This window comes from Podarcis cretensis (genome assembly GCF_951804945.1).
Source record: "Podarcis cretensis genome assembly, chromosome: 9".
Lineage (NCBI taxonomy): Eukaryota > Metazoa > Chordata > Lepidosauria > Squamata > Lacertidae > Podarcis > Podarcis cretensis.
The window spans coordinates 10,703,183-11,171,980 of NC_137178.1; the positions used below are offsets into that span (position 1 = coordinate 10,703,183).

Here is a 468,798-nt window from a genome sequence, read left to right on the forward strand (position 1 = left end):
AACTTTAAAATCACGCCTGTATTAGAATGCAACCCTTTGGAAACGGGCGCTGTTTACTTTGGCTGAGATGTATAAAGGGAATGAAAGAGGAATGTGCTGTGCAACCTTACAAAAGACCAAAGTCTACATAGGAACTGAACATAAACACATATACCGAGGGGGTGCAGGTTCATGGGGAAGGGAGAAGTGATGGGGCTTCTGCCAGCCTGCAGGAGCGGTCATATGAAGGGTGGGTGGAGAGGCAGCCTTTTAAGCAGAACATAGAATACAGTTAGATGGCACCCGTTGACACCTCCATTTGAGACAGGGCACCCCTCAATTCACTGCACAGCCAGCCACCTTGGCAGCAGAGAAAGGAAACTAGCTTGTGTTTGCATTGAGTAAGAGTTGCATGAATGTACAAAGCAACAAGATAAATATCTCCGAGCACTGGCTTAGATTTCCAACCAGCCCCTCCCTCTCCCAACTTTGACTGGAAAATGCGGGGCTGGGGGTGGTCCCCAGTTCATTCTGCACAATTGTGCTAAAAAGGAAATGCAGTGTTCTGGTGTAAATATAAGATATTCATTGAAATCATAGCATTGTAGAGTTGGAAGGGATCACAAGGCTCATCTAGTCCAAGCCCCTGAATTGCAGGAATCTTTTGCCCAACGTGAGGCTCGAACCCATGACCTTGAGTTTAAAAGTCTCGTGTTCTACTGACTGAGCTACTACGTTGGGTCTCATAAAAGTCCTATTTAAATAATAAAGGATAAAATGCAAGTTAAGATGGTATGAACATTTAGGGAGTTGTTTGTAGCTGAGCACATCCATTTGATGAATATGGCCACTGCCTTGTTTATGCCAAGAAGAGACTGGCACTTTTGTTTGCCAAACCTGCTTTTTCTACACAGAGGCAGATTACAAAACTATGGCAACTTTTATTATTAAACAGTAACGGTAGGCTTTTAGCATTCCATTTAACAGAGCACAATCTACATACATCTGAGTGACTGAGAACCACACCACATTTCATTTGGACAGCTTCTTCTCCTTCTCCTTCGCCTTCTCGATCTTCTTTTCCTGGCATCGGATCATTGTGGACATTGCTGAAGGTAGCATTGAGGGAAGGAACGTTAATACACAACAAAGGAGGGTAGAAAACACAAAACAACAACGCTCCTGTCCCCCTGCAGGTTGGCTCTGTACGAAACCCAGGACCATATTCAATAATGTGCACCAGTGGAAGGGATGAGGTTTGCAAAGAACCTTCTGCATTTAAGATCAGAGCTTGTTCCTCTTGTCACAAGTACCAACCAACCAGCGTTGGTAACAGCAGGGCGGTCCCCAGTGCATTGCAAAGGAATGAAAGTGCCTTTTCCCAGTATTCTCCACTCCTGTTTTCTGCTTGGCCTGTGTCAAATGACCCCTCCAGGTAGAGATGTTTCCTTGTACACTCAAACATACTGATGGCACGATGTAAACATTCTGTCAGCAAGGGGTGGTTTGAGCTATTGCTCTTCCTCTGCAGGGGTGGTGCCAGAGCAGGTGCAGGGATAGGGGGGTAAATGTCTGGGGCCCTACTCAGCAGAATAACCAGCCCCCCCCCCCAATCTCCATAGCAGGATTGCCCTACCATGCTTTTTGCTCTTTGTATTGTACATCGCCTTGAGATTGATTCTACAGAAGGCGATTGATAAACTGGTGTTTTGAAATAAGTAATACACATTGCTAACTAAAGGGTGTGTGTGTCTCCACCCCCACGACTATTAAGTGCAGAGTTTAAAATCACCTAACTGTACCACTGTTTCCTTTCTTGACGCGTCTACTCAAAGGTTTGCAGCAGCTGCACCAGGACTCTCAGAATTACTCCTCCCTGGTCATTGACCGTATTAAAGATATTATTATACTCCTCCCAAAAGTGATACAGCATACATATTTGCAATGGGCAGTAAAATAATTTGCGAAACAGTTACATTTGAAAACTTTTTAGTAAGTGGTCCTTCCTGTGTAGAAAGTCTTCTCTTTTTTGTTGGCAGCAACATGTAGGAAGACAAGTCTTATTCCAGGCAAATTACTGAAATGTCAGTGTATGATTTCATACCTTGGTTTTTCAACTGCAATGTTTCCACTAAGTTTTGTAGACTCTCCATCTTATTCTGTAATTTCCTGCAGGCATTGCCATTGGCTTCCCCTGCCTGAATAGCTGCAGACAAAATATTAAATCACAGTCAGAGATATAAACGGAGTGTTCATCTGAAAGCAGGCCCGCCATAGTGTTGAAGACCCTGGAACTGGGCCAGCTCACAATTTATTAGTGGTATCACATTAACACTGGCTGATGGTGGTGGTCATGTTGATCTTCTGAAGATCAGCACATTTACACTTGAAATCCTACTTGTTTAAGGGCCAAAACAGATGCAGTGGGAATGCTGCTAACATTTCTGCCATGTTCACAAAACAGGAATGAAGTATGCTCTACACTTTTCATGAAAAGAAGTGTGCAGAGAAGGGAGATTGTACATGAAACGGGAGCCGATCAAAATCCTGCAGATTCCAGGCTAAGTTCACCATCATCTGTGGGGAAACCCAGCTGGAACTGGCTTAACATGAAGCAATGTGAAGCAATTGCTTGGGGAAAACACATTCCAGAAAGCTGGCCATTTTCCTATCACCAAAATCTGTCTATCAGTAATTAAAAGCAAGCTCAGGCCTGTGGCCATTAAATAATCTATTGCCTGTGAAAGCGTAGGGGAGAAGAATGTTACTATTATGAATATTTTACTATTAGGCTGTCTGTCAGTGTGCTTTTTACTATGTTTTTTATCACTGATGTTTTGTAATGTGTTTCTGAGATCTTTTGATGGTATATAAATTGAAGAAATAAAAACACCACCACCACCAAGGCAAGGACGAAAAGGAATGTGTAAAGTAGGCAGAATTTCTTTTTCTCAATATTTCAGCGAGCTGGGAGACTGCTGGAACATTACAGCAGTGGGAGCAGAATTATTTAGTGAGAAACGTTGCAAAATGTTTAAGCAAAAGTTCACTTACAAGAGGTGCCAAAGGAGATACCTGTTTGGAAAGAAGAAGGAAAACCCCAGTTAAGATAATGTGATTTTAGATCATGATTTCATGACAATAAAAGGTGCCACTTGACTTTTATTTACACCTGGAGGTTTTGAATGTTTGCACTGACTGGCATGCCAAAAGAGACCCAGCTTCTGTACACGGCATCCTTGGGCACCTGGGAATGGCGCTGCAACACCCAGCCTAGTAGCTTGAGACCCACCATTTTTCACATGCCATGAGTGCTCCTGAATGACTTGAATGTCAGGGGCATTGTGGGCAATTTACAACACTCACTTTGCTGACACCTTTTGCTACGCTGCTGCTTGGTGAAAACCACAGGGGAGCACTGTGCTGATGGCTCCCTCAGGCTTGTGGCTGGCTCTGATGCCAAAAAGCTAAATTTGGGCCGAGTCCTCCGTATGCCCCTACATTTTCTGTTCTTTCCCTTTCCCTTGTGATGTCATCACCAAGCCTGTGGGCAATGTCGTCTCCCTTTAATAATATATAGTACAGTGGTACCTCGGGTTACATATGCTTCAGGTTATAGACTCTGCTAACCCAGAAATAGTGCTTCAGGTTAAGAACTTTGCTTCAGGATAAGAAGAGAAATCGTGTTCCGGCGGTGCGGTGGTAGCAGGAGGCCCCATTAGCTAAAGTGGTGCTTCAGGTTAAGAACAGTTTCAGGTTAAGACAGACCTCCGGAACGAATTAAGTACTTAACCTGAGGTACCACTGTACTTGGCTGTTGAAGCACATTGCCATTCTTCTAGGGATCCAATAGGCAAAACGAGGCAATTGCCTCAGGCTATGTGTGGGCCTCACAGCCCTTATTTGCTTTGTCACTCAACTGCTGCCGCCACTGCCACCTATCCAGATCTTGCGAGGCTCTCTGGTAGAGTCCTTTCCCAGAGCAAGACTTTCTGGGTAAGGGGACCTGGGAGAGTGGCTGCACTGCAAGAGCTCTTCTGTGGTGGCGGTGGCTAGAAATTCTTTTTTTAAAAAATATTAGTTAAATGTCAAGCTTCCACTTTAACCGACGTTTAAGAGAGAATTCCAAGCCACTGTAGGAAAGCTATGGCAGAGGCATTTTGCCCAAACGCTTCACTCTAAGGACCCACTTCCACACAGCGAGGCAGAGAGCCTGCCAGCACTGCCGCCAATGAAACACTTGAAAATTAAGGGGGAAGGGGATGGGATGGTGCAATATCTTGCAACTGCCCTGCTCATGGAGGCAATCATAGAATCGTAGAATTGGAAGGGGCCACAAGGGTCATCTAGTCCAAGCCCCTTCAATCCAGGAATCTTTCACCCAACGTGGGTCTCGAATCCACAACCCTGGGATAAAGAATTTCATGCTCTAGAATAGAATTTATTATGGTTTCCCCCGCCACTCTGGGCCGCTTCCAACAGAGTATTAAAATACAGTGGTCTGTTAAACATTAAAAGCTTCCCTAAACAGGGCTGCCTTCAGAAGTCTGGTAGTTGTTCTTCTCTTTGACACCTGGTGGGAGGGCGTTCCACAGGGCAGGTGCCACTACCGAGAAGGCCCTCTGCCTGGTTCCCTGTAACTTCGCTTCTCGCAGTGAGGGAACTGCCAGAAGGCCCTCAGCACTGGACCTCAGTGTCCGGGCAGAACGATGGAGGTGGAGATGCTCCTTCAGGTTTACTGGACCGAGGCCGTTTAGAGCTTTAAAGGTCAGCAGCAACACTTTGAATTGTGCATGGAAATGTACTGGGAGCCAATGTAGGTCTTTCAAGCTATCCAGTTGGCTCTCTCCTAAATCTAATATGGGTTGGGAAGACCATATGAAGAAACCCCAACTACCCCTTGTTCCAGTGGTTTTATGGCTGGCTTTAGATTATAGCTTGGCACTTACTTCTACAGGCAGAAGATGATGTAGCTTCCGGGGAGCTGCTCTTCTTCAGACTTGACCGACGTTCTGAACAGGTTGCAGGAGTTACCTTCAGGTCATCCAGATGAGCCGTTAACAGTGAGTGCACGGGAGACCTGTCTTTGTACCTCTCCTCTGGGGACAGTTTATTCGAAGAAGTAAAACGAGGAGTGGAACTGAAGATTCCTTTAGACACTGGATGTGGCAAAGATAGCATTGCAGTAATAAAGGGTAGTTTAAAAAAATTAAACAAACCTTATAGAAGGAGCACATTAGGCAAGGCCTGGAAAACAAAACTCGAGTCCATATTCCAAGCCGATACTGTGCCCTCCCTGAATATTAGTTCTTTAATTGTTTAATGGACACTCACCACTGGACGTGAAGGGAAGGGTAGCATCTGAATCTTCGAGGTCTGTAGCATGTAACGTTAAAGGTTCCCTGTGCACAAACAGAAGAACACAAGAGTAGCCCAGCTGGATCAGGTCCATGGCCCATTTAGTCCAGGAGTCTGTTTTCACAGTGGCCAACCAGATGCTCATGCAAAGCCTGCTACCAGGACCTGAGCGCAACAGCACTCTCTCCAGCGCTGGCATTCGGAAGCACACGGACTCTGACCATAGAGTATAGCTTTCTTGGATAGTAGCTTTCAAAAGCTTATCCTCTGTCTCAAGAGGCAGAGCTGCTACATAAGCAGAGCTGTGCAAGAGCCACGCAGAAGTCCAGAAAGCAGTCGTGTTGCTCCAGATAGCACAAGGGGGCAGAAGTACTTTGCAACCACACCATTTCATACACAAAAACATCATTAGCGGTTCTCAACCTGTGGGTCCCCAGATGTGGTTGGACTACAACTCCCATCATCCCTGAGCTCTGGCCTTGCTAGCTAGGGGTGATGGGAGTTGTAGTTCAACCACATCTGGGGACCCACAGGTTGAGAAAGGCTGATTTAGGTGCTAGGGAGTTATGTTTCTGGAAGCAGTCACACTCTTACATAAAGGTAAAGGTAAAGGTACCCCTGCCCGTACGGGCCAGTCTTGACAGACTCTGGGGTTGTGCGCCCATCTCACTTAAGAGGCCAGGGGCCAGCGCTGTCCGGAGACACTTCCGGGTCACGTGGCCAGCGTGACATCGCTGCTCTGGCGAGCCAGAGCCGCACACGGAAACGCCGTTTACCTTCCCGCCAGTAAGCGGTCCCTATTTATCTACTTGCACCCGGAGGTGCTTTCGAACTGCTAGGTTGGCAGGCGCTGGGACCGAGCAGCGGGAGCGCACCCCGCCGCAGGGATTTGAACCGCCGACCTTTCGATCAGCAAGCCCTAGGCGCTGAGGCTTTAACCCACAGCGCCACCTGCGTCCCTTCACACTCTTACATATGCACACACAAAAAAGAATTCATCAATTCTCAATTAAACCTTAGCATTATGGCTGGGTGGATAAAATGGTTGAGATTAAAATATGTCTCTCATATACATATACATGTGAGTTTAAAAGTCTGCTTTTCAAAATATTTGTATTATCATTACTATTATTATTATCATAATATAAAACCACAAAATACATACCGTATTTTTCGCTCTATAACACGCACCTGACCATAACACGCACATCGTTTTTAGAGGAGGAAAACAAGGGAAAAAACATTCTGAATGAAACAGTGGATGTATCATTTTTGTGCTTCATGCTGTGGCCACAGACATGTGATCTGATGGTGAATTTGGAGTGACCCAATGCAAAAATCCTGAGAATCCCTGTGGATCCATGCTTTGTAACCACGTTTTTGCACCATTGCAGCCCCAGGCAACAGTGGGTGCGTGATTTTGGGGGGGCAGGCTGTAGCCATGGACATGCTATGTGCTCTGATGGTGAATTTGGGCTGACCCAATGCAAAGATCCTGAGGATCCATGTGGATCCATGTTTTGTAACCACGTTTTTGCACCACTGCAGCCCCAGGCAACAGTGGGTGCGTGATTTTTGGGGGGCAGGCTGTAACCATGGACATGCTATGTAATCTGATGGTGAATTTGGGGTGACTGAATGCAAAGATCCTGAGGATCCATGTAGATCCATGCTTTTTAACCACGTTTTTGCACCATTGCAGCCCCAGGCAACAGTGGGTGTGTGGTTTTTTGGGGGCAGGCTGTAGCCATGGACATGTTATGTGATCTGATGGTGAATTTGGGCTGACCCAATGCAAAGATCCTGAGGATCCATGTGGATCCATGCTTTTTAACCACATTTTAAGTGGGGAGGGAAGGAAAAACACAGAAGGGACAAGGAGCAGGAGAGGGGTGTGCAGAGAAGCAGCTGGCTAAGAATGCAGGAGAGGGGTAGGGAGGAAAGGAAGGCAAAAGTTTTCCCTCACCTACCCACCCAAGCCAGCCAGCTCACGCTCTCTGTCTCTCTGTCTCTCTCTCTCTCTCTCACTCCTGCATGTTTTCAGCTTTCCCCTCTGCTTGCCTGGAGGGGAGGGGCTTTCCCTGCTCTTTGTTCCGTTTGAGCAAACACAGCAAGGAAACAGAGGTGGGTGGGCAGTAAGACCCTGAGGCAGAATGCCGGAAAGCAGCCGCTTCCTCTTTTCAAGTTTCCCTTCTAGGAGACGCGCGGTTTGATTTTTGCCTGCTTTTTTTTTGCCTCCCCTTGCACTATTTGGCTCCAGGGACCACACATTCGCTCAATAACACGCACAGACATTTCCCCTTCCTTTTTAGGAGAAAAAATCTGCGTGTTATAGAAGGAAAAATACGGTAACAAAAACAACCCCACCCCACATTTTAAAAGGGCATTGGATGTCAATCAGCCAAAGGCTGTCAGGGACTGGGCAGAGGAAGAATGGTGGAGACCGTTTCCCCAGCCTGACCCTCCCAAGGAGGAGGAAGAGGCAGACAGTATAGATTCACAACAGTGGTTTGCAGGAGGTCACAGCTCAGAGGCAGATGAGGGGGAAAGTTGGGAAATAATGGGAGAGGAGGACCAGGCAGGACCAGAGCAGCAGCTGGCTGACCCGTTGTCGCTAGAAAGCATTCCAGACCCACCATCTCCCTTAACCTGGTGAGCCTTGAAAGTAGGAGAGCAAGGAGCTCAAAGACAAGAGGGCACGTAGCAGCACCTGTAGAAGTGATGAATGAGGGAGAGCTGGGTTTCACTCGGGACACCATTATCCAAGAGGCTGGGTTCTATAGCCTCTCTCTGTAAAGATTGAAATAAAAAAGGATGGCAAGAAACTTTTGCTTGCCTTTATACTTCCCGGGCAACCAGCCGGGAGCCTCTGAAAGCATCCTGACAAAGGCCTGGTTAAAGAGGAACGTTTTTGCCCGGTGCCTAAAGGTGTATAATGAAGATGCCAGGCAAACCTCCCTGTGGACAGCATTCTACTAACAGTAATAGTTTGTATGATTGCATCTTTTGAAACAACTATTCTTGTTTTGTAGTTTTGATTGATAGCATTTTTAATTGTATTAATTAGCAGCTAACTTAGGGTGTTAAAGAAATACCGTATTTTTCGCCCTATAGGACGCACTTTTTCCCCTCCAAAAATGAAGGGGAAATGTAGGTGCGTCCTATGGGGCGAATACAGGCTTTCGCTGAAGCCCGGGGAGCGAGAGGCTCTTGCTCTCCAGGCTTCAGGAAGCTCTGTGCAACCCTCCGGAGCCCGGTGCCAAGCTGCGCTGGCCTCCGGAGGGTTGCGCAGAGCTGCCTGCCCTCCCGGGGTCTGCGCAGCTCTGCGCATCGCTCCGGAGCCCGGCACCAAGCCGTGCTGGCCTCCGGAGGGTCGCGCAGAGCTGCCTGCGCTCCCAGGCTCCGCGCAGCTCTGCGCGACGCTCCGGAGCCCAGCGCCAAGCCGCGCTGGCCTCCGGAGGGTCACGCAGAGCTGCCTGCCCTCCCGGGGTCCGCGCAGCTCTGTGCGACCCTCCGGAGGCCAGCGCGGCCTCTGGAGGGTCGCGGAGAGCTGCCTGCCCTCCCAGGGTCCGCGCAGCTTTGCGCGACCGTCCGGAGCCTGGCGCCAAGCCGCGCCGGCCTCTGGAGGGTCGCAGAGAGCTGCCTGCCCTCCCGGGGTCCGCGCAGCTTTGCGCAACCCTCTGGAGCCCGGCGCCAAGCCGCGCTGGCCTCCGGAGGGTTGCGCAGAGCTGCCTGTCCTCCCGGGGTCCGCGCAGCTTTGCGCAACCGTCCGGAGCCTGGCGCCAAGCCGCGCCGGCCTCTGGAGGGTCGCGGAGAGCTGCCTGCCCTCCCGGGGTCCGCGCAGCTTTGCACGACCCTCCGGAGCCCGGTGCCAAGCCGCGCTGGCCTCCGAAGGGTCGCACAGAGCTGCCTGCCCTCCCGGGGTCCGCACAGCTCTGCGCGACCCTCCGGAGCCCGGCGCCAAGCTGCGCTGGGCTCCGGAGGGTTGCGCAGAGCTGCCTGCATTGGGAAGCCTCAGCGCACCCGGGCTTCGCACAGCTGTCCACAATCCTGGGGAGACCGGCGCGGCTCCCTAGGCTTGCGGATAGCAGGCTCTTCTGGGGGCTGGGGTCGGGGGAAGCTCGGGCTTCCCCTGCGCCAGCCCCGTGCCTGGGGGGGGGGAATAAAATTTTTTCTTTATTTCCTCCCCCAAAAAACTAGGTGCGTCCTATAGGGCGGTGCGTCCTATGGGGCGAAAAATACGGTAGTGTCTAAGAGCATGCACACAGATAGATACAAAAAGCAAGTTTGACAGTTTTCTTGTTGAAAGCTGTCCACTTGTGTGATATAAATCTGGGAAGCCACACTTACTCTTAGAAGTTTTGTATTATCCGTGCTATGATTTCGTGAATTTTTGTATTAATCTCATCTTACGTTTTTGTTCTGTGATAAGATTGGTTGTTCTTGTTTTTTACTAGCAATTCAACTTAGTTTGTCTCAGAAAGTCATTCCTGATATAAAAATATTTCCATGTGTCTAATTCTCAGCGGGGAGAGACAGCTGTCCGGCGCAACCTGCTGTGCTCTGTTACCAGCAAGTCTATGGCTTCCTAAATTAAAGGGTAAAGTCTTCGTATAGGGCCTGACATGTCGCAGTGTGTAGAATGGACCAAATGAATGTACAGTGAAACACACCCTTATTTATTTATTTATTGAACCGCAGTGGAAGATTTTTACCTCTAGCTACACTCAGACCTGCAACTGCTGCTGCTGTTGGCAACAGCAAGCTAATATGCTACAGGAGTTGTGTGTCATCCTCAGGGGCTGCTGTAGAATTTGTTGGGTCTGGTTCAAGGCAAGCAGAGAGGCAGGAGACTTCTGGAAGACCAGCTTGGGTTTCCTGAGCTCTGATAAGGTGCCCCAATGCATAATGTTTTAACATAAAACTGCCAGGACACACACACACACACTCTCTCTCTCTCTCTCTCTCTCTCTCTCTCTCTATATATATATATACCATATTTTTTGCTCTATAAGACTCACTTTTTCCCTCCTAAAAAGTAAGGGGAAATGTGTGTGCGTCTTATGGAGTGAATGCAGGCTGCGCAGCTATCCCAGAAGCCAGAACAGCAAGAGGGATTGCTGCTTTCACTGCACAGCGATCCCTCTTGCTGTTCTGGTTTCTGAAATTCAGAATATTTTTTTTCTTGTTTTCCGCCTCCAAAAACTAGGTGCATCTTGTGGTCTGGTGCGTCTTATAGAGCAAAAAATACTGTGTGTGTATATATATATACACACACACACACACACACACACACACACACACACATATATATACATACACACACACACATGCTGCCACTGTCTCAGTGGTGAGATTGTCTCTCCCCCCCTAAAACATTTCTCCTTTGTGTAAAAAGAGAGGAGTGACAAATTTGTCATGTCAGAGGACCCAAACCGAAGGCATCATTTCTCACCTGCTGAAACTATCTTGCCCCATGCTGACATCGGAAGGCATGTCCCGGACTGCAGTTTCCCTGTGTTGAGAGACAAGGGCCTCATTAAAGTGAGAAGGGATGATGCTCGGGCACAAAGCAATACTTGAGCCCCTCTGGAGAAACCCTCTGAGTGAAAAAGGAGAACAGTCTTTTAAAGGGGGAATAGAAATTAAAAATAAAATTAAGACTCCTCTGAGCTGGAACCCACTATGCAAAGAAGGGTGACCAAGACGATCAAGGGTCTGGAAACGAAGACTTATGAGGAACGGTTGAAGGAACTGGGTATGTTTCGCCTAGAAAAGAGGAGACTGAGAGAAGAGAGGATAGCCATCTTCATATATCTCTGGGGCTGTCACATGGAAGATTGAGCAAGCTTGTTTTCTCCTGCTGTGGAGGGGAGGACTCTCGAACCAATGTGTGGACTCGTAATCTGGTGAACCGGGTTCGCGTCTCCGCTCCTCCACATGCAGATGCTGGGTGACCTTGGGCTGGTCACACTTCTCTGAAGTCTCTCAGCCTCACTCACCTCACAGAGTGTTTGTTGTGGGGGAGGAAGGGAAAGGAGATTGTTAGCCGCTTTGAGACTCCTTCGGGTAGTGATAAAGCGGGATATCAAATCCAAACTACTCTTCTTTTTCTTCTTTTTCTTCTTCTTCTTCTTCTTCTTCTTCTTCTTCTTCTTCTTCTTCTTCTTCTTCTTCTTCTTCTATGGCTTCAAGTTACAAGGAGATTCCAACTAAACACCAGGTAGAACTTTCTGACAGAAAGAGCTGTTCAACAGTGGAATGGTCTCCATTGGGAGGTGGTGGGTTCCCCTTCCTTTGTGGCTTCTAAGCAGAGGTTGGATGGCCATCTGTCATGGATGCTTTCACTGAGATTCCAGCATTGCAGGGGGTTGGACCAGATGACCCTTGGGGTCCCTTCCAACTCTACAATTCTATGCTTGTTTTTCTCAACCAGTGCTCTTCCTGGGCAAGTTGCTTGGGTAGCAGTGGTTCATAGGCAAAAGCAGTGCTCAAAGAGTTTCCTATCTGGCAGCTGCTCTATCTCACACTTTAAGAAGAAGTGGTTCATTCTTCCATGCTGGATGGAAGCTGCTGGAGAATCAGGGAAGTATTTTGTATTTTTTTTGCTTGGGCAATCCTCCTCCCTAAGGGAGCTGCTCAGCAGGCTGTAGTTTCCGGGCAAGTCCCACCCTGCCTCTAGGCCAGATGCTGATGTTGGCTCCTGCTGTGCTTGAGTCAGCTCAAGAAACACCTGTAACTGTGACACAAAGGCAAAAAGGCAGGCTGGAGGGAACTCCATCTGTTGGCTGTCCCTGGAACAGCTTTTTGAGTGGCCAAGTAACGCTCATAGATATACAGATATCACAGAAGTGACCGGTAGGTTTTCATGAAACTAAAGAGCAACTTGTACATTAAAAGAAATACAGAACTGTGACAAATGCACCCTCGCTCTTCTACCTGGCTGCACCACAGAAACTTTGATCTTCAAAGGAATTTCAGAGCCTTGGCTGAATTGGCTCACCTGCTGTAAGTTTCATGTGATCTCCTGCCAATGCAGTCTCTGCTTGCAAGGTCCCTGTGTGGGAGGAAAATACCGCATGAGAGGTGCTTGTTTAAATTCCTAATCTGCCCCCACCCTGGAGAGTAATAGAATGCTTTGAAACAAATAGGTAAGTATAGGGTTGCTAAGCCTTTGTCCAAAGGTGCTGCCTATCTATAACGTAGCACAGTGGGTTGGTGGGCAGATTTCAGGCCTGAAGGATCTACTTTGAGTTGTTGTTTTTACTAGAATCCTTAGATTCAGCAGCAGGGAGGGGGGAAAATTCAGTTCAGTTTACATTTAAAGCTGAAACCATCACATATGCAGGCTCCAAAACAATATGAGAACTGAAACACAGACATCCTTCGAAACTTGCACTTATTTGCTCTTATCCGAATGTTACAGCACAATTCTCTAACCAGTGTTTACAAAAAAACACGTATTGCTGGAAATGTGAATTAGATGAATATATGAATGAATGCAACATACAAAATTGTGTTATATTAGAAATCGCTTGCAAAAATGTGTGTGTTAGACAAAACGGCGTATGAAAATAGGTTTGTTATGAAAATTCACACTAAGTGGCTGAATAATTTCCACGAGCATTAAAAAAACACAAAAACAAAAAACTCCCAGCAAATTGCTGCAGAAATGTGGAAGAGTGAACAAAACACACAGTCCTTCCATATCAAAACCCAATGTGGGTTACCCCAAGCTTTCTTCAGTAGTATAATTTAAGGTGGGGTGAGAGTGATTTTGTTGCTGCTATTGTTAGTCAGAAATCCTTGTTGATCTACTGCAAATCACCCTGTGATCTCTCAGTAGATCCTGATCTACTTTCTGCCCTCCCTTGATGTAATGTACTTAAAAGATTTTGTGGTGGTGATTAAGCCTCTCGGTGATTGGCTGAGCTGCCCTCCTGAACCCAGAAGGGAATCTGTGGGTGCTAGTGGTTCAAGCTGCTGAGATCATAGAGAGGGGCAAGGCTGGGGAAGAATGGCAGATGAAGGTGATGGATTACATGGAATTGGCGGAAATGACTGGCAGAATCCGAGACCAGGGAGAAGAGTCGGTAGAAGAAGATTGGAAGAAATTTAAAGTCTATCTACAGAAACATTGTAAAATTAAGGAATGTTAGAAGGATGCTGGAATGAAGCTATATGGTTTTAGCAGTAATGTTATAAAGGATTAAGTAAAAATGGATTGTTAACAGGTCAGAATGTAAAGTTACAATATATTAAGATAAATTAGTAAGATAAAAACAAAGGAGGAAAGGGTTTGCTGAAACAACTAATGAACTAGAATACAAAAAAGGGAGGTGTGAGGAGGTCATGGAAACAAGCAAATGATAGATAAGATATGGAAAGATGGATTTGTTTTTAATTGTTTTTATTTTTTTCTGTATTTTGTATTTTCTGTTTTTCTTTTTCTTTCTTTTTTATTCTTGTAATTTTTTGAAACACCAATAAATATTATATATATATATAAAAAGAGAGGGGCAAGGCTGGCTAGGGAGCCTAGGGAGAACAGGTGTTTGGAGGGGGCCAGAAAAATGCAGGAGAAAGGAGAAGATCAGAGAGAGGAGCCTGAGAAGAATAAAAAGAAGAGGGGGAAGAAGAGAAGAGGGAGGAATGAGAGGTGTACATGGAGCTGCATGGGTGAGGGACACCAAGTTCCATGTTCATTTGAAATAACTAGCTCAATCTGAATTTCAAAGTTCACCTATTACATCAATCACCTTTCACTCCTGCCTGCCGCAGGGCAAAACTAGAATCCAATTTGAAGCCTGTTAGTGGATTAACACAGCATGGGTGATGTATCAGTAAATCAGAGACCACAGTACTTGTCGCACACTGTATGAGCAGAAAGTCCCTTGCCTAAGAATCATTCATTTCTGAAACGAATCATTCTTCTCCAAACCCATGGATAATAAGATTTCACCTATTTCTGAAGGCATGTCCATGGTGTTTTTGTACATTCTTACAATAAATTGCTAGCGCCTTCCAGAATCGAATCCGGCTCGCTGTCACTTTCTCTTCTGGGGAGAATGGTAGAGGGGATCTCATCAATGGTACACCGCAATTCTTGGAGAAGTTGCTTTAAATCTCGTAATGGGTCGTCCTTGCCAGAGCAGCTGGCCCTGGATGGTATCTGAATGGAAATATGGATTTCAAATACTATGAAAACAGGCTTTCACTTTTCAGAAGCGTAACGAAACACCCCCAAATAAATATAGTAAAAATTTTTGGCACTAGTTAAAGGCAACATCTAGTTTCATTTTTATATTGTCTGACCAATTACCGAGAATTGTTATCCCACAGGAGGTAGTGATGCAAATACTATGGATGTCTTCGCTTTTTTTCTTTCTTTCAAAGAAGAGGGATGTTCCCTAAACTGCACTGCTGTATTAACCAATTTACCGTTCTTTTCCGTGTATAAGACAAGGTTTTTTTAAAAAAAGTTATGTCCAAAAGTTGGTGGTCGTCTTATACATGGATAGTGCATAAGGTGGGATGTGGGATTGGTTGCTGCCATGAGCCAGAGATCGCCAGCGGCTATTGGGCATGTTCTTGGTGGCTGTGGCAGCATCGGGCAGACAAGTGAGCAATTTTCGGCAATCTCAACAACATTGTCCCCCCACAAAAGCTCAACAACTATGGGCAATCCTCCCCATTTTCTTAATTTTGAGTCCCCCAAAACAGGAGGCGTCTTATACATGGGGGTGTGTTATACACGGAAAAATACGGTGATTTATCGAAGTTAAAGGTAAAGGGACCCCTAACCATTAGGTCCAGTCGTGACTGACTCTGGGATTACGGCGCTCATCTCGCTTTATTGGCCGAGGGAGTCGGCGTACAGCTTCCAGGTCATGTGGCCAGCATGACTAAGCCACTTCTGGCGAACGAGAGCAGCGCACGGAAATGCCAGTTACCTTCCTGCCAGAGCTGTACCTATTTATCTACTTGCAGTTTGACGTGCTTTCAAACTGCTAGGTTGGCAGGAGCAGGGACCGAGCAATGGGAGCGGGGATTTGAACTGCTAACCTTCTGATTGGCAAGTCCTAGGCTCTGTGGTTTAACCCACAGCGTCGCCTGTTGCTAAACCTGGCAGGGATATTTTGTGATACTTACGATATGGCCAGCGAAGGCTTGGGATGCTGGTGCGCTAGAAGAGTGGGAATGAGGCAAGGATGAAAGGCGTGGCCTGGCCGAAGAGGAGCCCAGCAGGTACCCCGGTCCTTGCAGCTCCTGTGGACGAAGGAGCGTCTGAGTAAGCAGAATAAAAATTATGTTCATAGGGCTTCGGTTTCGGCAAAGAATCCAGAATGGAAGGTTGCCAGAGAAACATTAGGCATGTGCCCCCTTACAGAGTGCTCCCTAATCTATAATCTACAACAGCTGCCCAGCATTAATGATGGGTCAATTAATAGAAATATAAAATATGGGGACTAGGCTGTTCAACAAACCCAGATGCCAACTCCGGTCAGATCTTGCAGGGTGGGGTGGGGTGTCTGCAGCATGATGATCAGCACACTCTGAACTGGGACTCTGTAGTCGCTTTTTCTTCAAAATAAAACGTGACCAGTTCAGGCACATTTTTAAGAACGCATGTCTGTACTTTCTTGCCGTATCCACACAGGAATAACTATTATAAGAGCTAATAACATCAGCCATGCCATCAAAGGCTCATGCTCCTGCTCATCCTGCAAAGCGATAGATGCCACACTGGTTTGAATCTCCATGAGAGAATGAATGGATGCAGATCCAACATAAAAACTGTTGATATTCAGAAACCGGGAGGAGATATGCCACTGCTTACCTGAAAGAAGCTTCCATTGTGAAATTGCTGGACCAGACTGATTCTATTCATTTAGGGCTCAGTCAAGAGTGGATTTATGCATAAGCAACGTTGCAGAAAGGCTCATACAAGTTTTAATTACCAGGCAAATTATGAGGCACTAGCTTTCATTAGTGGACTTAATAGCTCTGTTGGTAGAGCACAAGGCTCTTAATGTCAGTGTCAGGGAACTGCCATCAGAGCGCAGGGTGGTGGAGAGGCTCTCAGATGATGGGAGACCCTCGGACGCTGGGGAGGGAACCAGCCGGGAAAGAGGGAGAGCTTCCGCTGAAGAAGGAGGGGGGAAAGAGGCGTCGGAGGGAAGGCTCAGAGACGCTTCCAGCGAGACCAGTGGAGAGAGCTCAGGACCTCCCCTTGGAACGCCCACTCTGCGCAGAAAGCTGTCGCGCAGGGAATCAAGGCGGAGACTTTCTGTCAAAGAGCTTTTATGTTGGAAGTTCAGGAAACGCCCACTGACGGATTCTGCCAGTGATTAAGACAGCCACAAACTGAGGGCTGTCCGGCTAGGGAGAGTTTTAACCAACGGCTCAACTTGGAGCGTTTTGGGAGCTTACGCACAAGCAACCCCTTATCCCATTACAGTCAGGGTTGTGGGTTCAAGCCCCATTTTGGGCAAAAAGATTCCTGCATTGCAGGGGTTTGGAGTAGATGACCCTCGTTGTCCCTTCCTTTTTTCTTTTTTAAAAATACATCTTTATTGGTTTAAAATACAATCTTACAATAAAGGTAAATACAACAAAGTTAAGCACAGAAAAGAAAAGAAAAAGAAAAGAGAAAAAAAGAATTCTCCACATCAAAAGGTACAAAAAGTTTAAAAGTAACAAGGGGAAAAAACCAAATAAAAGTACCAGATATTTATACAACATCATGTCTTATCCAATAAAGTCTTCTGTGAAAAGCTTCCAATCGTTCTCATTATGCTTCTTCTATTTTCTTGATTTTATCCCAGTTTGTTTTATATCTTTTTCCATATATACCGCTAAGATGTTTATTCCATTTATTTATTATACACAAATATCATTCAATTCTGCTAGAATGGCATCATTTTTACAATATAGTCTTATATATTCCTTAAATATTTTCCATTCTCCGTATACAACCCTCGTGGTCTGTCAGGGAACTGCCATCAGTGCCGGAGGGAGAGAGCAAAATCCAGAGGGATTCCAGAGAGCGTCCCGGGATTGGGAGAAGCAGCCCATCTTCTGGGGAAGAGAATCAGCGTAGCACCAGTGGAGAAGGGGGGCAGATGGGGGAAGCGGCAAGGCGGTCCCATGACTCCTTGCCGGGGACCAGCGGGGAGAGTAGGGGTCCTCCGTTGCCCACGCCCTCCTTGCGCAGAAGGCTTTCGCGCAGAGAGAGTAGGAGGAGACTAGGTGTCAAAGAGCTTCTTTGCTAGAAGTTTAAGAAACGCCCACTGACGGATTCTGCCAGCGATTGAGTCAGCCCCGGGTGAGTGGCTGTCCGGACGGAAAAGGTTCACTTAGGCGAAGGCCTTCTGGGAAATGATATATAATGAGTTGAAAAAGGTATTTAAGTATACCTTCACTAAGAAACCAGAGGCCTTCCTTCTGGGCATTGTCGGCCAGAAGGTGTTAAAGAAGGACCGAACATTTTTTATGTATGCAACAACGGCAGCAAGGATACTCATCGCTAAGAGCTGGAAAACTCAAGATCTACCCACACTGGAAGAGTGGCAGATGCAGCTGATGGACTATATGCAACTGGCCGAGATGACTGGTAGAATTCGAGACCTGGGAGAAGAGAGGGTTGAAGAAGACTGGAAGAAATTCAAGATTTATTTACAAAAGTATTGTAATTTGGCAGAAGACTAAGAAGGATGCTAGATCATAAATAACTGCCTACCATTGAATTAGACTTGAATTTGACGATAAGTGAGATTGAGGAAAATATAAAATTTATGGAGAATTATTAGATTAAATTAATTGAACGAGATTTAAGAATGTAAACAAGATGATAAATTGCTGGAAAAAGGTTATAATGATGTAAGTGGGAGCGGGAGACGTGAGGGAGTCCAAAGAAGTTTTGAAAAAACGTGTTATGATCCATGTTATATTGTTTATCAATTTTGCATTTTGTATTTATTTAAAAAATTTCAATAAATATTTATAAAAAAAAGAAAAGAAAAGGTTCACTTAGGCAACTCAGCCAGGTGCTTGCACCCAGCCGGGGAGATAAGCACCGGCTTACGCACGAGCAACCCCTAGAACCGTTACATGGTCCCTTCCAACTCTACGATTCTATGACTTTATGATTCTGAGGGAAACATGGGGTGCAGTTTGGAAACCGCAAGTTACCCCCTGCCCCCAAAAGTATGCTTTGGGACAAAGTGTGCAATAATTCGCTGGTGTGGGCATGCATTAAGAATGTTCTGGGGTAAGAGATAAGCTTGGCTTTCAAAAATTAAATTTAGTTGTAAAGGATATGCTCCCAGTGCACCTCTTCAGTGAAGCTGAAGACTTACTTTCACATCTAAAGCGTGCTGAAGCTTGAAGCGCATCGCCTCCTGTTCCTGCCGCTGCATAATGCACTGACATTCTGCAAACTGCATAGAAGCCTGTGAGAGAAAATGGCGGAGATTATTCACCTTCATGAGGGAACTTTGTGTATTATCAGTTAAGCTTGAGGCCCTTGAAGAGTTTTTCTTGGTAAACTCACACAAGCTTTTCAATAAAACAAACAAACCCTAAAAGCCACTGGATGGTATTCAGCTAAGTTTTGCTCAGAGAGTAGACTCACTGGAATTAATGGCGCCAATGCTCAGGGTCATTCCTTTCAATGGGGCTACTCTGAACAAAACTGAGTTAAATACCAGCCACAGTCCTGTTTGGGGGCTTGGATGCTAGTATACTGAGTGGTACAAAAAGGGAAATAAATCCCAAGAAACTGAACATGTGATTTTAAAAAAAGCTTGGGATCAAAAGATCAAACTGGCATAAATACATGTGGAAGAAGAAAAAAAAGCCATCTAATAACAACTCAAAACAAACAGTATGTCTACTAATACCAGGGACAAAATACAAAGTCAGATAGACATGGTATAAAAAATAAATTATTATTATTATTATTATTATTATTATTATTATTATTACTTTATCCAGTGCTGCCTCCATGGTAGCAAGTTTTTCTCTCAACCGTTTATCCTGTGACTTAAGAACCTCCAGCTCTCCAGCCATTTTGTTGTTTAAAGAAGCCACACAGCTCAATTCCTGGCTCAACTTATTTCTCTCTTCTTTCAGATAATGTTTCTCCTAGATGGACAAAGTTGAAAGAATAGAACAAAATTTGAAGAAAAGGTAAACACAGCACTGCATTTTGATTTCAAAATCTGAATTTCTGGTAATTTTCCTGAAATTTAGTCAGATTGTGATTAAATAGACAATGACCCCACTTCTATGAGGTAACACATAGAAACTGATCAGAATTCTGTATCTGCATACCAGCTGGTAGGTGAAATATTCTAGCTGGACATGATCATTGGCCCCAACTCTGAATGTGATATAGCAAATGTACAGAGGGAAATCATTTTTTAAAAAAATCAGTATTGAAATATACAACTTAACAAATTCAAAACCTCCCTGTAAATTTATCATAACATTTACATACTGTTCCATTTCAAATGCCCTATCAGCTTGACTGATCTTCTGTCCTTTCTATTAGCCAAAGGAAGATGCTTCTATGTGGGTTTCATGTAAACAATCTACATATTTTGACTGAACTCTCCTAGCAAATGCTGCTATATCACAAGAACCCTGAGGGCTCTTTTAATATACAAAAGAACCAACCCTAAGATAATGCTCAGTGGGATTTGTGAGCTTAGTTACCGTATTTTTTGCTCTATAAGACTCACTTTTTCCCTCCTAAAAAGTAAGGGGAAATGTGTGTTCGTCTTATGGAGTGAATGCAGGCTGCGCAGCTATCCCAGAAGCCAGAACAGCAAGAGGGATTGCTGCTTTCGTTGCACAGCGATCTCTCTTGTTGTTCTGGCTTCTGAGATTCAGAATATTTTTTCCCTTGTTTTCCTCTTCCAAAAACTAGGTGTGTCTTATGGTCTGCTGCGTCTTATAGAGTGAAAAATACAGTAAGTAAATTTGATTCTCTCCCCCCCCCCATAAGAATCTTTGCTAGTGCAAAATACATACGTTCAAGGCAGATTTACACCGATAACACTCAGTTTAGCATGGCTTTGGCATGTTAGAATTTGGTCCAGCCATTCTACTGGGACACATTTATCTGAATTATGTATCTTAGCAGTTTTGACCTTAGTTGCGTTGGTCATTGCTTCCTCCAGGAACTTAATCTTGCTCTGCAAAGCATCTATCTGTCCGCGCTTGGCTGTGATTTGCTTTTGCATCCCCATTGCAACTTTCATTGCTATAAAAGACAAGATTTCCAAAGCATTAGCGGCATCGTGTTTGACAGCAGAGTTTAAGAAACGCCTTGTGGGTAATATACTGAGCTTTCGGCAGGGCCTAAGGCTTCTTGTCCTAGGCAAAAATAACATTATTCTACTATGTCTGAAATGAGAGGAAGACAGTGTGCATAATTAAAGTATATTTATACTATAACAACTAATGATCTAACCCAACTGTTCTCAAATGGTAGGCAGGATGCACAAATAGCTTGAAGGTGTTTAACATTGATAAGGCTGGCAGTAGGGAATGGCAGTGTAGAATGTAGGTCTAATTTTACTTAGCATGTAATCTAGATTCTGGGATTAATCCATGGGCCCAACATAAAAATAAAAACAATTCCATTGCTGAGCTCTTATGTAAACAGAAGCATCTACACTATAAATCTACCCCCACCCCCCCAAAACCTGGGAATTGTAGTTTGGTTAGAACACTAAGAATTCTTTGTTAAGAGATTCCTACCCCACCCTTTTCAGTTTTCTCTGGAGAGGGGGAAAGATGGTTAAAATGTGGGGAACATATTGAGGATTAAAGCTGTAGATGTAGATCTAAACCTCCTATCCCAAATATGTGGGAGAAATACAAAAAGAAAAGCTGGGTGAAGAATTTTCAGGAGATTAAAACACGTAAAGAATAAGGCAATTACACCTTTTTATCCCTTCTATTTGTGGTCTGTTAACTTCTCTGCACCATCACTGCAGAGAATGAACCACATTTTTGTTTGGTTGTTTGGTAAGATAAATGGAAAAGAGGTTTACAGTACTTACATTTCAATGCAAGCAACATATACAGCAAAGCAATGTGCAGAAAAATACTTCTAATAGTTGGTAAAGGTAAAGGGACCCCTGACTATTAAGTCCAGTCGTGGACGACTCTGGGGTTGCAGTGTTCATCTCGCTTTACTGGCCGAGGGAGCTGGCGTTTGTCCGCAGACAGCTTCTGGGTCATGTGGCCAGCATGACTAAGCTGCTTCTGGCAAACCAGAACAGCACACAGAGACGCTATTTACCTTCCCGCTGGAGCGGTACCTATTTATCTACTTGCACTTTGATGTGCTTTCGAACTGCTAGGTTGGCAGGAGCATCTAATAGTTGGTAGTCTTAGCTAATATGGCTGAAACCAGGAGCCTTAGTCATCAATGTGTGATCATCTTGAAGGCATGGTGGAAAGAGAGAATCTCTCACAGGCAGAAGGAAATACAGTGGTACCTCGGGTTAAGTACTTAATTTGTACTGGAGGTCCGTTCTTAACCTGAAACTGTTCTTAACCTGAAGCACCACTTTAGCTAATGGGGCCTCCCGCTGCCGCTGTGCCGCCAGAGCACGATTTCTGTTCTCATCCTGTAGCAAAGTTCTTAACCCGAGGTACTATTTCTGGGTTAGCGGAGTTGGTAACCTGAAGCGTATGTAACCTGAAGCATCTGTAACCCAAGGTACCACTGTATAAAGGATTGTCTCCTTTGTTATAGAGTTCCCACCCAGAGGAAACAAAGGAAGTGACCATACACAGAGGGTGCTCTCTAGGAAGATCAAGAACTCTCTGTGTACTAGCCCTGTGCTTGTCTAGCAAAACATGCATTTGTGATCTTGACAGCAAACCCCACATAAGCTCTAAAGCCTAGTACATATATGCTCGTTCACAATTTAGGAACCACTAATTTTGATCATCTCTAGCTGCAAGATTCATCAGTTCCACGGCTTTATAAATCTACACTGAACACTTAGTTTGTCCACGGCATTTTTCCTATCTGAAAATCTGTATTAGAAATATCAAATGACGAAATAAAACAGGTTTACAAATTCTGCCTGAAAGGTAAAAAAGGTAAAGGGACCCCTGACTATTAGGTCCAATCGTGGCCGACTCTGGGGTTGCAGCACTCATCTTGCTTTATTGGCCGAGGGAGCCGGCGTACAGCTTCCGGGTCATGTGGCCAGCATGACTAAGCCGCTTCTGGAGAACCAGAGCAGCGCACGGAAACGCCATTTACCTTCCTGCCAGAGCGGTACCTATTTATCTACTTGCACTTTGATGTGCTTTCGAACTGCTATGTTGGCAGGAACAGGGACCGAGCAACAGGAGCTCACCCCGTTGCGGGGATTCGAACCGCCGACCTTCTGATCAGCAAGTCCTAGGCTCTGTGGTTTAACCCACAGTGCCACAAGGTAACGATCTTACAAAATAAAATGAAATAACACTTCCACGATTACCGTGGCCATCAGATCCCTCCATAGTCTTTACAGTGGCCCTGGTTTGCTCCAGCTCAATCTGAGCGGACTTCAGTTGCACTCTCAGCTTGCCCACAGTGGTTTCCATCTCTTCGCTTTTATCTCGGTAGCTGCTCTTCATACTTTCCAGTTCATCTGCAGGGCACAAGAGTCACAATGAAGTCACAGTGTTGCATATCTCCAAACACGTGAATGAAATAAATACAGTGGTGCCCCGCAAGATGAACGCCTCGCAAGACGGCAAACTCGCTAGACGAAAGTGTTTTCCGTTTTGGAGGTGCTTCGCAAAACGAATTTCCTATGGGCTTGCTTCGCAAGACGAAAATGTCTTGCGAGTTCCTGCGGGTTTTTTTTCCCTTCCCCCCCCTTTTTTCTAAGCCGCTAAGCCGCTTATCCGCTTATCCGCTAAGCCGCTAAAAGCTGCTAAAAGCCGCTAAACCGCTTATAGCGCTAATCCGCTAAGCCGTCAATGTGCTTGCTTCGCAAGACGAAAAAACCGGGAGAGGCTGCGTGGGGCTAAAGAATCCATAGCTCCGTGCAGCCTCTCCTTGCCGGGAGACGCTGCGCAGGGCTAAAGAAGCCATAGCCCCCTGCAGCCTTTCCTTGCCGGAGAGGTTGCGCGCAGCTATGGAAGAAGGCAAGGCAGCGAGCGGGATGGATCCCGCTCGCTGCTTTGGCTTCCCCTTTAGCCCCGTGCAGCCTCTCCTTGCCGGGAGACGCTGCGCAGGGCTAAAGAAGCCATAGCCCGTGGAGCCTCTCCCTGCCGGAGGGGTTGCGCGCGGCTATGGCAGAAGCCTGCATTCGCTCCATGGGACGCACACACATTTCTCCTCAATTTTTGGAGGGGAAAAACTGCGTCCAATAGAGCGAAAAATACGGTATTTAAGGTTTTACATGGCAGCACCAAGTGTATGACAGAACTGGATTGAGGGTGGGATCAGAAATGGATCAGTCACAGAGCAAATTGTAAGTGAGGATCCAGGGCAGACAGGTAGGAAGCAAGGAGGGAGGAGGAAGCTTCTAAAGCATGTAACACAGAACTGGGAATCCTCAGGTTTAGGGGCCAAATCATAGAATTGCAGAGTTGGAAGGGACTGTGAGGGTCATCTAGTCCAACCCTCTGTGACACAGGAATATTTTGCCCAACATGGGGCTTGAACCCGCAACCCTGAGATTAAGAGTCTCATGTTCTACCAACTGAGCTATGGTCCTCAGGAATCTCTCAGGCTAGAGGACAACAAACATGTTTACACCATGTGAATACACAAAGTAGGCATTGCTGTATAGAATCAGCTACAAAAACAGAGTCCTGTTTATACTGGAAATAAAATACCTATATCAAATGAAGGAGACGGTGAAGCTGACATACAAAGCACTTTGTATTTATCCCTGCCTATAATTTTGAAGGAAAATGTAACCAATCCACTTTAAATTATTTCATTGCAATGGTTGAGCAGCCAGCAATTTTTAGAGGAACACGTGCAGTGTGTAAACCGAGCCTTCCACTGCAGGCCTCTACTAAAAAGCATGTCCCACTGAATTCAATGGAGCTTACTCCCCGAGTAGCTAGGTAAATGCCGTGCAATCCTAAACATTTCCTAAGCAATCCTAAGAACCTTGCCTCAGAAAGGAAAAATCTTTAACTGAGCTATTATTATTCAGAACTTCCTGGTTTAATTTTTAAGTACAGATCTCCACTGGGGCCATTTCAGAGCAAGAAAAGTACTCCCAAGAGGGATGTGTGGATTGGAGAAATCAATTAAAAATGATGGTATCTGCAGAACTCCATGATTTATAAAAGAAATATAGATATCTTTCCCCTCCTCTTCCTGGTCTATAAAGTAAACTGAAAATAACACAGTATAACACAGAAGGGGAGTAGCCAGTGCAGGACCTCAAAACAGGGTATTACAGGTGTGTAGCAGGGCTGGTACAAAGCTGGCTATGGGGCCACTGAATTTTAAGTTAATATATTCCCAGAGGGGAAAGATTCAGGCCTATTAACTGCATTAGCCTGGAGTTGGCACTGTCGAGAACCAGTGCCCCAAGACCTGGGACACCCCTGCCTCATTGTTTGTTCAGCAGAGGAGCGGAACTTTGACAGGCACGTGAATTCCAACAAGACACAGAATGCAGGAAAAGTCTTTAGTAGAAGTCTACTAAGGCATAAATCGTATCTTTTTCTTGCCAGATCCCTAGCAAAGCAAAATTTAGCTCATGTAGAGCAAATCCAGTTTCAGCAGGGAAAAAAAAATACACCACACAAATATAAATGCAAAGATACAAGGAAAAACAGAATAGCAGTAGGAGAGAGAGAAAGAGAGTAATGAACAGTGGCGTAGCGTGGGGGGTGCAGGGGGGGCCGGCCGCACCGGGCGCAACATGGGCGGGGGGCGCGCTCGCACTAGCAGCTCTCTGCCCCTACTAAAATCCACGGGTTAGGGAGCCCGCGCTCGCTCGGCTTGGCGAGGAGGTCGCGGAAGGGGGAGAGCGAAGCCTTCTGCCGCGGGCCAAAAAAGGAGAGGAAGCCGGGCGGGCGGGCGGGCTGGCGGGGGTCTGGCTGCGCCTGCTGCTGCCGTTGCCGCTGCTGCCGGGCTTTGACAGCTTGGCGAAGCTGAGGGAGAGGAGCTTTATGGTAATTGCGGCTCTCTCCACTGGCCGCCTGGGTAGTGAGCCGAGCCGAGCAGGGAGTCTGGCGAGGGGGCGGGAAGAGACTTTCCCCCCTTTTTTCCACCTCGCCTGGTCAAAAAGGAGAGCGGAGTCTCCTCAGGGCGCCCTCAGGCAGGGCAGGGCAAGGCAAGCAGAACGAGGAGGAGAGAGAGGGGAAGGGGGGGAGGAAGCAGCCAGGAAACGCCGTGGTGTGGAGGGGGAATCAATTAAGGAGAGAAAGCGAAAAGCCTTGGAGAAAGGGAAAAAAGGAAAGAAAAGACGCAGCTCCGGGAGAGCGCGGGGGAAAGAGAAGCCTCGCTGCTGCTGCTTGGGAGAGTAAATTACTGTACTTGCCTTGCCCCGGGTTAGGGGGTGCAAATTACTTGTCTTGCCCCAGGTTAGGGGCGCAAATTACTTGCCTTGCCCCGGGTGCTGATAACCCACGCTACGCCGCTGGTAATGAAGCACCCCAGGCAGGCAGTTGGTGTTTCTCAACCTGTGGGTCCCCAGATGTTGTTGGACTACAACTCCCATCATTCCTAGCCAGCATGACAAGTGGTCAGGGATGATGGGAGTTGTAGTCCAACAACATCTGGGGACCTACAGGTTGAGAACCACTGGATAGTCTGTCTCCTTGAAGAATTGAGATAGCACAATAGGAGAGCAACATCTGCGCTTTCTCTGCCTTTGAGAAGGCAGGTCCTCTAGCACCTGAATCAACCAAGTCACTTCATTGCAAGCCACAAAAGACAAGACACCCCTCCTGCATTCTTCTGTGAGCAACAGCGCTTCAGATGTGAATCTGCCACTCTGGTGTGGTCTGCAGCTGGAGTTTGGATGCAGCAGGGGACGCTGTGGTGGGGCTGTGCTGCTAACCTGATTGTCAGGGAAGAGTTAGAAGTTTCCAGTTTCTCAGAGGGAGAAAGCATTCCCCCCAAGGGGGGAGGGGAGCAGTGAATCTAATAGAAGAGAACAGGAGGAACAACAGGGAGGGACCAGCTGTTCACAAGAAAGGCAAGGGTTAAGTTCTAGCTCAGATTCGGAGGAGGGGAGATACAGGCCAGCTATAGCCAGGAGGTTAGAAAAAAGAGCGGGGAAAACAAAGGGAAGGGCGTGTTGGACATTTTGAGAGTGGCTGGTCATGGAGAAGCAGAGCTCAGAAGGTATCTGAAAGAAGTGACTCTGAGGAATAATATTTAAGAACCGTTTATAAGATTGTTTTGTTAATACGCAATAAAAAGTTTTATAAAAGAACAAGAAGCGTTTGCACAAACAACGACCAGGTCTGACACTGATCTACCTCTGGCTGAGTCACTGCTACACACCGCAGAGGGGAGGGACGAGGCAGCAGAGAGGTCAGCACGGTGCAAATGCACCGGCAGAGCCAATCCAGCCTTCCTGCTGGCACGTACTGTTTGGTTGTGAAGGCAACCCAAAGAAAGATGAAGCAGGTGAATAATATCCTGGCTGATGGTCCATACCTGCAAGCGTAGCAAGCTCAATGCGGCTGCTTTTTACTTCACTCATCAGCTCTTCTTTTTCCATGCTTACTTCTTTCAGTGCCCGGAGCCTCTCAGAGCTGGCGTTCATCAGTTTCACCTTCTCCAGCTCCATCTCGCTCAGCCTGGCCTCCAGCTCACGAACCTGGATGTCTTTCTTGTCCAGCAAAATCTAGATAAAACAAGCTAATTTTCCTTTATGCTCCTTGACTAAACGTGCTAGCCCATTTGACCTTCACAGGGCTAGCCTAAATAAGGGGGGGACACAACTTCTGCAAAACTTCCCTCCATAGCTGGTCACCTGGAAAACAATTCTTACTTGCCACAGGTGACTAGAAAATGGTAATTTCTAAGCTTGAGAACAGAATGGGACACACCACTTTGACAGCAGGGTGCTGATAGCACAGTCTTTGTCCGAATGACAAGTTGCTCAAAACTGAGATGATAGATGAGAGTTAAGAGTCTTTGTATGGCCAGGGCTATACTCATGGGCCTACTGTATTATCTGACCACTGATGACCTAGTAGTTGCAATAGCATCCTCAGGCCATCTGCAGTGATGGTCCCCAAGGGCAGCAGAGAGCTGGCCAGCAGTTCCTTCTGGAAAACTGCCACAGCGGTGCAAAGAGTAAGCTGCTTGACTCTGGCTGCCCGGGCCCCTGATTCAAGACCCACATCAACCCTTGCAGACAATGGATTCATCCAGATACACAACTCTATTTTTAGATGATTGAAATGGGCAAAATCAGCTGTGGGAAGGGCCCTTTTGACCCATACACTAAGGCAGCATTCGTCAACCTGCTGGCCTTAAAAGCTTTGCACTACAAGTGACATCTGCCCCAGCCACAACAGTGGTGCTGGCTGGGACTGATGGGATTTGAAACCCAAAACATTTGGAGGGTGCCATGTTAGTGAAGGCTGCACTAAAGACATTGAACAGTATGAAATATATGAAATATGCACTCTCTGCAAAACCAAATAAACAGAAATCTTATAAATCTCTGAAAGTCACAAAATATGCACTCTTGATGGATTCTCTTGAAAACATAGAACCAAATAAACATAAGTCTTATAAGTCTCTGAAAGTCTTTGTAGACTATGCAAGTCTCTGAAAGAAGCAATGGGTGTTGCGTTTGCAAAGTAAAGGAAGGATTGAACTCTGGTTAATAACAATACACACAGAGACTTGAACCAGCAAGACTCTGGGAAGGGTGCGTATAATCGTGTCTCTCTGTGCTTGTCCGATGTGCAGCCCCCTGGCCCAGGCCGTTTTATTTACAAAAGAACTTTTTACAGAGTGTTCAAAAGAACCAATCAGATTTCTTCTGAGCATTTCCACAAACCCAGTGGGGAGAAAGTTAAACTACTAAAACTAATTAAGCACAAATATTTCTGGGGTAAACAAAGAACAGAACTACAAAGAAGAGTAACTGGCAACCCCGGAGGTAATAAACAATCCATACATATGATAAGGAGGATGGCCAGGAGGACAGCAATCACTATCACCTTCATGTGAGATCTGTTTCCTGGCCCTAAGATTAACATCCTAAGATTACCTATTAGAAACTACAAAGACAAAACTGCCCAGTCTTTGAGGACACAGGACGCCTGCCTGTCTAAGTGTGTATGTGATTTGCGGAGGGCAAGGAGAAATGGGCAGCAGAGGCAAAAGGGCATGGAAAGGACATGAATGTAGAATCTTATGGGATTTAATCAGAAATTATCGTCAATATATCAAACCCAGTCAACACCATGCTTTCATTGTGGACACGATGGCTTGATGTATATTTTATAATTCCTCATGGTAATCCCATCTGATCCCTACATCGGGTCAGATTCTTATCTGGTGAAAACAAGCCGTAAAGCTTTGTTTTATGACGTCCAACACTGCCGAAGTGGTCCGCAAACAAACATCGTGAACAGTGATTCCAGATCACTGTTCCGTGAAATTCTTCTTCAGCACAGCAGAAGGATACAGAAATGCTTCATTAACCCATCTATATGGTAAATGGAATTGTATGGTTACATAACTTTATGACCACTGCTCCATAGCAATTGTTCTATGTTTTCAAGAGAATCCATCAAGTGCATATTTTGTGACTTTCAGAGATTTATAAGATTTCTGTTTATTTGGATTTGCAGAGAGTGCATATTTCATATACAGTGGTGCCGCGCAAGACGAATGCCTCGCAAGACGAAAAACCCGCTAGACGAAAGGGTTTTCCGTTTTGGAGGCGCTTCGCAAAACGAATTTCCCTATGGGCTTGCTTCGCAAGACGAAATGTCTTGCGAGTTTTTCCGACTTTTTTCCCCTCCCCCCCTTTTTCTAAGCCGCTAAGCCGCTTATCCGCTAAGCTGATAAGCCGCTAAAAGCCGCTAAGCTGCTAATAGCGCTAATCCGCTAAGCCGTCAATGGGCTTGCTTCGCAAGACAAAAAAAACGCTAGACGATGAGAATCGCGGAACGGATTCTTTTCGTCTTGCGAGGCACCACTGTATTTCATACTGTTCAATGTTCTGTATAGATTATATAAAGAGTTTACATTGACATCGCATTGTTGTACTTGGTCATCGTGTTGCCTTGGATATTACTGATAATTGTTTGCAACACAGGAGGTTAATTGTTTGCACTAAAGACATGCCATACGAACTGCCTTCCTGGACCAGATCAATGTGCATTTAGTCAAACATTCTGTTTAAAGCTAGCTCTTCTGGTCTAGTTTTCCGACTCAGAATTCCCACGACCAAAATAAAAGCTTTATCTTTTTTTAAAAGTACCAACACTTCCCCCCACACAGCGAAACATGCACACCTTAAGCTCATGGAGTTCCATTTTCTTGTCGTTGACTTCTTTCGCGAGCTGGCATTTTTCCATCTCCATCGACCCAGCCGTCCGACTGTGCTGGCCCACAATCTGAGTCATGTTCTCGACTTGCTTCCGCAGGATCTCGATCACCTTCTCCTTCTCCACCACCTGCAGCCGCAGGGAGTCGCAATCCGAGCGCACGCTCCGCATGTGGTCGCTCTCGCTCTTCAGCACCTGGAGCTCCTGCAGCTTCCCGTCCACGCGCCCACGCAGCTTCTGGATTTCCTCGTTGGTCGCCTCGATCACCCTCTCCTTCTCCTGCAGGCACGCGGTCAGCTCTGCCACGTGCTTCTCTGCTGCGTCCAAACTCACCTTCTTCTCCGTCAGCTCCTCCACAACTTTGCGGAGCATCTCTTTGGTGGACTCTTGCTGGGAGGCCATAGAGGCCATCCTCTCGATGCTTTCGTTCTTTTCCTTAATTGCAGACATCTGGTGGGGACAAATGTTCCATATGTTTTCATCGTATTAAGGGAGGTTATTACAATTTTCACTGCCCAGGGTGGGATTGGGGAGGCACGGGGGCTGAAGTATATGTGGGGTCAAGTCAGTAGCCTCCCCCTCCCCCACAGAGCCTCAGATCAGAGGGGTGGGCTTAATGCTTTTGTCCACTTTCTCCTCCAATGAAACTTTCACCTAGGCACCTGGGCAAAATTTCCTCATCACCCTGTCACTCCCGCCATCTCTTTCTTGCTTGCCTATTGTAATGGTTGTAAGGGGGTTACTTGTGCGTAAGTTGCCTTCAGTTTTAGTTATATTGCCTGGCCAACCATGCTTTGGCTGACAGCTCACACTCCGTGACCGGTCAGTCACTTGCAGAATCCGTCAGTGGGCGTTTCTTGAACCTCTTCCAGCATAAGAGCTGTTTGACGCCTAGTCTCCTCCTACTTTCCCTGCGCGGAACTCGTCTGCGCAAGTACGGGGAATGCAGGGGCGTGTCAGCGCTCTCTCCACTAGTCTCTGGTGAAGGGTCTTGGAGAGCTGTCTCCACTTCCTCCATCTCCCTCTCTTCTCTACTGGTGTTACGCTGAATTCCTTCCCCCCTGCTGGTCCCCTCTCCGGCATCGCTCTGGAGCCCTGCCTCCGCCTCTCGCTCTGATGTCAGTTCCCTGACACCTATTCTCAACCACTTCTTCCCTTTGCATAAGACAGCGTCTAGCAAGTTTTGGATATCTGGTAGCCACATCCATTCTCTACTGCAAAGCGTGGTTTCCAGGATGGAAACCATGATTGGGGGAAAATATATCTTGTGATACTTCTAGAGGGCCAGAAGTTCCCTCTCCTTGCCACCTCTGTGGCATTTAACACCCACCAAGCTGTCTGCTCTGAGCCACCCCTCTTGCCAAATGGCTGAAAGACCTTCCAGCAGCACATGAAATACTAGGCATCACAGAATTCAAACAAGGTTTTAATCTTAAATAAGATTCCAAAAGATAGGAAGTTCTCTTTAACAGTGCATCAGCATGGCTTCCTCCTTTACTTATCACAATTGTATCCTGTCTTTCCTTCATGGCTCTTAAGGCAGTGTATATAGCTCTCTCCACGACTTCTCAGAGAGATCAATGGGGGCAAAATGAGCCTTGTGAGGATTTGAACCTGCCTATCTCCTTGATCCTAGTCAGTCAGCATGCTGACAATTGCATTCACAACACACTTGGATGGTATCATTCAGGATGGGTTAAACAGACGCTGCCCCACTGCTATTTTTCATAACTTCTCGTCACAAGCATTAAAATAAATTATTTCATCCAAGCACAAAAACGAGATGTCCAGGGCCGTGGTACTTACAGTACTGCCTGGTACAACTGCTCAGTGCCTCAATTTTTCCTGCAGTTGCAGCCCCACTAGGGTCTTTGCTTTAACTCCAAAAGCAATCATGCCACCTGCAGGCCAGTTGAAGAAATACCCATAGATTGCCCACAACTGAAGCCCCAATGTCAGGGGTGGAGGAAGGGGGGTGCGGTAGTGGCGGCCCATCCCGGGTGTCACCACCGAGGGGCGGGGGTGCCAAAATGCCAGGCAGCACTCACCATGGGGCCTGCAGCGCACCCGAGCCACTGGGAAACATGGTAGCTTGGGCACGCACAGGCTCTGTGCTGCCTAAACAATCTGCCCACTGCCTCAGTTGTAGGACGGCTGAGTAGGAGGAGGCAGGCAGACTCCGGAGGCCCCGCAGTGCACCACGCCCCTATGGGCAGCTCGCCACACCCCTGGGCACTCCGCCCCAGGCGCCCAAGCGGCTTCCTCCGCCGCTGCCCAACGTAAACCCCTGCAGGCATAATAATAATAATAATAATAATAATAATAATAATAATAAAATTTTTATCTATACCCCACCCTTCCCAGTTCAAAAACAAATTTAAAACAGTTAATTAACGCAACAAAAAACCAGCATAAAACAACAGTATAAAACGTGAATAACAATAAATTCAGAATTCAAAAATCAATTTAGGTGGGAAATCCATCTAATAAATATTAGATGATCACCAGGGCTAGCTGGCTAAATTAGTCCTATTTGGACCAGCGTGGAGACCAAGGGAGAATTAGCTGTGGGATCCCAGAGCGGGTAATCTTCATAAAAAGGGGAGGGGGAGGGAAGGAAGGGAAATAGAAAATCAGGCTAAGTTGAAAGCCAGCGGAATAGCTCTATCTTACAGGCCCTGCGGAAGGAAGTTAAATCCTGCAGGGCCCTGGTCTCATGGGACAGAGCATTCCACCAGGTCGGAGCCATCACTGAGAAGGCCCTGGCCCTGGTGGAGGATAATCTGACTTCCTTAGGGCTCGGGACCTCTAAACTATGATTATTCATGGACCTTTGTGGGGCATACCAGGAGAGGCGGTCTCGTAAATATGAGGGCCCTAAGCCACAAGGCACAAGAGTGAAGCACACCTCCAGCTTCAATTGAAGGGGTTAGCAGCATCACTTGGCTATCAGGAACCTATACAATCTGCAGTATGGATGTTTCCCTTTGGCTTGGGGGCGTTTGCATTGTTCGCGGCTTGGGCCACCTTTCCTGACCTGACGTTCCATTTGGCCCTGAGACTCCATCTTCATGGACGACACGATGGACTCCATGCGCTGCAGTTCCATGTTTTTGTTGTCCAGTTCCCTCCGCAAGTGGTCAATGGTGATGCTGCTGCCGGTGTCCCGATCCCAGAGCCGCTTGTTCTGCTCTTTTTCCAGATTCAGCTCCATATCTTTCTTATGAAGCTCACTCTGAAAGGTGGGGCGTTTCCCAAGCATTAAATAAAGCTTTAAAAAGTATTCCATGGGTCTAATTGGCAGCCATTACAATAGGCTGTAGAAGAGGAGAGGCATCGCAATTAGCGCTGCTGGGAAATCAGGCTCCTCGTTCCATCCCTCCATCTGGCAGCAGCCTTTCTGGCAGGGTGCAGCAGAGGAGAGAGGAGAAGGGATGCGACATCACTCCATCTAGGGTTGCCATACATCCAAAATATTTTGGACATACAGTAGCTGGGATTCCAGGACTCAGCTGTCAGAAACAGTGCCCAGATGGAAACTGCAAAAATTTCCAAATAAAAGAGAGAACTTTTGTGCCCAGATTTTCACTTTTTGAAATATGGCAACCCTAAGTCTCCATCGACACAGCTTGTCCTTATGAGAATTTGTAACCAAGAACAGAGTTTTGCTTAATTACTTATTTATTAACAGTCATTTCTTCCTCCCACCCAATCCATTTTCCTGTTTTGTTGTGTCTTCTTAGGTTGTAAAACTCTGAGGACAGGAACTGCTTTTTGCTTGTTTGTTTCAATTATTTGTTAAGTAACTTTTGGAGCCCTTTTTGAAGGAAGAGTGCGATAATTATTGTTCCTGATGATATTTTCTTTTAAATTCTTTGAGAAAAATAATAATAAATGACTAATCCTGCAGGGCAGACCTAGGTGAGTGACTCATTCGCGTAAGCTAAATGCACAATGAACTCCAGCTCAAATTAAACATAGGGTATGATTTCAAGTATTTACAGTATCCAAAGTATCGGGAGAGATAGATAGATAGATAGATAGATAGATAGATAGATAGATAGATATAGATGGATAGATAGAACATGCAAAAGGTACGCTGTCTGTCTGGCAGGCAGACATTGGCTAGCTATTAACACCTGAAATGTCATCCTTGATTTGGGCTAAAGGCCAGCATATATTCTTCCCTTAAAATGTTTCTCCACCCCCAAAGTAAGGCTATAATCTGAAGACGAGATGAAGCCTAAGAAGTTTCCTATTACTTTCCATGTGTGCTCCCCCCACCATGATGAAAAGAGCCACTCCAAGCTCCCTTTCCCTAATGAGTGGGAAAGCAAGTTGGGAAAGCCAGGCGGGGGTGTTCAGGAATAAAAATGGCATAAGGGTATAGGAAGCTCCTCTTTTCCCTGTCCCAATGTCCATCTTCCCTTTCACCACCACCCCTTGCTTAGTCTTTTACTTATGACTGGTGCACCCAACTCACAATGAAATTATTCCTGTTCTAAATGAAGCTAACAATTCAGACTTCTCATGAATCCTATTATGTGAGTGTTTTGTGATAGTCAACAGCATTCCTCGGACTATGCCTGTGTGATGTTCTTTTGCATGCAGCTAAAGAACCCTCCCCAGCACCATTTTCCAAGTCCTGAATGATCTGTGCTAACTGTTCAACTTTCTCAAAGAATTTTCCGATGTGTGTTTTCCTTTTTTTATGTAGTGGAGGGTTTATGTAGCATGCAGATTAAAGCTGGCTCTTCATTACAAGCTCTGGTGTCCCCCAGTTTCACACAAAGGGTTGGAATTTGATCTACTTACGTACAGTGGTGCCCCGCAAGACAAATGCCTCGCAAGACGGAAAACCCGCTAGACGAAAGGGTTTTCCGTTTTGGAGGTGCTTCGCAAAACGAATTTCCTATGGGCTTGCTTCGCAAGATGAAAATGTCTTGCGAGTTCCTGCGGGTTTTTCCCCCTCCCCCCCTTTTTCTAAGCCGCTAAGCCGCTTATCCGATAAGCCGCTAATCCGCTAATAGCGCTAATCCGCAAAGCCGTCAATGGGCTTGCTTCGCAAGACGAAAAAACCGCTAGACGAAGAGACTCACGGAATGGATTCTTTTCGTCTTGCGAGGCACCACTGTAGCTGGAACGTTAAAGTGATTTACAAAAAGCAAACTTTATGGAAGTGATTCAGTCTCAGATGCCTACCACCAACTGCTGAACCTGATCGTCCAAGTTTCCAGTTTCCTGGCTATACTGGTCCCTTTCATTTTGAGCCTCCGCCATCTCAGAATGAACCAAATGCAGCTGTTTCTCCAGCTCTTCTATCTAAGATATTAACACAAAGACACACAAAATAGTCTTACAGCAGATTTCTACGAGGAAGAAAGGGGTAGCATGTCTGCTGTGATCCAATTTCTGCGACAGGACAAACGTGATACCACAGAATGAGGTACTAGGAGCAGAACTCGGCTTCCTGGGAACCTTAGCTCTCCTTTCTGTTTAAACAAAAGCTTTTTCTAGCCTGCAGTTTTGAAGGCACATTTGACAGTATATGGAATGTGCCTCCTGAATTGTCAGGAATCCAAAAGGTGCCTGGGTGGGTATTTGCAGTGCTCGGGGGCCGGCCTTCAGGTTCCTACAGAGCAACTAGCTGCTTCTGATTAGCAAAAACTAGAATTGTGCAGAGTAATTAAAACTGTCCAACCAATAAATAGTGCAAATACATAATGCAAGTCTGGTTGGTTTGCGAAGTTGACACTGCTTTCAGGATTCTCTTTTCCCCCTCAGCACATAATTTGGATTGCCTGCTTGAATCTTTTTGGTTGATTGAACACCCTCTTAGTTGGTGGAGGTAGAAAGCTAGTCCTGTTATTAGTTTTCACTATGGCTGCTAAAACAACATCTGATACTAATCTGGAAGTGGACTGGGCTGTTAAGACATTAACAGAATACTTCCAAATATTTGTTTGGAAAACTGGCACAATTCATAGATCAATCAAATCTCAGCACAACTTCACCTGTGGTCTTGACCAACACCCATTCATTGCAAGAATACATGTGCTTAGTGATTCACTTCCATGACCAATACATGAAAAAGTAAACGAAAGGCATGTGGAACGCAATAAAGCACGTACTGCATCACTTTACCAAAAAAACCTATTGATATCCACTGCAATGTCACCTTGATCAGCCTACCTGTTATTTGATTTCTTGGACTTTTCTATATAAGAGAAAACATCATTCATTTGTAACTTGGAAGAAGGAACCTGCCCAGCCCAATGTGGCTTGTAAGCTAAGCTGCAGTTGGGAATGGAAGTCAAATGACTATGTGTGAATTATTGCCTCTAAATTTTAAAAGACAAAAATACAGTGGTACCTTGGTTCTCGAACTTAATCGGTTCTGGGAGCCCATTCAAAAACCAAGGTGCAGCTTCCGATTGGCTGCAGGAGCTTCCTGCACTCAACTGGAAGCCATGGGAGCCACGTCGGACATTCGGCTTCTAAAAAACGTTCACAAACCGGAAAACTTAATTCCGGGTTTGTGGCGTTTGGGAGCCGATTTGTTTGACAACTAAGCCGTTCAGGAACCAAGGTACCGTTGTATAACCTTCCTCTAAGCAATCATTGTCTAAGGCCCTTCTTTGTGTACCTCCATTGTGAGAAGTCTGGAGACCAGAAACATGAGGACAAACTTTTTTCACCACCCTAGAATACTACTACAATAATAATAATAATAATAATAATAATAATAATAATAATTTATTATTTGTACCCCGCCCATGTGGCTGGGTTTCCCCAGCCACTCTGGGCGGCTTCCACAAAGACCAAAAAGACACTAAGATGTCACACATTAAAAACTTCCCTGAACAGGGCTGCCTTAAGATGTCTTCTGAATGTCAGGTAGTTGTTTATCTCTTTGACATCTGATGGGAGGGCGTTCCACAGGGCGGGCGCCACTACCGAGAAGGCCCTCTGCCTGGTTCCCTGTAGCTTTGCTTCTCGCAGTGAGGGAACCACCAGAAGGCCCTTGGAGGTGGACCTCAGCGTCTGGGCAGAACGATGGGGGTGGAGACGCTGCTTCAGGTATACTGGACCGAGGCCATTTAGGGCTTTAAAGGTCAGCACCAACACTTTGAATTGTGCTCGGAAACGTACTGGGAGCCAGTGAAGATCCTTTAGGACCGGTGTTATATTGTCCCGGCGGATAATACTAAATGCATTACATTCACGATCACAGAACACATACACAGAATTTAATTTGCAAGTGTCTCACCAACATCATTTTGCAACCCACCTTGTCCTGAGACATCCTCCTTGATTCTCGGAGCTCAGAACGCAGCGAGGACACAGTGTTTTCCAGCTGACTGACCTGTCGCATGTACAATGAGTTCTGGTTTCTTGCTTGCTCTCTAAAAAATATAGTAGAAGGAAGAGAGAAAGTGAACAACCGGAAACCAATGTGGAAGTGCAACATGTACAGAGATGATGGTGCAGACATAAAGCCACGATCCTGAGATTAAGAGCCCCATGCTCTACCAACAGAGCTATCCCAGCTCCCAAGCCCTTCAGAAATGGAATACATAAAACAGACTTATAACTACAGTACACCTGCAATGACTTACTACTGGGTGATAAAATATTTCAGATTCCTAATATTCCAAATAACTTTAATTGTGCCGTTCACATTTATATTGTGTAGAGAGTGCAGGATGGGGCTCAATTGCACTTTCACTTGACTCATATTTTGATCATACTGCAGGCTTCCTCAACCTTGGCTCTCCAGATGTTTTGAGACTACAATTCCCAGCATCCCTGACCACTGGTCCTGCTAGCTAAGGATCATGGGAGTTGTAGGCCTAAAACATCTGGGGGGCCAAGGCTGAGGAAGCCTGGTGTACTGCTTTTAATATTTGATGAATTATTGTATTTTAATATTTTGCTGGAAGCAGCCCAGAGTGGCTGGAGAAACCCAGCCAGATGGGCGGAGAATGAATGAATGAATGAATGAATGAACAACAACTGATTATCCCGTTTCCAATAGCTTTTATTGTTATTCTGCAAGCTGTGCCTTCCAAAAAATATATTGCACAATGAATTGGATTTTCACAGATGTGTGCAAAATCTGAAGAGAGTTTTTGCTTAACCGAGGTTCAATTCAGGGGGTACGATCAGTTTTTGGCATGGCACAGCCACAGAACAATGAAAAAAGTTCTTGGACCCAGGGGAATTAATTGATAAACAATACAATACATTCAAGATACGGATCAAGCAAAAATGTGAATGAGCCCTAAATTTGCTCCTGCTATAGCCTACTACACATTATTCCTGTGTCACTAGAATTTCTCTTCTACTTAAATTTATACTGCATTACACTGGGAAAGCAGGAGGGCAGGGGTCCTAACCAGCTTTCTTCCACCCCAGAATTCTCACCCTAAAAGGTTTAATGAATCCCAGGTGGCGCTGTGGGTTAAAGCCTCAGCGCCTAGGGCTTGCCGATCGAAAGGTCGGCGGTTCGAATCCCTGCGGCGGGGTGCGCTCCCGCTGCTCGGTCCCAGCGCCTGCCAACCTAGCAGTTCGAAAGCACCTCCGGGTGCAAGTAGATAAATAGGGACCGCTTACCAGCAGGAAGGTAAACGGCGTTTCCGTGTGCGGCTCTGGCTCTGGCTCTGGCCAGAGCAGCGATGTCACACTGGCCACGTGACCCGGAAGTGTCTCCGGACAGCGCTGGCCCCTGGCCTCTTAAGTGAGATGGGCACACAACCCCAGAGTCTGTCAAGACTGGCCCGTACGGGCAGGGGTACCTTTACCTTTACCTTTAAGAGAAATCTAGTAAACAATCCATGTCCTGCATTGGTATAATCAAGGGTTTCTGTGTATTCACCAGACAGTGTTTGCTTGCAACTTTTTTTTTTAACTTCTTTTTATTCATTTTCTATAACCAAACAACAGCAAAGAAAGAAAAAAAAAATAGCCAACACATACCAAAAAAAGAGGAAAAAAAAGAAATTGATTGATGTTTGTTTTTTGGTTGGTTTAGGTGCTTTGATTTGCAACTTTTCAGTGATGTACTTGCAGAACAGCATTACTGAGACACTTACTGGACGATCTCCAGCTGGCTTTCGATGTTGCTTGCATGGCTGCGAGAGCTGTTCAGCTTTTCGTTCAGAGCTTCCAATTCCTGTTCATGCGCACTTATAAGTCTCTCAACACTGTTATTAAAACCCCCCCACAAAAAACAGAAATGCAATAGTAAGACATCTGTGATCTATCTGTAGAGAAGGCAGTGGCAAAAACAGAGGGCTTATCCACAATTCACTTTGTCTCGTTGCTTCCCACTGCTCCCCAAGGAAAAAATTGTTCCACCTCTAAAGAATGGGTTTTCCCTTGGAAGGGAACGAGGCAAGGGGAAAATTGCTCGGACCCATGCCTAAAAAGGGTGTGCGAAGCAGAAAACCTCTCAACCTCATGCTTTCTATGCACAGCACAAGAAGACGTGTGGGCAAATCCTCAGTCATGCTTTAGAGTGATAAAGAAACAACTTAGGATGAAGCAATGCAGATAGCAGGTGGCTTGATTTCTAATGTCTCCGGGATTGTACATTCTTGCAGGGAAAAGTCAAGCTCTGTGTTCGGGGACAATCTAGGCTGGGTACACACCTCACATCTTTCCCCCAAATAATCCTGGGAACTGAAGTTTGTTAAGTGTTACGGGGTCCTCGCTGCGAGATCACATTCATCCGGTGCTATACCAGCTGCACTGGCTCCCGGTGGAGTACAGGATCAGGTTTAAGGTGCTGGTTTTAACCTTTAAAGCCCTATACGGCCTAGGACCCTTGTACCTACGGGACCGCCTCTCCTGATATGTCCCACGGAGGACCTTACGGTCTTCAAACAAAAACATCTTGGAGGTCCCGGGCCACAGAGAGGTTAGGCTGGCCTCAATCAGAGCCAGGGCTTTTTCGGCTGTGGCTCCGATCTGGTGGAACCCTCTGTCACAGGAGACTAGGGCCCTGCGGGACTTGACATCTTTCTGCAGGGCCTCCAAGACAGAGCTGTTCCACCAGGCCTTTGGCCAGGGCACAGCCTGACCCCCTCCTTTGGCAATCCTCACAGAAGTCTAGCTCAATGGTTCCCATTGATCTGATTTGAACTGATTTTATAATGAAATCATTTTAGAATGTTGTATCATTTTACTGTTGTTAGCTGCTCTGAGCCCGGCTTCGGCTGGGGAGGGCGGGATATAAATAAATTATTATTATTATTATTATTATTATTATTATTATTATTATTATTAGGATAGCAGCTCTGTGAGGGGTAAACTACCGTTCCCAAGATTCTGCACACAGCCCGGTCCCCATGGGAGGAAAGTCTTTCATTTATCTCTGATGGGAGTTCGGCCATCAGGTTTCGCTAGACAAGCACAGGGCTAGTACAGAGAGGGTTCTTAAACTTCCAAAGAGGACCCTCTGTGTGCCCACTTCCCCAGACTCCTCTGGGCAGGAATTATGTAGCAAAGGAGATAATATTTCATACTTCCTCCTGCCTCTGAGTTACTCTCTTCCATCATGCTTCCAAGCTAAGCAAACATGTTTTGCTGAAGCTCCTGGTTTCAGCCAAGTTGCCGAGACTACCAACTTTTATTTTACTGTAACTTGGAAGTCGTTTTCTGCATACTATTTTGCTGTATTTCCTGCCTGCACTGAAATGTAAGTAAACCATAGCTGTCAACTTTTCCCTTTTTTTAAGTGAAATTCCCTTATTCCGAATAGGATTCCTCACAAGAAAAGGGAAAAGTTGACAGCTATGAAGTAAACCTTTTTTTGTTTTATCTTACTAAAAACTTGTGGTTCCTTCTCTGCAACAGGGGTGAGGAAAGGAGGTCAGCAGACCACAAATAAAAGGGATTAAAAGGTGCAATAGCCTAATTCCTAAGCATTAGTAAGATGCAAAAATATAGAAGTGTTTGCTAAAAAGAACTCTCAGCCCGTGACTTTTTGTATTTTTCCTACACACAGGATAGGAGGTTTAAATTTTAATCTACAGATTCAATCCTCAATTCATCTCCTACAAAGGGGGAACATAGAAGGCTGGAAGTTTCCATTCCTGCTACTCACCTTTCCATTTATCACTGCTAAGGCAGTGGGAAGGAGGAGTAGTACTGAGGGAGGACCTATTTCCCAAGCCAACCTCGTCTCAACTGACAACCATCTCCAGATCCAGCTTCTCTAACTCAAGATTGGATGTGCAGTGAGGTGGGAAAAGAAATGGGAACTCTCCCTGTCTATGAAACTGGATGGGCTTTTAAAGATTTACTGATTTATTAGATTTCTATCTCACCTTTCTTCCGAGAGTTCAAGGTGGCAGCATATTTTGACAAATGCAGTCATTTTCTTTGTTCTAAATTTTAGTCTTATGAATTATTTTCTAAACAAATATAGAGGAAGAAGATAAGAGCACAGTGTACCTCTCTTGTTGCTGTTGAAGCAAAGCTTCAGTTTTGCACTGTGATTCTCTCCTCACCATGTCCACTTGCTCTTCCATCTGTTATTAATAAACAGTCATGAGTCACAACCAAGTGAGCAATTAGCCTTACCTAAATGTATCTCATAAAGGACCTTACAGCAGCCTATTTATAAAACACAAGCATTAAGGGGGATAGCAAAGTTTGTTGATTCAGCACTCCTATGTTTAGACTGATAAGAATCACATGGTGGTTTATCATTAACATGCAATCAGTGCTGACTGTGTACAGTGGTGCCTCGCAAGACGAAATTAATTCGTTCCGCAAGTTTTTTCTTCTTGCGAGTTTTTCATCTTGCGAAGCACGGTTTCCCATAGGAATGCACTGAAAATCAATCAATGCGTTCCTATGGAAACCGCCTTCAGACCAGGTCCGGGGACAGTCTGTCCCCCGACCTCTTCTGAAGGCTGGGGGGGGGGACAAGGGCTTTTCTTCCCACCGCCAGCCTTCAGAAGGCTGTTCTGAAGGCTGGCGGTGGGAAGAAAAGCCCTTCTCCCCACCTCCCGCCCCGCAAGCTCCGGGGACAGGAGGGCTTTGCTGCCGACCGCCAGCATTTTAAAAGCCCCCGGGACAGCGGAGACTTCTCCACTGTCCCGGGGCGATCTTAAAATGCTGGCGGGCGGCAGCAAAGCTTTCGCTGCCGGCCCCCAGCATTTTAAAAGCCCCTGGGACAGCGGAGGTCTTCTGAAGGCAGGTGGTGGGCGAAAGTCTTTGCTCCCTTCAAAAGCCATCTGGGATAGCGGAGAAACGCGCTGCGCTTCTCCGCTATCCCGGGAAGGCAGGCGGGGGGAGCAAAGACTTTTGTCCCCCGCCGGCCTTCAGAAGAGGTCCAGGACCTCTTGTGAAGGCCGGAGGGGGGCGAAAGGCTTTGCTCCCGACAGCCAGCATTTAAAAGAGGTCCCCGGAGATTTCCCTATGGGCTTTCTTCTTACGAAGCAAGCCCATAGGGAAATTCGTCTTGCGGAACGACTCAAAAACGGAAAACCCTTTCGTCTAGCGAGTTTTTCGTTTTGCGAGGCGTTCGTCTTGCGAGGCATCACTGTATTCTGAATAACTCCAGCTGCATCTGTGGTGGGGTGGGAGGTGTATGGGGTGTCAGGGGAGGGCTAGTACCTCTGGTGGGGGACACTTGTGCTCCTTCTAGGGTAGTTTGTCCACCTTTGGTCCCCCACCTGGCACTTAGCTCTCACCTGGGGCTCCTGGAAGCTGTCACCATGCAAAAGCAGCCACACCCCAGGGAATAGCTTTGATTGACCAGCTAAACCAGGTGAGGGTAGCTGATGGGTCTCAAACCCTCAAGATAGGGACTTATCCTGCATGCAAAGACCGGCTCTGGCGGATTGAGCAGATGAGACCAATAGCAGGTACAGCAGTGGAGAAGGTGGTTTCTGCACATGCTGTAGAGCAGGGGTCAGCAAACTTTTTCAGCAAGGGGCTGATCCACTGTCCCTCAGACCTTTTCGGGGGCCGGACTATATTTTGGAAAAAAATTATGAATGGATTCTTATGCCCCACAAATAATCCAGAGACACATTTTAAATAAAAGGACACATTCTACTCATGTAAAAACACGCTGATTCCCGGACTGTCCCGGATTTAGAAGGCGATTGGGCCGGATCCGGCCCCCGGGCCTTAGTTTGCCTACCCATGCTGTAGAGCAGCGGTTCTTAACCTGTGGGTCCCCAGATGTTGTTGGACTACAACTCCCATCATCCCTGAGCTCTGGCCTTGCTAAGTAGGGGTGATGGGAGTTGTAGTTCAACATCTGGGGACCACAGGTTGAGAAAGGCTGCTTCTCAAGTCTTTTCACAGTCTTAACTGCAGCTCTATTGAAATAGATGAACGTGGTTACTCTTTAACTTTTTGCTTTTCCAGCACAAAGGTATTCGAAGTCTCTAGTCAGTTCTTTAATGTTTTCCACATTCCAATTATTTCTGGTTTTTTCTAGCTCCAACGCTTAACAGTAAATCTTTCCCAGAGATAAAAAAGAAGCAACGATAAAGAGAAACGGGAGGGAGGGGGTTAACTTAAGCATGGCAGGATATCTTTGGGAGAAGAAAAGGCTAAGGAATAGACCCTACACAAATCCAGAGTCGAGCTCCTAATACGGTTGGATGGCCTCTTGTATGCCTCTCTCTGCTAACTCCTGCAGTCAAGCTGGTGCCAAACGTATTGTTCTGCTTTCCTTTGGATCACATCAGCAAGACAGGGGGTGGCCTTGTTGAATGGTCAGCCCAGGACCTCCATACACACTGCCCAGGCGTGCACCGTGGGGAGTTCACATCGGTGCTGCTAACTTTACCCTCAGAGTCGTACTCCATTGTCTCTTGAGACAGAAGGATGCAAACAACAACAACATCTGCACAAGATAAGCTTGTGGTTATTGCTCTACTTATCTGCACAAGATAAGCTTGTGGTTATTGCTCTACTTGGCTCTTTCTCCACCTGACAGAGGCTTCAACAACTGTCCTGTATGTGCTCCACAATTCACCACAGTGTCATCTTAATTGCCAGGCCTGTGACCACAGGAAGGGGAAGAGATTGCTGTGGTTCAGAGGCTTCAACACTCATCCTATGGAAGTATGAGACTGGCTGCAGCCTATCACAGCTGTGTGCTTTCCAGATGTTTTGGTGAACAACTTCTGCCAGGCCCAGCCAGCATGGCCAATGGCCTGGGATGAACTGTAGTCCAAAGCATGTTGGTGTTTTAGACCAGACATTCGGGAAGGCATAATACCATGAGTATGATTGAGCCTAGTTGACTCCTCAGAGAGGCAATGGGTCTTCCAAGGTCTCAGGCTCTTTCCCAGCTCTCCTACCTAAGATTCTCCAAATGGAGATGTTAGTGATTGAAACTGGTACCTTTTGCATGCTGGGCTGGAAAAACCGACCTGATCCTGACCCCCTTTGGGTGAGACATTTTCCTGTATAGTTTGGAACCAGACTGCTAAGGCATAGGTCCAGGGGTTTGCAGGTGTCATTGATCAGCTGATTGGCAGCACCTGCAATCCAGCTTTCAGCAAGGAGGCGTGACTATACCTGTCCTACACCTGATGTCACTTTTCTTATGAGACTGGTGCTCTTTGGACTGGGGGGTCTGCAGCCATTTGCCATCCAGGCCAAAATGTATTTTCATACCCAACTGAACTATTAATTATAGTAATGAGAGTTTCCCATGGCCTTTGGATCCCAATAAACCATGATGAGGCATTCGGACTGGAAACCGAATCATTTTGGAGGCACTCCAACAAAAGCAAATGAAGTTGGCTGCAGACATGGAAAGGAGGAGCACCCTAGGAAGATGTACAAAACTCCAGCAGAAGAAAAGGAAGAGGTTCAAGGTCTCCGTTTACATTTTTAAAACTCCTTATTGGTGCCATCTGAATTATTTGTTGTAAGTTGCTATTTTTCTTGGGTCTGTGACAAAGAAATACATGTTTAAAAACACCCCTGTTCCACCATGCCATAGTCCTGGTCCACATTGGGCTCACTGTGGCTATTTAATATAAAATAAATAAATGCACAAGGTCAAACTAACAATGCATTTAACTTAATTGGAGTTTGGTGGAGTCTCTCTGAGGAAAAAGCGGTTCTGCATAAATAAGAGAATAATAATACTTGCGGTTATTAACAATAATTTATTCATGTTAGGGCTTTAACACCCATTAAAATCTTAGTTGATTGTTCTGCCTTCATCAAATCCCAGCAATAAAAAAATATGACAGGAGGTAAGAATTCATTCTGGGCAGAGGTGGGTGAGATTCGGCAGAAGCTCAATGCCCCTTCCCACCTGCCTTTGCTGCCCTTTGAATACCCGCCCCCCAGCTCCAAACTCCAGCCTTATGAGGAGAGAGAGGTGACCCAAATTTTGACACATGGAATGGCCGTTTTCACACCAGGTCTGGCCCAGAGCCCAATCAGAGGTGCAATCCAGTTATCTGCATTTAAGCCTCAGTGTTTTCAGAGGGACCAGAGCATGCATGGCTGTGCACCAGAAATGTGGCCGATGACACTGGCCAACAAAAAGGGATGCCACTGTGGCTAGATCCAAAATTGTTACCTAATTCTATCCTGTGAAATAGGATAATCAAGTGTAAAAATGACCACAGGATGTGAGCTGACCTTGTGCTCTCGTTACCTGGTTACAATCCAGCTGTCAATATGATCTTGGTTATGCCACCAAATTCCCTCCTGTCTTGAGTACACAGTGATCTTATGCTTAAATTTCATTCAGAAGGAGTTGAAGGGCACTTACTGGAGTAAGCCTCGCTTTGAGCAGGGATATCTCTGTATCTAGATCTCGCAGAACTTTACTGAAAGCCCTGGGTAGGTTGCAGACGTGAAGGTTGGCGATGCTCTCCTGATCAAAGATCTTCTTTCCCGAACTTTCTTCATAGGCCAGTAGGACATTGCGAAGTTCCTGAAGGATGTCTTCATGGCCCTGTACCATCTTTTTCAGATGTTCTGTTTGGTTGTTGGCTTCCTTCAGCATCTCCTCCTGAAGGTGATTGGCTGTTTGCAGCTCATTGATTGTAGCCTTCAGCTTGCAATTGAGATCCTCTTGGGTTTGAGACTCTTTTCGCCTATTTATCAGAAAAGGAAGCATCCAGTGCAAATTCAGGGGCCTCGGACAACATCCCACAACTCTGTTTTGTGGTTTCTTTTGCAGCCTCAAACAGGTGTACAGTCTTTTAGTGCTATTCTGGGCACACTTCTTTGCTGACCTAGACTATTGTACAGAGGTATAATTTACATAGATCTCCCCACCCACTTTTGCTTTTGGCTCCACCCACCAATGGCATGTGGCCTTTGGCAGGTTGCCCAGAAGCAAATGTGGTTCTTGGGCTGTAAAAGCTTTCCGTCCCTGGTCCCCACAAACCCGCAGCAATATGAAAAAGAAACCGCTGTTAAACTTCTGATATGCCATCATCACAAGACAACTGAACGTGTAGCAAATTGACTCTGGAACTTCCCACTACCTGGGAAAATGGGAGGTCTGCAAAACAATACCAGCTACATGAGTTGCACAGGGCATGGGACCATTCCCAAGATGTTTTCTTTGATCCCAGGTCATAATTTTAGAGCCTAGCTGGGAAGCTGCAATTGGAATCTTAGAACTGTGGCCCTCTGACAGGAGTGAGCCAGCAGTAAATCACACTGAGCAAGCTGGAGTTAACTCCTTATAAGCAAAACAGGATCTGCCTAGAAGTGGGAGGCCTAATGAGCACAGCAACTCAAGTTCTGCCCCCATGAAGTAGTTGCCGAGACTAAAGGTCCCTGCCTCCCCATAGACAGCTGTGTCTTCTCCTCTTCCGGGTCCTCCCCCCCCCCCAAGCAATTGGAGACTGTGCCTGCTTGTCTGTATTTGCTTCTCTCGCTTCATGCCTCTCCTGGCTCTGGGAGATCAAGGGGAGGGGAGCGTGTTGCTGCAGGAGGCGGAGACACCCATGTTTCTTCATAAGCCTGACCTATCGCTGCCACAGACTCTCCCAGCTCACTAAGCCCTGATACCTCTTCAGCATCTAACACCACCTCCTCCCATTCTTCTCCCTCTGACCACTCATCACCATCCTACCACCACTCCCTGGGCTCTGAGCCTTCTTCAATTGGGGGTTCCCTAGCTGGTTTCTCACACCATTCCTCTGTGTTGAACCAGTCCATGATACCCTCTCTAGTTTGTACCATGAGGATGCTCACCTGAGATCAGTTATAGACTCTTTTTCCCTCGTTACCTCCCGAAGGTTTGTCTGCAACTCAATTATTGTCTGTCTTAAAGTTAATTTCTGTTGCTCATGCTGTTCTGTAGCCTGCGGGAAGCGAAATAAGATCATGAAACAGTATTAACAGTAGAAAAATGCAATTTGGGAAATGGAGCAAGGCAAATATTGGCGGCACTGCTCTAGGACAGATCTTCAGATTTGCAGAAGTCAGATAATTGTAATTAAGAGAAGGCTTGCTGCAGTTTTCCATGATGAATTATCTGGCTCTGGCTGTTTTGCTAATCTGATGAGCGCAAAAGGTATCATTTAGACATGGCAGACCATTTTCATTTAACAGAACCAGCCGTAAAAGGGAGTCTGATCTATCCCTAGCTTTCAACAACACCCCCTCATTTTCACAAACATGCACCACACGAAGGCATGCAGTTGCAGATTAAAATCCAGGCTCTGAAAGCATATCTGCAGAATAAAAACTAAACTAGTTAAACTGGGCTCCTGAACTGATATGAAGAGAGGCTTTTTTACCCTTAACAAACAGTTCTCAACATTTTGGTAGTGTAAACAATATCAATGTATGCATTTATTCATTAAAATGTTTCTATTAAAACTTCCTAAAAGTTGATGAAATTTTGAAAAAAATATAATTAATTATAAAACCCTTCCTGTATGATCCCAATCTGCTGCATTCAGATTTTCTTTGTGCATAACTTAAGTTACTTTGGTCTACGGTTTTGATTCTCCCGCCACCACCTTTAGTGCATGGAATACACTGCCCTGGTTGTGATATCCACACACACACACACCCCTGCAGTTAAATGACAATCAATACATGGAGAGCCTTTCTGCCAAGCTTGAAACTCACTTCATTTAGCTTCTTCTGCAGATCTCTGACTTGCTGAGAATATTCTTCCAAGATGGACTCAATGGACTCTTTCCCTTTCCCTGGACATTTCTTGGGCCTTTTACTGGTCTCCATGTCAATGTCCAATTCATATTTAGTGTATAAAATTTTGGGAGGGCTACTGCTGGTGGCAGCAGCAGCAGCAGCAGGGGCTGTACTACAGGTAGAACTTGTGGAGCCCTCCATCAGTGTGCCGAGCCTGGAAGATGGTGCGTTTGGGTTGCTCTTATATGCAGAAGAAGTGCCTATGGAAAACAACAAAGATGTTCAGGGCAGCTGAAGAAAGTGGAACAGTAGCAGTAGCAATAGCGGTGCAAGTGCAGTAAACAGCGGCTGGCTGCTTGCCTATTCCACAACCATTCACATCCATGGGGGGGGGGGGAATTGAGAGCAAACAATAGGTTAGCTATTAGAGCAGGGTGTGCTGTGTTGGAATCTCCTCTGGTTGAGCATTTTATATTGCAGAATCATTCTGATAGGGATTTATTGTTCACAGTACTGTGGGTGAGTCAGAAAACCATCAACAAACGACAAGATCATGAAAAACGGCTACGACAGAAAGAATCTCAATTCATTTTTATGTTTAAGACCATTCACCCTGAAGGACTCAATTCTGAACTGGATTTAAATTGTTTTATTTGATGTTTTCTTGTTGTTGTTATACTGCTTTGTACCTTTAATTGAATTACTGCAATTCATTCTCCCTGTAATGAGCGCCACCTGGGAATGGTTACTTATGCTTCCGGTATCATGCAAGTGGTAGCAGTGGTTACATATCCACATGACCACTGCTCCTTGTGCATTTTTCTAATCTATGGGGTCCTTCTTATTGTAGTTGTAGCATATGGATTGTAATGTGTGGAGTTTATATAGTTTTCATGTACACAGGTCATTGTTTCATATTTGAATTCTTTTGTAGTTGTGCTGAAGAAGATTCCAGCGAAACACTCAGATTATCCGGGATCACTGTCCGTTGTTATTCACCTACTACTTCGGCACCATGAATGCCTAAAATAAGTTTTACCGCTTAGCCCACAGGATAGCATCTATTACTTTGTTTCAACCATAGACTTATTATACTTTCAAACCACTTTCAAAGATTGACAGACGTGTGTTCAATTGATTTCAAATATATTAAGAGTATTTACAAGTGCACACATTTTGTTTTTGCTACTAAATCATGTATATTATGCAATAAGAATTACAGTGCTATCTAGTATACTGGTCTGCGTGTTGCTTGTATTGTTTGTTGTATTAGAGCAGGAGTCGGCAACCTAAGACCCATGGGCCACAAGCAGCCCACGGGGGTCGTTTAACCGGCTCATGAACTGCTCCTGAACCAAGCCACCGGCTCGGCGAGTCCCCGTACGCTGCGCTAAACCACCGCAGCGTGGCACGGGGACTTGCTTCCGCAGCGCCAAAAATTGCCTCTATGCAGACACCAAAAATCGTGGGTGCGATCCAGCCCACGGAGGGATTTCTGCTGGAGCGAACTGGCCCTGGCGAGCTAAACCTTGCCAACCCCTGTATTAGAGTCATGTACACAGAGTAGAACTGCCAACCTAGCAGTTCGAAAGCACGTCAAAGAGCAAGTAGATAAATAGGGACCACTCCGGCGGGAAGGTAAATGGTGTTTGTGTGTGCAGCTCTGGTTCGCCAGAAGCGGCTTAGTCATGCTGGCCACATGACCCAGAAACTGTCTGCGGACAAACGCCGGCTCCCTCGGCCTATATAGCGAGATGAGCGTGCAACCCCAGAGTCGGTCACGACTGGACCTAATGGTCAGGGGTCCCTTTACCTTTACACAGAGTAGAAGATGGCAGGATCCCCAAGGATGCGCCTTACGGGGAGCTAGCTTCAGCCACCAGGCTCGTTGACAGAGCAATTCTGTGCTACAAAGATGTGTGCAAACGTGACATGAAGGCTGGCAGACATCAAGCCTTCCATGTGGGAATCCCTTGCAAATGACCGCAGGCAGTCAGGTCAATGACCAGAGGAGGAATGACCGCTGTGAGGACTGCAGAGAGAGATGAAACACCACGGTGCATCTAAAGCAGCACAACTGGATGCCTTCATCTGCCCCAGCTGCAACAAAATATGTCTCTCCCGTATTGGTCTCTACAGCCACAGCAGGTGCTGTAACTCTCCAACGGTTTGACTTCACCCCCCTGTGACACACTCTTCCAGTAACTCTCAAGGCAGGCAGTGTCAGGAGTTCAGCCTACACTCGAGTAGGACCCTGGCAGAGGCACATGCCCAACTGGCATGTTCCCTCCCTGTCGGTCGATCGTTTGGGAGCTTCATAAGCTTTCTTCAGCCCGAACATCACAGCGACCGATGCCAACAGACACTGGCACACTTAGGGATCTGCAGAGTTTGCACACCTTGCGTGACAGACCTCAGTGACTCAGCATTTTGGCTAATCTACTTTATTTACATATAAACACACACGGAGCACTGCAACATGGCTCCCTCTCTCTCTAGCATCAGATAGCAAAGAGAAAAAAACAAAGGACAATAGTCCCACTTCATGGAACACAGTAACACAAACATCCTGTTTCCGTCACTTCCCACTCTGTGGAGTCAAAACATATACTGTCATGTGAAAGACAACAATCCTATGACTGCAATTATGGAGCAGGAATCCTAACAGGCAGATGCCAACAGCAAGAGACAATATCCTTGTGGAAGTTGTAGTGTTTGTCTGAATTGAAGCAAGATATGGGCTGCGTTCTGGGAACTGTAGTTTGTTAAGGGTGCTGAAAACGGTATCTCTGTGAGAAACCATATGATGAATTAATCCTAGGAATAAGAAGGAATATATATAATTAAGGACTTTTATACATACAGCACTGAAGGAGCAATCGGTATAGGGCAGTGCTTTTGCTCATTATGGCACGAAGGCATGACAACACAAAAAAACTACAACTCCTATCTGTGAGTGTAGAAGTTGCACTGGAACTAGTAGACTTCAAAGTCCATAGGCCAAACAATTTTTGAACACCAACTTGCAGGAAAGATTCTGAAATTGTGGTGTGTAGAGCATGCACAAACTTCAGGAAAAGAACTATTCAAACAGTTAAAGAAAAGGATGTATTGGGCCCACAGATAAGGGCCATGTTATTGCCTAATGGGCTTGATGAGGGTATCAACTGGATGACAGCCACAGATGTGATGGGAAACTCAGACTCTTAACTTTCCTGTGTTTTATATAAACCTTTCCTATTTTCCATTTGTATTGGGTTTAACTATAACATTTTTTTTTGCTGTTGCAATTTATAATAATATTGTAGAATAATGTAGAATAAGCACTGGCAGGATAGTTTTAAAGAGTGAATCCGGTATATGAAAATTTAAGCAGGATGCTTATTACAATTGATTACCTTATTGGGTCAGGTATCTAATTTCTTGGAATGGTATAAAAATCACAACCTTTTGAGCATAGACCTAGATCAGTTTGAGGGTATTTATTGTCTGAATGAAGAACTGGTTCGAGTATGTAACATATTAGAAGTGAGTTTTGCTCCATTTTTTAAATATATATCTCACTAAACTGATCTAATCAACTCACTTTTTTGCAGAGTTTTAGCCAGGGCTGCCTGTTTGAAATTTAAGAGGCTTACCCTTTTCATTCATCTTTCGAACGCAACTAGTAGCTCTGAAATCACCTTGTTGCCTCTATGGTCAACTGCAAGGCATTCTCCATTTTTTACACTTTATGTACATGCAGGTTGTACATACCTGAACTTGTCAAGAGGTTTGAAGGAGGGGAACACCCTTGACGTGTGAGGGATTCCACTGAGAATTTGGTTGCTTCTTCCTGCAGTTTCAAGGTCTCTTGGGTTTGCCTTTGCAGCGCTTCCCTGTAGAGTCAAAAGGCTGCATATGAGTAGAGACTATGCTGGATGGAAAGCAAAACACTGATGGACAACAAAAGAGGTTTAAAGATGCTCTCATGGCAAATCTTAAAAAAAAAAAAAGCAGTATAAGCACGGAAGATTGGAAACACTGGTCTGTGAGTGCTCCAGTTGGAGGACAGCCTTTACCAAAGGTGTTGTGGGTTTTGAAGATGCTCAAACTCAGGGCAAAAGGGAGAAACAAGCAAAGATGAAGGCATGTCTGGCAAACTCTCACCTTGATCAACTCCAGCCCGGAAACCTATGTCCCCACGTAGGTTTGGAAGGACGTGTGGATCCAGAATTGGCCTCCACAGTCACTTACGGACACACCATTAAGACAGTGTTCATGTGAGACAATCTTACCGTACTTACAATCTACGAGTGATCGCTAAAGAAGAACTACACCACCTACAGGTGACTTGCACCTTACAGGAAAAGACACTCTGGAAAGAACTTTCTGAGTCCTCTTCCTCCCTCCCATAGCCTGCTAAGCAAGGTGGTGGGCAAGGCCCATTCCAGACAGGTAAGGATGGTTGCGGGGCGAGGGCAGTTCTGGGGTTTCCTGGCTTTATGTGATTTTGCGTTTATGCATTGACCCCAAAACAGAACCCTTCCATAAAATGTGAGTTAAAAGGTAAAGGGACCCCTGACCATTAGGTTCAGTCGTGGCCGACTCTGGGGTTGCGGCGCTCATCTCGCTTTATTGGCCGAGGGAGCCGGCGTACAGCTTCCGGGTCATGTAGCCAGCATGACTAAGCCGCTTTTGGCGAACTAGAGCAGCGCACGGAATCGCTGTTTACCTTCCCGCCGGACTGGTACCTATTTATCTACTTGTACTTTGACATGCTTTCGAACTGCTAGGTTGTCAGGAGCAGGGACCGAGCAACGGGAGCTCACCCCGTCGCGGGGATTTTAACCGCCAACCTTCTGATCAGCAAGTCCTAGGCTCTGTGGTTTAACCCACAGCGCCACCCACGTCCCTCAAAATGTGAGTTACTTGTACATTTATTTCATAATCTGGTCTAATATTTTCTTTCAGGTCGCATTCCTAAATGTACAGTGACAGTTAAAAGCATTTGCACACTTCAGACCTTAACACATGCACTGTCTGCTGGGCCTTTCTGAGAAATGATAGTGTCGACTAACAGATAAATCCTTTACTACTAAATTCTCTCAAGAATCTATTAATTATCGAGGACATTCCTGTGCTCAAATTGTCAACTGCAGATTATTGACACCTCTGTAACAGGATAAAAGCAAGCAGGTACTACCTTAGTTCTTTAATATTCTTGCTCATTTTTGCAAAACCTGCAAACAACAACAATTATTTCATAAGAAATCAATTTGAGAAAGCCTTTGTGATAAAATTTACAAATGAATGCAAGAGCATTACAAATATACATGGGATACATTTATTTTAGAATCCAGCCATGGTTCTTAAATGTTACATATTTTAACAAACTGATTATGTATTTTTAAAATTACGTGTTTTTGCTCTTTTCCATTTCAAAACAAACAAAAAGTTTAAGAAAAGCTCCTTTCACAAGAAAGCTTCTTTACTATAACTTTTTTTTAAAAAAAACAAATACCTTGCCTTGTACTATTGAACAGGTGAGCAACCTGGAAAACAGGGACCAACCACATTTTATGTGGTCTCCCAAGCCTCATGAAACTGACCTAACTTTCCACCCCATCATGATTACTTCCTATCTGTTCATTTTATCCTTATTGTTCCTTGCCTTTTCAGGTTTTCTATGTAGTGTCTGAATAGTTGGAAGGAAACAGTATTTTACTGAATGAAAATAAGTGTATGGCTTTTAAATAAAAGTGTTTTTCCTGGTTATATTGATGGGGGAAAGAAGTATATTTATTTGAGACCATCCCCATATACCCAGTGGTTACACCTACAACATACATTTAAAGTGGATGGTTTCCCCCAAAGAATTCTGGAACTGCAGGGCAATTCAACTAAATACACACGCCTCCTTACTCAGCCAGTGCCAGATAACAGCAATAAAAATCTGATCTACCACCAAAATATTTATACCTCAAAAGGTGTTTGTCCTCTCCAAGAACCGCAAAAGGATTTCACGACAAACCTAAATAGATATAAACTTTATCAGCATTCAAAAGTCACACATACTTTTAGAAGGCAGAACCTTTAGAAAATCAAGATAAGAGATTTCACATTTTCAGGATACAGCTTCCAATTTCAAGTTTAAAAGATGTAGTAGAAATTTGCTCAACTTTTTGCTTATGCAGGTGTGACACAAGAGGATGCAAACTGAAGCCAGATACATTTGACTGCTTTGCCTTTTTGACTTTTGGTCAGATCACCAATCAGCGCATCATGCTCAATGTGATGGATGACAAATCAGCAAAGTACAGCAACTTTGCTGGCTCACAAAGTCTCAAAAATGCACATGCAAGTCAGGAGGACTTTAGATGCTTCAACAAAGAGCCGCAAACAGTGGTGATGTGGAATTTGCCAAAGGGACTAGATGCAGAAGACAAGGAGAGTAGGACTAATTCTGTGCTAATGATGTGCTGGACTAGGAGGTGCCTAAAAGTTATTGAAAATAATACAATTGCCTTATGTTTCATGGAGCCTGGATGTCCTAAAGGATCATAATATTTAATTAAAAATGAGGGATGTCAAAAAGCACTTGCATTGATGAAAATAAGATGCTAGGACATTGCCTTTGCACTGTCCAGAAAAACTTATCAGGAGAACATTCTCAGGGGATCATCCCACCATCATCCGCCAGGGAAAAGGGAGGCTTTGCTGATTCTCTAAAAGGCACAATCCAGTTTAACACATTTTGGCTATGTTGTAGACATTTGACCTCTTTATATAAATAAATTACATTTTTGTGCCTGTGCAACCACAAATGAATGGGAGGTCTTGCAAGAATACCTAAGCCCGGGTGAACTTTGATGCTCTGGAACAATGTGAACACTTATTAGGGTTCATTGTCCAGAATAATCTAGCTACTGTATATTCATGTAAGGAAAGGATATAAATCCCCAAGTGTGTACAAGAGTCTTGTATTTAAACACTCACCTTGTTGCTATTGGCAACCCGGAATTCCATGCAGCTAAGTGTGTGGAATTCTCTCCAGGAGAGTTAGCAGGTTTCACCTTCATCATCCTGCTCAACTTCCTCACTGGGTATGGAGGAAGATAAAACAGGCTGGTGAAGAAGAAACTGTATGGACAGCTACAACAGTATGGAATTTATGCTAACCTTAACTCAGATAACAAAGAAATCTATACACTCAAGGACAGGTGGCAAGGGAAGAATTGGGAGGAAGGGTGTAGCAGTTTAACTTTTATTTCTTTACATAACACTGTATTCTTGAAAATCAATAAATATATAGGGGGAAAGCCTGTGTGTTCTGTCCTTCCTTTGGCAGTCTGCTGTGCTTTCAGTTGCATAAAAAAGGCAAGTTTTTTTTATTTTGCAGGCTACTACTGGGGAGGGGGGCTTATTTACAAGGCTGAAATACATATACTTATTTCTTTTTTAAATGGTTTTATTCCCCTTCCCCTGCACTCAGTATCGAGCTTTGAGGGGTGACCTAAGAAAAGCTGACAACTGAGCTCAGTAACAGGCAAAGAGGTGCACTAGAATCATTTAAATATGTTTTTATAGTAACAAGGTCTCTCTAGGGCATGTCAAATACATTCTTCTTTCATTTATTAATATGGTAGTGTAGAGTACTATAAGATGTTTGGGATCTGCCTGTCTTGATTCTCTTTTAAAATGCAACATATAAGGCCAATGCATAGGAGAAAAGAAAGTGAATGAATGAAGCTGGCTGAAATGGTGAAAAAGGAGAGAACACCAAGAGGACCATTCAGGATTTGGGAGGGGAGAAGGAATCATTTAGTAGTGAATTATAAAACCAGGATGTCAGAATTTTCTGTATTTGTGATATATTCACCTTGTTGGTGGTGCCACCCCTGGGGTGGGGAGACCGCCCAGTCGGTGCTGACCTTTGCACTTCCCCTGTTGTGAAATGATCTCCCTGGTGAGGTGAGCCTGTCTCCGTCATTTATGACTTTTAGGATTTTTTATTTTTTAAAAAACCATCCCTCTTTACCTAGACATTAGTTGGCTGAAAGCCACTTTTTGGCAACCCTGAGCTCACTGGTTGAGATAATGTTTTAAAACACTTTAAAAAAATCATGTTATTATCAGTGGTGTAGCGTGGGTTGTCAGCACCCGGGGCAAGGCAAGTAATTTGCGCCCCCTAACCCTGAGTGAGCCAGGTAGGGGCAGAGAGCTGCGAGTGTGAGAGCACCCCCCCCCATGTTGCGTCCGGTGCGGCCGACCCCCCCTGCACCCCCACGCTACGCCACTGGTTATTATTGATGTCGTTTGCTCTTTCAGGAGAAAAGGTGGGGTGTAATTAAAATAAATTAATATAGGGAAGCAGCTGTCAAGGAGACTTGAGGAGCTGACATAGGCAGGTCCCAGGCCTTTTGGACCCTTTGAGCAAAACAGCATATTTAAGAACTCAACAATCAAGAAATCCATAATCTGGCATCCTAATCCACAATCCACTAGCAGTTACCCAGGGACCTGAGGACTGGGCCGTGCCGACAAAGTCTGCACGCTCTGGGTCCTGCGAGGAAGAGGTGAAATTGTCAACAGTCCATACCTGTTGTATTGTAATAACTCTCAGTGAAAACCCACCAGTGCCGGATCTAGGACAGTGCGGGCGGTTCCCCTGCCAAGCCGAAGGGGCACAACACGGAGAAGATTCATAACTGAGAAGATCCGTTTGGGGGCACCGGATTCTGGCCTCGCTCAGGGCACCATATGATGAAAGATGACCAAAATCCGCCCCAGCGTAGACATTCCTCAGAAACAGGAAAGCTAAGGGCAAAAACCCCCCGAAAAAGGTATCCCGGGCAGGCCAGCTGACTGCCTCCCTGTCCTTCAAGTCCCAACACTCTCCCCTGCTAAATATGAAAACGTGGGTCCGGATGCTCCAAAAGCCTTGTCCGGCGGCTTGAACACCCTGCCAGGCCAAAAATCGAGCGGATAGGTAAACCACCCCCCCAAAAAAAAGCCCCAAAACGTAGCTCTGAGATTGTGTTGGTCACTTGACTACGCATTGGGCGGAGATGCTCCAATTCTTTATAACCTTAGAACCGCAAGGTCAGTAAAGGTTATTTGGGGAGGGGCGGTAGAGTAGGGGGTGGTTGGCCCCTTGGCCTACAAGGAAACGCCATCTTCTCCTAGGCCCAAGGCCTGCGTCCCACCTGCTACGGATTGTCCTCTTCCCACTCCTCACCTGAAAGAGGATCCAAGTAGGGGAAGGAAGTGGACACACCTGGGGCAGGTGAACTAGGAGCCCACAGCAGCCCCTGCTGGTGGGAGGTGGAACTGCAGAGGCTTCCCTTAGGCCCAGGCCCTCCTTGCGCCACCTTATTTATTATATATATATATACATATATATACCCCTTGAGGCCTAGTTAGGGGCAGAGGCAATTGTTTACTTGTTTTACTACTACTACAACGAAAGACGTCAATGCGGGTTTGCCAAAAGGAGAAAAGCAATAGAATTGGGGGTGGGGGTGGGGGTAGACACAGTCACGCTTTAAAAAAGAGATTGCTCTTTATTTATGTCCTAACACACCGCTTGATTGCCAAAAACCACCAAAGAAAACCACTGAAAGCAACAGAAGTAATTAGATCATAATATTGTGGTGATGATATGATAGATAGGAGATTGGGTGCAACAGAAGGAGAAAAAACAGCAACTCCACGGAATAAAAGAGTGGGAAGTCGACAAAAAAAAATCAGAGAAAAGACGAAATGGTGGTCTTGCCTGTGTATGCTAAAAATGTTGATACTTAATAAAATATAATTGTAAAACAAAAACCACACGCCTCAAAGCAGGTTTACAAAAAGGTAAAAAAAAACACCCCAATAAAATCAAGGGAGGCGGGCTTTTTAAAAGATTGTTTATTTCATAATACACCACTTGACTGAAACAAACAAACAACCAAACAAACCTTCAAAGCGGGTTTACAGAAAAGTAACAAAAATAATAAAATCGAGGAAAAAAGCAGCCACACCGTAATGTTTGTGATAATGTGCAGGTGTCAGGTACATTAAGTGTTCAATCTGGAACTTTTAGGGTTGTCCCCCAAAATAATCTGCAACAGAAATTCACCCAGACTCTGATACAGCATGCAATGAGGGTAGGATCTCTATCTATCTATCTATCTATCTATCTATCTATCTATCTATCTATCTATCATCTATCTCTGCACACTGTGCTTCATGAGAAAGAAACCAAGGCGGTAAAAAGCCACCATGTGAGAATCCAAGAATGGGGAGGGTATCAGGCGGAAAAATCCCGCTGCAGTGCTAGCAGGAGATATGCTAAAAAGTGCAAAGATTGAAATAAATTTCCAAACAACAAAGTCCCATCCTGGGACTTGTTGCATTGCACCTACCTCTGAGAGCGACACCTGCGGGGTTTGTGCCTTGCGGTCTTTTGCAATGTGCGAAAACGTTTGTTAGGCCAGGCGTTGTGAACTGCCTTGTGCGATGATGACCTTGCTCTGCACACACGAGGGGAGAAGGGACCACATTGCGTCTCTCCGAGGGCTGCCCTGCCGTTCATGCTTCCCTCCTCCTTTTGCACACGACACACGGGCCACAGTTGAATGCCAAACAGGACTCCTGAAGTGCAGGAACCGTTGAGAGTCAGCAGGCCTCCCTCTGGCTGGCGGCATATGGAATAACCTAGGCAACAAACTCCACCTCTGATAGTAGCTGCTGTGTGCATGTGTGGGAACCAATGAATGCCACTTCTGGTGTTTGGTTTCTCCAGAAGACGGCTTTTGTTCATGCATCTCGGTAATTGCTGTGGAAGGAAACTGAATACTGCCATGCTACAGCGCTTGCTGATGCTTCTCTGCTGCTGGTCAGCATAAGCCCTTATGCACATGGGGTTGGGGGGATTTATAGAACTGCAGCCTTTTTTAATCCATGGGTAGGAATAATTGTTGCACCCGAGCAGAGACAAAAAGGAGCCAAACAACACCAAGGGGTTAATCCAGAGAAAGAGCGTTTTATTCTGCCATCGGGGGGGGGGGGGGGGGCAGAAGGCACCTGTGTGATTCAGTTCACAAAAGACAGGCCGCACCGTAAACATTTTACAAGCAGGTTTTTATCCATTTTTCAAACCCCTTTTTTCCTCTCCCCCTTCACAGATTCTTACATAGAAATGTTGCTTTTCGTTCTCTGGCTCTGTTCCCGGAAGTATGTTGCAAATCAATGTACCAGGACAAAGTTATCTGGGATCTGGGAAGCGAAAAGCTTTACTGTTCTCAGCTATGGGTTTGTTACAGTGTTTTTGTTACAGAGGACTGCTTAGCTCGTGCTTTTTGTCTTAGAAGAAAATGGAGTTTTTAGAATGTGTACGCCGAGGCCTGGCTGGGGGGGGAATTCACAAACAGGTTTTTTTAGGGCTTTCTGGGGTAACCCTAACTGTACCCCTTCAGAACCTCCTATCAGAATACAGTGGTGCCTCAGGTTAAGTACTTAATTCGTTCTGGAGGTCCGTTCTTAACCTGAAACTGTTCTTAACCTGAAGCACCACTTTAGCTAATGGGGCCTCCTGCTGCCGCCGGAGCACGATTTCTGTTCTCATCCTGAAGCAAAGTTCTTAACCCAAGGTACTATTTCTGGGTTAGCGGAGTCTGTAACCTGAAGTGTATGTAACCTGAAGCGTATGTAACCCAAGGTACCACTGTAACGCACATTTGTAACATACGCAACAAAGAAACTGTGCACATATGCCTGTGTACTCTGCATCCAACACGCAGGATGCAGAATACACAGGTGAACACATCGGGTAAATCACACCCCATATTTATCCTGCATCTATCCCAACATGCTGTGTTTTGATGGCTCCCAAACCGAGAAAATGACCTGGCCGCGCTTTGAAGTGGTAATGTGTACCCAGGCACAGACTGTTTTTTTCCTTGCTGTGAAACGCTGGACATTTCATACATTCTGCTTGCAAGGCCAGAATCTCTGATTAAGACTGGGCTTTCACAGCCAACCTACACATTACACTGGTACCTCGGTTTACAGACGCTTCAGGTTGCAGACTCCGCTAACCTAGAAATAGTACCTCAGGTTAAGAACTTTGCTTCAGGATGAGAACAGAAATCGTGCAGCAGCAGCAGGAGGCCCCATTAGCTAAAGTGGTACCTCAGGTTAAGAACAGTTTCAGGTTAAGAACGGACCTCCAGAACGAATTAAGTTCTTAACCCGAGGTACCACTGTACACAGAAACCTAAGTATTAGAATCCCAACAGCTGTTGTTTCTAGTTGAAGATGCTTTGGGCAAGGGAGAGTTTTGGGAAGAGAAGAGGCAGAAAAGATGCTTTATTATCCCCATGTTTGCTGCTTTTATGTCATGGCTTCCTACCCTAGCTGTGGGGGCTTGTAATGCGGCAGGAAACCTTTATGGCGCATTTCTGGTGATTTGTGGTCCTGATGCTATCAAGGCAGTCACATGCTTTCAACGCTGTTTGCACCTGCAAAGGTTTTGGGGCGGTCGCACAGCTTCATTACCAATCAGAGAGCGAGAGAGAGAGAGAGCATGATATAGTGGTTAGTGCATTGGATTTCAGCTGTATAGCTCAGTTGGTTATAGCATGGTGCTGATAACACCAAGGTTGCAGGTTCAATCCCCATATGGGACAGCTGCATAATGCTGCATTGCAGGGGGCTGGACTCATTCAGGGGTCAGCAAGCTTTTTCAGCAGCGGGCCAGTCCACTGTCCCTCAGACCTTGTGGGGGGCCGGACTGTATTTTGAAGAAAAAAATGAACGAATTCCTATGCCCCACAAATAACCCAGAGATGCATTTTAAATATAAGGACACATTCTACTCATGTAAAAACATGCTGATTCCTGGACTATTTGCAGGCTGGATTTAGAAGGCGATTGGGCCGGATCCAGCCCCCGGGCCTTTGTTTGCCTACCCATGGACTAGATGATGCTCAGGGTCCCTTCCAACTTTACAGTTCTGTGACTGAGACAAGGGTTGGAATGCCCACTCAGCAATGAAGCACCCTGGGAAACTGGTTGGCCACTCTGAGAAGGGGAGTGCTGGACTGGTTAGGCTTTTGGCAGGCTCGTTCCAATCATACTCTATCCCCTACCTCCTTCTCACATTGAACATCTTCTCCATCCAATTCTTCATTTCTCTTTCCCCTCTGTCTGCCATGATGAATAAAAATATAAGGTAATGAAAAAAGAGAATAGAAAGGCAGGAGGGATGCTTGGTAGTGTCGTCGAAGATCAGACTACAGGCTCATTATCAAATTCCTGAATTAGGGAACTTCCCCCCTCAGAGAGATGAGAGATTTTCAAGCTTTTCAAGAGTTCATCACCTTGTTTTTAAAGACAGGGTGGCGGACAGGAGCCACCCGCTTTGCTGCTTTAAAGGAGGAAAAAGGTGCGTCTTATGGAGTGAAAAATACGGTACTTAATGTATGGGGGACATTTAGATTTCCATTGTTGCAAAACCAAGCACTTCAGCTCAAGTACTTGAGTGAAAAGAAGTGAAAAGTACTTGCACCTATTTTGCTTCCGGAGTGGTTCCATACAATTCATCTGCACAGATTTTGGGTCTCCATGACACAAAATGAGGTATAACACCTTAGGAAAGTAGTGAGAGGCTCACGAAAGAGGCCCTTGCCTCATATTAAAAAGGGATGTTGCACGATATTTTCAGTATTCAGAATGTGCATTTTGAAGAGTCCATTGTGCAATGTACTGAGACCCACAAGACAAACCACAGCGCTACTCTCCTTCAGTTCACCTGGTGCAGTGTTGGAGCCAGGCCTGAGAGGTGAATTAAGAAAAATCCCAAACCCTCTTTTGAGAATTAGGAACATGCGGAAGTTTGTGGTGTTTGTCATTGGGTTAATGTAATTCTTTTGGAAATTCAAAATACGGAACATTTGTTTTATGTTATATTTAGTGACTGCCAGTGTCATCATCTTGAGACATTGGTACAGTGGTGCCCCGCAAGACGAACGCCTCGCAAGACGGAAAACCCGCTAGACGAAAGGGTTTTCTGTTTTGGAGGCGCTTCGCAAAACGAATTTCCCTATGGGCTTGCTTCACAAGACGAAAATGTCTTGCGAGTTCCTGCGGGGTTTTTCCCTCCCCCCCCTTTTCCTAAGCCCTAAGCCGCTTAACAGCTGATCCACTGATAAACCGCTTATCAGCTGATCCGCTAAAAGCCGCTAAACCGCTAAGCTGTCAATGGGCTTGCTTTGCAAGACAAAAAAACCGCTATACGAAGAGCTTCACGGAACGGATTAATTTTGTCTTGCGAGGCACCACTGTATTAGGCAAGGACCTCTCTTTTATCCTCCCTCACCTCAACAAATAGATTGAGAAATTAGACTACCTTCTTTGCATCACAGCTTGTGTGTTTTAGCTGAATGTCTACTATCCCATTAACAGATCTGCTGCTCCAGATTCTGCTGCTTCAGAGAAGCGGACATGGAGCAATGGTTCCAAACTACAAGAAAAAAGATTCCACCTAAACATTAGGAAGAACTTCCTGACAGTAAGAGCTGTTTGACAGTGGAATTTGCTGCCAAGGAGTGTGGTGGAGTCTCCTTCTTTGGAGGTCTTTAAGCAGAGGCTTGACAACCATATGTCAGGAGTGCTCTGATGGTGTTTCCTGCTTGGCAGGGGGTTGGACTCGATGGCCCTTGTGGTCTCTTCCAACTCTATGATTCTATGATTCTATGATCTGATTCATTCAGAACTTGCTGTAAACCATTTGACTGAAGAGCAGACAACGGCTGTCTTCAGTACATATAAGCGGTTATCAAGAACACACACCATCACTTCAACAAGTCAACTAAAAGTTTGTTGGAAATAACGTTTATTATAACCGATGCAATTCATACAAAAATTCATTAGTACTTGGTAGGCCCCTCCAGACATCATTTTTTATTGCGCACATTCATAATAATTTGTGCTTGCAATGCCAGTGTGGTGTAGTGGTTGCAGTGCCAGTCTAGGATTTGGGTTCAAATCCCCACTTGGCCGTGGAGCTCACAGGGTGGCTTTGCAGCAGCTGCTGCCTCTCCGCCCAACCTACTGCACAAGGTTGTTGTGGGAATTAATTGGGGAGGGGGAAAACCATGTACCACCTTTGGCTCATTGGAGAAAATGGTGGGACATAAATATAATAAATAAAATAAATTTAAAAATTGGGTTTTCCTTCCAATATTGTTTCCACCTGCAAATATTTTGGGGCGATCTTGCCGCTTCGTTTCCAATCAGTGCATATCCTGCAATGTCCTGCTAAAATCCCATCACCTTTTATGCCACAAATGTTCTGGTTTATTTTTGTTCTGCTTTGGCTGTGCTGGGGAGGGAGCAAAGCTCAGTGGCAGAAGGTCTGCCTTGCAAGCTGAAGGTCCCATTTTCGTTCCCTGTCATATCTAGGTAGGAGTTGGGAGAGACTCGTGCCTGAAATACTAGGACAGCTGAACATTGTGCTCCTCAAATTCTTCTTATATGAATTCAAGCATGATCTAAATTGGGTGCTTTCTTACTGAGTGTGTCTAAATTGAGGGCAAGCTCCTCTTATGTGCAACACAAGCCAAATGAAGCTGGTCAGCTGTCTGACTTCTTTTTCATTTGGATGTAGCCAAATCCTTGAACTTGCTGAGATATTTGTTCAATAAACATAGGCTCTTGGGAAGATGCATGTACAGGGTTCCTCCCATTTACGTGTGTTCAATCTACACGGAGCTCTGGAAACCTGGAAGTGGAGGGGGAGACCTGATGAGCCTCAACAAAGTCCCGCTGTGTCTCCTCACAAGCCAGAGGCACAGCGGGGCTTTGCTGAGGCTCCCAGCTGACGTGCAGGAAAGTGGTGGTTCATGGGACAGGTGACTCCCCATTTTATGCAATTTCCCTGATGGGTGCATGGGTTCAAAATGTAACCCCGCATATATGGGGGAGCCGCTTGTATTTGCAAAACGTAAGACTGTATCATTAACTAGGCAGAGGGCCTTCTCGGTACCGGCGCCCACCCTGTGGAATGTCCTCCCATTAGCTGTCAAGGAAATAGAGAACTATCTGACTTTTAGAAGGCATCTGAAGGCAGCCCTGTTTAGGGAAGTTTTTAATGGCTGATGTTTTATTGCATTTTTAACATTCTGTTGGGAGCTGCCCAGAGTGGCTGTGGAAACCCAGCCAGATGGGCAGGGTATAAATAATAAATGATTAAAATAATAATAATAATAATAATTTAATCATTTATTATTTATACCCTGTCACTCTGGGCAGCTTCAATAAAAAGATTAAAAGGTGTCTTCCATGGCGACACTAGGGCTCTCCCAGTTTGTTTCGGGCCCCACACATCAAGCAGGCCACACGCTGGATCTGATCTTTGGCGTCGGTATAGATGTGATCATGTTTCCTTCGATGAAGGTGCCATGGTCTGATCACTATGCTCTGAAAGCCAGGATTGACGTTCCACCCCCACCCTGCTTAGGTGGCGAGCCGATTTGGGCTCGCCCACAGAGGCTGATGGACCCTGATAGATTCCGTCAGGCCTTGCGGGACCTTGCTCCCCCTGGCGACTCATTGACTGAGCTTGTTGAGGGCTGGAATACCCAGCTCCTGGCAGCCATCAATGAGATCGCACCTAAGCGCCCTCTGCGACCCCGCAGAAACCGAGCTCCCTGGTTTACCGAGGAGCACCGGAAAATGAAGCGGGACCTCAGACGGCTAGAGCGAGTATGGCGGGGTGCCCGTGACGGAGCTTCAAGAACATCTTATAGGGTTTTTATGAAAACCTACGAGATGGCAGTGAAGGCCGCTAAGAAGTCCTACTTCTCGGCCTCCATTGCATCCGCTAGCTCTCGCCCGGCGCAATTATTTAGTATAATTCGGTCTTTAACGTCCCTCGAAGGACAGCCAAATTTAAATAACAATTTGACACACAGCTGTGAGGCATTTGCGAGCTTTTTTGCGGAGAAGGTCCTGTTGCTCCGCCATGACCTCCCTGCCAATTTGGATACAATAAAGGAACTGGAGGCCCCTCGACTGTCCTCGGGTCCAGTATTGGACCACTTTGACCGGATATCCCCAGCTGATGTGGACAGACTCCTCCGAGCTGGAAAGCCCACCACTTGTCCTCTCGACCCGTGCCCGTCCTGGCTGATTAGAGCGTGTCCAGACGAGGTGCGGGCCCCCCTGGGGGATATCATCAATCTGTCCCTTGGCACCGGGACATTCCCAGGGGAACTGAAGGAGGCAGTGGTGTGCCCGCTCTTAAAGAAAACATCATTAGATCCCTTAGATCTATCCAATTACCGCCCGGTTTCGAATCTTCCATTCCTGGGTAAGGTGATTGAGAGAGCAGTTGCTGAACAGCTTGGTAGGTTTCTGGATGAAACATCGGCTCTGGATCCATTCCAGTCCGGCTTCCGCGCTGGTCATGGGACCGAGACGGCTCTGGTCACCCTAACAGATGATCTCCGCAGGCAGCTGGATCGAGGCGGGTCGGGGCTGCTGATTCTTCTAGACCGGTCAGCAGCCTTCGACATGGTCGATCACGAACTCCTGGACCACCGCCTTGCCGACGTGGGGATCCAGGGCACAGTCCTTCAATGGCTGCGCTCGTTTCTCTCTGGTCGGGGACAGAGGGTGGCGCTTGGGGGGGAATTGTCATCCCGCCACTCCTTGGTGTGTGGTGTGCCCCAGGGTGCGATACTATCCCCGATGCTTTTTAACATCTTTATGCGCCCCCTCGCCCAGCTTGTCCGGAGTTTTGGGCTGGGCTGCCATCAGTATGCTGATGACACCCAACTCTATCTGTTGATGGACAGTCACCCTGACTCGGCCCCAGACACACTGATCAGATGCTTGGAGGCTGTGGCTGGATGGTTACGTGGGAGCCGGTTGAAGTTAAATCCTTCGAAGACAGAGGTCCTCTGGCTGGGACGGGACGACATGGGACTGAGGGGGCAACTCCCATCTCTTGCGGGGGTGCAATTAGTGCCAGCACCGTCCGTTAAGAGTTTGGGTGTAATCTTCGATACCTCCCTCTCCATGGAGGCGCAGATTGCAGCTATAACAAAGGTGGCATTTTTTCATCTCCGCCAAGCTAAGCAGTTGGCTCCTTACCTCTCTCGCCCTGACCTAGCCACTGTGATCCACGCGACGGTCACCTCCAGACTGGATTATTGTAACTCGCTCTACGTGGGGCTGCCCTTGAGACTGACCCAGAAACTCCAGCGGGTGCAGAATGCCGCAGCGAGACTCCTTACGGGGTCTTCGCTTAGAGATCACATTCATCCGGTGCTATACCAGCTGCACTGGCTCCCGGTGGAGTACAGGATCAGGTTTAAGGTGCTGGTTTTAACCTTCAAAGCCCTATACGGCCTAGGACCCTCGTACCTACGGGACCGCCTCTCCTGGTATGCCCCACAGAGGAACTTACGGTCTTCAAATAAAAACACCTTGAAGGTCCCAGGCCACAGAGAGGTTAGGCTGGCCTCAACTAGAGCCAGGGCTTTTTCAGCTGCGGCTCCAACCTGGTGGAACGCTCTGTCACAAGAGACAAGGGCCCTGCAGGACTTGACATCTTTCCGCAGGGCCTGCAAGACAGAGCTGTTCCACCTGGCCTTTGGTCAGGGCGCAGCCTGACTCCCTCCTTTGGCAATCTTTACAAAACTTTAGTTTATGGTTGCCATCAATTTTGATTTTAATTAATTTTTATAATGTTTTTATAATGTTGTACTGTTTTAGTGTTGTTAGCCGCCCTGAGCCCGGCTTCGGCCGGGGAGGGCGGGACATAAATAAAATTTATTATTATTATTATTATTATTATTATTATTATTATTATTATTATTAAAAATACATGATTAAAGGACTTACAGCACTGATTGAGAAGAGTGCTCTATCAAGACTGCCCAGCTCTTTCTTGTCCATGTTGTCAACCGCCCTGTGATCTCCTGATGAAAGGTGCTCTATAAATTTAATAAACAATGATAGCAGATAGCACTGAGCCAGATGGGTCACTGGTGTGATTCTGTATAAGGCAGCTTCTTATGTTGCTATTGCTCCTCTGGAGATCAGTAATGTAGGATTGGGAAGCATCGCAGAACAACTAATAAAGCAGAACACACCCACTATTTTTGCACTATTCATGTGGCAAGAAAATGATGCAGAATATGCCTGCAATAAAACACCAGTCTGGAGTGGCCCTAGGTCCTATGTTACCCATGATAACTGCCACAGTCTCGCTCCCTGCTATAATATCAGGGTAATAACTTGAGAAGTCAACACTGCACTTTTACCGTACACCAGGAACCACCCCTGGAAAACTGGGCTTCTTCCACATGATTTTCTGCAGGGGTTTCTCTTGTTAGGAAGAAGTATCTCTACTGCAGGTCCCATCATGCCACCGGGACCACATGGGAAGCTCATCTTAACAGAAACCTCATTCTTCATGAAATTACTATTTCACACCACAGCAACCAACCCGTAACGGTAAATACTATTTCATTTGTCGTTTCTACATACACCATCCTTAACATTAGGATTGGGGAACTGTCAGCCCTCGAGACGTTGCTGGACTCCGACTCTTACCACTTGGTGTGAGGATGGTAAGAGGATGATTGTTGGTGTAATGGTCCCTTGGCAGCGGCATTCTGCAATGGGCAGCAAAAAAAGAGGTGTCGAAATCTTGCCTCTCCTCCTGTCCCCATCTACCACTGCTAACAGATGAGTGCTTCAGAAACAGGAGGGAGTTCTCTGGGTTTGCGATTCACAGCAACCACCCACATTGGGGGTAAAGGTAAAGGGACCCCTGACCATTAGGTCCAGTCGTGGACGACTCTGGGGTTGTGGCGCTCATCTCACTTTATTGGCCAAGGGAGCTGGCGTACAGTTTCCGGGTCATGTGGCCAGCATGACTAAGCCGCTTCTGGCAAGCCAAAGCAGCACACGGAAACGCTGTTTACCTTCCCGCCGGAGAGGTACCTATTTATCTACTTGCACTTTGCGCTTTCGAACTGCTAGGTTGGCAGGAGCTGGGACCGAGCAACGGGAGCTCACCCTGTCGCGGGGATTCGAACCGCCGACCTTCTGATCGGCAAGTCCTAGGCCCTGTGGTTTAACCCACAGCGCCACCCGCGTCCCTCACATTGGGGGTGCCCCCCCAAAAAAAAATCATGGGAGGAGGGCTGCATCAGGTCCACAGGTTTACCACATTTGAAAGACTGAATCACGTGGGATATCCAGATCTTATGGGAAGCTGCTGTATCATTGCTATACCTCCCTAGGTAATGCATGACTTGGAAGGAGAGAAATACTTAACACCTAAAAAACACCTATACTGTAATACTGTACCGGGTTATCAAAATTGTTCTTATTTGCTTGTTTCAAGGAAGTCAGCGTCTTCACAGTAAGACGGATTTCAAACAGCCCCAGCCCAGACCATGCTTGGTGATTATTAAAGGCCTTGGCCTCTAAATTGGGAGTAGATGCTGCACTTTCTGGCCGTGTCACTGAAAAGGGGCTTTGGCTCTGCAGTGTAAAAAGCTCACTGGAGGAAGAATTAAAATGTCAGGAATATGGTCTAAGGAAGGGAATGCAAGTGATTGCTTTACCCGATAATGAGAGTCACTTCCATATTCATGTTCTCTAATAATAATAAAAATAAAAATAAATCCACACATTTAAAAGTGCTACACGACGTTAGAATGAACCACCAACTGAGAACTTTTTCCTTCATGAAGTCAAAAAACACAGGTCTAGGCACAGTAACCTATATAATAAAAAGGTTCTGGATCTCTTTCCAAACACTAAACCATTAAATATGCACTAAGGAAATTTAAATTACCCACAAAATCCTTGTGGGAAGCAAAACGTTATTTTCATGTACATTAAAAAATACTTATCCAACTGAACATAAAATTAAAAAGGAAAGCAGCTGAACACGGTAATAAAAAGTCCTTTAGGGCATCCTGCAAGATGGAAAAACAGAGAGTGCCTCCTTTGGGGAGGAGGCGGCTGCGGGAACACACAGAATCCAGTCTTTGGGCTCATTTTCAGTCACTAACTTGTCTTTCTGCAGAAGTCGCAATGTATTCCTCCACTGAGGTCTCTTACAATTCTCTCTTTTATCAGCCTCTGAAGAAATTTTGCTTCTGTAGTCACATTGTGCATTCTCTGGCTGTTCATCGCAGCCATGCAAAGATTGTCAAAATAATGCAGTGGGGTGTTGGGCTGACTCAGATCGTATCCAAATCCAGCTATACTCACTTCGTCACATAAATGCGAGGCCAGAACCACGGCCATCACACCGATTGTAGGCACATTCTAAAGGGGAGGAAATTACATTCCCAAATTAAGAGTATGCCTGTTATATTAGGGTGACAATGCCATATTACACACTACTGCTGCTGAAAATCAACTAATTACTAACAAATATAGTAAAGGAATCAATTAATAGATCATCATCTTGTCCAAACACAGGCAACCACAAGATTCCCTAGACTTAAGCCATGCCTGATATTCTTTGCTTGGTTTAAAAATGAAGAAAAGCATGGAGAATGTGCATGCAATTATGATTTCTTATGCTATGTCTGATATTTTGCATTCCACTGCAATTTGTTTAACTTGCACAAGTCTGTCTTAAGTTCCTTTAGATACTTTTTTGGCTGTTGCAATATTCTATTTTACATGACCGTTTTTTGTTTTTGTTTTGAAACTGCAGTTTTACTGCGAAAATGTGATCTATCGTTATTTACTGAATAGGTGACATCAATAAAAATTAGTTAAAGCCGTCCAATGCAGTCAATGGCAACTAGTAAAGAAAGAAACAAAACCGACCACAGCAAACAAAGAAAACTACAAACAAAACCACCACACTAACAATCACACTTTTGATCAAGAATAAAAGTAAATGATGTTAAAGGTACAGTGGTACATCTAGTTACGGACTCAGTCCATTCCGGGATGCCATTCTCACCCCGAAAATCTGTAACTAGAGCGCTGCTTCTGCGGGCGCAGAAACCCGTAAGTATACACTTTCAGGTTTGCCGCATTTGCAAGCTGAAAAGACGCAACATGAACCTAACACAACACAAGGTATGACTGTATTAGCTGATTATAAATCTGTAGAGCTGGAAGATGGCGAAAAGCTGATAAACTGATTTGTCTTTCAGGTGCGACAAAATTCTTGTCTGTTTTTGCTGCAGAAGACTATCAGGGCCACACCTCTGGAAACTTATCAGCTTTGACAGGGAACACCCAGGGTAAGCAGCTGGTATGTAAATACTGTCGATAGATGAGATATGTGTGTCTGTTGCACGTTACATAAAAAAGTATTTCCGTATCCATGTCTAATGGAACTTGTGCAAATTAAACAAATTGCAGTGGAATGCAAAATATCAGGTGAAAGTGTGAATGACTGTCGGAATGCAGGGTTCCCCAAACTTGGGTCTTCAACTGTTTCTGGAGTACAATTCCCATCACCCCTGACCTCTGGTCCTGCTAGCTAGGAAGTGATGGGAGCTGTAGTCCCAAAACAGCTGGAAACCCAAGTTTGGGGAACCCTGGATTAAGGCATTTTCATGTATCCTTAACAATGACTGAACTGCAGCAGAAAAATGCAAGCATCTTCTTTTATCCGCAAAACAGACACACACCTTGTCCCAGCCCCAGAACACTGCTCGAGGTTCAGGATACTCCAGAATATCAAAAGCCGTCTCTTTGACTATTAACGGGTTTAAGATGCGAATGTGTTTAGGTAGCACTGGTATTTTCTCGGCTACCTGCTTCCAAAAAAACAGCCGCATCCAGAGTGGCTGCAAGAAAAAGAATATTAAAATGATTACAAAGTTTGGAATCCATAACGAACGTATAACACACACTTCCCAGGGTTATGAGTCATAATACAGTCTAATTTTTATTATACAACTGCCCTCCCAAAACACATTTAGGTTTGGAAAAAGTGAAGAGTACACATAGTAATAGTCCCTACTAGCTATTTATGTATAAATCATGGGACTTACATGTTTAAGTCATTCCTAGCCATGATGGAGGTAATGCTTTGCCTCCATGGTGGACTAAATGTTCTTATGTAAAGGTAAAGGTAATGGGACCCCTGACCATTAGGTCCAGTCGTGGCTGACTCTGGGGTTGCGGTGCTCATCTCGCTTTATTGGCCGAGGGAGCCGGCGTACAGCTTCCGGGTCACGTGGCCAGCATGACTAAGTCGCTTCTGGCAAACCAGAGCAGCACACGGAAACGCCGTTTACCTTCCCGCTGGAGCAGTACCTATTTATCTACTTGCACTTTGACGTGCTTTTGAACTGCTAGGTTGGCAGGAGCTGGGACCGAGCAACGGGAGCTCACCCCGTTGCAGGGATTCAAACCGCCAACCTTCTGACTGGCAAGTCCTAGGCTCTGTGGTTTAGACCACAGCGCCACCAATTGGAAGAACAGTGCAATACATTCCATGAAATGGGATAGACATTCTCAGACTTCCAAGAATTTTGAACAGTAAACATGAAAACCGTATTGATTCTGGCAGTCCTAAGCTTAAAAAAAACCCTCTCAATGTTATTTACACAGGTAATACCAGGGCTTTTTTTCAGCCAGAACTCAGTTCTGGAACCCCTTTTTCTGGAAAGATAGCACTGGGAAACAGGAAACCCAAACGTTGATAAGGTGTTTATATGGCTATTACTTACAAGTGTTTCATTTTTCACCATTGCTTGAATCCAGTCAAAATCAACACTTTTAAACAAAACAGCAACAAATAAGCCATTTGGATAATACTCATGTTCAGATAAGGGGGCACCTTCTGGATATGTCATCCTTATGGTAGTTTTATTACCAACATCATCTGTGTATCCTTGAACTGGTGCATTATTTAACCTGTAAAGTAAAATAAATCACATGAATAAGTGCCCATCTTAATGAGTTTTGTAAAGACAAACCTAAAAGATCCCTCTGTAGTTCCTGCTTAGCTACAATTTTAGATTCATTTTGAAACGGAAAAGCATACAGTGGTGCCCCGCAAGACGAACGCCTCGCAAGACGGAAAACCCGCTACACGAAAGGGTTTTCCGTTTTGGAGGTGCTTCGCAAAACAAATTTCCTATGGGCTTGCTTCGCAAGACGAAAATGTCTTGCGAGTTCCTGCGGGGTTTTTTCCCTTTCCCCCCCTTTTTCTAAGCCGCTAAGCCGCTTATCAGCTGATCTGCTAAGCCGCTTATCAGCTGATCCGCTAAGCCGCTTATCAGCTGATCCGCTAAGCCGCTTATCAGCTGATCCGCTAAGCCGCTAAACAGCTGATCCGCTAAGCCGCTTATCAGCTGATCCGCTAAGCCCCTAAGCCGCTAATAGCAAGACGAAAAAACCGCAAGACGAAGAGACTCACGGAACGGATTCTTTTCGTCTTGCGAGGCACCACTGTACAGTGGTAACTCTGGTTACATACTTAATTCGTTCCGGAGGCCTGTTCTTAACCTGAAACTGTTCTTAACCTGAAGCATCACTTTAGCTAACGGGGCCTCCCGCTGCCGCCGCACGATTTCTGTTCTCATCCTGAAGCAAAGTTCTTAACCTGAGGTACTATTTCTGGGTTAGTGGAGTCTGTAACCTGAAGTGTATGTAACCTGAGGTACCACTGTAGTGACAATCACATTTTAAACAGTCATAACCGGAAAAAGACCGATCACAAACTGAGCACAGGAAGCACAAATCTAACAGAGGCCAACGTTTTTTCAGCAAAGATCCTGAACTGCAGTCACAGCTCTATGTTCCACTCAAAACCTTCAAGGGGAAAAAAAAAGCAATATCTACCTTATAACAATGTCAAATTGGTTCAGGGCATAGCCCAACTCCAGTCCATTAAGAACCCCGCCACTCCCAACGACAACACAGCGTTTACAAGGCTTCGATTGCAAGCTTTCCGGAAGGTCATATTCGGGTAAAAGTTCCAACAGGTCTTGAAGTTTTTCAGAAAACTTGTGAAATCCAAAGGGCGGTTTGTATTTGAAGATGGCTTCTTGCGTATTTATGTCTCTTCTTACAAAAGGAGATGCATTCATACTGTACTTTTCCATAAATAATCTGCCCATCCCTCTTTTCACAAAAGATGGCCGGCACTCAGCTTGAACAACTTGAGCAGCATACTTTTGTGCTCTCTAGAAGATGAAGACACAGAAGTTAACCTGTACAGTGGTACTTTGATTTACAAACTTAATCTGTTCCGGAAGTCCGTTCTTAAACCGAAACCATTGCGCGCTTTCCCTCATGAGGCCTCCCGCCGCCAGTGCCCTTCCACCGTTCGGATTCCGTTCTTAGACCGAGGTAAAGTTCTCAAACCAAGACACTATTTCCGGTTTTGCGGAGTTTGTAAACCAAATTGTTCTTAAACTGGACTGTTCTTAAACCGAGGTACCACTGTACATGCAGTCTTAGAAACTCAGATATCTAAGCTAGGGGCCAAATGGCTCCTTAAACCAGGGTCACAGTCACCAAAACCGAATGTCTAGTTGCCATTTGGGGGCTAAAGTTGTATTTTTCAGTATGACATAATAACTAACCTTTGCGTGCTCAGGGTTGACATAATGAATTCTTGCCATGTCACATTCTTTGGAATGAAAGCTTAATTTGACCATGTAGACAAAGCAAAGGCCAATCACAACTAGGATGACATGTCTAAAAATAAAAAGGAGAAATTTTGTTATTTCTCTACAAGCAAAAAAGCACTAAAAGGTGTCCCATAAATGTAATATTTATTCGCAATTCAACACTAAAACGAAAATTACACATACCAATAAAATCAAGAAAGGCTTTCTTTCATTGTATATTTTTGTGTGCAATTTTCTAGAAATGGAAACTGGACAACTTGAGAACAGTCCAAGAACAGTCAGAGTTGGCAAACCAACTGAAGCTGGAAATGGGCACTCCAAGCCACTGATGCCATCTGGGCCTCTAGCAACAGCAATGCATCTAGAAGCTCCCCAAACTGTGTACCTGCTCCTTCAGGGGAAATGCAACTCCACTCAGAGCTGGTACACAAACCAATTCCCAGACTTGAGAACTGCTCGCCCATGTTGTTGTTGTTTAGTCGTGTCCGACTCTTTGTGACCCCATGGACCAGAGCAGGCCAGGCACTCCTGTCTTCCACTGCCTCCTGCTGTTTGGTCAAACTCATGCTGGTAACTTCGAGAACACTGTCCAACCATCTCGTCCTCTGCCATCCCCTTCTCCTTCTGCCCTCCATCTTTCCCAACATCAGGGTCTTTTCCAGGGAGTCTTATCTTCTCATGAGGTGGCCAAAGTATTGGAGCCTCAACTTCACGATCTGTCCTTCCAGTGAGCACTCAGAGCTGATTTCCTTAAGAATGGATATGTTTGATCTTCTTGCAGTCCATGGGACTCTCAAGAGTCTCCTCCAGCACCATTCAAAAGTATCAATTATTCGGCAATCAGCCTTCTTTATGGTCCAGCTCTCACTTCCATACATCACTACTGGGAAAACCATGGCTTTAACTATACGGATGGGAAAACCATGGCTTTAACTATACGGACCTTTGTTGGTAAGGCGATGTCTCTGCTTTTTAAGATGCTGTCTAGGTTTGCCATCGCCTTTCTCCCAAGGAGCAGGCGTCTTTTAATTTCGTGACTGCTGTCACCATCTGCAGTGATCATGGAGCCCAAGAAAGTAAAATCTCTCACTGCCTCCATTTCTTCCCCTTCTATTTGCCAGGAGGTGATGGGACCAGTGGCCATGATCTTTGTTTTTTTGATGTTGAGCTTCAGGCCATATTTTGCGCTCTCCTCTTTCACCCTCATTAAAAGGTTCTTTAATTCCTGCTCACTTTCTGCCATCAAGGTCGTGTCATCTGCATAACTGAGGTTGCTGAGGCTCGTCCATAGGGTCCCCCCCTATGTCCCAATTCACATCTAATTTTAAGACTTCAGCTCTTGACACAAAAAACAGACCCAAATAGCAATCCAATGCACACTCACTGGGGTTTAAGTCCCAATGAAATAAGCAGGACTTGAGTAAAAATGCAAAAGACTGTGCTATCAAAACCATTTGATTACATTATCAACAACATACCGTATTTTTCTGTGTATAAGATGATGCTTTTTGCTTTAAAAAAATTAGGCAAAAATTGGGTGTCGTCTTCTATACGTATCTGAAGATGTGTGCATGCACACGAAAGCTCATACCAATAACAAACTTAGTTGGTCTCTAAGGTGCTACTGGAAGGAATTTTTTATTATTTTGTCTTATATATGGATAGTGAATGCAGAGGGGGGACATGCAGTTAACGGCAGCAGCAAGCAGGAGATTGGCAGTGGGAGGGTAAACAACTTAATTTCTTAATTTGGGGTTAAAAAAATAGAGGTCGTCTTATACATGGGGGTGTCTTATACACGGAAAAATATGGTAATCTGCCATTGGATTAAGGGCTCATCCACATTTCTGCTTGTCCAAGCGGTTTTCCCCTGGCCCTGCTCTTTTCCAAAAGAAAACCTGCTCTTTAGCGATAGATCAGAACAAAAGGCAACTGGGACAAACCTGAATTGCCATTTGTTCCGATTGAGCGTTAAAGAGAGGTTTCCCCCCAGAGGAATGCAGTGGAACAAGAGGAAGTACGGATAAACCCTAAGTCTGAAAACAGTATTCAGAAAGCAGTGGAATAAATCATAATCTTTTTGTAAGCAAAACACAACTTCTTTTTTCTTGTGCTTTCATGGGTGGTGTTCTTTTTTTAAAACATTCCAGGATTTAGTGGCAAATATAACTTTTAAAACAAATCCAGCAGTCAGGCTTTAACATCCTACCCCGTAAGGAGAAATAATAAATGAGATGTTAAACAAGAATTTATGGCTGGTATCATAGACAGAGTCACTTACTTGAAAGTACCTTTTAAAAACCCACTTGGCCTTTTCATCTTCATGTGCAGGTAACTTAGAGCATGGCGCAGAAGACAAGCACTCCTTTTTCAGGTTAATAGTGTGATCTTCACTCCGCATTGCTGCAAAGAGAAATCCCGTTAACAAGGTTAACATTGCACTTTAAAAGAAAACACCCACCCACAGTAATTGACGGTTTCCTCCATGCAAACAGTATCTCTTGCATCTTCTAAAAAACATGACGATAACATGGTGAAAGCTTAATTACAATTTTAGCTCAAAATGCACCCTTTGATAATGAGGTACTTACATTGCTGCAACATGCAAGAGGGTGCTTACTGAACAAGACTCGGAGAAGATAAAATCCGTTAAAAAGTGTATTTAAAGACCAGTGAATGAGACCAACTATAGTTTGTTAGTCCAGTAGAACCTTAGAGACCAATTAAGTTTTTATGAAAGATTATAATAATATCAAACAGAAATTAACACCACATCATACATGAATGAATTTTGGAGAAGAAAGAAATAAGGAACAACATATACAACTAATGATTATATGCAAAACAAAACAAAATATGAATAAAATATCAATATTTTAACTATTAAACTTAACTCAAAGGAGCGTCTCTACCCCCATCGTTCAGCCCGGACACTGAGATCCAGAGCCGAGGGCGTTCTGGCGGTTCCCTCGCTGCAAGAAGCCAAGTTACAGGGAACCAGGCAGAGGGCCTTCTTTGAACGCCCTCCCATCAGACGTCAAGGAAATAAGCAGCTATCTTATCTTTAAAAGATATCTGAAGGCAGCCCTGTTTAAGGAAATGTTTAAGTTTTTAATATTTAACACTCGATTGGAAGCCGCCCAGAGTGGCTGGGGAAACTCAGCCAGATGGGTGGGGTATAAATAATCTATTATTATTATTATTATTAGCAAGATTAAAATTAACTATGCCTTAACCATTGCTGAATTCTACATTATCCTGGCTGTCTCACCTACATGGCTTTTGGTTTAAGAGCTCCCAATCTAGAGTGAGATTAGATTCCAGAGAAGATGCTGCTGTGGTCTTAGATAGAAGTTAAATGAATCTGTTATTCCAGGATATTTGATCCTGGAAAAATCCAAACAAAAAATGACTACAGGTAAAAATTTAAAAAAAAAATGTTTTAATTCCCCCCCCCCCCCAAATAGTGAAGCCTGAACCTCGAGCAGGAATAAAAGCTGTTCAAAAAGGATTTGGAAAATTCCGCACAGATAATAAATAAATAAATAAATAAATAAATAAATAAATAAATAATTTTTTATTTATACCCCGCCCTCCCCAGCCAAGACTGGGCTCAGGGCAGATAAGCTTCACTTAGTGTAAAATTATTACAACTAGTAAGAATGGAAGCTAAAGGCAAAGTTTTCTTCTCTGTGTGTATTCCAGAGAAGAAATGTCAATAAAGGACGCAAGAATAAACTGCATCTGTGAAAAAGAGATGAAGCGAAGATGGAGTCCACAGAAGGAAAAGGCCACTTCTATCTTTTCCTTGACATTCCAGAAATCTTCTCTTGCTTGTTCCAGGCATAGGTATGTTTTGCGACTACAACTCTCATCATCCCTAGCTAACGGGACCAGTGGTCAGGGATGATGGGAATAGTAGTCCCAAAACATCAGGACGGCCGCGTTTGCCTATGCCTGTTTTCATCCCTGCTTGCTCATAACTAAATTCTGCCTCGATCTGGCAAGTGGCAGCTCACAGGGCAAACACTTGCAGAAACAGTTCCTCATTGTTCTAGGGTCTGGCATTATCCCAAGCCTTATCGGGGTATAAGGGATTCTCACGAAGGTCACTCAGAGCGGCTAAAGAGCCTTATGTCGTCTTCTTCATGCTGGTACATGATCTCAGCCTGACTGAAACCTTGCCAAGCCTTATGTTGTTCTATGTTCTGGCAGAGGTCCCTGGGAGAGAGGCATTTCTGCCCTTGAGGACAAGCTACTGTAATGGTAAAAAGAGGGCAGGAGTGATTGAAGGGATGGGCAAAAAAATAACCACGCACCCTAGATACCCCCTAACCACTAAACCACACCGGTTCCCTAGAGCACTTCTGCTATGGGGCAGCTTTATAAATTAAGTAAGCAAAGAACTAAATGTGGGGAAAGCAAAACGTTACTTAGAGAAGGATCTGAAATATTTTCCTCGAGGCTTGAATTTGTTCTGAAGATTGAAAGCTCTTGACTGGCTTGGGAGCAGAATAATAGAATCTAACCAAACTGAGCTAGATTCTGGATTATTTGATGTTTTAATGTGTTGTAAGCTGCTTTGAGATTTTTTTAATATATAAGCAATATAGAAATGCAAGGAACAACAACAACAACAATAATAATAATAATATTGTAAAATCTTATTGTAAAAAAAAAAAAGCAGCTAGATATTCCATTGTGGAGACCATAACCTAGATTTAAGGTGCCATTTGGCGATTAGCTTATATATCTGAGTTTCTAAGTAGGTCAATAACTGTGGCTCAAGTCAGTAGATGATGAACTCTTAAAAGTGGTTGACCGCACAGTACAAAACTTCCCTTGTCCTCCAGATAATTAGCTGTGTTTCTCCCTTAACACATTTCCCAGCAACTTCTAGGCTTTGAAGGGATCCACTTACGATTCACACTTTGATGCTTTCCCCCTTTCTAAAAAGAGAGAGGGTATTTTCATTTTCTATGACTGCTTTTCTATGACTGGTGCTGGAGGAGACTCTTGAGAGTCCCATGGACCGCAAGAAGATCAAACCTATCCATTCTGAAGGAAATCAGCCCTGAGTGCTCACTGGAAGGACAGATCCTGAAGCTGAGGCTCCAATACTTTGGCCACCTCATGAGAAGAGAAGACTCCCTGGAAAAGACCCTGATGTTGGGAAAGGAGAAGGGGACGACAGAGGACGAGATGGTTGGGCAGTGTTCTCGAAGCTACCAGCATGAGTTTGACCAAACTGCGGGAGGCAGTGGAAGACAGAAGTGCCTGGCGTGCTCTGGTCCATGGGGTCACAAAGAGTCGGACACGACTAAACGACTAAACAACAACAACGACTGCTTTGCAAGTGAATTCCACTGTGTGTTGTAAAGCTATCCAAGATCACTGACTGATAAAGAACCTAAAGAAATAAAATACCGAATTGTCAAAATGACAGGAGGCTATTTCTTCACCACGGGGCAGCAGAGCCTGTAACTGCAAACACCCCTGGAGGGTGGGCGCGCATACGTCCCTGCATTCTGCGCATGAAATATACTGAAAACGTCCTCCCAGAAGAAAACCACACGGAGTCAGGAGTGAAGGCCATGTTTTATCCTCACTGCAACAGTATTGTCAAAAGATAACAGCAACTCCTCCTGTATACGGAAGAACAAAAAGCTGTGTGTTCAGGACACAATTTGACGCATTTGCTGCCTGGACCCAATGACTTCAACCCCTGAGAATCAAGTCTGCTTCTGCCTCATTAATCTTATCTTGAGCAGCTGGCTATTAAACTGTGCAGGCGTGACCATGATTTCACAGCACCACCCGCATCTGCCGGCCATCTCCACATCTTCACACTATTCCAGGAAAACTATGCATTGTAAGGGGGGGGGTGTTTAGCAAGAGAGGCATCTGCGCAGCCTCACAGTTCACCCAAGAATTAACTGAACACAGACACCAGAGTATGCAACATTTTGAAAGGCCGTTATAAAAATGCCTGCCAGGTTCTCAAGTTCCATTTTAATTCAAGTATTTTTAAATATATATAAGGCAGACATCATGCTTGCATTGTTTGCAGAGGACTTCTAATGTAGGAGTGCAAATATTCAGAGTGTGAAAATCAGATGGGATTACTATGATGAATTATAAAATATGCATCAAGCCATTGTGTCCGCTATGAAAGCATGGCGTTGACTGGGTTCAATTCATTGACAATAATTTCTGATCAAATCTCACAACCCTCTGCATCTCTGGCCATTTCCTCTTATTTTAATAATTATCTTATTATTATTTATTATCTTATTATTATTGCCTTATTTTAATCAGGGTCCGGTCCTTTTCCCTTGGCCTCAGAACGCAACCTTTTGGTGCCCCGTGTGAGGCAAAGCTAAAAAGAAACGTGTGAGGCAAAGTAAAAGAAACCTCAGCGTGTGAGGCTTGTATAAGAAACCTCAGCGTTTGCGGCACAGCAAAAGGAAACCCCCAGGATTGGACTCCCCTTGGAGCTAGCAACCAGCTTCCCTCGGTCGCGGTGACCATCTCCTGCAAAACGATCCCCAGACTTAGGATCTCATTTGCTCGGAACGAGTTCCAGAGACGCGCGTTATTACGCTTCAGGTGAGACCTTGGGAAGCAAGCTTTCACATGCGCAGGAAAAGCATAGGAATAATTAATTATTTTTGCTAGCTCAGGCAGGGCATGATAAGCATTTAGCACCTCCAGTAGAAAAATTGATGTTAGAGATTGCTAGGCTGTGCCCCTGGTTTCCAGAAGGGGGTACCTATGACATTAAGAAACGGAATGAGCTGGGAGAAGCACTCCAAAGACATCCTGAGGCATCTCGACAAGTCTTGCACACCTGGCAATTGTGTAGAGACGCAGTTGGGAAGCTCTTTAACCCTTTACTGCAGCCACCAGCTGTCTCTGTGAATGCTCTCACATTGTTGCAACCCCTAAGTGCCTTAGGGTGTTTCCTTCATCCCAGCCTCTAGATTTCCAGCCTCTCTCTGAGGGCATGCCAAAGGTAATTCCATTGGCACCTTCCTCTGTCAAAAATTTGACTGGGTCGAATGTAAATTCCATGGCACCTTCGATGGACCAATGCTCACAAGGGGCTCAGACCACAGTGCAAAAATTGATTATTCCAAATATGGCAGAAGGAAGCAGTAAAGAAGAAGAAATAGCTGATGTTGTTGTTGTTTAGTCGTTTAGTCGTGTCCGACTCTTCGTGACCCCATGGACCAGAGAACGCCAGGCACTCCTGTCCTCCACTGCCCCCCGCAGCTTGGTCAGACTCATGCTGGTAACCTCGAAAACACTATCCAACCATCTCGTCCTCTGTCGCCCCCTTCTCCTTGTGCCCTCCATCTTTCCCAGCATCAGGGTCTTCTCCAGGGAGTCTTCTCTTCTCATGAGGTGGCCAAAGTCTTGGAGCCTCAGCTTCACAATCTGTCCTTCCAGTGAGCACTCAGGGCTGATTTCCTTCAGAATGGAGAGGTTTGATCTTCTTGCAGTCCATGGGACTCTCAAGAGTCTCCTCCAGCACCATAATTCAAAAGCATCAATTCTTCTTCGAGAGCATCAAGCCTTCTTTATGGTCCATCTCTCACTTCCATACATCACTACTGGGAAAACCATAGCTTTAACTATACGGACCTTTGTTGGCAAGGTGATGTCTCTACTTCTCAAGATGCTGTCTAGGCCTGTCATTGCCCTTCTCCCAAGAAGCAGGCGTCTTTTAATTTCGTGACTGCTGTCACCATCTGCAGTGATCATGGAGCCCAAGAAAGTAAAATCTCTCACTGCCTCCATTTCTTCCCCTTCTATTTGCCAGGAGGTGATGGGACCAGTAGCCATGATCTTCGTTTTTTTGATGTTGAGCTTCAGACCATATTTTGCACTCTCCTCTTTCACCCTCAATAAAAGGTTCTTTAATTCCTCCTCACTTTCTGCCATCAAGGTTGTGTCATCTGCATATCTGAGGTTGTTGATATTTCTTCCGGCAATCTTAATTCCGGCTAGGGATTCATCCAGCCCAGCCTTTCGCATGATGAATTCTGCATATAAGTTAAATAAGCAGGGAGACAAAATGCAGCCTTGTCGTACTCCTTTCCCAATTTTGAACCAGTCAGTTGTTCCATATCCAGTTCTAACTGTAGCTTCTTGTCCCACATAGAGATTTCTCAGGAGACAGATGAGGTGATCAGGCACTCCCATTTCTTTAAGAACTTGCCATAGTTTGCCATGGTCGACACAGTCAAAGGCTTTTGCATAGTCAATGAAGCAGAAGTAAATGTCTTTCTGGAACTCTCTAGCTTTCTCCATAATCCAGCGCATGTTTGCAATTTGGTCTCTGGTTCCTCTGCCTCTTCTAAATCCAGCTTGCACTTCTGGGAGTTCTCGGTCCACATACTGCTTGAGCCTTCCTTGTAGAATTTTAAGCATAACCTTGCTAGCGTGAGAAATTAGTGCAATTGTGCGATAGTTGGAGCATTCTTTGGCACTGCCCTTCTTTGGGATTGGGATGTAGACTGATCTTCTCCAATCTTCTGGCCACTGCTGAGTTTTCCAATCTTGCTGGCATATTGAGTGTAGCACCTTAACAGCATCATCTTTTAAAATTTTAAATAGTTCAGCTGGAATACCATCACTTCCACTGGCCTTGTTATTTGCAGTGCTTTCTAAGGCCCATTTGACTTCACTCTCCAGGATGTCTGGCTCAAGGTCAGCAACCACACTACCTGGGGTATATGAGAAATCCGTTTCTCTCTGGTATAATTCCTCTGTGTATTCTTGCCACCTCTTCTTGATGTCTTCTGCTTCTGTTAGGTCCTTTCCACTTTGTCCTTTATTATGGAAGTCTTTGTACGAAATGTTCCTTTCATATCTCCAATTTTCTTGAACAGATCTCTGGTTCTTCCCATTCTATTGCTTTCCTCTATTTCTTTGCATTGCTTGTTTAAGAAGGTCTTCTTGTCTCTCCTTGCTATTCTTTGGAAATCTGCATTCAATTTCCTGTATGTTTCACAATCTCCCTTGCATTTTGCTTGCCTTCTCTCCCCCGCTATTTGTAAGGCCTCATTGGACAGCCACTTTGCTTTCTTGCATTTCCTTTTCATTGGGATGGTTTTCGTTGCTGCCTCCTGTATAATGTTACGAGCCTCCATCCATAGTTCTTCAGGCACTCTGTCCACCAAATCTAAATCCTTAAACCTGTTCCTCACTTCCACTGTGTATTCATAAGGGATTTGACTTAGATTGTATCTTACCGGCCCAGTGGTTTTTCCTACTTTCTTCAGTTTAAGCTTGAATTTTGCTATAAGAAGCTGATGATCTGAGCCACAGTCAGCTCCAGGTCTTGTTTTTGCTGACTGTATAGAGCTTCTCCATCTTTGGCTGCAGAGAATATAATCAATCTGATTTCGATGCTGCCCATCTGGTGATGTCCATGTGTAGAGTCGTCTCTTGTGTTGTTGGAAAAGCGTGTTTGTGATGACCAGCTTGTTCTCTTGACAGAACTCTATTAGCCTTTGCCCTGCTTCGTTTTGATCTCCAAGGCCAAACTTGCCAGTTGTTCCTTTTATCTCTTGACTCCCTACTTTAGCATTCCAATCCCCTATAATGAGAAGAACATCCTTCTTTGGTGTCACTTCTATAAGGTGTTATAAGTCTTCATAGAATTGGTCAATTTCAGTTTCTTCAGCACCAGTAGTTGGTGCATAAACTTGGATTACTGTGATGTTAAAAGGTCTGCCTTGGATTCGTATCGAGATCATTCTATCATTTTTGAGATTGCATCCCAGTACAGCTTTTGCCACTCTTTTGTTGACTATGAGGGCCACTCCATTTCTTTTACGGATTTCTTGCCCACAGTAGTAGATATGATGGTCATCCGAACTGAATTCACCCATTCCCGTCCATTTTAGTTCACTGATGCCCAGGATGTCAATATTTATTCTTGCCATCTCATTTTTGACCACCTCCAACTTACCCATGTTCATGGTTCTTACATTCCAGGTTCCTATGCAATATTTTTCTTTCCAGCATTGGACTTTCCTTTCGCTTCCAGGCATATCCGCAACTGAGCATCCTTTCGGCTTTGGCCCAGCCGCTTCATCAGCTCTGGATCTACTTGTACTTGCCCTCCGCTCTTCCCCAGTAGCATGTTGGACGCCTTCCGACCTGAGGGGCTCATCTTCCAGCGTCATAACTTTTATATGCCTGTTGTCTTTGTCCATGGAGTTTTCTTGGCAGGGATACTGGAGTGGCTTGCCGGTTCCTCCTCCAGGTGGATCACGTTTGGTCAAAACTCTCCACTATGACCTGTTCATCTTGGGTGCCCTGCTCGGCATAGTTCATAGCTTCTCTGAGTTCTTCAAGCCCCTTTCGCCACGGCAAGGCAGTGATCCATGAAGGGGGAAATAGCTGATACATTACCATTATTAGCAGTCTGTCCTGTTGTTCAGAATGCATAGGAACAGAGAGCCCATGAATCATTGCCCTTCGCAGTTTTTAAAGAACTGAAGCGAAGCCATGGGTTGCATGGCATTCTCGATGGGCTAAGAGGAGCCAGTACTTTAATTCCAAACCTTGAAGCCTCTGAAGTTTCAATGAAACAACTAGCTTATGAAAATGCAAATTTATTAAAATGCAAAAGCTGATTGCAAAACTGCTCTTAAAGCAATTTATCAGAAGCCATAAACATATATTGCTCAAATAATTACCTTGCCAGAATACTGACACTGAAACTCACAAATCTGCTCTCCTAGCAGCAGCTCAGTCTCCTTCAGTTCATCCTGCTAAAGACAGGCAATGCCAGCCACAACCTCTCTCACCACCAAAGGAACACAAGTGAACAACACAAGCACGCTGACACCAAACTCTACATACATTAAGCATAATAGAAACACCGCTACCCGACCCCACCCCCATCCATCTCCCCTCCCTCCACCCCCCTTTCTTTTTCTCTCTCTCCCCCCCCCCCCTTTTTCTTCTCCCCCTAATGCCTCAACAAATGAAACGGATTTGTAAAAATGTTACATGGGGAAAAAAATATATGAGGCATTACACTTACACTGTAAAACAAGAAAACCCTTAATAAAATATTAAAAAAATAATAATAATGGGAGAACAAAGACTGTTGTGCCAGCTGATTGTCAGTCTCTTACTGAAGCTAAATTAGTAAAGCCAGCTATTGCTTCTAACACAGTTGCTTTCAACGCACTGTCTCCTGTGACAGATCTGCTCCATGCCACTAAGGGCAGTGCTGGTTTGAATCTAATGACAGCAGAACTTGCTACTTTTCAGTTCCAGTTCCCTATGGTGGTTTATAAAATTAAGACATAGCATACAGGTCTGATTCCACCTCAGACAGTGAGACTCATTCTTCATCGCTATTGCAGACTGTTTTTTCTCCTTTCCTCCCTGAACTTAAAATTCCTAATGAATTTACTTTACAGCAGTAGCGGAGTTTTGGGGTCACTTCATACGAGTGATTCTTCTTAACAGAACGTTTTCACCTACAGGACTACTTTTTTCCCCAGACACTGCTGACAGAATAGTGATTTTAGAGTGGCTACACTCTAAATTGCCTAACACTGGATTTGGTATTGCTGCGTGTTATTTGCTTTTCTCTAAAACAGGAGCACAAGTCCTTAATAAGTTCTTCTCTGTCTTATCTGTTTGCATTTACTGATTAACTTGAGATAGTTTAGTTTAACCCTCCTAAAGATTCATGCCTAGATTTAATTCAACAGGTGCCATGGGAAGTAATCTTTATTCAAAAAACAGGTTCCTATTTAAAACGCGCTTACACTTTTAAATGTGGAGTTCCTTTATATAATAATAAGAAGAATACACAGAAGAATTATACCAGAAAGATGTGGATGTCTCGTACACCCCGGGTAGTGTGGTTGCTGACCTTGAGCCAGACATCCTGGAGAGTGAAGTCAAATGGGCCTTAGAAAGCACTGCAAATAACAAGGCCACTGGAAGTGATGATATACCAGCTGAACTATTTAAAATTTTAAACAATGATGCTGTTAAGGTGCTACACTCAATATGCCAGCAAATTTGGAAAACTCAGCATTGGCCAGAGGATTGGAGAAGATCAGTCTACATCCCAATCCTAAAGGGCAGTGCCAAAGAATGGTCCAACTGCCGCACAATTGCACTCATTTCCCACACTAGCAAGGTTATGCTTAAAATTCTACAAGGAAGGCTCAAGCAGTATGTGGACCGAGAACTCCCAGAAGTGCAAGCTGGATTTAGAAGAGGCAGAAGAACCAGAGACCAAATTGCAAACATGCGCTGGATTATGGAGAAAGCTAGAGAGTTCCAGAAAGACATCTGCTTCATTGACTATGCAAAAACCTTTGACTGTATCGACCACATCAAACTATGGCCAAGTTCTTAAAGAAATGGGAGTGCCTGATCACCTCATCTGTCTCCTGAGAAATCTCTATGTGGGACAAGAAGCTACAGTAAGAACTGGATATGGAACAACTGATTGGTTCAAAATTGGGAAAGGAGTACAACAAGGCTGTATATTGTCTCCCTGCTTATTTAATTTATATGCAGAATTCATCATGCGAAAGGCTGGGCTGGATGAATCCCAAGCCGGAATTAAGATTGCCAGAAGAAATATCAACAACCTCAGATATGCAGATGACACAACCTTGATGGCAGAAAGTGAGGAGGAATTAAAGAACCTTTTAATGAGGGTGAAGGAGGAGAGCGCAAAATATGGTCTGAAGCTCAACATCAAAAAAACAAAGATCATTGCCACTGGGCCCATCACCTCCTGGCAAATAGAAGGGGAAGAAATGGTGGCAGTGAAAGATTTTACTTTCTTGGGCTCCATGATCACTGCAGTCACAAAATTAAAAGACGTCTGCTTCTTGAGAGAAAAGCAATGACAAACCTAGACAGAATCTTAAAAAGCAGGGAGCAGCCCTGAGTGCTCACTGGAAGGGCAGATCCTGAAGCTGAGGCTCCAGTACTTTGGCCACCTTATGAGAAGGGAAGACTCCCTGGAAAAGACCCTGATGTTGGGAAAGATGGAGGGCACAAGGAGAAGCGGATGACCGAGGACGAGATGGTTGGACAATGTTCTTGTAGCTACCAGCATGAGTTTGACTAAACTGCGGGAGGCAGTGGAAGACAGGAGTGCCTGGCGTGCTCTGGTCCATGGGGTCACAAAGAGTTGGACACAACTAAACGACTAAACAACAACAACAGTTTAACTTTGTCCCCACATGGGGTTTGTTGAAATGCTCAGAAGAAATCTGATTGGTTCTTACGAACACTGTGTGAAGGGATCTTTTTTAATAAATTAGCCTGGATGGGGGTGTGGAGATACGCACTTCCTCCGAGAGCCTTGCCGGTCACAGCCTCGTGTCTTATTTTAATCAGGGTCCAGTCCTTTTCCTTTGGCCTCAGAATGCAACATGCTAAGTGCTCTTGTTTGAGCATGAATTAATATTTGCAACATGATACAGCTCTGACTCTATCCTAGAAGCCTTCGGCTTTTTCAAAGTACAGTGGTGCCCCGTAAGACGAACGCCTCGCAAGACGGAAAACCCGCTAGACGAAAGGGTTTTCCGTTTTGGAGGCGCTTCGCAAAACGAATTTCCCTATGGGCTTGCTTCGCAAGACGAAAATGTCTTGCGAGTTACTGCGGGGTTTTTTCCCTTTCCCCCCCCTTTTCCTAAGCCCTAAGCCGCTTATCAGCTGATCCGCTGATAAACCGCTTATCAGCTGATCCACTAAAAGCCGCTAAACCGCTAATAGCGCTAATCCGCTAAGCTGTCAATGGGCTTGCTTCACAAGACGAAAAAACCGCTATACGAAGAGCCTCACGGAACGGATTAATTTCGTCTCGCGAGGCACTACTGTACGATCTCTAAGTGTTTTAGCATAAATGCATTTTATATTTATCTATGAAATGTTTCCAGAGTTTGAAAGCAAGTGCTAAGAGGACAGTAATAAATTAAGAATGGAAAGGAAGCAATGGCAACTCCCTCATTAGAGGTGCCAAAATTCTGTTAAGCCACCCACTGAATGCAAATATCTACCACTGTTCCATCTACAGTGGTACCTCGGGTTAAGAACTTACAGTGGTGCCCCGCAAGACGAAAAACTCACTAGACGAAATAGTTTTCCGTCTTTTGAGTCGTTCCGCAAGAGAAATTTCCCTATGGGCTTGCTTCGCAAGACGAAACGTCTTGCGAGTTCTTGCGAGTTTGTTTCCTTTTTCTTAAAGCCGCTAAGCCGTTAATAGCCGCTAAGCCGCTAATAGCCGTGTTTCGCAAGATGAAAAAACCGCTAGACGAAGAGACTCGCGGAATGGATTAATTTCGTCTTGCGAGGCACCACTGTAATTCGTTCTGGAGGTCTGTTCTTAACCTGAAACTGTTCTTAACCTGAGGTACCACTTTAGCTAACGGGGCCTCCCACTGCCGCCGCCACGCAATTTCTGTTCTCATCCTGAAGCAAAGTTCTTAACCTGAGGTACTATTTCTGGGTTAGCAGTGGGAGAACACAGGATGAAGAGTAAACAGAAATGTGCAGACAGCCAGTGTTAGAAATTCAGATATATAAGCTAGGAGCCAAATGACCCCTTAAACCAGGATTACAGTCACCAAAACAGAATGCCTAGTTGCCATTTTGGGGCCAGGTGACTCAAAAGTTGTATTTTTCAGTATGATTTTTAGGTTCCTAAAATTCATTCTGATTGTGCATACAAAATATAATGGGTAGAATTCGGCAGGATGTGAAAACAGTCAAGATCCAAGGATTCCCCAGGCATGCACTCCCAGATGGTGGAGACAGCGGGCATCATCCTGGTCCCTTCCCAGGCATCTTCACTTGGTTGCAAGCCGCCAATAGCCAGCTGCAAGATACAACAGGCGCCTGGCAAATTTTGAATGCTGTACACAGCCTGACACTAAGCTGATCCACACATCATGGTAAACCATGGTTTGCAGAGTAAACCATGCCTTCCTGTTAATAAATCACTCCCATTTTGCTCCACCCTGCCTGCAGCCAGGTGCAACAAACCAAGAGCCTCGGCTTAGCATTACATGTGACCCAGCACTTGCAGTTTTGCTTCTCTCCAGACCATGAGCTGCTCATTCCCAATAAACCACAATGCGCAAACCAGTTCAATTATTATTATTACAGTGGTACCTCAGGTTAAGTACTTAATTCGTTCGGGAGGTCCGTTCTTAACCTGAAACTGTTCTTAACCTGAAGCACCACTTTAGCTAATGGGGCCTCTTATCCTGAAGCAAAGTTCTTAACCTGAAGCACTATTTCTGGGTTAGCGGAGTCTGTAACCTGAAGCGTATGTAACCTGAAGCGTATGTAACCCGAGGTACCACTGTATTACCATACTTTTCGCTCCATAAGGTGCACCAGACCATAAGACGCACCTAGTTTTTGGAAGAGGAAAACAAGGGGGGGGGATTCTGAATCCCAGAAGCCAGGACAGAAGAAGAAGAAGATGAAGAAGAAGAAGAGGAGGAGGAGGAAGAGGAGGAGGAGGAGGAGGGGTTTGGATTTGATATCCCGCCTTTCACTCCCTTTAAGGAGTCTCAAAGCGGCTAACAATCTCCTTTCCCTTCCTCCCCCACAACAAACACTCTGTGAGGTGAGTGGGGCTGAGAGACTTCAAAGAAGTGTGACTAGCCCAAAGTCACCCAGCATCTGCATGTGGAGGAGCGGGGAATCGAACCTGGTTCCCCAGATTACGAGACTACCGCTCTTAACCACTACACCACACTGTGCTGCGATCCTGCCGGCTGTCCTGACTTCTTGCTTAGCTACACGCAGCCTCTCCCGGACAGGGGGAGCCTTCATCCCCTGCCCGGGAGAGGCTGCTTGCAGCTAAGGCTCCCCCAAGAGCCGCACTCCCTTTAAAGAGTGTGCGGAGTGTGTGCGCGGCTCTTGGGGGCTTTTCCCCAAGGAGGGAGAAGGGCAGCCACACGCTCCACGCAGTTCTTTAAAGGGAGCGCTGAGAAGAGAGCCCCCCCCCCGCATTCGCTCCGTAAGACACACACACATTTCCCCTTACTTTTTAGGAGGGGAAAAGTGCGTCTTATAGAGCGAAAAATACAGTGCAGTGGTGCCCCGCAAGACGAATGCCTCGCAAGACGAAAAACCCACTAGACGAAAGGGTTTTCCGTTTTTCGAGGCGCTTCACAAGACGAATTTCTCTATGGGCTTGCTTCGCAAGACGAAAACGTCTTGCGAGTCTTGCGATTTTTTTCGCTCCCCCCCTTTTTCTAAGCCGCTAAGCCGCTAATAGCGCTAAGCCGCTAACAGGGTTGCTTCACAAGACGAAAAAACCGCAAGACGAAGAGACTCGCGGAACGGATTCTTTTCGTCTTGCGAGGCACCACTGTATTTTACAACTAAGCAGTGCATAAATTTTATGAAATAAATAAAATTAATATTCCAGGTGGAAGTGCCTGGCAGAAAGCTCCAAAATGGGGTGTTCTTAGGGTGGGGCAGAGCTGGGCATAATCTGCCTGCTCACCTTCTGCTGCGAGTGGCCAGACTGCAGAAGTGCAATAGCTCTGCTGTTCCACCAAAATGTTGCAGTGAGCAGTCTTTGCTGCTCCTGACTAACAAAGCAATAAACAAGCAAATACATCTTGTGGGAATCCTCATACAGTATGTGCAAGATTTGTACAGTATCAGATAATGTGATCTCTGCCCCTCATAGCTTTACACCACAATAAAGCATTTAGGCTCAATGCTCTAAAAGACTGTTTCTTCACCAATGATTTCGTCTCACAGTCATGCTTGTGGTTATATCAAACACCACCAGTTTTGGATACACCTATTATTTATTTTTGTTTTATCTACATGTCTAACAATACTTTAATGTGCACAATCACCACTTTCCTTTAAAATGTGAACTCTTTTAGATCAGAAGTGCATTTCTTCAGAACAGAATGGTGGAAGAATACCATTCTATAAAACGAGAAAGGAATTGTACTTCAAAAGAACTAAATACACACACAGCATCCATTTAATTGCAGGTTTTACTCACACAAAAAGCAGCTACAAAGAGTGAAATGTTCACTGTGTGTTTCAGATATATCTTTATCAAGGGGAAAACATTCATATTTATTCCTTCATGAAAACTTCAGAACTTTGAAATTCTGTTTCTGTTTGTTTGTTTTACCATTATTTTAATAGCTGTTTTTGCCCACCCCTTTTTTGCTGAATTCGGAGGCCAGGCTGCTCACGGTTTGAGCATATTATACCTATCCTGGCCCAACTGCACTCAATTAGCTTCCGGGCCCAATTCAAAGTACTGGATTTGACCTATAAAGCCTTAAACGGCTCAGGACTGCAACGCCTCAAGGACCACCTCTCTCCATATAAACTGTCCTGGACAGATAATAATCTGAGGCGCTTCTTTGTGTGCCTCCTCCGCGAGAGGTCTGGATGGTGGCAACATGAGAACAGGGCCTTCTCTGCAGTGGCTCCCTGTCTGTAGAATGCTCTCCCCAGGGAGGTTCACCTGGCGCCTTCCTTATACACCTTTAGGCACCAGGCGAAAACGTTCCTCTTCAACCAGGCTGAATAACATCCTATATCCTTTTACATGCATTTGGTGGGACGGGGAATATTGTTTGGTTCTTGTTTTTATTATGTATATTGTGTTTTTTCCTTGTATTTTTAAGCTGAGGTCTACAGATGAAGGAGGGTATACAAATTTAATTAATTAATTAATAAATAATAATAATAATAATAATAATAATGGCCAGGTGCCCTAACGTACTTAAAGCATTTTTACCCAGTAGAGGCTGGTCCACCAGAGTGAATGGGCCACTACCTCACCCATCTTTAGGGTTTAGGGAAGCTTTTAATGTTTGATGCATTACTGTATAAAATAATAATAATAATAATAATAATAATAATAATAAAGCATTTAGGCTCAATGCTCTAAAATACTTTCTTCTCCAATGATTTTGTCTCGCAGTCATGCTTTTGATGATGATAATAATAATAATAATATTACAGTGGTTCCTCGGGTTACATATGCTTCAGGTTACATACTCCGCTAACCCAGAAATAGTACCTCGGGTTAAGAACTTTGGTTCAGGATAAGAATAGAAATCGTGCTCCAGTGGCGCGGCAACAGCAGGAGGCCCCATTAGCTAAAGTGGTGCTTCAGGTTAAGAATGGACCTCCAGAATTAAGGTACTTAATAATAATAATCTCATTCTGCCCTCTGCCTGCCCATACGTGCCATTTTTCTTACGCCCAAGTCCAGGGGGTAGAACTGCCTATCGGTTTTCTCTTCCTCAGCCTCAGTGCTGCCCTCGAAGAACCTCAACGGAGAGGAAGATGGGGAGAAAACTAAAATTAGTTGACGCTGCCTATTTGTTGACTCATTAGCTCCAGTTCCAACTACCGCCCGCCATTTGAGTCCCAATGGGCTTTATTAGAAAAGCTCCCTGAGTGGCGTACGAAAGCCAGTAGTCAGTTCTTGTCTTCAGCCTTACAAATCTAAAAGACAGAAGACACGCGAAAGAGGGATGTGGGTGAGGGAGGAAGGAAGAGGCAAGTTTGGGCACCAGTTCTTAAAGGTTCCAGTTTGTTTGTTTGCACATTTATAGTGCACGTATAATGAAAGGGTTGGTGCCGTGTTGTTTTTACTGTAATTATTTGTATGGTTTTAATAGCTTTAACAGATATATTGTTCTACCACTGTTAAAACTGTGACTGTCAGCACTTTCAATATACAGGTGAAACTCGAAAAATTAGAATATTGTGGAAAAGTTCATTTATTTCAGTAATACAACTTAATAGGTGAAACTAATATATGAGATAGACTCATGACATGCAAAGCGAGATATGGTAAGCCTTTGGGGTCACAATTATAACAAATAAAGGCTTGCCATATCTCGCTTTGCATGTCATGAGTCTATCTCATGGAAGAGGGGTCAAAAATATTGTATATAAATACAGAGGTTTGGAAAGCCTGATTTAGTCTCCAACTACACCAAAACTATTATCCAATTCACACAAACCTGTTACAATTCTCTGGAGCAAAACACTGAATAGTAAAGTCGCATTCACTAAGCCGCACTTTCTTATTCTGGAATTTTATTTTCACGAACCATCACCATCATTGTGATATGGCTTTGTTGATGTAATTACATAAAAAATACTGAAATTTCTGATTGTGCATATTGATGGAGGAAAATAGTTGCAAAGCAAGTGAGGGAAAGGCTTAGCAGATTCGAAAGAAAAAAAGACAGATGCCAGATGGGCATGAAAGGAGATCACAGATCTATATCACTGGCCATTTGCCAGCCAAATACAGGAGACTGTAAGCAACACCAGCCCTACTCAGAGTACACCTACGGAAGTTCACAGACATGGCAAATTTAGGTCCATTAGATGCAATGGATCTACTCCGAGCGGAACTTTTGGGGCACAACCTAACTAAGAGCTGAGTAGTCTGGGGGCATCAGGATGAGCAGGAAACCAAGAGTGCCAATCCGCAACAATGAGGACACAACCCACCAGGAAACCTTATAGAAGTGAATGGGAACTTTCCTTTTCTTGCAAGGAGAGTCGGTGTCACATAGGCTGGGACCTGGGAGACCAGGGTTCAAATCCCTGCTCCACCGTGTGAAACTCATTGGTTTGACCTTGGGCCTCTCAGCCTAACCCACCTCACAAGGTTGTTGTGGGGGATTAAACGAGGGGGAGCAGCTGGGTGGTTAGGAAGAGAACCATGAGCACCGTACAGAAAATGCAATCAATGCAACGAAATGCAATATATAAATAAATGCATTAAAATTCAGTAAATAAATGCAATAAAAATAAATATAGTAAAATGCAATACATAAATAAATGCAATAAAATGCAATAAATAAACAAATGTGGGGGGACGCAGGTGGCGCTGTGGGTTAAAGCCTCAGCGCCTAGGGCTTGCCGATCAAAAGGTCGCGGTTCGAATCCCTGCGGCGGGGTGCGCTCCCGCTGCTCGGTCCCAGCGCCTGCCAACCTAGCAGTTCGAAAGCACCTCCGGGTGCAAGTAGATAAATAGGGACCGCTTACCAGCAGGAAGGTAAACGGCGTTTCCGTGTGCGGCTCTGGCTCTGGCTCTGGCCAGAGCAGCGATGTCACGCTGGCCACGTGACCCGGAAGTGTCTCCGGACAGCGCTGGCCCCTGGCCTCTTAAGTGAGATGGGCGCACAACCCCAGAGTCTGTCAAGACTGGCCCGTACGGGCAGGGGTACCTTTACCTTTTACCTTTAAACGAGGGGGAGCAGCAGGGTGGTTAGGGAGAGAATCAGGCGCACCAACTGAGCACCGCAGAGAAAATGCAATATATGCAACGAAATGCAATAAATAAATAAATGCTTTAAAATGCAATAAATAAATGCAATAAAATGCAATAAATAAATACATTAAAATGCAATTCATAAATAAATGCAACAAAGAAATGGAATAAATAACCCAATCAACCAACCAAATAATCAATCAATCACCCAAGAAAATGCCAATAAGGCTTTGCTCGGGATAACTTACCCGGGTGCGGGCCGTAGCCCAGCGGGAAAGAGCGCCTGCTCCGCATGCAGAAAGACCCTGGATCGATCCCCAAACGCTGCGCCTCCCACCCGAGAAAACCCTGCAGTGCCCACCTGCCAGTCAGTGCAGCCAACGCTGACCCAAGCGGGCCAATGACCTGGCTCAGCCTAACACAGCTGCCGATGCTGCTCTCCCTCTCCGAACCAGGGAGCCCTCTCGTTACTTGGCGACCGCGCGGGCCCGCCTCCGCAGCAAGCCGGGCCAATCACCGCCGCCTGTACCTGCCCGTTACCTCTGCACGGCCGGGCGACGACTCGGCGCTTTACCTGCGGAGGGATACCCTGCTTCTACGTTTTCAGAATCCGGACCTGCTTCTCCCTCCGCGCTGGGCCTCGTGAGCGAGAAAGTCCCATCGGCGAGAGAGGCGCCCAGGGAGAAAGCGGGGGCGCTGGCGCGCAGCGGGAAGCGGGATGGTGGACAGCCGGGCCCGTCGCCGAGCACGTGGCCCAGGGCCAGCCAATAGCTGGCAGCGAAAGAGGGAGCGCGAGAGGGGATGGGTGACCAAGAAGCAGCCCACAGAGCTAGGAATGATGCAGAGCGACACGCTCGAGCCCTTTCTGAAGGAGCTTTTTTTATTTATACTTTTCGTTGGAGTTCCCCCCTTCTTATTCAGACAGGAGCTTTTTTTTTTTTTTTTAATTGTCCCTGTTGTAAACAAAAAATGCCCTTTTCCCTTATGGGGTATCCAAGAGCCCATATAGAGTCCTTACATAGGTTCCCTATTGGTAGGAGAAGATAACAGAGGCCAACCAGAGAATATTGAGAAGCAAAGCAGCTAGAAAGCTTGATCTTTACTGATCTGTTGCAACAGGGTGCTCCCCTCACACGCAGGAGAGGAGGAGGACCCAGAAAAATGGTGTGCAAGGCCTTATAAAGACTTTTGAAATTGCCACCCTGTAGATCAAGACCAGGGACGCAGGTGGCGCTGTGGGTTAAAGCCTCAGCGCCTAGGGCTTGCCGATCGAAAGGTCGGCGGTTCGAATCCCTGCGGCGGGGTGCGCTCCCGCTGCTCGGTCCCAGCGCCTGCCAACCTAGCAGTTCGAAAGCACCTCCGGGTGCAAGTAGATAAATAGGGACCGCTTACCAGCGGGAAGGTAAACGGCGTTTCCGTGTGCGGCTCTGGCTCGCCAGAGCAGCGATGTCACGCTGGCCACGTGACCCGGAAGTGTCTCCGGACAGCGCTGGCCCCTGGCCTCTTAAGTGAGATGGGCGCACAACCCCAGAGTCTGTCAAGACTGGCCCGTATGGGCAGGGGTACCTTTACCTTTTTACCTTTAGATCAAGACCACCCCTCAGATATATCACACCTACATCACAAAAAAGGCGGTCTAAACAGAAATTTGAATGTTGTTTTTTTTCCTGTCATTGTTTATCTCCTGTCTGGCAGGTTACTTGATTGGATTTCCTGGGGAGCCTGGCTAGTCTTTTGTAATGATAAATACTTAAAACAAAATTTAAAAATTCCTTCTAGTAGCACCTTAAAGACCAACTAAGTTAGTTCTAGGTATGAGCTTTCGTGTGCATGCACACTTCTTCAGATACACTGAAACAGAAGTCACCAGACCCTTCTATATAGTGAGAAGGTGGGGAGGGGTATTACTCAGAAGGGTGGTGGGATTGGGTGATTGGCAGATAGCTGTGATGAGCCTGTTGACGACTCTTAACGACTGCAATAGGTCTTACAGGAAAAAGCAAGGGGTGAGAAGGTGAAAAATGGCTTTGTGATGTATAATGAGATAAGAATCCAATGTCTTTGTTCAGACCAGGTCTCTCCATGGTTTTAAGTTTGGTAATAAGTTGCAATTCAGCAGCTTCTCTTTCCAGTCTATTTCTGAAATTCCTTTGTAATAGAACAGCTACTTTGAGATCTTGTATAGAATGTCCTGGGAGATTGAAGTGTTCTCCTACTGGTTTCTCTGTCTTGTGATTCCTGATGTCAGATTTATGTCCGTTTATTCTTTGGCGTAAGGTTTGGCCTGTTTGTCCAATATAGAGAGCTGAAGGACACTGTTGGCATTTGATGGCATACACAATGTTAGACGATGAGCAATTAAATAGTCCCGAGATGGTATGTGTGATGTTGTTGGGGCCAGTAATGGTGTTGTCCGGGTGTATGTGGCAGCATACAGTATGTGGTGACTTCTGTTTCAGTGTATCTGAAGAAGTGTGCATGCACACGAAAGCTCATACCAAGAACTAACTTAGTTGGTCTTTAAGGTGCTACTGGAAGGAATTTTTTTATTTTGTTTTGACTATGGCAGACCAACACGGCTACCTATCTGTAACTGATAAATACTTAGTTCCTGGGCCAGGTCACAGGCTCACACCCTATTCATATCTTAAATGTGCCCTTAACACAGGATTTGTGAGGAAGGAGACAATGGGAAGTTTCCCACTTTGACCTTGCAGAGAAAACATTTGCTCAGTTTAGGAATCAAAATGGTTCCAGGTTGGTCTTCCTGTGCTGATCTATGTACGTTCTTGGTTGGTACGCTTATGAACATTACCATATATCTAAGTCCATAAAATTCCTATCACATCCCTCACCACAGACAGAAGAACAGCCGATGGGAAAATAATAAAAAACAGCCCCCCAACTGCCACTAGCCTGCCTTGTCCAAACATCTTTCTCTGAAAGGATTTCCCCCCTTTTTCATTGTTGAACAAGTATTTGTTGTTGTTGTTTAGTCATTTAGTCGTGTGTGATAGGAATTTTATGGTCTTAGATATATGGCAACGTTCATAACCACACGTACATAGATCAGCACAGGAAAGCCAACTTGGAACCATTTTGATTCCTAAACTGAGTAAATGTTTCTCTGCATGGTCAAAATGGAAAAGCCTCCCCATTGTTTCTTCCTTCACAAATCCTGTCTTAATCTGTGTTTGAATAAGGGTGTGAGCCTTATCATTACAAAAGACTGCCCAGGCTCCCCAAGAAATCCAATCAAATAACCTGCCAGACAGGAAATAAACAAAGCGACAGGAGAAAACAACATGCAAATGTTCTGTTTTAGATCGCCTTATCTGAGGGGTGGTCTTAGGTTACACCCCTTCTGTGATGAATGCATAATGTTTCTGGGGGTGGTCTTGATCTACAGGATGGGAATTTCAAAAGTCTTTATAAGCCCTTGCACAGCAATTTTGGGGGTCATCCTCCTCTCCTGCGTGTGAGGGGAGTACCCTGTTGCAACAGATCAATAAAGATCAAGCTTACTAGCTGCTTTGCTTCTCAATATTCTCTGGTTGGCCTCCTACCAATAGGGAACCTATGTAAGGACTCTATATGGGCTCTTGGATACCCCATAAGGGAAAAGGGCATATTTTTATTTACAACACGTGTCCAACTCTTCGTGACCCCATGGACCAGAGCACGCCAGGCACTCCTGTCTTCCACTGCCTCCCGCAGTTTGGTCAAACTCATGCTGGTAGCTTCAAGAACACTGTCCAACCATCTCGTCCTCTGTTGTCCCCTTCTCCTTGTGCCCTCCATCTTTCCCAACATCAGGGTCTTTTCCAGGGAGTCTTCTCTTTTCATGAGATGGCCAAAGTATTGGAGCCTCAGCTTCAGGATCTGTCCTTCCAGTGAGCACTCAGGGCTGATTTCCTTAAGAATGGAGAGGTTTGTTCTTCTTGCAGTCCATGGGACTCTCAAGAGTCTCCTCCAGCACCATAATTCAAAAGCATAAATTCTTCGGCGATCAGCCTTCTTTATGGTCCAGCTCTTACTTCCATACATCACTAATGAGAAAACCAGAGCTTTAACTATACGGACCTTTGTTGGCAAGGTGATGTCTCTGCTAGTGCTATTTTCCCTGGAAATCACCTCCCTTGTTCTCTTATCTTCTTCTTTGGCGATCACTCATAGCTGAGTAAGATTGTAAGTGTGGTGTAGTGATTAAGAGCGGTGGACTCATAATCTGGTGAACTGGGTTCGCTTCCCTGCTCCTCCACATGCAGCTGCTGGGTGACCTTGGGCTAGTCACACTTCTCTGAAGTCTCTCAGCCTCACTCACCTCACAGAGCATTTGTTGTGGGGGAGGAAGGGAAAGGAGAATGTTAGCCACTTAGAGACTCCTTCAGGTAACGATAAAGCAGGATATCAAATCCAAACTCTCCTTCTTCTTCCATAAACACAGTTTTAACAGTGAGTCCATAAGTGACTGTGGAGGCCAATTTTGGATCCACACGTCCTTCCACAGTGGGGACACATGTTTCCGGGTGGGAGTTGATCATGGTGTGGGTTTGCCAAGCGTGCCCTCCTCTTAGCACGTTTCTCCCTTTAATCCTGAGTTTGAGTGTCTTCAAAACCCACGATGCCTTTGGTAAAGGCTGTTCTCCAATTGGAGCACTTGCAGGCCAGTGTTTCCCAGTTGTCAGTGTTTATACTACTTTTTTTTAGATTTGCCTTGAGACAGTTGTTACGGTAAATTCCGGGTGCGGAGTTGCCCTGCCACCCAGCTTGTCGGACGGAGTCCGCGGGTCCTAGCGGAGGAAATGAGTTCAGCCGGAGACGGAGCAAGATGCGGAGATCCAAGTTTATTGCACAATAGGTTCAAGATGGGGTTGAACCCCGAGAGTGGGGCGACATAAACTTTTAAAAGTTCCCTCCAGGTCCCAGAATACAGTGCAGAAAACGTCACGAATACATCACAAGAGGTGGGATTACACAGATCATCACTTCAGTAAGGTAGGGATTACATAGATCATCACTTCAGTAAGGTAGGCAGGGTAGAGGTTGCATAGATCATCACTTCAGTAAGGTAGGCAGGGTAGAGATTGCATAGATCAGCACTTCAGTAAGGTAGGGATTACATAGAGTAATAGAGATATGCATAAACGTTTCCTGAGTACAGGTGATGGCAAGACAATGGCACAGCTATGCATTGCCCATTACCTAGCATTGCCCAGAGGAAGGGCTTGACTGGACCATCTGACAGGATTAAGGTTTTCCTGGGTACGTGACCTGTCGGTTTGAGGATTATGGCGCTGGGAGTAGCATCATGGAGTCCGGAGGGAATCGAGTAGAATGACGTTAAAATGGAGAAGATCGAAGCTTTGGCTGATTTTATATTATTTTCTGAAGTTTTCGGCTCCTTGCCGCTCAAGTGTGTATTGTATATTAAAAGCGGAAACAAATGGATACAATGTAACAGGACTTTGACAGTTTTACGAGGTCGCTAGTTTCGGTTCCATTGTTCTAGCAGTGGGGAGCCGTCAACAACTTGTCAGGAGGTTAAATGAGGCGTGCAAGAACTCCCTGAGCTAGCTCCTGCAGGGGAATGCACGTTCTTGATGGGCTAAGGCGCAGCCATTATAGTCAATGGGGAAAACAGTACGATACGGTCTACTCGTTAGAAATAGGGCGAACAAGACTTAAGAAGGAAAGGCTTATTTCGCCCGTATATAGAAGGAAAGGATATATGTAGAAGGAAAAGATATTATTTATAAAGTCAAGGGTATAGTGTGGTGCTTGTGCAACAGTGTGGGGGTTCGAGTCACGGCAGAGCTGGGCGCCGTCGAGGTCATCGCCTCGGGCCCTTTACTAAAGAGGAGGAGGAGTGAGGAAAGGTACCCCCCCTCCTTCCATATCACAGTCTTTAAACCTCTTTTGCTGACCACGAGCATTATGCTTTCCATTTTTAAGTTTGGAATAGAATAGTTGCTTTGGAAGACGATCATCAGGCATCCACACAACATGACCAGTCCAACCAAGTTGATGTTGATGAATCATTGCTTCAACACAGGTGATCTTTGCTTCTTCCGCTATACTGGCTTTAGTTCGCCTGTCTTCCCAAGTGATGTGCAAAATTTTTCAGATACACCGTTGATGGAATCTTTTGAGGAGTTGGAAATGGCGTTTATAAGTGGTGCATGTTTCGCAAGCATCTTCTTCATTTTCTTTGGCAATCACTTGTAGCCGAGTAAGATTGTCTTCCATAAACACGGTTTTAACAATGAGTCCGTAAGTGAGCGTAATGCTGGTGGATCAGAGGCAATAGATCAGAGGCAATTGTATTTCATTCAGCAGAACTTTACTGCTAGTGAAGGCAAATGAGCATAATGGTCACATATCCAGTACATTCAGGATTGGCACTAACCATAAGAAATCCAGTTGCAGCAGATTTAACTTAAACTTATAATAACTTACAGTAAGTCCAAACTAAGAAATGCAAAGGCGAATAAGAAAAGTGCCTCGGCTGCTTATAAACCAACATGTTCAGGATGGCATTGAAAGTAAAACAGTCAGATAGGAGATAGCTCCCAACTTAGTACTCCAGCAAGGAAAATATCCATGAATAGGAAAAGAACTACCAAGCTGATCTGAAGAGGTGGAGTACTAATTTGTAAACTGCATACTCTCCAACATTACTTAGATGAAAGTAGGGACATTTCTTACCCCCCCCCCATGAGATATAAATGCTGGTCCCCAGGACTTAAGTCCTGGACCCCTTTGAAATAATAAAGTCTGGGCAAAGTTGCTGAAGTTCACACCTATCGCGTCTGCCTATTGCAATGTAAAATCCAACCCCCCCACTGGCTCGGACACCACATCCAGAATCTTTATTCAGAAGGCTTTTCACAGGTGGGCTGCAACTTTGACTCCTTCCAGGTTTTGATCAGGATCCATTCTCTCAATTGGGTTTTATAGGCAGTAAAGTCCAAGGGCAATGGGATGCTCCACTGCAGCCACCACTGCTTGGGACAAGCTCTGGCTCACCCTCCCCCCCCCCCCCAGCTTGGTGGCAGCAGCACTGGCGGGTGAAATAAGGACATTCCAGGTTCAGCTCAGAAGCTGGGGCGACTTTCATAATTCCAGGAATGTCTCTGTGAAATCCGGAGTTTACATAATGTTGTAAGCCTCTCGCAGGCATGTCCAACAGGTAGATCATGATCTACCGTCGGTAGATCACTGGACGTCTGTGGTAGATCACTGGTTCTCCCCCCCAAAAAAGAAGCTCAACAACTTTTGCTCCCCTAAAAAAAGCTCATTTACCCTGCACACCCTCAAAACGGGGCTTTCCTTCTTTAAAAAAGCACAACAGCCATGACCTGAACCCCCCAAAAGGTAGATGACTGCCAGTTTTTAACTCTGTGAGTAGATCGCAGTCTCTTGGGAGTTGTCTGTTGTGACGTGGGGTTTGTGATTTCAGCTCTCTTGACATAATATGCTGGAGACAGTTCTCTAGTAACACTTCTTTATTAAAGCAACAAGACTGAAGACCTGAGGAGGGGAGAGCTACATTTATAGGGACAGGGAACTAGCTAGAAAGGATACATTTTGGAGGGAACAATATCAGGCAATCACAGTCCTGCCTTTTGGAGGAAACCAATAAGACAGAGGATCCAAATACAGCAGCTTAAATGAACCAATAGTAGCTGTACCCTCTGGAACCAAAAGGCAGTTACTTTACCCTAATGCAAATACAGACAATAATAATACAGATAGGTAAAGGTAAAGGTACCCCTGCCCGTACGGGCCAGTCTTGACAGACTCTGGGGTTGTGCGCCCATCTCACTTAAGAGGCCAGGGGCCAGCGCTGTCCGGAGACACTTCCGGGTCACGTGGCCAGCGTGACATCGCTGCTCTGGCGAGCCAGAGCCGCACACGGAAACGCCGTTTACCTTCCCGCTGGTAAGCGGTCCCTATTTATCTACTTGCACCCGGAGGTGCTTTCGAACTGCTAGGTTGGCAGGCGCTGGGACCGAGCAGCGGGAGCGCACCCCGCCGCAGGGATTCGAACCGCCGACCTTTCGATCGGCAAGTCCTAGGCGCTGAGGCTTTAACCCACAGCGCCACCTGCGTCCCTACAATAATACAGATATAAAATCCTTTGACTCAATACACAACATTGTCCACCCCTGGAGGATCCTGAATTTATTGCTGAAGCATCTTCAGCAGCAGGGAACCTCAGGCCTAAACGTCAAATGTCGCCCTCCACGCTTTTCTGTTTAGTTTTCAGGACTCCACATAGGCTATTTCCTCTCCCCAAGCAATGTCCTTCACTAACCCACCTCAATCATTTTTGCCTGGCTAGGATATGTCCTTGACTATGATAATCCTTCTTGGTTGCCTGGATAGAGAAGTGCAGCTCTGTGTGTAGAAACCTTTTGGAATGTAGCCTACGATGTAAATGTCGGAGTCCATTGCACGCCCATTTTTGCTTCTGCCATCCTGTTTTCACAGTGGCCAACCAGATGCCAATGGAAAACTTGCAAGCACAAAACCCGCACGGATGAAATTACTAGATATAAATAACTATCAGCTGCAAGAATTTGGTCAGTAAGGACTTTTCAACAAAATTGGACGGTTTGATTCGTATTAGAATTAGTATCGAACAGACGGATTGGTAACAACTTACAAGAGTTGATGTGCATAGCTCTCAGCAGCACATCCTTGGTCTGATTTAAATCATGAGGATTATCACATTGTTCAAGCTTAGTCACAGCAGAGGAAGCTGTGGTAAACCACTCCTGTTTTGACAATGAAGTTAAATGTCATTTAGAAGTCAGCCAGCATATCACGTAGGTCCAGTAAATCCTGCAAATTGTTTTAGAAGAAGGACTGAATTTCAGGAAAATCACAAAGGAGAAACAAATATATTTGCATAATAAATTTCCAATAAGACTCTTTCTTTCTTTTCTTTTACATCCTACCTAAAATCCATAAAGGGAATAAGTACCTCAGGGTACAATTTCATTCTTTAGCATTTTTTCTACGTTTGTGGATTAACTTTGTAAGCCATTTTGTTCCTTTGATTCCCTCTTACATACGAGATTCCATGGACTATAAATAAGAGTAACGTAATAGAAGCGGATGATAGTGACACTTTAATAACAATAGATGTACAATAACTCTATACTAGTATTACCTCATGACTCTACATCCTAGGAAGAAGGAAACCAGAAAGACATCCTGCAACCTATTTTTCCCCCTCTTGGTGACAGAAATAGTTTTGTACAGGAACTACCGTATTTTTCGCTCTATAACACGCACCAGACCATAACACGCACGTAGTTTTTAGAGGAGGAAAACAAGAAAAAAAATATTCTAAACAAAATAGTGGATATATGATTTTTGTGGCTCATGCTGTGGCCACAGACATGTGATCTGACAGTGAGTTTGGAGTAGCCCAATGCAAAAATCCTGAGGATCCATGTGGATTCATGCTTTGTAACCATGGAGGAGGGAAGGAAGGGGAACCATGGATCCTCTGCTCACGACTGCAGCAGATCCCCCCCGCCACCCGCAGGCATTCGCTCCATAGCACGCACAGACATTTCCCCTTACTTTCTAGGAGGAAAAAAGTGAGTGTTATGGTGCAAACAATACGGTATTTCTTGTTTGACAAAAGGGGTGGGGAGCAAAATGAAGAAAAAGATGTAGCAGTTGGGTGTAGCCTCTGGCTGTAGTGATGCCCAATTTATAAATGGAATACATATGAAAAGAGAATTGCTCATTCTTTGAAGAATCCATATGTAATGTGATCTGGTATATACCACATTGGCCTGAATATAAGCCTCACTTCCCCCCCAAATTCCAACCTTGAGAAGTTAAAGTGCGGCTTATATTCACGGCCAGGAGCAGCAAGGAATAGAGTGGCTTATATTCAGGTATTTTTTCTTTTTTTTTCTTTTTCCCCTTCCAATTTTAAAGGTGCGGCTTATATTCGGGTGCGGCTTATATTCGGGCCAATACGGTATATTGCAGTTGGAGGGGAGAAGCAAGAGTTTTGGAGGAAAATTTTTGAGTGGATTAATTCCAAAGCTACTAATACCCACTTTGATATATGTCAGAATTACAATAATTTTTGGATTTTTAAAATTTATTTGCTTATTAAAAAGGAACATAAACACTTGAGTACATCTATAGAAAGTCCATGGATGGAAAAACCTACTATAATAGATCTTAGCCGACACTTTTGCATAAATATTGGATTCTCGGTGCATCCCTGACCTAATAGAAGCAAACCCCAGAATCCTTGAAGGAGACACTAGAGAATTGCTGTGCTATGTTTCATAGGAAGCAGACTGCGAATGGAATGGAATGGAAAGGAAAGGAAAGAAAATAAATAAATATTGGAACTTGATCCTCTACTGACACTTGGTGGCTTTTATTTTTAACTACTTTCTAGGTATTAACTTCTAGTTGAGGGATATAGTATAAGGCAGTGATGACCAAACTTGGCCCTCCAGCTGTTTTGGGACTACAACTCCCATCATCTCTAGCTAGCAGGACCAGTTGTCAGGGATTTTGGATCCTATTTAACTCAGTACATAACACCCACAAATAACCCAGAGATGCATTTTAAATAAAAGAACACATTCTGCTCATGTAAAAACATGCTGATTCCTAAAATTAGCAAAGATTTACTATAACAGTGATAATTTATGTTGGAAATGTAAAGATAAAGAGAGTACTTTTTATCACATGTGGTGGACCTGCCCCAAGGTGAAAGACTTCTGGGAGAAGATTTATAATAAACTGGAAAAAAATGTTGAAATATACATTCAGTAAGATATATTCAGTAAGAAACTTCTTGGAATAACAGGTTTGGAATTGCCCAAGAAGGATGTTAAATTATTTTTGTATGCCACAACTGCTGCTTAAATTTTATTAGCTAAGAATTGGAAAACACAAGAAGTACCAACAGTGGAAGATCAGGAAGAATGGACGAAATTTAAAGACTATTTAGATAAATATGTTAAGTTAAATTAATTGGAGAAGTTTGCAAATAACAGATAGGCTTAGGACATAACTAGGTAATTGGATGAATTAATATGTTTAATACTGAATTGGAAAGGAAAATATGATGATGTTAAGTGATTAAGTTAATTTTAGAAGAATAGTGGTTTTGGGTTCATTCTTAAGGAAATCAGCCCTGAGTGCTCACTGGAAGGACAGATCCTGAAGCTGAGACTCCAATACTTTGGCCACCTCATGAGAAGAAAAGACTCCCTGGAAAAGACCCTGATGTTGGGAAAGATAGAGGGCACAAGGAGAAGGGGACGACAGAGGACGAGATGGTTGGACAGTGTTCTTTGGGAAATTAATAAAAATTTTGAAAACACACACACACACACACACACAAAACCCACGCTGATTCCTGGAACGTCCGCAGGCTGGATTTAGAAGGCGATTGGGCGGGATCAGGCCCCCGGGCCTTAATTTGCCTACCCATGCACCATACCATCTAAGGCTGATGACAACTGGCGTCAAACCACATTTGAAAGCTCATAGATTTTTCATGTTTATGGTTGGGGAGAGCTGTTCTATCAAGCATGCAGCCAAGCATTAATTGTAGCAGACTTATCTCTCTTGATGCTTTGCTTGTAACAGAAACTGATCGTATTCAGTCTACAGCTAAGAGGGTTATTTTTCAGATCCTGAAAGTGCAGCGACAGAGAAGGCAAAATACAGTTAGATTAAGTAATTGTGTTAATTTGAATAGCAGGAATAAGGTGCTTATATACAGTATATGCTTGAAACCCCTTAAGGAAAAGGTATTTGTCATATCATCTTCAATCCTGTCGTATGGGAAGCTGAAATGAGAAACCGCTGCAAATACTGTCACCACTTCTTACTTTTTGAACATCTCAAGTGTTACATATTATTCTCTGAAAGAGGAACTTATTTTACAAGGAGTTTCAGCTTGGTATTTGACTTGTGGATTTCATGGCACTAAAAAAATATCTTGTCGCACTTTGCTGAAGAAGCTCATCACTGTCTTGCATTTTATGGAACTGGGGAAAACTTTGACGATACACAATCTTAAACTGAAATATTTATGATCAAAGATGGAAGCGTGTTCCATGGCTTAGCAGTACAAGAACATGATAAGAATTTCATAAAATAAATCTCATCCATCCCTTTCTAGAGAGAAACAATAAGGTATTACTATGATTTAAAATGCAATAAAAACACATAGAAACAATTATTAAAGCAACAACAACAATCTATCCACATTTTAAAACAACAACCAGAGCACATATAAAAAAATGCAATACAGAAACCAGCTGGTAAAGATCTGTTCCTATGAGATGGGTGCTTGATAATAAAATGTATTTCCAATTAATAATGATAAATATTAATGATTATAAAATAAAAGGAAAATAAAAAATGGATATAGGGTGACCAAAAACAGTCCCCTTCCTCCGTGTTGAAATAGGTAAAAATAATAATGGGGAAAGCAAAATGTCACTTAGAAAAGGATCTGAAATATTCTCCTTGAACATTGATTTTTTATTATTATTCTGGATTTGATTCTTTAATGTGTTGTGAACCGCTTTGAGATTTTTTCTTTAAAATATAGAACGTTATAGAAATGAAGAATAATAAATTTCACTGATTAAAAAAATAAAAGACTGCTAGACATTCCATTGTGGTGTTTGATCCAAGTTAATAGTGGCAACCGTAACCTAGGTTTGTTGATCAGTGAAATATACCCGGAGTCGAGAGTGGATTTCATGCTCTTTATTCAGCTCATAGTGGTGAGGAGGAATGGAAGTTCCCCCAGAATGTCTGCCTTATATACATTATTTACACAATGGGCCCCACCTGATAGGCTAATTCCGGGATTCTCCTGTAGGCCAATCAGATTCCCTTCCACCTGGAGCTGGATTGGGTGGCTCCTGTGGACCAATCAGACTGCTGCATTCTGGATCCTATTATTCTAGGACCAATCAGACTGCTGCATTCTGAGTCCTATTGTTCTAGGACCAATCAGACTGCTGCATTTTGGATCCTATTCAACTCAGTACATAACAATGAGCTTAATAGATTTAAGTTTCTTACCCTGGACCAGATCCATTGGCAGTAGCTGGGCCATCGTAAGATCTAGCATTTGTCACCAGCCCGCCTCTGCTCCCGAAACACCCCTGGTTCAGTGGGGACCTCCATCACAGCGGAAGCTTCCTGGTGGCAAAGCCAGGCTGAAGAAGGGCACCTCTTCCACATCTTAACTGCGGTGGATGGGGATTGTTCTGCCCAAAATTGACAACAAGGGGCCTTTCCTTTTTTGAGAAAATAGCAGGACTCTTTGCAGTTCTATGTATGTAGCTCAGAAGTTGAAATAGACTCAGAGTCGAGAGTGGATTTCATGCTCTTTATTCAGCTCATAGTGGTGAGGAGGAATGGAAGTTCCCCCAGAATGTCTGCTTTATATAAAGTACAGTGGTGCCTCGCAAGACGAAAAGAATCCGTTCCGTGATTCTCTTCGTCTAGTGGTTTTTTCGTCTTGCGAAGCAAGCCCATTGACAGCTTAGCGGATTAGCGCTATTAGCGGTCTAGCGGCTTTTAGCGATCAGCTGAGAAGCGGCTTATCAGCGGAACAGCTGATAAGCGGCTTAGCGGCTTAGGAAAAGGGTGGGGAAAGAGAAAAAACCCAGCGGGAACTCGCAAGATTTTTTTGTCTTGCGAAGCAACCCCATACAGAAATTCGTTTAGCGAAGCGCCTCCAAAACGGAAAACCCTTTCGTCTAGCGGGTTTTCCGTCTTGCGAGGCATTCGTCTTGCGGGGCACCACTGTACATTATTTACACAATGGGCCCCACGTGATTGGCTAATTCACCTGTAGGCCAATCAGGTTGTGGATTCACTTCCACCTGGAGCTGGATTGGGTGGCTCCTGTGGACCAATCAGACTGCTGCATTCTGAATCCTATTGTTCTAGGGCCAATCAGACTGCTGCATTCTGAATCCTATTGTTCTAGGACCAATCAGACTGCTGCCTTTTGGATCCTATTCAACTCAGTACATAACAGAAGTTAAGCCAGCAATAGCAGGGGAAGGAGTTTGGAGGATGAGCAGAAATGACCACAAGGTAACAGGGGGCCCTTTAATGGCCCTGTAAAAAAACAATTTTAAGAAAGTACTCCATTCATATTGAAGTTGGGAGCTTCTCCTTTGATTTTCCGTTGAATTGTAGAGTTGGAAGGGATCCCATGGGTCATCTAGACCAGGCGCGTCCAACAGGTAGATCGTGATCTACCGGCAGATCACTGGACATCTGTGGTAGATCACTGGTAGATCACTGGCTCCCCACACAGAAGCTCAACAACTTTGACCTGAACCCCCCCAAAATGGGGGTAGATCACTGCCTCTTGGGAGCTGGCCACCCCTGATCTAGAACAACCCCCTGTAAGAATCTCAGGATATAGATTCCCTGAAGTGGTATTTGCTGGTGTATGTTGAGTTTTGTGGTGGTTGCTTTTTTAGAGGAGCTCTGAGGGTCAGGATAAGGAGGTGCTTAAGAAATGGTAATAATAATAATAATAATAATAATAATAATAATAATAATAATATAGTATTTATACCCCACCCTTCTGGATGGATTTCCTCAGCCACTCTGGGCAGCTTCCAACAGAATATTAAAATACAACAGTCTACTGCATTAAACATTGAAAGCTTCCCTAAACAGGGCTGCCTTCAGATGTCTTCTAAAAGTCTGGTAGTTGTTTTTCTCTTTGACATCTGGTGGGAGGGTGTTCCACAGGGCGGGTGCCACTACCAAGAAGGCCCTCTGCCTGGTTCCCTCTAGCTTTGCTTCTCGCAGCAAGGGAACCGCCAGAAGGCCCTCAGCACTGGACCTCAGTGTCCGGGTAGAACGATGGGGGTGGAGGCGCTTCTTCAGATATACTGGACAGAGGCCGTTTAGGGCTTTAAAGGTCAGCACCAACACCAACACTTTGAATTGTGCTCGGAAACGTACTGGGAGCGAATATAGGTCTTTCAAGACTGGTGTTATATGGTCTTGGCGGTCGCCCCCAGTCACCAGTCTAGCTGCCGCATTCTGGATTAGTTGTAGTTTCCGGGTCACCTTCAAAGGTAGCCCCACATAGAGCGCATTGTAGTAGTCCAAGCAAGAGATAACCAGAGCATGCACCACTCTGGCGAGACAGTCCGCAGGCAGGTAGGATCTCAGCCTGTGTACCAGATGGAGCTGATAAACAGCTGCCCTGGACACAGAATTAACCTGTGCCTCCATGGACAGCTGTGAGTCCAAAATGACTCCCAGGCTGCACACCTGGTCCTTCAGGGGCACAGTTACCATTCAGGACCATTCAGGACCAGGGAGTCCTCCACACCCGCCCACCTCCTGTTCCCCCAAAACAGTACTTCTGTCTTGTCAGCACCAACACTTTCAATTGTGCTTGGAAATGTACTGGGAGCCAGTGTAGGTCTTTCAAGACCAGTGTTATGTGGTTATGTGGTCTCGGTGGCCGCTCCCAGTCACATGGCTATGTGTAAAGATCGCTGGAACTGAATGTATTTCAGTGTCGGCAATACCGGTATCTTTTTTTAAATAATATTTTTATTCATTTTCCAATACAAATTTATACATTTCATACATCTTAATTATATCCCCTTTCTCTTTTTTGACTTCCCTCAACCTGACTGAAACTCCTTCACAATTTTACTTCTTCTGTGTTCCTAAAGTCATACTTCTATTATTGTTATATATTAAACCTTATTTTTTGGTAATATTCTAACATTTCTTCTCACAGAGCTTCATTAAAACTTACAGACGTTATCTGATTATCACTTAATGTTTGCATATATTCTATAATTTTTTTCCAATCTTCTGTAAATCTCTGATCTCGTCGATTTCGGATCCTTCCAATCATTCTGTCAAGCTCTGCATAGTCCATCATTTTCATTCTCCATTCTTCTAACGTAGGTAGCTCCTCTTGTTTCCACTTCTGGGCCATCAATATTCTTGCTGCTGTCACTGCAGGCAATACCGGTATCTTAACGTTATGCTTCATGTGATGCTGGGATAGAGCCTGAGACTTTTAATCTCACAGTTGTGGGTTCGAGCCCCACGTTGGGCAAAAGATTTCTGCATTGCAGAGGGTTGGACCAGATGATTCTCACGTTCCCTTCCAACTCTGCAGGTCTGTGATGCTATGAATCGATGATATCCATGGAGCGTTTTGGGGTGAGATCTCCCATAAATCACCCAGTGCCTAACACATAATCATATCTGTGGCCAACAAATATTGAATTGGAGTGGAAATTCTGAAGCATTTCCCAACAAATAATTAGCAAAGTGATGTTTTCCCCAGAAGGCAGAAGAAGCTCCATGACGGCAGCAGTCTCTGGGGTCCTTATAAATATGGAAACCTCAGTTATGAGGCACCACACAGGTTTTTGTGGCATGCAGTGGCAAAAACAGACAAGTTTTCTTCTTCTCTCTCCCTCCTTCCCCCAGTTGAACACTCATTTAGCAGCAGGCATGACAACACGGGCAAGCGAGTGCAGTGAGAAACTGCTGAAAAGAGCTAAGCTATCTCCTTAACATTTTTTCAAGGGATTAATTTCACCTGCCTTTCCTGTTTTCCTGGCCCGCTCTCTTTTCCCCCTTTATAAACTCAGCTGGGAAACTATTTCAAGTCCTCAGCTCGAGAGAACAAGTTGTTTAAGGTCCAGGCTTTTACTCCCTTCCCCCTGCTACTTTTGACAAGTCACAAAATTGTGAAGTTAGCAGAAAAGCGAGCTGGCAGACAGGGGGTGGGAGATGCTTTCATTCTTTGGATGCAATGAACTGAGGAAAAAACGGCCATTGTAATGGTAAATTGCTCACAGAAGGGGAGAAAGGGCTGATAATCAATATAAAAAAATAATAATGAAGCGCTGGTGTGCATTTGAGGAGCTTGCTACCCAAAGCATTTAAATGTCTCTTCTTTTCCCTTTTTATGCTGAAAAGCCACCGATTGCAAATGTTAAGGGAAAGATTGAAGAGGTGAAAGGAAGGATCTTCCACGGGACCAATGTTTGCACGCGGAGAAATGCTTCGTGTTCAAAAAGCTGCATCCAAAAAGTTGAAAGTTCTGAGATAGAAATGATGCGCAGATTGAGCTCTGCCTTCTGGACTTCTGCTGAGAAGGAAAACATAACCTCCTGGCAATCCTAGCAGCCTGCGATCCTGTAGACTTTGAGGCAATTCATCATGGACGTGAGGGATTTTAATCTTCTACTCTCTCCTCCTCCTCCTCCTCCTCCTCCCCAGACTCTTCCAGTCCCTGCTTTTGGCTTCAGTGAGTGCTTGAGAATATAAACATGAGGATGCTGGACAATTTAAACAGGACTATTATTTCTTCTTCGGAAGCAAACTTAACCCATAAAGGAAGATACATTTATTTGGAGGTTTTGTTACAAGGAGGTCCGCCATGGGGATTTACTTTGAAAGGTGGACTGGAGCATGGGGAACCATTAATCATCTCCAAGGTAACCTTGTTTACTTGAATTAAAGATGCCTTCAGCTGCAGATTGGGCCAAAATTGTGGTTAAAATGTAATCCAGGTGGAGAGTGGATTTTTTTTTTTTTTTAAGTCCAGGAATGTGCTTGCTCTGAACTCTTTGATTCACTGAGTGGTTAATTCAGTACTTTGGTGTACTGTGAAGCGAAAGGGCATTTGGCGCAAAACACGGGGAACTTCTTTTGCACATACCCCATTAAAATAAATGGGAACTGTGCAAAAATCACGGTCCAAAGGGGCTTGCGCAGAAGAGGATACATCCTGCACTTAAATTACTTTTCTGTATTCAAGGGGAAATCTCTCATAACGCTAACCTAATTTACAATTAAAATAAGCTGGCATACTTGGACTTAAACGATTTAGTCTAATTCATGTCAAAGAGATCAAACTGGCTTAAATCAATGAAGTTCGGTTTAGCAGATCAAGCAGCATGCATTGGTTTTGTGAGAAAGAAGAAACTTTATTTGTTATTAGTGTTTTGATTCTTGGTTTTTAAATTCAGGTAGCTGGTTTGTGTGCAATGTTAGCTGTAACTACAGGATGTTGCTGTGCTGTTGGTTCTAGAGAAAGTAACAGAGGGAAGCCTTGAAGTGGACTCTTTAATCAATAATGTGCAATCTGTGGGGTTTCACTGAATTCTTTTTCAAGCAGTGCAAGAGCTCTTTGGGAGACCACAAACCAGTATAATCTTACAGACAAAAGTTGTTCCAAGAAACTAATGATGTAAAGGCAAGGAAGCAGAGTGAAGTGTGGCAGAACTGGTTTTGGGAAGGAGTCAGGAGGGCTGTGACAGAATGCATTGACACTGGAAGTTGAGAAAAAGGGGAATCACAATTCTCAGTCCACTCCTGATCTCCTCATTCTATTTTAAATTTAAGCAAAACCCTCTCCTGTGAGAACAATATGAAATGCAAGCCATTTAGCACTGAGAGGCGAAACAACGTATTCCACCTCTTTCGGCTTAGAGGGAAGAGTGTTTTGTTGTATAATAAGTGTAATATGCACAGCTCATAGTTTTTAAACAACAACAAGAGGGATGGATGGTGCTTACTGCTGAAAATTAATGAGTCTATGGGACTTGGTTTCTACAACAACCAACTCCCTTAATGTCAAACATGCCTGGGGTGTGCATGATACCACCGGGAGCTCAGTCCCTTTGTTCCTGTTCCTTAAAACGTCTGCGCAAAATTGGTACTTCTGTTTGTCTTTTTAAAAGTTACTTATTGAAAGCGGTTGTGATTGTGGCTTTGTATTTACGTGCTTGCAGGGTCTGAGCTTCCTGACTCAATGTTTTGAGTTTGCACTTACAGTAACTGGAATCCACAGCTAGAATGGATTTGTAAACCAACTTCAAAGCATTATTTCAGATCCTGGTTGCTACCCCCTGCCCCCAATAAATCTCTGGTTTGTAGGCAGGTTTGGGTATGAACTTTGAAACAAACAATGATTTAGCTAGGCCATGGTTTCATATTAAGACCAATACCTGAATTTAGGGCCTCAGTAGAGGCCTGGTGTCCAAATTGCTTCCTCCGGATATGAACCCATTATCTGCCAGGGACTGGCTGGATGACACCAGCCAGGGAACCGCCAAGGGAAACCCCAGAGGAAGAAAGCTAAGAGCCCAGGGGTTAGTGATGGGATGCTGAGAAGAGGTCAGGGGGAGGAGAGTGGGAGGAGATGCTGGATGCCAAAGGGGCAACAGGGTTTAGTGGGCAGGAAGAGTCTGTGACAGAGAGCAGTTCAGACTATGAGGCTGAAACAGAGGAGGGAGGTCAATGGACTATTGAAGAATCCAGAGAGTTTCCCTTTCCTGGTCTCCAAGAACACGCAGGATAATGAGGATGGCAAAACAGAAACCAGAGGTGCGCAGGTGCAGTTTGAGACTGCTTGGGAAACATCTGGGAGAGGAGGAGCTTTAGAGAGGGTAGAAGGTGGGGACCATCAGTCCTGGCAACGGCTCCATAGGGCAAGACCTACCGAGAATGTTGCTTGTTGCCTTAAATAAAAAGTTAACTTCACTGACAACTGGCTCTGCTTCTTTGGCTGACCAGCAACTGACCCCAGACTACCCTAGACCAATTTCCCCAAGCTTGGTGTCCTCCAGGTGTTTTGGAGCACAATTCCCATTGTTCATACCAAGTCCGGGCTGATGGGAGTTGTATTACATAACAACTGGAGGGCAAAGGTTGGGGAACGCTGCCACAGAACAACAGTTTCCCAGTTTTCTACCTTCTGGGAACCTTCTTCACATTGGTCGATCTGATGAGGACCCTTGGGTGCTGTAAAGGATTCTCTAAAGTAAGGATAGCAAGTGTGAACCCCAAGTGGTAAGGGATGATGGGAGCTGTAGTCCGGCAACATCTGGAGGGCCCACACCAGCTCTATTGAATGGTAGGAACAGCAAGAGGGCACCAGAACTCAACTAAGGCTTTGTGTTGCAGTAGTGATGGGCAGGCTGTCTTTCAGAGAAGCTTGCCTGCTTTGATTGATCTTCTCATGACACAACCTGTAGAAACTTCCCAAGGAATCCCAGGATTGCCCATCTGAAAACCACAGCCCTTGGTCTTCTTGATCTCTTCTAAGTTGGGTACAGTAGTACACACTCCTTGTGGAACTAAGCCTTAGCAGCTTTTGAGCTGGAACTGTGTGTAGTTTTCTGGGCAGCCCCAGTTGCAATTTTCACCTGGCTTGACCTTCTCCCCACAGTTGCAGCACAGTCCTTGCCAAAGATGCGTCTCTCTGTGTTTTAGGATTGTGCCTGGTAGCAGATTGTGCCTGTGTTTTAGGATTGTGCCTGGTAGCGACCATATTGTCGGAGCCTGCGTTCAACCAAGCAACTTCTCCAGAATCGCCCTCTGACATGATTAACGACCTGAGCCTTTGATAAGGCTCCAAGCACATTCCCAATACGCAGAGTTTCAAAGCAGCAGAAGTGACAAGATTTATGAGCTACATCACTAAGAGTTTTATTTCTAGCTACGCAGACAGAAAAGCAACAAACATGCTCTCTCTGTGAAAGCAGAGAGCAACTGGAACAAAGGAACAGGAAACATCACATCTGTCTCATGTCTCCCGCGAGATTTCCAACAGTATGGAATCTCTGGAATGTAAACAGAGTCTTGTGACTCCAAGCACTGCACAGTGGCAACACACAGAAACCAACACATATAGCTCCAATATTTTGACAGGTTTGTTTGTTATATAGTAGCAAGTGGAACAGTTGCTCAATGTTTAGAGACTCTCCTGCTCACTAAGATCCATTTATCTGCTCATTCAGTGATTATGGCTCAGGCGTTTTGGAACAGCTTAACATGCCACAGGGCTTCTCTGAAATGCCCTTTATAATCTTAAATTCAACAGCCACATATTGAACAAGAGAGCAAATTCTTGTCCTAGGAACAGAGACCTCAACTGCATTCTTGCCTGGGTAGCAGCAATATGGGAATGCTGTTACCTGCTGTGCCATTGCCCATTCATCTCCTTAAACTCATAAGCATCCAGCTACTTTGGTAGCTGCTAGAAGCAAGCAAAGAAGAGTAAAATATTTTCCTGCCAGTAGGGTAATAGCAAGTGATAAAACTTGCTATGACTATCAGTCTTTGGGTGCCAGGTGGAGACATTCCTACTCACCCTGCCTGACATTTCGCTCTCAACTGGTGTTCGTCTTTTAGTTGGGTGAGGTGGAATGTGTCCTTTTTATGTTATTGCGGGATGAGCACTTTTCCATAATAATGTCCTCTTATCTTATGTATTTGGTAATGTATGCTTAAAACACACACACACACACACACACACACACACACACACACACAAAACCATGACAACAGTCTGTTAGCTGCTTTGAGACAACTTTTTCTGTGGTAAGCACTAACCAGCAAATAAACTTATTAAAAAACAACCCTTAAACTGGAATATTAGTAAAATATATGTTGGAGGGAGCCTGAAGTATAATCCCAAATATTAGCTAGAACTTTTTTAAATTTAGGGCTGCTATATTTAAAAACGTAAAACTCGTGACACCCATGAAGTTGTTTAGCTTTTTCTAGGAAGACCCCAAAATTGTTCAGATTTTTTAAGGAAACCTAACCCCAAATTAGTGATTTTAAGCTTTTTTTTTTTTTTAAATAATTTTTATTAACAGACCAATCAAATCAAATCAGATCACATAAATTCCGAATTACAGAGCCTAATTTTAAATTTTTGTTGGGGGTACCCATATTTCAAGTTCCGAAAGGGATCCAATCCTCTTGTTGCTGCTGCTTTAAAAGTCCACAAATCTGTCCAAATAATGTTCACAATTCTGTCCAATCCTTTCTTGCTGTTTTCCACATCTCTTCTAGTTGTTTTCATATATTTTTCGCTTCTCTTTGTCTTTGTGGCCTCTGATAGTCTCCATAAGCGGATTGAAACAAATTTGTATTCCTGTGTGGATTTTTCAGTTAGTCCAAGAGTCATATTTCAGACAGCTGCCGTATTTCATCGCTTCCATAAAGAAAAACATTCTTGCTGTCTACTCGTTGACTTTTTACAGGTCTGTCCCTCTTTCTCAGTCCTCAAGGAGGTTCTACCAGGAATCCAATATGAAAACAAAGCTTCTTCCTCCCGATCATGAATCTTTTGACAGGACCTGTCAAAATGGCGACTCCCTTTTTGTTGATGCGCCATCAAAAGCCCTTGTTCTTTTTCTCGATCTCACAAGCCAAACTTTTGGTAGTAAATCATTTCCACACAGTTTTTAATCATCCTGCTTAGGTTGGTTATGTGACGGTTCTTTTTGAGGAGGGGTTATTGGTTAATCACATAGAAGAAAAGAAAAAAAAGTCCCCCCCCATCCAGTCTCGCTCTGGCATACTGAACCTGATATATTTTCTTCATGTTGTATTCCGTTAAATCCAACCCGTTGCTCTTGTTTCACAGAAGTCACTTCAGTTAGCAGTCTTCACTCCCGTTCTTCACTTGAAATATGTGCATTTGCTTCTTTTCCAATTATATATTTCGAGCTGATGCAGCCAGTGCGCTATCAGTGATTTTAAGCTTTTTGAGTTGTTTCTGCTCCTTTTTTCACCGCATTGCCATGCATCTGGGTTTTTTCCTGATGAAATCCCCCCCCCCCGATGCCATTTTTACACCTGAAAACCAGGACACGTCAGGAATATTCCTGACGTATGGCAAGGCTATATTTATTTATTTTTGCAGTACATGATTGAATTAGGGCTGGAGCTACACATACTCTGTATGTTTACATTACAAAACGCAAGCCAAGCTGAAATCTGTGCACTGCCAAAGGGATTAAAAAAAGAGGCTAAATTGTTTGACCTGCTTGACCTGGTAAACTTTGCATATTGCTCATTTTGTGTCATGTGTTCTCCTAGTCATGGAGGGGCAAAGCAGTGTGCTGGCTACTGAAACATTGCCCCTTAAACTAGGGTTACCAGATGTCCCTGTTTCCTGGGGACAGTCCCCGGATTTGTGAATAGGTCCCCGGACAAATTCCATCCCCGTAATGTCCCCGGATTTCATCTAATGTCTCCGGGAAACGCAGCAGCAGCAGTCTTAGCAGCCCAGAGCAGTTGGCTCTGGCTGGCTTCAGGAGCTGCTCGGAAGTCCCCATGAGATGGTGGTGCAGGGGCTCTCAGATGCAGCTTCCGGGCTGCCTCCACCTTCCCTGCCCCCAGCAACTAAGCTGTGAAGGGAGGCTTCATGCTGCCTATCGAAGCAGCCTCCTAACTCCTATTTGCGTGTAAGCAGGAGCAGGGCGGGGATCTCTCAGCTGTGAAGGGAGGCTTCAAGCTGCCTATCAGAGCTTGCGTGAAAGCAGGAGGGGGCAGGGATCTCTCAGTTAGGCAAGGGGAAGCCTCCCTTCCCAGCTGAGGGACCCCGCCCCCTCCTGCTTGCACGCAAGTAGGAATGGGATTGGGGCTGCTCCGATGGGAAGGGAGGTATTGTGCTGCCTGAGCCTCGCTGCTGCCGCCGCTCTCAACCCTCCTTCTCCGCCTTCCATGCCTGACCCACTGTGCACTGCTTCCCCAACACCACCACCGAAGAACCAACAACTCAGGGACTGCCCAGGCTCATGGAGAAAGGAGATAGAAGCCTCAGAGGAAGGGGAAACATGGCAGTTGAGGTCGAGGCAGCGGACGCCCCTCTGCCACCGCCATCACTGCAGCATCAACGTCCTAAACGTGTAGTATGTATATATGTATTTATATATGTATGTATGTATGTATTTAAAGTGTTCCCAGATTCATTGAAAAAAATCTGGTAACCTTACCTTAAAGGGACGCGGGTGGTGCTGTGGGTTAAAGCACAGAGCCTAGGACTTTCCGATCAGAAGGTCGGCGGTACGAATCCCCGTGACAGGGTGAGCTCCCGTTGCTTGGTCTCTGCTCCTGCCAACCTAGCAGTTCAAAAGTACGCCAAAGTGCAAGTAGATAAAAAGGTACCGCTCTGGCAGGAAGGTAAACGGCATTTCTGTGCGCTGCTCTGGTTCACCAGAAGTGGCTTAGTCATGCGGGCCACATGACCCGGAAGCTGTACGCCGGCTCCCTCAGCCAATAAAGCAAGATGAGCTCTGCAACCCCACAGTCGGCCACGACTGGACCTAATGGTCAGGGGTCCCTTTACCTTTTACCTTTAACCTTACCTTAAACCCCCTTAACTCTGGGTCCTCCCCCCCATTGCCATCCTTCTGCTGAGTGGATTCCATTGCCATCACCACATGGAAAATATTCCGCTTCAGGTTTCTGCGGCAGGTGAAACCTTTTCCTCAGCTTTGGGGGAAGGGGGGTGGCATTGAACTGGGCATTTGTATTGAATGCCTGTCTCTGCTGCTGCTTTTAATTGTAAATTAATAAGGATTTTCTTTTAATCTCATTGTTTAATTTTGGTTTAGACAGTATATTCTTCTGCCTATGGTGGATTACATCCTTCAGAACGGAAAGGAATTTAGCCACCACATCAGCTGCTTATGAGGGCTAAGCCTACGTATACATCTGTTTATACTGTTTTATAAAATTTACAGGGCTCTAAAAACATTTTTGTTTTGTGATTGGAGAGAGGCACAATATTAAAGAAACAGCTTTAGTGGCCTGCGCTGTAACAGCGATGTATGAATTTGTTGGCATTTTGGTGACAAGGACCACCTTGAAGACAGTGGAGCCCCATTTGGTCTGAGGTGCCAGCATCCCCTTACTTTTAGAGACAAGCCAGGATCCTGGGAATCACTCATGAGAAAGGATTTGCCATCCTGAATCAGATCAGATGGCCACAATTTGGATTCTCAAGCAGATGTCTTCATGCTCTGCTTGTGATCTTCCCACTCATTTGGTGGATGTTCCTGCCATATGGTAATCTCAGGAATATAATATAATTCCCATAATCCCTGACCATTGGCTATGCTGACTGGGGCTGATGACAGTTGGCAGTCCAACAATAACTGGAGGTCACCAGGTTGAGGAAGGTTGTATCTTTCTACTGTGGCTCATAACCATTGATAGAGGATAAATCTAATTATTTTAGAGCCATTTAGCCTATCTTCTGGCAATGAAAGCATGAGTTAACCATGTATTGCACAAAGAAATATCTCTTTTTGTTTGAACTTGTTGCTGATTTATTGGATGATCACGAGTCCTCGTGTTTATGAGAGAGGGGGAAATTTAAAAGCTCTGTGGGTACTTTTGTAATTTTTCCATGCTTTTCAGTCTCATTTGTCTTTTCCCTCTGCAAAAGCACTCCCATACACTCCAAGGTTCCTCCCCTTTTTTTGCTTTTCTTGTTTAGATATGCAGAAAGTGCAAAAGCAGGTAAAGAATGCTACCTGGAGAGGGAGAGAGAGAATAATTGCAAAATGGATACTACCAACAGAAAAATGGGAAATTAAACTGGACAAAAAGCAAAGTGGAGTTTCTTTGTCCCCTAAATCCTACACACGCCCAGTAGAGGAACACTCAAAATTCCCAGTTGCTCCCAGAGGATAATGCTGATGGTATCCCACCTTGTGCAAGCTCTTGGTTAAAAGATATCTTATCTTTTTTTAGATCAATAGGTTGTGTGCAGTTAAAAGGACTCTTTTGTTACCCATATCTATTTGGCTGTCAATCTTCCTTTAGCACAAAAGGCTTCCTGTTCCCTTCTGTTGCACACACTGGTTGGTCGTGTTTGGGCTGAGGTGTGAGAAGCTGCTTTTTGGAGTTGAAGCCTAAACTGCTGGAGTTTTCAGGCAGAGAGCATGGGCTACTGAGTGAGTGCAGCACAGACAGTCAATCTGCAGTGTTTTATACAACAGTGTCCTGCCACAGTCATGTAGCCAGGTGCACAAGAGAATAATAATGTTGCTTCTGCAGCTTTAAGAGGATTGCCATGGGTCAAATGTAAATACTTTCTTGGGCTCCATGATCACTGCAGATGGTGACAGCAGCCACGAAATTAAAAAATGCCTACTTCTTGGGATAAAAGCAATGACAAACCTAGACAGCATCTTAAAAAGTAGAGACATCACCTTGCCAACAAAGGTCCGTATAGTAAAACCTATGGTTTTCCCAGTAGTGATGTATGGAAGTGAGAGCTGGACCATCAAGAAGGATGATCGCCGAAGAATTGATGCTTTTGAATTATGGTGCTGGAGGAGACTCCTGAGAGTCCCATGGACTGCAAGAAGATCAAACCTATCCATTCTGAAGGAAATCAGCCCTGAGTGCTCACTGGAAGGACAGATCGTGAAGCTGAGGCTCCAATACTTTGGCCACCTCATGAGAAGAGAAGACTCCCTGGAAAAGACCCTGATGTTGGGAAAGATGGAGGGTACAAGGAGAAGGGGACGACAGAGGATGAGATGGTTGGATAGTGTTTGCGAAGCTACCAGCATGAGTTTGGCCAAACTGCGGGAGGCAGTGTAAGACAGAAGTGCCTGGCGTGCTCTGGTCCATGGGGTCACAAAGAGTCGGACACGACTAAACGACTAAACAACAACAAATATAATAGGGTAAGAACGAAGGGTAACCGAATGCATCCTGATTATTGGAGCACCTAAGTCTGTCACTGACAAAGTACACCATTTCCTTTTGGTTCTCATAGTTCAAGTACAAGATTTATTGAAACCCTGAGAAAGGCAATCAGTTTGGTAATGAATTTTAATTCTGAAGTCTAAATCCTGATGTCAAATTACACTCCAGATTTCTTCAGGTTAAAAATTAGTGCATCTTCATTCTTCATAGTTACTCAGTGGCTCTGTAGACATATGGCTCAATCTGGGCTGCTGTTATTGCGCTTAGTTCCCACTGAAATCAATGGGTCTCGAGTCATGACTAACTTTCCTCCTTGGTTTCACTGAGAACTATATGTGGGCCCTGAGCAGATCCACAGCATGCATTTAAAACACACTCAATGCACATTTAAACCCCATGACTTTCCCCAGAGTCCTGGGAACTGTGGTTTCTTCAGGGATGCTGTGAATTGTAGCTCTGTGAGGAGGAAACTACATTTCCCAAGATCCTTTGAGGGGGGAGGTGTAATGTGCTTTAAATGTACTGTACGTTGGATGGGCTCTGAGAGTATGGTGTGGATCTGCCCATGGAAGTAAGAAATATTGGATAAAGCGTTGGAGTGTAAGAACTGCTAAGGACATTGCTATTCAGCATGATTGAAAATTCAGTATGAAGCAGGCTGCAGGGTACATTTCAAAGTGTTGGCTTGGAAATAAGCTCCAAAATCCCATTAAGAAATAACAGGATTTATGTACATTCCTCCTGCCTCCTTAGCTTCTCCCCCTGGAAACATGTAGCATTGGGCTGGTGCCATTGCCAGGCCAATGCAATCATTTCACTCCTACAATCCTTCCTTGGTGATCAACTGGCCTGAAATCCAATTTTAATTTCCAGTGGTGGGAGAGACTTTTCTTCCCATGGAATCAACTTCTATGTATTCTCTTCTGTGTGCATCTCTCTCTCTCTCTCTCTCTGTGTGTCTATTTTTGTGGGGTTCTGTTGTTGTTGTTTAGTTATGTCTGACTCTTCGTGACCCCATGGACCAGAGCACGCCAGGCACTCCTGTCTTCCACTGCCTCCTGCAGTTTGGTCAAACTCATGCTGGTAGCTTCGAGAACACTGTCCAACCATCTCGTCCTCTGTCGTCCCCTTCTCCTTGTTCCCTCCATCTTTCCCAACATCAGGGTCTTTTCCAGGGAGTCTTCTCCTCTCATGAGGTGGCCAAAGTATCGGAGCCTCAGCTTCACGACCTGTCCTTCCAGTGAGCACTCAGGGCTGATTTCCTTAAGAATGGATGTGTTTGATCTTCTTGCAGTCCATGGGACTCTCAAGAGTCTCCTCCAGCACCATAATTCAAAAGCATCAATTCTTTGGCGATCAGCCTTCATTATAGTCCAGCTCTCACTTCCATACATCACTACTGGGAAAGCCATAGCTTTAACTATACGTACCTTTGTCTCTGCGGGGTTCTGTAAGCCTTCAAAAACCTCCCAAACTTGTTTGACCAGAAATCAAAGTGTGGCAAAGTAAATCAGTGTGCAAGCTGTGGACAGCAGAGCCTGTTTTAAAAATTATCTGTTTTCAAGCTTAGATCATAAAGGCCACCCATTCCACCAGAGGTAAATTAGGGGGAGTGTAACCTGTTTGGTTGCACTGGCATGAAGCCTCGGGGTTGCCACAACTATATTGCCAAATGGAAGACGAGAGGCGGAGGGACCCCAAATTTTGGCATCACTGATATTTGAGACCTCAAGGCCCACCATCGGTTCCACCAAATGTCCATATAGTTTTACAATATATTTTCACACGTCCTCCATAGCTCAGTCCAGTAGAGCATGAGACTCTAAATTTCAGGGTTGTGGGTTTGAGCCCTAAGTTGGGCAAAATATTCCTGCATTGCAGGGGTTTGGCCTAGATTGCCCTCATTGTCCATTCTTACTCAACGATTCTATGATTCTAAACAAAATGCACTTTCTGGAACCACTCAATAAATCCTACAGTGAGAATAGGCCCCAGGACTTAGAACTGTAGAACCATAGAATTGTAGGTTTGGAAGGGATCTTGGAGATCTAGACAAACCCTTTCTCAATTCAAGGACTTTTTTTTAATACATATATATTTTTAATTTTTACATAAAGTTTCCAAAAACATACAACATATTTTCTTATCTTATCCAATGTTTTGGACTTCCATCAATCACGTTTGAAGATTTTTCAGTCTTTATCACTTAATCTGCTTTTCATTAGTTTCACTATTACTTTTAATAGTCCTTCACTAATAATTCTCTTTATGCTTTTCTCTGCAATATTTCACATAGTCCTCCTTACAAAACTTCTTGTAGTCCTACTAGCGCAATCTGTTGATTACAATTGCTTTTCAAATATTTCACATATTTACTTCAGTCCTCTGAGAACCTCTGATCCCGCAGGTTTCAAATCCTTCCTGTCATTTTATCGAATTCTGCATAGTCCATTAATTTCGTCTGCCATTCTTCTTTCGTTGGTAGTTCTTCTTGTTTCCATTTCTGTGCCAATAGTACTCTTGCTGCCATTGTTGCATATAAAAACAGTTTATTATCCTGTCTATTAATATCCAATTCAAGGTATTTAATGTGGGGTACAAGTACAATATCCCTGACATAGGGCTGTCTAGGCTTTGCTCGTGACACAGGTGGCGCTGTGGGTTAAAGCCTCAGCGCCTAGGGCTTGCCGATCGAAAGGTCGGCGGTTCGAATCCCTGCGGCGGGGTGCGCTCCCGCTGCTCGGTCCCAGCGCCTGCCAACCTAGCAGTTCGAAAGCACCTCCGGGTGCAAGTAGATAAATAGGGACCGCTTACCAGCGGGAAGGTAAACGGCGTTTCCGTGTGCGGCTCTGGCTCTGGCCAGAGCAGCGATGTCACGCTGGCCACGTGACCCGGAAGTGTCTCCGGACAGCGCTGGCCCCTGGCCTCTTGAGTGAGATGGGCGCACAACCCCAGAGTCTGTCAAGACTGGCCCGTACGGGCAGGGGTACCTTTACCTTTACCTTTTAGGCTTTGCTCAGGGGTTTTTTTCAGCCGGAACACAGTTCCAGCACCTCTAAGGTAAGAGCCATTGCCATTCTAAGAGAACGAGGGAGGTGTTCATGGTGAGTTCCAGTACCTCTTTTTCCAGAAAAATAGCACCAGCTCTGTTTAATATGCCCAGTGATGGTGAATCTAAAGCTGTCAGATGGCTCTTATTATGAAATTTTTCCTGATGTTTACCTAAAATCTGCTTCCTTGCAATATTCATCCATTGGTTTTAGTCCTGCCCTGTAGAGCAGTAAAGAACAAGCCTGTTCAATCTTCTTTGTTGTTTTGTATTCAGTGGTTTGTGTTTACCTGAGCTGGACTAAGGATTCTGAGCTCCTGTGTTCTGATTCGATACATGATGTCCAATCACAGAACATTTCAGGGTTTGGGCCCCTGCCATTGGCCTTTGAACCATGGGTTGTGATTTGCAGCTTGGAAGTTTAGACAGCCAATCACGTTGGGAGTGGGAGTGGCCCAGGCTTTCAGGAATGTATATAAGCAGTTGCTTTGCCCCTGTTTCCCAGGTATGTAGTTCAGTAAAGGTTCTTGCTGTTATCGCTGTGTCTTGCCTTGTGGGAACCCACCTACACTTCATGTGTGATAAGCAAAGTTCAGATTTATGTGGTGGAATGTGTGTATGGGTTTCTACACAACAGTCTCTTTTAGACAACCTGTCTTTTGAGCATTCATTCTGATTTGTTTGGGGGGAGGCTATACAATGGTGCACCAACCATTTGTAATCCAGCACTTTCCAGTGCATTTCCTGCATCATTTTCCTTACTAGAAAAAGTTTAATTTTGGGGGTGGGTGGGAAGGAGGTTTGTTGCACAAGAGCGGCAAACCAACTTCAATTGCACAACCTAAATTTGCCAGTATGTGATTGAATAGACAAATTGGAAGCTGAACAGGCGGTTATCTTGTTTTGGGATGATTTATTTACTCCTGAACTTTTGGTGGCACTTAGTTATAACAGAGACCAAAATTAGAAAAAAACCCCACACCAAGTGACTATTTTAGGTCAAGAGCAGCTGCATCTCCTTTCTAGATGTTCAATTTTGCAAGTAGGCTTAGAGGCACCCAATGTTTCCCAAACCAAGTCTCATAGTAGCTGAGAAATTAGCTGCTGGAATTTGGGCCAAGGTCTGGCACTGTTCCAGGAATGTATGTCTGGCAAGATGCTAGTCTCATCTCAAAAGAGGATGTAGTGTAGAAGCTTTACAGAGATGGAAGGGCAGGGGGAATGATCTTCATCTTTTCTAGATCCCACCATGTTTGTGTAATGCGTTTGCCGATGTTGAATGAATAGCATAAGAGATGCAGCTAGTGACCTCCATATAAGGCGACAGCAAAAAGGTTAGGAGAATTAGTCATGTAGAGCGGACTGGTTTAATAGGTGTATTGTGGCACCCTTGGCACACAATCAATAATTAAGTAGTTGGCATGTATGCCTTGGTTAAATTGCTGCTGAGATGTGCCCCCAACCCCCTAGTTCAATGACTGCAAGACTTTTTTTTTTGGGGGGGGGCAAAATGCAAGCTTTCAAGTTACTGTGGAAATGTCTCATTCTAGGTCAGCTAAGAGGATTTTGCATTATTCCATATCCAGAATTAGCCTTTGGAGATAAATGCTGCTAGAGAACTTAAAACAGAAGGTTACTTCAGTACCAGTGAAGTAGCTACGCCTTGGTCCAAAATGGGCATTTTGAAAGCTCATTTTGTGATGTGTGAATTCCTCCAGTGTTGGGAAATGCGTTAGTCAGGTTGAACTTTTGAGGAATTAATCCATGGGTAGGCAAACTAAGGCCCGGGGGCCGGATCCAGCCCTATTGCCTTCTAAATCTGGCCCATGGATGGTCCGGGAATCAGCGTGTTTTTACATGAGTAGAATGTGTCCTTTTATTTAAACTGCATCTCTAGGTTATTTGTGGGGCCTGCCTGGTGTTTTCACATGAGTAGAATGTGTGCCTTTATTTAAAATGCATCTCTGGGTTATTTGCGGGGCATAGGAATTTGTTCATATATATTTCCCCCCAAAAAATATAGTCCGGCCCCCCACAAGGTCTGAGTGGACCGGCCCCCTGCTGAAAAAGTTTGCTGACCCCTGATTTAAATCCAATCCTCAGCTGAACTATGTCTTGCTCAAAATACTTGAAAAACCTGGAAAGGAATGGAGGCATTAAACCAGATAGTCAGTGTATTCATGACCAAAGAAATACAGAAATAGTTTAGAAACAGAGTTTGCAAGGTGAATGTAGCGTTAGTAACACACGTGTGCACAGCCCTGAATGGGAAGGCGTGGATGGTGGATGAGATTGCAATCGTTTAAAGAGAATTTGTACGCCAAATCCAAGCTTTAAGCATGTGCAGTTCCTCAAGGACCGCCTCTCCCCGTGTGAACTGATCCGAAACCTGTGGCCATAATCCGAGGCCCTTCTTTGCATGTCTCTTCCATGAGACGTCTGGAGGGTGGCAACATGAGACTGGGCGTTTTCCGCAGTGCCTCCCAGGGAGGTTTGCCTGGCAACTTCATTACTTATATTTAGGCACCAAGCAAAAGCATTCCTCTTCAACCAATCCTTTGGCTAATTAAACAATCAACAGTAGTACCTCGGGTTAAGAACTTAATTCGTTCTAGAGGTCCATTCTTAACCTGAAACTGTTCTTAACTTGAAGCAACACTTTAGCTAATGGGGCCTCCCACTGCCGCTGCACCGCTGCTGCTTGATTTCTGTTCTCATCCTGAAGCAAAGTTCTTAACCCGAGGTACTATTTCTCGGTTATCGGAGTCTGTAACCGGAAGCGTCTGTAACCTGAAGCGTCTGTAACCCAAGGTACCACTGTATGGCCTTTTAAAGTGGTGTGTGTGTCTGTTATCATTTTGGTTATGCTATGTATTTTTTGTGCTTTTACATTATTTTTATTATTATTATTTTATTATTATTAATAATTGTTCAACAAGTATCCAGACTGGTAGGCTAGACTACAGCTAAAAAGAACAGCATTGCCCTTGTTCAGGTATATACTGCAGAAGTTTTGTGACTACGTTAGGAGTTTCTCCATTAAGGATGTTTTTTAAATCACAGCTTTGGCGGCTACGTTTTCAAGAGTTCTCTGCTTCGGAATTTCTCAGCGAAGAGTGCAGTGAAAAGAAAAGTGCCATATTATGCTCAAGTCATCAAACAGGCAGGGAGGCGGGGGCCAGAGGAGAGTGTACGGCTTTCCTTTTCACTCTGTCCAATTATACTGCGATAATACCCTTGCCAGCCCTGTCTATCACTTGCAAGCTCAGGTCAGAGAGAAACTCTGACCCGGGCAGCTGGGTGACAGAAACCAAACAATGATGAATTCGCTTTTGGGTTGATCTTGCATGAAGGGTCTCAGAGTTGCCCGTCAAGCGATTCTGAGAATAAGAGAGGTTCCCCCTCCCCCCCAAAAAACCCCTACCCACCGCCCCACACATTGGATGTGGGTGATTGAGAGTGATATATGAAAGGTTTTTTTTTAATGCAATCTTTCATTGTCAGACATGATTCTTCTATCTTTCTACCTGAGTTTCTTTCTGCTTGTTGCGTCTTCGTTTGTGTGTTAAGCACTGAAAAAACTTTGCATGCCTTTTAGAATCGTAGAAGATAAGAAGATAAGCAACTGTACAATCTTTAGAAGACATCTGAAGGCAGACCTGTATACGAAAGTTTTTAATGTTTAATGTTTTATTGTGGTTTTGTATATGCTGGAAACTGCCCAGAGTGGCTGGGGCAGCCTAGTTAGATGAGCGAGGTACAAAACAACAACAACAACAACAACAACAACAACAACAACAACAACAACAACGGAGATGAAAGGGACACCAATTGTCAATGCAGGAATCTTAAATCAGGGAAGGGAAACTTGTTGAACTCAAAGTCCCATCAGTCCCCACCAGCATGGCCAGTGCTCAGAGATGATGGAAGCTGTAGTCTAGCAACATCTGGCAGACCCTTATCACTGATTTGTGTGGAAGGATGCCCAGATATTTTCTACATGATAGTTGTTGTTTAGTCGTTTAGTCATGTCCGCCTCTTCGTGACCCCCTGGAGCAGAGCACGCCAGGCACTCCTGTCTTCCACTGCCTCCCCCAGTTTGGTCAAACTCATGCTGGTAGCTTCGAGAACACTGTCCAACCATCTCGTCCTCTGTCGTCCCCTTCTCCTTGTGCCCTCCATCTTTCCCAACATCAGGGTCTTTTCCAGGGAATCTTCTCTTCTCATGAGGTGGCCAAAGTATTGGAGCCTCAGCTTCACGATCTGTCCTTCCAGTGAGCACTCAGGGCTGATTTCCTTAAGAATGGAGAGGTTTGATCTTCTTGCAGTCCATGGGACTCTCAAGAGTCTCCTCCAGCACCATAATTCAAAAGCATCAATTCTTCAGCGATCAGCCTTCTTTATGGTCCAGCTCTCACTTCCATACATCACTACTGGGAAAACCATAGCTTTAACTATACGGACCTTTGTTGGCAAGGTGATGTCTCTGTTTTTAAGATGCTGTCTAGGTTTGTCATTGCTTTTCTCCCAAGAAGCAGGTGTCTTTTAATTTCGTGACTGCTGTCACCATTTGCAGTGATCATGGAACCCAAGAAAGTAAAATCTCTCACTGCCTCCATTTCTTCCCCTTCTATTTGCCAGGAGGTGATGTGACCAGTACCTTTTTATAATTATTTGCACGTATAACCAATGGCCTTAAAGTGGGTTACACAAATGTCACAGTTTCTCAAACTTGGGTCCCCGGCTCTTGTTGGACTACAACTCCCATTATCCCTGACCACTGGTCCTGCTAGCTAGGGATGATGGGAGTTGTAGTCCAACAAAAGCCAGGGACCCAAGTTTGAGAAACACCAGGCTTTAAAGCAGGTAGAACTGCCGCTGAAAGTGTAGAATAAAGCCACAAAGCAATTGCTAAGCAGCAAAATGGGAGCACAGAACTGCAGTGCAGTCGGGAAGGTGGCCATTAAACTAAATACCCCATTAGAGAGGTGTGTTTCTTGATCCATCATCGAAAATGGTGGGGGCAAGAAGATGTAAGTTGGAAGGAAGGCAATTCCATTATAAAAAAGGTAAAAGGTAAAGGATTCATGGAGGATAAGGCTAGGATAACAATAGCCACACTCTCCATCTGCCTTTGGGGGCAAGGCAGGATGCCTTTGAATCCCAGCTGAATCCCAGCTGCACAGGAGGAGAGATATGCTATTGTGCTTCAGTCCTGCTTATGGGTTTCCCATAGGCACCTGTGTGGCCACTGTGAGAGGTAAAAGGTAAAGGACTGCTGGATGGTTAAAGTCCAGTCAAAGGCGACTATGTGGTGCGGCGCTCATCTCGCTTTCAGGCCAAGGAAGCCAGCGTTTGTCCACAGATAGCTTTCCGGGTCATGTGGCCAGCAGGACTAAACTGCTTCTGATTCAACGGGACACCGTGACGAGTGCCAGAGCACACCAAAATGCTGTTTTCCTTCCTGCCACAGTGGTGCCTATTTATCTACTTGAACTGGCGTGCTTTCGAACTGCTAGGTTGACAGGAGCTGAGACAGAGCAACGGGAGCTCACGCTGTTGTGGGGATTTGAACCGCCAACCTTCCAATCAGAAAGCCCAAGAGACTCAGTGTCACTACTGTAACGTTATCAGTAGGGAAATCTTGGTCCTTTAGGCTGAGCTATCTACCATTTTGCTGTATAACTAGCGGTACAAGATCTCAGAAGCCCACACCGCAATAACTTGCAACAGGGCTTTTAGTGTGACTTCCCTTGTTCTGTGGAACAACATCCTTGTTGAGATGTGTGAGGTACCCGCTACTTGAAGTTCCCAGAAGCAACTGGAGTCATTTCTGTTTAGAGAAGCCTTCAACTGAATGAGATCTTTATTGCTAAAATCTATAAGCCATCACAATTGGTCACAATGCGTAGAATACAAATAATTTAAAACTGAACGGCAACAACAGCAAAGGAAACATACAAAAATGCAAAAATCACACCTGCATATGTTAAGCACTCTACTTCTCACACTCCCCCTTATGATACAGTACTCGTCTTGGTGCCTAACTCTCAACTTACCTGCAGCCAAGGCAAAATTTGCAACCTGTGCAGTAATAAATACGTTATTGCCAGCCAGCAAAATAGAGATTTGCTCAAGGGGAGGTTGGTTGGAGAGAGAGCAAAGGATGTAATCGAGGAATTTTTGTCGAGGGGATGCATATAAAGGGCATCGTAACAAATAGCGTTGGAGGTCCTCCACATCTCCCGCCTCACAGATGCAGAGTCTTTGGTACACGGGGTGTGTGTATGTGTGGTGTGTGTGTGTGTTATTAAATCTTCCCATTAGATATATACACTGAAAACACCAACCTGTAAATGCTTTTCTAAGTGGTGCCAGCGTGTGGGAAAGCAAATGAAGGTCCCTCCATTTAGAGTCCAAATACTGTATTTTTCCATCTATAAGACGCCCCCATCTATAAGATGCCCCTATTTTGGGGGACTCAGATTTAAGAAAACGGGGGAGATGTCCCTGTGTATAAGATGCCCCCTAATTTTTTACATTATTTTTTAGGGAAAAAACCCAGTCTTATACACGGGAAAATACAGTAATTTTTTTTCTTTGATGAGTTGTTTGACTCTGTTAGAGGCAAAATTTGGTAGGGAGTCCACATTAATCCCGTAATAATGGGGAATCTTACTGACTAAGTTTGCCCAAGAGCTTCGGGGCATAGATTACAATTGCTCTAGGAAGCGTTTTTTCGGGAGCCTAATATTACTCATGCCAGCTTCAGTCAGTATAGGGCTAGTGCTACATGCACACTGGTTTATAAGAAAATTAGCCCTGTTTCAGCTCTTAAAAAGGGGGCGGTTGTATCTTTGGGGACAATCAACAGTGATTTTAGGAAAGAGTTCACCACCACTTCTAACGGAAGGACATTACTATATCCCTAAATCTCTGCACAGTACAATAATTCTGGGACAATATTCTTTTGAAGTACCTCAGCTGTGGGGGCAACTAAACTCTCCCCCCCTCCCAAACTCTGGAAAACCATAAAAAACATGAATTGAGTGAGAGGATTTCAATGTAGCTGCAGGCCTTCAGTTCTGGATGAATAGGTCCCTGCCATGGGTGCCTATTTGGTATTGTATTTTCTGCATTGTCTTAAATGGTTTTTATTGCATTCCGAGACGGTACAGTGGGATCCGGTTTGGCTCAGGACAAGCCAAGTTCCCCATCCACTCCCTGGGGTTTTCTGAGCTTCACCAGGAGAATAACTCCTCTTGTTCGCTAGTTCTGAACTGGAGCAACTGCTTGAAATTCCTTCACTTCAGATTCACTTCTAAGGGCGCAATCATGTCTTCCAGTCTGTGCTGCTAACCTCAGAGACCGAGGCAAACTGTGGGGACACATCACACCTAACTAACACTGACAGCGTTGAGGTTAGCTCAGGACAAGGGCATCGCGGCTGTAACTTTTCCTTGTTCCGCCGTGGCTCAGCTCTTCTCTTTCCCACCCCACCCTCTCCACATGAGAATTGGAACAGTATGTGAAGGGACAATGGCAAGCTTTCCTTTCCGTACCAGGATTTGTGCGCGAGCGTGCTAATGAGGCGAGCCAGCTATCTCGGACCATTAAAATTGCACATGGGTGCAGCAAAAATGCACAAGCTATTCAGCAAGAACAATATTTTTTTGTTTTTCTTTAATAACCACATGTGCTATGATAAACAATTCAGCTATTTAGCTATTTAAAGCGCATGGCATCTGACTGGGGGGGGAGGGGGGGAAATGTGTATTTTAGAGGGGAAACGCACCTTCATTGCTCCCTGACCCTCCTAAGCAGGTCATATATGTGTGGTTGGTTTTGGGATTTATTATGATGGTGATGATGTCATTTGTTGGTCCTGGAGGCAGGATTTTAAGGATTAATCTATTGGAAGTCCTGGCATTGTCACGCGATGCATATAAAACCAATGAACCTGATACTTTACATGAGGGCATGGAGATGCGTTTGCCACAATTTCTGGCATTGATTCTGCATTTCACATGGCAGCAGCCATGCAGACCCAGGAAAGTTCATAAGGAAGGCACAATGGTAATATTCATCGTTGCAGGTCTCTCCGCATCTCGATAATTAGATACATAATGTCTCTGGAAAATTACATCGCTATGATGAAGGTCTTCAGCTCAGTGAGGGAGCACGTACTTTGAATGCAGAAGCCCTCAGGTTTAGTCTGTTATTCCTTCTTCAGGAAGGAATAAGAAATACTCTATGCTTTACTCCCCACCCCCAAATAATTTTTTATTGAGTCTTTTTCATAATACAATGCAATAAAAAGGCAGACTAATCTAAATGAAAACAAAAACAGAAAAGGGGGGGGGAATGCAAAGTCCTCTCTCAAAGTTAGATCCAAACCCTTGTCTCACAAAAAGGTGTGGACCCTCCAAGCTCTCACCTTGTTGTTGTTTAGTCATTTAGACCATAAAGAAGGCTGATTGCCGAAGAATTGATGCTTTTGAATTATGGTGCTGGAGGAGACTCTTGAGAGTCCCATGGACAGCAAGAAGATCAAACCGATCCATTCCAAAGGAAATCAGCCCTGAGTGCTCACTGGAAGGACAGATCCTGAAGCTGAGGCTCCAATACTTTGGCCACCTCATGAGAAGAGAAGACTCCCTGGAAAAGACCCTGATGTTGGGAAAGATGGAGGGCACAAGGAGAAGGGGACGACAGAGGATGAGATGGTTGGACAGTGTTGTTGAAGCTACGAATATGAGTTTGATCAAACTGCGGGAGGCAGTGGAAGACAGGAGTGCCTGGCGTGCTCTGGTCCATGGGGTCACGAAGAGTCGGATAAACGACTAAACAACAAAAATTGATATCCCACCCATCTGACTGGGTCTCCCCAGCCACTCTAGGTGGCTTCCAACCAAATATCAAAAACAATACAGCGTCAGACATTAAAAACTTCCCTAAACATGGCTGCCTTCATGTGTCTTTTAAAAGTAAAATAGTTGTTTATTACCTTGACATCTGCTGGGAGGGCGTTCCACAGGGCAGGCGCCACTACTGAGAAGCCCCTCTGCCTGGTTCCCTGTAACCTCACTTCTTGCAGTGAGGGAACCGCCAGAAGGCCCTCGATGCTGGATCTCAGTGTCCGGGCTGGATGATGGGGGTGGAGACGCCCCTTCAGGTATACAGGACCGAGGCCGTTTAGGGCTTTAAAGGTCAACACCAGCACTTTGAATTGTGCTCGGAAACGTACTAGGAGCCAATGAAGATCTTTCAGGACCGGTGTTATATGGTCTCGGCGGCCACTCCCAGTCACCAGTCTAGCTGCTGCATTCTGGATTGATTGCAGTTTCCAAGTCACCTTCAAAGGTAGCCGCACGTAGAGCGCATTGCAGTAGTCTAATACAGAGTTAACTACCGCCTTGCAGTACTTAATAATAATAATAATAATAATAATAATAATAATAAATTTTATTTATATCCTGCCCTCCCCAGCTGAAGCTGGGCTTAGGGCGGCTAACATCAATACAACAGTACAACACAACACTCTTTTTTTTTTTTAATATTTTTATTAAGTTTTGCATAACTATATTTCACAGACATACAACAGACAAAAGTAAATGAAATAAACATAAAAAGAAAAGAAAAGAAAAGAAAAGAAAAAGAACATAAAATACGTACAACATAAACAACACAACTTACATTAATTTTACAACAACATTGATCGACTTCCCTTTATCTCGATTTCGGATAATGTTATTGTAGCACCCTGCTTGTGGTTAACGCTTAGCTGGAATGAAATATTCAACGCAGCAATAGAGAAATTAAAATAATAATTTATTTGTCAGACAAATAAATATGAGGCACAGTGGTATATGGTTACCAAGCTCTGGCCTGCCCTCCTGCCATTCTGGCCAGCACTTATATTTCCTTAATCCAGCCCCCTTGCTCCTCCTGTGGCTGCCTCTGTCCAATCAGCCTGGTTGAAATTCCTATTGGCTGTTTGCTAGAACCAATCACAAAAGATACATCCATTTCCTTCTGCCCTTTTATGGGAAACAAAAAGCTATATATTCTTCTATCTATAAATGACAAATAAGTAGTAATATATCTTACATGTGTCTCAACAAGGAACCTTAATTACCAGCTCACCTCGCCCTATTGCCCTCCAAAACAAATGGTTTAATCTTAAATTTTTATCTTAAACAGATGTCAAGGATCATCATTGAAAGATCTCCTTCTCTTGAAGGTCTTTAAAACAAAGGCCTGACAACCATATGTGCTCTAATGATGTTTCCTGCTTGGCAAGGGGGGGGGGGGGGCTAGGCTGGTGGCTGATGGCCCCTGTGATCTCTTCCAACTATATGAAATAAGAATCTAGCATAAGGATTTAACATTTCTTAGCTTCTAATTCCTTTGCATAATTACATTTAAGCCAATATATTTAATACATAACATAAATAACCTTTTAAAAGGAAAAGAAATCTTAAAAGGATCTCAGTTTAAGAAAGAAACAACTTTAGAAAAAGACTTCCCAAAATACTCTCTTCCTTTCTGCCAGCTAGATGCTTTTCCATTGCTCTTGACCTTTGAACCTTAGGAAAATATGGCTCAAGTTTAATGGGAGGCACATGGTTTTATTTTACTATTTACCCACTCTTAATTATGTTTATCTCTTTTTTTATCTTCTGTAATATGTAGGGTCAGTGTAACCTTGGCTGTCAGCCTGTAATTCCCTTTGACTTTGAGAATTGTTTTCTGCTATAAATCAGGGGGGCCCCTTGTCTAGGAGGAAAAACATTGCCAAGGTTCTTAGGCAGCTGGTCTTCTGCCTGGCATGAACATTTGAAAATCTTTAAGCTCATTTTAAGATACAGGCCCTGATCAAAATATAAGCTTGATAAAAATGCAGGCTTATGATTAGATGCCTCATTATCTTAATTATCTTTCTGCTGTATCTATTCCAAAATAAAATTTATAACGTAGTAAGCGTTATCTCATGCCTACTGTGATTATTTTTTTTTAGATACATCTATATTTCTGATTAACATTTTGATTTTCCCCTTGTCTCTATTTCCATATATATTCTAAATTTATCCCATTCATTACTAAATTTTGTACGTTTTTGATTTCTTATTTTCTGAGTCAATTTTGCCAATTCTAAGTAACCCATTAATTTAAATTGCCACTCCTTTAATGTTGGGGTTTTTGCTGTTTTCCAGTACTGTGCTATGAGGGTTCTAGCGGCCGCTGTTGCGTATTGAAGAAGGGTTCTATCTTCTTCTTTAATATCTTTGCCAATTATCCCCAGCAGGAAGGTTTCAGGTTTTTTAACAAACGTATATTTGAGAATTTTTTTTAATTCATTATAGATAGATTCCCAGAATTTTTTGAGAATCTCGCACGTCCACCACATGTGAAAAAATTTGCCCTCTTTACTCTTACATTTCCAACACAACACTCTAAAATCATTCATTATAAACTAATTAAAATCAAACCAATGATAACCATTGGGCCAGAGCTCCACGAAGATTGCCGAAGGAGGGAGTCAGGCTGTGCCCTGGCCAAAGGCCTGGTGGAACAGCTCTGTCTTGCAGGCCCTGTGGAAAGATGTCAAGTCCTGCAGGGCCCTAGTCTCTTGTGACAGAGCGTTCCACCAGATCGGAGCCGCAGCCGAAAAAGCCCTGGCTCTAGTTGAGGCCAGCCTAACCTCTCTGTGGCCTGGGACCTCCAAGATGTTTTTATTTGAAGACCATAAGTTTCTCCGTGGGACATACCAGGAGAGGCGGTCCCATAGGTACGAGGGTCCTAGGCTGTATAGGGCTTTGAAGGTTAAAACCAGCACCTTAAACCTGATCCTGTACTCCACCGGGAGCCAGTGCAGCTGGTATAGCACCGGATGAATGTGATCTCGCAGCGAAGACCCCGTAAGGAGTCTCGCTGCGGCATTCTGCACCCGCTGGAGTTTCTGGGTCAGTCTCAAGGGCAGCCCCACGTAGAGCGAGTTACAATAATCCAGTCTGGAGGTGACCGTCGCGTGGATCACAGTGGCTAGGTCAGGGCGAGAGAGGTAAGGAGCCAACTGCTTAGCTTGGCGTTAGCAATACAGAGTTAACTATCTACCTTGAGTGTTCCTTTGGCCGGGGAGCACCTGTGACAAATGGCTGGGGCTGATCAGAGTTTTACAGTCCAAAGCATCCAGATGGTGCCAAATTAGAGAAGGCTGTGGTGTGCAGTGTTAGGGTGAGATGGGTCCATGGCCTGACTTGGGAGAAGGCCATTTCCCTGCAGCTCTTTTTGTTATGTGAGCCATTATCTGGGCTCACGGTTGTAAGAAGGGACTAATAGTCATTGTGGGGAGGCGGAATGGGGAGAGGACCAAATGGTTTAGCAGCAGAACAAAAAATCATGCTTCCGTAAGGCTAGAACATTCTGTTACACTGAACTGTAATGAGCTTTCCATGTTAGTCTTATTATGGTTGTTCTGAAATCTGGGTTGAGGCACAGCAACAACTCCATAGGACAAATAATAATGCAACAAAAGAATTGCATAACAGGAATGCGCCAGCAGGATGGGGGGGGGGGGAGCAACAACCCACATCAAATATTAATATTAAGCCTTTTTCCAAGACTGAGACGAATCTCTGATGAAATGCATCTTTTCACCTTTGAGACACTCTGGTTTCCCTGGCAAATGTTTGTTTCCTGCCTACTAGACCTCAAAGAGGCCTTGCCCAACTTGATGTTTTTGGACTACAACTCCCATTAGTCAAAGTGGCGCACCAAAACCAGTTTGTGAGGATAGATTTGCACTGAAATGCTAAAAAATGTTCACAAGGAGTAATCTATTATGATGATATTGCTACAGAAATGTGGGGAGCTGAATTAAAGATTGGAAAATCAAGAAAAGGAGAGAGAGAGAGAGAGAGAGAGAGAGAAATGGATGGAGCTTTCCATCCCTTTTGAGAGTAAAAGGTAAAGGGACCCCTGACCATTAGGTCCAGTCGTGACTGACTCTGGGGTTGCGGCGCTCATCTTGCTTTATTGGCCGAGGGAGCCAGCGTACAGCTTCCAGGTCATGTCATGTGGTCAGCATGACTAAGCCGCTTCTAGCGAACCAGAGCAGTGCACGGAAACGCCATTTACCTTCCCGCCGGAGCGGTACCTATTTATCTACTTGCACTTTGTGCTTTCGAACTGCTAGGTTGGCAGAAGCAGGAACCGAGCAACGGGAGCTCACCCCGTCACGGGGATTCGAACCGCCGACCTTCTGATCAGCAACCCTAGGCTCTGTGTTTTAACCCACAGCGCCACCCGCTTCCCTTCTTTTGAGAGTAGAACCATTGAAATTCATGGACTTGTGGTTGAGCTCTCGTCTCACTAACCATGAGCTGCAGCTAAGAACAAACTTTGGCTAGAGCCCATGGTCAGAACTGGATCTACGGCACTGCGGCCGGTTCCCCAATATGCAGAATGGAAGGTGAGAGGTGAGGGGGCAGTTTTGCTGAATTTTCACCTTCTACAGGGTACAGCTGAAATTTGAAAGACCAAGTTCTGGCACTGCCATGGTTAGAAACCCCCCCCCCTTCTTATGCAGAGGTTATGTTCTGGGCTCCTGTGCACATAAGTGAAAAGGCATAAAATGGGGAGCAGCCTCTAAACTAAGGTTACCAGATGTCCCCGTTTCCCGGGGACAGTCCCTAGATTTACAGCTTTCCCAGCATTCACATGTACATAGCACACAATAACTGTCTCCGGATTCATTGGGGAAAAATCTGGTAACCTGTTATGTACTGAGCTGAGTAGGATCCAAATTGCAGCAGTCTGATTGGTCCTAGAACAATAGGATTCAGAATGCAGCAGTCTGATTGGTCCTAGAACAATAGGATCCAGAATGCAGCAGTTTGATTGGTCCTAGAACAATAGGATCCAGAATGCAGCAGTCTGATTGGTCCTAGAACAATAGGATTCAGAATGAGGCAGTCTGATTGGTCCTAGAACAATAGGATTCAGAATGAGGCAGTCTGATTGGTCCTAGAACAATAGGATCCAGAATGCAGCAGTTTGATTGGTCCGCAGGAGCCACCTAATCCAACTCCAGGTGGAAGTGAATCCTCAACCTGATTGGCCTACAGGAGAATCCCAGAATTATCCAGTCACATGGGGCCCACTGTGTAAATAATGTATATAAAGCAGACATTTTGGGGGAACTTCCATTCCTCACTACTATGAGCTGAATAAAGAGCATGAAATACACACTCGACATCGAGTATATTTCATAACCTTAATCTAAACATCCTTTAAATGCCCCCTCTGCTGCTCTCTCTCCAATGTAGACCAAAAAATACTGTATCCAAAAATATCCATAACTAGTGTTGAAGCTCTGGTGGAGTCTGGAAGACGTGCAGGGAAGCAGCTGCTGCTGCTGGCTTCTATTCCACATATCAGCTGTTAGGTGGGGAGGCTGAGCAGCCTAAACAAAGCCCCACTGTGCCTCCAGTCTCTTCAGGGCTTCATCCGTCCTCATTGACGTCCTCTTTGGGCTCTGGGAAGGGTCTGCTCGCAAGAAACAAGGACTCTCCAGGTCTCTCCTGCCATTTCTGGGTTTGAATTGAATTATTTAGTTACATATGCTATCAAACATAAGTGGGTTTTGAATTATGGTGCTGGAGGAGACTGGAGTCCCATGGACTGCTAGAAGATCAAACCTATCCATTCTTAAGGAAATCAGCCCTGAGTGCTCACTGGAAGGGCAAATCGTGAAGCTGAGGCTCCAATACTTTGGCCACCTCATGAGAAGAGAAGATTCCCTGGAAAAGACCCTGATGTTGGGAAAGATGGAGGTCACAAGGAGAAGGGGATGACAGAGGACGAGATGGTTGGACAGTGTTCTCGAAGCTACCAGCATGAGTTTGACCAAACTGTGGGAAGCAGTGGAAGACAGAAGTGCCTGGCGAGCTCTGGTCCATGGGGTCACGAAGAGTCTGACACGACTAAACGACTAAACAGCAACAACTCCTTCAGCTTAGATTTGGTCCACTTTCCCCTGTGCGTTCTGCCTGCAACGTCTTTTGCACAAGTTGCACAAGTTGGGATACTGCCAGGGAGATATAGGCCATCACTGCCTCCACGTCGACTCTGGACTCCGGACGTCCATCGATCTCCCGTAGATACAGTATACAGCAATTAGCGACATGAGCTCCAGAAAATAGCTTTCTACATTCCAGAACTGATGCACGCTCTATCAGCAGATAATGCGCAGCGAAAGTTGCACTCAGGAGAGCATTATTTACAAGTTTATTCAGCGTTAGTCAGATCAAAGAAAAAACATGACTGCCTGCTTGCGTGTTCAGGTGCAGAGAGAGAGAGAGACAACAGCTCTATCAAAAACAGAAACATCCTGTGAACAGGAAATACGCAGGCTGTGACACAAACATCCTGCTCCCTTTTAAGGTGGAACGGAAATATCCTAACACCTGATGGGCTTCAGCAAATGCAAGGGAAGCAAGATAGCGAAGGTGATCTGAAGTTTACAGCATGTTATTCCTTGAAGGAAAGCAATGACAAACCTAGACAGCATCTTAAAAAGTAGAGACATCACCTTGCCAACAAAGGTCTGTATAGTAAAAGCTATGGTTTTCCCAGTAGTGATGTATGGAAGTGAGAGCTGGACCATCAAGAAGGCTGATCGCCGAAGAATTGATGCTTTTGAATTATGGTGCTGGAGGAGACTCTTGAGAGTCCCATGGACTGCAAGAAGAACAAACCTATCCATATTGAAGGAAATCAGCCCTGAGTGCTCACTGGAAGGACAGATCCTGAAGCTGAGGCTCCAATACTTTGGCCACCTCATGAGAAGAGAAGACTCCCTGGAAAAGACCCTGATGTTGGGAAAGATGGAGGGCACAAAGAGAAGGGGACAACAGAGGACGAGATGGTTGGACAGTGTTCTCGAAGCTACCAGCATGAGTTTGACAAAACTGTGAGAGGCAGTGGAAGACAGGAGTGCCTGTCGTGCTCTGGTCCATGGGGTCACGGAGAGTGGGACACGACTAAACAACTAAACAACAACAACATTCCTTGAAGGAGAACTACTTGAAAATGATTTGTAGATGGTACTTAACTCCGAGTAGGCTTGCTAAGATGTATAAGACTGAATCCAGTGTGGATTCAGTCATACATCTTATACATAAGAGCCAGTGTGGTGTAGTGGTTAAGAGCAGTAGACTTGTAATCTGGGGAACCGGGTTCGCTTCCCCGCTCCTCCACGTGCAGCTGCTGGGTGACCTTCTCTGAAGTCTCTCAGCCTCACTCACCTCACGGAGAGTTTGTTGTGAGGGAGGAAAGGAAAGGAGAATGTTAGCCACTTTGAGACTCCTTCGGGTGGTGATAAAGCGGGATATCAAATCCAAACTCCTCTTCTTCTTCTTGAATCAGATAAGTGCTAGAGATGCAATGTGGTTGAGTGTATGTTCTTGTGGGAATGTTCAGGGTAAAACAACAACAACAAACCTATGGTTACGTGAAACATGCTCAATAAACACACACGACGTAACCGGCTGTACTTTTGAATAAATAAGGTATACTATTCATGGTATCCAATTGTAGATTTCAACGGAAGTCTCATAAAGTTCAACGAAAAAAGCAGAAGACCCAGTGGATCAGTTCATTCTCTAGTCAGTTCATGCATAAGGTCCATACATGTATAAGTATCTATTCCACCTGTCTGTTCATAGAGTCCAATAATCTACATGAAAGGTTGTAACAGTTCCACAGAAGCCTTTCACAGAGTCTAAGACAAGGATTTCCGGAATATTAGCCTTGTTTCACCATCCTAGGCTTCATCAGTAGAACAGGCTCATATGTAATATTAAAGGATAGTTGATCTTATTGGGAACGTTGAGGGTGGCAGGAGAAGATATATTGTTTATTAATATCCTTCCTAACTTGCGCTAGCAAGTTCTTTTACTTAGCAGAGTGCATTCCCCTTTACACAGCAGAAAACTAGTTGCAAACTCGTGTGAGTTTCTTCAGACAATACGCAAATCTATCTGGCTTGTCCAGATCAAAATGTGTTCTAATATTTTCCTGGTAAGACCCCTTGAATCCCTCCTAAAACAATAAAGACACCACAGTCTTGTTCATAAGTAGCAAAAAGAAAGTTTACTCACAAGCAGGCAGAGCACAGTGTGATCCCTGAAGGCAGGCTTAAGGGTTTAAGTTACAAACTTATACTAACCGGTTTGTCCCATAAGGAAGATGGGGAGCTGCTTGGCTGGCAGCCAGCAGTTCATTCCAGGAAGTTCGCAGGACGAAAAGAAGATGGAAAAGAGAGAGAGTGGCAGCATGCCTTTTACCAGGTCTGGAAAGGTCATGCCCACCCACTAGTCACATGCAAGAGGAAGGATGCTCCAGGCCAGGAGGAGCAGGAAGTTTTGACTGGCTGGACCAAACATTCCCTTGCATGTCCACTCTAGGAAAACAAGGAATATTGTACTTGACTGCTCTCAGTGGATTACATCCCTCAGTTCTTTCCTTTGTGGTGGACCTGTAAAAGGGTAACAGCATATTGGGAAATAATTTATAATGAATTGAAAAAAATGTTTAAAAGCACTTTCTCAAACACACACACACACACACACACACACACACACACCAGAGTCCTTTTTGTTGGGGAAAATTCAGAGGGAAATTCCCAGGTGTCAAAAAAGGCTATTTATGTTTGCCACTACTGTGGCCCGTGTTTCGTTAGCCCAAAAATAGAAAACGAACGAGGTCCTAACCAAAGAAGAATGGCAAGTTAAGCTGACGGAATATGCCCAGCTTGCAGATCTAACATGCAGAATAAATAGGAGATCAAGAAGAACATATATTTAAAGAAGACTGGAAAATGATTATTGAATATATGGGGGGGGGGGAAATTGTGTACGCTTGAAAACGTTGGCAGCATTGAGATAAATTCAACAGTGCAAATAAGTTTTGATGACTGTAATAATGGAATACTGAATGGTTTAGTTTATGTAAAATATGCAGGGATTTATGTTATGCAAAATGAACCACGGAAAGAGAGGAAGGGAAGTCACCGATATTTTAAGGTTGTTTAAGTGAATATTCAAAAATGTAAAACAGATGTAAAAAAAATGTATATTAAATAAGTAAGTAAGTAAGTAAGTAAGTGAAGGTGATATAAGGGGTGAAGCCAAATCCTTCATCATCTATTGAAATTACGGCACAAAAGGGTCGAGAGAAAGGGATGTATGCCTTGATAGTTGACAAAGGGTGTAGCTCAGTGATAGTTTGGCATGTAGATGGTCCTGTGTTCATTCCCCACCATCTCTAGTTAGGGCTAAGAGATGAGATACTGAAGAGATGGTCTGGTCAGTGTATCAAAACCCAGCTAGACAGACCAATGTTGTGTCTCAGTCCAAGGCAGCTCCCTGCGTTCCTATGAACACAGTCTATTTATAACTTCCTTAAAATCTATGGTCCATGCCCCTCCTGTGATTTATTGCAGTTATGGAAAAGAGCAAAGTCCCCATTGAAGCCTACTGCCCTCTCTTGGCCAGCTTTCAGCTGGACACTTCAGTTGGACCTGGCTATAAGAACAATTGGCTGGAGCCAGCACAAGAGACAGAAGCGAGTAGTAACAATAACAAAGTGAATTGTTCCTTCTGGTGGCTTCCTTGCCCAAGCTCCAAGCCTGGTGCTTCTTGAAATTCCTGACCTTGATTTCTGTTGGGACTCCCAATCTCCAGTGACCTCCTGGACTCTCGTGTTGGCTGACAATGTTATAAATCAGAGTGGTGTGGACATAAAATCTAATTGGCCCTCTCCTTTCTGTGAGAACAGCATACACATTCAGAATTTTGTCCAACAGAGCTCCAACTCTGGACATAAGGTGGCAGTAAAGGACAATGTTTTAACCTTGAAGAGTTAAAGCTGTCTGTCTCTTTTTTACAGGATTTTTCCTTTTCATTTCCACTCAAAATATCTGGTGGAGAAGGAAGGTTTTCCACAGGTGCCAAAAAAAGGCAATAGAGATGGAATAGGTAACACGATGGAGTGCCGGAGGACTGGTTTTAAAGGACTGGTTCCTCTTTATTCCCATGCTTCCATTTGCCTGTCTGTGGCAACAGGTCCTACAAATGTTGGTATGGGAGTAAGCAGGCCAGAGAGACAGCAAAGAGACACATGGCCCAGGGCTTTGGGTTCCTCCTGGTGAGCCAATTTTCCGGCAGCGAAGGCTCCCCACCTACTGTGCTTGACACAACAAGCAAATGCTATTTATCCATAGGAATGTTGCCATAGGAAACGGCCACAGACCTTTAACCTTCCGATGCTAGCCAAATGCCCTTCTAGCCAATATATATGCAGATCAAAAAGACCACGATTTAGCGATAAGCTGAGGTGCAGGAGGTAATTATTTTACAAATAAACTGCAAAATGTTTCAGCATGAAGCATACCCTCCAAGCGCCCCTGTTTTCCAGGGACAGTCCCGGATTTATAGAAGCTATCTAGGTTTGTCATCACCTGCTTTTTGGGAGAAAGGCGATGACAAACCTAGACAGCATCTTAAAAAGCAGAGACATCACCTTGCCAACAAAGGTCGGTATAGTTAAAGCCATGGTTTTCCCAGTAGTGATGTATGGAAGTGAGAGCTGGACCATAAAGAAGGCTGATCACCGAAGAATTGATGCTTTTGAATTATGGTGCTGGAGGAGACTCTTGAGAGCCCCATGGACTGCAAGAAGATCAAACCTATCCATTCTGAAGGAAATCAGCCCTGAGTGCTCACTGGAAGGACAGATCCTGAAGCTGAGGCTCCAAGACTTTGGCCACCTCATGAGAAGAGAAGACTCCCTGGAAAAGACCCTGATGCTGGGAAAGATGGAGGGCACAAGGAGAAGGGGACGACGGAGGACGAGATGGTTGGACAGTGTTCTCGAAGATACAAACATGAGTTTGACCAAACTGCGGGAGGCAGTGAAAGACAGGAGGGCCTGGCATGCTCTGGTCCATGGGGTCACGAAGAGTCGGACATGACTAAACGACTAAACAACAACAAAAAATCCCAGTTTCTGATTTGATCCCAGAATGTCTCGCTTTTCCTTAGGACTTTCATATTTTCATTAGAGAAATGTTGGAGGGTATGGAGTTATCCAACGTCCAAACCTTCTGAAGGCAGCCCTGTACAGGGAAGTTTTTTTAAAATGTTCCATTATGATTTTATATATGTTGGAAGCTGCCCAGAGTGGCGGGGGAGCCCAGTCAGATGGGCAGGGTATAAATTGTTGTTGTTGTTGTTGTTGTTTATTTATGGAATAGGTAAAGGTAAAGGGACCCCTGACCATTAGGTCCAGTTGTGGCCGACTCTGGGGTTGTGGCGCTCATCTCACTTTACTGGCTGAGGGAGCCGGTGTACAGCTTCCGGGTCATGTGGCCAGCATGACTAAGCCGCTTCTGGCGAACCAGAGCAGCACACGGCGCTGTTTACCTTCCCGCCGGAGCGGTACCTATTTATCTACTTGCACTTTGACGTGCTTTCTGCTAGGTTGGCAGGAGCAGAGACTGAGCAATGGGAGCTCACCCCGTCGCGGGGATTCGAACCGCCAACCTTCTGATCGGCAAGCCCTAGACTCTGTGGTTTAACCCACAGCGCCACCCGCGTCCCTATTTATGGAATAGGACAGCCCTATTTTCATCATAGAAATGTTGGAGGGTATGATGAAGCACTTCTGTTCAGGGTTCCAGGCAACCAGCGTGCCCTATTTTAAAATACTTCATTCTATCCTGCTCCAGATCAGCTGCTAGTAAGCTTCCTAGGATCACGGCAGAAAATGAAAATGGAAGTGCAAAGTATTATGTTTAGTTCCTCCCCTCCCCTTCTCCAAGTCTGGTGTCTCCAGTATTGGCCTGACCTGCATGATCTCTGGACCTAGCCATTGTTCCCAAGCATAATTCTTCTTTTAAATGATATTTATTAAATTTTTCAACAAGAAAAAAGGTTACAAGAATAGTAAAAAAAGAATACAGAAAATACAAAACCAGAAAAGAAAAAGTAATAAAGAAAAATAAAAACAATTAAAAATAAATCCCTCTTTCTATTATCTTACCACTCATTACTTATTTTCATGACTTCCTCACACCTCCCTTTTTTGTATTCCATTTAATAATTAGTTCAGCAAATCCATACCCTCTTTGTTTACCCTTAATTTCTTGTCTTCACATATTATAATTTCAAATTTTCATCTAGTATCAATCCATTTTTACATATTCCTTTTGCCTTATTGCTAAAACCACTTCCTTTCATTCCAACATCATTAACATTCAATAATTTTGCAGTGTTTCTGTAAATAGTCTTTAAATTTCTTCCCCAAGCATAATTCTTATCCATGGGAAGCATTACAGTATATTGAATATGCCTTCTGTTTCTTTTGGCAAATACTTTTTTGCAATTATGCTGCAGAGCAAATGTTAACACCTTCATAAGCGTTGTTGGCAGAGTTTTGTACGCTTTGGGGAAGGAGGTTGCTGAGGGAAGAATAAGAGATAGGAGCTGCCGCAGAGTTAACGAAATCCCATGGCTTTGCATCACCATGATAACCACCAGAACCCGAAAGGGATCGAGTTTGCATCACCTGGTGATGTTTCAAAATGGAATTTGTGGAATGAACTGCAGGTGAAGCCAATAATTGACGAGCGTGACATAATCTCCTGCATGGAAATTATCTATGCATAGAATAAACTTAAGCTTTTGTGAAGCCAGGGGGCCCTTAATAGCATTCTCCTCCTCCTTGAAACTACCGTATTTTTCGCTCTATAGGACGCACTTTTCCCCCTTCAAAAATGAAGGGGAAATGTGTGTGCGTCCTATTGAGCGAAGACACCATAGCCCCGCTACCCTCTCCCGGCTGGAGAGGTGACGCGCGGCAATGGAAGGAGCCTCTATAGAGGATAGCAGCATGCTTCCCGGAGTGCTGGGCGCGCTGAAATCAGAGTGCCCGGCGCTTCGGGAACACACCCGCAGCCTAGGCAGCCCTGCGGGAGTTCCCCGCAGGGCTCCCCACGCTGCGGATAGCAGCCTGCCGCCCGGCGCGACTAGCGCCCTGAAGAAGAGCGCTCCTTGCGCCGGGCAGACATCTGCAGCGAGGGGAGCCCTGCAGGAGCCATAGCCCCGCGACCCTCTCCCGGCTGGAGAGGTGATGCACGGCTATGGCAGGATCCTCTTTAGCCGCGCGCCACCTCTCCAGCTGGGAGAGCGCGTGAGGGGCTAAAGAAGCCATAGCCCCGTGACCCTCTCCCAGCTGGAGAGGTGACGCGCGACTACGGCAGCAGCCTCTCCGCTGCGCCTTTCTGCTGCTCCCTGACCTGCTCTTTGGGGCTGGTGGTGGGCTTCCCCCCGCCAGCCCCAAAGAGCAGGTCGAAAGGAACCTGAAGCCTGGAGAGCGAGAGGGGTCGGTGCACACCGACCCCTCTCGCTCTCCAGGCTTCCAAGGTAGCCGCCTGAACACACCTTAAACGGCACCTTGTTTTAGTGCGGGAAAATAAGAGGGGGGAAATTCTCCCCCTCTCTGCACAGCGCCTCCTGCTGCTTCGCTGAAGGGGCGCTGGGCAGAGAGGGGGAGAATTTTTTTTCTTGTTCTCCCCCCTCTAAAACAAGGTGCGTCCTATTGTCCAGTGCGTCCTATGGTGCGAAAAATACGGTACCTGTTGCCTCTTGGGAAGCCTACAGAGCAAAGGCTAGCGTGTTGCAGGAGCAAACAGGATTGAAGATCGCCCCAAATGATTCACCAATCCATTAGCTAGCAATGACCATCTCTCAAGAAGTTTGGATACATATCATTTTATTTTGAAAAACGGCCGTGGCCACCAAGTGGGTGAATTGAATGTCTAGAATGCAACGCGTGAAAAGGAAATAATTGAAAGGGGCACCGGCTTGTATTACAAGATAAACAAGCATGAAGATATAAAACGTTATATGGGGCTTGGGAGAGAGAGACCTGGCTTTGCAGGCAGAATATCATAGCTACAAATCACTGACATCATCACATAAGAGATTCAGGTGGCAGGTGGTAATAACGAGATGTAGGGGAGCAGCTGCGAATCAGAGGGGACTAGATCGGGGTAGGTAAACTAAGGCCCGGGGGCCGGATCTGGCCCCCTACCTTCTAAATCCAGCCCACGGACGGTCCAGGAATCAGCGTGTTTTTACATGAGCAGAATGTGTGCTTTTATTTAAAATACATCTCTGGGTTATTTGTGGGGCATAGGAATTTGTTCACCCCCCCCCCCATATAGTCAGGCCCCCCACAAGGTCTGAAGGACAGTGGACCGGCCCCCTGCTGAAAAAGTTTGCTGACCCCTGGGCTAGATGGACGAATAGTTTGACCACCTTCATAGCAACTTCTTCTGTCCCTAAGGCCACATCTGCACTACACATTTAAAGCACTATTATACCACTTTAGCAATCATGGCTTCCCCTAAAGCACCATGGGTACTGTAGTTTGTCCTCCTAATCCCTGCACAGAGCTACAGTTCACAGGGTGATTTAACCATCAATCCCTCTTCGTGGGGAATTTTGGGAATTGTAGCTGTGGGAGGAGAACAGGGGTCTGCTAGCGAGACTCAGCACCCTGAACAATCTACAGTGCTCTGGGTTCTTTGGGGGGAAACCATGGCTGATTAAGTGGTACAATGGTTCTTTAAATACCTTGCGCAGATGTGTTCTAAAGGTAACAAAACAGAGCCCACTTTTTAAAACAATTGAATTCAGTGCGCTTACCAGCTATGGCCCTATTTGCAAAGTTCTGCAAGTTACTTCCCCATCCAGAACTTGTCAGTGGACATGTCAGTGGACATTCAGAATAATTAGAGGTGCTTTGCCATTAGCATTGCTGTGTGGTTTTACAACCTGGCTTGAGTGGCTTGTGCGCTCCTTATGGGTACAGACTGCTGATCTATGATGGACAAAAGGAGACAATTTCCTGGGTTTATTTGGCAGATTTTACAAAGCCAAAGTTCCTGCGCTTGTGGTCATACGCCTGCCTCATTCCATGTCCCGTCAATTCCCATTGATGCTAAAAGGCCACGTGTTTGCCTCATAAAAGGCAAGCATTTTATGGACAGCATCGTATGGGTGACAGTGATGGTCGTTGGCATTAAAGCCTCATTTTAGGACTGAAAGGGCTGGTGGCAATGACCTTTGCCACCAAGCCGCGTTTATGAGGCTGACGCAGTTAGGTTGAGGTCCTACTTTGAATGGGGACACTGAAAGTTTATTACCTCTTTGTTCAGCTTCTTTCTAAGGCTTTGCCAAAGTCCTGGTGGCACTCGATCCTATGCATGCTTGTTGAGAAATAAGACCCATTGAGATTAAGGATGCTTACTCCCAAGTAAGTGTGCAAGAGGATTGCGCCTCGGGAGCGCATCTGTTCTTTATATAATATCTTGCCCTATGGATTTTTGTGGTATGGAATGCATTGTCTCCTACCCCAGAAGGCCCAGATCTGTTAAGAGATGGAGGAGAAATTCAACTGAGTTCAAATTCAAAGGTGACCCTGCCTAATTCACACTTTCTGAAACACTGCGAGAACCAAAACACAGCCAACCATCGAAATACACTCTTCTCTGAATCTTGTGATTCTGTGATTCTCCAACCAAGCAATGTGTGAAAAAATGCAAATGTACTAAATGTGCATTTATTACTGAAAACAACATGCAGACGTGCATTATTTCAGGGGAAATTGCTTTGCAAAAATATGTATATGTGAATATTAGGAGGAGCATGCTCTAAAACGCTGACAAAGCTTTGTGTGTTTGTGTGTGTGTTTATTCACTGGATGTGGGCATGTGGAGAACTGAACCTAAGGCTGGAACGAAATGGGAATTGATAGATTCACCACACCCATGTGCTACATACTCCATTGCCCGGCAATGGGGAAATTTGGCTGGGATCCAAAGTGCTTCTTGAGCACGCCGCGTGAATTTTGTTCTCTCCTTGCGGATTCCCTTCCCTTTTGAAAGGAGCTTGTGGGACAAAAGTTTCCCCTTTCCTTGCCCTTCCTCCTGTGCCCTTTAAGAACAGTCCTGATACCACATGCAAGTAAACGGTGGTGGGGAAATTTTCCTGCTACTGAATTGACTCAAAAAGCTGATAAAAGCTGGGGCGGAGAGGTGAGTGGCTGCCCTTTATATCTATGCAAAGAATGGAACTGCCCAAAAAAGACGTTAGATTGTTTTTGTATGCCACAACTGCCGCAAGAATTTTGTTAGCCAAAAATTGGAAACTACAAGAAATACCAACAGTGGAGGAATGGCAGATGAAGATGGTGGACTTTTGGGAGCTGGCCAACCTGACTGGAGGAATCAGAAAGAGGAGGAACATCAAGAAGATTGGAAGAAATTTAAGGACTATTTAGCTAGATATTCTAATATAGTATAAGTAGAACTACTTGTAAGCACCAAACTGGCCTAGGAGTAAAATATGTGGAATTGTATAACATTATGGATTGGAAACATTATGAAAAGATATTAAGATGGTAATTTGAATAAGTTAAATTTATTTGAAAGTGGATATTGGAAAACTGCTACAAACTCAGTTTGGGGGGATCTAAGGAAGTCACTTAACGATGATAACTAAATTGGGATTTTAACAGTTAGGATACATGATTGTTTGTCTTTTTAATAGTGTAATGTTTGCTTTTATGTTTGTTGAAAATTTGGAAAACCAATAAAAAAATTTGGAAAAAAAATCTGTAAAGGATGGGAACGAGGAGAGACAGGACTGGTCTTTGAGCAATGCAAGCCCAAAGGCCTCTTGAGTTTGTGGAAACGGAAGTATTGCCCTTTGGAAGATGGCCTCTGTTTGTTTTGAGAAGGGACATGGAATGCACACACCCAAATACAAGAGATGTCAAGAGCATAGAATCATAGAATCATAGAATCATAGAGTTGGAAGAGACCACAAGGGCCATCGAGTCCAACACCCTGCCAAGCAGGAAACACCATCAGAGCACTCCTGACATATGGTTGTCAAGCCTCTGCTTAAAGACCTCCAAAGAAGGAGACTCCACCACACTCCTTGGCAGCAAATTCCACTGTTGAACAGCTCTTACTGTCAGGAAGTTCTTCCTAATGTTTAGGTGGAATCTTTTTTCTTGTAGTTTGGAACCATTGCTCTGTGTCCGCTTCTCTGGAGCAGCAGAAAACAACCTTTCTCCCTCCTCTATGTGACATCCTTTTATATATTTGAACATGGCTATCATATCACCCCTTAACCTCCTTTTCTCCAGGCTAAACATGCCCAGCTCCCTCAGCCGTTCCTCATAAGGCATGGTTTCCAGACCTTTGACCATTTTGGTTGCCCTCCTCTGGACACGTTCCAGTTTGTCAGTGTCCTTCTTGAACTGTGGTGCCCAGAACTGGACACAGTACTCCAGGTGAAGTCTGACCAGAGCAGAATACAGTGGCACTATTACTTCCCTTGATCTAGATGCTATACTCCTATTGATGCAGCCCAGAATTGCATTGGCTTTTTTAGCTGCCGCGTCACACTGTTGGCTCATGTCAAGTTTGTGGTCAACCAAGACTCCTAGATCCTTTTCACATGTACTGCTCTCAAGCCAGGTGTCACCCATCTTGTATTTGTGCCTCTCATTTTTTTTGCCCAAGTGCAATACTTTACATTTCTCCCTATTAAAATTCATCTTGTTTGTTATGGCCCAGTTCTCTAATCTGTCAAGGTCGTTTTGAAGTGTGATCCTGTCCTCTGGGGTGTTAGCCACCCCTCCCAGTTTGGTGTCATCTGCAAATTTGATCAGGATGCCCTTGAGTCCATCATCCAAGTCGTTGATAAAGATGTTGAATAAGACCAGGCCCAAGACAGAACCCTGTGGCACCCCACTAGTCACTCTTCTCCAGGATGAAGAGGAACCATTGATGAGCACCCTTTGGGTTCAGTCAGTCAGCCAGTTACAAATCCACTGAGTGGTAGCACAGTCAAGTCCACATTTTACCAGCTTCTTTACAAGAATATCATGGGGCACCTTGTCAAATGCCTTGCTGAAATCAAGGTAGGCTACATCCACTGCGTTCCCTTCATCTACCAGGCTTGTAATTCTGTCAAAAAACGAGATCAGGTTAGTCTGACATGACTTATTTTTCAGAAATCCATGCTCACTATTGGTGATCACAGTATTCCTTTCTAGGTGCTCACAGACTGTTTGCTTAATGATCTGCTCCAGAATCTTCCCTGGTATTGATGTCAGACTGACTGGGCGGTAATTATTTGGGTCCTCTCTTTTCCCCTTTTTGAAAATAGGGACAACATTTGCCCTCCTCCAGTCTGCCGGGACTTCGCCTGTTCTCCAGGAATTCTCAAAGATGACTGCCAGTGGCTCTGAGATCACATCTGCCAGTTCTTTTAATACTTTTGGATGCAGTTCATCTGGCCCTGGAGACTTCAATACATCTAGACTAGCCAAGTATTCTTGTACTATCTCCTTAGTTATTCTGGGCTGTGTTTCCTCTGCTGAATCATTTGCTCCAAATTCTTCAGGTCGGGCATTGTTTTCTTTATCGGAGAAGACTGAGGCAAAGAAGGCATTGAGGAGTTCAGCCCTTTCTGTGTCCTCTGTTTGCATTTCACCATCTTCTCCTCTGAGTGACCCCACTGTTTCTTTGTTCTTCCTTTTGCTACGAACATACCCATAAAAGCCTTTTTTGTTGCTTTTAACGTCTCTAGCAAGCCTGAGTTCATTCTGTGCTTTAGCTTTTCTGACTTTGTGTCTACACGTGCTGGCTATTTGTTTGAATTCCTCTTTGGTGGTTTCCCCCCTTTTCCATTTTTTGTACACATCCTTTTTTAATCTTAACTCAGTTAAAAGTTCTTTAGATAGCCACCCTGGCTTCTTTAGGCACCTTCCATGTTTCCGTCTCATTGGTATTGCCTGAAGTTGTGCTTTTATTATCTCCCTCTTAACAAACTCCCAGCCATCATGAACTCCCTTTCCTTTTAGTATTACTGTCCATGGGATCTCACCCAGCACTTCCCTAAGTTTTATGAAGTCGGCTTTCTTAAAGTCAAGAAATTGAGTCCTAGTATGCTTGGCTGCTCCTTTCCGCTGTATAGTAAACTTCAGAAGAGCATGATCACTCGCGCCTAATGATCCTTCCACTTCTACCCCACTAACCAGGTCATCAACATTGGTTAGGACCAGATCTAAAATGGCTGTTCCTCTTGTTGCTTCTCCCACTTTCTGGACAACGAAGTTGTCTGCAAGGCCAGTGAGGAATCTGTTTGACCTTATGCTCTTGGCTGAGTTTGACATCCAGCAAATATCCGGGTAATTGAAGTCCCCCATTACTACTATCTCCCTTCCTTTTGCATGCTTGGCCATCTGTTCCAGGAAGGCATCATCTATGTCCTCCGTTTGGCTTTGGGGATCTATAGTAAACTCCCACAATGAGGTCCCTGTTATTCTTCTCTCCCTTAATTTTGACCCAAATGCTCTCACTTTGGCTTTGAGGTTCTAAATCTTGGATCTCTTCACAGGTATACACATCCTTGACGTATAAGGCCCACAGATCACCCTAGTGGTCCCGGGCCCTAAGGAAGTTAGATTGGCTTTGACCAGAGCCCAGGGCCTTTTCAACTCTGGCTCCGGCCTGGTGGAACGCTCTGCCTCATGAGACCAGGGCCCTGCAGGATCTGATTTCTTTCCGCAGGGCCTGTAAGACAGAGTTGTTCCGCCTGGCCTTTGGCTTGGAGCCAATTTGATTCCCTCCCTCCCTCTCTCTTTTTTTCCCTCTCTCTTTCTTTTTCTTTTTCTTTCCTTTCCCCCCTTCTTTCCCTTCTCCTCCTGTGATGAGGCTACATTTTAATATTTTAAAGTTCCATTATTTTAATGTTGTATTTTATTTTTGTTTTTAAGTTTGTAATCATTCATCTTGTTTTTATTATTGCTTGTAAGCCGCTCTGAGCCCGGCCTTGGCTGGGGAGGGCGGGGTATAAATAATAAATTATTATTATTATTATTATTATTATTATTATTATTATTATTATAACGCCACTCCTCCTCCTTTCTTGTCTGGTCTGTTTCTCTGAAATAGATTGTATCCCTCCATTATTACATTCCAGTCGTGGGACTTATCCCACCAGGTTTCAGTGATTCCTATTATGTCATATTTAGTTTGCTGTACCAAGAGCTCAAGCTCATCTTGTTTATTTCCCATGCTTTGCGCATTAGTGTACAGACATTGAAGTCCATTAATCATTCCCCCGTGTCTCTTATTTAAGGATTTTTTCCTCCCACCACTAGGTCTGCGTGCTGTTTGCTCCATTTGGTCTATGACATTTGGATGATCATCTTCATCAATTGATAGACTCCTACCTTCAGGAGCACTGTCTCCCTCCCCCACATTAGTCAGTTTAAAGCCCTCCTGATGAGGTTTCTGAGATTTTTGGCAAAAACATTCCTCCCAACCGTTGTGAGGTGCAGCCCATCGCTTGCCAGAAGTCCATTTTCAAGAAACTGCAGTCCGTGATCTAAGAATCCAAACCGTTCCTGTTTACACCATTTGCAAAGCCAGCTGTTCACTTCCACTATTTTTCCCTCTCTCCCTGGGCTACGTCATTCAACTGGGAGGACAGATGAGATGACAATTTGTGCATTTAATTGCTTCAATTTCCTGCCCAGAGCCTCATAGTCTCTTTTGATCTTCTGGAGGCTATTGCTTGCAGTGTCATTGGTTCCCACATGAACCAAGAGGAAGGGGTATTTGTCAGTGGGTTTTATGATTCCTTGCAGTCGTTCAGTTACATCTTGGATCTTAGCCCCGGGGAGACAGCACACTTCCCGAGACATCTTGTCAGGCCCACAGATCACTGCTTCTGTTCCCCTCAGCAAAGCTAGCATGCCTGAGTTGTGGTTGCCCTTACAAATGGCCTTACAAATGGCGGCTCCAGTGAGGTTGGATCCAGGGTTGCTGTCCCTATATAACCGTCACAGTCCCTACTTTCTGGTCCTTGTCTGGTTCCTAGTTTGCCGTTTGTACAGATTCTAGGGATCCCCTTTTCTAGAAATTGCTCAACTAGTGGGACAGAGCCCTCTGGTAGTGGAATTTATACCTCTTTTTAAATATTTTTTATTAGGGATTTCAACATAACAATTTATCAAAAATACATCATCCACATTTCCCCCCTCCCCCAAAAAAAGAAAAAACGCACCCTCCCACCCCTCTCTGAGACTTCCCTCAGCTCCTCTCTCTGGTTTCTCAACACATGTTATTCTCTGCATGTTATAAAATTGTAAAGATCCTCAATTTATCTATCTGTATGTTAGCAATAAAGAATTTGTGAGTGTTTATTCAAAACCTACCAAGGAGTCCAGTTCATTTTGTTGTTTCTTTAAACACTTCGTAAAAGGTTCCCATTCTTCTTTAAAATCACAGTTATCCTTGTCACGTAGTTTATGTGTCAATTCCGCCAATTCCGCATAGTCCATCAATTTCTCTTGCCACAGTTCTTTAGTCGGGATTCTTCATTCTTCCATCCTTGCGCTATTAAGACTCTTGCCGCTGTTGTCGCGTACGTGAAAATGTTTTTTAATTTCCTTGGCAGGTCTTTTCCTACAATCTCTAACAAGAAAGCTTCAGGCTTTTGTACAAATGTTAATTGGAACATTTTCTTCAACTCATTGTATATCATTTCCCATTTTTTTAAATTTTTTACTACAATCCCACCATTTATACCTCTTAATGGGAAGGGGGAGATGAAGCATGAGGGAGGTTAATGTGGGTGCCCTGGCAGAGCCAATCTGGTGCCCCTGCTGGTATTTGTGGACTCCCCTTCACCTCTTGCCTTAAGCAACCGTGATACTGCTCCCAGGAAGCTAAGCACAGCAGCTGTGACCCCACCAAGCTGGCTCCTTCTACCATTTTAAATACGTTTGTTGTTAAATGTGCCAATCAGCCTTTTCTATATTTTGGTGACGGTGCTCAAACTGCCTATCCAAGCAGCAACTGTTGCGGAATGCTGCTGAGCTGCAGCTACTCTATAAAAAGTACAACCAGATCCATTTATCAGATGAAAGATTCTTTTTAACCCCTGCAAATGTTTGCACAGTGTAACCACTGGGGCCGTTTTGCTAATGCGGCTGCTTCAGAAGTCAGTGGCAGGCAGGCTGTTGCAGAGTAATAATAATAATAATAATAATAATAATAATAATAATAAATTTATACCCCTCCCTTCCCGATTCAAAAACTGGGCTCAGGGCGGCTAACAACAAAATTAAAACAATTATAAAAGCAGCATAAAATACAGTATAAAAACATGAATAACAATAAAATTCAAAAATCAAAAATCAGTTTAGTGGAAATAAGCATTAGATAACCCCCAGGGCTAGCTGGCTGAATTGGTCCTACTCGGGCCAGGGAGGAGGCCAGGGAAGAATTAGCTGTGGGGTCTCAGAGCGGGTGATCTTCATAAAAGGGGAGGGGGAGGGAAGAGAAGGGAAATAAAAGATCAGGCTGAATTCAAATTAAAAAGTAGATGAAGAAGGCTGGCAGGGGGCAAAGAAGAAGAAGAGGAGGAGGAGGAGTTTGGATTTGATATCCTGCTTTATCACTACCCGAAGGAATCTCTAAGCGGCTAACATTCTCCTTTCCCTTCCTTCCCCACCACAAACACTCTCTGAGGTGAGTGGGGCTGAGAGACTTCAGAGAAGTGTGACTGGCCCAAGGTCATCCAGCAGCTGCATGTGGAGGAGCGGAGATGCGAACCCGGTCCCCCAGATTACGAGTCTACCGCTCTTAACCACTACACCACGCTGGCTCTCAAAGAAGAACTTTCAGCAATAGAGCTGAACCTTCCATTACGCAGGATGGCTCAGGCAGTGGCTATTGGGGAGGGGCCGGGGAGCCCTAGTGACAGGGCCGCCAGCTGCCCCTCTCTGCTGGAGGGCAGAGCTGTATGTTCTACTCAACCGCTTGGTGTCCCCTAAGCTAGCTTGCTGCTCTCAGGCATGGCGGAGAAAGCTGTCCCTCAATGCCAGTGCTGACAGAAGATCAGAGTCCCCGGCTGGTTGGCTGACCAACCCTGATGTGCTTATCTGGGGTGGGATTAATTCAGGCAACTTGCTGAAGTGTAGGTGGGTTCCCACGAGGCAAGACACAGTGATAACAGCAAGAACCTTTATTGAACTAACAGAACTGGACAAAGCAACTGCTTATATATATTTCTGAAGTCCTGGGCCACTCCCACTCCCATCGTGATTGGCTGTCTAAACTTCCAAGCTGCGAATCATAACCTAGAGTTCAAGGGCCAATGGCAGAGGCCCAAATCCTGAAATGTTCTGTGATTGGATATCATGTATCGATTCGGAACACAGGGGCCCAGAATCCTTAGTCCAGAACTCAAGCTCAGGCAAACACAGACCACTGAATACAGTACATAACATTTGCTGTCATCAGATGTGGTGATGTAGGCAAATTCACAGGGGACGTGTTGGCTAATCCTGATGGCTGTAGGGTTTTGATGGATCCAGGCCAGATGGTTGGCTGGGCGTGAAAAACATTCAGGACAACCGGGGGGGGGGGGGGGGGCGGGGACCGTTGCAGCAAGCAAAGTCCCAACTATCCCATCTGTTGCCTTCTTTTTTTCAAATCTGCATTACAAGGTAATAATATTAATAATAATAATAATAATAATAATAATAATAATAATTTTATTTATACCCCACCCTCCACAGCTGGAGCCGGGCTTAGGGCAGCTAACACCAGTAAAATTACAATAAAAACATAATGGGGGGGAAAAACCCCAATTTAAAATACAGGTTAAAATGCAATTTAAAAAGCAGCCTCACCAAGCGACCCCGTGTGCCATCTGAGGTGTTTGGAGACAATGGAAGAGAATACAACTGTGGCACTGCCACCTTAAAGAGTCTTTTTGCCGAAGGTTACAGTGCCTGAACTCAGTCAGCCCTCCTTTACACTCTCCAGACCTGACGCAAAGGCAGACCTTTAGGTTTCAAATTTTAACAGCACCCTATGCAACCCCCAAATTTGGTCCTCCCCGCCTTCCATTCTAGCTCATAGTTGCAGAGCCCCCTTGTGGCACCCCCAGACTCTGCACCCAGGGCGACCTAACCTGTCACGCTTCTCTAAATCCTCCTCTTCCTACAATTGCATTCTCTTCCACTGTGTCCAGACACCTTGACTGTGTCTTTTCAAAGGCCAGGCAAAAATTGGTGTTGATACAGAATGCAGATGCCAGGCCAGATTTCTGGTGAGAAAATCTGATGCCCTATAGAGCCATTTGCTGCTTCTTGTGACTAGCAGGAACAAAAGATATTCAAATATATTTAATTTCATATCAGTTACTAAATATAGAATTTGTGTCCTGCTGCTGCGGCAGTTTGATTGTCTTAGCAGAGTTAATACATATATTACCTTACCTGGTCATTGAGCAAGAAATGCTGCTTCAACATTTGATGCTTTCCTTGTTTTCATATTTATAGCTCAATCTTTGTTTAGTAAGGAGATGAAGAGAAGGAGCTTCTCTTTGCTTCCTAAACAGAAATCTCTCGTGGAGCCAGGAATGACTCTGCTCATGCAGGTGGAAAATCAACTTAAGGGCTAAGCCTTCTTTCTGCTATTGGATTAAGAATTCAGAGTCGCCACAAGGAGTCAGATAAGGAAGCACAATCCCGTTTACACCTTTGATGCCGGCAGCAAATTTTGTTTTCTAGCAGGTTTCTAGTCTTCATGACCACTGTGAGAGAAACTCAAATATAAATCTGCAACTTTTTCATGCAACCACACAAGTCGCTCTCTCATTATCTTAGTTTTATTTATTATTATTTTTTTTAAAAAAGCTATTTCCTGCAGATAGTGTATTATCAGCACCAGCAGTTCATTTGTGCTGGTTGTTTTGCCACAATTATCTTGGAGAAGAGCAGGGCAGTTGCTGTGGCCCTCAGTACTCCTTCTTCCTTCCAGATCAGATTTCCTTTCAAAATTTCAAGGTATGCAGAAATTATAGGTTGCCTTTCCCATTTTGTTGCATTTATGAGGCTGTTACTCATAATACACGGCATCAGCCTGGCATGTAGAAGGTCCCCTAGTCCAAACCCTGCCATCTCCAGGTGGGACCTAGAGGATCCCTTCTCTGAAATCCTGGAGACCTGCTGCTAGTCAAAGTAGACAGTACTGAACTAGGTGGACAAATGGTCCAAATCCTTATGAAGCAGCTACACGGCATCAGCCTGGCATGTAGAAGGTCCCCTAGTCCAAACCCTGCCATCTCCAGGTGGGACCTAGAGGATCCCTTCTCTGAAATCCTGGAGACCTGCTGCTAGTCAAAGTAGACAGTACTGAACTAGATGGACAAATGGTCCAAATCCTTATGAAGCAGCTACCTATGATTGCTATATAATACTTAGCAAAAAAATCCAAATAGATAATATCTCATTTGCACATTTGTATATATAATAGCGCAATGACAAACCTAGACAGCATCTTAAAAAGCAGAGACATCACCTTGCCAACAAAGGTCCATGTAGTTAAAGCTATGGTTTTCCCAGTAGTGACGTATGGAAGTGAGAGCTGGACCATAAAGAATTGATGCTTTTGAATTCTGGTGCTGGAGGAGACTCTTGAGAGTCCCATGGACTGCAAGAAGATCAAACCTATCCATTCTTAAGGAAATCAGCCCTTAGTGCTCACTGGAAGGACAGATCCTGAAGCTGAGACTCCAATACTTTGGCTACCTCATGAGAAGAGAAGACTCCCTGGAAAAGACCCTGATGCTGGGAAAGATGGAGGGTGCAAGGAGAAGGAGATGACAGAGGACGAGATGGTTGGACAGTGTTCTCGAAGCTACCAGCATAAGTTTGACCAAACTGCGGGAGGCAGTGGAAGACAGGAGTGCCTGGTGTGTTCTGGTCCATGGGGTCACGAAGAGTCGGACACAACTAAACGACTAAACAACAATATATAATAGCTAAATCGTTTTATGTCACTGTCTCCTTACCTTACCACGGTGTATCTGCAGAAAACACAATGCAGACAACTGTTAACAAATATTATACCGTATCCACATTGGGGATAAGTGGAAACTTTTGGTTCAGAATTTTGTTTTAGCATCTAGTGGTACTCTGGATGTTCTGAGATGTCCTTCCAGTGCGCCGATATCACCACCTCCTTTGCAGTGTGGGCTTCAAAAGATGTCTACTGAGGTATTTCCTTCAGCTTTCCCTCTCTGCACTTGCCCATAGCAGACTCAGTCAACTCTGTAGTTCTTGTTGAAAACAATGGATGTTCTTATAGTTAAACTATGGAACCAGTGCTTTTTTTCAAGAAAAATAGGTGCCGGAACTCACCATGAAGTTGAGCTGCTGTGCTCACCAGGCCTGAGCTGTTTTGTTTCTTTGAATAAAGAGTTAACTTCATGGACACCTTGTGAGTTATTGCAGACCTGTACCCAACACCCGCCACCTGACACTGAGTAGGAATTTAAATTTGCATCTCTCACATCCAGTTATTTCATTGGTTGCTCAGGAGCCTGTGGGATTCACGGGTTTTTAGGCTAATGTTCACCTAGATCCCAAAGCCTAGAATAGACTTCCTTCTCTTGGCCACTTGGACAGTATCCCCATTCTTGCTACCCTGAGATCAAAAGACCAATCCCAACTCTTTTCTTTCCTGGCAAGGTCTTATGTTGGCGTGCTGCGTTTCATGTTTCCTGGTTTCACTGTTTCCCAGTCTGTCTGTTGAAACAGGTGCTTGGTGAAATAGGTGGTGTCTGCCGCTGGGCTTTTGTTTCCCTTTGCAATCATGGTGACGTTGGCTGAAGGTAGAGTTGTGTATCATAGGACGTCACTTGCTGAATCTGAGCACTGCTGTTGTCTTGGGGTTGACACCACACCCTAAATGCAAATACTTCTTCCAGGTTTATTTTCAGAATATGGCCCTGTTTAAACTGCAGTGCACTGGAAGAAGAAGAAGAAGAAGAAGAGAAGAGTTTGGATTTGATATCCCGCCTTTCACTTTAAGGAGTCTCAAAGTGGCTAACATTCTCCTTTCCCTTCCTCCCCCACAACAAACACTCTGTGAGGTGAGTGGGGCTGAGAGACTTCACCGAAGTGTGACTAGCTCAAGGAGCTGCATGTGCAGGAGCGGAGACACAAACCCGGTTCCCCAGATTACGAGACCACCGCTCTAACCACTACACCACACTGGCTCTCCACACTGGAAGCTCAAAGATGCTGTCGAAAACCCAGGGGGTGATCTAATTTTGAGTGAACTCACTTCAGCTCAGCTTCAGCCCTAGCCCTTGGTGATCTTTAACACAACATATCCCTTATATATCCTATAGGTCACTGCGATCAGCAGGAGAGTTTCTCCTTAAAGTCCCCCAAATACCAGAAACCTTTACTATTTTTAAAACTCTTTTTAGCTGATTTAATGTTTGTTATTTGCCTTGAGACATCACTAAAAAGCCGATTGATTGATTGATTGATTGATTATAATAAAAAGCACAGGAGTAAATCAACCAACTTGACAGGCTAGCTTCAACTTTACTATATACAGTGGTTATATACGCTTCTGGTTACAGACGCTTCAGGTTATAGACTCTGCTAACCCAGAAATAGTACCTCAGGTTAAGAACTTTGCTTCAGGATGAGAACAGAAATCGTGCTCTGGCAGTGCGGCGGCAGCAGGAGACCCCATTAGCTAAAGTGGTGCTTCTGGTTAAGAACAGTTTCAGGTTAAGAACGGACCTCTGGAACGAATTAAGTACTTAACCCGAGGTACCACTGTATTTTTATCCAGGTGGATAAAGACAATTGGTTTATACAGTATACGCATAGGAGCCAAACTGAAGTGATATATTGATGCACAGCTTTCTTATGTAATGTGTGGAACTTCTCAAGCTCACTGTTTGTCTCATAAACATATGAACCAACCTGTACCGTGTGATCATCCTCTGAGGCCCTTCTTCGTGTGCTTCCTCTGCAAGAGGTCCAGAGGATGGCAACACGAAAACGGCCCTTTTCTGCAGTGGCTCCCTGCTTGTGGAATGCTCTCCCCAGGGAGTTTCACCTGGCGCCTTCATTATACACCTTTAGGCACCAGGTGAGAATGTTCCTCTTCAACCAGGCCTTTGACTGAATGACATCCTTTACCCTTTTAAGTATGTGTGTTTATTGGGGGGGGCAGTGGGTTATTCTTTTGTTTTGTTCTTGCTCTTGTTTCTATTATGTATTTTGTGTTTTTATTTTGCCTTTTTATGCTGTGAACCACCCTAAGATCTTCAGTTGAAGGGTAGTATACACATTTAATAAAATAAAGTAAGTATTATCAAAGAGTGCTTTTGGACCGTTACAATTTTCTGGTGCAATTCAGTCACTAATCAGCAAATTCAGACTGCATAATTATAGTTGATTGGGAAGCCTTACTCAACAAACCCACTTTCCCCAAAAAGACTGGACTTTTTGCAGTAAGTAAAGTGATGCCAAAATGCAATGGTGCAGTGTCACTTAATCTGCCTGCAGATTTCTCCTCGCAGTTTTCCCCACCTGCAGTTTGAATTGGCACAGCCCAACAAGAAGTCGTACCACATGACTCTTTTGATCATACAGCTTGGTTCTAAAATACCGGCCCCAGTCTGACAGGCCACATCGCATATGTTTCAGGAAGTTTTGTTCCACTTCAGGCCAGAAGCGCCAAGCTAAGGAGTCCTGGCACATTCTGATTTCTGCGTCTTCTTGACTTTGGGTTTCAAGGTTCAGGCTGTTTCCTTGCAAACAAACGGTTCTGAGAAAGAAAGAAAGAAAGAAAGAAAGAAAGAAAGAAAGAAAGAAAGAAAGAAAATTGTTAAACTGGGTAGAACAATTCAACTTGGCAGATACATTGGGCCATCTCTTGATATTTCTTAAGTACTGAAACAAATGAGGCACAACTGGAACCCGACAATACTGTACAGTGGTACCTCAGATTAAGTACTTAATTCGTTCTGGAGGTCCGTACTTAACCTGAAACTGTTCTTAACCTGAAGCACCACTTTAGCTAATGGGGCCTCCTGCTGTTGCCATGCCGCCGGAGCACGTTTTCCGTTCTCATCCTGAAGCAAAGTGCTTAACCTGCAGCACTATTTCTGGGTTATAGCAGAGTCTGTAACCTGAAGCGTATGTAACCTGAAGCGTATGTAACCTGAGGTACCACTGTATTAGGATCTGATGACAGATAGAATTCCCTGTGAGATTTGTGCTTCCTAACAATAGGAACAACTGAGCACTAGGGTGGGGGGAACCGGACAAAGGAGGCTGTGAAATATTGTTTCTGGAAATCTTGCAAGAGCTTTGGGGCTGAGAACTGAGTCAACTTTCAGCAGGGCTGAGAACAACAACTTTATATTCGTGCGGCATGTAGAAATAAGTTTGAACGTCCACAACAATTTCATTAATTTCTCTAGGGTGGGAGGAAGGAGCGCGTGGCAAAAAGCAATCCTGTTGAAACCATTGTTCTGTTTCTCTCCTTGTGCCCCCACCCCCACCCCCCCAATCCAGATTGAAGAAGGAGGGAAAGCAGATTTATTGAACTCTCAGCTGCAGCCTGGAGATGAAGTGGTGAACATCAACGAGGTGGAGCTCAGCAGTTCTAGGCAGAAAGCCATCTCTTTAGTGAAAGGCTCGTGCAAGAAATTGAAACTGCTTGTCCGCAGGTAGGTAAGCGTAAGCCACGATAGAGGTACAAAGGGTTGTTGCGTACTGTAAGGGGTATTGTGTGGTTGCTCAAGAGCAATCAGGCAAGATGCCTCACTTGTCTGTTCTAAAGCTTTATTATTGGTGCTAAAAACCTTTACAATTCAGAGCGCCTCTGTTCCATGTCTTGCTCACTCACTAGCAGAATCTGAGAGTGGGCGGTCCTTAAATCTTCCCCAGCAGAGTAGTTTCTTGACCCCCAGTCTACGCCTCCCCTCTCTGCGAGGAAGCCTACTGCGCAAGGAAGGCTTGGGTAAAGGCTTTGCCCAGGCAAGGTATCCTGGCACCGCCTCGTCTCCTCCGCCCCCTGCATCTCCTCCCCACTAGAGGCGTGGCTGCCTTCCTCCGCTGAGGAAGTGCTGCTTCCCACGATCTTTGGGGGCTCTCGGTAATCCATCCGCCTTTTCCCCTCTCGCCCCTGAGCCGATGGCAGTTCCCTGACACGTATCATTGCAATTCTGTCACAGTTCTTGTGGTGCTTGCTAAAATTATGTGGCTATCAAATACCTAGGGATCATTGTTGCTCACCTAGCCTCTTTGTTTCATAAATACAATCCAGATAGCTGCGAATGAGTCTAAACATAATGGCAGTGATTTCAACACTTTTTTTTCCGATGGACCACTTGAACATTGCTCAGGGTCTTGGCAGGCCGGCCGCTTAATGATGCTACAACAGGCAGAAATACCATGTGCTGTACTGGCTTTACGCCTCCTTACCTGGTGTCTCTCAACAATACTGCTCATATTGAGAAAGTCCAGGCTGTTGGGGAGAAAAATAATTCTCCTTCAAAGAGGAGGGTGGAGGTGCATTAAAAGAAGAACCCAGCAGCTGATCCTGTGTGTATTTACTCAGACGAAAGCCTTACCAAATCCATGGTAGATGTCCATAGGACTGCAGCCTTAGAAGCTTGATCTCGTGCACCTTTTCTCAAAAGGAAGCCTGTGTTCTGTATGCCACTTACTTACGAGTAAGCTTTGTGGCTCACAGACTGTAAATCTTGGTTGGTTTTATGCCTCTCCTGGTGTTTCCCAATGATACCATTCATACTGAGGAAGAAAAGGCAGGGATCTCAGAGTTCTTGAAGCTGAAATCTTTATTATTTCCTTACAAACCTCAGCCTCCTAAGGAAGCGTATCTTTGGAATGAATTCCTTGGTACTTAATCCACAACATCCCTTCCGTGGAGGTTTTTAAGCAGAGGTTGGATGACCATCTGTCATATATGATCTAGTTGAGATTCCCAACTTGTAGGGGGTTGGACTAGGTGACCCTTGGCAGTGCTATAACTATGGGGGGGCCTAGCCTGGTATTATTATTATTATTATTGCCCCAGGTGAAGCCTCCAGAGGGGTGCCAGTGAGGTTCCCAGCCTGTATGTGTATGTGCATATCTAAATGCATGGGGAGGCAGTGGCATAGTGTGGGTTGCCGGTGCCCGGGGCGGGGCATGTGTAGTTACTCCTGATGGACTGGGGTGGGGGGTACACCAGGGGTGTGTGCACATGGAGCACGTGTGGAATATGAATGAAACCCACCTCCAATAGGCTCCTCACCCTCTGCCTCCATCCACCTGCCCACTAAACCAACCTGCTTGCCATTGCACCTCAGCTGCCAGGGCTCCATGCCTGTCATGGGGTCACCTGATTGTGCCGCCTGAAAAATGTGTGCCCGGGGCCATGGCACCCCCACGCTATACCCCCTGGGGGGGGGTCCAAACTGGGTCATTGACCCGGGTGAAATAAAGCCCAATTTCTCCCCTGCCCTTGGGTCTCTTCCAGCTTTACCATTCTATGGTTCTGTGATTGTGTGACATCGGTTGCTCCTATCTCTGTGCAACTTCAGTTTCTTCCATTTATAGAAAAAAAGACACCCCCCACCCAGTCCACACCCCGATTCTAACGACCTGATCACCGGCGGTTAGCAGTCCATGAGAAAGAAGCCATGCATGGGTCTCTGTCCTCCCCCTCCCTTTTCCCCTTTTAATTTGGTCTATTTTTAGATCTAAGTTCCCTTTCCCCGCCCACACTTTATAGCAAGAGTTCTGCAGGTGGAGGCAGAGCAGTTGACCTGGCTGAGCACACTGTGCTTCCAGAATGGCTTATCTGAGTCAGAATCGGGTCAAAAACAAAACAAAACAAAACAGAATGCATGCAGTTTCAGGGCCGATGTTAGCCAAGCCCAAGTGGTTTGCTGACTCCTTTCAGCGAGAACAATCCGCTCACATTCCATCAGCATCACCTGAGCAGCGTGGCCATTTTCAGAGCGCGGGACACCTTCCAGATTCTCTTTTAGCCCTGTTAACTGATTTGTGGCCTCTCCCCTAAAAGAAGCAGCTTTTGCTTATTTGCTTTCATTGGTCAGTTGCACACCCCCTCACTTCCTGGGTCAGCATTACTCTTCCCATACTGATTTATAAATAAAAGCACTATCATACCACTCTGACAGTCCTGGAGGATCCTGGGAGTTGTTGTTTGTTCAGAGAGCTGGGAATTGTGACTCTGTGACATCGGCAAACTACATGTCCCACGATTCTGCTTGACAATCAAAGGGGCTTGATTGTGCTTTAAACACATGGGGTGGATATGACCTGAGAAGCTATTGCTAGCTACCGTATTTTTTGCTCTATAAGATGCACCAGACCATAAGACGCACCTAGTTTTTGGAAGAAGAAAACAAGAAAAAAATATTCTGAATCCCAGAAGCTAGGACAGCCAGCGGGATCACAGCACAGCCATCCTGCTGGCTGTCCTGGCTTATGGGATAGCCGTGCGCAGCCTCTCCCGGAGAGGGAGAGCCTTCATCCCCCTGCCCGGGAGAGGCTGCGCACGGCTAAGTCTCCCCCAAGAGCTGCACTCCCTTTAAAGAGCGCGTGGAGCGTGTGTGCGGCTCTTGGGGGCTTTTCCCCGAGGAGGGAGAAGGGCAGCCCTTCACATGCTCCACGCGGCTCTTTAAAGGGAGCGCTGAGCAGAGCCTCCCGCCTGCATTCACTCCATAAGATGCACACACATTTCCCCTTACTTTTTAGGAGGGGAAAAGTGTGTCTTATAGAGCGAAAAATATGGTATATTCAAGACTGTGTTTATGGTGAGAGCCTGTAAAAGCACAAGAGCACCATAAGGTTAACTCTTTTTAGCAAAAACAGGATCTGCTCAGGCTAAATGAGCCCAGCAATTTATCTGTGGCAGGTCTTGCCCCATGAATCAGTTGCTGAGACTGAAGGTCCCCACTTCCCCAAAGGCATCTAAGTCCCTTCCTTTCCAGGGTTTCCCCCAAGCAATCTGATACTATGCCTGAGTGAAGCTAACTACTCATCCGCCCTCTTCATTCCTCTCTAGGTTCTGGGAGAGCAGGAGGGAGGGGAGCTTGTTGCAGCAGGAGGGGGAGACACTTGTGACTCTTCACCAGCCAAACTCATCTCTGCCTCTTGGCCTCCTCCTCTCCTGCTTCAGCTTCTACCTCTGATTCTGGACTGCTGTCTGCCACAGATTCCCCCTGCTCACTGAGCCCTGTTACATCTTCAGCTTCTGACACCTCCCCCAGTCTTCTCCCTCTTCTCCCTGTGACTATTCATCGTCATCCCACCACCACTCCCCAGGCTCTGAGCCATCTTCACTTGAGGGTTCCCCAGCTGGTTCCTCCCACCATTCCTCAGTGTCCTGTCAGTCAATGACAACCAAACAGAGGACTGCATTTGACCCCTGCCCTGAATGATATACCATGTTATGATGTCATCAAGCTGGGTGTTACTCACCCATGCTCCATATTATTGGCTGCTACTGGTATGGATGATCATATAGAAGAGGTTATGACCTCGCATTATGGGTTGGTGCTTACAGATTATCCAAGAAAGGGGTGGTAATTAGATAGGAGGCTGCCATTTTGGATAGTAGCCTCATGTGTTGCATGATGTGCAATTCTTCCCTGCTGCCTGTTGGGAAATGCATGTTTGCAAGAATAGCTTAGAAAACTCTCTGGAGCAAGGATTGCCTTTGGGGGGGGGGGGCTTGCATTGTTTTATAAGAGTAAAGTACCGTATTTTTCGCTCTATAGGACACACCCGAACATAGGACACACCTAGTTTTATAGGGGGAGAACAAGAAAAAAATTTCTCTCCCTCTCTGTGCAGCACCCCTTCAGCGAAGCAGCAGGAGAAATGGAGCCCCTTCCATTTCTCCTCCCGCTTCACTGAAGGGGCGCTGCGCAGAGAGGGAAAGCTACGCAGCACCTCTCCAGCGAAGTGAAGCCAGGAGAGCAAGAGGGATCGGCTTCAGCGAAAGTAACACAAAGCTCTCCAGGCTTCAGCGAAAGCAATGTGAAACCTCTGGAGCGCGGCGGGAGCACTCCTGCTGCGCTTCAGAGGCTTTGTGTTGCTTTCGCTGAAGCCATGGAGCCTGCATTCGCTCCATAAGACACACACACATTTCCCCTTAATTTTTTGAGGGGAAAAAGTGTGTCTTATAGAGAGAAAAATACGGTATCCTGTACGTTGACAAATAACAGCAAAACACCTCTCCTACATTCAGTACGTTTTGGCTATGATCCACAAAAGAACAGTTGGTTTAATAAGCCCTTAACTCGCTTGAACTTCTGTTCTCACAGAAGATACTTTGGCCATGAGATTCATTTGTTACTTCCTCACATTTGACTGTTCAGACAGAAGCAATAAAGCGGAAGTGTGTTTTGCGGGTTTGGGAGTTGGCTCTTTCTAGACAGATAAACCTCCATGTATAAACAAAAATGCTTGCGTCATGTTCACTGAGTAGTGCGATAAGTAGACCATGGATGCTGGATTGATCACCAGTAAAAGCTAGGGAGGGTCCAATCTGTCAATCTTGGTTTCTTTCAGTTTGCCATATTCCAATCAGTTTGCATTAAAATTAAGTCTTCATGAAAATTCACCAGCATATATAATCTGGCGAACATAAGGAAGAAATTCACAGAGGGGGTGGAATTCTAGTCAAGTTAAAGGTAACGGACACCTGGACTATTAAGTCGAGTTAAAGGCGACTATGGGGTTGTGGCGGTCATCTTGCTTTCAGGCCAAGGGAGCCGGCGTTTGTCCACAGACAGCTTTCCGGGTCATGTGGCCAGCAGGACTAAACCGCTTCTGGCTCAACGGAACACCATGACGGAAACCAGAGCAGTGCACGGAAATGCCGTTTACCTTCCCACTGCAGCAGTACCTATTTATCTACTTGCACTGGCATGCTTTCGAACTGCTAGGTTGGCAGGAGCTGGGACAGAGCAACGGGATCTCACCCTGTCGTGGGGATTCGAACTGCCAACCTTCTGGTTGGCACGTCCAAGAGGCTCAGTGGTTTAGACCACAGCGCCATTTGCGTCCCCTGAATTCTAGTAAGGAGCTCTGGTTTAATGAGCAGTTTACCTATCTCAGTGCTGCTCACTGATACTGTTTAGCTGTGATAAAATAAGCACCTCTTAGAAAGTCTGCCTATGATCCTCATACACTTAAAATCTCAGTGGCCTGACTTTTCTTTCATATTGCTCTGCCTTCTACCCTTCAGTGCATTTATTATATTGTTTTACATCTACTGGTTTAATTTATTGCCGTACAGTTCACTTGGCCTCTACCATGCATTTTATGATAGGGGAACATGAACTTTCCGCAATATATCCAACAAGTCACTCCCAGACCTCGGTTTCTCTCAAAGGGGTAACCAAAGCTGACTCAGGTGAGTTCTCAGGTCACCATAAGTGCACAACAGTTAATGGAAGGCATGCAAAGAAAACAGTAGATAAAAATGAATAGGGGCAAAGGCTGACGTCCATTTGATGGATGGGATAAATATATATAAGGTCCACAAGCAGCGATGTGCATCCAGCTACCCAGCCCCTACTCCCCTCTGGGGCTGATCATGTTGCCACCGCAGAGCGGTGTTGTAATCTGCAACTCGTGTTGGAGAACAGATTTTTATCATGTTTCAGCAGTCATGCAAAGCAGGGCAAGCGGGAATCTCAATGGACTTTGAATGAAGGACCATTTCCCAAGCAGTAACTTAACACAGCAGGTATAAGGTAAAGGTAAAGGACCCCTGGATGGTTCAGTCCAGTCAAAGGCGACTTTGGGGTTGTGGTGATCATCTCGCTTTTCAGGCTGAGGGAGCCGGCGTTTGTCTGCAGACAGCTTTCCAGGTCATGTGGACAGCATGACTAAACCACTTCTGGTGCAACGGAACACCGTGACGGAAACCAGAATGCACAGAAACACCATTTACCTTCCCGCCACAGCGGTACCTATTTATCTACTCGCACTGGCGTGCTTTCGAACTGCTAGGTTGGCAGGAGCTGGGACAGAGCAACGGGAGCTCACCCTGTTGCGGGGATTTGAACCGCCAACCTTCTGATTGGCAAGTACAAGAGGCTCAGTGGTTTATACCATAGTGCCACCCACGTCTGCAGTGAATATATAACTACCTGAAAAGCCAAATATTTATGGCTTGTGGAGGAACACTCATGTAGTCAGCTTGTGTCTGGTCTGGGCTATACCAGTTCAGCTTGCAGTCAGGAGAACTCACATGACTGGGGGCACCTCTACTCCCCTCTGCCTCTGCCCCAATTCTCCCATTTATAAAATTAGATGTCAAGAAGAATTCATCTCACATTTTTTCTTAGAGTCATACTGTGACGTTCATACGGAGCCCCCGGTCGTCTCATGGACTATTGACCGTACACCACTCACTAATCCGCTGCCACCAACCAGGTCCTCCCCAGTAAATCACTTAGTCGCAGTCAGGTTCTTAAGTTAACAATGAAGATTGTAGTTTATTGCAAACACAAATAAACTTTAAATGCATTCGAAACACTGTTACCCTTTACCCTTATTTTAGTCTTATTTTATTCTGTCTCTAACTCTTCTACCTCCCCTCACACAAGAACCAACTGCACTAACTGTCTCTCTATTTCCATCTGTCTGCCAACTGCTTTCCCAACCGCCTTTTCCCAACCAACTAACTAACTCACTCACTCACTCAACCTCGAGCTAAGCCCTTTTATAAACAGGTAGGCTCCGCCTCTGGCTTTTCTATTGGTCCAACTATTAACTCTTTCTCTCCCCCTGTACAGGCATGTTCAAAAGAACAGGCAAACGCCACACATACCATCATAGATTGTAGAGTTTGATGGGACCCCAAGAATCATATATTCCAAGCCCCTGCAATGCAGGAATCTCAGCTAAAGCATCCATGACAGATGGCTATCCAACCTTTGCTTAAAAACCTCCGAGGAAGGAGAACCCACCGCCTTCTGAGGGAGTCCATTCCACTGCCAAACAGCTCTTACTGTCAGAGGGTTCTTCCTGATATTTAGTCCGAATCTCCTTGTAACTTGGTTCGAGTCCTATCCTCAAGAACAGCAGAAAACAAGCTTGCTCCATCTTCCATGTGATAGCCATTGAGATATTTGAAGATAGCTATCCTCTCACTTGGGACGCAGGTGGCACTGTGGGTTAAACCACAGAGCCGAGGACTTGCCGATCAGCAGGTCGGCGGTTCGAATCCCTGCGAGGGGGTGAGCTCCCGTTGCTCGGTCCCAGCTCCTAGAATCATAGAATCATAGAGTTGGAAGAGACCACAAGGGCCATCGAGTCCAACCCCCTGCCAAGCAGGAAACACCAAGCAGGAAACTGCCAACCTAGCAGTTGAAAAGCACGTCAAAGTGTAAGTAGATAAATAGGTACCGCTCCGGCAGGAAGGTAAATGGCGTTTCCGTGCGCTGCTCTGGTTCGCCAGAAGCAGCTTAGTCATGCTGGCCACATGACCTGGAAGCTGTATGCTGGCTCCCTCGGCCAATAAAGCGAGATGAGCGCCGCAACCCCAGAGTCGGCCACAACTGGACCTAATGGTCAGGGGTCCCTTTACCTTTACCTTTATCCTCTCACTTGGCTCTTTTCCAGGCTAAACACACCTGGCTCCTTCAACCGTTCCTCATAGGGCTTGGCTTCTAGGTGCTTGATCATCTTAGTTGCCCTCCTCTGCACACATTCTTGGTATTGTAGCTTTCCATAGGTGCCAACTCCCTGGGGCCCCGGGTGCCCGAGCACCCACAAAATTCCCCATGAAGGGGCCAGGCACTCGCAAATTTCGGTGCCAGAGCCATGCACGCAGCAGGTTACCCACGGTTGTGGGTCCAAGCTGGCACTCCTGTAGCTTTCGGGGTGCAGGGGATTTGTTTCCTAAAATGGCCGTGAGATGGTTTTGTTGAAGCAGATGGTTTTTAGAAAAGTGTGCCCTGCCTAGAGCACTTGGTTCAGGCTTCCTGTTTTCTCGCCTCATCAATTAGGATTTCTTTTCTGGAGTTTTCTCTCATACTTCTGCAAACCTGGAGGTTCACCCAAGTCTCTTGTGAATGGATGGTGCTGTTTTGGCCTACATAAGTTTTGGCACCTGGAGAAGGATAGGGGTCAGCAAACTTTTTCAGCCGTGGGCCTGTCCATCGTCCCTCAGACCATGTGGTGGGCTGGACTATATTTTGAAAAAAAAAAAATGATCGAATTCCTATGCCCCACAAATAACCCAGAGATGCATTTTAAATAAAAGCACACATTCTACTCATGTAGAAACACCAAGCAGACCCCACAAATAACCCAGAGATGCATTTTAAATAAAGGGACACATTCTACTCATGTAAAAATACGCTGATTCCTGGACCGTTCGTGGGCCAGATTTAGAAGGCGATTGGGCCGGATCCAGCCCCCGGGCTTTAGGTTGCCTACCCCTGATACAGTGGTACCTTGGGTTAAGTACTTAATTCGTTCCGGAGGTCCGTTCTTAACCTGAAACTATTCTTAACCTGAGGTACCACTTTAGCTAATGGGGCCTACCACTGCCGCCGGAGCACGATTTCTGTTCTCATCCTGAAGCAAACTTCTTAACCTGAGGTAATATTTCTGGGTAAGCAGAGTCTGTAACCTGAAGCGTATGTAAACTGAAGCGTATGTAACCCGAGGTACCACTGCATAGGAGTTAAAGGAGGAAAAGGAAGCTTAACAGCCAGAGTCCCTCTGAATCAAAGATTCTTGCCGCTTTTTAGCATTCTTCAGTCAGGTATTGCATTTCTTCTTTCATTACCAGGAGTTAATGGATTATACCTCAAGAGTATCTGGCATTTTTACAAAAAAAGCAAGATGCCAGAATAATAGTTCACAAACCATGTTAACCTAATCTCTCCCCCCCCCCCGCCTTTAATTTTGCTGTGGCATTAATGTCACTTCATGTGAGCTTTGGCACACAGTGCCAAGAAAGTAAATCAACTAAATCCCGCTTTTGTGAATGAAATCAATTAGCAGATGGATTTGGTTCCAGTGATTATGAATCCAGTCGTAGCTTTGATGGGCTTGCCGCAGCAGCGGATGCTAATGTTCTGCTCGAGTTAGTTTTGTGCAGCATTAATCATCTTCTTCTCTTTCCCCGCCACTCTATGGGTGGTGCTGCATAGACATTTCATCAGACTTTAAATGTGAACTTTTAGATGCATTGGCTTCGCACTGTTGGGTCTGGTTGGAACCATTTGTAATACTTCTGTCACAAAGGCTGTGGTACATAGAATCTCAAAGCCTTTGGCTAGTTAGCCTAAAGACAAAAAAGTCTTCATTCAGAAGATCCTTGGGTAAACATAGAAAGCTGCCAAATTGGAAGTGTGCACATGATCACTTTTCTATGGATGGGTTTTGAAAATCCACAATGTAAATCTGGTGGCAGTTGTGTGCAATGATGGACATAATGGTGTTCACATATATCTATCTATCAATCTATCATCATCATCTATCTATATTAGTATAGTGGTACCTTGGTTCTCAAACGCCTTGATTCTCAAACGCCGAAACCCTGGAAGTAAGTTTTTCAACGGTTTTCAAATGTTTTTCGGCTATTGTTTCCGGGGTGCCTGCACCAATCAGAAGCTGTGCCTTGGTTTCCAAACATTCCGGAAGTCTTACAGATTACGTTTGGCCCTTTTGTTGTTGCTATTTATTTTGTGTTTTTGTTTTTGAGTCTTTTTCGGTTAATTTGTTTTTGTGACTGTGTGGAACCCAGTTCAGCTACTGATTGATTGACTGATTGATTGATTGTGTGACTGCAGAAATGGATAAAAGCCCCCCATCCAAACAATGACTATCATCAGTGCAGGTAAGAAAAAAAATTAATTTTAATTTTTATCATCTACAATACTGTCTTATTTATTTTATAGTACAGTACATTGATGATTGCTTGCATTTTATGGATCAATTGTCTTGTTAGATAGTAAAATCCATGTCAAATTGCTGTTTTAGGGATTGCTTTTAAAAGTCTGGAATGGATTGATCCATTTTGCACTACTGTACTTTCTACAGGAAAGTGTGCCTTGGTTTTGGAACGCTTTGGTTTTGGAACGGACTTTTGGAACAGATTAAGTTTGAGAACCAAGGTACCACTGTAAGTCTAGATTTCATTTTGCCGACATATATATTTTCTGGCACAAAGCCATCCTGCGAGCAACATGGCCACAGATCTCCCAAGATCCCACTCTGGCACTCTAACCACTATGACGCACTGCCTAGGCTTTCCCTGTACTTGTGTGCTATAATTTCCCGATGGCCACTGGATGGAAAACAGCTTATATTTACACCTTTTGTGTGTCTATGGGTGTCGCCAAAACATGTGCACCAGATTTCACCTGATTAAGTGGCCTGGGGTATTTCCGCCGTATTTCACGATCTCCACGTTTGCAGGGCAGAGACATACAGGTGTCCTGTTTCCAGACTTTCCTAGTGATTGGGATCTCTTGAAGGGTTGTGCTCTTGGGTGCTTAATTCCCCAGTCCCTTTACAGAGAGATCTGGGGTGGTGGTGACTACCACGTAATAAAGTGTGGAATGAATATGAAGCTGCTGGGAGAGATCATCAGATGGACTGGGTGTCCATCAATATGCAGATTAATACCCAGCTCCACCTCTCTTTCAAATCAGAACCAGTGAAGGTGGTGAAGGTCCTGTGTGAGTGCCTGGAGGTGGTTTGAGGATGGATGGTGGCTAATGGATTGAGGTTGAATCCTGACAAGACAGATGTACTGTTTTTGGGGGACAGGGGGCGGGCTGGTGTGGAGGACTCCCAGGTCCTGAATGGGGTAACTGTGCCCCTGAAGGACCAGGTGCGCAGCCTGGGAGTCATTTTGGACTCACAGCTGTCCATGGAGGTGCAGATCAATTCTGTGTCCAGGGCAGCTGTTTACCAGCTCCATCTGGTACGCAGGCTGAGACCCTACCTGCCTGCGGACTGTCTCGCCAGAGTGGTGCATGCTCTAGTTATCTCCTGCTTGGACTACTGCAATGCGCTCTACGTGGGGCTACCTTTGAAGGTGACCTGGAAACTACAACTAATCCAGAATGCGGCAGCTAGACTGATGACTGGGGGCGGCCACCGAGACCACATAACACCGGTCTTGAAAGACCTACATTGGCTCCTAGTACATTTCCGAGCACAATTCAAAGTGTTGGTGTTGACCTTTAAAGCCCTAAATGGCCTCGACCCAGTATACCTGAAGGAGCGTCTCCACCCCCATCGTTCTGCCCGGACGCTGAGATCCAGCGCTGAGGGGCTTCTGGCGGTTCCCTCATTGTGAGAAGCAAAGTTACAGGGAGCCAGGCAGAGGGCCTTCTCGGAGCTGGTAAACAGCATCTTAAGGCAGTTCTGTTCAGGGGAGTTTTTAATGTGTGACATCTTAGTGTATTTTTTGTCTTTGTGGAAGCTGCCCAGAGTGGCTGGGGAAACCCAACCAGATGGGCAGGGTACAAATAATAAATTATTATTATTATTATTATTATTATTATTATTATATCACAGCGCTGCATTTCTCCGGTGTGTTTGCTTGTTCGGGATTTACTTCTGTTCCAACCTCTCTCCTGTCTCTGTGTGTGGCATAATTGCATTCCCCAAAACTCCTGGCAAAAGCTGACTCATACTTCCCCGCCACTTCCCGTTTTTTTCCATCTGCTCCAGCCCTTGTCTGCAGCCCAGCCTGCTGGCAATTGGCAGGTAGAGCAGTAATCTAAGAGCAGCATTCAGCAGTTGGCTCTCCTGAGCGCCAGCAGGCAGCAGACAGAATCCACCTGCCTCATTGGCCTGCTACTGATTTGCCGGCCTCCAGTTAGTTCCCTTATGTACCAGCAACAGCCTGCTCAGTCGTCCTCCCTTCCTTCCTTTCCCGTAAACGTGTTTGAGATGATCACTGCTTTGCCGCCACCGCCGCCTTCGCCTCTTTCAGCACCTCTCCAAACAAGCATGGCTGTCGCCAAGACTCTCCTCCGGATTCTGTAAGGTAAAGCAATCTTTGCTGAACTCAGCACCGAGAAGAAGGGAGAGTTGAATCTGGAACCTGCGTACACAATGGCTCGGGAGGAGGGAGGTGGAAATCTCAGGAATCCAGGTGGCTGGATGCAATGATTCTTTAGGGCCCATAAAGTGGACAAACAAGTCTCTCGGTGATGGCAGCAGGAGAAATCGTCCAGGCTCCCTGAGACAAGTTTGCATCCTGCCACAAATAGAGACTTTGCTCAGGCTTTGCTGGAGTTTTGAAACCTTGGCTGGGGAGGTAAGGACGTTCTGGCTTCTGGGATAGCCTCTTGCTGTTCTGGCTTCTGGGATGGCCGCTGGGATAGCTGGGATAGCTTTGCGCGAAGCCTCGGCAGGGCACGGGGAGCCTTCATTGCGCAGTTATCCCCGAAGCCTTTGGAGAGCAGTGCGAGGTCCCGTTGCACTCCAAAGGCTTCAGGCTGCTATCCCGACCCCTCTCACTCTCCAGGCTTCAGCGAAAGCAACGCGTAGCCTGCGGAGCGCGGAGGGAGCGCTCCCTCTGCGCTTTGGAGGCTTCATGTTGCTTTCGCTGAAGCCAAGGAGCCTGCAATCGCTCCATAGGACGCACACACATTTCCCCTTAATTTTTAGAGGGGGAAAAGTGCGTCCTATAGAGCAAAAAATATGTTACTTAGGGGCAGACAAAGCGGCTGATTTTAACATCAATATGGGGTGTGTGCATGAGGGTTACAGAGCCCTCCTGCATTTTACCTACCTGCCCGTTGTCCTTTTGCTGCTTCACTGGAAGTGAGCTGGGCTGGGAGAAAAGTGACGGATTACAGGGCCGTAATTTAACAGGGCTCAAGGTTACCTGAAGTTCTTTCGAACCCGGAAACACCGTCCCAAATTCCTGCGAGTTTCAGTTGATGGTTGTAATTATTTGCAAATGAGAGGAAATCACTCTGCACATGCTTAGAGGCACTCTTGTATTCCATGCTTCTCAGGTTCCGGAGGGAAGCCTGGCAAGGAAAACTACCTAAGCCTGGATTCAAATAAATAGCCCTGATTGTATATAATAATAGGATTGCTGAAACAGGGTTATGAAATTGACTTGCAGAAATTGAAGGTGTCTGCAGTGAAGCAGCCAGGCAAATGCTCTGTTAAACACTGTTTAGTGAAATAGATTGGTGTAAGAGGCCCAGAGGTGTAAATGTGACTTGGCATTTGAGGCCAGCATGTTTAAGTTTTAGGTTTTTTTATTATTATTAAGGGTTTTCTTGTTTTACAGTGTAAGTGTAATGCCTCGTATTCCCCCCCCCCCCATGTAACATTTTTACAAATCCATTTCATTTGTTGAGACATTAGGGGGAGAAGAAAAAAGAAAAAGAAAAAAAAGAAAGGGGGTGGAGGGAGGGGAGATGGATGGGGTGGGGTTGGGTAGCGGTGTATCTATTATGCTTAATGTATGTAGTTTGGTGTCAGTGTGCTTGTGTTGTTCACTTGTGTTCCTTTGGTGGTGAGAGAGGTTGGGGTTGGCCTAGGATGTGATTGTTTGTTTGTGATTGGCTGTGGTGATCTTTGTTTTCGTGTGTGAGTGAGGTGGGTGGGTGTTTTGGGTCAGGTTAGCCATATTGATTTGTATGCTGTTGGTGGATTATTGTCATTGTCCTGTTGGGCTGTGTATGTGATAAAGGGGAGCCATACCGGGGTGAAGGTGTCTTCTTCTGTTTGTCCCCGTGTCAGTTTCAGTTTATTAGTTAATTTTTCTAGTAGGGCTGTTTCCCATACTGTTTGGTACCATTGGTCCATGCTTACTCCTGACAGGTCTCTCCAGTGTCTGGTTATGGTGTTTCTGGCTGCTGAAAGTAGGTGGGTTATGAGTTCTTTGTGGTGTAAATGGGCATTGTTGTTTTGGAAGATGTTTAGTAGGACCAATTCTGGGGTGAAGTCTAAAACTTGCTTAGTTATTTTACATATTTCTTGTATGGCTGTTGTCCAGAATAGTTGGATTTTGGGACACTCCCACCACATGTGGAGGTATGTGCCTGTGGAGGTGCACCCTCTCCAGCATTTTGGTGAGGTTCCTGGGTGTATTAGCGCTAGTTTCCTTGGTGTTAGGTACCACCTGTAGGTGAGTTTCAGTGTGAGTTCTTTTCTTTTCGTTGATATGGATTTAAAGGGGGGTTTAGACCACATTCTGGTCCATTGAGTGGGGTTAATCTCATAGCCTATGTCATTCTCCCATTGTTTTTTGATTGCGTCTAGGGGATTTGCGGGATTTTGGAGTAGTATTTTGTATATTGCGGATACCGTCCCTTTACCATTTCCCTTTGTTGTTAGGAGGAGGTTTTCAAAGGTTGTCAGGGGCCTAGTTGCTGCTGATTTTATTGTTGGGTTGTTTAAGAGGGCATGTAGTTGGTGTTGTGTTAACCAGGGCATTTGGGTATCTTCTAGTTTGTCTTGTATTTCTTGTGTTGACAAGGGTTTGTTATTTTTATAAAAGCCAGCATGTTTAAGTTGAAGAGATGTCTGCAAAGGTTGCTTTGGAGTTTGGCTGCTGTTGCAGGGTCAGGGGCTACAGTTTTAACAGTTCAGTCCTATCAATTGCAATGAAAATGTGCTAAATAGCAATCTAAAGATGACTCACCACCTAAAGACTCAGAGGCCAAGCTGATCCAGAAAACTAGGTTGCAGTTTGGTCAAAATTTATGTTACATATGAACAAACAACTTTGAGTTTTTGTTCTAGTCTGCTCTATGTATGAATCGATTTGGTGGAATGTGTAAAATTTTATTTAACCTCAGCCCTTCTGAATGGTGTAACCTTCCATCGTCAACAGATCTCCGGGAAGTCCCTTCAGTTTATTATATAACTTTGTGGAAGAACATGGGTTTGCTGCTTTACATTCTTGTGTTGTTGAGCACTTTGTGTATTGTTTGTGTATTGTTTTATTATTTATTGAATAATAAATAATTTTTAGAAGGCATCTGAAGAAGACATCTGAATTTTTAGTAGACATCTGAAGGCAGCCCTGTATCGGGAAGTCTTTCATGTTTGACATTCTATTATGTTTTTATATATGCTGGAAGCCGCCCAGAGTAGCTGGGGAAACCCAGCCAGATGGGCGGGGTATAAATAATAACACAATTAATTAATTAAATTTGTATATTGCCCTTCAGCCACAGATCTCAGGGCAGTTCACAACAGAAAAATACAATATAAATGCACTAAATACATGATAAAAACAAGGAGGGGGACCAATAGCCCCACCCCCCCCCATAAATACATCAAAATATTAAAAGGGGGTATCAGCTATTTATCAGCCAAAGGCCTGGTTGTAGATGGGTGTTTTCACCTATTTTGTTCTTCGACTGACTACAGTCGCTGGGCTTGGGTGCAGCCGGCCTTTATAGACAGGGGGTGGACCAGAGTGAAGCCTGCTCCGCTTCAGTCTGCTCCCAAGCCCCGCCCACTCACGCTGGCCGGATTGGCCAGGATTCAAATGGTGGGAAAGCCCACTAATCCGAGTGGCCGGCCCAGGGATTCCCCCAACAGCTGGCCGCCCATCCCCAGCTTTGCTCCCTGGGCTTCTGAGCCTGCAACAGCCACCCACTCGGGGAAGCAGTCGTTGGGCAGTGTTTATTCCGCGTAGCCCAACCTGATGCCCTCCAGATATTTTGGACTACAACTCCCATGTGGCTGGTGCTGGCTGTGGCCGATGGGAGTTGTAGTTCAAAACATCTGGAGGGTACCACATTGGCAACAGCTGGCGTGGCCTTGGATGCAAAACCCAAGAGCAGGTTTCAGTGCACTGGGATTCTATAAACTCTGATTGTGTATTACTCATTTTTGCATCTTTCATCAAGATGTGCTGACCTTTAAAGCCCTAAACGGCCTCGGTTCAGTATACCTGAAGGAGCGTCTCCACCCCCATTGTTCTGCCCAGACACCAGCACCAAGGGCCTTCTGGCAGTTCCCTCACTGTGAGAAGCCAAGTTACAGGGAACCAGGCAGAGGGCCTTTTCGGTGGTGGCACCCACCCTGTGGAACGCCCTCCCACCAGATGTAAAAAAGAGAAAAACAACTACCAGACTTTTAGAAGACATCTGAAGGCAGCCCTGTTTAGGGAAGCTTTTAATGTTTAATAGGTTATTGTATTTTAATATTCTGTTGAAAGCCGCCCAGAGTGGCTAGGGAAACCCAGCCAGATGTGCAGGGTATAAATATATTATTATTATTATTATTATTATTATTATTATTATTATCCTTGCAGCAACTTTGTGAGAAGGTAAGGCTGATCCATGCAAGGCCATCCACCGAGCAGGAGAATTGAGCCCAAACCATCCTGGAATGATACTGTAAATGCACTGTTTTGTACTGTGAATACAGAGCCAGCAGCGCCAACAATTTCAGCTTAATTAATCGGTATTAAAATACTTTGATCTTTGTGGTACAGATGATGGACATTAAGTGGGGAAGAGAGCATTATGTCTTCTTCTTCTTCTTCTTCTTCTTCTTCTTCTTCTCCTTCTCCTAGGGCTCTATATGTTTTTAAAGAACCTGGGTAGACTTAATCCTGATTTAGGTGTGCAGTTCCACAATGGTGCCACCCTAGTTTGCACTGGGTGAGACTATGCCCAATAACATACACAACTTTATCAGATGTCTTATCAAACTATGATGCGATGGACTTTGAATTGTGAGTAAATTTACCGGCTAGGTTTTCGGTTCCCATAGTGAAAAGATAATCCTAGATCTGAGAGCGATGTGCGTCTTTCAATCTACGCTGCTGCTACTTTTTCCAGTAGTTTTGCTGTTTGGCTGTGATATGTGAGATTCTTAGCGAAGCATCACCTATCTTTTCAAAGTAGGAGGCCAGAGACTGAGTTGGAGGATGGATGGCAGCTAACAGATTGAGGCTGAATCCTGACAAGACAGAAGTACTATTTTTGGGGGACAGGAGGCGGGCAGGTGTGGAGGACTCCCTGGTCCTGAACGGGGTAACTGTGTCCCTGAAGGACCAGGTGCGCAAGCCTGGGAGTCATTTTGGACTCACAGCTGTCCATGGAGGCACAGGTCAAATCTGTATCCAGGGCAACTGTTTACCAGCTCCATCTGGTATGCAGGCTGAGACCCTACCTGCCCGCGGACTGTCTCGCCAGAGTGGTGCATGCTCTAGTTATCTTTCGCTTGGACTACTGCAATGCGCTCTATGTGGGGCTACCTTTGAAGGTGACCCAGAAACTACAACTAATCCAGAATGTGGCAGCTAGACTGGTGACTGGGAGCGGCCACCGAGACCATATAACACTGGTCTTGAAAGACACTACACTGGCTGCCAGTACATTTCTGAGCACAATTCAAAGTGTTGGTGCTGACCTTTAAAGCCCTAAATGGCCTTGGTCCAGTATACCTGAAGGAGCGTCTCCACCCCCATCGTTCTACCCAGACACTGAGGTCCAGCTCCGAGGGCCTTCTGGCGGTTCCCTCACTGCGGGAAGCCAAGTTACAGGGAACCAGGCAGAGGGCCTTCTCGGTGGTGGCACCCCTCCTGTGGAACGCCCTCCCACCAGATGTCAAAGAGAAAAACAACTACCAGTCTGTTAGAAGACATCTGAAGGCAGCCCTGTTTAGGGAAGCTCTTAATGTTTAATAGGTTATTGTATTTTAATATTCTGTTGGAAACCAACCAGAATGGCTGGGGAAACCCAGCCAGATGGGCGGGGTATAAATAATAAATAATAATTATTATTATTATTAGTGACAAACGATTTTGTGGTGCATATAAGTGAAGCTTGAACCTATCCATCTGTAGGAAATTGTGAATGTTTGAGGTGTGGGGGGGTAGGGGGGGAGAGAGACCCACTGCCCAGTAGTTGAAGGCATTCCTTGAACCTACCTGGTGCTGTTGTAGTCTTTTGTAGTTTAATCTAGTTAAACTGCGGAACTCCCTGCCACAGGAAACAGTGGTGGCCACCAATTAAAGGTAAAGGGTAAAGGGGCCCCTGACCATTAGGTCCAGTTGTGACCGACTCTGGGGTTGTGGCGCTCATCTCACTTTATTGGCTGAGGGAGCCGGCGTACAGCGGCATGACTAAGCCACTTCTGGCGAACCAGAGCAGCACACAGAAACGCCGTTTACCTTCCCGCCGGAGTGGTACCTATTTATCTACTTGCACTTTGACGTGCTTTCGAACTGCTAGGTGGGCAGGAGGCCACCAATTAGGATGGCTTTAAAAGAAGATTAGACAAATTCCATTGGTGGCTACTGGCCAAGAAGGCTATGCTTTACCTATACTGTAACACATCAGAATATCAGTTGCTGGAAACCGCAGGAGGGGAGAGTGTTCGAATCCTGATTGTGGGCTTCCCACAGGCATCTGGTTGGCCCTTGTGCATACAGGATGGTGGATTAGATTGGCCATTAACTTGGTCCAGAAGGCTGGTCTTATATTCTTAAAATCTTTTGTGAGGAAAGTCTCTGTTACAAGGAATTTTCCTTTTCCTTTTTGTATCTTGCTGTCTTTTATTGCTCTTTGCGGATTGCTGAGTGTCTGTCAGGATACATGCAGTTTAAAGCGCTGACAAATGTGTTTGGGGATTTAAAGGCAAATCAGAAACTGGTGCAGAAATGTGAACTGACTTTAAGTTAGGCAAAATGAGAAACTCGAATTTGCAGATTTGCCCATCACTGCTCGAAGATCCCTTGGATTATTGCTTATTTGTTTTTAAAGGTTATGGAGACCCTGACTGGCACACTATGTAGCACTGTCATTGTGTAGAGCTGCCAATTAAGTTAAAAAAATAAAGAGAAAGGGAGAGAAAAAGAAACTCCCAAGTTATACCTAGCTTCTAATTCAGCCTGGATAATACAGTGCTGTGGTAAAGAGACTGAACTGTGAACTCCCTGGTTCAGATTTCAAACGGGAGGCCTTGGGCAAGTCTCTGTCCCTCAGTCTCCCATCTGTAAAATGGGGACAATAATACATGCCTGTATTATAGGGTTGTGAATATACCAAGTGCTTTAAAAAAGCGAGATTTAAGTGCAACAACCTGTTTTAATTTTCGTACCCTCGGAAGAGTACTAGTGATGTCACATATTAGTTTACTTCAGCAGCAAAATCCTGTCATTTGGTCCATTGTTCAATTATTTTTACAAACTGGAGTTCCCAGAGACAACATAACAATTACTTAAGGCAAGTTGCCTTGTGAGAGCGGATTCCTGAAGCGGGGCCCTTTTACTCTATAGAAGTAACAATAGTGATTTGATTAATCACTACTTTTAAAAAAAGAACCACCTACAAAAAAAGATAGAGATGAAAGAATGAGAGAGCCACCTGGAACTTTTCATTCTTCCTTTATGCCCAAGTTAAGCTCATAAATACCAAATCACAACTATTGTGTGTGTAAAAATTCTTGCATGTCAACAAACCCAGCCTCTGTTAATTCCCCACCAGTCATTGTCTCATATTACAAAGGTGTAAATTTTTCAGATTCGAAAGTAAGCTATTGAGTAGTGTAGGGCAAGGTGGGGAGATTAAAAGGAAACCTTTGTCACTTTGTAAGACAACTATTTCAAATATTCTGCTTTTAGACAACTTTTTAGAAAACATCTGAAGGCAGCCGTGTTCAGTGAAGTTTTTAATGTCTGACGTTTTATTATTTTTTATATTTTGCTGGAAGCTGCCCAAGGTGGCTGGGGAAACCCAGCCAGATGGGCGGGGTATCAACAATAAAATTATTATTATTATTTATTTCAATGAACTCTGTGTATGTCCATGCCATGATACCTCCAGTTGACTGTTGTGACGTGTTGTCCCAGTGTGATGGAGACTTCCCCTCAGAAAACGTAATCACGTATTTTATTTACCAATCATATGTATACATCGCCTTTTACTGGAAGACAACAGGGTGAGAACACATAAAATTAAAGTCAACGTTAAGCAATAATATGAAAACAAGCCAACATAAATCCCGTACAGATAACCCCAGGACCGCTTTATTGTGTTCTGAGATGCCTGGGCTCGACCTTGGAGTTAATTATTTCAGATCAGATTAAAGTGCTCCTGAGCAGGTGCAGAGGTCATTTCTGTCACCATAATAGTTGCAGAGAATATGCACACCTACACATCAATGACTACTAGCCACAATACCTGTGTTCTGCCTCCACCACCTCTGCTACTGCTACTACAACTATTAATAACAACATACTATTATTATTCTTTATTAACATTATTAACAGTAGTTAATTATTAGGGCTATCATCTGACTAAGGAGTATTTATTCGATGTAGAATCCTTACATAGTAACTTAAGAGAAATGCGTATACTACCCAAACCAAAACGTAACCATCTTTCTTAGCAGATGTGCAATAACACCGCTGCTGCTGCTGCGATTATGTGTTCGATACTTGTGTTTGGTACCTCAAAAAGCAACAACTATACAGTGGATGCTCAGGTTGCGAACGTGATCCGTGCGGGATGCACGTTTGCAACCCGCAGTGTTCGCAACCTGTGTCTGTGCATGCACAGGTTGCGATTCGGTGCTTCTACACATGCGCAAAGCGCAATTTAGTACTTCTGCTCATGCGCAACTGCCCAAACCTGGAAGTAACCCATTCCGGTACTTCCAGGTTTTGGCGGTCTGCAACCCGAAAAAATGCAACCTGAGGTATGACTGTGTTGAAGTTGTTGGCATTTTGCAGATTCATTGAATCAGGTAAGAGCTGAGCTCAGTATTCCTGAATTGGAGGACGAGCCCTAAAATACGGATACAAACTAATGAGCCCGAGCCCTCTAGTTCATAAGACCTTTGCACCTCGTCCCACGCTACTGTATTATTTTGCCTGCCCTCCTCCGCCCCACCTAAAATCTTTATTTCCCCCTCCCCTTGCCACCTGATGGGCGAACCAGAAGCGGGGGACAATGGCCTTTCCTCCTGCAGCATCTCCAGACTAACTGGGGAAGAGCCCCTTGTCTGGAGACAGGCGAGCGGCTGCCTGCCTGGGGTTTGTCTAGAGGGCAGCGGCTGCCCTGAACTGAAGCTGCAAAGGCCGCAGGAATGTGAAGAACGCCAGAGGCATGCTTGAGTGCGCAGCTTTAGAGCTTGGCGCTGAGGACAGAGGCTCTTGATGCCGGCCGTCTTGAGTGGCAGCTTCCCATAGCAACAGCTTCTCAAGACGGATTTTTATTATCATTAAGAACTCTCATGCAGTTTAGGAAAAACAGGGCAGAGGTTTAGGGCCCAGTCTAGCTTATAGGGGCAGCACAGATTTCCCTAGACCAGCCTTTCTCAACCTGTGGGTCCCCAGATGTTGTTGTTGTTGTTTAGTCGTTTAGTCGTGTCCGACTCTTCGTGACCCCATGGACCAGAGCACGCCAGGCACTCATGTTTTCCACTGCCTCCCGCAGTTTGGTCAGATTCATGTTTGTAGCTTCGAAGACACTATCCAACCATCTCGTCCTCTGTTGTCCCCTTCTCCTTGTGCCCTCCATCTTTCCCAATATCAGGGTCTTTTCCAGGGAGTCTTCACTTCTCATGAGGTGGCCAAAGTATTGGAGCCTCAGCTTCACAATCTGTCCTTCCAGTGAGCACTCAGGGCTGATTTCCTTCAGAATGGAGAGGTTTGATCTTCTTGCAGTCCAGGGGACTCTCAAGAGTCTCCTCCAGATGTTGTTGGACTACAACTCCCATCACCCCTAGCTACCAAGGCCAGAGCTCAGGGATGATGGGAGTTGTAGTCCAACAACATCTGGGGACCCACAGGTTGAGTCCTAGATGGCAATGCTTCAGGCTGTGGGTAACTGAGTTGCACAAATCCATGGCTCCTCTCCCTGCTCCTGCAACACTCCAAGCTCCCCGCATGCAGAAGCCTAGCTTATCAGGGGAAAGCCCAGCTTTTCCCTGAATTGCTGCTTTACTATATGCAAGGAGGCTCTGGCTCCGTGTAAGAATATCCAAAACTTGCCCTGCTATGATTTGGCTACTGAAGAAAGCATTTTGCTGTTTAAGGAAGTTTTGCTCCCTCTTGATATGACAGAGTAGTTGTAGATAACTGTGTTTTAGTTCGTCACCACCCAACCTCTCCTGCATGCACCTATTGTTTTATTTTATGGGCTTCCTCATTTCTTGCAGAATCCCCTAATTATTAGCGATTATTAGAGGAATATAATGTGGGACAGGTATTTTAGAATCAATAAATTAAATTAGATTTACTTATTTATTTTTAATTTATGAAAACCCTTTATATTCCTCTCAAGAGACCCCTGAGTGGCTGCTTTTTTAAAAAAAGGTTCTATCAATTTCAGTTCTCTTGGTTTCTCATTTTTCTAAACTTAAGATTAGTTCTCCACATTTTGCTGCCATTTACAATTTTTCTTTTCATCTTCATGAAGGTTTGCCAGCAATTTAGGGCTAATTTCTCCTAGCAAGCACATTTTTATGTGTAATGTGCACTTTTGTCAGCAGTTTAATATAATGCATTTCTGGATGCTATTTTCATTGGTATTTTCCTTTTTTAGCCATATTTCCCCTTAATATATGGATTTTTGTAAATGTTGGTTGGAGAACTGCACCACAAAATTCAGATAAGCGCAAATTTCGAAGGAGGGCTGTATTTCAATTCATGTACTGTTTCAGAAAGTGGGGGTTTGAAAGATTTGCCTTGAAATGCCAAATTTCCCTTCCATCTCTTTCCAGTTAGGCATAAACCCTTAAGCAAGATACAGAGCAGAAATAGACAGGAGTGAGGAGACCCCAGGCCTGAGGTTCTCTACTCCTGGCCTATGTTTTGGTTTTGGGTCAACATATAAGAGTTGACTTGGTGCCTCTGCAGTGCCACTAGGTGAGCAGCTTTTTGTTGTTGTTTAGTCGTTTAGTCGTGTCCGACTCTTCGTGACCCCATGGACCAGAGCACGCCAGGCACTCATGTCTTCCACTGCCTCCCACAGTTTGGTCAAACTCATGCTGGTAGCTTCGAGAACACTGTCCAACCATCTTGTCCTCTGTCGTCCCCTTCTCCTTGTGCCCTCCATCTTTCCCAACATCAGGGTCACTTCCAGTGAGCACTCAGGGCTGATTTCCTTCAGAATGGAGAGGTTTGATCTTCTTGCAGTCCATGGGACTCTCAAGAGTCTCCTCCAGCACCATAATTCAAAAGCATCCATTCTTCGGCGATCAGCCTTCTTTATGGTCCAGAGCAGCTTTTTAAACATCCAGAAATCTGGGAGGTCTGGGAGCCCGCTTCATTTCAAGAAACAGCTTGAACCAAGATGCCCTTTCTTAGGCAGTTCCCACAAGAATTTGCTGAGTAACTGCCTCTCGAAAAGGCTGGTTCGAGACTGAGATAATAACTGAACCAACATACACCTTTTGCCCAGTTAGTATTTCAAAGGATTTCCTTGTTCTTCTCCTTTTGAACACATATTTGATACAAGGGTGGTGGAAAACCCTTGAGATAATGTTTCGCTGCAGGAAATCCTTGCTAAGGACCACTTGAGGCACGAGCTTCAAACTTAAACACAAGCTTGGTACCACATAACAGGGCATGGCAAACTGCAGCCTGCTGCCTCCAGGGGTAAAAAGATAAAGGGACCCCTGACCATTAGGTCCAGTCGTGTCCGACTCTGGGGTTGCAGCGCTCATCTCGCTTTATTGGCCGAGGGAGCAGGCGTACAGCTTCCGGGTCATGTGGCCAGCATGACTAAGCCGCTTCTACCGAATCAGAGCAGTGCGCGGTAATACCGTTTACCTTCCCACCGGAGCAGTACCTATTTATCTACTTGCACTTTGACGTGCTTTTGAACTGCTAGGTTGGCAGGAGCAGGGACCGAGCATCAGGAGCTCACCCCGTTGCGGGGATTCGAACCGCCGACTTTCTGATTGACAAGTCCTAGGCTCTGTGGTTTAACCCACAGCGCCACCCGTGTCCGGCCTCTAGGGGTACCCTTGTCTAAATACAGTGGCACCTTGGTTCTCAAACGCCTTGGTTCTCAAACAACTTGGAATCCAAACACTGCAAACCCGGAAGTAAGTGTTCCGGTTTGTGATCCTTTTTCGGAAACTGAACACGCTCCGTTTTGAGTGTTACGCTTCTGATTTGAGTGCCATACTTCTGTTTTGAGTGTTACGCTTCCAATTTGAGTGTTACACCGAGGTCTGTCTGTTTTTGCTACTTATTTTGCATTTTTGTTTTTGTGGCTCTTTTTTGTGTGACTGTGTGGAACCCAGTTCAGCTACTGATTGATTGTGTGACTGCCGTACATCGTTTATTGCTTTCATATTATGGATCCATGGTCTCGTTAGATAGTAAAATCCATGTTAAATGGCTGTTTTAGGGGCTGTTTTTAATGTCTGTAACAGATTAATCCATTTTGCATTGCTTTCCATGGGACAGCCAGTGGCATAGCGTGGGGGGTGCAGGGGGTCCAGCCGCACTGGGCGCAACATTTGGGGGGGGCGCGCTCGCACTCGCAGCTCTCTGCCCCTACCTGGCTCACTCACTCACTCTCTCTCACTGCAGTGCTGGCAGTGCGAATCCGATCCGAGCTGCCGGGTCGCTGCCCACTATGGAGGGGGAGGGTGCCAGGCATGCGTTGCGTTGCGGAGCGGAGAGAGAGCGAGGGAGAGACTATCTGGGGGAGGGACAGTGCAGCGGCCGCCCAGCGCAGCGCTGAGCGTGGGAGAGAACCACACCCGACCAGCCCAGGCAGCAGCAAGAAGCAGCTGGCAGCGGCAGCAGGTTAGGGGTTAGGGGCGCAAATTACTTGCCTTGCCCCGGGTTAGGGGGTGCAAATTACTTGCCTTGCCCCGGGTGCTGACAACCCACGCTACGCCGCTGGGGACAGCACACCTTGGTTTTGGAAGGCTTTGGTTTTGGAATGGACTTCTGGAACGGATTAAGTTTGAGAACCAAGGTACCACTGTATGGTTTTAGGCCATATTATTTTGTGTACAGTGGTACCTCGGGTTAAGTACTTAATTCATTCCGGAGGTCTGTTCTTAACCTGAACTAATGGGGCCTCCAGCTGCTGCCGTGCCGCCGGAGCACAATTTCTGTTCTCATTCTGAAGCAAATTTTTTAACCCGAGGTATTATTTCTGGGTTAACGGAGTCTGTAACCTGAAGCGTATGTAACCTGAAGCGTCTGTAACCTGAGGTACCACTGTATTACATTTCTATTCTCGAAGCAGAGGTAGTTTCCCGCTTGCTTATTTTATCTTAGTTTATCAAGGGTGCCGAGGGGAGACCCCTATTCCTCTCACAGAGCTAAAATTACCAAAGTTCTCTGGGAAGAAGGATTGACTATTAACCATTCTATTAAACCATTCTGGGAATTATAGCTTTGTGAGAGGAATATGGGTTTCCCAATAGCTCTCATGATGCTTAACAGTTCCCAGGAGTCTTTGGGGGAAGTCATGATTGTCAAATGTACAGTCATGTAATTGCCTGATGCGGCTGTGATCTTTGGAAGGGTAAAAACAGGTGTTTTTGGATTCTAGGTTTCATTTTATTGTAATGTAGGGCCACCATAGCCAAGATTCATCTGTCAGAAATGGCGTCCGGGTGAAATTTCCGATAATTGGTCAAAGTTTCCTAAAAAAGAGCTTTAAAACTTCAACAACTCCCCCCTCCCAAAAGAGAAACTTAACAACTTTGCTTTAAAAAAACTCAACAACTTTTGTGTCTGGATTTTCACTTTTTGAAATATGGCAACCCTATAAATGTTTCATTCCTGTCATTCAGCACACAGAACTTTCCAAGGCAGCTAACAAGCAATGTCGTAATTAAATCACAGCAAATAATATAAAAACATGGTGAGTAATCATTTGGCCCCTGGGCATGAAATTCCCTATCCTTGTTTTAAAATCGTTACTTCAACTTCCATCTTATTGTCAGCCCTAGGGGAAAAAATCAGATTTCATACTCTGATGAATTCTGATTCAAAGCATGCCTTGTCCAAATGAATAAACGCTGAATTATAGTTTATTCAGAAATAGGCGGGGAAAACATCAAGGAAAGAAATATGTAATGAGAACACTACTGGGAATTTTTCTCCATGCCTTTGTTTGACCTCTGAGATATCTCTTTTGTTTGGAGAATAGGAAGCCCCCGGGTCAGACTGCAAGCCTCATGGAAATATTTGAAATTCAGCATCTAGAACAAAAATGTGCCTTGATCATCAGAAAGCACAGATAATTTTAGTGCAAGATGATAGTGCTATAAGCAATATATTGGAGATACTCTCTCTAATCAACAGGTAATCATTATCACCCGATGGCTGTCAGTTTGCAGAAGGCAAATTGCTCCTGTCTCGGGTTTCTGAGAATGATTTGCCCTGCACACTGGGCGGAAAGTAAAGGAAATCGGTTGGTGCTTTCAACTTGCAGGTATCATTTGACTTTCATGAACAGAAAGCCGAAGAATGTCATCATTACAGGGAAACTGACATGAGATCCTGCTCCTCTGCCCCGACTGACAAAAGAGTCACAATTTGGTAATTTCCTTTTATTGAAAGAAAATGTTCTGTAAAGAATGTGTCTGCCAATCCACAGGTTTCCGCCATTATAATAGGGGCATTTCATCCAGGAGTAAAAATGACAATTGACTCTGAAATGCTGGTTTACTCCCCGGCTCGGTGCAGGAAAAACTTGCATCTTCAACAGAGGCATAAAGCTTCTGTTCCAATTCGTCCTTCTGTTCTCACCCAAACCCTCTTGACGAACCTTGTGGGGAATTTCACTTGCATGACGATAGCATATTTGTTCACGAACGTCAGAGAGACAGACCCTTGAATATGTTCCAGTTGGCTTCAAAGGACTTAGTGTGTGCCTAGATGTTAAATAATGGTGGCTGGTGATGCCTTAAAAATATCTGCAGGAAGGTGGGGTGTCCTGCTTTCCCTTAAAAGTAAAGGTTAAGGGACCCCTGACCATTAGGTCCAGTTGTGGCTGACTCTGGGGTTGCGGCGCTCATCTCGCTTTACTGGCCAAGGGAGCCGGCGTACAGCTTCCGGGTCATGTGGCCAGCATCACTAAGCTGCTTCTAGTGAACCAGAGCAGCGCACGGAAACGCCGTTTACCTTCCCGCCGGAGTAGTACCTATTTATCTACTTGCACTTTGACATGCTTTCGAACTGCTAGGTTGGCAGGAGCTGGGACCGAACAATGGGAGCTCACCCCGTTGCGGGGATTCGAACTGTCGACCTTCTGATCGGCAAGCCCTAGGCTCTGTGGTTTAACCCACAGTGCCACTCGCATCCCTGCTTTTCCTTAAAGGTAAAGGTACCCCTGCCCGTATGGGCCAGTCTTGACAGACTCTGGGGTTGTGCGCCCATCTCACTTAAGAGGCCAGGGGCCAGCGCTGTCCGGAGACACTTCCGGGTCACGTGGTCAGCGTGACATCGCTGCTCTGGCGAGCCAGAGCCGCACACGGAAACGCCGTTTACCTTCCCGCTGGTAAGCGGTCCCTATTTATCTACTTGCACCCGGAGGTGCTTTCGAACTGCTAGGTTGGCAGGCGCTGGGACCGAGCAGCGGGAGCGCACCCCGCCGCAGGGATTCGAACCGCCGACCTTTCGATCGGCAAGCCCTAGGCGCTGAGGCTTTAACCCACAGCGCCACCTGCGTTAGGGCATCCCTAAAGAGTAAATGTTGGATAAATGTTGGAGGGTATGGAATTATGCAACCCCCAAGCCTAGGAGATAACTATGCAACCTTTAGAAGGTATCTGAAGGCAGTCCTGTATCGAGAATCTTTTTAATGTTTCATGTTTCATTATGGTTTTATATATGTTGGAAGCCGCCCAGAGCAGCTTGGGCAACCCAGTCAGATGGGAGGGGCATAAATAATAAAACTTATTATTTTGGGTTGCTTAGTTCTAGGCCTCCCTCTTTTTCTAGGTGAATGCTGTGCCTTTGAAAGGCCCTCACAGTGTTATGAATGAGCCAGGTTGGAAAACCATGTTGTTTTCTTAAAGGCCGTCTTATCTGATGGTCCGCATTCCTGGCTACTTCTTTCTCCCTTGCTAAGGATGATGGGGTGGGGTGGCAGGGTAGAGGGGACAGCTTTCTAAGTCATAATTTCTTGGCTTTTTTTGCATTTTGCATTTTGCATTAGGCAGCTGAAGTTGTTGTTGTTGTTTAGTCGTTTAGTCGTGTCCAGCTCTTTGTGACCCCATGGACCAGAGCATGCCAGGCACTTCTGTCTTCCACTGCCTCCTGCAGTTTGGTCAAAGTCATGCTGGTAGCTTCGAGAACACTGTCCCACCATCTCATCCTCTGTCGTCCCCTTCCCCTTGTGCCCTCCATCTTTCCCAACATCAGGGTCTTTTCCAGGGAGTCTTCTCTTCTCATGAAGTGGCCAAAGTATTGGAGCCTCAGCTTCACGATCTGTCCTTCCAGTGAGCACTCAGGGCTGATTTCCTTAAGAATGGAGAGGTTTGATCTTCTTGCAGTCCGTGGGACTCTAAAGAGTCTTCTCCAGCACCATAATTCAAAAGTATCAATTCTTTGGCGATCAGCCTTCTTTATGGTCCAGCTCTCACTTCCATACATCACTACTGGGAAAACCATAGCTTTAACTATACGGACCTTTGTTGGCAAGGTGATGTCTCTGCTTTTTAAGATGCTGTCTAGGTTTGTCAGCATAGAATCATAGACTAGGGGGAAAAACCCAAGGGACACCTGCTCCAACTTCCTTCAATGCAGGAATCACAGCTTAAGCATCCATGGCAGATGGCAGATGGCCCCCAAAAGGTTGCTCAAGAGATAACGTGGCCCTTGAGCTCCAAAAGTGTCCTTGACTCTGCCCTGAACTGAAGGTTGGGGGAAGGAGGATGAAACTAACGAGTTCCACTCCAGGTGGAAAAATCTGATAGGACTGCTTTGAAATCTTGATTCCTCTAGGCTGCCACTCATGTAACATAATACAGTCATTTAAGGAGAGCTGCTGTTAGAGGTTTGCTTTGTGCTCCCATTTTCTTTTCCAGCGCTGTGTTTACAAATGGTGTTTGAAGTTGCAATAAATCACAATCCGCTGGTTCATGGACTAGTTTTTCAGTCCAGATATGTGAGCGTGTTTTTATGAAGCAATCTAAGGAGTGGGGGAAAGCCTTGTTTGTTCTGTATGCTAGCTGCTGGACAGATTTGTGTTTCTGGTTGGGCAAAGAATCAGAGAAGAGCAAAAAAGGGAGTTTGCTTGCTTTTATCTGCCCAAATTAATGCTCTTCATTTTTCCAAGAGGGCAGAATGTTATTTGTAAGTGGGTTGGAACAGTGTGCTTGACTAGAAGTTGTTTAAAGAACGATCATACAGTTACCTCTCCCTCTTTTATATAATTATTATCTACTCGCAGTGAAAGAGGCATAGCTGACTAATTAAGTTAAGGTGTTCCACAGTGTAAACTAGATTTATTTAATGGATTTCATAGAATTGTATCTCTCAGTGGCATTCACTAAAACAATTTTTTAAAAAAATCTAGCCCTTATGAAGGCAAAAACAAGCTTTAAAAGTAGGAGGTGAAATCTCATAAAGCATTTGAGCAGTTTTGAAGAAGTGGGGAACATCAGGCCTCATCCCTCCAAGTCTCTTTGTTCAACCCTTCCTATACACTTTTCAATTTAATTCAAGATGGGTTCTTATCATGTCATTTTTATTGAGACTTCAAGACTGGTTCTGAGACTTTGGTGTGGTCAGAAGCTGCAGGGAGAATGAGTGATGAAGGCACCTTTACAACAATCTGCCGTCCAGCTAGAGGTGGAGAATCGCTGCTCATAAAATGGTTCTAATGTTTGCAGTTCTTGTAAATTGCAGCTAGGTGTTACTATAGTGGTATTTGCGCAAGAAACGACATTGCAGCAGGACATCATGGAAAATGAAACGTTACAATGCAGAGCATGCTAACCAGGATTGGCTGGCTGGTTGGCATCTGTTTGTCTTGGGAGACAATGGAGGAGTGCACCTTTGGGGTGAAGTCAAACTGTTGGAGAGTTATAGAGCCTGCTGTGGCTGGAGAGACCAATACAGGAGAGACAAGTTTTATTGCAGCTGGGGCAGACGAAGGCTTCTGGTTGTCCTGCTGCAGATGCACCATGGCATTTCTTCTCTCTGTGTTCCTCCCAGCGGTCATTCTTCCTCTGGTCACTGTTGTGGACACACAACCTGCCTGTCTCCATGCACTGTGGTCATCTGCAAGGGATTCCTACAGTTGATGTTGGCAGCCTTCATGTCATGTTTGCAGACATCTTTGTAGCATAGAGTTGGTATGCCAAGGAGCCTGGTGCCAGAAGCCAGTTCCCTGTAGAGAACGTCCTTGGGGGTCTTGCCATCTTCCATTCTGGGGACAGGTTCCAAGCCAGCGTAGATGTCACTGAGACTTGAAACAACCTGTACATTTATTCTTGTTGGCACAGAAAGAGAATCTATTCTGGTTCTGTTGACGAGACAAGACTATGGAGAAGGGAAGCAAACCTACGTGGCTCTTTGATACAGTGGTACCTCGGGTTACATACGCTTCAGGTTACAGACTCCACTAACCCAGAAATAGTGCTTCAGGTTAAGAACTTTGCTTCAGGATGAGAACAGAAATCGTGCTCCGGCGGCGCAACAGCAGCAGGAGGCCCCATTAGCTTAAGTGGTGCTTCAGGTTAAGAACAGTTTCAGGTTAAGTACGGACCTCCGGAACGAATTAAGTACCTAACCCAAGGTACCACTGTACTTATATAACTTGTATAACTCACCTACTGATACAGGCTCTTGTAACAGAAACATCTCTTTCCCAGCCCTACTCCTTAAGCTTTGGGAGAAAAGCAATGACAAACCTAGATAGCATCTTAAAAAGCAGAGACATCACCTTGCTAACAAAGGTCTGTATAGTTAAAGCTATGGTTTTCCCAGTAGTGATGTATGGAAGTGAGAGCTGGACCATAAAGAAGGCTGATCGCCGAAGAATTGATGCTTTTGAATTATGGTGCTGGAGGAGACTCTTGAGAGTCCCATGGACTGCAAGAAGATCAAACCTCTCCATTCTGAAGGAAATCAGCCCTGAGTGCTCACTGGAAGGACAGATCGTGAAGCTGAGGCTCCAATACTTTGGCCACCTCATGAGAAGAGAAGACTCCCTGGAAAAGACCCTGATGTTGGGAAAGGAGAAGGGGACGACAGAGGACAAGGTGGTTGGCCAGTGTTCTCGAAGCTACCAGCATGAGTTTGACCAAACTGTGGGAAGCAGTGGAAGACAGAAGTGCCTGGCGAGCTCTGGTCCATGGGGTCACAAAGAGTCTGACACGACTAAACGACTAAACAGCAACAACTCCTTCAGCTTAGATTTGGTCCACTTTCCCCTGTGTGTTCTGCCTGCAACGTTGGGGTGGCGTTGGTTGCTGTTTTTTTGCTAAGCTATTCTTAGGCATTTTAACCTTTGTGACTGAACACAAGCCCTGGGGTGAAATGTGTCCAATTCTCCACCTCCCTTTTGTCCCAGGAGAAGTCTGTAAAGGGTAGCAAAACAAGACTGAGTGACCTGACTCATGGCGGTTTGGTCGCTGTTGACGAAGCAAATAAGGAGTAACTATTAGGACTGTTTAAATAAATTTTACAGTACGGTGAATTTCCGAGCAGGATTCGCACTATGAACATCAGAAGGAATTAGAGATGATTATATTATTGCCATGATATAAGAGAGAAAAGATAAGGCACAGAGGAGTAATAAAAAAACACCATGGAAAAATGGGATGGGAAGTTGACAAAACAAAAGCAAAATCTATTATGTATAGGAATGTGTATGTGAAATTTTTGGAAACGTAATAAAACATAATGGAAAAATGAGCAACTATTTCAGATGCTTTTCAGGCCCTTTGAATGCACATAGCTAGGTTGCTCCTCTCCAGAGAGGTATTCCTTCATTTTTCCCTACTGGAAAGTGAGGCTCAAAGAATATGTTAACTTATTGGAAAGCCACCGTCCATTTACCTGGACCTCCACCTGAGGCAGGCTATTTGTGTGATCAAAAGTATCCATAGGTTACTGATGCAGCCTGAGAGACAGTCGCGTGGGAATGGCTTTGGACTGTAGCTGTAGTTGAGCAGGTCATCTGGGAACGTGTCAAACCACTTATACAAGGTTTGACAAAACCTTAAAAAAGCCAACCATCCATTGTTGGCTGCACCTCAAGTAAAAACATGATGAAATGCCTGCCAAAATGTCTTGCAAGAGCGTTCTCTCCCTCCCTCTCTTTGCAACAAGTAATTAGGTAAAGGTAAAGGGACCCCTGACCATTAGGTCCAGTCGTGGCCGACTCTGGGGTTGCGGCGCTCATCTCGCTTTATTGGCCGAGGGAGCCGGCGTACAGCTTCCGGGTCATGTGGCCAGCATGACTAAGCCGCTTCTGGCGAACCAGAGCAGCGCACGGAAATGCCGTTTACCTTTCCGCCAGAGTGGTACCTATTTATCTACTTGCACTTTGACATGCTTTTGAACTGCTAGGTTGGAAGGAGCAGGGACCGAGCAACGGGAGCTCAACCCATTGCGGGGATTCGAACCGCCGACCTTCTGATCGGCAAGTCCTAGGCTCTGTGGTTTAACCCACAGAGCCACCCCGAATAAAATAAGTGCTTGAGATATAGCATGATACAGTGGATTTGGATTATGCAGCCTGACCTTTGGCAAAGCTTTTCATTCTCTCAGCTTGTATACTAACTTTCCCCATCTTTTGTCAGTTCGGACTCGTGTTTGTTCTTTGGGGCAGGGACTGGCTCTTTGCGTATGTACACAATCAACTTTTTGTCATAAGAGGTTTCTAGCTACTGTTGTGACCTCTTGGTGCAACTGCGTTACACACACAGGGCTGGGGCTGGCTATCCGGCCAAGACTAGAGGCTGAAAAAGGGGTTGCCATCCCCTTTGGAAAATCAGATCAACGTTGTTAGATTGAGATCGAGACTCCTGGCAGGCAAGGATCATCTCAGGCTCAAAGCATACAGCCACAGCAAAGAATTTACAAGTCCAAAGGCAGCCAGATGTTCTCTTCCAAAGCAGGGAACAGGTTGGACCACAGAACAAGAGTAACTGGCTAACAGGCTCTTCCTGCTTCCTAATTTAGGGCTGCTGAAAAACTGGGATCAAGTTAGACCGGGAGCAGCTTGCATGATAATAATAATAATAATAATAATAATAATAATAATAATAATAATAATAATTTTATTTATATCCCGCCCTCCCCAGCCGAAGCCGGGCTCAGGGCGGCTAACAACAATAAAATAGTGCAACATTCTAAAAACATTTCATTATAAAAATTAATTAAAATCAAATTGATGGCAACCATTAAGCTTAAGTTCTGTAAAGATTGCCAAAGGAGGGAGTCAGGCTGTGCCCTGCCTAAGGCCTGGTGGAACAGCTCCGTCTTGCAGGCCCTGCGGAAAGATGTCAAGTCCCGCAGGGCCCTAGTCTCTTGTGACAGAGCATTCCACCAGATTGGAGCCGCAGCCGAAAAAGCCCTGGCTCTGGTTGAGGCCAGCCTAACCTCCCTGTGGCCTGGGACCTTCAGGATGTTTTTATTTGAAGACCGTAATTTCCTCTGTGGGACATACCAGGAGAGGTGGTCCCGTAGGTACGAGGGTCCTAAGCCGTATAGGGCTTTAAAGGTTAAAACCAGCACCTTAAACCTGATCATGTACTCCACCGGGAGCCAGTGCAGCCGGGTGAAGCCCAGTGCAGCCCAACGTAGAGCGAGTTACAATAATCCAGTCTGGAGGTGACCGTCGCATGGATCACAGAGGCTAGGTCAGCGGCTATGATCTATTTTTCCAGAAAGACTTGCCCAGCAGAGGTGTGGCGGAGCAGGACTGTGAGGGGAGCCCAAACAAACGGCACAATCTGCAAAGAGCAAAGCTTGCTGAAGTGAACAGGGCTGGTGGAAGCACACAGGAAGGCTTTAGTTCATTTGCTGCTTCTGTTCATTTCAGGGACACTGAGTTCCAGCTCCGAGGGCCTTTTGGCACTTTCCTCCCTGCGGGAAGTGAGGTTACAGGGAACCAGGCAGAGGGCCTTTTCGGTGGCAGCCCCTGCTTTGTGGAACACCCTCCTATCAGATGTCAAAGAAATAAACAACTCTCTGACATTTAGAAGACATCTGAAGGCAGCCCTGTATAGGGAGGTTTTTAATGTTTGATGTTTTACTGTGTTTAATCTGTTGGAAGTCAGCCAGAGTGGCTGAGGAAACCCAGTCAGATAGGTGGCATACTCATAATCATAATAATCACAAAATGATACATCATAACCTCCATCGCTTGCACTCTTGTCCACAACTAAAAAGCTATATTGTATCAGAAGCAGTTCTGTTCTTCAGGGTTTATCCAAAGGCAGGAGGGAAAGAGGGGGAGAAAGATAATTAAAATACAGTTGTACCTCGGGTTACAGATGCTTCAGGTTACAGACGCTTCAGGTTACAGACTCCACTAACCCAGAAATAGTACCTTGGGTTAAGAACTTTGCTTCAGGATAAGAACAGAAATCGTGCTCCGGCGGTGCGGCGGCAGTGGGAGGCCCCATTAGCTAAAGTGGTACCTCAGCTTAAGAACAGTTTCAGGTTAAGAACAGACCTCCAGAACGATTTAATCTATAAAGTCCCCCCAGACTGCATACAAGTTATCCTCTTTCCCCATGCCTCTTGCTGTCTTCAGTTTCCATGTACGTTTTTCCAGGAATGCTACCTGGTAGATTGCACTATACCACGGGTCTATGGTCATTAATTGCAATGATTTCCGTGTCCTGGCAATGGTCGTTCTTGTTGCTGTTAACATATGAGTTATGTGTTTCTAATTCGCGACATAACATGACTCATTTGTAATTATATTTTGGGAATGATTCATTCTTTTTTTTATGTAGCTAGATTATTTTATAATTTCTGGATGTCCCATGATCATATTATAAAGTAGTTGTATTATATGTTATAAATCAAGCACTACTAGGAGTTGCCAAAAATATGTTGTGGTGCAAGCAAATTCTTATTCTGGAAGTGCGGTCCAGAGAAAAAAGTTTGAGAACCACTGGTGTAGACAGTTCTGAACTAGATAGAGCAATAGTCTAACTTGGGACTCAGCTACATAAAGAAAAATCGCTTTATATGCATTGTTGATGCATTCTAACACTGTGGCACCAGATGGCGCTGTGGAGTTCTGTTTTTCCTTACCCGGTTTTTCATACAAAGTTTGCAGTGTGTTTAACTGAAACACTTTTTTTGATGCGTCTAGATCCAGCCTTGGTATGAGGCCGTTTCCAATGTCCCCTCAATTATTGCTGTCTAGGCTGTTCTTCCCTTATAGCTCCCTGAATGTATAGCTTGTAATGAGTGTAAAAAGACTCTGAGATAATACTGATAAACATTTCAGATTTCCTTTACTGGACAAGTGTCAGTCACCTTCTGGAAAACTTATCAGGTAGGTTTCCATAAAGAAACAAGGGCAGCTCTCATTTTCCCTTTACCAGTCATTAACGTAATTCCCCCCTCCCCGTTTTTTTACATTTTAAACTTGTAATGAAACAGAAAGGTATGCAAGATTCTCTCTCTCTGTGTGTGTCTGATTGTTAAAGAAAACAATAAATGGTCTGAGGGACTGAGGGGTATTAACTTCTATAAGCTACCTAAGCATCCTGGGTGATCTTATCTTTTTAATGAAAATTATGCTGCTCCAGCCCCCTCCCAGACCTTGTAAGCAGCCTGTCTACATTTTTATTTCCCTGCTCCGGTATTTGCTCTTGGTGATTAACTTTTGGGATGGATTTCCACCTGCCCTTTCCCCAAAAAGCCCTAACTGTATTAGACTCCATTGTACCTGTGTGTCCCCATTCCCTCTTGTATTCCGCCTCCCTGGATGCGAGATATTAAATGCCCTCTGTTTTGTGTCTGTATGTTTTTCCCCCGTGGGGCAAATAGTGGTGGGAGGGAATTTAATGTGGGAAAATGGGGGGGGGGGGCGAGGTTAAAAACTCCTTCCCCAGAAGCACTGACCCAGCAGGAGATGCTGCTGGTTCAAACTGGGAGAGAGAGAAAAAGTTACACTATACAGTGGTATCTCTGGTTAAATACTTAATTCATTCTGGAGGTCTGTTCTTAACCTGAAACTGTTCTTAACCTGAAGCACCACTTTAGCTAATGGGGCCTCCTGCTACTGCCGCCAGGCAATTTCTGTTCTCATCCTGAAGCAAAGTTCTTAACCCGAGGTACTATTTCTGGGATAGCGGAGTCTGTAACCTGAAGCGTCTGTAACCTGAAGCGTCTGTAACCCGAGGTACCACTGTATATGATTACATGCCTCCCAGTATCTCATCTAGTTTGATTCTTACTTGATAATGCTACCCGGACACTGATGTCCAGCTCCGAGGACCTTCTGGCAGTTCCCTCGCTGCGAGAAGCCAAGTTACAGGGAACCAGGCAGAGGGCCTTCTCGGTGGTAGCACCCGCCCTGTGGAATGCCCTCCCACCAGATGTCAAAGAGAAAAATAACTACCAAACTTTTAGAAGACATCTGAAGGCAGCCCTGTTTAGGGAAGCTTTGAATGTTTAATAGGTTATTGTATTTTAGTGTTCTATTGGAAGCCACCGAGAGTGGCTGGGGAAACCCAGCCAGATGTTGTTGTTGTTTAGTCGTTTAGTCGTGTCCGACTCTTCGTGACCCCATGACCAGAGAACGCCAGGCACTCCTGTCCTCCACTGCCCCCCGCAGCTTGGTCAGACTCATGCTGGTAACCTCGAAAACACTATCCAACCATCTCGTCCTCTGTCGCCCCCTTCTCCTTGTGCCCTCCATCTTTCCCAACATCAGGGTCTTCTCCAGGGAGTCTTCTCTTCTCATGAGGTGGCCAAAGTACTGGAGCCTCAGCTTCACAATCTGTCCTTCCAGTGAGCACTCAGGGCTGATTTCCTTCAGAATGGAGAGGTCTGATCTTCTTGCAGTCCATGGGACTCTCAAGAGTCTCCTCCAGCACCATAATTCAAAAGCATCAATTCTTCGGCGATCAGCCTTCTTTATGTTCCAGCTCTCACTTCCATACATCACTACTGGAAAAACCATAGCTTTAACTATACGGACCTTTGTTGGCAAGGTGATGTCTCTACTTCTCAAGATGCTGTCTAGGCCTGTCATTGCCCTTCTCCCAAGAAGCAGGCGTCTTTTAATTTCGTGGCTGCTGTCACCATCTGCAGTGATCATGGAGCCCAAGAAAGTAAAATCTCTCACTGCCTCCATTTCTTCCCCTTCTATTTGCCAGGGGGTGATGGGACCAGTAGCCATGATCTTCGTTTTTTTGATGTTGAGCTTCGGACCATATTTTGCACTCTCCTCTTTCACCCTCAATAAAAGGTTCTTTAACTCCTCCTCACTTCTGCCATCAAGGTTGTGTCATCTGCATATCTGAGGTTGTTGATATTTCTTCCGGCAATCTTAATTCCGGCTAGGGATTCATCCAGCCCAGCCTTTCGCATGATGAATTCTGCATATAAGTTAAATAAGCAGGGAGACAAAATGCAGCCTTGTCGTACTCCTTTCCCAATTTTGAACCAATCAGTTGTTCCATATCCAGTTCTAACTGTAGCTTCTTGTCCCACATAGAGATTTCTTAGGAGACAGATGAGGTGATCAGGCACTCCCATTTCTTTAAGAACTTGCCATAGTTTGCCATGGTCGACACAGTCAAAGGCTTTTGCATAGTCAATGAAGCAGAAGTAAATGTCTTTCTGGAACTCTCTAGCTTTCTCCATAATCCAGCGCATGTTTGCAATTTGGTCTCTGGTTCCTCTGCCTCTTCTAAATCCAGCTTGCACTTCTGGGAGTTCTCGGTCCACATACTGCTTGAGCCTTCCTTGTAGAATTTTAAGCATAACCTTGCTAGCGTGAGAAATTAGTGCAATTGTGCGATAGTTGGAGCATTCTTTGGCACTGCCCTTCTTTGGGATTGGGATGTAGACTGATCTTCTCCAATCTTCTGGCCACTGCTGAGTTTTCCAAACTTGCTGGCATATTGAGTGTAGCACCTTAACAGCATCATCTTTTAAAATTTTAAATAGTTCAGCTGGAAGACCATCACTTCCACTGGCCTTGTTATTTGCAGTGCTTTCTAAGGCCCATTTGACTTCACTCTCCAGGATGTCTGGCTCAAGGTCAGCAACCACACTACCTGGGGTATATGAGACATCCATTTCTTTCTGGTATAATTCCTCTGTGTATTCTTGCCACCTCTTCTTGATGTCTTCTGCTTCTGTTAGGTCCTTTCCACTTCTGTCCTTTATTATGGAAATCTTTGTACGAAATGTTCCTTTCATATCTCCAATTTTCTTGAACAGATCTCTGGTTCTTCCCATTCTATTGCTTTCCTCTATTTCTTTGCATTGCTTGTTTAAGAAGGTCTTCTTGTCTCTCCTTGCTATTCTTTGGAAATCTGCATTCAATTTCCTGTATGTTTCACGATCTCCCTTGCATTTTGCTTGCCTTCTCTCCCCCGCTATTTGTAAGGCCTCATTGGACAGCCACTTTGCTTTCTTGCATTTCCTTTTCATTGGGATGGTTTTCGTTGCTGCCTCCTGTATAATGTTACGAGCCTCCACCCATAGTTCTTCAGGCACTCTGTCCACCAAATCTAAATCCTTAAACCTGTTCCTCACTTCCACTGTGTATTCATAAGGGATTTGACTTAGATTGTATCTTACCGGCCCAGTGGTTTTTCCTACTTTCTTCAGTTTAAGCTTGAATTTTGCTATAAGAAGCTGATGATCTGAGCCACAGTCAGCTCCAGGTCTTGTTTTTGCTGACTGTATAGAGCTTCTCCATCTTTGGCTGCAGAGAATATAATCAATCTGATTTCGATGCTGCCCATCTGGTGATGTCCATGTGTAGAGTCGTCTCTTGTGTTGTTGGAAAAGCGTGTTTGTGATGACCAGCTTGTTCTCTTGACAGAACTCTATTAGCCTTTGCCCTGCTTCGTTTTGATCTCCAAGGCCAAACTTGCCAGTTGTTCCTTTTATCTCTTGACTCCCTACTTTAGCATTCCAATCCCCTATAATGAGAAGAACATCCTTCTTTGGTGTCACTTCTATAAGGTGTTGTAAGTCTTCATAGAATTGGTCAATTTCAGTTTCTTCAGCACCAGGAGTTGGTGCATAAACTTGGATTACTGTGATGTTAAAAGGTCTGCCTTGGATTCGTATCGAGATCATTCTATCATTTTTGAGATTGCATCCCAGTACAGCTTTTGCCACTCTTTTGTTGACTATGAGGGCCACTCCATTTCTTTTACGGGTTTCTTGCCCACAGTAGTAGATATGATGGTTATCCGAACTGAATTCACCCATTCCAGTCCATTTTAGTTCACTGATGCCCAGGATGTCAATATTTATTCTTGCCATCTCATTTTTGACCACCTCCAACTTACCCATGTTCATGGTTCTTACATTCCAGGTTCCTATGCAATATTTTTCTTTACAGCATTGGACTTTCCTTTCGCTTCCAGGCATATCCGCAACTGAGCGTCCTTTCGGCTTTGGCCCAGCCGCTTCATCAGCTCTGGATCTACTTGTACTTGCCCTCTGCTCTTCCCCAGTAGCATGTTGGACGCCTTCCGACCTGAGGGGCTCATCTTCCAGCGTCATAACTTTTATATGCCTGTTGTCTTTGTCCATGGAGTTTTCTTGGCAGGGATACTGGAGTGGCTTGCCGGTTTCTCCTCCAGGTGGATCACGTTTGGTCAAAACTCTCCACTATGACCTGTTCATCTTGGGTGCCCTGCTCGGCATAGTTCATAGCTTCTCTGAGTTCTTCAAGCCCCTTCGCCACGGCAAGGCAGTGATCCATGAAGGGGCCAGCCAGATGGGCGGAGTATAAATAATAAATAATAAATAAAAACAACAACAACAACAACAACAACAACAACAACAACAACAAACTATAGAAGGTGAGCACAGCTCAGTCGGTAGAGCACTAGACCCTTAATCTCAGTGTTGTGGGTTCGAGGCCCACATTGGGCAACATATTCCTGCATTTGCCATTACAGTGGTACCTCTGGATGCGAATTGGATCCGTTCTGGAGCCCCGTTCGCATCCAGAAACGAACGCAACCCGCGTCTGCGCGTGTGTGCACATGTGGGTCACGATTTGCCGCTTCCACTCATGCGCGTGACGTCATTTTGGCCGTCTGCGCATGTGCAAGTGGCAAAACCCAGAAGTAACACGCCCCAGTGCGCAACGCGAAAATACTTATCCCGAAGCTACTTCAACCCGAGGTATGACTGTATTAGAATGGCAAAGTAAACTCTGTGAGTTTGTGGAAATGGCAAAAATGACGGCAACTATTAGAGGCCACTCAAATCAGAGAATAATTAAAGAGTGGGAGGGAGTGAAGGAATATATGAAAAAAATATGGTTCTGGGACTGGAATATTACCGTATTTTTTGCTCTATAAGACTCACTTTTTCCCTCCTAAAAAGTAAGGGGAAATGTGTGTGCGTCTTATGGAGCGAATGCAGGCTGCACAGCTATCGCAGAAGCCAGAACAGCAAGAGGGATTGCTGCTTTCACTATGCAGCGATCCCTCTTGCTGTTCTGGCTTCTGAGATTCAGAATATATTTTTTTCTTGTTTTCCTCCTCCAAAAACTAGGTGCGTCTTGTGGTCTGGTGCGTCTTATAGAGCGAAAAATACGGTAATAGATAACGTGTAAAACGTGAAGGGGTAAGCAAGGAAATAATAAAAGAAACAGCTGAACAATGGTTAAATTATAACAACACAACAAGACGGAAGAAGTAAAAAGACATGACTCCGTTTGTATATGAAGGGTTCCAGGTTTTCTGCCTACAGTCCCATGTTTCTTTTCCAGGCAGACTGGTGTAATTTCCCTTCTCTCTGTCTTTATAACCTGAGTTCCTAATCCCTTTGTTCAGGACACATACCTCATTACCTGGCCTGACAGCATGCAGCAGGTTTTGCCCTTTAAAGAAGAGATTGCTTGCTTCTGTTCTGAGAAAGGAGACGCAATTGCAGCTGGGGAAAGGTATGTTCTACTCCCAAGCTAGGTTTTATACACATGTAAGGTGTGCAAGGGACGCAGGTGGTGCTGTGGGTAAAAGCCTCAGTGCCTAGGGCTTGCCGATCGAAAGGTCGGTGGTTCGAATCCCTGCGGCGGGGTGCGCTCCCGTCGTTCGGTCCCAGTGCCTGCCAACCTAGCAGTTCGAAAGCACCCCCGGGTGCAAGTAGATAAATAGGGACCGCTTACTAGCGGGAAGGTAAACGGCGATTCCGTGTGCGGCTCTGGCTCGCCAGAGCAGCGATGTCACGCTGGCCACGTGACCCGGAAGTGTCTCCGGACAGCGCTGGCCCCTGGCCTCTTAAGTGAGATGGGCGCACAACCCCAGAGTCTGTCAAGACTGGCCCGTACGGGCAGGGGTACCTTTACCTTTAATGTGTGCAAGTGTAAGGTGTGCAAGAGGGACACAGGTGGCGCTGTGGGTTAAACCACAGAGCCTAGGGCTTGCTGATCAGAAGGTCGGCGGTTCGAATCCCTGCCATGGGGTGAGCTCCCGTTGCTCAGTCCCTGCTCCTGCAAACCTAGCAGTTAGAAAGCACGCCAAAGTGCAAGTAGATAAATAGGTATCGCTCCGGCGGGAAGGTAAACGGCGTTTCCGTGCGCTGCTCTGGTTCGCCAGAAGCGGCTTAATCATGCTGGCCACATGACCCGGAAGCTGTACGCTGGCTCCCTCGGCCAGTAAAGCAAAATGAACGCCGCAACCCCAGAGTCGGCCACGATTGGACCTAATGGTCAGGGGTCCCTTTACCTTTTAAGGTGTGCAAGAGGGATGTGGGTGGAATTGTGGTGTAAACCACAGAGCCTGGGGCTTGCTGATCAGAAGGTCGGCGGTTCGAATCCCCGCGACGGGGTGAGCTCCCGTTGCTCGGTCCCAGCTCCTTCCAACCTAGCAGTTTGAAAGCACGCCAAAGTGCAAGTAGATAAACAGGTACCACTGCAGTGGGAAGGTAAACGGCGTTTATGTGCTCTGCTCTGATGTTCTGTTGCGCCAGAAGTGGCTTAGTCATGCTAGTCACATGACCCGGAAAAACTGTCTGCGGACAAACTCCAACTCCCTCGGCCAGTAAAGCGAGATGAGCGCCGCAACCTCAGAGTCGTCTGCAACTGGACTTAACTGTCAGGGGTCCCTTTACCTTTACTTTAAGGTGTGTAAAATCACTTCAAAAACCTACTAAGAAGGAGAGAGTCTGATTCTGAGCATGTTTACTTGGAAACAAGGCCCACGGAGCTTACCAGGACTTACTTCCAAGTAAGCATGCATGGGATTGTGGCCCTAGCAGCACAGGACCAGATGACCTAAGGGACCGCATCACCCCATATATCTACCTGGCTACTTCGCTCCTCAGCTGGGGCACTGCTGAGAGGGCCACATACCCTAGAGGTGCACTTAGTTTGTCCTAGAAGCTGGGTGGGCTTTTAGTGTTGTGGCTCCAGCCCTCTGGAATCTGTTGCTAACCTAATTTGGACTGGCGTCCAAAGTCATGATATTTTGCCGCCTACTGAAGATCTTTTTCTTTAAGAAGGCTTTCCCTGAGGAGTGATGCAATTATTAATGAAACGATCGCTGTGACTCTTTAGGATTTTATTTTTTAAAAATGTTCAAATGCGTAAGAACACCTTTTAGAATTTTCGTATTTTATTTTAAACTTACTGCACAGCGCTTGGATGGCCTCGGGCAGTGAAGTCGTTCACCCATTTGCGAAATAAATAAACGAAGGAATCCTTAAATTCCCTCCGGTTGCACAAAAGCAGGAAGATATCCCATGTCTGGCTAGGCCAGATTGCTTGTTCTCTCTCTGTGTGTGTGTGTGTCTTTGTGTCCTTCTTTCTTCAAAACTCAGCCACCTGCTTGCAAAAGGCATTTAGATGGTTTTTTGAGTGCCTTTCTTTCAGGGCATCTCGTATCTGTGTGTGTGTGTGTGTGTGTGTGTGTACGCCTGCGTGCGCACACATTTGTACGTGTGTGCCCTTGGTCCTGTCGCTTTGACACTGGGGCCTTGTTGTCTGCGAGGGAGACAGTAGGTTACCGCTCGCCAGCTCTTTCCCTTCTCCGTGCTTCGCGTCTGCGACTTCATTCTTGGAAGGTTTCTGAGTTACCCGGGAGATAGAACACGAGCAACATTTGCTCTGGCCTGAATAACTTCTGAAGCCATTCAGGCTGGTTTTGTTACGAAGGTTACCAAGGGACAGGAGGGGAGCATGAGAATCGTCTGCGGCCGCTGCGCTCCCTGAAAACCAGCGTCAGAAGAAGAAGCCGGAGAGATTTGATGTGTACTGGGGGATATTACGATTTACCAGTGTTTATGGACTGGTATTCCTGTGTTGGGAGCTGCCTTGATATGCTTAAATAAAACTATTTAAAATTATAATAAATTTTGAAAATGAGGGCTCCGCCTAGGCAGAAAAACCAGCCAAAAAGGCAGGAGGCACCACAATTATTCTTAAATAATAATATATAATAATAATAATTTATTATTTATACCCACCCATCTGGCTGAGTTTCCCCAGCCACTCTGGGTGGCTCCCAATTGGGTGTTAAAAACAATACAGCATTAAATATTGAAAACTTTCCTAAACAGGGCTGCCTTCAGATGTCTTTTAAAAGTAAAATAGCTGCTTATTTCCTTGACAACTGATGGGAGGGCATTCCACAGGGCGGGCACCACTACCGAGAAGGCCCTCTGTCTGGTTCCCTGTAACCTCACTTCTCGCAATGAGGGAACCGCCAGAAGGCCCTCAGCGCTGGATCTCAGTGTCCGGGCTGAACGATGGGGGTGGAGACACTCCTTAAAAAAAGGTAAAGGACCCCTGACAGTTAAGTCCAGCCACGAATGACTCTGGGGTTGCGGCGCTCATCTGCTTTACTGGCCGAGGGAGCCGATGTTTGTCCACAGACAGTCTTTCCGGGTCATGTGGCCAGCATGACTAAGCCGCTTCTGGCGAAACCAGAGCAGCACACGGAAATGCCATTTACCTTCCCGCCGGAGCGGTACCTATTTATCTACTTGCACTTTGACGTGGTCTGAGGGATGGTGGACCAGCCCATGGCTGAAAAAGGTTGCTGACCCCTGAACTAGATGTTGGGTAGTTGATCCAGATCTGTGGGTTAAACCACAGAGCCTAGGACTTGCCGATCAGAAGGTTGGCGGTTCGAATCCCCACGACGGGGTGAGCTCCTGATGCTCGGTCCCTGCTCCTGCCAACCTAGCAGTTCGAAAGCACGTCAAACTGCAAGTAGATAAATAGGTACCGCTGCAGCGGGAAGGTAAACAACATTTCCGTGCACTGCTCTGGTTTGCCAGAAGCGGCTTAGTCATGCTGGCCACATGACCCGGAAGCTGTACGCCAGCAACCCCAGTGTCGGCCATGACTGGACCTAATGGTCAGGGGTACCTTTACCTTTACCTTTATGGGAACAGTAGCATATGGGAGGATGGGACTTAACCCTTGCCTTCTGTTCTTCCCTTATGATCTCCTCCCCAGAGCATTTGCTCCTCAGAATGCAGCAAACCGAACTATAGCTGGCAAGAATGTGGCAACGGCTGTGGGAGAGGTGGCCAGAGGAAACAGGAGCCAGGAAAGGGGTTAAGTATCCTTCCCACCTTCAATTTTTCCACTACTAATTGCAACCTTCCTCTGTTGCACTGCAGTTGTTTGGAAAATATCCAACTTCCCAGAGCTGGGTCTGCTGCCAAACTTTTAGTTCATCCTTCAGCTCTTCTTTAGTGGAATATTGATTTTCCTAGAGTCCTGGAAGTGGATCCCTAGTCAGAGACAAAAGTCATGATGATTTGCAGATACCTGTTATGTTATGTTTTGATTTGCAGATACCCCCTGACATTTCTCCAATGAAAATAGAGATATCCTGTTTAATAATAATAATAATAATAATAATAATAATAATAATAATAATTTTATTTATACCCTGCCTGTCTCACTGGGTTGCCCCAGTTACTCTGGGCAGCATTACAACACATATCAAAACATAATAAAACATCAAACATTAATACATTAATACACACACATCGTTCTGTACTGGGAAAAGTTAAAATTGTGCCGAGTATAAATTAGGCAAGTAACGCATTTCCCTAGTTTTGCATAATTTATTCTGCTTTAGGTAACCAACGAGAAAAGAAATGAGCTATAAAGTCTCCCTTCACCACCTGACAACCCTGGGAAATATAAAGCCTCTCTTCACAGCCATAAAGGCCAGAAAAGTTCTTTTTTAATAAAATAGTGCTGTCAAAATGGTTAGGCGATTCTGATTTTTCAGTAGGCAGGAAATAAATTTCTTCAGCTGTTGGTTGTGGAGCTTCTCCCTTACGTTGCTTAAAAACGTCTCTGAATGGGTTTATTCCCGTTTGAATTCTTAGAAATGTAGGAATCTACCTTATACTGAGTCAGACCACTGGTCCATCTCGCTCAGTACTGGGCTAATCTAGACTTCCTTTCGTGCTTTGTTTTTAAACAGAGGCCTGCTCTTTAAAGCTCTCTGTTCAAGCACCTCCCCCCCCCCCGGCTCTTTCCTTGCGAAAAACCCCTCTTTACTGCTGAATCGGAACAAACGTCAACCCACAGAATATCTGAATTGCTATTTGTTCCAATTCAGTGTTAAAGGGGGGGGGGGGGGTTCCTAGGGAAAGTGGCAGGCCAAGGGGGAAGAAAGCGCTTGGACATGGAGCTTTGTGCAACACTGATGGGCAGAGACCAGGGCCGGATTTAGGTTTGATGAGGCCCTAAGCTACTGCAGGTAATGGGGCCCTTTATATGTCCAGCTGTCCTTTGTCAACAACAAATTGTCACTGTTTTTTGTGTTGAATATATGCTATATGGTAGTTTATGGACCTAATAGGTATCTAAAGCCATTTGCACATGTTCCCATGCAACCAAGTCCATGCAGAATGTAGGCACCCTATATATAGAAATGAGCAAATCCATGATATTTCAGGGAGCAGGCTAGCAGGCAGGGCCCATTACTTACATCATAGGAGCCTACACAACACAAAACACTCTTGCTGTATGTAGGTTTTATTTTATTGGTTTTTTATCTTATATTTCAGAAATGTACATCCAGTTGTTTTTTCCTTTAAATTTTTTGGGGTGCCCCCAAAAGAGTGGGGCCCTAAGCTATAGCTTGTTTAGCTTATACATAAATCCGGCACTGGCAGAGTCTCCCAAACCCTCTCGCACTTTGAATCCCAAATCTGGGAAGCCATTTTCCTGTTCTTTATGGCGAGAGCATGGCGGCCATTTTAGTTGCCGTGATCTTTTGTGATTTCGTGATGCGCCTGCCCCCCCCCAAAAAAACAACAACAACACACTTTTTCCAGTATGGTGCCAAAAAACATGCATTGGGCCTCCCAAAATCACTTTTTCAGGGGGGAACCATGAAAACCATGTGAAATTGCAAGTGATCCCGGCAACCAAAATGGCTCCTGTTCTCTTGCAATGAAAAACAGGATGTCCTGTGTTTCCAATATACTTGTGGGGTACAGATTCCCTATTGCAGATTATGGGTGCTAACATGCCTTCCTGGTTATGTTCCCCTCGATTTCCCTGTACTTCTGTTGTCGAATCCTATAGACCTGATTCCCACATCTGTAGAAATCCTGCAAGACGTGCAGTGGGCAAATTGCCCCCTATAAGTGCTTAGGGTCACGCCGCTGCCGTGGCCCTTTCCCTGTGAGTAGCCCCTTGTCTTCTTCCACGTTTCAAAAACATTCATATTTCCAAAACCAATTTGGCTCTGCAGGTTTGACTTTGTACCTTTTGAAGCCAGGTGGTATTTGGGGCGTGACTTTTGCAAATCCTCAAGATCAAGGTAGGAAAGTGTTTGCTGGTGGATTAAACCAGCTCCTGAGTGATGGCAAGAGATACATTAAACCCAACCGGCTCGCTAATCCCTGGGGAATGCTTTTGCCATGTGGCGAAACGTTATTGCTTTAATAAGTGGAAGGGGGGGGAGGGAAAGAGTTCTGTGTCAAGATATTTCCAGAAAATTAATGCCCTCCACTTCGGCAGCTGGGGGAGGCCTTTGATCACGTTCACACATTCCAATCAGCATTGAAGGTATAATGCACTTCTAAGCTCTTTCCTCGCGCACATGGCAAGGCTAAAGAGGAATTCAAAATATGTCTGATATAGGGAAACCTCTTAGGGCACAGCCTAGGTTAAGATCCTCTCCCAAGGTCCAAATTCCAGTTGGAACCTGTGGCCAAATCAGATGTTGTAATAATAATAATAATAATAATAATAATAATAATAATAATAATACTTTATTTATTCCCCACCCATCTGGCTGGGTTTCCCCTGCCACTCTGGGCGGCTCCCAACAGAATATTAAAAACACGATAAAACATCAAACATTGAAAACTTCTCTAAACAGGGCTGCCTTCAGATGTCTTCTAAAAGTCAGATACAGTGGTACCTCGGCTTACAGATACTTCAGGTTACAGATGCTTCAGGTTATAGACTCCACTAACCCAGAAATAGTACCTCGGGTTAAGAACTTTGTTTCAGGATGAGAACAGAAATAGTGCAGCGGCAGCAAGGCGGCAGCGGGAGGCCCCATTAGCTAAAGTGGTACCTCAGGTTAAGAACAGTTTCAGGTTAAGAACGGACCTCCAGAATGAATTCAGTTCTTAACCCGAGCTACCACTGTAGTTGTTTATCTCCTTGATATTGGATGGGAGGGTGTTCCACAGGGCGGGTACCACTACCGAGAAGGCCCTCTGCCTGGTTCCCGGTAACCTCACTTCTCGCAGTGAGGGAAGTGTCAGAAAGCCCTCAGCGCTGGACCTCAGTGTCAGGGCTGAACGCTAGGGGTGGAGACACTTCTTCCGTTATACTGGGCCGAGGCTGTTTAAAAACCTGTCCTGCCCACTAAGCTCACAGGCTGCCGCCAAATCAGTCAGTATCTCCCAGCTAAGTATACCCTGCAGGTTTGTTGTTCAGGATAAAATGCGTCTGGCGATGGGGAGGTGCGTTGAGCTCCTTGGAGGATATAAATAAATGATATAAGGAATGGTGTGGCTTAATGTACATAGAGATTCTACATTCCTGCATTGCAGAGTGTTGGAACAAATGGAATATCTTCCAAGTCTGTGAATCTATGATTACAGTCCATACCTCATGTTACGTCTGCTTCATAGTATGTTCTTTCATGTTACGTCCTGTGGCGACCTGGAAGTACCGGAAAGGGTTACTTCTGGGTTTCGCTGCTTGCGCATGTGCAGAAGCACAAAATGACGTCATGCGTATGCGCAGAAGCGGTGAATCGCAACCCACGCGTGCGCAGATGCACTCCTGCAGGTTGCATTCTTTTCATGTTGTGAATGGGCCTCTGGAACAGATCCCATTTGCAACCTGAGGTACCACTGTACAGTGGTACCTCGGGTTACATACGCTTCAGGTTACATACGCTTCAGGTTACAGACTCCACTAACCCAGAAATAGTACCTCGGGTTAAGAACTTTGCTTCAGGATGAGAACAGAAATCGTGCTCCAGCGGCACGTAGGCAGCAGGAGGCCCCATTAGCTAAAATGGTGCTTCAGGTTAAGAACAGTTTCAGGTTAAGAACGGACCTCTGGAACGAATTAAGTACTTAACCTGAGGTACCACTGTACTCCCAAGATGCCGACCTTGGCCATTCTCAGACTAAGGTGTCCTGCTTCGAGAGCGAGGTTGTGTTCAATAGTAATACTTTACGTGCATGTAGCATGTTGGCCTGCAATCCTATGCACAGTTTCTTGCTGTGGGCAAGCCCTGCTGAACCCTGTGAGACTGCTTCTGAGTAAACGTGTGTTGGATTGCAGAGTGTGTGTTCAGAGTGGTTTGTAGACCTTGTCTTGCAGCAGCCCTTAGATCAATTCTGCATTCCAGTGCAGATGCAAAGCTGAGGCTGAGAGACTCAGCCTATAGTTGGCACCCCTGATGGCAGAGATGATGTCTGAACTCGGTGCTCCCTGATTTTTGGTGGGTTCAAGGACATGGGAAGAAAAGTAAGTTTGAGCAATGAAAGTGGATTAAAACACTCTCTTGCTGTGGTGTAAAACAAATGTTTCGATTTCTGGGAGTTGAGAGATGACCTAACCTGGGGAGAAAACAGCAAATACCTGATGAAGAGAGCACAGATGAAGAGAGGTTATATTTTCTGAGAATCTTCTGGAAAAACAATCTCTCAAAGGACCTGGTGGTGGCATTTTACCATTGTACTGTTGAGAGTGTATCAACTTATGGTCTGTGTGTGTGGTTTGGGAGCTGCAGGAAAAAAAAAACAATGCTGTCCAGGGTTGTAAAGACTGTGGAAAGAATAATTGGGTGCACTCTTCCCACCTTGGATCAAATCTACGCTTCCAGGTTCCATAAGAAAGCTGCAGAAATAGCGCAGGATAGTGCGCACACTGGAAATGATCTCTTTCAGCTTCTGCCTTCTGGAAGAAGGTACAGGGTTATAAAGACTAGGACTAGCCGCCTGAGAAACAGTTTCTATCCAAATGCGATTTTGGTTTTAAACGCAGTGTAAGGTAGTCTCTGTGGGAGTATATTGTATTTAAAAATGGGGTATCAGAGTTTTTAGGGGGCTAAACAGGCTGGGATAGCTGGGATAGCAGGCTTGTTGGTTTTTGAATGTCTGATGTAGTTTTTTTCCCCAATTTCGTTCTGTATGGGAGAATGACAATAAAGATTACTGTGTCATATCATAAAAGAAATGGAGGTATGGTACATATTGGCAGCGATGTTTTGGGATTGGGAGAATTTCTATAATAGGCTTCTGTGGAAGAAGCAAACAGTACTAGTCTTTACGAAGAGGGTGGTCTCTCGCTGTGGTTAATCCAGGCATGAGATTCTTACTCGGGTTTCATGCCATGCCACAATAAAAGCTGTGCACGAGGAATTAACCGCATTTACTGCATAATGCAATAAGCACGGGCAACACACTGTGGTCACTACATCTAAAGCAGCATTTTGGTTTTACTGCCATGTGAAACAATGATCCTTCTTTGAATTGGTTACAGGACCATTGTTTGGTCAACACCCTTGGCTCCTTGTTTATCCCAGTTTTATATGGTAATAAACGGCGTCTATGCTGATCGCTCTTAGCTCGGTCTCATAATGCTGTGGTCACGTTTACTGGGATGTCTTTATTTGCTCCTCGGGGTTTGTCTGAGCATGAGGCATGAGGCAGTGCATGCCCTTCTCTGTCAGTTTGGGGACATGGAAGAAGATGTCAGTTTCAGATACGGCAGAATGCAGAGGAAAAGGAAGTGCGAAGGGATTCGCGCTTCCTTCCTCATCTGCATCAGGACCGAATCTGCTCTGCATTTATGTGAAATCCTGCTGATATGGAAATAAGTTCATTGATGATCTGAGACATCGTCATTATCGATTTTGTAAATAGAGATAACAACAACAAATAAGTAAAATAAATTGGGAGGAAGGGGAAATATTTATGAATTGGTTTTTTCCCTCCAGTATGTACAGTGGTACCTCGGGTTACATACACTTCAGGTTACAGACTCCGCTAACCCAGAAATAGTGCTTCAGGTTAAAAACTTTGCTTCAGAATGAGAACAGAAATTGTGCTCTGGCGGCACAGCGGCAGCAGGAGGCCCCATTAGCTAAAGTGGTGCTTCAGGTTAAGAACAGTTTCAGGTTAAGTACGGACCTCCGGAACGAATTAAGTACTTAACCCGAGGTACCACTGTATTCTGAAACAAATTTTCTCGCCAAATGCGCAATTTTAAACACAGACTCCATTGCAAACTCTGCCGGATAGCTAATTTCAAAACGACACATTTGTTTTGAGAGGTGAGGAAGTCTGTCTGGTTATCAATGTTTGCAAACATCAACATTCCTCAAGCATCTTCCTCTTTGATGGTACACTCATATGGTACAGTCTTTCCCAACCTGTCACCCTCCAGATGTTTGGACTTCCGTTTCCCATCAGCCCCCAGCTAAAACATCTGGAGGAAGCCAGGTTAGGAAAAGGTGCATTATAGAGATTAAGCCTGGCCTGATTCTGAGTTGAAATTATCATCTACAATTAATTGCTCCGGAAATTAAAAGGAGAAAATCACCTGTTCCGAACGCGGCATTGCATGGAATGCCCCGGCTAGGGTGTAGCTGTGGTTTCTAGAGAAGCAGCAACAGAGCTGGCCATTACAGAACTAGTTCCACAAAGCTGCATCAGCCACCCGGTGTAATTAAAATCCTTCCCTCCTTCTTGCAACTGCGATACCTTCCAAGGATCTAATTATAGCTGCGGAGCCTCCAGATGTTTTCTTTTTGGACTTGATTTGCTGCACAGAGAGAGAGCGGAGCCTTGCCGGCAGGGACCACTCCTTGTTCAATGGCAGCTGTGATGTTTGTTACGTTGTCACTATCAATCAGGCTACGAGGAGGCAGGTAGAAAGGAGCAACTCTTATCAACCAAACAATGAAAAGACTGGGTCAAAAATGGTAAGCATAAGATCATACATATTTGGGCTTGGCAGCACTGATGGAGGCCGCAGAAGCCAGCTGGGTGGAGCCAGGAGGTTTGCCTACTTTCCATGGTCAGGTGACATGTGAAGGTGAGCCTTAGGAGGTTCGACTGGCGGTTAGGCATTGGGTAAGCCTAGATTTAAGGGACGCGGTTGGCGCTGTGGGTTAAACCACAGAGCCTAGGACTTGCCGATCAGAAGGTTGGCGGTTCGAATCCCCGTGACGGGGTGAGCTCCCGTTGCTCGGTCCCTGCTCCTGCCAACCTAGCAGTTCGAAAGCACGTCAAGGTGCAAGTAGATAAATAGGTACCACTCTGGTGGGAAGGTGAACGGTGTTTCCATATGTGCTGCTCTGGTTCGCCAGAAGCAGCTTAGTCATGCTGGTCACAGCTGTACTCCGGCTCCCTCGGCCAATAAAGCGAGATGAGCACCACAACCCCAGAGTCTGTCACAACTGGACCTAATGGTCAGGGGTCCCTTTACCTTTAGAGGTGGTTTATCCTTAGATGTATTCCCAGCAGATGGGTTGGGGATGGGAAATGACTTTACCCAATTCCTCAGCCAAACCATTCATACCTGTAAGCGATCAAGTTGTGGCCTAATTGAACCCAGTCTATATCTGCTGTCTTGTCTGGTTATTTCGAACTTAGGGAGCAACGGCGTCACAGGATCTTGGCACACAACTTTTGGACTGCACCTTTTGGTGGCTCCAGACAATTTAACAATTCCTGTTTAACAATTCCTGGGGCCTGTTTCTAGCAGTAACTCACATTACCCCTGAGCCAAATATTCCTACTGAGATCATAATGAGAGGAATAAAGTGAAAAATTATGAATTGTGGCGAGAGTATGTGTATTAGTCTTTTGGCTGCTGTTCGGTTAATGTTTTTAATATTGTTTCATAGATTATAAACACTGTATCGATTTGTTTAATCAAGACTTTCGCTTCAATTGTGGCGTTTAGCTTGTTTTTTTAGTTGTTGCTGAGCTAACTGTGTGTTACAGATCGCAACTGTTTCACAGATGATCTGTAAATTATTCTACACGACTCATGCTGTATTTGTGATGCTCTTATTACAGTGGTACCTCGGGTTACATACGCTTCAGGTTACATACACTTCAGGTTACAGACTCCACTAGCCCAGAAATAGTGCTTCAGGTTAAGAACTTTGCTTCAGGTTGAGAACAGAAATCATGCTCCAGCGGTGTGGCGGCAGCAGGAGGCCCCGTTAGCTAAAGTGATGCTTCAGGTTAAGAACAGTTTCAGGTTAAGTACGGACCTCCAGAACGAATTAAGTACTTAACCCGAGGTACCACTGTATGTTCTATCATGTTATTGCTATTTGCTGTTTGTAAGCTGCTTTGGGATTCATTTGAATGAAAAGCAGCATAGAAATACAGTGGTACCTCAGGTTACATACGCTTCAGGTTACAGACTCCGCTAACCCAGAAATATTACCTCAGGTTAAGAACTTTGCTTCAGGATGAGAACAGAAATTGTGCTCTGGCAGTGGGAGGCCCCATTAGCTAAAGTGGTGCTTCAGTTTAAGAACAGTTTCAGGTTAAGAACAGACCTCCGGAACGAATTAAGTACTTAACCTGAGGTACCACTGTATAATCAAAATCAAATCAAAATATTAAAATATATATGCAGAGCGATGTACGTGTTCTGATTTTGAATACCCAGCAAGTTCTGACTGAAGCACACATCCTCACAAGCTTTCATGACTCTTCTTTCCCGCCCCTCTCTTACTCACCGTGGCCTCATAGTGTCTGGAGTAATGCTGAGGACTGCAGTGTGTGTACATCATTAGTCGGGCATGTCAGCCAAAGGCACAACCTGGAATCTGTTCTTGTCTTTGCTCTGGAGCAGCTTCCTGACCAGAGAGTTGTCTCTTTGTGACTAAACTTCATGCACTGGTGCTTACAGGGTATAGGATTGCAACTTGCGCTTCTGACGACTTGCCATGCCTTCCAATCTGCACTGTGTTCTGAAGTTCCTGGCTTGCTGGATGCCCAAATCAAGGTCTGTAAATTAACTTGCAGGTGTTGACATCCAGTGTCTGTGGCTGGCTAAGAATGCTTCGCTTGCCTAAGCATAGGACAAAACGTGCTTATTATTGAGTAATCCTATGGCTGTCCCGTTGAGTTCACTGAGATTCCAGCGAGTTTCGCGAGGCTAGTGTTTATCGAGATGCGGTTTTCAGATTGTTGTTTAGCTGTGAACCTAAGTGAGTGGACAGTTCCTAAGTCACAGGGTCCTTGTGGACAGAAATGTATGCTTGAGTGCCATATAATTAATTTACTTATTCATCAGTTGTGTGTGTGCAAATATATGAATTTCTACCCTGCTTCTCCACCCAAATAAACAAATAAAATAACATGTAGGATTTGTTATTATTTTTAAACGGACAATTAACACACACATGGTTGGCTTATAAGTTGTGGGTTGCAAGTCTTTTCAGGTTTTGTGTAACAAGGAGAGTTAACCAGAGAAGTCTGGGAAGAAAAAAAACCAGAAAGCTTTGGTCAGTATATTGGAAATAAGTGCACTGAGTTTCAGAATACAACAAAGGAACAAGTGGTAACCTTTAAAGCCTAACAAATGTATTACGGTAGAGAGTCCATAAAAGCTTATACTGTTAGGCTTTTAAGTGACACTTGATGGTGAATTGTTTTGATTGCAAGAGTCTGAACATGGCTAACCCTCTGGAAATTGCATTCCTTGGGAAATCTGAAGCACACGTGTGTGTCAGAAAGAGAGAAATCTCTGGCCATTTCCAAATGTCCTTTAGGGCTCTTCCAGGTGACATAATTATTATTATTTTATTTATTCACCTCCCTTCCTCCCAGGAATTGGAGCCTACAGGACAGACTGTGCATATAGGAGCCCAGAGTGGATTAAGCATCCTTCCTGATTTTCTTGCCTTAACTTTACAAGGGGGTTAGATTGTGTCAGACCTTTATTGAGCATCCATTCTGATTTGCTTGCGGGGTGTTAATGCATATTCCTATTAGTCATTTGTTCATCGCACACTTTTCAGTGCCTTTTCCTATCACTTTTCCTCAAAAAGTTTGTTTTAAAAGTGGCTCTGTTGTCCTAGAGTGACAGAGTAGAAAGTTAATGCGCATATATGAGCTTGAATCTCTCCTGTGAAATACTGACAGTAGTTGTATACCTCATTTAATTGGGTTTGTCTGCTGAATTTTGTTGTTTTTAGAACGTGTGTTTCTGTGTTTTGCTGTTTTTGCTCTGTATACTTCAGTGCTGTGAAGTGGTCTATAAATGTGTTCATTATTGTTACTGTCATATTAGGATTAATAGTAATACAGATTATGTTATGGACAGACACATGCAAATCTGAGACACAGCAGAAAGAGACTGATCTGGCAATCTCTAGTTACAAGCATAAAACTCTTCCACTGCAAGACCACTTTGGTTGTTTTTCATTGCTCCTTGCATCTTGGCCCAGACATTGCCAGGATTCATCTGTCGAAAATGGTATCAGGCAGAATTTCCGATAACCAGTTTAAATGTACGGAATGCATGTGGCAGCCCCTATCAGAAGTGTTTAGTTTTTTGCAAAAAAATTTTTTTTGGGGGGAATAGCCCAAAAAAGCTCAACAACTTTGGCCAAAAACTTCTTGCAATATGGCAACCCTAGCATAGGGTGAATCATAGGATGAATCAGAAAGTAGTGGGCAGAAATTTTTCTGCTTGGCAATCTACCCAAACATCCATCCACCAAGCAAAAAAGTCTGATCAATAAGGACAGAGAGTCACTCAAGGAAAGCAAAACCAACTTCCTTACATTAGCATCATTGGAGTCAGCTGGTAGCTGGCTTAGCATTGTTTTTCCCCTCTCAAAGTGGGCAAGCTGTTACTGAAAATGGCCTACCTCAACTGTCCCCAACATGGAGGCCACCAGATGTTTTCGACACTTGTTCTTGTTATTATTATTTGAGCGTAGCAGTCTCTTAGGATGAGAGTCTTGCGAGGGAGGCCGCCTTTAAAAGTTGGCAGGAGGGCGACCATTTGGCAAGACATCTTTGCAGCTTTTATCCAGTCTTGGACCCCTGATGCTGTTCTCGAACTCTCCAGTCGTGCCTTTGGTGATCTGTTCCTGTAGCTTGACCTGTGCCATGGCAAGTCTTGAATAAGTATTTCTTTCTTAGACATAAGAACCTCTGTCATATTGCTTGGGGGTCCTGGCAGGTGGACTTGATAGGCTCTTGTCCTGACCCTGCAGGCCTCCACTTGCGTTCTTAAAAAAATTAAAAGATGAAATAATAAAAATAAAAAGACTTCCTTTCCTTCAGGGATGAGAACGAAGGGTAACAGCCACTGCGAGAGCCCCTCTTTGCAATTCCCGTTGAAATCAACGGGAGCCATCCTAAAAGCACTATAAAGCTTTTGCATCTCCTATTGGCATTTTCCCATCTCTGCCGTATTAAGCAGTTGGTCCCTTACCTTTCTCACGCTGATCTGGCCACAGTGATCCATGCAACAGTCACCTCCAGGCTTGATAATTGTAACTTGCTCTATGTGGGGCTGCCCTTGAAGCTGGCCCAGAAACCCCAGCAGGTGCAGAATGCCGCGGCAAGGCTCCTTACGGGCTCCTTGCCATGGGATCACATTCATCCAGTGCTTTACCAACTGCACTGGCTCCTGGTGGAGTACAGGGTCAGGTTTAAAGTGCTGGTTTTGACCTTTAAAGCCCTATGCGGCCTAGGACCCACGTACTTACGGGACTGCCTCTCCTGGTATGCCCCACAGAGGACCTTAAGGTCCACAAATGACAATATTTTGGAGGTCCCAAGTCTCAAGGTGGTTAGATTGGTCTCAGCTAGGACCAGGGCCTTTTCAGTACTGGCCCCAACTTGGTGGAACACTCAGGGCCCTGCGGGACTTGACATCTTTCCGCAGGGCCTGCAAGACACAGCTGTTCCTTCTGGGCTTGTCTGACCCTTATGTTTCCCTCCCCTTATGGTTTTGATCTATGGGCTATTATTAAAACGAGGCTGCATTTTAAATTGTATTTTAACCTGTATTTTAAATTGTTCCCCCCCATTATGTTTTTACTGTAATTTTACTGGTGTTAGCTGCCCTGAGCCTGGCTCTGGCCAGGGAGGGCGGCATATAAAAAAAAATTATTGTTGTTGTTGTTGTTATTATTAGCTGAAGTAGGATTTGTTCCAAAAGACCTCCCATCCAGTGCATAGGATTGCCAGCAACCTAGACCATTGTTTTTGGTTTTAAATCAACCAATGCAGCTAGCAAGGTGGGGCAGCTAGTAGGACTCGGTCACCAGGTCTGGGCAACAACCAGAAGGGAGGGGAGCCCCACAGCCTCAATAGCTGGCGTCGGAAATCGGCGTCGGAGGCTGGGTCAGCACTATGCATGGTGAGTTTTACACACAACCCCCTTCCCGCCTGCTTCCTTTGTATCCCATGTTTAAATATAAACTTTAAAGGATTTTGCTTCCAGCAAGGCAGTCAGCTGAGACAGTCTGAAGAATGGGCATATCAAAAAGATGAGTGATGTTTTAATTGGCTCGTTGAAAGGCGCTTGGCAATATCCTTCGTGAAACTTTATAAGCTCTTTAAAAGATTAATACTTTGTGATTGCGGCTCCTTCCCTGGCAATTGCACTCGACGGATCGCCCACAGCCTCATTGGTGGTTCCAGTCCCCAGGGATCGTCACACAAATGCACGAAGGGGAAGAGGGGAGAACATAAAAGAGAAGAGAACTTCCACAGTAGAAAATAAGCAGTAGAAATAATCTCCGGCACCTGTTGGAATCTCACAGGCAGGTTTCAGCTACTTGAAAGGATATCACGGGAACAAAGCAATTTTCAGCCACACCTAACTATTGCAGCAAGGACTTTCCAGAGCGAAAAACTTCAGAGGTCTTCTTTTGGGAAATCAATAGGTAGAATTGCTTTTGTCTTGAGTCACAGTAAGGTTACACTGCAAATGTATATGTGTGTGGTCCAGTCTGATTCTTTGTGGTATAAAATGTCTTCCTTTAAGGTCAGTTAACACAGTAAGATCCCCGCTGCTACCAATAGTAAGGCTCTTAATAATAAGCAAAGGCATCAATGATTGTGGATGAGCTCAAGGGCTCCTTCAGGCAACCAGTTTATCTAGCATCCATCTTGATATGCTTGCAGGAAGTTTACGGAAATATTCCCGCTGTTTATTGTGCATTTGCTCTGATATGTTTGCAAGGAGGTTATAGAACAATGAGTATTCACCCTGATTTGCTTGTGTGTTGGCTGCCTGTCTTCTTGTTTAATAACTGCTTATCTGACACTTTTCAGTGCATTTCCCCATCACTTTCCTAACAGCAAAAGTCCGTTTTCAAAATTACAAAAAATGCACACACGTGTGTATGCGCGTGCGTGCGTGCGCACACACACACACACACAGTGGATTGTTTGCAGTAGGGTAACAGAGCGCTTTTACTGCACATACTGGAATCTCTCTTGGGCAAAATACTGACAATCTGGAGGAGACTACAGAAGTTAATTCTAGCCATGATATACCACTAGGGCTGGGCGGTATCTGTTTTTCAACACTGTGATATATCACCAGCTAAACATCAGCTCAACATCAAAAAAACGAAGATCATGGCTACTGGTCCCATCACCTCCTGGCAAATAGAAGGGGAAGAAATGGAGGCAGTGAGAGATTTTACTTTCTTGGGCTCCATGATCACTGCAGATGGTGACAGCAGCCACGAAATTAAAAGACGCCTGCTTCTTGGGAGAAGGGCAATGACAGGCCTAGACAGCATCTTGAGAAGTAGAGACATCACCTTGCCAACAAAGGTCCGTATAGTTAAAGCTATGGTTTTCCCAGTAGTGATGTATGGAAGTGAGAGCTGGACCATAAAGAAGGCTGATCGCCGAAGAATTGATGCTTTTGAATTATGGTGCTGGAGGAGACTCTTGAGAGTCCCATGGACTGCAAGAAGATCAAACCTCTCCATTCTGAAGGAAATCAGCCCTGAGTGCTCACTGGAAGGACAGATTGTGAAGCTGAAGCTCCAGTACTTTGGCCACCTCATGAGAAGAGAAGACTCCCTGGAGAAGACCCTGATGTTGGGAAAGATGGAGGGCACAAGGAGAAGGGGGCGACAGAGGACGAGATGGTTGGATAGTGTTTTCGAGGTTACCAGCATGAGTCTGACCAAGCTGCGGGGGGCAGTGGAGGACAGGAGTGCCTGGCGTTCTCTGGTCCATGGGGTCACGAAGAGTCGGACACGACTAAACAACTAAACAACAACAACAAACATCACAATATATTGATATATCACGATGTCTGAAATAAGGATGGAGCTATGTAGAGGCATTGGCTGGCTTCATGGTTTTCCCTACATTGTGATTTTTGCATCACAAACACAGACACACAGACACCCACACCCACACCCACACCCACACACACACCATGATTTGCAATACATTGCCAGGTCAAAAATTATGAAACTGATATCACGATATGGACTTCAAACAGGTTTTGGACAGTATATCAATATATTGCCCAGCCTTATATGCCATGACTTGTAACTTGCTGTGTACATAATGCCATTCCATTTGCTTATTACCAATGGTTATACAAGGATCAAAGTCCACACACCACAGCAATTTTACCTACTGTTAATAAGTGCTATTATAAAGTTTGGCTCTATATACTCCCAGCCAAAGTTGACATTACCAGTATCATGCCATCTATGTTTATAATGGCACTGCAAAAGCATGGACTTTGATCTTTGGTTTAGAATACAGCACTTGAAAAATCAAGGCTTTGTGTTGCTGTCTGCCCTCACTGTCCTTTTTTAAAAGAAGAAAGAACCTCTGGCTGCAGAAATAAGCTGAAATAAGTATATGAGCACAAAGACAGTCTCAGTAATCCTTTAAAACAGTCAATATTATTATCCACATATTGCAACATCTGAGAAAGGGTTGGTTTGCTTGAGAAGACCATTGTGAATTTGTGGCTGATGTGAGATTTGAACTCGCCACTTTTCACTTGCTACTCTTAGCCACCAGATTACATTACACAAGCATCACTCTCTCCCCTCCCTTTTTCTGTAGGGTTTTTGTTTTTTTGCAGAGAGGTCTGACCATTAGAACCAGTGTGGCAAAGCCAGGTTTCTGTTTAGCTGTGTAAGTTCAGGTCCTTTTTGCGTCTGAGTTCACAATATGAAGCATGAAGCATGAATCAGCTCTGATTTTTATATGGGGCATCAAGACGGTGAAAGGGCTCATGGGGCCCACATGTTATCTCAGCAAATATGCCTGGTTGCAAGTTGCCTCGAGTTTCCTTGGGCAAGAAAAAACAAGCAACTAGTGTGATAAATAATAATGGTACCCTGCATGCATCTGCTGGATGGCCAATGGCGAGGTCCATTTACAGAGGAGATTTGGGGGGGGGGCTGGGTTGCTTGACCACCCATTCTACTCCATTTTGTTGTTGTTTAGTCATTCAGTCATGTCTGACTTTTCATGACCCGTAGACCAGAGCACGCCAGGCACTCCTGTCTTCCACTGCCTCCCGCAGCTTGGTCAAACTCATGTTTTATCTTCGAGAACACTGTCCAACCATCTCGTCCTCTGTCGTCTCCTTCTCCTTGTGCCCTCCATCTTTCCCAACATCAGGGTCTTTTCCAGGGAGTCTTCTCTTCTCATGAGGTGGCCAAAGTCTTGGAGCCTCAGCTTCAGGATCTGTCCTTCCAGTGAGCACTCAGGGCTGATTTCCTGAAGAATGGATAGGCTTGATCTTCTTGCAGTCCATGGGACTCTCAAGAGTCTCCTCCAGCACCATAATTCAAAAGCATCAATTCTTCGGTGATCAGCCTTCTTCACCTTTAATACCTTCTCCCTACGTTCCATCTTTCTCCTTAGCTGGGTTTATTTCTGGTCTCGGAAATGGCAATAAGCGTGAGAGAATTTCACCAGCCCCAGTTCTCCTTTGCATATGAGCGCTTCCAGAGGATCTGTTTATTGACCATTCATCCCGATTTCCCGATTTGTTTGCGGGAAAGCTGGACAACGGTGCATCAAAGCAAGTGATATCCAATAGTGGATTTTCCCATCACTTTCCTTGTCTGATCTTTTGGAGAACCCAATTCTGTTGCAAAACAGAATTGCTAAATCTGCTTTAATTGCACAACCTGAACTTGCAACTGTGTGTGTGAATCCCCACCCCCACCCCGAAAATAATGGCAGTCTGGAAAATCCCCATATCTCCCCAGAATTCATTGTACAGTAGCTGCAGATATGGGTTTGGGAACTCTGTCTTTATTTCAGAATGTCTTTTTTGTTGTGCATTCATGGTTATTTGTACTCGTAATGGTATTGGGGTGGTTATACACAATCCTGCTTTCAATTTGTACCAGCAAAAGTTTCGGGGCGGATATGTTACATCGTTTCCAAACAGTGCAGCTGTTGGTTGGTTTCTATAGAAATCCTAACATTTCATACCACAAATGTTCTGGGGGGCTTTTGCGTCCCACTTTTGTTGCACTATAGCACAAGAATGCCCCTCCAGATGACAGGTAAAGGTAAAGGACGCCTGAACGGTTAAGTCCAGTTGAATTCAACTATGGGGTGCAGTGCTCATCTCTACTTTGAGGCCAAGGGAGCCGGCGTTTGTCCACAGACAGCTTTTCCTGGTCATGTGGAGAGCATGACTAAACTGCTTCTGGCACACAGAGCACTGTGACGAATGCCAGAGCTCACAGAAACGCCGTTTACCTTCCCGCTGCAACAGTACCTATTTATCTACTCACATTGGTATGCTTTCGAACTGCTAGGTAGGCAGGAGCTGGGGCAGAGTAACTGGAGCTCACCCCTTCACACGGATTCGAATGGCCCAAAGGACTCAGTGGTTTAGACCACAGCGCCACCTGCAAATGCAACTGATGAAGAGGAACGATGTACAGTATAAACCCACCATTAATGCACTATAATTGCAGCAGTGACATATTGCAAGGTACACATGCAAACAAAACAAAACCTCAAAAGTCTAGAGGGGCCTTAAGTCTGCCCTGAATTATGAGGCAGTCAGTTGATTGGAGCAGGGTGTGGATTTCTGAGGATGGTCAATGTGTTGTGAACATTATCAAAGCCTGGCTTTTCCCACAAGAAATGCAAAGCCAGGGATCACATGCTCAACTCGGCAACAGCCACAAGCTGCTCTGGATGCAAATGGCGGCCTGATAAGAATCTGCTTTCCCTTTTACAGCTGGCTTGTTTATGTGAGGTGGAAGCTGTGATGCTGAGTGAAAAGAAAGAAAAAAGCCTGAAGGGATATGCTCAACCAGTATAGCAAGCAGTTGCCAGGACAAACATGAGAAGGCATCATGCACGTGGAGGTCATTAACGTGTGTTTGAGTTGTTAACAGGGTTGCCGGAGAGATTTGACTCGTTTCGCATTGAAAGGTGAACCTGCCTAAGTTGCGCTTTCTGGAACAATATGCAAACTGAAACACGGCCATCCTTCGAAATTTGTGCTTCTCTAAATTTTGCAATGCAGTTCTCTAGCTAAGTGACGTCCACAAGAACGCACACTGTGGGGTGAGGTGTGCAATTAACTGCACAGATTAGAAACTGCATCGTATTAAGGAAAATTGCTTCACAAAAATGTGTATGCCGTGCAGAACTGAAGACAAAAATGCATATATCAGGGGAAAATCTGTATTGAAGTGCATGTGAATTTTCTCACAAGATGATGTGGAAATGTGGAGAGCTATTTTCCTTTGTTTTTAATTCCCTTACCAGGCATCTAGACTGAGAAAGCCTTATGTGTAGTTTGAAACCTTGCATACTGTATTGAGATTTATACTGACCCTAGTTCTCCTATTGAGAACACCCTGACAAGTTAGCGTTTATATAGCACACTGGAGCATTCAGGTTGCTTTGCATGCACTCCCCCCTAATAATTAAACAACCCTCTTGTTTGCTACCCTTTTATGCTCGCGTTATCCCAGCCATAATTAAGACAGAGACATTAAAATCTGAAATGTGTGTAATTTCTTATGGGAAAATCAGTAGTGGCTCCCCAAAGTGGTAATTCTCAAATCCATCTGTCCAGGCTGCCCAGACCTACACCTCTAAGATTCTCCTTGGCTCAAGATTCTCCCCCGATATCAATATCATTATCATCCATAAGTCATCAGGAATTCATGTGTTGTGAGGACAGCTCTTCCTTAAGCCACTGGGATTGTAGGCTTGGCTGGACATTTCAAAAAGATGAGGGCATTACTTGTTAAACAGAATGATGAGCAGATTCTGAAATGAAAACAGCTATTCTTCTTCAAAGTATGCTATATACAGGTGCTAAGAACTCAGTGACTTTAGAATATGGACAGGCATTTGACCTTGACAGTATGATTACAGACATTTCTGCATGGCTCTGAAGAAATCACAGGTTGAAACCCCACCTCGTAAGGAAGGCTAACTAGCAGCTACAGCCCTGGAAATGTATGACCCTCACTGCTCCCGTACCTCCCAGAAGCCCTAAGTACCTGTCAGTGCATTTTATTTTTATTTTTGGCAGTAAACAGCAGTTCAAAGAGGACAAAGCAATTTTGCAAAACTAGCACTGCTGGAATTGGTTTCTCTCTCTCCCTTCCCCTCTCTCTTACGATTTGCACAGCAAATATGCCTCATTTGGTAGTAAAACCATTTTCCTAGCTGCAGGACCAGTAACCTCACCCTTCAGTCTGAGAGCTGAGCTGTGTTCTCATCATGCAAAGGTCTTATTTAATAGCCTCATAAAAGCTCTGCTATAAAAAAAATCTCCATCCTTAGGGAAAACTGTCAAACACCTAGCCAGTCAAGTGCTGGGTCCATCTAGCAGTGTTTCCTACACTGACTAGAAGTGGCTCCTTGGGGTTGCAGGAAGGAGAGTATTCCCAGACCCATATGGAGACGTCAGGAGCTCAGCCTACTCTCGAGTAGGCCCCTGGCAGAGACATACGCCTGACTGGCATGTTCTCTCCCTCCTGGTTGTTCGTTTGGGAGCTTCAAAAGCTTTCTTCTGCCCGAACATCACAGCAACCGATGCCAACTGACACCGGCACACTTAGGGATCTGCAGAGTCTTCACAGCTTGCGTGACAGACTTCAGCAACTCAGCATTTTGGCTAATCTACTTTATTTACATATAAACACACACGGAGCACTGCAACATGGCTTCCTCTCTCTCTAGCATCAGACAGCAAAGAAAATGAACAAAGGACAATAGTCCCACTTCACGGAACACAGTAACACAAACATCCTGTCTCCATCACTTCCCACTCTGTGGAGTCAAAACATATACTGTCATGTGATAGACAAAAATCCCATGACTGCAATCACGGGGCAGGAATTCTAACAGGAGATGCCAGGAGTTGAACCTGGGAAATCCCTGCATGCTGTCGTGTTCAGGGTGCTAGCTAGAGTGGGGTTGAACCGGAATTGTTTTTTGCTTGGGGAGCTTCCTTCCCCTCTGTTTCTGGGCCTTGTGAAGAGCAGAAAAGCACATTTTCTCTAAGAGGAGTTGAATATTATACCAGCACAGGGGCAGAACATGCATTGATCTGCAGGAGGTGCATGTATCCCCTACTCTGAATGTGACCTGGAAGCATAGGGAGAAGGAAGTTCTCATGTTTTTCCTACCCCTCTCCGCATTTTCGTCTGAAGACGCACTTCACAAATGGAGTTTGCTCACAATCTTAATAATAATAATAATATAATAATAATAATTTATTATTTATACCCCACCCATCTGGCCACCCGCATCATTTTAAGTTAGAGCTTAAATTCTTCTTAATTGTATTCCACTATTAATATACTTCTTCTTAATTGTATTTCAGTTCAACAATTGCTTTGATAAAATACATATTTTGTTATGTCCAAATGGCTTTAGATCCATAAATTACCGTATAATTATAATAATAATAATAATAATTTATTATTTATACCCCGCCCATCTGGCTGGGCCTCCCCAGCCACTCTGGGCGGCTTCCCTAGAAACCAAAAATACACTAAAATATCACACGTTAAAAACTTCCCTGAACAGGGCTGCCTTAAGATGTCTTCTGAATGTCAGGTAGTTGTTTATCGCTTTGACATCTGCTGGAAGGGCGTTCCACAGGGCGGGCGCCACTACCGAGAAGGCCCTCTGCCTGGTTCCCTGTAGCTTTACTTCTCGCAATGAGGGAACCGCCAGAAGGCCCTCAGCGCTGGACCTCAGCGTCCGGGCAGAATGATGGGGGTGGAGACGCTCCTTCAGGTATACTGGACCGAGGCCGTTTAGGGTGGGCCTGGCTGGGCCTCCCCAGCCACTCTGGGCGGCTTCCATAGAAAGCAAAAATACAATCAAATATCATATATCAAATAGCATATATTCAACACAAAAAACAGCTGAACATATGATTTCGCATATGATTTTCTGTCCTTAACCTCAGTTGTCTCTTGCTGGTGTTGCTGCTATGATATACTAATCTTTTATTCCAAAAAAGGAAGCATTTAAAAAATTTCTTTCTTTCTTTCTTTCTTTCTTTCTTTCTTTCTTTCTTTCTTTCTTTCTTTTTCTCTCTGTCACATATTCCTGTATTACACTTATCACACAGTTTTACAGATCAGCTATTCAGAGTTTTATTAATGTGCAGGTGTTTAGCAGCATAATCAACCCTCATTAACTGCTGGGATTTCTGCAACCTGTTTACTCATCCAGAGTTAGTCGAGTTCCCTCTTTTTTCCTCATTCCCGTGGTATTTGATTTCACAGGGAGTGGCTGTTTGTTGGTTGCCACAACTTCCTTGTCTATGATTTTGTAGTTTCAGGCAGAGAGTTGTGAATGCTTTGTGTGTCCCAGGAAACGAGAGCTACAAAAGACACAGTGAGAATTCTTTCTCGGACAGCTTCTGTAATTTTGGATCGTTCGCCTGCAGGTTGCACAGAAGTCTTTGTCAGGGAAATGTGGCGAAGAATAAAGAAGACGTTTTGATCAAGACAATGAGGGGAGAGGGTTCAGGGTTGCAGACGAAAGCTACAGTGCTGTAGATACTAACCTGAGAGTATGCCCCATTGAACTAATTGAAGCTTTCTTCTGATTAGACAAATTGTACAGTCAACTGATTTCAATGAAGCGCGGCTGACATTCTGGATCGGGTCTAATATCGACTACAATCCAGAAAGCATCCTAACATACATGGATGTATACATCAATATCAGTATATTTACTATAGCTTATGTGAAGCTGATGGTGTTTGTAACCAGCTGTAATTTATGAACAAAGATTATACTAAGGCAGCGGTTCTCAGAGGGTATGACAGGAGAGGATGGTGAGTGTGGTGGGAAGAGTCAAGGACTAGCAAAGAAATCTTTAAACATTTAAGTGTAGTATAGTACAGTATACAGTGGTACCTTGGGTTACATACGCTTCAGGTTACAGACTCCGCTAACCCAGAAATAGTGCTTCAGGTTAAGAACTTTGCTTCAGGATGAGAACAGAAATCGGGCTCCGGCGGCAGCAGGAGGCCCCATTAGCTAAAGTGGTGCTTCAGGTTAAAAACAGTTTCAGGTTAAGTACGGACCTCCGGAACAAATTAAGTACTTAACCCGAGGTACCACTGTAATATATTTCAACTGACAAATATGAAAGGTCAAAAAAGAGAGTGACTTCTTTGTGTTGATGAGGAGAGGAGAGTGGTCTCAAATTAGACCTAATATAAATGAGATTACCCAGCGAAAGCAAGCTCACACCTTAATTAAAATAGGCAATTAAACAAACAATTTAAAAGTGTAGCAATTAAAGCAGTTAAAACAATAAAGCATTAAAATACTGTGCCAGCTGTACAAGTCTGGCCAGTCTGTGACTGCGCCAACAGAGAAAGACAACCCACTTGCATTTCAAATCATTTCAATCAAATTTAATCATAAGGCACAAAATGTTCATTGTGTACAGGGCACAATAATGAAAACCATTAGCCTTAAATGAACACACAAATACGCGAGAATAAAGAATGTACTACAAGACACCTGTATTTGCCTATCTTAAGACTGTATTGTAATTTACGGGAGTTAATAAATGCAGCTCAATATATCTCAGTACCGTCCTTCTTTTGTCTTTATGCCTCCTGCAATTACATTAGTTTTGCCATTCGTCAGTCCTTGGGTAATCCAAACTGAGGGAGTTATCATCGTCCTCCATTTGAAAGCATCCCATTTTCTGCTGCTTTTTAAAAGATTCCAAATTAAAGATTTGATGTTCTTTACTACCTGAATTGTCAGTGCATCCCAAGGAAATATTGCCTGACTTGGCTGCAGAAACAACCCCCGACCCAAACAGATATATCTTCAAGCATTTCCTCTGTGTATGAAGAAAGCAACTCCATATACCATCTTGCCTGTCATTTTCTCCCATTTTGTCTTTATTTCCCAACTGGATTCCTAGTTCTGTCCAAGTGGCATTTTATGTAGCATTCCTTTTGTTGATTTATTGTTCGTAACAAGAATTTGAAATGTTGTCATAGTAGTCTTCAAGGCCCCATTTCTTATATTGGTTGTGATATGATTCCTTAATTGAAAATATTGGAGCTGTTGGCATCCATGCTCGATCTTGAATTTCTTTGCCTGGCACAAACTACTTGGCCGTAGAATATGTTTGAGTCCGTATGTATGGCAGCATTTGATGCTATACTCGTTGTGCTGTTTTCACCCTCCACGACTGAAAATATAATTTGGTTCCATATTTTTCAAGGATCTGTAGATTATTTTACACATGCAAATATGGAGTATTTTATTTTTCACATCTCTTTCATTTCCTCTGAAACAATTCAAAGAGTTGGTGCTGACTATATAACACCGGTCCTGAGAGATCTGCATTGGCTCCCAGTACGTTTCCGAGCACAATTCAAAGTGTTGGTGCTGACCTTTAAAGCCCTAAACGACCTTGGGTCCAGTATACCTGAAGAAGCATCTCCACCCCCATTGTTCTGCCCGGACATTGAGGTCCAGCGCCGTGGGCCTTCTGGCAGTTCCCTCGCTGTGAGAAGCAAAGCTACAGGGAACCAGGCAGAGGGCCTTCTCGGTGGTGGCGCCCACCCTGTGGAACGCCCTCCCACCAGATGTCAAAGACAAAAATAACTACCAGACTTTTACAAGACATCTGAAGGCAGCCCTGTTTAGGGAGGCATTTAATGTTTGATGCATTACTGTATTTTAATATTTGGTTGGAAGCCGCCGGAGTGGGTGGGGTACAAATAATAAATTATTATTATTATTATTATTATTATTATTATTATTATTATTATTATCCTGCCACCCTGCTCCCCCTTCCAAAGTGACTGAAGTTGGAGTGGAAAGGGGAGATCTCTCCCCATCTCCAACCCAGGCCCCCATTATTCAGTCTTCCCCCATTTCTTCCGTAAGAGCCTCTCAACCCAACCCTAATCCTAACAGCGCTGTGGAGCTCATGATGAATTGTGAGATCAGTGCTTCCCAACCTTTGGTCTCCAGCTGTTTTTTTGGACTACATTTCCCATCATCCCTGATCACTGGTCTTGCTAACTAGGCATGATGGGAGTTGTAGTCCAAAAACAGCTGGACACCCAAGTTTGGGAAACACTGGGTCCGATAGAGAGGCCAGAGGTTGGGTGGGTTGCATATGGCTCCCAGGCCTGAGGCTCCCCACCCCTGGAGTAGTCCATCATCTGGTGGGCACCAGGTTGGGAAAGGCTGGAGCCTGTTGTGCCACTAAACTCCGGCCCCTCCATAACAGCAGTTGAACCTGTGAAGATGCCATTCTGAGCCAGATCATGATTACAAGTAGCGGATAATCTGGGGGTGTCTCCTGCCCAGCCATCTAAAATCCCTTTAACTGGGACTGATCCTGAGACTTTTAGCATGCAGAACATGCCCTCTGCTATGGAGCTATGGCCTCTCTCCTGGCACGAGGTGTAAATTTAATGGAATAAATTTAAAGCGCGCAGGAGGACGTGCAGTTTCCCTGTCCCCACACATGCCGCATTGAAGTAAATCAAGGGAGCCGTGCGAAAGCAGCCTTGCTTTCTGGGTTGCCGCAGCCAAAGGTGTGCAAATCATCTGCCGGAATGGCCCTGCATTGGCAACGAGAGCAGGAGATCCAGGGGGATATATTTTGTCTTCCGAGTCTTGCCGTTTATCACAAGAGGAAGACGGGTTATTTTCAGTTCACAGCGATGAAGCAACCCAAAAAACAAAACAAGAAAGATTTCATCAGTTTTATACAGGACAATGGCAAATCCTTGTGAAAGGAGAGCTGCCTCGCAGGGGTTATTTATATCTGTTGGCTTTCGTGCTGGTGAAGCTGCCTGACTCCTGTAAATCCGCAGCCAGGCCATGTAAAACAGAGCTTGGCAGCGAATGTGAGATTCAAAGGCTGCCTGGCTCTGGAGCAGACATGGCTTGAGAAGGGGAAAGAGGAAATTGCTTTTGGAATAAGATAGAAGCTGCTTTAATCAGGATGGTTTCTTTTTTGGGGGGTGGTTTCTAACCTCTGCCACCGGGCTCAGCACAAAAGGCAATTGGGTTTGGGGGGGGGAGAAAGGAGTCGGGTTGTAAAATGCCAAGGAAACCTACCAAGGGCTCGAAGAATTGAAGGCGGGTTTGACGAAGCAAACGCCTAAAAAGCACAGGCCCATTCAGACCGGCCCCAATCCTAGCTTCTCTCTAGTAGAATCACATCCAAGGCCAAGTCAACATCTCCTGGCCACCTCCCCAAGGCACTGCCCAACCCACAGGCCCCCTAAAGTGGGGATTTGCAAGCCATAGAGCAGGCACCTTGAATGATGGGCGTGTGTTGGATTTCCAGGGAGGGACAGGATCCAAAGTGAAGTCTTCCACCAACCAATAATAATAATAATAATAATAATTTTTATTTATACCCCACCCTCCCCAGTCAGGGCCGGGCTCAAGGTGGCTAACAAGCAATAATAAAAGCAAGTTGAATGAATACAGCTTGAAAACAAGATTAAAATATTAAAATGCAGCCTCATCACAGGAGGAGAAAGGAAAAAGAAAGAGGGGGAGGGAATCAAATTGGCTCCAAGCCAAAGGCCAGGTGGAACAACTCTGTCTTACAAGCCCTGCGGAAAGAAATCAGATCCTGCAGGGCCCTGGTCTCATGAGGCAGAGTGTTCCACCAGGGCGGAGCCAGAGTTGAAAAGGCCCTGGCTCTGGCTGTGGTTAATCTGACTTCCCTAGGGCCCGGGACCACTAGGGTGTTGCTATTTATGGACCTTGAGGCTCTCCGTGGGGCATACCGGGAGAGGCGGTCCCGTAGGTACGAGGGTCCTAGGCCGTGAAGGGCTTTAAAGGTCAAAAGCAGCACCTTAAATCTGACCCTGTACTCCACCGGGAGCCAGTGCAGTTGGAAAAGCACTGGGTGAATATGCTCCCATGGCAGAGACCCCGTGAGGAGCCTCGCTGCAGCATTCTGCACCAAGGCCTTAATGGGTTGAGCGATGCCTGAAAGAGGATCTTCACAGGTCCCTATCAGATTTGTGTGGGTGGCTGCACCCTTATGACCCCTTCGCCCCACTGTGATGTGGCCAAAAGGCCTGCTGCTATGTTCTTCAGTACCACAGATGTCTTGCTCCACCAGCCCCTCCAGACTGGTTTTTCAGTTGGTGTGTTCTGCAACATGTCATGGATGCAATAATAGTGCTTTAGCGGCAGATTTGGGAAAGGGCCATAGCTCAGTGGTAGAGCATCTGCATTGTATGCAGAAGGTTGTGGGTTCAATCCCCAGCATCTCTAGAATGTGCTGGGAGAGATTCCCCTGTCTGAAGCCTAGGGCCAGTTGGTGCTGAGAGGGATGCACCAATGGTTTGAGTTGATGGTTTCCAATGGGAGCTTCCTATGTTTCGCCACTGGACCATCCACACATCACTCTGCTTTATGAACAGCTTCATTCCGCGATGATTCTCCAATGTTATCACTGTCTGGAGCGGCACTCAGGCACTTGTTATGGTTGGCATCCGTCTGTCTCAAAATACAGTGGTGCCTCGCAAGACGAAATTAATCCGTTCCGTGAGGCTCTTCGTATAGGGGTTTTTTTGTCTTGCGAAGCAAGCCCATTGACAGTTTAGCAGATTAGCGCTTAGGGCTTAGGAAAAGGGGGGAAAAAGGAAAAAAACCCCGCAGGGACTCGCAAGACATTTTCGTCTTGCGAAGCAAGCCCATAGGGAAATTCGTTTTGCGAAGCGCCTCCAAAATGGAAAACCCTTTCGTCTAGCGGGTTTTCCGTCTTGCGAGGCATTCATCTTGCGGGGCACCACTGTAATAATAATTTACTATTTATACTCCTCCCATCTGGCCAGGCGTCCCCAGCCACTCTGGGTGTCTTCCAACCAAATAATAAAATACAGTAATGCACCAAACATTAAATGCTTCCCTAAACAGGGCTACCTTCAGATGTCTTGTAAAAGTCTGGTAGTTGTTTTTCTCTTCGACACCTGGTGGGAGGGCGTTCCACAGCCGGGTGCCACTACCAAGAAGGCCCTCTGCCTGGTTCCCTGTAACTTGGCTTCTCACAGTGAGGGAGCAGCCAGAAGGCCCTCGGCACTGGACCTCACTGTCTGGGTAGAACGGTGGGGGTAAAAGACAATGGAGTGAGCCTTTGGGGGTAGCGGCGTAGCTAGCCGCTCAGGTGTCCGGTGCGGCATGCACATCCTGCAGCCAGGGAATGGGGCGAGCCACCCATGGGGGCAGGGCACGCTGTGTGGAGCCTCTCCACCGCCTCCCCCTCAGCTGTAGGGTGGCTGAGGGAGAGGCAGAGGGCAGACACAAGCTCCACAATGCAGTTTCAGGCAGTGCAGAGCCTGCAGGCACCCAAGCCACCACGTCACTCCCAGGAGAGACACATGGCTCGGGCATGCTGCAGTAAATGCCGGCCCCCGCAGTGTGGCGCCCAGTGCCAGCCGCGTTTCATTACGTTTGTTGACTGAACTAAAAAGTTTCGTGAGCCCAATTGTTTTTTGTGTATGGGGTCCTCTTGGCCTTGCTGATGTGGTCCAAAATAAAGCAGAGCAAGATGCTGAACACTAGGTGGGCTGCAGGAATCACTAGAAGGAAGCATACAAGGCATCATCCAACTGTTTGCGGAGTCCGCTCTGGATTTTTGTAGGGTTTATTCCAGGGGTCAGCAACCTTTCTCAGCTGTGGGCCGGTCCACTATCCCTCAGGCCTTGTGGTGGGCTGGACTATACAGTGGTGCATCGCAAGACGAAATTAATCCGTTCCGCGAGTCTCTTCGTCTACCGGTTTTTTTGTCTTGCGAAGCAAGCCCATTGACGGCTTGGCGGATTAGCGCTATTAGCGGCTTTTAGCGGCTTATCGGCTTAGCAGATAAGCAGATAAGCGGCTTAGTGGCTTAGAAAAGGGGGGGGGGAGAAAAAAAACCCCCGCAGGAACTCGCAAGACATTTTCGTCTTGCGAAGCAAGCCCATAGGAAATTCGTTTTGCAAAGCACCTCCAAAACGGAAAACCCTTTCGTCTAGCGGGTTTTCCGTCTTGCGAGGCGTTCGTCTTGCGGAGCACCACTGTATTTTGAAAAAAAATAATGAACGAATTCCTATGCCCCACAAATAACCCAGAGATGCGTTTTAAATAAAAGGACACATTCTACTCATGTAAAAAATATGCTGACTCCCAGACCATCTGCGAGCCGGATTGAGAAGGCGATTGGGCCAAATCCGGCCCCCGGGCCTTAGTTTGCCTACCCATGGTTTATTCCTTAGTCTTTTCTTCTCCTGAAGATACCCTGCAAGGCTGTGGAGGTTTAGGTTTTAAACCCCTCAGCCCACCCCAACAGTGTGTCTGCTTTAAACCTTCTTTTCTTTTTGCCACCTTCCCCAAAATTGGTAGGGTCCCTCAGGTCCAGAAACATTGGATTAGAGGTCTGGATTGGGCCTCACTGGCCCATGAGCAGCTCCCTTCCTGAGGGGCCTGAGGAACCCAGAAGGCAAAATGGCAGAATATTGAAATGAGAATATGACCCTATTTTTCTCTTCCCAGAGAGAGAAAGGGAGAGATTATTTTTTTATTTAAAAACCCTGAATTTTTCATACTCAAAAAAATTACAAACACCATGGAGACTCTCTGGCATGTGCTTAACTCTCTAATTGTGACTTCAAGGCACTCTGTTGTGAACTTCATTTGTACAACAAAGAAGGGAAGCAGGCGGCTTTCTAGGTCCTAACTGATAGCATCAGAGAAGTTTAAAACTTGCCACGGTGGATGCGTGGAACTTCAGCAATGGAAGAAAATAGCAAACCAGGCCACCATTTTTCAAAAGGCAACAGCCCTCTCGAGAAAGGGGAAAAACCAAACACCTCAGAAATGTTTGTGGGCTGAGAAACGGAGACTTCTGTGTTACCCCATAAATTTAATTTATAGGACTGTTTGTGGCCCTTTTGTTTTATGTCCTAAATGTTGTTTGTTAATTCAGTCTACCGACAACAAAGTTCTCTCTTCATTGATGCTTCCTTTTCAGGTTTCAAGGTTAGGGGTCCGGGTGAGGTGTGGGAGGGGGGCAGGGCTTTTTTTAATGAGAGTTAATGAGGCAGAATAGCTTCTCTTGATGGGAAAATATATTTTCTCACCAAATTAAAGCCTGTGCAAGAAAAAAAAGAAAAAAAGCATGAGACGAATAGGGTGCCCTCTTTTTTTTCTGGAAGGAATAGAAGAAACTTCTCATACATTGGGAACTGGCCTTATCTCAGGACTCTGAGAACAATGAGCTCGCCAGATAATATGTTTTTATTGGCTTTAATTCCATTGCTTACCTGCTGTTGCAGCAAAGCTTTTCCTTTCCGGGGTGGGGGGGGGGGAGAGAAGCCCTGTGAATTAAAACCAAAGCTCAAGAGATTTATCAAGAGCTCTTGCCTAGAGAACAGTGCAAGAAAAGACAGCACCCAGCCACAACTTTGCCTGGGGAGGCCCCTGATTGAGAGCTATGCATGAAGCCACGTGGACAGGGTTTTTCAAAAAATGGCAGCTATCTGGACCCTCCCTGAGGGAGCACTGGAACCTGAAGAATGACAACTCTAGCAACTCTTTTTTTTTTTTAAATGCAAATTTATTAAAATTTTTTTAAATACAAATGCGTAAATATTAAACAACATTACTTATATCATAACATAATTTTGTCGCTTCTTTGGACTCCCTCGCATCTCCCGCTCCCACTTACATCATTGCAAAAAAGAAATTTTTCAGGCAAATTACCCACTTGTTTACAATCTTATCTCCACTCATTTAAGTAAAATCTAACAATTCTCGAAAAGGTTTATATTTTCCTTAATCTCACTTATCGTCAAAATCAGATCTAATTCAATGGTAGGCAATTATTTATGATCTAGCATCCTTCTTAGCATTCAACCAAATTACAATATTTTTGTAACTCTTGAATTTCCTCCAGTCCTCCTCGACCCTCTCTTCTCCCAGGTCTCGGATTCTGCCAGTCATCTCGGCCAGTTGCATATAGTCCATCAGCTGCATCTGCCACTCTTCCAGTGTGGGTAGATCTTAAGTTTTCCAATTCTTAGCGATAAGTATCCTTGCTGCCGACAACTCTAGCAACTCATCCTTCAGATTTGGCACCCGTCTGTCTCGAGAGACAATGGAGTGTGCCTCCAGGGGTGAAGTCAAACTGCTGCGTTAGCATCACCGAATTGACCTCACCGAGGCGCACTCCCAGGCAGTGTGTATGGCGGTCCTGGGAAGCCCAGACGACAAGACCCCTGTCTTGGCCTTGCTGATGTGGACCAAAGGAAAGCAGATCAAGATGTTTAGCACCAGCTTGGCTGCAGGAGTTGCTGGAAGGAGGAACCGTCTTAGGGACTCCACTCCAGTTTATTCCTTAACCTTCTCTTCTCCCAAAGATATCTTGCAAGGCGTCAGAATGTGACGTTAACATACGAGAGTGCTGGAGGTGAAATAGTTAAACAGGTTACCCAATCAGAACCCAGGGGGTGGAGTCAGAGGGACTATAAAACCAGCTCTGGGAGGGGCGAAGGGAGGAGTTCGTTGGGAGTTGGGTGGTTGGTTGGAGTGGGAGTGAATTGGGATAGAGTCTGTGGGTAGGTTGAGTTAGTGTAGCAAAATAAGTTGAGTCAGGAACAGTTAGGAGCTAGGAAGACAAGTCAATATCTGAGAGGTGGTTTAGTGAGTGAGAGCAGGTAGCGGAAGTTATAGGTCTGGATAGGCACCCCATGATTGGAATTGACTGAGACCGTTTATGAAACCACACGCTTGTTAAACTGCAATAAATAAACAGAAGTTTATGTTCCAATTTAACCCTGACTGGTTTCAGTATTGTCCCAGGTAGGGCCTGGGTGGTGGCAGCGAGAAATAAAGTGGTGGCACAGGGATCAATAGATGGTGAAACGTCCGGGGACCCTGTGTGATCGCCACACAGAGTTCTCCTCCTAGATGGGCTGCCTTCCCAGGTTGATGAGCACCAACTGCCCCTCACTTCACTCTACAACGTTTCCCAAAGTTGGGTCTCCAGCTGTTTTCAGACTACAATTATCATCATCCCTGACCACTGGTCTTGCTAGCTAGGGATGATGGGAGTTGTAGTCCAAAAACAGCTGGAGACCCAACTTTGGGAAACACTGCTCTACAGCATGTGCAGAAACCGCCTTCTTGACCATTGGACCACTTCTTGTCTGCTCAATCTGCCAGAGCTTGACTTGGCACGCAGTGGAAGTCGCCAATCCACCAAGGATTTGAGTCAAAAAACATTAAAACACATCCCCCAAACCACTCAGAAAGCCAAGAGCAACCAAACAAGAGTATTGGCTGGTGCCAGATAATAAGGAATGTTTCCAGTAAGTCGGAAGCTTTATATAATTTGAGATGTTGGGGATTGGACCTGAATTATCATGCATGCTGAGCAGATGATGTATCACTTTCCTCCAGTCCCTTCTCAGGACTGATTTCAAAGCACAGGAGCCTTTTCAGAAAAGAGTTGGCAACCCTATCGGGATGCGAAGGTATATCTAGCAAATATTTCGCATTTAGATCATGGGAAAGATTGGAGTTCAGCAGTGCTAGATACCTCCGGCGAATTATTTCTGTAATAACTGGCCTTTTCACCCCCCAAGTTGTAGACAAATACCCCTCTGAATCATTTCACTTAGACGGCTTGTTGTTTGACTTCAGGCAAGCATGTCAGAACGCTACAAGGACAGAGGAAAGACCAGCTCCACTTTCTTCATGTTCTGCTTTGATGTTATGTCAAGGAACATTTTCAAAGGCATGGCCTAAACATGGCTGGCAGAGAAGCCTGAAGTTGAGGTTCCCCCGCTGAGCAGTTGACTATTGGCAGTACAGTACACCAAACAACTGTGTTAGTAGGGTCCAGATCAGGTGTAGGCAACCTAAAGCCCGGGGGCTTTATGGCCCAATCGCCTTCTAAATCTGGCCTGTGGACGGTCCAGGAATCAGCGTGTTTTTACATGAGTAGAGTGTGTGCTTTTATTTAAAATGTAAAGGTAAAGGTAAAGGTACCCCCTGCCCGTACGGGCCAGTCTTGACAGACTCTGGGGTTGTGCGCCCATCTCACTCAAGAGGCCAGGGGCCAGCGCTGTCCGGAGACACTTCCGGGTCACGTGGCCAGCGTGACATCGCTGCTCTGGCGAGCCAGAGCCGCACACGGAAACGCCGTTTACCTTCCCGCTGGTAAGCGGTCCCTATTTATCTACTTGCACCCGGAGGTGCTTTCGAACTGCTAGGTTGGCAGGCGCTGGGACCGAACGACGGGAGCGCACCCCGCCGCAGGGATTCGAACCGCCGACCTTTCGATCGGCAAGCCCTAGGCGCTGAGGCTTTAACCCACAGCGCCACCTGCGTCCCGTATTTAAAATGTACCTCTGGCTTATTTGTGGGACCTGCCTGGTGTTTTTACATGAGTAGAATGTGTGCTTTTATTTAAAATGCATCTCTGGCTTATTTGTGGGGCATAGGAATTCGTTCATCCCCCCCCCCCCCCAGTATAGTCCGGCCCACTACATTGTCTGAGGGATGGTGGACCAACCCACAGCTGAAAAAGGTTGCTGATCCCTAATCTAGATCCAGTGCTTGGCTTTCAAGTATCAGGGCTGCATTCCTGATGCCCTAATAAGTAGATTGGGCTTGGAACCAGGAACACAAGCCATTTATACAAGTGTCTTAAAAGCATGTGCAGATATCCTTTTCCCCAAAGCAATTGCTGTTCGCTGCTGCACACCTATTATCAGAACAGAGCTTTCTTGTTTGAGCTCCAGCCTGTTAAGCATGAAACAACACTAGCCTGAAGCAGCAAATGACCAGGACCATGTCTTCTTCCTGCAACACTGGGGAATAACTCCAAACAACTGCTTGTTATGATCGTTACTGGATATTTCTGGATGGCAAGAGCCAAGGCGATGGCTTGCTCATTGTACCTTGTTTTGTCACTGCTAGAAAATGCTGAAATAAATACCTGACGGTTTAAGGCAGTTTTACGGGCTAGGTGGCGTTTGTTAGACTTCATCACACAACGACGACAATACCTGGCTGCTTGTGTCTCTGCACTAGGCAGGGATGTTGTTGAGGCCAGCACTGGTTGATCAAATCAGGATCCCCCAAACCAGGATGGGGCCAACTAACACCTGGAAGTTTCGGACAAGTTTCCTCTGGCAGCCAGTGGAATATTCTTGGAATGGTAATAGATGCTGTCCAGTTTTACAGTGAGACACACCCTATAAAATGCAGGCTGTGCTTTCCTCTTTTCCTAAAATGGGAAGACACCTGGCCTGTTAGGTGGCGATGGGGGAAACACGATATGCAGATCAGTATTGCAAACTGCAGCTGCCTTGGCCAACCCGCAGTACGGCATTACAAATTTGCATGAAAGGGCAGCTGGTGAAGTGGAGTGGCGAAGGCTGAACTAAAGTCCTTGGTTTGATTTTCGCCTCAACAATGCAGACACACCCCTTCCCTCCCTCCTCCATCCTCAGCTCCCTTTTCTCATCTGCAGTGTTTTTGATAATTATGCTGTCTGACCCTACAGGGCTGTTGTTAGGATTATTGAGCTAATTTATGTGAAATGCTAAGTGCTATTGTGTTTGAAGCCAGTTCAATTTCTTCCCTTCCCAATTGCTGTGAATTGTTCCCTGGGAATTCCCCATCCTTCTAGTGAGCTATGGTCCTCTGGGTCTAAAAGCCAGAGGTCATGGGTGTTGAAATTTGAGGTATCTGGAATTTTCTGCTGTGCACATAACATATTTTTATCTGTGATACACTTACAGTGTACTGTATTCAGGTCAGGCACTGGATTTCTGTTCCATCCACTTTTCCAATAATTCCACAGTATTCTCACCTGTATGATACCAAATGAATATTAATCCCTCCCTTCCTTGATGGTTCACTGTCCTCTCATCACTGCTTTGGTCAAAAGGAAACAGTTATGAGATGTTAAAGGTTTTCTTACCCCAGGCGATGGATTCTGCATGCATGTTCTAATGGATGACAGAAAACATGTAATATAATTTTGACTGCCTTGAGGCATAATGATAAACCATAGTTTACTGTGATGCTGATGAGCCTACATAAACCTTGGACTTTCTCACTTCCCCCTTCCCCCTCTTGGGAAGCTTGCCTTTCCACTTTTAATTAACCACAGCTTGCCATTTCATCCTAACCTGGCAAACTATAATTAGTCTTAACTATGGTGGCGCTGTGGGTTAAAGCCTCAGCGCCTAGGGCTTGCCGATCGAAAGGTCGGCGGTTCGAATCCCTGCGGCGGGGTGCGCTCCCGCTGCTCGGTCCCAGCGCCTGCCAACCTAGCAGTTCGAAAGCACCTCCGGGTGCAAGTAGATAAATAGGGACCGCTTACCAGCGGGAAGGTAAACGGCGTTTCCGTGTGCGGCTCTGGCTCGCCAGAGCAGCGATGTCACGCTGGCCACGTGACCCGGAAGTGTCTCCGGACAGCGCTGGCCCCTGGCCTCTTAAGTGAGATGGGCGCACAACCCCAGAGTCTGTCAAGACTGGCCCGTACGGGCAGGGGTACCTTTACCTTTACCTTTATGGTCTGTTTGAAACAATCCAACCTCAAGCCATGGTTTATAAAGCTGGCTTGTTTGTTTGTAACTAACATGAACCACAATTTGGGGTTCAAAAACACTAAACTGCAGTCAATCAAAAAAGGAGGTAAAAACTTCTGATATCCTCCTTGTGACAGTTCTGGAGGGCAGAGGGGGTTGTGCGAGCCGAAGCTTTACACAAACTCATTTCCTGCATGATAAACCATCATTGATGTCTAAATATAACCTTTGCCTGTGAAATGGCATTCGGCATTCAAGGACTCTCTTGGGAGGGGAGACCAAAAATGAAGAAACCCAACATACTGAGTATGTCTCTTAAGAGATGCAATGGAAACTTAGGTAAGCAAGACAAGATGTGAGCTCTCACATGCTTTCTGAACTGTTGTCAATAATTCGATTGACAGTACTTCACTGAAATACATAGAAAATAGTCATCGCGTCTTATGATTTTTCCATATTCTTGAATAACATTCAGAAAGGAGAGAGCTAGAAATGGGTGGGTGATCCTTCCTAGGAGATGCCCATATATAAATAACACCCTACTTCCTGTGCTCTAAGGCTTTGTCTCTCTTTAATGCTTGTTTAGGATCTGCATACCTGTAAGGCTGCAAACCAACCTGTATGAAACCGTCATCTCCCTCCATCCCTGCAGCTGAGGGCTTTCTGTCTACATGTGACTTGCATACCGATACCATTACAAACTTCTACCATGGCGGAAAACGTGCATTTTAACTGCACAAAAATGAAACCCAGCCAAGCTCTCCTCTGCCTTCAGAAAGGAGAAACTACCTGCAGTTTCCTCCTGCGCTATCAACATTGTTGATGGCTGCAAGGAGGGTTTGTTTATTAGAAAACGCAGCACCCCTTTTCCCTACAAGGCTGGGATCCTGATTCCATTTAATCATACAGCCTGTTTGCTATTTACGAGAGGAGGACAGCCCCCCCCCCCCCAGTAACATCTTGAGGAACCCACGGAATTAAGACACCGGCTCTGCTGCTGCTGGTACCTTGGGAGCTGAGCTCTTACAACGAAACCAGATAACAAAAGCAAATCAATAGCGAAAACAGCACCAGCAATCACAGCAGCTGTAAATTAAACCCCTTGAAGCAAATGGAAGCAGCCAAATGAGGATTCAAATGGGGGTTGAACTTCATGACCCCAGAAAGGCTTTCGTACCCCGTGATTAATCATGAAAATAGCAAGGGCAGTGCTTGAAGTCTCTACCAGGGAATAGAATGGAAAGACCTGTAAATTGAGTCCAGAGTGGTAGGAAGAGCTGACCCTTCTTTGGAGGACATTCTGCATTTACTCAAGGCATTGCTTAGCCTCTAACTTGACCTGCTTAAATACACACCAGCTGCCTTATTGGGCTCTGAGGCTAAGCTTTGGGCTGTGCCGCCTCCAATACTTATTCATGTCACTTTTGGGCAATCTTCTTGCAGGAACAATTTCCAGAAAGGTAGCAACAATAATAAATAATAAACAATAATAAATAATAATAATTTATTATTTATACCCCGCCCATCTGGCTGGGCCTCCCCAGCCACTCTGGGCGGCTTCCATAGAAACCAAAAATACAGTAAAATCACACGTTAAAAACTTCCCTGAATTAAATTACACGTAAAATCACACGTTAAAAACTTCCCCTTAAGATGTCTTCTGAATGTCAGGTAGTTGTTTATCGCTTTGACATCTGCTGGAAGGGCGTTCCACAGGGCGGGCGCCACTACCGAGAAGGCCCTCTGCCTGGTTCCCTGTAGCTTTGCTTCTCGCAATGAGGGAACCGCCAGAAGGCCCTCGGCGCTGGACCTCAGCGTCCGGGCAGAATCTTGGGGGTGGAGACGCTCCTTCAGGTATACTGGACCGAGGCCGTTTAGGGCTTTAAAGGTCAGCACCAACACTTAGAATTGTGCTCGGAAACGTACTGGGAGCCAGTGTAGGTCTTTCAAGACTGGTGTTATATGGTCTCGGCGGCCGCCCCCAGTCACCAGTCTAGCTGCCGCATTCTGGATTAGTTGTAGTTTCCGAGTCACCTTCAAAGGTAGCCCCACGTAGAGTGCATTGCAGTAGTCCAAGCGGGAGATAACCAGAGCATGCACCACTCTGGCGAGACAGTCCGCAGGCAGATAGGGTCTCAGCCTACATACCAGATGGAGCTGGTAAACAGCTGCCCTGGACACAGATTTGACCTGTGCCTCCATGGACAGCTGTGAGTCCAAAATGACTCCCAGACTGCGCACCTGGTCCTTTAGGGGCACAGTTACCCCATTCAGGACCAGGGAATCCTCCACACCTGCCCGCCTCCTGTCTCCCAAGAACAGTACTTCTGTCTTGTCAGGATTCAACCTCAATCTGTTAGCCGCCATCCATCCTCCAACCGCCTCCAGACACTCACACAGGACCTTCACCGCCTTCACTGGTTCTGATTTAAAAGAGAGGTAGAGCTGGGTATCATCCACATACTGATGAACACCCAGCCCAAACCTCCTGATGATCTCTCCCAGTGGCTGCATGTAAATGTTGAAAAGCATGGGGGAGAGGACAGAACCCTGAGGCACCCCACAAGTGAGAGCCCAGGGGTCTGAACACTCATCCCCCCCACCACTTTCTGAACACGGCCCAGGAGGAAGGATCGGAACCACTGTATGGCAGTGCCCCCAGCTCCCAGCCCCTCTAGACGGTCCAGAAGGATGTTATGGTTGATGGTATCAAACGCCGCTGAGAGATCCAGCAGAACTAGGAAACAGCTCTCACCTTTGTCCCTAGACTGCTGGAGATTATCAACCAGTGCGACCAAGGCAGTTTCAGTCCCATGATGAGGCCTGAATCCCGACTGGAAGGGATCCAAATGGTCCGCTTCTTCCAAGCGTGCCTGGAGTTTTTTGGCAACCGCTCGCTCAATCACCTTGCTCAAGAATGGAAGATTTGAGACTGGGCGATAGTTGGCCATCGTGGCCACATCTAAAGATGGTTTTTTAAGAAGCGGTTCTTTCAGTGGGTCTGGGAAGGCTCCCTCACGGAGGGAAGCATTCACCACCCCACGAAGCCCATCGCCCAGTCCTTCCCGGCTAACTTTTATAAGCCAGGATGGGCAAGGATCCAGGAGACAGGTGGTTGGTTTCACTCATCCAAGCAGCCTGTCCACATCCTCGGAGGTAACAGATTGGAATTGATCCCACTCAACTTGACTAGACAGAACTCTAGCACTCTCCCGCCCCGGCCCTGCTCCCATGGTGGAGTCTACTTCTTCCCGAATCTGAGCGATTTTATCTGCAAAAAAACTTTGCAAAATCATTGCAGGAGAACATGTGGCCCGTACTGGGCCCTGATGTTGCAGGTGGTTCCGCTAAATTGTGAATCACCTGAAAAAGTCTCCTGCTGCTGTTTTCTGCAGATGCAATAGAGGCGGTGAAGAAATTCTTCTTCGCCGTCGCTATTGACACTTGGTAGGCTCGACGTTGAGCTCTAACCTGTGTCCGGTCAGATTCAGAATGAGTTATCCGCCACCGGCGCTCTAGCCGTCTCAACGATTGTTTCATTGCCCTCAGATCCGTGGAAAACCACGGGGCTGTCCGGGCTCCATGCAATCGGAGAGGGCGCTTCGGAGCCAAACAGTCAATAGCCCTGGTTAGCTCCACATTCCAGCGGGCCACCAGGGAATCAGCTGAAAGGCCATCAACATGGGATAAAACATCCCCTACCACTCTCTGGAAACCATTTGTGGCGGGGGCGGACCATCCGAATTGGTCCCACCTCCCTGCAGAGGGGATGGGTCGCAGAGAAGTCCAGTTGCACCAGGAAGCGCATATTCAAGGACTAAGGGCCCCTCCAGACATTTTTAATATATTGCACATTCATGATGATTTGTGCTCATGATGCTATCAGAGTGGTCACATTCGATCCTGCTTTCCACACTGTCTGAGTCCTCAAATGTTTTGGGGTGGTCCATGCATATAGCATAGCTTCCTGCTGAAATCCTGTAATCTTTTAAATGTTCTGGAATTTTATTTTGGGTTTTGTCCTGCTATTGTTGTGCTGCAATTCCTCCAGACAGCAATAATGTGGTAGCATCGAGGAAGTGCATTGCTCTGCTTTCCTTTGGACCTCATCAGTGAGGCTGAGGAGGCTTTTATTGTCTGGGCAGCCCAGAACCTCCATACACACTGCCCAGGCCTGTGCCCCAGGGAGGTCACTTTCGTGCTGCTAACACAGGGGTTTGACTTTACCCCTGGAGGCGCACTCCATTGCCTCTTGAGACAGGCGGATGCCAACAATATTTGGCATAATACGTTGAAAAGGGAGAGCAAGGACACAGCGGTGGATCTTCAGCATGCATGACATGAATTCTGTTTAGCTCAGGGCTGGATCTGCCATTAGGCAGAAGAAGGCAACAGCCTCAGGCAGTGAATGCTTGTTGTTGTTGTTTAGTCGTTTAGTCATGTCCGACTCTTCGTGACCCCATGGACCAGAGCACGCCAGGCACTCCTGTCTTCCACTGCCTCCCGCAGTTTGGTCAAACTCATGCTGGTAGCTTCGAGAACACTGTCCAACCATCTCGTCCTCTGTCGTCCCCTTCTCCTTGTGCCCTCCATCTTTCCCAACATCAGGGTCTTTTCCAGGGAGTCTTCTCTTCTCATGAGGTGGCCAAAGTCTTGGAGCCTCAGCTTCAGGATCTGTCCTTCCAGTGAGCACTCAGGGCTGATTTCCTTCAGAATGGAGAGGTTTGATCTTCTTGCAGTCCATGGGACTCTCAAGAGTCTCCTCCAGCACCATAATTCAAAAGCATCAATTTTTCGGCGATCAGCCTTCTTGATGGTCCAGCTCTCCCTTCTATACATCACTACTGGGAAAACCATAGCTTTAACTATACGGACCTTTGTTGGCAAGGTGATGTCTCTGCTTTTTAAGATGCTGTCTAGGTTTGTCATTGCCAGTGGTTAGCAAACAGTAGCAAGGTATTAGAGAAGAGAGTTGTGTGTACCAAGGGTCCTGCCCTCTATCCACTAATGTTGCTGCAACTGCTGAAGATTTGGCCACCAGCCTGGCTGGCTTCCGTGTACGGGGTGCCATCATGTCCTTTGCCTCAGGCAGAGAAACATCTTAGACTGATCCTGAGCATCCTCTATCAACCCAGGGAAGCAGAGCCTACACATGACCTGAGAGAGAACCCACCACCCAGAAGACAGAGCTCAAGAGCGGGGTCCCTTTATCAGCCCTGCCCTGTCTTTTGTTTGTTCTTTGGGGGAAAGATGCACCTGGGCACTCCTATTTCCAATCAACCATTTGGTTGCTGCACAAGAGGAATAGCTTTCGGATGCCAGGCTTTGCCATTCGCTTGTTATTATTAGAGCAAGGCAAAGAGGGGAGATGATAATTCCCATTTGCTGCAACATGAGCTTTTTACGAGCGGTGAACTTTTTACCTCCAATAATCAATGCTCCAGTTGACTTGCTGGGTTGCATCTGTGTGGCCCTGGCTGGCTTGGAAGATAGGCATAAGGATTTGCATGCACACCCACCCCAATTTCAAAAGATACCTTTTGGAAGTTGAAAAAGTAGCTGAAGTTTTTAACACAGAAACATGTGTCCTTTGGGGAAAGCTGAGGACTGAGGCCTCTACATTAGCGGTGCGGAACCAGTGGCCCTCATTTGCTCCCATCAGCCCCAGCCAGCAGGGCCAGTGGTTGGGGACAGGGCTGGATTTAGGTTTGATGAGGACCTAAGCTATTGAAGGTAATGGGGCCCTTTATATGTCCAGCTGTCCTTTGTCAACAACAAATTGTTGCTTTTTTTGGTGTTGAATATATGCATGGGGGCCTATTACTTACATCATAGGAGCCTACACAACACAAAACACTGTTGCTGTATGTAGGTTTTATTTTATTTGTTTTTTATCTTATATTTTGGAAATGTACATCCGGTTTTTTCTCCCTTTAAATTTTTTGGGGCCCCCAAGAGAGTGGGGCCCTAAGCTATAGCTTGTTTAGCTTATACGTTGGGGACAATGGGAGCTGGAGTCCAGCAACATCTGGAGGGACACAGGTTCTTCCTGTTCTGTGTTTTGGGATTGCGGCTTACTCTACTTCGAGCTCAACTTTTGCAGGAGAATTCAGGGGAGCAATTGCTGTACCAAAAGCTAAAACTCACCATAATATTATAGCAAGTTTGTTTTCCACTCCCCTACCCTGTGCTGATTCAGTGAAAACTTGCAGCACTTGTCGAGCCTGAATGCTAAAAATTAAGGCAGGCAGACAAACTGATTTTTGCTGCTGAAAAAAGCTTTTTTTCCTGACTTGCATACATTACACATTGCTTTTTTATTTTTCCAGTATTTACTTAATAATAATAATAATAATAATAATAATAATAATAATAATTTATTTATATGCCGCCCATCTGACAGGGCTGTCTCCAGATGTCTTATAAAAGTCAGATAGTTGCTTATTTTGTTGGCATTTGATGGGAGGGCATTCCACAGGGTGGGTGCCACTACTGAGAAGGCCCTCTGCCTGGTTCCCTGTAACCTTGCAATGAGGGAACCAGCAGAAGGCCCTCGGAGCTGGACCTCATTGCCAGGGCTGAATGATGGGGGTGGAGATGCTCCATCAGGATAAATTAATTTTACCCCTGGATAATTGCCATCTGTACCCAAGGGAGATTGTAGATATTGTTATTTATTAAATTTGTAGACTGACCTTCATCCTTAGACCTCAGATCAGCTGCATTGATCCTCGAAAAATTCATAGATTCACAGGGGTCATCTTAGCCCTTTTGCCTAATGTGGGGCTCAAACCCACAACCCTGAGATTAACAGTATTGTGCTCTACCTACTGAGCTACCCCAGCAGTCCTCAGTCTTACTATAGTAAGCCGGTGTAATGCTGTGACTAAAATAGTAAAGGGTGTGAGCAGTAAAGATACCACTGGTTTTCAACAGAATCATTAAGCATATGCTTAAAACGCTCTGTATTGAAATTAATGGTGTTTAAAAGTGCTGGATCACAGCCAAAGTGTTTTGTGGTACATTAGAAACATACAGATTTATTGGGGTAGGAACTTTTGGGGCTGGTAATCAGACAGCAGTCACTCAACGTTTGGCTGCTGCAAACAAGGCAAGCTCCATGTTGCAGATCATTAGGAAACGGATCAAAATAAACCTGCCAATATCTCCATGCATTTGTATAAATCTGGGGTGCTTCCACACTTGGAATAGTGTGCATAGTTCTAACTGTAGCACTTCCCAATGATATTGTGGAACTAGGAAAAGGTGTGGAAAAGGACAACCAAATGTTCAAGGGGGCTGATCAACACCCCTGCTGTGAGGTTGCAGCACATGGGGCTTTTAAGTTTGGAGAAAAGGCAAAGGGAGGCATGAAGAGGGATGGAGGACAAATTGGACTGAGTTTGCATTTAAGATTATCAAGGAAAATTGCATGCAGATGTGTATATTGGGAGTGATTCGCCTTAAAATGATGGACTTTCATGAGGACATTAAAAAAATCTTATGCTGTAATATGGAGAACTGAATTTAAGGCTGGAAAATAAAGAAACAGAGTGAAACTTAAATTGGCAAATGTGGCGATCCGTAGGCATGATAAGAGGTGTATCATGTAAGCATAGGGGGTGGGGGGAGTGGACGGGGGACGGGACGGGACGGGACAGGACCAGGACCATCCAATGAACATGAGTTATAGAAGGGTTAGGGCAGACAAAAGGAAGTATTCATACAACACATAGTTAAATTATGGCATTCTATACCACCACTTTAGTAAAGGTAAAGGTACACCTGACTATTAGGTCCAGTTGCGGATGATTCTGAAGTTGCGGCGCTCATCTCGCTTTATTGGCCGAGGGAGCCGGCGTACAGCTTCCGGGTCATGTGGCCAGCATGACTAAGCCGCTTCTGGCGAACCAGAGCAGCGCATGGAAACGCCGTTTACCTTCCCGCCAGAGTGGTACCTATTTATCTACTTGCACTTCGTGCTTTCGAACTGGCAGGAGCAGGGACCGAGCAACAGGAGCTCACCCCATCGCGGGGATTCGAACCACCGACCTTCTGATCTGCAAGCCCTAGGCTCTGTGGTTTAACCCACAGTGCCACCTGTGTCCCTATACCGCCATCCATACTTTGGATGGCTATAAAAGGGGTTAGACAAATTCATGGGGGAATAAGGCTGATCAATGACTCCTAGTCACGATGGATATTTTATCAGAGGTCTCCGAATACCAGTTGTTGGGGATTACAGATGAGAGAGTACTGCTTGTGGGTTTCCCATGCCTATCTGGTTGGCCATTGCAAGAACAGAAGGCTGGACGACATGGGCCTTTGATTCGATCCAGCAAAACGTTTCTTATGTTGTCACCCGGCATATCCTGGTGAAATACACCACCCTGCTGTTATCGTGCAAGTCACGTCAAGGAACTGAGAGCTTGTTACCAAGGCCCCATTCATACCAGAGTTAAAGCACTATATCCCTTGAAACAGTTACGGTTTCCCCCAAAGATTCCTGGGAGATGTAGTTGGTTAAGGCTGCTGAGAGCTTTTAAAGACCCCTATTCCTCACACAGAGCTACAATTCTTGGAGTGGCTTGACCATTCTTCTTCACAGGGAATTGTAGCTCTGGGAGAGGAAATCAGGTGTCTTCTAACAATTCTTAGAGCCAGTGTGGTGTAGTGGTTAAGAGCGGTAGACTCGTAATCTGGGCAACCGGGTTCGATTCCCCGCTCCTCCACATGCAGCTGCTGGGTGACCTTGGGCTAGTCACACTTCTCTGAAGTCTCTCAGTCCCACTCACCTCACAGAGTGTTTGTTGTGGGGGAGGAAGGGAAAGGAGATTGTGAGCTGCTTTGAGACTCCTTCGGGTAGTGATAAAGCGGGATATCAAAACCAAACTACTCTTCTTCTCAGCACCAGTGCTTTCCCCCTGGGGGTACTCAAAGGTACGCAGTCGTGCAAGCTTTCCCTCCCAAATTTTTAAATTGTGGTCCTTACTGCAACAATTTCATAGTGAGTACTAGCATCTTTTCTTTCTAAGCACTGCTCAGCACCCTTCAACTACAGCTCACATAACTATTTGGCAGAAGCCATGACTTTAAAGTGGCATCTTAGTGCTTGAAATGTACAGTGGTGCCTCGCAAGACGAAATTAATTCGTTCCGCGAGTCGCTTCGTCTTGCGATTTTTTCGTCTTGCGGAGCGCGGATTGCCAGGGTATTAATGGTTTTACGAAAAAGGAAGCAAATCCGCAAGACGTTTTCGTCTTGCGAAGCAAGCCCATAGGGAAATTCGTCTTGTGAAGCACCTCGAAAAACGGAAATCCTTTCGTCTAGCGAGTTTTTCATCTTGCGAGGCATTCGTCTTGCGAGGCATTCGTCTTGCGGGGCACCAGTGTATGGTGTAAATATGGCCCCAGGTTCCTCCAGGTTGTTTGTTTCTTCAAGGCTCTGATCTCCCTCGAGGGACAACCCGCGCAGCTCCTGCCTTGCCCCGCTATTGTGCTCGCTGCCAAGCTGCAAGGTGTATTCACGTGTCTTGCCATGATCTCCTGTCAGGAGAAACCAGGAGATAAGCCACGCGTTCCGTTTTGCCGCCTGCTGCTCCTTGTCCCACGTCCGTTTCTGGTGCCAGACGAGCCTTCCCTGCTGCGCCACGGGTGACACCGCCCAGCCTCGCTTGCTGGGAAACACGTGCAAACTGAGACTCCGTTCCCACATGCGCGTTCCCTCCTCGAAACCTTCCTGCGCGTGTTGGGCTCCGATCCTCGCAGGCGCGCCCCCGATCACACACCCACCACCAACCCTGACCCACGTGGCGGAGGATCGGCGCGCTTTTGCGCAGCGCGCGACGCAGCCGCGCTTCTCCTCCCCTTCCTCTGTCCGGATTCCCGATCCCTTCGCCAACTTGTGGGGCGGGGGGGGGGCGGCATTGACATGCAAATCCGGCCGTCGGGAGCCAATCGGGACGGGATTACCGCCCGAGGAGGGATTACCTGGGAGGAGGGAGGGAGGACCGGCCGAGCCGAGCAGCCGCGCGCCCGAGTTGCCTCCTCTCCCCGTCGAGGGCGCGAGGCGAGGTCCGCCCTCCGTCCCTCCCCGGGGGCAAGGCCTGGCTCTGCGGCGTCGAGCCCCTCCGCCTTCTCTCTCCGCCTCCTGCCGCCAAGCCCCCTCCCCTTTCCGCGGCTCCTGCTGCCGCTGCCGCCCGGCCAGAAGAAGCGATGCGGCGGCGGCGGCGTCTGCTGCGCGCTCCGAGGGCGCGCCCAGCCGGGAGCTGCTAAGGCGCTGCGCCGGCTCTGGTTGCAGGCGCCGGGGGCTCCTCTCTCTGGGTCTCCCCCTCCTCGCGGGGGGATGCCGGGGAAGCCGTGGAACTGGGGCGGCTGCTGACAGGAGGCGGCCCATGTGCAGCCCTCGGGGCCGGGCACGCAGGAGCGGTAAGTGGCTGCGCCGCCGCCGGCGGGGCTGGGCTGGTTAGGGACGCGGCTCCCGCTGGAGCTGGAGGAGGGGAGGGAGAAAGGGAGAGGAGGAGGAGGAGGAGGAGGAAAAAGCCGCTTCCCTCTCTCCATTGCTCCTCCTTTCCCGTCGCGCGGGTCCCTTCCTCCTTCACTCTTTTTCTCCCTCGCTTCTTCACCTTCTCGCCCATCTTTTCTGCCTCCCCCTCTCCACGCTCCCTCCATTCCTCTCTCTCTCTCTCTCTCAGCACAGTTTCTTCCTTCCCTCCTTTGCAACTTTCGCTTTTCCTTCTTTCTTCCCGCATTCCTTTCATTTTGAAAAAATGGGGGGGGGGGCGCGCCCATCTCTCATTTGAACAGGATTTAGAATGCAGTGCGTGGCAAAGGGAAGGATTTGGGGCATTTTAGTTGTGTTTGTGCGCACGTGTGTATTTTGAATTTTTGGGGTTTTTTTTAAAAAAAATATCTGGCATAAAGAAACACTTTTTCTTCCGCCACAGTGAGGGAGAGAGAGGAATGCACCTTGCTAGGCTGAGTGATTCATCCCACCCCAAGCGTCTTGCGGGCATGGCTTTTTTGCTTTCATGTGCAGGGATAATAAATCAGACATATAAACCTGTAGAGGTCCTTAGAGTTTCCAACGCCGGCGAATTGCTAGCAGATGAGAGTGAAATTCTATCGGATTTCTCTTGGAGGCTTCATCAAAGTACCCTGTGTTTTTTTTTTGGGGGGGGGGAGCAAATCAAACTGCCCACCCTGCTAATGTAAATGTGGGTCAGGTTGACAAATGACCTTTTAATTATTGGTTTTTAAAGGTGTATAGAGGACACAGATTAAATGTATGCCATACCCCCCCTTTTTTTTGCAGTGCATTTGCTACTGATGCAATAATGACAGCATTTTTTTTAAAAAAAAAAGCCAGGAGGAATGCATTTAATTAGCTAGGGGTAGTCATTCTGCTGCTGCTAAAGGGGCAACAAGGCTTCATTTCTGCAAGAGAGGCCAGGAGATCATTTTCTGGGGTGGGGGATGTAGGTTAGGAAAGAGTTTTGTTAGTGATGCACTGGCTAGCATGCCTGCAGCAAGTGGCAGAGGCAGTGCAGAGAACTGTAGAGTTTAAAGGGACCCTGTGGGTCATCTAGTCCAACCCTCATTCTGGGGGGAGGGCCTGGGTAATAGGAGGGGTGTGTGGGACAGAACGTTACACAGAGTGAGGTCTGTGGTGCTGTCTCCCTAGATCAGTGTTTCCCAACCTTGGGCCTCCAGCTGTTTTTGAACTACAATTCCCATCATCCCTGACCACTGGTCCTGCTAGCTAGGGATGATGGGAGTTGTAGTCCAAAAACAGCGGGAGGCCCAAGGTTGGGAAACACTGCCCTAGATCACTGTAGGGAAAACCGCAGGAAAGCACAAGGAAACTGTAAAAGGAAAAAAAGGAAAGATACCACACTCTCACTTAGAGTGGTGGGCTTTGATGTGGGAGACTGGTTGAAATTTTTGTTCATTTATGAGGTATGGGAATAGCAGTACAGTGGTACCTCGGGTTAAGTACTTAATTCGTTCCGGAGGTCTGTACTTAACCTGAAACTGTTCTTAACCTGAAGCATCACTTTAGCTAATGGGGCCTCCTGCTGCTGCTGCGCTGTCAGAGCACGATTTCTGTTCTCATCCTGAAGCAAAGTTCTTAACCTGAAGCACTATTTCTGGGTTAGTGGAGTCTGTAACCTGAAGCGTCTGTAACCTGAAGCGTATGTAACCCGAGGTACCACTGTAGATCTCAGCCTGATCTACCTCACAAGGCTGTCCAGGGAATGAAGAATCCCAGCCCACGCAAAGTGAGGCACTTATATAAATCGCATGGATTCAGATAAGAAAGAGTTATGCAGCAATCCAAACTTCATGTTTCTAGGAGTACAGACCCATTGAATACAATGTAGTTTATTCATGAATAGACTTGATTAGAATTGCAGCAGCAAGCACAGTGCCACCTCCCCCAACTCACTGAATCTCTTGAAGTTTGCTAAAATGTGCATGTTGCTGAAATGCTTTCTTAGCCTGATTTTGTCCATTCCTCGAAATAGGTCACTGGTTACATTTTACAGGTGGGAAACTGAGGCTTTGTTTTGGCCAAAACCCATCTACTGAATTTGTGGCTGAGTAGCTAATACGAAGTCTGATCTCCCAGTCTGACAATTTGTAATGGGAGTGTATCAAAGTGTTTCGGGATTGATTTCAAGAGATTTCTCCCCGATAGGAAGTTCTATGTTGTTTTTACTGTCCATGTTAGAACATCTCTCTGCTTCCACCGCCCCCTTTCCTGGTCTCCCACCCTTGCCATCCACCCTAAATAGCCTGAACACAGCATACAGCCTTCAGCCTACAGGTTGTCCACCTCTGAATTAAGCCTAAGAACTCTACATGATTAGACAATTCAGTTTCCAACAAAATAGTCTGAGATTTCACTCGTTTGTTATCATCTGGCAATCAGTGCAAACAATGCTGCTTCTGAGTTGCAATTAATGTGTCATCTGCCTACTGAAAGCTTTACAACAGGTGCTGCGGGGGGAGAACCCCAGAACTGGGATCTGAATGTGGCCCTCCATGCCTCTCTGCCTGGCCCTTGGAACATTCCCTTAGGCCACACTGTTCTCTGGTTTGTTATGCAGCCCATGTATCTGGCTGGATTTTATGATTCCATGTGTCCTTGAAGTTATAAGGACTTGGATGGAGGCTAGAGACAGATGCATGTTTTTGTGTGTGTGTGTGTGTGTGTGTGTGTGTGTGTGTGTGTAGAAGCCTGCTGGACAAAGATAATGTTTATATTGCTTGCTCTGCCCACTTTTGCCAATGGCCCAGCCCACTTCGGAAGCTCAATGAGAAGGGGATGTGGCTCTAGGGCCAAACAAGTACAGTGGTACGTCGGGTTACAGATGCTTCAGGTTACATACGCTTCAGGTTACAGACTCCACTAACCCATAAATAGTACCTCGGGTTAAGAACTTTGCTTCTTGATGAGAACAGAAATCGTGCAGCAGTGGCAGCAGGAGGCTCCATTAGCTAAAGTGGTGCTTCAGGTTAAGAACAGTTTCAGGTTAAGAACAGACCTCCGGAACGAATTAAGTACAGTGGTGCCTCGCAAGACGAAAAGAATCCGTTCCGCGATTCTCTTCGTCTAGCGGTTTTTTCGTCTTGCGAAGCAAGCCCATTGACGGCTTAGCGGATTAGCGCTATTAGTGGCTTTTAGCGGCTTTTAGCGGCTTATCAGCTTAGCGGATAAGCAGCTTAGCGGCTTAGAAAAAGGGGGGGGGGAAAGGGAAAATAAGTCGGAAAAACTCGCAAGACATTTCGTCTTGCGAAGCAAGCCCATAGGGAAATTCGTTTTGCGAAGCGCCTCCAAAACGGAAAACCCTTTCGTCTAGCGGGTTTTTCGTCTTGCGAGGCATTCATCTTGCGGGGCACCACTGTACTTAACCCGAGGTACCACTGTAGCTCCAACCCTGGTTTGCAAGCTTGTTCAATCTGTTTATTACATTTTTCTGATCTCTCACGTTTGTCAGAGTTGAAAATCTCTGTTCACAACAATACACAGTGGTACCTCGGTTTTCAAATGCAATCCCTTCCGGAAGACCGTTCAACTTCCGAAAAGTCCGAAAACCAAAAACTCAATATGGAAGCCTCAAAACGTATGGAAAACTCAAACAGGAAGCCGCCTCAGAAGTTTGACTTCCAAGGCGCGTTCAAAAATGGAAGCATTTACTTCTGGGGTTTCAGCGTTCAAAAACCGAAATGTTTGGCTTCCGAAATGCTCAAAAACTGAGGTACCACTTGTATCACGGAGAACTGTAGAAGAATAGCCAAGGTTCTTTTCTTGAAAAGAAGTGTGAATACTGTTTCTGGTTGTATATACACATTATTTTGATATTGTGTTTAATACTAAACATTATTTTGGTGCTACGCTTTACTGAAATGTTTAAAGGTTCCTTTGATTGTCGTTGAATCTTCCTGCCACCCTTGCCACCCTCTCCTGCCACTTTCTTTGAGAGCCACTGCTTTAAGGTCTCTGGCAGCCATCTTTGCCATCAGCTGCTACTTGACATCAATTTATCTGGCAGCGTTGGGGAGCCAGCTCAGGACCCTTCTAAATGCAGAGCATGCGCTCAGCCACTGAGTTCCTGCACTGTTCCTTTCTTGCTTCTTGCCAAATATTCCAATTTTCCACAAACTCCAGCCTGGCTAGCAGAGCAAATTAATGCAATTTAGGCAAATTAGTTCGATTTAAATAAATGTAAACATAGGTTTTGGATTTCCTTGGCGCACACTGGGTTCGCGCACACACAGTGCGCACACAACGGCCTGCAATTGTTTTAACAAGGGCTGTGCGGGGGAAGAATGTCGAGATTAAGCTTTTAATTAAAATACTTTCCAGTGGATTTGCACATGAAAGGCTGGCTAATGAGATACAGTTTTGCTCAGATGTGATTGAATACCTTTCCTTTTGTTTCCCCTGACATTTCCTCCTTTTGATTCATTTAGATGACTCTGTTAGTTGCAAATGTCTGTGTCGTGATTACAGTAAGCACTTGTCATAATCTACAAATTTTCTAATATTTCAACCCACTGGGGAGAGAGGGGGGGGGAGTGTGTTTGTGTGCGAGTGTGAAATGAGGGAGTTGCCACTCCAATCTGTTTGGACTGATGGGATGTTTCTCCCAAGTAGCAAACCTACAGAGGGTGCCAAGCGGTTAGCTATGCCAGGAAAAGAAGCATTTTTTGGAGGGGGACGGAGATAATGGACTACAACATGGTTCTGGGAGCACAAAGAGGAGGCTGCAGCTAATGTTTTGGGCAGGGACAGGAGGTGGGAAGGTGCCTAGGAAGAAGTTACTTCAACAGGTTAGGAAGGAAGGCAGGAAAGAGTTCCAAATGCCGAATGTGTGCATTATATTTTGTGCCTGCATTTGTAAATTTGTAAATCAGCCTCTATACCCATGGTTCCCAACAGGGGCACACATGGGGGGGGGGAAATTTGATTTTTAAAGTGGGCAATTTGAGAATGTGTTATTAACAGTGAATTTTATGCATTCCTTATGGTTCTAGGGGCCTCGTATACCGAATATAAATACAGTGGTACCTCAGGTTACATATGCTTCAGGTTACATACGCTTCAGGTTACAGACTCCGCTAACCCAGAAATAGTGCTTCAGGTTAAGAACTTTGCTTCAAGATGAGAACAGAAATCGTGCTCTGGTGGTGCAGTGGCACCCATTAGCTAAAGTGGTGCTTCAGGTTAAGAACAGTTTCAGGTTAAGAACGGACCTCCGGAACGAATTAAGTACTTAACCCGAGGTACTACTGTATACCATATTTTTCCGTCTATAGGATGCCCCCATGTATAAGACCCCCCCTATTTTGGGGGGACTCCATTTTAGGAAAATGAGGGGAGATGGCCCAAGGTTGTTGAGCCTCTCTCCCCCACGCAGCTGGGGGCAGGAAACACTTCCGAGATCGTTTCCTGCGCCCAGCGGCATCGGGGGAATTTGCGCTCCCACCAGCCATTGCACTCTGATGCCGCCGTCACCACACAGGAAACAATCCAGAAAGCGCCCATTGCATGCAGCGGTATCGGGGGAGCGCAACCTCCCCTGATGCCGTCACGCATGGGAATCAACCCATGGAGCACCCACCGTGCGCAGTGGCATTGGGGGAGTTGCACTCCTGCCAGCGAACTGGCTGGTGGCACACAGCTTCTCTCCCCCCCCCCCATGGCACTATCCGTGTATTGGACAACCCCAGTTTTTTGACGTGATTTTTGAGCCAAAAAACCTCATCCGATACACGGAAAAATACGGTGTGTTTATACACACACACACACATATATACACACACTTTCATGGATGCCATGTTCTTTGGAAACTTGTTTAGACCAAGTTCATGGCCTTTTAGGCTTCCTCCACGAAAATTGGAGTTCACTTTTTGAATAATAAGAATTATATATCTTGTGGAGGGGGCATCAGGATTTTAGAAATGCTTAGGTGGGGCATGGCCAAAAAAAGGTTGGGAACCACTGCTCTACATATATACAGCCATACCTTGGAAGCTGAATGTTAGGATATTATATATCCTATATATCCTATATATAAGCTTGCTTATATGTAAAGCTATATACAAAACAGAAACTTCCTGTGAGCTGGAAGTACGCAGGCTTGTGACACACAAAAACCTGCTCCCTTTTTAAGGTGGAACGGAAATATCCTAACACTGAACGCCTTGCAAGTTGAACGTTATGGCTCCCAAACGCCGCAAACCTGGAAGTCAGTGTTCCGCTTTGTGAACGTTCTTTGGAAGCCAAACATCTGACGGGGCTTCCACGGCTCCCAGTTGAGTTCAGGGAGCTCCTGCAGCCAGTCGGAAGCTGCGCCTTGGTTGTCGAACGTTTTAAGAAGTCGAACGGACTTCTGGAACGGATTCCATTTGACAACCAAGGTATTAGTGTACTGGGAAGCATGCCCCAATGCAGGCGATGGAGCTTAGTAAGATATAGGATTCAGCCTTCCTTATTGTAGGTTGATGGAACTTCAACATAACCTGCTGCCTGAAGTTATTGAGGGCCTTGTGTATCATTATAAAGACCTGAAGGGAATATTGTGCTCAAAAATGCTACAATTGGCTTTGCAATAGGATAAGGAGAAGTACTGTAGCAATTTTTGTTTCTGCAACTTTGTCTTTCCTTGATTGTCATGGTGTTTGCTGCCCTGGGCTCCTTCGGGAGGAAGGACGGGATATGAATTCAATAAACAAACATCCCAAAAGCAACACATTATATGTCTTTCCTTCCCCACTCTATTTTAACTAGAGCTGTCAACTTGCAAGTTTTTAGTTTATTATTTTATGTCTGTGTACCCCAGCTTCGGGGTGACTGACAATAAAGCTGAACAAACACTCAAAAAAGCCCACGAGAATTTAAAAAAACCCAGCATTATAAAAGACCTTTAAAATCTTCCTTCGAACTAATTTATCCGTTATCTACTAGGTTAAATCGAAATAATCTGGATGATTCCAAAAGCTTGGCAAAGGTTCCCTTTCGAGAAACTGGAAGGGACTGTGAGTTCTCAAGCAATCTTTTTTTTTAAATCATTTTTATTGAATTTCCAATAAAAACCGCCAATCAACATATCCACATCATAATCCAATTAAAAACAATAAACTAAAATAAAAATGACCAAATTACACTCCCAATTGTTAATTACAGTGGTACCTCGGGTTACATACGCTTTAGGTTACTGACTCCGCTAACCCAGAAATATTACCTCGAGTTAAGAACTTTGCTTCAGGATGAGAACAGAAATCGTGCAGCGGGGCGCAGCAGCAGCAGGAGGCCCCATTAGCTAAAGTGGTGCTTCAGGTTAAGAACAGACCTCCAGAACGAATTAAGTTCTTAACCCGAGGTACCACTGTATTAATTTTTCCAGGCTCTCCATAGCCTGGACCTCTGAAGAATATTTCCAATATCTTCGTTCCTGCAAGTTCTCAAGCAATCTAATAAACCAAAGATGAGGATCCTCATGCTCACCTGGCCAACAGGGTTCTCCAAAGCCAGACATCTTCCCCAGCTCTGCTTTGCACCCTCCATGAGTGTTTTTGCAAGTATTCTGGTGATGCCCCTTCTTGCCTTGGTAGGGGATAGATAGGGGGTTGTGTAATGTGTAGAACTGAGCCTACTGTAGCACAAAGCTAAAATGCGGCTTCATTGCTCCACCTTCTTTTTGCCTCTGGCCCTGCCTAACACTTGCATGTGGCCCCTGAAAGGGTAGCCTATAATAATAATAATAATAATAATAATAATAATAATAATAATAATATTTTATTTATACCCCGCCCTTCCCAGCCAAGACCGGGCTCAGGGCGGTTAACAACCAATAATAAAAACAAGTTGATTAAAATACAATTTAAAAGATTAAGGTACAACATTAAAACATTAGGGTGCAATCTCTTCATAGGAGGAGAAAGGAAAAAGAAAGAGGGGGAGGGAATCAAACTGATTCTAAGCCAAAGGCCAGGTGGAACAACTCTGTCTTACAGGCCCTGTGGAAAGAAATCAGATCCTGCAAGGCCCTGGTCTTATGAGAGAGAGCGTTCCACCAGGCTGGAGCCAATGTTTAAAAGGCCCTGACTCTGGTTTAGGCTAATCTGACTTCCTTAGGGCCCGGGACCTCTAGGGTGTTGCTATATATGGACCTTAAGGTCCTCCGTGGGGCATACCAGGAGAGGCGGTCCCGTAGGTACAAGGGTCCTGGGCCGTGAGAAAGGAATGTGCCCCCCATGGCTGAAAAGGTCTCCCCACCATTGTGATAAACACAAGCTTCTGCTCATGGACCTGCTTTGCACAATACTACCACTAAGGCAGACCATGGTTTTGCAGCATGATGCTGCAATTTTCACGCTGAGTCATGGTTTGGGGAACCCAGGCCAACCCCTTAGACCGGTTTGTTCCCGCTTGCTCCTTTGCTTTCCTGCCCTGTATTGCTCTGCTGGGATTTTGGCTTTTGCCTCAATCTTGTTTTCCCGGGTTGTTGTCTCCTGCTAGTTGAGACGTTTTGCACTGCCTCAGTATTTTGGGACTTCTGCCTGGAGCCACCCCATGTCCTGAACTGGTTTTCTGGATTTGGTGGAGTCTTACCCCATCTCACTGGGGCCCTGATCTAGCAAAACGAATAAATAAAACCCGGATCCAACCTGCAGAGCAGCCCAGGTAGTTTACAAAGAGCTTTAGCATCTTAAGTGGCTTAGCGGAGTTTAGGGTCTTGTTCCTGTCAGTGTTTTGCAGGGCAGCTGCTAATTAATGAGTCCTGGTCATCTTCCTCATGCCCACCCTTCTCTGCTTGCAGGCTTTGCCTCTCACTTTATTAAGAAACTGGCCTTGCTCTTTTACTAGAAATAAACACTGACAGTGATGGCTGCTTAATAGGATTTGGCTGGCAGGTTGCAATGAGGGGGAAGGGTTCTAAGTGCTGCTGGCAGCTATGAGGGATGAGAAAGTTTGAAAAGAAGCCGAGCAAGAAGTGTGATCTTTCTCTTCTCCTGTCCTCGACTACCACGCCCAACTTACTTTGCAGGCGTACAGTGGTGCCTCGCAAGACGAAATTAATTCGTTCCGTGAGTTGCTTCGTCTTGCGATTTTTTCGTCTTGCGGAGCGCGGATTCCCCGGGTATTAACGGCTTTAAGAAAAAGGAAGCAAGCCCATCGGGAAATTCGTCTTGCGAAGCAACTCAAGAAACGAAAAACCCATTCGTCTTGCGCGTTTTTCGTGTAGCGAGGCATTCGTCTTGCGAGGTACCACTGTATTCCCCACAACAAGGGAAAACTAACAGAAGGGTGAGCGCCTTATATACAGAGCCGTCTTTCCCATTGATCTTAGTGGTTCGTTGCGCCAGGGCGCCGGCCTCTCAGGGGCGCCCTAGTGAGTGGAGGAGCTGCACAGCTTTGGCAGCAGCCTCCCCTTTCCCTGCATGCCCACCAGCTGTGCCCCACCAACTATATGGCTGGCAGGCATGCAGCTTCCTTCCCGAGCCTCCTCAGGAGGAGAGCGATCCCCGCAGAGGCCTCTGTATCTGATAAAGATGGCCCCACTCCTGGTCGTTGTCTCCTCCTGCTTCCTAGCAAAAGGTGGCACGCAGCCTTCCCGGGCACCATGACGCCGGAAAACATGTCCACCAGCACGTTTTCCTGCTTGATCGTCGCCACCACGCTGGCAATCGGGGCGGTGGGGGTGGCAGAGGACATTTTCCATCGCACCCTCCCTTGTTTTGGAGTTGCCGGGGGGGGGGGGGGGCGCTGGAGGGATCTTTGCACCACAGAGCCGGATATGCTTAAGATTGCCCTGCTTATATACAGTCATACCTCGGGTTAAAGTCGCTTCAGGTTAAGCGTTTTCAGGTGACACTCCGCGGCGACCCGGAAGTAACAGAACACATTACTTCCAGGTTTCGCCGCTCGCGCATGCGCAGATGCTCAAAACGACGTCACGTGCATGCACAGAAGTGGTGAATCGTGATCCACACACGCGCAGATGTGTGTTGCGTTCTGCTCAGGATACGAGCAGGGCTCCAGAACGGATCCCGTTCTCATCCAGGGGTACCACTGTATCTTCTTTATGGCTATATGGAGAACTGCAGTTGGAGAACTGCACCCTATCATTTAGCATAAGAATGTAAATAAAGCTTGCTGAATCAGGCCAGTGGCCCATCTTGTCCAGCATTCAGTTCTCACCGTGGCCAACCAGATGCCTGGGGGATACCAGCAAGCAGGATTTGAGCACAAGAAGAAGAAGAAGAGTTTGGATTTGATATCTGGCTTTATCACTACCCGAAGGAGTCTCAAAGTGGCTAACAATCTCCTTTCCCTTCCTCCCCCACAACCAACACTCTGTGAGGTGAGTGAAGCTGAGAGACTTCAGAGAAGTGTGACTAGCCCAAGGTCACCCAGCAGCTGCATGTGGAGGAGCAGGGAATCAAACCCAGTTCACCAGATTACGAGTCCACTGCTCTTAACCACTACACCACGCTGGCTCTCCCCTCCAGTGTTCTGCAAAGATGCCACATGGTACAACATGATTTGTAGAGAGCCACCAGCGCACATGTTGCCTAGTGGGTTTTTCAGCAGAGTTCTTACCCTCGAGGACAGTAAGAGAAAGGGGAGGCAAACTTGGGTGTTGTGATGAATGTGTGAAAATGTGATTACCACCTCCCTGATTTCTGACAATGGGGAATCAAAACCAAATGGGGGAGTTTTTCACCTTTATGACCTGTGGTGGTTCTGATGAGTTGTGCTTCTTTGTCCCATTGCTGAGATTTCCGCTAATTTTTCTTCCAATACTTTCTACTTTGCTAGAACTTAGTGGAAATTAGAACCAACAACTCCTGCTCCTCCTTCTGTGCCTTCTAAAATTAGCTCCTTTATGTCAATTCCTATAGTTACAACAACCACCTTCCTGGTAGTAAAAGGAACATGAAATGCCCAACAAACCCATCTGGCTTAGGCCATTCATGCCCTGCTAGACCAGAACCCTATACTGTAATTCATTATTTTTGAAGTTTTAAAGGGACAGGGCAAATTCTTAGGCTTTTCAACTTGGCAGAGCAAAACTGCGAGTTTGAGCTCCTTTTTAGAGATAGGTTTCTGCATCATGGCAGCAGTAGTTAAGAAGTACTGAACAATTTCCCCCCTTTAGTCTGCAGAAGTCAATTTTCATAGTATTCCCCCCCCCCTGTGTTTTGTAAATGACACTTAAGCATTTAGTATGGAAAGACAAAATCTATGATGCTAAAACTAAGGTCGGTTCCAGGTGACCTGTTTGTTGACCATTCATCCTGATTTGTTTGCACAATGTTTGTGGAGAGGTTAGATGACGTGGGCATTCATTCTGGTTCATTTTCAGGGAGATGAGACACTTTTCATCAAGCAACTGTTATCCCACACTCTCGAGTGCGCTTTTTTTATTGCAAACTGTACAATTTGGCAGGTGGGTGGCAGGTTTGTTGTGTATGAGCCTAGAGGTTTTGATGATGAAGCAGCATACAAACCCTGTTAAATATGAAATAAATGAGAGCACTAAATCAACTTTTATAGGGCCATCTGAATTTGCCAGTATGTGCTTATTTATTTATTTATTTACCGTATTTCATGAAATTACACACACGACTTGATTGTAAAAGGCCTCAAAGTGGTTTTTCGGGTAGAATTCAATCTGGAAGTGACTTAAGTGTAGGGAAAGCTCAATACTAAATAAGTTGTAGATTCATTGATCCTCTGTGAGTGTTTTGAGGCTGGAAGAACACATTAAAATTTCTGGGATGCAGAAGCAGGGAGGTATAGCTTTAGGGTCATAGAATCATAGGATTGTGAATTGGAAAAGACTGGTCATAGAATCATAGGATTGTGAATTGGAAAAGACCTATGGTATGTTCATTCGTGTAGCAGTTCATCCTTTGCATTTCAGCACCACCTGGTTTCTAGTAATAATGCAGCAAAGTAGAATTAAAATATCTTAATCTTCATTCTCTTGCTCTTGAACACATGTTGAAGAACTGTTTTATGCCAGCTGAATAGCACAAAATCCACAATGCTTTGCAAGTCTGAGCTCACGAATCTGGGGTTTTTAATAAGTGACAAATTGGTGATAGTGAAGAAATGGCAAACTAAACAGGAATTGCTCAGACTCATTTTTTTATTTTATTTTAAAAACCCACTGCTGGAACTGAAAAATGGGAATCCCACCTCTGTTTGATATACCTTCTAATGCCTAGAGTTCTGTGATGGTCAGATGCAAACCTATGGACCAAGTGTTGTTGTTTAGTCATTGTCCCTCGAGAGAGATCAGAGCCTTGAAGAAACAACCTCGAGGAACTCAGGGCCATATTTACACCATACATTTCAAGCACTAAGATGCCACATTAAACAGTCATGTTGTTGTTGTTGTTTAGTCGTGTCCGACTCTTTGTGACCCCATGGACCAGAGCATGCCAGGCACTCCTGTCTTCCACTGCCTCCTGCAGTTTGGTCAAACTCATGTTCGTAGCTTCGAGAACACTGTCCCACCATCTCATCCTCTGCTGTCCCCTTCTCCTTGTGCCCTCCATCTTTCCCAACATCAAGGTCTTTTCCAGGGAGTCTTCACTTCTCATGAGGTGGCCAAAGTATTGGAGTCTCAGCTTCAGAGTCTGTCCTTCCAGTGAACACTCAGGGCTGATTTCCTTCAGAATGGAGAGGTTTGATCTTCTTGCAGTCCATGGGACTCTCAAGAGTCTCCTCCAGCACCAGAATTCAGAAGCATCAATTCTTTGGCGATTAGCCCTCTTGATGGTCCAGCTCTCACTTCCATACATCACTACTGGGAAAACCTTAGCTTTAACTATACGGACCTTTGTTGGACCAAGTAATGTAATGTATAACTTCTTTCGCACTTTTTAGAGAATGCTAGTTAGTAGAAACCGCTCTGTGTGTCATTAGCTCTGGCTCCACCTTCCTGTGGTCTCCCTGGCTTCTGTCCCAACAGTTCCAATGGTTGCCAGTCACCACTGATAACTGTAGTCCTATATAGCAATTATAGCAACACTTGATCCTTGATCTGTTTTTTATTATATTATTATCTCAGTAATTTTTTATGGCAGCCCTGCAAGTTTAGGTTGCACATTGCATATGGGGTGGCAGGGAGGGCTAAGAGAATAATGGATTGCCTGTAGTTGCTGGATGAGTTTATAGCTGAGGTCAAACTTGTGCTGGGGGTGGGTTTTCCCCATCTCTTACTTATGCAGAATACATGCACTTCCTTCTTGTATTGTGGACCACAATCCCCATTGCACACAAAAAAATTCCCTGCGTATACAGGGTTTTCCCTTTCATTCCCCCTTAGTGACCCCTCACCACCATGCAGTATTATTTTTTTAAAATTAAACTTGCTCATAAAATAATAATAATTGTAATTTTGTAAGACAAAAAATAGACAAACACAGATTTCTTTTTTAAATATTTTTTTAATTAATTTTTAACATACAAAATTTTTTAAGACATACCACACAAATTATTATACATATGTCCTTGTTTGGACTTCCTTCAGCATCTCTGATAGCCTTCCATCTTGATTATTTCTCCTGCAATTCTTAACTTAATATTGCCTTTACCTTTTCTAACAAATCATTTCTCCCTTTCCATTTTTACAATATTTCTTAAATTACTCCTCACAGAACTTCTTGTAGTCCTACAAACGTAATCTGATCATCACAAATACTTTTCAAATACTCAGTAAATTTAGTCCAGTCTTTGGTAAACCTCTGGTCCCACATGTCTCGGATCCTTCTGTTAGCTTGTCTAATTCTGTGTAGTCCATCAATTTCATCCTCCATTCTTCTAATGTTGGTAGTTCTTCTTGCTTCCATTTTGGGGCCAATAATATTCTTGCTGCTGTTACTGCATATAAAAAAACTTACAGTCTTTCCTGTTTATATAATTTCCAACAATACCTAAAAGAAATGCTTCTGGTTTTTTAATAAAAGTATATTTCAACATTTTTAAAAACTCATTATAGCATTTCACCTTTTTACATTCCCACCACATATGATAAAATAATCCTTCTTTTTCTTTACATTTCCAACATTTATTACTAACTTTATACATGACAAACACAGATTTCTAAAGCTGTCAAACAGTTAACCCAAGACATCCTTCTGTAATGAAGCATGAATCTCTGGTTGACTCCAGCTGTGTTCCTTTTGGGCTACATAAGCTACAAAACAATACAATTTGACATGAAAAGTGTTCTTTTTGGGTTGGATTCGTTCTTATTATTTGTTGGGTTAATTTCTCCATTGAGACAACCATTCATATTTGTCTGTGCCATTCTCCTGTCAAATTACAATTGACGGTTCCAGTTTCTTGCTATGATTATGTGTTCTTCTCGGACTATGTAATGGCAGAGGATCCTTGGAATTTTTGCTGTTTTGGAGAATACACAACACAGCGAAGTGTGTTTTAGCATGCATTTAAGCTAAAAATGGTGAGAGTCAATGAGTTGTTTTTGATTGAGGATTTCAGCAGTTGTCTCAAAAATATGTGGGTGGGTGGGGATTAAAATTAGCATGGCTTGAGATTCCTTTTGCATCCCAGAATTTAGCACTTGCCTGGGAGGAGATGGGTTAGGGGCCATTAACTTCAGGCAGCTGATAAATCTCCTCTCCTCCACACCCACCCTCGCTCAACCCCACACCAATAAAACACTCATCACCTCCAGTTTTATTGTAATTAGAGATTATGCGTATGTGAGAACTCTTGAAGAAGAGTTGCAGAGTAAAGAAGAGTTAGATGACATCAAAGTAAAATCACCACCATTGCAGAAGAAGAGGAGGAGGAGGAGTAGGAGTTTGGATTTGATAATGAGTTATATTGTGTACATAACAACTCTGTGATCAGCCTGCAGACAAAGGTTTCCCTAGCCTAAAAAGAGAGAGAAGATTTCATGCCATCATTTAAAACTGTAAAAATAATTTCTAACATTGAAGCATCAGCTGCCAGATACATTAGTGCTTGGCAAATACCCCATCCCAACTTTCTTTTTTTAGACTCAAGCTTGGCAGGGGAGCACACTGAGTCACCTTGGCAAACAATTTTAATCGCTCTTGGGTTTTGTTTCTCTTAATGCTTTCCTCTCCCATGTTCTGCATCTCACTAAGTTTAAGGTTTGGAATATTTGTCTGGCCATTTTTAATTCCTGCAGCAGCGGCCCGCAAATAGATTGACCCACTGCTCCAAAAGCGACAGTATATTTGGAACTCTGGGCACTGTCTTCTTTAGCGGGGAGGTAAGCCTTTCCTCCTGGGATGCGGGTGGCGCTGTGGGTTAAACCACAGAGCCTAGGACTTGCCGATCAGAAGGTCGGCAGTTCGAATCCCCGCGATGGGGTGAGCTCCCGTTGCTCTGTCCCTGCTCCTGCCAACCTAGCAGTTCGAAAGCACGTCAAAGTGCAAGTAGATAAATAGGTACCATTCTGGCGGAAAGGTAAACGGCGTTTCTGTGCGCTGCTCTGGTTTGCCAGAAGCAGCTTAGTCATAATGGCCACATGACCCAGAAGCTGTACGCCAGCTCCCTCAGCCAGTAAAGCGAGATGAGTGCCGCAACCCCAGAGTCAGTCACGACTGGACCTAATGGTCAGGGGTCCCTTTACCTTTACCTAAGCCTTTCCCCCACCCTATTCATCCTTCTTGACCTCTACATTCCTCTTGCTTTGAGCATCCTTCTCACACATTTGTCACCTGCTTCTCTGCCCCTCTCATGCCACAAAAGTCTGGGAAGGGAGGCACAAGGAGCAAATAAACAGGCATGCTAACTAGCGCCTGTCCACCCCACCTCTCCTGTCCTTTCTACATCCATATATTTCCTAGGCTTTTGGAATGGTGGTTTCCCCCAGTTTCCTCTGCGTTTTCCTCTTCTTACCAACCAAGCACACATGTGGCGAGTGACCGTGTGCGCACAACACACATCTGTTCAGCTGCATGCAAGGAAGAGATATTCAGTGTGTGTGTGTTTTAGGAGTGCTTTCCTATAAACATTTCCTGCCTCTTTCCTTTTTTATAATTTTTATTAGTTTTCTAACATATCATTGTCAACAATAATTAAACATACTTTTACATCTTATACAATTTTTTTGACTTCCATCAATCACATCTGAAAATTTTCCAATCTTATCACTTAATATACATTTCTTACTTTCACTATTACATTAAAATCTCATATCTCTAACCTTTCTCTATTTTGCAATGTTTCATATAATTCTCCTTACAAAACTTCTTATAGTCCTACTAGCGTAATTTGTTGATTACAGTTGCTCTTCAAATAGGTGTCGCTGGATATGTTGGGAGGCAAAGCAGGTTGGTGAGCTAGCTTAGAAGTCAATATGTCTAGGGCAGGGGTCAGCAAACTTACCGCGCCTCGGGCCAGTGTCTCCAGTGCCGATCGCTTGGAGGGCGGGGGAGCGCGTGCCCATATGTGTGCCCATACGCGTGCGCACATGCTATTTCTGGCACACTTCCGGGTTGGAGGAGCACCAGAAATAGCTTGTGCCCATGTGCATGGGCCTCCTCCAACTCAGATGTGCACTGGAAATAACGCATGCGCATGCCCAAATAATGCTTGTGCATGCGCAGGTAGGTAGGTGCTCCTCCTACCCGGAAGTTGGCAACTGCGCAGCACAGGTAAGAGTGGGTGGCGGGGGGCTCCGCAGGCCAGATAAACGAGTCCCTCGGGCCTTAGTTTGGTGACCCCTGGTCTAGGGTATATTTGACCTTAAGGTAGTTGGTGCCTGACCTCCCAATTTATGGATGACAGGCTAATTTCAGGGCTCATGTGCAGACACCTGGCAAGTAAAGATGCACCCACAGTTGTGACTATATGTTCTGATCGAGGATTCAGGGCCAGAGGTTGCGGCGGGACAGCGATGCACTCAGACAGAGCAAAAAGAGGGGAGGGTGGAGGGGGAGGGCCACATAATACTGGAAGCAAATGTAGAGCCCTCATTGCAAACAGAATTAAACAAAAAAACCCAAACCGGCAATTCAGAGCGCTTTAAAAGGGTGAAAAGCTTAGGGTAGAAGGTCTGTGGCTGCATTTAAATGCCTTGGAATGCCTATTCACTCCCAGCGAAAGAGCAGAATGAAGCCTGGCTCCTGTGGACACAAAACACGCTTGGCACAGGCTAAAAATGTGCATGTGAGTGTCTCTCTAAGTACCCGGTAATCTCCCAGTGCAAAGGAAGGATTATTAGGTCTCCTGCAAAAACAGAGTTCATTTTCTCAAAGATCTCTCCGCCGGTGCCAAATTAGTGGAGAACAGAATCCCCTCCCACTCACGTACCCTCCGCCCCACCCCACAATTAAGAGAAATTCCACGTTCGGTTCCCTTATTGAATTCGCACAGAGGCAAAGCAGCAACTCTGCATAGCTTCCCGTGTGAGGAATTGAGGTCAGATCTAATCAAACAGAGAGACCACGTAAAAGACGCACCCACATGCAAAGCTAGGAGCTTGCGGGATTAGTTTGATATGCTTCTGTGCATGTGTGTTTGGCAAGGCAAGGATTTTGGCTTCTCCTCTGCCCCATCTTTTCTTGCTGTACCTGGTGAAGCAGAAACACGTCCTGTGCTAATGACAACGATGAACCTGGTCTAACTGCATGCCCCATGCAGTTCTTGCTTACAGGGGAAGGAGGGATCTTTATTACAGTAAAAAAGGCAAAACGCTGCATTTTCTGAATTATTCTTTTTTAAATATCCCTCCCACAAAGCTATCTCAAAGGAGCTGTATGCATCAAAAACTCCCAGAGGATTACACTGCATTTGTGGAATTTGGAAACTGATGGGATTCTTTTTTTAAAAAAAAAAAAACATTTATTGATAAATGCAATACTTACAAACCAGAACACTAAACAAACTTATTATACATAGATACATACATCTCTCAACTTAGATTACAAAAAAGAAAACAAACATACAAACTAAACATACAGACATAAATTTTGACTTCCCTCTACCTATATGCAGCTTCCTTTCATTCTTTTCTTTTTTTCGCTGTGTTATCAATATTATTTTTGACTATCTCATCTTATAGCCATTTCTTCTTAAAAGTCCACTCCTCTATCAGATTTTGGTCTGATTGGCCTCTTACCACTGCTATAAGTCTTGCTGATTCTATATATTCACAAAATCTTATTTGCTAGGAAACTGATGGGATTCATGATCCTGGGAATATCTTTTAAAATAGCGGCAACTAAAAATCAAGGGTGCTTCCAGACTTGCTCTTTTTGGGTGGAGTTCAATCACATACTGTCAATCACAAGACTGCACAATTAAAAATTTATTTGAAGTTCTTGTGCAACAAACCTGATTTCCTGTAAGGTCAGACTTTTTGCCATACAGAAGTGTTGGAAAGAAACGCACTGTAGACTGTGTAATCACATTTGCTTGACACAACCGTTGTCTCACCTTCCCACAACCAGATCAGGATGAACGCATGGTAAACAGGTTGTCTGGAAGCATTTCTAAGTTTCCAGACGGAGGTGGCTGCATTTGGTGGAGCCACAGCTCAGTGGTAGAGCAGAAAGTCTGTGTGCAGAAAGCCCTGAATTTCATTCCCGGCATCTCCAGTTTTAAAGGATCAGGCATGAAGCCTTAGGTTAAGGGTGCAGAACTCTCGACTTTCCAGATGTTGCTGAACTAAAACTCCCACCATCCCTGGCCATTGACTATGCTCCTGTCTCAGATGGAGGCATTGGCCAGAGACACCCCCTCCCATATTCCTTTGGTCTAAGGGAACTGCTTAGCATGCTTAGCTTTGGGGATTATGCTCTCATCTTCTTACTAAATCTTGTGTTACTTCCTGTTGCTTTCTTGTCCCCCCCTCTGCTTTCCCTTAGCGCACTCCTTCTTTCAGATTCCCTGCCTCTGGAAATGCATGTTGCTTCTCCTTTTTATCCTTGGGTTTTCCAGGTTTGCTTTTCTTTTGCTGGGAGTCAATTTTAACATCTCGTTTTCACCTCTTCAGCTTCTTCTGTTGCCTCATGCTTAGTAGATTGTAAACCTTAGGGCAAGGATCTTGTTTTTCTTTTTGTAAATTCTTTTTTAAAACTAATGAATCAATTTACTAGAGGGGGAAGAGAGAAAGAGTAAAAGAAACTGAGAAGTTGCACAATATTTTTTTAATATAAAATTCTTGTCTCTTCTCACAAGCATTTATTGAAATGGTACAGCCTGTCCACAGGGACTGTACCACTGCAGTGTTAAAAACTGAAATATGAAAGCTAGGAGCTAAATGACCCCATTAACCTAGGTTATGGGCTCAACAACACAATGTCTAGGTGCACTTTTTTATAACAAGAATACAAAGCTGGAAATGAATGAATTGCAGCTAAAATTCATGTTCGTTTTTCACATGGTCTAGTCCTTCCGCTGCCCACCCCCCTAATATTCTTAAGAGTGTCTCTTTTCCAGTCTTCAGAGAGCAGCTGGAAGTGGGGAGGCAGAAAAAGGTCCTCCTTTCCTTCCACTCTGCAGTTTTAATCTGAAATCTTAGGCCCAGAGCTCAGAAACTACTCACGCTAATGAAATGTGCCTAGAACAATGGGAGTTTCGAATACTGTGCACCGGTTCAGTTTCAGACCAGGTAGCCGCTTCAGACAAAAAAAGGCAGACTTTTACCATCCCAGACAGAAAAACAGTGCTGAGGATTCCCATTTATTTTCTTTTTCTCCCTTGCCAGTCAGGCAAGCAACAAGGCTTGCTGCTATGTAGCAGTCATGTTGCTTGCTGACAAGGTTTGCAAAGCCATGCAGAAAAGCTTCACACCTGCTTAATGCCCTTAATGTCTGGCAGGCTGGTGTTTCAAGGGAACAGGGTCTTGGCTATTACTGTATTTTTCGCCCTATAGGATGCACCGTCCCATAAGGCGCACCTAGTTTTTTTGGGGGGGAAATAAAGGGAAAAATTTTTATTTTCCCCCCAGGCGCGGGGCTGGGGCGGGGGAAGCCCGAGCTTCCCCCGACCCCAGCCCCCAGAACAGGCAACTCTCCGCAAGCTGTGGAACCCGGCGCCGGGCTCCTGCGCTTTGCGGAGAGCTGTGCGAAGTCTGGGCGCGCTGAGCTCAGCGCGCCCAGGCTTCAGCATGCAGGCAACTCTCCGCAAGCCGTGGGAGCTTGGCCCGGGCTCCCATGGCTTGCGGAGAGCTGCGCGAAGCCTGGAGAGCGAGAGGGGTCGGTGCGCACCGACCCCTCTCACTCTCCAGGCTTCAGCGAAAGCCTGCATTCACCCCATAGGATGCACACACATTTCCCCTTCATTTTTGGAGGGGGGAAAGTGTGTCCTATATGGCGAAAAATACGGTATAAACAACAGCAATGGCAGCCCAGTGAGACTGAAAGACCCATTTTTTTCCAGAGGTTTTCCTGCAAGCTAACCTCATGGCTATGATAAAATTCTGTACTTCCATTGTTTATTTCCCATTTGTGTAACACTTTGCCTGACCAAGGCTTCTGCAGAACTCGAAAGCTTGCCGCTCAGTGAATGACATTTGGGTTGGTCCGAATAAATATATTGTCCTTCTGTGGGATTTTTCCCTTCTCTCTCTCTTAGGAACCACCAAAGGCTTCCTTTGCCTTTTACATTTGTTTGCTCTTTCAGTCTGTTCTGCTGCAGACATAACCAAGGTCATTTGCAAAAATCACAGATGCTTTAGCTGAGATGCTTGCATTGCAGGGGTTGGGCTGGATGATGCCTGGGCCCCCCCCCCCTCCAACTCCTGTGATTCTAATTCCCCTTGTGTCAGGGGCGATTACCATTCACTTCCCTGCTGTGTCACAAAATGCTCCTCCCTTGTCCTTCAGAAAAAGTAGAGCGGTGAAAGCAGTCCTTGCACCATCTGTCCCACTGTCCCTTTAAGAGCCTGCCTTAACCTTGAGGCACGAGGATAGAGAGAGTTAACACCAAAGTGCTCTATCCTTATCTCACTTGCTTGAACCCAGACCTGATTGGGCAGGGGTATTAGGACAGTGAGTGACATTGTGTAACACAAAGCCCTGTGAGAGAAGGGTTAGGGCATGGGTAGGCAAACTAAGGCCCGGGGGCCGGATCCGGCCCAATCGCCTTCTAAATCCGGCCTGCGGATGGTCCAGGAATCAGCATATTTTTACATGAGTAGAATGTGTCCATTTATTTAAAATGCATCTCTGGGTTATTTGTGGGGCCTGCCTGGTGTTTTTACATGAGTAGATTGTGTGTTTTTATTTAAAATGCATCTCTGGGTTATTTGTGGGGCATAGGAATTTGTTCACCCCCCCCCAAATATAGTCCGGCCCCCCACAAGGTCTGAGGGACAATGGACTAGCTCCCTGCTGAAAAAATTTGCTGACCCCTGGGTTAGGGTATCATTTCCCATAAAAATAACAATTCTTTTTTTGTACCCAACCCATCTGACTGGATTGCCCCAGCTGCTGTGGGCGGCTTCCGACAAATATGCAAAGACACAGCAGAATGTCGCACAATAAAAAAACTTCCCGATACAGAGCTGCCTTTAGATGTCTACTGATGTTTGTATAGTTATTTATCTCTTTGATATCTGACGGGAGGGTGTTCCACAGGGCAGAACCCCTCCAGGTATAAAAAGATTTGCCATCTCTTAAGGGGTGTCTTATCATCTGTTTGTGTTTATGTGATGTGCGCTATAGTCTAAACCACTGAGCATAGGGCTTGCCGATCAGAAGGTTGGCAGTTCGAATCCCCGTGACGGGGTGAGCTCCCGTTGCTTGGTCCCAGCTCCTGCCAAACTAGCAGTACGAAAGCATGTCAAAGTGTAAGTAGATAAATAGGTACGGTAAACGGCTTTTCCATGCACTGCTCTGGTTTCGCCAGAAGCGGCTTAGTCATGTTGGCCACATGACCCAGAAAAACTGCGGACAAACGTCAGCTCCCTCGGCCTGCAAAGCGAGATGAGCGGCGCAACCCCAGAGTCGTTCGCGACTGGACTTAACTGTCAGGGCTCCTTTACCTATTTAGCCATTTATATGAATGGCAACACGTGGCTTCTCCAAGAAAAAATTCTATTGGAAGTAAAAGAGATACAGTCATACCTCGGCTTGAAGTAGCTTCGGGATGAATATTTTGGGGTTGCGCTCTGCGGCGACCCGGAAGTAATGGAGTGTGTTACTTCTGGGTTTCGCTGCTCGCGCATGTGCTGACGCTCACAATGACGTCATGTGCATGTGCGGAAGTGGCAAGTTGCAACCTGCGCACGCACAGGCGCAGGTTGCGTTCGCTTCAGGATGCGAACGGGGCTCCGGAACGGATCCTGTTCGCATCCAGAGGTGCCACTGTACATTGCATAATTTTACACGGGCTCAGGTGCCACTGATAGCAGAAGTAGGTGAGCCTTTGAACTACACATGTTGGTATGAATGGAAGACACAGCACTAATTCTCAACTAGGTAATAGCCCACCTGTTAACCTTGTTTGTGCTGCAGAGGCCTCTCTTGGCCCAGAGTTGCTTGGGCCATTGCTGCATGATGTAGGCCACATACCTGGAGATTGCTGGGAGGTTGTAGATAAGGGCACCTGCCAGTGACTGAAACTTTGGCCTAGCTCCTGCTAGCAACTGCAATAGATTCTTATTTCACCATGCAGTTTGGCTCACTCTGTGTTGCATCTGCCAAGCAACAGTTGCTAAGAATAGGGTGGTCCTATCTCAGTACCGCAAGTAATTTAGACATGCAGGACAAGAAGTGGGCTATTAGTTCCCCCGCCTCCACTCTAGCCACTGAAGAGTCTTGTATAGTTGAGCAGAGCATCTGATCAGGGTTCGATCCCCAATTGGTTGGGAGACAGATTATATGCAAACCTGGAGACCCACTGCAAGTCAGCATAGGCCTGTGGTTCTCAAAGGGTACAGCGCGAGAGGATGGTAAGTGTGGCAGGAAGATTCAAGGGCAATCAAAGAAACTATTAAACCACGGGGAGGCAACCTAAGGCCTGTGGGCCGGATGCAGCCCAATCGCCTTCTCAATCCGGCCTGCGGACGGTCCGGGAATCAGCGTGTTTTTACATGAGTAGAATGTGTCCTTTTATTTAAAATGCATCTCTGGGTTATTTGTGGGGCATAGGAAAATATATATATATATATATATATATATATATATATATATATAAATAAAATTTTATTATTTTATTTACTTATTTTCAAATAAGTAAACATACTTTTACATCTTATACAATATTTTTTGGACTTCCATCAATCACATCTGAAAATTTTCCAATCTAATCACTTAATATGCATTTCTTACTTTCACTATTACCTTTAAATCTCATAACTAATATCTCTAATCTTTCTCTATTTTACAATGTTTCATATATTTTTCCTTACAAAGCTTCTTGTAGTCCTACTAATATAATTTGTTGATTACAGTTGCTCTTCAAATAGTTCGTATATTTTTTCCAATCTTTTGCAAATCTCTGGTCCTGCAGGTTTCAAATCCTTCCTGTTATTTTATCTAGTTCTGCATAGTCCATTAATTTTGTCTGCCATTCTTCTTTCGTTGGAATGGGGCATAGGAATTCATTCATTTTTTCCTTCAAAATATAGTCTGGCCCACCACATGGTCTGAGGGACGGTGGACCAGCCTATGGCTGAAAAACATTGCTGACCCCTGATTTAAACATTTCTGTGTGGTGTAGTACAACATAGCATCAAAAAAAAATTTTTTTTTAATCTGCAGAATAGGGACAGATACCTTTTCAAAACAGCATCATGTAAGAGCTGTTGGACAGCATAACAGTCTCCCTTGGGAGCCGGTGGACTCTCCTTCCTTGGAGGTTATTAAGCAGAGGTTGGATGTCCATCTGTCATAGATGCTTCAGTTTAGATTTCTGCATTGCAGAGACTTAGACCAGTTAATCCGTGGGGTCCCTTCCAACTCTACAATTCTCTGATTTTATGCAATACAAGGACAATCCTAGTTGTTGTTTATAGTTATGTTATAGGAATCGTTCATGTTCGCAGACGTGGGGATACAGGGCATAGCCCGTAACTGGTTGTGCTCTTTTATCTCTGGTCAGGGACAGAGGGTGGCACTAGGGAGGGAAATGTCGCGCCACTCCTTGGTGTGTGGAGTGCTGCAAGGCGCAATTCTCTCCCCGATGCTTTTTAACATCTTTATGCGCCCGCTTGCCAACATTATCTGGAGCTTTGGGCTGGGCTGTCACCAATATGCTGATGACACTCAGCTCTATCTGCTGATGGATGGCCACACCGACTCTGCCCCGAACACACTGACCAGATGCTTGGAAGCTGTGGCTGGATGGTTTCGTGGGAGCCAATTGAAACTAAATCCGTCAAAGACAGAGGTCCTATGGCTGGGTCGGGATGGCATGGGGATGAGGGACCAACTCCCTTCTCTTGCGGGGGCCCAATTAGTGCCATTGCCTTCCGTTAAGAGTTTGGGTGTAATCCTTGACGCCTCCCTTTCCATGGAGGCGTAAGTTACAGCAACAGCCAAGGCGACATTTTTCCACCTTCGCCGCATCAAGCAGTTGGTCCCTTACCTTTCCCGCCCCGACTTGGCCACAGTGATCCATGCGACGGTCATCTCCAGGCTTGACTACTGTAATTCGCTCTACGCGGGGCTGCCCTTGAAGCTGCCCCAGAAACTCCAGCGGGTGCAGAATGCTGCAGCGAGGCTCCTCACGGGGTCTCTGCCATGGGAGCATATTCACCCAGTGCTTTTCAAGCTGCACTGGCTCCCGGTGGAGTACAGGGTCAGATTTAAGGTGCTGCTTTTGACCTTTAAAGCCCTTCACGGCCTAGGACCCTCGTACCTAAGGGACCGCCTCTCCCGGTATGCCCCACGGAGAGCCTCAAGGCCCATAAATAACAACATCCTAGTGGTCCCAGGCCCTAAGGAAGTTAGATTGGCTTCAACCAGAGCCAGGGCCTTTTCAACTCTGGCTCTGGACTGGTGGAACGCTCTGCCTCATGAGACCAGGGCCCTGCAGGATCTGATTTCTTTCCGCAGGGCCTGTAAGACAGAGTTGTTCCGCCTGGCCTTTGGCTTGGAGCCAATTTGATTCCCTCCCTCCCTCCCTCTCTCTTTTTTTTTTTTCTTTTCCTTCTCCTCCTGCGATGAGGCTACATTTTAATATTTTAATGTTCCATTATTTTAATGTTGTATTTTATTTTTGTTTTTTGCTTGTAAGCCGCTCTGAGCCCGGCCTTGGCTGGGGAGGGCGGGGTATAAATAAATTATAATTATAATTATAATTATAATTATAATTATAATTATAATTATAATTATAATTATAATTATAATTATAATTATAATTATAATTATAATTATTATTATTATTATTATTATTATTATTATTATTTAGCTGCATTATTTTATACTTTCTGGATGCTCCATGATAATATTATAAAGTACAGTGGTACCTCAGGTTACATACACTTCAGGTTACAGACTCCGCTAACCCAGAAATAGTGCTTCAGGTTAAGAACTTTGCTTCAGGATGAGAACAGAAATCGGGCTCTGGTGGCGCAGCAGCAGCAGGAGGCCCCATTAGCTAAAGTGGTGCTTCAGGTTAAGAACAGTTTCAGGTTAAGAACGGACCTCCGGAACGAATTAAGTACTTAACCCGAGGTACCACTGTAGTTGTATTCCGTGTTATAAATCAAGCTCTGATAGGAGTTGTTTCCTTTTGTTTTCCAATGTATTTCTCAGCAATAAAAAAATAATAATTGGTGTGGCAAGAGCGGATTTTTATTCTGAAATGTGGCCCAGAGGAAAAAAATGTTGAGAACCACTGTCAGCCTGGAGAGCTCAGTTGGCTGCAGCGTGGTGCTGATAAGGCCAAGGTTGCAGGTTCGATCCCCATATGGGACAACTGCATAATGCTGCATTGCAGGGGGTTGGACAAGATGATCCTCAATGTCCCTTCCAGCTCTATAAAATCCTATGAATCTAGACCAGGGGTCAGCAGACTTTTTCAGCAGGGGGCCGGTCCACTCTCCCTCAGACCTTGTGGGGGGCCGGACTATTTTTTTTTTGGGGGGGGGGGGAAATGAACAAATTCCTATGCCCCACAAATAACCCAGAGATGCATTTTAAATAAAAGGACACATTCTACTCATGTAAAAACACGCTGATTCCCGGACCATCCGTGGGCCGGATTTAGAAGGCGATTGGGCCGGATCCGGCCCCTGGGCCTTAGTTTGCCTACCCATGTTCTAGACCAGCCTTTCTCAACCTGTGGGTCCCCAGATGTTGTTGAACTACAACTCCCATCACCCCTAGCTAGCAAGGCCAGAACTCAGGGATGATGGGAGTTGTAGTCCAACAACATCTGGGGACCCACAGGTTGAGAACCCCTGTTCTTCTAGACAGTAGTGAATTAGATGGAGCCATGGTCTGCCTTGCCATAAGGCAACATCCTATGTACCCCAAGGGACACGGGTGGCGCTGTGGGTTAAACCACAGAGCCTAGGACTTGCTGATCAGAAGGTCGGCGGTTCGAATCCCCGCGATGGGGTGAGCTCCCGTTGCTCTGTCCCTGCTCCTGCCAACCTAGCAGTTCGAAAGCACGTCAAAGTGCAAGTAGATAAATAGGTACCACTTTGGCGGGAAGGTAAACGGCGTTTCCGTGCGCTGCTCTGGTTCGCCAGAAGCAGCTTAGTCATGGTGGCCACATGACCCGGAAGCTGTACGCTGGCTCCCTCGGCCAGTAAAGCGAGATGAGTGCTGCAACCCCAGAGTCGTCCACAACTGGACTTAATGCTCAGGGATCCCTTTACCTATGCACCCAAAGGGCAAAGGATGCCCTCCTAGTTGGCAGCAGTATCATAGTGCCTTCAGCAGTCTCCAACAACCATCTCTCCCAGGAAGTTAAGGGGTAAACAGCAGTGGCAGAATAGTGAAGTAGGATTGCTGTTCCCCTCTGTGCCTTTTTACAGCTGCCGGGCACATAGACATCATTCAGCAGCTGGGAAGAACTTGGGCTGCTTAATAGTTCAGGCTGCTATTAAAAGGTGCAGGAGCACGGCCAGTTTCTTTCAAACAAAACTGGCAACGCTCTTTGTGGGAAGAATCTGTAGCTCCACAGCGAAACAGTGACCTGTGAATGACTCTCAATAGCAAGGTTGAAATGCCATGCTTGTGCAGACGGCGGCGGTTATCGCAGAGCAACAGCTTGTGAGAGAACCAGCTCTGGATTTGGGATGTGCAAATCAGTGCTTGGGACAAGCCTGTGGTCTTCCATTTTTTGCCGGGCTACAGTTCCCATCATCCCTGGCTCTTTGGCTGTGACGGCTGGGGCTGTTGGGAGTTGGAGTCCAGCAATAGATGGAGAGCAGCAGGTTCCCTGTGCCCAGTTTAGAGGTTACCATGGACCAGAATTCTTCAGACAGCAGAGGTTTTATTGTTGAAGACGAATGTGTTTGTGTCTGTCATTCGCAGCCCTGGGTGATGTTCTGCTTGATCTGTAATGCACTATTTTCACTAGGCATCATCAGGGCCTTATCAGTCTGTCTTTTTAATGGAACGAGGACAGCTTTGCAGGTAAAAGAACACCTCTGGTATATGCTCATCCTTTCCCCCCAAGTGGCAAGGTTTCAAGTGTTGAGCATTTGATGTTTCTTGGATCAGAGAGCACTGGAGAAACACACACACACACACACACACACACACACACACACTTTTATTAGTTTTTTAACATACCATTTTCAACAGTGATTAAACAGTTCCCAGGATTCTTTGGAAGAAGTTGTGCACTTGAAGGCGGTTTATGGTGTGCAGATCTGCCCAGGCTCTCCCAGCTGCCTCCAGCCGCCTGCCAGCCATCTGTATCGGGGATGGGAGTGTGGCGAAAACTCCTTTTTGCATTTAATTTTAGTTGTGAAAAAATAATGACCTTCCTGTCAAGCAACCATGTAAGAGGGGCTGCGGTCAGGTAGAATTTTGATTGATTAGAAACATGGATGGCCTCATTCATAGGCTTTTAACATTAATGAATGAAATGCAGTGGACACATACTGAAAAATTGCCAGTTGCCTTTGCAGTTACCTGCAGTCCCGTTAGTCTTCTGGCAGCGGGCTTTGAAGTGAACGCGGATCAGGATGCAGCCACATATGGATTTGATACATAGACCCTTTTATCTTTTTGAAATGTTGCAGAGAAATATATATAGTGCAATGTTTTAAGTGCACTCAGGGATGGCGGCATGGACACATTAGCACCTAGATTTTGGACCAATGCCAAGTAATTGATGCACACAATACAGTTTTTCTTGCTACTTCCCTCCTCGCAGGAGTTGCCATCGACAGAACCTGTCTGGAAAGAGCTGATTCTTGCTTACATATTTTGTCCAGGAGGGACTCCCCCTTTGAAGGGCTATCCATATTATTGCCAGATGTGGCGCCAGTGAAAATAATGTCTTTGCTGATGAGATCTGTCTAGCCATTTTGTTGGAAAGATATGGTTGAATCGTTTTCCCCATGAAGATGGAAGCTATACGGGTTTACTTAGAGAGTCTTCCCGCTCCATCTGGGGCCGTGCTTAGAGAGTAGGCTTCCGTGATGATTTGTAAACTTTCAGAGGCGCATAACATACCACCTGCAAAATGCAGCTGGTAGCTAGAAATGCGTCGTTTTCACAGTAGCACATGGCACTAATAAAGTATCTTTTAAAGCATAGAGGGGTGGGATATGTTAGTAAAGTATCAGATGAAAATTATTATTGTTGTTGTTGTTGTTATTTATACCCCACCCATCTGGCTGAGTTTCCCCAGCCACTCTGGGAGGCTTCCAATCGAGTGTTAAAAACAATACAGCATTAAATATTAAAAACTTCCGTAAACAGGGCTGCCTTCAGATGCCTTTTAAAGATAGGATAGCTGCTTATTTCCTTCACATCTGAAGGGAGGGCGTTTCACAGGGTGGGCGCCACTACCAAGAAGGCTCTTTGTCTTGTTCCCTGTAACTTGGCTTCTTGCAATGAGGGAACCGCCAAAAGGCCCTTGGCGCTGGATTTCAGTGTCCGGGCTGAACGATGGGGGTGGAGACGCTCCTTCAGGTATATAGGACCAAGGCCGTTCCATTTGTATGCAAATGTTTTTAACTGGGTGAAATTTGCAAGAGGGAATTGTGGACCCTCTAAAGATTGCCGTTGTAACAGAGCTCCTGTCCCTCGTATGATCTTTTTAACTCTATGTATTTGCACTTCAGTATCCTGCGCCATCATTCTGCATAAGGTGAATAAAACCCAAAACATCAATAAAATAGCAACAAATTTCAGGCAATAAATTGTAATGATGATGATGATAATAATAATAATAATACAGTCATACCTCGGGATGAATACGCTTCGGATTAGGCAAATTCGGGTTGCGCTCTGCGGCGACCCGGAAGTAACAGAGCACGTTACTTCTGGGTTTCGCCGCGCGCACATGCACAGACTGTCAAAATGATGTCACACACATGCGCAGAAGCGCGGCATGCGCAGACGCACCGTTGCATCTTGTATTCCATTCGGGATGCGAACGGGGCTCCGGAACAGATCCCATTCGCATCCCGAGGTACCACTGTAATAATAATAATAATAATAATAATAATAATAATAATTTATTAAGCAATGATAAATAAAATTGGGAAATAGGACAGGAAAGTTGTCCCAAATGTAACAGTGAACTGATTCTGGCCTGTAAGTAAGCAAGAAAGTGTTCAAGGATGTAGAAAAGCCACCTGAGGAAGGGTTGAAGCAATATGGGGGGAAAGTGGTGTGGGGTGCCGCTGATCCAAAAAAAAATGCATCAAGTTTGTATCTTCTCTTATACCACCAACAGTACTTTTCTAAACCAAATGTTCTTTTATCTGATATTTGTACATTTATCAGTATATATTGGTGTTTTGAGACTTTAGGGGATCTCCGAAAGGGTTTAAAAGTTGCCATGACTACCACAACAAATATCTTCTTCTAAGAAAGGGATTATATGCATTTGTTTTGTGGCTGATAGTGCTATGCAAAGAGCTGAAAATCTACCGTTGCAACCTGGAGAAAGTAAAGCTTTATCTACAGCTGTAACCCCATGCATAGTTACTTGGGAGTCAGCACTGTGGAACTTGCAGGGGCTTACGTCTGAGTAAACATGCATAGCTTTGGACTGCGGGACCCACAGAAACCAGTAGGGCACAAGCGCTTAACTGAATTCAATAGGATTTAGGCTAACTTTCCCTGGATGTCATCCCATACAGCTAAGCCCAAGAAAGCATTTACAGAATGTGTTTGTACAGTAAATGTGTGTGGCATGAAATTCCAAAGGCACAATGGGAGCAGCTGGTATAAATAACAGTGAACAGCTAGAAGTGATCTCTGTAGAGAGAGAAAACATTTCAAATGCTGTTGCCAACGTTGAGGGGGGCGAGATGGGTCGGTAGGATATAACTCAGTCTGAAATAGCTCCTGAAAGCCCTTATTTCGTGTGTTAAAAGGCAGGACAAATGCTCGTCTGTTCTTTTCGGGGATGAACACTTGCAACCGTTGCTATGAATAGGGCTGTTCGTATCTGGCCATGCGCCATGAATGCACGGAACCCGGCGCAAAGGTTGGAATCCTGAGAACGCCAGCTTTCGTTTATTTTTAATAAAAAGACATCTCGGGCTTTTTTGGGGCTCAGTTTTTTTTATATAAAAAAGTCAGACACTGGGCACAATGCACTGAGCACAACTCATCCAGATGTTGTTGTTGTTTAGTCGTTTAGTCGTGTCTGACTCTTCGTGACCCCATGGACCAGAGCACGCCAGGCACTCCTGTCTTCCACTGCCTCCTGCAGTTTGGTCAAACTCATGATGGTAGCTTCAGGTACACTGTCCCACCATCTCATCCTCCGTCGTCCCCTTCTCCTTGTGCCCTCCATCTTTCCCAACATCAGGGTCTTTTCCAGGGAGTCTTCTCTTCTCATGACGTGGCCAAAGTATTGGAGTCTCAGCTTCAGGATCTGTCCTTCCAGTGAGCACTCAGGGCTGATTTCCTTCAGAATGGATAGGCTTGATCTTCTTGCAGTCCATGGGACTCTCAAGAGTCTCTTCCAGCACCATAATTCGAAAGCATCCATTCTTCGGCAATCAGCCTTCTTGATGGTCCAGCTCTCACTTCCATACATCACTACTGGGAAAAACATAGCTTTAACTATACGGACCTTTGTTGGCAAGGTGATGTCTCTACTTTTTAAGATGCTGTTTAGGTTTGTCATTGCTTTTCTCCCAAGAAGCAGGCGTCTTTCAATTTCGTGGCTGCTGTCACCATCCTCAGTGATCATGGAGCCCAAGAAAGTAAAATCTCTCACTGGCTCCATTTCTTCCCCTTCTATTTGCCAGGAGGTGATGGGACCAGTGGCCATGGTCTTCATTTTTTTGATGTTGAGCTTCAGACCATATTTTGCGCTTTCCTCTTTCACTCTCAATAAAAGGTTCTTTAATTCCTCCTCACTTTCTGCTATCAAGGTTGTGTCATCTGCATATCTGAGGTTGTTGATATTTCTTCCGGCAATCTTAATTCCGGCTTGGGATTCATCCAGCCCAGCCTTTCACATGATGAATTCTGCATACAAGTTAAATAAGCAGGGAGACAATATACAGCCTTGTCGTACTCCTTTCCCAATTTTGAACCAATCAGTTGTTCCATATCCAGTTCTAACTGTAGCTTCTTGTCCCACATAGAGATTTCTCAGCAGACAGATGAGGTGATCAGGCACTCAACTCATCCAGATACCCAACTGTAATAAACCGGGATTGACCCAAGACCACGTCTTGCTCGCATTAGACCTATTCACCGAGAGCCAGGCTAACCCAGTAGGTACCAAAAACAGCTGCCTAGGGTAGCAGAATTCAAGGAGCTACAGGCCAGTGTAGCTACTTTCCTCCTCATTCCATGAAAGTGACCTGAATGAAAATCCCTCCTCTTCATTCTAATGGAGCAAAGAGAAAGGGCTGCCATTGGCCTGGTTTGCACATAACACATAATTAATCAAAGTGTGGTCTGTATTAACCTCATATTGCAGGTGGGTGGGGACTAGGGTGGCCACTTGCAAGAGAGAACAGGACTTCTGCACCGTTAGTAGTTGTATAGATGAGGGAATATCATCAGTAGGTGTACTTATATCATAATGCGGGAACCCAGGGTCTTTTGATGAAGCGGAACGTTGGACGATTCAAGAGAGGCAAAATGAGATACACACAGTGCATAGTTAAAACTATGGAGTTTAGTACCACAGGAGGCAATGATGGCCACCAGTGTGGCTGGTTTGAAAAGAGGATTAGGCAAATTTATGACCTTAAGCCACAATGACTATGTCCTCCCTCCATGGTCAAAGGCAGTATGTCTCTCAGTTGTTGGCATTTGTTGTTTGCGATCTCTCTGTTGGCATTTGGTTGTCTCCTGTGAGAACAGAACCCTGACCTAAATGGGCATTGGCATAATCGAGCAGGGCTTTTTTATATTCTGATGTAGAAGTGCAGGAGCTGTGCCCCTCCTTGCGTTTGGTGAGCTGGAAGCAGGGAAGGCAGACTGAGTTGTATAGAGAATGCCTTGCCTAGGTCCCCTTTCTAAGTTCATGCATGAGGTGATAGTTGATTCCTGCTTTTTAGGACTCACTGCCTTTGTGTTACATTCTGTCTGTCTGTCTGTCTGATAGGTCCCCCAATACATTTCTAGGTATGCCGTCTCCTCATCATGGGATCATTAATACATTTGAAAACCCTCCACAGTTGCATGTGAAGCAGAGCAATATTTCCATCTTTTGGCGAAGACCCCTCAAACACAGGAGGTGGCAGTCCCACCATCACCTCTCTAGGCTCATTTTCACCTCTTTATCCTACAGGAAAAACAGGGGATGAGTGGAGTCTGGCAGTAGTTGCAAATCAGGGTAGAACTGAGCTACCGTATTTTTCGCCCTATAGGACGCACTTTTTCCCCTCCATAAATGAAGGGGAAATGTGTGTGCGTCCTATGGGGCGAATGCAGGCTTTCGCTGAAGCCTGGAGAGCGTGAGGGGTCAGTGCGTTCTTGCTCTCCAGGCTTCAGGAAGCTCTGCGCAACCCTCAGGAGACAGACTCCGAGGGTTGCGCAGAGCTGCCTGCAGTCCCAGGCTCAGCGCAGCTCTGCACAGCCATCGGGAGTGGGGCGCGAAGTCCCGCCCGGCTCCGATGGCTGCGCAGAGCTGCCTGCAGTCCCGGGCTCAGCACATTTCTCCCCATCGCCAGCCCCACAAGCTCGGGGGACAGCGGGGAGGCGGAGCGCGCCTTCCTGCTGTTCCCCGACCTGGTTCTTCCACCCCAAAAAAACTAGGTGCGTCCTATGGGCCGGTGCGTCCTATGGGGCGCAAAATACGGTACCTGACAGGAGGAATTGAGTAACATTACCCATGTGAAATTCCATTTGTGGTACATTCCAGAGAAGGCTCTGAAATGGTTCTCCCTCCATCTTTTAATTTGGTTCATGCTAAGAATGCAACCTCTAATTACCTGTTCTCTAATCTCACTTAATATTGGTCCAATTACTTATAATCGTTACTGTTCAGCATTCCATCTAATTTTCTGATGCTCAGGTGAAGGACAAGACTAGTTGTTGTTTTTTTAAAAAATGTGTCAGACAATTAAAAGGGCTCATTTCCAGTGCTCCTTATCAAGAACATCAGCAGTCCTAAATCTTGCTCAACAACTCAGGGATGATCTCTTGGCTGTGTGAGTGAGGTAAACAAAACAATTGTGTGTTTTGGAAAGAGCAAGTTCTTAATTCTACTGTGATGCTTCTTATATTCCCCACACTGGGTTACATTTGGATTGAGTTTTGGCTGTGGCACAAAGAGAGCCAATATGGTCATGTAGGAACACTGGGCCAGCCATGAAGACCTGTGCTCCAATTTGGGTTCTGCTTCCTGGGTGACCTTGGACCAATCACTACCACTTAGCCTACCGTAAAGGGATGTTGTCGGCAAAAAAGTAGGGTGTGTGTCAAGGACAGTGTCAGAGATGCTAGGTTATTTGGGCCTGCCCCCCCAAACCATTTTAGGGGGTGGACGGGAAGAAGTAATAACTAAAATTGAATAAATAACTGGTCATAGGCTAGCTATGGATCCCTTAATTCTGTTAATTTGGTTATATGAAATAGATGAATTTAATAAATAATAATATTTCTCAGGTTCTCACAATATTTGTGTACTTTACCATATAGACAATCTGATAACCTCTCTGCAGAAAAATGGATCCTCTTTATAAGTTTTTGGGAGACCCCTTTCCTCAAACAGAGCTATGATTCCCAGAGTCCACTGGGAAGAGGGATTGACGGTTGAACTACTCTGGGAATTGTAGCTGCATAAGGGGAACTGGGGGTGTGTATCTCTGATCAGTTCTCAGCACCCATTATGAACTACAGCTCCCAGAATTCTTTGAGAAATTCTGTCTACGTTTGACTGTCTAAAGTGGAATAAGAGTGCTTTAAAAGTATGGCAGGGGGGAGGCCTAGGACAGGCACCCCCAAACTTGGCCCTCTAGCTGTTTTGGGACTACAATTCCCATCATCCTTGACCACTGGTCCTGTTAGCTAGGGATGATGGGAGTTATAGTCCCAAAACATCTGGAGAGCTGAGTTTGGAGATACCTGGCCTAGGATATGTAAATTCCAGGTCAGGTAGGGCTGCTTCATGTAACATCGTCACCCTTAATCCTTGACAGCAGCCCTGTAAACTAGCCTTGCCATCCCTATATTACAGACTGGATCTGACAGGTGCATTGTTTTGTTTATTCTGCTCTTCCTCCCAGGAGTTCAGGGCAGCATATGAAGGATTATCCTATTTTATCCTCATAACACCCCTGCGGGGCAGATCAGAGTGGCAGGAAGCAACTTGTTCAAGGCCACTTTTGGTTTTGGTTTTTTGTGTTTTTTTCCAAATCTTTTATTATTTTATTCACATAATATACATTCTTTACAACAAACAACTCCAAAATAAACAGGCAACTCTAAAATACAATCATATGTAACAAAACCATAAGTCTCATGTTTTCATTTATGCTGATTTCCTCTCCGATACCTTTACTTGATATTTCTTGCTGCTTTCTGCTTTCCTTATAGAATCTTCATGAAAATTTAAATCTCTTAAATCCTATAACAATCTTTTACAATTTCAATTAATCCCTTCACCTCTCCCCCCCCCCGACAGCCCAGCACTTCCCTCCACCCATGTGCGATCTTCTTTACCTGCTATTCTTTTTGTTATTGTTGCGTTATTCACTTTTCTTTGTAATTCCATCCTTTTCCTTGCACCTTTTAAACTTTTGCATATTAGGAAAGACTATTCAAGGCAGCAGAGATAAGAGATGATCAGAGCCGCGCCCCCCCCCAAACTTGAAGCATGGGAAGTCCCAACAAAAAAAATTATAATTTAGGCAGAATATTTGGACTATTTGATATGTATTTGTATAACTTGGAACATTCAATGTGATTTGATTGGATTGTTAAAATGGGAAACTTAATAAAAATGATTTAAAAAATAATAATAAATAAACTTTTTTTCCCCAATGCATTTTTATTCAAATTATGCAAATAAATATATCGCTTCTCGGCCTTTTGGCTAAGATCAAGTGTAGTATCTGTTCTTATCAGTTTAATAATAAATAAACTTTTGCATATTAATTTTTAATCTCCAGCGCTGACTTTTTTCATGAAAAAAGCTCAAGGCCACTTTTGAGAGTCTCTCAACTCAGCAGGGATTCATTCATACACAGGCCTTTTTTCCTGGTTCAGCCCAACGCGTTCTGCCTCGTATCACAGTTGGCTCTTGTGAGGTAAAATTTGAAAGTGGGTGTGTGACTTCACGGCAAGCGTAGCAAGCCAGACCCTTCTCTTAACTGCTCCGTGATCACTGGTCTGCTAGTTGTTTTGCTGATGGGGGAAAGGCAGCCATCCTCACGCCAGATGACCACCTGAAGTGATTTTCCACCACCGTGCGCCCTCAGTCACGAACGCACCAAAGGGCCCTTCCCGGCTTATGGGGAGAAGCAGCACATGTCGAGCGAGGAAGCTTAAGCGGGCTGGGATTTAGAGGAAAGGCCGAGGGCGAGCAGCTGAGGGAGGATTTGAAGCCCAGCCGTGACATACGGCAACAGGCTTGCGCAAGAATGCCGTCCGGGCGCTGCAAATCTCCCTTCTGGTGGGTGAAAGTCTTGTGGGTGCTGCCACTTTCCTGGCTCTAACGGACGGTGTGGCGGCTTAAAATTCCTGGCCTGGCACGTGTGGGGAGGAGTGAGGGTGACGGGAGGGTTTGGGTTGCCTCAAAGAAGGCTGCTCTTTCTTTTCCCTCAACGCTATGGAATCTCAGCTATCCGAAGCGTCCCCAAGCCTCACAGGATGGCATGTGGCTTGAGCCATAAGCCCCCTAAACATAGAACAGCTATGCCAGCACCCTTGTCATTAGCCCTCTTTTCTTCTTTTATTTGACGGGGAGGCAAGGACAGAATGTCTCCCTCTCACACAGCTTTCTGTTCCGCTGTTTCTCTTCCCTGTTCTTTTTCATCCCAGTCTTGAGGATCAGGAGCTTTGGCTCTTCAGCGTACAGTCACACCTCATGTTACGTTTGCTTCATGTTACGTTCTTTCAGGATACGTCCCGCGGCGACCCAGAAGTACCGGAAAGGTTTACTTCCGGGTTTTGCCATTTGCGCATGCGTAGACGCGCAAAATGACATCATGCGCATGTGCAGAAGTGGCGAATTGCAACCCGCGTGTGCACAGACGCGCTGCTGCGGGTTGCTCTCTTTTCATGTTGCAAACGGGCCTCCGGAACGGATCCCGTTCGCAACCAGAGGTACCACTGTACCATCCTTTTGCTGTGGAAGGTACAGGGAGCAGCCATAGCTCAATGGCAGAACATCGCTTTGTGTGCAGAGAAGGACCCAGGTTCAGTGCTCTTGGCCTGGCTGGGAGAGACCCCTGCTTGAAGTCCTGGAGTTCAACCTTTGCTTAATTGTGCAAAAAAAAGCTCAACAAGTTTGGGGCTTAACAACTGTCCGCAGTTTTACTTCTTGAAATAAGGTAAAGGTAAAGGGACCCCTGACCATTAGGTCCAGTCGTGGCCGACTCTGGGGTTGTGGCGCTCATCTCACTCTATAGGCCGAAGGAGCCAGCGTACAGCTTCCGGGTCATGTGGCCAGCATGACTAAGCCGCTTCTGGCGAACCAGAGCAGCGCACGGAAACACCGTTTACCTTCCCGCTGGAGCGGTACCTATTTATCTACTTGCACTTTGATGTGCTTTCGAACTGCTAGGTTGGCAGGAGCAGGGACCGAGCAACAGGAGCTCCCCCCGTCGTGGGGATTAGAACCGCCAACCTTCTGATCGGCAAGTCTTAGGCTCTGTGGTTTAACCCACAGCGCCACCCGCGTCCCTACTTCTTGAAATATGCCAACCCTATTTGCTTCTAGTGATTTTCTCCCTCCAACCCACAATTCCATCTGGTATTAAGCATAGTTCTTTCTGAGGATATCATGGCAGCCACATGTAGCCACAGATAAGAGGCCCCTTCTGCCATCCTTTTTATTTTGCATTCATGGTGGTTTTGTGCTTGTGATGTTATTGGGGCAGTTACATGCAGTTTCACTTTCAATACTGTTAATACGTGCAAAGGTTGTGGGGCAAACATACTGCCATGTTTCAAGTCTGTGCATGTCTGGTAACTTCATTCTGAGCTCCTGTACCACAAATGTTCTGATTTATTTTTTTGTCCCGCTTTCGTTGCTCTGTGGTGCAGTGCAGCTCCTCCAAATGGCAATAGTGCAGTAACACCGTGGAAGCATGACAGAACAGCTGTACAGGTGGTCTGATGTAAACCACAACTTTGTTGTTGTTGTTGTTTAGTCGTTTAGTCGTGTCCGACTCTTCGTGACCCCATGGACCAGAGAACGCCAGGCACTCCTGTCCTCCACTGCCCCCCGCAGCTTGGTCAGACTCATGCTGGTAACCTCGAAAACACTATCCAACCATCTCGTCCTCTGTCGCCCCCTTCTCCTTGTGCCCTCCATCTTTCCCAACATCAGGGTCTTCTCCAGGGAGTCTTCTGTACTATTATTGCACCAGTGAGATGTTGCAGAATAATTCACCTGTGCAAGACAAGACAAAACCCACCCAACCTGGAGGGGTACAGTCTTTCTGCACTTTGGGATACATTATCAATAGTTCTGAAAATACTAAATATGTATGTGTCTGTTGCAGATTGAGGTTGGTGCAGTATATGTGTGAGCAACCAGGATTGGAATGAGAGAGGGTTGTTCTGTTTTGTTTTGAACTCCCGTACTACTATTAAGCTCGGGGAAATAACAAACCTCCATCTCAGTTGACTGAGAGCTATAGCAACTGTGGCATAGGACAAGGAAGTAGCATTTTCACAGCACGCATCTTTAAACTGCAATCCAGACTCTCTGCTCCTTGTACTAACGGGTTCAGTTATGGGAGTCACTCTTGCAATATATGTCTGAAAACTCTCTCCCTTTGCTGGCTTTGCATTCGTTTTGTCAGCTTTTTTTATTTTATTGTGACTGGAGCTACGATGCACAGGGAAGAACTATAGCTCAGTGGGTAGCAGAGCCCATGCATTTTGTGAACACCCCTCAGGCTCAGTCCATGGCGACTCCTGTTGAAAAGATGTCAGGCAACCTCTCCCTGGCATAGCTGCTGCCTGTCAGAACACGACAGTCTGGCCTGGCAGAAGACAGCTTTCTTTTTGCTTTTGCACATTTATTAGGGAGTTATCCCCCTCCCCTTTGAACTTAGGTAGGACTTGATTCTGGGAGCGCAGCGCTACAATCCGCACATGCTTCACCCAGGAGTAGGCTCCCATTGAGCTCAACAGACTTGCTTTGAAGTACAGATTTTGCTCTCTCTCAGGCTTTCAGAAGATCCTGCTTTGAATCAAACCTGCATCTTGCTCCTTTTATGTCTCGTGGCTTTTTATTGTGTTGTTCCATTTCCTATTAAATGGTTGTTGTTTTATTATTATTTCATTGCTGTATTGTTAACACCTCTGCGGTCTTCTTGCTGGACAGAAATACTCAAATATATATTAGCATCAAATATATGCATCTGTGGTCTCTAATGCATTTTATTTAAAAAGAGAGGAGTTATTTCATCCTGAATGCTCCTTGCTGAAGTGTGATTGCACCGTCCTCAAGCTCCCTCTCTTTGGTCTGTTTCTTCTCCCAGGGATACCTTTGCAGCAAAAGGACATCCTGAGATTACAGCTTCCCGTTCCCTCAGTTCAGAGTGTCTCAGGTCTGACTTGCAATACAGCAAAACCCCGTGGCCTGCTGGAGTTAAACTGCGCTTAAAGAACAGGTGAGGAGTGGAACGTTTCTGCCAATGTTGCTGCACTTCTGATTCTTTCTTGTGTACTTCAGACCGGGCAAGGGGAACCTCTGGTGTCATGTGTGGGGCAGTTAAAGATGCAGCTGCAAAGGAACCACTGGGAACGTTAAAGTGTGCCCCAGATTGTGCTTCTGCAAGCCTTGGGTGCACTTTAAAATTAGCAGCAAATGCAAGAGATTGCACCCTAATGTTTTAATGTTGTATCTTAATCTTTTAAATTGTATTTTAATCAACTTGTTTTTATTATTGGTTGTTAGCCGCCCTGAGCCCGGTCTTGGCAGGGGAGGGCGGGGTATAAATAAAAATTTATTATTATTATTATTAAGGCCCACTGGAATCAACTCCACTTTTCCCCCCTTTGCATCCTTGCTTCAACTCCACCTGGTCTGGAAGGAAGGAATGAAGTAGGGCGCATACTCTTAAGTTTGCACTCACAAATATTTCCTTTGAAGCTAAGTTACCTGACTTCTTACTGACACCAGGCGAAAGACATTTACTTGTCAAAGTGGTATGGACTGGGTGTGAGGGCTTAATAAATTTAGTTCCACCTGCCGGATCCTGCTCTCCAGCCTTGCTTTAGAGCCACTTGCCGTATACAGTGGTACCTCGGGTTACAGACGCTTCAGGTTACGGACGCATCAGGTTACAGACTCCCCTAACCCAGAAATAGTACCTCAGGTTAAGAACTTTGCTTCAGGATGAGAACAGATATCGCATGGAGGCAGCGGGAGGCCCCATTAGCTAAAGTGGTACCTCGGGTTAAGAACAGTTTCAGGTTAAGAACGGACCTCCGAAACGAATTAAGTTCTTAACCCGAGGTACCAGTGTACAAGATAATTTTGGTCATTCTTTTTGTCTGTGCTTGGTAGTGTCTGGATCTAGCATACTTTGATAACTTTGGGAGTCTTTAAAATAAATCCCAAGTGAGAGTGTAGATTAGAAGGCTTCCGTTAACAGAATGTGCAGCTTGAACTTGTGGGTCCCTTCCCTGCCAGAAGTATGTCAGAGGAAACAAACATTCTCTTCCTCTGTCTACTGTCTTTCTCATTCTCCTGCGCCATATCGGTGGGTGCTAAAAGCAACTTTTCATTTTGCACATTGCAGCCTGAAGCACACAATGTATGCAAGATATATGCTTTGTATGGGCAGCTCCTTTGGGCCACTCTACAAGGGATGCGGGTGGCCCTGTGGATTAAACCACAGAGCCTAGGGCTTGCTGATCAGAAGGTCGGTGGTTCGAATCCCCGCGACGGGGTGAGCTCCCGTTGCTCGGTCCCTGCTCCCGTGCTCAAAAGCACGTCAAAGTACAAGTAGATAAATAGGTACCGCTCCGGTGGGAAGGTAAACGGCGTTTCCATGCACTGCTCTGGTTCACCAGAAGCAGCTTATTCATGCTGGCCACATGACCCGGAAGCTGCACGCCAGGTCCCTTGGCCAGCAAAGTGAGATGAGCGCCGCAACCCCAGAGTCGGCCATGACTGGACCTAATGGTCAGGGGTCCCTTTACCTTTATCTTTACATGGTAGTTAAGTTACACACTGGCCACATATTCAGGGTGACTTTCCTCTCCAGCCTTCTATTACTTAACAGTGACTGTCACACGGTTCCTTTCTGCTGCATGGAGATTTTCCTGGCTGGCACCAATCACACAATAGCAGGGCATTGCTAGCTCATTCGTGATGTGGGCTTTCTGGTTTTCCATTTCAAATGGGGAGATTTTACAGTTTCCAGGGCAAATTAGGGTATGTAGTCCTATGCGTACCTGTTGCCATTGTTTCCCAACTTGATTCCCAATACATCTTATCTTCCAAATGTGGCTGACACAATATCCTCAGAAAGAAAATGCTTACACAAGATAGATTGTGGGCTAGAGCACGGAGGAAATTACTAAAAGCCATTAGATTTATTTCTGGTTTTTTTTTCCAGAAGGGAAGACATATGCACTCAACTGTAACAAATGAAAATTTGCTCTCTCTTTAGGGAAAGAGGCCATCAGGGTAATTTGCATCAGGAAACTTTCAGTTTGCAGGGGAAATTTTTCTGCTGAATGAGAGAGAGAGAGAGAGAGAGAGAGAGAATTTAACTAGCATTTATCTTAATTGTATTTAGGAAACACAGCTTTTTCAAAAAGTACCCTATGATTATTATTTTTTTCACACTGCGCCACAGAGATCGGGACTAACGTGCTTCAACTTCGAAACAGCCAGGCTTGCCCGATACTGCATTTGCAACTGGAATTGCATTCATTGTTACTAATGAGTTTATGAAACTGAAAATTTTCCATGGGAAAAACAAAGCACTGGAAAAAAAAATTTCCAGACAATGTTCTTCCCAAACATTGCTGATGCCAATCAGTACTAGACAAGTAAGCCACCATGGAGGAAGTAGCCAGGGTTGAAAATAAGCTAACCTATAGAGTCATTGCGCAGCATTGTCCAGGTGGTTCTTCGGCGGATGAGGGGGCAATGATTTGCTTCCCATCCTATTTACCAGTGTTTCCCAACTTGGGTCTCCAACTGTTTCCAGACTACAGTTCCCATCATCCCTGACCCCTGGTCTTGCTACCTAGGGAGAATAGGAGCTGTAGTCCAAAAACAGCTGGAGACCCAAGTTTGGGAAACCCTGCTATCAACTGTTTAACTGCAACAGTGTATGTGAGTGTTCCTGGATTCCATAAACTCTGTTCCTGAATGCTCTGTAATATGGCTCCTTCCACTTTCTGGATTTTATTACATCTCTTAAGCATGTTGTTGTTTAGTCATTTACAGTGGTGCCTCGCAAGACGAAATTAATCCATTCCGCGAGTCTCTTCGTCTAGCGGTTTTTTCGTCTTGCAAAGCACGGCTATTAGCGGCTTAGCGGCTTAGCGGCTATTAACGGCTTAGCGGCTATTAGCTGCTTAGCGGCTTTAAGAAAAAGGAAAAAAACTTGCAAGAACTCGCAAGACGTCTCGTCTTGCGAAGCAAGCCCATAGGGAAATTCGTCTTGCGGAATGACTCAAAAGACGGAAAACTCTTTCGTCTAGCGAGTTTTTCGTCTTGCAAGGTATTCGTCTTGCGGGGCACCACTGTAGTTGTGTCCGACTCTTTGTGACCCCATGGACCAGGGCACACCAGGCACTCCTGTCTTCCATTACTTCCCGCAGTTTGGTTAAATCCGTGCTGGTAGCTTCAAGAACACTGTCCAACCATCTCGTCCTCCCCTTCTCTTTCCCAACATCAGGGTCTTTTCCAGGGAGTCTTCTCTTCACATGAGGTGGCCAAAGTATTGGAGTCTCGGCTTCACAATCTGTCCTTCCAGTGAGCATTCAGGGCTGATTTCCTTCAGAATGGATAGGTTTGATCTTCTGGCAGTCCATGGGACTCTCAAGAGTCTCCTCCAGCACCAGAATTCAAAAGCATCAATTCTTTGGCGATCAGCCTTCTTTATGGTCCAGCTCTCACTTCCATACATCACTACTGGGAAAACCATAGCTTTCACTATACGGACCTTTGTTGGCAAGGTGATGTCTCTGCTGAGCACTGAACAGAAGCAACACTGAAACATCCCTGCAGTTCAGAACATGGGGGCTGTTCCCTTACTGCATGACAGAGCAGAAACATCCGAGGGTGGGGAGAAAAATCTGAATTACTAGATGAAAAAATAGATGCCTTTGTCCTCTGTGCCGCACACATACGGAACCAGCTCAGCCTTGTTGAAACGGAGGATGCAGTGCTGTGTTGTTGGAGGTGTGGGCCAAATATTCTTCTTGTAAATCACCAAGTCTCACCTTTTCTGGAGGAGGCAAGGATAATCAGCGAGACACTGATTAGATCATGGCAATTACTCCACTTCCTCCAAGGTCCTTCCCAGCTACCTGTTACTCCTCTGGTACAGGGCTGGAGAGAAGAGACAGTGTCTTGTGTTGTGGGCAAAGCTCAGCTTCTGGGTATTGGTGATGCTTCTTTGCAGCTGCCTTGGTAGAAGAGCGGTTAGGAAGAGAGATCCCGAGATCCCGGTTGCTGGTGTTCCTCAGAAAGGTTTGGCTAAAAGAAGATGTTTCAGGTGTGGCTTGGTTGTTTTTCAGTTCCATCTCTGCTTGTTTTCTACTTCTCTTATTCTTTTACATCTTCTGTTTTCCCTGCCCTCCCCTTTCCCTATGGAGAAAGAATTTTAATTGTATAATCTGAACTATGTAGTTTAAGGTGATAAGTGGAGTTGGGAATGCAAGATTCTGTATTCTCAAGAACAGGATAGCTCTGTTGGTTAGAGTTTAGGGCTGATAACACCAAGGTTGCAAGTTTGATCCCCGTATGGGACAGCTGCATATTCCTGCCTTGGACAAACTTGGCCCTCCAGCTGTTTTGGGACTACAACTCCCATCATCCCTACCTAACAGGACCAGTGGTCAGGGATGATGGGAATGGTAGTCCCAAAACAGCTGGAGGGCCAAGTTTGGCCATCGCTGGACTAGATGATCCTCAAGGTGCCTTCCAACCCTACAATTCTATGATTTTATTATAAGAAGGGCCATGCTGGATCAGGCCAAAGGCCCATCTAGCCCAGCATGCTGTTCTCATAGCAACCAACCAGATACCCCCAATGGGAAGCCCAGAAGCAGGTCTTGAGTGTAGCAGTCCTCTCCTCTGGCGATTCATCAAGAATCTAGCTGCTACATGGTGCTCAGATCTCCTGGAGCACTATAAATTAAAGCCTGCTACCCAAAGAAGGATTTCATGTGTGAATAACATGATGCATCAGTGTTATAAACTCAGATATATAAGCTTGGCTCCAAATGGCTCCTTAAACCAGGGTTGCAGTCGCCGAAACAGAATGTCTAGTTGCCATTCAGGGGCCAGATGACTCAAAAGTTGTATTCTTCAATACGACTTTTTGGTTCCTGACATTCATTCTGATTGTGCAGATAAAATATCACAGACAGAATTCTTCAGGATGTGTTGTTAGTGTGTGAAAACAGGCAAGATCCAGGGATCCCCTGGCATGCACTTCCAGATGGTGGAGACACCAGGTGCCATCCTGGCACCTTGGCATCTTCACTTGGTTGCAAGTGGCCAATAGCTAGATGCAAAATATGCCTGGCGCCTGGCAAATTTCAAACACTGTGATGCGTCCGTTTCCCAAGCTCCCTGTGACATTTTCTGTTTAAACTGGACATCACCTTGCCTCTTTGGCAGTGGGAACAGCAGAGAAAAACTTCAAAAGAACTTCTGCCTGCCATGCGTGAATTATTTTCTTAGGTGGCAGCTTATGTTCCCTGTATTCTTATTTGTGTAGACATTCGCCTTGTGATGGTTGCATTCAGTTTGTGGTATAAGGTTCTTAGAAGATGGGAGAGACAAAGGAAGAAACATGAGTCCTTTATATTGTAGCAGCATAGTTGATAAGAGAGCTTTAAAGCCATACGGTAAATAAAAAGAATTGCCTTACCAACTTTGTCCCCAAGCCTCCTTTCCAGTGCAGGATATCCTGGTTCTTTCTTTGTGTGCCTGTTTTCTTTCTCTCCCTCCTCCACACTTTCTTTCCTTGTGTCTAAATGTGTTGGCAGATGCTGGCAGCACTTGGCTGCAGGAATGTGTGGGTGGCGTTTGCTTGTCTGCCTGCCACACCCCGAGAACTACACTCGCATATTTGTAAAAGCCGGCAGGGCACTACAATAGCACGAGCATGGAAAGAGAAAACAAAAAGAATTCTGTGATGCAGTTGCTGTAAATGTCCGTAAACTTTGTTCCCAATACAAAACACATTTGCTTTTTCTTGTAAGTGTCTTTGATACAGTGGTACCTCGGGTTACATACACTTCAGGTTACATACGCTTCAGGTTACAGACTCGGCTAACCCATAAATAGTTCTTCAGGTTAAGAACTTTGCTTCAGGATGAGAACAAAAATTGTGCTCCGGCGGCGCGGCAGCAGCAGGAGGCCCTATTAGCTAAAGTGGTGCTTCAGGTTAAGAACAGTTTCAGGTTAAGTACGGACCTCCGAAACGAATTAAGTACTTAACCCGAGGTACCACTGTAATATGATCATTGGATATGTGTGTGGATTGAGGTGGGGCAGAGAAGAAGTGGCTGTTGAGTCATAGAATCGTACAGTTGTGTACGTGTGTCTGTCTCTTTCTCTATATACAGTGGACGCTCGGGTTGCGAACGTGATCCGTGCGGGATGCATGTACGCAACCCGCAGCAGTGCGTCTGTGCACACGCGGGTTGCGATTTGGCGCTTCTACGTATGCACAAAGCGCGATTTAGCGCTTCTGCACATGCGCGACAGCCAAAAACAGGAATTAACCCATTCCGGTACTTCTGGGTTTCGGCAGTCTGTAACCCGAAAAAACACAACCTGAAGTTTCTGTAACATGAGGTATGACTGTATATACAGTATATATCTATATTCTGTTTCGGTTGGTCTGTCTTTCTCTCTCTAGATCAGAGCTTTCCAAACTCTGTCGCGACACGTTAGTGTGTCGGCTGCAGTGTGTAGGTGTGTTGCACAAATGCTCTTGTAAGGGGGTAGTTTAACCTCCAGTTTGCTAGTAAAAGGGACGCGGGTGGCGCTGTGGGTAAAACCTCAGTGCCTAGGGCTTGCCGATCACATGGTCGGCGGTTCGAATCCCTGCGGCGGGGTGAGCTCCCGTCTTTCGGTCCCAGCTCCTGCCCACCTAGCAGTTCGAAAGCACCCTTAAGTGCAAGTAGATAAATAGGTACCGCTTTATAGCGGGAAGGTAAACGGCGTTTCCGTGTGCTGCGCTGGTGCTGGCTCGCCAGAGCAGCTTCGTCACGCTGGCCACGTGACCCGGAAGTGTCTCCGGACAGCGCTGGCCCCCGGCCTCTTAAGTGAGATGGGCGCACAACCCTAGAGTCAGACACAACTGGCCCATACAGGCAGGGGTACCTTTACCTTGCTAGTAAAACTGAATGTGTCACAAAACGATTCATGTCTAAAAAGTGTGTCACCAACATGAAAAGTTTGAAAAGCTCTAGATACACCCATACACTCTACTCACCTGGGTCTGTACTGCTAGAGAAGATTATCTTCTTTTGCAGGCAAAAGCACTGAGCATATGGCACTTGCATCAGAGACGGTTAAAACATCAGCAGAAAGAAAAAGGCCAGGTTTTGCAAATGGCCATTCTTTGATGATTTTAATGCAGTATGACACAGGTCAGATTCACATATTGGGTGCTTTAAATGTGCATGGAAGCACAATGATCAGCTAAAGCAGCCAGCCTTGTGTCAAGACTTGGCAGCAAACGGAAAATTGTTGCTTTTTCTGTGTACAGGTTTGGCCTTTGAGGACACAAGGTTTCACTCAGAAAAAAGTGGCCTTTTGGTTTGGTTTTCTTTTGGCTTTATCTTTGCTTCTTTTTAGGTTGATGACAAATCCTACACATTTATAGCAGTTCTGAGCTTCTCTTAAATACTCAGAAGTACAGTCAATCCTTGTTTTGTGCAGAGGTTACATTCTGGACCCCTGCGCACGTTGACGGGATCCACATAATGCATTTTGCCCCCGTTTCAACCCACCCTACCTTTTTAGTGGCATTTTAGTGATGTTTTTGGGTCACTTCTGGGTTCGGTGCCGTGCACGCATGCACAATTGCGTGTCAATGGGACATGTATAAATCAGTTGTTGCCCCCCCCTCTCTCTCTCTCTCTGTGTGTGTGTGTGTGTGTGTGTTGAGAGACAGAAAGAAGGAGCTGTGGAATTGTCAACAGCTCAAAAATCAATAACAGCTGAATATCCTGAACAATATTAAAACAAAGTGGGAGTTTAAAACACCTGCCAGTTTTGATTTTTGCTTTTAAGTGTGCTTGTCAGAATGCAATCCAAGGGCCAGATTGGATATGACAGGAAAGTCTTATCCAATTGTGAAACGCCCAGTGCATTTTAATGGGAACCTTCCACAGGGGCAGAACAATTTGAGTATCCTAGGTGAGATGTTACCTTACCAGAAATGCTCAATAAATTGCATTCTTGTGCTCTTTCAGAGGGTTTCCACTTGAACTCATTGGGCATGCAGTTATTTTATTAAGGTTCTTAGTATATTCATTCAGGACCATTTGATGCTGCTTTTTTCCTCTTCTGTAGATGATTAGATGATAGATAGGTAGATAGATAGATGATAGATAGATGATAGATGATAGATAGATAGATAGATAGATGATAGATGATAGATAGATAGATAGATAGATAGATAGATAGATAGATAGATACAGTGGTACCTTGGGTTACAATCGCTTCAGGTTACAGACTCCACTAACTCAGAAATAGCACCTCAGGTTAAGAACTTTACCTCAGGATGAGAACAGAAATCGCGCAGCGGCGGCAGCAGGAGGCCCCATTAGCTAAAGTGGTACCTTAGGTTAAGAACAGTTTCAGGTTAAGAACGGACCTCTGGAACGAATTAAGTTCTTAACCAGAGGTACCACTGTAGAAGAAGAGTTTGGACTTGATATCCCGCCTTTCACTCCCCTTAAGGAGTCTCAAAGCAGCTAACATTCTCCTTTCCCTTCCTCCCCCACAACAAACACTCTGTGAGATGAGTGAGGCTGAGAGATGTCAGAGAAGTGTGACTGGCCCAAGGTCACCCAGCAGCTGCATGTGGAGGAGCGGGGAAGCGAACCCGCTTCACCAGATTACAAGTCTACCACTCTTAACCACTACACCACGCTGGCTCCCTGTAGGTAGGTAGGTAGGTAGGTAGGTAGGTAGGTAGGTAGATAGATAGATAGATAGATAGATAGATAGATAGATAGATCCATCCATCCATCCATCCATCCATCCATCCATCCATCCATCCATCTGCCCTACTCTGGCTTACCTAAGTAGCTTTCTGGTTTGTGTCCTTGGAAGACACCTTTCTGAAATCCACCCTGTGTTGCAATGTGGGTGGAGAGTATACATTTGCTGAGAGCGGTGCTTGCAAACAGGAAGCAGCTCCACTGGAGAAGAATGTTTGAGTAGGAGGGAATTCCATGCTTTGCCTCCCATAGCCTTGGCCATTGCCACTGACTGCAGTCATGCCTCTCATTTACTTGTGTAAACACAGAAAGATTAATGGGATGGCATAGCAATGTGTGAAATTGCGGAAAGGATAAAATAGCTGCTTTTAGTCTTCTGGGAAACTTGGGGGCTTTATGGCCTATGACCTGGCAACATCCAGCGTGGTTCTGTTTAACTTCATGTTCACTGCCTCGGTTCCTGTCTTGGTGCTGCATGATACCCCAGGGAGAATTTTGTGGGGGCTTTCAGATTAAAAGGAAAGAGGCAGGGATGCTCTAGCAATGCATGGCCAGCGCAGCTTAGTTGTTACTAATATTTATTAATTGAGATGCTACTCATTTATTTATTTATTTATTAAAAAAATTATTTTATGCACAAAACTCCAACATACCTATGTACACTAGGGACACTCAGGGAAAAAATAAGACAATGCACTCCTTTTTTAGACCTTCAAATGTGTGATACTTTCAGTATGCAAAGCAGTAAAAAGGTAAAGGGACCCCTGACCATTAGGTCCAGTCGTGACCGACTCTGGGGTTGCGGAGCTCATCTCGCTTTATTGGCCGAGGGAGCCGGCGTACAGCTTCTGGGTCATGTGGCCAGCATGACTAAGCCGCTTCTGGCGAACCAGAGCAGCACACAGAAATGCCATTTACCTTCCTGCCGGAGTGATACCTATTTATCTACTCGCACTTTGACGTGCTTTCGAACTGCTAGGTTGGCAGGAGCAGGGACTGAGCAACAGGAGTGCACTCTGTTGCGGGGATTTGAACCGCCGACCTTCTGATCGGCAAGTCCTAGGCTCTGTGGTTTAACCCACAGCGCCACCCACATCCCTTGCAAAGCAGTAGATAGCCATATTTAATTTAAGCAATAATTGGAAATTATTACACTGTATTTAATTTGGATGGTGGCACTGATGTGCATGCTTGCACTTTGTGGCAAGCTAGGCGTAATGCTGGTAGTCCCATCAATTGTTGTCAAATCCCTACCAAGCAGAGCATATGTGCAGTAGAACATGAGTTGTTTGGAGGAAAGTTCCAAGATGCTCCCCATTTCCCCCCCACACACACCCATGAGCCTCTCTAAAAGCAGAAGGAATCCCTGCCAAGAGAAAAATGACTGGAGGGAAATAGTTTTAGGGAGAAGGGCTGTAACTCATGTCACAAATTTGCATGAACTTTGCAGGTGCCAATATTTATGTATAGATGCAAAATCAGATGGACTTTCAGAGGGAAAGTCCACCCTGTAAGCAAAGTTTAAACATGGGAGAAAAACTTAAGGCCTGGGGCAAAATACCTAGGACTCAGGCCTTGGGAAGACAGGTGAACTAACACCAGTGTACTGGAAGAAGCAAAGATCACCAGTGTTGAAGAAATGATTCTTCAACATCAGCTTTGTTGGACTGGTCATGTGCGGATGCCTGATGATCGTCTTCCAAAGCAACTACTCTATTCCGAACTTAAAAATGGAAAGCGTAATGCTGGTGATCAACAAAAGAAGTTTAAAGACTGTCTCAAAGCAAATCTAAAAAAATGTAGTATAAACACCAACAATTGGGAGCGCTCCAGTTGGAGAACAACCTTTACCAAAGGTGTTATGGGCTTTGAAGACACTCAACTCAGGACGCAAAGGAGAAATGTGCTAAGAGGAAGGCACACCTGGCAAATCCACATTGTGATTTGTTCTTACCTGGAAACCAATGTCCCCACTGTGGAAGGACGTGTGGTTCCAGAATTGGCCTCCAGAGTCACTTACTGGCTCATTGTTTAAACCGTGTTTATGGAAGACAATCTTATTTGGCTACGAGTGATCGAAGAAGAAGAAGAATGAGACCCCAACAACAACAACAACAACACCCCTGTAGCAACAACAACAACAACACCCCTGTTCCTCAGAACCAAACACCAGGGTCTTTGACCAAGCCACTGGTTTTAACCACTGAATGACTTGCTTTAAAGCACTAAATGAGGGTTAGACATACCTGCTAAAGGCAAAAATCTCTTTGCATTAAATAAAGAGGTGACTGGCTTGTATCGATGACAACTTTGCTAAGATTGCATTGCTTTTTTGCAATTTAACTTTGCATATAAGCAAGAGCTGGCCTTTGAACATTGCTGTATTCTCCACTCATCTCAGTAAAAAAACAACACTCTTTCCCACCTCCTTAAATGTGAAACAGCACCTCTGGGAGTGGTGGAATAATGCTGTGCTTATCACATTTCCCTTACAACCCAGCCTTGGCACATGGTAACAGAGTTCTAGGAACCTAAATAGACAGGCTTAGGTTGGAGGAATCAAGCTGCAGTAGCTTGGCCTAATTCCCAGCATGCTATTGTCAGCAATGTGGCTTCATCTTGATTGCAACCAACAATTTTTTTTTTTTTTAGAGGATTGAGGCTTTGTGCAACTGAAATCCTAATAAGCTTCCAAGTGCTTTAGTTTTTCCTGTCCTCTCTGCAAACCTTTGGTGTGATTTTGGCAGAATTATGTAAAGGCAAACTTTATGTGGTGGCCTAAATCAACATTCCTCATAGGTGCTGCCCCCACTGTAGCTCAGTGCAGATGATTCCAGGTTCAATCTCCAGCGCCTCCAGCTAAGGCCTGTTTTTTAATTGCGTTTTTATTTCTTCTTTTATTTCTTAATTGTTGTTTTGTTGCATTGCAGTTTGCATTTTGCAGAATTCAGATTGCAGTAGAATAAAATACAGTATAAGAAATCAAAGGAGTGATACAAATACAATCGGGGGGGGGGGGAGGCAGCATCTAGTAAAGTGAGATACAACACGCAGAAAAGTCATTAGAAAATTTCACATGCTCCATGGGGCAAAAGGTTTGGGAATCACTGGAGCAGACCCATTGAAATGAGTGGACATAAGTTAGTAACGTTCATGAATTTCAGTGGATCTGCTCTGAGTACGACTAACTTTGGATGCACCTTTATAAAAGCTAAAATAATGTAAAATCCAGGATTCCTTAAGGAGGAAGGAGCATGGGCCATTTTCAAGCCATTTCTCCAAATAATGACTTTCTCTTTTCTGTTTTGTTTACATTGAGTTGAACAGCTTATTCCTATTTTATTTATATACAGTACCGTCTTTCCTCTCAAGGAGCAAAGGACATGTTTAATAATATGCTAAACTAACTAAAATAGCAGCAGAGTCACAATATCAACACAGCAGGGCATTTATGACTGCTCTGGAGAATGAACTATTGAAATCTTACTTTGAGCAAAGAGAGTGTGCTGGTACCAATAGATCATTTGAAAGGGAAATGCCTGGTGTTTATGTAGGCTGTTTTGCAGGAGCCTCTAGGGATGCAGCATTCTGTCAGTTAATTGGTTAGATGTGTCAACTAAAAGTCCTTTGATTGCCTAAGAAGGTGCCCTTTGCTAATTGAGCAGAATGCTTTCAAAGGGTGTTAATGGTTTTTTCATATAACTTATAACAGCTGCAGATAGGACTGCATTTCCTGTTTTTATGTGCAAGAGGAAAGAACACCTATTTAGGTGTCTGCTGCAACACAGTGATCTGGTTTGCCCCACACTGCAGGCAGACTGTGGCTTAGCAAGACCATGCAGATATGTAGGCTCCCAGAGAGAAGCTCACAGCCACTTACCTCCTCCCTGGCCATTTTTACTGCTGTGCTAAGTCAAAGTTTGGCTTAGGATCTTGTCTGAACTGGGACTCACAGTTAAGCCAACTACAAGCTATAACCTTGATTAACACTCTTGGTTAGCAAAGCTTAACCATGAGCTTTGCTTTGGACAACATGCTAAACCAAACCTTGGTGTGGCAGTAAAAAGGACCAGGAAGCAGCTGCAAACTCCTCTCTAATAACCTTCATATTGCATGGACTTCCTAAACCGTAGCTTGTTTTACCGTGTCATGTGAATCATCTTACTCTCCTTATCCATCACAGATCAGGACCCTGGACAGGACTGGAGGTGCTGATCCAGAGGTCACTGGCTGGCTAAATCTCAGAACCTTGGCCAGCAATCCTGCAGTTAAGAAAACTTAGCAATGCCCTGGAGCAACCACCTGGGTTTTATGGTCCCACAAAGAAAGTCAGTCTGAAGGTTCTACTCCCCTGAAGGCTGCAGGGCCGGATTGAGAAGGCGATTGGTTGCCTTAGGTTGCCTATCCCTGAGCTAATTCCTTGCAGGGTTGTGTGTGTGTGCCTACCTCGTACCTACGGGACCGCCTCTCCTGGTATGCCCCACGGAGAGCCTCAAGGCCCATAAATAACAACACCCTAGTGGTCCCGGGCCCTAAGGAAGTTAGATTGGCTTCGACCAGAGCCAGGGCCTTTTCAACTCTGGCTCCGGCCTGGTGGAACGCTCTGCCTCATGAGACCAGGGCCCTGCAGGATCTGATTTCTTTCCGCAGGGCCTGTAAGACAGAGTTGTTCCACCTGGCCTTTGGCTTGGAGCCAATTTGATTCCCTCCCTCCCTGTCTCTTTTTTTTTCTTTTTCTTTTCCTCCTGCGATGAGGCTACATTTTAATATTTTAATGTTCCATTATTTTAATGTTGTATTTTATTTTTGTTTTTAAGTTTGTAATCATTCATCTTGTTTTTATTATTGCTTGTAAGCCGCTCTGAGCCTGGCCTTGGCTGGGAAGGGCGGGGTATAAATAAAAAATTATTATTATTATTATTATTATTATTATTATTATTACCTCCAGACCTCTCAGATGGGTTAGGGAAACTGAGGTTTTGTGTCTCAAAGTGATGCAAGAACTGGAGTTTCTAGGAAGCTTTGCTATTGAGTATGCTAATCCAAGAAAAAACTAGATAAGCAACAAGGAACGGGAGGAAACCGCCTAGGGCCAACTACCAAGCTCATTTGATATTGCTTTGGCCAGAGTTTTGCTGTCAAAAGTGTTGATGAATGTCACAAGGCAACTTCATATCTGCCAACATTTGCAATCCAGAACAGAGAAACTTGGGTGCTCCATAAATTCATTTACTCAGGAGGAAGCCTGCTGATCTCAGAAGGACTTACTTCCCTATACTTGCCGCAGTTCTGAGTGAACACAGCTACAGATTAGGATGTAAGGTCACTTTCACACAAGATGCTTAAATGGGGTTGCTTTTTTACTCTCCCATTTGCTGCTTTTGCAAATGGAATGCAATTGCTGCCTTGGCTAGATAATACCCATTGGATTTAAATATGGCAAATCTGCTTTCTGCTCTGCATTTAGCACACATATTCAAAAGCAAGCGGTCAAGCAAACCAGTGTGGGAAACAGCAGTGGTCTTGGGTACATACACACCTTCCACCTTTGACCTTGAAGTCTTCACCCCAGGTCCCAAGACCTTAATCCGGGGATGTAGTATTAACAGAGGCCTCTGAGGTGTCTTCCCAGTTCATGCTGAGAAGGACAGCTGCCAGACCAGAAGTGTTGCCTTGCATACAGTTCCTTGGGTCAAGTTGTTCAGAAGCAGTACTAGCCATTTTATAAATTAAAGCTGCGGTGGGCAAAAGATAGATCAGGGTGTATACCTTAGGGTGATTTTCAGTAGATCAGCATGGGTATCTGACTCCTAAATATTTCTTTGGAGAGCAAGAGAGAAAGAGAAAGAGAAAAACTGTCCGTACACACACACACACACACACACAGAGAGAGAGAGAGAGAGAGAGAGAGAGAGTCTATATCTAACTGATGTGGCTGAAGCAAAATATCTCAGCTGGAGTGTGTTGATTAACTTGGCCCCAGAGTCTGTGTTTGCTATTGTTGATGTGGCTGTACAGGAAGGTACATTCTGTTACAGCATAGAATCTACTTAATAAACATAGGTTGTCTTCGGTTTAGCTTTCCTTCCACTTCTGTTAATTTGCGTTAACCACTTCGTGCACCAGAAAAGAATGAAATTTCACGGCATAGTTGTTTATATTGCTGCTGGTTTTCTTAACGTGAAAAGAAGAAGAAAAAGAGTCATTGTGGCAGATTAGTTGGTCCTGCTTAATCTGTCTGCATCACAGATGCCCTGCGACAGACTTGCGCTCTGATTACTTCTGTTCCGTGACTCAGTTGCTCACTTTATGCACCAGCATTTGATTCAGTTTTACCCCAGTTTTGCCATGGCACTGAAACACAATTCAGGCTCCAAAATCCATACTAGGGCAATACCATTATTAAAGGTAAAGGTAAAGGTACCCCTGCCCGTACGGGCCAGTCTTGACAGACTCTGGGGTTGTGCGCCCATCTCACTTAAGAGGCCAGGGGCCAGCGCTGTCTGGAGACACTTCCGGGTCACGTGGCCAGCGTGACATCGCTGCTCTGGCCAGAGCCAGAGCCGCACACGGAAACGCCATTTACCTTCCCGCTGGTAAGCGGTCCCTATTTATCTACTTGCACCCGGAGGTGCTTTCGAACTGCTAGGTTGGCAGGCGCTGGGACCGAACGACGGGAGCGCACCCCGCCGCAGGGATTCGAACCGCCGACCTTTCGATCGGCAAGTCCTAGGCGCTGAGGCTTTAACCCACAGCGCCACCTGCGTCCCATTTAATACCATTATTAGGCTGTTCAAAATGCCCCCAAATAGCCACAGCAAGCTTTCAAGTTCTCTAAAGCTCTACACTTGGTTGAGTACCAAGGCAAAGTGGCGCATAGTCCTGTAGAGGCAGAACAAATAAAGCTGCCATGATACTAAGGAAATGAAGTCCACACTGGTTTCGGTCATAAGATGGAGACTGTATGCACACCTTACATATATTATTATTATTATTATTATTATTATTATTATTATTATTATTATTATTATCATTATTTAAATTTCCACACCACCCTTCTCTGAGGGACAGAGGGCAGTTTACAATATAAATTTGAAGCACACGGCTTCCCCCCGCCCCCCGAATTCAGGGAAATGTAGTTTGTTAAGGGTGCTGGTAATTGGAACTGTGAGGGGTAAACTACAGTTCCCACGATTCCTTTATGGTGAAGTCATGTGCTTTAAATGTATGTGTATGCAGCCGGGATGTGGAAGGCACTAGCAGACTTAATAGATTAGTCTCTCCTAAGTGCTGGACATAGGGCCGCAGGTGGCGCTGTGGGTTAAAGCCTCAGCGCCTAGGACTTGCCGATCGAAAGGTCGGCGGTTCGAATCCCTGCGGCGGGGTGCGCTCCCGTCGTTTGGTCCCAGCGCCTGCCAACCTAGCAGTTCGAAAGCACCTCCGGGTGCAAGTAGATAAATAGGGACCGCTTACCAGCGGGAAGGTAAACGGCGTTTCCGTGTGTGGCTCTGGCTCGCCAGAGCAGCGATGTCACACTGGCCACGTGACCCGGAAGTGTCTCCGGACAGCGCTGGCCCCTGGCCTCTTAAGTGAGATGGGCGCACAACCCCAGAGTCTGTCAAGACTGGCCCGTACGGGCAGGGGTACCTTTACCTTTTTAAGTGCTGGACAGGTTTTAGGTTACATCTAGGAAGGCTGGGGTGAAGAAACACACAACAGCCAATTGCCCATTTTTGAAAATATAAAATCTGGCAATTCTATAGAGCTGATAGCTAGATCAAGGGTGAAGAAACTGCAGGCCACCAGGTGTTGTTAACCTCCCAGTCCTGTTCAGCCCCAACCAGCATGGCCAACGGACAGGGATGATGGAGTGGCAGCCTCAACAACACCTCAATGGCCTAGGACCCTCGTACCTACGGGACCGCCTCTCCTGGTATGTCCCACGGAGGACCTTACGGTCTTCAAGCAAAAACATCTTGGAGGTCTTGGGCCACAGGGAGGTTAGGCTGGCCTCAACCAGAGCCAGGGCTTTTTCGGCTGTGGCTCCAATCTGGTGGAACGCTCTGTCACAAGAGACTAGGGCCCTGCGGGACTTGACATCTTTCTGCAAGGCCTGCAAGATGGAGCTGTTCCACCAGGCCTTTGGCCAAGGCACAGTCTGACCCCCTCCTTTGGCAATCCTCACAGAACTCTAGCCCAATGGTTGCCACTAATTTGATTTGAACTGATTTTATAATGAAATGATTTTAGAATGTTGTATCATTTTACTGTTGTTAGCCGCTCTGAGCCCAGCTTCGGCTGAGGAGGGCGGGATATAAATAAAATTTTTATTTATTTATTTATATGAAGAGCTACAGGTTCCCCACCTCAGATCTAGATTATCAGTTCAGATTATGCTCTGTTCTAAACCATGGTTAGATTTCTGCAGAAGAGCCAAAGCGAGCCTCGATCTTGTGAGCTTCCCTTCCCCTTTCCTCATTTGTGGTGGCGAGGAGGACCATGAATGTTTCCAGTTCCACATTGGACTAAATCACAGTTTCCTGTTGCATACAGGTGGGGAGACTCTGGTTTGTTCGGAAACTACAACTAATCCAGAATGCGGCAGCTAGACTGGTGCCTGGGAGCGGCCGTCGAGACCATATAACACCGGTCTTGAAAGACCTACATTGGCTCCCAGTATGTTTCCGAGCACAGTTCAAAGTGTTGGTGCTGACCTTTAAAGCCCTAAACGGCCTCGGTCCAGTATACCTGAAGGAGCGTCTCCACCCCCATCATTCTGCCCGGACGCTGAGGTCCAGCGCCGAGGGCCTTCTGGCGGTTCCCTCATTGCGAGAAGCAAAGCTACAGGGAACCAGGCAGAGGGCCTTCTCGGTAGTGGCGCCCGCCCTGTGGAACGCCCTACCAGCAGATGTCAAAGCGATAAACAACTACCTGACATTCAGAAGACATCTTAAGGCAGCCCTGTTCAGGGAAGTTTTTAACGTGTGATATTTTACTGTATTTTTGGTTTTTTATGTAAGCTGCCCAGAGTGGCTGGGGAGGCCCAGCCAGATGGGCGGGGTATAAATAATAAATTATTATTATTATTATTATTATTATTATTATTATTATTATTTAATCCTTAAAACCAAACAGGATCAAACTTTGGTTTGCTAACTGATACACCCCAGACATATGGACCTGTAATTCTGAGAGCATCATTTTACTTTCCTCTTTCTCCCATTTACCCTTCACTTATGCAGTTGAAGGGCAATAGCTGAGGACTAGTTACATGCAGATCTGTCATTTTGAAGTCAATGAGAGGTTTCTGTTGACTACCAGGTAGAACTGCCTACGTTTTCCTCCTCCCCAATCCACCAAAGACCAAACAACGCCACACCTGTTCAGACAAACACAGTTCAAACCTTTGCAACAGGAGGAAGTTCTGGCCTGTTTGGAAATCGCAGCACTCATCGCATGACACTTAATCCACATTTTCCGAACAGAGGTAGGCAATCGACACAATGCAAAGCTTTGCCCCGCAGCTATTTATACTTGTCTCTTGGTTCAGGTCCACAGCTTAATTATTTACTGGATTACTTTGTTCTGGGGCTGTTTGGCTGAAGCGCTTTAAAAATATTGCAGGCTTTAAAAAATAAAATAAAACCAAGCCCTGGCAAGGCAGCTCTCAGAAGCCAGTTGCTGGCTGCTTCGAGGGGGAGGGTGTTTTATTTCTGTCAGACAATGTGCTTTCTCAAGCAAGAAATGAGAATGTCCTAGGTTTTGATTCGACCAGAACTACAAAGAAATCTGTAAATCCCTCTGGCCTCTCTGTGTGCTGCGTGGAGACATCTTGAGAGTCTCTCTGAAGATCAGGCTGTGAATTGCTGAGTTAAATCCCATTCTGTCTGCCTCCTAGCCTACGGCATTCAGTTTCCTTGTTTTCTTGGCAAAGGAGGCTACAAGGGGCCTCTGTCTGAAAGGCACCTATATATGATATTTAATTTGTGCAGCTCCTCTTAGGAACCTTCACCCCTTACTCATATGATTCTGTCAACAGAGGCGGGTGGTGAGGAGTAAGAGGCGTAAGGTTTGGCCTGTTTGTCCAATATAGAGAGCAAATGGGGGGGGGGGCAGTGAGAGATTTTACTTTCTTGGGCTCCATGATCACTGCAGATGGTGACAGCAGTCACGAAATGAAAAGACGCCTGCTTCTTGGGGGAAAAGCGATGACAAACCTAGACAGCATCTTAAAAAGCAGAGACATCACCTTGCCAACAAAGGTCCGTATAGTTAAAGCTACTGGTTTTCCCAGTAGTAATGTATGGAAGTGAGAGATGGACCATAAAGAAGGCTTGATGCTCTCGAAGAAGAATTGATGCTCTTGAATTATGGTGCTGGAGGAGACTCTTGAGAGTCCCATGGACTGTAAGAAGATCAAACCTCTCCATTCTTAAGGAAATCAGCCCTGAGTGCTCACTGGAAGGACAGATCCTGAAGCTGAGGCTCCAGTACTTTGGCCACCTCATGAGAAGAGAAGACTCCCTGGAAAAGACCCTGATGTTGGGAAAGATGGAGGGCACAAGGAGAAGGGGACGACAGAGGACGAGATGGTTGGACGGGGTTCTTGAAGCTACCAGCATGAGCTTGACCAAACTGCGGGAGGCAGTGGAAGACAGAAGTGCCTGGCGTGCTCTGGTCCAGGGGGTCACGAAGAGTCGGACACGACTAAATGACTAAACAACAATAACAATGTGCTATCAACTCTGATTTGCTTCCCTGGACGAAGAGAAGGGTGTGAGAGCATGTGCAGAAACTAGCCTACTGCACAAAGGCAAAATTTGCACTTGTTCCTCTGCCCACCACTTGCACGGGCCCCCAGAAGGTTGTGCAGGATTGAATGTGGCACTCAGATTGAAACAGATTCTGTACCCTTGGTTGAAGCAAGGCTCTCTAGTAGATTCCAAGCCACATTCCTCTTAAGGTTGCCACCAAAGCCTCAGGATTAATCTAATGACATTTTTGACATTTAGGGTATCCTCTTGCACCAGGCCCAATGAAATGGTTAGTGTGTTTTTCAACAGGATGGTCTCAGTGGAACACACTGGCGCATAGCACCAGAGCAGAATGTAATAAACATTAGAGAGCAGAGACCATGACGTGTTTGTATTCTTGACAGGGTCATGCTGCTGGCAAAGAATAAATGCTAAATAATAATCATATTGCTCCTGCTCCACCTGTCAGGGTATCTGAGCAAGTTCCTGTCTCTAATTATTTTACCCCTTTTTGTTCTTTTCCCAGACGAAGCGACCCTGTGGGCCGACCGCACTCCTGGCATTCTGCCAAGTTCATAGAGAACCAGCCCGATCTCAGCATGATGCAAATATCTCCTGGCATGATTGGCACTCCTTGGCATCAAGCCTACCATTCCAGGTAAGCCTCACAGCAGTTTGGCCAAAACAACAACAACCCTGTATCCGAGGATTGGTGCGTTGTGTGCTTCCCATTCCAGGAAGAGAACAATTTATGCTCCACCCTGAAAGCATAATCCTCAGCAGTAATCTGCATTCACCTCACAGTCTTTTAAAAGCTGCTGAGCTTTCTTCCAGGTGCTGCGTTACCTTTATGGATCTGAAACAAAGGTGTATCAGGTTGAAGAAGCGGGTACCCTCAGCCATTTTTGCAAAAGCTATGCAACCACGGTGGTGGAGTGGAGGATTTATCAAGCAGTGAACTTTGCCCAGATTTCCCTGCTGATTGTAGAATTCTACAGGCTCTGCAGTAAAAAAAAGAAAAGAGCAGATAAATCAAAATTCTGAATTCTATAGCCTTTACACATTATTCAGATTTCATGCATTTGCTTATTTTGCATCATCTGTTCTGCTCGCTTTATCCCAGGGGTCAGCAAACTTTTTCAGCAGGGGGCCGCTCCACTGTCCCTCAGACCTTGTGGGGGGCTGGACTATATTTTGAAGGGGGGGGGGAATGAACGAATTCCTGCGCCCCACAAATAACCCAGAGAAGCCTTTTAAATAAAAGCACACATTCTACTCATGTAAAAACACCAGGCAGGCCCCACAAATAACCCAGAGATGCATTTTAAATGAAAGGACACATTCTACTCATGTAAAAACACACTGATTCCTGGACCATCTGCAGGCCAGATTTAGAAGGCAATTGTGCTGGATCCGGCCCCCGGGCCTTAGTTTTCCTACCCATGCTCTATCCCTTGCAAGTTTGTTCCGTTTGCAGAATACATACAGGTTTCAGAATTCAGCTTTTCTTGGAACACAAATATCTTTTTTAAAGGAGCTGATCATATAGAGCTTCGGCCTGTTCCCTACAATGTGTTTCCACTTTTCTGTATCTGTTCTGAAAGATGGAACATAACACAACCGGAAAGTTCTTAGTGATGTTTCTTTTTCGATGTATAGACAAATCCCTAGTCTTTCAATCTCCTTGAACATCTTTGTAGCAGATTCCAAATCTCAGCATCAGCACAGTGGCTTTTCCTCCTCCCCAACTTAGCCGCTGGAATTTCAAGACCTCTGTGAAACCTAAATACTGGCACCAATAGTAATTTATTGAGATCAAAGGAAGCATGGGATGGGAAAGCAGGAAGAAACCCTAGGATTACAAAAAGAAACGAAAAAAGAAACCATTCCAACAGAGATGTGTGTTCTCTTTCTCTCCTTGACACCCAACACAAATCATCTGGCAACGGCATTCATTCCTTCCCAGGGAGCTGCCTTTTTTTTAAATTATTCTTTGCTATGGCCTAGCTCATAGACTTCCAAGCCCCAGATTTCTGCCGTCTCTGTTGTCGCATCTCTGCTGGCATAGAAGCCATTGCTCCAGGTGTTTCAACACTGAAGAACGCCAGTGGCATCTAGTGGTCGGATTGCCAGCCTTCTTCTGTCGCTGTCTGTTGGTAATAGGTGAGGGCCAGAGTGGTCAAATCGGGAGATCATTTGTTTAAAAAGGAAAGGAAATGGCACAAGCGGCTGAGGAAATGAAACCAGAAAAATGGCCAGTTCTGTTGAAACCATTCCTCCTCCTCCTTATTCTCTGTGATCTGGTTCTTTCTTATTCTCTGTACAGTGGTACCTCGGGTTACATACGCTTCAGGTTACATATGCTTCAAGTTACAGACTCCGCTAACTCAGAAATAGTACCTTGGGTTAAGAACTTTGCTTAAGGATGAGAATAGAAATGCTCTGGGGGCAGCAGGAGGCCCCATTAGCTAAAGTGGTGTCTCAGGTTAGGAACAGTTTCAGGTTAAGAACGGGCCTCCAGAATGAATAAGTTCTTAACCCGAGGTACCACTGTACTTCTTCTTCACTTGGCAAACAGCTCAGTCCCAAGATAGTTGCTTTGCAGCATTCTTCCTTTTGCCTTTATGTTTTTGCTTCCATGTGGTGGGGATATTATCCTTAGGCTAGGAGGTACCATGAGAAAAGATAATGCCGAGCAGGAGAACAACACAAACCAGGCAACAGTTGGGCCTTGGGACACTAAAGTGTCATCTACACTTTGCACTGTTCTTTCTTAGCACATACTTTAAAACTCTCACGTCCAAGCACTTTTGTTTTTTCCCCCCAGGCGCATTTCCCACACAAACCCGCTCTTTACTGCTGAATTGGAGCAAACAGCAATTCATGAACGAGACCTTGGTTCCCCAAGGCCCTGCCATTGTCACAGCAAGAGACACGACAGATGGGCTTATAAGGAAATTGAGGGGTTTTCAGTGGCCAGAGCAACTTGGTTTGAGGAGGCCAAGTTTATGCTGTCATGGGGCTGAGGGGAAATTGACTGTGCCAGAGCCAGGCTGGGGCTGTGGGTTGCCATTTTTGAATGAATTTCAAATGCCCAGCTCTATTAACCAAGCCCACTGCTGATTGAGTGTGGGCATCATTCAGAAGAGAACCTTTTTTTTTATTTTCCCCTCCTCTCCCACAGTTTACCCATGTCCTCCCTGCCACCCCACTTCTTAACCGAAAGGATGAGGTGGCAATCATAGGCCTCAGGCTTGAGGTCTCAGCTCCATTCAGGCATTCTGGGAAATGTAGTTCCTAAGCTTCCTGATGTCAGTGTGAAGGAGTCACCTTCCTTTGAGTTAAATAATGTATTATCCCATTTTGCTGATGTTGAGGAATAATGACTCAGCATGGACCTGGGGTCCCTTGAGCCACTGGGTAGCTGAGTAATAATGACAGTGAACCAGGCTGGTTTTAAGGCCTACAAGTCTTCATCAGCTTGTATGAGGGAAAATAATGTCAAGGAATCAACCTAACCAGCTTCCTCCCGTCCAAATAGCAGCAGCAACAACAACAGGAGGGTTTATGCCTGCAACTGAGCCTCCTTGACAAATAGCTGTGTCATATCCTTTCTGGAGCAGCCTTTGACTTTTCGTCAGCTTGGTCCGTGATGAAAAGCTCTTGCCATGGACTTATTGAAGCTGTTGTGGTTCCGCTGCTCTCTGTCCCATCTCCACCCCATCCCTCATTGCCTCCTTCCCTGTCATGTCTGTTTAGTTTTCTCACAGCAAACAAAATGTCTCCAGTTCAGTTGGAGATTCCAGGAACACTGCCAGAGTATAGCCTTCGCCTCCATAAAAAGAAAAGAAGCGAAAGAGAGAGAGAGAGAGAGAGAGAGAGAGAGAGAGAGAGAGAGAGAGAGATGGAGGAGGGGGCAAATTCCTCTCCGTCCTCAAGCTTCTCTTACTCTCTTGTTCTTCCTTTCACCCTCTTTCTCTTTCTCTCTCTCTCTCTTACTTGTGGATGTCTGGGTATTCTGGTGACGTTTAGGGTGCTTTTGATGGATTGCGAGGGTGGAGTAGACATGCTTGGACTTCCCTGCAAAGCCTCCCCTGCTTGCGACCTGCCTCCCATCTATTTTCCCCCCTCCCTTTCTAGTGATAAATAAGAGACATGTGTTGCAATGTCAAGCGGTCCTTCCGAGCAAACCAGGATGACTGCAGACTAAGAACAGAACAAGGCCCAAATATGGGTTTTCGTCTCTTCCTCTAAAAACTAAACATATCCCTCAGAGTCCCTTTATAAGCCAGTACGACTCTCTCTTGCTCTCATGTTAACAAGTTTTCGCTTCTCTCTCTCTCGCTCCTTCATCCAGTTCTTCCACAAGCGATCTCTCCGGCTATGAGCATGCCTATTTAAGAAGAAGTCCTGACCGGTACAGCTCTAGGGAAAGCATGGAGAGTTTGGACCATACCCCTGCGGGGTATACCCATCACCCCTGCCACCTTTCACCAGCCAAATCCACCAATAGTATTGACCAGCTTGCCCATCTCCACAGCAAGAGGGATTCCGCCTACAGCTCTTTCTCAACCAGCTCCAGCATTCCCGAATACCTGTCGCCCACGTTCTGCAAGGAGAGGTCCTATTCCATGGAGAACGTCCATTCCCGGGGCAGACCTCAAGAAGGGGGAATGAGGCAGGCTGATATCAGGTACATTAAAACTGTCTACAACGCCCAGCGAGGCGTTTCGGAGGAATACGAGGTGAAGTCCTCTGCTCTTTCGCCAAGCTGTGAGTCCCAGGCTAAAGGATACGGCTACAGCAGGTTGCATGGCTACAACAAGGGCCTCCCGACTCGGAGCTCCTCTGACAGCGATAGCCACTATATGAAGGGCCCCCCCATGCCACCGACCCGTAGTGACAGTTATGCAGCAACCAGGCACCACGAGAGGCCCAGCTCCTGGTCCAGCCTTGAACACAGGAAGTCCTGTAGGACTCACCCCAAAAGCGCTTGGCCTCACCTAGGCCAGGGCACCCCTCCTCCAGGGCACCTCCAGAAACCTGCATTCCTAGAAGGACAGCTCCACACTGTGATGGAGAAGAGCCCAGAGAGCAGTCCCACCATGAAGCCCAAACAGGTTTACTCGCAGGCAGCTCAGCCAGGGCAGCCTTTGCTTCCTACTGGTGTTTACCCTGTCCCTTCTCCTGAGCCCCACTTTGCACAGGTTCCTCACCCTTCCGCAAGCAACAGCGGGATGCTTTACCCAGCGCTTGCCAAAGAGAGTGGGTACGCACACGGCCCTGTGTCTTCTCCATCCTCGTACGAAAACGTTGCAGCCTGCAGGCAGCATGCTGGCTTGGACGAGAATGGAAACCAAAGCCCGCCGAACAAGGCTGCCATCTTCTACCAGCCTGAGTACGCGCCAGGGAAGAAGCAGGAGGTGGAAGACGCGGCTGCAAAGTTCGTCTTGTACAGGATGCATCCCGAAGCCTACCCCGCGTCTCCCAGGCAGGATGAGTCGGCCCCGCCGTATATGACCACAGCTTCAATCCAGGAAAGTGCAAGAAACGCACAGCACTCGAACCACAGCTCTCAGGCACGCCTGCCTCACCCGAGGGATGCGATTGACAGCAAAGCCATCTGCCACTCAAAGGGGTATGGGGCAGGGGAGCAGAAGGAAGATAAGAACGCAAACCTGCAGAGAGATCCCACAGCTCAAAACCAGTGGAACCCCAGTAAGGCCAAGCAGCACGCTTTTTCCTCCTTGCAAAACATCCCGGAGAGCAGCAAGCTGCAGAACAGCTCAGATCTGAAGGAGGTGCCACAGTGCAAGGGCTACTCCGGTGCCAAGTGGCATTTTGTGAATTACAGCAGCCAAGCGGAGAAGGGGCAGATCCCTGGGCACTGGCAGGATGGCGAGTGGCACAGCTTAGAAGGGTACCAGGACACCATTCCCAGCGCAGAGCATTTCCATGGGGTGGAGCCAAAGTACAAGGAGCCCTCTTCTCCGATGGCCCCTAAGATGTCAGACTTAAATATTCACCAGCTGGGTTCTAGCAACCTCCAGAACTCTCAGTATGGGCAACTGGACTCTCGGAAGGCCCGGTGCTCTGTCCTGGAGAAGGTCAGCAAGATAGAGCAACGTGAACAAGGCGGCCAGTGGCTGCAGAGTGTCAGCCCTAACAGCTTCAGCCAGAATTTCAGCTCAGGCAAGCCCAACCTCAACCATGTTGAGGACATCCGAAAGAGGCGGAACTCTCAAGAGCATCTTCACTTGCTTGGAGATCATAGCCGCCTGGCCAGCGCAAGGAGCTCAGACCCGGCCACCTATATCCAGCGCGCAAGCAAGAGTGGGGCTGGCAGACCAGAGAGGGCTAATTGGCACGGTGCAGAGCAGCAGATGGAGGCAGCAAGTGCTGCCGTGGCGATGCCAGGATGGCACAACATCTATCATCAGGCCGGGACCTCTGAAAGCGAGCTACTGAAACCGGCTGGGCAGCTGCCCCAAAGCAGAAGTGCTTTCCAGTTGTCGGAGGAGCGCGAGAGAGAGCTGTTGTGGAAGGGCAGCACCCAGGACTCGAACGGCTCGCAGCTGGACCTCCCCTTTAGCAGGGCTTACAGGAACAGCATCAAAGATGCCCAGTCTAAGGTTTTGAGGGCCACCTCCTTCAGCCGCAAGGACCTCAACATCAGCCCTCAGTGCGGGAAGGAGCCCAGAAGGAGTGTGCAAAGGCCGGCATCAGCGCATGTTGGGATGAGGAGCATGGCAGCGTCTCCCCATACCCCAAAGGAGAGGCATAGCATCACACCGACAGAGACCAAGCTGGATTATCCCAACAAAGAGAGCCTTCCTGCGCCTCTGCACGTGGCACGCATTGGGGGCAGGAGGCGCCTGAACCCCGACCAGAAAAAGAAGTCTTACTCTGAGCCGGAGAAGATGAACGAAGTAGGTGTGTCTGACAGTGAGCTGTCGCCCTTCTCCCACCAGAAGAAAGCCCTCCAGTTTGTTTTCCCAGAGAGTACGGTGGCTGACCGCCGCAAGATATTTGAGAGGGAGAACAAGGCGTGCTCCACCATCAATCTTTCCAAGCCGGAGCTGAAGCAGCTGCAGCAGAACGCGCTGGCAGATTACATTGAACGCAAAACTGGGAAGCGGCCTTCGTCTGCATCCCAAGACTCCAGCTTCCTGCAGGAGGGCTCTCAGTCCTCTTGCACGCAAACAGGTGCCCAAGAGGGGCAGTCTCTTTCATCCTCATCCAGCATGAATTCTCTCCAGGACCAGAGTCTTTGCCATCGCCGGGAGTCCCTGGAGCCGGTCTCTAGAGCGGGGCGGGGCTTTGCCACTCTTCCTCCTGGGCTCACGGGCTGCTTCGATCCCAGCGGACCTGAGGGCAGGAAGGTGACCAGCCCAAATCACGGCAGCAGGAGCAGCTCCTTCCCCAGTTGGCTGAAAGCAGACCGGCGTCAGGATTGCAGAGCTGACCCAGAGCTCACCAAAAGCACCCAGACAGATCTTGACGTGTGCACCAAGCCATGCCATGCTAATGACCAAGTTCTGGAGAAAAGGTCGGCACCCACCAAGAAGCCCGGGAAGTCGGCCTCTGCAGAGGACTTGCTGGAGAGATCAGAAAACCAGGCAGTCGCCATCCACATCCGATCCAGGTCGTCTCCCTCAGCGGATAAAATGTGCCAGGTATGTAAAAGATGTGGGACTTCCTTGGTCCATCTATTGTTCATTCCCCCTGGTTATGCTGGAGCGCAGACACTGTTAGTTCTGCTCAAAGTACTGTGGTCCCATTGGAATTAATGGGTGTGACTACCATAGAGGCATTAATTCCAGTGGGTCTACTATTAGCATAGCTTAGTGGGTTCAGTCCATTATTGCAAAGGTTCTAGTGAGCAGTGGAATTTGGTGGGTATAAAAGCCACAATAACCCCTACCTTCTTATGAGAATCTTCACACTTACATGGAGGTTTCCCTCCCCACCTCTCCATAGAATTGTAGAGTTGGAGGGGACCCCAAGGGCCATCTAGTCCAACCCTTCCTGCAGTACAGGAATGAGAGGCAATTGTGAAGAAGCATTCTTATTCCACAGCTCTATTCATTTACATGGGACCAGAGAAGGAAAGGTGGGTTGTGCAATGTTTGGCTGGTGGTATATCCTATCTTTGCTGAAACACGGTGGTTTTTTTTTTATTATTCACATGCATCCTGCTTTTCCTTTTGAGGGAAACTGTATCTCGCAATGTCCTTCTATTTACATAAGGGCAACTTTGGATGTGTCCCATTCATTTTCTCCTCACAGGGCTACCTGGGAATCTGACCCTGGGTCTCCCCATTTCAAAGCCAGTGCTATAATACCCCCCCTACACCGCAAACTGATTGTCATATTGTTTTATTGGTGACAATGGAATTTAAATTGGCTTTGGGCAAACGTTTTTAGTTTTAAAAGCTCTGCCTCCAGCTGCTAAAAGCACTCTTGGGAAACCTACCTGCCTGCCTGCTGAGGATTTTTAGAGAGACAAAAACCTGGGTTTCTGGAGGGAATAAACCACACAAAAACCATTTCTCCTCTTATTACCACCACCAGGTATTTTATAAGGCAATCTGGAAAACCATTTGCTCTGAGATTTCTCTTTGTAAAGCCCAAGAGCCCTGCCAGATTGCAAAATGCTTAGTCTGAGGCCTTTTGTTGTTTTCTTTTTCATGCTGGCTTCTCTGTGCTCTTCTGCTGGCTGTATCAGGTTGTCTTGTCAGGCCACCACCAGACCTACCAAGCTTATGTTTTCAAAACAGGACAGAATAAACAGCAAAGCAAAATAGTGAAGGAGGCAAAATGCTTAGGCAGCTGTGGACCACCAACTTTCTCATGTGTCCCTGGTTTGTAAGCAAATGTTCTAGCTGTGCCACGTTATCTAGCTAACATCCTTGGTGTCCAACGTGCATTTTGGCTCTTTTAAATTCGCTCTGTGGAACTGTGTTGACGGTGAGAGCCACTGCAGTCTTTACAAGCACATCCGGCATGAAGCTGAACTAGTTGGCATTTTAAGGAGCCAGTGTAGTGTAGTGGTTAGAGTGTCGGACTAGGACCTGGGAGGGTTCAAGTCCCCACTTGGCTGTGAAGCTCACTGGATGGCCTTGGGCCAGTCCCTGCCTCTCAGCCTAAGCTATCTCACAGGGTTGTTGTGAGGATTAAATGAGGAGTGGGAGAACCATGTATGCCACTTTGAGCTCCTTGGGAGAAAAATGTGGAATATAAATGGAATCAAATGGAGGTTTTTAAGCAGAGGTTGGATGGCCATCTGTCATGTATGAGATTCCTGCATTGCTTGGGTTCCCCTCTACAATTCTATGATTCTATAATTTGCAAGTATAATTTAGCTGCCCTGGGCCCAGTTTTTGAAGGGCGGGGTATAAATAAATTATTATTATTAATTATATGGGGTTTAACCATATAGATATTGGAATAGAGCGACACCACTTTACATGTTAATATCTCATTTTATTCATTTATGGTATCTCTGACCCATCTTTCATCCAGCCGATCCCAAGGTCAGAATCCAACGATAAAACAATAAAAGCAGAAAACATCCTCACATCAACGAGCAACAGCATTATAGTTCTCATCCCAAAGACCTGGATGAAGAGGTAGCCAACTGATAAAAAGTCAACAGTGTCAGCTGTAGACACACCAATGCAGTAGATCAGGGATGTCCAACAGGTTGATCGGGATTGACTGGTCGATCCCATGGAGGTTTTGGTCGATCTTGGTCGATCTCAGGCTCCTTTTCCTTCTGGCCCCACCCCTCACCCTGTTCTCCATTTGCGCATGATCGCTAGAACAGGAGACGGAATTGTGAGGCTGTTTCTTTTCTTTTCTTAGCAATCTTTTGGTGAGCGACTTTTCTCCCACCTTTCTCCTTCCTTCTCCCTAAAAAAAGCTCAACCACTTTGCCCTGAACCCCCCCCCCAAAAAAAGGGGTAGATCACCTGCCAGTTTTTTATTTTGTGAGTAGATCGCAGTCTCTTGGGAGTTGGACGTCCAAGGGGGAAGTCATTCTGGAGATAGGGTGTCATTTCAGAGAAGGCCCTTTCATGTACCAGCATCTCTACCACATGCTTCACCTACTGGTGGGGCCACATGTAGGGTAGCTTCTGCAGACTTTCACCCACTGGCAGGATGATATGGGGTCAGTGTTTGCAAGTCATTTAGGGCTTAACTGTCAGCACCTTGAATTGAGCTTGGGAAATGAAAAGGCAGTCATTGCAGAGGCAAAGTGCATCCCAAGCCAGAACAGGTTCCAAAGACCTGTGAGTCCATCCTAGCCCCTCAGTCTTGCTGATTCAGTTTCAGGGTGGTTTTTTTGGAGGGAAGCCAATGTTTGGTGTATATGTGACCAAAGAGGGAGGAACTAAGTTGAATTGGAGGGTTTGAAAGCCTCTGTGGCCACACAAGTTCTCCAAGGCCTGGTCAATTTAATTGCAGCCAGCCTGTGGTTTGAATATGATTGTTTTCCTGCAAACCCCAACATGTTTTTAATAAGGGGCGAGAGAAGGGGGTGAGGACAGAGAAAGAGTAGCAGTTAAAGCAAAACAGGATCTTCTCTTTTTTCCCCTTGTTCCCTGTTTCCTTTTTTAAAAAATCAGGTTTGCCAAAGCCTTTTTATCTGTTGCAGCAGCAGACGTGCCTCAGCTTTTGGCTTGCTATATATTTTTAAAAGGGATATATACTGTTCCCTGCAGACGGACTATAAATTACACTGCAGTGTCACTGAAGGAATTTGTTTAAAGATCTGAGGAAATTGATAGCTATGCGGAATTGCTGGCCCATCTGTCTTCAACCACACATTCTCCATCTTCTTCTGCGTCTCCTCTTTTAGCTTGTCTCAGCCTGCGTGCCGGGTAAATCTCCGGCTTCTAAATTTGGTCAAGCACTTATAACTCCCCACCCTGTCCTGGCTACCGCCTTTGCATCTAACAACAAAGCAAGGCAAACTTTTGGGGGGGGGTTTGGGGGGGCAATCATTGGAGTGGAGAATTATAGATTGAGTTGTGAGCTCCTTGATCTCAAAACATGCATCTCTTCACATCTGGCAACTATATTTGTGTGCAAATTCCCAGGCTCTTTGTCTTGTTCTAGAATTGGGCTTTTCCTGCTTTAAAAACTATTCACTATATCTTAATAGGTAAGAATGTAATTGTCCAGGTGAATTTAAATTGGCAGCACATAACCCCAGTCAAGCTTGCAAAAATTTATCATTTGCCCGATAACAAATGTTGGAAGTGTAAAGAGACTGAAGGTACATTCTTTCACCTTTGGTGGACGTGCCCAAGGATTAAGGCCTTCTGGGAAATGATTTATAATGAATTGAAAAAGGTACTTAAGTACACCTTCTTGAAAAAACCAGAGGCCTTTCTTTTGGGCATGATTGGCCAAATGGTACTAAAGAAGGACAGAACTTTCTTTATGTACGCGACAACAGCAGCAAGAATTCTCATCGCAAAATACTGGAAAACACAAGATTTACCCACTCTGGAGGAATGGCAGATGAAGATGATCGAATACATGGGATTGGCGGAAATGACTGGCAGAATCCGAGACCAGGGGAAAGAGTCGGCGGAAGAAGATTGGAAGAAATTTAAAGACTATCTACAGAAATATTGCAAAATTAATGAAAGTTAGAATGATGTTGGACAGAAATTAAATGGTTACCAGCTGTAATGTAAAGGTGGAATAATAAGCTAAAATAAGTTATATCAATGTTGCAACAAGGATTTTGCTGAATTAAGAAATTTGAACTGGAATACAAAAGGGGGAGGTGAGAGGAGGTCCGGGATATAAGGTAATGGAAATAAGAATTGGGAATTATATTTGTTTTGTTTTGTCTTTAAATGTGTATTTTTGCTTTTTGTTTTGTTAATTGTTTTTCTTTGTGTATAAAATTGGAAAATCTTAATAAATATTTATTAAAAAAAAAAAGGAAAAAAAATTGGCAGCAAAGTCTCCCTGTGTCTTGGACGTCAGATGTTTTGGATTTCAGAGATGCTGATTTAGTCCAACATCCTTCCTGTTCTCATGGTGGCCAACCAGATGCCTGTGGAAGGCTCGCAAACAGGATCTGAGTGTGACAGCTCTCTCCCCTCCTGCAGTTTCCAGCAGCTAATATTCCATAGAACCATAGAATGGTAGAGTTGGGACACCCAGAGAGCCTCTAGTCCCAACCCCCTGCCATGCAGGAATCATAGCTGTCAACTTCCAGATTTGAAAATAAGGGATCAGCAGCCTCACCTGTCCCAGAGACCGTCTACGGGATATCTAACAATCTGGGATAGCAGCGGGAAACGGCACTGAAATAAGGGAATTTCCCACCAAAAAAAAAGGGAAAGTTGACAGCTATGGCAGGAATCTCAACATGCGGTAAAACTTAAAGTTAAATACCCCCATGGTTATTTAATTATAGAATGTGGCATGATGGGTTGTGTTAGAAGGTGGAATATAAATATTTGAACAAATAAATGCATGTATTAATTACCACCCTATACTTCTAAAGCAGTATTTTTGCCTGCCTCCAGAATGTTCAGTTTTCTGTTTGCTTCTCTTTCTCCTCAAGGACATCCTGATGGGAGAAAGTAGTGAGTTCAGCCATTTTGTGAAAGATCCTTTCTATGTCGTGGCTGCTGGCACCAGGTAGGTACTTATTCTCTCTCTCTCGCTCACTCTCTCTGTGTGTGTAGCACATACTACCAAATGACGACAGAGCAGTTTCTGTAAGAATAAGTAAGGTAAAGGTAAAGGGACCCCTGACCATTAGGTCCAGTCGTGACCGACTCTGGGGTTGCGGCACTCATCTCGCTTTATTGGCCAAGGGAGCAGGCGTACAGCTTCCGGGTCATGTGGCCAGCATGACTAAGCTGCTTCTAGCGAACCAGAGCAGCGCACGGAAACGCCGTTTACCTTCCCGCCAGAGCGGTACCTATTTATCTACTTGCACTTTGACATGCTTTCGAACTGCTAGGTTGGCAGGAGCAGGGACTGAGCAACGGGAGCTCACCCCGTGGCGGGGATTCGAACCGCCGACCTTCTGATCGGCAAGTCCTAGGCTCTGTGGTTTAACCCACAGCGCCACCCGCGTCCCTTAAGAATAAGTAAACTACACCATTAAAAACCACAGCACACAGTGAAACTAATAGTAAGATAGGCGTAGCATCTTAATAATAGCATAATGAATGTTCAAGGAAAGGGTTCTGATCACCTTATATTGGGGGGGGGGGGGAGGAAATGCATTAAAAATAGTAGGTGAGCTTGCCCCATATATAGCTGGTGGGGGGGGGAAGCTTGCACACATCTTCATCAAGAGAAGCAGGTTAAAAAAAAATAAAATCACAATTGCCTTTGGAACAAAAACAGAACCCTGTTTCAAGGTGTACTCCGAATCAGTAAGGGAATCAAATATATCTGAAAAGATTGGCAAAGGCACAGAAACTAACCCAAAACTTATAAAACAAACTCAAAGGTATGTTTTCCCTGCGAACTGCATTCTTGCTCAGACACAAAAGGTTATTGGATTTTCTGTGCCCACTCGTAGCAGAAATGCAGACTTTACCTTAAACCATGGTTACTGCTGCCGCCTCCATGGTTGTTCCAAAGCAGCTCAGGATAATGCATAATACCTCCCACCCACGCTGCTAACACACATCATGTGGTTATGTGCGTCATTGGTGTGATACGTAACCGTTTGATGGAAAATGTTCACATTATCAGGAGAGGCGCAGGGGTCACAGTGAAGGAGGTGCAAGCTCACAATGTATTCTGAGCCAGCTGATTCAGACTCTGCTTTCTTTTGATGCGCCACAAATAGCCTCTTATCACTTAGAGCAGCCTTTGCCAACCTGGTGCCCGCCTGGTGTTTTGAACTAAAACTGCCATCAGCTCCAGCCAGCATGGCAGTGCCGCCCAGTGCTTATGGGAGCTGTAGTTTGGAGGGCACCAGGTTTGCAAACGCTGATGTATGGCTTTGAAAATAAAGAGTTTTAGAGAAGAGTGATTAACTTGGAATTGCAACAGCTAAGCCAGCCTTGGCGTCGGTTCCTGGTTTCTAGGAAAGTATTTTGAAGCCAGAGGAGCCAAGACTTTTGCCCCGTGGGAATCTAGCAAACAGTTTTCGAATAGCTTTTAGTGGTCTTTGCGTGAAAGCAACCCTGGCTGTCGTCTCATCCTTCCCAATTAATCAGTGTTCCGAGACTCTTTTTATGAGTTGGCTTCTGCATGCAGCTTCTTAAGTAACGAGATTGACACTTGCAGAGAAACGAGCCAACGGGAGCAGGATATGGGCTATTAAGTAATATGTCTTGCTGCCAAGCCTGACATTCCTAAGTGCTTATTACCGTCTTAAGGTCTTCGGAATGCTGTTGCTGCATCAGCAATGTATGTGTTACATTAAGCGCATTCCTCTGGCGGAAAGCTTTTTTTGTGTTCAGGAATTGTTTCACAGTTCTCTCCCCCATCCCCACTCCAAAGAAGGGAACCGGTTGAGTTGGAAAAGCAATAGTTCACAGCAGACTCGCTAAATATGCAAATCAGCACTGGGCATTATTGAAGATGAGTCAAGGTGGGCCTCGTGAAAAGAAAGACTAGCTCACGGCTCTGCCAGAATTCTGAAGTTATCAATAAGCCAGAGATAATTCTTCACCATCCGTAAGGAAGTGAAGGTTTGTGGGCTTCCAAGGAAGCCTTTGATAAAGGCTTTTCATAAAACTGAATAGTTATGGTATAAGTTGAAACATCTTTTCCAGGAGCAACAGCTGGAAGAAAGAGATAGTGAATGTTAAAGGTAAAGGGACCCCTGACCATTAGGTCCAGTCATGACCGACTCTGGGGTTGCTGCGCTCATCTCACTTTACTGGCCAAGGGAGCCGGCATACAGCTTCCAGGTCATGTGGCCAGCATGACTGAGCCGCTTCTGGTGAACCAGAGCAGCGCATGGAAATGCCGTTTACCTTCTCGCCGGACTGGTACCTATTTATCTACTTGCACTTTGACGTGCTTTCGAACTGCTAGGTTGGCAGGAGCAGGGACCGAGCAACAGGAGCTCACCCCGTCGCAGGGATTCGAACCGCCGACCTTCTGATCGGCAAGTCCTAGGCTCTGTGGTTTAACCCACAGCGCCACCTGCATCCCTTCACTTTTCCTTAAAGGTAAAGCTAAAGGGACCCCTGACCATTAGGTCCAGTCGTGGCCGACTCTGGGGTTGCGGTGCTTATCTCGCTTTATTGGCCGAGGGAGCCGGTGTACAGCTTCCGAGGTCATGTGGCCAGCATGACTAAGCCACTTCTGGCGAACCAGAGCAGCGCACGGAAACACCGTTTACCTTCCCGCTGGAGCGGTACCTATTGATCTACTTGCACTTTGACGTGCTTTTGAACTGCTAGGTTGGCAGGAGATAGTGAATGTTAGGCTAAAGCAAAAGGAACTACTTCAAGAGAAAGACAAACAGGCGTTATTTTCTGAAAAAGAAGGGATAAAAATATGCAATAGGATTGAATATCAGATAGCAATCATGGTGCCATATGGAGACTGTGAGGTGTACACACATTTTTTTTAAAAAGCAAGCATCCAGTCCTTAACACTGGGGAGAAAATTGCTTGTAAGCATAAGGAACATGGGGTAGAGGCTCAGAGATCAGAAGCGGACTATGTGTTGTTCTTGGCACAGAAGATTTCTGCTTTTACTTCATGCACCCAAACCTTCCCCTCCCACACAGCATGTTTTCAGTCTGCCTCCTCCACGGCTTGAGTTCTTGATAAAAGAAATAACACATTCAGCAAGAACACAGATAATTGCAGTATAATGAGAATATTGGGTGCATGCAAAGGTTCTCCATTTGTGCAGGTTTTATTTTCATTGCTGAATTTTTGCAGCATTTGAACTTGGGATATTATTATTATTATTATTATTATTATTATTATTATTATTATTACAACAAAAGCCTGGAGCCTGCATTGATATAAAATTGATGCATCAACTTGATTGCCTTTTTTTTTTTTTTTTTTTGGGAAAACTCACTAGTTTTATACCCTGTCGTAGATCATTCGGCAGCAAAGAAAGAAATCAAAAAGAGAAATCGGCGTTCACACAATATCGTCCCCACACTCGCCATAGCAATGAGAGTGTCGGCAGCTCGTTCATTCCGATTGAGAGACAGAAAGCTCCAGATCTCCTCAGGCACCTCAGCAGGACCTCAGCATTTGCCTCACCTTCAGCAGATATGAAGGGTCATCATCCTGAACCTAAGCCAGGCGCCAGGCTTGCCACCCCTTCCAGATTTGGCTGGTCGCCATCTAACGGTGCTAACCCCATGCCAGCTCCCTCAGATTTCCAAGTTGCCAGTGAAAACCTAGTCACAAGATGGCACCCCAGACCTGAGAGCGATGACATTGTTCAGGGCCAGGTTCCGGAAAGTTCCAACGGCCCACCTAAAGAGCCAGTGGAAGATATTACCTGGAGATGGAAGGCGACACTGCCTCTAAGGCACCTCCCGCCTACAATTAAACGGATCAAAGATGACGGCCCCTCCCGAAGCGCAATGCTTTTTCAGACATCTGGGCAGAAGGCCTTCCAGAGGTGGCAAAGCCTTCCATCGCAAAACAGCTCCTCTTCTGAGCCAGAGACTCCTTCTGGCCAAAGCAGGCTCTCCCTCCGTATCTCAGAGTCCTGCCTGCAGGTGTCTCCTCAGGAAGAGGGCGATGACGACGTTTTTTTCCAGCCTCGCGTTTTGGATGCCGCCTATGAGCTTTCGCCCCCTCCACTCCCCGCCCAGAGCCCCAGCAGTGCTGCTGAAAACACCATGGAAGAATTCCCTCCTCCTCCTGCTGGCATTCTGGAAGAGAAGGATCTAGCAGCTGGGAACGCTGCCAGCCTTGGAGAGGAAGGGTCTGCACTCAGGTAAGGCTCTTCTTGCACGCCCATCCCTGCTCTTACTTTGCAAGCAATCCTTCTTGGCTTGGAATCAACTTGATCCCCTCCCCCCTCTTTCCTCTTTCCTCTTTCCTTTCTCCTTCTGTGATGGAACTCCTATTTGGTGACTTCCCTGGGTTTTTTCTGGCACACGTAGGACCAGTCTGAATAGTTGGCCTAGGTGAAGATTTGACTTTTCATCCTCAAAAAGTTCTTGATTTGAGTTTCTTTTGAAATGAGGCTGTGTTTTAATGTTGTATTTTAATCTTGTTTTTAAGTTGTATCTTAAGCAATTGTTTTTATACCTGGTGTTAGCTGCCCTAAGCCCAGTCTTGGCTGGGGAGGGCGGGGTATAAATAAAAATTTTTATTATTATAATATTTTTTTAAAAATAATTTTTATTAATTTTTCCATTTTAACAATCCAATCAAATCACATTAAATATTCCAATTTATAAAAATACATATCATATAGTCCAAATATTCTGCCAAATTATATATAAAAAAATTGGGACTTTTCGTGCTTCAATTTCGGTGGGGCTCTGATTATCTTATATCTCTACTGCCTTAAGTTTCCAATAGAAAATTTATTATTGTTGTTGTTATTATTATTCTTCGTGTTTGGTTTCTTGGGATTCCAGCAACAATAACTTTAAAGGGTGCATAGAGCCTCAATTTTTATTTGATCTGCTTATTCCAAACTAACCATATATTTGCTCCCAAAAGCTTTACAGCTGTTGAGGTCAACTGTTCTTTGAATAAAAATTGCCCAGTGTTCACATAAGTTTTTGAAACCTTGGCATGTAACCTCTGATTATATTTGATCTCAGTAGATATTCAATGGCAGTTAATATCCAGGCAGTATTTAATTCTATTTCAGTCGTTCCTAAACTGGGGGGGGGGGTATGCACTGCCCCTTTGGTTCCATAAATTCGTCCCCATTGTTCAAATTACAAATATTTAGTTTAACTAATTCAACAAAATTGATAAACTTCATCCAGTGATGCCAGCTTTTCCGAGTCTGATAGTCATTTATATCCCCTGCTGACCCCTTGCCTCTTAGCACCCTCTGCCTGGTAGATCATGCCCCCCCCCCAACGGTACCACCCACTTTAGGAACCACTGTTCTTTTTTTGATAGTTGGCATATTCATATTAGTAGGCATGCATTTAATGGCTGGCCTTGTTTGATGGTTACTGCACATGACCGAGAGGCTCAAATGATTGTGTTCTTGCCTTGGGAGAGGCGTGTTAGCACAGAGTTTCAGAAACCCTGGTTTAAAATAGCTTCCCCCCCCCCCCCTGCTTATCGGCAGAAACTTCAAAAGGATTCCCAGGAACTTTGGCGAGAGAGAGGAAACGGGACCAAACGCTGCCTCCACTGCCAACGCCAAGAGCAGCCGGGCTGCTTCACCGCCCCCTGCCGGAACCTCAGGACCCAAAGCGAATAGCGTCACGCCTTCCGCTGAAGCACAGCAGCTGCCTCTGCCCTCTCAGGAGCTGCCTGACGAAGCTCCTGCCAGCCAGCCTCTTGCGCCTGTCGTCACCAGCAGGGAGCCCGAAAACGGTGGCCTCAGCCCCGAGAGTAACCCAGGGAAGATGAAGACCCTGGAGGACATCAAGGAGGAGGCTTTGGCAAAGGAGATCATCCACAAGGACAAGTCGCTGGCCGACATCCTGGACCCCGACTCCAAGATGAAGACCACCATGGACTTGATGGAAGGGATATTTCCCAGCGGGGCCAGGATGCTTCGAGAGAACTTGAAGAGGAAACCGATGCAGAAAAGGGCCAGCAGCTCTGGCAGTGGCTCTGTCCTGCCCAGTGATAGCAAGTAAGTCCCATTTCCTTAAGGTTTTTGCACCCCATAGAGCAGATATTTTTTACACTCCACTTACACGATGGGGCATGTTTTAAGCTCCATCTGCCTGTTTATCAGGCACCCATCCTGATATGTCTGCACAAAATTTGTGCTGAGGTTATATGACGTTACCTGAGCATTGAACGTTCATCACAAGCGCAGTATTATTATTATTATTATTATTATTATTATTATTACTACTACTACAAGGTTATACGGTGTCGCCATCTGGTCCTTGTTAACCTGCACCTTCCAGTGCAGTTTACCGTCATTTCTGTCAGACTTCCCACATTAAGAAAAGAGTTGGGAAATTGCATAGAGTAAAAACCACTAGATGGCAATATTGCATAACCTCCAGGCAAACCTTGTTCAGGAAAACCGGGATGAATGCTCCATAAACAAGCCCATCTGGAAACGCCCCTGGGTGTTAAAATCTTCCTTCTCTCCAGTTTGCCCAATGGGGATGTTTCCCCCAAAGCACGCCCACAGCTGATGTCAACTGTTACGTCAGATGGGTGGAGATGCAGCTGCCAAATAATGACCAGAAGCCTTGAAGTGCATTCCCAGTTGTGCATTGGCAAGGAAAGCTTGCTGTCAGCACCAGTCAGCTGACCATTGCTGAGTGTATTGTGGAGCTCTCTGTCAGGAGCCATCATAGGGTTCCCTTGACCCATCAGGACCTCCATAGGGCAGCTACTGCCTGCCCCAAACAGGCTTTCTGTGATTTCAAATATTCCTTTGCGTCGCTGGCTTAAATCGAAGTGCAAATGGGCTGTACAGAACATTGGTGTTCTTGTTTGTTGTTGTTTAGTCATGTCTGACTCTTCGTGACCCTATGGACCAGAGCACGCCAGGCACTCCTGTCTTCCACTGCCTCCCGCAGTTTGGTCAGACTCATGTTTGTAGCTTTGAGAACACTGTCCAACCATCTCGTCCTCTGTCGTCCCCTTCAACATCAAAAAAACGAAGATCATGGCCACTGGTCCCATCACCTCCTGGCAAATAGAAGGGGAAGAAATGGAGGCAGTGAGAGATTTTACTTTCTTGGGCTCCATGATCACTGCAGATGGTGACAGCAGTCACGAAATTAAAAGACGCCTGCTCCTTGGGAGAAAGGCGATGGCAAACCTAGACGGCATCTTTAAAAGCAGAGACATCGCCTTGCCAACAAAGGTCCATATAGTTAAAGCCATGGTTTTCCCAGTAGTGATGTATGGAAGTGAGAGCTGGACCATCAAGAAGGCTGATCGCCGAAGAATTGATGCTTTTGAATTCTGGTGCTGGAGGAGACTCTTGAGAGTCCCATGGACTGCAAGAAGATCAAACCTATCCATTCTGAAGGAAATCAGCCCTGAGTGCTCACTGGAAGGACAGATCCTGAAGCTGAGGCTCCAATACTTTGGCCACCTCATGAGAAGAGAAGACTCCCTGGAAAAGACCCTGATGTTGGGAAAGATGGAGGGCACAAGGAGAAGGGGATGACAGAGGACAAGATGGTTGGACAGTGTTCTTGAAGCCACCAGCATGAGTTTGACCAAACTGCAGGAGGCAGTGGAAGACAGAAGTGCCTGGCATGCTCTGGTCCATGAGGTCACGAAGAGTCGGACACGACTAAACCACTAAACTACAACAAATCCATCCCTGCTGGTTTAATGCACAGAAGCACACACAGTGCCGGCTTTTCTTTTTGCAAAGCACCCAAAGAGCTATTCCAGGCTCCTACCTGCTCCCCTGAAAAGGGACACAGCTTGATTTTTTCTTGTCTGTGTTAATGGTGCAAGGGTAGGATGTCACATAATCTCTGCAAGGACTTTCTTTTGAAAGAAAGCACACGATATCTAAGAATCAATCCATCCTGCAGCTTGAGAGGAATGTGCAGAATGAATAGCGCCTCTTTCTTCTGGAGGCTCTCGAGTTCAGGTCAGGGAACGGTTATGATTTCTCAGAAACCTATTGGAGTGCAGGAGGAGCGGAGCCTCCGGTCTGGTGGGGCAGGGAACAAATTTGGTTTTCCAAGTCACTCTGTCTGGCCTCTGGGACTCTCCCAACACCACACGCTCTCGCCAGCCACACACCACCTCTTCCCAGGCCACTGCCTTTAACAATCCTGCTTCGCAATCTCCTGACGTGCTCTCACCTGGCTGGAATATGTCCTTAAACTCTGATTGGACCTTTTGGTTTCCTGAAGCAAGGCCAGTGAGAGGCGTGGCCTGGGAAGGGGTGTGGCCTGGAGGGGGCTGCATTTGGGCATTTGATGAAGACTGTCAGTAGCCCATGCGCCTCATTCAGGTGGTCCATGGCATGTTGGCGAAGAACACTTGCAGTTGCAGTTTTCCTGAATTTAAATGGCAATGCAATAAAATCATAGCTGTCAAGTGTCCCTTATTTGGCGGGACAGTCCCTTATCCCAGCGCCGTGTCCCGCTGCTGTCCCTTACTGATGATGTCCCTTAAATTTCCTGGGTTTCAAAGGAAGCAGCTCCTCTCCCTCCCTCCCTGCCAGCCAGGGGAGGAGGGAGGCTCCAACTGTGTTGCTTGGCTGCGTTGCTCACCCAATAAGGAGTCTAAGAACGACTGGGGGGGTGGAGCTTGCATGCCTTGTGCCGATCAAATCGGCTGCGTTGCCTGGGGACTCGCCTTTGCTCAGCGCTTCCCAGCGGAGAGGGGACGGTGGTTTTCCTTGAGGCTTCGTCTGGCTGCTGGCTGGGCTTTCTGCCTTTGGCTCAGAGGGGCTCAGAAGTTGAACTTGGAAAATCCCTTATTTTGGCTGCTGATCCCTTATTTCCGAGGCTGCTGGTCCCTTATTTTCAAATCTGTAAGCTGTCAGCTATAAATAAAATTACATTGTAAGAACCAAAAGAGCAGTAAAAATGAAATCACAAATCATTCACCACCTAGCTCACCAGGGAGAAAAATCATTAAGTGGTCTGCCAAGACTCTCAGTGATTTTTAGTGGGAGGGAGCGGTTTAGGCAGTGTTGTGCTATATGCGTAGAGATGTTGATTAAGCATGAACCGGTTTTTTTAAAATGGTTAAACTTGCGCCATCTGGTGGCAATCCCCAATTAAATTCACTTACTTGTGGGAAATGTACCAAAGAAGCCATGGGTTTGGGATCTCAAAGCAAGGCACGAGGGCAGAGTTCAAAATTCCTTCTGCAGTTTGTGCATGTGTATTTCTTCATCGGTACAAGAATGGCAGCCGTGTATGTCCCAGACGCCTACATTCATATCTGTTCTCTGCCGTGGTTTAGGAAAGATGAGAAAGAAGCTTCTGCCTCAATGCTGGCCTCGTGCTCAGCTTACTACAACGTATCAGTACCCAAAGCCGAACTCCTGAACAAAATCAAGGATTTGCCAGAGGAAACAGGTGGCGATGAAGAGCAGGTGGCAATCAATGAGAAAAAGGTGAGTTTTGAGCATCTCTCAGCACAGAAGGAACCAAGGTCAGTCATGATCATAACCAGAGCTCTGTCAGTCCCAGAGATCTGTGATTGCACTGTGCAAGGAGCAGAGTTAAACAAGAAAAACCATGCTTCTAACCCTTAAGACTAATTAATGGCAGTTATGTTCATGCACAAAATCCAAGTGGTTTGTGCTCTGCTGGTGTGCTCCTAGCTGAAATTTGACAAGTCCCCGCCTTTTGAAACATAAAAGATTTCTGAAGATCTGCGGTCTTCTGTTGAGAACAGAAATAGTTTAATTTCTGGCTCAAGTCAGATATTTGTAGTAAAGCTGCTTCCATTGGTCAGCTTAATTCCTCAATTCAGTGTGTACCTATGACCTCCTGTTGGTTGGTGCTATGCAAGCAAAAAAGTGTGGGTGGCTTTTCATTTTCATTTTTAAGAGATCTCTTAATGCAGTTACCCCGTGCTGCCAGAAGAAGACACCCGGCGCAAGGCATTTTCTCTTTATTTACGCAAAGGCAAGCAATTCTGTCCCCAGGGTGAAATTCTCCAACTTGCCTTCTAGTTCTTGAGCAAAAGAAGCCTATACTGTACTACTGAGAACACCATTGCACAGGATTGTTCCTTAGAAGGTCAAACAACTGAATTGTTTATCACAATGGCATCCATAATGGAGCCCTTATTCTTGATGAGTTTCTTTGTATACATAGTTTTTTAAATTTTTATTATTAATAGTTTTCAGTACAGTATACATAACTTTTATTGGCTGGAGGAATTCATAAGGAATGTTCAGACACATGCTTTAAAACAGGTGTTGGGTGTCCGGGGTTCTCCAAATGTTGCTGGACTACATCTCCCATCATCCTAGACCTCATTGACTGTGGCTGATGGGAACTGGAGTCCATTGGAATATCTGGAGGGCCACAGTTTCCACACACCAACGGCTGCCTGACATAGTAGTAGAGGATGATTTTTCCTCAATTCTGTCCCACCAGGCTGAACTCATTGAGAGCTTGTCCCACAAGCTGGAGACCCTGAAAGAAGCCAAGGAGAGTCTGCTGGCAGACATCAAGCTCAACAATGCCTTGGGAGAAGAAGTTGAAGCTTTAATCAGTGGCCTATGCAAGCCCAATGAGTTTGAAAAATACAGAATGTTCATTGGAGACCTGGATAAGGTGGTCAATCTCTTGCTTTCACTCTCAGGACGCCTCGCTCGGGTGGAGAATGTTCTCAGCAGCCTCAGTGAGGATGCGGATAACCAAGAACGGGTAGGTAGATTCAGAAAACTGGCGTGCAAATGTTCACTCTTGCCTGCGCACGAGTGGCGCTTCCTTACAGCAGCATCTTCGGCAATGAAAGTGGGTTGAAACAGTTCTCCACTAAGCCAAGCGCCATAAGCTTGGTTTAGGGAGCTTACTGCACAAGTGAGTTCCCTGGTTCGCTTCAAGCTCAAAGGCAGCTCCTCCCAACCCCGTCTTGTCCTCCCCATTGCAGTGAATGAGACAGCTCTTGCATCCAGGGGCAGCACAAGGCAACCTGTGGGTCGCCAGATGTTGGACTACAACTCCCATCATCTCTGAGCTCTGGCCTTGCTAGCTGGGGTGGTGGGAGTTGTAGTTCAACAACATCTGGGGACCCACAGGACTCTCAGACCGCAGCCCTAATCCCATTCACTGGGCAGTGATTTTTTAATATATAATAATAATTTATTGTTTGTACCCCACCCATCTGGCTGGGTTTCCCCAGCCACTCTAGGCGGTGTCCAACAAAGACCAAAATACACTAAAATGTCACACATTAAAAACTTCCCTGAACAGGGCTGCCTTCAGATGTCTTCTGAATGTCAGGTAGTTGTTTATCTCTTTGACATCTGATGGGAGGGTGTTCCACAGGGTGGGCGCCACTACTGAGAAGGCCCTCTGCCTGGTTCCCTGTAGCTTTGCTTCTCGCAATGAGGGAACCACCAGAAGGCCCTCGGCGCTGGACCTCACCTCAGCATCCGGGCAAAACGATGGGAGTAGAGACGCTCCTTCAGGTATACTGGGCCGAGGCCGTTTAGGGCTTTAAAGATCAACACCAACACTTTGAATTGTGCTCGGAAACTTTTGAAATCTACTTAGAGAAAGGGAGAGGGACAATATGGGTCTTCAGTATGGTCCATTCTGTGCATCCCCCATGTGTGGGATGCCGGAGCAGAACCGCATCTATTCTTGAAAGCATGAAAGGAATAGGTTGAAGACATTCATGCGAATTGCCCCATGGAGTTTAACAGGACCTGCTTCTAAGCGGACGTAGTTAGGAATGCACTGAGACAGTGGGGAAGGGAATAGACGGGGGCGGATTTTAGCCAGAAGAGCTGTGGCCCTAAACCTCTCCCTTTTCCTTCCCTCCCACCCCACGCGGGACAGAGCTCTCTGAACGAGAAGCGGAAGATGCTGGCTGGCCAGCACGAAGACGCCCGCGAGCTGAAGGAGAACCTGGACCGGCGAGAACACGTGGTCTTGGACATCCTATGCAATTACCTCTCAGCGGAGCAGCTCCGAGACTACCAGCATTTCGTGAAGATGAAATCTGGGCTGCTCATAGAACAGCGCGAGCTGGACGACAAGATCAAGCTAGGGCAGGAACAGCTCAAGTGCCTTCTGGAGAGCCTCCCCACGGACTTTGTGCTTAGCAGCAGAAAGGGAGCCGAACCTCCGACACCCACTGGGACCAGCCGACCTCCAGCGCCAGCATCTTCGCTCTGACCTTTCCAGACGCAGCTGTGTCAAACCTTTTCTTCTCAGAATTATTTAATCAGAAACCTCTTTTAACTTTTTTTTTTAAAAAAAAAGAATTGAGGGAGGAATTAATTATTATTTTTTAATTAACATTGGGGTGGGGGTGGGGAATAAACAGCACGGAAAGATTTCTTTTTCTTCTTCATCCTCTCCCAGAGATCACGACTTAAATCTGTGTGAAATACATTGGATTCTTGCGGCCAAGCAAGATGCAGAAGAGACTGGCAGCAGGTTCTACGAGGGAGGTCGTTAGCTAATTATAAATAAACTCAAGCTGTCCCTGCTGAAGGAGTCTTGCCCCCCTCCCCCTCTGAGCCCCTGACGGTCGTTAAAATAATGAAGGATATACAATAATGAAGCCTTAATTAAAATATTAATGAGAGACCTGCTGTCTTGAACAATATCCATATTTATATTTTTTAAAGCTACAAGATAGAATTCTGTAAAGGTTTTGTACATACGCTAACCAGTTATCGATTCTACTTCAATATGTACGTAGGGGGGAAATGGTTAAATATTATTTTTTTTGTACTTCACATGGGGAAAGAAAAGAGGAACACCCTCGATCCCACCCGCCCCCCAAAAAACCCATAGTCACACACCATATCTAAATAAAGGACTAGCAGGAAAAGCTACAGGCCAGGATCCATGGATGCTTGCATGCAGAAAGATGTACTTGGTGAATGTCAGCCCAGACGTTGGATGTGGGTGCAGTTTGGCATCTCGTTTTCCCTGGGCAAGGATCCCCAGTCAGAGTGCTATGGCTCTGTCCTTATTATCTCTCTCCCTGCATGGTGGGATCCAGTGCAGGCCCATGAGCAGGGTCCCCACCCATGTACCATCGAGGCGGTCGCTGGATTGCAGGTTTTTATCTCTCTCAGTGCCCAGTGAATGTTGCCAGTAAGTGACCTTTCCACGAAAGCGTTGCACAGCAAAATCCCGTCTTCCAGATCTGCAGTGCGGAGCAGCCACCGTTGGAACAAGCACTTGTGTGAACCGAACAACTCAGGAGTCAACGTGAAACTGAAGCAAAGAGATACTTCCTCCTTGAGACTCTCTCTTTTGTGGGCTCTGTGATATTATTATTTTTTACAAAAAGAAAAACAGTAACAAGAGAAAGCATGGAACTGCATGCAGCCTGCAAACTTATTTGAATGACTTCTTGAGGTGGTTCATTGAATGTCCTTATTTATAGATTGCTTTAAACGGAAACGGAAATGAAATCCTTAGCCTTGGTTGTTTCTTTTAAATGTAGCAGTGCTTTGCTTAAACCCCATTGGAACTGGTCATTCCCCCAAAGCCATCCTTACCCAAAACTGAGGTAGGAAGCACAAAAGTTGCGCAGGTAGAATTGCCCATCCCACACTCTCTTCAACACTCTCTGCTAAAAGCACTGCCCCTTTGTTTAGATGGGAGACCTTTATCAGACCCCATTCTCTTGTGGGCAACCGGGGGGGGGGCAGTGGCGAGAGAGTCCAGGTGCAGAAATGGGTAGAGCAAAAAGTGGGCTACACTCCAGCTATGCAAAAGTCAGATTCCAACACACATCTCTCCCATCTTCCAAATGATCCATAATCCCAGTTCAAGGACCCTTTCCAGCCAGGCGAAAGCCCTTGTGGAGGACACAGCCATTGAGGGGCTTAGCCTAGTGCAGGCATAGGCAAACTCAGCCCTCCAGATGTTTTGAGACTACAATTCCCATCATCCCTGACCACTAGGGATGATGGGAGTTGTAGTCCCAAAACATCTGGAGGGCCAAATTTGCCTATGCCTGGCCTAGTGGATAAGAAGCAAAAACTAAAAAATATTATTTGAGGTCAGATGGGCCTAGAGGGTGGCAATTGGCTCTTGGAGGTTCATCATCTCTGATTTTGATGAAACATAATACTGCCTCCATGTGCTCTGCTCCATATCTTTTAAGACTTACTAAGGCAGAGAGAGACCTTCCTGTTTATGTTGAGTGACCAGCATTCAGCAAAGACCTGGCTGCTTCCAGATGCGTTGAGGGGTCCATAGGATATCAGCAGAAATGTATCTGCTGATTAATGCATTTGCAGGGAGGTTGCAAAGAGGAGACTTGACCCTTTGTGCATTTGCCGACACACACACACACACACACACACACCCTGGATCCACCTCACCCCCGGATTCTTTAGGGGGAAAGAAAGTTTAAAAAGTCATGGCCGGCAGTTGTGGGCGGGCAATGTGGCAGGATACAGCCAGCCAGCTGCCACCTGCCAACTTTCCCTTGCTAGCTACCCCACTCACGGTGAGCATTGTGGTGGAAATACAGAGTTACAAAGCCTGCCTTTCACTTGTAATGCACAGCTCTGCCCAGAGTTTAATGACAAGGAACAGGAGTGCTATTTTTAAGAGCATTTCTTCCTATAGGTTTCCATTTTCGTAGCTTGTCTTAACTATTGCAGCATTGCCAGCGAGGCAAACAGCCGGCCTCTCTTTCCAAACAAAGGGATTTTGTGATGTTTGAAAGAAATGCATGCCTAGCAAGCACATGGGTTTACTTAATTGTTGGTGGAAGTGGCCCAATCTGACTGCCAAAGGTGTCCAAGGGAATCAGCTGTTGAGACTTTGTTCACCTGCAGCTTGTACGCTAAAGGCCAGTGTGGTTGCTTAGCTTGGGTAATAGACCAGTTGCGTCACCTTTGATGTGGCTGACCAGACTTCGGCTACCTCTGATTTGATGCTGCTGCTCCTGCAACCTGGAATGGATCCCCTTCTGTGCCCTCCACATATTTCCACTAAGCTGGGATGGGGAACCTGTGGTCCTGCAGATGTTGCTGAACACCCATCAGCCCCAGCCAAGATGGCTAATTCTCCAACAACATCTGGAAGGCTGCAGGACACTTATCCTTGCACTAAGCTTCATTAACCTCTTCTGTGGCAGCTTTTTCCGAATATGCAAGGCCTGTTCATTTTCACAGTGACTCTCTAACAAGCAAGTAGGTCTCTTACTCCTCTTCCTTACAGACATGAGGCAAGGCTGAAAAAATGGTGAGTTGAACCAGCCAGGGACTCATCATATAGGACTATTTCTTTAGCCAAGACTGGCTCTTCTCTACTTGCAGTCTCGGCCCTATCATTAGGCAAAATGAGGTGGGATGCTGGGAAGCTGCTGCGGCAACCTTCTAGCTGTTCCCTTGTGTTGGAGGACACAGCTGCTTATTCCACCCTGCCTGTCCTTAGTTCACACAATCTGGCACGCTGCCTCAGGGGCAATGGAGGAAGTTGTCTCATCGCTAGTGTTGAAGCAAGAGTCTGCTGCCCCTCTGGTTGGCTTCCGTATGTGGAATGGTGGGGAGAGAGGAGTACCATCATCTCTGCCTAGGGCAAGATTTGCTCTGCCTTTATTTGCCCTGCAAGGTGCATCACTTCCAGATGTTTCCCAAGGTCTGAAATTTTATATGTTGCCCTGCAGAAGGGCAAGTCTACCGAATGCTTATCACAGTGGTTCTCAACCTGTGGGTCCCCAGATGTTGTTGGACTACAACTCCCATCAACCCTGAGCTCTGGCCTTGCTAGCTAGGGGTGATGGGAGTTGTAGTCCAACAACATCTGGGGACCCACAGGTTGAGAAAGGCTGGTTTATCGTGTGCGCGCTGGATCAGAGCTTATGCTGCCCGTGGAAAAGCTCCCTAGCCTAACTGTGAAGCCGAATCTCTTACAGTGGTGATTTTGTTTTGCCTGTGTGAAAAGCATTTCTTCCAACAATCGAGGAGGTATTTGGTTCATCTCCATTCAATGGGGGTTTGTCCTCCGCATTGTGCTATCTGGATGTTGATTGGCTCCAAGCAGCTTCTCTGGCTCTGATCCTTTATCTTGCCAGTTAAAGTTTGTTCCAAAGAAACCACGTGGAGTGCTTTCCGTTTTGCTCTTTGTAGAGAAGCAAGCACAGAAGTCTAAAATGCATCTTTTATCAGCAACTCGGCCTCAAATCCATAGTATCCTATTGAGTGCTGTGCAGAATCTCAACCCATCACAATTTAGGCTCTGCTGCAGTTCTAAGATTTGGAATCAGACCAGTTTTGCAGTGTAGGTGCTTTTTGTATACTCAAGGCATAACTTGTAATACTCTATGCTTTTGATGAATTGCAATGCTGCTTCGACTAGGATGCTTCTTGGTTTCAGTATAATTGTGCTTTTGGGAGCTCTGGGAGGATTTTGCACCAGTAGAACAGGGGTGGCCAACATGGTGCCCTCCAGAAGTTGCAGGCCGACAACTCCCATCATCCATGACCTTTGGCCTTTGTTGGCTTGTGCTGATGGGAATTGTAGTCAGATATTGTCTGAAGGGCACCACGTTGGCTAAGCCTACCTTAGAGCAGGAGGGATCTTGGCATCCTTGTCTTTGGCTTACATGATCTGTGGAAAAGTCTTGATCCTAGTATCTCCTTAGGCCGTGTTGTAAGGCTCTTGTTTACACTGCATCCTGTGAATTTCCCCCACTGGTTTGGGAAGTTGTATATACAATCCAAAACTATCCTTTTTCTATCCTGTCATTTCTTATGAAATACTGTGTTTTGAGACATTTTCCCCAAACCAGTTTTGATCCAAATTGAGAAAACGAAAGACTTGGCTGTGTTTTAAGCTGGTAAACTGTTCAAAGCCGATAAGTTGCAGGAGGTGGAATAATGGTGTTGCTATCACTGAAAGATGGAGAGCCCATTTCTGGTTAAGTGCTAAGCTGGTTGTCATAGGACATTTCTGGATGGCAGGTTCAGTAGACCAGCTGGGCTTGCTGCTGGTCCAAAGAGCACAGTTCAACATGGGATAGTACAGAACTACCTTGTATTTCTTGAGGTACCTTCCACCACAAGCAGCCTCCTTTGGTGATGCAGTCGAGTGCCGAGTGAGGAAGGCTGGTGTGGCATTTGAATATTTACAGTGTCACCTGAGTGAGGACCAAGATCCCAGGGCAAACTCGCATCAGCTTTGCCAGTGGGCTGCATCCAACATTCTCTGTCTGCTAATGCAAGGGATCTTGTGCTAGCAGGGGGGTAAGCTTTAATGTTACACAACTGAGGGATCCAATGCAAAAGTCGCATTAGCAGAAACCCTTCGTGCAACAGGCTGCTCCACTTATTATGCAACAAAAGTTACCAGCAACTTGCTGATGCATTCTTTTGCCCGACAATGCTTCCCTGGTGCAAAATTTTTATCCCGTGGAACACTATACCACTAAATGATTTTAAGGCAGCACTACACTGAATACACTCCAATATGTCCATAATCACTACTAGCCCCTTAAAAATGTCCTAGCCCACTTGCCTACACAGCTCTCTGTTGGGGTTTTGTGGCATACAGAGAGCATAAAGAGAAAACCCACCAACTCATCAAATTTATACAAGCTTCCCAAGCTGGTGGCCTAGAAATTATTCTTGCATGCCCTCAAGCAAATAGGCAAGACTGGCTATTGACAATAATGTGGTTTTGGTGGCCTTAAAAATCTGTGTCTGTTTTGTGGCAGGCAAGGGGACTCCGGTTGTGTGTGCGTGTGTGGACAAGATGCCAGGGCTGGGTCAAGACATTTTGGCATCTGAGGTGAACCACAAAAAGGCACCCCTCTTCCCTGCCAGGGAAGTTGGGTCAAGTGAAGATCTACATCAAGAACAAGGGGGAATGAGGACCTACATTGGGTTCTGCTGTCCCTGTTGATTCTGCCGCCTGAGGCAGTCACCTCACCTTGCCTCATGGGTTGGCCGGCCCTGCATAGCACCCTTTTGTTCCTGCTTTGCGTGGGTTGTTGGTTGGTTAAAGAAAAGGGTTTGTTTTGTTTTTGCACTGCCTCATCTAAAGATTGTCATGATTCTCTGGGTTGTTGTTTTTTTAATTTTATGAATGATCAACATTGGTAAAGAGGATGGTGATGTGTACTTGGAAACAATTAAAGGTTAATAGTTCACTGTGCAATTGTTTCTTCCTGCCTCAAGTGTGACTTCTGATCCTTTCGTTTCCTTTCGGGCTAAGCTCCACTGGCCTGTATCAAGAGTGTTGCTATTTGCGGGTGGGATTCAATCGCACATGGGCAAATTCAGGGTGCACAACTGTAGTTTATTGGGAGATCCCACCCAACAAGCCTTCTTCCCCGAAAGAGAGTACTTTCGCGATAAGGAAGGTGAAAGAAAAATGGACTGGAAAGTGTTGGATAGTGCTTCCTTTGACACAGCATCATTAAACCTTCCTGCAACCAAATGAGGATATATGCTCATTCAGCAGCCAACATAATCTGAACCCCTTGCAAACAAAATCAGGATGAATTCTCAATAAGCAGGTCATCTGGATGTGGCTTTGGAAGCAATCCTTCTTCCCTAGCTTTTCTCCGCACTAAAAGACCACATGGTGGTGCACTGGTAGCTGAACTTCCAGTTGCTTCATCAGCAACCTGACTTGATCCATTTCTGCCTGTAAACCCATCCCACATACTCAACAAACCACACCCCCTTCCTCTGCTCCCCCTACCTCCCATCCCAACATGGAATCATAGAATTATAGAGCCCTCAGGGTCCTCTAGTCCAACCCCCTGCAGGAATCTCAACTAAAGCATACACGGCAGATGGCCATCCAGTATTTTGCATTGTCATGACTGGTATCCATAACAAATCCCTGAAACCTTAGCTGTGTCAGCAGTTTGCATGGTCAGGCATTTGCCGGACCTCTACCCTGGATCCTCACCCCCACCTCTCTGCTAGAGCACCCATGGGGACTATGGTCAGCTCTGCATTGTGCTACTTTTCTGTTGTAGCTCATCCTGCATTTACAAGAGTCTTGGTGTCCTTGTCTCCTTGTAAAGTAGCCAAATCTGAAACAGTCACATCTGTGCCCAGCCTTTGACTGGCTCACCCAATGGAATGTTCATATTTATAAAAGAAACATTCATTGCATACACACACACACACACACACACACACACACACATATATATATATATGCAGTGGGAAGAAGCCAGAACCTCTCTCTGATGCGCTGGATGTCTGTGTGCAAGCCTTTGTTAGACATGGGAGGAACATTTCAACTGCGCTCCCCCAATTGGTTCAGTGAACTATGGTCTACATCAGGGGTAGGCAACCTAAGGCCCATGGGCCACAAGCGGCCCATGGGGGTCATTTAACCGGCCCACGAGCCACCCCCGAATTGAGCCACCCGCTTGGCGAGTCCCCACGCTCTGCGCTAAACCAATGCAGTGCGGTGCTGGGACTCGCTTCCGCGGCACCGGAAATCGCGTCTGCACAGACGCCAAAAATCACGGGCACCCGCGCGCAATCCGGCCCATGGAGAGATCTCCACTGGAGTGAACTGGCCCAGGCGAGATAAACCTTGCCAATCCCTGATCTAAACTGACTAGCAGCAGCGATGTGGGGGTTCAGACAGGAGTCTTCCCAGCCCTACCAGGAGATGCCAAGAATTTAAGCTGTATGAAAACCACCACTCAACAACTCCCCTCCACATCATCAGAACGTTACCCAGGATTTCTTGCAGGCCTGTCTCAGGTTGTCGTTTCCACCACAGGCAGTCCTAATGATCTTCTGGAATAGCACCACACAGCAGACAAATGCTACAGGTGCACTGGCGTTGTCTCCATAGCAAACGTGCACACCTGTAGGTGCACCCCAGATCCCCTGGTCACTAGGCAAGTGTACACAAGTGTCTCAAAGCAACCCTATGACCCCCACAGCAAGGTGGAATGGCACAGAGCCATTTCCTACCTCTCTGGAAGAGCAGGAACCCTTTCCCATGTTACAAGCATGTCTGTGGATGGATATTATTATTATTATTATTATTATTATTATTATATGCAGATTGCCTTGAGTAGGTAGGTTTCCCAAGGCACACCTGCATGAGTAACAAATGCAAGCTTGCAACCGTCACTGCAGATCGCTGATACTGCTCAAGTCCACTGATAAGCTCTTACATGATATAAATGGATGAAGCATTTCTGAGACACAGCTCTTCGCTGTTTGGTGCTGGGATTCTGGTTGGTTGTGCTTGCAAAACAGGTGGGGAGGGGGAAGGTGGTGCCAGAAATGGGAGGTGGTGTTTCTTCTCCCCACCTGTGAGACTCAAAACTTCCACAGAGAGAAGGCCAACTGAAATGTTTCTTTAGCAATACCAGTGACTGTACAGAGCAGGAACCCGAGTTCTCGAAAGCCAATTGGTACGTCAATATAGAGAAGGAAAAGATTGGCAAGTTAGTATAGGAGAAATTATGTAGAGCATAGTGTGGCAAAGAATCACTGCTGCAGAAAAGGGGTGGGTTAATTTTGCAGGATTTGGGTTATCAGTACTTAGTGGTTGCTCAAAGCTAGATGTTTCTAGGACACTTGACCCTATTACACGCCCTCCATCAGGGCTAGTAAAATCTAGTAGGGGGAGATTGCGCCATGCATTGTTTCACCCACGGTAAGGTACAAAGAGTTCCCAGGTAACACTGACATTAAAAGGAAATAAATTTGAAAAATTGTCCAGTAGCACCTTTAAAAGGTAAAGGACCCCTGACAGTTAAGTCCAGTCACAGACAACTCTGGGGTTGTGGCGCTTATCTTGCTTTACAGGCCAAGGGAGCTGGCGTTTGTCCTCAGACAGTTTTTCCAGGTCATGCGGCCAGCATGACTAAGCCACTTCTGGTGAAACCAGAGCAGCGCATGGAAACACCGTTTACCTCCTCGCCAGAGCAGTACCCATTTATCTACTTGCACTGGCGTGCTTTCAAACTGTTAGGTTGGCAGGAGCTGGGACCAAACAATGGGAGCTTACCCCGTCATGGGGATTCGAACTGTCGACCTTCTGATCGGCAAGCCCAAGAGGCTCAGTGGTTTAGACCACAGCGCCACCTGCGTCCATTCTTCAGAAGACGTGTGCATGCACACAAAAGCATACACCCAGAACAAACTTAGTTGGTCTCTATAATATGGTTACCAGATTTTTTCAATGAACCTGGGGACACTTTTTTTTTTTTTGAAGCTGAGTAGCAATAGGGAATCAGTAGTGGGGATGGTGAGGCAAAAGACCCTGGGCCCAAGCACACATGCATATTGTATAAAGGTGCAGAGCCCTTCTTTCGCACCCTGTGAAACTGGGCAACAGCGCGCTGCCTGCCCCTGACTCCTGAGCCTTTCCTGATTTCCTGCCCCCTTCCCCCTTTGTTTGGGGTTGCCCAGGAGGGGCAGAAGGCACACGGTTTCTCTTTCAGGCAAGGTGCAAAGCACCTTCTTTCACACCCTGTGAAACATAAATGCAGAGGTTTTTTTAAAAAAACTGGGCAACAGCTGGCCGGCTGTGACTCCCGAGCCTCCCCTGATCAGTCAAAACAAAGGGGGAATGGGCCAGGAGATCTGTACCACCAGACGTCCCCGGTTCCCCTTTGGAAGTGGTGGCCGCAGTGGCAGTCAGCAGCCCAGAGCCAGCCTGGTAGTGCAGTTGGCTCTGGCTGGCTTCAGGAGCTGCTCACTGCCATGGTGCCCACCATTTTTCCTCTCCGGAAGTCCCCATATGATGTGTTGTGCACAAGACACATCATATAGGGACTTCCAGCGAGAAAATATAGTGGGTGTCGTGGCAATGAGCTGCTCCTGAAGCCAGCCAGAGCCAACTGCGCTACCAGGATGGCTCCAAGCTGCTGAGGCTGCCGCTGCCATGTTTTCCAGGACAGATTTGCAAATCTGGGGACAGTCACCGGGAACCAGGGACGTCTGGTAACCCTACTCTATAAGGTGTTACTGGACATTTTTTTTATTTATTTCAACTGCATCAGACCAACATGGCTACCTACCTGAATTTAAAAAAGAAAGTTACACTTCTGCTGCATAGCCAATGCACAGCTATTGCAACCCTGCAGATAAATAAAAGAGTGAAACTGTTTCCTGTTCCCACTCTGATCATCTGCTGCTTTGAGATTCCTTGGCCAGAGAGAGAACGTTCCCAGCTGTTTCCACTGATCAGGATTTGTGAAAACCAAGAAGGGTGGAGCAGCTACATTCCTCTTGCTTCTGGCTCATCACTCAAACAAGCACAAGTGTTCAAAAACCTTTTGAGTCCAAGGAAACCTCATTTTACTGTCTACATGGATGAAGCGGGGGACAGGCTGGGAAGACTGCAACTCTCATGGTTGCCCCCCCCCCCCCGCCGCAAAGTGATGAGAGCCCTCAGCTTTTGTATTCACATATAGAAAATTTTGACCTTACATCTAGCTCAGCAATGTCCACAATGTCCACAGCTGCTCTCTAAGGTTTTGTGCCTCTCACTTCCCAGCCTCACCTAGATCCAGAACCTTAAGGTGATTCAGAGCAAACTCTGCTCTGTCCTGAAGTCCACCCTACACCAGCTGTTACCAAAATGGTGCTCTCCAAATATTTTGGTCTGCAACTCCCTTCAGCCCCAGCCAGGATTTTACTACCTTACAACACTCCAACCATCTGCAAGTGGAAGAATGGGATATTTTACACAGTTGACTGTCCCAAAATTTATTCATCTTTTACCATGGAGATGTTTTTCAATGCACTGGGAGGTTTCCCAGGAGGGAATGCGACTCTTTGGGTGAAAAAGGTTTCCCCATCCAGGTTATAAAATAGAACCATGTTAAGTGGCCTACTTTTTTTGGAAGAACACAACTGAGTTTTGTTCAGCCATGTAACAAGGCGAGGGGGACGGAGGACTAGATTAGGGAAATTTGAGGACTCGGATCTTGAAGTCCCCTTCCACCGCAATGTACTCGATGGTCTTCAGGCCCAGTCGGTTGAGGAAGGAGATTTCGTGGCCCTCTGCCAGAACCACCTTGATCTCACCGGGAAGAAAGGTGAAGGAAAGCTGCAAGAAGCAAAAGAAAGAATCATGACGAGTGTGGGAGACGCCATTTTTATTTTTATTTTACATGCCCCAAAGGGGAATGGCAGCCATTTTGTAGACAGTGTGAGTGGCCGTCCAGAGAGTGTCCATTGGCATCTTTATCACCTCAACATACTGCCTCCCTGCATAATTAGGGAAGTTTTTGATGCTGGATGTTTTATTGTGTTTTTAATATTCTGTTGGGAGCAGCCCAGAGTGGCTGAGGAAACCCAGCCAGACGGGTGGGGTATAAATAATAAATAAAGTAAGTATTATTATTATTATTATTATTATTATTATTATTATTATTATAGAGCCAGGAATCCCAGGAAAGCCACCTCCCTGCCTGTTCCACTCGCCTCCATTGGAGTGGATGAGCAGATTTTATTTCTGTGTCACTTTTCATTCAAATTTATCTCAAAGCGGCTCACAAATGATAAATAGTAATGACATAATAAAATAAAATAAAATAAAATAGAACATCACAAACACAGCATTGATCATATAAAATAATTAACAAATCATCAGTCAAATAATCATCAACAAAACCATCACAGTCTATAAAACACTAACGAAACAGCAACTAAAAAATAAAATGAACATCACCAATATATGCATTTTTCTGCACATCTTCAGTAAGTGCATTTGGTATACACTGCTAAGCCCTCACCTGAACTTTGCCGTCCTGCTCAAAAGGGAAGTCGCTTTCTCTCTGCTCTTCTCCCCATTCCCCATTTTCCTTAGAGTTGCAGACAATGGTGTTCACATCCCCCTTGCAGTCAAAACGCGGGTTGAAGTGAAGGGCAATGTTGTCGCAGTCTTGGCCCAGATTCACAACAAATCTTGGAGAGGATGGCAGACAGAACTGTTGCTGTATGTGTCTGAATTCACATGCGTAACAAGCACTCACGTGTCCACACACACACACACACCCCAACAAGAGCTTTGGGGTCTTTTGCTAGCGCTGTAACACATGTCCGTTTAGGAATATGTGTTTGCCTCTATTCCTGCCTAAATAAAACCCCTGACATCCAATAACATTGTTTTATTCTGGGCTGGCAATCCTAAAGACCCCTGAAATACCAGACAGGTCACCCAGTAATTTTTAGAGAGAAAATCCAATAGCTTTACCCTTAAGATTGCTGAGAGGGAAATCAACAAAGAAAGCTTAGTTTATTACACAAAGTGAAAATGACAGAATTTATGCATGCCGTTTCAGATGGTAAAATTACAATTTTAAAGGTAAAGGTAAAGGTACCCCTGCCCGTACGGGCCAGTCTTGACAGACTCTGGGGTTGTGCGCCCATCTCACTTAAGAGGCCGGGGGCCAGCGCTGTCCGGAGACACTTCCGGGTCACGTGGCCAGCGTGACATCGCTGCTCTGGCGAGCCAGAGCCGCACACGGAAACGCTGTTTACTTTCCCGCTGGTAAGCGGTCCCTATTTATCTACTTGCACCCGGAGGTGCTTTCGAACTGCTAGGTTGGCAGGCTCTGGGACCGAGCAGCGGGAGCGCACCCTGCCGCAGGGATTCGAACCGCCGACCTTTCGATCGGCAAGCCCTAGGCGCTGAGGCTTTAACCCACAGCGCCACCTGCGTCCCTTCGGGAGACAGAATAGATCTGTCCTTAAGGTGTTTGCTGATTCCTTGGGACCTAGGAGAGCCCACCAACTGTTCTGAACTTGGTGTATTTATATTATTTCTTGCTAATATATAGTGAGGAACAGAGGGGTGCTTGAGATGAGCAATTCCAGTCGCTCTTGTTGTCTTTCCCCCAGAGTTCCCGCCCAGCTCAACCTTTTTGCAAATTAAATGTTTGAACGAAACTCCCCCTTGTGAGCTTTGACTGCACTGGGCGGTGGGAATTGTAGTCCCAAAACATCTAGAGGGCTGAGTTTGCCTATGCCTGGTCTATTGATGGCCCCCATCCAAGAATTGGGATAGACCAGGCATAGGCAAACTCAGCCCTCCAGATGTTTTGGGACTACAGTTCCCATCATCCCTGACCACTGGCCCTGTTAGCTAGGAATGATGGGAGTTGTAGTCCCAAAACATCTGGAGGGCTGAGTTTGCCTATGCCTGGAATAGACTCTACTTGGCAACTTGATGTACATGCATTGACCTTTATTACAAGGCGTGAGGAACTCACGATGCTCCCCTGAATACCTTCAGGGCACGTTTTGAGATGAGGCTGGAATGAGGCTTGTACCAATGTCAAGTCATGTTTGTGATGGAGAATCTCATGTCATATTTAAAAATGGAAAACGAGCGAGGTCCCAACTAAAGAAGAATGGCAACTTAAGCTGACAGAATATGCGCAGCTCGCAGATTTAACATATAGAATAAGAGAACAAGAAGAACATACGTCTAGAGAAGACTGCAAAACATTTATTGAATATATGGGGGGGATGTGTACCCCTGAAAACGCTGGCAGCATTAAGATAAATTCAACAGTGTAAATAAATTTTGATGGATGAAATGATGGAATACTGAATGGTTTAGTTTTTGTAAAATATGCAGGGATTTATGATATGCAAAATAAACCATGAAAAAAGGAGAAGGGAAGTCATTGATATTTTAAGGATGTTAAAATGAGTATTTTAAATTGCAAAAAAGAAAATTTAATCAAAATGAGAGAGAGAGAGAGAGGGAATCTCATGTCATATTTAAGTTATGACAACCATTATACTTATGCTATGCAATCTACAGAGCTAAACCATATTATAAGTTCCAATTGACACACCTATTTTCAGAAGAAACACGTGTGAGTAGCTTATTGGATTTTCATAGAAGCAGCAACTGCTATGCAGCTCCCTATACTAGGCATAGAAACCTGCTAGCTGGAATATCTTCTGTGTGATTTGAAAACACTTCGATTTTAAAATAAAAATATAAAACCAGGTTACACCACTTATTGTTGCAGAGTATTCTGCAGCAATTATATGTCTCGAGCTGCAGGTAGACCAATGTTGTCAGGGGCTGGACTGAGGAGGAATGGTGGGGGACGCCCTCCACTTTCTCCTGAACCTTCCCAAGAACAAGAAGACAGCATAGATCTAGAACAGCGGTTTGCAGAAGGCCATAGTTCAGAGGCTGCAGTGGAGATGGGCAATATTGGAAGAGGGACAGCAGGAAGAAGAAACACTGGGGGAGAGATAACTAACAGACTCAGTGTCTTTGGAAAGCATTCCTGATTCACCCTTCCCAGGACCAGGCGAGCATTAAAGGTAGTAAAACAGAAGGCTCAGAGACAGAAAGCTCAGATTAGCCATTATGGGTGACGTAGAACAGAAGGGATTGTTGTGGTTCTGGACAGTTAAGAGTTAACACTCCAGGAGCGTTCTTGATTCACTGGGTGCACTGCCCACATGACGTGGGCATTTTCCTTTGATCTGTGCTCTGTGGGGGCTGAGCTCTCTCTGGAGAGAAAGTCTGTCTGAGAATGTGAGCAAGGTAGTTTCGTTTTTGTTAGAGACAGAAAGCTGCGAACATGCAGCTCGATTCTGTAGGTTTTTCTTTTCTGTTTGTTATGCTTCTAAATAAAGAGTGATAGAATAGAAGCACTGGTGTCGAGCTGAGTTACTGGAGACACCACGTCGACACAGTTGAGCCATTTTACACTGCGTGTGAACTCTGCTATCATCCAGCAACTGAAAAGAGTGGCAGCGCGCAAGTGGAAGCGTGTGGGCGCCTTTGGAAGTTTGTCGGAGTGGCAATAAATCAAATTTATTACAGGGCCGTTGCAGCAGACTCAGTGGGTCAAAGGATTTACGACCCACAAACTTTAACAGGGATGGAAGAAGAAGAAGAAGAGTTTGGATTTGATATCCCGCTTTATCACTACCCAAAGGAGTCTCAAAGCGGCTAACATTCTCCTTTCCCTTCCTCCCCCACAACAAACACTCTGTGAGGTGAGTGAGGCTGAGAGACTTCAAAGAAGTGTGACTGGCCCAAGGTCACCCAGCAGCTGAATATGGAGGAGCAGGGAATCGAACTCGGTTCACCAGATTACGAGTCCATTGCTCCTAACCACTACACCGATGGAGGGGGTTGGACTTTATTTGGAGCAATGCCATTATTTTAGGGAGGCTGCATTCCTTCAACTTTGTGATCTATGGAATAAATTACTTGGTAAGATTTCCTCGTTTGTCTGCTTACTGGCTGCCACTGGGGGAGGGATCGGATTCCCTGAAGCCCTAGAGATGAGTTGAAATGATGGAGCCTAAATCATGCTTCCCCATGACACGTACGGTACATAACTCATGCCAATGCCCCAGCCCCACTTTCCCCCTTCAATTAGTCACAACAACCTTTTGGCACCAAAATGGAAGCAAGAAGAATTACCGACGAAAGAAGAATGGCAGATGAAATTGATGAACTATGTAGAATTGGATAAATTAACAGGAAGGATTCGAAACCTGCGGGACCAGAGATTCTTAGAAGACGGAAGTAAATATACAAACTATTTGAAAAGTAATAGTAATGAACAGATTACTCTAGTAGGACTGCAAGACGTTTTGTAAGGAGGACTGTATGAAATATTGCAAGAAAGACTATGAGAAGAATTATTAGTTGATGATAATTAAGAGTAATAGATAAAATAAGAAATGCAGAATAAGTGATAAAGAACAGAAAATCATCAGAGGTGTTGATGGAAGTCTAAAACATTGTATAAGATAAGAAGTTATGTTATATGATTGTTGGAAATACTATGTTAAAAAAACTAATAAAAATTATTTTTTAAAAGTCACAACAACCTTGTAAGGTAGGGCTGCGTTCTCTTCTGGGCAGGCTTCCGAGGGCCGAATGTCAGAGGTGTGGAGGACCCCACTTGGCTCCTGTAACCTAAGGTTCCTCAACCCACAACAAGCAGGAGCAAAAGCACCACAACTCCCAGTATTACTTGGAGACACTTTCCCCTCCTTCCCAACTTACTCTTTGCAATCGGACAAGATCTTCCCCTTCACCTCAACCGTCTCTCCATGCTGAAGTTTCAGATGAGTAGCAACCAGACCCTGTAGCAGGAGAGGAAAGACTTATTTGAGATTCAGGAGAGAAAGGCAGGGCTGTCTTCAGCATATGTGACGCCGGGGTGAAAAGATCTGCCCGGCGCCACCACCAGCCCAGGTTTCCAAGACCCACGTGCGCAAGAGGGCAGAGCCGGCTGGCTGCCTCAGCGTCTCACTGGCTTGGTTGCCCCCAAACACGCGGCGCAGAGCCGCCCGCAGCAGAAGAGCCCACTGCGATGCTCCTACCAATGGGTGGGCTCATCTCCGGACTCAACTCTTGGGCCCTGGACTCTCGGCCTGGTGCCCCTGAGAGCCCAGCGCCCGGGTGCCCTGCACCCCTAGGGCCTATGGGTAAGACGGCCCTGGAGAAAGACGAGTGGAAATTAAACCAAGAAAACCACATTGAAAGTATGGAACATGTTTTTGCCCACCAACCCTAACAGATAAGCTTCAGGGTTGTTGTTTTTTATCAAGGTGTTGTTGTTTTTAAGCATTTTCTTAAGTTCCTCGTGCCACATATGAAAAAAACAATCTTTTTATATGCAACAACAGCTGCCAGGGTAGTGATTGCTACTAAATGGAAATTTCAGACACACCAACAAAGGATTTGTAAATTAAGTGAGTATAATGAATTGGCAAAATTAACTTCAGTTATAAGATATCAGTCAAATCAAAAGTTAAGAATGGAGTGGAAGTATTTCAAAGATGATATGTCAAAATATTGTTCTAAAAATGACACGTTAATAGGCTTAGAATGAAAAAGGTAAGTAATAACAAAACCAATAAAGAAAGAAGGAAAAATCAGAATTTAACAAAAATAATTTATTATAGAATGCAAGGGGGAAAAGGGTAGAAAGAAATAGAAAAAAGTCAAATTGCTGTGGAGGGAAGTAGGGGGTGGGTGGATTTTATAATTAAGTGTATAATTATGCAGCTGTTGTAATTAAGATATTTTATTTTATGTGAGGGAATCATTGGGAATTTTGGTTATTATGTATATATGTTAAGTTTCAATAAAGATCTTTGAAAATTAAAAGAAAAAGAAAAAGAAAGTATGGATCATGGAGGAGCAGACTTCCCAGTTGCTACAAGACAGGACAAAAGGAAGCAAACCAAGCAATAAATAAATAGACAATAAATAGGAACCTCTTTAAGCTTGAGGGCCACATTTACTTCTTGGTAAGCCTCAGCGCCTAGGACTTGCCGATCGAAAGGTCGGTGGTTCGAATCCCTGCGGCGGGGTGCGCTCCCGCTGCTCGGTCCCAGCGCCTGCCAACCTAGCAGTTCGAAAGCACCTCCGGGTGCAAGTAGATAAATAGGGACCGCTTACCAGCGGGAAGGTAAACGGCGTTTCCGTGTGCGGCTCTGGCTCGCCAGAGCAGCGATGTCACGCTGGCCACGTGACCCGGAAGTGTCTCCGGACAGCGCTGGCCCCTGGCCTCTTAAGTGAGATGGGCGCACAACCCCAGAGTCTGTCAAGACTGGCCCGTACGGGCAGGGGTACCTTTACCTTTACCTTTAACTTTCCAGAGGCCACATGCAAGTGGTGGGTGGGGGCGGAGCCCGAAGTGGGTGGAGCTACCATCATAATTTGCACAGTGCCATAGTGGGGCACACACCCTTCTCTGTCCTCCAGCCAACCAACCACCATCAGAACTTAAGGACACCACCATAAATGCATAATTTTATTTGTATGCCACCTTTCCATAGTTAAAGCCATGAGCAAGGCAGCTTACAACCTGGGGGGGGGGGGGCATAATTACAGTAAGGTAAAGGTAAAGGGACCCCTGACCATTAGGTGCGGTTGTGACCGACTCTGGGGTTGCGGCGCTCATCTCGCTTTATTGGCCAAGGGAGCCGGCGCACAGCTTCCAGGTCATGGGGCCAGCATGACTAAGCCGCTTCTGGCGAACCAGAGCAGCACACAGAAACGTTACAGTAGTCATAAACAATAAATAAAACTTCAAAATACACAACAAAAGTAAACACTTTCCACATAGAACCATAGAAATTGGAAGGGACCTCCAGGTTCCTCTATTATTGGGTTGCCATATTTCAAAAAGTGAAAATTCAGACACAAAGTTGTTGAGTTTTATCTCAAAAGAAGAAGTAGTAGTTTTTGAGCTGTTTTTAATGAAATTCACCAAAATCTACACTTCCAACATGGGTTGCCAAATGTCCAGATTTCCCCAGACATTCCAGCTATTTCCGCCCTGACACTGTTTCTGACTACCGAATCCCAGCTAAGTCCTGGAAATTCCAGACATATGGCAATCCTTCTGTTCCAACCCTCCGCAGCACAAGAATCTCTCGCACAGCTGGGTGAGCTCGAACTACCAACATAAGATCTAAAGTTAAGATACAAAAAATTAATATCAAAAACCATCAAGAACCTCCCCCCCCCCAACCCCTCTAAGCAATACCCCAAGTCAGTTCAGCAGCTTCAGATTTTGCAGCTGGAGTCAGTCCGAGGCGTCCCAGGCCAGGTGGGCAAAGGCCTCCAGGGATTTTGGTGTGATGGGTTTCTCCAAACCAGGATGGCCTTGGCTAACTGCAACTGGATCAATCCTCTTTGTCTAGCTATCTCTAAAAACAAGCCTTCAAGCCTAAAAACCAGTGATCGCCATGGCAGTTAAAATTTGTGTTCCAATTCCACAGCCAGCCCCTCTTGAACAAGCCACCAATGCACGCAATCCCTGGGAAAATGGAAATGAGAATACAGTGGATGCTCGGGTTGCGAACGTGATCTGTGTAGGATGCACGTCCGCAACCCACAACATCCGCAACCCGCAGCGGCGCATGCGGGGGTTTCAATTTGGTGCTTCTGTGCATGTGCAAAGCGCGATTTAGCGCTTCTGTGCATGTGAGACCACCGAAACCCGGAAGTAACCCATTCCGGTACTTCCGGGTTTCGGCGGTCTGTAACCCGCCGAAAAAAACACACAACTTGAAGCGTCTGTAACCCGAGGTATGACTGTACAGGACCAAGGAAGCAGCAACAGCTAAGGCAGGTAAGAATAGACAGGGCTTGTCCACACTTTGGATTGTCCCATGCCTAGTAAGCACAGATCCAATCGGTTTTGCCTTTGCTCTGCCATTACTCCTACAAAACCCGCTCTTTAGTGATAAATTGGAACAAACAGCAATCTGCAGAAAGCATGGCTGCCATTTCACAGGAATCATAGAATCAGAGTTGGAAGGTACCCTGGGGGTCATCTAGTTCAACCCCCTGCAATGCAGGAACACGGACCTGTCCCGAATGGGGATCAAACCTGAGACCTTGGCATGATCAGCACCGTTCTCTAACCGATGGAGCTATCCAGCATTTGTTCCAATTCAGCACTAAGTTGCTAGTTTCCCCAGCACCACTCCTTCAGTCCAAATCAGAACCCTAAATGTGTTTAGAGTTAGATCTGTGGGTTAAACCACAGGGCTTGCCGATCAGAAGGTTGGCGGTTCGAATCCCCGTGACAGGGTGAGCTCCCATTGTTCAGTCCCTGCTCCTGCCAACCTAGCAGTTTGAAAGCACGTCAAAAGTGCAAGTAGATAAGTAGGTACTGCTCTGGCGGGAAGGTAAACAGCGTTTCCCTGAGCTGCTCTGGTTCACCAGAGTCATGCTGGCCACATGACCCGGAAGCTGTACGCCGGCTCCCTCGGCCAATAAAGCCTGATGAGCGCCACAACCCCAGAGTCGACCACGACTGGACCTAATGGTCAGGGGTCCCTTTACCTTTTATCCTTTGAGAAGGAAGCCACCAGATTCACTGTGAAATTAAAATGCTAAGGAGCATTGATCAGTACGGTGAGTTTACACACCGGGCCTTAGAAATCCCAATCTATCCTGTGAGGTCCTTACTTAAAACTTTGGCTCACATTCCCTTTGAGCATGCAAAAAGTCTTTTTCGTTGTTGTTGCTGCATGCATTCATCTCTTCAGTTACCTTTCTCTCTCCTGCAATAATAAGCTCTTTAGGACAAGACACCAATCTTTTTTAGAAAGCAGTGTGTGTGTGTGTGTGTGTGTGTGTGTGTGTGTGTGTATGTGTGTGTGTGTGATCAATGGCACAGCATCATCAACAGAGATCTGCCCCGCTGACAAGGCACCAAGAATGTTCACTTAGGAAACCAAAATAAAAAAATAAAAAAATTTCTTCCAGTAGCACCTTTAAGACCAACTAAGTTAGTTCTTGGTATGAGCTTTCGTGTGCATGCACACTTCTTCAGATACCAAATACCAGTTATTAGGAAACCAGAAACAAGAAGAAATGCAAGTTGCGTACAACAGTGACCAGGAAACAGGCTAACTTTTCTCCAAAGAGAACAACCCGAGAACATCAGGAGAACCTGTTAGATGAGGCCAATAACCCATCTAATCTACCTACCATCCTATTCTTACAGTGGCCAACCAAACGTCCATGTGAAATCTGCAACCAGGACCTGATTACAAGAGCCCTCTCCCTTCCTACAGTTTCCAATAACTGGTATTCAGAACCATTACTGCCTCTGACCGGCTACTTATTAATGCCCCTTAGTTCTCCAGCCCTGCTCAGTTACAGTACCACGTCTTGCAACCTCAGCAGCAATAGCCTGCTGTCCTAACAGCAACAATCCAGGACTCACACACTCCATGGTGCCGTCTTGCTAGTGTCCAGCCAGTGAATAAAGGCAGCGAGGCTCTCTTCCCTCTATTCTCAGCTCTGTGACTCAGCGAAAGAAGTCAAGGCAGCTGCCTTTTTAAAGGACTCAGCCAGGAAGACACCCCCCCCCAGTTGTTTTTAAATAGCTGGGCAAACTGCACCACAGGACTGAAAGTGTGTGTTGTGAGTGGAGGGTCTGCTCAGATATCCAGAAATTCAAGCTGGGGGAAATCAGAGTCAATGGGCAAAAAAAAACCCCAAACCCCTAACCTGCTTCAGATGAATGGGAACATTGATAACAAACGCAAGCGGCTGACACTATTTCTGTGTGCAATCGATGCCAGCAACCTCCTGGCTGGCATTTGCTGAAACATTTGTTCATTGTTTGATCTGGGTTTTAGATGCCAGCAGAAAAGCAGGCGGCAGGAGACACTGGAAAGACTGAGACGTAAATCACTTTTATTGGCTTTCGGTGAGGTAGGGCAGGACCCCAAAGTAGCCTTGCATGGTCAACGCTCCTGGCTCACAAAGATCTGTGCAAAAGTTGGAAGCGCAGCTTAACCAGAAAGCTTTAAAAAGTCTATATGTTCCTGGGAAATGTAAAAAAGTAGATGGGGATTATTTTCTTATGTGGTGGACCTGTGCTAAGGTTAAAAAATTCTGGGAATCAATTTATAATGAACTCAAAAAAATATTTAGGTATACTTTCCCCAAAAGACCGGAAGCGTTTCTATTAGGTTTAATAGGAATGGAAATCAAAATGGGAGACCAAAATCTGTTTTTGTATGCTACGGCTGCCGCAAGAACCCTCCTGGCCCAAAGATGGAAAACACAAGACATACCAACCATCCAGGAGTGGCAGGTGAAGTTGAAGTTGACAGAATATGCAGAACTTGCCAAATTGTCAGGGAGGATCCGGGACCAGGAAGATCAAAGATACCAAAATAACTGGAGTAAACTTATTGAATATTTAAAGGAGAATTGTAAAGAGGTCAAGACACTAGCAGGATTGACATAATACCTTCAAGGTATAATAGCACTATTATGAGATTGATGTGCGCGATAGAAAGGGGTTAAATATACCAATTGCAGGGAGGGAGGGGAGTCACGACTCGGCAGAGTCAAAGGGAATGTATGGCATTAATATGGTTTGTTGGAAAAGAATATGTAAGGAAAACAATAAAAACTTACTTGGGGAAAAAAGTCAATATGTTCCTGAACTCCAAAGTTCAGGAATGATTTGGTATACCCCATATTGTATGTCTCTGTGGTTGGAAGTCTCTGTCCCTTTGGAGACAAACAAAGGGGTTTGTTGTTGTTTTATTTGTACCTCACTCATCTGATTGGGTTGCCCCAAGCCACTCTGGGTGGTAAGTTAGATTCTGTTTGCATTTAAGTGAGAATTCTCACTTCTCAAACTAATACATTAACTGAAACACCAGAATCCTTCAAGCTTTGCATTTCTCCAAATTTTGTGACGCAGTTCTCAGTGGCGTAGCGTGGGTTGTCAGCACCCGGGGCAAGGCAAGTAATTTGCACCCCCTAACCCGTGGATTTGCACCCCCTAACCCGTGGATTTACGCCCCCTAACCCTAATCCCAGATGTTGCGCCTGGTGCGGCCACCCCCCCCTGCACCCCCCACGCTACGCCACTGGCAGTTCTCCAGCCAATGTGGTACAGAAATGCGTATATTGTGACTGTAACAAAAAAAGGCATGATATTAGGGAAACCTTCATGCAAAAATCTGAATGTTAAAAATCTGCATACAAAAGTGTGTGTGTGTTGTGAGAAATTTGCACAGATATACTGTTGAATTTTCATGGGGATATTTTTTTCAGTGTAGTTTGCTGTGGAAATCTAACTGGACACTGTAAAAAGGAGAGAAACCAAATTTGACAGACTCGTCCTACTGGACCAACATTCTCTGATCAAGGTTGTTGTGCTTGTGCAACACTTGTGAAGAACCTCAAATGAGAATAACAAGTAAGAAAATCAGGATGTAACCCCCAAAATTAGCTCTGGGACACCATAAATCATACACCCATTGCATTTAAGAGAGTATTCTCTGAAGGGCTGGGTTGATTCCTGTCCAGCCCAAAGCTCAACTCTATCTGCAAGGAACTGAAAAGGGCATGTAAGTACACCCCCAATATCTAAAATAAGTTTAAAAATAATAGCTGGGGATGCCTAGGCCCAAATTTGCCCCAAATGAGGGCAAATTGTAAGCAAGCACAATTCATTACATTGCACAACATCATTGCTGATCACAAGACACATCTGTTAAGGCACAGGTCTGAGCTTCCAGATTTCCATCTTCGCGGAACTTGAGTCAACATGCTGTTGCCTTATTATCTTAAACCGGCAGGCTTTTCGATAATTGAATTAATAAACATCCCTTTAATGATGCCTCCAGAGATTCTGAAAAAATGGCAAAAATGGCAAAGTGATCTTTTAACGGTCCAGGAAAAGCAAGCATATCTGGGCAGAGTCAAAGAAGCAGTTGTTTGTGGAATAAAACACCTTGCAGCAACAAAGCACCTTCAGAGAAGGAACGGATTGTTTCCCAGGAAGAGTTCTGCCTTGCCTTTGCTGGAATCTTTTGGCAATCTTTGGAACATTATCACCCCCTTGGGAATTCAACACACAGGAAGAGGAATGCACCTGCAAGCTTACGTCCACTTTCTCTTCTTCTTCTATTTAACCCATGGGTAGGTAAACTAAGGCCTGGGGGACGGATCAATCCCATTTGCCTTCTAAATTTAGCCCACGGACAGTCCGGGAATCAGCGTGTTTTTACATGAGTAGAATGTGTGCTTTTATTTAAAATGCATCTCTGGGTTATTTCCCACCCGGAAACCTGTGTCCCCACTGTGGAAGGACATGTGGATCCAATACTGGCCTCCACAGTCACTTACGGAATCACTGTTAAGACCGTGTTCATGGATGTCAGAGCTGCCTCTAGGTCCCAGCTCACAGAGGACCAACGCTAGGCTGTAGTTATGTACAAAAGTCTTTATTGAGGTTCAGTTTCCATTTTAAAGCCGCAGCGCGCAGCTCTACGTCTCAACCCTAGACCGGCGAAGTCCCGTCTGAGTCTCCACCCCTTCCACACCAGTTTAAGACTCTCGCTTTGCTCCACCTCTTCCTAAGTTCCTTTCTCCTCTGGGCCCTCCTGCCCGCTAGGGTTTCATCCTTTCTGGACTCCTCTGACGCTGACCCTGATGATTCTTCCCCCTCCTTCCGGCGGGCTTTAGGACCTGGTTCCCTATCCGGGCTACCTTCTGTGCCGCTCGCCTGTACATTTGAACTTGGCGCGCGCGCCCAGCCGGCAACTTTCCTCTTGACCGTTCCCTCGCTCTCCGATGGAGGCGTGGCCACCCCTGACTCATCTTCTCTCGCTGGTGGTGAATATGTGGGCTCTGATACCTGGGACTCCTCCCCCCCACTACGCTCTGGTGGGGAAGCTGGTCCTGATTTCCAACTGCTGCTCTGGGAGTCCCCGCTGGCCCCTTGTTTCTGGGGTGTCCCCCTTGGGTCCCCCCTTGCCCTGCCCATCGGCGCCCCCTTCTGTGAATCTTCCGATTCGCTGGAGAGGCTCACGGAATCTATCGGGCTGCTGTCATCTTCTCCTACGCTGCCCTCGGATTGCTCCCCCTCGCTCTCCATCTCCTCTCCTCCCTGCGCGCCCGCTGAGTCCCTGACAATGGAAGACAATCTTACTTGGCTACGAGGGATTGCCAAAGAAGACGACAACAACAATATTCCCTGGAGGCTGGAACTGCCACCTCCTTGGCAGACCCCTCCATGCCACGTCTACAGCAACCTCTTGTCAAATAAGAGGCACTGCATGTCCCTTCTCACCCTTGTTCCCTGTTATGTACTAACCTTGGACCCTAGAACAATAGGCAAGTAGGATCCTAGAATGCAACAACTGATTGGCTTGCAGGGGAAGACCAATCAGGCTCCAGGAAGAAGTTAATCAGCCTCTTAGGCTGGTAGGATCGTAGAATGCCTAGTGTGGGGCTCCGAGGAGAGCTTGGCTGTCTGGCTGGTGTACAGGCCACCTAGCGCACCAGCAGCCACCCTGTCAGGCCTGCTGGAGGCGGTGGCCGGCTGGGCCTTGGAGTTCCCTAACCTATTGGTATTGGGAGACTTCAACTTCCATGCTGATGCCACTCCCTCCTCACAGGCTCTGGACCTGGTGTCTTCCATGGTGACACTAGGGCTCTCCCAGTTTGTTTCGGGCCCCACACATCAAGCAGGCCACACGCTGGATTTGATCTTTGGCGCCGGTATAGATGTGATCATGTCTCCTTCGATGAAGGTGCCATGGTCTGATCACTACGCTCTGAAAGCCAGGATTGACTTTCCACCCCCACCCTGCTTAGGTGGCGAGCCGATTTGGGCTCGCCCGCAGAGGCTGATGGACCCTGATAGATTCCGTCAGGCCTTGCGGGACCTTGCTCCCCCTGGCGACTCATTGACTGAGCTTGTTGAGGGCTGGAATACCCAGCTCCTGGCAGCCATCAATGAGATCGCACCTAAGCGCCCTCTGCGACCCCGCAGAAACCGGGCTCCCTGGTTTACCAAGGAGCTTCGGAAAATGAAGCGGGACCTCAGACGGCTAGAGCGAGTATGGCGGGGTGCCCGTGACGGAGCCTCAAGAACATCTTATAGGGTTTTTATGAAAACCTATGAGATGGCAGTGAAGGCTGCTAAGAAGTCTTACTTCTCGGCCTCCATTGCATCCGCTAGCTCTCGCCCGGCGCAGTTATTTAGTATAATTCGGTCTTTAACGTCCCTTGAAGGACAGCCAAATTTAAATAACAATCTGACACACAGCTGCGAGGCATTTGCGAGCTTTTTTGCGGAGAAGGTCCTGTTGCTCCGCCATGACCTCCCTGCCAATTTGGATACAATAAAGGAACTGGAGGCCCCTCGACTGTCCTCAGGTCCAGTATTGGACCACTTTGACCGGATATCTCCAGCCGATGTGGACAGACTCCTCCGAGCTGGAAAGCCCACCATCTGTCCTCTTGACCCGTGCCTGTCATGGCTGATTAGAGCGTGTCCAGACAAGGTGCGGACCCCCCTGGGGGATATCATCAATTTGTCCCTTGGCACCGGGATATTCCCAGGGGAACTGAAGGAGGCAGTGGTGCGTCCGCTCTTAAAGAAAACATCATTAGATCCCTTAGATCTATCCAATTACCGCCCGGTCTCGAATCTTCCATTCCTGGGTAAGGTGATTGAGAGAGCGGTTGCTGAACAGCTTGGTAGGTTTCTGGGTGAAACATCTGCTCTGGATCCATTCCAGTCCGGCTTCCACGCTGGTCATGGGACTGAGACAGCTCTGGTCGCCCTAACAGATGATCTCCGCAGGCAGCTGGATCGAGGCGGGTCCGGGCTGCTGATTCTTCTAGACCTGTCAGCAGCCTTCAACATGGTCGATCACAAACTCCTGGACCACCGCCTTGCCGACGTGGGGATCCAGGGCACAGTCCTTCAATGGCTGCGCTCGTTTCTCTCTGGTCGGGGACAGAGGGTGGCGCTCGGGGGAGAATTGTCATCGCGCCACTCCTTGGTGTGTGGAGTGCCTCAGGGTGCGATTCTCTCCCCGATGCTTTTTAACATCTTTATGCGCCCCCTCGCCCAGCTTGTCCGGAGTTTTGGGCTGGGTTGCCATCAGTATGCTGATGACACCCAACTCTATCTGTTGATGGATGGCCATCCTGACTCGGCCCCAGACACACTGGCGAGATGTCTGGAAGCTGTGGCTGGATGGTTACGTGGGAGCCGGTTGAAGTTAAATCCTTCGAAGACAGAGGTCCTCTGGCTGGGGCGGGACGATATGGGATTGAGGGGGCAACTCCCATCTCTTGCGGGGGTGCAATTAGTGCCAGCACCGTCCGTTAAGAGTTTGGGTGTAATCTTCGATACCTCCCTCTCTATGGAGGCGCAGATTACAGCTATAACAAAGGCGGCATTTTTTCATCTCCGCCAAGCTAAGCAGTTGGCCCCTTATCTCTCTCGCCCTGACCTAGCCACTGTGATCCATGCGACGGTCACCTCCAGACTGGATTATTGTAACTCGCTCTACGTGGGGCTGCCCTTGCGACTGACCCAGAAACTCCAGCGGGTGCAGAATGCCGCGGCGAGACTCCTTATGGGGTCTTCGCTGCGAGATCACATTCATCCGGTACTATACCAGCTGCACTGGCTCCCGGTGGAGTACAGGATCAGGTTTAAGGTGCTGGTTTTAACCTTTAAAGCCCTATACGGCCTAGGACCCTCGTACCTACGGGACCGCCTCTCCTGGTATGCCCCACAGAGAAACCTACGGTCTGCAAATAATAACATCCTCAAGGTCCCAGGCCTCAGAGAGGTTAGGCTGGCCTCAACTAGAGCCAGGGCCTTCTCGGCTGCGGCTCCAATCTGGAGGAATGCTCTGTCACAAGAGACTAGGGCCCTGCGGGACCTGACAGCTTTCCGCAGGGCCTGCAAGACAGAGTTGTTCCACCAGGCCTTTGGTCAGGGCGCAGCCTGACTCCCTCCTCTGGCAACCTGCACAGAATTTTGTTTAATCGGTTGCCATTAATTTGATTTTAATTAATTTTTAGAATGGAATATTTTTAGAATGTGTGATTACTTGATTGTTTGATTATTTGATTGTTGTTAGCCGCCCTGAGCCCGGCTTCAGCTGGGGAGGGCGGGATATAAATAAAATTTATTATTATTATTATTATTATTATTAACTGATTGGCCTGCAGGAAAAGACCAATCAGGCTCCAGGAGGGAAGCAGAATCAGCCAATCAGATGGGACTCATGGTGTAAATAATGTATATAAAGACCTGAGGTTTGGGGGAAAATTAAATCACTGTTTTACAAGCTGCAATAAAGAGCATGAAATCACTACAGGACTCCGAGTATATTTCACTGGCGACGAAGGTGGGATCCATGTAATCATCATCCCCACCCCCCCTTGATCCTGATGTAGATCTTCACTCACCCCGCTTCTTCCCCGACAGGGCAGGGGGACACCATTTTATAATTCCCCTCAGGTGCCAAAATGTCTCGGGACAGCTCTGCCTGTCTCTTATTCCACATTGCTGATGATGGCTCTTCTCCACCATGTGTAACATTACTTTATTTGCCCCATTCTCTGTCCTGCACTCACTTCTAAAGCCCCGCCTGTCAGCTCACTGTTCCGAAGGATGTTTCCTAGCATTTTAATCTCGCAGTGGATCTGGCAGCCTCCACTTCACAGAATATCTGCCTCTAAACACATTTAGCAACATTTATTCGAGCAGAGACTTGTGCCCTAGATGCATATAGTGAGATCAGTCAGGAGAGCATGAGACTCTCTGTCAAGCCCCACATTGGGAAAAAAATCCCTGCATTGTGGGGATTGGACTTGATGACACTCAGGATTCCTTCCAACAGTTCTACAATGTTATGTTTTTTATAATAATACTAATAAATTTTTATTTATACCCCACCCTTCCCAGTTCAAAAACCGGGCTCAGGCGGCTAACAACAAATTTAAAACACTATACTGGAAGACACAAGATCTACCCACTCTGGAAGAATGGCAAATGAAGGTGATGGACTATATGGGACTGGCAGAAATGACCGGCAGAATCCGAGACCAGGGAAAAGAGTCGGCGGAAGAAGACTGGAAGAAATTTAAAGACTATTTACAGAAATATTGTAAAATTAATGAATGTTAGAATGATGTTGGACAGAAATTAAGTGGTTTCCAGATGTAATGCTTAAGAGAATATGAAAAAAAAAGGTTTAGAAATAAGTAAAAACTAATGGTGAGGATTTGCTGAACTAACAATCTGAATTGGAATACAAAAAAGGGAGGTATGAGGAGGTCTGGGAAATAAGTTAAAAGAAAATAAGCAATGGAAATTCTATGTGTTTTTAATTGTTTTTATTTTTGTATTTTTGTATTTTTCTTATTTTTTCTTTTTCTTTTATATTGTATTATTTCTGAAAATTTTCATAAATATTCTATAAAAAAAACAAAACAAATTTAAAACACTTAATTATAAAAGCAGCATAAAATACAGTATAAAAACATGAATAACAATAAAATTCAAAAATCAAAAATCAATTTAGGGGAAATAAGCATTAGATAATCCCCAGGGCAGGAGACGCGGGTGGCGCTGTGGGTTAAACCACAGAGCCTAGGATTTGCCTATCAGAAGGTTGGCGGTTCGAATCCCCGCGACGGGGTGAGCTCCCGTTGCTTGGTCCCAGCTCCTGCCAACCTAGTAGTTCTGGTTCACCAGAAGCAGTTTAGTTATGCTGGCCACATGAGCTGTACGCCGGCTCCCTCGGCCAATAAAGCGAGATGAGCGCCGCAATCCCAGAGTCGGCCACGACCGGATCTAATGGCCAGGGGTCCCTTTACATTTACGTTTAATCCCCAGGGCTAGCTGGCTGAATTGGTCCTACTTCGGCCAGCGAGGAGGCCAGGGGAGAATTAGCTGTGTGGTCTCAGAGCAGGTGATCTTTGTTGTGACGTGGGGTTTGTGATTTCAGCTCTCTTGACATAATATGCTGGAGACAGTTCTCTAGTAACACTTCTTTATTAAAGCAACAACACTGAGACTTGAGGAGGGGAGAGCTACATTTATAGGGACAGGGAACTAGCTAGAAAGGATACATTTTGGAGGGAACAATATCAGGCAATCACAGTCCTGCCTTTTGGAGGAAACCAATAAGACAGAGGATCCAAATACAGCAGCTTAAATGAACCAATAGTAGCTGTACCCTCTGGAACCAAAAGGCAGTTACTTTACCCTAATGCAATTACAGACAATAATAATACAGATATAAAATCCTTTGACTCAATACACAACACCCCTCCCCCCCTAGTGAGCACAGCAGACGTAATCTCTCAGGTACTGTGGGGTCCTACAACTTCTACTTGATCTCCTGAACAGGTGTTGCCGGTTCTGGATTGGGTGTCACCTGTGGTAGGGGGGCTGCTATAGGGGTTTCGTCAGGAACAGATGGAGTCCCAGACATCTCAGGGTCCCCTACCTGTACCTCGTCATCCTGAGGACTAGCAGACCCTGGTTCATTTGCTGAAGCCCCAGAGGTTCATTTGCACCTCTGGGCCATTTTCACTCTGGTCTTGCAACTCTGCGTCGTTAGCCAGGGATGAATTATCAGACTCCTCCCTGCTGAGCGCCCGGCGCCTCAGCTGATCTATATGTCTCTTCCAAACTTGCCCATTTTCCAAGGTCACATAATAGGACACAGGTGCACTAGCCCGGGTGACCACACCAGCCACCCACCGCGAACCTCGTGAATAGTTCCTCACCCAGACCAGATCTTCAGGGGCGAAATACCTTGTTGTGTCAGTCTCAGCCTGGGGGTTTGCTCTTGAATTACGGTTTGGCATTTTATCCGGGTGGACATAATCCAGCACCGTTACCAATCTTCTACCCAACAGCAGCTCAGCTGGCGACTTGCCCGTCGCAGTACACGGCGTCGCATGCTGCAAAAATAACATTCGCGCGATGTGAGCTGACCAGTTACCCTCCATTAAGCACGCAATGGATTCTTTGGCTGTTCTTACCATGCGCTCCGCCTGCCCATTGGAGGATGGGTCTCAGGTAACCCGTGGGTTGCAAACAGCTGCCTCAACACCTTGATTACGGCAGCTGATGCCATGCTAGGGACCATCGCCACTTCTAACCATTTGGAATATGCATTGACGATAACCAAAAAGACCTTCCCCTGGAATGGCCCAGCAAAATCTAAGTGCAGCCGGCTCCAGGGAGATCTGGACTGCTCCCACCAGTGAACTGGTGCTCTGGCCACCTCTGGCCGCACCTCTTGGCATGCCTTGCATGTTCGTACCCATTGTTCTATGTTCTGGTCCATTCCAGGCCACCACACATAACATCGGGCTAGCGACTTCATCCTGACCATTCCCGGGTGTCCTATGTGAAGCGTCTCAAGAACCCTGTTTCTCAGTGGTGCTGGGATGATCACCCTATCTCCCCACAGGAGACAACCCTTATGCATGGATAACTCGTGCTGCCTTGTCGCATAAGGCCTGAATTTGTCTTCATGCGGACCACCTGGCCACCCCCTCCCCACCCAAGTGAGCACACGGGAGAGAACAGCATCTTTCCTCGTTTTCTCAGCAATATCAGTAGCCGTCACAGGAGCCCCCGGAAGTGTTTCCAGCATCATTATGTGCTCCGCTGGAGCAGGATCCTCATTGCTCCCGCCAGGAAGGGGCAATCGACTCAGCGCATCAGCGTGGCACAACCAGCACATGGGTCAAGGTGTACTGGAACCCGTTCAGGAATATAGACCAACGCAACATTCTGGGGGAGAGAATTTGTGGCGTTTGTTTGTTCGGGTTGAACAACCCCAACAGTGGTTTGTGGTCCGTTTCAATGGAGAAATGATGACCGTACACATAATCATGGAACTTTTTGATTCCTGCCACAATTGCAAGCGCCTCTTTGTCAATTTGAGCATAGTTGCGCTCCGTGGGCGACAACGTACGGGAATAGAAAGAGATGGGCTTTTCCGACCCATCCGGTTCCCTATGACTCAGCACCGCCCCCAGGCCGTATTGAGAGGCATCACATGCCAGGACCAGCGGCTTCGATTCATTATAATGAGCAAGGACGCTCTTGCTACTCAGCATTCCTCGCAAGAAGTCAAAAGCCTTCTGCTGCTCCTGCCCCCATCGCCACACATTCTTTTTCTGCAACAGTCTATGTAATGGTTCAGCTACCGAAGCTTTCTGGGGTAAGAATGAATGATAAAAGTTAATAAGTCCCAGGAATGACTGCAACTCCGTCTTGTTCTGTGGTCGTGGTGCCTCGATGATGGCCTTAACCTTAGCATCTGTGGGGTGGATGCCTGATGCATCAATTTTAAACCCCAAGAATTCCACAGTTGGCACCCCAAAACTGCATTTTTCCTTTTTTAGTTGCAACCCCGCCTCCTTGAACTTGAGCAACACTGCATGGACACGCGCAACCAGTTCCTGTGGGTCTTTTCCAGCAATCAAAACGTCATCAAAAAATGGCAAGACCCCCGGCAGACCTCTTAACAGGCGTTCCATGAGCCCTTGAAAAATCCCTGGGGCCACACAAACTCCAAATTGTAACCTGTTAACTCTGAACGCCCCTTTATGTGTGACAATAGTCTGTGCTTCCGCTATTTGTGGGGTTACTGGCAGCTGTTGGTAAGCTTGTGCCAGGTCAATTTTGGCAAACACCTTGCCCTCAGCCAGTTTAGCCAACAGATGTGATACGACTGGAATGGGGTATGAGTTTCCCCTGAGTGCCTTATTGATAGTACATTTGTAATCAGCACAGATCCTGACTTCCCCATTTGCTTTAAGGGGTGTGACGATTGGAGTCTCCCACTTAGCGGAGTCCACGGGTGAGAGAACTCCCTGCTTGACCAATTTATCCAGCTCTGCTTCGATCTTGGGTTGCAGTGCAAATGGCACTCGCCTTGGTTTGAGTCGGATTGGGGCCACCCCAGGGTCCAATTCGAAGTCAACTGGGGGCCCTTTATAACAACCCAGTTTTCCATTAAAGAGACCAGCCAATTCTTTGCATAATGCCTCGCTCATCTCAGGGCAGGTTTGGATTGAATTAAGCCCTGATATACTCAGTCCCAGGGCGGGGAACCAGTCAGTGCCCAGGAGACTGGGGCGACTGCCCTTCGCAATCACCAGTTTGAGTACCGCCTGTTTGTCCCGGAACTGTACTCTCACGGCACACATTCCCATGACATGGATGCGGCCCGCTGAGTATGACTGCAAAGTTGCCGGGAAGGGCTCCAGAGGGGGCAACTTACCCCTGGGGAAGAATGTCCTCGCGGTCTGGTCTGACACGATAGTGAATCCAGATCCGGAGTCCACCTCCATGTCGCATAGCTGACCCTCAGTCTTCACCTTGACGTGTGCCTTGCCTTGCGCTGGAAACTGCACGACCCTCCCGTTGATCTCCATTACGTAGTGGCAGTCCTTTAGAACATGGTTTGCTGTGGGCGATCTGCGATGCTCCAGTCTAGGTGCTCCAGTCGCTCCCAACGCCACCGATCTACAGACCCTGGCGATGTGACCTGTCTTTCCGCACGTCCGGCACATAGCATCCCGGAAACGACAACTCTTCCGCTCATGGTTTCCGCCACAACCAGGGCACCTGCCTCGGTGATCTTTGCGCACTGTGCAGGCCTGACGCACTGACTCGACCCCACGGACTGGGCTCTGGCTCGGAGTAGCCTCTAGCTCGTCCATGGCATGCGCAACTTCTATCTGTGGCTTAGGGGCCCTGCGACTGGCATCAAGCTCCTCTCTTTCATAATTCTCCATGGCGGTGGCCTCCTTCAAGGCTGAAGCAAGGGTAACCTCTTCTTTGGCCATGATGCGTCTTCTGGCTTTCTTGCTGCTCAGACCACCGATAAACCGATCCAGGACAGTCTCTTCCAGATCTTGGAAGTCGCAGTGCTGAGCGAGCTTCTGCAGTTCAGCTAGAAATGCAGATACAGACTCCCCAGCACGCTGCTGCCTCTTATGAAACTCCATCCGCCGGGCCATCTTGGTCTCAGTAGGCGCTAAATGGCTTGTTAGGCAGGCAAGAATATCTTTGAGAGATGTCTCACTTAGCTTCGCTGGGGCAAGCAATGCCTTGGCCAGCGTGAAGATCTCAGGCCCACAGTAGCTCAGGAATGTGGCCCTTCTTTTGCTGGCATCGGTGATCCCTTGAGCCACTGCGAAAAACTCGAAGCGTTCGACGTAGTCTTCCCACGTGTGGGGCCCTGATGGCTGGAAGGGCTCCAATACCCTTGGACTCTCCATTGTCCTGTGCGCAGGGTCGTCTTCTCAGCTGGCCAGTGAGTCTTGTTCTTAGCTACAATCCGGACTCTGAGGCAGGGCTGCGTTTAACCGCTCCTCAGCATTCCGGATCCCAACCTCGTCGCCAGTTGTTGTGACGTGGGGTTTGTGATTTCAGCTCTCTTGACATAATATGCTGGAGACAGTTCTCTAGCAACACTTCTTTATTAAAGCAACAAGACTAAGACTTGAGGAGGGGAGAGCTACATTTATAGGGACAGGGAACTAGCTAGAAAGGATACATTTTGGAGGGAACAATATCAGGCAATCACAGTCCTGCCTTTTGGAGGCAACCAATAAGACAGAGGATCCAAATACAGCAGCTTAAATGAACCAATAGTAGCTGTACCCTCTGGAACCAAAAGGCAGTTACTTTACCCTAATGCAATTACAGACAATAATAATACAGATATAAAATCCTTTGACTCAATACACAACAATCTTCATAAAAGGGGAGGGGGAGGGAAGAGAAGGGAAGGGAAATAAAAGATCAGGCTAAATTCAAATTAAAGGCCAGGTGGAATAGCTCTCTTACAGGCCAGACGGAAGGAGGTTAAATCCTGAAGGGCCCTAGTTTCATGGGACAGAGCATTCCACCAGGTTGGAGCCATCACTGAAAAGGCCCTGGCCCTGGTGGAGGATAGTCTGACTTCCTTAGGGCCCGGGACCTCTAAACTATGGTTATTCATGGACCTTAAGGTCCTCTGTGGGGCATACCAGGAGAGGCGGTCCCGTAGATACGAGGGCTGGAAGCTGCCCAGAGTGGCTGGGGCAACCCACTCAGATGGGTGGGGTATATTATTATTGGTAAGCCTTCAAATGAACTCCTCCCGACTACTTTATTTTTACTTTAAAACTCCCCAGGGAGGTGGTGCTGACGAGAGGGTTGTTTAGCTCTCCCACATCGAAATATAAAAAGCAAGTCCTTTAATAAGACCTGCAACTTGCTTCAGCCAATAGGTGGCACACTCAGCATTAGTTATTAGCAGTTATGTTTCGGAAAACAAGAACACACCTTGTAAACTGCATTTTAGGGGAGCAAAAGGAACTAATAGTAGGCTTCTTTGACTCTAGAGAAAAGAGAAAGCAGCAGCAGCGACTTGGCCTCGCTTCTCTCAAAAACATAGCAATGCATTTGTAGAACCAAATTGAATGATATTTAAGATACCCTCCCATTTATACTGAACTGCCACAATTCAAGCAGAAAGTCACAGAAGAACATCTAAGTTTGCATGTGCCATCACATGCAAGCCTTAGCTAACTAAAGAGGACAACAAAAATCCAAAAAAACTGCGGCTGAATCCCGTTTTGTATGTTTGATGCAGTTTTGCACAGTAAACACACCACCCCTCCCACTTCAGATGAGAACAACCTTTGATGCTGCTTCGTACAGAGGGGGGGCCTCTATCAAGATGGCCCCCAAGAGAGAGAAATGTTTGAAGTCAATGACTCAGGAAACCCCGGCAGAGGGGATCATGGCTTCCTCTTTGCTGTCAACCAAAAGCAAAAGAGCATAATCCCAAAGATGTTATAAAATACAGGTGGGGACCCTCAGGACAGGGAGCCAAATGTGGCCCCCAGGACCCTCTTATCTGGCCCTTGGAAGTATGCCTAGGCCACAACCCTCACCAACCCATCAGATGTCAAGGAAACAACTATCTGACTTTTAAAAGACATCTGAAGGCAACCCTGTTTAGGAAAGTTTTTAATGTTTAATGCTGTCTTGTGTTTTTAATATTCGGTTGGAAGCCGCCCAGAGTGGCTGGGGAAACCCAGACGGATGGGTGGGGTACAAATCATCATCATCAATTTTATAAGAAATATGTAACTGTGCGGTATAAAGTAATGGATAGATAAACTGGAAGTCAGTTTTAAATTTCAGTATCAGGAGTATTATAATTATGTTAATCTTCTTGTATCTTATAGTGTGGTGGTTGGTTTGATTTTTCTGTTATTTGTTCGTTTGATTGTATGTTTGTTTACTTGTGTGTACGTCTCATTTCTCATAAATGTATTTACCGGTATTTTAAATTAAGATATATTAAAAATATATAATATAATAATAATAAATTTATTATTACTCTGTATTCCATGAGTTTTGCCTGCCTTCAATGTGTCCTTGAAATCTGACCATTCCTCTTGGTGTCCTGGATATAGGACCAGAGAAGGTTGGGTGAGTGTGCAGAGAAACCTGAAAGGTGAAATTCCCATGCGTTGGGCCTCTGACCCAATCAACTGCTCCCACATGGCGGCCCTCTGGAAGCTGTCTAGACAGAATGAGGCCCTCAAAAAACGGTTCACCATTCCCATTTTAAAATCAAAACATGCGACGCGGCCTTTCTCTGAATAACACAATTGAATTTATTCATCCACAGGACGAGGGGGGACAAGTTTGAGGACTCTGAGGTTAATGTCTCCTTGCACTGCTATGTAGCTGATGACATCCAGGCCCACACGGTTGGGGAAGGTATATTCGTGGCCCTCTGCCAAGACTTTTATCTCTGAAGAAAGAAAGGTGAAGGAGATCTGAAAGAAGCAGAAGGAGGAATCACAACTGGCGTTGGACACGAAACACTTTTTACAAAGCCCTATGGCGTTTGAAAACTTCTAGCAGAATGGCAGTCATTCTGGAGACGTTCCGACTTGACCATTCAGCGTCCAGGTCTTGTGCAAGAGCATCATGAGTTGCTTTGACTGCAGGGCTCTTCATGGTGGCTGAGTTTGTGCCCTTCCAAAGCCCAAGAGCCAGACTTGTCTTAACTCTACATGTTAATAAGGTAAAGGTAAAGGTAAAGGTACCCCTGCCCGTACGGGCCAGTCTTGACAGACTCTGGGGTTGTGCGCCCATCTCACTTAAGAGGCCAGGGGCCAGCGCTGTCCGGAGACACTTCCGGGTCACGTGGCCAGCGTGACAAAGCTGCATCTGGCGAGCCAGAGCCGCACACGGAAACGCCGTTTACCTTCCCGCTGGTAAGCGGTCCCTATTTATCTACTTGCACCCGGAGGTGCTTTCGAACTGCTAGGTTGGCAGGCGCTGGGACCGAGCAGCGGGAGCGCACCCCGCCGCAGGGATTCGAACCGCCGACCTTTCGATCGGCAAGTCCTAGGCGCTGAGGCTTTAACCCACAGCGCCACCTGCGTCCCTCTACATGTTAATACTACATGTTAATACTACCCATTAAAAGACTGTACAGCCGTACCTTGGAACTCAAATGCCTTGGCTCCCAAACAAATCGGCTCCTAAATGATTGAAACCCGGAAGTGAGTGTTCCGGGTTTTGTTTTTTGTTTTTTTGTAAATATTTATTAGAGTTTCCAAATTGATAAAAAGAAAACAAAAAGAAAAACAAAAATACACAAAAAATGACAAAAATACCGAAATACAAAGTTAAAAGAAAAGAAAAAGTTAAAATAATTTCCATTTTTTTTTTCCATTAACTTATTTCCCAGACCACCTCTCACCTCCCCCTTTTGTATTCCAGTTCAATCTTAACTCAGCAAATCCTTATATAACTTATCATAACTTATTATAACTTATTACTCAACCTTTACATTACAGCTGGTAACCACTTAATTTCTGTCCAACATCCCTCTAATGTCCATTTATTTTGCAATACCGCTGCAAATAGTCTTTAAATTTCTTCCAGTCTTCTTCTGCCGACTCTTTTCCCTGGTCTCGGATTCTGCCGGTCATTTCTGCTAGTCCCATATAGTCTATCACCTTCATCTGCGAGTGTTCCGGGTTTTGAACGACTTTCAGAAGCTGAACGTCTGGCGCAGCTTCCAATGGACTGCAGGATGCCTCTGCAGCCAATCATAAGCCGCGTCTTGGTTTTTGAATGGTTCCAGGAGTCGAACGGACTTCCGGAACCCATTCTGTTCGAGAACCAAGGTACAGTGGTGCCTCGCAAGACGAAAAGAATCCGTTCTGCGAGTCTCTTCATCTTGCGGTTTTTTCGTCTTGCGAAGCAAGCCCATTAGCGGCTTAGCGGCTTAGCGCTATTAGCGGCTTAGCGGATCAGCTGATAAGCGGCTTAGCAGATCAGCTGATAAGCGGCTTAGCGGCTTAGAAAAAGGGGGGGGGACTGGCAGGAACTCGCAAGACATTTTCATCTTGCGAAGCAAGCCCATAGGAAATTCGTTTTGCGAAACACCTCCAAAACGGAAAACCCTTTCGTCTAGCGGGTTTTCCGTCTTGCGAGGCATTCGTCTTGCGGGGCACCACTGCATGACTGTACTGAGGCCATATTGCAACACTTATTCACACAGAACCAGAATAATCCAGAATAACACTGGGGGTGGTGGGTATCATTATATGAATGTGAACCTGGTTAGTAGCTTGTTACAAAAAAGGGGGTCTTAAGTATGTTTTATTATCATGAGCACAGGCAAAAAGTACAATATGATAAAACGTTAGATTCAATAAAATTTGCAAAACAGCCCTGTACTCCAACTAAAGATTGGGGGTGGGGACATAAAGGTAAAGGTGTAAACCCGGGCCCCATAAAATGCCAGCTAAGGCCTTTGAATGTTAGAGACACACCTGGGGAAAAAGCCCTCTCTCCCCACCAAAGAAGGGTCGCCAAGGAAGAGCTAAGGGTCCAGGTAGGTTCTGTGTTGCAATTCTAGCTGGATTAAAAAGGTTAACTGTTAGGTCTAGTTGCGGATGACTCTGGGGTTGCGCCGCTCATCTTGCTCTATAGGCCGAGGGAGCCGGCATTTGTCTGCAGACAGCTTCCGGGTCATGTGGCCAGCATGACTGAGCTACTTCTAGCGAACCAGAGCAGCGCACGGAAATGCTGTTTACCTTCCTGCCGGACGTACCTATTTATCTACTTGCACTTTGACGTGCTTTTGAACTGCTAGGTGGGCAGGAGCAGGGACCGAGCAACGGGAGCTCACCCTGTTGCGGGGATTCGAACCACTGACCTTCTGATCAGCAAGTCCTAGGCTCTGTGGTTTAACCCACAGCGTCACCCATGTCCCTCTAGCTAGATTAGGGGATCATAATAGCCAAAGTATTGTTAGGGCAGCTAGCAGGATGGCCTAGGAGGGTTGGTTGACTTGGTGTGAACTTGTGAGTTTAGGACTGTCTACACCAACCTCAGGGACGTGGGTGTTGCTGTGGGTTAAACCACAGAGCCCAGGACTTGCCGATCAGAAGGTCGGCGGTTCGAATCCCCACGAAAGGGTGAGCTCCCATTGCTCAATCCCTGCTCCCGCCAACCTAGCAGTTCAAAAGCACATCAAAGTGCAAGTAGATAAATAGGTGCCGCTCCGACGGAAAGATAAACGGTGTTTCCGTGCGCTGCTCTGGTTCTCCAGAAGCGGCTTAGTCATGCTGGCCACATGACCCGGAAGCTGTACGCTGGCTCCCTCGGCCAATAAAGCGAGATGAGCGCCGCAACCCCAGAGTCGGTCACGACTGGACCTAATGGTCAGGGGTCCCTTTAACTTTACCTTTTCACACCAACCTCATCTTCCAGATGACAAGTCCCATCAGCCTGAGAAAAACAAATCTGGAAGGCACCAGCTTGGCTAAGAAACAGCCGGGAAGGTGAGATCTTAGAAGAAGACACACAGTGGGGTTCCAGTTCTCCTGTACATAGGCACTCCAAGTACTGTTGGACTGCTGGCCCCATCGTGCCTGACCACTGGGCAAGCTGGCTGGGGCTGATGGGAGTTTGGAGCGCAATGTCACCTGGAGGGCCACAAGTTCACCCCCCCCAGCGTACCTCCACCATAATGGAACCAGGACTTGCAGAGAAACCACCCACCCACCCCACTTCTGCCAAGTGCTCACCTTGACTTTGCCGCCTTGCTCAAAGGGAAAGAAGTTTAGTCTCTCCTCTTTCCCCCACTTCCCCAGCTTCTTGAAATTGCAGACAATGACGTTCACATCGGTCTGGTAGTTAAAGCGGGGGTTGAAGTGAAGGACGACGTTTTCACAATCTTGGCCCAGATTCACAACAAAGCTTGGCGAGGATAACAGATACGAAGCAAGGATACAGAGTGAAACCAGCAGAGCAACTAATACAGGCCCCCAGTACCAGGTATTGATATATGGCCTATGCAGCTAGGACGTCTTCAGCCCAAAGATTTAGGTTTCGTGAGAACTCTTCGCTATAAAGCAAAGTTCTAGATTGCAGAGAATACAGTGGTACCTTGGGTTAAATATGCTTCAGGTTACCAACTCCACTAACCCAGAAATACTACCTCGGGTTAAGAACTTTGCTTCAGGATGAGAACAGAAATCACACGCTGGCAGCGCAGCGGCAGCAGGAGGCCCCATTAGCTAAAGTGGTACCTCAGGTTAAGAACAGTTTCAGGTTAAGAACGGACCTCTGGAACGAATTAAGTACTTAACCCGAGGTACCACTGTAATGAAGTCTTTGTTTGCCTGGAGCTGAATGTATATCCTGGGTAGGCAAACTAAGGCCTGGGGGCCAGATCTGGCCCACTCACCTTCTAAATCCGGCCCGCAGACAGTCCGGGTATCAGTGTGTTTTTACATGAGTAGAATGTGTCCTTTTATTTAAAATGCATCTCTGGGTTATTTGTGGGGCATAGGAATTCGTTCATTCCCCCCCTCCCAATATAGTCCAGCCCCCCTACAAGGTCTGAGGGACAGTGGACCGGCCCCCTGCTGAAAAAGTTTGCTGACCCCTGGTGTATATTAATGGGGTGGCAAGATAGAGCCTACTCTCTGCTTGCTGTGGCTTCCTTCTGTGTAGCTCTTAAGTTACTTAACTCATGCCAACCTCCCAACCCCACATTCACCCTTAAATAGCTTCTTATAGAATTGTAGAGTTGGGACCCAAAGGATCATCATTCTAGTCCAAACCCCTGCAATGTAGGACTTACAACAACCTTGCAATGTAAGCTGGCATTCTTATCCCTCCACCGCAGATGAGGGCTAACAACTTGCAGAAAGTTATGTCCAGGGTGGCTGTCTACCAGCTCCATCTGGTGCGCAGGCTGAGACCCTACCTGCCCGCTGACTGCCTCCATCAGAGTGTGCATGCTCTGGTCATCTCCCGCTTGGACTACCACAATGCACTCTATGTGGGGCTACCTTTGAAGGTGACCCGGAAACTACAACTAATCCAGAATGCGGCAGCTAGACTGGTGACTGGGAGCAGCTGCCAAGACCACATAACACCGGTGTTGAAAGACCTACACTGGCTCCCAGTATGTTTCCAAGCACAATTCAAAGTGTTGGTGCTGACCTTTAAACCCCTAAACGGCCTCGGGTCATGTATACCTGAAGGAGCGTCTCCACCTCTATCGTTCAGCCCGGACACTGAGGTCCAGCGCCAAGGGCCTTCTGGCAGTTCCCTCACTGCGAGAAGTGAGGTTACAGGGAACCAGGCAGAGGGCCTTTTCGGTGGTAGCACCCGCCCTGTGGAACACCCTCCCACCAGATGTCAAAGAGAACAATAACTACCAGACTTTTAGAAGGCATCTGAAGGCAGCCCTGTTTAGGGAAGCTTTTAATGTTTGATGCATTACTGGATTTTAATGTTTTGTTGGAAGCCGCCCAGAGTGGCTGGGGAAGCCCAGCCAGATGGGCAAGGTATAAATAATAGATTATTATTATTATTATTATTATTATTATTATTATTATTATTGGGACCGAGCAGGGTAAGCAGAACCTAGAGAAAAAATGGTCAAGGGGGCTATGTGTTCCCCACCTGCACATGTTTTAAAGGATTGGCAGATCAGCCGTCCCAACTGTATTTTGTTGGTTAAAGAACATCTTTCCGCAACCTGGTGCCCTTCAGATGTTTGGGACAAGCCCTAGCCAGCATACCCAGCAGTCAGGGGTGATGGAATTTCAGTTCTGGAGGGCACCAGGTTGGGGAAGCCTGATCTAAAGGGTGGGAATGAAACCAATGAGTTCAGATTGCAAGGAGGAAGATTTCATGTGCACACTAGAACAGCAAGGAGGGGGATTAACGTTTTCCAGGTCAGCGCAACATGCCAGAGGCAAACATTGGTTGCAATTTTTACCTTTGTACAGTGAGATAATTTCTATGCAGATTGTCACACCTCTCTGCATCTGAGCAAGAGGCATATCGGAGTTCAAGGACACATTCCAGCCAGGCCAGAATACTTAGGAAGGGTGTGGAGCAGGGCCAGGGAAATATGCAGTCCGAGACAGTTCTGAGGGCCAGAGACAGAGAGAGATGGAGGGCCGCATCCTGCCCCAAGGCTGAGGTTCCTCACCACTGCAGTCCTGATAGCAACTGCCTCGTCTTGGTGTGTCCTGGGAACACACTTCCCCGCCTTCTCATCTTACCTTTTGGCATCTTCCCAGCACCTCCCGTTCACTAGAATCGTGTCTCCATGTAGAAGTTGAAGGTGGGTAGCAATCAGCTTCTACGGCAGGGGAAACCAGACAGATTTTCAACCATAGCGATAGCATGGTGAGATTTAGGAGAGACAGAGGAAAGGAGAGGGGAAATTAGTGCTGTTACAATCTTTGGCCAGGAAACAAATTGAGCCCATGAGTCATGGGTGGAGAAGACTTCCTAATTTCTACAAGACAGGACCAAAGGATGCAGCCAGCAACAAACAAATAGACAAGAACATAGGTAATACAGTGGTACCTCAGGCTACATACGCTTCAGGTTACAGACTCCGCTAAGCCAGAAATAGTGCTTCAGGTTAAGAACTTTGCTTCAGGGTAAGAACAGAAATTGGGCTCCAGTGGCGCAGCAGCAGCAGGAGGCCCCATTAGCTAAAGTGATGCTTCTGGTTAAGAACAGTTTCAGGTTAAGTACGGACCTCCGGAACGAATTAAGTACTTAACCAGAAGTACCACTGTATCTCATTTGTCATAGGGGGGCAGAGCAGGGTAAACTACACTAAAGTTTCCTACAATCAAGCAGTATATAAATTTTATGAAATAATAATTAAAAAATGACTTCACTCACTGGTTAAAAACACTGCAAGGCAGCAGGAGCCAGGCTAACATTACCTCGCAGAAATTGCTTAGAAGGGTACCTGCACCTTTTGCTCTATAACTTTCCTTCTAGTAGGCTAGAGATTTCTATTTTTTAGAATAGAAGCTCAGAGTCTGGGCCCCCTCACAGGCACCTGCCTTGGGCCGTTTGAGCATGAAAAGCTACATTTGCACACCTCCATCCCCTAAAATCACATTATACTTGCTTCTCCCACAGGTAAACCTTTGTTTGTAAGTTCGGTGGGACCCATCTTTTCAATTTATGCTGGAAATTACCACGCATTTTGATAATACGGTCTCTTCATTAACAGAGGAGAGAAAAAGATTCCATTGAGCACATGGTTTGATAATATGGACAGATTAGCTACATATGAACGAATTGCATGTCGACGCAAATTAAGAATGGATAAATACGAAGAAATCTGGAATGAATATTTAAGTGATAAGGCGGATAGTGGGGGGAAGTGGGGGGAGGAGAGAGAGGTGGGGAAATATTGTTAAAAAGATGCAGTCATAGGTATATCAGTGTATTTAAATCTGAATTGTCAAATTGTGTTATTATTGGTTTTTGTTGTGTCTTTTGCAGTTGTTGTTTGCATCAAAAAAAGATTAAATTTTAAAAAACAAACAAAAACAGAGGAGAGTCCCACTGACAAAATGCAAAAAAAGAATTTAGTAAGAAACCAGAAGCAAGAAGACAGGGAAGGTTAGAAGTGCCACACATAGATTGTTTCCTAGCTGATAACTATTAACTTATTCCCAAGCTGATAGGTTTCCAGTCCTGTTCAGTGTCTGTTGCTTGTATTACCACCTCAATACCAACAGTCTCCTAGTCTTACAGCAGCAACAGAGAACCCGGGACTCACCGTCTCCATGATACAATCTCGCAAGTAAGCAATACTTTCTTCTCTCTGAGATTCAATAAATCAAGCCACTTCCAACTGCTTTTTAAAAGGTTTAAGCAAAGACTCCCCAGCTGCCCTTAAATATCTGGGGAAATTGCATCACATGACAAAAAAGGTTATCCTCTGAGTGAAGACCGGCAGAAACGCAAGGAGGAAAAATCAGTCAATGGGGTGGGAAGCTAGCGGCTTTCAAATGAATGGAAACACTAATCGTAAACTCAAACAGCTGATGCTACTTCTTAATGTGCAATTGATCTCAGCAGCCTCCTGCCTTGGGCTCCTTGAAATATCTGGTCATTGCTTCTTTGATTTGATTTGAATTTTGGAAAGCAGCACAAGCAGCAAAGGCCGGCTAGCCAGTTAAATTAGATTTAGATGTAAATAGCTTTTATGGGCCTGCAGCAGCAAAGTGCTCCTGATTGGTGGTGCTGGAAGCTGGTTCTCTGCTGTAAACTTTTAATTTCAGCAGGCATTTCTGGGATACAGCAGAAAGAAGCAGGAAAGCTTAAAGAGAAAGCAAAGCACAAAATGTAGAAGGGCCACTTGGCTTTCTGTTCTTAGGTTCAATAACCATTTGGTGGCTGATATTCTCTCAGCACAGTGGACATTGCAGTCTGTTGCTTATTCCAACAAACTTTATGGGCCCGCAAAAGCACTATTTTAAACACAGCCTTAGCTAATTTCTCTGATGAAAATGGGGACATCCTCTTCTCCCTCGGGAAACCCAGCCAGATGGGCAGGGTATAAATAAATTATTATTATTATTATTATTATTATTATTATTATTACTCCTGCATTAGATCTCGCCAAACACATAGATTGAATACACACATCTACATCGCCTTGAGCCAATTACAAGCACTCCAGGTAACCTACCTAGCTGGAGTGTTGTCAAGAATAAATGTGAAGAAGGGAATAAATGTGGGAAGGGATCGTATACAACAGCTTCCGCAGATAAATGGAATGAAATCAAATTTTAGCTGAAAGCTGCCTTGAGTCGCTGTCAGGGAGAGAGGTAGAATATACTGTAGTAATAGTAATAATAAAAATGATGGAAACTGTGAGAATGCTCAGGAACATACCAAAGAGTAAATCCTATTGAACTCAGTGGGAATTAGTTCTGAGTAAAAATGCTTAGGATTGCAGTATAAAGCTACCCAGTCTTTACCCAGTTACCTGGGAGTAAGCTCCATTGATTACAGTGGGACTTACTTCTGAGTAGACAGTGCACGGCTCCATTTGCAGTGCCGGATTTACATATAAGCTAAATAAGCTATAACCTAGGGCCCCACTCTTTTGGGGGCCCAGAATTTTTTTAAGGAAAAAGAAACTGGATGTACATTTCCAAAATAGAAGATAAAAAACAAATAAAATAAAACCTACGGTACATACAGCAACAGTGTTTTGTTTTGTGTAGGCTCCTGTGATGTAAGTAATGGGCCCCGCCTGCTAGCCTGCTCCCTAAAATATCATGGGTTTGCTCATTTCTATATATAAGGTGTCTACAATCTGCATATGCAAATGGCTTTAGATACCTGTTAGGTCCATAAATTACCATATAGCATATATTCAATACAAAAAAACAGTGATAATTGGTTGTTGACAAAGGACAGTTGGACATTTTATTTGTTTGTTTGTTTGTACCCCACCCATCTGGCTGGGTTTCCCCAGCCACTCTGGACGGCTTCCAACAAAAATTAAAAATACATCAAAATGTCACACATTAAAAGCTTCCCTGAACAGGGCTGCCTTCAGGTGCTTTCTAAATGTCAGGTAGTTGTTTATCTCTTTGACATCTAATGGGAGGGCATTCCACAGGGCAGGCGCCACCACCGAGAAGGCCCTCTGCCTGGTTCCCTGTAGCTTTGCTTCTCGCAGAGATGGAACTGCCAGAAGGCCCTCGGCCATGGACCTCAGTGTCCGGGCAGAACAATGGAGGTGGAGACACTCCTTCAGGTATACTGGACTGAGGCTGTTTAGGGCTTTAAAGGTGAGCACCAACACTTTGAATTGTGCTCAGAAACATACTGGGAGCCAGTGTAGGTCTTTCAAGACTGGTGTTATGTGGTCACGGCGGCCGCTCCCAGTCTAGCTGCCGCATTCTGGATTAGTTGTAGTTCCCGGGTCACCTTCAAAGGTAGCCCCACATAGAGCGCATTGCAGTAGTCCAAGCGAGAGATACCTAGAGCATTCACCACTCTGGTGAGACAGTCCATGGGCAGGTAGGGTCTCAGCCTGCGTACCAGGTGGAGCTGGTAGACAGCTGCCCCATATAAAGGACCCCATTACCTTCAGTAGTTTAGGGCCTCATCAAACCTAAATCCAGCCCTGACTGACTGGCAGAGCCTGTCCAAGGTTTCGGATGAGGGACATTCCTAGTCCTACCCGGAGAATTGAGCCAAGAATTGGACCAGGGACCTTGTGCATGTAGAGCAGGCATTCCATGTCTAAGCTACGGCCTGACCCGTCGCTTTGGGGTAGGGTCTACTGCTGCAAAGTGCTCTGCCTGTGTGCGCACAGAAGCCATAAAGGAAAAACTTCCATTTGTTCCTCAATCTATATTGGGCCCCAACCCCAACTCACCAGTGGAATGTGGCCCTCAAAGGCTTTTTTCCTCAACACCCCCACCCCCACCCATTCCCAAAGATCTTTAATTTTTTATGGTTCTCAATTAATGTTATTCATATGAATGTTTTGATCTCTGAGGACATATAATCAGGATAAATGAAGGTAGATTCAGAGAGGTAATAGACCAAAGAGAAAGGGAGCCGTTTGAGAGGCAAGCTAGAGTGATTTTTTTGGGGGGGTGAGACTGAGGAAGCGCTGGGAGAATTAAATTCTCTGTATGCAGATTGAAAATTAAGAAACAAGTGTGATAGGAGATTCTATATCTCTCTCTCTAGCCGCTTTGAGACTCCTTCGGGTAGTGATAAAGCGGGATATCAAGTCCAAACTCCTCTTCTTCTCTATCGTCTCTTGGTGTTTTATTATATTAATTTATTTCTCTCTTTTCTTTCTTTCTTTCCTCTTTTGCTCCTTTATCCTTAATTTTCTGTTGGTTTTTTTTTACGCTAGTTGGGTTCTTATTGTATCGTATGTTGAAAACTCTTAACATTTTAAATGTTTGGCATTTTATTATGTTTTTATATGTGCTGGAAGCCACCTGGAGGGGCTTGGGAAACCCAGTCAGATGGGCAGAGTAAATAATAATAATAATAATAATAATAATAATAATAATAATAATGGCAGCAGCTCCTGGCCTGAAAATTGCCCCCTTCCTCCCTCTTACAAAATAAAACCATGTGGAATGACATGTATTGAAGAGCACAAGCTGTGTTTATTCAGACATGTAACAAGACAACAGTGACTTGGGACTAGGATAATCTGAGAAATCTGAGGGCTTTGATCCTGACGTCTCCTTCCACCGCAACGTACTTGATGGTCTCCAGGCCCAGCCTGTTGGGGAAGAAGATGTCATGGCCGTCTGCCAGCTGCAGCTTGATCTCATAAGTGTAAAGAATGAAGGAAAGCTACAAGAAATAAAAGGAATAATCATGACCAGCGGGGGACACCACACACTTTAAAAACAAAACACACGTCCCAGGCAGCATTTGAAAGCTTTTAAAGGAATGGTTCCTGCAAGGGCACCCCAGGCTGTTCTGACCCCAAGTGTGGCAGTCTAGGGCACATCAGAATTGCCTTGCACCCCCATTTACTCTTATCTACAGAGAGTTAAATAAATGCTATTAATCCAGGTTAACCTGTTGGTATGGGTCAATTTTCTGCTAGTGATGCATTGCTTGTTTGCACCAGAAGCTTGTTGTTGTTGTTTAGTTGTTTAGTTGTGTCCGACTCTTCATGACCCCCTGGACCAGAGCACACCAGGCACTCCTGTCTTCCACTGCCTCCCGCAGCTTGGTCAAACTCACGCTGGTAGCTTCGAGAACATTGTCCAACCATCTTGTCCTCTGTCGTCCCCTTCTCCTTGTGCCCTCCATCTTTCCCAGCATCAGGGTCTTTTCCAGGGAGTCTTCTCCTCTCATGAGGTGGCCAAAGTACAGTAGTACCTCGGGTTAAGTACTTAATTCATTCCGGAGGTCCATTCTTAACCTGAAACTGTTCTCAACCTGAAGCACCACTTTAGCTAATGGGGCCTCCTCTCGCTTCACGATCTGTCCTTCCAGTGAGCACTCAGGGCTGATTTCCTTCAGAATGGATAGGGTTGATCTTCTTGCAGTCCATGGGACTCTCAAGAGTCTCTCCAGCACCAGAATTCAAAAGCATCAATTCTTTAGTGATCAGCCTTCTTTATGGTCCAGCTCTCACTTCCATACATCACTACTGGGAAAACCATAGCTTTAACTATACGGGCCTTTGTTGGCAAGGTGGTATCTAAAGCTACGCATTAGATATTAGGGACCCAAATTCTGAGAAAGTCCCTCCCAACAGAGATTAGAGAGGCCCACTTACAAGCTAGATTTCCATAGGCAATGATGGGTTGGTTTTTAACACGCAGTTTAAAAATCCCATACAAGTACTGCTCACACATGCCAGACCCCCAACCATTGTTCTGCACACATAAACTGAACCCTGCTATGTTACAAGGAAGTCTCTCCCCCCCCCTCCCCGTTCACAGGGGAACCTGGAGTTCACCAGATGTTGCTGGATTATTGGTCCCATTGTGGCTGACTACCGGTCATGTTAGCTGGGGCTGATGGGAGCTGGGAGTGCAATTTCATCTGGAGGGTTGCAGGTTCAGCACCCTCAAAACACTCCCTCCACAGAGACCACCCCCTGCAGAAGCCACACACCTGCCTGCTCCATTCACACACAACCTTTGATATTGCTGATCTAGTCCAGTTCCGAGTGCCACAATTTAAGAAGGATGTTGACAAGCTGGAATGTGTGCAGAGGGGGGCAACCAAGATGGATCAAGGGTCTGGAAACCAAGCCTTATGAGGAATGGTTGAAGGAGCTGGGTATGTTTAGCATGGGAAAGAGGAGACTGACGGAAATGACTGGCAGAATCCGAGACCAGGGAGAAGAGTCGGTGGAAGAAGATTGGAAAAAGTTTAAAGATTATTTACGGAAATACTGTAAAATTAATGAATGTTAGAAAAAAAGGTGGAATGAAGCTATATGGCTTTGGCAGAAATGTTAGAAGGAACTAGGTATACATTAACTATCTATCAAAAGGGGAAAAACTAGGTTACAATATGTTAAAATTACCTTTAAGATAGAAAATAGATGAAGATGGAAAGGACTTGCTGAAATAGTTAATTGAAGTGGAATACAAAAAGGGAGGCGTTGAGGAAGTCAATGAAACAAGTGTATGAAAGTTAAGATTTGAAAATATTGGAAGTGTTTTTAATTGTTTTTGTTTTGTTTTGTTAATTTAATGTTTTATGTAGTGTTTTTGTTTTTGTTTCTGTCTTTGCATGTTCAATTTTTCTTTTTTCTTTTTGTAATTCTCAAAACCTTAATAAATATTATATAAAAAAAAGGAAAGAGGAGACTGAGAGGAGATAGGATGTTGTTGTTGTTGTTTAGTTGTGTCCGACTCTTTGTGACGCCATGGACCAGAGCACGCCAGGCACTCCTGTCTTCCACTGCCTCCCGCAGTTTGGTCAAATTCATGTTAGTAGCTTTGAAAACACTGTCCAACCATCTCGTCCTCTGTCGTCCCCTTCTCCTTGTGCCCTCCATCTTTCCCAACATCAGAGTCTTTTCCAGGGAGTCTTCTCTTCTCATGAGGTGGCCAAAGTATTGGAGCCTCAGCTTCCAGTGAGCACTCAGGGCTGATTTCCTTAAGAATGGATAGGTTTGGTCTTCTTGCAGTCCATGGGATCACTGCCTGGCCATGGTGAAGGGGCTTGAATAACTCAGAGAAGCTATGAGCTATGTCGTGCAGGGCCACCCAAGATGGACAGGTCATAGTGGAGAGTTTTGACCAAACGTGATCCACCTGGAGCAGGAACCGGCAAGCCACTCCAGTATCCCTGCCAAGAAAACTCCATGGACAAAGTCAACAGGAGATAGGATAGTCATCTTCAAATATCAGAGGATGGAACAAGCTTGTGTTCTCCTGCTCTGGAGGCTAAGAGCTGCTCAGCAATGTAACAGATGCCCTCAGAAGGTTGTGGACTCTCCTTCGTTGGAGGTTCTTAAGCAGAGGTTGGGTGGCCCTCTGCCATGGCTGCTTTGGCTGAGATTCCTGAATTGTTGGACTAGATGACCCTAGGACCCCTTCCAGTTCTAAGAGTCTATGATATACAGCTAAGTGCTCACCTTAAATTTGCCACCTTTCTCAAAAGGGAAGTCGGTTATCCTCTCTTCTTTCCCCCACACCCCATGTTTTTTGGACATGCAGATAATGGAGCTCGTGTCATTCTGGTTGTCAAAGCGTGGGTTGAAGTGAAGGACGAGATTTTCACAGTCTTCGCCCAGATTGACGGAAAACCTTTAAGAGGATAACCAATGCAGGGAGGGAAAACATGAACTCAGGGTGAAAGTGTTACTGGTGACTGCATTGCAGGGGTTGGACTAGATGACTCTAAGGCCCCTTCCACAGTGGCGTAGCGTGGGGGGTGCAGGGGGGCCGGCTGCACCGGGCGCAACATCTGGGGGGGTGCGCTCGCCGCCTCTGGAGTCACCGAAGAGTCTCGGGCGCAGGCTGTAGCAGAGCCCCATGTCTCGCGGAACCGATGAGCTGTGAACGCGTCCGGGCTGAAGGCGTCTGGCAGGCAGCGGCTCTCAGCGCTCGCCACAGTCCCCGCGCATCAGGGCCGCGGAGGGTGCGCCAGGCAGCCCCTCCTCACAGCCCCGCCGCCACCGCTGCTGCTGCAGCTGCTGGGCCATGTTGCATTTTCCTCGCCTCTCTGCCCTCCTCCTCCTCCGGGCAAGCAGCGTCGTTTGGGCGGCAGCGCCAGTGGCAACTCGCCTCAGATCACCTGACACGGACCCGCCGCCGCCGCCGTGGCTACCTTACCGTAAATACCCCAGCCCAGGCAGCAGCAAGAAGAAGCTGGCAGCGGCGGCAGGTTAGGGGTTAGGGGCGCAAATTACTTGCCTTGCCCCGGGTGCTGACAACCCACGCTACGCCGCTGCCCTTCCAACTCTACAACTCGAACTTGGGACTGAAGGGCCACATTCACATCATACATTTAGAAACAGCAAGAGCTGGAACAAACTACCTCAAGGGGCAGTGGCATAGCTAACTTAACTAACAGTAGAAATGGTAGAAAGATTTTGACAGGTTTTTCTGAACACTTGGGGTCAAAAGAAAGTAACTTAAAACAATGGTTGTTGAGACAGTTCATTCCAAATCTTCTAGACAGTGCCAGACAGAGAATGATGACAGGTGGGGGTCCTGCCCCCCAAAACACAAATCCTGACTACACCCATGTTGGAAGATGGCCTCCGAAAGGGATCCACTGCTTTAAAAGTTAGTCAGTGCTCTGGGAATGCTCTTCTCAGGCTTAAAATGCAGCTAGTAATAATAATAGTAATAATAATAATTTATTATTTATACCCTGCCCATCTGGCCGGGTTTCCCCAGCCACTCTGGGTGGCTTCCAACAAAACACTAAAATACAATAACCTATTAAACATTAAAAGCTTCCCTAAACAGGGCTGCCTTCAGATGTCTTCTAAAAGTCTGGTAGTTGTTTTTCTCTTTGACATCTGGTGGGAGAGCGTTCCACAGGGCAGGCGCCACTACCGAGAAGGCCCTCTGCCTGGTTCCCTGTAACTTGGCTTCTCGCAGGGAGGGAGCCGCCAGAAGGCCCTCGGCGCTGGACCTCAGTGTCCGGGCCAAACAATGGGGGTGGAGACGCTCCTTCAGGTATACTGCACCAAGGCCATTTAGGGCTTTAAAGGTCAGCACCAACACTTTGAATTGTGCTCAGACACGTACTGGGAGGCAGTGTAGGTCTTTCAAGACCATTGTTATATGGTCTCGGTGGCCGCTCCCAGTCACCAGTCTAGCTGCCGCATTCTAGATTAGTTGTAGTTTCTGGGTCACCTTCAAAGGTAGCCCCACATAGAGCGCATTGCAGTAGTCCAAGCAAGAGATAATAGAGCATGCATGACTCTAGCGAGTCAGTCCACGGGCAGACAGGGTCTCAGCCTGCGTACCAGATGGAGCTGATAAACAGCTGCCCTGGACAGAGAATTGACCTGCGCCTCCATGGGCAGCTCAGCTGTGAGTCCAGAATGACTCCCAGGCTGCGCACCTGGTCCTTCAGGGGCACAGTTACCCCATTCAGGACCAGGGAGTCCTTCACACACGCCCGCCTCTTGTCCCCCAAAAACAGTACTTCTGACTTGTCAGGATTCAACCTCAAGCTAGGTCATTCTGTTTCTGAATTTGGATCCAAGATAGTTCGTGGAAAAACACATCCAAACACAGGAATGACAGGATAGAGACACATGCTGCTGGTTCTTTATTCCTTACCCACCTTTCACCCTAAGGGCAGATACAGATGAATAGATTAAATTATTCTATTCATAGAATATATAGAAATGGCAAGACTGACAAATAGAACAAGGGAACAGGGGCAGGGAGTATTTGAAGAAGACTTTAAATATTTTATAGATTATTTGGAAGTGTATTGTAAACCTATCAAAAAGTTAACAGTAACAAAATAAATTCAGCAGTAAGAAATATTGAGATATAAAGTTGAGAAAGAATAAGATGTAGGGGGAAATTAGAATGTGCAAAACGAAGAATGGAATGGGTGGAAGTGGAGTGGATATTAATTGTGGTTTGTTTTTCTTTTTTTAAAAGTGAAGCGTTGTTATCGTTTCAAGTGTAAAAATGAAAACGATAAATAAAAATTGGCGGGGAGGGAAATAAGAACACAAAAACAACATACTCTTTGGCACCTGGCAAAATCATCCCTTTCACTTGAATGGTGTCCCCTTGCTCAAGTTCAAATTCAGTGGCAGTCAATTTCTGCAGAAAGAGAAATCAGACACAAATTGAGCTGCGGCGGTGACACGGCGGGATTCAGCGGAGGAAGGGGAATTGGTGCTCTTACAGTCTTTGGGCTGGAGCAAGGCTCATCCCACGCCTCAAGATTAGGACATAAAGCCTACAATACAGAAGAAAAGGAAGCAGCCGGCTATGAGTCCATAAACAAGAAGCACATGAATAATAATAATAATAATAATAATAATTTATTATTTATACTCTACCCATCTAGCTGAGTTTCCCCAGCCACTCTGGGCAGCTCCCAATCAAGTGTTAAAAACAGTACAGCATTAAATATTAAAAACTTCCCTGAACAGGGCTGCCTTAAGATGTCTTCTGAATGTCAGGTAGTTGTTTATCTCTTTGACATCTGATAGGAGGGCGTTCCACAGGGCGGGCGCCACTACCAAGAAGGCCCTCTGCCTGGTTCCCTGTAACCTCACTTCTAGCAATGAGGGAACCGCCAGAAGGCCCTTGGCGCTGGATCTCAGTGTCTGGGCTGAACGATGGGGGTGGAGACACTCCTTCAGGTATACAGGACCGAGGCCGTTCAGGGCTTTAAAGGTCAGCACCAACACTATGAATTGTGCTCGGAAAAGTACTCATCTCATTTGTTAGACAAGGGTAGGAAAGCTTTTCAGGAACTGACTTTTTTCTACTTTTTTTTCAGGAGTTATTAGCTGCTTAGGGTCAGAAGGCTGAACTCCAGTGGACCTCCAGAGTTTTCCTCCTTCCGCCCCCCCCCCTTTATTCCTTGTTCATTTAAAAAAGATGGAGCTGGTCCCAAGAACTCCATCACTGGGCAATGTAAAACTACTGTGAATAAATAACACCACAGATCAATTGGACCAATTCACTCAAATATGCATTTCTGCCAAACCCACATTTTCTGTGAAGTCCTTACTTCAAACCCATTCCCCTTTGAGCACACTGTTATAAGAATTTTAAGGTCTCTGATATAGAATGAATATTCATAAATGCACACATATCTAAATATATGAACCATGTGTCTGAAATAGAGCAATCCTGAAGCCATTTTGACTCTCCTCAAATATTTCTCTGCAGTAAGGGAGGCAAATAGGGAAAGCCTTCCCATTGTCTTTTTGCTTGCAAATCCTGTCTTAAGGCCGTATTTGTGTATTGAATAGGGCGAGCCTGTGACCTGGATTCAGGAACTAAAGCAGGTTTCCTCAACCTCTGCCCTCCAGATGTTTTGAGACTACAATTCCCATCATCCCTGCCCACTGGTCCTGCTAGCTAGGGATCATGGGAGTTGTAGGCCAAAAATATCTGGAGGGCCAAGGTTGAAGAAGCCTGAACTAAAGTATTTACCATCACAAAAGAATGGCCAGGCTGCCCAGGTAAAGCAATCAGTGACCATTATCAGGTATCCTGGCAGGCAAGATTTCTGCTGTAGACCACCAGGGTGCACAATTTCAAAAGTCTATATAAGGGCTTGTGCACCATTGTTCAGGGTTCGCCTCCCTCCTGTGTGTAATGAGTGGGGACCCTGTTGTGACAGTCCCTTTAATAAAGACCAGGCTTACTAGCTGCTTTGCTTCTCAATATTCTCTGGTTGGCCTCTTATTTTCTCCTACCGATAGGGAACCCACTTAAGGACTCCATACGGTCTCCGGAATACCCCATAAGGGAAAGGGAGCAGTTTTTCCTTATAATACAAAACCACATTTATGCACCCACTTCCCATTAAATTACACTGTACTTGACTTTCCCATGGGCAGATTTTTGGACTGTAAGGTGCTAGGGACAGAGTCTTTTTCTAAGCTCCAGAAAGCTTTGTGTGTATTGATGGTACAGTGGTACCTCGGGTTACATACGCTTCAGGTTACAGACTCCGCTAACCCAGAAATAGTACCTCAGGTTAAGAACTTTGCTTCAGGATAAGAACAGAAATTGTGCTCTGGCGGCCAAGCAGCAGTGGGAGGCCCCATTAGCTAAAGTGGTGCTTCAGGTTAAGAACAGTTTCAAGTTAAGAACAGACCTCTGGAACGAATTAAGTACTTAACCCGAGGTACCACTGTATTGCATTACAGGACACACACACACCCTGACAAAGCACCAACAATATTTAGCAAGGAACTAGAAACAAGCACTTGTCACCTAGGAAACAAGCTTACTCTTCTCCTGCAAGAACAAGCTACCTATTAACACTTTCAGGTTTCTAGAACTGCTTAGTCCCAGCAGTTTATACTGCAGCCTCCCTGCAGTCTCCTATGCTAAATACCAGAGAGCACCTGGAACTCACACAATCCATGGGACACTCTTGCAGGAGTCCGGCCGACAAGTAAGCAACGTTTTCTTCTGCCTAATCTCACCTCTGCAGTTTTAGGAGAACAAGCCCCAGCTGTTTTAAATAGCTGGGGAAACAGCATCACGTGACAAAAAGGGTCTGCTGTGAGTGGGTGGTCTGTTCAGATACCCAGAAATGCAAGGCAGAGAAAATCTGGGTTGATTGGCAAAAATCAGATGAACGGGAACACTGATGATATAGTACTCAAACAGCTGGAGCTAGTTTGCTTTGCCAGCCCTCCCCAACCTTTTGCTTTCCAGATGTTTCAGACTACAGCTCCCATCACCTGTGCTAGATGGGCTGATGGGATCCGTTGTCCAAAATACCTGGAAAGCACAAGGTTGGCAAAGTCGGCTTTATGCAATTGATTAACAGCAGCTTCCTGGCTGGCACTCGTTGGAACATTTGTCCACTCTATTTTTTTACTTTGATCTGGGTTTTGGGTGCCAGCAGAGCAAAAAAGACAGGTCAGCAAACAACTGAGCCAAGGAAATAAATGGTCTTCAGCGGAATAAGGTGATTGGTTCATGGACGAATGGGGATTTGAACCAGGTCTTACCTGTTGAAGTCTGGAATGGCTCTAACCACTACACCACACTGGCTTCCTACCAGATGCTGATACTATAGAACTTGCTAGTCTAGGCCAAGGCAGACATGTCCCTTCCCACATCTTCTGGAATCTGGGGAAGCCTCAGCTGTGGACACAGCAAATGTCAGAGGGGTAAAGGTAAAGGGACCCCTGACCATTAGGTCCAGTTGTGACCAGCTCTGGGGTTGCAGCACTCATTTCGCTTTATTGGCCAAGGGAGCCAGCATACAGCTTCCGGGTCATGTGGCCAGCATGACTAAGCCGCTTCTGGCGAACCAGAGCAGTGCACGGAAATGCCGTTTACCTTCCCGCTGGAGCGGTACCTATTTATCTACTTGCATTTTGACGTGCTTTTGAACTGCTAGGTGGGCAGGAGTAGGGACCGACAACAGGCGCTCACCCTGTCGTGGGGATTCGAACCACCGACCTTCTGATCGGCAAGTCCTAGGCTCTGTGGTTTAACCCACAGCACCACCCGCGTCCCGTCAGAGGGGTAGCCATGCTAATTTGCTGCAACAAAGGGAGAGAGTCATTTAACAGGCCCCGTCAACCAGTGGCTTGGCATAGGTTGCCAGCACCCGGGGCTGTGCTGAGGGGTAGATGGAAGAGATTCGGGCAGAGTATCCATGCACATTCAACTTCAACTGCCTAACGGAGTCTGCGTTGCCCAGGAGATCGTAGCTGCCAAGATAAGCATAGAATAGTTTTTCTGTTGTCTTGAGAGGTCACTTCCTGGTTCACATGGAGAAGCCATTTTCAAGAGAGCCCAGCATTGGAAACACGCAGCTGTATTGGGGCAGGGGTGTTGAAATTTTGCATGAGGGGCTGTTGCCCCTGTGGCCTCCAACCACTCTACACCACTGCCTTCAGTGGCACCACCCAAATTGGCGTGGTGAGATTCAGGAGGACCCCCAAAAGAGTGTGCTGGAGAAGGAGAAAAGGGATCCTTTCATCTGATGAGCTGCAAAGTTTGTGCAGATGGCGCATTTGTCAGAGTGACTGCTGAATTCCACCCAAAGCATCTTGTGACTAGGGAGAATTTTGATCGAGTTCACATTTAAAGGTTAACCCACCCAGCTCGCAATTTCCAAAGCAATAAAAAGAGTGTCTCTTTAAAAAACAACACAACCTCATATTACAGAATAAACAATATTGTTTATTCAGAATGCATATAGCTCAAAATGGATAGCTCAGTTGTGCTGATAACGCCAAGGTTGCAGGTTCGATCCCTGTGTGGGGGAGCTGCATATTCCTGCATTGTGGGGAGGTTGGACTAATGACCCAGCTCTACAGTTCTATGATTCTATGAAAATAAAAACCCATCTACCCTTTCCAAGACATGAGGTCAGATTTTTACATCCTTTAAATATTTATATTTAAGAATAATTTTATTATTTATACCACGCCCATCTGGCTGGGTTTCCCCAGCCACTCTGGGCGGCTTCCATTTGTGTGACAATTCTAGTTACCACATGCAAACATAGCAACCAAAACATTTTGTAAGGTGGAGGAGGTCCCACAAAATCTTTTGTGCATGATAAAAGTATACCAATCCACAAACTGTCTCCTTGACTAAGAAAAATATTGTGGTCTAAGGTTTCACAAGGACTATAAAAATACCACCACAGGGTTTGTTTTGTTTTTGAGAAATAATTTGGAGTTGTAGCCAACCTTAGTCCTACTCCAAGGTATTTATAGACTTGGTTAACCTAAGCCCATTAATTCCAATGGGTCTTCTCTGAGTAGAACCTAGTTGCACACAATCTTTTACAGGTGTCCAATGCAAGAGGTAGCAAAAAGGCGAACCCACTGGTCTTGCATCAGTGCGATTTACATCTTCAATCAACAATTGAAAACCTGTTGCAACAGGTGTTGCAGATTGTGGAGTTGCCAAATTTGCACTCCGATTCTGCAGCTGTGCCTTTAACAGTAGCTTTTACATGCAGCAATTGGCAGGTGAGAATTGCTAATACAGTCCAGAGGTGCTATTAAAGGCACATTCTGATGGTTTCCTAAAAATAGAGCCATCTGAAGGTTGCTCATTGCCTGTGTGGGTTGTGAGTGAGTGAGTTAAACAGAGAGTTAAGCAGAAATGAGAGCTAAAGTAGAGCCTGTGCTAAAAAGAGGAAACAAGAGTGTGTTGGAAGGAACTGGGCTTTGCCCACATTAGCAGAGTGCGAATAAAAGCCACATTTTCCACTGAGGAAGGAAGCAATATTTCTGTCTGGGCTGCACCACCTCAGCTTGGTCAGATGACAGAATTCACCTGCATACAAAAGATTCCCTCTACATTGAAGACTAACAAGTTGCAATAGTGGCCAAGCCAGAAAGCCTTAATCCTTGGGCACGTCCACCAAAGGTGAAAGAATGTACCTTCAGTCTCTTTACATTTCCAGCATTTATTATCAGGCAAATGATATATTTTTGCAAGCTTGACTGGTGTCATGTACCACCTATATATCATTTTCATAATATTCTCTCTTAAGGCATTACATGCCATGAACTTCATACCTGTGGTCCATAACTGTTCCCAGTCAGCCAGCATAATGTTGTGTCCCACATCTTGTGCCCATTTAATCATAGCAGATTTCACCATTTCATCCTGACAGTGGCGTAGCGTGGGTTGTCAGCACCCGGGGCAAGGCAAGTAATTTGCGCCCCCTAACCCATGGATTTGTGCCCCCAACCCGTGGATTTGCGCCCCCTAACCCTAACCCCCAGATGTTGCGCCCGGTGCGGCCGGCCCCACCCTGCACCCCCCACGCTACGCCACTGCATCCTGAGTGTTCCATTTCAACAGCAAACTATACATTCTTGACAGAATCTTAGTTTTGGGATCTAAGAGTTCTGTTTCCAATTTTGATTTTTCCACCTGGAAGCCAATTTTCTTGTCCAAATTGTATGCCTCCATTATTTGATAATAATGAAGCCAATCTCGCACTTTGTCTTTTAGTTTTTCAAAGCTCTGCAATTTCAATTTATCTCCCTCTTGTTCCAAAATTTCCCAATATTTCGGCCATTTGGCCTCCATGTTGAGCTTTTTCTGAGCCTTTGCTTCCATTGGTGACATACAAAAGATTCCCTCTGCATTGAAGACTAACAAGTGGCAATATTGGCCAAGCTAGAACATCTCTCATTGCCTGCTGGCATGTTAAGTCTCTTGACTGGGAGGGATTTGAAAAATAATAACAAACAAAGAAGCCTGAAGTAATTACCACCTGCAGTCTGAAGTGGTGCAGCCTAGATTTATGGCCTTGTGGAAAACTAAACCTGAGATGCACATACAAAAAAGGAATGCAAAACAAGTAGTTGGGCAGCCATAAGACCTTTTGCCTCCTGAGGCAATTGTGAGCATACTTAAACAGGGATAATCTGGCTAGCATAGTTCATGCAATCAACGTTAAACTCATGGCTAGGTCTGCAAAAGGGAGGATTTTGTATTGTGCTTTATCGCTGGTTTTATCCTGTATATTTTTATATATTCTTGTTCCTGGCTTAGATATTTTATATTAAGTTTAGAAACTCATTTAATAAATGAATTAAAGCACAGACCCCTATAGCTTACACCTAGTTGTCAATCTCTGAGCTCTAACAATGTGTCTTGGTTGTCTGGATGAAGACCAGGGGGAGGTCTGTGAATGCCCCTAGAAACTACCTTACTGTTCAAAGACAAGATTATTATTATTATTATTATTATTATTATTATTATTATTATTATTACCCTGCCCATCTGACTGGGCTTCCCCAGCCACTCTGGGCGGCTTCCAACAAAATATTAAAATACAGTAATGCATCAAACATTAAAAGCTTCCCTAAACAGGGCTTCCTTCAGATGTCTTGTAAAAGTCTGGTAGTTGTTTTTCTCTTTGACACCTGGTGGGAGGGCGTTCCACAGGGCGGGCGCCAGCACCGAGAAGGCCCTCTGCCTGGTTCCCTGTAACTTGGCTTCTCGCAGTGAGGGAACCACCAGAAGGCCCTCGGCACTGGACCTCAGCATCCGGGCTGAACGATGGGGGTGGAGGCGCTCCTTCAGGTATACTGGGCCGAGGCCGTTTACAGCTTTAAAAGTCAACACCAACACTTTGAATTGTGCTCAGAAATGCACACAATATATAAAACAAAACTATGTTACACTGCCCGTTTCGAATAACCAAGTTGAATTTATTCGGACATGTTACAGGACTGCAGGAAATCAAGATTCGAGGAATCTGAGGGCTCTGATTCTGAAGCCTCCTTCCACCGCCATGTATTCAAGGACCCTCAGGCCCAGCCGGTTGGGGAAGGAGATCTCATGTTTGTCGTCCAGGAGCACCATAATCTCAGAAGTAAGGAATGCAAAGGAAAGCTGCAAGAAGCAGAGAGGGAGCCGTCAACACAGGACACTGAACCGTTTTTTAAATGACCTGGGAACATTTTAACTTCTTAAATTGGAACAGTCTCCCTCAGGAGGTGGTGGGCTCTCCTTCCTTGGAGGTTTTTAAGCAGAGGTTGGGTGGCCATCTGTCATGGATGCTTTAAGTTGAGATTCCTGCATCGCAGAGGTTGGAATGACATCACGCGCATGTGCAGAAGCGGTGGATCACAACCCGCACATGAAAAGAGCGCAACCTGCAGCGGCGCATCTGTACATGTGCGGGTTGTGATCCACCGCTTCTGCACATGCGCATGATGTCATTTTGTGCTTCTGCACATGCGCGAGCGGCGAAACCCGGAAGTAACTCTTTCTGGTACTTCCGGGTTGCCTCAGGACATAATCTGAAAGAACGTAACATGAAGCGGACATAACATGAGGTATGGCTGTACATCAAAGCCCAAGGACCAAGACAGCCACATTTTTACGTCTATCCACATAGAGTCACTTGTACCAAAAATGTCTCTACCTGACTTATCCATGTAGAAAGACTGGGTCATTATAAAGAGAATTAGTGGTTCTTAACTGATTGGGGATTTGGTAGTGCTGTATTGTATTATTTATGCAAATTGATTTTCTCTGGAGTTAAAGATCTGACCCAAACCTTGTTATGTTGAGCTCGTATGTTGCACAATTTGTATACAGTGTCTGTTTGATAATGTGTGGTTTGCTATGCCTAATAAAGGATCTTGATTGTTAAGCATAGGCTTTTATATTTTTATTTTTTAAAAGCATCATAATAAAAACACATGGAATTCATAAACATCCACAAAACAAAGGTGACGATCATTTCATTTGCGAGCCCTTGTAATTAAAAGTGGGACACAACTTTTGTTCAGACAGGCCAGGTCCCCCAACACTGGCATTCCAGTTGTTCTGCAAATATAAATTGAACCCTCCTATGAAACATGGAGGCGTCCCACTTTTGCATGTGCCAGGGAAAGTAAACCTGTGTCGTCGTCTCCTCCAGACATTGTTGGCCTGTTGGTCCCATTATGCCTGACCATCAGCCATGCTAGCCAAGGCTGATGGGAGTTGGGATTATAATGTCATCTGGAAGGCTAGAGATGCCCCTCCCTCCACAGGGAACTCCAGGAGAAGCTGCCTGGCTGGCTGGCTCCATTTGATCTACTGCTAAGACCTCACCTGAACTCTGCCGCCTTGCTCAAAAGGGAACTTGGAGATCCTCTCCTCCTCTTCCCCCCACAGCCCATTTTCCTTGGAGTTGCATACAATGGTGTTCCGACACTTCTGGGGGTCAAAGTGTGGGTTGAAGTGAAGAACGAGGTTCTCGGGGTCTTGGCCCAGTTTCACAACAAATCTTGAAGAGGTTTGAAAGTTATGAAAGAAACAAGAATAGCAAACGTGAGAGGCTTACTGGACTGCAGCACCAGCAACGACAACAACAGGGCTCCTCTCCTAGGTGTTCACATGCTCGCCATGCCGTGAGAATATTGAGAACATTTTTACATGCTACCTCGATCTCTGAGGGGTGAGATTCCAGGAGTTTCAAGCACTTACCAGGGTTCGCGTTTCCTTCAGAATGAGGTGCAGCAGAGACTGAGCTGCCTTTATGACATATGGTTTATTTGCACATATATACAACCTGAACCTATGAAGGAGTGTCTCCACCTCCATTGTTCCACCCGGACACTGAGGTCCAGCGCCGAGGGCCTTCTGGCGGTTCCCTCACTTGAAGAAGCCAAGTTACAGGGAACCAGGCAGAGGGCCTTCTCGGTAGTGGCACCCACCCTGTGGAACGCCCTCCCACCAGATGTCAAAGAGAAAAATAACTACCAAACTTTTAGAAGACATCTGAAGGCAGCCCTGTTTAGGAAAGCTTTTAATGTTTAATAGGTTACTGTATTTTAGTGTTCTGTTGGAAGCTGCCCAGAGTGGCTGGGGAAACCCAGCCAGATGGGTGGGGGGTATAAATTTTTTATTGTTATTATTATTATTATTATTATTATTAGGTTCACAACATTAACACCCCTTTTCTTCCCCCTTAGATGCAGCCTTGGATTCAAGCAGAAATCAGGCACAGCTCTATCTCCCTGGTTTCTCAGCCGGCTGCTTCCAGCTTCTAGCTTCTAGGTCACATAACTCAACTCTCTCTTCCAGTGTTTGTAACTACCAGCAACATGGGGGAGGGGCGGAGGGAAGCACCCATTTGCCCTGGGGCACTGAGCCACTTCCTTTGCTACCTGAATGACCCATAGGTAAAGGTAAAGGGACCCCTGACCATTAGGTCCAGTCGTGGCCGACTCTGGGGTTACGGCGCTGATCTCATTTTATTGGCCAAGGGAGCCAGCGTACACTTCTGGGTCATGTGGCCAGCATAACTAAGCTGCTTCTGGTGAAACCAGAGCAGTGCACAGAAACGCCGTTTACCTTCCCGCCGGAGCGGTACCTATTTATCTACTTGCACTTTGAAGTACTTTTGAACTGCTAGGTTGGCAGGGGCAGGGACCGAGCAACGGGAGCTCACCCCATCGTGGGGATTCGAACCGCTGACCTTCTGATCGGCGAGCCCTAGGCTCTGTGGTTTAACCCACACCGGGCCTTTAGGAATAACCAGGAATCTTGCCTGGCTAGTCTAGGAATTGTACCCATTCTGGATCCAACAATTAGAAGGGGACCCAGGCATATAGCCTAAACCCACCTCAAATTCATATATCGTACTGGATTTAGGCTTCATGAAAACACTTTAAAAATTAAAAATAAAGCAATGTTCTAGTACTCATGGTTGCAGAGATTCACTCAGGAATTATCTACCTGGAGCTTGTTATAGACCAATGAGGTGTCAGGATGGAGCCCAATATCTGCATAATGTGTCTGCCAATCCCCGTGACTCTTAAATTACCGTATTTTTTGCACCATAACACTCACTTTTTTTCTCCTAGAAAGTAAGGGGAAATGTCTGTGCGTGTTATGGAGCGAATGCCTGTGGGTGGTGGTGGGGATCTGCTGCAGTCGTGAGCAGAGGATCCATGGTTCCCCTTCCTTCCCTCCTCCATGGTTACAAAGCATGGATCCACATGGATCCTCAGGATTTTTGCATTGGGCTACTCCAAACTCACTGTCAGATCACATGTCTGTGGCCACAGCATGAACCACAAAAATCATATATCCACTATTTCGTTTAGAATATTTTTTTTCTTGTTTTCCTCCTCTAAAAACTACGTGCGTGTTATGGTCTGGTGCGTGTTATAGAGCGAAAAATACGGTACTTAACTCACAATATATATCCCCATATCCCACATTCCCCATTACATAATTTACAACAGCCTTGTAAGGAAGGCCAGCGTCTCCCTGCTGAAGATGAGGGGACTATGGGAAGGCAACTTGGTTAATGGGACCAAGTAAGGTACACAGGATCTAGACAAGAGAGTTAGGATGCTATAGGAAAGGCATCTTCAAATGTTTTGAAGGGCTTGCCATACTGATGGAGCAAATTTATTTTGTTGCTGGCTACTGCATGGTGGCGCTGTGGGTTAAAGCCTCAGCGCCTAGGGCTTGCCGATCGAAAGGTCGGCGGTTCGAATCCCTGCGGCGGGGTGCGCTCCCGCTGCTCGGTCCCAGCGCCTGCCAACCTAGCAGTTCGAAAGCACCTCCGGGTGCAAGTAGATAAATAGGGACCGCTTACCAGCGGGAAGGTAAACGGCGTTTCCGTGTGCGGCTCTGGCTCTGGCCAGAGCAGCGATGTCACGCTGGCCACGTGACCCGGAAGTGTCTCCGGACAGCGCTGGCCCCTGGCCTCTTAAGTGAGATGGGCGCACAACCCCAGAGTCTGTCAAGACTGGCCCGTACGGGCAGGGGTACCTTTACCTTTACCTTACTGCATTCTGTAACCTGGTACCCTCCAGAATAATCACCAGTTCTCAACCTGTGGGTCCCCAGATGTTGTTGGACTACAACTCCCATCATCCCTGAGCTCTGGCCTTGCTAGCTAGGGCTGATGGGAGTTGCAGTTCAACAACATCTGGGGATCCACAGGTTGAGAAAGGCTGCTCCAGATGTTTTGGAAACTCCCATCGGCCCCAGCCAGCTGGTAGAAACCAAGACAAGGAGGAAGATTTCATCTACACATTAGCAGAGGGTGGGGGGAACCTGTTTAAGCCCAGTGGGGAGGTGGTTTGCATTCCTTCCTAGGTAACATGCCAATAGCAGGCAGTGCCAGAGGCAGAAGAAGGTAGGCAAATACATTTTACTTTTGTGCAGTAGGGCGTTTTCGCCATACACCCAGGCACAGCCCTCTTGCAATCTCTCTCCTAATTTACTCTCCATTTTAAGGGTGTGGCTGTAGTATGAAATCAGGTAAAAAAAACATGAGAGGATCTGTGTTCTACATCCTTGTTTAGAACATGATTCGCCCTTCCATGCCCTATTTTAATAAATCTGGTGCTTCAGCTTAAGATTCAGCTTAAGATCTTGGTACAGATGTGAATTGCTATGTCCTGGACACATGACCAGGGCAGAGCTTGCCTGGCATACATAAGAGATTCTCCGCTCTCAGAAGCATGTTTAAGGGCTATGTACACACTGTGGGTTAAACCACAGAGCCTAGGACTTGCCGATCAGAAGGTTGGCGGTTCGAATCCCCACAACAGGGTGAGCTCCCGTTGCTCAGAGGTAAAGGAGAATTAAATAACAAAAGAAGTGTGGTTTAGGCGGTGGAAGTCTTTTAAGATATTTTAATTAAGATTTGTATTTTATAATGTGTGTAAGCGTACGTCTGGAATTACTGTTTAGGGAAAACAGCATTTTCTTTTTGTTTTGTTTTCCTTTTCTTTCTTTTTTTCTTTCTTTCTTTTTCATTTCTTCTTACTCTTTATGTTTGGCAAATGTGTAAAAAATTGTGTTTTTGCAGATATGTCTGGAAATTTGATTGTATTATTCAATAAAGTTATATTTTAAATTATAAAAAAAAAATAGGTACCGCTCTGGCGGGAAGGTAAACGGCGTTTCCGTGCGCTGCTCTGGTTCGCCAGAAGCGGCTTAGTCCTGCTGGCCACATGACCCGGAAGCTGTATGCTGGCTCCCTTGGCCAATAAAGCGAGATGAGCACAGCAACCCCAGAGTCAGTCATGACTGGACCTAATGGTCAGGGGTCCCTTTACCCTTTACCTTTTACACAGCGTGCCTACACACGAGTTCCTGGAGACAGGCGATACTCCGCCCCTTCCCTACTCACTCTTTGGCATCTGGCAGGATCCTTCCTTTTATCTGGACCATATCTCCATGCAGGACTTGAAACTCAGTGGCAACTACTCCCTATAGCAAGGGAAACGAGAGACATTTTTCAATCGCAGTGGTGGCAGGATGAGATTCAGGAGGGGAAGGGGGAAGGGAAATGAATGCTCTTACAGTCTTTGTCCTGGAAATAAGGTGAGCCCAGGGACCACTGAGTAGACTTGGCGTTTGCTGCAAAAGGAGGACAAAAGGAAGCCGTCAACAATAGACAGACAGACAAGACCATAGATAGCACTGGTTAGAGCAGTGCTAGGGAACCTGTGCAGGAATTTTGCTTCTGGACCTACTTTAGAAGCAGGATAATGAAATTTGGAACATATTTCTAAATATATGGTTATAAATAACCATACTTGTATTGGGATAATAATAACATTTATATGCCTCTATTGTAGATAATAACATTTATATGCCTCTATTGTAGATAAAGGGACGCAGGTGGCGCTGTGGGTTAAAGCCTCAGCGCCTAGGACTTGCCGATCGAAAGGTTGGCGGTTCGAATCCCTGCGGCGGGGTGCGCTCCCGCTGCTCGGTCCCAGCGCCTGCCAACCTAGCAGTTCGAAAGCACCTCCGGGTGCAAGTAGATAAATAGGGACCGCTTACCAGCGGGAAGGTAAACGGCGTTTCCGTGTGCGGCTCTGGCTCTGGCTCTGGCCAGAGCAGCGATGTCACGCTGGCCACGTGACCCGGAAGTGTCTCCGGACAGTGCTGGCCCCTGGCCTCTTAAGTGAGATGGGCGCACAACCCCAGAGTCTGTCAAGACTGGCCCGTACGGGCAGGGGTACCTTTACCTTTACCTATTGTAGATAAGCACTTGCGGAATTGTAGTTGACTGCATATATAGTGATATAATACACCTTCTTTTTCTCTTTAGGCACTTTTTATTCTTACTTTATTTTGCTTAATTGAAATGCTTTCAATAAAAAATTAAAATAAAGAACCCAGAAGCAGCCAGAGAAACAGAGTCAGAGATATAAGAGTTAGCAGCTGAGAAACTATCATGCTCCACCCTAGAGAGAACAAGCCTCCTATTAATCCTTCTAAATTCCCAGCCTAGTTCTATTGCACTTGATGATATTGCAGCTTCAGTAGCAACTGCCTCCTATACTAACAACCACAAAAATAGACATACAAGACTCACGGGCTGCATAATGATCTCTTCCAAGGGTGCAGCAAATAACCAAAACTTTATTCCTTCCAACCTCTGCAAAAGAAGCCCCACTTACACCTTAAATAGCTGAGGCTTGTTCTCAAGGTCCTTTTAAACTGCATCACGTGATAAAAAGGGTTTGCAGTGAGTCGAGGGTCTGCTCCTCTCTCTAGCAATGCAAGGTGGAGAAAATCAGAGTCAATAGGCTAAACAGCTGGCCTGGGAACACACCTAATAAGCTCAAACAGTTGGTGCTATTTCTTTTCGCCAGCCTAGTAGCTCCAGATGTTTGAGAATATGGCTTCCATCAGCTTGAGCCCTCACCTGTGCTCAGGTGCAGCTGATGGGAGTTGGAGTCTGAAACCTATGGAGGGCGCACTGTTGGCCAACACCGCCTTATGCAATTTAAATCAACAGCCTCCTGGCTGGTAACCATTTAGGCATTTGTTCATTCTCCCTCCGCACCACTGAGCCTCCTTGTCCAAAAGGAAACACAGACCCCCTGGCTCTCACAAGGCTTGAAAATCAGGGTGGTGGGTGGGTGGGTAACAATCTTTAAAGGCACCATGCAGTAGACTCTTCCTACGTTGCTTTGCATCCATTTGGACGGAGGTAGATCAGTTCTGGGACAGCCATGTAGGAAGGCAGATATATTTGCTGTATTTCATTTTTAAAAATAGATTTAAAGCTGCTTGTGTTTTTGGCATCTCCCATGAACTAATGTGCTTTGCTTGGACTATATTTTCAACCATCCACCCTACCATTATTTTGTTATTACAAATAATTACATTTTGGCCCACTCTCCTTCCAAGAAACTCCGGGTGGCAGGCATGGCTCCCCCTCATTACTCTCATGACAGCCTTGCAAGCTCAGCTCGGCTGAGAGACTGGTGATTCATGTCTAGGGCTTGGAACTGGGGTCTCGCTAGTTCTAGTCTGACACTACTCTAACCACTACACTGCACTACCTTCCTGCCAAAATTCCCACAGAGCAGAGCACTGGGCAGATTTGGAAATGTCTCCTCCCACACCAGCTGGGGAAGCCTCATCCTCTGTTACCTCCGAGGATGTAGACAGGCCGCTTGCGCAAGTAGAACCGACAGCCTGTCTTCTCAGCCCTTGTCCATCCCAGCTCATAAAAGCAAGCTGGGCAGAACTGGGCAACAGGCTCCATGGGGTGGTGAACACTTCTCTCTGTGAGGAAATCTTCCTGAAACCCCTTAAAGAAGCAGTTATTAAACCAATTTTGGACCTGGCCACTATGGCCAAGTATTGCCCAGTCTCCAGTATTCCATTCCTGGGCAACGCAATCAAGCAGAGAGTCGTGGAACAACTCCAGGCATGTCTGGAGGATGCAGACCATTTATTTATTTTAAATATTTTTTATTAGGAATTCCAACAAGACATTTTATCAAAAAAGACATATCCATTTCCCTCTCCCCACAAAGTAACCCCCCCTCCCCTCTCCCCCCCCCCGACTTCCCTCAGCTCCTCTCTCTGGTTTATCAACAAATGTTGTTCTCTGCATGTTACACAATTGTATAGATCCTTAATTTATCTGACTGGCTATTGTCAATAAAAAGTTTGTGATTGTTTAATCAAAACCTGCCAAGGAGTTCAGTTCCCTTTGTTGTTTCTTTAAGTGCTTTGTAATAGGTCCCCATTCATCTTTAAAGTCACAGTTATCCTTTGTCCCATAGTTTTTATGTCAGTTTTGCCAATTCTCCATAGTCCATCAGTTTCTCTTGCCATAATTCTTTAGTCGGGATTTCCTCGTTCTTCCATCCTTGTGCTATTAAGACTCTTGCCGCGGTTGTCGCATACATGAAAATGTTTTTCACTTTCCTTGGTAGGTCTTTTCCTACAATCCCTAACAAAAATGCTTCAGGTTTTTAAACAAATGTTAGATGGAACATTTTCTTCAGCTCGTTGTATATCATTTCCCAAAACTTTCTAATTTCATTACAGTCGAGGATGCAGACCATTTAGACCTCTTCCATTCAAGTTTCTGGCCCCAAAGTGTCTGTTTTGGGTGATGTCACAGTTCCTTATAGCATCCTCTCGCTCATGCCCACAGCTACTGTGTCATTGCAGCAGGGGTCAGGGGACGGCACATATAATGTGGCTTCTGAATACAGTGGTACCTCGGGTTACATACGCTTCAGGTTACATACACTTCAGGTTACAGACTCCGCTAACCTAGAAATAGTGCTTCAGGTTAAGAACTTTGCTTCAGGATAAGAACAGAAATCGTGCTCCGGCGGCATAGCGGCAGCAGGAGGCCCCATTAGCTAAAGTGGTGCTTCAGGTTAAGAACAGACATCCGGAACGAATTAAGTACTTAACCCGAGGTACCACTGTATATTTTTCTTTTTCACCTGCCAGGAAATCTTCCTCAGCAGCCTTTCCTGGTAAGTGACTGCTTATGATTTTGTCTGTCTAGATTACTTACCTGTCCCAAATGTTCAAAGAATTACCACGATCTTGCTTCAAAACATGGACATGTGCATCACGCCTTTGAGACTGCAACCCTTTTGTGGACGGGCACCTCTCCTGTACTGTTTAAATCCTGTGATTTAAACTGCCAGCCAGGACAACCCATAAAAATAGGTACCAAACAAAAGAGGCTTTCAAATCATTTTGACACAGGCACCAGAATTTCCTCTTTTCTCCACAGCAAATACAGGACAGCAGGATGTACCAATTTTTATAAAATACAGGTGGAGAACCTCAGTCCAGAAAGCCAATGTGGTCCCCAAGACTCCTTTGTGTGGCCCTCAATAGGTTTCCTAGCCACACACCCCTCACTGCTCCGATTTCACATCTCCAAGTGTTCTTGCCCAATGCCACCTGCTTGTCTACAGCAGAGGTTTTCAACCTTTTTGTGTCCACAGCTCCCTTGACCAACTACATTCTTTCTGTGGCACCTATGTGGAGCTCAGGAGTTATGTCACCCCTTACCTGCATCTCACCCTTTTTCAAACACCCTCCTTTGTGGGGTGTTCCCTCAGCTTCTACTTCCCTCTCCTTGGGAGTCCTCTGGGCTGTCGCTGCCACCACCCCTGGTTTCTGAGCTGGCCCCCCCTGCCCCAAAGTGAGGTTTGCCCCACAGGGACCTGGGAAGAGGATGCCCCCAGCCTTAGTGGCCCAACAGAGACTGGCCAAAGATGAACATAAGACCAGCACCTTATCTTGGGAGGCGACAGTGGCTGCTGCCAGGTCTGCATGGCAGAGAGGCTTCAATACAGAATACCTCTGTTCTTCTTATTGTAGTTGTAGCATATGGATTGTAATGTGTGAAGTTTATATAGTTTTCATGTACACAGGTCATTGTTTCATATCTGAATTCTTTTGTAGTTGTGCTGAAGAAGATTCCAGCGAAACACTCAGATTATCCGGGATCACTGTCTGTTGTTATTCACCTACTACTTCGGCACCATGAACGGCTAAAAAAAGTTTTACCGCTCAGCCCACAGGATAGCATCTATTACTTTGTTTCAACCATAGACTTATTATACTTCTGCGGACTTTCAAAGATTGACAGACGTGTGTTCAATTTATTTCAAATATATTAGAGAATTTACAAGTGCACACATTTTGTTTTTGTTACTAAATCATGTATATTATGCAATAAGAATTACAGTGCTATCTAGTATACTGGTCTGCGTGTTGCTTGTATTGTTTGTTGTGGCAGAAAGGCTTCAGCAATGGGCACTCAGCTCCCAGGCAGGCCTTGCACACAGCAAGCACAAAAAGGCCAGCACACTACCTGCCTCCCTTTTGTCTGTCTGTTGCCAACAGCAAGGGCTGGCAGACTAGATGGCTGGGCTCCCTCTCCCACTTGCTTGCTCACTCCAAAGCCGCTTCGGCTCCTGGCAACCCCCAGGCCAGCCCCAGAGGCAACCATTCGCCTGGGGAGCTTGCAGCCAGGGCTGCTGCAACAACCAGCCGTGGAAGCCTTCGGGAGGCAGAGACATGAGAGGGCATCAAGGAGGGAGAGAAGGAAAGGAGGACAGAGGCCAGTGTTGCCCATGGCACCCCAAACCATCATTCAAGGCACCCCAGGGTGCCACAACACACTGGTTGAAAACCACCAGTCTAGAGTCTAGACCAGTCTTTCTTAACCTTGGCTTAACTCCCATCGCCCTTGACCACTGGTTCTGCTAGCTAGGGATGATGGGATTTGCAGCCCCAACAACAGCCAGGGACCAGAGGTTGAGAGAGGCTGGTCTAGAGGGAGAAGTGAGTGGTGTTTTTGAGTGTGCCTAGAAAATACCCTATGGGACGTGGGTGGCGCTGTGGGTTAAACCACTAAGCCTAGGGCTTGCCGATCAGAAGGTCGGTGGTTCGAATCCCCGCAACGGGGTGAGCTCCTGTTGCTCGGTCCCTGCTCCTGCCAACCTAGCAGTTCGAAAGCACGTTGAAGTACAAGTAGATAAATAGGCACCGCTCTGGCGGGAAGGTAAACAGCGTTTCTGTGCGCTGCTCTGGTTCGCCAGAAGCGGCTTAGTCATACTGGCCACATGACCCGGAAGCTGTACGCTGGCTCTCTCGGCCAGTAAAGCGAGATGAGCGCCACAACCCCAGAGTCGGCCACGACTGGACCTAATGGTCAGGGGTCCCTTTACTTTTACCTAAAAAATACCCTATATTTCTAGGTAAAAGTAAATACCCAAAGGCAATATTTATATTTGTTGCCCCGCCCACTTTTGCCTCTGGCTCCACCCACCATGGTCATGTGGGCCACAGAAGGCTGTCCAGCAGGGAATGAGGCTCCTGGACTCAAAAGTATTTCCCCTCACTGTTACAAACTAAAACCATGGAGGAGGTTTTTGAAGAATGGTTGAGTTTATTCAGACTTGTTGCCGGACTACAGGGACGCAGAGCGAAATTAGAGAAATTTGAGGGCTCTGATTCTGAAGTCTCCTTCCACCTTGATGTAGCTGATGGTCTTCAGGCCCAGCCGGTTGGGAAAGGTGAACTCGTGACCTTCTGCCAGCTTCACTTTGATCTCCGCAGAAAGAAAAATGAAGGAAAGCTGGAAGAAGCAGGAGGAGGAGTCATGAGAAAACCAGAACACTAAACACTTTACATGCCCTGAAAGACTAAAAGGAATGGCAACTACTGCATAGACATTGGGCATTCAGCATTTCCATTTCCTGTCTGAGGCTGCTTCTACCCAAGTGCTTTACATTTCAGTTGAGTCTGAGGCACTTCAGAGCCCAAGGACCAGAGTTGCCTACCATGGGTAGGCAAACTAAGGCCCGGGGGCCAGATCCGGCCCTATTACCGTATTTTTTGCTCTATAAGACTCACTTTTTCCCTACTAAAAAGTAAGGGGAAATGTGTGTGTGTGTTATGGAGTGAATGCAGGCTGCGCAGCTATCCCAGAAGCCAGAACAGCAAGAGGGATTGCTGCTTTCACTGCTCAGCGATTCCTCTTGCTGTTCTGGCTTCTGAGATTCAGAATATTTTTTTTTCTTGTTTTCCTCCTCCAAAAACTAGGTGCGTCTTGTGGTCTGGTGCGTCTTATTGAGCAAAAAATATGGTGCCTTCTAAATCCGGCCCGGTGGTGGTCTGGGAATCAGCATGTTTTTACATGAGTAGAATGTGTGGTTTTATTTAAAATGCATCTCTGGGTTATTTATGGGGCATAGGAATTCGTTCATTCCCCCCCCCCCCAAGGTCTGAGGGACAGTGGACTGGCCCCCTTCTGAAAAAGTTTACTGACCCCTGGACTTAATCCCTCATGTTACAAGCAGGATAAGATGGGGAGAGGGGTGTACCATATTAATGTTTAAACCTGTGAAAATGCTCGCTACACAAAATGTTACACAAAGTAACTTGCAGCATATTTAGGGGCACAAACATATGTGAAAATGAACAATGATGTCAACACATTAACTTAACAAATAAACAAACCACAAATCAACCCCCAAGAGAAAGAAAATCCCCAGTTCTATTGCTTTTGAGAGGAAACTAGAGTCCTGAGTGGTGGGGCAACACTACCATAAAGTAGGGAACATTGAACATTCCACTGGGAAATTTCATTTGCAGGAGGATGGTGTTAGTCAAAGGATTGTTGGCCTCAATGTCTTCATGGTGCCCAAGGACAGTTAGCACACACAAGTTGGAGGCAAGGAAGGATTCCCAACACCAGCTGCCGAAACCACAAGAGGGGAGATTGCTCTTGTGCTGGGCAGTGGCAGATTTACGTATACAGTGGTACCTCTGGTTAAGTACTTAATTCGTTCCGGAGGTCCATTCTTAACCTGAAACTGTTCTTAACCTGAAGCATCACTTTAGCTAATGGGGCCTCCTGCTGCTGCTGCCGCGTCGCCGGAGCACGATTTCTGTTCTTATCCTGAAGTGTCTGTAACCTGAAGCGTATGTAACCTGAGGTACCACTGTAAACTAAACAAGCTAGAGCTTAGGGCCCCACTCTCTTGAGGGCCCCCAAAAAATTCAAAGGAAAAAAAACTGGATGCACTTTGATAAAATACTGTCAGGGACTCAGCGGGAGCGCAGGGAGGAAAGGAGATGGAGAGCGAGGCGGAGCAATCCGAGGGCAGCGTAGGAGAGGATGACAGCAGCCCGATAGATTCCATGAGCCTCTCCAGCGAATCGGAAGATTCACAGAAGGGGGCGCCGATGGGCAGGGCAAGGGAGGACCCAAGGGGGACACCCCAGAAACAAGGGGCCAGCGGGGACTCCCAGAGCAGCAGTTGGAAATCAGGACCAGCTTCCCCACCAGAGCGTGGTGGGGGGGAGGAGTCCCAGGTATCAGAGCCCACATATTCACCACCAGCGAGAGAAGATGAGTCAGGGGTGGCCACGCCTCCATCGGAGAGCGAGGGAACGGTCAAGAGGAAAGTTGCAGGCTGGGCGCGCGCGCCAAGTTCAAAGGTACAGGCGAGCGGCACAGAAGGTAGCCCGGATAGGGAACCAGGTCCTAAAGCCCGCCGGAAGGAGGGGGAAGAATCATCAGGGTCAGCGTCAGAGGAGTCCAGAAAGGATGAAACCCTAGCGGGCAGGAGGGCCCAGAGGAGAAAGGAACTTAGGAAGAGGTGGAGCAAAGCGAGAGTCTTAAACTGGTGTGGAAGGGGCGGAGACTCAGACGGGACTTCGCCGGTCTAGGGTTGAGACGTAGAGCTGCGCGCTGCGGCTTTAAAATGGAAGCTGAACCTCAATAAAGACTTTTGTACATAACTACAGCCTAGCGTTGGTCCTCTGTGAGCTGGGACCTAGAGGCAGCTCTGACAAATACGTATTTTGTTATTGCAAATGGCTTTAGATACCTATTAGGTCCATAAATTACCATATAGCACATATTCAACACAAAAAACAGTGACAATTTGTAGTTGACAAAGGACCTTCAGTAGCTGAGGGCCTCATCAAACCTAAATCTGGCTAAGTTCCCGCTTGCAGGTTTTCCACAGGCATCAGGCTGGCCGCGATAAGAACAGGACACTAGACTGGCCTGATCCAGAAGGCTCTTATGTGGAAGAGCAAGTGGGACTCTTGATCTCAGGGCCATGGGTTTGAGCCCCATGTTGGGCAAAAGATTCCTGCTTTGTAGGGGTTGGACTAGATGACCCTCATGGTCCCTTCCAACTCTACAATTCTATTAGAACAATAGAAGGCATCACCCAAGCCACTGTACCAGCCTTGCTTTTTGCACACTGAATTCTCCCAATGAGCAGCCTCACTGCAGCTACAGTTACAGATAGGTAGCCGTGTTGGTCTGCCATAGTCAAAACAAAAAAAATTCCTTCCAGTAGCACCTTAAAGACCAACTAAGTTAGTTCTTGGTATGAGCTTTCGTGTGCATGCACACTTCTTCAGATACCAGGTTATTCTTCAGATATCAGGTTATCTGAAGAAGTGTGCATGCACACGAAAGCTCATACCAAGAACTAACTTAGTTGGTCTTTAAGGTGCTACTGGAAGGAATTTTTTTTGTTTTGACTGCAGCTACAGTGTTTGCTCAGGTCAGATGCAAACTGATACACACCCAGAATTAAGACAGAGTTGCTCATTTGTACTGAAGACGCATAATTTACATAAAAATCACCTCCATCTACCTAATTTTCCGCTCTATAGGACGCACTTTTCCCCCTCCAAAAATGAAGGGGAAATGCGTGTGCGTCCTATGGAGCGAATGCAGGCTTTCGCTGAAGCCTGGAGAGCGAGAGGGGTCGGTGCGCACCAACCCCTCTCACTCTCCAGGCTTCAGGCAGCCATCCGCAAGCCTTCTGAGCGTGGCGGGAGTTCCCGCTGCGTTCCGAAGGCTTTTGGATAGCTGCCTGTTCTGGGGGCTGGGGGCGGGGGAAGCTTGGGCTTCCCCCATCCCTAGCCCCGCAAGCTCCGGGAGCGGCGGCGAGGTTGCGCACAATCTCGCCGCCGCTCCTGGACCTGGGGGGGGGGGGATAAAAACTAGGTGCGCCCTATGGTCCGGTGCGCCCTATGGAGCGAAAAATACGGTACATTTTTTTTCCAGGGCCTCCTCCAAGCTTGGAGTGGAGCTGGTACAGAATGCAGAGCTAGAGGTAAGAATCACAGGAGGGAAAGAACCTGTGTGCAGAAAACTAGCTTCTCAGGCCAGGCTAGAATCCTTATATGCTAGTTATCTATAGGCAAAGGTGAGCTGGCCTGTGCATGCATACACACACACACACACACACACACACACACACACATATATATATATATATATATAAACCACAGAAGCCTTATTCAGTCAAGCCAGTCTTCAATCAACTGCATTCCAGTTCTACATATATAAATTGAATTTTTTGAAAGGAGGAAGGTCCTCCTTCCACACCCTCTAAGGCAGGCAGCCCCAAACTCGGCCCTCCAGATGTTTTGGGACTACAATTCCCATCATCCCTGACCACTGGTCCTGTTAGCTAGGGATGATGGGAGTTGTAGTCCCAAAACATCTGGAGGGCTGAGTTTGGGGTGCCTGCTCTAAGGAAAAGATGCTATACAAAGGGTGGGGGGCTGGGAGAGCAGAAAAAGATGACCATTTGTGCTTTAAATTGGAAGAACCTTTAATTACAAGTTATGAGCAGGGCTATCCCAAGACTTTTTGCTGCCCAAAGCAAATAAGCACTCCTCCAAATTCACCTACAGAAATTGACCACACTGGAAGTTGCATCTCCCATCAGCAGTAGCAGTGGGATAGTCTCCTCCACTGCACTCTAATAATAATAATTTATTATTTATACCCCACCCATCTGGCTGGGTTTCCCCAGCCACTCTGGGCGGCTTCCAACCGAATATTAAAATACAGTAATGCATCAAACGTTAAAAGCTTCCCTAAAGAGGGCTGCCTTCAGATGTCTTCTAAAAGTCTGGTAGTTGTTGTTAGCCTTTGACATCTGGTGGGAGGGCGTTCCACAGGGCGGGTGCCACTACCGAGAAGGCCCTTGCATGAACGCTGCAGGCCACTCATGTCCTCTGCAGAGTAGCCACTCGCCTGCCTGCTCCATTTGCACACAGATCTTTGATAAGACTGCCGTACCCTCACCTGAACTTTGGCACCTTGTTCGAAAGGGAAATCGGTGATTCTCTGTTCTTTCCCCCAGACGCTGTCCTGCAAGGAGTTGCACACGATGGTGTTCAAAATGGTGTTCTCGTCCGTCTGGTAGTCAAAGCGGGCGTTGAAGTGAAGAATGAGGTTGTCGCGATCACGGCCCAGATGCACAACAAAACTTGAAGAGGATGGACGTTATGGAAAACAAGAGCGTGGAGGTTAAGGCTTCCTGGACTTCTGTATAAACAAACAACAACTATGCAGCCCCTCTCCTGGGCATCTCGCCTGTATTGCCAAACAGTGAGAACATTTAGTGCTGTATTTGGGCTTCATGAGAATGGTAGCTTTAAAAAAAAAATAGAAATAAAGCCAACCTAGAGCAGCATACAGTGGTACCTCGGGTTAAGAACTTAATTCGTTCCGGAGATCCGTTCTTAACCTGAAACTGTTCTTAACCTGAAGCACCACTTAAGCTAATGGGGCCTCCTGCTGCCACCGCAGCACGGTTTCTGTTCTTATCCTGAAGCAAAGTTCTTAACCTGAAGCACTATTTCTAAGTTAGCGGAGTCTGTAACCTGAAGTGTATGTAGGCCAAGGTACCACTGTATAGACCAGAGTTTCCCAAACTTGGGTCTCCAGCTGTTTTTGGACTACAATTATCACTCATGGATCCTGCTAGCTAGGGATGATGGTAGTCCAAAAACAGCTTAAGACCCAAATTTTGGAAACCCTGATATAGACTGTTGGGGTGGCAGGATAGACCCCCAAATCTGCTTCCTTCTCCCATGGCTCTTAAGTGCCTGAACTCGGTGGTACCCCAACATTTCTCCTCCCCTCATGGGTCACTTGAGAATCACCACAGGTCCACATAGAGAACTTAGTGGTTTTTTTCCTGCATGTTGTAATGTGCTGCAACAGGTGCTATAGGATTTTGAATTGCTGTTTTTACAGACAGGCTGAGGGCCACCTGAACAAAGCTCACAGATCAGAGTTTGGAGAGCCCTGTCGTGCAACAGGAGTCACAAAGTGTGCAGTATAGGATTCTCCACACTCCATCCTGGGACTGTGGGTTAAACCACAGAGCCTAGAACTTGCCGATCAGAAGGTCGGTGGTTCGAATCCCCACGACGGGGTGAGCTCCCGTTGCTCGGTCCCTGCTCCTGCCAACCTAGCAGTTCGAAAGCACGTCAAAGTGCAAGTAGATAAATAGGTACCGCTCCGGCGGGAAGGTAAATGGCGTTTCCGTGCGCTGCTCTGGTTCGCCAGAAGTGGCTTAGTCATGCTGTCCACATGACCCAGAAGCTGTACGCCGGCTCCCTCGGCCAATAAAGCGAGATGAGCACTGCAAACCCAGAGTCGGTCACAACTGGACCTAATGGTCAGGGGTCCCTTTACCTTTACCTTACACTCCATCCTAGCTAGCATGAAGAATTAAGAGTTCAATGGGACATTCCAACCAGGCAAGGACACTCTGCAGGCATCAGGGCCAGCAAGGGATTCAGCCTGGGGAAAGGGCCAAGGGCCAGAAAACAGTGCAGAGGTCCACTTCTTATTCTCACCCCTGCATTAGCAAAACCATCCAAGGCTGTGTTTGCACTCCTGTCGACTCAGCTGGAACTTTAAATCCGCATGATGTCATCTAAACTGCATTATTTTGAGAGCCAGTGTGGAGTAGTGGTTAGAGCGATGGAGTTGCACCTCAGAGAGCCGGGTTCTAATCCTGCTCAGCCATGAAACTCTAGGAGGCATCCCCCCCCCCCACTCTCTCAGCCTAACCTGCCTCACAGGGTTGTTGCAAGGATAAAAAAATGGGGAAAGTGTTCATGCCGCCTTTCATTCTCTGGAGGAAAGGTGGGATAGAAATATAATATAATAAGTTACAAACGGGAAACCTGTGTAACAGGCAACAGTTTGGTGCAGTTGTTTCTTAACCCAGCTTCATAAAGACTGCAGTCCTTAAGGTGTTCCCAACTTATCACTAGCCAGTCTACGAACACCTTTGCGTAGGAATTAGACATTTCTGCCCCATAAGAGCTCTCTGGTGTGTATATTTGAACCTGGCCTGATCTTTTATTCCCCTTCCTTCCCTCCCCTTCCCCTTTTTGTGAAGATTACCCACTCTGGGATCCCACAGCTGGTTCTCCCCTGGTCTCCTTGCTGGCCCAGGTGGGACTAATTTAGCCAGCTAGCCCTGGTGATCATCTAATGTTTATTGGATGGATTTCCCCCCTAAATCAATATTTGATTTTATTGTTATTTATGCTTTATACCATATTTTATGCTGGGTTGTTGGTGTGTGTGTTTTTTTTTTGTTGTTGTTTTTGTAGCATCAATTAAGTGTTTTACATTTGTTGTTAGGAGCCCGGTTTCCTGAACCAGGAAGGGTGGGATATAAATAAAAATTTATTATTATTTATTATACTAACTGAAGCCATGCTGACATGAACAGCTTGGGGGGCAAGCAGGCGAAATAGCAACAGTGGTACCTCAGGTTAAGAACTTAATTTGTTCTGGAGGTCCATTCTTAACCTGAAACTGTTCTTAACCTGAAGCACCACTTTAGCTAATGGGGCCTCCTGCTGCTGCCACGCCACCAGAGCACGATTTCTGTTCTAATCCTGAAGCAAAGTTCTTAACCCGAGGTACTATTTCTGGGTTAGCGGAGTCTAACCTGAAGCATATGTAACCTGAAGCGTATGTAACCCGAGGTACCACTGTACTCCAAAGCAGTAATATGAATGCACCACGAGAGTCTCAAGGCACTTTCCTCCTTCTCAACTTACTCTTTGGCATCCGACGAGATCCTCCCTTTCACTTGGACAGTGTCTCCATGCATAAGGAGAAAATCTGTCGCAACCAGCCCCTAGGGAAGAGGGAAACATGTTTTCAGCTGCGAAGGTGGAAAGGTGAGATTTAGGAGGGAAAGGGGCAAGAAAGAGAAGGCTCTTACATTCATTGGCTTGTCGTGAAACCGGGTCCATGGATCAATGAGGGCACTCCCTAATACCTATGGGACAGGATAAGAGGAAGGAGTCAACAATAAATCAATAGGCAGAAGCACAGAGAATTTCATTTGCTACAGACAGTGTTGGGAATCCAAGGCTTGCCAGATCTTTAAGACTAGCAGCTTGCTAGTCCCACAAAGCAAGCAATTACTTCTCCCTCCTGCCATGTTATTCCCAGTAGCAACCTCCAATTAAAAGTGCTGCTTCCACTAACTCTTATAGGGAAGCCTAAAGACGCTGTAAACAAACCACAGAGTATTATTTTTTGCATACTCACTCAAACAAATGAATGAATGAATGGATTTTATTATTTTGGTCACAGACCAGTTCCAGCCCACATACAATATCAAACACAATGGGGATACATTTGAATTTGCAATTAGGTATAACAGGGACAATACAGATATAGCAACAGTTAAAAATATATATAAATTAAAACTTAATCACTAACATATAACCTAAAATTATCATTTAAAACATTATTATAATAGCACAGCTTGTTCCCTAAGTTTTATGGGAATCGCACAGAATTTGGCTACCCTTAACGTGATCTCAGGGATTTTAGACATTGAAGTTCGGATTCATTTGGAGATTTTTCTCAAACACATGTTTCCAAGCCCTCTTCAAATCTTGCCTTTTCTGTGAAGCCTCAACGCCCACCCCTTCTAGAAAGACTTTTTGAGTATGCTGAACTTCATCGGCATACATCCGCCTCCTAAATTACACTTATCTCTCCCACAGGTAGACGTTTGATTGTAAGCTCTGCAGGGCAGAGACCAGTCCCCCCCCCTTTATGCTAGAAAGCACAACTGTCTGGATAGCACACCATCATCATCAACAGAGGACAGCCCTACTAACGATGCACCAATAATAGATTTTCAAGAACCCCAAAGCAAGAGAAAAAGATAGAAGTCAGACATGCAATAGTGACACATGCAAAATGTGCTTGTTTCGTAGCTGATACACCGCTTCCCAAAGAGACCTATTGATGCTTATAAGTTTCTGGCCTTGTTTAGGTCCTGCTGCTTGTAAAACAATCTCAGTACCAATAATCTAAGAGCAACAATAAAGAAGACTCTCACAGGATCCATGATGCAATCTCGCTCGGGTCCAGCGACGCCTTCTCCTTTCCAATCTCAGTTCTGTGCCTCAGCAAAAGAAGTACCTTGCAAAAAGAAAGTGCCCCCTTGTGTCTTTAAGTAGCTGGGGGGAAATGCACCACCTGACAAAAAGGGTCTGCTGTGACTGGAGCTCTCTAGAAATGCGAGGAGGAAAATCATGGTCAACAAGCAACACAGCTGGCCTGCTTTGAATGCAGGAGAACAGTGATTACACTGGGGAACAATTTTTTTGTTGCATTGACACCTGCAGTTGTTCTAACCTAATTTCGATGTGCTGATTCTGAAATCTGAAGTTGGTTTTGTTCTGTAAGCTCTAGTTTTTTTTTTGCAATTCATGTTTTTCACCTTTCACCATAATCTTTGTTTTTCATAATGCCAGAATTCAATATTTTATTAAACACATAGCCAAAATAGTATGAGTATAAATGTATAATATGAGTATAAATGTAAGTGACTTATAGCATTAAACATGATATGTATGGCATTGAAAATGACATGCATATCTATGTACAGTTGGAGGTATGCAAAAAAATGTATTCCTTTGGGATACACAGTATACTGGGGAACAAAAAATTTTCCATTTTGTTTTGCATGAGATTTTTCAACTGTTCTTACATGTTCTTTCAATGCTGATTTCAAATCTGAAATCAATTTTCGTGTACATGCTATAGACACATTTTTGTCTACTTGAAGAAGCCACAGTCCGATCTGAAAAATACAAATATTTTGGTTAAAAAACTGTAAAAATAAAGAAAAATTAAGTTTGCAATACAATAATTACCATGTGGTTAGGGTAGATCAACGTATCAGTGTGCACTTATCCCCAGTGTAAATATGACATATCAGCAAAAGTCAGAAATTGAAAGATAACTATAGCACGTACACAAAAATCGATTTCCGATTTGAAATCAGCATTGAAAGAACATAGAAGAACAGTTGAAAAATCTCATGCAAAGGAAAATGGGAAAAAAAAAAGTTTCCCAGTGTCTGGTGCTATGTCTTCCTGCTGCCCTTCATTCACCTGGTACCCTCCAGATGCTTTGACAGCTGCAGCTCCCATCAGGATTAGCCCTCACCTGTGCAGGTTGGGGTGATGATAGCTGTAGTCCAAACATGTGGAGAGGACATCCTTGCCCCCACTTTTGCTCCAAGAAACCCAGGATGGCATACATGGTTTCCTCTCATTCACATCACAACATTAGGCCAGCAGGCAACTGAGCCGATGGAAAACGAGGAGTTAGAGCAGGGTCTCCCAAACCTGGGCCTCCAGCTGTTTTTTGGACTACAACTCCCATCATCCCTAACTAGCAGGACCGATGGTTAGGGATGATGAGAAATGAAGTCTGAAAACAGCTGGAGACCCAAGTTTGGGAACCACCCTGTTAAAACACTTTTGTTGGTCTACAGTGTGGAAGGGCTGGAGCAGGGGTCAGCAAACCTTTTCAGCAGGGGGCCGGTCCACCGTCCCTCAGACCTTGTGGGGGGCTGGACTATATTTTGAAGGGGAAAAAATATGAACGAATTCCTATGCCCCACAAATAACCCAGAGATGCATTTTAAATAAAAGGACACATTCTACTCATGTAAAAACATGCTGATTCCCGGACCGTACGTGGGCCTGATTTAGAAGGCAATTGGGCCGGATCCGGCCCCCGGGCCTTAGTTTGCCTACCCATGGGCTAGAGAATAGAGACTGGATTGTGGCCGAGTCCTGGGGAATTCGAACGCAGGCCTGTCCCAGCCTGACATGACTCTAACCACTACACCACATTGCCTTCCTTTGAACAAGTACATTGTGGCATAATATTTTATAAATATTTTATAAATATAAAGATCATAAATACAAACATTTCTATATATACAGATTTTTTTTTTTGGGGGGAGATAATATTGGGTTGCATCTAATGTTAGTCCAATGCTGAGGGGGTGCATTGTAATTAATCGACATTGTTGACAGGTCCATTAATTTCTCCTCCTAGTTGGAGACAGACTCTTTACGTAGGCCCAGTGCAAGAGGCAGCAGCAAAAAAAAGTGTCAGCAGCAATCTTGCAGCAATGTGAATCGGCTTGAAAGGCATCTTCAAAGCCTCACAGAGACCATTAAAAATCCCTTTGCCCTCGTGGGGTGCTGTTGCATCAGCTGTTGCAGATTCTGGAGCTGCCAGTTTTTCCAATCAGGTTATGCGGCTGTGCCTTTAACAGAAGCTGTTAAATGCAGCAACTGGAAGGTCAAAATTGCTTATCTCCCTGCTGTGGAAACCTTCGCCTACTCATTCATATAGTTCAAGGCATTTTTAAAGACAGTCTCGACAGTTTCCTGAGAGTAGAGTCACAAGTGTCCTTGCCTGGTAAACATTTGTTTGTGATTCTGTTGCTTGCATATGCATTTACAAAGTGACTAGCTGTCCCAATTCTGCAAAGCAGAAAATCATTCCTATGCAATTCTCTCAAAGATGGACAGGTGAATTACTCCTTTAGATTAGCCTTTTCGGGGACAGAAACCTCCCCTGCACAACTTTGGTGACCTATAATGCTCTACTGAAACAGGGACAGATGCAGATCAAACTCAAGACCTGTGTTTTTGTATTTTTAGCAGTAAGCTGTCTGAAGAACAGGCAGGATTGAAATAATATTATGGTTATTGTTGTTGTTGTTTAGTCGTTTAGTCGTGTCCGACTCTTCGTGACTCCATGGACCAGAGCAGGCCAGGCACTCCTGTCTTCCACTGCCTCCCACAGTTTGGTCAGACTCATGTTTGTAGCTTCGAGAACACTGTCCAACCATCTCGTCCTCTGTCATCCCCTTCTCCTTGTGCCCTCCATCTTTCCCAACATCAGGGTCTTCTCCAGGGAGTCTTCTCTTCTCATGAGGTGGCCAAAATATTGGCGCCTCAGCTTCACAATCTGTCCTTCCAGTGAGCACTCAGGGCTGATTTCCTTAAGAATGGAGAGGTTTGATCTTCTTGCAGTCCATGGGACTCTCAAGAGTCTCCTCCAGCACCATAATTCAAAAGCATCAATTCTTCGGCGACCAGCCTTCTTTATGGTCCAGCTCTCACTTCCATACATCACTACTGGGAAAACCATAGCCTTTACTATACGGACCTTTGTTGGCAAGGTGATGTCTCTACTTTTTAAGATGCTGTCTAGGTTTGTCATTGCTTTTCTCCCAAGAAGCAGGTGTCTTTTAATTTCGTGGCTGCTGTCACCATCTGCAGTGATCATGGAGCCCAAGAAAGTACAATCTCTCACTGCCTCCATTTCTTCCCCTTCTATTTGCCAGGAGGTGATGGGCTCAGTGGCCATGATCTTCGTTTTTTTGATGTTGAGCTTCAGACCATATTTTGCGCTCTCCTCTTTCACCCTCAATAAAAGGTTGTTATGGTTATTGTGATTATATATATCAATAAAAGCTCTGCAAAGTTCTGCAGAACTTCCTTTCATTTTCTGGGATCTAATTGCACAGACCCAATCCCTTCTGTTTATTCATTTAATGTTTGTCCCTGTTATTAATTGTGCGAGCAGCTGAAGGGAACGAAGAGACGCTTACGGCAGAATCAAGACCCCTGTTTCCATCTGAGACTGGTGGCATCACATCAGGCGGCTGGTTGTCACTTTGAATCTTTTCATTGATATAATTTCTCGATTTTGCAAGCTGTGCCGTCAAGGAAAGGAGCTGGCGCGTTAATACAGCTTGTTGGAAACGTGGAGCATCAAAGGATGTTATTTGGCTGCCGTCTTAACTGTACTTAAGAGGAAATAAGTATCACTGAAATCAGCGGAGGATTTACTTCCAGGAAAGACTGAGAATTAGTGGATGCTGTCAGGCAGGTAAAGAGTATTTGCATGAGGCCTGATAGCAGCAGAGGCATACTGTGTAAGCATTAACGTTTGTGTAAGCAAAGAGATCACCTTGCCAACAAAGCTCCGTATAGTTGAAGCCATGGTTTTCCCAGTAGTGATGTATGGAAGTGAGAGCTGGACCATAAAGAAGGCTGATCGCCGAAGAATTGATGCTTTGGAATTATGGTGCTGGAGGAGACTCTTGAGAGTCCCATGGACTACAAGAAGATCAAACCTCTCCATTCTGAAGGAAATCAGCCCTGAGTGCTCACTGGAAGGACAGATCCTGAAGCTGAAGCTCCAATACTCTGGCCACCTCATGAGAAGAGAAGACTCCCTGGAAAAGACCCTGATGTTGGGAAAGATGGAGGGCACAAGGAGAAGGGGGTGACAGAGGACGAGATGATGGGACAGTGTTTTTGAAGCTACCAGCATGAGTTTGACCAAACTGCAGGAGGCAGTGGAAGACAGGAGTGCCTGGCGTGCTCTGGTCCAGGGGGTCACGAAGAGTCAGACATGATTAAACAACAACAACAAGCTATTGTTTTCTGATTTATTGGCCAAGTGGCCCCAGAGCAGGGTCATTGAAAAATCGCTGGACAGGGTCTGCTGCCAAGTGTGGTGTTATATGCTTATAGCATTAGAGGAAATAATGGAGGGTCAAAATGCATTCCTAGCTATAAGCTGGCTATGCCCAGCCATTATAATATGCTAGATATGCAGGCATCAGAACCAGGTCCTTTTTTGTGGTGGCCCCAGGAATTGGGTTTGATGAGGCCCTAAGCTACTGAAGGTAATGGGGCCCTTTCTATGTCCAGCTGTCCTTTGTCAACAACAAATTGTCACTGTTTTTTGTATTGAATATATGCTATATGGTAATTTATGGACCTAACAGGTGTCTAAAGCCATTTGCAGATGCAGAATGTCAGCACCCTATATATAGAAATGAGCAAACCAGTGATATTTTAGGGAACAGGCTAGCAGGCGGGGCCCATGACTTACATCATAGGAGCCTACACAACACAAAACACTGTTGCTGTATGTAGGTTTTATTTTATTTGTTTTTTATCTTATATTTTAGAAATGTATATCCAGTTTCTTTTTCCTTTAATTTTTTTTGGGTTCCCCAAGAGAGTGGGGCCCTAAGCTATAGCTTGTTTAGCTTATACGTAAATCTGGCTGAAATATACTCAGAGTCGAAAGTGGATTTCATGCTCTTTATTCAGCTCATAGTGGTGTGGAGGAATGAAAGTTTCCCCAAAGTATCTGCTTTATATACATTATTTACACAATGGGCTGCACATGATTGGCTAATTCTAGAATTCTGCTGTAGGCCAATCAGGTTGTGGATTCACTTCCATCTGGAACTGGATTGGATGGCTCCTGCAGAGCAATCGTACTGCTGCATTGTTCTAGGATCAATCAGACTGCTGCATTCTGAATCCTATTGTTCTAGGACCAATCAGACTGCTGCATTTTGGATCCTATTGTTCTAGGACCAATCAGACTACTGCATTTTGGATCCTATTCAACTCAGTACATAACACTGGCACTGTGTGGCCCCATGCCTTTCTTATTCCCTCCCCAAAGACCTGTGCATCACCCTCTTTCTGCTGCCTTTTAAGACGACCTTGAAGACTTGATTCCGGTCTCTGTTTGACTGATGTGCCAATACTTGTGTTTATCTTCACCCGTTCAGTAGGTGGGGCTATTTAGTAAATTGTTGATGTGATTTTATGGAAAATCTTTGTGAACTGCCTTGAGAAGGCTGCACCATGGAAATATTTCTAACAGATGGAACCCCCATGTTGAGAGGCAACATACCTCTCAATGACAAATGTCAGAAAGCAAACAACATGTCCCACTGATGGTGATGTGATTTTATTTGCTCCTTTTTATCTGTTTTATTGAGATATCTTGGCTTTAATTCCTTTTATTGTGCCTTGGTACCACTCTGTGATGAAAGGCAGATTATAAATATTTTAAATAAATGGAAATAACTAGGTAAACCTTGGTGTGGGCCAGCAAAGCACTTCTTATTGTCTTCTGCAGCAGTCAAACACAATCACCAGCCCCCAGAGGTACTAAAAATATTCTCCCTCTTTATAGCAGCGGCAGGGAATCCTCCAGATTTTGTGGACACCAAATGCCATCAACCCCAGCAGGCATGGCCAATGGCCAAGGAAGATGGGAGCCGTAGTCTAGCAATATCTGGAGGGTTATAGGTTCCCCATCATTGCCAGAAATAATTGTTACCTTCTGTCTCCATTCATTTCATAGAATCATAGAATGGTAGAGTTGGAAGAGACCATGCTGTATTGTTGTTAACATTTGATTGGAAGCCGCCCAGAGTGGCTGGGGAAACTCAGCCAGATGGGCGGGGTATAAATAAATTGTTGTTGTTGTTGTTGTTGTTATTATACGGGTCAATGCAGGAAACTTTTGCCCAACATGGGACTTGAACCCAGGACTCTAAAATTAAGAGTCTCGTGCTCTACCAGCTAAGCTATCCCAGCTAACACCTTTTCCCCAAGTATCTGTTTTCCAACCATATCCCTTTTCCTCTCTGCTCCAATTTGTTCCAAATTTTCCCAGTTACTCAGTGATGAGTCGTTATTCTCAGATTCTGGCCGATGCCTTTGGGTTCTTTTGAGAGGCCTGAGACATGGAACCACACTGTTGTCGCAATTCATGACTGTCAATACTGCTGCAATGATTATTATTTTATTTTCCAAAGCCTGATAGGAGGGAGAGAGATCCTAGGGAGCAGAGACTCACATATTTCTTAATAAGTTCCGTCGGTTATGATTATTCTGATCATGAATATTTTATTTTCTCTAGGCCCTGCTGGGGGGGCGGATTTGACTTGGAGAAAAGCCCAGAGAGATTCAGAAATCAGCCAGCCTGAGGGATGTGTGTGTTGTCTGGCCAAAAACTTATGCCGTGTCTAAAGGGCAGTCTAACTGAGTTGACAAGGCAGAGAAGCTAACTTTGAGTCAGAGTTAGGGGGGTGCAACTGGTTTTGTCGCACTGGGCGCAGAGCCTGGGGTGTGTGTGTGTGTTAGGATATAGTTCTGTTCCACCTTAAAAGGGTACAGCCATGACTGTTGTCTGTCACATGCCTGTTTACTTCCAGCACAGATCTGCTTTGAACTTCCGTTTGTATATAGCTTTTGTATTGCTGCTGTTTTGCTGGAGACGAAGCGAAGCAGACATGTTTCCTTTGTTCCTGAACTATGCTGAATAAAATGCCTGTAAATACTGCTGGACCATAAAGAAGGCTGATCGCCAAAGAATTGATGCTTTTGAATGACGGTGTTGGAGGAGACTCTTGAGAGTCCCCTGGACTGCAAGAAGATCAAACCTATCCATTCTGAGAACCGGAGTATCGCCCGGCCGGTAGCTAGAGCCAGCTGGGGGCCTGCCAATTGCCCCCGACTCCCAACAGCATCCCAACAGGGGGGGCACCACAACTATGACGTAGAATGGAAGGTGAGAGGCTGGGGGAGCACCAAACTTTGTCATCGCTCAAGGTGCCCCTGAAATTTGAAACCCCAAGGTCTGCAGCTGGCTAGCTGCATATAGAGCTGATAATTGCAGGGTAAAGTTTATCTGTTCCCATATGCAATGTGGGAATTGGTAGGAGATTGGCAGCTATCATTAAAGGAGGAGCTTTCTAGGCTGGTCACACTACATTAAACAGCAGCCCTAGGTCAACGTTTTGGACTACAACTCCCATCAGTGCAGACAGCATGTTCTAAACATCTGGAGGCTGCCAGGTTGTTCTACGCTAGCAAGATCAGTGGTCAGGGATGATGGGAACTGTAGTGTGAAAACAGCGGGAGACCCAAGACAGATATGACAAAATAAATTGAAGGAACCACAGAAATAGGGGGAAGGAAGTCAAATTGTTAAATGGATTGTAAAATTAATGAAATGTATAAATTTGAAAAGGGACGCAGGTGGCGCTGTGGGTTAAAGCCTCAGCGCCTAGGGCTTGCTGATCGAAAGGTCGGCGGTTCGAATCCCTGCGGTGGGGTGCGCTCCCACTGCTCGGTCCCAGCGCCTGCCAACCTAGCAGTTCGAAAGCACCTCCGGGTGCAAGTAGAAAAATAGGGACCGCTTACCAGCGGGAAGGTAAATGGCGTTTCCGTGTGCGGCTCTGGCTCTGGCTCTGGCTCTGGCCAGAGCAGCGATGTCACGCTGGCCACGTGACCCGGAAGTGTCTCCGGACAGCGCTGGCCCCTGGCCTCTTAAGTGAGATGGGCGCACAACCCCAGAGTCTGTCAAGACTGGCCCGTACGGGCAGGGGTACCTTTACCTTTACCTTTATAAATTTGAAAAGTATTTTTTAAAAAATACCTCTTGCTTTAGCTGAGATTCCTGCAATTCACGGGTTCAACTAGATGACCCTTGAGGTCCCTTTGAACTCTACAATTCTACTATTTTATTATTGTCTGGATGGAGGGCAGAGAGGACTGCCTGAGTGGACTCCGCTAACCCAGAAATAGTACCTCGGGTTAAGAACTTTGCTTCAGGGTGAGAACAGAAATCGTGCTCCGGTGGCACAGCGGCAGCAGGAGGCCCCATTAGCTAAAGTGGTGCTTCAGGTTAAGAACAGTTTCAGGTTAAGAACGGACCTCCGGAACAAATTAAGTACTTAACCCAAGGTACCACTGTATTTACACACTATGTACAGACAAAGGAGTCATGGTGTTCTCTCTCTCCAGCCCCAAGAGAAGAAACAGGAACAAGTAAAAGCAATAGTACAGAACAATAGTACATACAGCAGAAGAGATAAGACTGTCTTCCATTCCCACACTCTTCCCAGACAGGCATGTGATTTACACCAATCCCATCTGCAGCATCGGAGGAGTGAAATACTAACAGTCCTAAGGGATCAAATCCCAGAATGGGCTTCTTGTAAACCCAGGACTGTCCCTGGAAAATAGGGACATTTGGAGGGTCTGGATTCCTGTGCACATGAGTGGGAGTGCTATTTTGGAGTCACATCTTTGTCCAAATGCTTTCGGAATGAGATGAGAAATAAATACGAGATCCCCCTCTTGATTTGTGTTCTCTCTGACTATTAATGTTCTATAGGTGGCTGCTGGGAAGTATTAAGCCTTCTCCGCTAGTCAGCAGAGGAGGCATTTTCCTCAATTTGGTCCCATTTTATTGATTACTTGGTGCACTTAAGTGCTGCTGAAAGGTGATAAGAGCTGACAGGTCTGGAGAGCAAAGCGCTGTCTCCTCGCAGTTTCCTCCTTGCCTTGATGAACTGACAGAGGAGCTCAAATTCCTTCAGACGTGGCCTGGGGCCTGAGGATTCCTGTCCTTTGTATCCTGATGGGATTGTTGAGACAATCTCCCCGCTCTGCCAAAGGCCTCTTGCCAAATGACAGTATTCTTTCAAGATGTGAAAAATTCAGCTAATAACAGGCTTCAGGATCCTCCCCCCCCCCCCCGAATAATAAGCCTCTTTTAGCAATGAAAGCTCCGTATAGTTAAAGCTATGGTTTTCCCAATAGTGATGTATGGAAGTGAGAGATGGACCATAAAGAAGGCTGATTGCCGAAGAATTGATGCTTTTGAATGACGGTGCTGGAGGAGACTCTTGAGAGTCCCATGGACTGCAAGAAGATCAAACCTCTCCATTCTGAAGGAAATCAGCCCTGAGTGCTCACTGGAAGGACAGATCCTGAAGCTGAGGCTCCAATACAGTGGTACCTCAGGTTACATATGCTTCAGGTTACATACGCTTCAGGTTACAGACTCTGCTAACCCAGAAATAGTGCTTCAGGTTAAGAACTTTGCTTCAGGATGAGAACAGAAATCGTGCTCCGGTGGCACGGCAGCAGTGAGAGGCTCCATTAGCTAAAGTGGTGCTTCAGGTTGAGAACAGTTTCAGGTTAAGAACGGACCTCCGGAATGAATTAAGTAATTAACCCGAGGTACTACTGTACTTTGGCCACCTCATGAGAGGAGAAGACTCCCTGGAAAAGACCCTGATGTTGGGAAAGATGGAGGGCACAAGGAGAAGGGGACGACAGAGGACGAGATGGTTGGACAGTGTTCTCGAAGCTACCAGCATGAGTTTGACCAAACTGCGGGAGGCAGAGGAAGACAGAAGTGCCTGGCGTGCTCTGGTCCAGGGGTCACGAAGAGTCAGACACGACTAAACAACTAAACAACAACAACAAGCAATGAAAATGCTACTGTAAAGGAGGACAGGGGATGGGGGCTTCCCAAATTAGCTTTTTACTTTGAGGCGTTCCAGTTCCACCAAGTGTGCATGATGATGCCTGAATGCAGTCACCCTTGGGTGCCTTTGAAAGAACAAACGTAGGTCCCTTATTTCCAAGATCTGTGGTAAAACAGGTACACCTGTCTTGATACTTAGCTACCCTGCTGACCACAGGAGCTTAGCTATGAGAAAATCTAGAATTCTTCCTCTTCTACATCCTCTTTTCCATTTGGCATTTTTCAAATGTGGCACATATGGGCCAGAGGCAAAAAAAAAATAAAAATCTTGCTTTGCACATGTTCCTTAAGCATGTGTTGTATGCTTGGTAGTAGAACAGTTGTATGAAAGCTACTGGTTCTTTCTTATTCTCGGAATAACATTCCGTTTTGAATGGTCCTATGGTTTTTAAAAACCTTTCCACCAAGATGAATTGGGTTCAGTAAAGGTCATCAATTCACCTGCCTTCTGCTTTTAAAAAGGTAAAGGGACCCCTGACCATTAGGTCCAGTCGTGACCGACTCTGGGGTTGCGGCACTCATCTCGCTTTATTGGCTGAGGGAGCCGGCATACAGCACAGAGCCTAGGGCTTGCTGATCAGAAGGTCAGCAGTTCGAATCCCTGCGTCTTCTGCTTTTAGGTTTTTTAAAAAACACATTTATTAATTACCTTTCCAATAACAGAGCCAGAACAATGAAGGTCACGAACCAGAATCCAGTCACGTTTTTCAGTCTGGCCCACCTCACAGGGCTGTTGTTGGTTGAGGCGGGGACCATGCATGCTGCTTTGGAGGAAAAGTTTAAGAGTATAACAGCCCTGTTGGATCCGGCCAAAGGCTCAATATAAAGGCAGGGTTTAAATAAAATACATGCACACACACATACATACACAACCAAAACATTAAGTCTTTAAGACGATATACAACACATTAAAAACCAATCCATCATAGCAAGAAAATACTATTTGGCAGCAGGAAGAACGCTTATTAACCTGTTCTCACAAATGCTTTCGAAAGAAAAGATTTTCTGATAGCAGCACCTTCACACAATTATAATTTCCAGATTTCCTTGGCTAAAAAGCCATAAAAGGTCTGAAACAGGTTTAGCAGAGGAGAAACTGGTTTGTCTGGGCACAGAACTCATCAGTTAACTCCAGATGCAAGGAGCATAATGAGTGGTTAGCTGCAGATTTATGACGTAGTTGCAAATAAAAACAAGCAGTTTACACGGCAGTCTTCATTCTTAACTATGTTTTAGGACATATACTGTGAACTGCAGCCAATTAATTCACTTATTAAAATGTATATTTGTTTCCTGTGTCACAGCAAGAAATGGGAGGGACCTGCATAAATTGTCCCATAAATTAGCCCCAGTCAGACTAGTCTATATCTTCAGATCCCAAAGTCTCCCTTGTGGCTTTGGCTAAGATTAAATGTCATTTACAGACAAAAAAGAATCTGTATGCTGACAATCGGTTGGCTGACTCTCTATCTTAAGCTCCAAGCGAGCGAGTACATTTTTATTACCCCAAAGCTTTCAGGGCGGTTTAAAGGTGTTTCCTTGTTTTAATGCTGAGTGGTTTTAACCATGCTCCCTGGTTTCACTGTTATGAATGCAATTTCAGCATTTGAACTGTTTTTATCGTAATTTTAAAATATAATTTTGCAAGCCGCTTGGAGTGGGGCAGACATTTGGGGGCAAATCAATACAACATCGCAAACTTGCTGGAGATAAGCAGATCTGGCTCTGGCTGAGCGGCTGACTTTGTTGTTGTTGTTTAGTCGTTTAGTCGTGTCCAACTCTTTGTGACCCCCTGGACCAGAGCACGCCAGGCACTCCTGTCTTCCACTGCCTCCCGCAGTTTGGTCAAACTCATGTTTGTATCTTTGAGAACACTATCCAACCATCTCGTCCTCTGTCGTCCCCTTCTCCTTGTGCACTCCATGTTTCCCAGCATCAGGGTCTTTTCCAGGGAGTCTTCTCTTCTCATGAGGTGGCCAAAGTATTGGAGCCTCAGCTTCAGGATCTGTCCTTCCAGTGAGCACTCAGGAGTGATTTCCTTAAGAATGGATCAGTTTGATCTTCTTGCAGTCCATGGGACTCTCAAGAGTCTCCTCCAGCACCAGAATTCCAAAGCATCAATTATTTGGCGATCAGCCTTCTTTATGGTCCAGCTCTCACTTCCATACATCACTATTGAGAAAACCATAGCTTTAACTATACGGACTGCCTTGCTGTGGGAAAGGGGCTTAAATAACTCAGAGAAGCTATGAACTATGCCAAGCAGAGCGGTTGGCTAGGAACTTCATTAGTTCTTGCATTTATACCCCTTTCCTTCAGGGCCCTCAAGGTAGCATGCATAATTCTCCCCTTCGTATTTAATCCTCACAACAACCCTGTGAGGTCGGCTTGGAGGAGAGTCAGGGACACCCAGCGAGCTTCATGGCTGTATGAAGATTTGAACCTGCATACCTGAAGGAGCCTGCCCACCCCCATCGTTCAACCCGGACGCTGAGGTCCAGCTCTGAGGGCCTCCTGGCAGTTCCCTCGCTGTGAGAAGTGAGGTTACAGGGAACCAGGCACAGGGCCTTCTGGGTAGTGGCGCCCGCCCTGTGGAACGCCCTCCCACCAGATGTCAAAGAGAAAAACAACTACCAGACTTTTAAAAGACATCTAAAGGCAGCCCTGCATATGGAAGTTTTTTAATGTGCTTGTTTTACTGTGCTTGATGTTTTAATTTGTTGGATCCCACGCACAGTGGCTGGGACAACCCAATCAGATGTGCAGCAAATAGATAATAATAATAATAATAATAATAATAATAATAATAATAATAATTTATACCCCGCCCTTCCCGGTTCAAAAACCGGGCTCAGGGTGGCTAACAACAAATTTAAAACACTTAATTGTAAAAGCAGCATAAAACACAGTATATAAACTTGAATAACAATAAAATTCAAAAATCACTTTAGGGGAAATAAGCATTTGATAATCCCCAGGCTAGCTGGCTGAATTGGTCCTACTTGGGCCAGCGAGGAGGCCAGGGGAGAATTAGCTGTGGCGTCCCAGAGTGGGTGATCTTCATAAAAGGGGAGGGGGAGGGAAGAGAAGGGAAATAAAAGATCAGGTTGAATTCAAATTAAAGATGATAGATAGATAATTATTATTAACCCTAGCACTCAGCTATACAGCTGCAAATATAACGTTTTAAGTGTATTTTAAGTGCATTATACAAATGTGACACTAGAGGGCGATGGTGAGCTTATGGTAAATTCAATGTTTTTCAAAATGTTTTTGAAAAAGGCCAATGCTCTAACCATTACTCCAAGTACCCCTTGAGTTTCATGATGGGAGACATGTGGGATATATAATCAGTGGTGTAGTTGGGCAGCAAGGATGAAGTCCCATGAGGGATGGAGGAGGAATCCCCCAATTTAGATTCCAGAGCAGACTCACCTGGGCCAGAACAGGTGGCTCATGACCCAGATCAGCCCAGTTTTGCAGGGGTTTGGAGTACATGACGCCCAGGTTCCCTTCCAACCCTACAGTTCTGTGATTCTAAACAGTGCTGGCTGGTGCCTACTGGGGCTGGTAGGGTAGAAAACAGGGAGACCAAACCAGGCACTGCCTGACTTACTGAAAGCAAGGAGGCAGGCGGATGGGGACTGGCTGAGGGTGGCCTCCCCTGCTTCTAAAAAGATGCTACTCAGCAAAAGTCAATGGAACGTGTTCCTTCCGCAGCATCATGGTGTGAATTGCATCGGACTCAAGAGAATCTCGATGTCTGTCACAGGAGCTGCCTTTATAATAATAATAATAATTTATTATTTATATTTATTTTTTTATAAATATTTATTAAGATTTTTTGAATACAAATGCAAAAATAGTCAAGAATATAGCATATATCATAACATATTTTCAAAACCTCTTTGGACTTCCTCACATCTCCCGCTCCCACTTACATCGTCTTAAATTTTAACCAGCAAATTATCATCTTATTTAAATTCTTAGGTCCCATTCTCTTAAACATAATCTAATTGTTCTCCAAATGATTTATATTTTCCTCGATCTACTTATCATCCTAATTCCATCTAATTTAATGGTGGTCAATTATTTATGATCTAGCATCCTTCTTAACATTCAACCAAATTACAATACTTTTTAAAATAAATCTTAAATTTCTTCCAGTCTTCTTCAACCTTCTCTTCTCCCAGGTCTCGGATTCTGCCAGTCATCTCGGCTAGTTCCATATAGTCTATCAGCTGCATCTGCCACTCTTCCAGTGTGGGTAGATCTTGGGTTTTCCAATGCTTAGCAATAAGTATCCTTGCTGCTGTAGTTGCATACATAAAAAATGTTCGATCCTTCTTTAACACCTTCTGGTCGACAATACAATAATTTATTATTTATACCCCACCCATCTGGCTGAGTTTCCCCAGCCACTCTGGGCGGCTCCCAATCAAGTGTTCAAAACAATACAGCATTAAATATTAAAAACTTCCCTAAGGAGGACTGCCTTCTGATGTCTTTTAAAGAAAAGATAGCCGCTTATTTCCTTCACATCTGAAGGGAGGGCGTTCCACAGGGCAGGTGCCACTACTGAGAAGGCCCCCTGCCTGGTTCCCTGTAACCTCACTTCACGCAATGAGGGAACAGCCAGAAAGCCCTCAGAGCTGGACCTCAGTGTCTGGGCTGAATGATGGGGGTGGAGACGCTCCTTCAGGTATACATTTAATCCAAATATCGGGTGAAATGTCCCCCAAACCAGGATTGTGCTGTGTCTGGTTTGATTTTCCTGGAGGTCAGCTGCTGCCACGTCTTGCTATCCTCATCCATTTCCCCGCTCTAAGTTCCCAGTTCCAAGACAATCAATGGAGGAGGCTAAGCAACAATCAATCAAAAACTCCATGGTCCTTATGTCTCCAAGAACATCTTACGTTTATGCAGAGTGAAAGGACGTCTCAGAATGATATGCCTTTTGACCGTTTGGTTTTACATCTCAGGCCAGCTTGAGTAATAAGATCTGATCGGCTGCTGTTCGCTCTGTTTAGGATCAGAATCGAAGCGGCTTCTCAAGTTTAGGAATTTCTAGCTGCCTCACACCTTGCTACGTCGGCGGGCAGATTGGGTGGGTGGCAAATAAAATTTCGGACCAAAGTTTATGTGACATTTCAGGACTCCTTAACACGATCCGTGTTTTTAGCCTGAGAGAGGCAGGAGACAATTGGATCAGGGCTTCTGTGTAGGGAAAGTGTGGCCTGTCTCATCCATCCATAGCTGTCAACTTTTCCCTTTTCTTGTGAGGAATCCTATTCGGAATAAAGGAAGTTCCCTTAAAAAGGGAAACGTTGACAGCTATGCATCCATCCCTCCTTCACTCTAGTGGCAGCTAGTCTGGTGACTGGGAGCGGCTGCCAAGACCACATACCGTAACAGCGGTCTTGAAAGACCTACACTGGCTCCCAGTACGTTTCTGAGCACAATTCAAAGTGTTGGTGCTGACCTTGAAAGCCCTAAACGGCCTCGGTCCAGTATACCTGAAGGAGCGTCTCCACCCCCATCGTTCCACCCGGACACTGAGGTCCAGTGCTGAGGGCCTTCTGGCGGTTCCCTTGCTGTGAGAAGCCAAGTTACAGGCAACCAGGCAGAGGGCCTTCTCAGGAGTGGCACCCGCCCTGTGGAACGCCCTTCCACCAGATGTCAAAGAGAAAAACAACTACCAGACTTTTAGAAGACATCTGAAGGCAGCCCTGTTCAGGGAAGCTTTTAATGTTTAATAGACTACTGTATTTTAATATTCTGTTGGAAGCTGCCCAGAATGGCTGGGGAAACCCAGCCAGATGGGTGGGGTATAAATAATAAATTATTATTATCATTATTACTGGGGCCCTGATCCAAGTGTACCGGTTTCTGCTGCTATTGGCCAAGGAAGGGAAAATATTCAGCCACAATTGCTATAGCTATATGGTTTCCCCTCCACTCCTAATAACAGATCCAAGGAAGCCATTTGGCTGTGGTACACTGTAAACTACAGTGGTACCTCAGGTTACATACGCTTCAGGTTACAGACTCCGCTAACCCAGAAATGGTGCTTCAGGTTAAGAACTTTGCTTCAGGATGAGAACAGAAATTGTGCTCCGGCGGCGCGGCGGCAGCAGGAGGCCCCATTAGCTAAAGTGGTGCTTCAGGTTAAGAACAGTTTCAGGTTAAGAATGGACCTCCAGAAACAATTAAATTATTAACCCAAGGTACCACTGTACAGCCAATTTTTATGGGGGGGGGGGAAACCTGCTTCAAATTTTTTTTTAAAGGTAGATAAGTTGTAGAATATCAGCCTTAAGTATCAAAAGTAATCCACATCTCAGGGTGGTTCCAAACATTTGTTTTTCCAGACGTGAACAACACTAGCTTGGCTTGTGCTTCCCCTGGGTTTCTGCCTAAGGAAAATGGGCGTGCATTGAGCTGCAAGGGAACCCCAGGATCACCTGTTCCTCATGCAATGCAGGAATATTTTGCTGTCCCATATTGGGGACTCGAACCTGCAACCTTGGCATTATCAGCAACATGCTCTCACCAACTGCGCTATCCAGGCTGATACATTGCTACTTTACGTGGGGGCCACTAGGGGCGCATCAGAAGATGGCTGACAATAACATCTCTCCGACCCACACGAGGTAATTTGGAGGCTGTGATGGGAGTAAATAGCCTCCCTACCCCCCCCCCCCAGGATTGTGGGGGAGGACTGCCCTTGCCTGCTGTGCCCTATACCACCCCCGAATTTGTGGGGATGGGGGCACTAGGCACAATGCCCTCCTGTGGGATTTCGGCACTCCTGGACGCCGTCTCTGATCCGCGCCTCTAGCTGCAAGAACTTCAAAAGAAACAATTTGGATGAAGCGAATGCACATATTTCAAGGAAGGAGGGGGAGTAAAGACTGCTAACAGAAGAGATCTCTGATAAAACAAGACGAGTCGGAGGAACAAGTATAAATCATGAGAAGACACGCCAAGACTCGGTATGGCAAAGGGACTGATGGGGGAGGGGGGGAAACTTTCCTTTATTTCCTTTATGTGATTAAACAAGAATCCCCCCCCCCCACAAGTCAGAAATGTCGTTTTAAGGACTTAAGCTGTGGATTTAAGGCTGTGTGGAGATAAACTTTCAAACCAAAGCATGTTTTAAGAAGAGCGTGGAATGTATAAGGGCTTTGGAATGACGCAGTTAAAAGTGCCGTCGCCATATTGGGAAGTTCTGTCGGAGGACTTAAGTCTGGGAGGAGAAATAGAGAAATAGTGCTGTTTTTATATTGTGGGTGAAACTCCACAGAGGGACTTAAGAGCGACAGTTCTGTAATTAATGATGGAAAGAGCGATGTTATCTATGAAGGTGATGATATATGGAAACCATCTCGATTTGAGGATTGGAAGAACGGAAAAATTCACACAGGATTATTATTGGTGTTTATCGGCTTAAGGAGACTATCAGAAGAGATCATAAAGAAAAAAGAGAAAATATATGAACAAGATGTGATGTGGAAACAGCAAGATAAGAATTATGAACTTTGTTTGGACTGATTTGGACATTAACGCAGTAGCAAGAAGATGATCAGAATCCCCCTTCGGATCTTGAAATATGGATCCCCCCAACAAAATTTAAAATTCGGATTTGTAATTCGGAATTTATGTGATGTGATTTGATTTGATTTGATTTGATTTGATTTGATTTGATTTGATTTGATTTGATTGGCCGGTTAATAAAATTTATTTTTTAAAAAAGATACATTGCTACTTTACAATAGCCTCCCGTGAAGGGATTATTAGAGGACAATTCTCTAATTGAAGGAGTCCTCTATTTTAAGGTTACCAATTTTTTTTCAGTGAATCCGGGGACACCTCTTCTCATGAGGTGGCCAAAGTCTTGGAGCCTCAGCTTCAGGTTCTGTCCTTCCAATGAGCACTCAGGGCTGATTTCCTTCAGAATGGAGAGGTTTGCTCTTCTTGCAGTCCATGGGACTCTCAAGAGTCTCCTCCAGCACCATAATTCAAAAGCATCAATTCTTCGGCGATCAGCCTTCTTTATGGTCCAGCTCTCACTTCCATACATCACTACTGGGAAAACCATGGCTTTAACTATACGGACCTTTGTTGGCAAGGCAATGTCTCTGCTTTTTAAGATGCTGTCTAGGTTTGTCATTGCTTTCCTCCAAGTACCCTAAACAGCAGGGTCTCCTCTTTGAAAGATTTGCACCCAGACCTCTCTGGTCCACAATTGTTGCACTGCCTTAGCAAGAGAGAAAAGCTGAAAGAATTAATCCAAGCCCAGCAATTGCAGCAAACACATGGAGAGGATCTAGGGGAGATCAGATGGCAGTCACAAATGAGCATGTGCTGCCGTGTTACTAGATGAAGCATCTATTTGTGTACCCCTCCAGCACATGCAAGGCCATTCTGCCAGTTTCTGCCCTTGGCAGCCTGGGTGCCTCTGGAGAAAAGCTTGTTTTAAAAAGTGGAAGGGGGGGGGAGAACTGCATTGCCCTCGCTCTGCATATCAAAATCCTCTGTGCTTCAAGAAGGCCATTATGTAAAAGTACCCTCTAAATGATAACCTTTGTAATAATGGCTCGTAAAATCTGAACGCTTTGAAGTTTTCTCTAGGCACCTGCAAAGGAAGCCAAGGAAAACACGTACAAATTAAAGACAACAAGGAGTTTGTCCTGTCACTGGCACCTGTATCTTGGCACCCAGAAGTGAAACTCTGCAAATTACGCCCAGGGTGGCTGTGTTTATTCTGCAATCATCCACTGGTGCAGAATGCAGAACCGAGTCGCCCGCATAACCCAAGTTTTCTTTTTTATTAAAAAAAAAATGAAACAAAAACAAACCCACAAGTTTCCTACACCTTGCTGCCGTGCAGCCTTGAGATTGCTTATAAAATGTGCTGACATTTTGACTTTGCTGCTGCTGTCCTTACTGTTTCAGTATCTTAGAAGTCAACCCTGTGTTTTCCATTTCTCTTGTTAATCCACCACCTTGAAAGACCTTAGAAACGGCAGAATACAATGCAATGAGGTTGAGGGTATGTTCTTTCATAGGCAGTGGACCTGTAAAAGGGTAAGAGTATTGGGAAATACTTTATATTGAATTGGAAAAAATGTTTAAAAGCACTTAAAGACAAAAAACCAGAATCTTTTCTGTTTGGGATAATTCAGATGGAAATTCCCAGGTGTCAAAAAAGGGTATTTATGTATGCCACTACTGCAGCCCGTGTTTTGTTAGCCCCAAAATGGAAAACCATTGAGGTCCCAACTAAAGAAGAATGGCAACTTAAAGTGATGGAATATGCGCAGCTTGCCGATCTAACATATAGAATAAGAGAACGAGAAGAACATACATTTAAAGAAGTTTGGAAAATGATTATTGAATATGTGTGGGGGGATTGTGTACACTTGAAAACGTTGGCAGCATTAAGATAAATTCAACAGTGTAAATAAGTTTTGATGGCTGTAATAATGGGATACTGAATGGTTTGGTTTACATAAAATATCCAGGGATTTATGTTAGGTAAAATGAACCATGGGAAGAGAAGAAGTCATGGGAACCATGGGAAGTCACTGATATTTTAAGGTTGTTTAAATGAATATTCTAAATGGTAAAACAGAAGATTTAATAAAAATTATAAAAAGAAAAAGAAATAAGAAAAGAAACACAGAATACAGATATATGATCCAAAAGCTGGAAGAGGAATCCAGCATTACAGCCCAGCTTCCTGTTCTCAGAGTGGGCCAACCTGAGAGAAACATGGAAGCAGGACCACAGCCCTCTCACTTCCTTTGGTTTCCAACAACTGGTATTCAGAAGGATTACTGCCTCTGGTCCTGGAGGCAGAGCATAGCCATGGTGTCTCGTAGCTGTTGGTAATCTTATCCTCCATGAATTTTAAAGCCATTCCAGTTGGTGGCTATCGCTGCCACATCTGGAAGTCGGTTCTAAAGCTTAGCTATGCAGTCTGTGAAGTAGTACAGTCAAGCCTCAGTTTCTGAACGTCTCCTGCCGAACGTTTCGGAAGCCCAACGCCAAAAACCCGGAAGCGAATGCTTCTGTTTTTGAACGCGCCTCAGATGTTGAATGGCTTCCGAGGCACATTTCTCCATTTTTCTCAATGGAACCTGCTGACAGCCCATTGATCCTCAGTTTTTGAACATTTTGGAAGTCAAATGGACTTCCAGAACGGATTACATTCGAAAATCGAGGTTTGACTGTACAGTGGTACCTCAGGTTATAGACGCTTCAGGTTACAGACTCCGCTAACCCAGAAATAGTACCTTAGGTTAAAAACTTTGCTTCAGGGTGAGAACAGAAATCGTGCTCCGGCGGCAGCAGGAGGCCCCATTAGCTAAAGTGGTGCTTCAGGTTAAGAACAGTTTCAGGTTAAGAACGGACCTCCAGAACGAATTAAGTTCTTAACCCGAGGTACCACTGTAGTGTCTTTCACCTGTCCTGAATCTTCCAACACGATTCTCAACTCTATTCATGATCAGCAAAAGCAGAATCAAAATGGTGCAAGCAATTTTTTTTAATGGCAACTTAAATTCAGCCCCCATGTTCTGATTAATGTAGAGTTACTGAAGCAATATAAAGAAAAAGAAAAAGAATTGTTATTATGCAGTGTCTCATCTTTCCTTCACTGAGTTTAGGGTGACACTTCTAGACGTAGATTACAACAACCCTAGGTAGGACTGAAAGAGAGATTGACTAGGGAGGGCGTACTTAGTGAGCTTTGGGATTCAGTGGGCAATCACATTTCATATTGTCCCACACAGGGATCAAACCTGCAACCTTGGCATTATCAGCACCACGCTCTAACCAACGCAGCTATCCAAGGGAACACAGTGTGACGTTAACATATGAGAGTGCTGGAGTTGAAATAGTTAAACAGGTTACCCAATCAGAACCCAGGGGGTGGAGTCAGAGGGACTATAAAACCAGCTCAGGGAGGGGCAAAGGGGAGAGTTCATTAGAAGTTGGGTGGGTGGTTGGAGCAGGAGTGAATTGGGGTAGAGTTTGTGGGTAGGTTGAGTTAGTGTAGAGAAATAAGCTGAGTCAGGAACAGTTAAGAGCTAGGAAGACAAGTAAATATCTGAGAGGTGGTTTAGTGAGGGAGAGCAAGTAGCGGAAGTTATAGGTCTGGATAGGCACCCCATGATCGTAATTGACTGAGACCGTTTATGAAACCACATGCTTGTTAAACTGCAATAAATAAACAGAAGTTTATGTTCCAATTTAACTCTGACTGGACTCAGTATTGTACCAGGTAGGGAGGGCCTGGGTGGTGGCAGCGAGAAATAAAGTGGTGGCACAGGGGTCAATAGACAGTGAAATGTCCAGGGACCCTGTGTGATCGCCACACACAAGTCAAGCAAAAAGTGTCCATAAGCCCTTTGTCAAGTTCACACCAGCCGCCATTCCCACAAGGCTAGACACACATGCTCTGAAGACCAGCTTCTGCCCCAAACCAACCTGGAAAATGGCCCTGCGCCTTGAATGTCAGTTGCCCTATCTCTCTGGGCTCATCTCAAGCTGTGATAGTTAAATCATGGAACTTGAAACTGGTACCCTCCAGATTTTGGACTCTGGGTGTCCCTCAGCTCCAGCCAGCATCGTGGACAATGGTCATGGATAATGGGAGTGCTAGTCCAGCTACATCTCGAGGGCCACAGTTCCCCACCCCTGATTTAAGTTATCTGGAGCAGTGGCATAGCGTGGGTTGTCAGCACCTGGGGCAAGGCAAGTAATTTGCGCCCCCTAACCCATGGATTTGCGCCCCCTAACCCGTGGATTTGCACCCCTAACCCTAACCCCCAGATGTTGCGCCTGGTGCGGCCGCCCCCCCTGCACCCCCCACGCTACGCCACTGATCTGGAGCGCAAGCCCTTACTTGCTAGCGCAGGAGCTCAGAGGCTTGGGGCAGGATGTACCATATTTTTCGCTCTGTAAGACGCACCAGACCATAAGACGCACCTAGTTTTTGGAGGAGGAAAACAAGAAGAAAAAAAAATCCCTCTTGCTGTTCTGGCTTCTGTGATAGCTGCGTAGCCTGCATTGGCTCCATAAGATGCACACACATTTCCCCTTACTTTTTAGGAGGGAAAAAGTGAGTTTTATAGAGCAAAAAATACGGTAAATATCTGAGAGGTGGTTTAGTGAGTGAGAGCAGGTAGCGGAAGTTATAGGTCTGCATAGGCACCCCATGATTGTAATTGACCGATACCATTTATGAAACCACACGCTTGTTAAACTGTAATAAATAAACAAAAATTTATGTTCCAACTTAACCCTGACTGGACTCAGTATTGTACCAGGTAGGGCCTGGGTGGTGGCAGCGAGAAATCAAGTGGTGGCACAGGGATCAATAGATGGTTAAACGCCCGGGGACCCTGTGTGATCGCCACACACAGGTCAAGCGAAAAGTGTCCATAAGCCCTTTGCCAAGTTCACACCAGCCACCATTCCCACAAGGCTAGACACACATGCTCTGAAGACCAACTTCTGCCCCAAACCAACCTGGAAAATGGCCCTGCGCCTTGAATGTCAGTTGCCCTATCTCTCTGGGCTAATCTTGATCTGTGATAGTTAAATCATGGAACTTGAACTTGGTACCCTCCAGATTTTGGACTCTGGGTGTCCCTCAGCTCCAGCCAGCATTGTGGACAATGGTCGGGGATAATGGGAGTGCTAGTCCAGCTACATCTCGAGGGCCACAGTTCCCCACCCCTGATTTAAGTTATCTGGAGCGCAAGCCCTTACTTGCTAGCGCAGGAGCTCAGAGGCTCGGGGTAGGATGTATATTTTAAAGCTTATAAGCCCATCTTTTGATTCAGTCTCATAAAGCCCTCACAGCAAACATCAATGGGTAAGACAAGAAACACAGCGGCAGGAAACTGATTAGCCTAGTCTATTTCTCCAGCAAGACAGGCAAACACCAGGAAAACTGCATCAGAGAGCATAGCAAATAAGTACGGGTTTATGCATGCTGGTGTTTTGCATGCATTGCAATTAAGTTGCCATGTCCCCACAGCAATGACAGGTGAACCCTGATCCTATCTGTTGCTGTGAATTTGTGGACGGGGTGGCGGTGGCGGTATTTGTCTGCATGGTGTCCGAGTCCCTTGTCATTAATGGGGCCCTGCATCAAGCAATGACAAACCTAGACAGCATCTTAAAAAGCAGAGACATCACTTTGCCAACAAAGGTCTGTATAGTTAAAGCTCTGGTTTTCCCAGTAGTGATGTATGGAAGTGAGAGCTGGACCATAAGGAAGGCTGATCGCCGAAGAATTGATGCTTTTGAATTATGGTGCTGGAGGAGACTCTTGAGAGTCCCATGGACTGCAAGAAGATCAAACCTCTCCATTCTGAAGGAAATCAGCCCTGAGTGCTCACTGGAAGGACAGATCCTGAAGCTGAGGCTCCAGTACTTTGGCCACCTCATGAGAAGAGAAGACTCCCTGGAAAAGACCCTGATGCTGGGAAAGATGGAGGGCACAAGGAGAAGGGGGCGACAGAGGACGAGATGGTTGGACAGTGTTCTCGAAGCTACCAGCATGAGTTTGACCAAACTGCAGGAGGCAGTGGAAGACAGGAGTGCCTGGCGTGCTCTGGTCCATGGGGTCACGAAGAGTCGGACGCAACTAAATGACCAAACAACAACAAGCATCAAGCAAGGGTTAAAATCTAATGGAGGATCCCCTCTCTGAATTCGCCAGGCAAGGTTCCTAGTTACCACCTTAGTCTGACAAAGGAAGCTGCTCTGTGGAGGAGGGCAAATGGGTTCGACGCCTGGAAGCATGAAGGACAATAGCCAGAATTGTGTGAGAGAGCTGGGCTAGAAGCAGGCTGTAGGCAGAAGCTGGAGACTGAGAGCCATGCTTGATTTCTGCTTGAAGCCAAAGCTGTGGCTATGGGAGAAGCAAGACTTATTGGGGTGTAAATGCTGCGAACCCCTCCATCATAGTCTAGCATTCTATATTTATGTAATAAACCATGTATCCCAAAGACACCATTCTAAGGGAACGGAACCTTGGGTACAGTGTTAGAAATTAGCCAGGTGCATTTTGCTACTGCTTGCAGGTCCAGTTGTGACTACATGGAGATTTCGGGGGGCAAGGTTGGCAACTGCTGTTGACAAACCTCTGCCTTAAGGTAAAGGTAAAGGCACCCCTGATAATTAGGTCCAGTTGCAGACTCCTCTGGGGTTGTGGCGTTCATCTCGCTTTATTGGCCAAGGGAGCCGGCGTACAGCCTCCAGGTCATGTCATGACTAAGCTGCTTCTGGTGAGCCAGATCAGCGCACGGAAAGGCTGTTTACCTTCCCACCAGAGCGGTACCTATTTATCTCCTTGCACTTTGACGTCCTTTCGAACTGCTAGATTGGCAGGAGCAGGGACCGAGCAACGAGAGCTCACCCCGTTGCGGGGATTCGAATCGCCAACCTTCTGATCGGCAAGCCCTAGACTCTGTGGTTTAACCCACAGCGCCACCCACGTCCCTCTGCCGTACTCCATAGTTAATACCATTTCCATTTGCCCTGTGCGTGTTTCTTTTTCTTGGGACAAGTGAATTGTACAGTGGTACCTCGGTTAAACCCATGTAAGAGCAAGCAATGTAGTTGAGATTATAGAATCTTAGCGCTGGAAAAGACCCCGGGGGGTCATTCAGTCCAACCCCCCCCCCCCCCCGGCAAACAGACATTCCATTGTGGTGACCTAGCATTTGGCACCTAGCTTATATACCTGACACTGCCTGGGTAAATGTCTGGAACCCCTAGAATCTCACAGCACTTGGTGTGCAACACTATACAGTGGTACCTCGGGTTAAGAACTTAATTCGTTCCGGAGGTCTGTTCTTAACCTGAAACTGTTCTTAACCTGAAGCACCACTTTAGCTAATGGGGCCTCCCGCTGCCGCTGGAGCACGATTTCTGTTCTCATCCTGCAGCAAAGTTCTTAACCTGAGGTACTATTTCTGGGTTAGCGGAGTCTGTAACCTGAAGCGTCTGTAACCTGAAGCGTCAGTAACCCAAGATACCACTGTATTTACTCTGCAGAGTTCAAGAAACTACATGGTCACTTAACCCTGGGCAAATCCCTCCCTGTTATTTTTAGAGTCCTGCCCCCACCCCCCATTGTATGCTCTGCACTGTTGTCAGAAGAACTGTAAACTTTCAGAGCCTTTTGCTTGAAAAATGTAAGTAAAGCCTGTCTGGGGAAAACTCCATCCGCCTTCCAGCCCAATGCCCCTTGCAAATGCCCCATTCCCTCCAATTTGGATTTCCTTGACAGGTGCAGGTTTCAGAATGTGTAGCTCCACCCTGGCTCCCAGTCATCCTGTGTGCAGCCTGAACCTTCAGGTGATTTAAACACTGTCCCTCTTTTTTTAAAAAAGAAAAAGGTACCCAACTTCAAAACACACAGCAGCTTATTCGGCACAAATTCCTCTACATGCTCTGGAACAAAGGAGGCGACACCTGCGAGGATAAAGCCGGCAGGAGACTTCCTATGGCAATAGGCTGCTTGATTCTGCATGCTGTGCTCGTCACAAGATGTTCACTCTTCTGCAGCCTCATCGTCTGTGCATGAAAAGAACAAGACTGCATACGCTGGAGAAAGATTTCCTTTATCCCCAAAAGAGCAGAACAAGTGAAACTGAACAGTGCTCAGCAACCAGCAGGGCTGCAGCTGCATGTACGTGTGTGTGTGTGTGTGTGTGTGTGTGTGTGTGTGTGTGTGTGTTGCTTAAGTAAGGGGAGCTCTTTGAGCTTGGACCAGTGGCCCATTTAGTTCAGCATTCTGTTCTCACAGTGGCTAAACAGATGCCTATAGCTTGATCCAAGGGCAACAGCATTCTCCCTAGGACCCTCGTACCTACGGGACCGCCTCTCCTGGTATGTCCCACGGAGGACCTTACGGTCTTCAAGCAAAAACATCTTGGAGGTCCCGGGCCACAGAGAGGTTAAGCTGGCCTCAACCAGAGCCAGGGCTTTTTCTGTTGTGGCCCCAATCTGGTGGAATGCTCTGTCACAAGAGACTAGGGCCCTGCGGGACTTGATGTCTTTCTGCGGGGCCTGCAAGACAGAGCTGTTCCACCAGGCCTTTGGCCAAGGCAGAGTCTGACCCCCTCCTCTGTGGGTTAAACCACAGAGCCTAGGACTTGCCGATCAGAAGGTCGGCGGTTCGAATGCCTGCGACAGGGTGAGCTCCCGTTGCTCGGTCCCAGCTCCTGCCAACCTAGCTGTTCGAAAGCACGTCAAAGTGCAAGTAGATAAATAGGTACCACTCCGGCGGGAAGGTAAACGGCATTTCCGTGTGCTGCTCTGGTTTGCCAGAAGCGGCTTAGTCATGCTGGCCACATGACCCAGAAGCTGTACGCTGGCTCCCTCGGCCAATAAAGTGAGATGAGCGCCGCAACCCCAGAGTCGGTCACGACTGAACCTAATGGTCAGGGTCCCTTTAACTTTACCTTTACAGAACTCTAGCCCAATAGTTGCCATTAATTTGATTCTGAATTGATTTTAGAATGAATTGAGTTTAGAATGTATTTCAATTAATTGATTGTGATTTTATGTAAACTGTGCTACTTTTCTTGTTGTTAGCTGCTCTGAACCCGGCTTTGGCTGGGATAAAAATAAATAAAAATTATTATTATTATTATTATTAGGGGGTATCTAGGGGTCAGTGGAGTAGCGTGGGGCGTGCAGGGGGGGCCGGCCGCACCGGGTGCAACATCTGGGGGGGCGCGCTCGCCGCCTCCGGAGTCGCCGAAGAGCCTCGGGCGCAGGCTGTAGCAGAGCCCCATGTCTCGCGGAACCGACGAGCTGTGCGCGCGTCCGGGCTGAAGGCGTCTGGCAGGCAGTGGCTCTCAGTGCTTGCCGCGGTCCCCACGCGTCAGGCAGCCTCTCCTCACCGCCCCGCCACCGCCGCAGCTGCTGGGCCATGTTGCATTTTCCTCGCCTCTCTGCCCTCCTCATACTCCGGGCAAGCGGCGTCGTTTGGGCGGCAGCGCCAGCGGCAACTCGCCTCAGATCACCTGACACGGACCCACCGCCGCCGCCGTGGCTACCTTACCGTAAATACCCCAGCCCAGGCAGCAGCAAGAAGAAGCTGGCAGCGGCGGCAGGTTAGGGGTTAGGGGCGCAAATTACTTGCCTTGCCCCAGGTGCTGACAACACACGCTACGCCGCTGCTAGGGGTTGGCCATGCTGGACCCCGCCAAAGACCCAGGCCAAAATCACACCTCTGCAACCTAGCTAGGAGTGACTAGGAAGCCACCTGCCCGCCCACACACTTCCCTGGCTGCTCTTCTGCTGCTCTGGGTAGCCGCAATATCTCCTTGCCATGGGCGCAAGGGAGCTTAGGTATGCCTCTGATTGCGATTCTCATAAACTGGCATTCAGAGCAGTGTTCAAAATTAGCCAGGCACCTTTTGCACCTGGCTGTCAGCCCCTTGCAACCAAGTGAGGCACCTGGGTGCCAGGATGGCACCTATAGCTCCATCATCTGCAGGTATGTACCTGGCGGAGCCTTGGATCTGGACTGTTTCCACACACTAACACTCCACCCGGTCGAATTCTATCCGTGATATTTTATCTGCACTATCAGAATGAATTTCAGGAACCAAAATGCTTCATCTGTGCAGCCTGAACAGTGAACAACGTGATAGTTAACTGTTGCAGCTTGTCTTCACTTACCCCACCCCAGTGCACTGTGAAGAATAATCCTATGTTATGAATGGCCCAAGGCACCATTCAGAAAAAGGTCAGAATAGGCCTATATATTTGTGGACCATCCCTGGACCGAGTGACTTTTCTTCTTTGAGTTCTCAAAGCTCTGAACCTAGCTCAAGGCTGTCATCTGAACCAGCCAGATGCTTAACTGATAATCAATCACAGTCCGTCTGTCATTTGAAAAATAAGACTTTTTAGAGTCACCTAGCCCCAAAATAGCAACTGGAAATACAGTTTTGGCAAATGTAACATTGGTTTAAGTCAGGGGTCAGCAACCTTTTTCAGCTGGGGACCAGTCCACCATCCCTCAGACCATGTGGTGGGCCAGACTATATTTTGAAAAAAATATATGAATGAATTCCTATGCCCCACAAATAACCCAGAGGTGCATTTTAAATAAAAGCATACTGTCAGAGCTGCCTCCAGGTCCCAGCTCACTGAGGACCAACGCCAGGCTGTCGTTATGTACAAAAGTCTTTATTGAGGTTTAGTTTCCACTTCAAAGCCGCAGCGCGCAGCTCTACGTCTTAAAGCCTAGACCGGCGAAGTACCATCTGAGTCTCCTCCCCTATGACACCAGTTTAAGATCCTAGCCTGGCTCCACCTTTTACGCTGCTCTCTCCTCCTCTGGGTCCTCCTGCCCGCTGGGGCATTGCCCTTTCTGGACTCTTCCGACTCTGAGTCGCTTAGCTCCTCCCCCTCCCTCCGGCGGGCTTTAGGACCCGGTTCCCAATCCTCATTCTCTGCTGTCCCGCTCTCCTGTACATTTGAACTTGCCTCTCGCACCAACCCAGTGACCTTCCTCCTGACCGTTACACTGCTTCTGTCACTGCTTCCCTCTTCCGGGATACTGGCCGGATCTGACCTCTCCTCCGTTGTCTGACTCCCTGATGGAGGTGTGGTCAGCCCTGCCTTATCTTCTCTCCCTGGTGGGGAATGCACTGGCCCCGATCCTTGGGACTCTTCCCCCCCACTCTGCTCTGGTGGGGAAGCTGGTCCTGATTTCCAACTACTGCTCTGGGAGTCCCTGCTGCCCCCTTGCTCCTGGGACGTTCCCCTTGGGAACCCCCTACCCCTGGCCACTGGCGCCCCCTTCTGTGAATCTTCCGATTCGCTGGAGAGGCTCATGGAATCCCTCGGTCCACTGTCCTCTTCTCCTACGCTCCCCTCGGATTCTTCCCCTTCGCTCTCCATCTCCTCTCTTCCCTGTGCCTCTGCTCCGGAACCCCTGACACATACATTCTACTTATGTAAATACATCAGGCAGGCCCCACATATAACCCAGAATTTATCTCACGCTATTTTAAAGGCATCCATGTTGGTAACCATCACTACCTCTTTAGGAAACAAACTCCATAGTTTAACTAAGCACTCTGTGAAGACATATATGTACAGCTGAGTTAAGACTATATTGCACCATCCATGACAATGTCGTCCAATATTGTGAGGACAACACAATAAGCTCAATGCTGCCTTAGCAAGACCATGCGGGCCCCCAGAGTGGAACTTGAAGAGACTTTGCATCTCCCTGGTCCTTTTTGCTGCTGTCTCACACCGAGTTAAACCAAGGTAGGACTTAGCATAGAGGGACGCGGGTGGCACTGTGGGTTAAACCACAGAGCCTAGGACTTGCCGATCAGAAGGTCGGTGGTTCGAATCCCCGTGATGGGGTGAGCTCCTGTTGCTCAGTCCCTGCTCCTGCCAACCTAGCAGTTTGAAAGCACATCAAAGTGCAAGTAGATAAATAGGTACTGCTCTGGCGGGAAGGTAAACGGCGTTTCCGTGCGCTGCTCTGGTTCGCCAGAAGCAGCTTAGTCATGCTGGCCACATGACCCGGAAGCTGTATGCCGGCTCCCTCAGCCAACAAAGCGAGATGAGCGCCGCAACCTGAAAGTCGGTCACGACTGGATCTAATGGTCAGGGGTCCCTTTACCCTTTACCTTTATGACTTAGCATGCTGCCCAAAACAAGTTAAGCTCACAGTTAATTTCTTTCCCTCACTTGCCATGAGCTGTAACCAAGGTTTGTTCAACAACAAAAAGGTGGATTAAAAAAAGGAAGCCCATTGTGCCACCCAGCATTCCAGCAACATTGACATAAACAATATGCCTAACACAGGCCAAATGATATTGAATATATATCAAGGAGCAAAGAAAAATAAAATAAATTTATTAACAGGCTTTTAAAAATAACAAAGTAAAATAAATTCCGAGGTTTTGCTGATTGTGCTTTGGGGTGGCCATAGAGGGAAAGGATTTCATTTCATTAACCTGATATTTGAGATAACACTTCAACCCCACTCCAGAATTTTGTTTTGGTTGTTTTCCTTAGGTTTAAACTCCTCTAAAAGGTGATCCCAGCTTAATTAAAAAGGAGTCCCCAGTCTGTCTGTCTCATTCACAACCTGTTCCTAAAGGCAAATAATTAATTGTGGCTGTTGTCGGGCAAATGACACCCCAGTTCAAAAGCCTGGCCATCTTCACCCCGAAGTGACATCCTGAATACTGTTATTATGGTGGTTTCAGCTACAAATCCACCAGCCCCAATTCCCCAAGCACCTACATATTAAAAAAAAGCTCTCCTGCATACAACCCCCCACACACACTTTTTGGAGGGGGAGTTAAAAATGGGTTTGAGGTTTTAGCTGTTTGGTTCACCCTTCCATACAAGCGTTCCTAAGAGGCCAAAGCTGTCCCCACCAACATCCAAACAGTGTACATTCTCCCACACCTGATCCTGAAGACGGGGCACTAATAAGAACATGGTTAAAAACAGTTTCTCTGCGATGAGGCACAGAGCAACAAGACTTGAAGGAGTGGGTGCTGCAAGACTTTCTCCATCAATTGACCCCGATAGAAGCACCTGCCTAGGATAATTGGAAAAAAATAAAATCAATTAAAATAAATATGGATAAAGTGCTCAATTCTGCTCTCCTCTGGTCCCTCGCCAAATCCAGCCACATTGCAGGCAAAGCCCTTGGGAATCTCTCCATTGGTTTAGCTGAGAGCATCCCCTGCAGTCCTCAGTCATTGTACTCCTCTTCCTTCTCCTGCAGCAGCTGGAACCTGCTCCCCATTTTCCACTTGATGTGCTGAGGTTTCAAGTACGCCGCCAAGGATGTCTTCCTGCTGACTTTCCTGCCCAGCTCCGGGCTCTTGCCTTTTTTCGGGCCGAGCGAGGTGGAGCTCCTGGCTATGGGGTGGGCCGGGAATATGGTCTTGCCCTGAGGAGCTTCCAGGAGCTGCCACACCTCCCCGGAGGTGGCACTGCTCAGGTACTGCCAGGGCCTCTTGCCGCTGCTGTCGCGCACCTGCGTGCTGCACCGCAGCTTCTGCACCAGCAGCTTGACGACCAGCTGGTGGCCGTGCATGGCAGCCAGGTGCAGAGGGGTGTATCCGCAGCCGGACTTGGCGTCCACGTCGAGGTCCACGCCGGCTTTCCTGGCGCCGGCGACAAAGTCCTGCATCACTTGCACGTTCCCGTGCTTGGCCAGCCAGTGGAGAACAGTGTAGCCCAGGATGAAGTCTTTGCGGGTGGCCAGGTGGGGGTCTTCCAGGAAGAGCGCCCTGGCCTGCATCCATGAACCAGTGGCCACTTTCACCAGCCAAGCGTGCTCTCGGGGTTCCAAGGGCACAGAGGAGGACCTGCCTTCGCTCGGAGCATCTGGATCTGGGCCCAGCCCTTGCACGTCACTAGAAGTGGTCAAGCATCCTTGCCTCTGGACCAGCCGTGGGCTCAGGGGGGTCTCCAGGGGAGAGGGAGACAGTCTGGTCACTTTCCAGGAGTTGGGGGGCTCCTTGCCGGGTTTGGGGGAGTCTGCGTCCCACAGCTTGTCCCAAGAGGCGGCTCTGCTCACCACCCGGTTGAGCAAGGCGAGGTGTTCTGGGATGGGGCCATCCTTGACCAAGCCATTTCCGTGGGGTCTGGGGTCTGGCCTGGCCCGGGCTGTCCCTGTTGAATTACCGCCGTGGCCGTTCTGCCTGGCAGGGAAGGGCTGGTGAAGGACGCCGGCGCACCCTTCAGGCCGATAGGAGTCGCTGCCTCCGCTGGCGCTGCTGCCGTCTTCGCTCGCCGAGCTCGCCTTCTCGATAAAGTCCTCCAGGTCTTGCAGGGAGAGCTGGCACCGGATGCTCCGGAAGACGGGCGCGGGGTCCCGCCGGGCACCCAGCCCGGGCAAGGAATCCTGAGAAAGGCAGGCACTCCCCACCGAGCTGGGCGGCGACGCCCGGGCTGGCCAGGAGGTCCCTTCTTCGCGCTGCAGAAGGGGGTCAGGCAAGGCGGACTGGTGCGTAACGGCATGCGCCCTCTCCACCCACTCGCGGATCCTTTGCTGGGGGCTGGCGGCACTTGGAGGCGCGCCCATTTTCCCGACGGGTAAATAGGGGCCATTTGACTGCGGCGCCCCGCCTAGTAGGAGCGGAGGGTCCCCGCAAGGAGCCTGCCGGGGCTCCCTTTGGCTGTGCTGCTCCGTTCCAAGCAGGGCGCACGGCTCCGAGGGGCTTCTCCGGCCGCCTAGCGCGGGGTTTGGCGGAAACAGCGCCCCCGATCGCCCTCCCAGCCCCCCCGGGTGGCACCTGCGAGGTTCCGGGCCACTCTTAAGCTGGCGGGCCGAGCCTGGGCCGGCGTGCTCCTCTTCTACCTGGCGCCAGGGAGGCTCCTGGCCGTGCGCCCTGGGCGCGCGCTGCGCCCCGGCCTGGCCCTGCAGCGCCCCCCGGCCGACTGCTACTTCCAGAGGCGGTGGCGGCTTGGCGGCTTGGCTCTGGGCGGCATCGTCGGCAGGTGCCTTGGGCTCCTCTCCCACCAGTTCTCGGTAGCGCTTCCTGAGCACCACGTATTTGGCGGCGCCCGGCGGCTCGTCCTGCTTCACGGTGGCCACGGAGTTGACGAAGCCCTTGAAGAGCTCTCGGCGGCGCTGCAGCTGAGCCGGAGACGCGTCGGGGTCCCGCAAGAAGTGCCTGAAGTGGCTCAGCAAGGCGGCGTTGGCCACGCTCCCCCCGGCCTGGCAGAGGAAGTCCAGCACCTCGGCTTGGCTCAGCTCTTTGGCCATGATGACCTCGAAATCCCGGGCGCACGGATCACCTCCGCCGGCCCAGCGCGCACGGCTCTCGCTGCTGCTGCCGCCGCCGCTGCTTCCTCCTCCATCCAGCCATGCTCCACCTCGCCAAGCTTATCTCCTCCCCAGCCCCGCCGCGGTTCCGCACGCCCGAGGCATTCGGGAACAGAAACCGCCGCACACGCGCGCTCTCCCCCGGGGCGGCGCCCAGGATGAAACTTCTTCCCGGAGTCAGTTTCACCTGGCCTCCGTAGCCCCGCCCACGCCCCTACCTCGTGGCCCCTCCCCTCCCGTGCCTTGGCCCCGCCCCTTCTGCTCTTTCCCCCCCCCCCCCATGCTTGACAGCTAAACTTCTGCCTCTCGCTTTCTTTGCAAATCAGCCTGACCTGTTTTGGAGATATTCCCAAGCGGAGGTCAAGGAAAGTGTGTCTGCGGAGGTGAGGTCCAGGAAGAGTTCCAAGAGAGAACTGTTAGTATCTTACCCTCAGGTGAATTACGTTACCCTAGTGCTGGTGGTGGGGGACACACCTTACAGCTTCCACTTTGTGGAAGTGTGTGTGTGTTCAGGAATTGCATTGCTTTGCCTCAGTGAAGTGCATTAAGGAAAAGAACGCTACATAAATCCTGGCAGCAGCAGCAGCACCCGCCCCCTCCCCCAAAGCGCCCCATCTTTAAGGTTAAAAGGAACAGGAGAGATGAAGCTGTTTCTAAAGTTTCACACGCTTTTGCTATGTCTCCCTGCAGTCTTTCAGAAATTGCAGGGAGGAAGGCGCGAGGACAGTCCCTGCTTAAAGTTTACAGAGGAGTTATACATTAACAGCACAGTCCCAGACGTGTGATTTACTAGGAAGTGCTACTCAGTTCAATGGAGTTTACCCTTAGGTAAGCGTGTGTGCAGGATTGCAGCCGGATCTGAAGCACATTCGTTCACTTACTCCATTGCGGGGGTGGGGGGGCTCAGATGGGGGAAGCGAAAATGTGGCTCTCCAAGCATTTTTACCTGGCCCTCAGAACCCTCCCCAGGAGAATGTGATATGTTTCCTGGATGCTTCTGAACACCCTGTGCTAAGCTAAGCAGGTGCAGACCCAGTCAGTCCTTGGCTGGGTGGAGATCACTAAATCTTGGTGGAAGTCGCTGCATATCCCGCTGTTTACCCATCCATTCTCCAAGCAACTTGAAGCGACATCCGTGAGCTTATCCTCTTTTATCCTAGCCTATCTCTCTGTCCACAGGACTTTGTTGTCCTGGCCAGCTCTGTCTGCAAATGCCCCTGCCCTGGCTTTCTGGTGTTCCAGCTGACAGCAGGACTGTCACATACCAGGTGGCTGAACTTCTGGTCTGCAAATAACTCAAAGGTTGCAGATCTGTGCATGCTCACTTGGGGGGAACCCCCTCTGGATCTAACTTCTGAATAAACATACTTCAGATTACTCTGAGGACAGGGTCCAGTCTGTGGACGTGGCCGATGGCATGCCAGCCAGGACAGCAGGTACTTTGTCTGCCTTGCAAGAAGATTGCTAGGTTGGAATATACTAGAAAGTAGACCAGGGGTCAGCAATTTTTTTCAGCAGGGGGCCGGTCCACTGTCCCTCGGACCTTGTGGGGGGCCGGACTATATTTTTTTTGCGGGGATGAACCAATTCCTATGCCCCACAAATAACCCAGAGATGCATTTTAAATAAAAGGACAGATTCTACTTGTGTAAAAACACGCTGATTCCCGGACTGTCTGTGGGCTGGATTTAGAAGGCGATTGGGCCGCATCTGGCCCCAGGGCCTTAGTTTGCCTACCCATAGCATTGTAGACCATAGCATTACAGTGGTACCTCGGGTTACATACACTTCAGGTCACATACGCTTCAGGTTACAGACTCCGCTAACCCAGAAATAGTACTTCGGGTTAAGAACTTTGCTTCAGGATAAGAACAGAAATCGTGCTCCGGCGGCATAGCGGCAGCAGGAGGCCCCATTAGCTAAAGTGGTGCTTCAGGTAAAGAATAGTTTCAGGTTAAGAACGGACCTTTGGAACGAATTAAGTACGTAACCAGAGTTACCACTGTACTTAGAAGTAAAGTCCACCGAACCACCAGGGCTTTACTTCCAAACAATGTGTAAGTCTAGCGTGCAGTTAAATACTATGCATGTTTATGAAGCGGTCCCAATTAGTTCAGTGGGGCTTTACTCCCTGGTAAGTGAGTTTGTTTATAGGCATTTTTACCCTGATCTTCGGTCAAAAAAAGACTTCCAGAGTGGCTTATAAAAGTTAGTAGCAAGAAAGTCTCTGCATTTAGCCTGACAAAAGACATGACACAAATGGAAAAGGGATTGGGAGGGAGGAGGAACAAAACAAACCCAGGCACTCGTTCGACTTAGACTGCATACATTAAAGGTAAAGGTAAAGGGACCCCTGACCATTAGGCCCAGTCATAGATGACTCTGGGGTTGCAGCGCTCATCTCGCTTTATTGGCTGAGGGAGCCGGCATACAGCTTCCGGGTCATGTGGCCAGCATGACTAAGCTGCTTCTGGTGAACCAGAGCAGCGCACGGAAACACCGTTTACCTTCCCGCCAGAGTGGTACCTATTTATCTACTTGCATTTTGTGCTTTCGAACTGCTAGGTTGGCAGGAGCAGGGACCGAGCAAGGGGAGCTCACCCCGTCGGCAGGATTCAAACAGCCAACCTTCTTATCAGCAAGCCCTAGGCTCTGTTTAATCCACATTTCTGCCCCCCACAAAGAACCTTGGGTAAAGTAGTTTGTTAAGGATGCTGAGGATTGTAGCTATGTGATGGGAAAACTAAAGTTTCCCCCAGGATTCTTTGCAGAAGGGAGGGCAGGGATGTGCTGTTCTGTCTCAGGCTGAGCCAAAAAAAGCTGTGCACACTTTTGTTCACTACTCTGACTGCATCACTGTGTTTTGATGCACTTTCCCCCAAACCAGCTTTGATCCGAACTCAGAATAAGGATAACCTCACTGCACTGTAAGCCAGTATTTTGTAGGCAGCTGATGTCTCCCTCTTCCAAGGAGGCGTGGGGGGTGGCGGCGGGTTAGGGCACCCTCCCAGAGCATCCTCTGGCTGATGGCAGAGGCCAGAATGTGCCACTTTATTTACGAAGGTGGTTGATGAGCAAGGAAAACCCTGCAGGAGGAGTTCCGGCTGTAAGCCGGGAGCAAAATATTCTTGGAAACCGGAACCCAACTTTCCTTTGAAGGCTAATTAAGCAAAGCCGGGAGGGTGTTTGTTTGTTTGTAATGTTCTTCTGCATTCCAGCCTTACCTGGCTGCTTCAGCTGCATTCCTCATGAGCATCGTTTGCTCGATGTGCCTCTTTGCAATAGCTGAGCAGGCTGTCTGCAACACATCCTTGATTGTAGGATCTGAGAAGTAGACAACAGGCCCTCATCAGCCTTCCTTAATGAAGTGGCCTTTCCAAGGAGGTTCAGCAGATACAGTTCCTTTCATCTGCCTGTCATTTTCTGGTGCACTGTCTCTGCTATAAAACACATGCCATTTCAACTGCATTTCGACTTTAACCACTCCCCAGTTAAGGGGTTTGTGAGCCTGTACAGTGGTGTGGGTTTTTTTGGACCTGCGGTGAGTATTCATGAAGAATTATCAGCAGATAATTTAAATTTGCAGCAGAAAGCACAAGAAAATAAAATAGGCAGGGCACTTCGCAGAACAGAGGCAACTTAAAAGCAAGGATGTGGAATGGAATAGGAGAATGCAAAGAAATGCAAAGAATTCTTAGGCTGAAAGTCTGCCAAGAGCTGTCTGATCTGGTCCCTTTTCTCTGCAAATAGCCAGGCTACGTGCCATGGTTCTGGAAGTCAATCAAGATTCTGTGCATCTTTTTGATTTGAGGTGTGCCTTCAGTGTGAAGCCTTTTGCTCAAAAAGTGGACAACAGAAAAATTCTGACTTTCAGCACAACCCTATGCATGTTGACTACTACTACTACAATAATAATAATAATAATAATAATAATAATAATAATAATAATAATAATTTATTATTTGTACCCCGCCCATCTGGCTGGGCCTCCCAAGCCACTCTGGGCGGCTTCCATAGAAACCAAAAATACACTAAAATATCACACGTTAAAATCTTCCCTGAACAGGGCTGCCTTAAGATGTCTTCTGAATGTCAGGTAGTTGTTTATCGCTTTGACATCTGCTGGAAGGGCGTTCCACAGGGCGGGTGCCACTACCGAGAAGGCCCTCTGCCTGGTTCCCTGTAGCTTTGCTTCTCGCAATGAGGGAATCGCCAGAAGGCCCTCGGCGCTGGACCTCAGCGTCCGGGCAGAATGATGGGGGTGGAGACGCTCCTTCAGGTATACTGGACCGAGGCCGTTTAGGGCTTTAAAGGTCAGCACCAACACTTTGAATTGTGCTCAGAAACGTACTATAATTATTATTTTTATTACAGTATTATTATTTGTACCCCACCCATCTGACTGGGTTACCCAGCCACTCTGGGCAGCTTCCAACACAAATACAGTGGTACCTCGGGTTAAGTACTTAATTCATTCCAGAGGTCTGTTCTTAACCTGAAACTGTTCTTAACCTGAAGCACCACTTTAGCTAATGGCGCCGCCACCGCCAAATTTCTGTTCTCATCCTGAAGCAAAGTTCTTAACCCAAGGTACTATTTCTGGGTTAGCGGAGTCTGTAACCTGAAGCATATGTAACCTGAAGCATATGTAACCCGAGGTACCACTGTAGTGTGGCTTGACGTTGTCAATTCAGTGCAGCAGAGGATCAATAAGTTGGCAAGTTGGTAACCTGCCTCTGTTGTGCTTTACAACAGACATGGCAGACATTAGGTTTATTGCAGTTTCTTTGGGGGGTTTACTAGAAACTCAAGATCTACCAGCTAGAGCCTGCTGTGCAAATGAAACAACACATGGACGAGAAATATAATGTATATTGCAACCTGCCTTAGATAAGCTGGCAATTCTCATTAGCTCCCTCTGTGTTTACCAAGTTGATTTACTGAAAAACTCATTATACTGGTTTGCTGCAACCATCTCATTATTATGTATGTACCACATAATAAGGTGTTTAGTATTTTAACCCCTCCGGTGACCTATTTTCTGTTAGTCATGTCATGTTTTATGATTCACATGTACATATGATTTTGTAACAAGAAAATACAGTGGTACCTTGGGTTACAGATGCTTCAGGTTACATACGCTTCAGGTTACAGACTCTGCTAACCCAGAAATAGTACCTCGGGTTAAGAACTTTGCTTCAGGATGAGAACAGAAATTGTGTGGTGGTGGCAGCGGGAGGCCCCATTAGCTAAAGTGGTACCTCAGGTTAAGAACAGTTTCAGGTTAAGAACGGACCTCCAGAATGAATGAAGTTCTTAACCTGAGGTAAATGAAAAAGAAAAAAAGAACTACAGCCAGATGCAAAAAGGCATACAGTTAAAATAAAAGAGCAACGTGTGCTCTGAGCCTAGGAGTGGCTTTTCAGAACCAGACCTGAGCTGAGCTCCCACAATTGTTACCTCAAGTTTCCTCAGTTTCAGCAACCTCCTTTAAGGATTGAAAGAGGCCTTTTTTGTTGCTGCCAAATGCAGAAAGCCTTGCTGGATCTCCTGCAAATCACTGTGAGACCTGTCCGTTAGATCCTGATTTCCTTTCTCATTTACCTCACATGCTGTATTCATTCTATTTTTAATGCCAGTCTGTTGCTAAGCAAGTCCGAAAACACATCAGACCCCTCTCAAGCATTTAGCAATTATTTACGTTATTCGTTTCTTTAAAAGCGTCGCTTTATGCTATTGTGATTCACACTAACAATACATTAATCAATAAATTAATAATGCATTAATTAGTAAATGAATTAAAGGGACGCAGGTGGCGCTGTGGGTTAAAGCCTCAGCGCCTAGGGCTTGCCGATCGAAAGGTCGGCGGTTCGAATCCCTGCGGCGGGGTGCGCTCCCGCTGCTCGGTCCCAGCGCCTGCCAACCTAGCAGTTCGAAAGCACCTCCGGGTGCAAGTAGATAAATAGGGACCGCTTACCAGCGGGAAGGTAAACGGCGTTTCCGTGTGCGGCTCTGGCTCTGGCTCTGGCCAGAGCAGCGATGTCACGCTGGCCACGTGACCCGGAAGTGTCTCCGGACAGCGCTGGCCCCTGGCCTCTTAAGTGAGATGGGCGCACAACCCCAGAGTCTGTCAAGACTGGCCCGTACGGGCAGGGGTACCTTTACCTTTACCTTTTAGTAAATGAATTAATAATGCATTAATGAATGAATCAGCTGTATTTCCTCCCAAAGGAGCACAGGGTAGCAAACAAGAAGTGATAAAACGATAAAACCTCATCTTTGGGGGGAAGGCTCGGGTGAGCAAGTTATGTACCATGAAACAAAGGAGAATATTTTTTTTTTTTACATCTAAATAGAAGACTATCTCTGAGCAATGAAACTTGCATGGGAGGCCATACGCATTTAACACACCTAATATTTCCCAGATGGTATTAGCACGGTCCCCTAAGGATTGACATTCCCGTAGTGCAGAGTGATACAGTGCAGGTTTCCAAACCACTAAGCTGAATCGGAGTCAATATGGCTGATACAAAGAGGCTCAGCAGCTGGCTCTGATCCTGGGCCTCTCTTGAAATCAATGCTCCGAGGTGCCATTGATGGGCCTGGAAAACTTGAGACGGACGACAAGAAGGGAAAGACATCCCATTGTCATCGGCAAGGGCAACAAAAACTCTCAAGGGAAACCTGGCCTAATTGTCTCCACTTTATTTGTTGGTTCGTAAAAGAATATCGGTATGCCCCTGTGTCATAAAAAAACATTGAAGCGATTTGCAGCAATAAAAACACAAAACCACACAATAGAAACCATTAAAAAGTTTTCAAAATGCATCAGTTAACCACATGGAAGGATGTGTTCTTAATTTCCTGCATGGGACTGGCAGAATAGAAAAATTTGCTGCAGGCATTTATACGTTGGCACAGAAGGTCCTGCGGAATCTCTAGTGGCAGGGAGTTCCACAGGACTGGGTTTTGAATAATGTCTTCATCATGAGCTAAAGTAAGCATGCCAAAAACCCTAAAACAAAGAGGGGGAACCTGTCCCGTTCCCCCCCAATACTGCCACCTCAGCACACTGGTGGTTCAAAGTGGTACGGGAGCTGGTTCAGCTTCCAATCTGAAATTGAGGAGAAAGGTTCTTGTATGTTTCATGAGCAACTTCCCTTGTGTTTTAGGATGCTCGAGTGTACACCAAGTTGCACGGACACATTTACAATGCTCCTTTATATTAGTTAGCATGCTTCCCCCACCCTGCTGTGGCTTCTGTGACTTTGAGAGCTGAGTGCTAGGCAGAAATTCAATAGGTGTATGCTTGGGCTTCATGATTACTGCAGATGGTGACAGCAGTCATGAAATTAAAAGACGCCTGCTTCTTGGGAGAAAAGCAATGACAAACCTAGACAGCATCTTAAAAAGCAGAGACATCACCTTGCCAACAAAGTCTGTATAGTTAAAGCTATGGTTTTCCCAGTAGTGATGTATGGAAGTGAGAGCTGGACCATAAAGAAGGCTGATCGCCGAAGAATTGATGCTTTTGAATTATGGTGCTGGAGGAGACTCTTGAGAGTCCCATGGACTGCAAGAAGATCAGACCTCTCCATTCTGAAGGAAATCAGCCCTGAGTGCTCACTGGAAGGACAGATCCTGAAGTTGAGGCTCCAATATTTTGGCCACCTCATGAGAAGAGAAGACTCCCTGGAAAAGACCCTGATGTTGGGAAAGACAGAGGGCACAAGGAGAAGGGGACGACAGAGGACGGGATGGTTGGACTGTGTTCTCGAAACTACTAGCATGAGTTTGACCAAACTGCAGGAGGCAGTGGAAGACAGGAGTGCCTGGCATGCTCTGGTCCATGGGGTCACAAAGAGTTGGACATGACTAAACGACTAAACAACAACAATCCTTGCTAAATCCCCATTAATGTATACTGTTGCTGGAGATAGCTGGAGCAGCTGGATTCCCACCTATCACATGGTTATTGGTATAGGAGCCCAGGAGAGAATGTGGCTCAGGATTGCAACCTTTTATCTACTGGTCCTGTTACTGTGTCTTTTCATGGCAGAAAGGCACAGACAGATGTAGCCGTTTTTCCTAGCCCTGAAATGGAGGAGACGGCTTCTGGGCTTGCTTTTTGCTGATTGGGCTTGTTAAGAGCATAGGGACAGAACAGGGCAGATTTTTAAAATGTGGCAAGCCTGCTTCTGGTTTCATTCCACCTTCTTATACCAGAATTACAGAGTTGCCAAATTTTAATCATGGGTTGCTGATACATCTTATCTTTGCATTGTATCTGCATTTTGTTCCATTATGTAGCGGCTGTACCTGAACTGCTCAGATTTTAATGTTGTTCTGTTTGACCACCATATTAAACAGAGCTGAAGTGGCCAACTTTTCTACTCACCTGTGCTCCTGTGACTTTAACGGCTGCTTGAGCTACATTGCATCAGCAAGTAATGCTTCTCTCAATGCCCTTTTAACCGGTTGTCCTGCTGTAAAAGGCACAGGAGCAAATCAAGTCGTTGATCTACCTCTCTTTCAAATTGGAACCAGTGAAGGCAGTGAAGGTCCTGTGTGAGTGCCTGGAGGCAGTTGGAGGATGGATGGTGGCTAACAGATTGAGGTTGAATCCTGACAAGACAGAAGTACTGTTTTGGGAGGACAGGAGGCGGGCGGGTGTGGAGGATTCCCTGGTCCTGAATGGGGTAACTGTGCCCCTGAAGGACCAGGTGTGCAACCTGGGAGTTATTCTGGACTCACAGCTGTCCATGGAGGCACAGGTAAATTCTGTGTCCAGGGCAGCTGTTTATCAGCTCCATCTGGTATGCAGGCTGAGACCCTGCCTGCCCGTGGACTGTCTCGCCAGAGTGGTGCATGCTCTGGTTATCTCTCGCTTGGACTACTGCAATGTACTCTGTGTGGGGCTACCTTTGAAGGTGACCCAGAAACTACAACTAATCCAGAATGCGGTAGCTAGACTGGTGACTGGGAGCAGCCGCCGAGACCACATAACACCGGTATTTAAAGACCTACACTAGCTCCCAGTATGTTTCCGAGCACAATTCAAAGTGTTGGTGCTGACCTTTAAAGCCCTAAATGGCCTCGGTCCAGTATACCTGAAGGAGCGTCTCCACCTCCATCATTCTGCCCGGGCACTGAGGTCCATCGCCGAGGGCTTTCTGGCGGTTCCCTCGCTGCGAGAAGCCAAGTTACAGGGAACCAGGCAGAGGGCCTTCTCGGTAATGGCACCTGCCCTGTGGAACGTCCTCCCACCAGATGTCAAAGAAAAAAATAACTACCAAACTTTTAGAAGACATCTGAAGGCAGCCCTGTTTAGGGAAGCTTTTAATGTTTAATAGGTTATTGTATTTCAGTATTTTGTTGGAAGCTGCCCAGAGTGGCTGGGGAAACCCAGCCAGATGGCCGGGGTATAAAGAAATAAATAAATTATTATTATTATTATTATTATTATTATTATTATTATTATTATTCCCCTGGGTCAGTTATCAGTCCTACAGCACTGGCCTTTCCTTAACGATCTTGCTGTTTCCACCTATAGCTAGTAGTTTATCTTCCATTTTTCTTCTTTGAATAAGCAAAAGCCTGTGGCTTGGGATTACATACCATGCAACAAAGTTGTATTTCTTCCAAATCACCCATCACCACCATCATACTGTAATCACTATTTACTTATTCATTTTGCAAACTCTGTCCCCGCTCCCTACTCAGTGCTGCTTTGCGGAGAATAAATAGGGGTTGGGGGTTAGGAAATGCATCTTGGCCATGCAACGTATTGTTCTGGCCAATACTAATTGGCCTGTAGAGCTTAAGTGGAATACAGTGTTCCTTGCATAATGTCTCGGAGAGCTGTGTGGTCTTTCTGCAGAGAGACAAACCTGCAAACTCATCTCGCTGCTGCAGCCTCTTCGGGAAGGAACAGAAGCCACATCGAAACATAAACTTGTGCTAATATTTTAAAAGTTTGGTTTTAATAATAATAATAATAATAATAATAATAATAGATGGATGGATGGATTACAGCAAGGATAGGGCAGGGTTGACTGGGAAGCTTTGTAATTGTTATAGCCTTCTTCTTTTTTGTTCTTTGATAGCTCCCTGGCTCAATTAGCTCAGCTCGGCATGTGATCCTTAATTTCAGGGTTGTGGGTTCAAGCCCCCCATTGGGCAAAAGATTCCTGCATTGAAGGGGGTTGAAACTAGATGACACTCATGGTCCCTTCCAACTCCACAATTCTATGATTCTATGATCTGGCCTTGTGTTATGTTACCTTGTTAAAATTTGTTAAAATTTCCAAAAATAAAATGAGAGAGAGATATTCATTTTTAAAATAATGGAAAGTAGGGTTCAGTGCTCAAATTATTGGGATAATAATAATAATAATAATAATAATAATAATAATAAATGTATCCTAGCAGTGGTGGCCAAACTTGGCCCTCCAGCTATTTTGGGACTACAGCTCCCATCATTCCTAGCTAACAGGACCAGTGTTCCGGGATGATGGGAATTGTAGTCCCAAAACATCTGGAGGGCCAAGTTTGGCCACCACTGCAGCCTAAAGAAAACCCACAAACATCATTCCTCATTTTCCTCCAATTTTTGCCATTTCATGGCACCCTTGTAAAAATCACAAAAGATACCCAGGGAGGTTCTTTTCTGACAATCCATCCTGTAATCTGAGCACTGTTATATTGGACTGGGGATAAATTTCTTTTTGGAGGGGTTAAGTGTTTGCAGAGGAAATAGCCTTCCAGTTTTGGGGGGGAGGGAAAAGAATGGGAATTTAGATTCATTCTTCTGTTATCAAGAGGAGGAAACTATCAGCCAGACCCTGGGGTAGATTGTTCTCATCTGGCAGAGGGAGCAGACTGAGAGGGCAAGCATGAATGGGTTTTATAGCAGGCTGAAGGTTATCTTCATAGCTGGGAGAGATAATTGCTTTGGTTTTGCAATTAAAAAAAAGAAGGAAAAACCCACAGCTAGAGATTCAGAAAGTCTTTTCCACTGCACTGCCACCACAAGGTCCTTTGTTTCTACTTTGTTTTCCTTTGGCTCACTCCAGCGTTTTATACTTAGGGTCAGTGCCAAATTAATGTATAAGCTAAACAAGCTATAGCTTAGGGCCCCACTCTCTTGGGGGGCCCCAAAAAAGGAAAGGAAAAAACTGGATGTACATTTCCAAAATATAAGATAAAAAACAAATGAAATAAAACCCACATACAGCAACAATGTTTTGTGTTGTGTAGGTTCCTATGATGTAAGTCATGGGTAAGCAAACTAAGGCCCGGGGGCCGGATCCGGCCCAGTCGTCTTCTAAATCCAGACCACAGACGGTCCGGGAATCAGCGTGTTTTTACATGAGTAGAATGTGTCCTTTTATTTAAAATGCATCCCTGGGTTATTTGTGGGGCAAAGGAATTCGTTCATCCCCCCCCCCCACAAAAAAAATATATAGTCCGGCCCCTCTCAAGGTCTGAGGGACAGTGGACTGGCCCCCTGCTGAAAAAGTTTGCTGACCCCTGATGTAAGTAATGGGCCCTGCCTGCCTGCCTGCTCCCTGAAACATCACTGATTTGCTCATTTCTATATATAGGATGGGACGCAGGTGGCGCTGTGGGTTAAAGCCTCAGCGCCTAGGGCTTGCCGATCGAAAGGTCGGCGGTTCGAATCCCTGCGGCGGGGTGCGGTCCCGCTGCTCGGTCCCAGCGCCTGCCAACCTAGCAGTTCGAAAGCACCTCCGGGTGCAAGTAGATAAATAGGGACCGCTTACCAGCGGGAAGGTAAACGGCGTTTCCGTGTGCGGCTCTGGCTCACCAGAGCAGCGATGTCACGCTGGCCACGTGACCCGGAAGTGTCTCCGGACAGCGCTGGCCCCTGGCCTCTTAAGTGAGATGGGCGCACAACCCCAGAGTCTGTCAAGACTGGCCCGTACGGGCAGGGGTACCTTTACCATATATATATATAAAACCACAGTGCCTAGGACTTGCCGATCGCATGGTCAGCGGTTCGAATCCCCATGGCGGAGTGAGCTCCCGTCTTCGGTCCCAGCTCCTGCCCACCTAGCAGTTCAAAAGCACCCTTAAAGTGCAAGTAGATAAATAGGTACCGCTTTATAGCGGGAAGGTAAACGGCGTTCCGTGTGCTGCTCTGGTGCCGGCTCGCCAGAGCAGCGATATCACACTGGCCACGTGACCTGGAAGTGTCTCCGGACAGCGCTGGCCCCCGGCCTCTAGAATGAGATGAGCGCACAACCCTAGAGTCGGACACGACTGGCCCATACGGGCAGGGGTACCTTTATATATAGGGTGCCTACATTCTGCATGGACTGGTTGCAAGGCAACATGTGCAAATGCCTTTAGATACCTATTAGGTCCATAAAATACCATATAGCATATATTCAACACAAAAAACAGTGACAATTTGTTGTTGACAAAGGACAGCTGGACATATAAAGGGCCCCATTACCTTCAGTAGCTTAGGGCCTCACCAAACCTAAATCCATCTCCAGCTTTTCAGCCAGCATATTTGTGACTTTAACAGCAGTGTGATGTGAAGATATTTTTGTGTGTGCGGCAGATTCGTATGGGCTGGGCCGAGGCGCAGGGGGCCTTTGCCATGCCTCCTGGGCTCAGTCATAGCATAAACTTTATTGCACTAGCCAAAGGCCATGGCATCATTCACAAAGGAAACAAAAAGAAAAACAACAATAACCATAAAAAACATAAAAACATCAGGCACTGCAAATACAATGAACCACGGTCACGTCTCCTTGAAATTATTTGTTGCATATGATAGAATAGCAGGGGGTTCTCAGATTGGATGTGCCAGCTTAAATGTCTGAATCACCTTTGCAATTGACCGCTATTTTATCTAGTTCTTTTCTCCTGATCCTCCTAGCTGCCAACGCATATCCAGTGGTACCTTGGGTTGCAGACGCTTCAGGTTACAGACGCTTCAGGTTACAGACTCCGCTAACCCAGAAATAGTACTTCGGGTTAGGAACTTTGCTTCAGGATGAGAACAGAAATCGCGCGCTGGCAGTGTGGCGGCAGTGGGAAGCCCCATTAGCTAAAGTGGTACCTCAGGTTAAGAACAGTTTCAGGTTAAGAACGGACCTCCAGTACGAATTAAGTTCTTAACCCAAGGTACCACTGTAGTGCTACTTTATAAGTTACAAGTCATCAGTATCACTCAGCAGCCATTTCACCTTTTCCGCCCTGTTCAAGTGTGTTCCATTTGTAAGCAGGGGCTTTATAAATTGGTCTCTTGGTTCCATATCCAGTGGTACCTCGGGTTACAGACACTTCAGGTTACAGACGCTTCAGGTTACAGACTCCGCTAACCCAGAAATAGTACCTCGGGTTAAGGACTTTGCTTCAGGATGAGAACAGAAATCGTGCTCCGATGGTGCGGCGACAGGAGGAGGCCCCATTAGCTAAAGTGGTGCTTCAGGTTAAGAACGGCCCTCCGGAACAAATTAAGTACTTAACCCGAGGTACCACTGTACAGCGGGCATTGCAATAAATAGTGGTACTGGTCTTCTGAGCAAGGTTGCCCACACAGACAAAGTCTCTCTTGTGCAGATATTAGCTGGTGATAATGCTCATCTTAGAATCATAGATTTGGAATGAATCCCCAGTGGTCATCTAATCCAACCGCCTGCAGTCTCTGAGCTGTAATAAAAGCTTCATTTGCCAGTTTCCGTATATCAAGCTGCCGCTGAGGGAACATTGCAATCCTGTTTGCCTGCCAGAGTGTGTTTCTTTCTACCATATGCTTTTATCTATACATTTATACTGGAAGAAGCTTTGTTTGAGGGGACACAGTGTGATTCAGTGCGTGTAATGTTGCCAACTCTCTTTTTAAAAATAAAAATAAAAACTGGTTCTGTTTCTGCACCTTAAACTGCAGTCTCATGCACAGAAATCAAGCAAGGCATGTCATTCTAGGAGAGTGATGGGAAAACATTACCTTCTGACTGTCAGGCTGCTGTTAAAAATATACAGTGGTACCTTTGTACTCAAACACCTTGGTTCTCAAATGCCAAAAACCCAGAAGTAAATGTTCCGGTTTTCGAACGTTTTTCGGAAGCCGAATGTCTGATGCAGCTGTTGGCTATTGTTTCCGGGGCGCTTGCACCAATCAGAAGCTGCACCTTGGTTTTCAAACATTTCGGAAGTCAAATGGATTTCTGGAATGGATTAAGTTTGGCACTTTTGTTTTTGCTATTTATTTTGCATTTTTGTTTTTGAGGCTTTTTCCATTAATTTGTTTTGGGGACCGTGTGGAACCCAGTTCAGCTACTGATTGATTGTGTTGATTGAGGAAATGGATAAAAGTCCCCCATCCAAACAATGACTATTATCAGTGCAGGTAAGAAAAAAATAATAATTTTAATTTTTACCACCTACAATAATTTATGAGGGCACAAGGAGAAGGGGACGACAGAGGATGAGATGGTTGGACAGTGTTCTTGAAGCTACCAGCATGAGTTTGACCAAACTGTGGGAGGCAGTGGAAGACAGGAGTGCCTGGTGTGCTCTGGTCCATGGGGTCATGAAGAGTCGGACACGACTAAATGACTAAACAACAACAACATTGAATATTGCTTTCATTTTATGGATCAGTGGTCCCATTAGATAGTAAAATCCATGTTAAATTGCTGTTTTAGGGGTTGTTTTTAAAAGTCTGAAACACATTAGTCTGATTTGCATTACAGTGGTGCCCCGCAAGACGAACGCCTCGCAAGATGAAAAACCCGCTAGACGAAAGGGTTTTCCGTTTTGGAGGTGCTTTGCAAGATGAATTTCCCTATGGGCTTGCTTCACAAGACGAAAATGTCTTGCGAGTTTTTCCGAGTTTTTCCCCCTTTCCCCCCCTTTTTCTAAGCTGCTAAGCCGCTTATCCGCTAAGCTGCTAAGCGGCTAAAAGCCGCTAAAAGCCACTAAGCCGCTAATAGCGCTAATCCGCTAAGCCGCTAATGGGCTTGCTTCGCAAGACGAAAAAACTGCTAGACGAAGAGACTCGTGGAACGGATTCTTTTCGTCTTGCGAGGCACCACTGTACTTTCTTTGGGAAAGCGTGCCTTGGTTTTGGAACGCTTTGGTTTTGGAACGGACTTCTGGAACGGAATAGGTTTTCTTGAAAAATAGTGCTGAGTTAGATCGTATAAAAAACGGGAAAGAACCCAGACATCATTTCTTTTACAAATTGCACACCTTCCCATAATGTGTCAGCAAATCAAATTTGCATTCTGCCTCCCCCCCCCTCCCGAGTCACTGCTCCAATTGTTGTAGCAAAAACCAAGATATGAATAACTCGGTATGTTGCAGTTATACTAACGCTGAGGTCCTTGGAGAGAAGGCCGGTTACAAATGTGATAAATCAACACAGTAGCAAAAAGTTGCAGCGCAAGCATAACTACGACTACTCAGAAGCAAGTCCTGTTGAATTCAAAGGGGCTTGCTCCCAGGTAACTTGAGATTAGGATTGCAAGCACTTTTGCTCTGCTTCCAATAAAAGAATAGTTGGTACTTTGCCTTACAGTACTATAGACAGTGTTGCTTCTCTGCAACTTCTACTGTAGCAACTAGAAGTCTGCCACCTCTTCTCTCACGGGTGTTATGCACAAAGGCTAGTGTTACAATTACTGTATATTTATTTTAAGTTTCTGTTAACAGTTGCCAGGCCAAGCCTGAGCAGCAACGGCCTACTCTTCCCCTTGCTCATAGGCATCATCTTAGCTCCTTCCTGGATCCAGCACTAATTCACAGAACTGAAAGGTAATTTTAGGGCATGTTGCACCTGGGCACGTGGCAAAGTGGTCCTCTGGCAATTCCATCACCCCCAGCCTGATCAGTTTTCAGCATGAGGGCAAGGTAATGTTTTCAGCGCACCTTTTCGCATGCTGAAAAATGATCTGGCTGCATAAGGGAGCTGTTGGATAACAGCCTGCCATCTGGTCCACCAAAAGGAGCAATAAACTTCCCACATGGCCAGGATGCTTTTTATACTTTGCTTGTTTATTTCAGAAATATATCCCCTGCATTCCCTGAATGCAGATGGCTGAATTGCCAGGGCTAAGCCAGTCTTCAGGAAAGGACTACAGAGGCAAAACAACAACAACAGCAACAGCAACAGCAACAGCAACAACAACAACAACAACAACAACAACAACAACAACACTGGTGAAAAGTATGCATTTGCCATCTTGATCTCTCCCCTCCCCCCCTAATAAATTTTATTCAATTTTGAAAACTTAAACACATTAACTTCACATTCAATATACGTTTTCTTCTAAAATTACCTCTGTGGTGTTTTTATCCCCACCCATAACATCCTACAATATATGTCAAACCTTATCTAATAAGTATTTCCTATTTTACATTTATTGTCCTTCTCAATCTGCTGCTCATAATTCAAATCCTTCCCTCTGATTTCATTTGATCGCAGATCTTTCTCAAATATTCCAAACCACCTTGATCTATTTTTAGATGCCCAAGCAAAAACAAAAAATAAAACTTCATTTTTAATCAGGCTTTTGGCCCATAATTTGGAGGGTTTTATGTGTTTGTGCCACCTGTTAATATGGTTGGGATGTGTTCAGCCGGCCTTTTATATTATTTTATGATTTATTTTTCATAAAATTTATGCACCCCTTGATTGAAAAAAAAAGCTCAATAAAATTATCAATAAGAAAAATTAATCAGGATTCAAGACCTTTGGAAAGTTAAAATAAATAAAATAATAAATACAGATTAAACTTGCACCAACTTTCTAAATATCTGGGTAGGCTTGTCTAAAGAAAAATGTTTTTAGCAGATGCTGGAAAGAGTACAGTGGTACCTCTGGTTACATACACTTCAGGTTACATACGCTTCAGGTTACAGACTCTGTTAACCCAGAAATAGTGCTTCAGGTTAAGAACTTTGCTTCAGGATGAGAACAGAAATCATGCTCCGGCGGTGCGGCAGCAGAAGGAGGCCCCATTGGCTAAAGTGATGCTTCAGGTTAAGAACAGTTTCAGGATAAGAACGGACCTCCAGAATGAATTAAGTACTTAACCCGAGGTACCACTGTACAGTGATGGCACCTGCCTGATGTCCATAGACAGGGAGTTCCAAAGTCTAGATGCTGCCACACTAAAAGACTAAGCTCTTACAAATGCAGAATGGGTATTATGTGGCACCAGTAATAGTGCCAAATTCTGCTAAGCGACGTGGTTAAGCAGGAATGTTTGACGTAAGGCGATGCAGGTAAACTTGTCCCAAGCTGTTAAGGGTTTTATATGCTAACACCTTGAACAGTGCCAGATTTACGTATGAATTACGTATAAAGCCTCGGTCCTGTATACCTGAAGGACTGTCTCCACCCCCCATCGTTCAGCCCGGACACTGAGATCCAGTGCCGAGGGCCTTCTGGCGGTTCCCTCATTGCGAGAAGTGAGGTTACAGGGAACCAGACAGAGGGCCTTCTCAGTAGTGGCGCCCACCCTGTGGAACACCCTCCCACCAGATGTGAAGGAAATAAGCAGCTATCCTATCTTTAAAAGACATCTGAAGGCAGCCCTGTTCAGGGAAGTTTTTAATATTTAACCCTGTACTGTTTTTAACACTTGATTGGGAGCCGCCCAGAGTGGCTGGGGAAAGTCAGCCAGATGGGCAGGGGTATAAATAATAAATTATTATTAGTATTATTAGTATTAGCTAAACAAGCTATAGCTTAGGGCCCCACTCTCTTGGGGGGCCCCAAAAAAAATTAAAGGGAAAAATAACTGGATGCACATTTCCAAAATATAAGATAAAAAAACAAATAAAATAAAACCTACATACAGCAACAGTGTTTTGTGTTGTGTAGGCTCCTATGATGTAAATCAGGGGTCAGCAAACTTTTTCAGCAGGGGGCCGGCCCACTGTCCCACAGACCATGTGGGGGGCCGGACTATATTTTGGAGAGAAAAAAAGAGAACAAATTCCTATCAACCACAAATAACCCAGAGATGCATTTTAAATGAAAGCACACATTCTACTCATGTAAAAACACCAGGCAGGGCCCACAAATAACCCAGAGATGCATTTTAAATAAAAGGACGCATTCTACTAATGTAAAAACACGCTGATTCCCGGACCGTCCGCGGGCCGGATTGAGATGGCGATTGAGCTGGATCTGGCCCCCGGGCCTTAGTTTGCCTACCCATGATGTAAGTCATGGGCCCCGCCTGCTAGCCTGCTCCCTAAAATATCACTGGTTTGCTCATTTCTATATACAGGGTGCCTACATTCTGCATGGACTGGTTGCAAATGGCTTTAGATACTGTACCTATTAATCAATTACCATATAGCATATATTCAACACAAAAAACAGCAACAATTTGTTGTTGACAAAGGACAGCTGGACATTACCTTCACTAGCTTGGGGCCTTGTCAAACCTAAATCCGGCCCTGACCTTGAACATAGCGCAATCAGGGACTGGGCAGAGGAGGAATGGTGGAGACCATCTGCCCAGCCTGACCCTTCCAGAGAAGAAGGAGACAGTCGTTAGAAATCATTCCAGACCAGCCCCCCTTCCAGAGAGGGAGAAGAGTCGGTGGAAGAAGATTGGAAGAAATTTAAAATCTATCTACAGAAACATTGTAAAATTATTGAATGTTAATGACGTTGGAATGAAACGAAGTGGTTCTAGCAATAAGGAAAAATAAGAATATGCATGAAGGGATTGATATCAGATGAAAATTTGAAGTTATAATATGTGAGGACAAGTAATTAAGGGTAAATTAAGAGGGTATGAATTTGCTGAACAAATTTTTAAATGGAATACAAAAAAGGGAGGTGTGAGGAAGTCAGGAAAATAAGTAAATGATTGTAAGATATCAGAAAGAGGGATTTTTATTTTTTATTTTTATGTTAAATCTCGGTTTTTGTATTGTATTTGTATTTTCTTTGTGTGTTTTTTGTTAACTGTTTATTCTTTTTCTTCTTTTTGTTAAAAACTTAATAAATATTATTTAAAAAAAAGAAAAAAATGAAATCATTCCAGACCACCCCCCTTCCAGAACCCAGCGAGCATTGAAAGTAGGAGAGCAGAGAGCTCAGAGGCAGAGGGCACTTCACATAATGATGAGGGAGAGAGGAAGGGGGTGGAGACTCACTTGGGGCAATTCCATTATGCTAAGAGGCTGCATTTCCAAGCCTCTCTCTGTGAATATTGAATAAAAAGCAGCTGGTAAGAACTTTTCCTTGTCTTGTCCGTTCCTAGCAACCTGCTGTATTGGTTGGATCCACTGCCGCCTGATACCCAATAGCAAATTGGCAACCAGGACAGATCTCTGAGAACAGGTGTTAGTTAGATCAGACATAGGCAAAGTCAGGCCTCCAGATGTTTTGGGACTACAACTCCCGGTTGAAGCTAAATCCTTCAAAGACAGAGGTCCTTTGGCTGGGTTGGGACGATATGGGATTGGGAGAAAACTCCCATCTCTTGCAGGGGCGCAATTAGTGCCAGCACCGTCCGTTAAGAGTTTGGGTGTAATCTTCGACACCTCCCTTTCCATGGAGGCGCAGATTGCAGCTATAACAAAGGCAGCATTTTTTCATCTCCGCCAAGCTAAGCAGTTGGCTCCTTACCTCTCTCGCCCTGACCTAGCCACTGTGATCCACGCGGCGGTCACCTCCAGACTGGATTATTGTAACTCGCTCCACGTGGGGCTGCCCTTGAGACTGACCCAGAAGCTCCAGCAGGTGCAGAATGCTGCAGCGAGACTCCTTACGGGGTCCTCACTGCGAGATCACATTCACCCAGTGCTATACCAGCTGCACTGGCTCCTGGTGGAGTACAGGATCAGGTTTAAGGCCTGGTTTTAACCTTTAAAGCCCTAAATTGACTAGGACCCCCGTACCTACGGAACCGCCTCTCATGGTTTATCCCATGGAGGACCTTATGGTCTTCAAATAAAAACATCTTGGAGGTCCTGGGCCACAGAGAGGTTAGGCTGGCCTCAACCAGAGCCAGGGCTTTTTCGGCTGTGGCTCCGATGTGGTGGAACGCTCTGCCACAAGAGACTAGGGCCCTGCGGGACTTCAACATCTTTCCGCAGGGCCTGCAAGACAGAGCTGTTCCACCAAGCCTTTGGCCAGGGCACAGCCTGACTCCCTCCTTTGGCAATCTTCACAGAACTCTAGCCCAATGGTTGCCATCAATTTAATTTGAATTATTTTTATAATGAAATGATTTTAGAATGTTGTATTGTTTTATTGTTGTTAGCCGCCCTCAGCCCGGCTTCGGCTGGGGAGGGCGGGATATAAATAAAAATGTATTATTATTATTATTATTATTATTATTATTATTATTATCATCATCATCATCCCTGACCACTGGTCCTGCTAGCAAGGGATGATGGGAGTTGTAGTCCCAAAACATCTGGAGGGCCGAGTTTGCCTGTGCCTGTGTTAGATGCTGCCAAGGCCTCACTCCGGTCAGCAATTGTGCTGCAGCACTCTGTTCTAATTGCAACTTCCAGATCAAGTGCGTAGATGCCCCACACAAGCTTTTGTTACTGTTAGGGTTTTTAGACTCGGGACTCAGCTACATTAGTAAAGAAAAACGTGTT

At 45.9% G+C, this 468,798-nt stretch overlaps 9 protein-coding genes and 3 long non-coding RNA genes across 32 annotated transcripts; 4 read left to right on the forward strand and 8 right to left on the reverse strand.

Annotated features, from left to right (window-relative positions):
* Positions 1–900: 900 nt before the first annotated feature.
* CCDC158 (coiled-coil domain containing 158) lies at positions 901–58,831 on the reverse strand. 10 transcript variants are annotated; one of them, XM_079990683.1, is made up of 27 exons: positions 58,377–58,829; positions 53,947–53,998; positions 53,171–53,207; positions 51,742–51,863; positions 47,962–48,245; positions 47,077–47,186; positions 45,635–45,962; positions 41,323–41,399; positions 38,958–39,068; positions 37,154–37,268; positions 35,065–35,184; positions 32,900–33,097; positions 29,830–30,312; positions 27,002–27,191; positions 22,848–23,006; positions 20,496–20,608; positions 19,327–19,485; positions 18,699–18,791; positions 15,490–15,606; positions 14,343–14,509; positions 12,341–12,394; positions 10,793–10,852; positions 5,314–5,381; positions 4,929–5,138; positions 3,034–3,054; positions 2,084–2,185; positions 901–1,088 (listed from the first exon to the last, which is right to left on the reverse strand). In XM_079990683.1, exons 3-27 carry the CDS (start codon positions 53,194–53,196, stop codon positions 1,012–1,014), a joined length of 3,564 nt encoding a protein of 1,187 aa, XP_079846809.1. In that variant the 5' UTR covers positions 53,197–53,207; positions 53,947–53,998; positions 58,377–58,829; the 3' UTR covers positions 901–1,011. The 10 variants fall into 10 exon arrangements, with proteins under 10 accessions (XP_079846809.1, XP_079846807.1, XP_079846815.1 ...); XM_079990681.1 differs by having other exon boundaries at positions 22,854–23,006; positions 58,377–58,827; XM_079990689.1 differs by lacking the exon at positions 58,377–58,829 and adding an exon at positions 57,206–57,223.
* On the forward strand, positions 5,872–6,501 carry LOC307224491. The gene is made up of 2 exons (XR_013842578.1): positions 5,872–5,949; positions 6,330–6,501. It is a non-coding gene; the product is annotated as an uncharacterized lncRNA (long non-coding RNA).
* Positions 33,110–89,896, forward strand: LOC307224465. The gene is made up of 3 exons (XR_013842552.1): positions 33,110–33,865; positions 33,919–34,753; positions 89,788–89,896. It is a non-coding gene; the product is annotated as an uncharacterized lncRNA (long non-coding RNA).
* Positions 68,230–94,568, reverse strand: ST3GAL5 (ST3 beta-galactoside alpha-2,3-sialyltransferase 5). Of its 8 annotated transcripts, none has more exons than XM_079991020.1 (7): positions 94,450–94,568; positions 75,883–76,004; positions 73,554–73,668; positions 72,808–73,151; positions 71,691–71,877; positions 70,644–70,802; positions 68,230–69,312 (listed from the first exon to the last, which is right to left on the reverse strand). In XM_079991020.1, exons 2-7 carry the CDS (start codon positions 75,924–75,926, stop codon positions 69,049–69,051), a joined length of 1,113 nt encoding a protein of 370 aa, XP_079847146.1. In that variant the 5' UTR covers positions 75,927–76,004; positions 94,450–94,568; the 3' UTR covers positions 68,230–69,048. The 8 variants fall into 8 exon arrangements, with proteins under 8 accessions (XP_079847146.1, XP_079847147.1, XP_079847143.1 ...); XM_079991021.1 differs by having other exon boundaries at positions 94,439–94,460; XM_079991017.1 differs by having other exon boundaries at positions 75,893–76,004; positions 94,439–94,459.
* Positions 94,569–110,813: 16,245 nt separating this feature from the next.
* On the forward strand, positions 110,814–341,539 carry SHROOM3 (shroom family member 3). Of its 4 annotated transcripts, XM_079990672.1 has the most exons (11): positions 110,814–111,446; positions 162,092–162,246; positions 290,977–291,108; positions 311,159–311,290; positions 314,990–318,308; positions 323,228–323,304; positions 326,701–327,558; positions 328,885–329,400; positions 332,679–332,832; positions 333,827–334,099; positions 335,240–341,539. In XM_079990672.1, the coding sequence occupies exons 1-11, from the start codon at positions 111,279–111,281 to the stop codon at positions 335,576–335,578; spliced, it is 6,123 nt and encodes a 2,040-aa protein (XP_079846798.1). In that variant the 5' UTR covers positions 110,814–111,278; the 3' UTR covers positions 335,579–341,539. The 4 variants fall into 4 exon arrangements, with proteins under 4 accessions (XP_079846798.1, XP_079846801.1, XP_079846800.1 ...); XM_079990675.1 differs by lacking the exons at positions 110,814–111,446; positions 162,092–162,246 and adding an exon at positions 174,500–174,593; XM_079990674.1 differs by lacking the exons at positions 110,814–111,446; positions 162,092–162,246 and adding an exon at positions 213,957–214,093.
* A 4,531-nt stretch (positions 341,540–346,070) lies between these two features.
* On the reverse strand, positions 346,071–356,212 carry LOC307224394 (16 kDa beta-galactoside-binding lectin-like). The gene is made up of 4 exons (XM_079991259.1): positions 356,076–356,212; positions 351,383–351,462; positions 347,118–347,289; positions 346,071–346,429 (listed from the first exon to the last, which is right to left on the reverse strand). Exons 1-4 carry the CDS (start codon positions 356,082–356,084, stop codon positions 346,283–346,285), a joined length of 408 nt encoding a protein of 135 aa, XP_079847385.1. The 5' UTR covers positions 356,085–356,212; the 3' UTR covers positions 346,071–346,282.
* A 15,138-nt stretch (positions 356,213–371,350) lies between these two features.
* Positions 371,351–378,878, reverse strand: LOC307223789 (16 kDa beta-galactoside-binding lectin-like; the record flags this gene model as incomplete). Its single annotated transcript, XM_079990092.1, has 4 exons — positions 378,823–378,878; positions 377,291–377,370; positions 374,792–374,963; positions 371,351–371,515 (listed from the first exon to the last, which is right to left on the reverse strand). Exons 1-4 carry the CDS (start codon positions 378,829–378,831, stop codon positions 371,351–371,353), a joined length of 426 nt encoding a protein of 141 aa, XP_079846218.1. The 5' UTR covers positions 378,832–378,878.
* A 3,315-nt stretch (positions 378,879–382,193) lies between these two features.
* LOC307224387 (16 kDa beta-galactoside-binding lectin-like) lies at positions 382,194–390,157 on the reverse strand. 2 transcript variants are annotated; one of them, XM_079991252.1, is made up of 5 exons: positions 390,102–390,157; positions 387,903–387,956; positions 387,738–387,817; positions 385,150–385,321; positions 382,194–382,391 (listed from the first exon to the last, which is right to left on the reverse strand). In XM_079991252.1, the coding sequence occupies exons 1-5, from the start codon at positions 390,108–390,110 to the stop codon at positions 382,236–382,238; spliced, it is 471 nt and encodes a 156-aa protein (XP_079847378.1). In that variant the 5' UTR covers positions 390,111–390,157; the 3' UTR covers positions 382,194–382,235. The 2 variants fall into 2 exon arrangements, with proteins under 2 accessions (XP_079847378.1, XP_079847379.1); XM_079991253.1 differs by lacking the exon at positions 387,903–387,956 and having other exon boundaries at positions 390,102–390,150.
* Positions 390,158–391,054: 897 nt separating this feature from the next.
* On the forward strand, positions 391,055–436,578 carry LOC307224490. The gene is made up of 2 exons (XR_013842577.1): positions 391,055–391,228; positions 436,372–436,578. It is a non-coding gene; the product is annotated as an uncharacterized lncRNA (long non-coding RNA).
* On the reverse strand, positions 394,928–401,597 carry LOC307224389 (16 kDa beta-galactoside-binding lectin-like; the record flags this gene model as incomplete). The annotated part of the gene is made up of 5 exons (XM_079991254.1): positions 401,538–401,597; positions 400,514–400,570; positions 400,341–400,420; positions 396,293–396,467; positions 394,928–395,080 (listed from the first exon to the last, which is right to left on the reverse strand). The coding sequence occupies exons 1-5, from the start codon at positions 401,544–401,546 to the stop codon at positions 394,928–394,930; spliced, it is 474 nt and encodes a 157-aa protein (XP_079847380.1). The 5' UTR covers positions 401,547–401,597.
* Positions 406,416–415,254, reverse strand: LOC307224385 (16 kDa beta-galactoside-binding lectin-like). Its single transcript, XM_079991249.1, has 5 exons — positions 415,171–415,254; positions 414,034–414,090; positions 413,867–413,946; positions 411,078–411,261; positions 406,416–406,583 (listed from the first exon to the last, which is right to left on the reverse strand). Exons 1-5 carry the CDS (start codon positions 415,177–415,179, stop codon positions 406,437–406,439), a joined length of 477 nt encoding a protein of 158 aa, XP_079847375.1. The 5' UTR covers positions 415,180–415,254; the 3' UTR covers positions 406,416–406,436.
* An 8,646-nt stretch (positions 436,579–445,224) lies between the features above and the next one.
* Positions 445,225–449,067, reverse strand: SOWAHB (sosondowah ankyrin repeat domain family member B). The gene has a single exon (XM_079989403.1). The coding sequence runs from the start codon at positions 448,117–448,119 to the stop codon at positions 446,095–446,097; it is 2,025 nt and encodes a 674-aa protein (XP_079845529.1). The 5' UTR covers positions 448,120–449,067; the 3' UTR covers positions 445,225–446,094.
* Positions 449,068–468,798: the final 19,731 nt, after the last annotated feature.

Coding starts and splice junctions, on each gene's coding strand:
- CCDC158 (XM_079990680.1), bottom strand. CDS start 58,816: ATGGCAGTATTCAGTTTCCTTCCACAGCAATTACCGAGATGCATGAAC. Junction 39,069..41,322: donor CTTCAACAGCAACAAGAGAG/GTACACTGTGCT, acceptor TTTTAATAACAG/TGTTGAGAGACTTATAAGTG. Junction 10,853..12,340: donor TCACATGAAACTTACAGCAG/GTGAGCCAATTC, acceptor CTCTCAACACAG/GGAAACTGCAGTCCGGGACA.
- ST3GAL5 (XM_079991014.1), bottom strand. CDS start 94,203: ATGCGGAGCAGGCGCTCTTTCCCGCTGGGCTACGGCCCGCACCCGG. Junction 71,878..72,807: donor CAATTTGACATTGTTATAAG/GTAGATATTGCT, acceptor TTTACTTTACAG/GTTAAATAATGCACCAGTTC. Junction 70,803..71,690: donor TGGTGAAAAATGAAACACTT/GTAAGTAATAGC, acceptor TTTTTCTTGCAG/CCACTCTGGATGCGGCTGTT.
- SHROOM3 (XM_079990672.1), top strand. CDS start 111,279: ATGAGGATGCTGGACAATTTAAACAGGACTATTATTTCTTCTTCGGAA. Junction 327,559..328,884: donor GAGGAAGGGTCTGCACTCAG/GTAAGGCTCTTC, acceptor GCTTATCGGCAG/AAACTTCAAAAGGATTCCCA. Junction 329,401..332,678: donor GTCCTGCCCAGTGATAGCAA/GTAAGTCCCATT, acceptor GCCGTGGTTTAG/GAAAGATGAGAAAGAAGCTT.
- LOC307224394 (XM_079991259.1), bottom strand. Junction 347,290..351,382: donor ATCTTGTCCGATTGCAAAGA/GTAAGTTGGGAA, acceptor ATCCTCTCCAAG/ATTTGTTGTGAATCTGGGCC. Junction 346,430..347,117: donor AGCAGGACGGCAAAGTTCAG/GTGAGGGCTTAG, acceptor TGCTTCTTGCAG/CTTTCCTTCACCTTTCTTCC.
- LOC307224387 (XM_079991252.1), bottom strand. Junction 387,818..387,902: donor CTTGCTCCAGCCCAAAGACT/GTAAGAGCACCA, acceptor CTCTTTCTGCAG/AAATTGACTGCCACTGAATT. Junction 385,322..387,737: donor ATTTTGCCAGGTGCCAAAGA/GTATGTTGTTTT, acceptor ATCCTCTTAAAG/GTTTTCCGTCAATCTGGGCG.
- LOC307224385 (XM_079991249.1), bottom strand. Junction 413,947..414,033: donor TTCACGACAAGCCAATGAAT/GTAAGAGCCTTC, acceptor CCTCTTCCCTAG/GGGCTGGTTGCGACAGATTT. Junction 406,584..411,077: donor AACAAGGTGCCAAAGTTCAG/GTGAGGGTACGG, acceptor TGCTTCTTCCAG/CTTTCCTTCATTTTTCTTTC.
- SOWAHB (XM_079989403.1), bottom strand. CDS start 448,119: ATGGCCAAAGAGCTGAGCCAAGCCGAGGTGCTGGACTTCCTCTGCCAG.